Source organism: Oryctolagus cuniculus, chromosome 21 (assembly GCF_051225735.1).
Source record: "Oryctolagus cuniculus isolate XC-2025 breed Fujian yellow rabbit chromosome 21, ASM5122573v1, whole genome shotgun sequence".
In the NCBI taxonomy this organism is placed as follows: domain Eukaryota; kingdom Metazoa; phylum Chordata; class Mammalia; order Lagomorpha; family Leporidae; genus Oryctolagus; species Oryctolagus cuniculus.
This window is the reverse complement of record NC_142887.1, coordinates 34,049,090-34,615,185: the sequence shown is the minus strand read 5'-3', so window position 1 is coordinate 34,615,185 and position 566,096 is coordinate 34,049,090. Positions and strand designations below refer to the sequence as shown.

Here is a 566,096-nt window from a genome sequence, read left to right as displayed (position 1 = left end):
CCTCTGCTGCCTTGTCAAAACCCGGTGGTCTGTGTTTCTCTAACGAGAGCTGATGGGGGCAAGCATTTGGCCTGTTGGTTGACACCCACGTTTCATAGGTCAGTGCCAGTGCACACCCTGAGAGGCAGCAGGCCCCTGCCTCCCACGTGGGAGACCTGGATGGAGTTCCTGGCTTCCACCTTCAGGCTGGCCCAGTCTCAGCGGTTGTGAGCATTTGACGGGGGACATGGTGAACCAGCTGCTGGAAGCTTGCTCTGCTTCGCAAATAAATAACATTCCGATGGCTGTCTCTGTGTGGATTTGTTTGAGGTCTTCATTGAGCTGCAGCCAGCCAGCCAATGTGTGATAGTCAACAGGCGAGCCCGGGGCGGGAGTGAATGTCTCCACGCAGTGAACTGGGTTCTTTGCTGCACACAAAGGCAGATTCATGCCAGCTCGCGCTATGAACATCAGTTTACCCTCCTTTGAGGTTAATATTTGAATGGAACGTGTATTAATGGTGCACACAGCGCTAGTTTTCTGCCGGAGCTTCTGAGTTCACCAGGCGAGACTCAGCCTTAGGCAAATGTTAGAGTCACTGTGAGCAATGTCTATGAATATTACAGACTTCAAGACAATACTGGGAGGTTGCTTTCAAAGTATAAGCTACAGGTAAAAATTCAAAGGACACTTAGAGTGAAAGTACTTTAATTCAAAGCATGCATGATGTGAGTGGGTTAGGACTCCACAGTCCCTGCTCACACACACGCAGAATACATTCGGCTGTTAGGAGGGCCAATTTCAGGCCGGGCTTCACCGCCCAACAGAACCAAGACTAGGTGGGCAGTGGTTTTACAAGACAACTTGAAAATCTGCAATACTGTCTTAGCCTACCTCGGAGAATCTTTAAGGGGAGGGGTGCAATTTGAGAAATAAAATAATGCCCCTTGCACATACTGAGACGTGGGCCTGGGGCAGGGGCTTGCCACTTGGGACACCCACATCCACTGTCAGAGTGTCCGGGCTCAGGTCCTGGGTCCACTCCCGGGTCCAGTCTCCTGTTGATGTGCACCCTGGGAGGCAGCAAGTAGTGGCTCAAGTACTTAGGGCCCTGCCACGCCTGTGGGACACCTGGATGGGTTCCAGGCTTTGGGCTTTGGCCTGCATCTGTCTCAGCTGTTATAGTGAACCAGTGGATGGAGGCTCGCGCTCTCTGCCTTTCAAATGATGATGATGATGATGATGATGATGATGATGATGGGCCTGGGTCACTAGCGGTTGGCCCAGGTCATGCTTCAATTATGTTTTAAAGATATTTATTTGAAAGAGTTACAGAGAGGAGAGGCAGAGAGGCAGAGAGGCAGAGAGAGAGAGAGAGAGAGAGAGAATCTTCCATCCGATGGTTCACTCCCCAGATGGCTGCAATGGCCGGAGCAGTGCCAATCCAAGGCCAGGAACTTCCTCCAGGTCTCTTATGTGAGCCATCTCCCACTGCTTTCCCAGGCCATAGCAGAGAGCTGGATCGGAAGAGGAGCGGCTGGGACCAGAACCGGTGCCCATATGGGATGCCGGCGCTTCAGGCCAGGGCTTTAACCCACTCGCCACAGTGCCGGCCCCCCATGCCTCTATTCTTAACAATTCAATTTGGAAGCTCTCTGCCCTGTAAGTTCCCCCCCATTCCCCTTTATCCCACCACACCCTACTTTAGCAGGGGCAGGGGACGCCATGGTGTCCTACCTGGGCCTCAGGATCCAAAACCACAGCCTGATTCCTAAGCAGCACCCACAGACTGATGCCTAGGAATCATGGGGGTTGACTTTAAAGCTGATTAGAGACTGCTGCAACTCATGAAAGAAAACGAAGCTTGGAGCTGCATTCCATTAGTCTACGTGGGCTTGTTTTACACTTAGTAAATTGTGAATGGACTGTCCTTAGTGGTGGATAGAACACCTTTTATTTGGTGAAGAAACCAAACAAGCTGACACAGCAGGTGTGTGGTGCAGTGGGGGGCCTAGGTTTGAGTCCCAGCTCAGCTCCCAGTTCCAGTATTTCTGCTAATGCAGACTTGGGAGGAAGCGGGTGACTGGCCCAAGTAGGTGGGTCCCTGCCATCCATGTGGGGACCTGGATTCTTGTCTCCCAGCCTTTGGGGACTTACCAGTGATCAGGAGGTCACTGTGTCTTTCTACCTTTCAAATATTTTTTTAAATAAATAAATCAGATCTTTACCCCAATAGTTCACCAGATAAAATGTGCATTGGAGCTGTGTGGATGACATTAGCCAGCGGCCTTGGGTACCCGAGTGACTCATTCTACAGGGCCACCTCACTTGACAGCCAAGACTGCCGCTGTTGGCACTGTGGTCACAGCTGCCTGGCCTGTTGGCAAAAGCCAGCCACAGACAAGACTGCTGACAAGATTCAGAGTGGCTTCTGTCTCCAGCGCCCTTTTAGCTTTCTTGATGAACAGGGTTGATTTATAGGCAGTTGTATGGGTTTTTAAAAAAGAATTATTTATGGGGCCAGTGCTGTGGCACAGCGGGTTAAAGCCCTGGCCTGAAGTACTGGCATCCCATATGGGCACCGGTTCGAGTCCCGGCTGCTCCACTTCCGATCCAGCTCTCTGCTGTGGCCTGGGAAAGCAGTAGAAGATGGCCCAAGTCCTTGGGCCCCTGCACCCATGTGGGAGTCCCGGAACAAGCTCCTGGCTTCGGATCAGCACTGCTCTGGCTGTGGCAACCATCTGGGGAGTGAACCAGTGGATGGAAAATCTCACTGTCTCTACCTCTCTCTGTAACAGTATTTCAAATAAATAAAAGACTTTGCTTTAAACAATTTTTTTTAAAAGATTTATATATTTTAGAGAGAGCAAGAGAGAAAAAAAAATCTTCCACCCGCTGGTTTACTCCCCAAATGGCCACAAAGGCCAAGAATAGGCCAGGTCAAAGCCGGGAGCCTTGAACCCCATCCAGGTCTCCCACGTGGATGGCGGGGCCCAAGCACTTGGGCCAGCTTATGCTGTTTCCCAGGAGCATTAGCAGGGAACTGGATCAAAAGTGGAGCAGCCGGGTCTTGAACCGGCACTAACATGAGACGCTGGCATTGCAAGCAGTGGCTTAACCTGCTGCGCCACAATGCCAGCCCCAGCTGTTCAGTTCCAAGGGTGCCAGTGATGAACCCATGAACAGTTCATGGTGTACCTGGCTAATTCACCTTAGGGTAAAACAGGCCGGCAAAGCAAGTACAAACACTACTGCAGTTCATTTAAAGTTGACACCAGGTGGCGCTGCCGTCCCACCCACCAGCACCGACAATGCCCGCTTCTGCTCAGTTCCTGTGACTGCTGTTTGAACATCAGGCAGGCAAAGCCCCAGAGTAAACTCTCTTCTCTGCTAGAAAATGTGAGGCCAGGCATTGACACACATTTCCTTTTTTTCTTCTAGTAATCTTATTTTTATTTTTGGAAAATCTATTTGAGATGCAAAGATTGAGATCTTCCATCTGCTGGTTTACTGCCCAAATAGCTACATCAGCTGGGATTGGGTGAGGCCAAAGCCTAGAGCCAGAAACTCAATCCAGGCCTCCACATGCGTGGCAGAGGCCCGACGATTTAAGCCATCACTGCTGCCTCCCAGGGTCTACATTGGCAGGAGTTGCAACCAGGAGCTGGAGCCAGGGGTCAAACCTAGGGACTGCAATACAGGATAGGGGTGTCTTAATTGCTAAGCCAGAAGCTTGCTCCCAGGCCTCACTCCTTAAGCCAAAACATTGACGCAGAACAGCAGAAGGGGCAGCTACCCATGGAGAACATAACATAGACTCCTCCACGGAGTTTTCACTTCATGGTGTCATCACTCACTGCAGAGCGCGCCAGACATGTGACACGAGAGCTCTCCTCGGGTTTCAAGGTTTCCCTGGGAAAGACACACCTCCCCAGCTGTCTAAACGGCAGCTCCGGCTTTCCTGTGCATCTGACATAAGCAACAGGCAGGAAGAGCTGGGACTCAAACCTAGGCCTCCCCCGCAGAGGATCAGCCACTGCACCACACACCTGGGTCACTAGGAGGGGAGGGCACCGTAGAGTCACAGCAGCTTCTCTCTGCTTCCTGGCTTCTTTGCACAAGCTCCACCCCGCAGTCCCCACCCTACGAGACGCCAGACCGTGGGGGCCACAACAGGGGGGGCGGCTGGAGCTTCTCACGGCCACCGCCAGCGTGGCCTGGATGGAGGCTGGAAAATGCCGTGGCCACAGTCACTGTGAAGTCTGCCCGGGCCACGGACCAGGCGGCTCCAGCTCTGGAAGCACGTGTTTCTCACTGTTACGGAGGCTGACCTCCACGCCTGAGCTGTGGGCAGGACTGGCTGCCTCTGGGGCTTCCCTGGGTCGCAGCTGCTATCTTGTCCTCACTGCCTCCTCTTCGAAGGACCCGGTTACAGGGACGCTAGGGACTGCCTATCTTAATTCCCCCTGCAAAGCACCTCTGAATAGCCGCAATCTGAGGCACTGGCGTTGGACACCAACGCCCCAATCTAGGTGGACGCAGCTGGGCCCCAGCTCTCACCCAGGGCCAGGCTGACAGCCAAGGTTACAGAGGACTGCTGTGGCCAGAGTCCCTCCAGCTTCCTGTCTCCTCTCGCTTGCACGTGCTCCTGCTCTGCTGCCATCTGCCACACAGTCACATGGTCACAAGTCCCTCCTCAGAGCTCAGTCAGCAGAGGCTGGCGCCTTGCCCTTGGACCTCCGGAACTGTGAGCTCAATAAACCTCTTTGTAAGTTACCCAGCCTCCGGAGTCCAGTGACAGCAACCAACAAAAGGAGTAGGTCGGGAACCAACTGGGCTGACGTTCAAGGACAACCGCTGAACTAAAGAGCTGTGGGCTGATGAGATGGGGAAGAAATGAGGAGAATAAAAATGCCTGGCCTTGGCGTGGGCAACTGGCCTGGAAGTTAATATCCTGCTTGACACATCCGCACCCTACGTCAGAGTACCTGGGGGTCATGACCAGCTTTCTGCTAGTGCAGACACTGGGAGGCAGCAGGTGATGGCTCAACTAGTTGAGTCCCTGCCAGCCACGTAGGAGACCTGGATTGAGTTCTTGGTCTCCTTGGCCCCTGACCCAACTGTGGGCATCTGAGTGAAGCACTGCCTCTCAAATGAATGAATTTTTATAAACCAAACGCGTGGCTCTGAGGCCGCCAGCAAAACACGCCCACCGTCCGCAATGCTCTCTCGAGGATCTTGCTCAGCCCTTCACATGAGACATCTTAAAAGGCAGCCACTTTTGAGTGGGAACTCAGCCAACAAAACTCAGAGGCCCCCAGCTGGCTGTACATGAGGTCTTTGCACTCAGGCCGGTCAGCCCCAAGGAGCCTTCTGAGCCTTAAGTGTCAATGGCCGACAGTGTGCAAAACAATGTGGCCACGAGGCAATGCAGACCCTGCGGTCCTGGACACAGCCCTGGCCTGACATCACGCCGGCCACCTCATCAGAGGTGGCTGCTGACCTGTTAGTGGACAATGCTGAGCAACAAAGAGGAAAGTGACAAAGGAAGAGCAGGTGTTGCTTTGGCCCTAACATCCTTAAAAATATTTTTTTCTGAAAAGTCAGAGTAACAGAGAGGGGGGAGAGGGAGGGGAAGAGGGAGAGGGAGAGGGAGAGGGAGAGGAAGGGAGACAGAGAGTTTTCCATCTGCTGGTTGCCCTCCCAGATGGCTATAATGGTTGGGGTTGGGTCAGGTGGAAGATAGGAGCCCGGAACTCCATCTGGGTCTCCCATGTGGATGGTACAGGCCCAAGGACCTGGGCCATCTTCTGCTGTTCTCTCAGGCATATTAGCAGGGAGCTGGATTAGAAACGGAGCAGCCAGGACTTGAACCAGCACTCTGATAAGGGATGCTGGTGTTGCTAAGCAGTGGCTTAAACTGCCGGCCCATAATGCTGGGTCTCCCGCCCTAACATTGCATCATGGGGCTGGTCCTAGGTGAGAATGCCCACGAGGCAGGCACTGCCTGGTGCACGTCAAACTGCCAAGTTCATGTTGTGTCTGGGAGAAATGTGGCTGCCACTTCTCAGGTGCAGGGAATACGCTAGCAGCTCGAGCTTCCTGGGGTCTTCAGCACCCTGAGGTCCCAGAGGAGTCCCAGTCTGGTTCATGGGCGGAGCCCCTCAGAAGCTGATGAGGGCCAGGGGCTGGTGGCAGATCCCTTCAGAGGCTGATGGTGGGGCAGGGGGCTGGTCCTGGCTCTTCTCTCCCCGCTCCCAGTACCCCTGCAGGCCTGATGGAAGCTGTCATAGCACATGTTCTTCTGCCGTTTGTGTCCGGTAGAGTGGGCACGTGTGTGTGTGTCTGTGTGTGTGTGTGTGTGTGTGTGTGTGTGTGTGGTACAGGATTTATCTTGGTGTCTGGGTCATCACTGTGAACAGCTGGGCTACAGGCCGGACTTCAGACCCTAGGACTGGGTCTGCTTAGGGTGTGGACAGTCTGCTACTGACTCAGGCCATCCCTTGCTCACCTCTGGGGTGAGTCAAACTTGGGGCTGGTGTCGCTTCTGGGTGTGAGCTACTGGTCACCACTGGGGATGAGTGAACTCAGGGCTGTGGTTGGGGTGAGCTAGCCGGGGCTGATGTTGTTACTGGCGGAGAGTCCACTACTGAGGAGAATCACTACAGGGGATGGTTCCCAGTTGAGGCAACAGCCGCTCGTGACAGGATAGTGAGTGCGGGACACACCCCCGAGGTCACAGCCCATCACCCCAGGTTGAGAATCCCTAATCTGAAAACCTGAGATGCTTCCCAATCCAAAGCACTCTGAACATCGACATAGTGCACAAATGGAGTATTCCACACCTGACCTCACGCGATGGGTCACAGTCAGAGCTCAGGTGCGCTAGACATAACGTGTAAGGCTTATGGCAGGCAGACTGTAGAGGAAATGCAAGTAAATTTTGTGTTTACACTTGGGTCCTATCAGGCTTTAGGATTTCAGGGTTCGAAGAAGGAACTCAGATAATCAGGTAAGCCAGGAAAGACTTTATTCCAGGAGGCACAGAATCATAGATAAGAGGAGTTGGGGCTCAGCCCGCCTGGATAGCAGATGCGGTTTAAACCCAGGTGTCATTGCACCAGGCACTGCCTATTTTGTGTAGCTGGTTGGGGGAGGAGTCTGGTTAAGTGTGGAGACCCACATCTGCTGCAGTAAGGTGGGTCTGAATGGGAAGACGACCCTCTTTGACAGCTGTTTATCAAAGATGACAAATTACAATGCATGGTCTTACCAGCTTGGCATGTCCTGGGCAAAGGGCTATACAAGCTGGTGCCAATCCAGCAGATTCTCGGGCATAAAACTCCACCATGTCACTTTCAGGGTTATTTTACTTATGCCTAATTCTATCAGATTTGAAGTTAACTATTTGTGTCCCAGGGCCTAGCAAGTCCTAACAGGTCCTATCCCCAAGATGTCTCATTATGTGTATGCAAATATTCACAAATCCAAAAACCCTCTGAAATCTGAGTTACTTCTAGTCCCAAGCATTGCGACAATCATGAGGCAGCTGATTGAGAGTATAGGCTGACTGGGCTCAAATGGGTCTTTGGGTCACACAAGATATATGACAGCTGAGCGAGGGGATGCTGGCCGGAGTAGTCCTTACTGGCCTATCACTGTGTAGCCTTCCAGACCACACAGCTGAGGGAGGAGGTGCACGCCTGAGGTCATCCTGTGTGCTTGTTCTGTGGAGTAGCTGGGTTTAGGCGAGCTGGACTTCTCGCAGCCCTGCAATGGAACGTTTCTCTAACTGTTGGCTTGATATGCCCACTTTTCCAGGATGGGCCTGTCTCATCCAGGACCAAGGTGGATGCTAGGACCACCCCCTCAAATTTGCTTATCTGCTTAAGGTACCATCCCCTACCTCATAAAAGAGGCTGAGAATGGGATGAAGTTCTCTTTCCATCACAGCCCACACCTGGAGGTACTGCTCTTTTTTCTTTCATGGGCAACCCTCTGGCCCACTCATGATGGGTGTTTCCTCATTTGGGATGGCCCACACTCTCATGTGAATGTATGTTTTCTTCTTTTTTTCCCCCAAAAGACTATTATTTAAGGAATACAAACTTCATGCATTTCTTCTTCTTTTTTTTTTTTGACAGGCAGAGTTAGATAGAGAGACAGTTATAGAGAGAGAGAGAGAGAGAGAGAGAGAGAGAGAGAGAGTTATAGACAGTGAGAGAGAGACAGGGAGAAAGGTCTTCCTTCTGTTGGTTCATTCCCCTAATGGCCGCCACGGCCGGTGCTGTGCCAATCTGAAGCCAGGAGCTGGGTACCTCTTCCCGGTCTCCCATGCAGGTGCAGGGACCCAGGTACTTGGGCCATCCTCCACTGCCTTTCGAGGCCACAGCAGAGAGCTGGACTGGAAGAGGAGCAACTGAGACTAGTACCCCAACTGGGACTAGGACCCAGGGTGCCAGTGCTGCAGGTGGAGGATTAGCCAAGTGAGCCATGGTGCCAGCCATAAACTTCATGCATTTCATACAACTTTAGGATTATAGTGATTCTTCCCACCATACCTGCCCTCCCATCCACATTCCCACCCCTCTTCCTCCCTCCCCCATTCCCAGTCCCATTCTCCACTAAGATCATCCATTTTCAATTAACTTTATCCACAGAAGACCAATTCTGTACTAAGTAAAGAATTCAACAATTTGCATGAGAAAAAAAAAAAGCAACCTGTTCCTCAACAGTTGAGACAAAGGCTGTTCAAAGTCACTGCATCTGGAAGTTAATTTCACTTTCTGTTAGAAACATAATTAACTTTAAAGAAGCATGCAAGAATGACACACCTTTTGTAAGCTCTTAGACATAAGTATAACTTATGAGACATGAGAATATACTTCACTCAATACATTAAAAAAAGTAAGTCCTTGAGAACAAGTTTTATCATTAATCAAGGAAGCACCTAAGAAATGAAGCAATGGAGTTGGACACTTAAGCGTAACTAAAACTCATGAGACATAAGAATATCCTCCACTTAATACACTAAAATGAAAAAAAAATCCTTGAGAACAAGTTTTACTATTAACTCTCATAATGCAACTCTTTGATGACAGAGGTCCTGCATGGGAAATTAGTGCACAGTGACTCTTGTTAATTTAATAATTAACACTTATGTGTGATATCAGTGATCACCTGAGGCTCTTGACATGAGCTGCCTAGGCTATGGAAGCCTTTTGAATCCACAAACTCCATCAGTATTTAGACAAGGCCATAAGCAAAGTGGACGTTCTCTGCTCCCTTCAGAGAAAAGTATCTCGTTCTCTGATGATTTCTTTCCATTGAGGTCTTACAAAGAGAGGTCCTTCATGTAGGATATTCTTTGCCAGAGTCTTGGCTTTCCATGCCTAAAATGCTCTCATGGGCTTTTCAGCCAGACCAGAATGCCTTAAGGTCTGATTCTGAGGTCAGAGTGCTACTTTAAGCAATTGTTATTCTATGAGTCTGCAGTATGGACTGCTTCCCATGTTGGAGCAGTGAATGTATGTTTTCTAATTGTAAAATAAATCTTGTTCTCACTTGTGCTGTATGTATACACACACACAAACACACATATATATGGATGCTTTGAATTCTTATTTCTGTGTGTGTGAGGACTTCAAAAAGAAATTAAGAACTCAGGTCCACATCATCTGTGTCACACATAATATATTACATGTCAGTCATGAGAAGGACAGGCATACTCCTGGGTCACATTATATTACCATATCTGTGATGTCATAAGCCAGCCAGGAGGAGGGACACAGATCTCAATCTGACTGTGTCTGTGTATCCCATGATACAACATGGCAGCTGAGAGAGACTCAGACTGAATCACTCTTTCCAAGAGATCCACTAGGCTTGGGGGAGAGCTGTACTCCTGACTCAGTCTTGGTGGCACTTTCAGCTACTCGTTGTGAAGGTCCAATTGAGATGCCAGGCAAGCTGCTAAGGGGCTGCCTATGGTGCTCCAGGGGCTGGCACCTTGGCACATGGGGCGAGGAAGCTGGATGGGGAAGGGCTTGGAGACCGCAAGCTGTAGTGTAGGGTTCAGACAAGGGGAAGACAGGAATGGGGCAGATCACCCCTGGAGCTTGTTCTTCAGATGGTCCAGGAAGGCAGATCTTGCTGCGTTCTTTCCAGAGGGGGCCAGACTGCCAGTGACCCAGGGGAAGCTGCAGGAATGCAGTCTTTGTCAGGGTTGCAAACCGCAATGGGGGACGCCCTCCTGCACCTACTGTGCTGCATCCCAGACACTGCCTTAGCCCTTGCTCTAACAACCCTGTAGGCCAGGCCATTCCTTTAGGAAACTCACCTTTTCCATCTCCTTTTCTTGTTAGTAAAAACAGGCCACGTCTGGGCTCGCCTTCTCTGTGGGGCTGGTCTGCACCCTCCATGCCAAGCCTCGTTCTCCCAGGACTCAAGTTCCTCTGCTGGGAGCCTCAGCCTGGGGGGGGGGGCTTGCCCCATCAGAAAGAAGATGCCTGTATAGGTATAAAACAAGTATAATCCAAGCCACTTTATCATGTATTCTTTAATATTTATTTCTTTTGATATTAAAATGCATTAAACTAAAACAGTTTTTGGAGTCCCAGGTCCTGAGTCTGTGTCTTGACTTCTCTTTGTCTCTTTCTCATCTCTCAGTGTCTTTGTGACTCTGGCTCTCTCTGTGGCAGGGCAGCCCTTGTGCTGGGGGGCACAGACCCAGACAGATGCCTGCTCCTCTCCCAGTCATCCTTTGGAGCCTTGCACAGCTCAGGAAACCTTCTCACTGGGACCCCAAGCTGTCTTCCCTTGTCTCTTCCTGACTCCAAGACCCAGGTGTGTACTGGAGGACCGAGGCGCCAAGGGGCGTCCTCTGCTGGTGGGGAAGGCCCTGCCCTGGGGCTAGAGATGCTGTCTGGATGGGCCAAAGGGAAAGAGAAGCCCATTCCACGTGCGTACAGTGTGTGTGGGAGGTGCTGGTCATTTTAGCTCCTTCTTGCTGGTTACTGCCTTGTTTACATTTGTCTGTATACCTCAAGTGTCTGTGCATTGCCCTTCTAGGACACTGAGATCTAGGACAGACATGAATGAGAATGTTCTCAATTCACCATGTGTTTCCCCAGGGAATGGAAGCCATCACCAAAATAGGGATTGCCAAGAAGTTGCCTTACTTGGTGCCTGGAAACTGCTTCTCTGTAAGCACACGAGGAGTGCTGGAAAGCACTACAGAGATCTAAGGGAGACAGGAGTGGCAGCAGCTACCTTATCATGTGTTTCCCTACTGAATGGAGCCATTTACAGAACTAAGAACCCTGTCAGCCCCAGTGCCTTCTGTTAAAAGCTTGTCTGCACAGGGCCAGCGCTGCCAGGTGTTGCATCATCTGTGACAGCAACACCCCACACTGCACCGTCAGGTCAGGGTCTTGCCGCCCTGCTTCCAACCCAGCTTCCTGCTGATGCACCTGGGGAGGCAGCAGAAGATGGCCCCTCACTACCCATGTGGGAGACCTGGCTGCAGCTCCTGCCTCCTGGCTTTGCCTGGTCCAGCCCCAGCTCTGCGGCCACTTGGGGAATGAACCCGAGGATGAAAAGATCTCTGTTTTTCCCTCTGTCACTCTTTTTTTAACTTATTATTATTTTTTTATTTGACAGGTAGAGTTATAGACAGTGAGAGAGAGACAGAGAGAAATGTCTTCCTTCCGTTGGTTCACTCCCCCAGTGGCCGCTACGGCCAGTGCTACGCTGATCCGAAGCCAGGAGCTGGGTGCTTCCTCCCAGTCTCCCATGGGGTGCAGGACCCAAGCACGTGGGCCATCCTCCGCTGCTCTCCCGGGCCACAGCAGTCTCTCTGTCACTCTTAATAAATCTTTGTAAGACAGGAAACATTCATCTCTTCCTTGTTTCTTAGAGTCTACCACTTATCAAGGCTAGACAGGCAAAGTGCAGACAAACTCTTTAAGAGATGCTACCTGCGACACTCGCACCTCAGAGTTCCTGGGTTTCAGTCCAGGCTCCACGACAGACGTTGCCTTCCTGCTAATCTGCACCCCTGCCACCCACATGGAGACATGAACTGAACTCCTTGCTCCTGGCTTTGGCCTGGCCCAGTCCTACATTTCTGTGGTCATTTGGGGAGTGAACCAGATAGTGGATGGGAGAACTTGCTCTCTTTCTCTTTCATTCTGGCTTTAAAATAAATAAAAAATGAAAATTTAAAAAGAATTTGCAACCTTAAAGAAGGCAAGAAGCATGGAATAATAAAGAATATTTAGGGCAGGGGCTGGCGCTGTGGCACAGTGTGTTAATGCCTGGGTCTGAAGCGCTGGCATCCCATATGGGCGCTGGTTCAAGACCCGGCTGCTCCACTTCCAATTCAGCTCTCTGCTATGGCCTGGGAAAGCAGTAGAAGATGGCCAAGTCCTTGGGCCCCTACACCTGCACGGGAGACCTGGAAGAAGCTCCTGGCTTCAGATTGGCATAGCTCTGGCCATTGTGACCAAGTGGGGGAATGAACCAATGGATGGAAGACCTCTCTCTCTCTCTGCCTCTCCTCTCTCTGTGTAACTCTGACTTTCAAATAAATAAATCTTTTATTAGAAAGGGATATTTAGGGCAAATAGAAAACAAATGGCGGTAAGGTGACAGACTCAAACCTAATTACAATAATAATTACATTAACCATAAATGTACTAAAACAATCACCTGAATGATAAAAATTATCAGTAAACTTAAAAAAGCTATAGAAGACTTCAGGAAGTAAAGGAATCAGCATGAAAGCTCACGGACGGGAATGGAGAGCGCAGGGCTGAGGTCACTGAGCAGGAACAACCAGCACATGGCCTCTCACCACAAAAGTCCCCCATCTCTCACATACAGAGGCTCGGCTACAGCCGCAGGAACGGGCTGGGGATTGCACAGTAAAGGGCAGGCACACTAAGCTGCCCCTCGTCACCGTAGGCAGCCACTGCAGCAAAACGGTCACATGAGGTCAGGAAGGTGGGAACGAGGCCAGGTGAGGCAGACAAGGACACGTCCAGCAAAGCAAGTTATAAACAGGGCAGGGGGTGGTATTCTCAATGAGAGACGAGAAAACATGAACTAGGCGTCAGACCCTCATCTGGAAACCGTCACTCTGGGTGCAGGCGGAGATTGGACTGGAAGAGGAAGCTGCTGACTGCTGCAACTTAAGAACAGGGGGAGCTGGAACCCAGGTGGTGCTTCCTGGCAGGAGAGGCAGGTGTCAGATGGCAGCTCTTGGGGGTGGGACCTAAGGGTACAGGTAAGTGACTGAGGCTGGCTCAGACAGAGAGGGTCAAGGGTGAGTCCTGAGTCTGAGTTACGGCCTGGTGACAGCGCCCCTCACGGACACGGGCAGCACAGGAGTGTGAGGTCTGGACAAAGAGGAGAGGACAGCTCCTGAAGGCTCTAGTCTCTGGCTGAGGCTGGGACCTTCCCCATGTCTGTCAGATTGATGTACTTAAGGTGAGGGGAAAACCCTGGAGATGAATCCGAGTGCCGCCAGAAGCATCTGCTGGATATGCAGCCACTGGATGGAGGACAGGACCAAGCTGCAGGGAGCTGAAGCAGCCTCAGCACAACACGTGCAGAATCCAAAGACGTAGGGGCCACTAAGGCGGCAGGTGGCACAGGAACCCCGGCAGAGACCTGGTCTCCAAGAGAGGGTGGCCTGTGAGCCCAAGTGCGTCAAGGAAGACCAGATCTGCAATGCCCCTTAATAGCCACAATCAGACTTTGGGAGAGTGGTGGCAACATGGGCACAAGGTGGAAAGGAGGTCTCCAGTCCAGGAGCTGTGCGTGGAGGCAATGTGGGATCCAGATCAGAGGCTATGGCTTGCTGCTGATGTGAGGGAACTCACTGATTCATACTCACAGAGAGGGATCAAAGTACAGAAGGTGGCAGATGAAACCAAGGGGCAAGGCAGGGAAGGGTGGGAAGCAGACTACAAATAAGAGGAGGGGGCCCTTTGACTGTGGCAGAAGGGAAGGAGGGAATACCTGGTGTGGACGGTGTTAGGAATGTCAGTACAGGGCAGAGCTTCTGATATCTCAGAGCATCTGTGTGAACTCTTGGTCCGCTCTGAGCTCTTCATTTCTAAGATCTGCTAAGCCCAACATGAGGCCAAGTAACTCAGTCAACAGCAGAATCAGGATATGAAACCATCTAGCCCAAGAAACCAGCCTGTGGCATAAACACATCTCCATATTTCTCTCTTCCTGCCCCTGCTCCTGCCCTGGAGTCCACGCACACAACTGCCCACCTGAAATCCCTCCTTGGAGAATGGGCAGCTCAGTGGGCCCTATGCAAATCTCACCTCCTGATTCTCAACACCATCTATTGTGATGCCCTTTCTCCCTCCACAAAGCCACCCTGGAGTCCTTCCTGTCCATCAACTGCCACCTAAGCTTGTACCCAAGTTCCTGTGCCATGAACTCCACTACTCTAGACTTTGGTCACCCGTGGACTTAAAGGTCAGCTCTTTCACTTGCTTGGCCTCTGCCCAGCCGTCCTCCCATCTGGGGATGTCACCTCAACATTCTTGCATCTGCATGCTCTAGCTTGTTTCAATCCCCCCCCAAACTTCCCACTCCCTGATACCATCAGGGTGATTGTGGTGTGTTGTCAAAGCGGGGACTGCATTTTACCCACTACTGTACCTCCAGTGCCAATCACCTGGGCAAGCACACAGTAGGGACTCAATCAGTATTTACGCACAACAGTACTCATTTTTAAGAGAAGGACAGGGAGATAAGGGGAGGGGAGGACTTTGTTAAAGACTATGAGAAGACTGCCTGTGTTAGCCCCCAAATGCAGAATTAGATATCAACCTTACCAAGATGACAACTTCGGCCTGACTTAGGAACGCTTCTGTCAGGCAGAGCTGTTCAGACATTCAGGACTGTTGTGAGAGGCCACATTCCCTCTTCCTGTTGAGACGTTCAGGCTGAATGTAGGAAAACACTCAAGTCACGGACAGCATATTTGTCTACCCAGACAAGTTCTTGTGTCCAAACCCTAACCGTCAATGGGATGGTAGTGGGAGGAGGGTCTTTAGGGGTCATCAGACTTAGCTCAGGTCCTGAGGGTGGGGCCCTCATGATGGGATAATGCTCTCACAGAGGAGGAGACACAACCCAGGAGTGATGACCCAGATTAGGGCTTGCACCTGAACCCTAATCCTGGCACCGACCCTGGACTTTCTAGGCTCCAGGAGGCCAAACTACTAAGACAGTATGTCAGGGAGGCACAGGTGCTCACCTGGGCTCAAGAGAGCAGCGGGCAGAGCGTCGGCTCAGGTTCAGTTCCGCTGGAGACTTAGGGAATTGCCCACGTTCTCTTTGTTGTCTAACTGGTCCTGATGCCTACAGGAACAACACAGAGCACACAGCAGCACCCCACTCGTGACTCCCATCTCGCAGCCCCACCCACTCAGTCCAATAACGTCTTCTAGGAGTAGCATGGATATAGATCCTTTTCTCCATGGCCCGAGCCTGTCAAGTTTACATCATGTGAGGCAGACGTGGGAGAAACACGGGTGCTGACAGGGTAAGAGGCAGAAAGAATGGAAAGAGATGGGCTAGGTGAGCAGGCTCTGAACACTTTCAGCCTGACTGTGCAGGTGACAGCACGGGGGAGTATCGCAGTGTCTGGGGATAGACACGCCCTCCCCTCACCAGGAGATCACTGGAGGAAAACCTTCCCCAGGAGGCTCCCATCACCACCACGCAGACCCCTCCTATCTCACGTCCTGGTGCTGTCCATCAACCTCCCTCACCTCTGCCAGCGCCGGGTGCCCATTTCCAACGCTGATGGAAATGAGGACATCATAGGGCCCAGCTACCCCAGCTTCCTGCCTTCCCCTCACTCAAGCTCAGGTGCCCTGAGAGACAGTGTGCTCTGACTCTGGGAAGGGTAATCCCACAACTGCCTCATGAGCTTCCTGTGTGTTCTATTTCCAAGGTCTGTGCAACCAGGGTGAACCCTGCTACCTGCTGCTCAGGAGTGTGTACAGCAAGACCCCTGACCTCCTAACCAAGCCCAGACTCCTCCCCACCCGTATACCTTCTCCCCTAACCTCCGCGTACACTTCTCCTGTTCTTATTCCTCTCCTGTGCTCTCAATCTCTATCCTTTCTCTTGGAATTCCTGTGTCACCTGTGAGGGCTTTGAAGGGCCCAGCCTGCTCTCCCACCTGCACCCCTGCAGTTACACACCTGTTTTCTGTCTTCCAATACATGCTTTTTCTCACTTCTATAGACCAGGCTTGGGGTGGGAGAATAGATCGTGCTGCAAATTCCTTGTAAACAAGTATTTAAACTCTTTAGTATGCTCAGTGTGGATTGTAGTAAATGCCAGGGCTCTCAGGAGGCGGTGATTAAATTTACAAAAGGAATGCCATTAAATTGCCCCTTCAGGGTGCCATGCATATCCCATACAGAAAGAAATGACAACACCAGACAGAGATAGGAAAAATCTCGCTGTTTTCAAAGTGTGGAACCTGTTCCTGAGGCACAGGAGAGAATTCAGGGGTTGCCTGCGAGTGTCCATCTGTGGTGGGACTAGGGGAGGGCTCCGAGGCAGAGGCAGGGTGAGTGATTAATATTCCCTGCACCATGATCAGGGTCTAGAGCTCTGCACTGAACAAGGTGGAACTCTGAAAGCATCCAACACAGCAGCCAAAACGCTCTGGCTTACAAACACTGCTCTACTGGCTGCCCTGTGGAAGAGACCGGAGCGGAGAGCCTACGGATAATGACACAGGGTAGGGAAACAGTTACAACAGAGGGCACTGTGTGGACCTCGCTGGTGGGGAAAGGAACAGGAAGAAGCACGCTACTGGCGGGCAGGGGGCAGAGGTCAGCAGTGACCAGGACAGGCCCTGTGGAGAAGAGCAATGAATTGTTCAACACCAAGCGTCACTATCGCCAAGGCTGAGAAGCACAGGACCATGGAACAAGAGCGCAGAGGCAGGGCCTGCAGGTGGACATCTACCAAGACCAAGGGTCAGCCCTGCCTCTGGGGACGTGGTAAGGGGGGAAGAACCAATCTCAGAGATCAGAGGCCTGACCCATGTGCGAATCCGCCATATGAAGCTTGGACAGACTCACCCCACCCGAGGGACAGCGCTTTTGTTTTTACTTGCCAATGAATGAATACAGACATGAAGAAATACCTCTAATGTTAGTCTTCCTAGAGAATCTTCCATCTGAAGATGAAAGAATGAGAGAACCTCCTGCTCTCCAGGTAGTCACAGGTCACACGAGAGGCTCAGTCACTGTGCTTTCAGGATGGCTTTTGTGACCATAAAATTCCAAGTGCCCAATGAAACAACAGAAGGGCTCAAAACAGAAAAGTTCAGGAAATGTATCACATGCCCATATGAAGAAGTGAGATCTGAGCTGGTGGAGCCTTAAAGAAGCATAAGAGAAACATGAACTGACCATGGAAAACTAGGCTTTTACCAGACCAATTCCTGGACAAAGATGTCACAGTGGACAATGGACTACTCAAATGTAAATGAACATGCAATTTGAAAGAAGTGACAGATATGTAAAACAAATCACAAGGGATGTCATCAAATTGAACCTTTCAAGACTAAATGGAATTAAGGTCACAAAGCTTATCATTCCAATAATGAAAGAACATTTAGCAGTAAAACTAAACTCTCTCCACACCCAAGGTGAGAAAACACAGTGTGCTGACAACACCTGATGTGGAGAGTCACAGAGGGCCACACAAGTGCCAACAATCACAGTAACCATGTAACCACGACATCTAATCTGTGGTGGGTCCAGGAAAACACAACTGGAAGGGAAATATTTTGGCCTGCTTCCATTTTTTTACCAGGTCACAGAGTGGGGGCATCAAAGGGACAATGGAAAAATTCCCAAGAGTTCACAGCAAGAAAACAAACCCGTGGTGAAGACCATGGCGTGGACCACGCATCTCCCTCATGCATGGGAAACACTCTGCACGAGACCTCAGGAGCACCAGTGTCTGGCTGGCTGTGACACCCACATGTGAACAGGCTGCACTGAAGGCAGACAGACTGGGGCACTCCTGCTTTCCGTTTCCCCAATTCCTGCTGTGAGGCTGCTCTCCTCAGCCCCGTGCCCTCGGCTCCATCCTGGCCTCTGGTCAGTCTCAGCCAAGCTGAGGGGCAAACTCTGTTATCTCAAGCTCGGGACTGACAGAGTTATGGGAAGTCCAGGCCTTGTGAACAGGGCCAAACAGAATGAGGACGACAGGGCTGAGGACAGATGAAGAAGTTTCTCAGAAACTGCACCTTACTCTGAGAGGGTGTCCTGAGGTTTTTCGGGGTGCAAGGGAGAGACTGGGCCGCGGAGGATGTGACTACCAGCAAACCCGGAGCAGACAGCACGACGCTGGTGAAGGGCAGCTTCTCCATCTCGGGCATCAGTGGCGCGTGAACAGCTTGCTGATGGCTGCACTGCACCACGGGGAGGGCAGAACAGGGTATTCTGGACAACCAAGCAGCTCTAAAACTTTACTGCACGGCAACAGAGAGGAGGCAAGGGCCGTGTTAAGAGATGCCAGTACTCATTACCAGGAGGAGGCTCACTTGGGGGAGACACAGGACCTATGCATATTGTGCCTTTGGCACACGGCCCCTTTGCATTCTGTTACAATCAATGCAATCCTCCGTGCTTGCTGACCAGGGAGGGAGAGACAACCTGGAACTGCAGGTGACTTTCCCAAGCCCAGTTTCAGGAACTCCCCGGCAAGTACTACTTATCTGTTGAACTGAACAGACGCTCTAATTAGTCACAAGCGCAGAAGTAGCTTTTGCTAACCAGCTGTGAAAAGGAAAGAAAGAAGGATTCAGTATGGTTCCAGCATTACAGACCATTCTTCTCTTTGCTGTTTGGATTACTTTTCCCCTGAGACACCATGGCCTGGTGGGTGCGTCCCCGCCCCCCTGCACTGAAGGGGAGGGGCACAAACATGTCATATCAGACAAAGGATGATACATTAATGAGGGGCCCTGCTGTCGGCTATAAAAGCCAGAGCTGGGGGGCCTAGCTTCTTTACTGCTTCTACTTCAGAGCAGTAACACTCATCCAGGATGACCAGAAAGCTTCCTCCCATTGGCCTAGGCCAACGACAGCCTCCACCACCTCCTGTGCCTTTTCCCCAGCCTCAGCCTCCTTTGAAGCTCGCCCTGAAGCCTCACCCACCGCCCACGCCTCTCTGCCGTCAACCTCGTCCGGCCCGCCTGCCTCCGCTTGCTCCTTCCGTTGACAGCCTCACAACGACTCTTGGGGCACAGCCGCCTTGCACCTTTCTCCGCCCCAGCCATCTCCCTCCCATAAATAGAGAGGGCTCTTCTCGCATCCCTGCCAACTGTACCTACAAACCCTGCAAAGCCGATCCTTGCCGAGCACCCAGGCCAACCACTCCTTGCTGCACTTTCTACCCTCTTCATCCCTATCCGCCCGCCGCCAGGGGCTCCACTCCCTTCTAAGCCCCCTTTCCCGCTGCCTGCCAACAAGCCTGCCATCCTCACCCACACCTGAGGATTCTCCAGGTCTCCCCCTGGAGAGATGGCAGCCTCTCAGCGACACAGCTCAGGGACCATTGTGAACATTCTCTGAGTCCCGGGAGCCAGGCCTAGTGAGTATGGAGGGATCGGGAAGGCAGGAGGACAGCAACCTTTCATCCCCAAGGGTCACTCTGCTCAGCTCCAGGATGCCTCTCCCACCATCAGATCCTAGTGGTCTTACTCCCCTGTTTTGCTCCAGCCCCACCTTGGGATCCCTCCTCTGTGCTAAGAGGGGCTTACCACAATGTCGCTTTCCCCACAGGTCATCGGCTGGCTCGCCTGCATGAGATGCGCATCTGTGGTTTTGTTTTATGTTGGTGTGTACCAAAAATTGCAGCACTGGAGCAGATAAGGGAGAATGAGGGGCAAGCATCACCTCTGTACCGAGCAGGTAAGTCCCGTTGGTCCGTTCCGGTTTTAACGAGTGTGTCAAAGGTTGAACCCAGCCATATTCACGTTTTAGGAGATGGCTGGCCAGATGACATTCTGTTACCTCCTCTGTCTTCCACAGGACATTGGTAACTGGAGAGAAACAGCATGAAAAACTGCCGATTTAAGGGAGCTAAATGCACCATGGCAAGGAGGTACTGCAGAGGGCATATGCATCACTGGATGCAGATGGCTTGGGACGCTGCTGCTTGGAGCCAGCAGCAGAGCTGGGACGTGGCAGGTGCAGAAAGGACACGTGAGACGCATGAACTGACATTTGCCCCCGCATCTGGGACCCCTCCACATACCCTATCATATTCATTTACTATAAACACCGCTGAACAGGAACGTCAGCCTCACTTGTGATTTTGTTTGTGAAGTAACTATATTCTGTAGGAAATTTCATGTTTGCTTTTGTTAGGTTCTAGTTTAAGAGAAAAAGTCATCCCAGGCCTTTACTACTCTCTGAGGCCTGGAAGCTTGGCAATACCATGGCTGGGGTGCTCACCCGTGGCCTCGCTGTCCCCTACCCAGCTGAACATGCCAAGGTCCTGATAAGCCCCTAGATGCCACCACTGGCTGACTTCCACCTGAGGGCCTCGGAGCCCCAGATTCCAGCCCATTACTGCTTGTCTCTCACAGGATACTGGTACCTCTGGGGAGACACTGTGTATGAGCAGCTGCACACTTAGTCACATCACATCCGACACTGCAGTGGCCTCACAGCTCTGAGCCGAAGTTTCAATCCGACTGCAGGACAGGGCCCTCTAGGTCTGGCTCCGGTTCACACCCAGCTCTATCGCACGTTCCCTTTCCCCAGCGTGTGCCTTGAAGAGACATTTCTGTACATACTCTGTGCCAGGCACTGCTTTCCCTGCAGCTATTCCTAAATAAATGGGTTTCCTCAACACAACACGGCCCTGCTTCACTGCAGACGTGGCTGCATGGAGAGACGACTGTATCTCCGCTCTGCTGATAACTAACCATGAACTCCCAAGTACTGTCTTCAGGACACAAAGTCCAATTCTGTTTAATACGGCCCATATCAAAGCATTTTCCAACAGTTCCTGCAGGCAATGTACTGGACAGTGCCTCTCTGGACTGGCGGTTCCTGGAAGCCCTCACTCAACTTTCTTCCCTGGAGTCCAGCACAACACCTGGCATGGAGATACTCAGTAATGGCTAAACCAGTACTTGACCTAAGAGGGTCAAGAGCTTACAGACAGCGTTTGAATGTCAACTGAGATACAGTTTTTCTCAAGCTTACACAGGTGCCAGAAAGCAAACATGTTGCCACAAACACCTGGAAGCAAGGTGCAGATGCTGAGTCAGGGGCTTGAGTGTTGCACTGACACAGAGCTTAGAGGGGCAGGAAGTTCACTCAGGGCAGTGTGGTATTACCGAAGTATCATGGTCCTTTGTGTTCATAGGAAAACTGTGCTCACACTAAAAGGATCACAGGAAATTGGCACACACAACCATAGTGCCAAGTCACTAACTCTGAATCCATTAAACCGGTTCCCAATGGCCTCCCCATGGACTTCATTCATTCATCAAACATTGAGATGTTTGCTATTATGACCACAGGTTCTCAAGTCATAAACTGAGTTCAAATCTTAATTCAGCCACTCTTTGGCTTTGTGACTTCTGGCCAGTTTTTGAATTTTCACGAGTCTATTTCTTAAGAGTCATTTTCATGAATTAACAAGGCAAGTACTTGGAACTGCATATGGTCAGAGTAAACATTATTCTAATTGTTCCCCACGATAGCCTCCGTTCCTACCAACAAGTCAGCCATCTCCACCCACACCTCAGGACTGCAGGTCTCAACCTGCACGGATGCCTGCCTCCTCCAGGTACAGCTCAGGGACGGCTGTGAGGTAAAAGGACTCTGCCTGGTGGGTTTCCGGGAGGCAAGATGATGGCAAACTCGGCCTGAAGTGCCACTGCTTCATCCAGGACACCTCTCCTGAACAGGCCCCTGGTTATTTTATGCCTGTCTGTGTCTGCTCATCCTGTGTCCTCTTCTGAGGACAGAGGAGCCTAGCATGATGTCCTCTCCCCCTGCTGAGCAGCCTGCCTGTAGGAACCTCCACGTCTGGAACTGGTGTGTACCAGCACAGTGCTGAGCTGACCGGGGAGACGAGAACGAGGAGGGACGGCATCTCCTGTGTTTCTGGCAGGGTGAGTCACGTTGGGTTAAAGGAATCCAAGAAAGGATGAGTCCTGAGAGCTTCAGAACAACACTCAAGGCTCCCTTTCTTTCTTCCTCCTTCCCCTCCTTTTCTGTCTCACCCTGTTCTTCCCACTGTACTGGACAGTCAGTCTCTGAGGTGCAACTCTGTTTCCCAGTGACCAGGACAACATGTGGCATGTGCCAGAGATTCTCCAAGTGCTAAGTGCCCGCCTGGCCTATGGTGGGAGGCAGTTTTGTGCTAATGTATCCCAGGAGGGGCTTTTCTCTAGTTCACAAAAACGTCAGAACGTTCCATGTGCTAGGAGCACTGTGGGGAGGAGACTGCAGGTGGCATTCCCAGGTTGCAGGAGCCCATTGACATACAGACCAGAGAGACCTCACAGAGAGGCTGACTGGCTGGAGAGCCCTCTCAGTCTTGGGACACTTGGTCAAAAGCCAAGAATGACCAAGCACATATCTGTTCCTGGCATGCCAGCGACTGGTATCAAGTCTGATATACTTCTTGTTCTCAAGTAGTTGAGATGTCAACAGATACATGTGTGTGTGTGAGCCTCAACAAGGAACTGATCCTAGGCATCTGCTTTGAAGTGGGAGAGGCTTCTGACACATCCATAATACTCGCAGGAGACGGCTGGCCAGCGAGACCCTGTCATCAGTCCCTTACCTCTGCGACCCACAGGATGCTGAGTGCTTTCCCACTGATGCCCGCAGTCACAAGCTGGGCATGTGATTAGGACCTGCAGATGAGATGAACCACAGGTAGGCCTGTGCTACAGACACACTGGTGCCTGTAGACACCTGGGGGGTGGCATGCAGAGATACCTGGAGATGGCCTGGGATGCTGCTACCTGGAGCCAGCAGAAGGTCTGTAGCACAGATAGCTGCAAGAAGTCAGCATCCACGTGACTTCAGGTCTGGAGGCCCTTATTCAGCTTTGCTCCCTGGTATCCAGTAGGACACGTGGCATGGACCAGATACTCAGAGGTCAATGGGTACCTGGCGTAAGGTGGGCCACTAGAGAGGACCAAGGTGAGTGCTTGATTATCAATGGTGCTGCTTTTCTCAAGTTCACACAGATGCCCATGTCCCGGCACAATAACCTGCAAAGACATTCAAGTCCAAGGTCTTGTGCATCCTATTGATATAAGGACATAGACACCTTGCAGCATGCCTCGGACTTTTCCTGCTTCCTTCTTGAACTCTCACTAATCAGGCTTAAAAGACTCCACCATACTCCACCATTAATACCAATGTCTTAACTGTCAAGCCAACAAACATGCTCCTAACGGTCTTTTTACCATTCATTCCTTCATTCATTCAACACAAACGTAGATGCTTTATGTCTTGAGCGCAGGTTCAGGAGTCATAAACTGAGTTCTAATTCCAGTGCTGCCATTCACCATCTTCTTGACTTTCGGTAGACTTTTTAATTTCACTCACGTTACTTCTTGGAGTTGCTATAAGGATTAATGTAGCAAGTGCTTAGAACAGTGCCCAGTGCTTGGTGCTCAGTAAATGCTAGTGATTCTCCTTATCCCCGTGATAGCCACTAAGATGGGGCTGGACGGGGGGATCTCACGGCAGAGTGAGGGAAGACGAGTAAGTACACGTGTGAGGAGACAGACAGGAAAGAAGGGAGTAAGACAGAGTGGCAGCAGCAAAGGAAAAAAGGTGCTTAAGCTGAGGCTAGAGTTCTGGGAAGGCTTCTTCTTTCAAAAAATTTTTTAATTCGAAAGTCAGAGTTAGAGAGGAGGAACGACAGAGAAGGAGATATATTCCTTCCACTGGTTCCCACCCTAGATGGCTGCAATGGCCAGCACTGGGCCAGGCCAAAATCAGGAGCTTCATCTGGCTCAGGCGGCAGGGGCCTAAGCACTTGGGTTATCTTCTACTGCTCTCCCAGGCCATTAGCAGGGAGTTGAATCAGAAGTGGAGCAGCCAGGCCACAAACTGACACCCATATGGGATGGCAGTGTTGCAGGTGGCAGCCTTACCCATTATGCCAGAACACTGGTACTGAATTCTTTGTTTTTTTAATAGGATTGAAAACCACACATAAATCTGTCTTGTTTAAACCTTACTCGATGCACGTACCCACCCTGTAACAAAAATATGAAATCTATAGTTAAACTCAGCTTGTGAAATGGCCAACTCAGCCGTCTCCAGGTTTAACGCCTCCCTGTGACTTGCTGGGTAAACGCTAACTGTGCTTCTCTAACAAGATTGATTATTTCAGTCAATAGCTCCATCTCCCAATAAAACAGCAAACACTAGATTGGCCATGAGGCATCTTCCACCCCACAGATGAATGTAGCACAAGCCCTTGTTCATTGTTCCTGTGTTCAAAATGAAGGATACTCATATGGATCTCGCAGCTTCACGTGTACAATCTCCCAGGAGGTGTGCATCCCAGGGATGGAGGCACTGTGGCTTTTGAGCCACACCCTGGGTCCCGTCATGAAGACCCTGGCACAGGCCCTCCCACCACTCGAGTGGCAGCCCCCAGTAGAGCTCAGACCCCCTGGCTGAGACTGCATTCACCCAGGAGAATCCCACATCTGGGGGTCACGCCCATGCAGGAAGCTTTCCCTTCCACTGAGCCCCTCTCCCTCCCTCAGCTGCTGCCATGATGATACGCTGAGTATTCACAGCCTGTCCTCAGTAACTGAGACAGCGCTCACCCTGGACTAAGAGCAGCTTGCATGAAGCAACTTTCTAACTTAATATTTGTTATTTTTGAGAACATATTTTTAATTTACATTATAATCAAAGGCTTAATGGCTTCACTAAATAAAGAGTTCAACAGTAAAAAAAAAAAAAGACCACAGCCCCCAGGAAAATAGGCAAGCATTATAAATAATAATCACACAAAAAGATGTTCAGTTTCATTCATATAAAATTTAAAATACTCACAAAATATGAATATATAATTCCTACCAGTTTGCTGAAAAGTGATCGCTGTTAAATATAAGAGTGGGAATAAGAGAGGGAAGAGATGTGCAATTCGGGACATGCTCAAGCTGATTTACCTCAAACGGTAGACTTAGAAACATACCAGGGGATTCCAATTCAATCCCATCAAGGTGGCATGTACCAATGCCATCTCACTAGTCCCAGTGATCAATTTCTGTTCACAATTGATCATAATGATAGGACTAAGAGTCAAAGGGATCACATAAACAATAATAGTGTCTGCAAATACTAGCTGATAGAATCAAAAAGGGAGAGAATGATCCAACATGGGAAGCGGCATACACAGCAGACTCATAGAATGGCGGATGTCCTAAACAGCACTCTGGCCTCAGAATCAGCCCTTAAGGCATGCAGATCCGGCTGAAAAGCCCATGAGAGTATTTCAGGCATGGAAAGCCAAGACACTCTGGGGAAAAAAAAAACTAAATGAAAGATTTCCACAAGAGAGATCCCAGTGGAAAGAACGGGTCATCAAAGAAGGAGGTACCTTTCTCTGAAGGGAGGAGAGAACTTCCACTTTGAACATGGCCTTGTCTAAATATGATCAGTGTCGGTGAACTCAGGGGGCTTCCATAGCCTTGGCAGCTCATGACAAGAGCCTAGGGTGATTACTGATGCCATAAACAAGAGTGTCAATTTGTTAAGTCAACAACAGGAGTCACTGTGCACTTACTCCTCATGTAGGATCTCTGTCCTTAGTGTGCTGTACATTGAGATTTAATGCTATAACTAGTACTCAAACAGTATTTTTCACTTTATGTTTCTGTGTGGGAGCAAACTGTTGAAATCTTTACTTAATGTATGCTAAACTGATCTTCTGTATATAAAGAGAATCGAAAATGAATCTTGATGTGAATGGAAGGGGAGAGGGAGTGGGAAAGGGGAGGGTTGCGGGTGGGAGGGACGTTATGGGGGGGGGAAGCCATTGTAATCCATAAGCTGTACTTTGGAAATTTATATTCATTAAATAAAAGTAAAAAAAAATTCCTATCAGTCTGCTTGACAAAGAATTAAAACAAAATTTGACAAAACATTGTATTTATAACAAAACTGGAATGTTTGTGTGCATGAAGTAAGTTTAAAAAGTAACCCATTTTGCTATAAGATGTATTCTCCATGCCTTCACTATACTTGTATTTTACTCTGCATTTTGGTTTCCATCTGAGAACCAGGAGACCAATATGAACACCAAACTTTCTCGACCTCTCTTTTAAAAATCTTATCTGTCAACCTTAGCTAAATACAGAGCATCTCCCCGTCCTCCTCTTCCCTGTAATCAATGATGCTATCTACAGAGGCTTTTCCTTCAGATACAGGATAGTTGTTTGACAAAGGGCTACAGAGAACCTCTCTTTGTAAGTATCTTTCTGATTGCTAGATTCCAGTGAAATTTTTTGGTAAAGTGAATAGACATAAATAATACTTTAAACCTTTGGAAATAAAAAACAAAGTTACAGACTCTAGGCTTTGTGTCTGAAGCTACTTAAGCCCAGAAGGAGAAAGGTGCACACAGTGGCTCCTCCTGACTTGGTCTCGGCCAGTGGTCTGCGCTCCCTTCAGAGGATCAAGGCCCAACGCCTGCGGCTCCTCTGATACGGCTCCTACCTTCCCCTCCCTGTGGGGCTCTTCTCACTGAATCACCAGGTCCTGCTGCCTACTTTCCTCCCCTCTCTCTTCTCCCCCATCCACCATTTCTCCCTCACCTGCCCCCTGCCCCGTCTGGTCTTCCTTGAGTTCTCAATTCCCACCCCAGTGATGCACAGCAGTCTGCCGGCCTTTCTGTCAGGCATGTGACGCCTGTCCTCTCAGGGCTCATTCTCCAAAGGGAATGACATGGACATGCTGGTGGGAAAGGCCCCACAGCAGAAGCCCACCTTACAACTTCCTCTGCCTATGCTTGGTTTGCTACTGGGGCTGTGAAAAGTAACCACTTTGTGTTAGTTTGCCATTACTTTATAACAAGCTATGCCCAGCGGTAGTCTGAATAAATCACAATCTCGAAGCATGCTTTAGGTCATCACATGTTCAAGGGTTGGCTGAGGCTGGCTGATCTAAGCTGGATAACAGGAAGGCTCAGTGAGACACCCCCCCCCCCCCACATCTGCAGGTCAGCTGGGAGAGGCTCATGTCACTGGACTCACTCAGGGCATCTTGGCCCCACACAGATGTCACTCTCCTCAGACCAGCAGCCCCGCCACAGCCAGTCTTTCTCAGGCGGATGTGGCCTCTGCTTCTCATTCACACTCTGAGGCAGGATGGACACATGTTTGGATTCCTCAGTGTCCTTCAAAGAGGGCTTCTCGGAGCTCAGTGTCATACTTTAGGACAGCACTTGTCACTTAGAGGCATATTTGTTGTTGTCTCCTAAGGCCTGCATTAGGAGAGAGCTGGAATCAGAAGCTGGGGCCAGGAGTTGAGCCCAGACATGCCAGTGTGGGACCTAGGCATATCAATGGCATCTTAATCACTAAGCCAAATGCCTGCCCTGTTCCTGTCACCCTTTGTACCTGGAGGGATGGTCAGATCCAAGGCCCCCTGGGCCTACAACCATGACTCTGGATATCAGGAAGGGAATCATTAGTATTGCTGTGACACTAGGGGAAACTTCACAGTGGAGCTGCTGTCTTCGGGGCTGGATCTGTTTGGGGTAAGTAGGATTTCACACACAGCATGAACACTGAGGCAGAGATGAAAAAGCACATCGTAACATTAGCAGGAAAAAGCAAGAGAGCAATAACGTGTACTCATGTGGCTCTCTTATCAGCAAGGATGTTCAACAGGAGTAATGTCCTGTTGGTGAGGTGGTGGACAGAGTCATTCTGCAGAACTACCAGCAAGTATGTGAGTCTGCATAATCCATGAGTATCCATTTATTATAACAGTTTCTACATCTCACAAGTCCCATTCCTCTTCTAGTCATCAATGATAGATTCTTCTACAACGAGGAGAGATATACATCAGAAATCTACCTCTGTTGCAAGGTTTCTAAAAGAAAAGGAAATGGGGACAATCCAAGGGGAGTAGATAAAACACAGCATAATGAGTTCTATGCAGCTGTGAAAAATCACAAAATACTCATAAGAATACGGCATAATACAACTGTGATCTACCTCATGATAAAACACTGATGCGTAAGTGTGTCTATGTGCATGCACACACAGCAAATGTCTTCTACTGTAGACATCTGAAATGGAGAAGGGGGCTGGTGTTGTGGCACAGCAGGATAAACCTCCACTTGCAACACGGGCATCCCACGAGCACTGGTTCACGTCCTGGCTACTCCACTTCCCATCCAGCTCCCTGCTAATGTGCCTGGGAAAGCAGCAGGCACTTGGGCCCCTCCGCCCATGGGGGACAACCTGGAAGAAGTTCCGCTCCTGGCTTTGGCCTGGCCCAGTCCTGGCCATTGTGGCCATTTGGGGAGTGAACCAGTGCACGGAAGATCTCTGTCTCTCCTCCTCTCTCTGTTAACTCTGCCTCCCCCCCCCCCAAAAAGAAATAAAATAAAAAAAAACAAATCTAAAAAAGTGAAGGGGCTGGAGCTATGATGCAGAGGGCTAAAGCCCTGGTCTGCAGCACCAGCATCCCATGTGGGCTCCAGTTTGAGTTCTGGCTGTTTCAGTTCCAATCAAGCTCCCTGCTAATGCACCTGGGAAAACAGCTGAGGAAGGCCCAAGTCCTTGGGCTCCTGCACCCGCGTGGGAGACCTGGAAGAAGCTCCTGGCTCCTGGCTTCAGATCAGCCCAGCTCCAGCCATTAAGGCCATCTGGGGAGTCAATCAGCAGATGGAAGATCCCTCTCGGTTTTTCAAATAAATAAAATAAATCCTTATTTAAAAAAGTGGAGAAAAAGAACTATCCCTGAGGGACACTACCAAAAATAAAACATTTTAACATTAAATGATGCTTTTATAATAATAGCTTGCATTTTCTTCAAGTCCTTGAATATATTTTTATAAGAATGTGGTATTTTAAAAATGCTCATTTGAGAAATCACATGAGAACACATTACACTATACACTCTGTTTCCAAAAATAAAAATGATTCTGTGAAGTACAGAAGATAAAGCCAATGGTGGAATCTCTAATAGTTTGACTTTATTACCAACATGCAGAACATTTCTGTATTTGTACTTTCATCACTCATAATCTTAGAAGCAATACTTATTTCTGCATGTCGTTAGGGAGTTGCCAACAGATTATGTGTGGGTAGGGAAATCTCAGAAATGATTAAGACACATCACTAGGATTCATAACTAAATATTCGTGGTGAATATTAGAAGTTGAACCAAAAGCATTAGGAAATAAATCCCAGCGCTCAAAACATATTTATCTAAATGTTAACATTTTGTATGCATTGGCACAAAAATAATTGTTGTCTTTATCATTTAAATAGAAAATTATATCAATGGTAGGGCCAGTGAGGCCATTTACATAGCATCTGTTCATGTCTCAGGAATTCACTGAGGTGTGAACTTTCAAAATGGACTGATATCCATCAATAACTTCAGAGAAAGTCGTGGAGAATACAACAGACCTGACCCTACAGGAAAAGAGAAACCTGAGGATGAAAGATTTCAGGCAGGAATCCAAAGCACCTGATCTGAGTTACAACAACAATTCAAGGCGCCCCACAAGGTGCAATCTCACAAAGTCCATGCATTTAGTACATGAAATGCCGTTAACCGAGAAGTTTAACAGCTTTGCATGTCAACATGTAATCCAACAACAAGATCTAGTAAAACAAATCTGTACAAAAAAATCATAGGTCAAATAGGAGCTCAATTAAAGTAAGGTCTGACTTTGAACATACCGATGTATTATCAATTTTAAAGCCCATTTATACGATTTACTTAGAATGACACTGGCTGTGTCCAACCGCATGTCTTGGATTCATGGGAAAATAAAGTTACATCATCATAAAAGCCTAAATGCTATTATTTACTTGTTTCTTGAATAAACGCACAAAGGATGGAAACGTTAGTTATATTTGCAGAAACATACAAATACAATTTAAGACAATGATAGGAGCTGACAGAGGGTGGAAGAGCGCCTAGAAGGGATACGTGGAGTACCATGTGCTGGTGGAGTGCATGAATAGTTCACGCATTTTACTGAAACAGAAGAGATCCCAAAAGAGAGCTTAGGTGTCTACAGAATCACAAAAGTAGCTGCTAGATGAACTGAATACGATAATCACAGAGTTATAATGTCTGCCATGAGGGAGCCCAGGGTAGAGGAAGTGAGCAAACACCTCCACTTTCACAGAATTCTAAATTCAGAGGTAGAGGGTTTGCTCATATTTGGATTTTTGAGTAACTCAGAAAAATTAAAAACAGAAATCATTAGATATGTGTAGTATATATTCCACAGAGTGGGTATAATACCCTTTTCTTTATGATCTATACTGCTATGCTGCTTCATTTCTAAAACCACACAATAGGTACCTAACATTACTGGTACTATTTCTCCACCACCAGTGCACAGGGTGGTCTCCGGTCAGCTGATCACCTGGGCTGGGCTCTGCAGCAAAGCTCAGAGGAGCAAATTAACTCAGATGCAAAAGAGGAATGACAGGAAGAAGCTGATTCTGGTGTGGAGAGGGGGACGAGGTGGACAAGCAGGAACTCTCCTCCTCTGTCTCTCTCTCTGCCTGTTATCGTCTTGTCTGTGTCTCAAAGTTTCCCTGTCAGCCAATTCCATGGCTCTGTGTTTACATAATAGTTTCCAAACCACTGACAAGGTTTAGCACCTGAGGATGTTAGTTTTGAGCTGCAGACTAACTCCTCTGTTTTAGTTTCTGTTCTTCAAACAGAAGAAAGGGTCAATGTCTTTTACTCCTTGGGACTGATGATATCAGCATGGCCGATACCGAAATTGTCTCTCGGTCTTAATCCTTATCTGATTTATGATGTCAACAAAGCTCGCGTAGTTAATCGGAGCATAACCCTTGTATTCGTCAGTTTTTCATTGTTTAACCTATAATACCTGAGATGAGCTAACTTATAAATGAAAAGAGCTAATGAAGCCTGCAGTTTTGGTGGGTCACAGTTCAGGGTCAGGCAGTGCTGCTGGTTCAGGCATCTGATGAGGGTGGTGGAAAATGTGTGGAGGATCACTTGGTTAGCAGGAAACAGGGACAGGACTAGCCCCACTGCAGCTCATGTAACTAACCCTCCGGTGGGAACTACCTTCCCACAGCAAGTTCCCGCTGCCTTAAATACCACCTCCTGGAAGCCATAACCAGACCAATTAACTACTAACATAGACTCTGGGGATCAGCCTTTGGTGAACAAACTACTACCCAAACCACAACACCTCTCTTAATCTATTTATTGAAATATTTTAAATAATGCTAGAACGGAAGCTCACTGACATTTTAGTATTTGGCTAGTGGCACTATTAGGGACGCACACGCACACGCACATGTGTGTCTACGGGAGAGACAAAGCCACTTCTGAGCTACTGATTACATTTGTGTATCAGCTACTGAAAACTTAACATTTCCATTTTCTCCTGAATCACTTTTAGAAAGTTCTGTTTTTCTAGGTTCTGTCCATTTCCACACATCTTCAATATATTGCATCAATGTGTTCACAGTATCTACTTTTTGTCTCTGCTACTCTTGTGGCTATTTCTATCAACTTAGAGTATACAATTGAGACTTCTCTTTGCTCTTGATAAAGCTCATTAAAAACTTGCCTGTTATGCTTTCCTCAAAAAACAAACTTTGGACAGTATATTTCCCTATTATTCTCATTGTGCATTTTGTTAATTTGTTATCTCACTTATTTTACTCCATTTACCTTACATTCATCTTATTCTAACAATGTAAGTTGAGCATTCACTAATTATCAGGTTTGCTATTTTTCTTGAATTTTAATTGACTCAAACTAATTGTATATATTTATGGCATCTGATGTGATGTTTTCAAACACTGTCAATAAGGCTATCCATTTCTCTCAAAATGAGTGCTACCATGTCTCAATTTATTTTTTCAACAATATTTATTATTTACCACTACTACTGTTTAATTTCCAACATGATTTTTGTAAACATTTGAGTTGAGAAATGTTCGAAATTTTCTATGCTGCAACAAACAGCTTTGTGCATCAGTCTTCTCACATTTGCCAGTCTGTCTGTTGGAGAGGTTTTTGGGGGCAGGACTGTTAGGCCCGATCATTAATGCCTATCAATTTTAATAGATATTATCAAATCCCTTGTGCATGTGTTGACAAGATTCCCTAGCAACAATTTGTGCAAAAGCACACTAATATGGGCTAGACGGGAAATCTGAAATTTTCATTAAAAATAATTGTACATATTTATGGGCTGCAGTGTGACATTTCAATACACATGTACTGATACACTCAGGGTCACCAATATTTCCTTTCTTTTGTCTTTGCTTTATGATTGGAGGCTTGAAGCTCCTTTCTTTCATTTGTTCATAAAATATATACTAGGTTACTTTGAAATTGTGCTTCTGGCAAATGAGAAGTGCCATCTTGGTACAGGGTTTTGTTTTTTTAAAGATTTATTTATTTATTTTGAAAGAGTTAGAGAGAGAGAGGGAGAGATGGGGGGGCGGGGCTCTTCCATCTGCTGGTTCACTCCCCAGATGACTTCAATGGCCAAGGCTGGGCCAGGCTGAAGCTAGGAGCTTCTTCCACCTCTCTAACGTGGACGGCAGGAGCCCACCCCCTTGGGCCATCCTCCACTGCTGTTCTCAGTCCATTGGCAGGGAACTCGATCGGAAGTGGAGCAGTCAGGACACAGACCAGCACCCATACGGGATGCTGGCATCACAGGCAGTGGTTTTTCCCACTACCCCACAACGTGAGCCCAGTTTATTCAATGTTTCCAGCATGACTACCTAAGATTGTTGGTAGTCTTTTCATCTCTGTATTCAGAAACTTTTGTTACATACTGAGTATTTGAAAAATATTTAAATACAAATTTTTTTCTGGCATTAATTCCTTGCTATTTTGTTTAATTCTATGTCCTACAAAACTTGTCTATTTTCATATAATTACCTCCATGCTCTCAAAGGTTCTTCTAACTCTTGGGAGTGGCTGTGATCATGTGCTATAGTGATCTGTGCCACACTGACAAGAGCGAGCCAGGGCCTGCGGAAGGAGTTCTATTCCCTATTTGGTTACACTTTTACATTTCTTTCTTTCAAACAACCCCAAGGAATCACATGAGTATCTCAGGAAGGTTTGTGAGTTATTCTGCTTATTGCAAAAATAAAGCTCCCAAGCTGAACAAAGAAGGGGAAGCAGCCCTGAGCAGGAGGCTGAGGGCCATGCCTGGGAAGCCCTAGAGGGCCCATGGGGGTATCACTGCCCGCCTCCTCCCACTGAGGGGTTCACACTCCAGCTGGTTGGCCCCAACTCTGAACTGAGACACTGAGAGTATTAAGCAAAGAACAGCTTTACTGAGTTTTAACTTTTTTGTTTCAGAAGATGTTTGTGGGTAATTTTATCTACTGAGATTGTTATAAAGGAGAAAATTTCCTTTCTATTATTGCTTTGTGACTGTCAGGAAAGGAGGGGCTCGGTGATGTGTGAGAAGCCAGAACGTGACCCCTCCCGTGTCTGTAAATGAGGAGCATGGGCTCCCACGGCCTTTCCCGACAGCGCCACAGGGAGCAGGCCCCACCCAGCTCCTGTTTTCTGCAGCTTGAAGATTCCCATTTGGAAGGAACAGCTCTCCCAGCGCTGGCCCCTGGCAGCCTCTTCATCCACAGAACAGTCATCCTGCTTTCTCGCACCTTCACCTCACTGATTCCAAGGCTTTGGAAAACAGAAAAAAATCTTACTTGGGAGTGGGTGGGTATGATCTGGAAATCCCTGTGCCAATTTTTAAAATCAATCTAATGGAAATTTTTTTTTTAAAAGAAAGCCATTCTCTTCTAGACTACCAAGCCATTTTTTAATCATGGAGTGGAGAAATAATTCACATACCACATAAGATTCACCCACATTATCATTTCTGATATATCCACAGAGTTATGCAATAGTCACACAATTTAGTTTTGGGCATTAACATCATCTACTGACAACTTTATGTGAATATTATATACGATATTTTGCTGAACATTATATTTAACATTCGTGTAATATTTCTGTGTATCATTCTGCTTTATCATTCTGAATGGACTCTATGTATGTTTATATACAGGTGTGTGTATATATGTATGCCATTCTGAATTATCTTCCTTTATACACATCTTTTTACAAGTCATAAAATTTAAATACTTTTTTATTAAATTACACAAGAGCCATTATCACTTATTATAAAAATGCTCTGGCCTATAGTATTAAATATCCAACCACTGGCTAACAACCCACTCCACTCATCTACTCCTATTTACGTGTACACAGACATGCACACATTTCTATTAAGTAAAGCTGTACATTAATCTATGTGTGCTAAGCAACAGGTAAAGCACCAGCAAATAAGAATACATATATTTTCCATCATGTACTAATGAATAATACCTATTGTCTTCCTGAGGACCTACGCAATATCCTAAGTAGAAATAATGCCTATTTTGTATGTGCAATTTCAGAGCCTAGAATCAGAGGAAACACATCCACACATGATCAAGAGAATCACAGTACCAAACTCAGCAAAAGATATTACAACAAAGGGGAATTAACAGCCAAAATCTTCTGAATGTTGTGGCCAGAATCCAATACTATCAATCTTGGCTCAGACTTCCAAGAGACAGATTTCATAGTGGGATTTCCATAGGGTTGATGAGGGCAGGGCCCTTGCTGTTTTGAGTGATCCCCATGAGAGTGGTGAGGACAGAGTCCCATGGGGTCAGTGGAATGGACATTTGGTGACCTAAGTGGAGTCCATAGGCTGTGGCTCCACAGGGATCCCTCTCTGAAAAGCTGGGACTTTGTATCTTGCCACTGCAGTCTAGGGAGGGACGAGCTGTTTGCAGGAACAAAACTGTGCCAGTGAAGCAATGGGCAGGGGAGAGACACACTCAATGCTGCTACAGCCAGTGTCCACTTGCAGATCTTCATCCAGACTGTGTGACAGCCTTCAGGTCAGCACTAAGTGATACCACGGGGTTTACAGACCTAACTCAGTAAGCTGCCAAACACCAGACCCTCTGGTCATGAATCAGTTTAACGGAATTAACTGTTCACCCAGGGTCGGTCAGTTGAAGGGAGGCTAATTCTCTGCAGAGCCGTCATGTGACAGTTGGTTTGGAATGTTCTGCAATCTGAAACAGCTGGAGACCCAGACAGACACTGGTCACTCACACTGGTCAACTGATCATCGGGAATGGTCACCGAGAGTCCACTGACAGTACGAAGAAGCTGGGGGAAGATGTCTAACAGCTAGGACTTACCCTCATCCTTCCTCAGGGCTTCATTGAGGTAAACTGCATCAGGCTTTGCACCAGAGACTGAAATGCAGACACAAAAGGCTGGAAGAAGACTTGGAGCCCTCCAACCACCTCTGCTGTGATATCCACTGTCCTCCCCACCCCACCCCCCCGCGCCCCAGAAACCTCTGGTCAAGACGTTTTGAGAGTGAGAGGAGCTCTTGGTTTGGTGGCCCAGCACATAATCTAGAGATCTGGGGTATGCAGGGACTTCTATCCCAAGAGAAGTCCCTGCACTGCTGTGCCAGATTCATCATTAATGAGTGCTGTGGCTCTGGCTTGTCACTTCATCTCTCTAAATGTCAATGTCCTCCACTGCAAAATATGTGTTCACTGTTCCCACCTCTGTCTTAGCGGAACACAGACCGGTAAGTTGGTTATTGGCCTGGTGCCTTTGCAGCTCTCGTGCACAGCACGGTTAGAGCGTCAGCTCTGAAACCATCCTCCTCCCCTCTGTGATGAACTACGCCATGCTTGCCCAGCCTGCATGAGCATAGACAGCCACTGACCAGTGAACACATACACAGTGTAGAAACACAAGACTGGAAGCAAAGATTTCACATGAGAATGATACTTATTCCTCACACTCCCCACATCAATGAAGAAATGAATATAGCAAAATTCAATTGTAGCTTCCACAGTTTAGAAAATCTGGGATTACAGACAGGCCAAGAAAAAGTGATTGTAAACTCTATCAGGAAGAAATAATATCATTTTCAAACTGCTCTCACTGGTTATTTCATGACAAAGTTTAGTGAATAAACATCCTTTGTCGCTCCCCCTCTTCGCGGAGGAATGACACTAGACCCTGCGCTGTTCTTTTGTCTGCTCGGCCCTCCCCGGGTTTGCTGCTGGTCCTTCCCGGGTTGGCTGCCGATCCCTCCCACCTCCGTGGAAGGGCGGTTCCCCCTGCCACTTTCCCCACTTCCGCGGGGGAGTGGAACACCGCTGGCAGGCTCTCTCGGGGGCTGCTCAGGTGTTATCCGGATGTTCCTGGTGCATGTTGTCTCTCTCTTCCTTTATAGTCCTCTTCTACCAATCCCAACTCTGCTACCCACACGCCGAGCACGCTGCTCTCCTCCAATCAGGAGCAGCTCCTGAAGCTCATCAAATTGTCGAGAGGCAGCTGTGTAGAAGTTGTTTACTCCTCTCCCAGCGCCATATTGTGGGAGAGCAGATGCATAGAATAAGTCTTAATTCCAGTAACTTAGTCTAATCCGAGTTGCTCCCCACAATCCTTCACCTGGAATTATACCAACAGCCCTCCATGTGAGGCTGCTTTTAACCAACTGTGAAACCTCACACAACAGAAGAGACGCACTGGCAGCACGTGTGAGTCCACGGAGACTCAGCCTCATAGCTTGTCCGAAAGGCAGTGGTGGTGAAGTCAGAGTTCAATGTGAGCAGGAAGACAGATGGGACTCCACTGTCACCCCAGCATTAGCTCAGTGCCTCCTGTACACTGAACACTGTGTACTGATTCTGGTTGTCTCGAGCTCCAGAGCAGAGCCATTGCTCATTTCTCTTCTGCTGTTCCTTTCCCCAGGCTCCTTCCACCCTGGAGAGCAGCCTACCCACAACTCAGGCCAGGCTGATGAAGCAGGCACCTCCCCCACCTGGCCCTGTGCACACATTCAGGAAACCTCCTCGGGTGCTTCCTAAGCAACAGCTGTCAGTATACTGGCAGTTACCCTGTGTCCTTCCAGTCTCCCCCACGGTCCTCTGGAGGAAGAGGTACCTCTACACCAAGGGAAGGTGACCTGTCTTTGATGGTTCATCAGTTTTTTTCATTTTTGAATGAATTTATGTGTAGAAATACAACAGTGTACTTTGTAGATGATTTCACTGGTGAGGGAATGGTCAATTGCTGATGTGTTTCCCACTGACACCTGTTTCACGATGGCATTCACAAGGCTAGCACCAGCTACTACACAGCATGGTAGGGGACCTATATTCTGTACCATGTTTTTCCTTGGATTAAGAATTTTGTGAACTTGATACACACCCCAGGAAAAGCTCATGTGTTTTCCACAGGTGTTCTCTGAACTTGTTTTGGAAGGCTTGAGCTTGACCACAGTTCCCCATCCAATTTCCACAGTCACCAAGAGAACCACAGTCCTGTGCAAGAATACCATAATATCTGATCCTCCTAGTGTTTTCTTTTTTTAAAGATTTATTTATTTATTTGAAAGTTGGAGTTACACAGAGAGAGAAGGAGAGCCAGAGAGAGAGGTCTTCCATCCACTGGTTCACTCCCCAAATGGCTGCAGTGGCCAGAGCTGCACCGATCCGAAGCCAGGAGCCAGGAGCTTCTTCCAGGTCTTCCATGCAGGTGCAGGGGCCCAAGGACTTGGGCCATCTTCTACTGCTTTCCCAGGCCATAGCAGAGAGCTGGATCAGAAGTGGAGCAGCCAGGACTTGAACTGGTGCCCATATGGGATGCTGGCATGGCAGGCGGTGGCTTTACCTGCTACGCCACAGTGCCAAGCCCCCTCCTAGTTCTGTAACTGTGTGTGGTCCAGATACCAAGTGACACCTAGGATCTATTCTAGAAGCATTCCATTTTACATAAGTATAAACAAAGATTTGAGAAGCTGGATGAAGGAAGGAGGGAGGGTGGCCCAGCCTGACAATTGGGAGCTGTAGTTCAGGTCAAGTCCATGGACTCCCCCTCACACCTGTTCTGCCCAGGACAGACTCTGACCTTAGACTATGAGTTTGACTCAACTGTGATAGAAACCCTTGTTCTCGCCTCTGTGTGTGGAGTGATTGTGGGGGCTGAGATGGCGGGAATGCCAGATCCCTTTCTCCCCTCATTACTGGACGCTGATGCACATTCCCTAACCTCCATTCACCATTCTCCTGTGCCAGAGGTCTCAGAACTAATCTTCCCACCCATGCTACAGCTTGGACAGCTGGGCAGGGTTCCTTGCTTCTGCAGTTAAGACCCCAGTTCTAGGAGGAATCTGAGAAAGGAGGAGCCTCCAGGCTGAGATGGGGAAAATTCACTCCCTCTCCACAGAGGTCTAGTCTTGACCCTCAGATAATGCTTCCAAGAACAGGAAATACCACGCTCCAGTGACAAACTGGCCTTCCCTCACTTAGCCTAGTTGTGGTTTCTGTGAGGAGTAACTAGAGGCTTAATTAGGGGACTGGGCATCAGGCTGGACACGTGGCTCCCTTCCTGGAAGGACAGAGGGTTGGACACTCACTGAAAGATGGGGAAAGGTAAACTCAGCCGTGAGGCTGAACAACCTCCATCATGTCCTACTGCACCTCCAGACTGAAACAGGGTTGGCTGTTTCTGAAGAGCTTTGCAAGAAAACCAGGTGTTTGTTCTAACACAAATATAAAATGAGCCAAACTGCAGTCTATGATTCCTATTGGAGTGGCAGGCATTTGGCAGGTAACACTACCTGGGATGCCACATCCCATACTGCAGCGCCCAGGGTGGGTTGGGTTCCGGCTCTTGCTTTTGATTCCAGCTACCTGCTAAGGCACACTCTGGGGGACAGTGATGATGGGTTAAGTATGTGGGTTTCTGCACCATGTAAGAGACCCGGATAGAGAGCCAGCACCGCAGCTCACTAGGCTAATCCTCTGCCTTGCGGCGCTGGCACACCGGGTTCTAGTCCCAGTCGGGGCACCGGATTCTGTCGCGGTTGCCCCTCTTCCAGGCCAGCTCTCTGCTGTGGCCAGGGAGTGCAGTGGAGGATGGCCCAAGTCCTTGGGCCCTGCACCCCATGGGAGACCAGGAGAAGCACCTGGCTCCTGCCATCGGACAGGCACAGTATGCTGGCCGCAGCGCGCCAGCCGTGGCAGCCACTGGAGGGTGAACCAACGGCAAAGGAAGACCTTTCTCTCTGTCTCTCTCTCTCTCACTGTTTACTCTGCCTGTCAAAAAAAAAAAATACCTCTAAGTCATGCCATATTTTCAAATAGTCTTTTTTTAAACTTTTATTTAATGAATATAAATTTCCAAAGAACAGCTTATGTATTACAATGGCTTCCCTCCCCCATAACTTCCCTCCCACCCGCAACCCTCTCCTTTCCTGCTCCCTCTCCCCTTCCATTCACATCAAGATTCATTTTCAATTCTCGTTATATACAGAAGATCCGTTTAGTATATATTAAGTAAAGATTTCAACAGTTTGCACCCACATAGAAACACAAAGTGAAAAATACTGTTTGAGTACTAGTTATAGCATTAAGTCACAATGTACAGCACACTAAGGACAGAGATCCTACATGTGGAGTAAGGGAACAGTGACTCCTGTTGACTTAACAAATTGACACTCCTGTTTATGGCATCAGTAATCTCCCTATGCTCCAGTCATGAGTTTCCAAGGCTATGGAAGCCTTTTGAGTTCACTGACTCTTACCTTATTTAGACAAGGTCATAGTCAAAGTGGAAGTTTTTTCCTCCCTTCAGAGAAAGGCACTTCCTTCTTTGAAGACCTGTTCTTTCCACTGAGATCTCACTCACGGAGATCTTTCATTTAGATCATTTTTTTTGACAGAGTGTCTTGGCTTTCCATGCCTGAAATACTCTCATGGGCTTTTCAGCCGGATCCGAATGCTGTTAGGGCTGATTGTGAGGCCAGAGTGCTGTTTAGGACATCATCATTCTATGAGTCTGCTGTGCATCCCACTTCCCATGTTGGATCGTTCTCTCCCTTTTTTGTTCTGTTAGTATTTTCAGACACTAGTCTTGATTATGTGATCTCTCTGATTCTTAGTCCTATCATTATGATCAATTGTGAACTGAAATTGATCACTTGGACTAGTGAGATGGCATTGGTACATGCCACCTTGACGGGATGAAATTGGAATCCCCTGGTATGTTTCTAACTCTACCGTTTGGGGCAAGTCGGCTTGAGCAAGTCCCAAATTGTACATCCCTTCCCTCTCTTATTCCCTCTCTTATATTTAACAGGGATCACTTTTCAGTTAAGTTTCAACACTTAAGAATAACTGTGTATTAATTACAGAATTAAACCAGTCATATTAAGTAGAACAGACAAAAAAAATACTGAGAGGGATAACGTATTAAGTTGTTCATCAATAGTCAGGGCAATGGCTGATTGAGTCACCGTTTCTGATAGTGTCCTGAATTTCACTTCATCAGGTTCCTTTTTGGTGCTCAGTCAGTTGTCACTGATCAGGGAGAACATATGATATTTGTCCCTTTGGGACTGGCTTATTCCACCCAGCATGATGTGTTCCAGATTCCACCATTTTGTTGCAAATGACCAGATTTCTTTTTTTTTTTTTTTTTATGATTCTTCCAACATTTATTTTCACAAAAGTAACAAAAACACACACAAGGAGGAAAAAAGTTACCCATAGGATACAAAAGTACCAGCTTTCTTATTTAATCTCCAAAAAACTTTTCCACAGAAATGTGCTTGCTCCTTGAAATTCCTTTATAGCATTTTCTTAGATCTTATAATTCCTTGAACTCTGTAGCAACACAATTTGTTTTTAGTTTGTCTATGTGTCCATACTTTAACCCTCTCTGTCATAGTTATGTTTTGCTAGGTCATCATCAGGCATCTAAAAATTGTAATCCAATGACTTTATAGTTAAGTACTGTCCTCACATCATGTAAAGACCAGCACAGGCAGCAGCATTTATTTAATTGGTAGCCACTGAATATTAAGTATAGCCATATGTACAACATATATTGATTGAAAATCCCTAAAAGGTTTCCCAAAATTTAAATATCCCTTTCTTTTCTGATCTGCTGAGACAAAATATTTTTAAATACTTCGACCTTCCCTCAAACAAACCTTTCAGAACTTTCTACTAAGTGATTTTAGGGTCTATGTACTGCAGATAACCTCTGAACCATTCTATCTAAAGGGTTTCCAAGGTATATTTTACAATATGTTTAATATCTAATACAGAATTCTAGGTAAACTGAAAATAAATTCTGTATACCAACTTTATACTAAAGAGCTAAATTACTAAGATATGTCAGCTATTTTCAGTACTAAATGGTCTGAGTTTCAAATTTCAATACTTAAAAACAATTAGTAACCAACATTAAACTATGCTAAATGCTTAGAATATCCACCCCAGCCTTCACTACTATATTACTTTATTTTTTTTACTTATAAGACTGTTTTATTTTCTCATCAATTCTCATGTAATGTGACACTAATACAAAGAGAGTAGATTCAAAGTAGTTCCTAGATACAATCCCAAAAGAATCTAACATCAGGAAGAAAAAAATCCTAATATTGCTATGTTTAGTTAAATGGAGGCGGGGATGGTAGGAATGAAGTTCTTACCTTTTTCCCCTTAGAGAATTTAAAGATAATGCAGAGAGACTCATCATAATTATTTATCTCACTGATGCCAAAAAATAATATTGCAGGTGAAGTATTTAGGGTAGAATGGACAGAGTTAGACTACTCAAAACATTCACATAAAGATACAGTTTCTCAAATAACAGGCTTGCTCTTAGATTTATATTTAGCACATGGTGATATTCATTTTTATATCCAAGATGCAGAAATACTTATAGAAGATATCTATATGACAAAAATTATTTCATGTAATTCATATATGCTTCACAGCCTTCTAATATAACTGATTTCCAATGGTATCATATAAAACTAAAAATTTTATTTATTTATTTAATTTATTTTATTTATTCAGGAAAAATTTTGCAAACTTTTTGTATGATGACCCAAGAATTGATTAATAACAAAATATAAAGTTTAATATTTAGTCCTGTGGAAAAATGAGTTTTTAGGTTTTACACATTTTTCCCCCAAATTACCTATGAGTTAGGACACACTGAAATATTATCTAGTAGGATACTGAGCACTCCTGTATTTAACACTGAGGAATACCTGTTCGCATTTATTCATATTAAAGTGACAAGATGGCAGATCTATAATTTAATAAGATACTGAAGTTCAGAAGTTGGGACAAATACAAAATGTATTTTGAGCTTTGCCGTTTTAACCACTTTATATTTTGAGTGTCTACCTTTCTTCAAGATAACAAATACCAGGTCATGGACTAATTTAATGTTAGCCACATAATACTGGTAACACTCAAACGGGCTTAAAAATAGAAACATCTATGCTTTAGCACATTGTTTTGGGAGAAAATTATCCCTTCAATATATAATAGATGAAGTATGTACAACCGAGTGATAGGAAGGAACTATTTTTCTTATGGAAATGATGGAGAAAGGGATGGATCATTGTCGAAGAACAACTCACATTAATAAATAATTCCCTTACAAACTTGTAATCTGGAGTGAGTTTCACAGGAATTTTGGAATAATATTAAACAGTCTTACTTTTCTCTTCTGTTTTTAGTTCACAACTTGAAACTAAAAGCCACCCAATTTAATAACTTTTAAGGAAACAATATGCAATGAAGTGTCAAATCAGATGCAATATTACGATGCAAAATTACCTGGTACCTAACTCAATCATTTCATGGCTTAGGTTGACCATGAAAAAAGAATTTAAACTAACTCAAATGTTTTGGGAGATGAAAAGAGAGAGATTAGAACATATCAAATATGTTTCCTAAGAAAGCAAGTCTCTTGCATAAGATACACATGAAAATTTCCATCTCAATAAATCTTTCATGAAAAAAATTCTAAAAAGTAAATGTTAAGTACTTATTTATATTACTTAGTATATAAAAGGAAATATAAAAGTAGAGATCTAGTATTTTTAAATATCTATCAGACAAAATTAAATTCATCACACAAAATCAAAAATATTAATTTTACGCATAGGTTTCTCAATAGCTAACTAAAACAGACAAAAATATCCATCATTCCCAAAAGCTACACATTGTTTTTTTACTGCCGTATAGTATTCTATAGAGTACATATCCCATAATTTCTTTATCCAGTCTACCGTTGATGGGCATTTAGGTTGGCTCCAGGTCTTGGCTATTGTGAATTGTGTTGCAATAAACATTAGGGTGCAGACCGCTTTTGTGTTTGCCAATTTAAATTCCTTTGGGTAAATTCCAAGGAGTGGGATGGCTGGGTTGAATGGTAAGGTTATCTTCAGGTTTCTGAGGAATCTCCAGACTGACTTCCATAGTGGCTTGACCAGTTTGCATTCCCACCAACAGTGGGTTAGTGTCCCTTTTTCCCCACATCCTCGCCAGCATCTGTTGTTGGTAGATTTCTGTATGTGAGCCATTCTAACCGGGGTGAGGTGAAACCTCATTGTGGTTTTGATTTGCATTTCCCTGATTGCTAGCGATCTTGAACATTTTTTCATGTGCCTGTTGGCCATTTAGATGTCCTCTTTTGAAAAATGTCTATTGAGGTCCTTGGCCCATCTCTTAAGTGGGTTGTTTGTTTTGTTTTTGTGGAGTTTCTTGATCTCTTTGTAGATTCTGGTTATTAACCCTTTATCTGTTGCATAGTTTGCAAATATTTTTCCCATTCTGTCGGGTGTCTCTTCACTCTCCTGACTTTCTTTTGCAGTACAGAAACTTCTCAATTTGATGCAATCCCAATAGTTGATTTTGGCTTTGACTGCCTGTGCCTCCCGGGTCTTTTCCAGAAACTCTTTGCCTGTACCAATATCTTGAAGGGTTTCTCCAATGTTCTCTAATAACTTGATGGTGTCGGTTCGTAGATTTAGGTCTTTAATCCATGTTGAGTGGATTTTTGTGTAAGGTGTAAGGTAGGGGTCTTGCTTCATGCTTCTGCACATGGAAATCCAGTTTTCCCAGAACAATTTATTGAATAGACTGTCCTTGCTCCAGGAATTGGTTTTAGATCCTTGATCAAATATAAGTTGGCTGTAGATGTTTGGGTTGATTTCTGGTGTTTCTATTCTGTTCCATTGGTCTATCCATCTGTTTCTGTACCAGTACCATGCTGTTTTGATTACAACTGCCCTGTAGTATGTCCTGAAACCTAGTATTGTGATGCCTCCGACTTTGTTTTTGTTGTACAAGATTGTTTTAGCTATTCGAGGTTTCCTGTGTCTCCATATGAATTTCAGCATCATTTTTTCTAGATCTGAGAAGAATGTCTTTGGTATCCTGATTGGAATTGCAGTGAATCTATAAATTGCTTTTGGGAGAATGGACATTTTGATGATGTTGATTCTTCCAATCCATGAGCATGGAAGATTTTTCCATTTTTTGGTATCCTCTTCTATTTCTTTCTTTAAGATTTTGTAATTCTCATCGTAGAGATCTTTAACATCCTTGGTTAAGTTTATTCCAAGGTATTTGATTGTTTTTGTAGCTATTGTGGAGCTGGCTCTTGAACCCAGGCATTCTGACATGGGATGCAGGCATCCCGACCCCAAGTGGCATCTTAACACTGTACCAGATGCGTTCTCTCTTTTTTTTTATTTTTTGACAGGCAGAGTGGACAGTGAGAGAGAGAGAGAGACAGAGAGAAAGGTCTTCCTTTTACCATTGGTTCACCCTCCAATGGCCACTGCAGCTGGCGCACTGCACTGATCCGAAGGCAGGAGCCAGGTGCTTCTCCTGGTCTCCCATGCGGGTGCAGGGCCCAAGGACTTGGGCCATCCTCCACTGCACTCCCGGGCCATAGAAGAGAGCTGGCCTGGAAGAGGGGCAACTGGGACAGGATCCAGCGCCCCGACCAGGACTAAAACCCGGTTTGCCCGTGCCACAGGTGGAGGATTAGCCTATTGAGCCATGGCACCGGCCCTTTGTAGTGACTGTGAATGGGATTGATCTCGGCAGTTCTTTATCAGCTGTGGCATCGCTTGCGAATACAAAGGCTGTTAATGTTTGTGCATTGATTTTATATCCTGCCACTTTTCCAAACTCTATGAGTTCCAATAGTCTCTTATAGAGTTCTTTGGATCCCCTAAATAAAGAATATCATCTGCAAAGAGGGATAGTTTGACTTCTTCCTTCTCAATTTGTATCCCTTTAATTTCTTTTTCTTGCCTGATGGCTCTGGCTAAAACTTCCAGAACTATGTTAAATAGCAGTGGTGAGAGTGGGCATCCCTGTCTGGTACCAGATCTCAGTGGAAATGCTTCCAACTTTTCCCCATTCAATAGGATGCTGGCCGTGGGTTTTTCATAAATTGCCTTGCTTGTATTGAAGAATGTTCCTTCTATACCCAATCTGCTTAGAGTTTTCATTATGAAAGGTGTGGCTCCCTTGCCCGCAAAGGAACGACACTGTTCGCAGCTTACCGGTCTTCAGTAGTCTTTTAATAAGAAAATAACAGCGACAGAGAAAGAATGAAGGGAGGAGCGTGGAAAGAAAAGCCCCCTCCTTCCTCAGCACACAGCTTATATACAAAATCCGGCCAATTGCAAGCAGGCTCAAGTCCATGCACAGAACACTCCAATCCGCCCTCTGTTCACCCAGTGTGCATGCGTCCTTGGGCCAATCAGATGAGGTGTCACACAGCAGGCAGGCTCACCGCACGATCCTCGGCGCCATCTTGTTGTTTACAACATTCTCAACTCCTCTGGAAAGTCCCGACCGTGGGAAAGCATTGCCCTAACAAAACTAGCAACATCTGCCTTGTGATAAAGACACAGCAACAGCTATCAGACTGACCTTGACGTGGGGGCTCCATGGCTGCACATCCCATGGAGCCCCACAAAAGGGTGTTGAATTTTATCCAATGCTTTCTCTGCATCTATTGAGATAATCATATGGTTTTTCTTCTGCAGTCTGTTAATGTGGTGTATCACATTGATTGATTTGGGAACATTGAACCATCCCTGCATACCAGGGATAAATCCCACTTCGTCTGGGTGGATGATTTTTCAGATGTATTGTTGTATTCTATTGGTGAGAATTTTATTGAGGATTTTTGCGTCTATGTTCATCAGGGATATTGGTCTATAATTTTCTTTCAATGCTGCATCTTTCTCTGGCTTAGGGATTAAGGTGATGCTGGCTTCATAGAAAGAATTTGGGAGGATTCCATCATTTTCAATTGTTCTGAATAGTTTAAGAAATGGAATTAGTTCTTCTTTAAATGTTTGGTAGAATTCAGCAGTGAATCCATCTGGTCCTGGGCTTTTCTTTGTTGGGAGGGCCTTCATTACTGTTTCAATTTCTGTCTCAGTTATGGGTCTATTTTGGTTTTCCATGTCTTCACAGTTCAATTTAGGTAGATTGCATGTGTTCAGGAATCTATCCATTTCTGATAGATATTCCTGTTTGCTGCATACAACTCTTTGTAGTAATTTCTGATGATTCTTTTAATTTCTTTGGTGTCTGTTGTTACATTTCCTTTTCATCTCTGATTTTATTGATTTGGGTCTTTTCTTTTTTTAGTTAGTTGGTCCAATGGGGTGTCAATTTTGTTTATTTTTTCAAAAAACCAGCTTCTCGCTTGGCTGATTTTTTGTAATGCTTTTTTGGATTCAATCCTGTTAATTTCTTCTCTGATTTTAATTATTTATCTTCTCCTAATAGATTTGGGTCTGGTTTGCTGCAGTTTTTCCAGGTCCTTGAGATGCGCTGAAAGTCCATTTATTTGGTGCCTTTTCAATTTCTTGATGTAGGCACCTATTGCTATAAATTTTCCTCTCAATACTGCTTTTTCCATATCCCTTAAGTTTTGATATGTTGTGTTGTTATCCTCATTTGCTTCCAGAAAGTTTTTGGTTTCTCTTTTGATTTCTTCTATGACCCAGTGTTCATTCAGGAGCATGTTGTTCCGTCTCCATGTGTTTGCATACTCTCTAGGGTTTCCTGAGTTGCTAATTTCCAGCTTCATTCCGCTGTGGTCTGAGAAGCTGCATGGTATGATTCTAATTCTTTTAAATTTGCTGAGACTTGTTTTATGGCCTAGTATGTGGTCAATCCTAGAGAAGGTTCCATGCACTGCTGAGAAGAATGTGAAGTCTTTAGATGTAGGATTGAAAGTTCTGTAGATATCTGTTAGATCCATTTGGGCAATAGTGTCAATTAAATCTGCTGTTTCCTTGTTGATCTTCTGTCAGGATGATCTATTTCTGAGAGTGGAGTATTGAAGTCCCCCAGTACTATTGTATTGGAATCTAAGTCTCCCTTTAAGTCCCTTAGCATATCTTTTAAATAAACCGGTGCCTTGTAATTAGGGGCATATACATTTATAATAGTTACATCTTCCTGTTGAATTGAACCCTTAATCATTATATAGTGCCCTTCTTTGTCTCTCTTAACAGTTTTTGTATTAAAGTTTATTTTGTCTGATATTAATATGGCTACACCTGCTTTTTTTTTGGTTTCTGTTGGCATGGAATATCTTTTTCCAACCTTTCACTTTCAGTCTGAATGCATCTTTATTTATTTATTTATTTTTTGACAGGCAGAGTGGACAGTGAGAGAGAGAGACAGAGAAAGGTCTTCCTTTGCCGTTGGTTCACCCTCCAATGGCCACCGCAGCTGGCATGCTGCGGCCGGCGCACCGCGCTGATCTGATGGCAGGAGCCAGGTGCTTCTCCTGGTCTTCCATGCGGGTGCAGGGCCCAAGGACTTGGGCCGCCATCCTCTGCGCTCCCGGACCACAGCAGAGAGCTGGCCTGGAAGAGGGGCAACCGGGACAGAATCCAGCGCCCCGACTGGGACTAGAACCCGGTGTGCTGGCGCCGCAAGTTAGAGGATTAGCCTAGTGAGCCGTGTCGCCGGCACTTTCAGTCTGCATGCATCTATGTTAGAAAGATGTGTTTCTTGTAGGCAGCAAATAGATGGGTTTTGTTCCTTAATCCATTCAGCCAGTCTGTACCTTTTAACTGGAGAGTTAAGTCCATTAATGTTCAATGTGACTATTGATAAGTGGTGACTTTGCCCTGCCATTTTCCCAAAGATATTTTCTAGTATATGCTTTGATCATCCTATGCCTTTACCTATCCTTTACCTTCTTTCATACTGATGGCCGTGTTTCTGTGTTTCTGAGTGTAACACATCTTTAAGCTTCTTTTGCAGGGCCGGACGAGTGGTGGCAAACTCTTTCACTTTCTGTTTGCTATGAAAGATCTTTATTTCACCTTCATTCCTAAATGAGAGCTTAGCAGGATATAATATTCTGGGCTGGCAGTTTTTCTCTCTCAGTACCTGAGCTATATCTCGCCATTCCCTCCTAGCCTGTAGTGTTTCTGATGAGAAGTCTGCTGTGAGTCTAATTGGAGATCCTCTGAGAGTAATCTGACGTTTCTCTCTTGCACATTTTAGGATCTTTTCTTTATGCTTCACTGTGGTGAGTTTAATCACAACGTGTCGTGGTGAGGATCTCTTTGGTCATGTTTACTGGGGGTTCTATGAGCTTCCTGTACTAGGATGTCTCTGTCCTTCTCCAAACCCGGGAAGTTCTCAGCTAGTATCTCACTAAAAAGGCCTTCTAACCCTTTCTCTCTCTCCCATGCCTTCAGGAACTCCTAGAACTCGAATGTTGGGTTTTTTAATAGTATCCTGTAGATTCCCAACAATATTTTTTAGACTTCTAATTTCCTCTTCTTTTCTTTGGTTTGACTGTATGTTTTTCTGTGCTGTATCTTCTAAGTCCGATATTCTCTCTTCTGTTTCACTGACTGTTTTTTAGACTCTCTAATGTGTTTGTCATTTGATCTATTGAGTTCTTCATTTCGATTTCTCTTCACTATCACTTTCCTGTTCTACTAGTTTCTACATTTCATTTTGATTCTTCCTTAAAATTTCATTTTCACGAGAGAGATTTTCAATCCTGTCCAATAAGGATTGCTGTAGTTCAAGGATTTGCTTTTGAAAGCTTCTAAATGTTCGTATCATAAATTTTTTGAAATCCGTATCTTGCATTTCTTCTATCTCATCATCTTCATAATCTTGGCTTGGGGTGTTTTGTTCATTTGGAGGCGTCATAGTGTCTTCATTGATCCTTTCCCTCAGTTTTTGTGTTTGTTGCTTGGCATTGTGAATTCTTCTTCCCTCACTGTGGTGTTTGTTTTTTTTTTATAATATGTCTGTGTTAAGTGGACTGCCTGCTGTTGGAGCCTTGGAGGCTTGAGATGGGTGTGGCCTGAGAGCTCTGCTTAGTTCTTCACGGTTAAGGGTGTGCCAAAGGTGACACACTCAGGTTAGGCGTGGTAATTCTCTTATTTATTTATTTATTTATTTATTTATTATTCTGGAGGGAAATAATACCGCACAGCTGAGCAGAATTGATGGTATTTAGCTTCTGATCTCTGGCTTCTATGTGTATATCATTCGTCTGCTTTTTCCCACAGACCACCCAAAGAATCTGTTCTGCCCTCAGTGTGGGCTCAATTTCTCCTGCAGTCTCCCACCAGGTTGCCTAGGTTACCAAACTGTAGCATCTCTGGAGAGCACTCACGTGACCTCCGTGAGTTCTCTCACCCCACCCCCACCCCCCACCTCAGTTCATTAGCTCTACCCTTTCACTAAATCCTAACCTCCTGGTATTTCACCCCCTCAGAGTCAGGTTTTTCCATTTGACTGAGGGCAGGCACAGTTCTGTCACATTGAGCTCTGAGTTCGTGCACAGCCTTGAGGTCACGCACAGCTCTGACGTCACACACAGCTCTGAGGTTGCTCACAGTCCTGAGGTCACTCACAGTGCTGAGGTCACACACCTGTTACGTATATCCAGAATGGCGCCTGCTCTTTGTCTCTTGCTCGCCTCTGCAAGGTCGGCAGAGAGAGAAACTCGTCCGTACCAGTCCCCCCCGCCTTTTTTTTCCCTTCTCTTCTCTCCTGTAGTCAGTCTGGTGAACTTTCCCCAGTGGGGCCTCAAGCCCAGTTCCCTCTGGGCTCTGTCTGCCACCGTTTCCCCCACCAATGTCTCAGTTACTGAGCTTACCTCCCCTTCCAGTGCCGATGTGTGGTCTCGGAGCCATGGGCGTCCCTGCTCTCCCCGCTGATTGTCTGCGTCACATCCACTAGATCCAGAAGAGTTTCCTCTGCATTTTTCCCCCCAAGCCTTTCCCTGTGATTACTGTAATTCCTCTTTTATCAACCTATCTTTTCCCGGACTATCAGTGCATGTCCCCACTATTCCGCCATCTTGGCTCCGCCTTCAAATAGTCTCTCATGAACTTGCAATTTTCACTCATTATTGTATCTGAAAGGTCACATCTATCCTAGGTAACTCCTTTCTGGAGTTTTAGAAGTAATTTATCCATTTATCTTTAAATTTTTCAGAATTTCTGATACCAATAACAACCAACTTCTCCATCACATCAGCAGGCATGCTCTCATCACTTCAACTCACTAAGCATCCTTTAGCTAGAAAGAAAATCTCCTACGTAAATAATTTCCAAGGCTCCAGTACCGTAATCTATGTCTTTCCCTTCATAATGAAACCAAAAAGTTACATTCCCCTCGAGTTTTGACTTACAAGGATCAAAAGCGATTTCCCCCTTAAAATGGCTTAACTCTTCTATCATAAGAACAGCTACTGCCCTACAATTAAATGTATTCAATGCGTATTTTTTCAATTATTGTGGTTTTTTTTTTTGACAGGCAGAGACACAGAAACATAGACATAAAAAGAGAGCCCTCCCATGTGCTGGTTTATTCCCCAAAACTTGCAATAGCTGGGGCTGGGCCAGGCTAAAGCCAGGATCAGGAACTCAATCCAGTTCTCTCATCTGAGTGGCAGAAACTCAACTTCTTGAGCCATCAGTTACCTGCTGCCTCCCAGGGTGTTATTAGCACGAAGCTGCAATCTGGAGCAGATCCAGGAATCAAATCTAGGCATTGCGATGTGTGAGGGAGTCCCAACTGGCATTTTAACCACTGCATCCAATATCTATTGCTTTTACAAAATATTTGAGGTATTCTCCTACAGCACAAAACCAAGACATCACTTTCTCTCCCAAATATGAATGCGTCCCCCAGTCGCCCAGTCCTTCATAGCTGCTCCACCAGACATCCAGGAATTCATGAGTGACACAACCCCTGAGAACATCACTAACACAACCAAGGGGTGTTTTCTCCATACCGAGAACTAACATTGGGATTCACTTCCACCCTGATGACCACAAACCTACTCCCACCCCAAATATACTATGCTGGAGTCTGGTTCAGTGTCAATCCCTCAGAGACCCCTTCCTCAAAATGCTGCCAGTCTAAGACTCCCATCCTTTCTCTCTTGTCTTTATTGGAACCTTTCAGTCTTGATATTTCACAAAGCATTTATTGACTTGTTTGCTTATTTTTCTCTTGCTCATATTCCAACAGAATAACTGCAACACAGTTATCTCCAGACCCATGAGATAAGTTTCCCTTTGAATGGTCATGGAAATTATAAACCCACAGAAAGTCAATGTGCACAACAACAACCCATTGTCTTCTGAATAGCCTGCTACCTGTGGTGGCATTAAGATTTAATAATCATCTGCAGATCTAAAAGGAAATCACAAACTAAAGGAGCTTGAATCTTCCCGGAGGAATTTTCCTCCTGTAATCAAAAGAACCAAAGCAGATGAAGAACTTCTGTGGCTGGTTCTCTAATGATTTTGCAGTCAGCACACTCATGAGCTCAGACCTTCACACTTTCTCTCTAGAATCACAAGTATATGAATTCCTTCATTATGAAGTTCATGACCACATCAGTCTACAGTACAAGGGACAGACCCTGGCTAACTTGAAGCCAATCAAGACAATCTAGTTATGAGATCTTTAGCAAACTTTTCCCTCTAATTTTCTGAATCACTCCAAGAAATCACAGTGCTCCTTCATCCTGTGTCACATGCCTAAAAACCTCTAACAGCAACCACCAGGATTTTGCCCAGTCTCCCCACTTTGGATTTTGTCCTTTTAGAGCAATTATATCACATAATTTTGAAGGTATTGTTGTTAAATGGGTTGAGCTATGGATGGCTCTGAGGCTGTGTGCAGTATCAATGACCTATGATACTTCATATTGTGTATGATAGGAAATATCAAGGAGGCAGACACTGGGAGGATTCAAGAGTCTGCAGGTTTTGCTGCAGTGAGTGAGTTCAGGAGCCTCTGGAAACCACGTGGTTTCTGAATTCGCTCCACCCTCATCAAAGTTGCCCTCCTTTGAGGACAGGAAGCCTGATTCTTGTAGCCAAGAGGATCAGTGACACACAGTCATTGTCCCTCATGGAAAGGAGGCACGCAGGAGAGTCATCCTAATGACTTGTACTACTTTTTAAAAAGCTCACCTTCTCTAATTCCAGTAACGTCAAAAGTTTAAAAACCACTGTTCATACTGGTAGTGCAAATTTCAAATAATGTTGTGAGTTTTAAGACACCTGCTTGGAAAGATGTCTGTAGCTATCTCAACACTGTAGGGGAAATGAACAACTTCAATGAAAGAAGGCAGGGTTACAGCAGCTCACGCTGCGGCTGGATCCCAAGAGCACTGGCCTGCTCCAATGCAGGACTGCCAAGATCCCGACACTCTGCATATTCTTCCCGCTGAGTGTGTTTGTAAAATTTCCTAAAACTTTAAATGAGAAAATGAAAGCCTCTGTGCTATTTCTAAGAACTGTCCTGGAGAAGGCACACAAAGCCTCCTTCTCAGCCTTGGGGAATGCAGTCACCAACCTTTTCTTTCCAGTAGATATTATAATCAGAGTCCAAAGTATAATTCTTCATTGAATAAATAGCATGAGATTTTGATTATTACACACAACACTTTTTTTACTACTCAATTCCCCTACAGCAGAAGCTGGGTTGGGAGCAGGAGGGACAGTTGCCCACCCCTGGCCTGTAATCCTGAACATGTGGGCGCTCCCATAGACTGAACCATCTTTTCACTTCAGCTGGCAGGTGTCGTATCAATTCCTGAAACCATTAACTGCATCATCACAATTATTAATATGTAACCACCTGTGCTATCCCAATCTCAAACACCACTCTTTGTATGACCAGTATGAATTACAGAAATCTCCTACTATTCTTCCTATATGAGTAGCAGTGATTACAACATACTGGAACCTAGACACCACATACTTTGACATGGCTAGAGGAGAATACCCAAGTTTATACCAACACATATTCTTATTCTTTGGCCACCCCAAAGTATATACTCTGATCTGACCTGTTTCTGGAATAATTTAACCCTCTGGAATCTGTTGTTCTGAGGGAATAAGAGTATGAGCTTGAATGAACATTTTTTTTAAATTTACTTATTTAAGAGGTTGAGTTACAGGCAGTGAGAGGGACTGACAGAGAGAAAGGTCTTCCTTCTACTGGTTCACTCCCCAAATGGCCACAATGGCTGGAGCTGCACTGATCTAAAGCCAGGAGTTTCTTCCAGGTTTCCCTCGTGAGTGCAAGGGCCCAAGCATTTGGGCCATTTTCTACTGCTTTTCCAGGCCATATCAAAGAGATGGCTTGGAAGAGGAACAGCTGGGACTAGAACTGGTGTCCATATGGGATACCGGCCCTGCAGGCAGAGGATTAATCTACTGCACCACAGCAATGGCTCCAATATTGCCTCTTTTTTTTTTTTGACAGAGAGAGTTAGATAGTGAGAGAGACAGAGAGAAAGGTCTTCCTTCCGTTGGTTCACCCCCCAAATGGCCGCCACGGCCAGCGCGCTGTGCTGATCTGAAGCCAGGAGCCAAGCACTTCCTCCTGGTCTCCCATGCAGATGCAGGGCCCAAGCACTTGGGCCATCCTCCACTGCACTCCCGGGCCACAGCAGAGAGCTGGAATTGAAGAGAAGCAACCGGGACAGAACCGCACCCCAAGTGGGAGTAGAATCCAGAGTGTCAGCGCTGCAGGCAGAGGATTAGCCTAGTGAGCCGCAGCGCCGGCCCCAATATTGGTTTTTAAAGACTGACTGTCCGAGCTCCCCATATACTTACAGCAGGAACAGACATTAACTCCAGAGCATATTTCACACAAGTACCATAATTATCACTACTCCCACGGAAATAAAAGCATTTATTTCACTAGCAACCATATAAGGAGGCGGTATCAAAAGAGCCCAGGCACATTATGAACCCTGGATCTCATCTTCCTACTTACAGTCAGAGGTGTTCACAGGAATTGTGCTAGCCAGCTGTTAAGTACTGTTCTTCATGACGCTGTGCTGGAGCACAGCTCTATTGCATCTTTCCAATAGAAGCTCTATTTGCAATCAAAGGAGGATTCACTCAGATTCCTATCATTTTCAGAATGTACACTCAATTCTACCTGAGCTAAAATTCACTTTGCAGTTATATTTGTAGTTGCAAATATTTTTTCCAAAACATTTTCTGGGATTATAGGCAGAAGACAATCTTGATGCATATACAAAATGAAATACCATATCAACAATGGGCTCCTTTATTAACAGCCATGGTAGTCTTAATTTTTGTTATTTGAGAAAGTTTTGCCTCAAAATGAGATGCGTCCATACCTGATCTCAACCACGAACCTTGAATGATTTCACATAGTGCCCAACACTATATCATGTACTTGAAGAGATATTTATGTAGAATCCTAAAATAAGGAAGGAACCAAACCCCCTGCAACTGATTGGAAGCCAGCCATATATCACTGTGACTTTCTCAATAAAGCTGCAAGTAAAAATGTTATACAAATTTGCCAAGGTTAACCCAGCTTGAATTCATTTATCTCTTATGACACACCAATTCCAACTAGACTTTGAGATGCTACATCACTCATTGCAGAACAACTACTCTGTTTCATAATCACACACTAACAATCTCTCTCAATTAATTTAGTTCTTTACATTATTTCAATATATTAATAACTAAAGTTGTCGCTCCCCCACTCGTGGAGGAACGACACTGGACCCTGCGCTGTTCTCTTCGCCCGGCCCTTCCCGGGTTTGCTGCCATCTCCCCCACCCCCACCCCGCCTCCACGGAGGGGCAGCACCCCCGCCGCTTTCCCCGCTTCCACGGAGGAGCGGTACACCGCCAGCCAGCTCTCAGGGGTTCCTCAGATGTTCCTCCTGCATGTTGTCTCTCTCCTCCTTTATAGTCCTCTTCCACCAATCCCAACTCTGCTACCCACATGCCGAGCACGCTGCTCTCCTCCAATCAGGGGCAGGATCAGCTCCTGCAGCTTGTTAGTCAAATTGGTGAGGCAGCTGTGTGGAAGTTGTTTACTCTCTCTGAGCGCCATATGATGGGAGATCAGATGCATAGAATTAGTCCTAGCAATTCCAGTAATTTAGTCTAGTCTCGGTTGCTCCCCACATAAAGTAAACAACACAAGTACCATAAATGCCCAAGTAGAAACAGCCAAGAACATTTCACCAGTTATTACACTAATCTTAATTTGCCCTTCCATCCTCATGAGCTCTATACATAACAGAAAAAATTAACAACCCCTCCCTAACTGTGAAATCTACAGGACATCAGTGTTACTGAAGCTGTGAAGATAAACTCTGCCTCCTGTAATTCCCAAAACAGATTTAAAATCAGGAGAACTATGCTTAAGATAATTGAGTAGTTCTATGTACAGAAATACCAATCTGGCCGGCGCCGCGGCTCACTAGGCTAATCCTCTAACTTGCGGCGCCGGCACACCACGTTCTAGTCCCGGTCGGGGCGCCGGATTCTGTCCCGGTTGCCCCTCTTCCAGGCCAGCTCTCTGCTGTGGCCAGGAAGTGCAGTGGAGGATGGCCCAAGTGCTTGGGCCCTGCACCCCATGGGAGACCAGGATAAGTACCTGCCTCCTGCCTTTGGATCAGCACGGTGTGCCGGCCGCAGCGGCCATTGGAGGGTGAACCAACGGCAAAAAGGAAGACCTTTCTCTCTGTCTCTCTCACTGTCCACTCTGTCAAAAAAAAAAAAAAAAAAAAAAAGAAATGCCAATCTGTATACTAATTTCAACCAAGGATGTTTTGCACTCACCAGCCATCCATTATTAAACCTAAAAACAGATGCCATTCCAGTATATTTCAACCAAGGAACCCTCACATTCACTACATCCAGTCTACTTTAGGGCCAGCATCTCCTAATTTGTGGGTCCAACTGCAACATCATGCCTATTGTACCTTCAGTACCACAAAAGCACTTTGAAAATTGATCAATACCTTTGTCATATCATCGTTATGTAGCTAGTTAGCATTAATGTTTTAAGTTAAAGATCGAGAATAATCTCCAAAATGAAATGCCACAATTAGATATATCAACATGCTCTCTCCCTATTATCCCAATGATTGTAGGTAGCAATATTCATTTTATTCCAACTGAAGTCCTTCAAATACCTACACTATTAAGTCCACAACAAAAGTTATTGCATCATCATAAAATGAAATCCCATTAGGATAAGCAAAACTTACTTGCCCCTTTCATTACCCCAACAATATTAGCCCTTGTAATTCTCAATATCTTATTCCCTAATATTTTATTCCCCTCCCCCAACCTCCTATAGAGCAATCAGTCTCCATTCAACAATAACTAATGCAACTACTTCTTAAAGACAATACAGAACATTAAAGATGAATCAGACCTCTAATACTACTCACTCACTATATTCATTGCTTCAACAAATCTACCAAGACAATTACCTCATTTACACCCAAACCTAGTTATCAATAAATTTAGAAACAGCTATACCACCATGAGCAGGAGCAGACTTTACTGGCTTCTGCCATAAAACAAAAGCATCAACAGTCCACTTATTCCCTCAGGGCACACCAGTCCCACTTATTTCTGTATTAGTCTATTTATTCAACCCACAATCTTAGCCATCTAATTAACAGTCAGTATTACAGTGGCCCACTTATTCTTACACCTTCTTGGTTTAGCCACATTAGTCTTAACATTCATTAGCCCCACAACAGCTATAATTACATTTAGGAGTCATGCTCCTCTAACAGTTCTAGAATTCTCTGTGGTTAACTGCCTCGCCCAAGCTTAAGACCTGACGCTAGAAAATCAAAGTTAGGATTCTAACCCAGATCAGCTTGATTTTATAGCTTCTATTTCTAACTACTCTGCAAGAACACCCTGTAGCTACATATTTCCAGGTGGTTCCAGTTAATCGTTAATATATGTGGTAGGTGAATAAAATTGAAACCTCTGAGTTTAAAAATAGTTACCACTGGCATTAACCAATCATGCCTATCATTTCTACAGATCTGTACACACCCATTCCTCAAATCTGTATTATTTATAAGCTCCAGAGATAAGACCCACAACCTTAACAATGAACAGGATATCTGAAACAGAGAAATAATTGATCTCTTATTATTGATAGCCTTACACTAATAGGCATTCCTCTCCTGAATGGCTTCTACTCTAAAGACTCAATCATTCAACCCACAAACACATCCTAAACCACCGCCTGAAGCTTCTTAATCACACGCATTGCCCCCTCCTGACCAGCTGTCCACAGCACTCACAGCAATTTCTATGCATTGTTGACACATCCCTGATTCTCAGCTCCAATTTATTAATAATGACCCGTTCCTAATTAACTCAGTCAGATGCCTTGCAATTGGGAGGGTTTTCTGCAGGCTTCCTCATCTCCCACAATATCACTCCTGTAGCCATCTACCAAATAACTTAACATTTTACACAAAACCATCAGCTCCCATCATAAGCATTTTATGACCACAGCAATGCAATGAACCAACATTCCCAAAATCAAATCTTACTCTCATGCATTCATGTTCTCTAATTATGTGCAGTTCTTCCTGACAATTATGCACTACCTATCACATTTCAACCTCTCAACAAGCCTAAAATCACTTTTATTGTATATAATCTGACTGGAGAAAGTGACTCCCAAATATTTCCCACTTTCAAATAAAGACTCTAAAAAAATCTCTGTTGAACAATACTTCTTCTTTCCTAATTTCCCTTGTTAACCACATAAGGAGCCATCTAATTCCCCAGATAATTTCAGTAACAATAAAGATAATAACAATGAAAGACTGAACAACAGAAAAATAACCATTTCAGTTAAGGAATGAGCAGAGGACCTGGACAGATAGTTCTTAAAAGAAGAAATACAAATAGCCAAAAATATATGAAAACAATGCTCAATATCATTAGCAGTGTGACCCTGTGCCTGGCTGGGAGACTGCCTGCTCAGCCCATGCAGGAGGTTAAGAGGGCGTGGCACACCATGCCTCCCAGGAAGGACCCTATGACCTGACTGCTGGCAGGGGGCAGGAGCCCCAGGCACATTCCCCCACCTCACACTTCCTGTTCAAGGGCCTTGTAATTGCCAATCAGGTAAGCAGCTCCCTGGTGTGGCCCAGGCCCATCAGGACCACCTGGGAGTCTACAAAGGCTACATGACTTTCAAGCTGATTGGAGAAGCACAGCTTTACCTTATATCACATCAGCTTTACCCTACAGAATCAGTGTTGCCCTGAATTAGCTACGCCACCTCTGCCTGCCCTTTAAAAGCTTGAGATTGGTTGTTAGTAAACAGACAAGTTCACCGAAACGTGTCTCCGGTGCTTCTTGAAGAATGCTGTCGCTCCATCATCCCAGCACTGCGGGCCTCGAAGGAGAACAAACCAAAACTATCATAAGGGGCCGGCTCTGTGCCATGGCTGCTAAAGTGGCACCGGTTCAACTCCTGGATGCTCCATCTCAGATCCAGCTTTCTGCTAGGGCCTGGGAAAGCATCAGAAGATGGCCCAAGTCCTTGGGCACCTGCACCCGCGTGAAAGTTCAGGAAGAAGCACCTGGCTTTAGATCAGCACAGCTCCGACCTTTGCCGCCATCTAGGGGGTGAACCATCGGATAGAAGACCTCTCTCTCACTGCCTCTCTGTAACCCTTTCAAATAAATAAATACATCTTTCAAAACAACAACAGCTATAATAAGATATCACCTCACTCCTGTCAGATGGCTATTATCCAAAAGAGCAACAAATGCTGGCAAGACAATGGAGAAAGGGGAACTCCTACATACCATTAGTGTGAATGTAAATTAGAGCAACCACTGTGGAAAAACACTATAGATATTTCTTTTTTTTTTCTTTTCTTTTCTTTTCTTTTTTTGGACAGGCAGAGTGGACAGTGAGAGAGAGAGAGAGAGAGAGAGAGAAAGGTCTTCCTTTTGCCATTGGTTCACCCTCCAATGGCCGCTGCGGCCAGCGCACCACGCTGATCCGAAGGCAGGAGCCAGGTGCTTCTCCTGGTCTCCCAAGGGGTGCAGGGCCCAAGCACTTGGGCCATCCTCCACTGCACTCCCGGGCCACAGCAGAGAGCTGGCCTGGAAGAGGAGCAACCGGGACGAATCCGGCGCCCCGACTGGGACTAGAACGTGGTGTGCTGGCGCCACAGGCGGAGGATTAGCCTAGTGAGCCATGGCGCCAGCCTTATAGATATTTCTTTTAAAAAAACCAGAAATACATTTGCCATATGATCCAGCAATCCTACAACTGGGTACATACCCAAAAGATATGAGCACACTGTGTAAAAGCCATGTCCACCATGTGTATAACAGTGTTCACAATAGCCAAAATACCCAATCGACCAAGGTGTCCATCATCAGACAAATGGATAAAGCAAAAGCAGTTGGGCCAACGTTGTAGCCTAGTAGAGCAGCACAGTTGCTGTCTGCAACATCGGCATGCCATATGGGTACTGGTTCAGGTCCCAGGTACTCCACGTTCAGTCTAGAACCTGCTAATGCACCTAGGAAAGCAGCAGAGGATGGCCCAGGCGCTTGGGATCCTGCACCCACATGGGAGAGTCAGGTGAAGGGCCTGGTCCTGATTTTGGACTGACCCAGTCCTGGGCATTGTGGCCATTTGGGGAGTGAACCAGCAAACAGAAGATCTGTGTCTGTCTGTCTGTCTGCCTCTCTCCCCCAACCCCAACTCTATTTCAAATAAATTTTTTTTTTAAAAAAAAAGGCTTCACTGCAGGACAACATGTTGAGTGAAATAAGCTAAACACAGAAAAATACCGCATGTTCTCTCCTACATGCAGGTGCTAAACTTTAGAACAAAAATTGGAAGTGAAGCAGTCAGGACTCGAACCACAGCCCATGTGGGATGCCGGGACTGCAGGTGACAGCTTTACCTGCTTTACTGTTTACCATAGTACTGGACCCACAAACTCTGGTTTACATCTGTGTCACAGTGGAGAATTAGACACTACTACAGTTTTAATGATTCTGTGACTTTTAAAATTTAGGAGCGAATCTGAGAACCTTTTCATTCGATGATCACTTACAGCACTTGCCTACACTCCTGCTCAGCTACGGGCTTTTCACTCTGTACTTGTTGAACTCTTCACTTGGTGCAGCACTAAGCCTTCGCCCACAATGGGAACCAAGAATGCTACCTCAAAAACAAAAAAACAATTGATAAACTAAAAAAAATTTTTCAAGTAAAAATTTTAAAAAATCAAGTAAAAAAAATAAAAGTGTAACGATGACCAATCAACCACACCAGCACCCACATTAACCAGCTTTCATCACTAGGACACCACAGCTGGACAACCACAAAGGCCAATTCCTCAACCTCAAGTCACTCCGTCTTCTGCATTCTAAAACCCAGTAACAATTTCCACCTTATCACCACCCACCCTTCACATCATTCTACACACCCGCCCAACTGCAAGGCACCCAAAACCCCAACATGTGACCCCCAAGTTTCAGGACACCCTTCAGTAGACAAGGCAGTTATACAAACCAACACCGCAACAACACCGCAAGAACACGCCCTAAATATGAATACTAGTCACGCTAAAAACCATCGCCCAAGAGGTAACATGATTCCGCACCCAATACTTCCCAACGATAAACCCAAAGCATGAGAAACAGAAGCGTTGCAAGGAAACCTTACACAATACACCGCACACACACACAACACACACACACACACACACACACAATCTTAATGAAAACACAGCGCAGGTCGTAATTCTCACGTGGAATTTAACCATGACCAACAACAACAACAAAAACTCCTCCCTCTATTCCAACTTCAGGAACTCGCCGCCCCGGCAGCACCCGCAGCAGGACACCCAGCAGACCAGCCGCCCCCCGAGCAGCACCGAGTCCCCGACACGCACACTCCCAGCGTCCTGGAGGCTTCCTCCCGGCTCCCACCCCCGGGAGAGCGTCCCGGGCCTCCGGTCACGACCCCCACCCCGCGACGCCCCCTCAGACGCTGACCACAGGACTCACCGGGCCTCAGGGGCAGCGCGGGGATGGCGACGCGACGCGCGGCACCGGGCACCGGGACCAGGGACGTTCTCCAGGCGGGAGGCGGACCCGCCCGGCACCTGGAGCCCTCGTGTCCGTGTGCCGGCCCTTTCTTCCCTCGGGCCTCTCCACAGCGTCTTCCGGTCTTGAAGGTCAAGCCGGGCGCGCTGGACATCCTGCAGGTGACAACCCTCCGCCTCAGAACATAACCACAAGAAGATGGCTGCTGCAGCACTGGGCAGAGCTTTTATAGCCCCGCTATTCAAATAAGGGCTCCTGAGAGGTTCACTTCCATTGGGTACTGTGGAAGGCACCAACCAATCAGAAAGGACCGCTTGCGACTGCGCAAAGGCGGCCAGCCCTGGGAGCCGTCCCCAAGCCGCTCCACGGCTGCTGAGCATCCTGAGGTGGCGCGGGGAGTTCTCTGCGCCTGCGCAGTGATGCGGGGCAGCGGGAGCACGGCACCACAGCTCCCTGCCTGAAGAGGGCGCTCCTGCGACCCGGCGGCTGCCGGCCCAGGAAGCCCGAGTGTCCCGCCCCTCCCGGCTGCCCCAGAAGCTGGGCGCTGACAGCAGGGGTGCCTGCAGCCGGCGCCCGGGGAGAAGGGAGCAGCCCCGCCGCCCGTGACGGCCCTGCCCGCGAGCGCCCTGAGGAGCCGCTGCTGACCCGGACCCCGCCTGCCCAGGGAGCCCCGGCAGGCAGGTCCCCATCTCTCCCCCAGGTTCCCGGCACCGGGGCTCGGCAGGCACCCTCCCCCACCTGACCTCTGTCCTCCCAGGCTCGATTGGCCTTGCCTTTTGGACTGGACCCTCGCCAGATCCCGGCGGTGGCCTGCAGTCCGCTCACCAGTGCTTCTGCTTGCACAGCTGGTGCCGGGCTGCGGCTACCTCGGTGCAGGCGACTCCCTGTTCAGCGGGGACCGGGACCCCAGTGCGTGCAAGATCTCTGTTTATCCGCCTGTCAGGAGAAAATAAATAATGGAGCATTTGCTAAAGGTAGCGGACAAAACTAAGAAATTTGGAGACATGAATGGATTGAAAGCCGCTTTTCCCAGGCTGAGAGAATGGAGATCCCTGCTCAGGAGGTTTCCCCCGGGCTTGCTGTCTTGTATTTTCCTCACAGCTTTGGAATCAAGATTACCCCGGAATCACGAAATGATATGGGCAGTTTTTGCTTTTATTTATTTTCTGGAACACCTTGTAAGAGATTAGAAATTTAGTAGACTTTATTAGCAAAGCTATCTGGCTTAGAGCTTTGGGAGAGATGCTTTGATTACTATTTTCTAGCCATTAATTGCTTTATTTTTGCATCCAAAATTTCTTCTTTTGCCCAAAATGCCAATACATAATTTCCCAGGAATTTATGCATTGAAGATAGGTTTAGAAATGTATCAAAGGGCTGGCACTGTGGTGTAGCGCATAAAGCCGCCGCCTGTGGTGCCAGCATCCCATATGGGCGCTGGTTTGACTCCCAGCTGCTCTACCTCAGATCCAGCTCTCTGCTGTGGCCTGGGAGAGCAGTAGAGGATGCCCAAGTCTTCAGGCCCTGCACCCAGGTGGGAGACCCAGAGGAAGCTCCTGGCTCCTGGCTTTGGATCAGCACAGCTCCAGCCGTTGTGGCTGTTTGGAGAGTGAACCAGCAGGTGGAAGACTTTTCTCTCTCTGTCTCTCTCTGCCTCTGCCTCTCTCTGTAACTCTGCCTTTCAAATAAATAAATAAATAAATCTTTTTTTAAAGAAATGTATCAATACACATGTATTCCTAATATTTAAAAGTAATTTCTAAAAGATTCTTTGCTTTTGCTCCCTGCTTTCTGTTTGGTATTTTAAGCATCTCATTTTTCTTCCATTCTCTTAGAAGATGTCTACCTCATCAGTCTTGAAAGAACCAGGTCTTGGTTTCCTGACCATCTGTACTTGTTCACTGTGCACTTTGCTGATTTCTATCACTATCCCCACCCCTGCCACCGCCCCGTCCAGCCTTAGGTTCATTAATGTGTCGGAGGCTTGGCCCGCACTGTGGCATGTTTGGGAGGTAGGACCTTTAAGAGGCGAGGCCCAGTAGGAAGTCCCGAGGTCAGCTGGGGGCACTACTCTCAGAAGGGACTGTGCAAGCTCCGTCTTGTTCTGGCTACAGTGCTGAGATGTGATCCCTTCCTCAACAACCCATGTGCCGTGGAGCCCTCACCAGAGTCAGGTTATGCTGTTTGGGCTTTTAGCCTCCAAACCTGTGAGCTAAATAAACCTGCTTACTTCATACAGTTAGTTTACCTTGGGCATTTCATTACAGTAACAGAAGCTGACTAATCGTCTTTATTATTTTATTTCTCCTTATATATCTGTCTTCTTGTTAATCTTTTTTGGTCTACTGCTCTTTATGCAATTTCTGGATTTCAATGTTTAGCGTACTACAGCTAACTTTTCACAACTCCCAAAATGTACATTTAATGTACTGTTTGCAATATGCCCTAAAAGTTGACACGCAGGGGCCGGCTCTGTGGTGTAGCAGGTAACACCACCACCTGCAGTGTGAGCATCCCATATGGGCACTGGTTCGAGACCCAGCTGCTCCACTTCCCATCCAGCTCTCTGCTATGGCCTGGGAAAGCAGTAGAAGATGGCCCAAGTCCTTGGGCCCCTGCACCCGCATGGGAGACCTGGAAGAACCTCCTGGATCCTGGCTTCAGATCAGAGCAACTCTGGCTGCTGTGGCCAATTGGAGAGTGAACCAGAGGATGGAAGACTTTCTCTCTCTCTCTCTCTCTCGCTCTCTCTCTCTCTTCCCCCTCTCCTTCTCTCTCTGTGTAGCTCTGACTTTCAAATAAATAAATCTTTTTTTTAAAAGTTGGCATGCAGTGTTTTCATTGTCATTCAGTTCTAAATGAGATTTTTTGACTTTCCAGTCCACAAGCTACTTAATAACATGCTACTTAATTTTCAGATTCAAGCGATTTTAGAAACTGTTCTTTAGCTTTTACTTTCTAATTTTCATTAGTCTGAACAGTGTTTGATATCTATCCACTGATTAGTAATCTAAAACCTCTTTTATAGCCTAATTATGGCCAATTTCTTAAAATATAAATGTGCTTGAAAAGAATGTTTATTTTTTGTTTGCTTGGTACAGAAAATTTTATACAACTAAGATACACAAATTGGGGGGTGGAGCCAAGATGGCGGAATAGTGAGGGCGCGCACAGATAGTCCGGGAAAATTTAGTTTAATAAAAGTGGAGTTATGGTAGCCTCAGAAAAAGGATCAGGAAAAAATTGCAGAGGAAACTCTTCCGGATCTAGTGGCTGTGACTCGGAGGACCTACTGGGAGAACAAGGTCGCCCACCGCGTGGAAGCCGAGCCGCGGGAGCCGCAGGGTCTGCACACCAGTGCAGGAAGGGGAGTGGATGTCACACAGACACCAGCGGGGAGAGCAGGGACGCCCAGCCCTGGCCATTTGTGGGCATGTGGGGATGGGGAGAGAACCAGCAGAGAGATGGGAGCACTTTTTATTTTATCTGTCTCTGCCTCTCCAATAAAAATTTTAAAAATCCCTAAAAAGGAAAACATTTATAGTTGTTTACTGACATGAAAAGATGTTTGAAACATGTTTATGAGTAAAAAGAAAACCAAGAGATGTCAGAGAACAGCAGCAGCATAATTCTAGTTATGTAAAATAATGCATACATGCCTATTTGCTTTATGCACTAAAAGGCTTCTGGCAGCAGGTTCACTAAGATACTGTGTATCACTTTCTGACGGGATTTTGGTGATTTCATGTTTGAACTTTTCTTTATAGTGTGACTCTCTGCCAGTGAGGATGTGGCATTTTTATTCTCAGGTAATGACGAATGTGCTGCTGCTTTTTTTTTTTTTTAAAGATTTTTTGTATTTATTTGACAGGTAGAGTTACAGTGAGAGAGAGAGAGAGAAAGAGAGAGAGAGAAAGGTCTTCCTTCCATTGTTTCACTCCCCAAACAGCCACAATGGCCAGAGCTATGCTGATCTGAAGCCAGGAGCCAGGTGCTTCCCCCCCGGTCTCCCACTCAGGTGCAGGGCCCAAGCATCTGGGCCATCCTCCACTGCCTTGCCAGGCCACAGCAGAGAGCTGTACTGGAAGAGGAGCAGCTGGGACAGAACCCGGCGCCCATATGGGATGCCGGCACCGCAGGTGGAGGATTAACCTACTGACCTACGGCGCCGGCCCCTATGTGCTGGTTCTTAACTGGGGTACTGGTCACATAGATGCCTCATCATCATTCTTCTGATATACATTTCACTATAATGAAATTTTAAAAGAATGTATCACTGTTACAAGCAGAGCAAAAAAAAAAAAAGCCACTTTTCATTTCCAACAAAATTATGCTTTTTAGACAATGATAGGAAAAAATTCAAGAGTTGATATGTTGTAGATGGGGCTGTGGAAGAAACAGTTTAATTTGTATTTATTTATTTTCATTTTATTTGAAAGGGAAAGAGACAAATGCAGGGAGAGAGAGAGAGAGAGAGAGAGAGAGAGAGAGAGAGAGAGAGAGATATCTTCCATCCACTGATTCACTCCCTAAGTTATTTGCAATGGCTGAAGCCAGGAGCTGGGAACTCAGTCCAGGTCTCCCACGTGGCTGGCAGCAGCCCAGCTGCTTGCGCCTTCATCTGCTGCTTCCCAGGCTGCACGTGAGCAGGAAGCTGGGATCAGAAGTGGAGCCGACACTCAAACCCAGGCACTCCAATACAGGATGCAGACATCCCAAGAACCACTGTGTCAAACAACCACCCTGAAAATCACATTTACATGGAACTTCTTACACTGCTATTTGGGCAATAAATACAAATTGGTCGGGGAAATCTGACCACGGAGTGGACAGGTCCACAGTTCCTTCTATCTGCAGACTGTGCTGGGGCCTGGAATGTCAGGCACACCCCCAAGACCCCATGAGCAGTGGTTTTAGTGACAAGGCCTCTAATTACCTGATCCGCACTCCAGAAGTAGAAGGTGAGGGAAGAGACACCGAAGAGGAGTCCTGGCCAGGGGATGTCCCCAGAGACGGGATCACGGAAAATGTGGAAAGCATCCGGGCGAGGGAGGTAGCACTCTGGCTTGGCAGTCCAGTTGCCATCACTGATGACACTGGGGATGGCATCAAAGTACTTATTCAGCAGCTCCTGGTATCCTCCCACTGCAACAAAGGCTGAAAAAGATCACACTCGTCAGCTCCTTAAACAGAGTGTTCACATACGACTGAAGAACTGAGATGGCAAAACCAGACTCACTGGGATTGGTTGTGTCTCATCCATAAAGTACATCAGGGTGACACAGTCCAGGCCTTATGTGCTAAGAGGAACAGGCCTTGGTGTTTGTGCGCCCAGCAACCTCTCTCTGCCTGCTTCTGGTCGCAGAATCTCTCTTTCCAGTTGGATCCCATTCTGGGTAGTCTGGGGGGATCCAGTCAAACTGCCTCCCACTCCAGTCCAGCACGGGACTCAGGCCTGGCCCACATTCTCTGTGTGCTGGGCAAAAACTGAAATAGTGTGGGGAGCAACTGAGACTAGACTAAATTACTGGAATTAAGACTTATTCTATGCATCTGCTCTCCCACAATATGGCACTGGGGAGGAGTAAACTTCTACACAGCTGCCTCTCGCCAATTTGAGCTGCAGGAGCTGATCCTGCTCCTGATTGGAGGAGAGCAGCGTGCTCGGCATGTGGGTAGCAGAATTGGGATTGGTGGAAGAGGACTATAAAGGAGGAGAGAGACAACATGCACCAGGAACATCTGGAGGAACATCTGGAGGAACACCTGAGGAACATCTGAGCAGCCCCCTAGAGAGCTGGCCGGCGGTGTGCCGCTCCTCTGCGGAAGCGGGGAAAGCGGCGGAGGGTGCCGCCCCTCCATGGAGGTGGAGGGGCCGCCAGCTAACCCGGGACGGCGTCGTTCCTCCGCGAGTGAGGGGCCGGCAGCTAACCCAGAAAGGGCTGGGCAGAAAGAACAGTGCAGGGTCTGGTGTCATTCCTCCACAAATGGGGGAGCGACAATATAGGAGGACTGGACGTGAGATCCAGGCTGGGCAAATCAGAATTTGCTCCAGGATTCTTCTGCTGGAGGGACTGAGAATGACTGCTTCCCTCCACCAGGCTCTCTGGGGCCATGATAATTTGAAGCTCTTACATATACTTGGTTCATTCAGAACCCTGTTTTTTTAAAAATTTATTTGAAAGACAGAGTTACAGAGAGAGGTAGAGACAGAGAGAGGGGTCTTCCATCCACTGGTTCACTCAACAGATGGCTGCAACGGCCGGAACTGCGCTGATCCGAATGCAGGAGCCAGGAGCTTCCTCTGGGTCTCCCACGTGGGTGCAGGGGCCCAAGGACTTCGGCCATCTTCTACTGCTTTCCCAGGCCACAGCAGAGAGCTGGATTGGAAGAGGAGCATCCAGGACTAGAATTGGCGCCCATATGGGATGCTGGTGCTTCAGGCCAGGGCTTTGACCTGCTGTGCTACGGCGCCGGCCCCTCATTCAGAACCCTGGATCTAGTTATGCCTGAACGTAGTGTGCTCTTGGCCTTTTCAGCTATGTGAACCAAGGAAGTACATGTTTGCCTACACTAGGTTGGAACTACCACCACAAATTAGTTCAAGAATCTTGACTATGACATGAATGAATTTCATGCAATGCCAACAAGATATTTACAAAACTTCATTGTTGAAATTTTCCTCAAGTCTATGGCATTTATTCCCCAATATCCTAAGTGGTACAAATTTTTATCATTAAAGGAAAAATTTTTTTTCCTGAAAGGCACTAGAGTGCCTGTTCAACTAAACAAATAACCAAATTTTATTTGGCATATTAAACCATATTCCTTTGAAATAGCCTTGATAATTGAAACAGGTTTAGGGTCATTTGCAGCCACGACTAGTCAATGACAGGATACTGAGTAACTAAAAACTAATAAAGACATTTCATGGCATTTATAAAAATAAAATCCATATGGATTTTTTTTAAAGGTGAAACATAAAACTACTAAGTTATTAGAAGAAAATGGGAAAGTCTTTATGAACTTTGATTAAGGAATACATACTTTTGATTTTAAACAAATGTTTGTTTTTTGTTCATTTAAAAAGCAGAAAGAGAGAGAGAGAGAGAGAAAGAGAGAGAGAGAGATCTTTCATCTGTTGGTTCATTCCCCAAATGCCTTCAGCCAGAGTTCCACCCAAGTCTTCCATGTGGATGGCAGGGCCCCAAGTGCCTGAGCCATCAGCAGCAGCCTGGGAGGGTACAGACTAGCAGGAAGCTAGACCTGGAAGTGGACTCAACTCCAGGCACTCCATTATGGGATACAGGCATCTGAAGTGGCATTTAAACTACTGTCCCCAAACCTACCCTGTGGTCTCCACTTCCAGTCAACACTATACTAAGGTCCTAGCCAGTGTAATAAGGCAAGAAAAGCAACAATTTTAGTCTAGGAAGGAAGGAAACAAAAGTGTAACATCTTGACCTGGGTACTGGGTACCAGAGTGGTTTTACTTTGATCTTTTATTAGTCTTTGCACTCTGATTTGTGTACTTTACAGTTAAAAAGTTTATTAAAATATAAAAACAGAAAAATGAAGCAGATCTCTACTCAGTGACACAGAAAAGCTGCCAGTAATATAGTATCAGTAGGAGAATAACTGGATGTAAAACTTTTTTTATTTAAAGATTTATTCATTTATTTGAAAGGCAGAGTTACAGAGAGGCAGAGAGAGAGAGAGAGAGAGAGAGAGAGAGAGAGAGAGTCTCCATCTGCTGGTTCACTCCCCAAATGACTGCAGTGGCTGGAGTTGTGCAGATCCAAAGCCAGGAGCCAGGAGCTTCTTCTGGGTCTCCCATGCGGGTGCAGGGTCCCAAGCACTTGGGCCATCTTCTGCTGCTTTCCCAGGCCACAGCAGAGAGCTGTATCAGAAGTAGAGCAGCTGGGACTTGAATTGGAACCCATAAGGGATGCCAGCACTGCAGGCAATGGCTTTACCTGCTACTCCATGGCGCTGGTGGCGTAGCTGGTAAGGCCACCACCTGCAGCACCGGCATCCTATGTAGGGTTCCTGTTTGAGTCCCTGATGCTCGACTTCCAATCCAGCTCTCTGCTGTGGCCTGAGAAAGCAGTGGAGGATGGCCCAAGTCCTTGGGCCCCTGCACCCATATGGGGACCTGGAAGAAGCTCCTGTTTCTTGACCGAATCAGCCCAGCTCCGGCTATAGCGGCCATCTGGGGAATGAACCAGCGGATGGAAGACCTCTCTCTCTCTCTCTGCCTCTGCCTCTCTGTAACTCTGCCTCTCAAATATCTATTCTTTTCTCTCCCCAAATCAAAGTGGTTTAACATAAGGTAGAAACAGGCTGGGCACCACACGGCTGCGTGCAGGCAGCTGCAGGTCTCACCGCGGGCACCGCCTCAGAAGCCAGCGCTGCGCCCGCACAGCATGAACAGACACCTGTGCCACTCCACAGCCGTGCAGTCTGCTCTTTAAAAAATCAGTGGTATGCAGTTTGCTCACTCTCAAGTCTCAAGAAAAAAAAATGAAAGGTCACTTTTTTCTCTTTAAACACCGGTGTGTAGCGAGAACTCGTGGATAGAAACACGCCCGCCTAAAAACTCAGCAGATTCTGACTTCAGGGTGGCAGGCCCCCATTGGGGCTGGGCCAGTGGCCTCCTTCACGGTGGGGGTCTCAGCACCCCAGCCCAACGAGGGGCTCAGAGCTGAGGCTCCAGAGGGAGAGGTTGGCCCCGTGTCGCCCTGCTAGTGGCAGAGCTGGGCATCACCCTGAGCCATGGCCAAATGGCCGCCTGAGGCCCCAGCCACTGGCTCTACGGCCGCCAGCTGTACCCAGGCGCGCAGTCGTGGCTCCATTTGAGATGTGTCCCACGGGCAGTTCCACCCTCCCAAACCAGGGGCCGCCAGCAGGGGCAGGAAGGGACAGGAGGGCTCTCAGGATGTGCTCTGCGGGTCCCTGGACACCACACAGCTTTAGGGACAGGGTCACTCCCCTCTGGAAGGGAAGGTCGCTTCAAGGCCCACCTGCAGGGGACTGACTGGTCCCAGGAGTCTACTTATTGCTTATTTCAGTGGTGGCCCAGCTGCCTGATGCGCACACAACACACTCTGCTCCGGGCAGCTACAGTCCCACCCACTCCCGGGCTGCTCTGTGGCTCTGTGGATTCCAGGACCCAGAAGGTGCCTCTGGCACTCCCAGCCCAGCTGCCCATCTGGGCAGGAATCGCCCAGTGCCATGACCAGCAGGTGTTCACCCAGCTTCAAGAGCACAGCCCTGGTGACGGAAGCTCCTTCCAGAAAAAGCTCAGAGGGCTCCCTGGAACTGCACACGGCCCGTCCCCTGTTTAGCGCCCACTCAGCACGCCCTGGGCCGTGAACCTTTCCCCTGAGTTAGGACCCAAGGGTGCCACAGGCACACACAGTGTGAACAACCCCCGTGCCTTGGATCCCCAGGCCTCACAGGGGCCCAGATGGGACCTGCCGGCTGCACACAGCCCCTGGGCACCTCGCTCAGTACTGTGGAAGAGTGAGGAAGGTGCTGAAACAGTGTGTGCGAGGTGGCCCGTCCCGTCCTAGGGCTCCAGGACCCAGGAGCTCATCGCACTGCCCACACGACCACCCGCTCTGGGCCTCGTCCTCACGTGTCAGTTCCTGCCTTCCCTTCACAGCTGACCCACGGAGCCTCCTTGGCAGTGGCCGACAGCCCTGAGGCTCAGAGGGGAGGTGATGGCACCCGTGACGAGGCCACCAGGCGGCAGGGCACAGCTAGGGCCCGGCCCACCCCAGCAGCCTCTCCATCGGCTCCATGGCTGTGAACACGACCCAGCCCACTAGACCTGTGTCGAACCATGAGCAGGCTGAAGGAAACCATGGAGACCTCAGGGGCCCAGAGACGCTGAGTGACTTGCTGGTCACTCGGCAAATTAAAGCCAGAACCTGCACTCCCACGGCTCTATTCACAGTGACCCAGGGTGTGGCCGGGTCCCTGGGGGAGGCCACAGCTGACCACAGGCCCAGCCGTGGCCCAGTGCTACTTTCCAGAGAGAACGACGCGTGGCTCGGCTCAGAGACTGCATGGGACTGTCCCGGGCTCCAGGCCCATCGTGTAAACCACAGCAAGGGACGAGCCCTGGGCACAGGGCACGGGACGTTACAGAGAGGGCGGCTGTCTTGGGGGCAGGGGGTGAGCAGCAGGGCAGCTGGGCACAGCAGGGGGTCCGAGAAGGGGCCTGAACCCCAGAGCAGCCTGTGGCCAGCCAGGGACTTGGTGAGTTTCCTTGTCCAGGACGTAGGGAGCCCAGTGCTCAGGGAGCCGGGGCAGGTGAAGGCTTGGCGGAGGTGGTGTCATGCGCGCCAGGACCCAGGCTCCAGTGGGGTCGGTCTCTGTGCCAGCAGCGGGGTGGAGGCTTGGTGAGGGCCCCTGTGGAGGGCGGGGCCCAGGAGCCAGGGGCCGTCACAGCAGCAGCAGCAGCAGCCTCGGGCCTCTTGCTAATGTAGCCGGGGCTTGGGGCCCAGAGACAGACAGGTCGGCAGCTTCTCGTCTTGGGATTTGCTGGTGAGTGAGGTGGGAGATGGAGGTTGGCCAGGCCAGGCATGCCGCATGCTATGCACAGTGCGCCCCCAGGTAGGAAGGCTGCGTCTGGGCTCCAGGCGTGCCAGTCCACGGCCGGGGAGGAGCGGCCCTACAAGGGCCCCTTGAACTGGTTGCCAGCCAGGTGCTGCCGGATGGAGGGCTTGGAGCTGGCGGCGTCTCCCAGCTTCCTCCAGACCACGTTGCACATCTCGCGGCCGATGGCCTTCTCCTTCTCGCTCATGTCCTCCTCGCAGCTGTCCTGGAGCTGCCGGTCCAGGTTCTCGTGCACCTCCAGGATCTTCATCGCATGCACAACAGCCTCGGGCTTCTGTCCGGCAGAGCTGTAGCCGGAGGAGGCAGGCGAGGGCAGCTCAGGCACAGGGCAGGCCGGGCCATTCGGCAGGGCGTCCTGGCAGGGCGGCGGCAGGACGGCGAGCTGGGGAGCCTTTCCGCAGTGTCCGGAACTCTCCGGGGCCCGCGGGTGCCGGGAGCTTGTCACCCTCCAGCAGCTTCACCTTGCACTCCCGCTGTCTGACGTAGGTGGACGATGGATCGTGCAAGCCACTGGGGATGCTGCGGTGATGCGGCGGCGCCGAGAGACCGTCCAGGGACCGGCGCGTGACTCCGGCCTTGAGCGCCCGGGAGGCAGCAGCGCGGGTGGGACGTGGTGGTGGCGGTGCTGGTCCGGGCTGCCGCCGCTGCCAGCACCACAGGTGCTGCTCCCGTCGCCCATGTCGCGGGTCCCCGCGCCCGCCGCGCCGCCCGCCAGCGGCCCGCTCAGGCTGGCCTGGCTGTCGATGGAGCTGCGGGAGCCCGCGCCGCCGCTCGCCCAGCAGCCGCACCAGCTCCTCGCGCTCCAGGTTCTCGCGCAGCAGGGCCTCCTGGCGCACCTCGATGCGGGCGGGCCACCTCGTGCCACACGGCGCCGGCGTGCGCCCCTTCTGCCGGTCGTCGTCGAGGAAGCAGCAGAGCTGGCGCAGCTCCTGGTCGTCGTCCTGCAGCCGCCGGTTCACGTCCTGGAGGCCGCGGATCTCCAGCAGGTGCTGCTGCAGCCGCCGGTTCACGTCGCGCATCAGGCAGCCGCGTTCCAGCGTGAGGCCCACCCTCTCGCCCTCGACGCGCCTCGGCCGCGGCGCCAGCTCCTCCTTGCTCCAGGGCAGCAGCTCCTTGTCCAGCACCTGGCTCAGCTCCTCCTCCTCCTCCTCCTCCTCCTCCTCCTCCTCCGCCGCCGCCGCCGCCGCCGCCGCCGCCGCCGCCGCCGCCGCCGGGGCTTCGCCATGGCGGGGCCCTCACCGCGGCATCGCCCTCGCCGGGCCGGCGCTCCCCGCGCCGCGGCTGCGATGGGCCGGTCCGCGCGGGCCGGTGGGCAGCTGGGGGCGCGTGTGGCCCGCTCCGCGCCACCTCCCGTGCCCTCACGCAGCACCCGCTGGGCCGCCGGGGAGCCCGCCTGGGGACTCCGGAGTGGGGACGGCTGCAGCGTCAGCGGCCGCTGAGCCGGGCTCGCCACGCTGGGGAGAAGCGGGTGGAGGCCCGCCCCCGGCCCCGCTCCCGAGCCCCCCTGATTATCTGTAAGACACTAGTTAAAACAAGGAACATGAATATGATGAAATACAATGTAGATTACAAAAATAAGGTAGCTCTACTATGTGACAAAAATAATATACAATACATAATCTCATTAAAATTCTACACGTCTATGATACTTGGGACACATTTAGATATGCAGGATAGATATGCAGATATTTGGCAGTATATAGAACAAAATTCTTCTGGGGACTAGAATTATGGTTATAAAGATGAAGTAGGGAGAAAATTTCAAGTTCTGTACTTGAACTGTAACATTTGTTTTCTTACAGCCAGCAACCGTCACATTCAAAATAAAAGACATTCCTAGAGGCATTTAAAAGGGAACAAAATACCTCTCAAGGCAATAATAACTTTTGAATGGAGTGGAAGTAACCACGCCATTCAAAACCAAAACTTGGCACCTGTGTTGTGGCGTAGCAGGTGAGGCTGCCGCCTGTAATGCTGGTATCCCATGTGGGTGCCGGTTCAAGTCCTGGCAGCTCCACTTCTGGTCCCGCTCCCTTAGGAAATGGCCTAAGTGCTTGGGCCCTGCACCTACGTGGGAAACCTGGAAGAAACTCCTGGCTCCTGGCTTCAGATCAGCTCAGCTCTGGCCGTTGCAGACATCTGGGGAGTGAACCAGTGGATGGAAGACCCCTCTCTCTGTCTCTACCTCCCTCTGGAACTCTGTCTTTCAAATAAATAAAATAAATTTTAACAAAAAAGAAAGGTTGAGGGGCAGCATTTAGTGTAGCAATGAAGATGCTGCTTGGGATGCTCCCCTCTTATATTAGAGCTGGACACCAGCCCTGCAAGAACTTTTTTATTTTTAAGATTTATTTTATTTATTTGAAAGGCAGTTACAGAGAGAGGTAGAGCCAGAGAGAAAGAGAGGTCTTCCAACCACTGGTTCACTCCCCAGATGGCTGCAATGGCCACAACTGTGCAGATCTGAAGCCAGGAGCCAAGAGCCTCCTCTGGATGTCCAATGCTGGTGCAGGGGCCCAAGGACTTGGGCCATCTTCTACTGCTTTCCCAGGCCACAGCAGAGAGCTGGATCAGAAGTGGAGCAGCTGGGACTCGAACTGGTGCCCCTATGGGATGCTGGCCCTGTAGGTGGCAGCTTTACTGGCTATGCCACAGCACTGGCCACAACAAAGGAATTTTTTTTTAAAAAAGTAACTATGCAAGGTAAAATGCACAAATTAGACACAGTTCAGAATGTGCATGTATCAAACACCTTAGCTGGGGAAACTATAAGGCAACAAACAAAACAAAAGCCTTAGGGGAGGCATATTAATAAGTGAAGAATGGTAGTTATTTATACTATTAAGAATGTCTGTTAGGAGCCAGTGTGGTGGTGTCCCGGGAAAGTGACACTGGCATCCTTTATGGGTTCCGATTCATGTCCCAGCTGCTCCATTTTCCATCAAGCTCCCTGTTAATGCACCTGGGAAAGCAGTGGAAGCTGGCCCAAGTGTTTGTCCCTGTGACCTCATGGGAGACCTGGAAGAAACTCCAGGCTCCTGGCTTCAGGCCCTGGGCATTGCAGCCATCTGGGGAATGAACCAGCAGATGAAAGATTTCTCTCTGTGTGTCTTCCCTTCTTTCTGTAACTATGACTCTCAAAATAAATAAATAAAAAAGAAAGCTTGCTATATTTGTAATAGAACAAAATTACATATGATCTAAATTGCCTAATAAGTTCATAAATAGTGGAATGTCTGCATAATTTAATACTATGCATATAAGTATAAAATACCTGTGTCTGTCTATGTTTATATAGGTCTGGAAAGACAGTCTCCATATATTATTAAATGAAAATGCCAGTTAGAAAGTCACCATTCAGGGGATAATGATGTGCTAAAGCCAGGTAAGCCACTGCCTACAGCGCCAGCATCCCATATGGGTGCTGGTTTGTGTCCTGGCTGCTCCACTTCTCCACTTCTGATCCGGCTCTCTGCTATAGCCTGGGAAAGCAGTGGAAGATGGCCGAAGTCCTTGGGCCCCTGCAATGGTGTGGGAGACCTGGAAGAAGCTCCTGCCTCCTATCTTTGGCCTGGCCCAGCCCTGGCTGTTGCAGCCATTTGGGGAGTGAACCAGTGGATGGAAGACTCTCTCTCTCTCTCTGTAACTCAGCTTTTGGAATAAATAAATAACTCTAACAAAAAAGTTCTTGAATTTGAAAAAAAAGAGCAAAGGCCCTTAGGCTTTTTTTTTGCAGTGATACCCAATTTATTACATCTCAGCGTAAAAAGAGGGCTGGGGAGGGGGCGGCCGCGGGAAGCCGCGCTCTGCATTGTCGCGCCCCAGACCGCGGGGGCTGAGGACGCGCAGGACGCAGGAGGTCTGCGGTTTCGGACAGGGTGGGCGCGGGCGATGCACTTGAACCAGCAGAGGGGCCGGGGCGGGCGGGGGTGAGGGGCTGCGGCGACACTACCGTGGCAGGGTCCCGGGGACGGGATATTGCACTGAGCCAGGTGCGGGGGCGCAGGGGCGCGGGGCGCGGGGAGTTCCCAGCTCGCCCAGGTTGTACAGCACAGGAGTGCGGGCGCCGCCCACCGCTCGTGCTAGCAGCCACGGGGGAGGAGCGAGCGGGGGCTGTCACCAAGGAGTTTGCAGATCTGGGAGTGGGGTCTTCGGGTTGCCTACCAGGAGCCGGGTTCAGCCGCCCCCGACAGAGAAGCCCCGCCTCTAGACGACAGGACCGCCCCTAGACGGCGGACCACGCCCCTCCGGGGAGGCCCCGCCCACGGCGGACCCCGCCCCACCGGCCTAGCTCTGTAGCCTCAGACAAGGTCCCCAGAGGGTCTCAGCGTCTCCCGCCGGGGGCGTCCCTGGACTCGGGGTCTGGACGACGCCAGGCTGCGGACGCGGCTTCCCTGGTCCCTGTGGTCCCTCTGCCCCTGCCCCCGGGGACCTGGCCCAGGCAGGCTGGTGCTGATGGGGCGGGGGCGGGCCAGCAGTGTGGAGATCTCCGTGCGCTCCGCGAGGACCCAGAGCAGCGGGTACGCGGGTCGGCGCTCGGCGGTGGTGGGCGCTGGGGGCTCGGCCGTCCGCGTCCGTCCAGGGGCCGGGCACCGCCTCCGGGCGGCGGCGGGCGCTGGGCTCCGGGTCTGGAAGTGCATAGAAGTTAAAAGTAGATGTCAGCTGCTGGCGTGTCCTCCTCATCCGAGGCCTGGCTGGCGGGCTCCGAGGCGGCCTCCACCCCCGCGGCCGCCTCCTTGGGGACGATGATCTCCACACTGCACGCGGGTTCCACCTGCACGGTGACCTGCTGCGGGTCCTCCTGGGGCCGGCCGTCGTGCCCCAAGGACTGCGTGCGCCGCCTGTACCGCGCGGTTGCTCCGAGGTCTCCGACATCTCCGACGGGGACTGCTCCGAGATGGACAGCGAGGTGGACGACAGGGTCGTGGCGATGGAGGCCGTCGTGGCTTCCTCCAGTCGGCGTGCAGGGCAGGAGGTCGGGCCGGCCTTCGTCCTCCAGCGTGGGGTAGCTGCGGGCCCCCGTAGGTCGTACTGCGCGTCCTCCCACTCGCTGGGGATCTGGCTGGCCGAGAAGGCGGCTGTGGGGCCCAGGGGCTTCACGGCCAGCAATGCGCCGCACCCCTTCTTGGACGGTGAGGACTTGAGGGAGTTCTTCCGGAAGACCGTGTTGCTCATGAACTTGAAGAAGCGCTCGGCGTAGACGCTGGGGCGGTGCACGGAGACGGTGTCCCCGTCGCGGACAGCGCCTTCCAGGTGTGTTCCAGCTTCTTGATGAACCTGTAGGACTGCAGGATGTCCATTATGCCCTTGTGCAGCAGCAGGCGCTTGCCGCGCCCATTCACGGCCGGGATCCCGCCCATCCTGTCCTTGGTCTCCATGGCCTCACCCCCAGCGTTCAAGGACATGGACAAGAGCTGGGGAGAGCTCCCAAGAGGCCAAGCCCAGGAGGGAAGGAGGGGTGGATCAGCTGTGGCCTAATGTAGCTTATTACAACTGCTGCACTTTCATTCAGGGTGACCTGGGAGTTTCTGGAGGATTTTAAGCCAAAAAATGTCACGGTCTGCTGAGACTTTTTAAACAACTTCTCTTTGGCCATGTTGTTGAGACTAGGCGTGGAGGCGCACAGGTAGAAGGAGGGATCCCACAGGGAGGATGGCAGCTTGGAACCCAGGGAAATGGTCAGAACCCAAGCAGCCTCAGGCAGAACTGCAGGATTTCCTGATGGGCAGGGTGCTGGACGTGAGGGAATGAAAGAAGGGCTGAGGACGACTCCAAGTTGGTCAACCTGAGCAACCAGAAGGATGGAGATGCTATTGACACGGTGGGGAACATTCGCAGAGGAAGAACCCAGCGTTCCCTCGGAGATCTGTCCAAGGTCAGATTTCTGATAAACTTTTCAACTGAAGACAACCAACAGGCCATGCAACACACCAGTCTGAGCCCCAGCCGGAGACCTGGGCTCAGATACACATTTGGGACTTGTGAGCACGGAATGGTGTCTGAAATCATGAAACAGATGAGACTGCCGAGTGCTGAGTGTGACTGCAGAGGAGAGGTCAGATCCGGAGTTCTGGGGACCTTCAGCATTAGGAGGCTAGGGAGACCAGCACGTGGGCAGGGGCTGGTGCAGTGGTGGACGTGAGCAAGGGTGATGGTCAACCCAGCAGGGAAGGACTGCGGGTTTCTAAAGCTACATCTGAGCTGTGTGGGAGGACCGAGAACTGGGCATGGGAATAGGTGCTGTGGAGGTCACTGGGGTTCCTGGCAAGAACCACTGATACACATCAGCTGTCTGCTGGTTGAAAAAAAAATACAAAAAGAAGAGTGATAAAATGTTTACTTCATTCCAAGTTCCTTTAAATATGCTACAATACAGTCTATTCATTCAGCAATAATTACATTGAAAAGTCACAGCAAATAAATGAATAAATTGTAACACTGATAGGTAAACACTGGGAATCATTAAACTATTGAAAACTCCCTCAAGTGTCTCAATCTTGTAAGACACAGGATGGTGGTTCCCATTTTCCTGGGTACTGGAAACATGACTTTAAGGTCAAAGACAAGTTCAGACAAAAGACTAGAAGTGGACTGGTGTGGAATAGCAGGTAAAGCCGCCACCTGTGATGCCATCATACCATATGAATGCCGGCTCAAGTTCCAGCTGCTCCACTTCCGATCCAGCTCCCTGCTAATGTGCCTGGGAAAAGGAGCAGAAAATGGCCAAGTGCTTGGGCTCCTTCCACCCACGAGGGAGACCCAGAAGAAGCTCCTGGCTCTTGGCTTTGGCCAGGCCCAGCCCCAGCCATAGTGGCCATCTTAGGAGTGAGCCAGCAGATGGAACCCTCTCTCTTTGTAACTTTGACTTTCAAATAAATAATCTTAAAAAGAAAAAAAAGACTGGAGACCTTGTAGCCCAGGAAGAGATCCTGGTGATAAGGGTCCTCATCCAAAAAATAAATAAATAAATAAAGTAGGAGTCCCACATTAATCTCTTCCTCAACTGGGTTTACAAAGAAAAAAAAATTAAAGCCTAATTCAGAAAGCTCACACCAGGAAAAAGCATTTCCTTGAATCTCCCAGATAACTGGGGGAGGCCGTTTCTTTAAGTTGTTTATGGCTGCACTTTCCTCTTCCCTCAAAGGAAGGCAGTCTGTCCTCCCGAGACCGGGCTTCTCTGCAGGAGAAGTTGCCCCATGTGAAAACCGTACACGTGCCCCAAGACTTCACATCTGAGGCCAAAGAATAAACGATTAAACAAGGGCTTGGTTCTTGCACAATTTCCTATTTGTACCTTACATTCTTATGTGGACACCATGTGTAGATTTTTACATAACAATAATAAACTGTAAAGATGGCTCAGGCTTGGCACAGTTCCCATCTTTCTCCCTAGGATGGCCCCCTGACCCCTACCCATGGACAGAAAGCTGCTTGTACCGCTGTGGGGACTGTGAGTCCCTCTTCTTGGATGGAATAATCCTGTATAACAAATAAATATTTAATATAGAAACAAAACATATTTCTAGCCTTCTACCCTGCCCCCACCGTCAGCACTGTGCTATTCCACACCTCCATGTTTGGCCTCTTTTGCTCCCGTTGCTGGAATGCTCTCACACTTCATCTACCTGGAAAACAGCTACTCCACCTCCAAATCCTGCTCAAACAACCCCACCTCTCCAGGACCTATCCTATCTCTCAGTAAGTGTTCCCTCTACCCAGCAAGCCTGAGTTTACCTGCGCACCTCCTTTCAGACTCACTGTGCGGTACTGATTAATGTATTCTGATTAGACCAATATGCACCTAACTCCCATTCCAGAGGGTGGAGTTACCTATTTTTTGTCTGTGTCTTGAAACTTAGAACAGCACCTTATACTTACTGGGTACCTAATAAATGGTTATTGAACTAAAATGAGTTGACAAATAGAAATATTTAATTAAGAAACTTGAGTTAAGGGAAGGGCTGGCACTGTGGCATAGTAGGCTAAGTCTCCATGTGTGGTGCCAGCATCTCATATGGGCACTGGTTCTTGTTCCGACTGCTCCTCTTCCAATCCAGCACTCTGCTTACGGCCTGAGAAATCAGTGGAAGATGGCCCAAGTCCTTGGGCCCCTGCATACTTGTGGGAGACCTGGAAGAAGCTCCTGGCTCCTGGCTTTGAATAAGCCCAGTTCTGGCCATTGTGGCCATTTGAGGAGTGAACCAGCAGATGCAAGATCTCTCTCTCTCTCTGTCTCTCCCTCTCTCTCTGTATCTCTACCTCTCAAATAAATAAATAAAATCTTTAACAAAAAGAGTTATGGGAACTACTCATTAAATGGCATTTCAGATTTAACAACTTAAAATTATTCTAAGTAAAAACATGTAAATTAAAGTAATAAACAGCTAAGATGTGGCCCCCAGAGTGGAATGCCACATGTGAGGCTTGCTCACTGGGAACCATGTGAGATTTCGGCTAGCCAGGAACAAGTCTCCTATTGTTGCACGTCTGTGGGACAGCACAGCCTAAAATACAATAATAACAATAATAATAATAATAATAAATCCCAGTGGAATACAAGAGACTAAACTGCTCCAAAGACACAGGTCTCTTAAGGAGATGGCCTTCATTTAGCAAATCCACACTTCCCTTCTTTCATTTGTTTTTTTTTTTAACTTTTATTTAATGAATATAAATTTCCAAAGTACAGCTTATGGATTACAATGGCTTCCCCCCCATAACATCCCTCCTACCCGCAACCCTCCCCTTTCCCACTCCCTCTCCCCTTCCATTCACATCAAGATTCATTTTTGATTCTCTTTATATACAGAAGATCAGTTTAGCATACATTAAGTAAAGATTTCAACAGTTTGCTCCCACACAGAAACATAAAGTGAAAAATAATAGATGATTTTTTAAATGATGATGAAATCAGATCAGACCTATTGTCATGTTTAATCCCAGTGAGAGTCAAGTTGGGAATTGATAATTTCTTTTTTTTTCTTTTTTTTTTTTACAGAAGATCAGTTTAGTATACATTAAGTAAAGATTTCAACAGTTTGCACCCCCATAGAAACACGAAGTGAAATATACTGTCTGAGTACTCGTTATAGCCTTAAATCTCAATGTACAGCACATTAAGGACAGAGATCCTACATGAGGAGTAAGTGCACAGTGACTCCTGTTGTTGACTTAACAAATTGACACTCCTGTTTATGGCATCAGTAATCTCCCTATGCTCCAGTCATGAGTTTCCAAGGCTATGGAAGCCTTTTGAGTTCTCCGACTCTTATCTTGTTTAGACAAGGTCATAGTCAAAGTGGAGGTTCTCTCCTCCCTTCAGAGAAAGGTACCTCCTTCTTTGAAGACCTGTTCTTTCCACTGGGATCTCACTCACAGAGATCTTTCATTTAGGTCTTTTTTTTTTTGCCAGAGTGTCTTGGCTTTCCATGCCTGAAATACTCTCATGGGCTTTTCAGCCAGATCCGAATGCCTTTAGGGCTGATTCTGAGGCCAGAGTGCTGTTTAGCACATCTGCCATTCTATGAGTCTGCTGTGTATCTTGCTTCCCATGTTGGATCACTCTCCCCTTTATTTATTCTATCAGTTAGTATTAGCAGGTACTAGACTTGTTTATGTGCTCCCTTTGACTCTTAGTCCTTGCATTATGATCAATTGTGAACTGAAATTGATCACTTGGACTAGTGAGATGGCATTGGTACATGCCACCTTGATGGGATTGAATTGGAGTCCCCTGGTATGTTTCTAACTCTATCATTTGGGGCAAGTCAGCTTGAGCATGCCCCAAATTGTACATCTCTTCCCTCTCTTATTCCCACTCTTATGTTTAACAGGGATCACATTTCAGTTAAATTTCAACACTTAAGAATAACTGTGTATTAATTACAGAATTAAACCAGTCATATTAAGTAGAACAGACAAAAAAACTACTAAGAGGGATAATGTATTAAGTTGTTCATTAACAGTCAGGGCTATGCTGATCAAGTCACCGTTTCTCATAGTGTCCATTTCACTTCAACAGGTTTCCTTTTGGGTGTTCAGTCGGTTGTCACCGATCAAGGAGAACATATGGTATGTGTCCCTTTGGGACTGGCTTATTTCACTCAGCATGATGTGTTCCAGATTGCTCCATTTTGTTTCAAATGACTGGATTTCATTGTTTCTTACTGTGGTATAGTATTCTAAAGAGTACATATCCCATAATTTCTTTATCCAGTCTACCATTGATGGGCATTTAGGTTGGTTTCAGGTCTTGGCTATTGTGAATTGTGCTGCAATAAACATTAGGGTGCAGACCGCTTTTTTGTTTGCCAATTTAAATTCCTTTGGGTAAATTCCAAGGAGTGGGATGGCTGGGACGAACAGTAGGGTTATCTTCAGGTATCTGAGGAATCTGCAGACTGACTTCCATAGTGGCTTGAGCAGTTTGCATTCCCACCAACAGTGGGTTAGTGTCCCTTTTTCCCCACATCCTCGCCAGCATCTGTTGTTGGTAGATTTCTGTATGTGAGCCATTCTAACCGGGGTGAGGTGAAACCTCATTGTGGTTTTGATTTGCATTTCCCTGACTGCTAGTGATCTTGAACATTTTTTCATGTGCCTGTTGGCCATTTGGATTTCCTCTTTTGAAAAATGTCTATTGAGGTCCTTGGCCCATCTCTTAAGTGGGTTGTTTGTTTTGTTTTTGTGGAGTTTCTTGATCTCTTTGTAGATTCTGGTTATTAATCCTTTATCTGTTGCATAGTTTGCAAATATTTTTTCCCATTCTGTCGGTTGTCTCTTCACTCTCCTGACTGTTTCTTTTGCAGTACAGAAACTTCTCAATTTGATGCAATCCCAATAGTTGATTTTGGCTTTGACTGCCTATGCTTCCCGGGTCTTTTCCAGAAACTCTTTGCCTGTGCCAATATCTTGAAGTGTTTCTCCAATGTTCTCTAATAACTTGATGGTGTCAGGTCATAGATTTAGGTCTTTAATCCATGTTGAGTGGATTTTTGTGTAAGGTGTAAGGTGTAAGGTAGGGGTCTTGCTTCATGCTTCTGCATGTGGAAATCCAGTTTTCTCAGCACCATTTATTGAATAGACTGTCCTTGCTCCAGGAATTGGTTTTAGATCCTTGATCAAATAAAAGTTGGCTGTAGATGTTTGGGTTGATTTCTGGTGTTTCTATTCTGTTCCATTGGTCTATCCATCTGTTTCTGTACCAGTACCATGCTGTTTTGATTACAACTGCCCTGTAGTATGTCCTGAAATCTGGTATTGTGATGCCTCCGGCTTTGTTTTTGTTGTACAAGATTGCTTTAGCTATTCGAGGTCTCTTTTGCCTCCATATGAATTTCAGCATCATTTTTTCTAGATCTGAGAAGAATGTCTTTGTTATCCTGATTGGAATTGCATTGAATCTATAAATTGCTTTTGGGAGAATAGACATTTTGATGATGTTGATTCTTCTAATCCATGAGCATGGAAGATTTTTCCATTTTTTGGTATCCTCTTCTATTTCTTTCTTTAAGATTTTGTAATTCTCATCGTAGAGATCTTTAACGTCCTTGGTTAAGTTTATTCCAAGGTATTTGATTGTTTTTGTAGCTATTGTGAATGGGATTGATCTTAGCAGTTCTTTCTCAGCCATGGCATTGCTTGTGTATACAAAGGCTATTGATTTTTGTGCATTGATTTTATATCCTGCCACTTTGCCAAACTCCTCTATGAGTTCCAATAGTCTCTTAGTAGCGTTCTTTGGATCCACTAAGTAAAGAATCATATCGTCTGCAAAGAGGGATAGTTTGACTTCTTCCTTCTCAATTTGTATTCCTTTAATTTCTTTTTCTTTTCTGATGGCTCTGGCTAAAACTTCCAGAACTATGTTAAATAGCAGTGGTGAGAGTGGGCATCCCTGCCTGGTGCCAGATCTCAGTGGAAATGCTTCCAACTTTTCCCCATTCAATAGGATGCTGGCCGTGGGTTTTTCATAAATTGCTTTGATTATATTGAGGAATGTTCCTTCTATACCCAATTTGCTTAGAGTTTTCATCATGACAGGGTGTTGAATTTTATCGAATGCTTTCTCTGCATCTATTGAGATAATCATATGGTTTTTCTTCTGCAGTCTGTTAATGTGGTGAATCACATTGATTGATTTGCGAATGTTGAACCATCCCTGCATACCAGGGATAAATCCCACTTGGTCTGGGTGGATGATTTTTCGATGTGTTGTTGTATTCTATTGGCAAGAATTTTATTGAGGATTTTTGCGTCTATGTTCATCAGGGATATTGGTCTGTAATTCTCTTTCAATGCTGCATCTTTCTCTGGCTTAGGGATTAAGGTGATGCTGGCTTCATAGAAAGAATTTGGGAGGATTCCCTCTTTTTCAATTGTTCTGAATAGTTTGAGAAGCAATGGGATTAGTTCTTCTTTAAATGTCTGGTAGAAATCAACAGTGAATCCATCTGGTCCTGGGCTTTTCTTTGTTGGGAGGGCCTTTATTACTGTTTCAATTTCTGTTTCAGTTATGGGTCTGTTTAGGTTTTCTATGTCTTCATGGTTCAATTTTGGTAGATGCATGTGTCCAGGAATCTATCCATTTCTGATAGATTTTCCTGTTTGCTGGCATACAAATCCTTGTAGTAATTTCTGATGATTCTTTTTATTTCTGTGGTGTCTGTTGTTACGTTTCCTTTTTCATCTCTGATTTTATTGATTTGGGTCTTTTCTCTTCTTTTTTTAGTTAGTTGGGCAAATGGGGGTGTCAATTTTGTTTATTTTTTCAAAAAACCAGCTCCTCGCTTGGCTGATTTTTTGTAATTTTTTCTTGGATTCAATCCTGTTAATTTCTTCTCTGATTTTAATTATTTCTCTTCTCCTACTAGATTTGGGTCTGGTTTGCTGCAGTTTTTCTAGGTCCTTGAGATGCGCTGAAAGCTCATTTATTTGGTACCTTTCCAATTTCTTGATATAGGCACCTATTGCTATAAACTTGCCTCTCAATACTGCTTTTGCCATATCCCAGAAGTTTTGATATGTTGTGTTGTTATCCTCATTTACTTCCAGAAAGTTTTTGATTTCTCTTTTGATTTCTTGAATGACCCAGTGTTCATTCAGGAGCATGTTGTTCAGTCTCCATGTGTTTGCATACTTTCTGGGGTTTCCTGAGTTGCTAATTTCCAGCTTCATTCCGCTGTGGTCTGAGAAGCTGCATGGTATGATTCTAATTCTTTTAAATTTGCTGAGACTTGCTTTATGGCCTAGTATGTGATCAATCCTAGAGAAGGTTCCATGCACTGCTGAGAAGAATGTGAAATCTTTAGATGTAGGATTGAAAGTTCTGTAGATATCTGTTAGATCCATTTGGGCAATAGTGTCGATTAAATCTGCTTTTTCCTTGTTGATCTTCTGTCCGGATGATCTGTCTATTTCTGAGAGTGGAGTATTCAAGTCCCCCAGTACTATTGTATTGGAATCTAAATCTCCCTTTAAGTCCCTTAACATATCTTTTGAATAGACCGGTGCCCTGTAATTAGGTGCATATACATTTATAATAGTTACATCTTCCTGTTGAATTGAACCCTTAATCATTATATAGTGTCCCTCTTTGTCTCTCTTAACAGTTTTTGTATTAAAGTTTATTTTGTCTGATATTAATATGGCTACACCTGCTTTTTTTTGGTTTCTGTTGACATGGAATATCTTTTTCCAACCTTTCACTTTCAGTCTGCATGCATCTTTGTTAGAGAGATGTGTGTCTTGTAGGCAACAAATACTTGGGTTGTGTTCCGTGAGCCAATCAGCCAATCGGTGTCTCTTAACTGAAGAGTTAAGACCATTAATGTTTAATGTTGACTATTGATATGTAGTGACTTTGCCCTGACATTTTCCGGGAGATATTTTCTACTATATGTTTTGAGCTTCCCATGCTCTTTTACTGGTAGCTGTTCTTCCTTTCCCTTCTTTCATATTGATGGCCGTGTTTCTGTGTTTCTGAGTGTAACACATCTTTAAGTATCTGTTACAGGGCCGGACAAGTGGCCACAAAGTCTTTCAATTTCTGTTTGCTATGAAAGATCTTTATTTCACCTTCATTCACAAATGAGAGCTCAGCAGGATATAATATTCTGGGCTGGCAATTTTTCTCTCCTAGCACCTGTGCTATGTCTCGCCATTCCCTCCTAGCCTGTAATGTTTCTGATGAGAAGTCTGCTGTGAGTCTAATTGGAGATCTTCTGAGAGTAATCTGATGTTTCTCGCTTGCACATTTTAGGATCTTTTCTTTATGTTTCACTGTGGTAAGTTTAATTACCACGTGTCGTGGTGAGGATCTCTTTTGGTCATGTTTATTGGGGGTTCTATGAGCTTCCTGTACTAGGATGTCTCTGTCCTTCTCCAAACCTGGAAAGTTCTCTGCTAGTATCTCACTAAAAAGGCCTTCTAATCCTTTCTCTCTCTCCCATGCCTTCAGGAACTCCTAGAACCCGAATGCTGGTTTTTTTAATAGTACCCTGTAGATTCCCAACAATATTTTTTAGATTTCTAATTTCCTCTTCTTTTCTTTGGTTTGACTGTATGTTTTCCTATGCTCTGTCTTCTAAGTCCGATATTCTCTCTTCTGCTTCACCCATTCTGTTTTTAAGGCTCTCTAATGTGTTTGTCATTTGATGTATTGAGCTCTTCATTTCATTTTGATTTCTCTTCACTATCACACTTTCCTGTTCTACTAGTTTCTGCTTTTTATTTTGATTCTTCCTTAAAATTTCATTTTCACGAGAGAGATTTTCAATCCTGTCCAATAAGGATTTCTGTAGTTCAAGGATTTGCTTTTGAAAACTTCTAAATGTTCTTATAAATTTTTTGAAATCCGTATCTTGCATTTCTTTTATCTCATCATCTTCATAATCTTGGCTTGGGGTGTTTTGTTCATTTGGAGGCGTCATAGTGTCATCGTTGATCTTGTTCCCTCGATTTCTGTGTTTGTTGCTTGGCATAGTTAATTCTTTTGTCACTGTGGGTTTTTTTTTTATTTTATACTATGTCTATGTTAAGTGGACTGCCTGCTGTTGGAAGAGCCTTGGAGGCTTGAGATGGGTGTGGCCTGAGAGCTCTGCTTGGTTCTTCCAGGTTACGGGTGTGCAAAGGTGACACCCTCAGGTTATGCGTGGTAAATCTCTCTATTTATTTATTTATTTTATTTCTTTTGTTTATTCAGGAGGTAAGCAATACCGCACCGCACGGCTGTGCAGAATTGATGGTATTTAGCTTCCGATCTCTGGCTTCTACCCAAAGAGTCTGTGCAGGCTCTGTTTCTCCTCTGGACTCCCACTGGGTTGCCTAGGCTACTGAATTGTAGTGACTCAGTTCCTTAGCTCTCCCCTGTTGTTATGTATATCCAGAGTGGGGCCTGCTCTTTGTCTCTTGCTCACCTTTGCAAGGTTGGTGGAGAGAAACTAGAGAGAAACTCGTCTGTACCAGTACCCCCCCCCACCTTTTTTCCTTCTCTCCGGTAGTGAGTCTGGTGAACTTTCCTGCTCCCCTCTAGATTCTGACCCCCGTTTCCTCGCCAATGTCTCGGGTTACTGAGCTCATCTCCCCTTCCAGTGCCGATGTGTGGACTCGGAGCCCTGGGCGTCCCTGCTCTCCCCGCTGGTGTCTGTGTCACATCCACTCCCCTTCCTGCACTGGCACGCAGACCCTGCGGCTCCCGCGGCTTGGCTTCTGCGCGGTGGGCGACCTTGTTCTCCCAGTAGGTCCTCCGAGTCACAGCCACTAGATCCGGAAGAGTTTCCTCTGCAATTTTTTCCTGATCCTTTTTCTGAGGCTACCATAACTCCACTTTTATTAAGCTAAATTTTCCCGGACTATCGGTGCAAACCCTCACTATTCCACCATCTTGGCTCCGCCCCCCTTCTTTCATTTGAAGGACAGAACGCATGCCCCTGAGTTGAGCAAGGCCCTGGCTGCAGAGCTGGAGATACAATCTCTTCCAGCTACAAGACTGCATGGCCATGTCTCTTCCTCGACATCCCTTAAGGATAAAACTGCTTTAAGTCTTTCTCCAAATAATTAGCCAGTACCATGGTTTCTGGCAAAGCCTGGGAGGGAAACAGTTTACTGAGTGTGTAGATCAATCAGGAATGGCAAATCCAAATACGCACCTCGCTTCTTCCAGGGGGGAAGTTACACAGCCATGCCATGGTCCTTCCAATGTGTTCAATTGTTCTCTATTCAGGGCCCCAGCTCTGACTCCCAGACCTGCTAGGGCCAGAAGACAATGCTGGGACTCTCCTGGATTTCCTAAGGAGGACAGCTGGTTGATAAAACTGTTTTCCCGTAGAAAAAGCAAACTCTGCCACCACCAGAGGTGTCTGCATTACTCTCTCTCTCTCTTTCTTTCTTTCTCTCTCTCTTTGACTTATTGTATTTATTTGAAAGGTTGAGTTAAAGAGAGAGAGAGAGAGAGAGAGAGAGAGAGAGAGAATCTTCCATCTGCTCGTTCATTTCCCAGATGGTCACAACTTCTGAGGCTGGGCTAGGCTGAAGCCAGGAGCCAGGAGCCTCTTCTAGGTCTCCCATGTGGGTGCAGGGGCCCAGGTCCTTGGGCCATCTTCTGCTGCTTTCTCAGGTCATTAGCAGGGAGCCGGATTGGAGGTGGAGCACCCAGGACTGGAACTGTCTGCTATATGGGATGCTGGCACTATAGGTGGCAGTTTTACCAACTATGCCACTATGCCCATCCCTGTCTACATTTAAGCAGGCAATCTCTTCATGTCATAAATCCTTAAACTAAACAAGTAACTTCCACACATATTAAGTTAATCTTACTTTATCCACTCAGAAAACAGTTATCCAGGACGTACTATGTGCATAGCTCATTTTTTTTGAAAGGCAAAGTTAGAGACAGAGAGCTTTGATCTGCTAGTTCAATGCCTAAATGACCGCCCCAACAGCCTGAAGCCAGGCCAAATCCAGGAGCCTGGAACTCCATCTAGGCCTCCCACGTGGGTGCCAGGGGCCCAAGTACTTGGGCCATCCTCTGTTGCCTTCCCAGGTGCATTAGCAGGGAACTGGATGGAATGTGGAGCAGCCTGGACTCAAACTGGTGCTCATAGGGGATGCCAGCATCACAGGTGGTAGCTGAACCTGATGTGCCACAGTGGCGGCACATAGCTGATTTTTAAAATTTATTTATTCATTTCATTTGAAAGGCAGAGAGAAAGAGAAGGACAGACAAGGACAGAGCTCCCATATTTTGGCCCAAATGCCCACAACAGCTGGGACTGGGCCAGGCTTAGGCCAAACACTCTATGACTCTAAAGATCTTCTGAAGAAAGGTATCAACAACGTGTTGGTAGAGGCACACTAGAACTTTAAAAAGGAATTTACAAAATATTTTAAGATGAAGGAAATTGCTTTCTGTTTCCATTAGAAAAGCAAACAGGGGCTGGCATTGTGGTGTAGGGAGTTAAGCCACCACCTGCAGTACCAGCATTCCGTATAGTCACCAGTTCAAGTCCCAGCTGCTCCATTTACAAGACAGCTCCCTGCTAATGGCCTGGGAAAGCAGCAGAAGACAGCCCAGTCCTTGGGCCCCTGCATCCATGTGGGAGAACTTAGAATAGCTCTTGGCTCCTGGCTTTGGCCTGGCTCAACCCTGGCCAATGCAGCCATTTGGGGAGTGAACCAGTGATGGAAGGCATCTCTGTCTCTCCCTCTCTCTGTGTAAATCAGCATTTCAAATAAATGAAATAAATTTTAAAAGAAAAAACTTAAAAAAGCACCAAACAGGAAAGAGAGATTCTGGGAAGAAGGTGACTTAAGCACATGCCCCTGACTTCTTCCTCCATGCTAGCTATTTATTTATTTATTTATTTATCATTTGTATGTATCTCATAAATACAACACTATGTACATAGTAATTCTTCCCACTGTACCTGCCTCCCACTCATTCTCCCCTGCTTCCTGCTCCCTCCCATGTTTTATCTGAGAAAGAAAAATAAAAGCGAATGGCATAAAGAAAACTGAGAGAAGTGTTCCTCAACAGTCTATACAAGGGCTGACAGATCTTTTGGAACTCTCAGACATAACTATTACTTATGAGACATAATAATATCCTCCTTTTAATATACAAAAAGGAAGTGATTCTTGAGAACAAGTTTTACTATTGAGCTTCATGGTACCACTCTTTGGGAGACAGAAGTCCTTTGTGGGAAGTTAGTGCACAGTGACTCTTGTTGTTTATTTAACAAATAAGACTCTTAAGCATAATATAAGTAATCATCAAGGCTCTTGAGATGATCTGCCTCCCCTATGGAAGCCTTTTGGATCCACTAGCTGGACAAGGCCATCAGCAAAGTTCTCTCCTCCCTTCAGAGAAAAGTACATCCTTCTTTGGTGGCCCCTTCTTTCCACTGGGGTCTCACCCACAGGGGTCCTTTATGTAGGACATCTTTTGCCCAAGTGTCTTGGCTTTCCATGTCTGATATGTTCCCCCTGGGCTTTCCAGCCAACCTAAAGTGCCTTAAAGGGCTGATTCTGATGTTGGAGCCTCTATGCCCTCTTTCTGGAAAATACAACACCCACAGCAGCCAGGCTGATGCGGCGGAAAATGCATCCAACTTTCTCTAAGATTTCTGGGCTGAAACTATTAAAGAGAAAACAAACAAAAAAAAAGTGTAAGGCCCCCATGCCCTGGGTTAATATCTTTTAAGAGCCAAGGCACCAGCGGCAGAGTAAGACTGCCCAGTCCCTGTGGGGCTCAGCAGTCAGAAGCTTATGAATGTTTTCAGAAAGGAGGCCCAACTGTGCAAACGTGGGCACTTCTGGTCTGTGGGAAGAGGGCGGTTTGTTTAATAATGGGAAGAAAATAAATTAAAACACCTCTCATCTATCATATAATAAAGGTAAATTCTAGAGGGTCTGAGATTGAACCACTTAAAAATCTATAAAAATGTTATTAAAATCTTTAGAATAATATTTGTGCAATCTTGGAGTGGGAGAAAATCAATTGACTCCTGCAAAATGAATAAAATTTCTAATATCAAAAAGACACTATTAAGATCAGTGGTTCTCAACCAGGGGTGATTTCCCCACCCCCTTAGGGAGCATCTGGCAACATCTGGAGACAGCTTTGACAGTCACAAGTGGGAAGGGATCAGGTTCTAAATATCTTACAATGCACTGACAGACCCTCCACCACAAGGAATTAAATATCTAGCCCCAAATGCCAGTTAGCCCTGACGCTTGAGAAACACTGATCTAGACAAATGACAGTTTGGGAAAAACATACTAGCAATTCAAATAACAGACAAGTTACCAAAAGTCAAGTGAAGCAACGGGATGAAAAAATGCACAAAAAAGGGCAGAGTGGTTGGCCTATGGTTAAGATACCAGTTAGGATGTCCACAACCTACATCAGAGTGTCTGGGAATGAGCCACAGCTCCGGCTCCTGACTTCACGTCCCTGCTATTAAAGATTCTGGGAGCCAGTGGTGATGGCTCAAGCAGTTGGGTTTCTGCCACTCATATAGGAGACCTGGATTGAGTTCTAGTTCCCTGCCTCCCCCACCCTCCCCAGCCACTGTAGGGATTTAGGAAGTAAACTAGCAAATGGGAACATGCACTGTCCACCCAACCAGACATCTCACATTTTCAAAATCTCTCTCTCCTGTGTGTGTGTGTGTGTGTGTGTGTGTGTGTGACACTTCTGATCCAGAAATTGCCATTTTTTGGAATCTATGCTACCCAAGTTAATTGTGCCAACACGTCAAACAAACTTGGCAACAATCTAAAGTGTCTATTAGTAGGAAAGAACTGAATGGTACACGTTTGCATGACTCTTATGCAGCTAATTAAAACACGAGCTACATATGTATCTACTCATTTGTAGACTCTCCATAACATATTAACTGAAAGTAAGCTGAAGGATAATGTGTATGAAATGATCCCATTTTGTGTGTGTGTGTGTGTGTGTGTGTGTGTGAGAGAGAGAGAGAGAGAGAGAGAGAGAGAGAGAGAGAGAGAATATAACTCACAATAGCACTGAGAAAGAGAAGGAAGGATACAGGACTCTGGTTACAGATGGATGAGGATGGATGGGGGAAAGAATAACTTATTCTTTCCATATTTGTGGATTGTTTACTTCTCACAGTGAGCAGGTAATATTGTGTAAGTAATCATACCATATATGATTTCTATGAAGAGCCAAGGGGGCAGGTATTCAGCCTAGTGGTTAAGACACTGGTTGAGATGCTCATACCTCGTATCAGAGTGCCTCGGTTTGACTTCTGCCTCCAGCTTCCTGACAGTGCAGACCCTGGGAAGCTGCAGGTGATGGCTTAAGTGTGTGGGTTCCTGACACCCATGTAGGGGGCCTAGATTGAGTTCCTGGCTCCCGGCTTCAGCTCAGCCCAGCCCATCCACTGGAGGCATTTGGGCAGTGATTAAGCAGTCAGGAGCTCACTTGCTTACTCGCTCTCTCTCTCTCCCTCTCAAATAATACTATTTTTTTAAGAACCAAGGGAAAGAAAACACAAAGAAGGAAAGGGACCAAGGAATTCTGGGTATCTATGCAAGTTTCCGGGCTCCCAGAACAGAAGGGACAGCAGGCTTCCTTTGGAAGTGACCAGATGACTTACTCGTCCTCTGACCTTGACCAGATGTAGGCTCCATGTAGGGCCAAAATCAAGTTGTGTGGGATTCCCAATTCAGTAAGAGGACTAGGGGAGGATCCCCAAACAGATGTCCACAAAACAGCTGTTCACTATTCAGAGCCCCTGCCTAGGCCACCTAGAAGGGTATTTCTTATAATTGAGACCAGCGAGGGGGAAAAAATCACTTGAATCATCTGAATAAATAAAGCGGCTTTTCCCTTCCTACTTTGAATGAAGGGCCAGTTTTCTCTCCTGGTGCTGAAGTCCTGTAATAGGATGCAGTCCATGTCTCCTGCACTGTACCTGCCTGCTAGCAGTGGGTCCACTGTGATGATGTAATCCTCAAGACTGGACTTCCAAGGGAAGATCCTGTCCGTGACCTGGTGAGACACCCCAAAGTGAAGGTCATCAGGGCAGAAACTGTCCCAGTGGTAGCAGTTGGTGGCACTGTCACCTACCACTCCTGTCTGGTGAGGCAGGCCAGGCATGGGCTACAGAAGGGCACCTGGGTTTTGCTCAGTGGAGCTCCTGTGACACCACTCAAAGCTGTCACAGCATCTAACCTAACTTTATGGTGGAACATGGGCAGTATCTGGGACTGCATAGAAGAGTTCAATGACATCTTTTTGTGTGCTGGCATGTTAAGCTCTGGTTTAAGAGTGGTGGTTGGCCGGCGCCACGGCTCAATAGGCTAATCCTCCACCTAGTGGCGCCGGCACACCGGGTTCTAGTCCCGGTCGGGGCGCCAGATTCTGTCCCGGTTGCCCTTCTTCCAGGCCAGCTCTCTGCTGTGGCCCGGGAGTGCAGTGAGGATAGCCCACGTGCTTGGGCCCTGCACCCCATGGGAGACCAGGAGAAGCACCTGGCTCCTGCCTTCGGATTAGCATGGTGCGCCAGCCGCTGCGGCCATTGGAGGGTGAACCAACGGCAAAGGAAGAGCTTTCTCTCTGTCTCTCTCTCTCTCACTGTCCACTCTGCCTGTCAAAAAAATAAAATAAAATAAAAAATAAAAAAAGGAGTGGTTATGGTGGGGGGCTGCCACTGTGGCAGAGCAGGTAAAGCTGCTGCCTGCAAAGCCAACATCCCATATGTGTGCCGATTGGAGTCCTGGCTGCTCTGCTCCCATTCAGATCCCTGCTAACAGACTGGGAAAAGCAGTGGAAGATGGCCCAAGTGCTTTGGCCCCTGCCACCCACATGGGAGACCTGGATGAAGCTCCTGGCTCCTGGCTTCGACCTGGCCTAGCCCTGGCTATTGCAGCCATCTGGGGAGTGAACCAGCACATGGAAGTTTTCTCTCTCTCTCCCTGTAACTCTTTCAAATAAATAAATCTTAAAATAAAAAAGAATGGCAGTAAAGGAGAGGTAGTCTCTACTCTCTTAAGAAAACCTTGTGGACATACGTTAAACACTCTTTAATCAAATTTGAAAGGAAAATTTAGAGTCTAGGAGTATAGTGATTCTTTCCAACATACGTGCCCTCCCACTCACTCTCTCACCCCTCCTCCTCCCTCTCCCATTCCCAGTCCCATTCTCCACTAAGATCTATTGGTGATGTACGCATTTTATTTTATTTTATTTTTTGACAGGCAGAGTGGACAGTGAGAGAGAGAGAGACAGAGAGAAAGGTCTTCCTTTGCCGTTGGTTCACCCTCCAATGGCCGCCGCAGCTGGCGCGCTGCGGCCGGCGCACCGCGTTGATCCGATGGCAGGAGCCAGGAGCCAGGTGCTTTTCCTGGTCTCCCATGGGGTGCAGGGCCCAAGCACTTGGGCCATCCTCCACTGCACTCCCTGGCCACAGCAGAGAGCTGGCCTGGAAGAGGGGCAACCGGGACAGAATCTGGTGCCCCGACCGGGACTAGAACCCGGTGTGCCGGCGCCGCTAGGTGGAGGATTAGCCTAGTGAGCCGCGGCGCCGGCGATGTATGCATTTTAAATCTGGGCCCGCCATGACTCCCCTTGACATGTTTGTCTGTTAAAATTATTGTGCTTATACAAATTTTTTGGTGGATAGTACTAAGAACTACTATTGTAACTAGTATGCTACAGCTTTTTCTATGTGCCATATCTCCTCCCATGCACTTTACATCCCCAGAGATTAATCCATTTAATTCTCACAGTAAGCGAATCATCCAGGTCTTTGACAAGGGCCAGGAAGACTGTTTTGGGGCCCAGTCAGTAGTTTATGGTGGGGGCAGGCGCTGTGGCGTAGATGGTTGGGCCTCAGCCTGCAGTGTCAGCATCCATATGGGCGCCGGTTCCTTGCATCCACTTGGGGGGTGAACCAGCGCATGGAAGTATCTCTCTCCTCTCTCTCTCTATCCCTGCCTTTCCAATAAACAAATAAATCTTCAAATAAAAAAAGAAATGAGGACTTTTGAAAAAGCAAAATAAAAAAATAGAAAAAAAAAAAAAGAGAAGTCGATGGTTTTGGCATCCAGAGCAAAATAATGGGGCCCTGGTTTAGTACAGCGCTGCTCAATAGAAAGTCTAATGGGAATCACAGGTGTACTTTAAATTTCCATGAGCCACATTAAAAAAAGTAAAATAAGGGGTGGGCATATGGCTCAGTGGTTATAGCACTGCTTGGGACTCCTGCATCCCATATTGAGTGCCTGGTTCAAGTCTTGGTTATTCAACTTCCCATCCAGTTTCCTGCTAATGTCCATCTTGGGAGGCAACAGATGACGGCTTAAGTGCTTGAGTCTTTGCCACCCATGAGGGAAGACCTGGGTTGAGTTCTGGGCCCCTGGCTGTTGTGGGCATTTAGGGAGTGAACCAATGGATGCAAGATTTATCTCTGTCTGTTTTGCTACTTTTCAAGTAAGAAAAAAATGAAAACAAATAAATGAAAAATTTAAAAGCACATATCCCCTAAAAGAGTAAAAGAAACATGAATATTTTTATTTAACGCAATTAAAAATATATAATCGATGTCAAAATGTTGAGATTTCCTATATTATTTCCCCCCACAACATAACTGAAGTCTGGTATCTGTTTTACACTGCCCTCACATCTCAATTCATATGGTAACTTTCTGTCAGAAATACCTGATCTGTATAGAGACTTACTAAAATTTACAGTTGAAAAAGTAGATTCGGGAGCCAAGATGGTGGAATAGTGAGGGCGCGCACCAATAGTCCGGGAAAATTTAGTTTAATAAAAGTGGAGTTACGGTAGCCTCAGAAAAAGGATCAGGAAAAAATTGCAGAGGAAACGCTTCTGGATCAAGTGGCTGTGACTCGGAGGACCTACTGGGAGAACAAGGTCGCCCACGGGAGAACAAGGTCGCCCACCGCGCAGAAGCCGAGCCGCGGGAGCCGCAGGGTCTGCGCGCCAGTGCAGGAAAGGGAGTGGATGTCACACAGACACCAGCGGGGAGAGCAGGGACGTCCAGGGCTCCAAGTCCGCACATCAGCGCTGGAAGGGGAGGTGAGCTCAATAACCTGAGACATTGGCGAGGAAACCGCGGTCAGAATCTAGAGGGGAGCGGGAAAGTGCACCAGACTCACTACCGGAGAGAAGGAAAAAAAGGTGGGGGGTTTCTCTCTCCGCAAGGCTGCAAGGCTGCAAGGCCTGCAAGAGTTTGCAAGAGTTTGTAAGAGTTTGCAAGAGACAAAGAGCAGGCAACCTCTCTGGATTTACATAACAACAGGGGAGAGCTAAAGAACTGAGTCACTACAATTCAGTAGCCTAGGCAACCCAGTGGGAGTCCAGAGGAGAAACAGAGCCTGCACAGACTCTTTGGGTAGAAGCCAGAGATCGGAAGCTAATTACCATCAATTCTGCACAGCCGTGCCTTGCGGTATTATTTACCCCCTGAATAAATTAAATAAATAAATAAATAAATAAAGAGAGATTTACCACGCATAACCTGAGGGTGTCACCTTTGCACACCCGTAACCCGGAAGAACCAAGCAGAGCTCTCAGGCCACACCCATCTCAAGCCTCCAAGGCTCCTCCAACAGCAGGCAGTCCACTTAACACAGACATAGTATAAAATAAAAAAAAAATAATAAAAAAAAGAAACGCACAGTGACGAAAGAAGAATTAACTATGCCAAGCAACAAACACAGAAATCGAGGGAACAAGATCAACGATGACACTATGATGCCTCCAAATGAACAAAACACCCCAAGCCAAGATTATGAAGATAATGAGATAGAAGAAATGCAAGATACAGATCTCAAAAAATTTATGATAAAAACATTTAGAAGTTTTCAAAGCAAATCCTTGAACTACAGAAATCCTTATTGGACAGGATTGAAAATCTCTCTCGTGAAAATGAAATTTTAAGGAAGAATCAAAATGAAATGCAGAAACTAGTAGAACAGGAAAGTGTGATAGTGAAGAGAAATCAAAATGAAATGAAGAGCTCAATAGATCAAATGACAAACACATTAGAGAGCCTTAAAAACAGAGTGGGTGAAGCAGAAGAGAGAATATCGGACTTAGAAGACAGAGCACAGGAAAACATACAGTCAAACCAAAGGAAAGAAGAGGAAATTAGAAATCTAAAAAATATTGTTGGGAATCTACAGGATACTATTAAAAAACCAACATTCGAGTTCTAGGAGTTCCTGAAGGCATGGAGAGATAGAAAGGATTAGAAGGCCTTTTTAGTTAGATACTAGCAGAGAACTTTCCAGGTTTGGAGAAGGACAGAGACATCCTAGTACAGGAAGCTCATAGAACCCCCAATAAACGTGACCGAAAGAGATCCTCACCACGACACGTTGAAATTAAACTTACCACAGTGAAACATAAAGAAAAGATCCTAAAATGTGCAAGAGAGAAATGTCAGATTACTCTCAGAGGATCTCCAATTAGTCTCACAACAGACTTCTCATCAGAAACACTACAGGCTAGGAGGGAATGGTGAGACATAGCAGAGGTGCTAAGAGAGAAAAATTGCCAGCCCAGAATATTATATCCTGCTAAGCTTTCATTTGTGAATGAAGGTGAAATAAAGATCTTTCATAGCAAACAGAAATTGAAAGACTTTGTGGCCACTCGTTCGGCCCTGCAAAAGATACTTAAAGATGTGCTACACTCAGAAACACAGAAACACGGCCATCAATATGAAAGAAGATAAAGGAAGAACACCTACCAGTAAAAGAGCATGGGAAGCTCAAAGCATATACTAGAAAATATCTCTGGGAAAATGCCAGGGCAAAGTCACTACGTATCAATAGTCACATTAAACATTAATTGTCTTAATTCTTCAGTTAAAAGACACCGATTGGCTGATTGGCTCAAGGAACACAACCCAACTATTTGTTGCCTACAAGAAACACATCTCTCTAACAAAGATGCATGCAGACTGAAAGTGAAAGGTTGGAAAAAGATATTCCATGCCACCAGAAACCAAAAAAAAAGCAGGTGTAGCTATATTAATATCAGACAAAATAAATTTTAATACAAAAACTGTTAAGAGAGACAAAGAGGGACACTATATAATGATTAAGGGTTCAATTCAACAGGAAGATGTAACTATTATAAATGTATATGCACCTAATTACAGGGCACCGGTCTATTTAAAAGATATGTTAAGGGACTTAAAGGGAGATTTAGATTCCAATACAATAGTACTGGGGGACTTCAATACTCCACTCTCAGAAATAGATAGATGATCCGGACAGAAGATCAACAAGGATACAGCAGATTTAAACGACACTATTGCCCAAATGGATCTAACAGATATCTACAGAACTTTCAATCCTACACCTAAGACTTCACATTCTTCTCAGCAGTGCATGGAACCTTCTCTAGGATTGATCACATACTAGGCCATAAAGCAAGTCTCAGCAAATTTAAAAGAATTAGAATCATACCATGCAGCTTCTCAGACCACAGTGGAATGAAGCTGGAAATTAGCAACTCAGGAAACCCTAGAAAGTATGCAAACACATGGAGACTGAACAACATGCTACTTGTCGCTCCCCCTCTTCGCAGAGGAACGACACAGGACCCTGCCTAGGTTTCCTATCTGAGTCACGGCACCATTATGTCGCTCTCCGTCTTCGTGGAGGAACGACACAGGACCCTGCGCTGTTCTTTTGTCTGCTCGGCCCTCCCCGGGTTTGCTGCTGGTTCTTCCCGGGTTGGCTACCGACCCTTCCACCTCCGTGGAAGGGCGGTTCCCCCTGCCACTTTCCCCACTTCCGCGGGGGAGCGGCACACCGCCGGCCGGCTCTCTCGGGGGCTGCACAGGTGTCCCTTCAGATAGATGTTCCCGGTGCATGTTGTCTCTCTCCTCCTTTATAGTCCTCTTCCACCAATCCCAACTCTGCTACCCACACGCTGAGTACGCTGCTCTCCTCCAATCAGGAGCAGGATCAGCTCCTGCAGCTCAGTCAATCAAATTGGCGAGAGGCAGCTGTGTAGAAGCTGTTTACTCCCTTCTCAGCGCCATATTGTGGGAGAGCAGATGCATAGAATAAGTCTTAATTCCAGTAACTTAGTCTAGTCCAAGTTGCTCCCCACACTACTGAATGAAGACTGGGTCATTCAAGAAATCAAAAGAGAAATCAAAACTTTCTGGAAGTAAATGAGGATAACAACACAACATATCAAAACTTATGGGATATGGCAAAAGCAGTATTGAGAGGCAAGTTTATAGCAATAGGTGCCTCTATCAAGAAATTGGAAAGACACCAAATAAATGAGCTTTCAGCGCATCCAAAGGACCTAGAAAAACTGAAGCAAACCAGACCCAAATCTAGTAGGAGAAGAGAAATAATTAAAATCAGAGAAGAAATTAATAGGCTTAAATCCAAAAAAAAAAAAACACTTAAAAAATCAGCCAAGCGAGAAGCTGGTTTTTTGAAAAAATAAACAAAATTGACACCCCATTGGACCAACTAACTAAAAAAAAAGAAAAGACCCAAATCAAAAAATCAGAGATGAAAAAGGAAACGTAACAACAGACACCACAGAAATAAAAAGAATCATCAGAAATTACTACAAGGACTTGTATGCCAGCAAACAGGGAAATCTATCAGAAATGGATAGATTCCTGGACACATGCAATCTACCTAAATTGAACCATGAAGACATAGAAAACCTAAACAGACCCATAACTGAAACAGAAATTGAAACAGTAATAAAGGCCCTCCCAACAAAGAAAAGCCCAGGACCAGATGGATTCACTGCTGAATTCTACCAGACATTTAAAGAAGAACTAATCCCATTTCTTCTCAAACTACTCAGAACAATCGAAAAAGAATCCTCCCAAATTCTTTCTATGAAGCCAGCATCACCTTAATCCCTAAGCCAGAGAAAGATGCAGCACTGAAAGAAAATTATAGACCAATATCCCTGATGAACATAGACGCAAAAATCCTCAATAAATTTCTCGCCAATAGAGTACAACAACACATCAGAAAAATCATCCACCCAGGCCAAGTGGGATTCATCCCAGGTATGCAGGGATGGTTCAACATTCGCAAATCAATCAATGTTAACAAACTGCAAAAGAAAAACCATATGATTATCTCAATTGATGCAGAGAAAGCATTCGATAAAATTCAACACCTTTCATGATGAAAACTCTAAGCAAATTGGGTATAGAAGGAACATTCCTCAATATAGTCAAAGCAATTCATGAAAAACCCACGGCCAGCATTCTATTGAATGGGGAAAAGTTGGAAGCATTTCCACTGAGATCTGGTACCAGACAGGGATGCCCACTCTCACCACTGCTATTTAACATAGTTCTGGAAGTTTTAGCCAGAGCCATCAGGCAAGAAAAAGAAATTAAAGAGATACAAATTGAGAAGGAAGAAGTCAAACTATCCCTCTTTGCAGACGATATGATTCTTTACTTAGAGGATCCAAAGAACTGTACTAAGAGACTATTGGAACTCACAGAGGAGTTTGGCAAAGTGGCAGGATATAAAATCAATGCACAAAAATCAACAGCCTTTGTAAACACAAGCAATGCCATGGCTGAGAAAGAACTGCTAAGATAAATCCCATTCACAATAGCTACAAAAACAATCAAATACCTTGGAATAAACTTAACCAAGGACGTTAAAGATCTCTACGATGAGAATTACAAAACCTTAAAGAAAGAAATAGAAGAGGATACCAAAAAATGGAAAAATCTTCCATGCTCATGGATTGGAAGAATCAACATCATCAAAATGTCCATTCTCCCAAAAGCAATTTATAGATTCACTGCAATTTCAATCAGGATATCAAAGACATTCTTCTCAGATCTAGAAAAAATGATACTGAAATTCATATGGAGGCACAAGAGACCTTGAATAGCTAAAGCAATCTTGTACAACAAAAACAAAGCTGGAGGCATCTCAATACCAGATTTCAGGACATACTACAGGGAAGTCGTAATCAAAACAGCATGGTACTGGTACAGAAACAGATGGATAGACCAATGGAACAGAATTGAAACACCAGAAATCAACCCAAACATCTACAGCCAACTTATATTTGATCAAGGATCTAAAACCAATTCCTGGAGCAAGGACAGTCTATTCAATAAATTGTTCCGGGAAAACTGGATTTCCATGTGCAGAAGCATGAAGCAAGACCCCTACCTTACACCTTACACAAAAATCCACTCAACGTGGATTAAAGTCCTAAGTCTACGACCTGACACCATCAAGTTATTAGAGAACATTGGAGAAACCCTTCAAGATTTGGCACAGGCAAAGAGTTTCTGGAAAAGACCTGGGAGGTACAGGCAGTCAAAGCCAAAATCAACTATTGGGATTGCATCAAATTGAGAAGTTTCTGTACTGCAAAAGAAAAAGGAGAGTGAAGAGACACCCGACAGAATGGGAAAAAATATTTGCAAACTATGCAACAGATAAAGGGTTAATAACCAGAATCTACAAAGAGATCAAGAAACTCCACAACAACAAAACAAACAACCCACTTAAGTTATGGGCCAAGGACCTCAATAGACATTTTTCAAAAGAGGACATCTAAATGGCCAACAGGCACATGAAAAAATGTTCAAGATCACTAGCAGTCAGGGAAATGCAAATCAAAACCACAATGAGGTTTCACCTCACCCCGGTTAGAATGGCTCACATACAGAAATCTACCAACAACAGATGCTGGCGAGGATGTGGGGAAAAAGGGACACTAACCCACTGTTGGTGGGAATGCAAACTGCTCAAGCCACTATGGAAGTCAGTCTGGAGATTCCTCAGAAACCTGAAGATAACCCTACCGTCCGACCCAGCCATCCCACTCCTTGGAATTTACCCAAAGGAATTTAAATTGGCAAACAAAAAAGCGGTCTGCACCCTAATGTTTATTGCAGCACAATTCACAATAGCCAAGACCTGAAACCAACCTAAATGCCCATCAATGGTAGACTGGATAAAGAAATTATGGGATATGTACTCTTTAGAATACTATACCACAGTAAGAAACAATGAAATCCAGTCATTTGAAACAAAATGGAGCAATCTGGAACACATCATGCTGAGTGAAATAAGCCAGTCCCAAAGGGACACATACCATATGTTCTCCTTGATCGGTGACAACTGACTGAACACCAAAAAGGAAACCTGTTGAAGTGAAATGGACACTATGAGAAACGGTGACTTGATCAGCATAGCCCTGACTGTTAATGAACAACTTAATACATTATCCCTCTTAGTAGTTTTTTTTTTGTCTGTTCTACTTAATACTACTGGTTTAATTCTGTAATTAATACACAGTTATTCGTAAGTGTTGAAATTTAACTGAAATGTGATCCCTGTTAAATATAAGAGTGGGAATAAGAGAGGGAAGAGATGTACAATTTGGGACATGCTCAAGCTGACTTGCCCCAAATGGTAGAATTAGAAACATACCAGGGGACTCCAATTCAATCCCATCAAGGTGGCATGTACCAATGAGATCTCACTAGTCCAAGTGATCAATTTCAGTTCACAATTGATCATAATGAAAGGACTAAGAGTCAAAGGGATCACATAAACAAGTCTAGTACCTGCTAATACTAACCGATAGAATAAATAAAGGGGAGAGTGATCCAACATGGGAAGCGAGATACTCAGCAGACTCATAGAATGGCAGATGTCCTAAACAGCACTCTGGCCTCAGAATCAGCCCTAAAGGCATTCGGATCCAGCTGAAAAGCCCATGAGAGTATTTCAGGCATGGAAAGCCAAGACACTCTGGCAAAAAAAAGGACCTAAATGAAAGATCTCTGTGAGTGAGATCCCAGTGGAAAGAACAAGTCTTCAAAGAAGGAGGTACCTTTCTCTGAAGGGAGGAGAGAACCTCCACTTTGACTATGACCTTGTCTAAACAAGATAAGAGTCAGAGAACTCAAAAGTCTTCCATAGCCTTGGAAACTCATGACTGGAGCATAGGGAGATTACTGATGCCATAAACAAGAGTGTCAATTTGTAAAGTCAACAACAGGAGTCACTGTGCACTTACTCCTCATGTAGGATCTCTGTCCTTAATGTGCTGTACATTGAGATTTAAGGCTATAACGAGTACTCAAACAGTATTTTTCACTTTGTGTTTCTATGGGGGTGCAAACTGTTGAAATCTCTACTTAATGTATACTAAATTGATCTTCTCTAAAAAAAAAAAAAGAAAAAAAAGAAATTATCAATTCTCACTGGGATTAAACATGACAATAGGTCTGATCTGATTTCATCATCATTTAAAAAATCATCTATTATTTTTCACTTTATGTTTCTGTGTGGGAGCAAACTGTTGAAATCTTTACTTAATGTATACTAAACTGATCTTCTGTACATATAAAAAAAAAGAAAGAAAGAAAAAGTAGATTCACCTAGCAAGTTGTTCTAAACATATTTAAAAGTTTTCTTGTAAATCAATTCAATGACAAAATTTCATTTTCCTGGAAGTCAATACCAAAACGGGTTCATCTTTTTAGAAGTACTGACTTACTTTGAAGCAAAAGCATGTCAGTTTAAAAACTGTGTCTGCCCGGCCGGCGCCACGGCTCAATAGGCTAATCCTCCACCTAGTGGCGCCAGCACATGGGTTCTAGTCCCGGTCAGGGCGCCAGATTCTTTCCCGGTTGACCCTCTTCCAGGCCAGCTCTCTGCTGTGGCCAGGGAGTGCAGTGGAGGATGGCCCAAGTGCTTGGGCCCTGTACCCCATGGGAGAACAGGAGAAGTACCTGGCTCCTGCCTTTGGATCAGTGTGGTGCGCCGGCCGAGGCGGCCATTGGAGGGTGAACCAACGGCAAAGGAAGACCTTTCTTTCTCTCTCTCTCTCTCACTGTCCACTCTGCCTGTCAAAAAAAAAATGAATTCAGAGACACTGCATGATTTGAAAAAATATTTTTACGTCAATCAGTATCACAAAGTGTTCTTCAGATTTTTCTTGTTTTTACATCCAATTTACATAATACAGTCAGTTGCAGTGAAAAATTTTTGGCAATCTCCCAAAATCATTTTGGGAGAATATGTAAAAATCATCCTTGATTTGTATTATGAAAAATTTCAATTTCAGCATCAATTTTTATATATGGGTGGTTATGTCACAAAGTTTTCCTTTCGTTGGTTCTTTTACTTTAGCTTATTCATAGACTGCACATATTAGTGAGAAAATATTAGTACAGAGTGTCTTTAAAAGAATTAATTGCCTTCTGCTTCTTTCAACAGTTCCGTAAGTGGTGAAGATTCATAGAACTTGCACATAAATACTGAATGATCTTCACAAGCATACCCACTCATGCTGCTTTTCATAGTTTGCTGTAAAAACTGATTTTTGGAAACATTTCTTTATTTGAAAGGCAGAGTTACAGAGAGAGAGGGAGAGACACAGGGACATCTTTCATCCACTGGTTCACTCTTCCAATAGCCATGATGTCAGGGTTGGGCCAGGTGAAATGCAGCAGCCTAGAACTCCATCAGGGTCTCCCACACGAGTGACAAAGGCCCAAGCACTGCGGCTACCTGCCATTGCCTTCACAGCCATATTCGCTGGAAGCTAGGTCAGGAGTGGAGCTGTCAGGACTGGAACTGGCACTCTGATGTGGGATGCTGTTGTCCTGACCATGGGCTCGACCTGCTGTGCCACAGTGCTGGCCCCTACTTACACTATTAATTGAACAATATTTCTTTTTTTAAAAAAGATTTATTTGAAACTCAGAGTTACACAGTGAGAGAAGGCGAGGCAGAGAGAGAGAGAGAGAGAGAGAGAGAGAGAGAGAGAGGTCTTCCATCTGTTGGTTCACTAGTTGTCTACAATAGCCAGAGCTGTGCTGATCCAAAGCCAGGAGCCAGGAGCCAGGAGCCAGGAGCGTCTTCCAGGACTCCCATGCAGGTGCATTGGCCGAATGACTTGGGCCATCTTCCACTGCTTTCCCAGGCCATAGTAGAGAGCTGGATCAAAAGTGGAGCAGCCGGGACTAGAACTGGTGTCTATATGGAATGCCGGCACTGCAGGTGGCTTTACCGGCTATGCAACAGTGCTGGCCACAGTTGAACAATATTTCTTACTGCATGACAACCAAAATGAAAGAAAGGTACTTGCCAAACTTCAAATTTTGAATCCATTAATATTTAATTAAAAGCATAGCATATAATGTATTAAAAGTAAACATAATTATGAGCAATTATTTGAAATTCATTTGAAAAAAATTTCATTTTTTGTAAGATATCTTTTAAAGCAGTTTTCTCATGATTTTCTAAGAAGTTTCATGACTGCAATGATAATTCCATTTGTCATCTTTCCATCTGAAATGTTTTCCTTTTGGTACAAGAATACAAGCTGCTTTAAATATGGCCTGAGTTATTGACTCAAATTCTGTTAAATTGTTTTTAATTTCAAGCAGCTAATCTTATAATGTTTTAAAATCAATGAAAGGAAACTTTTAATCAAATTTACTATGGAGTGGTTGAAAGTTCCTCTTAATACTGTATTTTTTTATCTTAAAATATTTTGGCATATCCAACAAGAGCTGTGCTATTGCATGAAGCATATAAATGTTATGTCCTTTAGGTGAATTGGCCTTTGTTATAAAATGACCCTACTTGTACCTGGTCTTTGTTCTGTCTTTGTTCTGAAATCTATCTTAGATTTATATGGCTTTCAACTTTCCTTGATAGTATAGTAAATCTTTTTTCTACTATTTTAGCCTATTTATGTCTTTATATTCAAAGTACATTTCTTATAGCTAGCAGGTGCTTGATCTTAATTTCTTATTTAATCAGATACTCTCTTCCATGTCATTAGAATGCCAGAAGCAAAAAGCCAGCACTCAAACTGGCACTGCAGTATGGGATGCCAGGGTCATAAGTGGTAGCTTAACCTACGCCACAATGCTGAATCCATACCATTTTCACCTAATATAATTATTGATATGTTTGTTCTAAATATAGCAAAATGTGAGTTGTTTTCCATTTACCCCATACATTCTTTTTTTTCCCTTCTCTTGAATTGGGGTGTGCATGTGTATCTGCATGCTTTCATTTTATCTCCTTTATTATCTAATTAGCTGTAACTCTGTTTTGTTTTTTCAGTGGTTATGTTAGGATTTATCATATACATTTTATTTATTTTTTAAAGATTTATTTATTGATTTGAAAGTCAGAGTAACACACAGAGAGAAAGACAGGCAGAGACAGAGAGGTCTTCTATCCGCTGATTCACTCCCTAGATGGCCACAGCGGCCGGAGCTGTGCCAATCCAAGCCAGGAACCAGGAGCTTCTTCCGGGTCTCCCACCTGGGTGCAGGGGCCCAAGGACTTGGGCCATCTTCTACTGCTTTCCCAGGCCACAGCAGAGAGCTGGATTGGAAGTGAAGCAGCCGGGACTTGAACCGGTGCCCATGTGGGATGCCAGCACTGCAGGTGGGCGGCTTTGCCTGCTATGCCACAGAGCAGGCCCCCTATCATATAGATGTTAAACTTAACCTGGTTTCCATTCAAGTGATATTATTTCACTTCACATATAGGAAAAGAGCTCTGCAAGGGTTCACTTCCATTTCTTTCTTCTCAGCCTTTATGAAATTGTTTTTACACACTGTTACTTCATATTTGTTAGAAATGTGACATTTTAGTTAGTGATATTTATCTTTCAAAGTGAATATATTTAAATAGTATGAAACAAATCCTTACATTTTCCCACATGGCTACCATTTCCAGCATTCTTTGTGGGGAGCAACTGGGAGCAACTCGGACTAGACTAAGTTACTCGAATTAAGACTTATTCTATGCATCTGCTCTCCCACAATATGGCGATGGGAGAGGAGTAAAAACAACTTTTACACAGCTGCCTCCAGTTCAACCAGTAACCTGCAGGAGCTGATCCCGCTCCTGATTGGAGGAGAGCAGCGTACTCGGCGTGTGGGCAGCCGAGTTGGGATTGGCGGAAGAGGACTATAAAGGAGGAGAGAGACAACATGCACCGGGAACATCTATCTGAAGGGACACCTGTGCAGCCCCCGAGAGAGCCGGCCGGCGGTGTGCCGCTCCCCCGCGGAAGTGGGGAAAGTGGCTAGGGGGAACCGCCCTTCCACGGAGGTGGAAGGGTCAGTAGCCAACCTGGGAAGAACCAGCAGCAAACCCGGGGAGGGCCGAGCAGACAAAAGAACAGCACAGGGTCCTGTGTCGTTCCTCCACGAAGACGGGGAGCGACATGATGGTGCCGTGACTCGGATATGAAGCCTAGGCAGGGTTTAGTGTTGCTCCTCCACGAAGAGGGGGAGCGACATAATGGTGCCGTGACTCGGATATGAAGCCTAGGCAGGGTCCTGTGTCGTTCCTCCATGAAGAGGGGGAGCGACATAATGGTGCCGTGACTCGGATATGAAGCCTAGGCAGGGTTTAGTGTTGCTCCTCCACGAAGAGGGGGAGCGACATTCTTCATTATTCATTTGTGTACGTCCAAATTTCTATCTGATGTCATTTCTTCCTGCTTGAATGACTTTCTCTAACATTTTTCATTTGTATTGCAAGTCTGGTGATTGTCCTTTCAGCTTTAGTACGTCTTAAAATCTTTTTTTCCTAAAGATTTATATTATTTGTAAGGAAGAGTAAGAGAGAGAGAGAGAGAGAGAGAGAGAAACAGAGAGAGAGAGAGAAAGATCTTCCATTCCCTGGTTCATTCCCCAAATGGCCACAATGGCTGGGGTGGGCCAGGTTGGAGCCAAGAGCACCCAGGTCTCCCATGTGGGTGGCTGGCATCCAAGTACTTGGGGCATCTTGCACTGATTTTCCTGGGTGCATTACAGGGAGCTGGATTGGAAGCAGAGCAGAGAGGACTAGAACCAGAGCTCATATGGGATGCCAGTGTTGCATGTAGTGCTTTAACTCACTGTGCCATGATACCAGCCCTCAAAATCTTCTTTTTTGAAAGACATTTTTGTAAGTAAAGATTATTTTATTTTCCTCCAAAGAATCCTTTTATTTATGAAACTTCATGCATTTCTTAAGTACAACTCTAGGAGTATAGTGATTCTTCCCAACACACCCACCCTCCCACTCACTCTCCCCTCCTCCTCCCTCCCCATTCCCAGTCCCACTCTCCACTAAGATCCATTTTCAATTAACTTTATACACAGAAAACCAACTCTATACTAAGTAAAAAGTACAACAATTTACACACCCCCAAAAAACTATTCAACAGTCGAGACAAGGGTTGTTCAGTCATTGTATCTTGAAGTTAATTTCACTTGTTTTTCCTTTTTAGAAACTTAAATAACTTCAAAGAAGCACCCAAGAATGATACATCTTTTGAGAGCACATAGACATAATTATAATGCAACTCTTTGAGGATAGAAGTCCTGCGTGGGAAGGTAATGCTCAGTGACTCTTGTTAATTTAACAATTAACACTCTTATGTATGACATCAGTGATCACCTGAGGCTCCTGACATGAGCTGCCAAGGCTATGTAAGGCTTTTGAAACCACAAACTCTGTCAATATTTAGACAAGGCCATAAGAAAAGTGAAAGTTCTCTCCTCTCTTCAGAGAAAAGTACCTCCTTCATGATGACCACTACATTACTTTTCCATCTGCTGGTTCACTCTTCAGATGGCTGTAACAGCCAGAGCTGTGCTGGTCCAGAGCCAAGAGCCAGAGGCTTCTTCTGGATCTCCCATGTGTGTGCAGGGACCCAAGGACTTGGGCCATCTTCTACTGCTTTCCCAGACCATATAAGAACTGGATCAAAAGTGGAGCAGTTGAGACTTGAACCGGCACTCATATGGGATGCTGGCACTACAGGTGGCAGCTTTACCCATTAAGCCACAGCACTGTCCCAGTTGACCATTTCTTTCCACTGGGGTCCCCACCAAAGTCCTTCATGTACAACATATTTCACTGTAGTGTCTAGGCTTTCCATGCCTGAAATGCTCTTGTGGGCTTTTCAGCCGGGCCAGAATGACTTAAGGACTGATTCTGAGGTCAGAGTGCTATTTAAAGTGATTGTCATTCCTTGAGTCTGCTGTGGGGACTGCTTCCAATGTTGGAGCATTCACTCCTTTTTAATTCTATCTATTATTGCTACCAGACCCTTAACCTTAGCCATATGATCACTTTAACACTTAAGATGGTATTTTTACCACCCAGCTTAAGGGGATTTGGGATCCCATGGCAAGCTTTTTTTAAAAGATTTATTTTATTTATTTGAAAGACAGAGTTATAGAGAGAGGTAGAAACAGAGAGAGAGTGGTCTTCCATCCACTGGTTCACTCCCCAGATGGCCACAATGTCCAGAGCTGCACTGATCCGAAGCCAGGAGCCAGAAGCTTCTTCTAGGTCTTCCATGTAGGTGCAGGGGCCCAAGGATTTGGGCCATCTTCTACTGCTATCCCAGGCCATAGCAGAGGGCTGGATCAGAAGAGGAGTAGCCGGGACTTGAACTGGCAACCATATGGGATGCCAGCACTTCAGACTAGGGCTTTAACTTGCTGCACCACAGCGCCGGCCCCCATGGAAAAATTTTAAACTTAGCCTTAGAAGTAAGTGCATTGGAATGTATGCAGAACTATACAGCTTTACAGTTACAAACATCATACACTTCATACTTACAACTTTAGGAACATGGTCATTCTTCCCACCATGCCCAAACTCCCACCATACTGCCAACCCTGCTTCCTCCTCCCTCTCTTATTCCCACTCTTATTTTTTTTTACTGAGATCTATGTTCAATTGACTTTATACACATATGTTTAATTCTATGTTAAGTAAAGAGTTTAACAAATAGTATATAACGAAACTATTCCTCAGCAGTCAAGACAAGGGCTGTTCAAGTCATTGCTTCTCAAAGTGTCAATTTCACTTCCATAGATTGCCTTTTAAGTGCTCTATTAGTTATCACAGGTCAGGGAGAACATGTGGTATTTTCCCTTTGGGATTTGCTTATTTCACTAAGTATAGTGTTTTCCAAATTCATCCATTTTTTTGTAAATGACTAGATTTCACTTATTTTTCCTTTTTTACCACTGTGTAGTATTTGATGGTGTGTGTATATATATATATATATATATATCCCATAATTTCTTATCCAGTCTTCAGTTCATGGGCATTTGGGTTGATTCCATGCTGTAGCTATTGTGAATTGAGCTGCAATAAACATGGGGGTGCAGATAACTCTTTCATATGTTGATATCATTTCCCTTGGATAAATTCCTAGAAGTGGGATGGCTGGGTCCTATTGTAGGTCTGTATTCAGATTTCTGAAGTATCTCCATACTGTCTTTCATAGTGGCTTTTCCAGTTTATATTCCCACCACCAGTGGATGAAGGTACCATTTTCCCCACATTGTCACCAGCATTAGTTGTTTGATGATTTCTATATAAAAGCCATTCTAACTGGGGTGAGGTGAAACATTGTGGTTTTGATTTGCATTTCCCTGACGGCTGGTGATCCTGAGCATTTTTTCATGTGTCTGTTGGCCATTTGGATTTCCTCTTTTGAAAAATGTCTACTTAAGTCCTTTGCCCATTACTTCACTGGGTTGTTTGTTTTGTTGTTGTGGAGTTTCTTGATCTCTTTATATGTTCTAGTTACTAATCCTTTATCAGTTGAATAGCTTGCAAATAATTTCTCCCATTCTATCAGTTGCCTCTTTGCTTTCCTGAGTGTTTCATTTGCAGTACAGAATGTAATCCCATTTGTGAATTTTGGCTTTAATTGCTTGTCCCTCTGGACCTTTTCCAAGAACTCTTTGCCTTTGCCAGTGTCTTGCAGGGTTTCCCCAATGTTCTCTAATAATTTAGTGGTAACGAGTCATAGATTTAGATCCTTAATCTAAGGTGTAAGGTAGGGGTCTTGCTTCCTACTTCTGCATGTGCAAATCCAGTTTTCCCAGCACCATTTGTTGAAGAGACTGTCCATGATCCAGGGATTATTTTATCTCCTTTGTCAAATATAAGTTGACTGTAGATACTTGGATTGATTTCTGGCTTTCTAATCTGTTCCATTGGTCTATCCATCTGTTTTTTTACAAGTACCAGGCTATTTTGATTATAACTGCCCTGTAGTATGTCTTGAAATCTGGTATTTTTTTTAAAGATTTTTTATTTATTTATTTGACAGGTAGTTAGAGAGAGAGAGAGAGAGAGAGAGAGGTCTTTCTTCCGTTGGTTCACCCCCCAATTGGCCACTACAGCTGGTGCTGTGCTGATCCAAAGGCAGGAGCCAGGCACTTCTTGCTGGTCTCATGTGGGTGCAGGGACCTAAGCACTTGGGCCATCCTCCATTGCCCTCCCGGGCCACAGCAGAGAGCTGGAGTGGAAGAGGAGCAACCGCACTAGAACCCAGTGTCCATATGGGATGCCGGCACCACAGGCAGAGGATTAGCCAAGTGAGCTATGGCGCCGGGCCCGAAATCTGGTATTGTGATACCTCCAGTTTGTTTTTATTGTATAAGATTGCTTTAACTATTCGAGGTCTCCTGAGCCTCCATATGAATTTCAGCATCATTTTTTCTATTTCTGAGAAGAATGTCCTTGGTATTTTGATTGGTATCTCATTGAATCTGTAAATTGCTTTTGGAAGTATAGACACTTTGATGATATTCTTCCAACTCATACATATGGAAGATTTTTCCACTTTTTGTATCTTCTTCTATTTCTAACTTTAATGTTTTGTAATTCTCATCATAGAGATCTTTGACATCCTTGGTGAAATTTATTTCAAGGTATTTGATTTTTTTTTGATAGCTGTTGTGAATGGGATTGATCTTAGAAGTTTATTCTCAGTGGTGGCAATATCTATGTATACAAAGGCTGTTGATTTTTGTGTATTGTCTTTATATCCTGCTTATTTAGCAAACTCTTCTATGAGTTCTAATAGTCTCTTAGTGGAGCCTTTTGGATCCCCTCTTTATAAAATCACGTCATCTGGGGTGTGAACCAACAGAAGAAAGACCTTTCTCTCTCTCTCTCTCTCTAACTCTGCCTGTCAAAAAAAAAAAAAAAACCACATGTCATCTGCAAATAGACATAATTGGACTTCCTCCTTCCCTATTTTTATCCCTTTGATTTTTTGTTCTTGTCTAATGGCTGTGGCTAAACTTCCAGGACTGTATTGAATAGCAGTGGTGAGAGTGGGCATCCTTGTCTGGTTCCAGCTCTCAGTGGGAATGCGTCCAACTTTTCCCCATTCAATAGGATGCTGGTCATGGGTTTGTCATAAATTGTCTTGATTGTGTTGAGGAATGTTCCTTCTATTCCCAGTTGCTTAGAGTTTTCTTCAAGAAAGAGTGTTGTATTTTATCAAATGCTTTCTCTGCATCTATTGAGATAATCATGTGGTTTTTGTTCTTCAGTTTGTTAGTGTGCTATATCACATTGATTTGTGAATGTTGAATCATCCCTGCATACTAGGGATAAATCCCACTTGGTTCTGGGTGAATGATCTTTCTGATGTGTTGTTGGATTCAGTTGGCTAGAATTTTATTGAAGATTTTTGTGTCTGTGTTCTTCAGGGAAGTTGATCTGTAGTTCTCTTTCTGAGTTGCATCTTTCGTAGGTAAAGAATTCTAACGTGGGCTGGTGCTGTGGCTCACTAGGCTAATCCTCCATCTGCAGTGCCAGCACCTCCGGGTTCTAGTCCCAGTTGGGGTGCCTGTTCTGTCCCTGTTGCTCCTCTTCCAGTCCAGCTCTCTGAGTGGCCCAGAAGGGCAGTGGAGGATGGCCCAAGTGCTTGGGCCCTGCACCTGCATGGGAGACCAGGAGGAAGCACCTGGCTCCTGGCTTTGGGTCAGCACAGCACGCCGTCTGTGGTGGCCATTTTGGGGGGTGAACCAACAGAAGGAAGACCTTTCTCTCTGTCTCTCTCTCACACTAATTCTGCCTGTCAAAAAAAGAATTCTAACATGAACTTTTTTTCTTTCTGTACCTTAAAGATGTTGCTCCACTTTCTTCTAGCCTCCACTGCTTTTCTGAGAAATCTTCTGTCATGCTTATTTTCATTCCTTTGTACATAATGTGAACCTTTTTCTTCTGGTCACTTAAAAAAGTGTTGATTATGATGCCTTGGTATGATTTTCTTCATGTTTTTGTAGTTATGGTGAGTTGAGCTGCCTGAAATTGTGGGTAGATAGTTTCAGTCAAATTAAGAAAATTGTTGGCTATTATCTTTGTCAACTCCCCTCTTCCTCTCTTTCAGAGATTTTAATAGTGTGCATGTTTGGCCACTAGAAGACATGCCACAGGTCACTGATGCTCTGTTCATTTTTCCTAGTCCTTTAACTCTGTTAATTTTGAATGGTTTATTTAAGTTCACTACTCTTTAATTCTTCATTTTCTGTTCTATCTAGTGTATTTTCACCTAGACAATAGTTATTGAAGTTTAATTACTGGGGCCAGCACTGTGGCACAGTGGGTTAATGCCCTGGCCTGAAGCGCCGGCATCCCATATGGGCGCTGGTTCGAGACCCAGCTGCTGCACTTCCTTTCAAGCTCTCTGCTGTGGCCCGGGAAAGCAGTAGAAGATGGCCCAAGTCCTTGTCCTTGGGCCCCTGCACCCATGTGGGAGACCCAGAGGAAACTCCTGGCACCTGGCTTCGAATCGCCACAGCTCCAGCCATTGTGGCCATCTGGGGAGTGAACCATCAGATGGAAGACCTCTCTCTCTCTCCCTTTCTCTTTCTTTCTCTCTGCCTCTCCTCTCTCTGTGTAACTTTGACCTTCAAATAAATAAATAAATCTTTAAAAAAAGTTTAATTAGCTTTTTTTGAAGAAAAACCTCCCATATATTTACCAAGCACTTTTTATCTTTCATCTAGCTCTTCAATGTTGGCATTATAATAACTGCTTGAATAAGGCCGGCACCGCGGCTCAATAGGCTAATCCTCTGCCTGCGGCACTGGCACACCGGGTTCTAGTCCCGGTCGGGGTGCTGGATTCTGTCCCAGTTGCCCCTCTTCCAGGCCAGCTCTCTGCTGTGGCCCAGGAATGCAATGGAGGATGGCCCAAGTGCTTGGGCCCTGCATCCCATGGGAGACCAGGAGAAGCACCTGGCTCCTGTCTTTGGATCAGCGCGGTGCGCCGCCTGCAGCGCGCCGGCTGTGGCCGCCATTGGAGGGTGAACCAAGGGCAAAAGGAAGACCTTTCTCTCTGTCTCTCTGTCTCTCTCTCTCTCACTGTCCACTCTGCCTGTCAAAAAAAAAAAGAAAGAAAGAAAAAAAAGAAAAAAGAACTCCTTGAATATCGTTGTCTAGTCGTTTATTACTGTGTCAATTGGGGTCAGTTTGGGTGATAGTCTCCTAGGTATAGGTCTTATTTTCCTCACTCCCACTTCTTTGTATGCTTGGTGATGAGTGGATGAATACAGGACATAGTTAATATTATCAGGTACTAAACATATTTGTATTGCTAAAGATGTTCTTGAATTTTGTTCTAGTTCATGATTTAATTATTTGAACAGTTTAATTTATTCCAGTCTTTTAAGATTCTTAAATTTTGGGGCTGGCTTTGTTGCATAGTGTTTAAGCTGCCACCTCAGCACTGGCATCTCATATGGGTGCCGGTTTGAGTTCTGGCTGCCACACGTCCAATCCAGTTCCCTATAAAGCTCCTGGGAAGGCAGCAGAGAATGGCCCAGGTGCTCGGGTCCCTGTACCCACATGGGAGACCTGGAAGAAGCTCCTGGCTCCCGGCTCAAGTCTGGCCCAGCTCTGGCCCTTGCAGCCATTTGGGGAGCGAACCAGTGGATGGACGATCTCTCTTCTTTCTCTCTCTGTCTCTGTAACTCTGCCTTTCAAATAAATTAAATATAATCTTTAAAAAGGATTTTTTATTTGCTTGCTTGAGACTTCAGCAAACTGGCAAACTATGTCGAGTTCTGTACCCAGTCCTCCATGAATTACCAAGTTCTCCATGTGTCTTGGTGAGAGCAGACGTTATTTGCAGCCCTGGATTTTTTCCCTGGGGATGATTCTCTTTCTAATCCTTTTGGGTAGTTTCCCTTGGCCTCAGTGGTTTCCCCACACGCATACCCTGACCTCTGCTCAGCCGTATACTCGGATCTGTGTGCCTGCACAGTGCTCTTTGTGTTCAGCTCTCTCTCTCTCAGGCATTCTGCTCTGGGCATTCTCCAGTTGCCCCGGATCGTGGGCAGCTGTGTTTCTTCAACCTAGACTCCCGAGCTCTGACCACACTCTCCCTGCCTGGCCTTGGCCTGAAAATTCTCTGTGCAGTAACCTGGGGCCACTGTAGGGCTCACCTTGTTGGTTTCCCATCTTTCAGGGACCACTCTTTGTTGCCTAGCAGCTAGGGACTTAAGAGCCTCTTTTTTGTTGTTTTTTGTTTTGTTTTGTGTACATTTTCTCCAGCTTTTAATTATTTCAAGCAGGATAGAATCAGTCTCTTCCTTGCCATCTTTATTGAGACATTCATCCAATTAAATTCAGGGTCATTCGCAGGAGTATGGTTTGAGGTTTGCTCTGACCCCAAAGGGGTCTCCTTAGCTGTGTCTTTTCTTGCTTCTGCCCAGTAAATGAGCTGGTCTGTGATTCAGCCTGTATCTCCGAAGCTACCAGTCCCCTCCTAATTGCTTTTTATCACAAGCCTCTTTGTTTTCTGAGTTCCCTTAGGTTGCCAACTTCCTCACACTCTGTTACAAATGAAGTCAATTCATTTGGGATGGGCTTTGGAGCTCTGCATGTCATACTATTTTTAAGGGTTTTATTTATTTATTTGAAAGAGTCTCTCTCTCTCTCTCACACACACACACACACACACACCCCTTCCATTTGCTGATTCACTCCCCAAATTCCCACAACAGCTCGGGTGGGGTCAGGCCAAAGCTAGGACCCAGGAACTCCATCTTGGTCTCCACCATGGGTGGCAGGAGCCCAAGTACTTGGGGCACTTTCTGCTGCCTTCTGGGGTGCATCAGGAGGGAACTGAATTGGAAGCAGAGGTGGGACTCAGGTCTGTGCTCTCTGATAGGGCCACAGGCATCCCAATGGTAGCTCAGGCCACTGTGCACCGACAGCAAACCCTGGTGTCCTCTACTTTATGTACTACCTTTCCCCCTAGGAAAAACCTCTGAGCTTCGGTTCTAGGGCTGGGAGTAGGGACAGTGGCAGCTTGTCTGAGTGACAGCCCTGCATCAGGAGTTGGATATGGTTCGGTGCTTGCTTCTCCCAGTGTAGAACCTCTGCTTTCCGGAGAAGCCGGGGCTGGGGGTTGAATGTCCCTTGTTCACCCAAGGCGGAGCCTCTGTTCACAGTGGGGGCAGAAGAGTGCCCCCAACTCTTGCCACAGTCACCGGGAATTCAGCCTTGGCGGCAGGTAGCTGGGCTGGGAAAGAAATGCTGAGTCTCTCCTCCTAGGAGGATGCCACAGCCCCTGGCATGGAGCCTCATGGACACAGTGCTCTGTTCTTGGCTGCACACACCTGGGTGGGGTTTCTGCCACCTCGGGCTGGCAGTGGGGAGGATGGGACAGGCCATGGCTGACATGCAACAGACATACCCTGTTCTTGTCAAATTTTAGATCCTCTTATACAAGTGTTTACTTGCTATATGCCCTTAAGACTATTTCTATACACACACACACACACACACACACACACACAAATACTTCCAAAAGGGCACTAGAAATGAAATCTAAAAATATTGATTTTGGTGCAAAAAATGTTTTAAAACCCATGCATTTGAGGAGCCTTCAAAAAGTTTATGGAAAATCCATAGTATGAAAAAACTGTACATGGGATTAAAACGTTTTGCACCAAAACAAACTAATATTTTAATTCCATTTTTTTGAGGAACTTTTAAGTATGTCTGAAATATTTTAACACACACACACACACACACACACACACACTATTGCTGTCCTGGAAATGGAACATCTCTCCCACAGGTTTTGTTTTTAGATTTATTTATTTTATTCATTATATTTATTTATTGGATGTGGGCATCCCTAGTGGTATCTTTATTTGAAAGGCAGAATAACAGAGAGAGAGAGAGAGAGAGAGAGAGAGAGAGAGAGGTCTTCTGTTTGCTGCTTCACTCCCCAAAAGGCCTCAACCTCTGGAGCTGGGTAAGGGTGAAGTCAGGAGCCTGGAGCTTATTCTAGGTCTCCCACCTTGGTGCAGGGTCCCAAGAACTTGGGAATCTATTGCTGTTTTCCCAGGTGCATTAGCAGGGAGCTGGATCAGAAGTGGAGCAGCTGGGACTTGAACCAATGCCCATATGGGATGCTGGCTCTGCAGGTGGCAGCTTTATAGCATTGGCCACCCCCTCCCCCTGTAGCTTTTTTTAAAATTAATTAATTTATTTGAAAGGCAGAGTTACAGAGAGGTGGAGGGGGGGAGGGAGGGAGGGAAAGAGGGAGGGGGAGAGGGAGAGCGAGAGGCGGAGGGAGAGGGGGAGGAGGAGAGAGAGGGAGAGGGAGAGAGAGAAGTCTTCCATCTACTGGCCACAATGGTTGGAGCTGGGCTGATCTGAAGCCAGGAGATTCTTGTGGGTCTTCCACATGGATGCAGAGGCCCAAGCACATGGGCCGTCTTCCACTGCTTTCCCAGGCCATAGCAGAGAGCTGGATGGAAAGTGGAGCAGCTGGGACTCGACCTGGTGCCCACAGGGGATGCCGGCACCACAGGTGGCAGCTTTACCCACCATGCTGCAGCACCAGCCCCCTCCCCCCATGGGTTGTAGAACTCTGAAGTGGATGCCCAGCTGCAGTTTACACTGTCCTCCTCTGCAGGGAGAGGTAAGGAGAGAAACTTCAGGGAATCAAACCTCCCACCTTGTGTTTTATTATGTTTATTTGAAAGGCAGGGAGACAGAGATAGAGAAAAAGACCCACAGAGATCTGCCATCTGCTGATCCATTCCCCAGATGGCCAGGACAGCCAGGGTTGGCCAGGCTGAAACTAGGAGCCAGGAGCCGGGAACTTAATCTGGGTCTCCCATGTGGGTGGCTGGGACCCAACACTTGAGCCATCTAGAGGTGCAACACCTCTGCACCTCTAGAGTGGGTAGTGGATCCAGGACTCACACCAACATTCTTTGATATGGGATATGGGCATCCCTAGTGGCATCTTAACCACTATACCAGATATTCACACACATACCCATCTTGTTTTAAAATTAGAACGTTTTCTTTACTAGTCACACATTAATTCATAGAACAAAACCCTGGTTACCTTGAATTTTAATTTTCTTAGTCTTTCTGCAGTAAACAACACTCCCACCCAAGTGGCCAAAAATGTCTCTAGCGACCAGGTTTAGGATCAGGTTCATGGTCTCAACCTCAACAGAGAACTGGGGACCTGAGAAACCCAAGCTGTTTCTAAGCTCTCTTTCTGCACGCACGCCACCTGGTGGGCAGTTTCTGCATAGAGCATTTTGGCCAAGGATTGTCTTTGGTGGTCTCTGGCACCACTGCTCCCTGTGCCCCACCCTCCCCAACAGTGTGGAACATCTCAGCCTGGTGCTGTGTAGTATTCAGACCATATCTCACTTTGGTGAGTGAGTTTTGACCCAATGAGTATGACTTTCCTTTACAAGGAACCAGACTTTGAGTGGGTTAGCTGAGGGAACAGTCACCCGCCTGTCTGTGGCCACAGGTGCTGCTGGCTAGCACTTCCCCAGTGCTAGGTCAGGGTGGGGTTCAAGGTGAGCATTGAAGGTGTGTGCCTCCTTCGGTAGTATTCCTTCCAGGTCAGTATCTACAGTTACCATCACTGTTTTCTTTTTGTTCCCCGTCTCAGCAGATTGTGCTGGGTGTCACAATATCGTCCTTGCCCAGTTTGCAGGACAGCAGTGGGAAGAACAGAGGCTGGCTTGGGGTTTTGTTATTTTACATCGAGACCCTCAAAGGACAAAAGGCAGTCAGATCTCTCCTTTGTTGGGATTCCTGCCATTACAGATTTATTTTCTTTCCTTTCAGTGAGCAGAGAGTGATCACCTACATAATATGGATCCAATTATTCCCCCTGGACAGTGTTCTTCCCGCAGAGAGAGCATCTCCTGGGATAGGATCCAGTCACAGATTCCCCCAGCTGAGACATTTATTTGCTGCCAGGCCAAATTGCCTGAACCTGTGACCCAAGGGTGGACAGGCTTGTTGTCCCCATGGTACCCAGAAGTTCATATGACCACAATGACCGGAGCTGGACTTATCTGAGGCCAGGAGCCATGAGCTTCTTTTGGGTCTCCCATGCAGGTGCAGGGGCCCAAGAACTTGGGCCATCTTCCACTGCTTTCCCAGGCCACCAGCAGGAACTGGCTTGGAAGTGGAGAACCAGAACAGGAACCAGCACCCATATGGGATGCTGGTACTGCAGGCAGAGGCAGTATTACCAGTTGTTAACTGTGAAAAGGATGAAAAAGACCACGAGATAATCATTAGTAGCAGATTCAGAAAGCAGCTTCCGACTCTGCTGAGGGAGGCTGGGCAGTGAGGGAACCAAGAGCTCAGGAGGAGGCTCCCCACGTGGCCGTGATTCGTGTCTTTTCTGGAGAGTGTGGCTTTGCAGGGACGTGCAGTCTCAGAGCATGTGCCAGTACTGTCCAGGGAAGAGACCACTTATAACCCAAGGGCGTAGCCAGAGCTGGTCTGCAGAGTGACTGTCAGTGCTGCAGGTGTGGGTGGCTGCAGCAGGTTTGGGGGAGCAGCTTGTGGGGTGCAGAGATGGCTGCCTGAGGGATGCAGCAAGTGCTGGTCTGTAGAAGTGGCAGCCAGGGGATTTGTGTTTGGTGAATAAAATCTTTCAAAAATCCCATCATACCTCTAGGGACCTGGAATGTGATACCTGGGGCTAAGCAGACACCCTCTTTAAAAATACCCTGTGAAGGGGAGGGCATCGTTGGTGATGGGTAGTCTCTTCTGCCACGTGGGGCTTTAGGTGTCAAGGGCTTAGTGTAAATGTTTTGCTGTTACAGGGGCCACCCTCACTCCCCCACCTCCCCAACCTAGGCTGGGATATAGGGTACTGAGGCTGGGAAGGCCAGGGCAGTATGCGGACAGAAGAAAGGCCCTGAGACCTGGCGCCAAGGACCACGTCCCAGGAGGAAGGACTCTTGGTGAAGGAATGCTTCTGGTTATGCTGAGAGCTGGTCACTCTCAGCCAGAGGCTGGGTCTGCAGGCTGACAGGGATCCCTTGTTACTCCAACCCCAGGAGCTTCTCCAGCCCCAGCAATGGGAGACTGTGTGCAGGACCCTTGTGGACACTGCCCAGACATTGCATCTTTCCTGGAGATGATGGGCCCCAGGGCTGGTTAAGGAAGAGGGGAGGTGTGGAGGTGGGGTTCCTGCTCCCTTCCTGCACACTAAGCCCTTTTCTCCCTGGTCGAGGATTTCCCTGGCTCTGCCACCAGGTGTCGCTGTCACTTGCACAGGAGCACAGGAAGTCAAGATTGCCTGTCAGGAGGGGGGAATGCAGGAACAGTGGCTGGGAAGAGCTCAGTCAGTGCTGGGCTGCATGTGCCAGTTCCTGAGAACCGAAGGCCGAGTCATCCCTCCCAGATCTGTTTAGTGGGCACCGCGGTAGTTTGCAATCAGCCATGGGAGAGGAGGTACACTGAAAATTGGTCTATAGTGTCAATTAATTCTGCTGTTTCCATGCTGATTTTCTGTCTGTTTGATCTGTCCATTGCTGAAAGTGGGATTTTGAAATCTGCCATTACTATTGTATTTGAGTCTATGTCTCCCTTTAGATCCCTTAACATCTATTTTACATAGCCAGGTGCCCTGTAATTAGATGCATATACATTGATAATAGTTACATCTTCCTGTTGAATTGATCCCTTAATCCTTACATAGTGCCCTTCTTTGTCTCTTTCAACAGTTTTTGTGTTAATGTTTATTTTGTCTAATATTAGAATGGCTATACTGGCTCTTTTTTGGTTTCTGTTAGCATGGAATATCTTTTTTCATTCTTTCACTTGCAGTCTGCCTGCATCTTTGTTGGTGATATGTGTTTCTTGTAGGCAGCAACTAGATGGATTTTGCTTTTTAATCCATTCAGCCAGTCTGTGTCTTTTAACTGGAGAGTTGAGGCCATTTACATTCAAGGTTACTATTGATAAGTAATGATTTTGCCCTGCCATTTTTTTGTAAACATTACTATTTTTTATTTTGGATTTCTTTTATCCTTTTACTGGGAGATTTTCTTCCTTTGCCTTCTTTCTTCATAGTGATGACCGTGTTTCTGAGCGTAGCTTCTCCAGCAGGACTGGACAGGTGGTGACAAATTATTTCAATTTTTGTTTGTCATGGAAACATGACATTCATAATAAGAGCTTTTTTTTACCTTCATTCATAAATGAGAGCATTGCAGGATATAGTATTTTGGGTTGACAGTTCTTTTCTCTTAAGACTTGGAATATATCTCACTAGTCTCTCCTAACCTGTGGGGTTTCTGATGAGAAGTCCGCTATGAGTCTAATTGGAGATTCTCTGAAATTAATCTGGCATTTCTCTAATGCACATTTTAGAATCTTTTCTTTATGTTTTACTGTGGGGAGTTTGATTACAATGTGTTGTGGAGAAGTTCTTTTCTGGTCATGTCTATTAGGAGTTCTATATGCATCCTGTACTTGGATGTCCCTTTCTTTCATATATATTATGGAAATGTTTTGTTATTATTTCACCAAAAGGCCTTCTAATCCTTTCTCTCTTTCCAAGCCTTCAGGAACTCCTAGAACCCATAAGTTGGGTCATTTGATAGTATCCTGTAGATTAGTAATAGCATTTTTTAATTTTCTAATTTCTTCTTCTTGTGTTTGGTCTGACTGTATAATTTCCTGTGCTTTTTATTTTTTAAATTGACAGGTAGAGTAATAGACAGTGTGAGAGAGAGACAGAGAGAAAGGTCTTCCTTCCATTGGTTCACCCCCCCAAATGGCCACCATGGCCGGAACTGCCCCGATCCGAAGCCAGGAGACGGTGCTTCCTCCTGGTCTCCCATGCAGGTGCAGGAGCCCAAGCACGTGGACCATCCTCCACTGCCTTCCCGGGCCACAGCAGAGAACTGGACTGGAAGAGGAGCAGCTGGGACTAGAACTGGTGCCCATACGGGATGCTGGCACCGCAGGTGGAGGATTAACCAAGTGAGCCATGGCGCCGGCCCCTCCTGTTCTTTGTTTTCTAAGTTGGATATTCTTTCTTCTGCTTCACTGATTTTGTTGTTTAGGCATTACACTGCATTTTTAATTTGTTCTATTGAATTCCTCCTTTCCAAGATTTCATTTTTATTTCTCTTTAAGATCTCAATTTAATGGGAGAAATTTTCTTTCATATCATGTATGGATTTCATTATTTCATTCATTTGCTTCTGATTACTTCTAATTAATCTTATGATCAATGTTTTGCATTTCATTTTTGGCATTTCTTTCTTTTTTAAAAAAGATTTTATTCATTTATTTGAAAGTTAGAGAGAGAGAGAGAGAGGTCTTCCATCCACTGGTTCACTCCCCAGTTGGCTGCAATGGCTGGAGCTGTGCCTATCCAAAGACAGGAGCAAGGAGATTCTTCCAGGTCTTCCACGGGGGTGCAGGGGCCCACCTTCCACTGCTTTTCCAGGCCTGAGCAGAGAGCTGGGTGGGAACTGGAGCAGCTGGGACTAGAACCAGCATCCATATGAAATGCCTGCGCTTCAGGCCAGGGCATTAACCCACTGTGCCACAGCGCCGGCCCCTATTTTTAGCATTTCTTAAATCTCATCATCTTCACAATATAGTATTGAAGTGTTGTATTCTTTTGGGGGTGTCATGTTGTCTTCCTTGTTCTTGTTTCTTGAATTGGTGCGCTTGTTATTTGGCATTTGTGGAGATACTCATTGGTTTCTTTCTTTCTTTCTTTCTTTTTTCTGTGGTGGCTTTTATCTTTGTACTATTCATCTGTACATAGGTGCAATGTCTACTTTCAGTGGCTATCTAGAGGCATGTGGTGGGAGTGGCCAGATAACTCTGTTCAGTTCTCCAGGGTGAAGGGCATGTCTAAGGTGACACATCCAGGTTTGGCACGGTAAATTTTTTTTTAACAGAAGGGAGGTTTATTCTGCTAAGCTGAGCTCCTCTGCTCAAAGGAGATCAGTGCCTGAGTGCTAGCCCTAGTGGGTGTAATATTAGTCTGCTGTGCTCCAAGGACCACACAAAGGATCTGTGCAGTCCTCCGTGCAAGCTCAGATTCTAAAAGTTAGAGTAGCCCCAGAGGTTTCATCCATGTGGGTTTTATTGCTCAGCATTTTCATTCTACTGGACAGGCAGGGGAGAGAGACAGAAAGAGACCCTCCATCCACTGGTGCACTCCCCAAGTGCCTGCACCATCCGGGGACACCAGGCTGAAGCCAGGAGCCTGGAGCTCCATTTGGGTCTCCCACGTGTGCGGCAGGGGCCTGAGCACTTGAGCTGCCGGGGTGCCCGTGAGCAGGAGCTGCATGGGAGTGGAGCAGCCAGGACGCAAAGCAGGCACTCCCTAGGGAGCTGGCGTCCCAAACAGTAACGCAGCTGCTACTGTGCCAGACTCGCAACCAGAAACTGACATTTTAGAAAATGCTAACCCATTAATTCATTTTAAAATAAGAACGAACCCATTGCATGTTCACATACATAACAGATATTATGAAAGAAAAACACTTTTCCCAAAAGCAACCAGTGAGGCGAGCGACTTCACGCATTTGTAAACCTCTGTTGTCAGGCTCGCGGGACGCACGCAGCCTCGGGAAGTCCCTGCACAGCGAGAGGCATCAGCACCTCCGCTTGTCACAGAAACAGCTTCCCGGCCAGCTTCTCAACACTCCATCATTGTGCTTTCACATCTTTTTAAATATTTATTTGAAAGGCAGAATTACAGAAATAGAAAAAAGAAAGAGAGAGAGAGAGATCTCCCATCCTCTGGTTCACTCCCCAAATAGCCAAAACGGCCAGAGCTGGGCCAAGCTGAAGCCAGGAGCCAGGACTCCATCCGGGTCTCCCATGCGGGTGCAGGGGCCCAAGCGCTTACACCATCCTCTGCTGCTTTCCCAGGCCATCAGCAGGGAGCTGGATCGGAAGAGGTGCAGCCAGGACTTCAACCCGCGCCTGTGTGGGATGCCGGCTTCATGGGTGGTGGCTTTCCCGCCCGTTTCCTGCCTCAGGAGCGGTTGTTAACGCTCCACCGCTGTGCCCAGGCCTGACAGATGCTTACCTGTGCCCCTCCCCGGGCCCCACAGTTTTGCTCTCCCCAGGGAGGTGTGCTTGCTTGGCACACTGAACCACATCTGAATCCAGCCAGGGAGCGGCCGGAGCGGCCTCTGTGCGGTGGAAGGGAGAGTCCAGGGTACCCCTCCACACCCAGAGGTTCCCCAGCTCTGCCACCTGCCGCCGGGAGCCTCCCACTGTGACTCATGGCTTTAGTCAGCGGTGTGACCCCGGTTCGTGCTGTAGCCCCCCCACCCCCGGGGGGGGGGGAGTTGAAGCCCAGCCCTAAAAGCTTCCAGGAGGGGCCGGAGCTGTGGCCCTGTGGGTTAGGCCAAGGCCTGCGGCGCGGCACCCTCGCTTCCTTTCCTTTTCCGGTCTTTCACGAAGTCGGCTCCCCTGCGCCCTCCTCCCGCAGTCCTGCCGGGGGCGCCCCGCGTCCAGCGCTAGCCGCGGTTAATCCTCCGGTTCTCGTTCCTTGCTCTGCCTGGAGCTTAGTCTCCTCCGAGGTCAGGAGGCCATGGTGCGTCTCTGCTCCCTCGCGGTGTGAGCGTGCACGCTGCAGGCCTGAGCCTCCCCGCACAGCCCTGCCGCATCCTGTCTCCCGCGCTGCATTTGTGCGTTCACTCCGCGGGTTTCCCTGGGCCCGTGAGCGACGCAGCCTCGTGAACGCGCGTCTCCCGGGAGACACACGCAGGAAAGCGCCTACCCCGCGCTCTCAGCTCACGCGGCTCCCTCCCGCAGGGCCCCGTGCGGGGCGCGGGGAGGTGGGCTCTGAGCGCACTGGGGCGCCGGCACCATTTCTCCTTTTGCACCGTTTTCATCCATTAAGGACAGGTCCAGTACCGCGCGCCACCCCCGCCTCCGCCCGCCCTGCCGTCTGGAACCCCGTGCTCCCGCGCAGCCGCGCTGTGCCTGCGCCGCGGGGCTTTCCACGTCGGAGTCCTGCTGGGCTCAGCTTCCTGCGGGGAAGGGCATCAAGCATCACACATCACGCATCACACCCGTCACGCCCGTCTGTCCTTTGGGGTGGGCAGAACACCAGCGGGAGCCGGTGGGTGCTTTGGGGCAGCCTGGACCCAGGCCCCCGGCTGGGTCGGGCACCGCTGTCCACTCTCCCAACGCCCGGTCTTGGGAAACCCCGCAGGGTAGGGGGCACTCCCCAGCCCGGCCCCTCACTCATGGCCCCGGTGCCTCAGGCGCACATCTACTCCCTGGCGGCCACGCTGAAGGCGGCCCTGGAGTACGCGGTGGAGCCGGAACCGGAGCCCAGGCTGAGCACGGAGCTGGAGCCGCTGCTGAGCCAGATGCAGGCGGAGGAGCCCGCAGACAGACCCCGCCTGGAGGTGAGCGCTCCGGAGCCCAGGCCGCACGCCTCGCTGGGAGCTGTTGGGATGCAGTGTGGACAGGCAGCGCGAGGCGGGCGGCGGGCAGAGCCCTCTGCAGCCTCCTGAGAGCGCTCCAGTCCACAGAGCGTCATCGCGCTGTGCTGGGAGAAGACGACGCGGCCCGCGTCCTCTTGCCACGTGTGCGGAGCCTCTCCGCCGACGGCAGCCGCGTGCTCTCCATCGAGTCCTTTGGCGCCTTTCAGGGTAAGAGAGCGCCCCCCCCCCCACGCACACACATCTGCCCACGCACGTACATGCAACCACACGCCCACACAGCCACCTACACACAATCCCAGGCACACTCATTCTTACTAAACCCCCACGTCCCCTGGACTCACACTCACACACGGGTGTTCAAACAGATCACATAGGAAGGGTACTTCAAAAAGTTCACGGAAAATAGCATTGAAGATGATGTCATCTTGGTGCAAAAACTGGTTTTTGAAATCCGTACATACCAGGTCTTCAAGAAGCTCATGAAAACGCATTTTTGCAAAAACCTAGCAGAGACCTCAAAAGCATGCCAGGCCGGCACTGGGCACCTTGGGGACAGGTGCAGGTGCGGTGCCGCTCAGTTAGCTCATCCCCTCTGCCAGCGCCACTGCGTGCCAGCAGGTGCATTCCCTTCTGCACACTCAAAGCTGTGGGGTTTCCACAGCTCACGGGGACTCCGCCTGTCTGAGCTCATAGCCAGCAAGGGCCAGTAGGGTCTCGTCTCAGGGACAGTGCTCACTCGGGAGAAGGTTTCGCCTGGTTCCCGTTCTCCCTCGGGAACTACTTGTGACTTTGACCAGCCCTCGGATGAGAAACTGGGTGTCCATGGGACGTGTGCGGTGTTGTGTGGAGCGGGCGGGGGAGCCCTGGTGGAGGCTGGGGTGGGTGCCATGCTGGCGGCTCCACGTCGCTGTCTCTGCTGTGAACGCCTCTTGCTTTGTGTCCAGATTTGAGTGACAGTACCTGGAGGGCGATGCCTGCACTGAGAAGCATGGGGCCCAGAAGGCCTCCAGGGGACCTTGGCACTGACCTAGAGGGCCTGCCCCAGCCCCCATCTCTGGGGAGCCCAGCCTGCGCCACAGACCCCTGTCCCCCAAGCCACTGCTGTCAGCCCCTATGAAGAACGAGGACAGCCACTGCCAGGAGGGGCTGGCCAGCCTTGTCCTGGACCCCCTGAGCCCCCTGGGTGATCTGGACAGAGACCTCCTCAAGAGGAGCCACCTGCGGCGCAGGCACACGTCCCCCAGGCTCCTTCCCGAGGGCCCTGAGGCCGCTACCTCCAGCCCTGGAGCCCAGCTGCCCCTGCCTGAGAGCTCCCCTGCAGGCCCCAGGAAGACCATGCTGGGCGGGAGGAGCGGCCTCTCCAGGGTCAAGGAGCTGGAGCAGGAGCCACAGCCCCAGCACACGGGGGCACCAGGCCCAGGCTGCAGTGGAGACGGGGCCCCAAGTCCTCACGCTCCAGCCAGGGGCCTGCCGAGCAGAGGTCCCTGCCCTGTCCTGAGGCCACTCAAGGTGCAGGAGGTGAAACTGAGATGCCCATGGGTGATGAGGAGACTCCCGGAGTGGCATCCATGGAGCAGGTGGGTGACAGGCTCCCAGCGGCTGGGGTGAGGAGCTGGCCACAGCCATGGCACTGCCAGCAGCACCGCCTCCCAGCCTCTCCAGGGTCTTCATGTCTGCCTCGGCCTGGCCTGCCCCGCCCCGCCCCTGCATCTGGCTTAGGACACAGGTGAGCCAGGCCTGCGGTGCCCCCGCTCGGCTCCTGAGCTGTGTCCCCTGAATGCCCCAGGGCAGGGGCCACACACACAGCCACTGCTGGTTGACCCACAGGATGAGGGGGCGAGGGATTCTGGGGCTTTTATTTCCATTCAAGTCCTGGCGAGCACTGGAGAGCCAACTACATGGACGGTGTGGTCACTTCAAGCAAGGTCTGTCCCAGGGCCAGATGAGCAGACTGAGGTGGCCAGGGCTGTCCTTTCCCCTAGGACAATGCCCAGCCACGGTTCTGGCATCGAGACTCCTGACCTCAGCCCCCACACAAGGCACAGCCCCCCAGGCATATGGGCTGCCCCAGCACACACTCCAGCCCCTCTGATACACAAGGGGCCTTGGAAAGGGGTCTCCGGGAGGACACTGGCCTCTGGAGCCTTCTGTGTGTCTGAGCCCATGTGGAGGACCTGCCCTCCAGGGAGACACACAGAGCGAGTGTGGGCCTTGTGCTCTGACCGCCTGCTCAGTGGCCCGCACAGCGTCCGTCACCACCTCCTCCCAGAAATTCCTCATCCTCCCTGACTACCCCCTGGACACGGCTCCCTGACCCTGGCTCCCACACGCTCCCTGCCCTTTGCACCCGGGTGACCACTCAGGTCACTGAGCCCAGGTCCCCAAAGGCATCCTCATATAGGGGACAAGTGCATGGTGTGCCGCCCTGGGGCTGCTGTGCCCATGGTTGTGCCGGCTCCTGGGGGCCCTGCCACGTCTGACTTCACAGCGGCCAGGCCTCCAGCCTCACCCATGCTCACTCCGACCTCACTGCTTCCCCAGCCTCGCCTCTCAGGAGCGGGGTGTCACCTGCCACGCCCCCGGGAAGTCCCCTTCTCTGCTCCCACAGAACCTGTCCCTGCAGGACCTCCTGTGCAAGCTGGGCCGGTCCTTCAGGGAGTACAAGCTGTGGGCCCTGTGCCTGGCCTGCCTCCGCACCCTGCAGGTACCCACGGAGCCCCCAGGTGACCCAGAGAGCCTGGGGGCGGGGCAGTGTCCACATCGTGGCCCTGGGGGAGGGGCAGCATGGGACACCAGGGACCGAGGATCCACCTGTGCGTGCTGCGGACCCCGAAGCCCGCTGGCCCCTGACCACACCTGTGGGGAGCAACTCGGACTAGACTAAGTTACTGGAATTAAGACTTATTCTATGCATCTGCTCCCCCACAATATGGCGCTGGGAGAGGAGAAAAACAGCTTCTACACAGCTGCCTCCAGTTCAACCAATAAACTGTAGGACTTGCTCCTGATTGGAGGAGAGCAGCGTACTCGGCGTGTGGGCAGCCGAGTTGGGATTGGTGGAAAAGGACTATAAAGGAGGAGCGAGACAACATGCACCAGGAACACCTAAGAGGAACATCTAAGGGGAACATCTAAGGGGAACATCTATCTGAAGGAACACCTGTGCAGCCCCCGAGAGAGCCGGCCGGCGGTGTGCCGCTCCCCCGCGGAAGTGGGGAATGTGGCAGGGGGAACCGCCCTTCCACGGAGGTGGAAGGGTCGGTAGCCAACCTGGGAAGAACCAGCAGCAAACCCAGGAAGGGCCGAGCAGACAAAAGAACAGCGCAGGGTCCTGTGTCGTTCCTCCACGAAGACGGGGAGCGACAACACCCCTGGGTGCATGTCCTGTAGCTAATTAGCTGTGCTAATCTGAAGCCAGGAGCTTCTTCCGGGTCTCCCATGTGGGTGCAGGGACCCAAGGCCTTGGGCCATCTTTCACTGCCTTCTCAGGGCACAGCAGAGAGCTGGATCAGAAGTGGAGCAGCTGGGACTCGAACCGGCACCCATACGGGATGCTGACACTGCAGGTGGCACCTTTGCCTGCTACCCCACGGCGCTGGTCCCATAAATCAGTCCTTAGAAAAAGAAGAAGAAATAGCACAGCTGGAAGACAGAGAGCAGCCCCAGACTTGCACGAAGACATTCTCTAACCTCCTTCATCGTCTTGCACACACGAAGGAAAGAAATGAGGAAATGAGACTGAGAAGTGAGTATCCTGGGAGACAGATGAGGACCCACTGCACTGACCCCAGCCCAGGGAGTCTCATTTGGCTACTGCTGTGTCTCCTCTTTTCTCTGCTTCTTTCCAGCATGGCTTAGCTCCTCCCACCCTGAGCTCTGTCTCTGGGGGAAGCACAAATAGAAATAAAATGGCCTCAAACACATGCCACACATAGGATTAAAACATGCCTAGTAGTCACATTGTATAAAAAAGATTTATTTGAAAGAGAGAGAGGGAGAGATCTCTGATCTGCCGGTTTACTCCCCAAATGGCTGCAACAGACAAGTCTGGGATAGGCTGAAGCCAGGAACTCAGAGCTCCATCCTGGTCTTCCAGGGGGGTGGCTGGCAGTGACCCAAGCAATTGGGACATCACACCATTGCCTTCCCTGAAGCACTAGCAGGCAGCTGGATCAAAAGTGGAGCATCCAGGACTCGAACTAGGATGGGATGCCAGTGCCCCAAGCAGTGGTTTCTCCCGTTGCTCTACAATGCAAGAATGCGATAGTTTCAACTTGTAGTCATTATAAAAATAATATTTTACATTTCTGAATTAAATCCTCATAATATGTGCATGTTTTCCTTGAAGAGCACATCTCCATTCGGGTGTTTCCAGGGCTCAGTAGCCACACCTAGCTCCTGGCTCCTCAGTGGGCAGCAAGGTGTCAGGTTCTCTGTGTCCTAACTCAGTCTCTAACTCTGTGTGCTGCCTCCATACTCCTCACCACCTGCACGCACACAGCTGGGCATGGGGGGCTGGAGCCTGGCTCCTGAGACACTAGGGGCCTTTCCCCAGGACACTGACTCCGAGGGATGCTGTGTAGCCAAGAGCTACAACAGCAAAAAGGAAAACTCCCACTCTCTCATGAGCTTGTACGGAAAGAGAGCCAAGGCGTGGCATCCAGGGGACAAGACACAGTGTATGTGGAACTCACCTGCTGCAGGAAGAGCAGGGACTTGGTTGTTGGCACACCCACTTCCCAGAAGGATTCTTCAGGAACTCAGAACACCCAGAGGGGCAGCTGGACGGATGGAGGGCGGGAGTGGGAAGAGGGCTTTCCATAGCCTGCATGCTACTCTCCCCAAAATAACATCAACGTTTCAGCTAAGGACACATTTGGGCCCAGGAGCCCTCCCGGTGCCTTTGTCCACACGTAGCCCTTGCACCCATTCCCTGGGGCTTTGCATCAGAGGAACACACACAGACGAGGTCTCTGCTGTTACGGCTGTTCCACAGCGGGAAGGGGGCTTGGCAGAGGCACAGGCGGGAAGATAATACCCGGGGACTGCAAAGAGCTCTGCTGTTTCAGGAAGGCTCCCTGCCCCTTCCCACAGCCCACCGGCTGGGACCCCTGGGCCACCTGCTGCAAGAGCATCCCGTCCCCCCAGGAAGAGCCCTGGCCTTGAGGTGGGCGGGGAGGGAAGCAGTTTCTGTGAGGCGCATCATCCTCTCTCCCCGAAGGATGTCCCTCATCCCCAGAGGCCAGATGCCATCCTGCGGCTGCCCCCTGTGGCCCGGCATCTCCAGCTTGCGCCGTGTGTCCCTCTGCGCACACCCGTTCCCCGCGCTCTGGCACCCATTCATTCCTTCTTCACGTATGCACGGAACACGTACAGCTTCCCAGTCACTGTGCTGCACCCTGGAGACAGGCAGGAACGAGACAGAAAGGCCCTGCGTTGTGCAGTTCACCATCCAGCAGGAGAAACGACGCTAACGTAAAAATGAGTCACTGCTGCTGTCGTGATAGAGTGGACACAAAAGGACAGGAAACCGGGCACACGGCGCACGATCCGGCCTTTCAGCTGAGTCTAAGAAACCTGTAAATGCAGAGATGAGATGTGAGAAGTGGGCCTGCAGCAGTGGTGGGGAAATGAGGCCGGGAAAGGTGAAGGAAGGTTCCTAGGAGCCCGCACCTAGTAAGCGGGGGAGTCCAGATTCGAATCCAGACCTATCCGGCTGCAGATCTCGGGGTTCTCCAGCGTCCTGCTGCTTCCCAAGCTCCATCCAGAGCGAGAATCCTCTGGGGTCAGGTTTTTAACCGACGTGGCCGCTGACCCCGCTCCTTCCGTGCGGCCACGTGGTGCCTCCCGCTTCCACTCACAGGGGACCCCGTCCGGGTCGGCGGCCGTCACCCCACGGACCCCAGGGGCCACGGGCCGGCTCCTGCAGGCCCCGCGTCGGGCGTTCGTGCGGGGGCGAAGCGCGCCGCCTCCAGCGCCCGCGCGCCCCGGGCTCAGCCCGGTCGCGGGGTTGCGGCGGCCGCGCTCCTCCGTGCTGGCTGCGGCCGCCTGCAGTCGGGGAACGCGGTGGGGACTGATGGGGGTCCCCTGAGGGGAGCCGCCCTTGGAGGGTAGGGCAGAACGAGTCCGGTTCAGGGAGGCGCTGCCAGCAGTGGCCGCTCGGGGCGCTCTCGGGCAGGGCCTCCAGGAGCGCTGGGGGCTGCGCTGATCGTCCCGGGGTGCAGGCCCCGCAGCTGTCAGCGCCCGGCTTCTGGGGCAGCCGTGAGATGCGGGACTGGAGAGTGTGGAGCTGGCGGGCGCCGGGTCGCAGGGGCGCCCTCTTCAGGCAGCCAGGCCTTCCTGCCGCGCTCCCGCCAGTGCCGCATCACTGCGCAGGCGCAAAGCACTGTCCCCCCCACAGCTCAGGGCGGGGTCTCCAGAGATGGCAGACCGGCCCAGACGGAGGCCAATGGCTACGCATGCGCAAGCACAGAGTTACTGATTGGTTGCTGCTCTTCCCGATTATCCAATAGAAAAGAGTCCCTCCGGAGCCCATATTTGAATACAGAGGCTATGAGTATGCTGTGCAGTTGGCGTCGGCCATTTTTTTTAATGTTTCGTTGGCTTTGTTGTTGTCCGTTGGCGTGCGCTGTGGACTGCAGCACATGCGGAGGCCAGGCTTGAAGCCAGGCACGTGGAGCTGCCGCGGAGAGGGCCGACTGGAGAGAGCGCGGGTCTGCGGGTGCGTGAGGAGAACTCTCCCGTGGACGGCTGCCCCAGCTCCCCGGCGTCGCGTCAGCGTCTGTGGCGCGTCCGTGGGGCCTGGCCGGGCCCGGGCGCTCTCCTCAGGGAGGTGGGAGCCGCGGAGAGGCGTGGAGGGCGCGGGGCGTGCGTGCCGGGGGACGGACGCGGGCTGTGGGCGTCGCCGCGCCGCTGGGCGCCCTGTGGCAGGCGCTGCTCGCGGCCATGAAGCTCCTGGGGGCGAACTGGAATGAGGGTTTCTCCTGTCAGCGGCCGGGGGAGCTTCCGTCTGAGAACTGGGACCCGAGCTGCGCGTTGGTTTTCTTGATGGATTGATTTTATATTTTATGGAGTACGTGTTTGTGGGCTGTGTTGTCGCTTTCCCACCAGCTTCTGCTTGTGGGGTCTGGGATGTTGTCCGTGGAGCGTTGGTTGTGCTGTCGCGTTCAGTTTGGGGTCGTTTTCAGGGAGAACAGTGTTTGTGACTGAGGGGTATCTTGGTTCTCTTGGGTTATGTCACTGTAACGCTACGGGAGAGTCTCCTGGAACTTGGGGCCGAGTGTGGGCATTTGGGAGTCATTGATTTTAGGATTGTTTATGGAATAAATTATGTGAATGGTGGACTATGATGGGGTAGAAATTTCTTTTAATTTAAAAAATTCAGAAGATTGATTTTTGAGGTCTTGGGGAAGAGTCTGTTTTGTGGGCGATTATGTCGTTATGGAGGGTTGTGGGTGCTTGGTCATTGTTACTGTGTTTCTTGTGACTGACATTTTCTGGGGGATTAGATGGCTGGTGATGTGGTTAATCAACGTGAAATGAGGGAATGAAGAAATGCAGTGTAACTAAGACTCTCTATTTGACATTGTAGTTCAGGCTGTTATTTGGGAGGGGAAATATTTTGGGGCTCATTTTTTCCAGTCAGATTCTGTACAATATCCTGGCTCCTGACTTCGGATCAGTGCATCTCTGGCCGTGGCAGCCATTTGGGGGGTGGACCAGTGGAAGGAAGACCTCTCTCTCTCTCTTTCTCTCTCTCTCTCTCTCATTGTCTAACTCTGTAAAATTAAAAAAAAAAAAACTACTCTACCATGGTCCCGGCCCCTGGAATCTCCTCAGAAGTTGTGGGGTTGAAATCAATCTCTGAGCTGAGGATTTTCTACCAGATTTTTTTCTCAACAACACATCTTGAAGTGTTTGGATTTGGTCTACAAAGAGTGTGCTAGTTCTTTTAAAAAAACTTGTATTTATTTTTTGAGATAACATATAATTTACATTATAGCCAAAGGCTTATTGGTGCCCCTAAATAAAGAGTTCCAGAAATAAAAAGTGAGAAGACCATAGTCCAGTAGGAAAGGAGGCACAGGCTACACAGAATAACCAACAGAAAAGATGTTCATGTTGACTCACATAAAGTAAATTTTAAAGTAGTCCCCAAATCATTAAAACTCTAGTAGAATATAATTCCTATCAATTTTCTTGGATAAATATTTAACACAAAATGAGACAAAACACTCTATTTCCAGTAAAACTATATATTCAGGCATTTTTCTCTTTAAATATTGGCTGCCACCCTATAAGAGAGGACATGCACCATTTGTCTTTCTGTGTTTGGATTATTTCACTCAATAGCATGTCCTCCAGTTCCAGCCATTTTTCCTGCAAATGGTAGAATTTCATTCTTTTTATGGGTGAATAATCCTCCTGTGTGTGTGTGTGTGTGTGTGTGTGTGTGTGTGAGAGAGAGAGAGAGAGAGAGAGAGAGAGAGAGACCTTAGCAGGTTTTCAGCTGTCGACTTCAGTGGGTTTAAGAAGTGACCCTGCCGCTCCTCAGTTGAGTGTGTGTGCTCCATTCTGCACACCTGCAGATGGAACCAAGGGCTGGAATGGTGATTGCTTTATGAGGAAAGGTGGCTGTGAAGCTGCTGGGTCATCCCAGGGCTGCACCTGGTTGCATGCTCCCCAGCAATCTGCTCAAGGCCCATCTACCCTTGGTCTGACCACAGGTGTAGAGTTCAGCATTTCTTTCCCACATGTGGGCACCCTTTTCTCTGTGGGATTTATGTGGATTCCCCTGTTGGGAGTGAGGGGCTGTCTTGTTAGGCACATGAGGCCATTTGTATTTCCTTTTGGTAACCTGTGTGCTTCTGTTCAACCTGCATTTCTTTTGAGACATTGATGTTTTTCCCATTGAATTATGTATGCTTTCATTTTTAAAGATTGCATTTATTTATCTGAGAGGCACAGTAATATTAAGGGGTGGTGGTGGTGGGGAGTGATCCTGAGATACTCCATCTACTGTACATGCTCCATCTATTGATTCCCTTCCCAAGTGGTCACACTGGTGAGAGCTGGGCCGATCTGAAGCCGTGAGCCAGGATGTTAGGACCTCTCCTTCCTTCCTCTTTCAAATGGGGATGGGATGGGAATAGCAATGGGAGCAGCAGAGCTCAGGCAGCAGCTGTTTGTATTGCAGAGACTGTTAGTAGCCCCAGTTGATGTGTGGGACACTGAGGCCCAGAGCCACCAAGTACCTATCTCATGGTGGGGGTCTGGAATCCAAACTCTTAGCTGTCAGCTGAACTTGTAACTGCACCCTCCTGTCAGTGAGGTGGGAGGGAGGAGGAACTGAAGGCGATGTTGCTGGCAAAGCCTCGACACAAAGGAGCTGCTCAGGAATGACAGCTGTGTCCAGTTAGTAGCATGGAGCTTAATCCAGATCTCCCACATGGGTGTCAGGCACCTAACTACCTGACCATCCCTTGCACTCTCCTACGACCCACACTAACTTCTTCTTTTTTTTGTATTAAGTTTATTGATTTATTTGAAAGAGTTGCAGGGTGGGGGAGAGAGAGGGAGAGAGACAGAGAGTTCTTCCATTAGCTGGTTCATTCCAGAGATGGCTGTGATGGGCAGGCTGAAGCCAGGCACCAGGAGCATCATTCAGTTCTCCCATGTGGGTGGCAGGGCCAAACATTTGGGTCCTGTTCCTCTAATTTTTGCAGGTCATCAGCAGGGAGCTGGATTGGAAGTAGAGCAGCTGAGCAATGAACTGACCACCATATGGATGCCAGCATTGCAGGCAACAGCCTTATACACTAAGCCACAGGGCTGGCCTCCACATGAACTTCTATTTCTCTCATATTGTTCAGCCAAAGCCACATGGACCAACTTATTTAAAAAAATGAAACCTATGATTTTTAGTTTCTGCCTACATTGATAGAATATTATACAATAAAATCATCTTGTTAATTTGTGTGGCAACAAATTTGCTGTGTTTCCAGTGCACTTTGTTATTGGCAAAGCTGATGCTCAAAATATAGTAAGAATCACTAGAAGCACATTTAGCCTAGTGATTAAGATGCTCATTAAGAGACCCACACATCGGAGCTGGTGCTGTGGCGCAGCAGGTTAAAGCCCTGGCCTGATGCGCCGGCATCCCATATGGGTACCGATTCTAGTCCAGGCTGCTCCTCTTTCGATCCAGTTCTCTGCTATGGCCTGGGATAGCAGTAGAAGATGGCCCAAGTTCTTGGGCCCCTGCACGCACATAGGAGACCCAGAAGAAGCTCCTGGCCCCTGGCTTTGGATCGGCACAGTTCCGGTCATTGCAGCCATCTGGGGAGTGAACCAGTGGATGGAAGACCTCTCTGTCTGTCTCTCTCTCTCTGTGTCTCTGTCTTTCAAATAAATACAAGAAATATTTACAAAAAAACCCACATCATTGGACCTAGGTTCAGTTCCTCCTGTCTTTAGCTCCTGATTCCAGCTTCCTGCTAATGCAGACTCTAGAAGGCATCAGTGATGGCCTGAGTAAGTCAATTCCTGCCAGCCACAGCCACATGGGAATCCTTGGTTGCATTTCCAGCTCCCAGCTTCAGTTCCTACCTGGTTTATCCCATTTGGTTGCAAGAATTTTGGGAATAAACCAAAAAATGGGAGTACCATCTGTGTCTCAGCCTCTCCAAAAATTTAAAGACTTAGAAGATGTGTTCATTATTGAAAGGCAGAGTGACAGAGAGGGAGACACAGAGAGATCTTCCATCCACTGGTTCACTTCCTAGAATGCCACAGCAGCCATGTGTGGAACTCCATCATGATTTCCCACATGTGGAACAGGGACCCAAGTACTTGGGGTACCTTCAGCCTTTGCAGGCACATTAGGAAGAAGGCAGATATGCAGTGGAGGAGCCAGGACTCAAATCATTACTCCAGCATGAAATGCCAGCGTCATTGTTGACAGCCTAAACCATAGTGCCATGATGCTGTCACCACAAAATAAATAACGTTAAAAATCTTTTAAATGCATAATGAGAACACTGGAGTTGCCCCAGTGGTGGGGGAAGACAGGGAGCCCGCCAGCCAAGGACATGTTACAGGCTGAACCTACTAGGTCCCTGCTGTCTGGCAGGGGGCACTGTGGAGTAAAGCATGCTCAAATGATTGAGTACAGTGAGGCTTTGGTGGTACTAGGCAAGACTGACGTTTATTGCACCTGGCAAGCAGCAGAATTTGGCCCAAATGCTTGCCCCATTTCCAATGTGTGGGAGACCCAGCTGGAATTCCTAACTCAAGGCTTTGGCCTGGCCCAACCATGATCATTGAAATCATTTGGTGAATGAACCAGTAGATGGAAAATCTCTCTCTCTGTTTCTAGCCCTCTCTATCTGTAATCTGTCTTTCAGAGAAATAAGTCTTTTTTTTTATAAAAGGCCCCTCCTTGCAATGCCATTGCACTGGGGGCTAAGTTTCCAGCACAGGTATTTTGGGAGGACATTTGAGCCACAGCATTCTTTCAAGGAAGCAGCCAGCAGTGCAGACAGGTGAGGGCTTTGCAACCTTCCTGCAAGACAGCTCTAGTGGGTGGGCCAGAGAGTGGGGCCAGGAGGAAAGACTCTGTTCTGTCCCACAAGGACCACAGGCAGGGCGTGGCAGCTGAGAGGCCCCCATCCTGTAATTGGTTAAGGAGAAGCAGCCACTCTTTTCAGCCAGGAGAGAATCCTGGGCTCCCATCCCTTCAGTTCAGCCACAGGCTTCCTGCTCAGGGGTCAGCCCTTGTGAACACCAGTGTGTTGGGCTCCACAGCCCCCTGGCCCACATGATGGAAACTTTCCAATAGGATTAGACCTTCCCTGGTAGCTGTCACACAGGCCAGTGCTTTCTGACACAGGATCTGCAGAGCAGACACATGAGCACAAGAGACAGGGAGGCTTTTGTATTGAACACTGCCATCTAATGTCAATGTTCAGCCAGCAGGAGGCCACAAGACGAGGGGTTCTCCTGAGTAAGAGGTGTGCCACAGGTTGGAGGGCGGAGGAGAGGATCAGACAGATGGGAGGGTCTCCAGATGAAGAGACTAAGGAATCAGGTCTGGAGGCCAGAAAAGGCAGGAAGCAGGTTGGCAAGGGGGTCCTGCATCCATGGCCATGTGTCCCTCGTCAGACACTGCCTGGGTGGTAGGACAGCAGCAGCTATGAGGGTCCACATCCCTAGGGCTTAGATAATCTGGCCAAGAGGTGCAGGGAAAGGCAGGAATGCAGGCAAAATGGTCCCCTGGAGACAGCTGTAAGCCCCAAGAGGAGAGGCTGGCATGGAAAGAAATACCCATGGGCTTTTTTAAAAAGAGTTTTCTTTTTATTTATTTATTTGAGAGGAACAGACAGAAAGAAAGGACTTCCATCTGCTGGTTCACTGCCCTGATGGCTGCAATGGCCAATGCTGAGGGGCGGAGCCAAGATGGCGGAATAGTGAGGGTGTGCACCGATAGTCCAGGAAAATTTAGTTTAATAAAAGTGGAGTTATGGTAGCCTCAGAAAAAGGATCAGGAAAAAATTGCAGAGGAAACTCTTCCAGATCTAGTAGCTATGACTCAGAGGACCTACTGGGAGAGCAAGGTTGCCCACCACGCGGAAGCCGAGCCGCGGGAGCCGCAGGGTCTGCGTGCCAGTGCGGGAAGGGGAGTGGATGTGGCACAGACACCAGCGGGGAGAGGAGGGTGGCCAGGGCTCCGAGTCCACACCTTGGTGCTGGAAGGGGAGGTGAGCTGAGTAACCGGAGACATTGGTGGGGAAATGGCAGACAGAATCTAGAGGGAAGCAGGCTTTGAAGCGGGAAAGTTCACCAGACTGACTACAGGAGAGAAGGAAAAAGAAAAAAGGGTGGGGGGGTACTGGTACAGACTAGTTTCTCTCTCCGCCAACCTTGCAAAGGCGAGCAAGAGACAAAGAGCAGGCCCCACTCAGGATATACATAATAAAAGGGGAGAGCTAAGGCTACAATTCAGTAACCTAGGCAACCCAGTGCGAGTCTGCAGGAGAAACTGAGCTGGCACAGACTCTTTGGGTAGAAGCCAGAGATCGGAAACTAAATACCATCAATTCTGCTCAGCCGTGCGGTATTACTTACCTCCTGAATAAAAAATAAATAAATAAATAAATAAATAAATAAAAAGAGAGAGATTTCCATGCGTAACCTGAGGGTGTCACCTTTGCACACCTGTAACCTGGAAGAACCAAGCAGAGCTCTCAGGCCACACCCATCTCAAGCCTCCAAGGCTCCTCCAACAGCAGGCAGTCCACTTTACACAGACATAGTATTAAAAAAAAACTCACAGTGAGGGAAGAAGAATTAACTATGCCAAGCAACAACAGAGACATTCTAGTACAGGAAGCTCATAGAACCCCCAGTAAACATGACCAAAAAGATCCTCACCACGACACGTTGTAATTAAACTCACCACAGTGAAACATAAAGAAAAGATCCTAAAATGTGCAAGAGAGAAACGTCAGATTACTCTCAGAGGATCTCCAATCAGACTCACAGCAGACTTCTCATCAGAAACACTACAGGCTAGGAGGGAATGGCGAGACATAGCACAGGTGCTAGGAGAGAAAAATTGCCAGCCCAGAATATTATATCCTGCTAAGCTCTCATTTGTGAATGAAGGTGAAATAAAGACCTTTCATGGCAAACAGAAATTAAAAGACTTTGTGGCCACTCGTCTGGCCCTGCAAAAGATGCTTAAAGATGTGCTACACTCAGAAACACAGAAACACGGCCATCAATATGAAAGAAGGTAAAGGAAGAACACCTACCAGTAAAAGAGCATGGGAAGCTCAAAGCATATACTAGAAATATCTCCGGGAAAATGGCAGGGCAAAGTCACTATGTATCAATAGTCACATTAAACGTTAATGGACTTAACTCTTCAGTTAAAAGACACCGATTGGCTGATTGGCTTAAGGAACACAACCCAACTATTTGTTGCCTACAAGAAACACATCTCTCTAACGAAGATGCAAGTAGACTGAAAGTGAAAGGTAGGAAAAAGATATCCATGCCAACAGAAACCAAAAAAAAGCAGGTGTAGCCATATTAATATCAGACAAAATAAACTTTAATACAAAAACTGTTAAGAGAGACAAAGAGGGACACTATATAATGATTAAGGGTTCAATTCAACAGGAAGATGTAACTATTATAAATGTATATGCACCTAATTACAGGGCACCGGTTTATTTAAAAGATATGTTAAGGGACTTCAAGGGAGACTTAGATTCCAATACAATAGTACTGGGGGACTTCAATATTCCACTCTCAGAAACAGATCATCCAGAAGAAGATCAACGAGGAAACAGCAGATTTAATTGACACTATTGCCCAAATGGATCTAACAGATATCTACAGAACTTTCAATCCTGCATCTAAAGACTTTACATTCTTCTCAGCAGTGCATGGAACCTTCTCTAGGATTGATCACATACTAGGCCATAAAGCAAGTCTCAGCAAATTTAAAAGAATTAGAATCATACCATGCAGCTTCTCGGACCACAGTGGAATGAAGCTGGTGATTAACAACTCAGGAAACCCTAGAAAGTATGCAAACACATGGAGACTGAACAACATGCTCCTGAATGAACACTGGGTCATTCAAGAAATCAAAAGAGTGCAAACGATTGAAATCTTTACTTAATGTACACTAAACTGATCTTCTGTAAAAAAAAAAAAAAAGAAATTATCAATTCCCAACTTGACTCTCACTGGGATTAAACATGACAATAGGTCTGATCTGATTTCATCATCATTTAAAAAAATCATCTATTATTTTTCACTTGATGTTTCTGTGTGGGAGCAAACTGTTGAAATACTTACTTAAGGTATGCTAAGCTGATCTTCTGTATGTTAAGATAATCGAAAATGAATCTTGATGTGAATGGAAGGGGAGAGGGAGTGGGAAAGGGGAGGGTTGTTGGTGGGAGGGACGGTATGGGGGGGGAAGCCATTGTAACCCATGAGTCGTACTTTGGAAATTTATATTCATTGAGTAAAAGATAAAAAAAAATAAAAAAATAAAAAAAAAATAAAAAAAAAAAAACAAAAAAAAAACAAACAAAAAAAAGTACAAAGCAACTATGAATAGTGCTGCAATAAACATTGGAGTGCACATACTATCTCTTTGACGCACTAAGTTTATCTTTTAGAGAGATAGAAGCAGACTTGCTAAATCATACGTAGTCCTATTTTTAATTTTTTGAAGAACCACCATTCTATTTCCATAATGGATATACCAACTTATATTCCAAATTCTCAAATATCACTAGCAATCAAGTTAATGCAAATCAAAACCACCATGACAGATCACCTTACCCCTAACAGAATAACTATCATAAAAGAGAGAGAGAGAGAGTAACATGCTGCTGAGGATGTGAGAAAGGGCAACTCTTATACACCATTGGTTGGAGTGAAAATGAATGAAGCCCCTCTGGAAAATACCATGCATATGTCATTAAAAACTGGAAATGAAACGTAGAGTGGCTACTACTGGGATAGTCCCAAAAGACATAAACTTACTTCATCAAAGAGATCTGCTCAATCACATTTATAGCAACACTGTTCACAATAGCCAAAATATGGAATCAATCAAAGTGCCTATTGTCAGATGAATAAAGAAGATGCAATACATATATACACCATGGAATATTATTTACCTATAAAAGAATTGAATAATGTCATGACTGGAGCATAGGGAGATTACTGATGCCATAGACAGGAGTGTCAATTGGTAAAGTCAACATATATACACCGTGGAATATTATTTACCTATAAAACAATTGAATAATGTCATGACTGGAGCATAGGGAGATTACTGATGCCATAGACAGGAGTGTCAATTTGTAAAGTCAACAACAGGAGTCACTGTGCACTTACTCCTCATGTAGGATCTCTGTCCTTAATGTGCTGTGCATTGAGATTTAATGCTATAACGAGTACTCAAACAAAATATTTCACTTTGTGTTTCTATGGGGGTGCAAACTGTTGAAATCTTTACTTAATGTATACTAAACTGATCCTCTGTAAAAAAAAAAAAAAAAGAAATTATCAACTCCCAACTTGACTCTCACTGGGATTAAACATGACAATAGGTCTGATCTGATTTCATCATCATTTAAAAAAATCATCTATTATTTTTCACTTTATGTTTCTGTGTGGGAGCAAACTGTTGAAATCCTTACTTAATATATACTAAGCTGATCTTCTGTATATTAAGATAATAGAAAATGAATCCTGATGTGAATGGAAGGGGAGAGGGAGTGGGAAAGGGGAGGGTTGTGGGTGGGAGGGACGATATGGGGGGGAAGCCATTGTAACCCATACATCGTACTTTGGAAATTTATATTCATTAAATAAAAGTTAAAAAAAAGAAGATGCAATACATATATACACCGTGGAATATTATTTACCTATAAAACAATTGAATAATGTCATTTACGGCAAAATGGATAGTTCTGAAAGACATCATGTGAGTGAAACAAGCCAGACATAGAAAGGCAAATAGTGCATGCCCTTCACCACCACCTTATATGTGGGCACTAAAACTTAAGAAAGAAAATGACTACTCAATCTGAACATAGAATGATGATTACTAGAGATTAGAAGAATGAGAGGGATAAAGGTTTCTGGCTCAAAAAAATAAAGGACAGTGAGTGTGGTTCATTAATTATGCAAGATACTAGCATGATGTGTTAATAGGGGACATGAGGGGAGAGTTATATGGGAACTCTTGGTATTACTACCTAACAAGTTTTATTTTTGAAATTTAAAACTATTCTGAAATAAAATTATCAAAATAAAAAAAAAAATAAAATCAGACAAGAAATTAACAGGATTGTGTGGGGAGCAACTCGGACTAGACTAAGTTACTGGAATTAAGACTTATTATATGCATCGGCTCTCCCAAAATATGGCGCTGAGAAGGGAGTAAACATCTTCTACACAGCTGCCTCTCACCAATTTGATTGACTGAGCTGCAGGAGCTGATCTTGCTCCTGATTGGAGGAGAGCAGCGTACTCGGCGTGTGGGTAGCAGAGTTGGGATTGGTGGAAGAGGACTATAAAGGAGGAGAGAGACGGCATGCACCAGGAACATCTAAGGGGAACATCTAAAGGGAACACCTGAGCAGCCCCCGAGAGAGCCGGCCGGCAGCGTGCCGCTCCCCCGCGGAAGTGGGGAAAGTGGCAGGGGGAACCGCCCTTCCATGGAGGTGGAAGGGTCGGTAGCCAACCCGGGAAGAACCAGCAGCAAACCCGGGGAGGGCTGAGCAGACAAAAGAACAGCGCAGGGTCTAGTGTCGTTCCTCCACGAAGAGGGGGAGCGACAGGATTGAATCCAAAAAAACATTACAAAAAATCAGCCAAACGAGGAGCTGGTTTTTTGAAAAAATAAACAAAATTGACACTCCATTGGCCCAACTAACTAATAAAAGAAGAGAAAAGACCCAAATCAATAAAATCAGAGATGAAAAAGGAAATGTAACAACAGACACCACAGAAATAAAAAGAATCATCAGAAATTACTACAAGGACTTGTATGCCAGCAAACAGGGAAACCTATCAGAAATGGATAGATTCCTGGACACATGCAATCTACCTAAATTGAACCAGGAAGACATCGAAAACCTAAACAGACCCATAACTGAGAAAGAAATTGAAACAGTAATAAAGGCCCTCCCAACAAAGAAAAGCCCAGGACCCGATGGATTCACTGCTGAATTCTACCAGACATTTAAAGAAGAACTAACTCCAATTCTTCTCAAACTATTCAGAACAATCGAAGAAGAGGGAATCCTCCCAAATTCTTTCTATGAAGCCAGCATCACCTTAATCCCTAAGCCAGAGAAAGATGCAGCACTGAAAGAAAATTACAGACCATTATCCCTGATGAACATAGACGCAAAAATCCTCAATAAAATTCTGGCCAATAGAATGCAACAACACATCAGAAAGATCATCCACCCAGACCAAGTGGGATTTACCCTGGTATGCAGGGATGGTTCAACATTCGCAAATCAATCAATGTGATTCACCACATTAACAGACTGCAGAAGAAAAACCATATGATTATCTCAATAGATGCAGAGAAAGCATTTGATCAAATTCAACACCCCTTCATGATGAAATCTCTAAGCAAATTGGGTATAGAAGGAACATTCCTCAATATAATCAATTTATGAAAAACTCATGGCCCGCATCCTACTGAATGGGGAAAAGTTGGAAGCATTTCCACTGAGATCTGGCACCAGACAGGGATGCCCACTCTCACCACTGCTATTTAACATAGCTCTGGAAGTTTTAGCCAGAGCCATCAGACAAGGAAAAGAAATTAAAGGAATACAAATTGAGAAGGAAGAAGTCAAACTATCCCCCTTTGCAGATGATATGATTCTGTACTTAGAGGATCCAAAGAACTCTACTAAGAGACTATTAGAACTCATAGAGGAGTTTGGCAAAGTGGCAGGATATAAAATCAATGCACAAAAATCAACAGCCTTTGTATACACAAGCAATGCCACAGCTGAGAAAGAACTGCTAAGATCAATCCCATTCACAATAGCTACAAAAACAATCAAATACCTTGGAATAAACTTAACCAAGGACGTTAAAGATCTCTACGATGAGAATTACAAAATCTTAAAGAAAGAAATAGAAGAGGATACCAAAAAATGGAAAAATCTTCCATGCTCATGGATTGGAAGAATCAACATCATCAAAATGTCCATTCTCCTAAAAGCAATTTATAGATTCCGTTAACTTTAAACACCTAAGAATAATTGTGTGTTGATTACAGAGTTCAATCAATATTATTAAGTAGAACCAAGAAAGTACTAAAAAGGATAAAGTATTAAGTTGTACATCAACAGTCAGGACAAGGGCTGCTCATGTCACTCTTTCTCGAAGTGCCCATTTCATTTCAACAGGTTTCCTTTTTGGTGCTCAGTTAGTTGTCACCGATCAGGGAGAACAAATGATATTTGTCCCTCTGGGTCTTGCTTATTTCACTCAGCCTGATGTGTTCCAGATTCCTCCATTTTGTTGCAAATATCCGGATTTCATTGTTTTTGACTGCTGTATAATATTCTATAGAGTACATGTCCCATAATTTCTTTATCCAGTCTACTGTTGATAGGCATTTGGGTTGATTCCAGGTCTTAGCTATTGTGAATCGAGCAGCAATAAACATTGAGGTGCAGACTGCGTTTTTGTTTGCCAATTTAATTTCCTTTGGGCAAACTTCAAGGAGTGGGATGGCTGGGTTGAATGGTAAGGTTATATTCAGGTTTCTGAGGAATCTGCAGACTGACTTCCATAGTGGCTTAACCAGTTTGCACTCCCACCAACAGTGGGTTAGTGTCCCTTTTTCCGGACATCCTCTCCAGCATCTGTTGTTGGTAGATTTCTGTATGTGAGCCATTCTAGCCGGGGTGAGGTGAAACCTCATTGTTGTTTTGATTTGCATTTCCCTGATTGCTAGTGATCCTGAACATTTTTTCATGTGCCTGTTGGCCATTTGGATTTCCTCCTTTGAAAAATGTCTATTGAGGTCTTTGGCCCATCTCTTCTGTGGGTTGTTTGTTTTGTTGTTGTGGAGCTTCTTGATCTCTTTGTAGATTCTGGTTATTAACCCTTTATCTGTTGCATAGTTTGCAAATATTTTTTCCCATTCTGTCGGTTGCCTCTTCACTCTCCTGACTGTTTCTTTTGCAGTACAGAAACTTCTCAATTTGATGCAATCCCACATGTTAATTTTGGCTTTGACTGCCTGTGCCTCCAGGATTTTTTCCAAGAGTCTTGGGTCTTTGCCTGTGCCTATATCTCGCAGGGTTTCACCAATGTTCTCTAATAACTTGATGGTGTTGGGTCGTAGATTTAGGTCTTTAATCCATGTTGAGTGGATTTTTGTGTAAGGTGAAAGGTAGGGGTCTGGCTTCATGCTTCTGCACATGGAAATCCAGTTTTCCCAGCACCACTTATTGAATAGACTGTCCTTATTCCAGGGATTGGTTTTGGATCCCTGATCAAATATAAGTTGGCTGTAGATGTTTGGGTTGATTTCTGGTGTTTCAATTCTGTTCCATTGGTCTATCCATCTGTTTCTGTACCAGTACCCTGCTTTTTGATTACCGCTGCCCTGTAGTATGTCCTGAAATCTGGTATTGTGATACTTCCAGCTCTGTTTCTGTTGTACATGATTGCTTTAGCTATTCAAGTTTTCCTGTGTCTCCATATGAATTTAAGCATCATTTTTTTCTAGATCTGAGAAGAATGCCTTTGGCATTTTGATTGGTATCACATTGAATCTATAAATTTCTTTTGGAGAATGGACCTTTTGCTGATGTTGATTCTTCTAATCCATGGGCATGGAAGATTTTTCCATTTCTTGGTATCCTCTTCTATTTCTTTCTTTAAGATTTTGTAATTCTCATAGTAGAGATCTTTAATATCCTTGGTTAAGTCCAAGGTGTTGGATTTTTTTGTGGCTATTGTGAATGGGATTGATTTTAGAAGTTCTTTCTCAGCCATGGCATTGCCTGTGTATACAAAGGTTGTGGATCTTTGCACATTGATTTTATACCCTGCTACTTTGACAAACTCTTCTATGAGTTCCAATAGTCTCTTAGTAGAGTTCTTTGGGTCCCCTAAATAAAGAATCATGTCATCTGCAAAGAGGGATAGTTTGAGTTCTTCCTTCCCAATTTGTATCCCTTTAATTTCTTTTTCTTGCCTAATAGCTCTGGCTAGAACCTCCAGAACTATATTGAATAGCAGTGGTGAGAGTGGGCATCCCTGTCTGGTACCAGATCTCAGTGGAAATGCTTCCAACTTTTCCCCATTCAATACGATGTTGGCTGTGGGTTTTTCATAGATTGCTTTGATTGTATTGAGGAATGTTCCTTCCAAACCCAGTTTGCTTAGGGTTTTCATCATGAACGGGTGTTGTAGTTTATCGAATGCTTTCTCTGCATCTATTGAGATAATCATATGGTTTTTCTTCTGCAGTCTGTTAATGTGGTGAATCACATTGATTGATTTGCGAATGTTGAACCATCCCTGCATACCAGGGTAAATCCCACTTGGTCTGGGTGGATGATCTTTCTGATGTGTTGTTGCATTCTATTGGCCAGAATTTTATTGAGGATTTTTGCGTCTATGTTCATCAGGGATAATGGTCTGTAATTTTCTTTCAGTGCTGCATCTTTCTCTGGCTTAGGGATTAAGGTGATGCTGGCTTCATAGAAAGAATTTGGGAGGATTCCCTCTTCTTCGATTGTTCTGAATAGTTTGAGAAGAATTGGAGTTAGTTCTTCTTTAAATGTCTGGTAGAATTCAGCAATGAATCCATCGGGTCCTGGGCTTTTCTTTGTTGGGAGGGCCTTTATTACTGTTTCAATTTCTTTCTCAGTTATGGGTCTGTTTAGGTTTTCGATGTCTTCCTGGTTCAATTTAGGTAGGTTGCATGTGTCCAGGAATCTATCCATTTCTGATAGGTTTCCCTGTTTGCTGGCATACAAGTCCTAGTAGTAATTTCTGATGATTCTTTTTATTTCTGTGGTGTCTGTTGTTACATTTCCTTTTTCATCTCTGATTTTATTGATTTGGGTCTTTTCTCTTCTTTTTTTAGTTAGTTGGGCCAATGGAGTGTCAATTTTGTTTATTTTTTCAAAAAACCAGCTCCTCGTTTGGCTGATTTTTTGGAATGTTTTTCTTGATTCAATCCTGTTGATTTCTTCTCTGATTTTAATTATTTCTCTTCTCCTACTAGATTTTGGTCTGGTTTGCTGTAGGTTTTCTAGATCCTTGAGGTGAATTGAAAGCTCATCGATTTGGTGCCTTTCCAATTTCTTGATGTAGGCACCTATTGATATAAACTTTCCTCTTAACACTGCTTTTGCTGCGTCCCATAAGTTTTGGTATGTTGTGCTGTTATCCTCATTTACTTACAGAAAATTTTTGATTTCTCTTTTAATTTCTTCTATGACCCATTGTTCATTCAGGAGCATGTTGTTCAATCTCCATGTGTTTGCGTATGCTCTAGGGATTCCTGAGTTGCTAATTTCCAACTTCATTCCTTTATGGTCTGAGAAGCTGCATGGTATGATTCTAATTCTTTTGAATTTGCTGAGACTTGCTTTATGGCCTAGTATGTGGTCAATCCTAGAGAAGGTTCCATGTACTGCTGAGAAGAATGTAAAATCTTTAGCTGTAGGATTGAAAGTTCTGTATATATCAGCAATCAGCCGAGACTCTTGCTATGAGCTGTCTAAGCTATGGAAGCCCCTTGGCTGCTCCACTTCTGATCCAGCTCTATGCCAATGCTTCTGGGGAAACAGTGGGAGATGGCCCAAGTGCTTGGTCTCCTGCCAGCCATGTGAAAGATCTGGAGGAAGCTCCTGGCTTGTGGTTTCAGGCTGGCCCAGTCCTGGCTATTACAGTCATCTGAGGGGACTGAACCAGTGGATTGATCTCCCTATCATCCCCCACTCCCCATCACTCTGCCTTTCAAGTATATAAATCTTTAAAAATAAACAAAGCATACTGTTCACTGGGTCTTGGTATATTCAGGTTTTCCTGTCTTGTAATTTCTGTACTTTTCTCATCATCTCAAAGGGAAACACCATACTCCTTGTCAGAGAACCTCATTCTCTCCCCCTGCCTTGCCTTGGTAACCCTTATCTACCTCCTGTCTCTGTGGATTTATTTTCACTTCTGGCCATATCATGGAGATAGAGGGTCACTTTTATGTCTGTTTTCTTTCTTTCTTTCTTTTTTTTTTTTGACAGGCAGAGTGGACAGTGAGAGAGAGAGACAGAGAGAGAAAGGTCTTCCTTTTGCCGTTGGTTCACCCTCCAATGGCCGCCGCTGCAGCCGGCGCACCGCGCTGATCCGATGGCAGGAGCCAGGATCCAGGTGCTTTTCCTGGTCTCCCATGGGGTGCAGGGCCCAAGCACCTGGGCCATCCTCCACTGCACTCCCTGGCCATAGCAGAGAGCTGGCCTGGAAGAGGGGCAACCTCAGACAGAATCCGGCGCCCTGACCGGGACTAGAACCCGGTGTGCCGGCGCCGCAAGGTGGAGGATTAGCCTACTGAGCCACGGCGCCGGCCTGTCTGTTTTCTTTCAATAAGCAAAATATATCCAAGGTTCATCCATATTGTAGCATATATCCACACCTGATCCTTTTATGGCTGAGTAATATCTACTGTGTGAACGAAGCATATTAATACTTTTCATTTATCACATGCTGGGTAAATGGGTCACTTACACATTTGGCTACTATGTATACTGACACTCTGAACTTTTCTGAAGAAGTCAAACTTTTAAGGGAGGGGCCGGCACTGTGGCTCACTTGGTTAATCTTCCACGTGCAGTGCCGGCATGCCATATGGGCGCCGGTTCTATTCCTGGCTGCTGCTCTTCCAGTCCAGCTCTCTGCTGTGGCCCAGGAAGGCAGTGGAGGATGGCTCAAGTGCTTGGGCCCCTGCACCCATGTGGGAGACCAGGAAGAAGCACCTGGCTCCTGGCTTTGGATAGGCACAGTTCCAGCTGTAGCAGTATTTGGGGAGTGAACCAATAAAAGGAAGACCTTTCTCTCTGTCTCTCTCTTAAATTCTGTAACTCTACCTGTCAAATAAATAAAACAAATTAAAAAAAACTTGTGAGGGATTTGCAGAATAAAGTGTGATGTTTAAATTCCACAACATTACTAGCTATACTTTTTAAAAACGGATTACAGCCATACCAGTGTTCATCTTCTCAGAGATACTTTGTGCATGACAATTCATTCTGGAGGCCCTTGCATATCTTTGTCTTTGCCTTCCAACTTACTAGGATGTGAATTTCTACTAGTGCAGTTCATTGAACTCCATGTATATTTTTGCATCCTATGATGTGTCAGCGATAGAGGCATGAGAGATATTCCAGCTGCTGATTGACTCCTCTGAAGTACTTTCTACAACTGTAAGATCACAGCTGGGAACTGGGTTCCCAATCCAAGTTTTCCCCATGTGTGGAATGAGCCCAACGACTTGGACCCTCACTGCTGCCTCCCAATATTCATAGGAGCAGGAAGCTGGAAACAGGAGACAGAGCTAGGGAATCAAATTGAACCATTTCTTTGTTGGATATTGATGTCCTGTTTGCTTTATGACTAGGCCAAACACCCATGCATATTTTGATTATTCTTGTTCAAAATGTTTAGGCAATTTGGGGACACAATTCATATATTCTTGCTGTCCCTGTCTCATATCCCTGTCTCTCTGGACTCTTTATGCATATGTGTTATGCTTGATGGTGTCCCACAGGTTTCTGAAACTATTGTTTGCTTATTATTCATTGGACTGGGCCATCTGCAGGGTCTGATCCACAGGTTCGGTGTTTCTTTTGCCTGTTCAAAATCCTATTGTATGAGGAGTTTGTCCTGCAACGTTTAAGCCTTAGCACTCAATGTCTGTGTGGGAGGCTTTCTGTGGAAATAAGGTGTTCACAGGTAGAGTCAGGGATGATGAGCTCATCCTGTGTCAGAGTGGGTCCTGATCCATTGCTGTTGTCCTTCCATTCCAGGCAAATGTGGATGTGGAAGGAAGAAGACTCTGATGGCACAGGCAGAGGCTGGGAAGTTGCAGCTGCAAAGCAACAACCCAAGATGCAGCAAGTGCCAGAAACTAGGAAGAGCCCATGGAGGACCCTACGCTGGAGCCTTCAGATAGAGCAGGGAGCAGCAGGCCTCTGACATCAGGCCCTGCCCTCCAGAACTGTGAGCAACCTTCCAGCTTTAAAGCCAGGCAGATGGCAGTAAGGAGCTATGGTGACTCGAGGAAGCTGGTGCAGGCCCCTGCAGGGAGTTCTCAGTTGTTCTTTTGAATTCCAGAAACTTGAGTCACTCCTCTCATAAGATGTATTCCCTTACTGTTATTTCCTATCCTGTGAAACACTTCTCTTGATGTTTGTAGTGCTTAACACATAGATTCCTTCACTAATTTGAGTATAGTGTGAATGCCGAGTGCTCTGGGCCTAGTGAGTTCCATGTCTGTACTTCCTCAGAGGTAGTGTCAGCTGGCTGCAGTCTTGGTGATTCTGCTTGTGTTGGGAGATCCTGATGCTGAGCACTCCCAGGGTCAGTGCTTCCTGTGGAGGCCCCCCTGGACTCAGAACAAGTTGTGACAACAAGAGTGACATTTGCCAGACAAGGTCCCAGAGTCTGATTGCCCAGGCTGTTCATTGGTGCCTTCTTCCCAGCACATGGGTAGATTCTAGTACCCCAGGAGGAGCAAGAGGTTTGGCATTAGTCCTTGTGTATGTGAGAAGTCCAGCACCTCGAGCCTCTCTCATTAGAGAAGGGTGCACCTGTGCATTTCTAGATTCCCAGGAGTGTGCCAGAGCTTCCTGAGTCCCCTACAGACACTCATGACTTAGCTCTGCGGCAATGTTATTGGGTTAGTTTGTCCTTTATCTAAGGGAGTTGTCAACTACTTAGAGTATCCACAAAGTTAAGCAGTGGCTGTGATAGTTTTGAGAGTTTTGCTGGGGACCATTGTACTTATCACCTTGGACAAGCTCAAGGTCAGGTCAAGTTCAGCCTAGAAAGTGGGTTCTTCCCGAAGGCAGCAGACTCCTCAGAGAGTGCTCATTCTCTATGAATAAGGCTTTGGGGAAGCCACAGACTGATTGTGCTCCCGGCAGTGGCTGCCCACTGCTGGTTTTCACCATGAATGTGGGCTTCCGTTTTCTGTGTTCCTGTGGAACTGCAGAGCAGCAGGTTGTACTCGGGACAGGGAGACTGCCACCAACCCCCTGTTCTTCCTGAGAGTCAGCTGTGCTTTGTTTTTCTGTGCTCGGTACTGCCTGGGTTCCTGCAGATGTTGGGTTAGTTTCCAGGATTCTTGAAATGCTAATGGCTTTTTGGCCCTTTTCCCTTTTGTGCTGGATGGGCTTGCTGCCCCTGCACCTTTGGGTATGTGGTCTTCAGGCCATCTGCTCCGTGCTTCCTGGCCTGCATACTCCTCCACATGGTGGCTAGTGGTGTTCGGTATGAATCCAGATTTCTCTGTCTTTTTTAGATAGGGCCCTCACTCTCCTATGCATTTCTCCCACTGAATCAAAAGATTAAAAACTTACAAAATGTTAATGGTGACTGTTTTTACCTGGTTTCTCACTGATTTATTGGAGGGCAGAATTGGAGGGCTTTCAGCTGCTGTTTACTATACAGTCATCTACTTCTCCTTTTTGTGGCAATTGTAAGGATATAGCACATAAGTGACTACCCTTGGGAGCTTGTGACTGTCAGAATATGCTGTAAATTCTCTCTCAGAGTGAAGGGCCCGAGTGCTCAGGCGAAGAAGATATTTAGGTGTGTGTGGAGCTGCTAAAGGGCTGTGGACTCCCTCAGACAATGACAGAGGACATGGGTCCCATGTTGAGATGTCATGGTCCCAGCCTAACTTGGAAGTGCAGAGGCTAAAGTGGATGAGAGCAGCAGTGAGGCTGAGGGCACAGTGAAGAACCTAAGCAGCTACATCCTGTGCAAGATCTTGAGGAGAGCAAAGGAGGTGGAGGAGGGGGAGAGAAGGGGCTGGGAGGGGCAGGGCAGGGGTCACTGGCCCATGGGGTTGAGTCATGGCTTCTCCCATTCTGCCTTTCTCCAGTGCCTTCCACGACCAGTGAAGATGCCTTTGATCTCTGTCTTCATTGCTCTCTTCAGAGGTTCCATCAGCTTTGGACAGCTCTATAGGCTAGATGAGTTGGTGAGTGTTCTGCTCTCTTTGGCTGCTCCTTTGTTTTCAGAAACACACAGGTGATTCTGTAGAAATAGACCCTAAAAATCCTTCAGCCTCATCAGGATTTCACCAGCTTTACATGCACGTGTGTGTGTGTGTGTGTGTGTGTGTGTGTTGCTGTATGAAATACATCAGCTCAGTAATACGGTGCTAGAAAAAGAAGATCCATGTAGGAAATGGCATACTAAGAAGGTAGCTGGAGGAAGGAGAGACATTTGTATTGACAACCATGCACACAGCAAGAATAGTTCTAAGTAGCACAAAGACAGGTGGATAAATGTGTGTAGTATCGTCCCCTGAATAATAGAGTAGTTATGTCCCCTAGCAATTCCACTGCTGGTGATATGAGGAAATTTAGAATTCAAGGACAGTGGGATTTAAAGATACACCTAAAATATATACTTTGTCAATAGAAGGTAGTTTAAGTTCCAGACATTTTTGTAATAAAACAAACACTTAGTACTTTCCTCAATAACTAAGGATCTTGGCAATTTGGCCACATCCATGGAGTCTTCCAGTTTGTATTTTTTAAAAGATAGATAGATAGGTAGATCTATTTATGTATTTATTTGAAAGGCAGAGTTAGAGAATGAGAGAGAGAATCCAGTCTCCCATCCACTGGTTCACTCCTGAAATGGCCACAATGGCTGGAATTGTGCCTTTCTGAAGCCAGGAGCTTCTTCCATGTCTCCCATGTGGGTGCAGGGGCCCGAGTACCAGAACTGTCATCTGCTGCCTTCCCAGGTGCAAAAGCAGGGAGCTGCATTGGAAATAGAACAGCCAGATGTTGAACCAGTGCCCTTAGGGGATGCCAGCACCACATGTGGCAGCTTTCCTCACTATGCCACAGTGCCAGCTCAGTTCTTCCACTTCTTTACTGAAGAAAAATGGGTCACCTTCACAGATATTGGAAGAGGCAGGTTTTCAGCACAGCACCCGATGCTGCTTGGGACATGCACATCCCTTGTCAGAGTGCCTGGGGTTGAGTTCCTGTCCCACTTCTGATTAATTTTCTTCTGATGTGTACCCTGGGAGGCAGCAGGTGGTACTGGGTGCTGTTGGTTGACTGTGATTCAGGTAAGAGACCCAGAGTGCCTTCATGTCTGCTGACTGTGGCTTGGCTACAACTGGGCTGCTGTGGATATTTGCAGGGTGAACCTGCAAAAGAGATGCATCTTGATCTCTGTCTAAAGATTTTATTTATTTGTCTGAGAGGCACAGTAATATTAAGGGGTGGGGGGTGATCCTGAGATACTCCATCCACTGGAGATGCTCCATCTATTGGTTCCCTTCCCAAATGGTCACACTGGTGAGAGCTGGGCCGATCTGAAGCCATGAGCCAGGATCTTAGGACCTCTCCTTCCTTCCTCTTTCAAATGGGGATGGGATGGGAATAGCAATGGGAGCAGCAGAGCTCAGGCAGCAGCTGTTTGTACTGCAGAGACTGTTAGTAGTCCCAGTGGACGTGTGGGACACTGAGGCCCAGAGCCACCAAGTACCTATCTCATGGTGGGGGTCTGGAATCCATACTCTTAGCTGTCAGCTGAACTTGTAACTGCACCCTCCTGTCAGTGAGGTGGGAGGGAGGAGGAACTGAAGTTGGTATTGCTGGCAAAGCCTTGACACAAAGGAGCTGCTCAGGGATGACAGCTTCCTTGTGGTGTGGCCCTTGTTGTCTGCTGTCAGGTTGTTTCCTGTGTGCTCTGGGGAGCAGTGTTTGTCCCCTGGTAGAGATGAGTTTGGACAAATGTGCAGAGGTGCAAAACTGTTCAGGACGATGGACAGAATCGAGTGCTAAGGGCTGAGCTAAGACCTCCTTGTGTCTTGCTGGTGAAGCCAGGCCCTTGCTTTTCTGGGTGGTGCTTTGTTTTTGACATGTCCCTATGTCTGTACCCAGGATCATTCAGTGCGGTTGTCTGAGGCTTAAAGCATTCAGTCCTTAGGTCTTCATTCCAGGGACTAGAAAATAGGGAGTATGAGAGAGAAGGTTGAATCCTCTGAGCACAGTAGTAATTCCTGTGAGTGGGATGCATGTGCAGTGATAAGGAATTCAGGGAGTGGCTCCTGAGAGGTCCAGCCTTGGTCTTGATAGATATTTGCCCTGAAGGTGGTTTGGTGAATGGGCATCCCAGTGGCAAGGAAAAGATCACAATGTGAAACCAGGAGAGATAACTTCAGACTCTTTGGGGAGGAAATGAGAGAAAAGCTGAATTTACCTTGTTGCAGAAAGAATTTAAGTCCATGTGTCAGTTTACTCATAATGTGCATTTTCCATGACCTTTTGAAGTCCCTTCATAAAGGAACTGCTGGAAGTAGCTCGTATAGACATCTTTCCTTAGTGTGGTGTGTTTATTGCCATCAGTGAACCTGCACTGATACTTTATTATTCACTAAAGGCCACAGTTTATTCAAATTCCTTAGCTGTACCCACATGTCTGTTTTCTGTACCAACACTACATCCAGAATTTAGTCTCAGACTCTTCATGTTTTTCTTATAGAATCCATTTCCTACTTTGAAAGTTAGACACACCCACTCACATGCACACTGACACACACACACACACACACACAGTGAGAGAGAGAGAGAGAATGAGATCTCAAGACCTTCTATCTGCTAATTCACTTCCCAAATACAAAGGTGGGGCTGGGCCTGACTGAAGCCAGAAACTCCATCCTGTGCTCCCACATGAATGACAGGAACCCAAGCACTGAGGTCATCACCTGGGCCTCCCAGGGTGCACATGTGCAGGAAGCTGGATCAGAAGCAATGGTGGGACTCTATCTCAGGAAATCCAATATGGAATGGGGGCTTCCCAAGCAGATGGCAAATCTATTGTACTGCAATGCCTATCTCCTTAGACCTGACTTGATTATGATGAGATTGATGTCTTGAGAAGTCCAGGCCACAGATTGATAGGATGCACCTGCACTGGCATGTATGTGGGACTTGGTATTTCCTAGAGATTTCCAGGTTATGCAGCATGGTTTGGGGTTTGATTTGTGTGAGAGAGAGCAAGAAGGAAGACGACAGCATTCCAAGCATGTGGGAAGTGGGCCATAGGAAGGAAGATCTGAGTATGGCAGTTTCCATCTCTTTCTGCAGCTCTCCTAACAAATAAAATGAAAATAAGTTTTTAAAAACTTTGTTAGCTCTTCTTTTAGAAAAGATTGCCCCCTCCCTGGAGTTTTCTCCTCTCTAGCATGTGCACATTGTGCCCCCAGCAGTTGACCTATTACAGTCTGTGTTCCCTACCTACATTTGAGCCCTAGCAGAGGCCTGTGCTCAGTTAAGCTGGGATTCTCTGCATCTGTCAGTCAAGGCAATTTCTGAAGGTGTGTTTTGCAAGTGACCTCACTTTTCTGTAGGATACAAGATGAATTGGTGAATTCAGGTGTTCAGCTTTTGTCTTGTGGCATGGCTGGGAGTGACTATTGATATGCTTTGTACTTGTGGGTTAAAAGATATAAATCAATTAATCCTTTTTTGGAAAATGGGACTCTAACTTAGCTTGTTTCCCCTGCAAATAGTCTCTTGGCTTCCCCTTTCCTGATCTGAATGGAAGAGCAACAAGGAGGACATCTCCGCATGTTGACAATCAGATCACCTGGGAATCAGTGACATCCTAGAGTTACGGTTGTCCTTGGTTATTGTGGGGTGATGAGTTTTCTTCCTCTGTTCTTCGTGGCCTGTGAGCTTCGATGCCAGATGTGTGCTTTCTGGCTGAGCTGTGAGTGTAGATTTCCCTAAGGGACCAGGTGTGAATGTGTAGAGTGTAGACTGCTGGTGTGTGTGAGGGGAGATCCAGCCAATTGCAGCTCAGAGAGGAGGTGAGAAGTGGTGGCTGCCATAGCCAGGATGACCCTTCCTGTCTCCTCCCTTCCTGGGTTCATTGATCCTGGGCCCCATCCCTTAAGTTCAGCCATAGCTTTTTTTTTCCTTCGTTTAGAGATTTATTCATATATTGAAAAGTCTGAGTTACAGAGAGAGAGAAGGAGAGGCAGGGAAAGAGAGTTCTTCCATCCACTGGTTCACTCTCCAGTTGGCTCCTAAGGCTGGAGCTCTACTGATCCAATGCCAGAAGCCAGAGGCTTCTTCCAGGTGTCCCATGTGTGTAGAGGGGCCCAAGGACTTGGGCCATCTTCTACTGTTTTCCCAGGCCATAGCAGAGAGGTGGATCAGAAGTAGAGCTCCCAGGATTTGAACCAGTACCCATATGGGATGCCAGCACTGCAGGCCACAGCTTCACCCACTATGCTGGCACAGGTGCCGGCCCATCAGCCACAGCTTTTTCTGCTCAGGAGGAGTCATTATGGCCTTTGGCTCCTTCTACTCCCTAGCCCCCAACCCTCCAGCCCCTGTTTCTTGCACCACAGGAACATTTTCCCCTAGGATCTGACCTCCTGTCAGCACTCACACAAGCCAGCATTTCTCACACTGGATCTACAGAGCATAGACACAAAAAACAGAACGAGTATGGTGTTTAATATTAAATAAGACTCTTGTGTGGTGAGGAGCCAGCTGGAGGCCATGAAAGGAGCTGCCTGGGAGCAGAGTTGTGCCATGTCCTGGAGGGAAGGGAGGAAGGGTCACGTGGGAGGGTCTATATCCATAGGTGCTGGGAAACTGGGTATGAAGATGCAAGGAAAGATGGGAAGGCCAGGCATAAAACTGCCCCTGGGACCAGCAGGAGGAAAACAGAGGGCAGGAGACGTGGTTGACCTTTCCATGGACTATGCTGGAAACTAGGGGGTGAAGGGTCCATGGCCTCCTCTATGGGGGAGTATAGGTTGGTGTTGTGTCCATGGGCTCCTCTGGAGGAGGAGCCTATGGGATTGTGGTATCCATTGGTTCCTCCCTTGGTGGTGCGTAGGAGGGTGTGGTGTCCAGGCACTACACTGGAGGAGGAGCCTATGGCATTGTGGTATCCATTGGTTCCTCCTTTGGTGGAGCTTGGGAGGTTGTGGTGTCCAGGGACTCCTCCCATGGGGGAGCACAGGAGGGTGTTGGTCAATAGGCTCCTCCCATGGTGGAATGTTGGGAGTGTGATATCCCTGGGCTCTTCCCGTGGTGGAACATGGGGAGGTGTGGATCCGCCCAAGATGTTTCTTATGGGGGCGTGGTGTCCATCAGTTCTGGTGGCTCATATGGCGGTGTGGTGTCCATCAGTTCTGGTGGCTCATATGGCGGTGTGGTGTCCATCAGTTCTGGTGGCTCATATGGCGGTGTGGTGTCCATCAGTTCTGGTGGCTCATATGGCGGTGTGGTGTCCATCAGTTCTGGTGGCTCATATGGGGGCGTGGTGTCCATGGGCTCCTCCTCCTGAGGTGGAGTGTATGGAGGAGTAGTGTCCATGGCTTCTTCCTGTAGGGGAGCAGAGAGGGATGAGTTGTTTATAGCTCTCTCCTTTCAGGGAACATATGGGGGTGATGTGTCCCTTGATACCCCCATTGGGGAGTATAGGGGGAGAGATGTCCATGGCTTCCTCCTGTGGAGGAGTATCAGGGGGTAAAGTGTCCATATCCTGGATAATTGGATGATGTACTTTGCAGGTTTGCTTCCTCCGCCTTCCATTGCCGGTTCGTCTGGTAGGATCAGGCGTGCTCAGTACAGGTCCTAGAAAGGAAAAGGCAGGAAGGATGTGAACTGCTGTGCACCTGGGCGACCTCAGCATCACCTCCCAAAGTGCTTTTGCTTTCTGTTACAAATGTATTATGTGTAAAGGTTGAGTTGGGGAGTGAGAAAACCAAAAGAGAGCTTCCATCTTCTGACTTGACCCTGAAATGGCCACCACAACTGGCAAGGTAGCTGGCCAGACAGGGGCCTGGCACTTCACCAGTGCCTTCCAAAATGGCCACGTACTTGAGCCATGTTCTACTGCCTTCCCAGGTATATTAGCAGGCAGCTGGGTTGGAAGTGCAGCAGCTGGGACTCAACCCAGCACTCCTTCGGGATGCTGGTGTTGCAGGCAGTGGCTGAGCCCACTGCACCACAGCACTGCACACACACGTGCTCCCCGCACTTCTACCACACCTCCCCTACAAGGCTTTCAGATTTCCATGATGATCAGGTTACCTAGCCTACGGGGTGGTGGCATCCTGGCCTTACCGATGTTCACTCTGTTGGAGCACATGCGTTGTCGAGTCTGAAGCCCACAGAGAGTGGTCAGCAGTGCCACGATGGCCCTGAGTTTTCTTATCAGACTGGATTGTCTGACTTTTGGTCTGTAAGACCTATGGTATTTTGCCCGTGGACCAACTGGTCCAGGGCCAGAGGCGGGAGTGTGACCCCGACCTGGGCCTGGGGGCCCCTTAGGTCGATGGTCAGCCCCCATTGCTGGGGCAGGTGAGGGGGGCAAAATTTGCTCCCCAAAGTTTTTGAAAAGAAGCTGGTGAGTCTCTATGCTGTGAAGACTTCCCAAAGCACTTTTGGCTGCTATCGCTCCGAAGGGCTAAAGCCAAAATGCCACATCTGCAGAACCTTAGTGGTCACAGAATGGGCACGTGTCACAGAACCTGCTGCTAGGGGTGCGCATCATAGAGAGCAGGGCCTGGAGATGGGTGTGTCCAGGACCCAGGCTAGGGGTGGAGTTTGCCAAGATGGCCTCAGGAGTGGCACATTGTGCAGATGACATGGGAGGAAGTGGCCCCGGCAAAGGCTGCCGATCCCCTCTGGACTCTTGTGTCCCTCCAGGCTCCTACTGAGGGCAGAGGGTGTCTGTATTGAGCATCATGAGCTGTTGGTAGTGCAGTGGCCCCCTCAGTGCTTTTCCAGGGCCTAGAGCCCTCAGGGCACTGGGCAGGACCCATTGCCCGATCCCTGACCCTCAGGTGGGTGAGTGCTAGGAGCGGTCTCTTGGCAAGCAGGTCCTGTAGGCTATGGCCGCATTGGTGTCACCCAGTGTGGGTCCTCCTTCTCTTGTCCTGGAAACACTGAGGAGAGAGCCCTCAGGGCAGAAATGCATGTGCCCCTCAGAGCCTGAGGTGCTGGCAGCATAGTTTTGGGCCAGGTAGGCTGGGAGAGACATGCTGACCATATAACTGAGATTCCATTCCTGCGAGTTCTCTGGGGAAACGCCAAGTTGGATTTCCACAAAGACCTGTTTATCAATCTGTTGCTGCTCCATTCCCAGATCTAGATCCTGAGGTGACCCAACTTCATCCTCTTATTTAAAAAAAATTTTTTTAAATTTATTTGAATGACAGAATTAGAGAATGATCCTCCATCTGCCAGTTCTCTCTCCATGTTGCCACCACAGTCAGGGCAGGTCAGGAGAAAGCCAGGAGCTTCCTCCATGTCTCTCACATGTACAGGGGCGCAGGGACTTGGGCCATCCTCTGCTGCTTTCTCAGGCACATTAGCAGGGAGCTGCGAGTGCCTCAGGGTGTGGGATCGCACATTGCACCATGATGCCGGCCCACATCCAGCTTTCCTAGAGCGTGTCTTCGTGTTTCAGTTGTTCTGGGCATAGCACTGTGGGTCCTGTTGCTTTTCCCATCTGATTAGAGTCCCTTTTCTTCCTGTTCGGCAGAGTAATGAAACCTTAGGGCCGCACGATTCTTTGACCTTCTGCTCTGTTGTGACTGTTCCCCTTGGTGTGACCTTTGTACAAACAGAGCCTCACCCTCTGAGTCTGTGCTTTCTGTTTTGGGTTCTGCAGATGTCGTTTAGAGAATTTAAGGGCGAAAACACAGCCAGCAGTGATTTAAATCCTTAACGTTTCTCCTGCTCTTCATTACTCCTGATGTACCAGACTTCCTGTGGGCAGGATTTCACTTTAGCCTGAAGAATTCCATTCACTTGGTGCTATTTTGATGGCAAGTGGTCTTCTGATGACTGCTCTTAGTATTCCTTCTTCTCCACCACCCTTCCTTTTTCTGCATAGGGGGCTGAGATCCTTCAGGGTGTCTTGGTTCCCTCAAGAATCCTGGGAGATCTTTTCTTTCCGCACTTGGAGGACAGGGTTCTAGTATCCTGTGGACTTTGTGTTTTCTGATGAGAAGTCAAACCCTCTCATGTGGGTATTCCCTTGTTGGGAGTGTGCCATTGGCTCTGATTTCAAGATTCTCCCCCCCCCCCTTTTTTTGTGGATTGTTCACATGTCCCTGTAATGCTTCTGAGCTACTTGGATTGTATTCCTAAAAGGATGATCTTCCTGGCCATTGGATTCTTTATAGATTTTGTTGTTCACTGCTCCCCCATCCCCCCCCCCATTTCAGGCTCCCAAACATTAGGACTCTTGCTCTGGTTCACACATCTCTGAGGCTCCATTCACTTAGCCTCCACCTTCTTCCCTTCTCTTTGTTCTTCAACTTGTACCTTTCTGTTGATTGGCATGTAATCTGATCCTTCCTCTTTTTCTACACTCTGGCCCTGATTCAATCCATTGCATTTTTTTTTGACAGGCAGAGTAGACAGTGAGAGAGAGAAAGAGACAGAGAGAAAGGTCTTCCATTTGCCCTTGGTTCACCCTCCAATGGCTGCCATGGCTGGCGCCCTACGCATCGTGGTGATCCAAATCCAGGAGCTAGGTGCTTCTCCTAGTCTCCCATTGGGTGCAGGGCCCAAGGACCTGGGCCATCCTACACTGCACTTCCGGGCCATAGAAGAGAGCTGGCCTGGAAGAGCGGCAACTGGGACAGAATCAGGCACCCCGACTGCGACTAGAACCCGGTGTGCCAGCACCGCAAAGTGGAGGATTAGCCTGTTGAGCCACGGCGCCATCCCATCCATTGCAGTTTGATAGGTATGTTGTACGTTCAGGCCTGACATTTCCAGCTTGTGTTTTTCATGTAATTCTTCGTCTGCTCGGAACACTTTCTTCCATCAATTTCAAGAGCATTTGCCTTTCCTTCTTTGGAAATGGTTAGAGGAGATGCTGTCCCTAGTCATTCCTCTATGAGGACAGGTTCAGTGCCAATCAGTGGTCTTTTTCTTTGAGAGCTGATCAGACTGTCCTAGTCATCTCTATGTTTTGTTGTGTACTGCTCCGTGGCATTCTGGACAGTGTGGGAGACTAAAAACTCTCAGGAGGATGCTCATTTTCCTTCTCTGTTGCTCTGTGAAGCAAACCACATAGCGCACATCTAACTGATCTTGGTGTTTTGGCTCATGTCCTACAGTGGTGCACCTTTGTGCAGTTTTCAACTCATTTTCATGGAGCTGTGTCCACTGAGACCTTGTACCCTCAGAGGTCACCTGGAAGTCAATTGCTTGGTTGCGTGGGAGCTCAGTTCCACAGTCTTTCCTCCCCTAGGGCGTGGCCTGTGTATGTGCAGTCAGAGGGGTCTCACATCTTGTGCTGATTCATCTGCAGACTATTTGTCCCCTGCAGCTCTCTGATGTGCACAGTTCTCCTGACATTTGCAAGTGCCGCTCTTCCATGTTCTTCTCAGTGGTGTTTACCCTCGTGCCGTGGTCCAGATCCACCGACAAGAATACCTGTGAGGTGAGATTGTTTGAGGAAAGATCGCTGGAGACTTTCCTCCTCTTCCTTGGAGAATGCCATTGTTTCTAATTTGTTTAAGCAGAAATAGAGTAATTTCCAAGGTTTTCCCTTCACTACTGCAGAGACCGAGGACAGCTTTGTCAGTGAAGGGAGAGGAACAAAACAAATGGGTATAACATTCCTATTCCCCATCAGTTTTATGTTGACTGCAGCCCCGGTCAGGAAGACCCTCCCTTTATCTCCATGACAGGCTGGCCTGTCAGCCTGGCAGGTCCATGGTTCTTTGGCCTCTGTGTTCCCTGTGCACAGCTGAGTTTGCCAGCCATGGAGAGAACCCCAGGGGAGGGCCAAGTGTGTCCACATTTCAGTCATGTCCATGTTCCCTATCATGACTGGTTTGTAATCTCTGGAGTTAGTGATGACTGTACTTAGTGGAGAATAGAAATGATCAACCTGACACTCCTCAAGGAAGCACAGAAGTTGATATTGAGCATGAGCCTGTCCCAGTGTCATTCCTTGCCCCTTTGAATGCATTGGGCTGATCCCTGCAGGCTCCCGTTCCCCATGGATGCATCTCAGTTTTTTCTCTCTGCCGTTAGCCCTGATGTGTCCCAGGAGAGTGTACAGTTCATATGTAGTCATCCAGGGGAAGGAGCTGTGACTGGACAGACATGGAGCAGCCCTTACTGTGTATAAATGATGGCTGGCAACAGGAAAGGAGTCAGCTGGTTGGGGGGATAACAGGAAGTTCAACTATGTTACTGTTGCATGTGAATTGTTTCCCATTTAAATAATGGATCATTTGAGCCAACAAAAACCTTATTCCTGCTAATCACTGATCAGCCATAGGACTGAGGTGATCCATAAGAGAGAAATGATGGTTGGACGTGTTCTCCCTCATTTTAGACCTGGTACATCGTAATTGCTGAGCAAACCTGATGATGATCCAACTTTGTGGAACCATGATTCTAAATTGTTTTGGTAAAGCAAGTGGTAATTCATTTCCTGAATTCCTTCAGAGTGGATATTAGTAACACTTTTCTTACAGATGTTAATTATTTGAAAGGCAGAGATACAGAGAGAGAAGGAAAGAGACTTTCCATCCTCTAGTTCACCCCTAGATGGCTGCAATGGCTGGGGTTTGGCCAGGCTGAAGTCCAGAGCCAGGAGCTTCATCCTGGTCTGCCATGTGGGTGCAGGGGCCCAAGTACCTGAGCTGTCTTCTGCTGCTTTTCCCAGGCCATTCACAGGAAACTGGATCAGAAGTGCAGCAGCCATGACTCAAACCATATGTGATGCAGACCCTACCATGTGGAGGCTTTACTTTTTATGCGAAAGCACCATCAGCTATTAATAACTTTTGTACAAGAAATACAAATAAAATGAGCATGAAGAGAAAATAATCACTCAGTTTGGGCCATCTAGGAAGCCAGAAAATAGTTTGATTAGGACAGTGTAACAAAGAGTTATTAAGTTATGATAGAAGAGTAACTCTCTTGTATAGAGAATTCCAATAGGTGTCCTAGGGCTCAGGAAGAGCACCTAAGGAAGTAAACATTTGTAGGGGTCCCACTCCCCAAGGATGGGCTTCAGAACTCACAGGTTGCTGTTGATCCTAGCAGACAGTGGACAAGTGTTTGTATGACTGAGTGCAGATTTGGTGCACTCTCACTGGGCTGAAGACAGCCATCTGAGGTCTGTCTCCCTCTCTCCTCAACTCTGTCTCCCTGCACACACCTCATGTGTGTTTTCCTTTGGTTTTTCTAAAAGATGTATTTGTTTGTTTGAAAGAGTTACATGGAGGGAGAAGGAGAGACAGAAAGAGACAGAAAGAGAGAGAGAGGGAGAGAGAGAAATAGAGAGAAAGGGTGAGAGGGTGAGAGAGAGGAAGGTTGAGAGAGGGAGAGAGAGGGAGAGAGAGAGGGAGAGGAAGATGAAGAGAGAGAGAGAGAGAGTCTTCCAGGCACTGGTTCGCTCCCCAGTTGGCTGCCATGGCCGGAGCTACACCAATGCAAAGCAAAGACCATGAGCCAGGATCCTGGTGATTTTTCTGGGTCTCCCACGTTGTTTGTTGCAGAAGCCCCAAAACTTGGGTCTTCTTCCACTGCTCTCTCAAGCTATAGCAGAGGGCTGGATCAGAATTGGAGCAGCCAGGACTTGAACCAGCATGCATATGGGATGCTGGTACTGCAGGCAGTGGCACTTTACCGGCTATGCCACAGCACCAGCCCCTTTCCTATGGGTTTTGATTCAGTCGTGTGTTTTGAGAAGTATTTTTTTTTTAAGAAACACGAATGGATTTAAGTATTTCAAACTCTCTCTGAGGTGGGTATTATTATTACGACCATGTATGTCACAGGTAATGGAAGATAAGTCTAAGGTGGCAAAGAGAAATCTCTGGTGACTGCTCTTCAGGCTTGGACTGTGGGACTTTGGACAAGTGAGGGAAAGCCCCTGTGTGCTTTATTTCCTCACTTGTGCAGGATGGTGGACAAAAGAGACAATGTGTAGTTGTGGTTCCTGGGTGTGGCTCAGACTGGGGCTGTCATGGTGTGCTAGAAATGTGGAGAGAGTGATAGAGAGGAGGCCAGGTGATGCTGGGAGGGTGTGAAGGGATCAAAGATGACTTGGGGAGTCAACAGTACAGGGTTGAACTCTGGGAATTAGCAGAGTCCAGGGCTCAGTGGGGGAAGCTCTACATCAGAGGAGGGGTGGCCCTGGCCTCTTTCTCCACCCCTAACTCATACTTGGCCTGCATTTCCCATCTCATCACTCAGCCTGGCCAGAGTGGGCACTAGGGAGAGCATGGCATGGGGGTAGACCCAGTTCATGCTCTCACAAGTGGGTTTGCTGGGTTCACCCTCTGTCTCAGGTGGGGCCTGGGGCAAAGCCTGGTCACAAGGCCTGGCAAGCAGACTCCTTCAGAGTGGCTTTGCTTTGGAGGTGACCCGGAGGTTCTCAGTAATGACTTCCATAGGTTCAACTCAGACACCTGATCCTGTGAGTGGGGCTGACTCAGGCAGATATAGGGGGAGTTTGCAGGATGCAATAATCATCTGTGGATAAATAGTATTTTCTTGAGTCTCTTGGTTCTTTGTGACCTGATTAGAAAATGTCATCACCTGTGTCCTCCTGGGGGAATGTTGTCCACATGTATGTGGGACACTACCCACTGTGTCTATGTTTTATAATGTCTGTATAGTACACTTGTTTTTATTTTTAACTTTTATTTAATGAATATTAATTTCCAAAGTACAGCTTATGGATTACAATGGCTTCCCCCACATAACGTCCCTCCCACCCGCAACCCTCCCCTCTCCCACTCCCTCTCCCCTTCCATTCACATCAAGATTCATTTTCGATTCTCTTTATATACAGAAGATCAGTTTAGCATACATTAAGTAAAGATTTCAACAATTTGCTCCCACACAGAAACATAAAGTGAAAAATAATAGATGATTTTTTGAATGATGATGAAATCAGATCAGACCTATTGTCATGTTTAATCCCAGTGAGAGTCAAGTTGGGAATTGATAATTTCTTCTTTTTTTTTTTTTACAGAAGATCAGTTTAGTATACATTAAGTAAAGATTTAAACAGTTTGCACCCCCATAGAAACACAAAGTGAAATATACTGTTTGAGTACTCGTTATAGCATTAAGTCTCAATGTACAGCACATTAAGGACAGAGATCCTACATGAGGAGCGAGTGCACAGTGACTCCTGTTGTTGACTTTACAAATTGACACTCCTGTTTATGGCATCAGTAATCTCCCCATGCTCCAGTCATGAGTTTCCAAGGCTATGGAAGCCTTTTGAGTTCTCCGACTCTTATCTTGTTTAGACAAGGTCATAGTCAAAGTGGAGGTTCTCTCCTCCCTTCAGAGAAAGGTACCTCCTTCTTTGAAGACCTGTTCTTTCCACTGGGATCTCACTCACAGAGATCTTTCATTTAGGTTTTTTTTTTGCCATAGTGTCTTGGCTTTCCATGCCTGAAATGCTCTCATGGGCTTTTCAGCCAGATCAGAATGCCTTTAGGGCTGATTCTGAGGCCAGAGTGCTGTTTAGGACATCTGTCATTCTATGAGTCTGCTGAGTATCTCGCTTCCCATGTTGGATCGCTCTCCCTTTTATTTATTCTATCGGTTAGTATTAGGAGGTACTAGACTTGTTTATGTGATCCCTTTGACTCTTAGTCCTTTCATTATGATCAATTGTGAACTGAAATTGATCACTTGGACTGGTGAGATGGCATTGGCACATGCCACCTTGATGGGATTGAATTGGAGTCCCCTGGTATGTTTCTAACTCTACCATTTGGGGCAAGTCAGCTTGAGCATGTCCCAAATTGTACATCTCTTCCCTCTCTTATTCCCACTCTTATGTTTAACAGGGATCACATTTCAGTTAATTTTCAACACTTAAGAATAACTGTGTATTAATTACAGAATTAAACCAGTCATATTAAGTAGAGCAGACAAAAAAAATACTAAGAGGGATAATGTATTAAGTTGTTCATTAACAGTCAGGGCTATGCTGATCAAGTCACCATTTCTCATAGTGTCCATTTCACTTCAACAGGTTTCCTTTTTGGTGTTCAGTCAGTTGTCACCAATCAGGGAGAACATATGGTATGTGTCCCTTTGGACTGGCTTATTTCACTCAGCATGATGTGTTCCAGTTTCCTCCATTTTGTTGCAAATGACTGGATTTCATTGTTTCTTACTGCGGTATAGTATTCTAAAGAGTACATATCCCATAATTTCTTTATCCAGTCTACCATTGATGGGCATTTTGGTTGGAGGCAAGATAGCGGAATAGTGAGGGCGTGCAACGATAGTCCGGGTAAATTTAGTTTAATAAAAGCAGAGTTACAGTAGCCTCAGACAAAGGATCAGGAAAAAATTGCAGAGGAAACTCTTTCGGAGCTATTTGCTGTGACCCAAAGGACCTACTGGGAGAGCAGGGTCGTCCACCACGCGGAAGCTGAACTGCGGGAGCCGCAGAGTCTGAGTGCCAGTGTGGGAAGGGGAGTCTATGTGACAAAGACACCAGCGGGGAGAGGAGGGATGCTAAGGGCTCTGAGTCCACACATTGGCGCTGGAATCGAAGCCTTGCAGTATTACTTACCTCCTGAACAAAAAATAAAATAAAATAAATAAATGAATAAATAAAGAGAGATTTACCACGTATAACCTGAGGGTGTCACCTTTAAACACCCTTAACCAGGAAGAACCAAGCAGAGCTCTCAGGCCACACCCATCTCAAGCCTCCAAGGCTCCTCCAACAGCAGGCAGTCCACTTAACACGGACATAGTATAATAATAATAAAAAAAACCTCACAGTGAGGGAAACAGAATTAACCATGCCAAGCAATAAACACAGAAATCGAGAGAACAAGCTCAACGATGACATTATGATGCCTCCAAATAAACAAAACACCCCAAACCAAGATTATGAAGATGATGAGATAGAAGAAATGCAAGATACGGATTTCAAAAAATTTATGATAAGAACATTTAGAAGTTTTCAAAAGCAAATCCTTGAACTACAGAAATCCTTATTGGACAGGATTGAAAATCTCTCTCGTGAAAATGAAATTTTAAGGAAGAATCAAAATGAAACGCAGAAACTAGTAGAGCAGGAAAGTGTGATAGTGAAGAGAAATCAAAATGAAATGAAGAGCTCAATAGATCAAATGACAAACACATTAGAGAGCCTTAAAAACAGAATGGGTGAAGCAGAAGAGAGAATATCGGACTTAGAAGACAGAGAACAGGAAAGGATACAGTCAAACCAAAGAAAAGAAGAGGAAATTAGAAATCTAAAAATTATTGTTGGGAATCTACAGGATACTATTAAAAAAACCAACATTCGGGTTCTAGGAGTTCCTGAAGGCATGGAGAGAGAGAAAGGATTAGAAGGCCTTTTTAGTGAGATACTAGCAGGGAACTTTCCAGGTTTGGAGAAGGACAGAGACATCCTAGTACAGGAAGCTCATAGAAGCCCCAATAAACATGACCAAAAGAGATCCTCACCACAACACGTTGTAATTAAACTCACCACAGTGAAACATAAAGCAAAGATCCTAAAATTTGCAAGAGAGAAATGTCAGGTTACTCTCAGAGGATCTCCAATCAGACTCACAGCAGACGTCTCATCAGAAACACTACAGGCTAGGAGGGAATGGCGAGACATAGCACAGGTGCTAAGAGAGAAAAATTTCCAGCCCAGAATATTATATCCTTCTAAGCTCTCATTTGTGAATGAAGGTGAAATAAAGACCTTTCATAGCAAACAGAAATTGAAAGACTTTGCCGCCACTCGTCCGGCCCTGCAAAAGATACTTAGAGATGTGCTACACTCAGAAACACAGAAACATGGCCATCAATATGAAAGAAGGGAAAGGAAGAACACCTACCAGTAAAAGAGCATGGGAAGCTGAAAGCATATACTCAAAAATATCTCTGGGAAAATGGCAGGGCAAAGTCACTATGTATCAATAGTCACATTAAACGTGAATGGCCTGAACTGTCCAGTTAAAAGACACAGACTGGCTGATTGGCTTAAGGAACACAACCCAACTATTTGTTGCCTACAAGAAACACATCTCTCTAACAAAGAGGCATGCAGACTGAAAGTGAAAGGTTGGAAAAAGATATTCCATGCCAACAGAAACCAAAAAAAAGCAGGTGTAGCCATATTAATATCAGACAAAATAAACTTTAATACAAAAACTGTTAAGAGAGACAAAGAGGGGCACTATATAATGATTAAGGGTTCAATTCAACAGGAAGATGTAACTATTATAAATGTATATGCACCTAATTACAGGGCACCGGTCTATTTAAAAGATATGTTAAGGGACTTAAAGGGAGACTTAGATTCCAATACAACAGAAAGGTACCAAATAAATGAGCTTTCAGCGCATCTCAAGGACCTAGAAAATTTGCAGCAAACCAGACCCAAACCTAGTAGGAGAAGAGAAATAATTAAAATCAGAGAAGAAATTAACAGGATTGAATCCAAAAAAACATTACAAAAAATCAGCCAAGCGAAGAGCTGGTTTTCTGAAAAAATAAACAAAATTGACACCCCATTGGCCCAACTAACTAAAAAAAGAAGTGAAAAGACCCAAATCAATAAAATCAGAGATGTATAGTACACTTGTGCAGTGCACTGTGATGTGTCCCAAGAGGTGCATAGTGATGGATTTAGTGATAGCAGTGGTCAAGTGATGCCAGTGTCGGTAATACAGTGACCCAGAGATACACCAAGAGATACAGTCATATCTGGTGATATGTCAATATACAGTGACATACAATAGAGACATACAGAGACAGGTAGAGTGGTATAGAGTGTCAGAGCAGTATTTAGTGACAGATGGTGATGTACAGTGACAAATATAGGTGTATAGTGATATATAGTGAGAGATACAGTAATACATAGGGCAGATATGGTGATGCATAGTGGCAGATATAGTGATGTGTAGTGATATAGTGATACATAAGGACAGATACGGTGATACACAGTGACAGTGATACATAGAGACAGAGTGATATATAGTGAAATCAAATGTATGGTGGCAGATATGGTGATAAACAGATATGGCCAATATAGCCCTATACTGACATATTGTGATAGTGATATACAGTAGTTGGTGGAGTACAGTGTGGAAGATGTTGATACAGTAGTGTGGTGCCACAGTGATATTTTAGAGTGACATAGTAAAAGACACAGATATCGGTGTATCCATGGGTGACATGTGAGTGTTGGTGTGTGGTGTTTTGTGCACAACATTCCTTGTTGCTCTGTTCTTGCACGTTTTGGCACAGAGTTGTCTTACACCTGAGAGTATCCATCAGGAATAAGGATTGGCTGTCTTTGGGGATGACTAATTCTCTAAGGTCTCAGGATTCATGAATATGCACACCACTTGCTGCATTGTGAAGTCTCCTCAGGGCTGGCGTTTGGGACAGTAGTTGCACTGCCACTTGGGACACCCACGTCCTGTATCATAGTGCCTAGATTTGATTCCTGACTCTGCTTTTGATTCCAGCTTCCAGCTACTGTGACTGCTGGGAGGCTGCAGGTCATGGTGCAACTGCCAGGGTCCCTGACACCCTTGTGGAAGACCTGGATTCAGTTCCTGGGTCCTGGAATCACTCTGCCCCATCTCTTCCTGAGGTGAGCTTTTAGGGAGTGAACCAGCTGAAGAGAAATCTCTCTCACTCTTGTCACTCTGCCTTTAAAACAAATAATTTAAATTTTGAATTTATTTTAGTTTCATTGTTGACATTTCTAAAGTATAGGCAAAAGGGAATCTCATATTTAAAAATAGTGCAAAGCTGGGGCTGGCTTTGTGGCACAGCAGGGAAAGCCACCACCTGCAATGCCAGAATCCCATATGGGGGTTGGTTTATGCCCTCCCAGCTGCTCCACTTCCAATCCAGCTCCCTGCTTATGGCCTGGGAAAAGCAGTGGAAGATGGCCCAAGTGCTAGGGCCTCTGCCACCCACATCAGGGACATGGATGAACTCCTGGATCCCGATTTCAACCTAGCACAGTCCTGGCCATTGTTGCCATCTAGGGAGTGAACCAGTGGGTTTAAGATAGATCTCTCTCTCCCCTATCACTCCATACCCCTTAACTGTGGGAATTCTCTCTCACCCTGTCTCTGTCTGTTTCCTCTCTCTCTCTCTGTCATCACCCTGGTTTAAAACAAATAACATAAATAGAAAACTTAAAATCCATTCTTTATGTACATTTACAAAGCATAGGCAAAATGGATAATCATATTTAAAGTATGTGCATAGTGGCCATGGGGCCCTGTGGACTGTGGAGGTGACACCTCCAGGGCAGAGCACTGAGAACTTTGGTGGGTGACACGGGGAACTTGCCCTGGACCTGTGATGTGGAGGTCACTGAAAATGTGTCAGCGTCCCAGGGGTGGGAAGTTGAACAACCCTGGATGAGTCATTCAAGCCCGTTTTGTCCCAGAAGTTCTTTGCCTCTGGGTACATCATGCGATGTCTCTGGGATGGGCTTGGAGGGGATGACCTTCTGTGGGACCGGAGCCTGGAAGCAGTGCATCTCCCTGCATTTCTTGTTCTCTTTCTTCCTAGAAACATTTACAACTGTGGAGTATGGAGCTCTTGGAATGAAAGAGAATGTGTTGATAGTGTTAGCCTAACCCGTGGCGTGGGGCCTGTTGCATGGCTGAGTGACAGGGGGAAAGTCTCTGTGAGGCTGTGATGTGTGTGAGCTGCCCCCTTTCTTACCATCATCCTTGGCGTAAGGATCAAGTTAATGTCACAGTTCCCCACGTGCATTCCATTGTCTCAAGGAGTCAGCAAGTTGTCTAGAAAAACACTTTTTCCCCCTATAATCCCATGTCTTCAGTGGAGTATAAATCTTTTCCAGGAATAGGTGGTGTGGAGGGATCTGCATGCATCTCAGTTTTTGCTGTGGTTTATAGCAAATGCTGTATGATGTCTGTTTCCTTTCCATTTAAGTGGCTCCTGTTAACGTCAGTAATTAGAGAATTTTTTTTTGTTGAAGTGTCCCATGAGTTGTTTGCTAAAGGGTGAGGTACAATAAAACTGTGTGACTTTTGAGATGAAAAATTTCAGTGTCACTTGTCAGTTATTTAAGAAAATTATAAGGTATTCAGCCATAACTCATGTCAACAGCTTCAGGTGGTCACTGACATCATTACATGAGAGTGCTAATTGTTAAATTAACAACAGGAAACACTGTACACTAACTCTCATGCAGGTCTGCTGTCCTCAATGAGTTGAATTATGAGAGTTAACTGTAAAACTACTTCTTCAATAGTTTGTGTCTGTGTGTTTGTGTGTGTACATGCAAATTGTTGAAATCTTTTACTTAGCAGAGTATTGGTCTTCTATGTACAAAGTTAATTGAAAATGAATCTTAATGGGGAATGGGATTGGGAAGTGGAGTGGGAGGAACGGGAAACGTGGGAGTGTTGGTGGTAGGATTGGAATTAGGTGGTAAGAATAACTATGTTCCTAAAGTTGTATATTTGAAACTTGTATTCCTTTAAAAAAAGTAAATAAAGTTTTTTAAGGAAGTATTCAGCCATGCAGGAGCCAGAAAAAAATATACACAGAGTAATCTTGAGGTGCTCCCATACTTGCTCTGGGATCTGATTAGTCATGAGAGTGTATTCTGTGTAGATTGACTTATTATATTTTCAACTGGGCTGTGTCCAGTTAGTAGCTCAGATCAGAGCTTAATCCAGATCTCCCACATGGGTGTCAGGCACCTAACTACCTGACCATCCCTCACACTCTCCTATGACCCACACTAACTTTTTTTTTTATTAAGTTTATTGATTTATTTGAAAGAGTTGCAGGGTGGTGGAAAGAGAGGGGGAGAGACAGAGAGTTCTTCCATCAGCTGGTTTTGAGAGTTAGATTGAATCTCTTGGTTCAGAACTGATGAAACCATAGTGGGCCATTAATGTCCTGTGATAATTTGGCCATCAACCAATATTCCAGGGCAGGAGGCAGGAGCATGTCCCTGACATTGGCATGTGAGCCTATTTGTTCAGTGGTAACCCTCCATGGTTGGAATGATTAGAGGGGAAAAACTGCACTTTATATAATGTGAATGGGTACTAGTTGGAGTTTTTGAAGCTTTTGCCTTGCTTTAATTTGATATGAGTGACAGAGAGAGAGATGGTGGCACAGAGCTCCCATCTACTGCTTCATCCCCGAATGACACCTAAATGCATGCTGTGGACAGGGAACACAAGTGAGGGCCTGGGAAAAGTGAAAAATTCTGTTTGAGTACTAGTTATAGCATGAAATCACAATTTACATCACATTAGGGACAGAGATCCTACATGTGGAGTAAGTGCACAGTGACTCCTGTTGTTGACTTAGCAAATTGACACGCTTGTTTATGGCATCAGTAATCACCCTAGGCTCTTTGTCGCTCCCCCACTTTCACGGAGGAAGAACACCAGACACTGTTTTCTTTCCCCTGTCCTTCCCGGATTTGCTGCCACTCCCCTGCCTCTGCGGAGGAGCGGCATCCCCACCGCTCACCCGCTTTCGTGGAGGAGCGGCAACAATGAGCTCTCCGACCAACTCTCAGGGGGCCGCACATGTTGTCTCTCTCCCCCTTTTATAGTCCTCTCCCACCAATCCATGCTCCGCTGCCCACGTACTGAGCATGCCACTTTCCTCCAATTAGAGGTTGTGTCAGGAATCAGCTAATTGACAAAGCAGCTGTGTAAGATTTGTTTGCTCCCTCTCAGTGCCATATGGTGGGAGATCAGATGCATAGAGTTAGTTTCAGTCCACAGTCTCAGTACTTTTTTTTTTTAACTTTTATTTAATGAATATACGTTTCCAAAGTACGAATAATGGATTACTATGGCTTCCCCCTCATACCGTCCCTCCCACCCACAACCCTCCCCTTTCCCACTCCCTCTCCCCTTCCATTCACATCAAAATTCATTTTCGATTATCTTAATATACAGAAGATCAGCTTAGTATACATTAAGTAAGGATTTCAACAGTTTGCTCCCACACAGAAACATAAAGTGAAAAATAATAGATGATTTTTTTTAATGATGATGAAATCAGATCAGACCTATTGTCATGTTTAATCCCAGTGAGAGTCAAGTTGGGAGTTGATAGTTTCTTTTCTTTTCTTTTTTTTTTTTTTTAACAGAGGATCAGTTTAGTATGCATTAAGTAAAGATTTCAACAGTTTGCACCCCCATAGAAACACAAAGTGAAATATATTATTTGAGTACTCGTTATAGCATTAAATCTCAATGCACAGCACATTAAGGACAGAGATCCTACATGAGGAGTAAGTGCACAGTGACTCCTGTTGTTGACTTTACCAATTGACTCTCCTGTCTATGGCATCAGTAATCTCCCTATGCTCCAGTCATGAGTTTCCAAGGCTATGGAAGCCCCTTGAGTTCTCCGACTCTTATCTTGTTTAGACAAGGTCATAGTCAAAGTGGAGGTTCTCTCCTCCCTTCAGAGAAAGGTACCTCCTTCTTACTTGTCTCCCGGGCGCCCCGCCATGTTGTGGGAGATGGACCCTGCTCCCCACAGCTCTTGTCATGAGTTGCCATAGCTATGGAATCCTTTTGAGTTCACCGACTCTTATCATATTTAGACAAGGTCATAGTCAAAGTGGAAGTTCTCTCCTTTCTTCAGAGGAAGGTACCTCCATCTTTGATGACCCGTTCTTTCTACTGGGATCTCACTTGCAGAGATCTTTCATTTAGGTCCTTTTTTTGCCAGAGTGTCTTGGCTTTCCATGCCTGAAATACTCTCATGGGCTTTTCAGCTGGATCCAAATGCCTTAAGGGCTGATTCTGGGGCCAGAGAGCTGTTTAGGACATCATCATTCTATGAGTCTGCATTGTATCCCGCTTCCCATGTTGGTTCATTCTTTCCTTTTTGTTCTATTGGTTAGTATTTTCAGACACTAGTCTTGTTTATGTGATCCCTTTGGTTCTTAGTCCTATCATTCTGATCAACTGTGAACAGAAATTGATCAAATGGACTAGTGGGATGGCATTGGTACATGCAACCTTGATGGGGTTGAATTGGAACCCCTTGGTATGTTTCTAACTCTACCGTTTGGGGCAAGTCAGCTTGAGTATGTCCCAAATTGTACATCTCTTCCCTCTCTTATTCCCACTGTTATATTTAACAGGGATCACCTTTCAGTTAAGTTTCAACACTTAAGAATAACTGTGTAATGATTACAGAATTAAAACAATAGTATAAGGTAGAACAGACAAAAAATACTAAGAGGGATAATGTATTAAGTTGTTCATCAACAGTCAGGGAAAGGGCTGATCAAGTCACTGTTTCTCATTGTGTCCATTTCACTTTAACAGGTTTCCTTTTTGGTGCTCGGTTAGTTGTCACCAATCAGGGAGAACATAAGATATCTGTCCCTTTGGGACAGGCTTATTTCACTCAGCATAGTGTTTTCCAGATTCCTCCATTTTGTTACAAGTGACCGGATTTCACTGTTTTTGACTGCTGTATAGTATTCTATAGAGTACATGTCCCATAATTTCTTTATCCAGTCTACCGTTGATGGGCATTTAGGTTGATTCCAGGTCATAGCTATTGTGAATTGAGCTGCAATAAACATTAAGGTGCAGACCGCTTTTTTCTTTGAAAATTTAATTTCCTTTGGGTAAATTCCAAGGAGTGGGATGGCTGGGATGAATGGTAGGGTTATATTCAGGTTTCTGAGGAATCTCCAGACTGACTTCCATAGTGGCATAATCAGTTTGCACTCTCACCAACAGTGGGTTAGTGCCCCTTTTTCCCCACATCCTCACCAGCATCTCTTGGTGGTGGATTTCTGAATGTGAGCCATTCTCACCGGGGTGAGGTGAAACCTCATTGTGGTTTTGATTTGCATTTCCCTGATGGCTTAGTGATCATGAACATTTTTTCATGTGCCTGTTGGCCATTTGGATTTCCTCCTTTGCAAAATGTCTATTGAGGTCCTTGGCCCATCTCTTAAGTGGGTTGCTTGTTTTGTTGTTGTGGAGTTTCTTGATCTCTTTGTAGATTCTGGTTATCAACCCTTTATCTGTTGCATAGTTTGCAAATATTTTTCCCATTCTGTCGGTTCCCTCTTCACTCTCCTGACTGTTTCTTTTGCAGTACAGAAACTTCTCAACTTGATGCAATCCCACATGTTAATTTTGGCTTTGACTGCCTGTGCCTCCAGGGTCTTTTCCAGGAAGTCTTTGCCTTGACAATATCTTGCAGGGTTTCTCCAATGTTCTCTAATAATTTGATGGTGTCAGGTTGTCGATTTAGGACTTTAATCCATGTTGAGTGGATTTTTGTGTATGGTGTAAGGTAGGGGTCTTGCTTCATGCTTCTGCATGTGGAAATCCAGTTCTCCCAGCACCATTTATTGAATAGACTGTCCTTTCTCCAGGAAATGGTTTTAGATCCTTGATCAAATATAAGTTGGCTGTAGATGTTTGGGTTGATTTCTGGTGTTTCTATTCTGTTCCATTGGTCTATCCATCTGTTTCTGTACCAGTACCATGCTTTTTTGATTACAACTGCCCTGTAGTATGTCCTGAAATCTGGTATTGTGATGCCTCTGGCTTTGTTTTTGTTGTACAAGATTGCTTTAGCCATTTGAGGTCTCCTGCATCTCCATATGAATTTCAGTATCATTTTTTCCAGATCTGAGAAGAATGTCTTTGGTATCTTGATTGGGATTGCATTGAATCTATAAATTGCTTTTGGGAGAATGGACATTTTAATGATGTTGATTATTCCAGTCCATGGCTATGGAAGATTTTTCCATTTTTTGGTACCCTCTTCTATTTCTTCTTTAAGATTTTGTAATTCTCATCGTAGAGATCTTTAACATCCTTGGTTAAGTTTATTCCAAGGTATTTGATTGTTTTTGTAGCTATTGTGAATGGGATTCATCTCAGAATTTCTTTCTCAACTGTGGCATTGCCTGTGTATACAAAGGCTGTTGATTTTTGTGCATTGATTTTATATCCTGCTACTTTGCCAAACTCTTGTATGAGTTCCAATAGTCTCTTAGTAGAGTTCTTTGGATCCTCTAAGTAAAGAATCATATCATCTTCAAAGAGGGATAGTTTGACTTCTTCCTTCCCAATTTGTATCCCTTTAATTTCTTTTTCTTGCCTGATGGCTCTGTCTAAAACATCTAGAACTATGTTGAATAGCAGTGGTGAGAGTGGGCATCCCTGTCTGGTACCAGATCTCAGTGGCATGGACCAACTTATTTTAAAAAATGAAACCTGTGATTTTCAGTTTCTGCCTACATTGATAGAATGTTATACAAGAAAAGCATCTTGTTAATTTTTGTGGCAACAAATTTGCTGTGTTTCCAGTGCACATTGTTATTGGCAAAGCTGATGATCAAAAAATAGTAAGAATCACTAGAAGGACATTCAGCCTAGTGATTAAGATGCTCATTAAGAGACCCACACATCGGGACCGGTGCTGTGGTGCAGCAGGTTAAAGCCCTGGCCTGATGGGCCAGCATCCCATATGGGTACCGGTTCTAGTCCAGGCTGCTCCTCTTTTGATCCAGTTCTCTGCTATGGCCTGGGATAGCAGTAGAAGATGGCCCAAGTTCGTGGGCCCCTGCACCCACATAGGAGACCCAGAAGAAGCTCCTGGCCCCTGGCTTTGGATTGGCACAGCTCTGGCCATGGCAGCCATCTGGGGAGTGAACCAGTGGATGGAAGACCTCTCTCTCTGTCTCTCTCTCTCTGTGACTCTGTCTTTCAAATAAATACAACGCATATTTACAAAAAAAAGAAACCTACCTCATTGTACCTAGGTTCAGTTCTTCCTGTCTTTAGCTCCTGATTCCAGCTTCCTGCTAATGCAGACTCTAGAAGGCACCAGTGATGGCTCAAGTAAGTCAATTCCTGCTAGCCACAGCCACATGGGAATCCTTCGTTGCATTTCCAGCTCCCAGATTCAGTCCCTACCTTGTTCATCCCAGTTGGTTGCAAGAATTTTGGGAATGAACCAAAAAATGGGAGTACCATCTGTGTCTCAGCCTCTCCAGAAATTTAAAGACTTTGAAGATGTATTCAGTATTGAAAGGCAGAGTGACAGAGAGGGAGACACAGAGAGATCTTCCATCCACTGGTTCACTTCCTAGAAGGCCACAGCAGCCATGTGTGGAACTCCATCATGATTTCCCGCATGTGGTACAAGGACCCACGCACTTGGGGTGCCTTCAGCCTTTGCAGGCACATTAGGAGGAAGGCAGATATGCAGTGGAGGAGCCAGGACTCAAAGCATTACTCCAGCATGAGATGCCAGTGTCATTGTTGACAGCCTAAACCATAGTGCCATGATGCTGTCACCACAAAATAAATAACGTTAAAAATCTTTTAAATGCATAATGAGAACACTGGAGTTGCCCCAGTGGTGGGGGAAGACAGGGAGCCCGCCAGCCAAGGACATGTTACAGGCTGGCACATGGACATGTTACAGGCTGAACCTACTAGGTCCCTGCTGTCTGGCAGGGGGCACTGTGGAGTAAAGTATGCTCAAATGATTGAGTACAGTCAGGCTTTGGTGGTACCAGGCAAGGCTGATGTTTTTGCACCTGGCAAGCAGCAGAATTTGGCCCAAATGCTTGCCCCGTTTCCACTATGTGGGAGACCCAGCTGGAATTCCTAACTCAAGGCTTTGGCTTGGCCCAACCATGATGGTTGAAGTCATTTGCTGAATGAACCAGTAGATGGAAAATCTCTCTCTCTGTTTCTGGCCTTCCAGAGAAATAAGCCTTTTTTTTAAAAGGTCCCTCCTTCCAATGCCATTGCACTGGGGGCTAAGTTTCCAGCACAGGTATTTTGGGAGGACATTTGAGCCACAGCATTCTTTCACGGAATCAGCCAGCGGTGCAGACAGGTGAGGGCTTTACAACCTTCCTGCAAGACAGCTCTATTGGGTGGGCCAGAGAGTGGGGCCAGGAGGAAAGACTCTGTTCTGTCCCACAAGGACCACAGGCAGGGCATGGCAGCTGAGAGGCCCCCATCCTGTAATTGGTTAAGGAGAAGCAGCCACTCTTTTCAGCCAGGAGAGAATCCTGGGCTCCCATCCCTTCAGTTCAGCCACAGGCTTCCTGCTCAGGTGTCAGTCCTTGTGGACACCAGTGTGTTGGGCTCCACAGCCCCCTGGCCCACATGATGGAAACTTTCCAATAGGATTAGTCCTTCCCTGGTAGCTGTCACACAGTCCAATGCTTTCTGATACAGGATCTGCAGAGCAGACACATGAGCACAAGAGACAGGGAGGCTTTTGTATTGAACACTGCCATCTAATTTCAATGTTCAGACAGCTGGAGGCCACAAGACGAGGGGTTCTCCTGAGTAAGAGGTGTGCCACAGGTTGGAGGGCGGAGGAGAGGATCAGACAGACGGGAGGGTCTGCAGATGAAGAGACTAAGGAATCAGGTCTGGAGGCCAGAGAAAGGCAGGAAGCAGGTTGGCAAGGGGGTCCTGCATCCATGGCCATGTGTCCCTCGTCAGACACTGCCTGGGCGGTAGGACAGCAGCAGCTATGAGGGTCCACATCCCTAGGGCTTAGATAATCTGGCCAAGAGGTGCAGGGAAAGGCAGGAATGCAGGCAAAATGGTCCCCCGGAGACAGCTGTAAGCCCCAAGAGGAGAGACTGGCATGGAAAGAAATACCCATGGGCTTTTTAAAAAAGATTTTTCTTTCTATTTATTTATTTGAGAGGGACAGACAAAGAGAAAAGTCTTCCATCTTCTGGTTCACTGCCCTGATGGCTGCAATGGCCAATGCTGAGCCCATTTAAAGCCAGGAGCCAGGAGCTTCTTCTAGGTCTCTCATGTGGGTGTAAGGGCCCAAGGTCTTGTGCCACCTTCTACTGCTTTTCCAGGCCATAGCAGAGAGCTGGACTGGAAGAGGAGCATCTGGTACTGAAACTGGCACCCATATAGGATGCTGGCACTGCAGATGGAGGATTAATCTACTGCGCTACAGCACCTGCCCCAATATCCACGGGTGGTTCTTCTGCACCCTGGGCAGTGGCCCTGCTGGTGTCTCCTGTTTCCTCTTCTGTGTCCTCTGCTTTCCTTGTTGCTGGACACTGGAAGGGCAGCAGTCAAATGAATAATTCCTACAGCTGGCACAGGGTTAAAGGAGGAGGCCGTGTGCTGCTCTGCTCTGGGTGGCCATTGCTTCACCCCCAACATGCTCTTGATGCTCCACAGCCCTGTTGCTTCTCCCTGTCATGGTCTTTCCTGGTGACCCTGTTACTTGTCTTGGTGGGGACTTAGTGGTTGCACTTTGCTGGAAGTGTTCACTGAGCTGCAGGGATGGTGGTGAGTTTGTTCTGCCAGTGAGGCCTGCGCAGAGGTCATGAGCACCTGAATCAAAGGCCGCACCTCAGGGTGGCACAGTGAACTCAGGGTGGTGATCAGAGAGACCTGCACCCCTGCAGAAAGATCCTGGGGCCCTTCCCTTATGTCCTACCCATCAGTCCAGTACCACAGACAGGTGCTGACCCTGACCTGACAGAGGAACTTGGCAGGCTGAGTAAATGGGATCAAAGCAGCTGAGCTCTCTGGTCAAGGGCAGAAGTGAGGACAGAGTTTGCATGGGGAACTCCCTTAGGGATGTGGAGTCACATGGGGTGCTTGGATAGACAGCTAAACTCTCACCCTTCACCTTTGGCTGGGAACTCTGCCAAAACCTAAGTGAACAATCCTGGGGATCTTCTGGACAAAAGCTATAGGACTGTATTGTGAGTGAGGGCTGATTCCCTTGAGGTCCCAGAGATGGCCTGGTCATATCCTGGAGGGGTAGGCAGTGTCCATGACCCCTCCCCCATTCTAGACCTTGTGCCAACCATGATTAGATGTGAACCCAAGTCCAGCCCTCACTCTGAGACCCAGGGGCTTGTGGATATCACTGAAGCAGCTGAGCAGCAGCCCTGCAGGCCCACATCCAAGTTGATGCCTCCTCACTGCTCCTCACCAAGTTCTGTTGCCTGTCACATGGGCAGTTGGTTTGGAATGTCCTGGCTTCTGACTGTTGGGAACTGAGCAGTGTACTGGTCACTCCAGGTGGTCCCTGACCACAGCGATGCCTCAATGCAGAGTGGTAGGTTGAGCCATGTGCCATGGTGGGATGGACACTGTGTGGACCCCCTGATTCTTCAGCGGGGCTGCATGTCAGGGAAGTATTTGCATTTTGGTCAGGGATTGAAATATTGAGCCATGAGGTTAGTTGGGATTTGGGGTCATGTACATCTTCAAGGACATCAGCTGTGTCTTGCAACCCCCCAGGAGATTTTTGGAAAGTGTGGGAGGACAGTCCTTGGTTCCATGGCCAGGGTAGCATCTGTGGTCTCAGGGTTCAGGGATCTCCATGCTTAGGGAATCCAGCTGTACATTCACCTTAAGATTCACGAATCATCAGTGAAGTAAATCTGGGGAAGTCATTTAATCTCATTTATTTCAGTGCCTTGAAACCATCAGAAGACACAGCCGCTATTCTGCCTACACTACATCTCAAGACCATAGGTTTTGTTCGTGAGCTGTGAAGAATCAGTCCCATGCCAGTGTGAAAGAGAAAGCCCTATTTTCTGATTTGTCACCTGTGAGGACCCTCCTCTGAGGACACTAGCACTCAGGTCTCCTTAACTCTACTGGATACTTGGGAAGTGAATACTTATGTCAATGGCTCTTATGACATAGCAGCCAATTTTTTCAGGCTTTGAATTAACTTATTTTTAACCTCACAGTCATCCTAATACACAGGCCCTTCAACATTTCCACATGTGAAAGTGGGCCACTTCCACTTTTGTTGCTGCTGTGACTACTGCCACTATGAACATTTGCTTCAGATTGTTACATGAAGGAAAGATTTTTTTTTCCTGCTTAGATATCCCTGAGCAGAATATCTGGACCACACAGAAGCCCTGTGTTTAACTTTCTGAGAAAGTGTCACACTTCTGGGGGGATTAGCTGAAGCAGTGTTTGAAGTTCCCAATTTTGCGACCTCACTGGCAGCACTTTTCTGAACAATTTGCAGGCATCCTAGTGTTGATCTCTCAGGTCCTTTATACATAGTGTTTCACTCTTGTGAGTCTCTCTTTGGCCTTCAGCTTATTATGATATGAAATTATAATGCCAGGGTACATTGAACTTCCTGGTTATTTTTTAATTGCATAGACAGAATCAAACAGATGTCCTCTGCTGGTTCACTTCTAAAATGCTTGCTACAACTACAGGAGCCAAAGCTGGGAACTGAGAACTTGATCCACGTCTTCCATGTGGCTGGAAAGCACCCAACTTCTTGAGCCATCACCACTGTCTCCCAGGATGCACATGGGCGGGAACTAGAGACAGAGGTAGGGGATCAAATGCAAGAATTCCTATGTGGGACATAGATGTCCTAAGCATTAGCTTAATGACTAGGGCTAATACCCAACATTTGCATATTGTGGTTGCAGGTTTTAAAAACACTGGGGGAAGCTTAGGATATAATTTATGTAGTCTTGCCATCCTATTCTCTCTGTCATCTCTCAGTGGGACTCAGTGACTATGTGGTATTCTTAGTAGTGTTCCACAGGTCTCTGGAACTCTATTTATTTGCTAACTATTCATTAGACTGGGTCATCTGAAGGGACTAATCCACAAGTTCACTGATGCTTTTGCCTCCTCAAAGGCCTATTATAGGTAGAGTTATGTCCTCTATGTTCAAGTCCTAGCCCTCAGGGTATGTGTATGCATTTTTTTTTGGAAAAAAAAAAGGTATTCACAGGTAGAATCAGTGAAGATACATCATCCTGTATTAGAGTGGGTCCTGATCTAAATGCCATTGTCCTTCCATTGGCAGAGAAATGTGGCCTCTTAGACAAGGAAGGAAGAAGGCTGCTCTGGGATGACCCAGGCAGAGAGTGGAAGCATGCACTGCAAAGCAAGCAAGCCAAGGACTGCAGCAACTGCCAGAAGCTAGGAAGAGACCATGAAGGGTCCTAGCCTGGAGCATGCAGATAGAGCAGAGGGCAGGAGGCTCCTGACCTCAGGCTCTGCCCTCCAGAACCATGGTCCAGCTTCCAGTTTTAATGCCACACAGATTGCAATAAAGAGGTATGGTGACTAGAAAACTAATACTGGCCCCTCTGGTGAGCCTTTCAATTGTTCTGATTTTGAATTCCAGAACTCTGTTTGCATACTTTCCTGAATTTCTTTGAGTATATTGTAAAAGCTGAGTGCCCAGGAACTAGTGAGATCCATGTCTGTACTTCCTCAGAGATAGTGTCAACTGGCTGCTTTTTTCCCTTGATTTTCTGCTTATGTTGGGAGATCCTGATCCTGTACACTCCCAGGGTCAGTGATTCCTTTGGAGGCCCCCCTGGGCTCACAACAAGGTGGCACAACATGAGTGAGATGTCTGCCAGACAAGCTCATAAGAGCCTGATTGCTCAAGGTGTTCATTGGTGCCATCTTCCCAGCACATGGGTAGATTCTAGTACCCCAGGAGGAACTGGATGTTTGGCTTTAGTCATTATGTGTGTGAGAAGTCCAGCACCGTGAGCCTCTCTCATCAGAGAAGGGCGCACCTGTGCATTTCTGGATTCCCAGGAGTGTGTCAGAACTTCCCTCATGACCCAGCTCTCCTGTAATGCTGTTGGGTTAGTCTGTCTTTTATCTAAGGGAAGTTGTCAGCCACTTCACGTATCAACAAAGTTAAATGTTGCCTTGATAGTTTTGACATTTGGGCTTGGGACCATTGTACTTACCACCATGGGCAAGCTCATGGTCAAAGCAAACTCTGGCTTGTTTTGACAGACTTAATTGTGTACTGGAAAATAACGTTGTCCAGGACAATAATTTGGGGTAATTTTGGATGTTTTAATGTTGCTTGCAGAGTTCTCGCTATAAATGAGAGTCAATAGAGCACTTTGAGTAGGGGAGTGGCAAGAACCAATTTGAGTTTGAAAAAGAGTTCTCTGCTTACTAGTGTGAAAACTCCTTGATGGCCAGAGAGTTCAAGTGAGGAAGATACTGAAGTGTGTGTTTGGAGGTGCTAGAGGGCTGTGGCCTCCCTCAGACAATGACAGGGGACATGGATCCCATGTAAAGATGCCATGGTCCCAGGCTAACTTGGAATGCAGAGGCTGAAGTTACTGGGGGTGAGAGCAGCAGTGGGGCCTAAGGGTGCAGTGAAGGACCTAAGCAGCTGTGTCCTGTGCAAGGCCTTCAGCAGTAACAAGGAGGTAGAGAGTTAGATGGAGCTGGGAGGGGCAGGAGAGGGGTCCCTGGCCCAGGGGGCTGCGACATGGCCTCTCCCACTCTGCCTTTCTCCAGTGCCTTCCATGACCAATGCAGATGTCTTGATCTCAGTCTTCAGATCATGACTGGTTGGTACTGAATAGTACAGGTGTCTCATGGACAGTTCCTCAGAAGGCATGGAGATGAGGGAAAAGGCTGTGCACTGCTGAGTTCCTGGTTGACTCAGCCTCACACCCAGTGCCTTTTTTGTTTCAAAAGCAGAGCTAGGGAGAGAGGTGTGAGACTGGAACAGCTTGCACTGGGACAGGCTGAAGCCAGGAGCCTAGGCCTCTGAGTCTTCCACCTGGGAGGCAGAAGCCCCAGTTGTTGAGCCATCTTCTGCTGCCTTCCCAGGTTTGTTAGCAGGAGTTGTATTATAATTGGAGCAGCCTGGATGCAACCCAGTGGAAGCTCCTATCACAAGGAGCAGCTTAACCCATGGCACCAGAACTCCACACACCTACCTCACACCCCAGCGGTTTGGATTTCCTAGGGGTTTTGGTTCCCTGGCTCAGGTAGTTGCTGAGTCCCATTCTTAGCTGTGTTACCTGGACTGGACCACAAGCGTGGGTGTTCTGAGATGCACAGGTGAAGGTGAGAAGTGCCAGGTTGGCAATCAGGGATTTGAGAGTTAGATTGAATCTCCTGGTTGAGGGCTGATGAAACCATAGCGGGCCATTAAGGTCCTGTGATAATTTGGCCATCGACCAATATTCCAGGGCAGGAGGCAGGAGCATGTCCCTGACATTGGCATGTGAGCCTATTTGGTCAATGGTAACCCTCCATGGTTGGAATGATTAGAGGGGAAAAACTGCACTTTATATAATGTGAATGGGTACTACTTGGAGTTCATTGAAGCTTTTGCCTTGCTTTAATTTGATATGAGTGACAGAGAAAGAGATGGAGGCATAGAGCTCCCATCTACTGCTTCATCCCCGAATGACACCTAAATGCCTGCTGTGGACAGGGAACACAAGTGAGGGCCTGGGAACTCAATCCAGATTTCCTCTGGGGTGGCAGGACCCCAGCTACTTGGGCCATCACTGCTGCTTTCCAGGGTTGCATAGGCAGGAAGCTGGCATAAGTATTCAGAGCAGGGGTTAAATCCAGACTTGACCACTAAGCCATTCACATAACCCTGGCTCCATATTTGCTGAGTAATGCAGAATATATGACATTACACATTTTCCTTCTGAAAACTGTCATGGTCAGAATCCTCCCAAAAGGAGGAGGAGATGAGAAGCTCAGGGGTGGTGGTTTGTTTCTTAAAAAATGTACACAAAAACACATGCACAGAAAAAGAGAGAGAGAGAGAGAGAGAGAGAGAGAGAGAGAGAGAGAGAGAGAAACATGAAGAACTTCTGACTGCTGCTTCACTTCCCAAATACAGAGGTGGGGCTGGGCCTGACTGAAGCCAGAAACTCCATCCTGTGCTCTCACATGAGTGTCAGGAACCCAAGCACTGGGGTCATCACTGGGGCCCCCTAGGATACAAGTGTGCAGGAAGCTGGATCAGAAGCAACAGTGGGACTCTGTCTCAGGAACTCCATATGGAATGGGGGTGTCCCAAGCAGATGGCAAACCAGTTCTGCCTCAACAGGTACTTCAGATGCGACTTGGGTTTGATGAGATTGACATCCTGAGGAGTCCATGCCAGCTATTTAGGGATGCACCTGTACTGGCATGTATGTGGGAATAGGTATTTCCTAGAGATTTCCAGGTGATGCAGCTCAGTTGGGGGTTTGATTTGTGTGAGAGAGAGCAAGAAGGAGGAAGATAGCATTCGAGGTGGTAGCAACAGGGTTTTGCTGGTGTGTGGGACGTGGGCCATAGGAAGGAAGATCTGTGTCTGGCTATCTCCTTCTCTTTGTGCTGCTCTCTCTACAAGTAAAATGAAAATAAGTCTTTAAAATCTTCATTAGCTCTTATTTTAGAAAAGATAGCCCTGTTCCTGGAGCTTTAACCTCTGAAGTGTGTCAACACTGTGCCCCCAGGAATTGCCCTATTACAGTCTGTGTTTCCTACCTACGTTTGAGCTCCAGCATAGGGCTGTGCTCAGTTAAGCTGGGATTCTCTGCCTCTGCCAATCAAGGCAATTTCTGGAGGTGTGTTTTGCCAGTGACCTCACTTTTCTGTGGGATACAAGATGAGTTGGTGAATTCAGGTGTTAAGTTTTGTCTTGTGGTGTGGTTGGGAGTGACTTTTGATACACTTTTACATCTTTTAGCTCACATGTACAATCAATCCTTCTTTAAAAAATGGGACTGTAACTTAGCTTGTTTCTCATGAAAATAGTCTCTTCCCTTCCCCTTTCCAGATCAGAATGGAAGAGATGGAGTGAGGACTTCCCCCCATGTTGGCAATCAGATCACCCAGGAATAAGTGACATCCTAGAATTACTGTTGTCCTTGGTTATTGTGGAGTGATGTGTTTTCTTCCTCTATTCTTCCTAGCCTGTGAGTGTTGATGCTGGGTGCATGCTCTCTGCTTGAGATGTCAGTGTAGGAGATTTCCCTAAAAGATAAAGTGTGCATGTGTGGAGTGTAGATTGCTGGTGTGTGCAAGGTGTGATCCAGCCGACCACAGCTCAGAGAGGAAGTGAGAAGTGGCTGCTGCCACAGCAAGGTTGAAACTTCCTGTCTCTTCCTGTCCTGAGCTAACTAGATCTTGGGCCCCATTCCTAAAGTTCAGCCACAGATTTTCTTTTTTTTCTTAAAGATTTTATTTACATGAATGCCTGATTCCACAGGGAGAAAGGAGAGGCAGAGAGATAGAGATAGAGATAGAGATAGAGATAGAGATAGAGATAGAGATAGAGCGAGAGAGCGAGAGAGAGAAGTCATATATTTGCTGGTTCACTCTCCAATTGGCCGGAATGGCCAGTGCTGCATTGATCCAAAGTCAGGAGCCAGGAGCTTCTTCCCACTCTCCCACATGGGTGCAGGGGCCTATGGACTTGGGCCATCTTTTACTGCTTTCCCAGGCCATAGCAGAGAGCTGGATCAGATGTGGAGCAGCTGGGCTTCAACCTGGCCCATAAGCTTGCCAGCACTGCAGGCCATGGCTTCACCCACTACACCACAGTGCCAGCACCTCAGCCACAGCTTTTCTGCTCAGGAGGCAGTCATTATGGCCATTGACTCACTCTGGTCTCCAGCCCTTGTTACTTGCACCATAGGAACATTTTCCCCTAGGATCTGACCTCCTGTCAGCACTCACACAAGCCAGCATTTCTCCCACTGGACCTAGAGAGCACAGACACGAAAGAAAAAGAAAGAATATGGTGTTTAATATTAAATAAGTGAATGTTATCTTGTGGGGAGCCAGTTGGAGGCCATGAAAGGAGCTGGCCAGGGGCAGAGTTGTGCTTGTCCTGGAGGGGAGGGAGGAAGGGTCACGCGGGAGGATCTATATCCATAGGTGCTGAGAAACTGGGTATGAAGATGCAAGGAAAGGTGGGAAGAACAGTCACAAAACTGCCCCTGGGAACAGCAGGAGGGAGACAGAGGGCAGGAGGTGCAGTTGACATTTCTGTTGTCCGTGATGGAACAGAGCAGGGTGAAGTGTCCATGGCATCCTTCTGTGGGGAGCATAGGGACTTGACTGTCCCTATTCTGGGCTCATAGAGTGGTGATTTTTGCTTTTCTCATGCCCCGTGGAGGAGTGTATGGGGGTGTGGTGTCCCTGGCCACCTCCAGTGCAGGAGCACAGTGTAGTACGGAGTCCAGAGCTTCCTTCCATGGGGAAGCATATGGGGTGTGGCGTCCATTGGCACCTCATGTGGGAGAGCATAGGGTGGTGTGGTGTCCATGGGCTCCTCCTGAGGGAGAGAGTAGGGGAGTGTGGTGCCCATGACCTCCTCACGTGTTGGATCATAGGGTGGTGTGGTGTCATGACTTCACTTGTTCGGGGAGCATAGGAGGATAATTTGTCTGTATCTCTCTCAGTTCAGGGAAATATGGGGGTGATGTGTCCATTGCTACCCCCCACTGGGGAAGATGGGGGAGAGATGTCCATGGCTTCCTCCTGTGGAGTATCGGGGGTACAGTGTCCATATCCTGGATGATGGGATGATGTACTTTGCAGGCTTGCTTCCTCTGCCTCCCATGGCTGGTTGGTCTTTAGGAGCAAGAGTGCTTGGAACAGGTGCTGCAGAAGGGAAAAGGCCAGAAGGCTGTGTACTGCTGTGTACCTGGACTACCTCAGCCTCACCTCCCAAAGTGCTTTTGCTTTCCGTTACAAATGTATTTTGTGTGAAAGGTCGAGTTGGGAAGTGAGAAAAAAAGCAAGCTTCCATCTGCTGATTTCACCGTGAAATGGCCACCACAGCTGGCATAGTCACTTACAGACAGGGCCCTGGAACTTCATCAGAGTCTTCCAAAGGTCCAAGTCCTTGAGCCATGTTCTGCTGCCCTCCCAGGTACAGTGGCAGGCTGCTGGACTGGAAGTGCAGCAGCTGGGACTCAACCCAGCACTCAAATGGGATGCTGGTGTTGCAGGCAGTGGCTGAGCCTGCTGCACCACAGCACTGCGCACACATATGCCCGCCGCACACCGACCACCACCCCAGTGCTTTCAGATTTCCATGATGATCAGGTGACCTGGCTCAGGAGGTGGTGGCATCCTGTTCTTGGCAGTGCTCCCTGTGCTGGAGGACATGCCATGTCTGAGGCCCACAGACAGAGTAAAGCAGTGCCAAAATGCCACTCAGTTTGCTCAGGATCAAAAAGGACTGTCTGACGCAGGGTTTGTAATACCTATGATACTTTGGCCATCTTCCGATTGGTCCATGGCTTGAGGCAGCAGTGTGACCCCAATGTGGGCATGGGATCCCTTTTGGTTAGTGGTCAACCCCCATTGCTGCGATCAGGTGAGGGGGGCAAAATTTACTTCCCAAAGTGTTTCTTAAACAGCGAGATTCTCTCTACAACAGTAGATGTCCCAAACAGCTTTCAGCCACTGTCCCTCAGAAGTGCTAAGGCCAAAATGCTGCATCTGTGGAACCTCAGTAGTGGCACATCTGCAGATGACATGGGAGGAAGTGGTACCGGCAAAGGCTGCCGCCGGTCCCCTCCAGACTCATGTGTCTCCCCAGTTTCTAGCTGAGGGCAGAGGGTATGTGGCTGGAGCACCATGAGGTGTTGGTAGTGTGGGGGCCCCCTCAATGCTTTTCCAGGGCCTCAGCTCTCAGGTGCTGTGCTGGACTCGTTTCCCATTCCCCACCCTGCAGGTGAGTGATTGCTGAGGAGCAATCTCCTGACGGGCGGGTCCTGCAGGAGGTGGCAGCATTGGTGTCACCCTGTGTGTATCCTCCTTCCCTTGTCCTGGAAACACTGAGCAGAGCACCCTCAGAGCAGAAATGCAGGTGCCCATCAGAGCCTGTGGGGCTGGCAGCTTGGACTGAGGCCAGGCAGGCTGGAAGACACATCCTGACCACATGATTGAGATCCCATTCCTGCCAGTTCTCAGGGAGGAAGCCAACATGGATTTCCACAAAGACCTATTTGTGAATCTTGTCACTGCTCCATTCCCATCATCTAGATCCCGAGGTGATCCATCTCCCCGGCCCCTTTTTAAAGATTTTTTTTATTTGAATGGCAAAATTAGAGAGAATGATCCTCCATCAGCTGATTCCCTCCCCAAATGGCCACAACCGTCAGGGCAGGTCAGGAGAAAGTGAGGAGCTTCCCCTGGCTCTCCCACTATTACAGTGGCCCAGGGACTTGAGCCATCCTCTGCTGCTGTCCCAGGCACATTAGCAGGGAGCTGGATCAGAAGTAGAGCATGTGGGACTGGAACTGGCACCCATATGGCATGAAAGTGCCGCATGGTGGGAAATTGCACATTGCTCCTTGACAGCAGCCCCAATCCAGCTTTTCTTGAGTGTCTCTGTGTTTCAGTTGTTCCGGGAATAGTACTGTGGGTCCTGTTGCTTTCCCTGTCTAATTAGAGTTCCTTCTCTCCAGTTCAGCAGAGTAATGAAACTTTACAGCCACACTGATTCTTTGACCCATGCTCTGTTTTGATTGTCCCCCTCTGTGTGACCTTTGTATAAATGGAGCACCACCCTGTGAGTCTGTGCTTTCTGTTTTGGGTTCTACAGACACTGTTTAGAGAATTTATCGGGGGAAACACAGCCAGCAGTGATATACTTCATGTGTCTCCTGCTCTTCATTAGTCCTGATGTCCCAGAATTCCCTGGACAAGATTTCACTTCAGCCAGAAGAATTCCATCCACTTGGTGCCGTTTTGATAGCAAGTGGTCTTCTGATGACTGCTCTTAGTATTCCTTCATCTCCACCATCCTAGTTTTTCTGCATAGAAGGCTTGGAACTTACATGGTATGTTTTTCCCTGGAGAATCCTGGGGCGGTCTTATCTTTCCAAACGCGGTGAACAGGGTTCTAGTATCCTGTGGTGTTTGTGTTTTCTGATGAGAAGTCATCCCTGCTCATGTGGGTATGCACATGCCATTGGCTCTGATTTCAAGAGTTCTCTTTTTCTCTTCTTGTGGATTGTTCACATGTCCCTGAGATGCTTCTGAGTCCTTGGATCTGTATTCCTAAAAGGGTGATGTTCCTGGCCATTCTGTTCCTTTTAATATTTTGTACTTCACCACCCTCCTACCCCCTCCAGGCTCCTATGAGTTAGGGCTCTTGCTATGGTTCACACATCTCTGAGGCTCTATTCATTTAGGTTCAAGCTTCTTCCCTTTCTCATTGTTCTTCAACTTGTACCTTTCTGTTGATTGGCATATAACTTGATATTTTCACTTTTTCCTGCACTCTGGACTTGATTCCATCTGTTACATTTTCAGTAGATGAAGGAACCACTGAGCTAAGGCCAGCCCAGACATCCATTACCTTTTGATATGAATGATGTACGTTCAGGCCCAACGTTTCCAGCTTGTGTTTTTCATGTATTTCTTCCTCTGCTGAGAACTTCTTAGCTATAATTTGAAGAGTATTTGTCTTTCTGGGTTTAGTGATGGTTAGAGGAGATGGAGTCTCTGATCATTCCTGTATGAAGGCCGTTTCAGAGCTAAGCTGTGTAGACTCTGTTTGTCCCCTTAGCTCTCTGATTTGCACAGTTCTCCTGACCTTCGTACATGTTCTTCTCAGTGGTGTTTATTCCCCATGCTGTTGTGCAGTTCCACAGACAAGAATACCCATGAGGGGAAATAGTATGTGAAAGGGATACTAGAGATTTTCCTCTCATTCCTTGGAGAACACCATCTTTCTGGTTCTTTTGTGCAGAAATATAGTAATTTTCAAGGTTATCCCTTAGCAGAGACATTAGCATAGCTTTGTCAGTGAAAAGTGAGGAACTACACAAATGGGTATAACCCTCTTCTTAACACCATTTCTCATTTTTTGGAGAGATACAGGGATTCACCCATGGTTTTCCTTTTCGGAGTTACTTCAACTCCGCCTGCATTTGAGGAACCTGGGAGAAAGTGAGGAGAGCAATCTAGCCAGACTCCCATCAGGCTGTTGTTGAGATTTGCACTTAATCCAATCTGCCTCTCAGTGTGGCCTTCTAAGAGTGTTGAAGAATGTGTCCTCTGCTCAGATTTCACTTTCATCTGTGTGAGTGATAGGTTATATGGAGCTCTCCATCTTGTCCCATCCAAGTGTTCCAGCTACTTTCACACATATTTACATTTCCTGCAGGACAAGATTTCCTCCTCTGAAAGGAGGAGGATGATCCACTGTGTCCATGCACCACCGTTTGTTTATTCCTTCATCCGTCAGTGGATGCCGAACTTGTTTCCATGTCTCAGTTGGTAGGGATAGTGCTGCAGAAAACATGGCAGCATATAGATGTTTCCATCCCAGTTTCAATTCTTCTTGCGATTCGTCCAGAATCGGGATGCTGGGTTGTTCTCAGTGAAATAAGGCAGTCAAAGGAGGACCAGTCCTCTGTGATTCTACTTAGATGCACAGGTGGTATTCCAGCTGCCAATCTCATAGAAACAGAAGAGGGATCTTGCTCTGAGCTGGGGATGGACATGGAGATTTGGTGTTCACCAGAAATAGAGTTTCAGATACACAGGAAGTGAATGTCCTAAATATTTGCTCCAGAGTTTATATCTTTTTTGACCATGTTGTCTCGGTGGTGGATGTCTTGTCAAATTTTCTTCCCACAAATGAAGAAGTCATGCCATTCCTGGTGATCAGAGAGTGATGATAGCATTTAATTGCAGGAGTGGTGCAATCAAATATCAAGCTGTATGATCAGGTGATTTCCAGAATATAAAAACTAGTATTATCTAATAATTAAGGAATGAATACATGTCTAATAAAATTTGCCATTTTCAATCAGTGAACTTGTAAGTGCACCCAAGAGAAAGTTTCTATGGTTATTGCTATTTTTATGTGACTATACACAGAAAAAAATTGTACTAATGCTTTTCCGACCTGAAGTTCTCATGGAAAGAATTCACTCCTTCATGGTGCCATGCATAAGAGGAGTGCAGGCACTCTACAGGGTGCCTGGAAACAGAAGGCACTCAGCAGAAGTGCACTGTTGGGAGCAGGCCTGTAGCCGAGAGTCCCACATTGGAATACCTGAGTTCCCTTCCAGGCTGCAGCTGCTGACTCCAGCGTCCTGCTGATGCAGTCCCAGGGAGGCAGTGGTGATGGCTGATTAATTGCCTGCCACCCACACAGGAGAGCTGGATTAAGTTCCCAGGTCCTGGCTTCACCCGGCAGAGTCACTGTGGGCATTTAGGAAGAAACCAGTGGATGGGAGTTCTGTCTACCTGTCTCTCTGTATCTCTCCATAATACTTTTTTTCTATGAGAAGCATCGGGGAACCTCCTGCTGCCACTTCCTGTTGCCTCACCTCCTGACTGGGGAACAGCTCAGCCCATATCCCCCAGAAGTATCTGGAACAACACAGGGCTTCCTGAGGATCCCAGAGGGAAATCTTCCACAACAGATCCTTGCAATGTGAGGAGTGCTCTCAAGAAGAAGCTGTGGGGATTGGAAGTGGTTGGGGCAAGAGTGTGACAGGTGACCCAAAAGTGTAAACTGTCTTCAAGCTGTAGCACACCCAGGTGGTTATAGAGTATAAGTTATTTGGCTTGGGTGTTCTATAATCAGGGCCTGTTCATCATAAGAGTAAATGTTAATTTGTAACTGGCCCATTTCTGGCTTCTTTTTTGTAACTTTTATTTAGCAAATATAAATTTCCAAAGTACAGCTTATGGATTACAATGGCTTCTCCCCACCCCCCTTAACTTCTGCCCACAACCCTCCCAACTCCTACTCCCTCTTCCATTCCATTTACATCAAGATTCATTTTCAACTATCTTTATATACAGAAGATCAATTTAGTATATATTAAGTAACAATTTCAACAGTTGGCATCCACACAGAAACACAAAGTGTAAACTACTGTTTGAGTACTAGTTATAGCATGAATTCACATTGAACCACACATGAAGGACAGAGATCCTACATGAGGAGTAAGTGCACAGTGACTCTTGTTGTTGCCTTAACAAATTGACACTCTTGTTTATGGCATCAGTAATCTCCCTAGGCTCTTGTCATGAGTTGCCAAGCCTTTGGAAGCCTTTTGAGTTGGCCGACTTCTATCTTATTTAGACAAGGTCATAGTCAAAGTGGAAGTTCACTCTTCCCTTCATAGAAAGGTACCTCCTTCTTTGATGGCCCGTTCTTTCTACTGGGATCTCACTCACAGAGATCTTTCATTTAGGTCCTTTATTTTGCCAGAGTGTCTTGGCTTTCCATACCTAAAATACTCTCATGGGCTCTTCAGCCAGATCCGAATGCCTTAAGGGCTAATCCTGAGGCCAGAGTGCTGTTTAGGACATCTGCCATTCTATGAGTCTGCTGTGTATCCCACTTCCCATGTTGGATCGTTCTCTTCCCTTTTTTATTCTATCAGTTAGTATTAGGAGACACTAGTCTTGTTTATGTGATCCCTTTGACTCTTAGACCTATCAGTGTGATCAATTGTGAACTGAAATTGATCACTTGGACTAGTGAGATGGCATTGGTACATTCCACCTTGACGGGATGGAATTGGAATTCCCTGGCACTTTTTTAAAAAATTTATTAAATGAATATAAATTTCCAAAGTACGGCTTATGGATTACAATGGCTTCCCCCCCCATATCATCTCTCCCACCCGCATCCCTCCCCTTTCCCACTCCCTCTCCCCTTCCATTCACATGAGGATTCATTTTCAATTCTCTTTATATACAGAAGATCAGTTTAGCATACATTAAGTAAAGATTTCAACAGTTTGCTCCCACACAAACATAAAGTGAAAAATAATAGATGATTTTTTAAATGATGAAGAAATCAGATCAGACCTATTGTCATGTTTAATCCCAGTGAGAGTCAAGTTGGGAGTTGATAATTTCTTCTTTTTTTTTTTTACAGAAGATCAGTTTAGTATACATTAAGTAAAGATTTCAACAGTTTGCACCCCCATAGGAACACAAAGCGAAATATACTGTTTGAGTACTCATTATAGCATTAAGTCTCAATGTACAGCACATTAAGGACAGAGATCCTACATGAGGAGTAAGTGCACAGTGACTCCTGTTGTTGACTTTACAAATTGACACTCCTGTCTATGGCATCAGTAATCTCCCTATGCTCCAGTCATGAGTTTCCAAGGCTATGGAAGCCTTTTGAGTTCTCTGACTCTTATCTTGTTTAGACAAGGTCATAGTCAAAGTGGAGGTTCTCTCCTCCCTTCAGAGAAAGGTACCTCCTTCTTTGAAGACCTGTTGTTTCCACTGGGATCTCACTCACAGAGATCTTTCATTTAGGGTTTTTTTTTTTTTGCCAGAGTGTCTTGGCTTTCCATGCCTGAAATACTCTCATGGGCTTTTCAGCCAGATCAGAATGCCTTTAGGGCTGATTCTGAGGCCAGAGTGCTGTTTAGGACATCTGCAATTCTATGAGTCTGCTGTGTATCTTGCTTCCCATGTTGGATCACTCTCCCCTTTATTTATTCTATCAGTTAGCATTAGCAGGTACTAGATTTGTTTATGTGCTTCCTTTGACTCTTAGTCCTTTCATTATGATCAATTGTGAACTGAAATTGATCACTTGGACTGGTGAGATGGCATTGGTACATGCCACCTTGATGGGATTAAATTGGAGTCCCCTGGTATGTTTCTAACTCTACCATTTGGGGCAAGTCAGCTTGAGCATGTCCCAAATTGTACATCTCTTCCCTCTCTTATTCCCACTCTTATGTTTAACAGGGATCACATTTCAGTTAATTTTCAACACTTAAGAATAACTGTGTGATAATTACAGAATTAAACCAGTCATATTAAGTAGAGCAGACAAAAAACTACTAAGAGGGATAATGTATTAAGTTGTTCATTAACAGTCAGGGCTATGCGGATCAAGTGACCATTTCTCATAGTGTCCATTTCACTTCAACAGGTTTCCTTTTTGGTGTTCAGTCAGTTGTCACCAATCAGGGAGAACATATGGTATGTGTCCCTTTGGGACTGGCTTATTTCACTCAGCATGATGTGTTCCAGATTCCTCCATTTTGTTGCAAATGACTGGATTTCATTGTTTCTTACTGCGGTATAGTATTCTAAAGAGTACATATCCCATAATTTCTTTATCCAGTCTACCATTGATGGGCATTTAGGTTGGTTCCAGGTCTTGGCTATTGTGAATTGAGCTGCAATAAACATTAGGGTGCAGACCGCTTTTTTGTTTGCCAATTTAAATTCCTTTGGGTAAATTCCAAGGAGTGGGATGGCTGGGTCGAACGGTAGGGTTATCTTCAGGTTTCTGAGGAATCTCCAGACTGACTTCCATAGTGGCTTGACCAGTTTGCATTCCCACCAACAGTGGGTTAGTGTCCCTTTTTCCCCACATCCTCGCCAGCATCTGTTGTTGGTAGATTTCTGTATGTGAGCCATTCCAACCAGGGTGAGGTGAAACCTCATTGTTGTTTTGATTTGCATTTCCCTGATTGCTAATGACCTTGAACATTTTTTCATGTGCCTGTTGGCCATTTGGATTTCCTCTTTTGAAAAATGTCTATTGAGGTCCTTGGCCCATCTCTTAAGTGGGTTGTTGGTTTTGTTTTTGTGGAGTTTCTTTATTTCTTTGTAGATTCTGGTTATTAAGTCTCCCAGTACTATTGTATTGGAGTCTAAGTCTCCCTTTAAGTCCGTTATCAAATCTTTTAGATAAACTGGTGCCCTGTAGTTAGGTGCATATACATTGATAATTGTTATATCTTCTTGTTGTATTGATCGCTTAATCATATATATAGTGCCCCTCTTTGTCTCTCTTAACAGTTTTTGTGGTAAAGTTTATTTTGTCTGATATTAAGATGGCTACGCCTGCTCTTTTTTCATTTCTGTTGGCATGGTATATCTTTGTCCAGCCTTTCACTTTCAGTCTCTATGGATCTTTGTTGGAAAGATGTGTTTCTTGTAAGCAGCAAATAGATGGGTTTTGTTCCTTAACCCAATCAGCCAATCTGTGTCTTTTAACTGGACAGTTCAGGCCATTAACGTTCAATGTGACTAATGAAAAGTGGTAACTTTGCCCTGCCATTTGCCAAAGATAAGTTCTAATATATGCTTTGAATTCCCTGTGATCTTTTGCTGTGAGGTTTCCTTCCTTTATCTTCTTTCATATTGATGACCGTGTTTCTGTGTTTCTGTGTGTAACACATCTTTAAGCATCTGTTGCAGGGCTGGACGAGTGGCGACCAATTCTTTCAATTTCTGTTTGCTATGAAAAGTCTTTATTTCACCTTCATTCACAAATGATAGCTTTGCAGGATATAATATTCTGGGCTGGCAGTTGTTCTCTCTTAGTACTAGGGCTATGTCTCGCCATTCCCTCCTAGCCTGTAGTGTTTCTGATGAGAAGTCTGCTGTGAGTCTGATTGGAGATCCTCTGAGAGTAATCTGTCTTTTCTCTCTTGCACATTTTAGGATCTTTTCTTTATGTTTCACTGTGGAGAGTTTAATTACAATGTGTCGTGGTGAGGATCTCTTTTGGTCGTGTTTATTAGGGGTTCTGTGAGCTTCCTGTACTAGGATTTCTCTGTCCTTCTCCAAACCTGGGAAATTTTCTGCTAATACCTCACTAAAAAGGCCTTCTAATCCTTTCTCTCTCTCCATGCCTTCAGGAACTCCTAGAACCTGAATGTTGGTTTTTTTAATTGTATCCTGAAGATTCCTGACAATATGTTTTAGATTTCTGATTTCCTCTTCTTTTCTTTGGTCTGACTGTATCCTTTCCTGTTCTCTGTCTTCTAAGTCTGATATTCTCTCTTCTGCTTCACCCATTCTGTTTTTAAGGCTCTCTATTGTGTTTTTCATTTGATCTATTGAATTCTTCACTTCATTATGATTTCTCGTCACTATCACAGTTTCCTGTTGTACTAGTTGTTTAGTTTCATTTTGATTCCTCCTTAATATTTCATTTTCACGAGAGAGATTTTCTATCTTGTCCATTAAGGATTTCTGTAGTTCAAGAATTTGTTTTTGAGAACTTCTTAATGTTCTTATCAATTTTTTGAGATCTGCTTCTTGCATTTCTTCTATCTCATCATCTTCATAATCTTGAATTGGGGTGTCTTTTTCATTTGAGGGCGTCATGGTGACTTCCTTGTTTTTATTACCTCAGTTTTTGCGTTTGTTATTTGGCATATTGGAGATATTTGGTTTCTTCACTGTGGTGCTTTTTCTTGTTATACTATGACTCTAGATTAAGTGGACTGTTTTTGATGGAGCCTTAAGGCTTGAGATGGGTGTGGGCTGAGAGCTCTGTTTGGTGTGCCAAAGGTAACACTCCCAGGTTAGGCGTGGTAAATCTCTCTCTCTCTCTCTTTCTTTTTTTGATTCAAAAGGGAAGTAATTCCGCACAGCTGAACGAAGTTGGAGGTAGTTAGCAGGCAAATGATATACCCACAGGAGCCAGAGATCAGAAGCTCTTTCCCAAGGACCACACAGGGAATCTGTTCGGCCCTCAGAGTGGGCTCAAATTCTCCTTCAGTTTCCCACTGGGTTGCCAAAGTTATGGAATTGTAGCATCTCTGGAGAGTGCTCACGTGAATTCCGTGAGTTCTCTCCCCCACCGTCTCTTTTCACAGTCTCAGTTCAGTAGCACCACAAATTTACTAGGTCCTAATCTCCTGTTAATTCGCCCCGCCCAGAGTCAGGTTTTTCTGCTAGGCTCTGGGCCGGTGCAGACCTGAGGTCATTCTGCTTATGATGTATGTCCAAGATGGCGCCTACTCTTTGTCTTGCTCGCCCTTGAGAGGTGAGCGGAGAGAGAGAAACCCGTGTCCGTACCAGTCACCTTTTTTTTCTCTCTCTCTCTCTTCCAGTTAGCCTGGTGAGATTTTCCCCTCCCTGGGGGTCGTTCCCTCTAGTCTCCTCTCTCCGCTTGCCTGCCGGTGTCTCGGGCTATTGAGGTTCGGCTCACCTCGCGTTCCAGTGCTGGTGTGTTGAGTCTGCTGCTGGTGTCCCGAACTGTGGGCTCAAACGCTCTCCACACAGGTCCACTGTGAATCACGCGTTCCAGAAGAGTTTCTTCTGCTGTTTCCTCCCCTACTCTTCCTTGAACCTGCAGTATCTCCACTTTTATTAAACTATCTCTCCCCGGATTATCAGTGTGCTCCCTTCCTATTCCGCCATCTTGCCTCCTCTCCCTGGCACTTTTATAACTCTACCATTTGTGGCAAGTCAGCTTGAGCATGTCCCAAATTGTACCTCTCCTCCCTCTCTTATTCCCACTCTTATATTTAACAGAGATCACTTTTCAGTTAAATTAAAATACCTAAGAATTATTGTGTGTTGATTACAGAGTTCAACCAATAGTGTTAAGTAGAACAAAAAAGTACTAAAAGGGATAAAGTATTAAGTCGTACATCAACAGTCAGGACAAGGGCTGCTCATGTCATTCTTTCTTGAAGTGCCCATTTCATTTCAAAAGGTTTCCTTCTTGTTGCTCAGTAGTTGTTACTGATCAGGGAGAACATAAGATATTTGTACATCTAGGTCTGGCTTAATTTACTCAGCATGATGGTTTCCAGATTCCTCCATTTTGTTGCAAATGACCAGATTTCATTGTTTTTGACTGTTGTATAGTATTCTGTAGAGTACATGTCCCATAATTTCTTTATCCAGTCTACTATTGATTGGCATTTGAGTTGGTTCCAGGTCATAGCTATTGGGAATTAAGCTGCAATAAACATTAAGGTGCAGACTGCTTTTTTTGCCATTTTAATTTCCTTTGGGTAAATTCCAGGGAGTGGTATGGCTGGGTTGAATGGTAAGGTTATATTCAGGTTTCTGAGGAATCTCCAGACTGACTTTCATAGTGGCTTAACCAGTTTGCACTCCCACCAACAGTGGGTTAGTGTCCCTTTTTCCTCACATCCTCACCAGCATCTGTTGTTGCTAGATTTCTGTATGTGAGCCAATCGAACCGGGGTGAAGTGAAACCTAATTGTGGTTTTGATTTGCATGTCCCTGATGGCTAGTGATCCTGAACATTTTTTCATGTGCCTGTTGGCCATTTGGCCATTGGTATTTCCTCCTTTGCAAAATGTCTATTGAGGTCCTTGGCCCATCTCTTAAGTGGGTTGTTGGTTTTGTTTTTGTGGAGTTTCTTGATCTCTTTGTAGATTCTGGTTATTAACCCTTTATCTGTTGCATAGTTTGCAAATATTTTTCCCATTCTGTCGGTTGCCTCTTCACTCTCCTGACTGTTTCTTTTGCAGTACAGAAACTTCTCAATTTATGCAATCCCACATGTTTATTTTGGCTTTGACTGACTGTGCTTCCAGGGTCTTTTCCAAGCATCTTCGGTCTTTGCCTGTTTCTATATCTCGGAGGTTTTCTCCAATGTTCTCTAATAATTTGATGGTGTTGGGTCATAGATTTAGGTCTTTAATCCATTTTGTGTGTATTTTTGTGTAAGGTGAAAGGTACGGGTCTTGCTTCATGCTTCTGCACATGAATGCAGCGTTTCTAGATCCTTGAGATGCGTTGAAAGCTCATTTATTTGGTGCCTTTCCATTTTCTAGATGTAGGCACCTATTGCTATAAACTTTCCTCTTAACACTGCTTTTGCTGTATCCCATACGTTTTGATATGTTGTGTTGTTATCCTCATTTACTGCCAGAAATTATTTGATTTCTTTTTTGATTTCTTCTATGACCCAGTGTTCATTCAGGAGCATGTTTTTCAATCTCCATGTGGTTGCATATGCTCTAGGGATTCTTGAATTGCTAATTTCCAACTTCATTCCACTGTGGTCTGAGAACTGCATCATATGATTGTAATTCTTTTGTATTTACTGATACTTGCTTTATGGCCTAGTATGTGGTCAGTTCTAGAGTAGGTTCCAGGTACTGCTGAGAAGAATGTCAATTCTTTAAGTGTAGGATGAAAAGTTCTGTAGATATCTGTTAGATCCATTTGGGCTATAGTGTTGTTTAAATCTACTGTTTCCTTGTTGATCTTCTGTCTGGTTGATCTGTCTGTTTCTGAGAGTGGAGTATTGAAGTCCCCCAGTACTATTGTATTGGAGTCTAAGTCTCCCTTGAAGTCCCTTAACATATCTTTTAAATAAACCAGTGCCCTGTAGTTAGGTGCATATACATTTATAATAGTTACATCTTCCTGTTGAATTGATCCCTTAAGCATTATATAGTGCCCCTCTTTGTCTCTCTTAACAGTTTTTCTGTTACAGTTTATGTTGTCTGATATTATGATGGCTATGCCCACTCTTTTTTCATTTCTATTGGCATGGAATATCTTTTTCCAGCCTTTCACTTTCAGTCTGCCTGCATGTTTGTTGGAAAGATGTGTTTCTTATAAGCAGCAAATAGATGGGTTTTGTTCCTTAACCCATTCAGCCAATCTGTGTCTTCTAACTGGAGAGTTGAGGCAATTAACGTTCAATGTGACTATTGATAAGTAGTAACTTTGCCCTGCCATTTTCCCAAAGATATTTTCTAATATATGCTTTGAACTTCGTGTGATCTTTTACTCTGGTTTTCTTCCTTCTTTCATATTGATGACTGCGATTCTGAGTTTCTGTGTGTAATACATCTTTAAGTAACTTTTGTAGGGCTGGAACAGTGGCGACCAATTCTTTCAATTTCTGTTTGCTATGAAAAGTCTTTATTTCACCTTCATTCACAAATGATAGCTTTGCAGGATATAATATTCTGGGCTGGCAGTTGTTCTCTCTTAGTACTAGGGCTATGTCTCGCCATTCCCTCCTAGCCTGTAGTGTTTCTGATGAGAAGTCTGCTGTGAGTCTGATTGGAGATCCTCTGAGAGTAATCTGATACTACCCTATTGCACATTTTAAAATCTTTTCTTTATGTTTCACTGTGGTGAGTTTAATTACGTGTCGTGGTGAGGATCTCTTTTGGTCATGTTTTCTAGGGGTTCTATGAGCTTCCTGTACTAAGATGTCTCTGTCCTTCTCCAAACCCAGGAAGTTCTCTGCTAGTATCTCAATAAAAAGGCCTTCTAATGCTTTCTCTCTTTCCATGCCTTCAGGAACTCCTAGAACTCAAATGTTGGGTTTTATTTAATAGTACCCTGTAGATTCCCAACAATATTTTTTAGATTTCTAATTTCCTCTTCTTTTCTTTGGTTTGGCTGTATGTTTTCCTGTGCTCTGTCTTCTAAGTCTGATATTCCCTCTTCTGCATCACTGACTCTGTTTTTAAGGCTCTCTAATGTGTTTTTCATTTGATCTATTGAATTCTTCATTTCATTTCAATTTCTCTTCACTATCACAATTTCCTGTTCTACTAGTTCTTGCATTTCATTTTGATTCCTGCTTAAGATTTCCTTTTCACAAGAGAGATTTTCTATCCTGTCCGGTAAGGATTTCTGCAGTTCAAGACTTTGTTTTTGAAAACTTCTACATGTTCTTATCATAATTTTTTTGAAATCCATATCTTGCATTTCTTCTATCTCATCATCTTCATAATCTTGTATTGGGGTGTCTTGTTCATTTGGGGGTGTCATAATGTCTTCCTTGTTGTTGTTTCCTTGGTTTCTGCATTTGTTGCTTGGCTTTGTGGAGATATTCATTGGTTTCTTCTTTCCTCGCTGTGGAATTTTTTTCTCATTCTACTATGACTCTATTAAATGGACTGTCTGCTATTTGATGGATCCTTAGAGGCTTCTGATGGGTGTGGCCAGAGAGCTCTGTTTGGTTCTTCAGGGTTAAGGGTGTGTCAAATGTGACACACCCAGGTTAGGCATAATACATCTCTCTCTCTCTCTCTCTCTGATTCAGAAGGGAAGTAATTCTACACAGCTTCCTTTTCAGTACAGGTGCATAGATTCTATGGCTTGGGTTCTGAGCCATGGGCACCGGTGCCCTCCATATAGGTCCCCATGAACCAGTAGTTCCAGAAGAGTTTACTCTGCTGTTTCTTCCCTAACTCTTCCTTGAACCTGCAGTATCTCCACTTTTATTAAACTGTCTTTTCCCAGACTATCGATGTGCTCCCTTCCTATTCTGCCATCTTGCCCTCCTCCCATTTCTGGCTTCTGTACCTCTGCTTGCTTGATAATGGCCAAGGCCACCAGACTATGGTTTCTCCTGTCTTGTCCTGGATGCAACCACAAGATAACACAGGTGGCACCAAGGTCAATGGCACCATGTTTGACCCTGACTTGGAACAATCAAATAATTAAATCATTACATTTTTCAATAAGGTTACAAAGAAACTGGCTGATTGGCTAAGTGCTTCTCCCTTCTGTATGTCTGAGTCTTGCTTGCACAATTCTGCACATGTAATTAAATGACTGATAAAAAGTAGGTTTTGCCTTTACAAACTCTCTGCACCTGCAACTCTCTGCTGGCTTCTCGAGACTTGCTCTGAGAGGGCAGTCACCAGCTGGACACTAAATATTCCTAATTTGACCTCAAAAGTCTCACTGTGTTTTTAATCTCTACACCCCAAAACTAAAGAAGCTCAGGTATGGATGTGGTTGTAGCTGTAGCTCTCCAGGGCCTGATGTCACAAAGGGAATGAAGTGCCCCTGGCACCAAGTGACACTTTCTTGGGGCTGGGAGTCCACACACATCCCTGGTCACTATCAGTTTATGTTGGCTTTGGGCAAGCTGATGGAGATCCACTCAGCATCTCCAATAGCCAGGTCAGTTCTCTTAGGCCAGGTGGGTCTGTGAATCTTTGGCTGCTCTGCTGTGTTTCCTGTGTACTGCTGAGTGTGCCAGCCATGGAGAGAACCCCAGGGAGGCTCAAGAGCATCCACATTTCAGTCATTTCCACATTCCCTCACACTGACAGTTTGGTTGTAATCCCTGGGATTAGTGATGACTGGGTTTCATGGAGAATTGAAATAGTAAATCCTGACAACTTCAAGTCAACACAGAATTGACTCTGCAGCATGGGCCTTCCCCATTCATTCTCCATTTGAATCAACTATTGGGTTGATCCTTGCAAGCTCACAACCCTGATGGACACATCACTTTGTTTCTCCAATGTGTTAGCCTTGAGGTGGTCGAGGAGAGTGTTCAGTTATACATAAGTCATCCCACAGAGCAGCTAGGGCAGGGACAGGCATGGAGAAGCACTGACTGAAGAAACATTAGTTGGGAACAGGAAACATGTCAGCTGGTTGGAGATATAACAGGAGCTTCAACTATGTTACTTTTGCACATGAATTGTTTCACATTTAAAGGATGGATAAAAAAGCCAACAATATTTTTTGTCACAACCACCACAAATGGAGTTAAGTATTGTAGAATCTGAGGTTGATATTATTATTATGACCATGTCACATGTGAGGAAATAAATCAGGTGGCAAGGAGAGACCTCTAGTGATCTGATTTTCAGGCTTGACCAAGGGGGCTTTCATCAAGAATGGAAGGGCCCTGTGTTTTGTATTTCCTCACTTGTGCAGAATGGTGCACAAAAGAGACTTTGTCTAGTAGTGGTGGGAGGGCTGAAGGAGTCAAGGACAGAATTTGGGGAGTCAAAAATACAGGGTTGAACCATTTGGGAATTAGAGTGTTTATATTGGCAGTAGGTCTTACTCTTCCACAGACTTGGGAAGTAATGCTTACATCAGTGGTGCTTAGGAAATAGCAGCTATTTTCTTCAGGATTCGGGTTTACTTAGTTTTAACCTCACAGTCATCCTAACACAGGTTCCATTAACATTTCCACACCACAGGCAGGGAACTGAACAACAGAGCAGCTGAGGAACATCCTCAGGTACACGCAACATTGTCATCAGGCATCAGGAAGCTGTCCCCATTCTCTGGTTCAGTGCCTGATGCTGACTTTCTCCATCATCTCATGGAAATACAGCAACCGTTCTCTTATTTCACGGCACACCCAACTGCGAGAACTTACTCATTCCTGCTCTGACCCAGGTGGCTCCTCCAGGCAGCCCACAGTAAAGAGATCCATGATTGGGCCTGGGAAGAAATCATTTCTTATTTTGCCAAGAAGATGGCAACACCATTCTTGAGTGAATGCATTTCCTTTCCTCTTCCTACAGGAATACGAAGAACAGCAACAAAAAGACAACTCATTTGCCCCTCAACAGCCTTTTGTTCATTTGTTCCAGGACCACACCCATAGCACCAGCAGTAACCAAAACACACAGGTATTCAAGTCCCTTCTATAAAGTGCCCATGGGATTGGAAATAACTATGCACATCTTGCATGTGACTTAAGCCATCCCTGTGCCAATAAATCATTACAAATTGTACTGCCTAATACAATGTAAAGGCACTGAAAAGGAATATGTAGTTTAAGGAATAATGACAAGAAAGACCTCTACATGTTCTGTATAGATACAACTGTTTCTGAATATTTTCCAAGGTTATTGAATATGCCAATTGGGGCACATGTCTTTGGAGGTCACTGAGTTAAAAGATCCACATGGGGATTGATCTTTGAGGCGGAAAACTCATCACTGGCCCCATAGTCACCGAGCAGCACCAGAGTGGGCTCTGACAGGAGACCAGGATTAAGCTTCCAGTATCACCTCCTATGACCTTTGACCACTGAAGTCACTGTGAGAACTGAATTGTTAAGGTGACTCAGGAGTGATGACTGTGGTCTGTATTCAGCCTACCATCTTCAGAGACATACTGTACAGACATCTTAATTCATGTTCTTTTTACCAAAATAGAATTCTCACGTGATAAATTGACACATTTAGAGTGTATAGTATAGAGGCTGGCATAGTGGCATAAGAGGTTCAGCCACCACCTGCAATGTAGGCATCCCATATGGGTGCTGATTCTAGTCCTGCTGCTCCACTTCTGATCCAGCTCCATGCCAATGCTTCTGGGGAAACAGTGGGAGATGGCCCATGTGCTTGGTCTCCTGCCAGCCACATGAAAGATCTGGAGGAAGCTCCTGGCTTGTGGTTTCAGGCTGGCCCAGTCCTGGCTCTTACAGTCATCTGAGGGGACTGAACCAGTGGATAGATCTCCCTATCATTCTCCCCCTCTCTCTGTCACTCTGCCTTTCAAGTATATAAATCTTTAAAAATAAACAAAGCATACTGTTCACTGGGTTTTGGTATATTCAGGGTTTCCTGTCTTGTCATTTCAGTACTTTTCTCATCATCTCAAAGGGAAACACCATACTCCTTGCCAGAGAACCTCATTCTCTCCCCCTGCCTTGCCTTGGTAACCCTTATCTACCTCCTGTCTCTGTGGATTTATTTTCACTTCTGGCCATTTCATGGAGATAGAGTGTCACTTTTATGTCTGTTTTCTTTCAATAAGCAAAATATATCCAAGGTTCATCCATATTATAGCATATATCCACACCTGATCCTTTTATGGCTGAGTAATATCTACGGTGTGAATGCAACATATTAATACTTTTCATTTATCACATACTGGGTAAATGGGTAACTTACACATTTGGCTACTATGTATACTGATACTCTGAACTTTTCTGAGGAAGTGTCAAACTTTTAAGGGAGGGGCCGGCACCGTGGCTCACTTGGTTAATCTTCCAACCTGTGGTGCCGGCATACAATATGGGCACCGGTTCTATTCCTGGCTGCTGCTCTTCCAGTCCAGCTCTCTGCTGTGGCCCAGGAAGGCAGTGGAGGATGGCTCAAGTGCTTGGGCCTCTGCACCTGTGTGGGAGACCAGGAAGAATAACCTGACTCCTGGCTTTGGATAGGCACAGTTCCGGCTGCATTGGCCATTTGAAGAGATCACCAATGAAAGGAAGACCTTTCTCTCTGTCTCTCTCTTAAATTCTGTAACTCTACCTGTCAAATAAATAAAACAAATTAAAAAAAAACTTGTATGGGATTTTTAGAATAAAGTGTGAAGTTTAAATCCCACAACATTATTAGCAGTACTTCTTAAAAAAGGATTACAGCCATACCAGTGTTCATCTTCTCAGAGATACTTTGTGCATGACAGTTCATTCTGGAGGCCCTTGCATGTCTTTGTCTTTGCCTTCCAACTTACTAGGATGTGAATTTCTACTAGTGCAGTTCATTGAACTCCATGTATATTTTTGCATCCTATGATGTGTCAGCGATAGAGGCATGAGAGATATTCCAGCTGCTGATTGACTCCTCTGAAGTACTTTCTACAACTGTAAGATCACAGCTGGGAACTGGGTTCCCAATCCAAGTTTTCCCCATGTGTGGAATGAGCCCAACGACTTGGACCCTCACTGCTGCCTCCCAATATTCATAGGAGCAGGAAGCTGGAAACAGGAGACAGAGCTAGGGAATCAAATTGAACCATTTCTTTGTTGGATATTGATGTCCTGTTTGCTTTATGACTAGGCCAAACACCCATGCATGTTTTGATTATTCTTGTTCAAAATGTTTAGGCAATTTGGGGACACAATTCATATATTCTTGCTGCCCCTGTCTCTCTCATATCCCTGTCTCTCTGGACTCTTTATGCATATGTGTTATGCTTGATGGTGTCCCACAGGTTTCTGAAACTATTGTTTGCTTATTATTATTCACTGGACTGGGCCATCTGCAGGGTCTGATCCACAGGTTTGGTGTTTCTTTTGCCTGTTCAAAGGCCTATTGTATGAGGAGTTTGTCCTCCAACGTTTAAGCCTTAGGGCTCAATGTCTGTGTGGGAGGCTTTCTGTGGAAATAAGGTGTTCACAGGTAGAGTCAGGGATGATGAGCTCATCCTGTGTCAGAGTGGGCCCTGATCCATTGCTGTTGTCCTTCCATTCCAGGTGAATGTGGATGTGGAAGGAAGAAGACTCTGATGGCACAGGCAGAGGCTGGGAAGTTTCAACTGCAAAGCAACAACCCAAGGGTGGAGGCAAGCGCCAGAAACTAGAAACAGGCCGTGGAGGACCGTACGCTGGAGCCTTCAGATAGAGCAGGGAGCAGCAGGCCTCTGACATCAGGCCCTGCCCTCCAGAACTGTGAGCAACCTTCCTGCTTTAAAGCCAGGCACATGGCAGTAAGGAGCTATGGTGACTCGAGGAAGCTGGTGCAGGCCCCTGCAGGGAGTTCTCAGTTGTTCTTTTGAATTCCAGAAACTTGAGTCACTCCTCTCATAAGATATATTCCCTTACTGTTATTTCCTATCCTGTGAAATACTTCTGTTGATGTTTGTAGTGCTTAACACATAGATTCCTTCACTAATTTGAGTATAGTGTGAACGCCGAGTGCTCTGGGCCTAGTGAGTTCCATGTCTGTACTTCCTCAGAGGTAGTGTCAGCTGGCTGCAGTTTTTCTTGGTGATTCTGCTTGTGTTGGGAGATCCTGATGCTGAGCACTCCCAGGGTCAGTGCTTCCTGTGGAGGCCCCCCTGGACTCAGAACAAGTTGTGACAACAAGAGTGACATTTGCCAGACAAGGTCCCAGAGTCTGATTGCCTAGGGTGTTCATTGGTGCCTTCTTCCCAGCCCATGGGTAGATTCTAGTACCCCAGGAGGAGCAAGAGGTTTGTGTATGTGAGAAGTCCAGCACCTCGAGCCTCTCTCATCAGAGAAGGGTGCACCTGTGCATTTCTAGATTCCCAGGAGTGTGCCAGAGCTTCCTGAGTCCCCTACAGACACTCATGACTTAGCTCTGCTGCAATATTGTTGGGTTAGTTTGTCCTTTATCTAAGGGAGTTGTCAACTACTTAGAGTATCCACAAAGTTAAGCAGTGGCTGTGATAGTTTTGAGAGTTTTGCTGGGGACCATTGTTTTTTTTTTTAACTTTTATTTAATGAATATGAATTTCCAAAGTACGACTTATGGATTACAATGGCTTCCCCCTCATACCGTCCCTCCCACCCACAACCCTCCCCCCTCCCACTCCCTCTCCCCTTCCATTCACATCAAGATCCATTTTCAATTATCTTAACATAGAGAAGATCAGCATAGCACACATTAAGTAAGGATTTCAACAGTTTGCTCCCACACAGAAACATAAAGTGAAAAATAATAGATGATTTTTTTAAATGATGATGAAATCAGATCAGACCTATTGTCATGTTTAATCCCAGTGAGAGTCAAGTTGGGAATTGATTTTTTTTTTTACAGAAGATCAGTTTAGTATGCATTAAGTAAAGATTTCAACAGTCTGCACCCCATAGAAACACAAAGTGAAATATATAGTTTGAGTACTCGTTATAGCATTAAATCCCAATGTACAGCACATTAAGGACAGAGATCCTACATGAGGAGTAAGTGCACCGTGACTCCTGTAGTTGACTTTACCAATTGACACTCCTGTCTATGGCATCAGTAATCTCCCTATGCTCCAGTCATGAGTTTCCAAGGCTATGGAAGCCCCTTGAGTTCTCCGACTCTTATCTTGTTTAGACACGGTCATAGTCAAAGTGGAGGTTCTCTCCTCCCTTCAGAGGAAGGTACCTCCTTCTTTGAAGACCTGTTGTTTCCACTGGGATCTCACTCACAGAGATCTTTTTGTCAGTGTCTTGGCTTTCCATGCCTGAAATACTCTCATGGGCTTTTCAGCCGGATCGGAATGCCTTTAGGGTTGATTCTCAGGCCAGAGTGCTATTTAGGACATCTGCCATTCTATGAGTCTGCTGAGTATCTCACTTCCCATGTTGGATCACTCTCCCCTTTATTTATTCTATTGGTTATTGTTAGCAGGCACTAGACTTGTTTATGTGATCCCTTTGACTCTTAGTCCTTTCATTATGATCAATTGTGAACTGAAATTGATCACTTGGAATAGTGAGATGGCATTGGTACATGCCACCTTGATGGGATTGAATTGGAATCCCCTGGTATGTTTCTAACTCTACCATTTGGGGCAAGTCAGCTTGAGCATGTCCCAAATTATACCTCTCTTCCCTCTCTTATTCCCACTCTTATGTTTAACAGGGATCACATTTCAGTTAATTTTCAACACTTAAGAATAACTGTGTGATAATTACAGAATTAAACCAGTCATATTAAGTAGAACAGACAAAAAAAATACTAAGAGGGATAATGTATTAAGTTGTTCATTAACAGTCAGGGCTATGCTGATCAAGTCACCATTTCTCATAGTGTCCATTTCACTTCAACAGGTTTCCTTTTTGGTGTTCAGTCAGTTGTCACCGATCAGGGAGAACATATGGTATTTGTCCCTTTGGGACTGGCTTACTTCACTCAGCATGATGTGTTCCAGATTCCTCCATTTTGTTGCAAATGACTGGATTTCATTGTTTCTTACTGCGGTATAGTATTCTAAAGAGTACATATCCCATAATTTCTTTATCCAGTCTACCGTTGATGGGCATTTAGGTTGGTTCCAGGTCTTGGCTATTGTGAATTGTGCTGCAATAAACATTAGGGTGCAGACCGCTTTTTTGTTTGCCAATTTAAATTCCTTTGGGTAAATTCCAAGGAGTGGGATGGCTGGGTCGAACGGTAGGGTTATCTTCAGGTTTCTGAGGAATCTCCAGACTGACTTCCATAGTGGCTTGACCAGTTTGCATTCCCACCAACAGTGGGTTAGTGTCCCTTTTTCCCCACATCCTCGCCAGCATCTGTTGTTGGTAGATTTCTGAATGTGAGCCATTCTAACCGGGGTGAGGTGAAACCTCATTGTGGTTTTGATTTGCATTTCCCTGATTGCTAATGACCTTGAGCATTTTTTCATGTGTCTGTTGGCCATTTGGATTTCCTCTTTCGAAAAATGTCTATTGATGTCCTTGGCCCATCTCTTAAGTGGGTTGTTGGTTTTGTTTTTGTGGGGTTTCTTGATCTCTTTGTAGATTCTGGTTATTAACCCTTTATCTATTGCATAGTTTGCAAATATTTTTTCCCATTCTGTCAGTTGTCTCTTCACTCTCCTGACTGTTTCTTTTGCAGTACAGAAACTTCTCAACTTGATGCAATCCCAATAGTTGATTTTGGCTTTGACTGCCTGTGCCTCCTGGGTCTTTTCCAGAAATTCTTTGCCTGTGCCAATATCTTGAAGGGTTTCTCCAATGTTCTCTAATAACTTAATCGTGTCAGGATGTAGATTTAGGTCTTTAATCCACGTTGAGTGGATTTTTGTGTAAGGTGTAAGGTAGGGGTCTTGCTTCATGCTTCTGCATGTGGAAATCCAGTTTTCCCAGCACCATTTATTGAATAGACTGTCTTTGCTCCAGGAATTGGTTTTAGAACCTTGGTCAAATATAAGTTGGCTGTAGATGTTTGGGTTGATTTCTGGTGTTTCAATTGTGTTCCATTGGTCTATCCATCTGTTTCTGTACCAGTACCATGCTGTTTTGATTACAACTGCCCTGTAGTATGTCCTGAAATCTGGTATTGTGATGCCTCCGGCTTTGTTTTTGTTGTACAAGATTGCTTTAGCTATTCGAGGTCTCTTGTGCCTCCATATGAATTTCAGCATCATTTTTTCTAGATCTGTGAAGAATGTCTTTGGTATCTTGATTGGGATTGCATTGAATCTATAAATTGCTTTTGGGAGAATGGACATTTTGATGATGTTGATTTTACCAATCCATGAGCATGGAAGATTTTTCCATTTCTTGGTATCCTCTTCTATTTCTTTCTTTAGGATTTTGTAATTCTCATCGTAGAGATCTTTAACGTCCTTGGTTAAGTTTATTCCAAGGTATTTGATTGTTTTTGTAGCTATTGTGAATGGGATTGATCTTAGCAGTTCTTTCTCAGTCATGGCATTGCTTGTGTATACAAAGGCTGTTGATTTTTGTGCATTGATTTTGTATCCTGCCACTTTGCCAAACTCCTCTATGAGTTCCCATAGTCTCTTAGTGGAGTTCTTTGGATCCTCTAAGTAAAGGATCATATCATCTTCAAAGAGGGATAGTTTGACTTCTTCCTTCTCAATTTGTATTCCTTTGAATTCTTTTTCTTGTCTGATGGCTCTGGCTAAAACTTCCAGAACTATGTTCAATAGCAGTGATGAGAGTGGGCATCCCTGCCTGGTGCCAGATTTCAGTGGAAATGCTTCCAACTTTTCCCCATTCAATAGGATGCTGGCTCTGGGTTTTTTATAAATTGCTTTGATTATATTGAGGAATGTTCCTTCTATACCCAATTTGCTTAGAGTTTTCATCATGAAAGGGTGTTGAATTTTATCAAATGCTTTCTCTGCATCTATTGAGATAATCATATGGTTTTTTCTTTTGCAGTCTGTTAATGTGGTGAATCACATTGATTGATTTGCGAATGTTGAACCATCCCTGCATACCAGGGATAAATCCCACTTGGTCTGGGTGGATGATTTTCCTGATGTATTGTTGTACTCTATTGGCCAGAATTTTATTGAGGATTTTTGCGTCTATGTTCATCAGGGATATTGGTCTATAATTTTCTTTCAGTGCTGCATCTTTCTCTGGCTTAGGGATTAAGGTGATGCTGGCTTCATAGAAAGAATTGGGGAGGATTCCCTCTTTTTCAATTGTTCTGAATAGTTTGAGAAGAAATGGAATCAGTTCTTCTTTAAATGTCTGGTAGAATTCAGCAGTGAATCCATCCGGTCCTGGGCTTTTCTTTGTTGGGAGGTCCCTTATTACTGTTTCAATTTCTGTCTCAGTTATGGGTCTATTTAGGTTTTCTATGTCTTCATGGTTCAATTTAGGTAGATTGCATGTGTCCACGAATCTATCCATTTCTGATAGGTTTTCCTGTTTGCTGGCATACAAATCATTGTAGTAATTTCTTATGATTCTTTTTATTTCTGTGGTGTCTGTTGTTACGTTTCCTTTTTCATCTCTGATTTTAATGATTTGGGTCTTTTCTCTTCTTTTTTTAGTTAGTTGGGCCAATGGGGTGTCAATTTTGTTTATTTTTTCAAAAAATCAGCTTCTCGCTTGGCTGATTTTTTGTAGTGTTTTTTTTTTTTTTTTTGGATTCAATCCTGTTAATTTCTTCTCTGGTTTTAATTATTTCTCTTCTCCTACTAGATTTGGGTTTGGTTTGCTGCAGTTTTTCTAGGTCCTTGAGATGCGCTGAAAGCTCATTTATTTGGTACCTTTCCAATTTCTTGATATAGGCACCTATTGCTATAAATTTGCCTCTCAATACTGCTTTTGCTGTATCCCATAAGGTTTGATATGTTGTGTTGTTGTCTTCATTTACTTCCAGAAAGTTTCTGATGTCTCTTTTGATTTCTTGAATGACCCAGTGTTCATTCAGGAGCATGTTGTTCAGTCTCCATGTGTTTGCATACTTTCTGGGGTTTCCTGAGTTGCTAATTTCCAGCTTCATTCCACTGTGGTCTGAGAAGCTGCATGGTATGTTTCTAATTCTTTTAAATTTGCTGAGACTTGCTTTATGGCCTAGTATGTGATCAATCCTAGAGAAGGTTCTATGCGCTGTTGAGAAGAATGTGAAGTCTTTAATGTAGGGTTGAATGTTCTGTAGATATCTGTTAGATCCATTTGGGCAATAGTGTCGATTAAATCTGCTGTTTCCTTGTTGATCTTCTGTCCGGATGATCTGTCTATTTCTGAGAGTGGAGTATTGAAGTCCCCCAGTACTATTGTATTGGAATCTAAATGTCCCTTTAAGTCCCTTAACATATCTTTTAAATAGACCGGTGCCCTGTAATTAGGTGCATATTCATTTATAATAGTTACATCTTCCTGTTGAATTGAACCCTTAATCATTATATAGTGCCCCTCTTTGTCTCTCTTAACAGTTTTTGTATTAAAGTTTATTTTGTCTGATATTAATATGGCTACACCTGCTTTTTTTTGGTTTCTGTTGGCATGGAATATCTTTTTCCAACCTTTCACTTTCAGTCTGCATGCCTCTTTGTTAGAGAGATGTGTTTCTTGTAGGCAACAAATAGTTGGGTTGTGTTCTTTGAGCCAGTCAAACGGTGTCTTTTAACTGAAGAATTCAGACCATTAATGTTCAATGTGACTATTGATAGGTAGTGACTTTGCCCTGCCATTTTCCCGGAGATATTTTCTAGTATATGCTTTGAGCTTCCCATGCTCTTTTACTGGTGGGTGTTCTTCCTTTCCCTTCTTTCATATTGATGGCTGTGTTTCTGTGTTTCTGAGTGTAGCACATCTTTAAGTATCTTTTGCAGGGCCAGACAAGTGGCCACAAAGTCTTTCAATTTCTGTTTGCTATGAAAGGTCTTTATTTCACCTTCATTCACAAGTGAGAGCTTGGCAGGATATAATATTCTGGGCTGGCAATTTTTCTCTCTTAGCACCTGTGCTATGTCTCGCCATTCCCTCCTAGCCTGTAGTGTTTCTGCTGAGAAGTCTGCTGTGGATCTGATTGGAGATCCTCTGAGAGTAATCTGATGTTTCTCTCTTGCACATTTTAGGATCTTTGCTTTATGTTTCACTGTAGTAAGTTTAATTACCACGTGTCATGGCGAGGATCTCTTTTGGTCATTTTTATTGGGGCTTCTATGAGCTTCCTGTACTAGGATGTCTCTGTCCTTCTCCAAACCTGGAAAGTTCTCTGCTAGTATCTCACTAAAAAGGCCTTCTAATCCTTTCTCTCTCTCCATGCCTTCAGGAACTCCTAGAACCCGAATGTTGGTTTTTTTAATAGTATCCTGTAGATTCCCAACAATATTTTTTAGATTTCTGATTTCCTCTTCTTTTCTTTGGGTTGACTGTATCCTTTCCCGTTCTCTGTCTTCTAAGTCCGATATTCTCTCTTCTGCTTCACCCATTCTGTTTTTAAGGCTTTCTAATGTGTTTGTCATTTGATCTATTGAGCTCTTCATTTCATTTTGATTTCTCTTCAGTATCACACTTTCCTGTTCTACTAGTTTCTGAGTTTCATTTTGATTCTTCCTTAAAATTTCATTTTCACGAGAGAGATTTTCAATTCTGTCCAATAAGGATTTCTGTAGTTCAAGGATTTGCTTTTGAAAACTTCTAATTGTTCTTATAAATTTTTTGAAATCCGTATCTTGCATTTCTTCTATCTCATCATCTTCATAATCTTGGTTTGGGGTGTTTTGTTTATTTGGAGGCATCATAGTGTCATCATTGATCTTGTTCCCTCGATTTCTGTGTTTGTTGCTTGGCATAGTTAATTCTTGTTTCGTCACTGTGCGTTTTTTTTTAAATTTTTATTTTATTTTATACTATGTCCGTGTTAAGTGGACTGCCTGCTGTTGGAGGAGCCTTGGAGGCTTGAGATGGGTGCGGCCTGAGAGCTCTGCTTGGTTCTTCCTGGTTAAGGGTGTCCAAAAGTGACACCCTCAGGTTATGCATGGTAAATCTCTCTCTATTTATTTATTTATTTATTTATGTATTTTATTCAGGGGGTAAGTAACACTGCATGGCACTGCTTCTCCCCACAGTCTGTTTAGGCTCCTCTGGACTCCCACTGGGTTGCCTAGGCTACTAAATTGTAGTGATTCAGTTCCTTAGCTCTCCGCTGTTGATATGTAAATCCAGAGACAGGGCCTGCTCTTTGTCTCTTGGGAATTCTTCAAGCCTTGAGAGAGAAACCCCCAAGCTCTTTTTTTTTTTCCTTCTTTCAGGTAGTGAGTTTGCTGCACTTTCCGGCCCCCCTCTAGATTCTGACCCCCGTTTCCCCGCGAATGTCTCGGGTTATTGAGCTCACCTCCCCTTCCAGCTTGATGTGTGGACTCCAAGCCCTGGACATCGGAACTCTCCCCACTGTTGTCTGTGTTTTTTCATGCACTCTCCTTCCCGCACTGGCGCGCAGACCCTGCGGCTTCCACGGCACCCGCGGTTCGGCTTCCACGTGGTGGGCGACCTTGTTCTCCCAGTAGGTCCTCCGATTCACAGCCACTCAATCCAGAAGAGTTTACTCTGCAATATTTTCCTGGTTCTTTTTCTGAGGCTACTGTAACTCCCCTTTTATTAAACTAAATTTTCCCGGACTATCGGTGCGCGCCCTTACTATTCCGCCATCTTGGCTCCGCCCCCCTGGGGACCATTGTTCTTATCACCTTGGACAAGCTCAAGGTCAGGTCAAGTTCAGCCTAGAAAGTGGGTTCTCCGCAAAGGCAGCAGACTCCTCAGAGAGTGCTCATTCTCTATGAATAAGGCTTTGGGGAAGCCACAGACTGATTGTGCTCCCGGCAGTGGCTGCCCACTGCTGGTTTTCACCATGAACGTGGGCTTCCGTTTTCTGTGTTCCTGTGGAACTGCAGAGCAGCAGGTTGTACTCAGGACAGGGAGACTGCCACCAACCCCCTGTTCTTCCTGAGAGTCAGCTGTGCTTTGTTTTTCTGTGCTCGGTACTGCCTGGGTTCCTGCAGATGTTGGGTTAGTTTCCAGGATTCTTGAAATGTTAATGGCCTTTTGGCCCTTTTCCCTTTTGTGCTGGATGGGCTTGCTGCCCCTGCACCTTTGGGCATGTGGTCTTCAGGCCACCTGCTCCATGCTTCCTGGCCTGCATACTCCTCCACATGGTGGCTAGTGGTGTTCGGTATGAATCCAGATTTCTCTGTCTTTTTTAGATAGGGCCCTCACTCTCCTATGCATTTCTCCCACTGAATCAAAAGATTAAAAACTTACAAAATGTTAATGGTGACTGTTTTTGGCAGGTTTCTCACTGATTTATTGGAGGGCAGAATTGGAGGGCTTTTAGCTGCTGTTTACTATACAGTCATCTACTTCTCCTTTTTGTGGCAATTGTAAGGATATAGCACATAACTGACTACCCTTGGGAGCTTGTGACTGTCAGAATATGCTGTAAATTCTCTCTCAGAGTGAAGGGCCAGAGCGCTCAGGTGATGAAGATATTTAGGTGTGTGTGGAGCTGCTAAAGGGCTGTGGACTCCCTCAGACAATGACAGAGGACATGGGTGCCATGTTGAGACGTCATGGTCCCAGCCTAACTTGGAAGTGCAGAGGCTGAAGTGGATGAGAGCAGCAGTGAGGCTGAGGGCACAGTGAAGAACCTAAGCAGCCACGTCCTGTGCAAGATCTTGAGGAGAGCAAAGGAGGTGGAGGAGGGGGAGAAGGGGCTGGGAGGGGCAGGACAGGGGTCACTGGCCCATGGGGTTGAGTCATGGCTTCTCCCATTCTGCCTTTCTCCAGTGCCTTCCACGACCAGTGGAGATGTCTTTGATCTCTGTCTTCATTGCTCTCTTCAGAGGTTCCATCAGCTTTGGACAGCTCTATAGGCTAGATGAGTTGGTGAGTGTTCTGTTCTCTTTGGCAGCTCCTTTGTTTTCAGAAACACACAGGTGATTCTGTAGAAATTGACCCTAAAAATCCCTCAGCCTCATCAGGATTTCACCGGCTTTACATGCACATGTGTGTGTGTGTGTGTGTGTGTGTGTGTTGCTGTATGAAATACATCAGCTCAGTAATACGGTGCTAGAAAAAGAAGATCCATGTAGGAAATGGCATACTAAGAAGGTAGCTGGAGGAAGGAGAGACATTTGTATTGACAACCATGCACACAGCAAGAATAGTTCTAAGTAGCACAAAAACAGGTGGATAAATGTGCGTAGTATTGTCCTCTGAATAATAGAGTAGTTATGTCCCCTAGCAATTCCACTGCTGGTGATATGAGGAAATTTAGAATTCAAGGACAGTGGGATTTAAACATACACCTGAAATATATACTTTGTCAATAGAAGGTAGTTAAAGTTCCAGACATTTTTGTGATAAAACAAACACTTAGTTCTTTCCTCAATAACTAAGGATCTTGGCAATTTGGCCACATCCATGGAGTCTTCCAGTTTGTATTTTTTAAAAGATAGGTAGATCTATTTATGTATTTATTTGAAAGGCAGAGTTAGAGAATGAGAGAGAGAATCCAGTCTCCCATCCACTGGTTCACTCCTGAAATGGCCACAATGGCTGGAATTGTGCCTTTCTGAAGCCAGGAGCTTCTTCCATGTCTCCCATGTGGGTGCAGGGGCCCGAGTACCAGAACTGTCATCTGCTGCCTTCCCAGGTGCAATAGCAGGGAGCTGCATTGGAAATAGAACAGCCAGATGTTGAACCAGTGCCCTTAGGGGATGCCAGCACCACATGTGGCAGCTTTCCTCACTATGCCACAGTGCCAGCTCAGTTCTTCCACTTCTTTTTTTAATAAATCTTTTTTTATGACAGGCAGAGTGGACTGTGAGAGTGAGACAGAGAGAATGGTGTTCCTTTTGCTGTTGGTTCACACTCCAATGGCTGCTGCGGCCGGCGCGCTGCGGCAGACACACCGCACTGATCCTATGGCAGGAGCCAGGTGCTTATCCTGGTCTCCCATGGGGTGCAGGGCCCAAGCACTTGGGCCATCCTCCACTGCACTCCCTGGCCACAGCAGAGAGATGGCCTGGAAGAGGGGCAACTGGGACAGAATCCGGTGCCCCGCCCGGGACTAGAACCCGGTGTGCCGGCACAGCAAGGTGGAGGATTAGCCTAGTGAGCCGTGGCGCCAGCTTACATTTCTTTACTGAAGAAAAATCGGTCACCTTCACAGATATTGGAAGAGGCAGGTTTTCAGCACAGCACCCGATGCTGCTTGGGACATGCACATCCCTTGTCAGAGTGCCTGAGGTTGATTTCCTGTCCTACTTCTGATTAATTTTCTTCTAATGTGCACCCTGGGAGGCAGCAGGTGATACTGGGTGCTGTTGGTTGCCTGTGATTCAGGTAAGAGACCCAGAGTGCCTTCCTGTCTGCTGGCTGTGGCTTGGCTTCAACCAGGCTGATGTGGATATTTGCATGGTGAACCTACAGAAAAGATGCATCTTGATCTCTTTCTAAAGATTTTATTTATTTATCTGAGAGGCACAGTAATATTAAGGGGTGGGGGGTTGTTTTCAAGATACTCCATCTACTGGAGATGCTCCATCCATTGATTCCCTTCTCAAATGGTTAAACTTGTGAGAGCTGGGCTGATCTGAAGCCATGAGCTGGGATCTTAGGACCTCTCCTTCCTTCCTCTTTCAAATGGGGATGGGATGGGAATAGCAATGGGAGCAGCAGAGCTCAGGCAGCAGCTGTTTGTACTGCAGAGACTGTTAGTAGCCCCAGTTGACATGTTGGACACTGAGGCCCAGACCCATCAAGTACCTCTCTCATGGTGGGGGTCTGCAATCCATACTCTTAGCTTTCAGCTGAACTTGTAACTGCACCCTCCTGTCAGTGAGGTTGGAGGGAGGAGGAACTGAATGTGGTGTTGCCGGCAAAGCCTTGACATAAAGGAGCTGCTGAGGAATGACAGCTGCCTTGAGGTGTGGCCCTTGTCTGCTGTCAGGTTGTTTCCTGTGTGCTCTGGAGAGCAGTGGTTGGCCCTGGTAGAGGTGAGTTTGGACAAATGTGCAGAGGTGCGAACCTGTTCTAGATGATGGACAGAATCGAGTGCTTAGGGCTGAGCTAAGACCTCCCTGTGTCTTGCTGGTGAAGCCAGGCCCTTGCTTTTCTGGGTGGTGCTTTGTTTTTGACATGTCACCATGTCTGTACCCAGGATCATTCAGTGCGGTTGTCCGAGGCTTAAAGCATTCAGTCCTTAGGTCTTTATTCCAGGGACTAGAAAATAGGGAGTATGAGAGAGAAGGTTGAATCCTCTGAGCACAGTAGTAATTCCTGTGAGTGGGATGCATGTGCAGTGACAAGGAATTCAGGGAGTGCCCTGAGAGGTCCAGCCTCGGTCTTGATAGATATTTGCCCTGAAGGTGGTTTGGTGAATGGGCATCCCAGTGTCAAGCAAAAGATCAAAATGTAAAACCAGGTGAGAAAACTTCAGACTCCTTGGGGAGGAAATGAGGGAAAAGCTGAATTCACCTTGTTGCAGAAAGAATTTAAGTCCATGTGTCAGTTTACTCATAATATGCATTTTCCATGACCTTTTGAAGTCCCTTCATAAAGGAACTGCTGGAAGTAGCTCGTATAGACATCTTTCCTTAGTGTGGTGTGTTCATTGCCATCAGTGACCTAAACTGATGCTTTATTATTCACTAAAGGCCACAGTTTATTCAAATTCCTTAGCTGTACCCACGTCTGTTTTCTGTACCAACACTACATCCAGAATTTAGTCTCAGACTCTTCATGTTTTTCTTATAGAATCCATTTCCTACTTTGAAATGTACACACACCCACTCACATGCACACTCTCTCTCTCTCTCTCTCTCTCTCACACACACACACAGAGAGAGAGAGAGAGAGAGAGAGAGAGAGATCTCAAGACCTTCTATCTGCTAATACAAATACAAAGGTGGGACTGGGCCTGACTGAAGCCAGAAACTCCATCCTGTGCTCCCACATGAATGACAGGAACCCAAGCACTGAGGTCATCACCTGGGCCTCCCAGGGTGCACGTGTGCAGGAAGCTGGATCAGAAGCAATGGTGGGACTCTATCTCAGGAAATCCAATATGGAATGGGGGCTTCCCAAGCAGATGGCAAATCTATTGTACTGCAATGCCTATCTCCTTAGACCTGACTTGATTATGATGAGATTGATGTCTTGAGAAGTCCAGGCCACAGATTGATGGATGCACCTGCCCTGGCATGTATGTGGGACTAGGTATTTCCTAGATATGTCCAGGTTATGCAGCATGGTTTGGGGTTTGATTTCTGTGAGAGAGAGCAAGAAGGAAGATGACAGCATTCCAGGCATGTGGGAAGTGGGCCATAGGAAAGAAGATCTGAGTATGGCTGTTTCCATCTCTTATTGCAGCTCTCCTAATAATTAAAATGAAAATAAGTTTTTAAAAACTTTGTTAGCCCTTATTTTAGCAAAGATTGCCCCCCCCGGAGTTTTCTCCTCTCTAGCATGTGCACATTGTGCCCCCAGAAGTTGACCTATTACAGTCTGTGTTCCCGACCCACATTTGAGCCCCAGCAGAGGCCTGTGCTCAGTTAAGCTGGGATTCTCTGCATCTGACAGTCAAGGCAATTTCTGGAGGCATGTTTTGTCAGTGACCTCACTTTTCTGTAGGATATAAGACGAGTTGGTGACTTCAGGTGTTCAGCTTTTGTCTTGTGGCATGGCTGGGAGTGACTGTTGATATGCTTTGTACATGTGGGTTAAAAGATATAAATCAATTAATCTCTTTTTGTAAAATGGGACTCTAACTTAGCTTGTTTCCCCTGCAAATCGTCTCTTTGCTTTCCCTTTCCAGATCTGAATGGAAGAGCGGCAAGGAGGACATCTCTGCATGTTGACAATCAGATCACCCGGGCATCAGTGACATCCTAGAGATATGGTTATCCTTGGTTATTGTGGAGCAATGAGTTTTCTTCCTCTGTTCTTCATGGCCTGCGAGCTTCGATGCCAGATGTGTGCTTTCTGGCTGAGCTGTGAGTGTAGATTTCCCTAAGGGACCAGGTGTGAATGTGTAGAGTGTAGACTGCTGGTGTGTGTGAGGAGTGATCCGGCCAATTTCAGCCCAGAGAGGAGGTGAGAAGTGGTTGCTACCACAGCAAGAATGACCCTTCCTGTCTCCTCCCTTCCTGGGCTCATTGATCCTGGGCCCCATCCCTTAAGTTCAGCCACAGCTTTCGTTTTTGTTTTTCCTTCATTTAGAGATTTATTCATATATTTAAAAGTCTGAGTTACAGAGAGAGAGAAGGAAAGGCAGGGAAATTCCATCCACTGGTTCACTCTCCAATTGACTCCTAAGGCTGGAGCTCTACTGATCCAATGCCAGAAGCCAGAGGCTTCTTCCAGGTGTCCCATGTGTGTAGAGGGGCCCAAGGACTTGGGCCATCTTCTACTGTTTTCCCAGGCCATAGCAGAGAGGTGGATCAGAAGTAGAGCTCCCAGGATTTGAACCAGTACCCATATGGGATGCCAGCACTGCAGGCCACAGCTTCACCCACTATGCCGGCACAGGTGCTGGCCCATCAGCCACAGCTTTTCTGCTCAGGAGGAGTCATTATGGCCTTTGGCTCCTTCTACTCCCTAGCCCCCAACCCTCCAGCCCCTGTTTCTTGCACCACAGGAACATTTTCCCCTAGGATCTGACCTCCTGTCAGCACTCACAGAAGCCAGCGTTTCTCACACTGGATCAACAGAGCACAGACACAAAAAACAAAACGATTATGGTGTTTAATATTAAATAAGACTCTTGTGTGGTGAGGAGCCAGCTGGAGGCCATGAAAGGAGCTGCCTGGGGGCAGAGTTGTGCCATGTCCTGGAGGGGAGGGAGGAAGGGTCACGCGGGAGGGTCTATATCCATAGGTGCTGGGAAACTGGGTATGAAGATGCAAGGAAAGGTGGGAAGGCCAGGCATAAAACTGCCCCTGGGACCAGCGGGAGGAAAACAGAGGGCAGGAGACGTGGTTGACATTTCCATGGACTATGCTGGAAACAGGGGGTGAAGGGTCCATTGCCTCCTCTGGAGGGCGAGTGTAGGTTGGTGTTGTGTCCATGGGCTCCTCTGGAGGAGGAGCCCATGGGATAGTGGTAACCATTGGTTCCTCCCTTGGTGGAGCATAGGATGGTGTGGTGTCCAGGTGCTACTCTGGAGGAGGAGCCTATGGCATTGTGGTGTCCATTGGCTCCTCCTTTGGTGGAGCTTAGGAGGTTGTGGTGTCCAGGGACTCCTCCCATGGGGGAAACAAAGGAGGATGTGGGTCAATAGGCTCCTCCCATGGTGGAATGTTGGGACTGTGGTATCCCTGGGCTCTTCCCGTGGTGGAACTTGGGGAGGTGTGGATCTGCCCAAGATGGTTCTTATGTGAGTTTGGTGACCATGGGCTCTGGCCAAGATGGTTCATATGGGGGTGGGGTGTCCATTGGTTCTGGCCTACATGGTTCATAAGGCGTTGTGGTGTCCAGGGCTCCAGCCAGGATGATACATAAGGGGATGTGGTGTCCATGGGCTCTGGCCAAGATGGTACATAGCGGGGTGTGGTGTCCATAGGTTCTGGCCAAAATGGTTCATACGGAGGCATGGTGTCTATCGGTTCCAGCCAAGAAGATGGTTCTTATGGGGGCGTGGTGTCCATGGGCTCCTCCTCCCGAGGTGGAGTATATGGAGGAGTGGTGTACATGACTTCTTCCTGTAGGGGAGCAGAGAGGGATGAGTTGTTTATAGCTCTCTCTTTTCAGGGAACATATGGGGGTGATGTTTTCCTTGGGGAGTATAGGGGGAGAGATGTCCATGGCTTCCTCCTGTGGAAGAGTATCAGGGGGTAAAGTGTCCATATCCTGGATGAATGGATAATATATTTTGCAGGCTTGCTTCCTCCACCTCCCATTGCTGGTTCATCTGGTAGGATCAGGTGTACTCAGTACAGGTCCAAGAAGGGAAAAAGCAGGAACGATGTGTACTGCTGTGCACCTGGGTGACCTCAGCGTCACCTCCCAAAGTGCTTTTGCTTTCTGTTACAAATGAATTATGTGTAAAGGTTGATTTGGGGAGTAAGAAATTGAAAAGAAGCTTCCATCTGCTGATTTGACCCTGAAATGGCCACCACAGATGACATGGTAGCTGGCCAGACAAGGGCCTGGCACTTCACCAGTGCTTCCCAAAATGGCCATGTACTTGAGCCATGTTCTACTGCCTTCCCAGGTATATTAGCAGGCAGCTGGGTTGGAAGTGCAGCAGCTGGGACTCAACCCAGCACTCCTTTGGGATGCTGGTGTTGCAGGCAGTGGCTGAGCCCACTGCACCACAGCACTGCACTCACACATGCTCCCCTACAAAGCTTTCAGATTTCCATGATGATCAGGTTACCTGGCTCAGGGGGTGGTGGCATCCTGGCCTTGCTGATGTTCACTCTGTTGGAGGACACATATTGTCGAGTCTGAAGCCCACAGACAGTGGTCAGCAGTGCCACGATGGCCCTGAGTTTTCTCATCATCAGACTGGGTTTTCTGATTTTTGGTCTGTAAGACCTATGGTATATTGCCCGTGGAACAACTGGTCCAGGGCCAGATGCGGGATTGTGACCCCCACCTGGACCTAGGGGCCCCTTAGGTCAGTGTTCAGGCCCAATTGCTGGGGCTGGAGAGGTGGCAAAATTTGCTGCCCGAAGTTTTTGACAATAAGCTGGAGAGTCTAATATTAGACTTCCCAAAGCACTTTTGGCTGCTATCGCTCCGAAGGGCTAAGGCCAAAAGGCCACATCTATAGATTAGTCATCATAGAATGGGCACTTGGCACAAAATCTGCTGCTAGGGGTGCGCATTATAGAGAGAGCAGGGCCTGGAAATGGGTGTGTCAAGGGCACAGGCTAGGGATGGAGTTTGCCAAGGAGTTTTCCAACTCAGGAGTTGCTCTCTGTGCAGATGACACAGATGCAAGTGCCCCAGCAAAGGCTGCCGATCCCCTCTGGACTCTTGTGTCCCTCCAGGCTCCTACTGAGGGCAGAGGGTGTCTGTATTGAGCATCGTGAGCTGTTGGTAGTGCAGTGGCCCCCTCAGTGCTTTTCCAGGGCCTAGAGCCCTCAGGGCACTGGGCAGGACCCATTGCCCAATCCCTAACCCTCAGGTGGGTGAGTGCTTGGAGCAGTCTCTTGACAAGCAGGTCCTGTAGGCTATGGCCGCATTGGTGTCACCCAGTGTGGGTCCTCCTTCCCTTGTCCTGGAAACACTGAGGAGAGAGCCCTCAGGGCAGAAATGCATGTGCCCCTCAGAGCCTGAAGTGCTGGCAACATAGTTTTGGGCCAGGTAGGCTGGGAGAGACATGCTGACCATATAACTGAGATTCCATTCCTGCGAGTTCTCTGGGGAAACGCCAAGTTGGATTTCCACAAAGACCTGTTTATCAATCTGTTGCTGCTCCATTCCCAGATCTAGATCCTGAGGTGACCCAACTTCATCCTCTTATTTAAAAAAATTTTTTTTTTATTTATGAATGACAGAATTAGAGAGAGAATGATCCTTCATCTGCTAGTTCTCTCTCATGTTCCCACCACAGTCAGGGCAGGTCAGGAGAAAGCCAGGAGCTTCCTCCATGTCTCTCACATGTACAGGGTCACAGGGACTTGGGCCGTCCTCTGCTGCTTTCTCAGGCACATTAGCAGGGAGCTGCGAGTGCCTCAGGGTGTGGGATCGCACATTGCACCATGATGCCGGCCCACATCCAGCTTTCCTAGAGCGTGTCTTTGTGTTTCAGTTGTTCTGGGCATAGCACTGTGGGTCCTGTTGCTTTTCTCATCTGATTAGGGTCCCTTTTCTTCCTGTTCAGCAGAGTAATGAAACCTTACAGCTGCACGATTCTTTGACCCTCTGCTCTGTTGTGACTGTTCCCCTTGGTATGACCTTTGTACAAATGGAGCCTCACCCTCTGAGTCTGTGCTTTCTGTTGTGGGTTCTATGGACGCTGTTTAGAGAATTTAAGGGTGAAAACACAGCCAGCAGTGATTTAAATCCTTAACGTTTCTCCTGCTCTTCATTACTCCTGATGTACCAGACTTCCTGTGGGCAGGATTTCACTTTAGCCTGAAGAATTCCATCCACTTGGTGCTGTTTTGATGGCAAGTGGTCTTCTGATGACTGCTCTTAGTATTCCTTCTTGTCCATCACCCCTCCTTTTTCTGCATAGGGGGCTGAGATCCTTCAGGGTGTCTTGGTTCCCTGGAGATGCCTGGGGAGGTCTTTTCTTTCTGCACTTGGAGGACAGGGTTCTAGTATCCTGTGGACTTTGTGTTTTCTGATGAGAAGTCAAACCCTCTCATGTGGGTATTCCCTTGTTGGGAGCATGCCATTGGCTCTAATTTCAAGACCCCCCCCCTTTTTTTGTGGATTGTTCACATGTCTCTGTAATGCTTCTGAGCTACTTGGATTGTATTCCTAAAAGGATGATCTTCCTGGCCATTGGATTCTTTATAGATTTTGTTGTTCACTGCTCCCCCATTTCTCCCCCCCCCCCATTTCAGGCTCCCAAACATTAGGACTCTTGCTCTAGTTCACACATCTCTGAGGCTCCATTCACTTAGCCTCCACCTTCTTCCCTTCTCTTTGTTCTTCAACTTGTACCTTTCTGTTGATTGGCATGTAATCTGATCCTTCCTCTTTTTCTACACTCTGGTCCTGATTCCATCCATTGCATTTTGATATGAATGTTGTACGTTCAGGCCTGACATTGCCAGCTTGTGTTTTTCATGTAATTCTTCCTCTGCTCAGAACACTTTCTTGCCATTAATTTCAAGAGCATTTGCCTTTCCTTCTTTGGAAATGGTTAGAGGAGATGCTGTCCCTAGTCATTCCTCTATGAGGACAGGTTCAGAGCCAATCGGTGGTCTTTTTATTTGAGAGCTGATCAGACTGTCCTAGTCATCTCTATGTTTTGTTGTGTACTGCTCCGTGGTATTCTGGGCAGTGTGGGAGACTAAAAACTCTCAGGAGGATGCTCATTTTCCTTCTCTGTTGCTCTGTGAAGCAAACCACATAGCGCACATCTAACTGATCTTGGTGTTTTGGCTCATGTCCTACAGTGGTGCCCCTTTGTGCAGTTTTCAACTCATTTTCATGGAGCTGTGTCCACTCAGACCTTGTCCCCTTCAGAGGTCACCTGGAAGTCAATTGCTTGGTTCTGTGGGGGCTTAGCTCCGCAACTTTCCTCCTCTGGTGTGTGGCCTGTGTATGTGCAGTCAGAGGGGTCTCACATCTTGTGCTGATTCATCTGCAGACTATTTGTCCCCTGCAGCTCTCTGATGTGCACAGTTCTCCTGAATTTTGCAAGTGCTGCTCTTGCATGTTCTTCTCAGTGGTGTTTACGCTCATGCTGTGGTCCAGATCCACCGACAAGAATACCTGTAATGTGAAATAGTATGAGAAAAAGAACCCAGAGATTTTCCTCTTATTACTTGGAGAACACTATTCTTTCTGGTTCTTTTTAGCTGAAATATAGTAATTTTCTTTTTTTTTTAACTTTTATTTAATGAATACAAATTTCCAAAGTACAGCTTATGGATTACAATGGCTTCCCCCCCATAACGTCCCTCCCACCCGCAACCCTCCCCTCTCCCACTCCCTCTCCCCTTCCATTCATATCAAGATTCATTTTTGATTCTCTTTATCTACAGAAGACCAGTTTAGCATACATTAACTAAAGATTTCAACAGCTTGCTCCCACACAGAAACATAAAGTGAAAAATAATAGATGATTTTTTAAATGATGATGAAATCAGATCAGACCTATTGTCATGTTTAATCCCAGTGAGAGTCAAGATGAGGATTGATAATTTCTTCTTCTTTTTTTTTACAGAAGATCAGTTTAGTATACATTAAGTAAAGCTTCCAACAGTTTGCACCCCCATAGAAACACAAAGTGAAATATACTGTTTGAGTACTCGTTATTAAGTCTCACTGTACAGCACGCTAAGGACAGACATCCTACATGAGGAGTAAGTGCACAGTGGCTCCTGTTGTTGATTTACAAATTGACACTCTTGTTTATGGCTTCAGTAATCTCCCCATGCTCCAGTCATGAGTTTCCAAGGCTATGGAAGCCCCTTGAGTTCTCTGACTCTTAACTTGTTTAGACAAGGTCATAGTCAAAGTGGAGGTTCTCTCCTCCCTTCAGAGAAAGGTACCTCCTTCTTTGAAGACCTGTTCTTTCCACTGGGATCTTACTCACAGAGATCTTTCATTTAGGTTGGTTTTTTTTTTTTTTTTTTTTTTTTTGCCAGAGTGTCTTGGCTTTCCATGCCTGAAATGCTCTCATGGACTTTTCAGCCAGATCAGAATGCCTTTAGGGATGATTCTGAGGCCAGAGTGCTGTTTAGGACATCCGCCATTCTATGAGTCTGCTGAGTATCTCGCTTCCCATGTTGGATCACTCTCCCCTTTATTTATTCTATCGGTTAGTATTAGCAGGTACTAGACTTGTTTATGTGATCCCTTTGACTCTTAGTCCTTTCATTATGATCAATTGTGAACTGAAATTGATCACTTGGAATAGTGAGATGGCATTGGTACATGCCACCTTGATGGGATTAAATTGGAATCCCCTGGTATGTTTCTAACTCTACCATTTGGGGCAAGTCAGCTTGAGCATGTCCCAAATTGTACATCTCTTCCCTCTCTTATTCCCACTCTTATGTTTAACAGGGATCACATTTCAGTTAATTTTCAACACTTAAGAATAACTGTGTATTAATTACAAAATTAAACCAGTCATATTAAGTAGAACAGACAAAAAAAATACTAAGAGGGATAATGTATTAAGTTGTTCATTAACAGTCAGGGCTATGCTGATCAAGTCACCATTTCTCATAGTGTCCATTTCACTTCAACAGGTTTCCTTTTTGGTGTTCAGTCAGTTGTCACCGATCAGGGAGAACATATGGTATTTGTCCCTTTGGGACTGGCTTACTTCACTCAGCATGATGTGTTCCAGTTTCCTCCACTTTGTTGCAAATGACTGGATTTCATTGTTTCGTATTCCGGTATAGTATTCTAAAGAGTATATATCCCATAATTTCTTTATCCAGTCTACCGTTGATGGGCATTTAGGTTGGTTCCAGGTCTTGGCTATTGTGAATTGTGCTGCAATAAACATTAGGGTGCAGACCGCTTTTTTGTTTGCCAATTTAAATTCCTTTGGGTAAATTCCAAGGAGTGGGATGGCTGGGTCGAACGGTAGGGTTATCTTCAGGTTTCTGAGGAATCTCCAGACTGACTTCCATAGTGGCTTGACCAGTTTGCTTTCCCACCAACAGTGGGTTAGTGTCCCTTTTTCCCCACATCCTCGCCAGCATCTGTTGTTGGTAGATTTCTGTATGTGAGCCATTCTAACCGGGGTGAGGTGAAACCTCATTGTGGTTTTGATTTGCATTTCCCTGATTGCTAGTGACCTTGAACATTTTTTCATGTGCCTGTTGGCCATTTGGATTTCCTCTTTTTTTTTTTGACAGGCAGAGTGGACAGTGAGAGAGAGACAGAGAGAAAGGTCTTCCTTTGCCGTTGGTTCACCCTCCAATGGCTGCCGTGGCCGGCGCACTGGAGCTGGCGCACTGCGCTGACCCGGTGGCAGGAGCCATGAGCCAGGTGCTTTTCCTGGTCTCCCATGGGGTGTAGGGCCCAAGGACCTGGGCCATCCTCCACTGCACTCCCTGGCCACAGCAGAGAGCTGGCCTGGAAGAGGGGCAACCGGGACAGAATCCGGCACCCCGACTGGAACTAGAACCCGGTGTGCCGGCGCCGCAAGGCAGAGGATTAGCCTAGTGAGCCGCGGCGCCGGCCTGGATTTCCTCTTTTGAAAAATGTCTATTGAGGTCCTTGGCCCATCTCTTAAGTGGGTTGTTTGTTTTGTTTTTGTGGAGTTTCTTGATCTCTTTGTAGATTCTGGTTATTAACCTTTTATCTGTTGCATAGTTTGCAAATATTTTTTCCCATGCTGTTGGTTACCTCTTCACTTTCCTGACTGTTTCTTTTGCAGTCCAGAAACTTCTCAATTTGATGCAATCCCAAGAGCTGATTTTGGCTTTGACTGCCTGTGCCTCCCAGGTCTTTTCCAGAAATTCTTTGCCTGTTCCAATATCTTGAAGGCTTTCTCCAATGTTCTCTAATAATTTGATGGTGTCAGGTCGTAGATTTAGGTCTTTAATCCACGTTGAGTGGATTTTTGTGTAAGGTGTAATAGGGGTCTTGCTTCATGCTTCTGCACGTGGAAATCCAGTTTTCCCAGCACCATTTATTGAATAGACTGTCCTTTCTCCAGGAAATGGTTTTAGATCCTTGATCAAATATAAGTTGGCTGTAGATGTTTGGGTTGATTTCTGGTGTTTCAATTGTGTTCCATTGGTCTATCCATCTGTTTTTTTTTTTTTTTAAACTTTATTCTTTTTTTTTTTTTTGACAGGCAGAGTGGACAGTGAGAGAGAGACAGAGAGAAAGGTCTTCCTTTTGCCGTTGGTTCACCCTCCAATGGCCGCCGCTGCAGCTGGCGCACCGCGCTGATCCGATGGCAGGAGCCAGGATCCAGGTGCTTTTTCCTGGTCTCCCATGGGGTGCAGGGCCCAAGCACCTGGGCCATCCTCCACTGCACTCCCTGGCCATAGCAGAGAGCTGGCCTGGAAGAGGGGCAACCGGGACAGAATCCGGTGCCCCAACCGGGACTAGAACCCGGTGTGCCGGCGCCGCAAGGTGGAGGATTAGCCTATTGAGCCACGGCGCCGGCTATCTATCCATCTGTTTCTATACCAGTACCATGATGTTTTGATTACAACTGCCCTGTAGTATGTCCTGAAATCTGGTATTGTGATGCCTCCGGCTTTGTTTTTGTTGTACAAGATTGCTTTAGCTATTCGAGGTCTCTTGTGCCTCCATATGTATTTCAGCATCATTTTTTCTAGATCTGAGAAGAATGTCTTTGGTATCTTGATTGGGATTGCATTGAATCTATAAATTGCTTTTGGGAGAATGGACATTTTGATGATGTTGATTCTTCCAATCCATGAGCATGGAAGATTTTTCCATTTCTTGGTATCCTCTTCTATTTCTTTCTTTAAGGTTTTGTAATTCTCGTCGTAGAGATCTTTAACGTCCTTGGTTAAGTTTATTCCAAGTATTTGATTGTTTTTGTAGCTATTGTGAATGGGATTGATCTTAGCAGTTCTTTCTCTGCCATGGCATTGCTTGTGTATACAAAGGCTGTTGATTTTTGTGCATTGATTTTATATCCTGCCACTTTGCCAAACTCCTCTATGAGTTCCAATAGTCTCTTAGTAGAGTTCTTTGGATCCCCTAAGTAAAGAATCATATCGTCTGCAAAGAGGGATTGCTTGACTTCTTCCTTCTCAATTTGTATCCCTTTAATTTCTTTTTCTTGCCTGATGGCTCTGGCTAAAACTTCCAGAACTATGTTCAATAGAAGTGGTGCGAGTGGGCATCCCTGTCTGGTGCCAGATCTCAGTGGAAATGCTTCCAACTTTTCCCCATTCAATAGGATGCTGGCTGTGGGCTTTTCACAAATTGCTTTGATTATATTGAGGAATGTTCCTTCTATTCCCAATTTGCTTAGAGTTTTCATCATGAAAGGGTGTTGAATTTTATCAAATGCTTTCTCTGCATCAATTGAGATAATCATATGGTTTTTCTTCTGCAGTCTGTTAATGTGGTGAATCACATTGATTGATTTGCGAATGTTGAACCATCCCTGCATACCAGGGATAAATCCCACTTGGTCTGGGTGGATGATTTTCCTGATGTGTTGTATTCTATTGGTGAGAATTTTATTGAGGATTTTTGCGTCTATGTTCATCAGGGATATTGGTCTATAATTTTCTTTCAGTGCTGCATCTTTCTCTGGCTTAGGGATTAAGGTGATGCTGGCTTCATAGAAAGAATTTGGGAGGATTCCCTCTTTTTCGATTGTTCTGAATAGTTTGAGAAGAAATGGAATCAGTTCTTCTTTAAATGTCTGGTAGAATTCAGCAGTGAATCCATCCGGTCCTGGGCTTTTCTTTGTTGGGAGGTCCCTTATTACTGTTTCAATTTCTCTTTCAGTTATGGGTCTGTTTGGGTTTTCTATGTCTTCTTGGTTCAATTTAGGTAGATTGCATGTGTCCACGAATCTATCCATTTCTGATAGATTTTCTTGTTTGCTGGCATACAAATCCTTGTAGTAATTTCTGATGATTCCTTTTATTTCTGTGGTGTCTGTTGTTATGTTTCCTTTTTCATCTCTGATTTTAATGATTTGGGTCTTTTCTCTTCTTTTTTTAGTTAGTTGGGCCAATGGGGTATCCATTTTGTTTATTTTTTCCGAAAACCAGCTCTTCGTTTGGCTGATTTTTTGTAATGTTTTTTTGGATTCAATCCTGTTAATTTCTTCTCTGATTTTAATTATTTCTCTTCTCCTACTAGGTTTGGGTCTGGTTTGCTGCAAATTTTCTAGGTCCTTGAGATGCGCTGAAAGCTCATTCATTTGGCGCCTTTCCAATTTCTTGATATAGGCACCTATTGCTATAAACTTGCCTCTCAATACTGCTTTTGCTGTATCCCATAAGTTTTGATATGTTGTGTTGTTGTCTTCATTTACTTCCAGAAAGTTTCTGATTTCTCTTTTGATTTCTTGAATGACCCAGTGTTCATTCAGGAGCATGTTGTTCAGTCTCCATGTGTTTGCATACTTTCTGGGGTTTCCTGAGTTGCTAATTTCCAGCTTCATTCCACTGTGGTCTGAGAAGCTGCATGGTATGATTCTAATTCTTTTAAATTTGCTGAGACTTGCTTTATGGCCTAGTATGTGATCAATCCTAGAGAAGGTTCCATGCGCTGTTGAGAAGAATGTGAAGTCTTTAATGTAGGGTAAAATGTTCTGTAGATATCTGTTAGATCCATTTGGGCAATAGTGTCGATTAAATCTGCTGTTTCCTTCTTGATCTTCTGTCTGGATGATCTATCTATTTCTGAGAGTGGAGTATTAAAGTCCCCCAGTACTATTGTATTGGAATCTAAGTCTCCCTTTAAGTCCCTTAACATATCTTTTAAATAGACCGGTGCCCTGTAATTAGGTGCATATTCATTTATAATAGTTACATCTTCCTGTTGAATTGAACCCTTAATCATTATATAGTGCCCCTCTTTGTCTCTCTTAACAGTTTTTGTATTAAAGTTTATTTTGTCTGATATTAATATGGCTACACCTGCTTTTTTTTGGTTTCTGTTGGCATGGAATATCTTTTTCCAACCTTTCACTTTCAGTCTGCATGCATCTTTGTTAGAGAGATGTGTTTCTTGTAGGCAACAAATAGTTGGGTGTTGTTCTTTAAGCCAGTCAGGCAGTCTGTGTCTTTTAACTGGACAGTTCAGGCCATTCACGTTTGACTTTGCCCTGCCATTTTCCCGGAGATATTTTCTAGTATATGCTTTGAGCTTCCCATGCTCTTTTACTGGTAGCTGTTCTTCCTTTCCCTTCTTTCATATTGATGGCCGTGTTTCTGTGTTTCTGAGTGTAGCACATCTTTAAGTATCTTTTGCAGGGCCGGACGAGTGGCCACAAAGTCTTTCAATTTCTGTTTGCTATGAAAGGTCTTTATTTCACCTTCATTCACAAATGAGAGCTTGGCAGGATATAATATTCTGGGCTGGCAATTTTTCTCTCTTAGCACCTGTGCTATGTCTCATTCCCTCCTAGCCTGTAGTGTTTCTGATGAGAAGTCTGCTGTGAGTCTGATTGGAGATCCTCTGAGAGTAATCTGACGTTTCTCTCTTGCACATTTTAGGATCTTTTCTTTATGCTTCACTGTGGTGAGTTTAATTACAACGTGTTGTGGTGAGGATCCCTTTTGGTCATGTTTACTGGGGGTTCTATGAGCTTCCTGTACTAGGATGTCTCTGTCCTTCTCCAATCCCGGAAAGTTCTCTGCTAGTATCTCACTAAAAAGGCCTTCTAATCCTTTCTCTCTCTCCATGCCTTCAGGAACTCCTAGAACCCGAATGTTGGTTTTTTTAATAGTATCCTGTAGATTTCCAACAATATTTTATAGATTTCTAATTTCCTCTTCTTTTCTTTGGTTTGACTGTATCCTTTCCTGTTCTCTGTCTTCTAAGTCCGATATTCTCTCTTCTGCTTCACCCATTCTGTTTTTAAGGCTTTCTAATGTGTTTGTCATTTGATCTATTGAGCTCTTCATTTCATTTTGATTTCTCTTCACTATCACACTTTCCTGTTCTACTAGTTTCTGTGTTTCATTTTGATTCTTCCTTAAAATTTCATTTTCACGAGAGAGATTTTCAATCCTGTCCAATAAGGATTTCTGTAGTTCAAGGATTTGCTTTTGAAAACTTCTAATTGTTCTTATCATAAATTTTTTGAAATCCGTATCTTGCATTTCTTCTATCTCATCATCTTCATAATCTTGGTTTGGGGTGTTTTGTTTATTTGGAGGCATCATAATGTCATCGTTGAGCTTGTTCTCTCGATTTCTGTGTTTATTGCTTGGCATGGTTAATTCTGTTTCCCTCACTGTGAGGTTTTTTTTTTTATTATTATTATACTATGTCCGTGTTAAGTGGACTGCCTGCTGTTGGAGGAGCCTTGGAGGCTTGAGATGGGTGTGGCCTGAGAGCTCTGCTTGGTTCTTCAGGGTTACAGGTGTGCAAAGGTGACACCCTCAGGTTATGCGTGGTAAATCTCTCTTTATTTATTTATTCATTTATTTTATTTTATTTTATTTTTTGTTCAGGAGGTAAGTAATACTGCAAGACTGAGCAGAATGGATGGTATTTAGCTTCCGCTGGCTTCTATCCAAAGAGTCTGTGCAGGCTCAGTTTCTCCTGCGTACTCCCACTGGGTTGCGTAGGCTACTGAATTGTAGCCTTAACTCTCCCCTTTTATTATGTATATCCCTGCTCTTTGTTTCTTGCTTGCCTTTGCAAGGCTGGCGGAGAGTGGAACTTGTCTGTACCAGTATGCCTCCAACTATTTATTTATTTATTTATTTATTTATTTTTCCTTCTCTCCTGTCCTCAGTCTGTTGGACTTTCCCGCTTCAAAACCCGCGTCCCTCAAAAATTCTGTCTGCCGTTTCCCCGCCAATGTCTCCAGTTACTGAGCTCACTTTCCCTTCCAGTGCCGATGTGTGGACTCGGAGCCCTGGGCGTCCCTCCTCTCCCCGCTGGTGTCTTTGTCACACAGACTCCCCTTCCTGCACTGGTGCTCAGACTCTGCGGCTCCCGCGGTTCGGCTTCCACGTGGTGGGCGACCTTGCTCTCCCAGTAGGTCATTTGAGTCACAGCGAATAGCTCCAGAAGAGTTTCCTCTGCAATTTTTTTCCTGATCCTTTTTCTGAGGCTACCGTAACTCCGCTTTTATTAAACTAAATTTTCCCAGACTATCGGTGTGTGCCCTCACTATTCCGCCATCTTGGCTCCACCCTAAGAATCGAAATATAGTAATTTTCAAGGTTATCCCTTAACCACTGCAGAGACATTAGGACAGCTTTGTCAGTGAAGTGAGATGAACAAAGCAAATTGGTATAATCCTCTCCTTGATACCCCAAATTTTCCTTCTCACATTTCTGGAGAGAGACAGGGATTCACCCTTGGTTTTCCATTTAGTGGTACCCAGACTTCACCTGCATTGGAGGAGGCTGAGAGAAAGTGAAGTGAGAAACCCACCTTGACCCCCATCAGGCTGTTTTTGAGGTTTGCACTTAATCCAATCTGCCTCTCAGTGTGGCCTTCTAAGAGTGCTGAAGAATGTGCCCTCTGCTCAGATTTCACTTTCATCTGTGTGAGTGATAGGTTATATGGAGTTCTCCATCTTGTCCCATCCAAGTGTTCCAGCTACTTTCATACATATTTACATTTCCTGCAGGACAAGATTTCCTCCTCTGAAAGGAGGAGGATGATCCACTGTGTCCGTTCACCACCATTTGTTTATTCCTTCATCCGTCAGTGGATGCCGAACTTGTTTCCATGTCTCAGTTGGTAGGGATAGTGCTGCAGAAAACATGGCAGCGTATAGATGTTTCCATCCCAGTTTCAATTCTTCTTGCGATTCGTCCAGAATCAGGATGCTGGGTTGTTCTCAGTGAAATAAGGCAGTCAAAGGAGGGCCAGTCCTCTGTGATTCTACTTAGACACACAGGTGGTGTTCCAGCTGCCAATCTCATAGAAACAGAAGAGGGGTCTTGCTCTGAGCTGGGGATAGACATGGAGATTTGGTGTTCACCAGAAATAGTTTCAGATACATAGGAAATGAGCATCCTAAATATCTGCTCCTGAGCATATATTTTCATTGACTATGTTGTCTAGATAGTGGATGTCGTGTTACCTTTTTGTCTCACAAAAATAAAAAAAAGTCAGACTGTTCCTGGACAGAGAATGATGATAGTCGATAATTGCAGGAGTACTACATTCAAATATCAAACTGTATGTTCAGGTGATTTCCAAGACAGAAATTTCAAATTATTTAAGAATTAAGAAATTAATAAATGTCTCATTAAATTTGTCATTTTCTTTTTTTTTTTTTTTTTTTGGACAGGCAGAGTTAGACAATGAGAGAGAGAGATAGAGAGATAGAGACAGAGAGAAAGGTCTTCCTTTTTCCTTTGGTTCACCCCCCATGTGGCCCCTATGGCCGGCACACTGCTGCTGGCGTTTTGCAAATCCGAAGCCAGGAGCCAGGTGCTTCCTCCTGGTCTCCCTTGAGGGTGCAGGGCCCAAGGACTTGGGCCATCTTCCACTGCACTCCTGGGTCACACAGAGAGCTGGACTGGAAGAGGAGCAACAGGGACAGAAACCGGTGCCCCAACCGGGACTAGAACCTGGGGTGCTGTCGCTGCAGGTGGAGGTTTAGCCTAGTGAGCCACGGCACTGACAAATTTGTCATTTTCAATAAGTAATTATAAGCATACAAGATAAGATTTCTATGGTTATTGCCATTTGTACATGACTATACACACAAAAATGTACTAATGCTTTTCCAACCTGCAGTCCTCATGGAAGATTCTCACTCCTTCACGCTGCATGCATAAAAGAAATCCTGAAACTCTAGACAGTTCCTGGAAGCAGAAGGTGCTCAGCACAGGTGTGTTGTAGGGAGGGGCCATGTAGCCTGGTGTCCACATTGGAATACCTGGGTTCCATTCCCAGCTCCAGCTGCTGACCCCAGCTTCCTGCTGATGCAGACCCTAGGAGGCAGTGGTGATGGCTGAGTAATTGTTTGCTGCCTCCCACATGGGAGACCTGCTCCCAGGTCTCAGCATCAGTCCAGTCCCTGTCACTGTGGACATTGAGGAGAGAAACCAAGAGATGGGAGTTCTGTCTAGCTGTGTCTCTGTCTGTATCCCTCCAATAAATACTTTTTTTCTAAGAGAAACATGTGGTACCTCCTGCTCCCACTTCTGGGTTGTTTCCCTGCCTGAATAAATGACAACTCCACCCATATCCCCCAGAAGTTTCTGGAAAAGCCCAGGGCTTTCTGAGGGCCCCAGCAGGAAATTTTCCACAACAGATCTTTGCAGTATGAGCAGTGCTCTCAGGAGGAAGCTGTGGCGGTTGAGAGTGGTTATGGCAGGAAAGGCTCAAGCATGGCCGTGGGTCCCGCTCAGCCTGATCCCACAGAGGCTCTGATGTGCCACTGGGACCACGTGACACGTTCTTGAGCCTGGGGGGTCTCTCGGGTTTCTCTTCCCCATCAGTCTCAGGTTGGCTGTGGGGGAGATCCTGACCCAGTTCTCTGAAGGTTCCTCCAGCTCCTTCCCTAGCTGGTGGCTGAGTCTCCTGTGGAGTTCCTGTTGCCTGGCCACACCCCTCAGGTGCCTGCCTCCTGGCAGTCCCTTTGTGAGACAGTTTCTTTCCTGGGTTTCTCTGTTCCCCTTTGCCTCTGAAGCTGCCATGGAGTGAGGACTCAAGGCAGCCACTGAATTTCAAAGCCCATGAATCCAGTAGCTCTGAAGCATTGTGTGCCCTGTGAGCTGTCCAGATCACCAGGGGTGATGGGAATGGAGGCAGGCAGGCAGGAGCTGAGCAGGGAAGAGGAGGTGGGTACTTTCCAGGGGGCAGGGGCCAGGGGCAGAGGAGGTTCAGGCTGAGGAAAGAAGGCATGGGGTAGGAGGATGCAGAGGTCAGTCAAGGACGTCTCCACCCAAGAGAGAGGCAAGGAGTGGGGGGCCCTCTCCTGGGAGGAGGAAGGGGAGAAAGGAGAGGTCAGAGGCCCTGATGTCAGTGACCAAACTTCTCCTTCCTGGGGTGTTTCCTGTGTGACGTCCTCAGAAGACCCCGAGTCTCGCCCCTTGGGCTGCCTCCTCACTGGGTGTGGGAAACTCCCCCAACCAGAGAACTCCAGGGAGGTTGCAGATTAAATAAGAGACTAAAAAAATGAGACCAAGCAGGATGTCTGATTGACAATGAAGATGTTTATTGAGAGTTTATTGGATGCAGGGGTGGGGAGGGCCAGGATATCAGGGAAGGGGTGGAAGGAGAAGCCCTTTCCTGGGGTCCTGCAGCTTCCAGACCCCATAGGTGGATGAGAGTTGGTCCCTAAGGACAGTGTGCAGGGGCCACGCTCTTCTCCGTGGTTTTCCCCTCATGGGTGACCTGGCAAGTGAAGCGGCTATGCGATGTCCACTGTCCATGTGACAGGCTGAGGAAGTTCTGGCCATGTACTTGTTGCTCTGTTTGGAGGGCTGGGTGGTGTCCACACCCTGGGTGATGGTGACTCCATCTGCCTTCCAGGCCACCGTCACTGTGCCTGGGTAGAAGTCACTGATCAGACACACCAGGGTGGCCTTGAGCTCCTCTGAGGAGGGCGGAAACAGAGTGACCAAGGGGGCGACCACAGGCTGACCTGCAGGGACAGAGGGATGTGACATACCAGAGATGGGTCTGGGTGTTGGGGAGCTCTCTCACAATGCAACCATCTGTCCCCATCCTCCCCCAACCCCCGCCAGGGACCATGCTCCTTTCTCTTCCCCTCCTGCCCATCAGCTGCCTAGGGAACAAACAGTCCTGCCCCCTCCCAAAGCCCTTCCAAGTCTCTCCCAGTTGAGTAGACCCTGCTCATCCCCTCTGCAGCCTCAGCTTCCCTTCATAACTGGGCAGCCTTGCTCCTCTCCGGTCCCCAGAGGCTGAGATTGGAATCTGGCCCTGACCTGCTGAACCCCAGCCCCAGCCAAGGCCTCCACTTCATTCTTTCAGTGCCTGGAGACTCCTCTGAACAAAGGTCCCACCCTCCCAGCAGCACAGTCAGGGCTGTGTGGGGACGGCCCCAGCCTGTGCTCGGCATGTGAGGGAGGGTCCTGAAGCCTCCTGCCCCCTCAGGCTCTGTCCCAGTGAGGCCCCCCCTCCCCCCCCAGTGGCTCACTTTTGCTTTGGCTCCTGGGAATGCTCCCCAAACCAGGGCAGAGTGACCCCCATGGCTGCCCCAGCAGCCTCTCATTCCACCCAGCAGCCAGAGCTTCTCTGAGCTGCCCTCTGCTCCCCCTTCCTGGGCCACTGGGTCTACTGTGCCCTTCAGGGAAGGCAGGAGGCCAGGCCATGGTCAGGGGAGACATGGACCCCAGGGGCTCCAGATCTGCTCCTTTGTGACTAGCCCTGGGCTCTGGTCACCTCACCCAGTCTGTCCTGTCCCTCAGTGTCCCTGTGTCCTCATGGCCCAGCAGAGGCTCAGATAGCACAGCCTAGCAAGAGTCAGAGCCCTTTCCACCCTCTGCTGGCCCTCCCTCAGAGGGATCCTGTGCCTCTGGGTGCTGGGGTCACAGCCCCGGCCATGCCCCTGGGCCTCCTGGGTGCTTCTCCCAGCCTAGATGGACCTCAGGCCCTCAACCCAGACCCTGGAGAGTCAGGGGCTGTCTCTAATGCCTGCTAGAACCTCTGATCAGAACCAGTCTCTGCCCCTTCTCAGGGACCTGCCTTAGAAGAGGGAAGGAGCCCCTGTCCCTGAGCAACCCCTCGCCCAGGTCCCCAGACCTGGCCATGTCCGAGTGTTGGGATAGGAAGGCTCCTGCTGCTGGGATCCTTTCTGTGAGCTGTCCTGAGACCACCTACCTCTCCCAGAACCCATGGTGAAAGGCAAGGACCCTAAAGATGGAATGGGCAGAAGGGCAAAGCCCCCAGGGAGAGAAAACAGACTTTGCACAGACAGCAGGAGGTGGGATGGCAGGGAGAGGCTTGGAGAGCCACTTACATGTGACTGAGAGCTGGGTCCCACTGCCAAAGATATACCACCATGACTGAGACTCAGACCAAAACCCGTGGGGCCGGCACCTGGGGCCTGCCTCTTGGGGGCCGGGCTGGAGCAGCAACCTGTGGGGCATTACAGGCACAGGCTCAGCAGGCAGGGCTGCATTCTCGGCACAGTGCAGGTGGCTGGCCAGCCCCCCTCCCCCGAGTTCTGTCACCCTGTCCAAGGCAGCCTTGGAGTGACCCCAGTGTGTCCTTCCTGCAAACTGTGTTGACTGTGCAGCTGTACACAGCAGGAGCTCAGAAAATCACAGTGATGTATCCCTCTCAGTTGACCAAGGGATGTGGCCTTATTTTAGGGTCTGTAAGTTTTCTCATATCCCTAGACCTAAGGACACAGGGCCATGTCTGACTCAAAGCATTTATGGAGACACCCCTGCTTTGGTGTCTGCTCATGGAGATGCAGATCCACCCCACCTCATCCATGAAGCCTCCTCAGACCATACTTTGCAGCTGTTGATTGCTCTGTGCCCAGGACGTCCATCCATTTGTCCAGCATCTGTGTATTCACTCAGCCACCCTTCATCCACTTGTCCATGCGTCTGCTTAAACGTCTGCATGTTTAGTCATCTGTCCTTCCATCCACCTGTCATCTGTACATCCATGCTGCCTGCACCAGGCACTGTCTTCTCACCCTGGGGACAGGGCAATGGCCCCCGGCTCTCATCTCTGTTTCTTTCTGAAATATCTCAGGTCAAGGTCAAGAAAGTCCTTGTCAGGGTCAAGTCTGAGGTTCCTCTCCAGTTCTCTCCAGGATGCGACACAGGGTCTGCCCCTTTTCTAGTGCTTCTCTTCCCCTTGGTATCTGAGACTACCCACTCTTCTCCTCCCTGGCTTCCTGTTCTCTCAAGCCCCTGCCCCCTGGGTCCCAGACCACCACCCTGGATCCTCCTCTGCCATCTTGCCGTGCTGTGGACCCCCACTCTGCCTGTGTGGTGAGATCTAGTCTCTCCCAGCTGCAGGCCCTCTCCTCAGCTCCTCCTAAATTGCCTACTGCCCATCTCCACCTTGAAAGCGGTGAATGCTCTCATTCAAACTTGGCCACCTGCCCCACTCAGGTCTTTGTCTTCCTCTGGTTATAGGGCACTCACTTTGGGGGGATCCTGGGGTCACCTTAGACTGAGTCACCTCACCTCCAGAATGAAATGGTTTCTGTGTCTGAGACGGTTGCATCTGAGCATTCCTCACTAAGTTAAAACAGGCACAGAATCATTAAAAAACAACAAACTTGCCTTCTGTTATCCCAAAACCACAAGAAGCCTGGGGCATTACCTTTGCTGTTTCACATAGGAATATAGCATTGAGTTATTGGGGATATCAGATTAGTTGTGTTCCAGCTTAGACGATGGGCCAGTGAGAGGTGGTTGGTTTTGTAATGAAAATGGAAGGCTTTTCTGGGGCTGTTAAGAAAAATCTTTAAACTTATAAGAATATAACATAATAAAATTAAGCACTATAGAAATGTATTTTTAAAGGGCAATACATATTTATCTCTCCATCTCTCTCCTATTATATAATGCTATTTCTACTTTTTAATTATAGTAAAATATACAGAGCATAAAATGTACTCTTTTGCCCATTTTTTAAAAGTGCAGGTCAGTGGCATTAGGTACATTCACACTGTTGCGCAACTGTTACCACCATCTGCCTCCAGAATTTTTCCATCTTCCCAAACAGGACGTCTGCATCTATTAAACAATAACTTCCCATTCCTCTTCCTCTAGCCCTGGTACCTCTACTTTATTTTCTGCCTCCATAACTTGTCTACTCAGGGAACTCAAGTAAGTGCAGTCATACAGTATTTGTCTTTTTGTGTGTGGCTCATTTCTTTTAGCATAGTGTCTTCAAGTTTTATCCATATTATAGCAGATTTTTGACATTTTTAGTATCTATTCATGAAATTGTTTATTAAGTGATATAACACTTAACAAGTTACAACCTATTTAAAAATAATACAAAATCAATTTCTCAAAGGCACAGAAACACCTTCCTTCCGTTCATTGGTTCACTCCCCAAGACATGGCCACTGTTGTAGTCCAGACTCATGATCTAAAGAACAGAACGGTGTTCAATGCACCACACACAGCACCCCACAGGCTTCTCCCTCCCTCCCTCCTTCTCTCTCACACACACATGCACACACGCACACATGCACACACATTCTTATCAATTCTGCCTGCCCTTCCCCAGCTGTATTAAAGTAGGATCCAAACTCAAGTAATATACATTTACAGTATACAGTGCCATGTTCTGATACATTCAGACATTGTGGAGTGATTACATCAAGGAAGTCACATATCCATCATGCCCCAGAAACCTTGGGCCTCATTGAAGTCTCCGTGCTGTGCAGTAGCTCTCGCAAACTCATTATCATGGATTTCATCCAGGGGCCAGTAGGGGAGTCACCACTGGGAGCACAGGCCAGGCCCCTTCACCCTCTTCCTAGGCTGAGCCCCTGGGCCCTGGGACCCTGTACTTTGGTATCGGGTGGGTGGCAGGCAGTGAGGAGGGGGCCAGGAGTGACCTCGCAGGCCACTGGAAATCTCCAAGCTCCCTGTCTTTCCCCTGGAGGTGAGATTGGAAGTGCTGCCAGTTCTGCTCACTCCCCAGGACCATGGTTGGTGGTGCAATACAATGGATGTAAAAGTGGGCTTTTTGTCAGCAAGTTTTCCTAAGTTTCTTTCTCAATTGTGATCAAGCATAGGTGACAAAATTTCCATCCTGAACATTTTGTTAATGATTTATTTATTTATTTACAATAAATTCAAGAGTTAATTCAGAGTTACACAGAGAGAAGGAGAGGCAGAGAGAGAGAGACGTCTTCCATCTGCTGGTTTACACCCCAAGTGACTCTGATGGCTGGAACTGGGCCAATCCAAAGCCAAGAGCCTGGAGCTTCTTCCAGGTCTCCCACATGGATGAAGGGGTCCAAGGACCTGGGCAATCTTCTACTGCCTTCCCAGGCCACAGCAGAGACCTGAATTGGAAATGGAGCAGACAGGACTTGAACCTGTGCCCATATGGGATGCCGGCACTGCAGGTGGTGGCTTTACCCACTACACCACAGCCCTGGCCCCCACTGACCATTTTTTAATATTTATTTATTTTAGAGGCAGAGAGAGAGAGAGAGAGAGAGAGAGAGAGAGAGAGAGAGAGACTAACTAAGGTTTTCTACCTGCTGGTTCACTCTGCCAATGGCCACAACAGCCAGAACTGAGCTGATCCAAAACCAGGAGCTTCTCCCAGGTCTCCCACGTGGGTGCAGGGTCCCAACACTTGGGCCATCTTCTGCTTTTCCAGGCCATAGCAGAAAGCAGAATTGAAAGTGGAGCAGCTGGGACTTGAACCGGCACCCATATGGGGTGCCAGTGCTGCAGGCAGAGGCTTAGCCCACAACACCATAGCACCAGCCCCATCCTGACCATTTTCTAAGCCTGCACTTCAATGGCATTAAGTCCCCTGACATCACTGGGCAACCACTACCCCCACCAACCTCCAGAACTTTTCCTCCTGTGAAGCTAAAACTCTGGACCCACTCAACACCAGCTCCCCGTTCCCTTGCCACCGTTCCCCCCTCTGTCACGTTATGAAGCTGGTGGCTCAAGCCCCTTGTACAAATGGAAGCATGCACGGTTTGTCCATTGAAAGTGCTGCATGTATATCACAGACAGGAGCCACCCATGATGATTTTAACCAGCTGGTGTGTGGCTGGTGTAGCTTAGGTGAAACCATTAGCCACCAGCAAATGAATGGATCTCCAGTGACACCTCAAGTACCACTCTTCACATTTGCATTGCAGCTCAGGCTGGTTGCAACCAGAAAAGTAGGTCCCTGGTAGCAAGGGCTGCTTCGCTGGATGTGGCTCCAGTTGTCTAAATACATAGAGGGGCTGGGATGTGGGTTTATTACTGGCTGTTAGTTTTGTGTTGGTTGGTTGGCTCTTGATTTTGATGGGACACTCCTCTCCTGTCTACTGGTTCAGTCCCTGCATGCCCAGAACAGCTGGGGCTGGGCCAGGGCCAAAGCAGGAAACTTAATCCATGTCTCCCATGTGGGTGGAAGGCACCCAATTTTCTTTTTTTTAATATGTAAGATTTATTTGACTTGAAAGTCACAGCTACAGAGAGAGAGAGAGAGAGAGAGAGAGAGAGAGTGAGTGTCTTTCATCCGCTGGTTCACAATCCAGATGGCCACAATGGCCAGAGCTGTGCTGATCTGAAGCCAGGAGCCAAGAGCTTCTTCCAGGTCTCCCAAGCGGGTGCAGGGGCCCAAGGACTTGGAACATCTACTGCTTTCCCAGGCCATAGCAGTGAGTTGGATTGGAAGTGGAGCAGCCAGCTCTCAAACTGGTGCCCATATGGGATGCGGCACAGCAGGCATCGGCTTTACCACAGTGCCACAGCACCAGCCCTGCCCCAATTTTCTTTAGAATTTTTTTTATTTATTTGAAAAGCAGAGTAACAGAGAAAGAGAAATAAAGTGAGATTTTTTTCCACCTGCTGTTCACTCCCCAAATGGCTGCAACAGCCAGGACTGGACTAGGTCAAAGCCAAGAACTAGGAACTCCATCTGCACAGGTCTCCAACAGGGTGGCAGGGGCCCAAGCACTTGGACCATCTTCTGCTGCTTTTCCAGGTGCACTAGCAGGAAGTTGGATAGGAAGTAAAGCAGCTGGGACTCGATCCAGGGCTCACATGGGATGCCAGTGTCACAGGTAGGTGGATGCTTAACCACCTGTGCCATAACAATGACCCCAGCACCCAATGTCTTTAGCCATCTTCACTGGCAGGAAGCTGAAATCAGGAGCCAGCCAGAGCCAGGTGTTGCATCCAGGTTTTCCAATGGGGGAGGCAGGTGTCTGCCCCACTGAGCTAAACGCCTGCCTCCTAACTGGGAATATTCCAGAGGAAAATCTTTTGTAGAACACTGTCCTGGCACCTTTCTCTGAAGGGAGGAGGGAACCTCCACTGTGATATGGCCTTCACTAAACAAGTTCAGAGTTGGTGAACTCAAGGGACTTCCATAGCCTAGACAGCTCATAGCAAGAGTCTTGGGTGATTGCTGATGTCATAAATAAGAGTGCCAACTGTTAAATCAACAACGGGAGTCACTGGGTACATGCTCCCCATGTAGGATCTCTGTCCTTAATGTGTTTTACTATGAAACTTAAAGACAACACTACTAGTCGAACAATACCCTATACCTTGTATGGTTGTGTGAGTACAGCCTGTTGAAATCTTTGCTTAGTATATACTAAGTTGATGTTCTGTATATGAAGGTAATTGAAAATGAAACTCAATGAAGGGCGGGATGGGAAGAGGGAGTGTGAGAGGGGAGGGCCGAGGGAGGGAGGGAGGGAGGTTGGGGGGGAGAAGCCACAATAATACAAAAGTTGCACTTTGTAAATTCACATTTATTAAATAAAAAAAAGGAAATGGCAAAAAAAAACACAAAACACTGTCCTGGGACAGGCTAGCTCAGTTACCCTTAAGCGTCCAAACTGGTTGCAGATCCACTCTTGTATGAGCAAAAAGTTCACGGGAAAATGCAATTAAAAGATAAGTTTATTGTGGCATACACACAAACACACACAAAATCACTGAAGCCCAAGCAGTTTTTCCTATGAAGCTTTTTTCATGAATTTTGTGAGGCTCCCTTGGGTGAATGTGTTTCAGGGTGGTTTTGTTGTTGTTTTTCGCACCAAAATAAACTTACCTTTGAGTTTCACTTTCCAAGGGCTTTTTTTTTTTTTTTTTTTTGGACAGGCAGAGTAGACAGAGACAGTCTCATGAGAAAGGTCTTCCTTTGCCGTTGGTTCACCCTCCAGTGGCCGCCGTGGCTGGTGCGCTGCGGTTGGTGCACCATGCTGATCCGATGGCAGGAGCCAGGTGCTTCTCCTGGTCTCCCGTGGGGTGCAGGGCCCTAGCACTTGGGCCATCCTCCACTGCACTCCCGGGCCACAGCAGAGAGCTGGGCTGGAAGAGGGGCAACCGGGACAGAATCTGGTGCCCCGACCGGGATTAGAACCCGGTGTGCCGGCGCCGCAAGGCGGAGGATTAGCCTAGTGAGCCGTGGCACTGGCCCAAGGACTTTCTGAAGTGCCCTTGTATTTTACTATTGACTGATCTGGAGTGCATCCTTGAGACCCCCACCACTTGAGGTTCTGTCTGTCCCCGTCCACTCAGGCCAATGCTGTCCCAAAGGCTCATCTGTCCCTTTGAAGCTCTCCCCAGCCCCCACACCCAGAATGAGTTCTGTGCATCCCACATGCCCCTAGTGGGGCAGCCATCCCAGATATCCCCTGGCTCATGTCCAGCCATGACCACTGGATGCTGTAACAGACAAATCCCTGTTAACCACATGTGGATCCTGAGGACCACAAGGAAAGTCAGAACCCATGGGCTGATGGGACTGTGCTTGGATCCCTGTGTCCCACAAACCCTGACTGAGGGCCAGGCATTGCATCCTGGAGGATTTGCGATCATCAGCGAGATGGGCAAGGCACTGACCAGTAACAGTGTGTGGGTGCCCTCAGAGACATCCTATGGGGTGCGGGGAGAGCTTCCAGGAGGCTCGTGACCCAGCCCCCCCCCCCAGTGCAGTGCTGGCCCACTCCTGACTCTGACCTTAGCCTTGGAGCCTGGGGCAGGGTTGCCCCCAGAGGTCTGTGCTGAAGCTGCTTCCCACACTTGCACCCCCATGTGGGTGTGATACCACTGCCCACAGCATGGGAGCCATGATCCCTGCCTCCCCACACCTCTCAAGGCCAGGACAACCCCCAGTCTTGGGGAGAAGAAGGGGCCGGCCCTAAACAGCACTGCTGGCTGCTCTGATGCCCCTGTGCTTGCCTGCCATGGCATCTCGGGCAGACGTGACCACCATAAGCCACATCCTCCCTTGGTTGAAAACAGAACTGAGTCTGGCTGGGTCCTGGAGAACCTCCAGGGCCAGACCAGTCCTCCCCAGGCTGGTGCAGCCACAGCTCTGGCAGCCCAGGCCCCTCGCCCCCCTGGCGCAAGCTGTGCCAAGGGCTATATCCAGACCCACACAGAGGAAGACGGGTCCTGAGCCTCTGTGCAGGGTCCCTGCCACCTCACCAGAGCCTTCCAGGTCCCTCTGGCACCCACACCTCCTGCCCTGTTCCCCTGTCACAGCAGCCCCTGCCCATCAGCTCCACCTCACAGGCCCAAGCTTCCTGCTAATGCAGACCCCTGGGCCAGGGGTGATGGCTCAAGTAGTTGGGGTTCTGTTGTCCATTTAGGAGACCTGGATTGAGCTCTGGGTGCTGTTGCAGGCATGAACCAGCAGGTGAGAGCTCTCTCCCTCTCTCGCTCCATCTGCTTCTCAGATAAAGAAATCAATAATAACAGAGGTTGCAGAACTCGAAGGTAATTTACCTGGTACCGCAAAGTGCATGTTGTTGATCCAAACGTACCTCATTGCTTTTGGGGAACTGTGACCCCAGATGAGGGTTGCTTTCCCCCAATGGAAAATTTCTGTTGGAAACCGAAGTTTCTGATGCCTACAGCGTGGGGCCTCCTAACGTGAAAGGCCTGACCGGGGTCTGGCATCGCAGCGTCACAGAGACGGGGGAGCTGTGTCCGTGCTGCCCGAGAGGACACGTGATTGGCAGCGCTGGCTGGCCCGGCTTCACGCTCATGCAGCAAGGCCCTGGGGAGCGAGGGGCCGCCTTGCTCAGCTGTGTGTGTGTGGAAGGGCGATGCTGGGGGTGGAGGGCCTCTGTGCTCCTTCAGTTCTGGCCGATTCTAGGATGACTTTCTCAGGCAGAAGTCAAGGCTGACCCTCCCAGCCCCACCCCCTGCAGAGCCTGAATGGGCCTGGGGGGTGGGGTGGGAATGGAACTCCAGGAGACCCACAGTGACCCAAGCAGCCTCATCCAACTTCCCCTGGGCCCTGCCAGGACCCCCCGCCCCCAGGGAAGAAGAGACCACGACCCTCAGTGCCACCCTAATCCCTCTGACAGCAGTTGACTGTGGCCTAAACCTGGGTCTGGCCTGCAAAGAGCTAAAAGCACAAGCCCCAGAGACATCTGTGGCACCCTTGTGTGTGAGACCACCTGCAGAGGGTGAGCCGAGGTCTCCCAGGTGCCCATCTCAGGAGCCACCATGACACACACACACACACAGGCCACACGCGGTATGCATGGCCCTGGCCTAAACCCAGACCCTCCTGCACCCCAGCAGTCCCAGACAGCTGGTGCCTTCAACCAGAGCAAGATCTCCGTGTTTAAGTCAGAATGTGAGCATTAAAAGCAAACACAAGCACACGACAAATAAAACTTCGTGTTGACCCTTCTGCTATTGGACGGAAAAGCCCAAGACCTTAGCATGGCTCCCAGGCCCCCTGGACCACTCTCCCCGCTCTTCCTCCAAGCTACAGGTCCCTTTGGTCACAGAACATTCCTGCAGTGCGTGCCTTTTCAGCGCCTGGACTGCCCGGCTCTCGTCTGCCCCCTGCAGGCTCTTCTGGAGTATGGCATCCCCCAGAAAGCCCAGGCTCAGGGGCAGTGCCCTCCGCGGCCTGCCCAGCTGCTCCTAGCGTAGCGTTCACCTAACAGAGTAGGAGTTTCCTTCATCGTTCAGTTTCTGTAGCCTCACAACGTACAGGCCTCCCCCACCCAGGGCAAGGGGCACGGTCCCCACATTCTTAACTATTTGTCCTGTGTCCCTTAAGGGAAAAAATACTCAGCTGCCCACCTCCACCATATGCGATGGGTTTTCAGACACATGCTAATAACAAAGCCAAAGAAATAGAAATGAATGGAATGTTTAAGTTTGCCTTTAAATATTTGTATTTTATTTGAAAGGCAGAGAGAGGGAGGGAGCTTCCATTTACTGGTTCACACCCAAATCCTGCCACCCCACCCCACCCCACCAATAGCTGGGGCTGAGCCAGACCAAAGCCAGGATTCCACAACGCAATCCCAGTCTCTCACGTGGATGGCAGGAACCCAACCACTTGAGCCATCACCTGCTGTCTCCCGGGCTGCACATTAAACGGAAGCTGGATTGGAAATAAAGGAGCCAGGATTTGAACACCATGCTCCCACATACGGAAGGCAGACAGCATAACTGCTGCCCCAAATGCCATCCCCCCAACAAAAAGGATTTTACAAGTGCATTCATAAACCCAAAGTGAGGGGACCTTAGCAACATACAGGTGCAAAGAGAGAAATCCGCTACGTCCTAGGAGAGGCACTTCTTACAGTGGTGTCCAGCTCACCAGGGACATGGACAGCCGAAGAAATTCATCAGGGAGAGACGGAAGCCTGGCCCTGTGGCTGGATGTGAGCCCTGTGAGCCAGCCCCAGGTGTCCCCACAGGGTCCCTGAAAGCAGCCTCCTGCCCTCCTGGGGGACACCGCTGGCCCTGGGGACCAGTGGCAGGGACAGGTGCACCTGGCCCTGTGTATGTATTGTCCCAGTAGCTGCTTCCTGCTTGCCCCACTGTGGTGTCAGCAGGCCCCGTGCAGCCAGTGCTCCCTCACTTGAATAGATGTTCCCCTGCCCCTGACCCACAGCTGCCACCTCAGTGCCAGCGATATGCCAATCATTGCAGACATCTGGAATATTCTTTTCCTTTCTCTGTTGACCTTCTTTGTGCTGCTGCCATCTCTCAAACTATAAACCAAAATAAATCCATTTTTTATAAAAATGATTTATTTATTTGAAAGTCAGAATTACACAGGGAGAGAAGGAGAGGCAGAGAGAGCGAGGTCTTCCATCCACTGGTTCACTCCCCAGTTGGCTGAAACAGCCAGAGCTGCGCCAATCCAAAGCTAGGAGTGAGGAGCTTCTTCCAGGTCTCCCATGTGGGTGCAGGGGCCCAAGGACTTGGGCCATCTTCTACTGCTTTCCCAGGCCGTAGAAGAGAGCTGGATCAGAAGTGGAACAGTGGGCTGGCGCCGTGGCTCACTTGGTTAATCCTCTGCCTGCAGCGCTGGCATCCCATATGGGCACCGGGTTCTAGTCCCAGTCGTTCCTCTTCCAGTCCAGCTCTGTGCTGTGGCCCAGGAGGGCAGTGGGGGATGGCCCAAGTGCTTGGGCCCCTGCACCCACATGGGAGACAAAGAAGCACCTGGCTCCTGGCTTCAGATCAGCGCAGCGCTGGCCATGATGGCCATTTGGGGAGTGAAGCAACAGAAGAAGACCTCTGTCTACAACTCTACCTGTCAAATAAATTTTAAAAAAAGTGGAGCAGCCAGGACTCAAACTGATGCCCACATGGGATGCCGGCACTGCAGGCGTCGGCTTTACCCGATGCACCACAGTGCCGGCCCCAAACCCACTTTCAGATTTCTCCAGAGCACCTTTGTCCCCTGCAGTCACCACACGAGCAGGGATGCCACAAGACTGGCAGATTCCCAGCAAAAGCCTTGGAGGCCAGCGCTGAGAGGAAACATTCAAGCTGCTGGAAGAAACCATCCTTGAAACCTGAAGGAGATGGGGCTGGTGCTGTGGTGCAGTAGGATAGCCCTCCACCTGCGGCGCCGGCATCCCATACGGTTCATCTTCTGATCCAGCTCTCTGCTATGACCTGGGAAAGCAGTAGAAGATGGCCCAAGTGCTTGGGTTCCTGCAAACGCGTGGGAGACCTGGATAAAGCTCTTGGCTTCAGATCAGCGCAGCTCCAGCCATTGCAGCCATCTGGGGGAGTGAACCAGAAGATGAAGACCTCTCTCTCCATCTCTAACTCTACCTCTCAAATAAAATCTTAAACAAAACACTGAAGGAGAGGCACGGGACTTGTGATGTGGTGAGTTAAGCTGTCACTTGGGTGACCAGCTCAAGTCCTGCCTGCTTCACTTCTGATCCAGCCACAGGCTGAAGCCTCAAGGCAGGCGGCATATGACAGCTTCAGTGTTTGGGCCCCACCACCACCACCACTCACGGGGGAGACCCAGGCTGAATTCCTGGCTTCAGCCTGGCCCAGCCCTGGCTGTTGTGCACATCTGAGGAGTGAACTAGCAGATGGAAGGTACTTTCTCCCTCTCCCTCTCTTCTACCTTTCATGTACCTAAAAATAACCTGTACAGACGGACGGGGGCTGCTGCTGCCTTCTGATCGCTACAGCTCCAGATCATGTGACACGAGCACTGATGGACTGACAAAGCCTTTCGTCTTTTGTTCCCTTAAAGAAGCTGTGAGCAGCTAAAGGGGCATTCTGGCTGAAATCCATGGAGGACAGACTCACTAAAATATGTGACTTAAAATGCTGTTTTGTGAAAATTTTGAAATGTTCAGCTTTCCTCTGAAGTGCCTTAAGTAGATCCCATTCTCATATTAATGATTTTTAAATTATATGTTTCTAAAAATTTGAGAGGCAGAGCTACAGAGAGAGGGAGATGGAGAGACATCTGCTGCTTCACTCCCCAATTGGCCACAACAGCCAGAGCTGGGCCAATCTCAAGTCAGGAGCCAGGAGCTTCCTCCAGGTCTCCCACATGGCTGCAGGGGCCCGAGCACCTGGGCCATCTTCCACTGCCTTCCCAAACCATTAGCAGCGAGCTGGATCAGAAGTGGAACAGCTGGGACTCAAACCAGCACCCATATGGGATGCCAACCCTGTAGTTGGCAGCTAAAATAACTTTAAAAAATTACCAGAAAAACTGGTTAATAGAAACAATATAAAATGAATTCTGATACTAATAGCAAAGTATGTGGTGTGGGGTAAGTTTTTATTTTCTATGAGATTATAATTGGCTCAAAATATGTTGCTCTATCCAAGTCTTGTGATAATCATAAATGGAAACCTATACTAGATACAAAAAAGATAAGGCTAATCAAGTATATCACTACAAAAAAATCAAATCACAAAGACATCAAGGGGCTGGTGCTGTGGCGCAGTGGTTTAACGTCCTGGCCTGAAGAACCAGCATCCCATTTGGGCGCTAGTTCTAGTCCTGGCTGCTCCTCTTCTGATCCAGCTCTCTGCTATGGCCTGGGACAGAATAAGATGGCCGAAGTCCTTGGGCCCCTGCACCCATGCGGGAGACCCGGAAGAGGCTCCTGGCTCCAGATTGGTACAGCTCTGGCCATTGCGGCCAACTGGGGAGTGAACCAGTGGATTGAAGACCTCTCTCTACCATTCCTCTGTGTAACTCTTTCAAGTAAATCTTAAAAAAGATATCAATAAAGATGACAAAATAACTACAAACAGATTTAACTAAATGAAATACAGCAGTCAAAACTCTGGGTTGACACGCGAGGGCATTGCGGATGGCGTCGTGAAGAGATGCGCACCCTGCCCTATGCACAGCAGTTTTGTTCAGTGAGCAAGACGTGCAAACAACCCAGATGTCCATCAGTGGGCAAATGGAAACAGAAAATGTGGTTTAGACACAAAGTGCAATAATCAGCCTTTTAAGAAAGGGGGGGAGGAAATCCTGTCATTTGTGACATGAATGAACCCAGATGATCGATCATATTTAAGATTTATTTGAAAGGCAGAGTCACAGAGAAGCAGAAGCAGAGAGGTCTTTTATCCACTGGTTCACTCCCTAGATGGCTGTAACAGCTGGAGCTGCGCTGATCCAAGGGCAGGAGCTTCTTTCCGGGTCTCCCACATGGGTGCAGGGGCCCAAGCACTTGGGGCATCTTCCACTGCTTTCCCAGGCCACAGCAGAGAGCTGGCTCAGAAGTGGAGCAGCCAGAACTTGAACCAGCATCCACATGGAATGCCGGCACTACGACAGCTTTACCCGCTATGCCACAGCACCAGCCCCAATAGAGGATAGTATTTTAAGTAAGATAAACCAGAAAGCACACATAAATGGACCAAACTTGCTCTGCCTCTGTGGCTTCCTGGGTTCTACTATTTCTCCATGTCCTCACCTGTTGGGTAGGGCTTCACTAAGCCATCGACTTGGAGAGCCCAAGACACAGTGGAATTCGTACCATAGCATCAGCCAACTTCATCTACACCTGCTGCTGTAGCAAAAAGCCTTTAGAAGGATGATCCATGAACAGAAATCTGAGTTCTGGGGGCTGGGGAGCCCAATCTAGGCACCAGGAGATACTGCCTCTTTGAAGAGTCTGCTTCCAAGATGGCACCTCGCCGTGTGCCCCAGAGGAAACCAACACATCCCCACATGGCAGAAGGGCCCAGCTGGGACCCTGTGGTCCTTTTATAAGGTCATCAGTCCCGTTCATGAGGGTTCTTCATGATTTGATCCTCTCCTAAAGGCAGCCCCTCTTTGGAAAAAAAAAAAAAAACCTTGAAAATCAGAGTTACATGGAGAGGGAAGAAACAGAGGTCCTTCATCCACTGGTTCACTCCCCAAATGGCCACTATAGTCAGAGCTGGGCAAGACTGAAGCCAGGAGCTTCCTCCAGGCCTCCCACATGGGTGCAGGGGCCCACACGCTTGGGCCACCTTTCACTGCTTTCCCCAGGCACATTGGCAGGGAGCTGGATTAGAAGTGGAGCAACCAGGACTCAAACTGGCATCCATATATGATGTTGGCTCTATAGACAACAGCTGAAGCCTCCAACACAATGCCGGCCCCCAAGGCAGCCCCTCTTAAAATGCTTCACATTGGTGATCGACACACTAAGTTTGGGGGATACCCTTGTACCACGGCACCAGTGGAAGTGGTTCCTTTTGATAACATGGTCACAAACATACCCATGTTCACTAAGTGATCCATTCACTGTGGCTCCCTCAGCCGATTGCTTAACCTATTCCTGTTTTAACCTCCAGCCTCATCAGCCCGTTCAGGCTTCCGTACCTGCATTTCCTCTGCTTAGGCTCCTGTTCCATGTCCTGTGACTCCCGGCCTCAGTGTTCAGGCACCGTTCCCGGGCCACCCACACATATGATGCTACCCCCCCTTCACCCCAGTGACCTTCCACTGCATCCTGTCCCCGTGCCTCTTGTCTGAAGTTGTCCTGCTTCTTGATGTAACTTGCCGATCGCCCGAGTCACCCATCTCAGTACAAGTTCCTAGAAACATGAGAACCACGCGTGTCTTTTCCACCCCTGCCCCCAGCACTCAGCCCAGGGAAGGGCAGAGCCTCAAACACCTTCTGCATAAGTGAATGCACTATGCTGACAGCTTTCACACAAAAAAGAGGGGCCGGTGCTGTGGCGCAGTGGGTTAACACCCTGGCCTGAAGAACCAGCATCCCACATGGGCACCAGTTCTAGTCTTGGCTGCTCCTCTTCCAATCCAGCTCTCTGCTATGGCCTGGGAATGCAGAAGATGGCCGAAGTCCTTGGGCCCCTGCACCCACGTGAGAGACCTGGAGGAGACTCCTGGCTCCTGGATCAGCACAGCTCTGGCTATTGCTGCCATCTGGGGAGTAAGCCAGCAGATGGAAGACCTCTCTTTCTGTCTCTACCTCTCTTTCAAATACATGTCTTTTTTTTTAATTTTTTTTTATTTTTTTTTATTTCTTTTCTTTTTTTTTATCTTTTATTTAATGAATATAAATTTCCAAAGTACGACTCATGTGTTACAATGGCTTCCCCCCCCATACCGTCCCTCCCACCCACAACCCTCCCCTTTCCCACTCCCTCTCCCCTTCCATTCACATCAAGATTCATTTTCGATTATCTTAATATACAGAAGATCAGCTTAGTATACCTTAAGTAAGTATTTCAACAGTTTGCTCCCACACAAAAACATAAAGTGAAAAATAGATGATTTTTTTTAAATGATGATGAAATCAGATCAGACCTCAAATACATAAGTCTTAAAAGACCTCAGTTTTACAAGTGAGGAACTGAAGTTTATCAAGATTAACTCACCCATTTTTACATGCCCACCCACCCCCCAAAAAAAAACAAATATTGAAAACTGCAGAAAAAACAAAATGGAAAACCAGACAAAAGGGACACCTGTATCTAGAGATCCTTCACAAAAAGTCTCATTTGGGGCGGTGCTGTGGTACAGTGGGTTGAAGCCCTGGCCTGCAGCACTAGCATCCCATCTGGGCACTGGTTCAAGTCCCGGCTGCTCCATTTCCAATCCAGCTCTCTGCTAATGGCCTGGGAAAGCAAAGGATGGCCTAAGTCCCTGGGCCCCTGCACCTGCCTGGGAGACCCAGAAGAAGCTCCTGGCTTTGGATCAGCTCAGCTCTGGCTGTTGCAGTCATGTGGGGAGTGAACCAGTGGATGGAAGCCTTCTCTCTTGCTCTACCTCTCTGACCCTTTCAAATAAAATAAGTTTAAGGAAGGATTTTTTTAAGTGTCTCATTTGTCCTTATACCAGGCATCTAGAACAGTCTAGGACACAGCAGAGGAACATCTAAGTTCAAGTTGAAGCCTCAAATCCCTGAGACCCGAGTACAGTTGATGTTGTAAGATAGAGACGAGCATGAGATCATCCTTTATGTTGAAAGTTAAAATATTCTTCACAAGTCAGATCAGCTGGGCCCTGCCTCTCCCATCGTGCCAGAACACCTCCTGCAACAAGGAGCCGGAGTCTTGGCCAGCGACTAGAAGCTACCCAGACACGTGCAAGTAAGGACACTGAACCACGGCACTTCTGCTGGCTGGCTGTGCGTGCACTATTGCACGGTGGAGCTCTGCACGGCTTTCAGCCCTCAGTGCTACGCAGTTTGTGGGTCTCCCCTCCCCCATCTGATCCAATGCTGTCCAGCTTAGCTTAGCCATGGTTTGGCTTCTAAAGCAGCGTTAATCCAGGGTGGTCATCCACATATCCAGAGCATTCAACAAGGATAGGATACTTCAACATTCTTCAGCTCGAGCATTCCACACACAGTCTTATCTGTAGGAGGGGCAGTTTAGGAGGTTGTGGGAGATGACCACCCCGGGGTGGGGGCAGCAGCACAGGGCTGGCAGCAGGAACTCAGGTGGCAGCAGGAGCTCAAGACCACTCCCACCCAGCAGTCTCCAGGGCGCAGGCATCACGTGGAGCAGGCTGTTGCTGCCCACGCCCACGTTCTGCAGGTGGGCAGTGTGAAGTCTGTAGGACAGATGGGTAATATCGGTGCCCAGAAGTCCACATCTTAAGGTCTCCAGTGGTCTCTGCATGTCACTAAGGCAACACAAGTAGTTATTCCCAGGGAGCTGAGGCCAGAGCTCTTAGCTTGGTACAGCTCCATTGCCCCCCCACACCCTAAGACAACCATAGGAGACCATCTCCTCACTTCGAGAGGACTTCAGAGTCAGGTGCTCTCCCATACCTACCATGGATGCTACATACACATTACTGGGCCACTGCTACCCACGTGAGCCTCACTTCTGCCACGGAAGCTATGGAGGTCAAGCTTTGGAAAGATCTCTGCACGCTAGGGCTGATCTGTTCCTAGGTGACGAGTTTGGGAAGATGCTCCACCCCCTCTTTTGCACCCCTTTTCCCCCAACCGCTAGCTTCCTAGTTGAGCAGAAGGCCTACTGGAGTTTCCACAAGCTCACCATTTGTGAGAGGGGTGCCTAGCCTAGCCGTGAAGACAGCAGCACTGCACAAATGTGGTGCTAGTTTGATTCCCAGCTCCAGCTTCCAACTCCAGAGCCCTGCTCATGGGGGATTCAAGGGTTCCCTGCTGTCCTGGATTGAACAGTGTCACCACCCACCCCCAAGTGCATGTCCAACAGGAGTCTTTGAATGGAAATAGGGTCTTGGCAGATGTGATCAGGTCAAGGTGAGGTTAGACTAGAGGGTGGGCCCCTAGTCTGTTGACTGCAGTCCCTTAGAGACACAGACACACAGGGGAAGAAGCCATGTGCAGAGGCAGACTGCCCTGACGTGCCAAGGAGCACAAAGGATCACCAGCAAGCAGCAGGAGGTAGAACATCAAGCAACAACTCCTCCCCCGGAGCTTTTGGGGGGAGCACGGCCATGTCCACACCTTGACTTCCGACGTCCAGCCTTCACTCACAAGGGAATACATTACCATGTTTTCAGCCACCCAGCTTGGGATCCTACGAAGGGACCCCTGGGAGTCTACTACACAGGCCATTTCGTATTCAAACAACCCTCCCACGTGCTCACCTGGCAGCTGTGTGGCTGGCCCAAGAGACAGCAAAGCTTACGGAGGTAGTCCAGCTTATCCAGCCAGGAGAAGAAGGCCACAGGAGTTCCTGGAGATGCACCGTGGTGTGAGCAGGTCTGCTCCTGCTGGGGTGGGGGAGGGGGAAGGAGCCAGGTCGGGTCTGGCTGACCCTGCAGCCTGTGGCTGCCAACATCGGCTCCCCTTTCCCCAGGATCTTCACCACAGGGGGCAGGGCACTCCATGAGCGAGCAGCTTCCTGCCCTGGAGGCATGGAGACCCTCCCCGGGCATGGAGGAGACAGGACAGGAAGTGGCGACTTCCTGTCAGAGCAGGAGACCATGCCCCTCTGCCCTTGAAGATGAGAGCAAGGCAAGAGTCCCCCAGCTCTGGGACCCATGGAGGCTCCGCCCTTGGATTCTTTACTAGCCTGGCCTTGGCCACCACCGAGGCCGGCCCTGCCTTGGCTAGTGCGTGTGCATGTGCATGTGCATATGCGTGTGCAAGACACAAAAGGGATGAGAGATCTCCCAGCACATCTCCCTCCTAGGTAAAGCCCAGCACCCTCAGCTTTGGCCTTCTGTGAAGATGAGCAAAGATACAGGCTCCTTCAAGCAGCCGCAGCCCTGGGATGCAGCAGGCCTTTGGTCCCCGTCCCTCCACAGGCCACCAGCTGCCCCACCCCACCTGCCACCCCAGGCACTGGGGTTTGTCCACACAATGCTTCCCTGCAGGCCTCTCGTCCCTTCTCACACGCAGCCCTTTGTCAGAGGGCCGTCCCCACTCCTGCCCACCTCAGGCAGACCTGACCTACACCCAACAGGTGCACGTCCACGGAGGCTCCCACCCCGGGGTGACTCCCACTGACTGTGCCTCTGCCCCCACCTCCCCCTGCTCCAGCCTTACCTGGGTGAGCACACTGACTGTGCCTCTGCCCGCACCTCCCCCTGCTCCAGCCTTACCTGGGTGAGCACACTGACTGTGCCTCTGCCCGCACCTCCCCCTGCTCCAGCCTCACCTGGGTGAGCACACTGACTGTGCCTCTGCCCGCACCTCCCCCTGCTCCAGCCTCACCTGGGTGAGCACACTGACTGTGCCTCTGCCCGCACCTCCCCCTGCTCCAGCCTTACCTGGGTGAGCACACTGACTGTGCCTCTGCCCGCACCTCCCCCTGCTCCAGCCTTACCTGGGTGAGCAGCGGGACCACAACTCCTGAGCCATGGCTACTCGATGATGCCAGCTGGAGGCAAGGAGAGGGCCAGGCCTGTGCCATCACTGTCCATCTTCGAGCGGCCCTCATCGAGGGCAGGGTCAGGAAGAGGGAGCTCTCCAGGGACAGGACACAGCTGAGTCCTCAGCACTCACAGGCTCCGCACTGCAAGATACAAGACACCGAGAGGGGGACTGGTCTGTGCATCTCCACCAACCCGAGAACAAGACAGGGAACCCTCAAGCAATCCCACACCGCTCAGCCTCTTCCCATGTCACGCAAGGGCAGCCCAGGCCTCCCCGCTGACAGCAACATCCTCACCACCCACTCCTGCTCATGCCTGGAGCAGAGACCCACAGCTCCCTTTCCGCCCAAGAGAAGCCACAGGGGCTTCTTCCAGTCCTGGACACTTGGGGGCTGGCAGGAAGACAGGCATCTCAGCATATCCACTGTTCCTTAACAGGTCTAAGTGGAGAGAGCTTGTGTCCCCTCCCAAGCCCCCCCAGGGAATTTCCATCAGCACATGCACAGGTTCAGGAGCCAGAGAGAAGGTGGACTGAGGGCTTAACTTCTGTGTAGACCGCAGCTCAGAGCTCAGCTTGTAAGGGGACAGGGAAGCCACCAAGAATCAAACCAGGCAGGTGGCCCAGGCATGGCCCCAGGAAAGCGGACTGATGGGCAGGCCCAGCTTCCTTTCCCAGCCAGGAATCCAAGCCTCTAAGCACAATGGCCCTCAGCCCAGGAGTCTGCCAGGTGACAGACCAGGAGCCTAAGTGCATCGATTTGGGAGATTTCTCACAGCGAACAGCCAGGCACAAAGGCTACACTCTACAGCGCTATCTGCAACTGCTTAGGCACCGCCTTCCCACTGCCTGTCCTTAAATGCACGGAGCTAAGGAGCTAAGGTGCACACCCTCGTGGCTGGGGCCGCCTTGCGGTGCAGTGGGCTAAGCTGCCGCCAGCTCGTTCCCCACCTTGGAGTGCTCCAGACCCAGTGCCCTCAGGTCACGTTCCATGTGCACAGTTGAGTGAATCACTGGCCACAGGCAACTAAACTCCACTTCCAGCCTCGCCCTGCTCCCCGGGAGGTCAGGGAGTGGAACTCTAGTCCTGTAGCTGGTTGCTCTGGCAACAGCTTTCCCAGTGGCCACACCAGGCTAGACTGAGGTGTGGTTAAAGGGGCTTATTGCCAATAAAGGGTTCTATTCACCTTACTTGTGCCTGAATGACCTCAGCAATGGGGGGGGGGTGGATGGGTAATGAAAATTTAACAGGTGCTCCTATGCCCTCATCACTTAGGAAACCACAAGGGCTCCAGGGGTTCTGGCCAGGAGGCAGGGATGGAGACCAAAATATCTTCCTTCTATGTTGATGGATGTTTAGACAGGCAAATGGTAAATAGTCAGAGAAAAATACTGTGGCTGTTAGTCAACTTAAAGGACTGATATGAGGGTAAGAGGAATGGTGTGTCAATGAAGAGGTAAAATGGATAATCCCAGGGACTGGCATAGTGGGTTAAGCTGCTGCCTGCGACACTAGTGTCCCATATGGGTACCGGCTTGAGTCCTGGCTGCTCCACTTCCCATCCAGCTCCCTGCTCCTGTGCCCAGGAGAGCAACAGAGGCTCAAGTGCTAGGGCTCCTGCCACCTCCACAGGGACCTGGACAGAGTTCCAGGATTCGGGCTCCAACTCTGACCAGCCCTGGCTGTTGCAGCCATTTGGGGAATGAACCAGCAGATGGAAGACTTGTCTTCCCAACTCTGCATTTCAAATAGATAAAAAATCTCTTAAATAAATGGATAATCCTGTTTCAGGACAGGAAAAAGCAGGAAATTGACAAACCTAGGGGGGAAAACATGGACTTAACAGTGTGCATCATGTGGAGACCAGGTAGTAACAGAAGTTAGTATAAGACCAACAACTTGTGCCAAGAAGCCACTACCACTTGGAGTGGGAATGGGGGTGGCAGATGGACTACTTTCATTACCATCCTATCCCACGGTACTACTCATGGCTTTTAAAATAAAAAAGGAAAACACAGCCCCCTACTGCCCATCTGCTTCTGCCACAGCACAGGCTGTTGAGAGGTAGTGAGATAGACCCCGGGACAGGATCTCATCTTGCTGGACCACCAACCAAACACAAAGCAAGGAGCAAGGGTGCACCAGTCACCGCTGACTGGAGATAACAGGGGCCAAGGGTGAGTGAGCGGGACGGGAGGGGGGGTCAGCTCTGAGCTGGGAGCCCAGGATCGGGATGCGAGCTTCCACCCTCATGGGATCAGCAGCCAAGAAGTGGAACTAACAGCACAGCCCACTACTTAAAGAAAATGACCCGGGGCCGACATCGTGGCACTGAAGGTTAAGCTGCCACCTGTGATGCCTGCATGCCATATAGGCAGGCGCCCATTGGAGACCCAGCTGCTCCACTTCTGAACCAGCTCCCTGCTAAAGTGCCCAGGACAGCTGAAGATGGCCCAAAAGCCTGGGCCCCTGCCACCCACGTGGGAGACCCAGAAGCAGCTCCAGGCTCCTGGATCTGACTTGGCACAGCCCAGCCTTCACGGACATTTGGGGAGTGACCCAGCAGATGGAAGACCTCTCCCTAACTCAGCCTTTCAAATACATCTGTAAAAATAAGTGGCCCAATCCTGTTTCGATGCTGGTTAAAACCAACCTGATGTCCTTGTATGTGGACATGAGTTGGCTCGAGACCATCTAGCGGTGAATGCGCCATAGTAGCCGGACCCAGCTGAGGCTGAAGGACCCCATGCCCGAGCAGCAGCCTCATCTAACTCACCTAACACAGGAAGCCTGAACCCCTCACTGTTCATTCTCCACCCTCAACTGAACGAGAAACTCGTGTTACCTCAATAACTCCGTGGGCATATGCAACCACCACCCTTTGAATAGACGTCATCCATCCCAGAACTTCATGAGTAGGTAGAAGTTCCCTGAAAACAAGCCCTGTAAGCGGTAGCTCTTGGCTGCTCCAGTTTTTGGTCACAAGACACCCTTGCTCCTGGCTTAGTTGACCGAGATGGTTCTGAGCATCTTCATTAGCATTAACAGTGTACAAGGGGCTGGCACTGTGGTGTAGCAGGTAAAGCTGCCGCCTGCCGTGCTGCCATCCCACATGGGCACCAGACCACGTGAAACCCGGCTGCTCCACTTCTGATCCCACCCTGTGCTATGGCCTGGGAAAGCAGAAGATGGCCCAAGTCCTTGGGCCCCTGCACCTGCATGGGAGACCTAGACGAAGCTCCTGGCTTTGGATCGGCGCAGCTCCGGCCACTGCAGCCACTTGGGGAGTGAACCAGCAGATGGAAGCCCTCTCTCTGCCTCTCCTTTCTGTGTAACTCTTTCATGTAAATAAAAAAATCTTTAAAAAAAAAAAAAAGGAGGGGGCGAGGAGCCACAGGCTAGGAAGAGACCTTTTCAGTGGCTGTAGTTGACGTACTAACACAATTAAGAATTATGTTAACCATGAGAGAGATACCCCAGAAGTGGGATTTTCCCCTAACGAGCAAAGTGTATCAATGGACAATTCAGAGAGGGAGTCACTGTGTCCTCACTTGATCTGGAACTTAGTTCTGGAATCCAGGCACTCAAGCAGAGCATGGGGAAGACGGTAAACATGGCCGAGTTCAGCCAAGCAAGTGTAGTCTTAGGAACAGCAGCAAGGGGACTTTCGGGCCACGTGAAACCCATCCATGTTAGCTAAGGTGCTTACTGATGTCAGCTCCTGCCCTCCCAGAAGCTGGGAGGTGGGGGCCCTTCCTCCAGGTGTTGGCTGTAGCCGTGAACCTGCTTGGCCATCTTGAGCCTTCTCAGCAGGCAGATGAAGGCTGCAGCCTACAGTTGTTAGGAACCCTTCGCATTTGTTCGAGTCGGCTGGAGGCCTGGTTGAAGAGGGCTCAGGGAAGCCCGGTTGGGAGTTTGGTCAAGGAATCTGCCAGCACATACCAGCAACAGCCTATTAGTCAGTAGTGGTAGAGGGGTGGGTATTTGGTGCAGCCTCCATAGACCCCCCAAATCCCATATGGGAGCACCTGGGCTTCAGTCCCAGCTCCGCTCCCAATTCCAGCGTCCTGCGGACCTGCACCTGGGAAGCAGCAGGCGATGGCTCAAGTCCCTGGGTCCCTGCCACCCACGTCAGAGACCCAGGTGGAGTCAGGGGCTCCTGGCCCAGCTTCAGCTGTTGCAGGCATTTGGGGAGTCAACCAGGGATAGGAGCTCACTGTGTCTGTCTGCCTTTCAAATAACATGGAAATAAGTGGTGAGGAGAACCAAGTATACTCCTGTGCTCCATCACAGCCTTATGGTGTATGAGCAGTACCTGCAGGAGGAACAGAGCTTCAACCTGGAGACAGCATAGACACACAGTGGACAGAAGAAGCAAAGGGCGAAAAACACACGCAGAATCTTCAGGAATTGGGTTTTAACATCTCCAGCTTTAGACTATCAAGCTAGTTACAGTTTAGGCCATGCTTTGGAGTACCAGTCAGAATACATTTATCTCAGCAGCGTTTAAAAACAACCTAAAGCAGGGCCAGCTCTGTGGCACAAGGTAAAGCTGCCGCCTGCAGTACTGGCATCCCACAAAGGTGGCGGTTTGAGTCCCAGCTGCTCCACTTCCAGTCCAGCTCCCTGCTAATGCACCTGGGAAAGCAGTAGAAGATGGCCCAAGTGCTTGGGCCTCTGCACCCATGTGGGAGACCTGGAAGAAGTTCCTGGCTCTGGCCTGGCCCAGCCCCAGCCCCAGCCCCAGTCATTGGGGCCATTTGGGGAGTGAACCAGCATGATGGAAGAGCTCTCTGCCTCTCTGTAATGCTGCCTTTCAAATAAGTCTTAAAGCAGGCAAACCAAGCAAGAACAAAGGACTGAGATGAAGTAGACCTGGATTCAAAGGTGAGAAGCAGAACCTACCTACAGCCCTGCAGCATGACACCTCGAGCCCTGAGCCATGCCGGCACCAAGCAGAGAATGGTGGGAAAGCTGCTGCACCTATTGTCACCACCACCTCCCTGTGCTTATGAAGGAGCCGCCGAGGCCTCTCATTGGTCACGCTGAGTAGGTGCCCGCCCCCAGGCCAATCGGCTGTGAGCTGGTGTGGGGCTGACGTAATGCCCCCAGTAGCTCCCTGCACTACCTTTTTGTTTGTTTTTTTTTTTTTTAAATTGTCTCCCACGTTGCACATCAGGGCTCAATCCACAGTGTCATCTCCAGTTTGTCGATGTCGCCTTGGCCAACAAAGCAGTCAGTCTGTTTTCCCACCAGACTCGGTTCCCAGAATCCCTCCAATGACTGCACCTTTTTACAATTCTGTCTTGTGTGCTTGCTTTTTGTGGTTTTTCTGGAAGGTTTTCCCCAGAAATCCACCCAACCACACACACACACACAGACCCTTTTCTTCCTTAACTCACATTTCAGAGAGAGGCACTTGTTTCCCTCATCCCCTGCTCTGGCTGCTGTCAATGCCCTCTGGCCATAGAACACCAACCCCTCCAAGTCTCTTCTCTGAATTTTTTTAAGGTTTATTAAAACAGATTTAGAGAAGCCAAGAGCCAGGATTCCATCCAGGTCTCCCACATGGGTAACAGCGCCCAACTACTTGAGCCATCTACCCTTGGCTTTCCCAGGTGCGTTAGCAGGGAGCTGGGTTGGCAGTGGAGCAGCTGGGACTCCAGCCGGCACTCCGACATAGGGGGCTGGTGTTGCAAGCGGTGGCTTAACCCACTGCACCACAACACAGACCGTTCCTCTAAAAACCTTCAAGTCAGTCTTACTTTGTCCCTCCCTATAGTCATTTAGACAGCCCAAAGACATGACTAGATACACACGATACAACTAAACACCTGACTTTCATTGTTAAATGCAATCAGGTGGGTCCAGCACTGTGGTGTAGTGGGTAAAGCTGCTGCCTGCAGTGCCGGCATCCCATATGGGCACCGGTTCGAGTCCCAGCTGCTCCACTTCTGATCCAGCTCTCTGCTATGGCCTGGGAAAGTAGTGGAAAATGGCCCAACGTTTCACTACAGGTGAAATCACTTTAGATGTTTTCTTAGATAACTGAAGATTTCATTCCAAAGCCACCTATATTTTAAAAAAAATTCTAACCATCTTTGAAGGAAATTTCTCAACTCTTTCCTTTAGAAGTAGATAAAATATGACTTTATTTGGATTTTATAAAATAAGCTCTGAGTGGGGCCTCGCAGCCTCTTAGTTGATGTTCTGTTTGTCACTCCGGGTTTTGGCTCGCTCGCTGGCTCTTTCCTGTGTCTCTGTTACCTCTGTCTATCTGTCCTTACTGCCTTGCTCCCAGCTATCTGCCAGCTAATTAAGGTTGTCAGCCAACTGCTAAGTAAATGCACTGTTTGCGCAGTGCTTATACAAAATTGACCTGTTTGGTGTTAGTGTTTATCCTAACACTAACACATGATGGATGGTGCATTTCTCTGGATACACTGACCCCTCTGCCGGTTTGCAGAGAAGGGTCAGCTTATTTTAATTTGGATTGCACACTAGGTTATTTTAAACTTTGGGAATGTTAAGCTTTGAGTTGAGGTAATTTTTAAAAGTTACTGTATTCAAAGAGAACTAATTCTACCTAAAGCCTTTGTAAATCATTAAAAACCAAGTTAGTCAAATCTAAAGAGAGAGAGATAGAGAGAGAGAGAGGGAGGAAGGGAGGGAGGGAGGGAAGAAGGAAATGGGCCAAGTCCTCAGGCCCCTGCACCCACATGGGAGACCCAGAAGACGCTCCAGGCTCCTGGCTTCAGATCAGCTCAGCTGTGGCCATTGCAGCAAATTGGGGAGTGAACCAGTGAATGGAAGTCAGTCTCTCTCTCTCTCTCTCTCTCTCTCTCTGCCTCTCTGGAGACCTCTGCCTTTCAAGTAAATAAATAAATCTAAAAAAATGGCCACAATGCAAAAGATGTGTTGAATTTTTAAAGCTATTGTCTGTAATTATATCTAATATAGTCTCAATCATTTATAAAAATGCACCACCTTTAACCAAAGTAACCAAAAGATAGAAAAATCTAGAACCTTTGATCTGTTTTTCTCCAGATCGGTTTTTCCCAGGGTCCAGACACAGTCAACACACAACAAAAGCCCCAGTGTCTACGGGGGAAGAGGGAGGTAGGGTGTCGGGGCCATGGCAGGCAGGGCAGCAGCAGGTGCACACAATCCCAGGAACAAGTGTGCAGACAGGGGGCACCAGGAGGGGCTTCCAGGTGGGCCTCATCTCCATCTTCCTAACCTGGGCCCGGGAGCCAGGAACCCCCTGCCTGCCCCCTCCAGGTAACAGCGGGAACTCTCAGTACCCCCATGCCCTTCTTCAGCCTGTTCAGGCCCTGTGGGCACCTGGAGGGGTCTTTGCTAGTGGGTGGACCCTGGCAATCTGGGAACCCCTCTCCTGACACCTGTTCCCCCCTTTACAGTTCAGAAAGTTCTCTGCATTAACCTGCTTCAAACTTGCCTATCAATCAAAAGGGTGTGTGTGTGTGTAGTCTTGCTAGACAGATGTAGAGGTGTGGTGGATGGGCTAGATCGAGGTAGGAAAATGTGCTGTTGGCACACCAGAGAAAGCCAATCATTGCTCCCTCTCGGGGTCTTGCCCAAGAGGTGAGGGTTGAAAGAATGGTGGAACCCTGTGTCAGTGGCTGCCAAGGACCACCAAGTCCTTCCTCCAAGTAAGCAGTTGGGCGGAAGTTGGAAGGCCACCAAGGGAATCGGTGTTTGATCAGTTGTCATCAGCTTAAGTAGGCAGAAACAAGGTGAGGAGTGGGGGGGGGTGGATTGTGCACAGGAAACAGGGCTTGGGGAAGGGTCTGAGCCAATCTTGAAAGACGATGTCATGAAAAGGAATCTGAGAGGCCAGAAGCCAGCACCGTGCTATAATGGGCTAAGCCTCTCCCTGCAGTGCCAGCATCCCATATGGGCGCCGGTTCAAGTCCCAGCTGCTCGTCTTCCAATGCAGCTCTCTGCTATGGCCTGGGAAAGCAGTAGAAGATGGCCCAAGTACTTGGGCCCCTGGAAGAAGCTCCTGGCTCCTGGCTTCAGACTGGTGCAACTCCGGCCATTGCAGCCATTTGGGGAGTGAACCAGCAGATGGAAGACCTCTCTCTCTGTCTCTGTATCTCTGTCTCTATCTCTATTTCTCTCTATGCCTTTCAAATAAATAAATACATGGTTAATAAAACTCCTTTTCCATGATTTCCAATGAGGAGCATGGCCTTGGAAATCCATGGTGGGAGTGAGAGGCAGGAAGACCCCTGCAGGCAGTGGTGATGGCCAGGACGTGAAGGACTCTTGGCTCCAAAGCAGCCATGGGCAGAAGACTAATGCGGCTTCTCTGAGAGGGAAGCAGACAGAGGAAACCCTCAGCAGTGCGGGCTCTCGCGCTCACCGGAAACAGCAGAGGGGCTTTTTCTGGCATCGTAGTGGAAAAAGAACGTTGCCCTCCACGCACCTGCTGTGCAGGTGTCGCCTGCCCTCCCAGGAGGTAAAGTCCCTGGCTCAGGGCTTGAGGAGAAACTCCAAGGAAGAGGTCCAAGTTCAAAGCCAGAGACTGAATCCGAGACACAGGGCCGACCCTGGAAAATGCAGGTGTGCTCCCCAAAGCTGAGGGGACACGTGTGTTCTTTTTTTTTTAACTTTTATTTAATGAATATAAATTTCCAAAGTACAACTTATGGATTACAATGGCTTCCCCCCCATAACGTCCCTCCCACCCGCAACCCTCCTCTCTCCCACACCCTCTCCCCTTCCATTCACATCAAGATTCATTTTCAATTCTCTTTATATACAGAAGATCAGTTTAGCATACATTAAGTAAATATTTCAACAGTTTGCTCCCACACAGAAACATAAAGTGAAAAATAGATGATTTTTTAAATGATGATGAAATCGTGTGTTCTGAACTCGCGCTTGGATGGGTGGGCGTGGGGTGCAGGGGCCGAGTCCCCACCTCGGGTCACCCACATCCCCTCAGAGTGCACGGGTTCGAGTTTCCCCTCTGCCTCCAACCCAGCTTTCTGCATACGCACGTCTAGGAAGGGAGCAGGCGATGGCTCGAGTGCTTCCGTCCCTGCTGCCCCTGTGGAAGACCTGGATGGAGCTCCTGGTTCCTGACTTCAGCCTGGTCCAGCCTCAGCACTGTGGGCATCTGAGGGGGGAACCATGGTGGGGAGAGCTCCCTCTGCCTCTATTCTCCCTCCCTCTCCCTCTTCCCTTCTACTCTCTCTCTCTCCCCCTTTCCCTCTATTCTCTCTCCTTCAAATAAATTCCTTAAATAAATCAATTTATTAAAAGACACCAGTCCTATATTATGGGCCATCACAATCAACTATGACCTGGTCTTACTTATATGCACAAAGACTATTTCCAAATGATGCCACCTTCACAAGTGCTGGGAGTTAGGAGACAGGTAATAGTGTCTCCTTAATAGCCTTTCAATCCCTGATCTTGGGGTTATTTTCTGTCTACTTAGATCTTCTTTGTTTCTGAATTGTTATCCATGTGCAACTCTTCATCTCTGTGGTTAAGCTTATTCTTAAGAATTTTATTCGAGGCTGGCACTATGCCATAGTGGGTAAAGCCACTGCCTGCAGTGCCAGCATCCCATATGGGCGCCGGTTCAAGTCCCGGCTGCCACTTCCAATCCAGCTCTCTGCTGTGGCCTGGGAGAGCAGTGGGAGATGGCCCATGTCCTGGGGCCCTTGCACCCATGTGGGAGACCTGGAGGAAGCTCCTGGCTCCTGGTTACAGATCAGCGCATCTCTGGCCATTGGGGCCATCTGGGAAGTGAACCAGTGGGTGGAAGACCCCCCCCCTCTCTCTCTCTGTCTCTCTGTCTCTGTCTCTCCTTCTCTTTCTCTAACTCTGACTTTAAAATAAATAATTAAATCTTAAAAAATTTTATTTTCGATGACACTATTTTGAGTGAGATTCTCTTAATTTACTTTTTGGACAGTTCATTGTTGTGTGTAGAAATATGATAGCTTTTTTCAGATTTATTTGTTTATTTGAAGGGCAGAGTTACAAAAAGAGAAAAAGAGACAGAGACAGAGACGTCTTCCATCCGCTGGTTCACTCCCCAAATGGCCACAATGGCTGGAGCTGGGCAGATCTGAAGCCAGGAACTTCCTCCAGGTCACCCAAGTGGGTGTGGGGATCAAACGCTTGGGCCATCTTCGACTGCTGGGTCTTGAACCGGTGCCCATATAGGATGCCAGCACTGCAGGCCAGGGCTTTAACCCACTGCACCACAGCGCTGGCCCTGAGCCTATCTAGTACTTTTGTTGAGGCTTCAGTTTTTGTGGAGCAGGTGTTGTGGTGCAGTGGATAAAGGGGGTTAAGAGCACTGGTTGGAATCCCAGCTGCTCCACTTCCAATCCAGCTTCCTGCTAATAAGGGTCTTGGGAAAGCAGTGGAAGATGGTCCAAGTGCTTGGGCCCCTGCACCCATGTGGGAGACCTAGATGGAGTTCCTGGCCCCTGGCTTTGGCCTGGCCTAGATCTGGCTGTTGTAGACATTTGGGGAGTGAACCAGCAGATGGAAGATTCTCTCTCACTCTCCCTCCCTCTTTCTCTTTTTCAAATAGGCAAGTAGATCATTCATTTTAAAAATTTATGCATATATGATCACACCTAATGCAAACATAATTTCACATCTTCCTTTCCAGCTGGGGTCCTTTAGTTTCTTTTTCTTCTCTAATTGTTCTGGCTGGGCAATGGTGACTAACATGTCAATGAACCTGGGACTGCAAATACCTCATCTAGGGGTGATTTTACTTCCTTTGCACATGCAATTTATTGATTTTAAAGGCAGAGTTAGAGAGAGAGACAGAGAGAGAGGTCTTCCATCCACTGGTTCACTCCCCAAATGGCCACAACGGCTGGAACTAGGCCAATCTGAAGCCAGGAGCCAGGAGCTTCTTCTGGGTCTCCCATGTGGGTGTGCACAGGAGCCCAAAGACTTGGGTCATCCTCTGCTGCCTTCCCAGGCACACTAGCAGAGAGCTGGAGAAGAAGTGGAACAACTGGGACTTAAAGCGTGCCCATATGGGATGCTGGTATCGCAGGCAGCAGCTTTACCCACTACACACAATGCCAGCCCCAGGAGTTTTCAACACTTAAGCTAGTCCACATTGACCCCCAGGATTCACCTATTACCATTTGTGATTTCCCACCCACGTTCTACCTCCAGCAGGGGCCTCTGCCCGGGTAAAGCTGTGATTCTTTGATCTGCCAGTCACATCCGTTTTCGGAGGAATGTTTTGTCTGTGACCTCATCTCTCATGTATCCAAGGAAAGTTAATTTTCAGTTTGTTAAGCTTTTCTCTTGTTTTGAAGCTGTGAGTGCCAAGCCCCATGTTTCCTACATTGGCCCACATCCTGGAAATCTATTTGTCCTTTTTGTTTTAAATAATGGAAATTTAGGTTTGCTTGTTTCACCAGCAGGTGGTCTCTTATCATCCCTTTTCCTGAACAAAAGGGAAGTGATGTACCAGGAAGAGTTCAATTTTTGAAAAATAGGAATAAGTGGCATCCTAGAATTAAAGCCTGGGCACCAGGCAGCCTTGAGTGTTCTTTCCCTGTTCTTCCTCGTGTGTGAGCTTTGACATCAGGTCTGTCCTGTCTGGCTGAGAGAAGTCTAAACATGTGGAGCATGGACTCTCATTAGTGGAAGTGTTACTGAAACCTAAGTCCTCATCAACAGTGACAGATTAACGAGGACAAAGCTGGAGGATGAAAGAAAGAGCAAGTTTAATTATCTACCAGTGGATGAGGAGGGTAGCAGTATCCTCCATGGGGTGATCTGGAGGTCTTAAGAAGTGCAAAAGAGCAGGTTGGGCTGCAAGTCAGGAGTTGAAGGTAGGGGCTGAGGAACAGGTAGATGACAAAACTGTTTGATAACAGGGTGTGTTATCAACCTCAGATATCAATGTGGGGGCCAGTGCTGTGGCGTAGCGGGTAAAGCATCCACCTGCAGTGCCACCATCCCATATGGCCACCAATTCAAGTCCCGGCTGCTACACTTCTGATCCAGCTCTCTGCTCTGGCCTGGGAAAGCAGTGGAAGATGGCCCAAGTCCTTGAGACCCTGCACCAACATGGGAGACCCAGAGGAAGCTCCTGGCTCCTGGCTTCAGATCGGCATAGTACAGGCCATTGTGGCCAAATGGGGAGTGAACAAACAGATGGGAGACTTTTCTCTCTCTCTGCCTAACTATTTCAAGTAAATGAATCTTTTTTAAAAAAAGATAAATTTAGAGCCGGCGCCGTGGCTCAATAGGCTAATCCTCCACCTTGCGGCGCCGGCACACCGGGTTCTAGTCCCGGTTGGGGCGCCGGATTCTGTCCCGGTTGCCCCTCTTCCAGGCCAGCTCTCTGCTATGGCCAGGGAGTGCAGTGGAGGATGGCCCAGGTGCTTGGGCCCTGCACCCCATGGGAGACCAGGAAAAGCACCTGGCTCCTGGCTCCTGCCAGGATCAGTGCGGTGCGCCGGCTGCAGCGGCGGCCATTGGAGGGTGAACCAGCGGCAAAAGGAAGACCTTTCTCTCTCTGTCTCTCTCACTGTCCACTCTGCCTGTCAAAAAAAAAAAAAAAAAAAAAAAAAGATAAATTTGGGGACAGGTGTTTGGCATAGCAGTTAGGATGTCTCTTGGAATCACTGCCTCACGTATCAGAGCACTTGGTTTTGAGTCTCAGCTCTGCTTCTAATTCCAGCATTCTTGCTAATGCACACCTGAGAGTCAGCAGGTTAAATGGCTCAAGTAGTTGGGTGCCTACCACCCATATGGGAGGCCTGCATTGAGTTCCTGGCTGCCAGCTTTGCTTGGTCCAGCCCTGGCCTTTGTGGGCATCTAGAGAGGGAACCAGTGGATGGAAGAGTTCTGTCTATGTGCGGGTAATTAGGCACACGAGGCAATTCAAAGATGGTGCCCAAAGGAAGTAAAGTGGGTGGAACCCAAAGCTAATTGGCCACACAACATCAGGGGAAGTGATGACAACTGATGATGAGTGTATAGACATATGGCTAGTCCTATAAAAAAACTGCCCCATAAACTGACCTTTTAAGTGATTGGTTGGTCCTTATGCCCTGCCCCAATGACTCTGCAGTTTTGTGCTTTAAAAGCCTTTGTTATGCGTGCAATAAACGAGTTCTTGCTTGACTTGACGCCCCTCTTCATCTGATTGTCTCCGGGATCAGAAGGCTGTGGAACGGGCAAGCAGCGCACTTACCTTTCCTCGGACCCAGTCCATCCTTGTTCGGGTGAACTAAGACCCTGCATCTGGCACCCAACGTGGGGCTCGAACCGTAACTTTTCGGCTGAGGCTAAGCAGTCTCTCAGGGTAAGTGAAACCCTCAGTATGGGTAATGCAGTTTCATCCAAAGAGGACAAGACCTTAAAGGCCTTACAGGACTTGGGAGAGCCCAAAGACTCAGAGGAAGATGGCAGGGAAAGAGAATGGGCTAAGAGTAATCAGGAAGCAAAAACGAAAGTAAAAGTCACTCCACCTAACCCATCTGCCCCAGAAGGACCGGAAACCCCCCCCATACCTCCCGGGGGCAGAGGTGGCCTCCCCCTATGTAGAGCCACGGAGGGAGCTACGTGATCTGGACCCTTGCGATTGCTCAGGAGGAGGGAGGAGAAATGAGAGGACCTATGTGGGAGCAGCCACTGGCATGGCAGCGGCTATGCCACTTTCTCTGCTGGTGCTGCTGACCCTGGGGCCAGGCGGCTGGGGCCAGGCAGAGTCCCCACACGACACTGTGCGGGAGGATCACCACGCATGGAGCCCAGTGGGGACCACAGGAGCTGGAGTGGCAGTGGTAGGGGTGGCCCCGGGCCAGCAGTGGCCTCGGCATGGGGCCAACAGCTGCCACCTGCTGGGTCGAGCGGCAGCGCGGACCCAGAGGATGATGGCAGTAAGTGCTGGGGCTGGCAGCTTGGGCGGGGGCCGCAGGTGGGGGAAGGGGAGGGCTGCAGCTCTGGGCCCCTCTCTCCACTGCCGAACAAAGCAGGGGACGCAGGGCCGGGCGAGGAGAGGCCGGGGTGGCTCGCCAAGAGGCCATGATGTGGACGCGGGCCGGCCATGGACCCTGGCCTGACAGTGCCGAGCAAGTGTGCGCCTCGCACCACTGCACTGTGCCCACCGGGTATGGGGTGCTCTGCAGCCGCCTGAGGCCAGGGTCTATTCTGGCTGCCTGCAGGCTACAGCCGAGGAGTGGTGTCGGCACACACCCCATGCCTGAGCACTCCTGGACCCAGCTGGAGGCGGAGGGTGGTGCGCGCCGAGTTGCGGGGCTGCACAAGCACCAGTTTGGAGCGTGGCGAGCGGGCGCGCCCCGAGGAGCACTGGAGATGTCCTGGCCGTGTCGCCTCCTGTTCAGATACCTGTTCCCGGCCCTCCTGCTGCACAGGCTGGGAGAGGGTTCTGCTCTCCCTCATCTAGACAGCAGGACCCATCCTAGGTCCTTGGACAAGAGCGCCTGGAGGGCTTTCAAGGAATCCCAGTGCCATCACATGCTGAAACATCTGCACAATGGCGTGCACATCACCGTGCAGATGCCACCCACCACTGAGGGCCACTGGGTCTCCATGGGCCAGGTGAAGTCAGACCCGAAGTCAGATCGGGTCCAGAGTTCATCACCCAGTCTTACAGATTCTACGACAACAACACCTTTCAGGTCTACCAGTTTTATTATGGCAGCAACAAACCCCACCTACACCCTCATCATCTGAGGCAAGATCCACCTCCGCCAGGCCTCCTGGATCATCCGTGGTGGCAGCGAAGCTGACTGCCAGCTGCACACCATGCAGGTCATCTGCCACTTGGAGGCAGTCACTGAGCAGCTCAGCCAGTGCATGAACCACACATGCCCGGGCTTCCTGGCCACGGGGACCCCTGGGTGCAGGACGTGGCTTACAACCTGTGGTGGGAGGAGAATGGCTGAGAGTACACCAAAGCCTTGAACTTCACATGCACGAGCTGCAGCTGGTCTGGGTGGAGAAGCAGTACCTGCACCACAACCTGGACCACCTGGTGGAGGAGCTCTTTCTTGGCCATATCCACACCGATACCGCCCAGTGAATGTTCTACTGGCCATCCAGTTACCAGCCTCTGCTGCAGAATGCTAAGAACCACGACCATGCCTGCACAGCCCATCGCATCATCTTCCTCCCCTTTCTCTTTCAGACTCCCAGGTGGTCTTTTTCTTAGCCCGCTGCCTCTTAAAAGTCAGCCCAGACCCCGTGTCCCCTTGGAGGGCTTCCCCTGTAGGAGCTGAGCTTGGGACCCCACCTTTGGAAACTGGCTGCCCCTGTCATCTCAGGGCCTCACCCTTAGCACCACACCTACCCCGCTGTTGGCCTTGTTTGCTCCTCCATGGAGCCAAATCTCCCTTCGCCACTGTGCACCACCACCCTAGCATGGGCCACACTGGACCACTTCCACCTGCAGGCTGAGGCCCTGATCATGCCACTGATGCACACCATTACCCACTACCACGTACCAGGATGTCATGCGGGACAGCTGAAAGACCTATGCAGTCTACCTGCTCGACACAGCCCTGATCAACAGCTCTCTCAGCCTCCAGCTCAAGTGGAAGAGACCCCAGAGAGCAAGGCCCCACCGGTGCCCTTCCTGCACGCCCAGCACTATGTGAGTGGCTACGGGCTGCAGAAGGGGCAGCTGAGCACCCTGCTGTACAACACCCACCCATACCGCGCCTTCCCCGTGCTGCTGCTGGACACTGTGCCCTGGTACCTGCGGCTCTACGTGCACACGCTCACCATCACATCCAAGGGCAAGGAGAACAAACCAAGTTACATCCACTACCAGCCTGCGCAGGACTGCCTGCAGCCCCACCTCCTGGAGATGCTCATTCAGCTGCCCGCCAGCTCAGTCACCACGATCTCCATCCAGTTTGAGTGAGCCTTGCTCACGTGGACCGAGTACACTCCAGACCCCAACCACGGCTTCTCTGTCAGCCCACCCATCCTCAGTGCCATTGTGCCCAGTTTGGTGGCAGCCACACCAGTGGACTGGGAAGAGAGCCCCCTCTTCAGTACCCTATTCCCGGTCTTCAGCGGCCCCAGCTACTTTGTGCGACACTGTACATGAAGCCACTGCTGGTGAGCCTGCCAACGCCGGACTTCAGCATGCCCTACAATGTGATATGCCTCACATGCACTGTGGTGGCTGTGTGCTACGCCTCCTTCTACAACCTCCTCACCAGAACCTTCCACATTGAGGAGCCTAGCACCGGCAGCCTGGCCAAGAGGCTGGCCTAAATGAAAAACTTTTAAAACAAAAAGGGGGGACCAGCCCCCATCTCAATGGGGGTGTGAGACTACAGGGATGGGTCACTGGATTAGTCAGAAGGGTCTCAGGAAAATATCTGAACGGATGTCAAATTGTTAATGAGACCTTAGGCACCCCAGAAGGGAGGGATGTTTTGGCCATGCAGGGCTACAGGACTCACACTTTGTATTTTGACAGGGGTATTGGTACACAGCAATGATTCCTGCATGCTAATGATCCTCATCCCCCACGTACTGTATCACCCAAATGAAGAAGTGGCGGTGTGCCTACACCGGCGTCAGCAATGAGAGGTTATGACCGCTGTGGCAGTAACCACACTCATAGGTTTGGGTGCCACAGGGGTTGGCGTAGGAGCTTCATTTTTAATAAAACAAAAAAGGAGGGGCTCCAGGAAGTACAGGTCAGTATGACAAAATTAATAATAATAATAATAATAAAACCTCTGTGTAGCCAGGACGTACTTCCTAATGGAGGTGTCCATATGCTCGAACCTCAAACGAGGTGGGCGATCGGCTGAAACAAAAAAGGAGGGACCTGCGGGGAAATTAGACACATGAGGCAATTCAAAGATGGCACCCAAAGGAAGTAAGGTGGGCGGAACCCAAAGTTGTTTACCACCAAAGCTAATTGGCTACACAACATCAGGGGAAGTGACGACAACTGATGATGAGTGTATAGACATATGGCTAGTCCTATAAAAAAACGGCCTGTAAACTGACCTTTTAAGTGATTGGTTGGTCCTTATGCCCTGCCCCAATGACTCTGCAGTTTTGTGCTTCAAAAGGCTTTGTTATGCATGCAATAAACAAGTTCTTGCTTGACTTGACTTCCCTCTGTGTCTGTCTCCAGGATCGGGAGGCTGGGGAACAGGTGAGTGGTGCACTTACCTTTCCTCGGACCCAGTCCATCCTCATTTGGGTAGACTAAGGTCCTGGCTGCCAACTTTGGCTTGGTCCAGCCCTGGCCTTTGTGGGCATTTAGAGAAGTACCCAGTGATGGAAGAGTTCTGTCTATGTGTAGCTTTCTGCATTTTAAATAAATGATTATTTAAAGGTTTACTTTGGTGCAAAATATTTTTAAATACGTGCATGTAGTTTTTTTTTTCATAAAACCACATTTTTTCATGAACTTTCTGATGACTTTTTTAAAAATTTATTTGACAGGTAGAGTTACAGACAGTGAGAGAGAGACAGAGAGAAGGGTCTTCCTTCCGTTGGTTCACCCCCCAAGTGGCCGCTACAGCCAGCACTGTGCCGATCCGAAGCCAGGAGCCAGTTGCCTCCTCCTGGTCTCCCATGTGGGTGCAGGAGCTCAAGCACTTGGGCCATCCTCCACTGCCCTCCTGGGTGACAACAGAGAGCTGGACTGGAAGTGGAGCAACTGGGACTAGAACCTGGTGCCAATATGGGATGCCATCACTGCAGGTGGAGGATTAACCAAGTGAGCCATGGCACCAGCCCCGCTGATGACTTTTTATATGCATATGGAGGCAGGCTGCTTAGGATGCCTACATATCTTTTTTTTTTTTGACTGGCAGAGTTAAACAGTGAAAGAGAAAGGTCTTCCTTATGTTGGTTCACCCCCCAAATGGCTGCTACGGCTGGTGCGCTGCGCCGTTCCAAAGCCAGGAGCCAGGTGCTTTCTCCTGGTCTCCCATGCGGGTGCAGGGCCCAAGCACTTGGGCCATCCTCCACTGCCTTCCTGGACCACAACAGAGAGCTGTACTGGAAGAGGAGCAGCCAGGACAGAACCAGTGCCCCAACTGGGACTAGAGTCCAGAGTACTGGCGCCGCAGGCAGAGGATTAGCCTACTGAGCCATGGTGCCAGCCAAGGATGCCTACATCTCTTATCAGGAACTCGGCTCCCCTCAACAATTCTGGCTTCCTGCTGATGCGCACCCTAGGAGGCAGGGTAGTTGACTCCTGTAGTTGATTCCTGTCACCCACATGGTAAACAGATATACTTCTGGGCTCCTGGCTTCAGCCTGTGCCATCTCTGGCTACTGTGGGCCTTTGAGGAATGATCCAGCAAATGGAAGATATTCATTCATTCATTCATTCATTTGCTCACTTGCTCACCCTTGTTCTTCATCTCCCTTTCCTCCCTCCCCCTCCCCCTCCCCCCCTCTCTCTCCTTCGCCCTCGCCCTCGCCCTCGCCCATTTAAGTCAATAAAAATCAAGTTTAAAAATGGTTCAGAACGGGGCTGGTGTTGTAGCATAGCAAGTTAAGCCTCTGCCTGTGATGCCGGCATCCCATATGGATGCTGGTTTGTGTCCCGGCTGCTCCACTTCCAGTTCCCTGCCAAGGTACCTGGGAAAGCAGCAGAAGATAGCCCAAGAACTTGGGCCCCTGTACCCATGTGAGAGATTGGGAAGAAGCTCCTGGCTTTGTCCAGGCCCAGTCCTGACTGTAGTCACCACTTGGGGAGTGAACTAGCAGCCAGAGCCCCAGGAGGTCTCCTCTGAACCACCTGACCTAAGCGTCCTGATAGTGAGCAGGCCACTGAAGATGGTCACTGTGAAAGCTTCAAGAGCATAAGCAGGCAGAATGGGATGTGAATGGCACCATCCCCCTTTCTATGACAAAGTCTTCCTGGACCAAAGCCTGCCTATTTGCTGCCGACACATCCAAAACAGACAGGCCCACTGCTTACCTGCTGCTTTCCTTTCTTTTCTATGAATTTTTTTTCAGTTTTAAGATGCAACAAGTTTTAACATTTTGCCATATCACTTTTCTCATAGACATTATATACATACGCATATAATGCTTGAAAAGAGGGATATTAAAATCACAAGGGATTCACGACAATGATCATCACGTGGGAAATGAGGGGTGTGTGGTCATACACATGGCATGATTCAGTGAAGCAATATGTGTAACTATGCACCCACACAATTATTCTGGGTTTTCAAAATTATTCTGGGAGTTCAAAAGTGCACCCTTTCTATTGTAGAGTGAGTCCAGATGACCACAGAAACATCTGAGATGGGATCACAAGGATACTGGTGTCTTCTGATTTCTACAAAATTGCCTGTTTCTCTTATAACTTAGGGATTAAATACAAAATGAATCAAAAAACTGTACTAAATTGTTTATGGTTTTTTTTTTACAACTCCATGAATATACTAAAAAGAGTTGTGCACTTTAAATGGATAAATTGTGAGGGGTGGGAATTATATCTCAACAAACCTGTTTTATTTATTTTATTTTATTTTTTTGACAGGCAGAGTGGACAGTGAGAGAGACCGAGAGAGAGGTCTTCCTTTGCTGTTGGTTCACCCTCCAATGGCCGCCGCGGCCGGCGCACTGCGGCTGGCGCACCACGCTGATCTGAGGGCAGGAGCCAGGTACTTATCCTGGTCTCCCATGGGGTGCAGGGCCCAAGCACTTGGGCCATCCTCCACTGCACTCCCAGGCCACAGCAGAGAGCTGGCCTGGAAGAGGGGCAACCGGGACAGAATCTGGTGCCCTGACCGGGACTAGAACCTGGTGTGCTAGCGCCGCAAGGCAGAGGATTAGCCTAGTGAGCCGCAGCGCCAGCAAACCTGTTTCATTTTTAAGATTTATTTGAAAGAGTTACAGAAAAAGACAGAAGGAGGGAGAGAGAGAGATCTTCCTTCTGCTTGTTCACTCCCAAAATAGCTACAACAGTCAGGGCTGGGCCAGGCTGAAGCCAGGAGCCTCCTTCAAGTCTCCCACGTGGGCACAGGGTTTCCAAGGACTTGAGCCATTCTCCACTGCTTTCCCAGGCACACCAGCAGGGAGTTGGATTGGAAGTGGAGTAGTCAGGACCCTAACCGGTCCATATGGGATGCCATCATCACAGTTGGCAGCTCTACCCGCCATGCCACAGTGCCGGCCCCTGTTAATTTATTCTAATCCAGCACATTGATATATGTAGCTGCTTTTTTTATAGTGAAAACCCTGAGCAGTCTAGATATGTGTCAGCAGTTGAACAGTTAAATAAACTGTGTGGACACTTATAGTATGGAGTATCAGAATGCATGGATTTCAAAAACTTTTGCACCAAAATAAACTTACCTTTTAATTCCATTTTCCAGGAACTTTTCAAAGCACCCTTATACTACTCAGGAATAAAAGGGATGGATTGATGATAAGTGGGGGGGGAGGAGTTTAAACTACAGAGTGAAGAAAGCCGATCTCAGATTATATACTCTGTAATGTCTGCTGAGATATCAGTCCTTAAGTGGCAAAGAATGCAGATGGAGAACAGGCTGAGGGTTTCCAACACTTACGTAGGAAGTGGAGGTAGAAGGGAGATGGGTGTCCCTGTAAAACCTGAATTTGAAGAATCTTCTGGAGATGGGAAATTCCATATCTTGACTCTCTCCATGATAATATCCTGGTTTTGACATTGTTCTTTCATTTTGTAAGATGCTACAAATGGAATAAAGTAGAAAAGGGGAACATGGGTTATATTTCTTACAACTGCATGGAAGCCTAAATTACCTCAATTTTTAGTTGAGGTAGTTTTAGTTCAATTTTTTAAAATCCGTTGAAATCCTGCCACTGTAAAAGTAATAGAAGTGGGACTGGCATTGTGGCATAGCAGGTTAGGCCTCTGCCTGTGACACAGGCCTCCCAAATGGGCATCAGTTCGAGTTCCAGCTATTCCACTTCCAATGGAGCTCCCTGCCAATGTGCCTAGGAAAGCAGTGGAGAATGACCCAAGTGCCTGATGCCCTGCACCCACATGGAAGTCCTGGAAGAAGCTCCTGGATCCTGGCTTCAGCTTGGCACAGTCCCCATGGCCATTTAGGGAGTGAACCAGCAGATGTCTGATCTCTAATTCTTTCAAAAAGAATTTTTATAAACAAAAGAATTTAGCAATAGTAGCATATTGCATGTGACTTGGGCTGCCTCACACATCTCATCTCTCTAACTGATCTGATCAGATAACCTCCATTTTTTTATTTTGTTCAGACCGGAAGACCAGATCTGCAAGTCAGAATCTTGTCAAATTTGACGTGAGTGATGTCTAAAGAGTGTTCTCAAAGAATAACAGAGGTAAAAGGAGTGGAATCTTCTACTCCACGAAAAAAGTCCCAAAGCTCTTAGCCGTGTAGAAAGCTATTTTAGCACAATGGGCTGGAAGAAAAGTTTGACTTGAGAGAATATTTGTGAACATAAGGGTTGCAGTCAAATTTCGTGACTCAAAACAAATTTCCTTTAGAGAGAATAGTACATAAAGAAGACAATGATGACAAGAGCTTTTCATGTAGCCTAGAGAATTATCAGAAAATGTATGTGATTGAAACCCCATGCCAGTTGTGAGAAGTGTGGACAATAGCTTAGCTGTGGTTTAGTTTTCACTCAACGCCAAAATAGTGGTGGTGGAGCTAGTCCAGACTTCAGTCAGTGTCAGATGTTTGGAACTAGAGGATTCACACTGGAGAAAAACCATCTGAGTGTGAAGAATGTGCAGAAGTCTTTACCCCAGCATTCATCTTCCTTACCACCTGAGACCACGCACTGGAGGAAAGCCCTATGCAGCTGTGGAATGTAGGGAAACCGATACCCACAGACAATCCTTTATTCAACAGAAGAGGAAGGATCTATACTGCAGAATGTGACCAATGTGGAAAAGCTTTGTGATGGAACACACCACATAACCCAGTACCAGCAAATTCATCCTGGAAAGAAACTGTATCCATACAAATGCAAAAAATGCCACGTCTTGCCACAGAAGTACATACCATCAGAGAACTCACACTGAAGAGAAACCCCACAAGTGTAATGAGTGTGGCAAAAGCTGTGCCCAAAGTGCTTATCTGATTCAATACTGTAAGACGCACAGTGGAGAAAACACTTTGGAATGTGGAAAGGCCTTCACTGTAAATGCACAGCTTGCTCAACCTCAGAGGATTCATGTGAGACAGAAACTTTAAGAATGCACCAGTGAAAAAATTCAGACTAGAGAGAATTCAAAAATCACTTAATATGGGAAACCTTTCAAAGTGATAGTGCTGGCATTCTTTTTTTTTATTTTTAGTTTTTTTGACAGGCAGAGTGGACAGTGAGAAACAGAGAGAAAGGTCTTCCTTTGCCGTTGGTTCACCCTCCAATGGCTGCTGCAGCCAGCGCACCATGCTGATCCAATGGCAGGAGTCAGGTGCTTCTCCTGGTCTCCCATGGGGTGCAGGGCCCAAGCACTTGAGCCATCCTCCACTGCACTCCCTGGCCACAGCAGAGAGCTGGCCTGGAAGAGGGGTAACCGGGACAGAATCTGGCACCCAACCGGGACTAGAACCCAGTGTGCCGGTGCTGCAAGGTGGAGGATTAGCCTAGTGAGCCACGGTGCCAGCCTCGCTGGCATTCTTTAACATCAATAAATAAAAGAAACTATAAATCCAATTGTGGAAAATGATTTCATGTTATGCATTCAATAATACACACATCATTAATAAAGCTGCCAAAGTAACATTTTTTAAAAATATCTATTTCAAAGAGTTGCACAGAGAAGGAGAGGGAGAGATGGGGGGGTCTTCCATCCTCTGGGTCACTCCCCCAATGGCTGAAACGGCCAGAGCTGTGCTGATCCAAAGCCAGGAGCCAGGAGCCAGGAGCTTCTTCTGGGTCTCCCATGTGGGTGCAGGGTCCCAAGGACTTGGGCCATCTTTTACTGCTTTCCCAGGCCATAGCAGAGAGCTGGATCAGAAGTGGAGCAGCCAGGACTTGAACTGGTGCCCATATGGGATGCTGGCATGGCAGGTGGTGGCTTTACCTGCTACACCACAGTGCCAAGCCCCCTACTAGTTCTGTAACTGTGTGTGGTCCAGATACCAAGTGATATCTAGGATCTATTCTTGAAGTATTCCATTTTACATAAGTATAAACAAAGATTTGAGAAGCTGGATGAAGGAAGGAGGGAGGGTGGCCCAGCCTGACAACTGGGAGCTGTAGTTCACGTCAAGTCCATGGACTCCCCCTCACACCTATTCTGCCCAGGACAGACTCTGACCTTAGACTATGAGTTTGACTCAATTGTGATAGAAACCCTTGTTCTTGCCTCTTTGTGTGGAGTGATTGTGGGGGCTGAGATGGCGGGAATGCCAGATCCCTTTCTCCCTCAGTACTGGACGCTGATGCACATTCCCTAACCTCCATTCACCATTCTCCTGTGCCAGAGGTCTCAGAACTAATCTTCCCAGCCATGCTACAGCTTGGACAGCTGGGCAGGGTTCCTTGCTTCTGCAGTTAAGACCCCAGTTCTGGGAGGAATCTGAGAAAGGAGGAGCCTCCAGGCTGAGATGGGGAAAATTCACTCCCTCTCCACAGAGGTCTAGTCTTGACCCTCAGATAATGCTTCCAAGAACAGGAAATACCACGCTCCAGTGACAAACTGGCCTTCCCTCACTTCGCCTAGTTGTGGTTTCTGTGAGGAGTAACTAGAGGCTTAATTAGGGGACTGGGCATCAGGCTGGACACGTGGCTCCCTTCCTGGAAGGACAGAGGGTTGGACACTCACTGAAAGATGGGGAAAGGTAAACTCAGCCGTGAGGCTGGACAACCTCCATCATGTCCTACTACTACAGGGTTGGCTGCTTCTGAAGAGCTTTGCAAGAAAACAAGGTGTTTGTTCTAACACAAATATAAAATGAGCCAAACCGCAGTCTATGATTCCTATTGGAGTGGCAGGCATCTGGCAGGTAACACTACCTGGGATGCCACATCCCATACTGCAGCGCCCAGGGTGGGCTGGGTTCCGGCTCTCACTTTTGATTCCAGCTACCTGCTAAGGCACACTCTGGGGGACAGTGATGATGGGTTAAGTATGTGGGTTTCTGCACCATGTAAGAGACCCAGATAGAGAGCCAGCACCACGGCTCACTAGGCTAATCCTCCGCCTTGCGGCACCGGCACACCGGGTTCTAGTCCCGGTCGGGGCACTGGATTCTGTCCCGGTTGCCCCTCTTCCAAGCCAGCTCTCTGCTGTGGCCCGGGAGTGCAGTGGAGGATGGCCCAAGTGCTTGGGCCCTGCACCCCATGGGAGAACAGGAGAAGCACCTGGCTCCTGCCATCGGACAGGCATAGTATGCTGGCTGCAGCGCACTGGCCGTGGCAGCCACTGGAGGGTGAACCAACAGCAAAGGAAGACCTTTCTCTCTGTCTCTCTCTCTCTCACTGTCCACTCTGCCTGTCAAAAAAAATACCTCTAAGTCATGCCATATTTTCAAATAGTCTTTTTTTGTGCATTTTTGTAACTTTATCTTTTTTTAACTTTTATTTAATGAATATAAATTTCCAAAGTACGATTTATGGATTACAATGGCTTCCCCCACATACCGTCCCTCCCACCCACTACCCTCCCCTTTCCCACTCCCTCTCCCCTTCCATTCACATCAAGATTAATTTTTGATTATCTTAATATACAGAAGATCAGCTTAGTATACATTAAGTAAGGATGTCAACAGTTTGCTCCCAGAAACATAAAGTGAAAAATAATAGATGATTTTTTAAATGATGATGAAATCAGATCAGACCTATTGTCATGTTTAATCCCAGTGAGATTCAAGTTGGGAGTTGATAATTTCTTTTTTTTTTTTTTACAGAGGATCAGTTTAGTATACATAAAGATTTCAACAGTTTGCACCCCCATAGAAACACAGAGTGAAATATACTGTTTGAGTAATCGTTATAGCATTAAGTCTCAATGTACAGCACGCTAAGGACAGAGATCCTGCATGAGGAGTAAGTGCACAGTGACTCCTGTTGTTGACTTTACCAATTGACACTCCTGTCTATGGCATCAGTAGTCTCCCTATGCGCCAGTCATGAGTTTCCAAGGCTATGGAAGCCTTTTGAGTTCACTCTTACCTTATTTAGACAAGGTCTTTTTTAAAACTTTTATTTAATGAATATAAATTTCCAAAGAACAGCTTATGTATTACAATGGCTTCCCTCCCCCAAAACTTCCCTCCCACCTGCAACCCTCTCCTTTCCTGCTCCCTCCCCCCTTCCATTCACATCAAGATTCATTTTCAATTCTCGTTATATACAGAAGATCTGTTTAGTATATATTAAGTAAAGATTTCAACAGTTTGCACCCACATACAAACACAAAGTGAAAAATACTGATTGAGTACTAGTTATAGCCTTAAGTCACAATGTACAGCACATTAAGGATAGAGATCCTACATGTGGAGTAAGGGCACAGTGACTCCTGTTGTTGACTTAACAAATTGACACTCTTGTTTATGGCCTCAGTAATTTCCCTATGCTCCAGTCATGAGCTTCCAAGGCTATGGAAGCCTTTTGAGTTCACTGACTCTTACCTTATTTAGACAAGGTCATAGTCAAAGTGGAAGTTTTTTCCTCCCTTCAGAGAAAGGCACCTCCTTCCTTGATGACCCATTCTTTCCACTGGGATCTCTCTCGTGGAGATCTTTCATTTAGTGTATTTTTTTTTGACAGAGTGTCTTGGCTTTCCATGCCTGAAATACTCTCATGGGCTTTTCAGGCGGATCCGAATGCTGTTAGGGCTCATTCTGAGGCCAGAGTGCTGTTTAGGACATTTGCCATTCTATGAGTCTGCTGTGCATCCCACTTCCCATATTGGATCATTCTCTCCCTTTTTGTTCTATCTGTTAGTATTTTCAGACACTAGTCTTCATTATGTGATCTCTCTGATTCTTAGTCCTATCATTATGATCAATTGTGAACTGAAATTGATCACTTGGACTAGTGAGATGGCATTGGTACATGCCACCTTGACGGGATGAAATTGGAATCCCCTGGTATGTTTCTAACTCTACCGTTTGGGGCAAGTCGGCTTGAGCAAGTCCCAAATTATACATCCCTTCCCTCTCTTATTCCCTCTCTTATATTTAACAGGGATCACTTTTCAGTTAAGTTTCAATACTTAAGAATAACTGTATTAATTACAGAACTAAACCAATAGTATTAAGTAGAATAGACAAAATACTGAGAGGGATAACATATTAAGTTGTTCATCAATAGTCAGGGTAATGGCTGATTGAGTCACCGTTTCTCATAGTGTCCATTTCACTTCATCAGGTTTCCTTTTTGGTGCTCAGTCAGTTGTCACCAATCAGGGAGAACATATGATATTTGTCCCTTTGGGACTGGCTTATTCCACTCAGCATGATGTGTTCCAGATTCCTCCATTTTGTTGCAAATGACCAGATTTCACTGTTTTTTACTGCTGTATAGTATTCTATAGAGTATATATCCCATAATTTCTTTATCCAGTCTACTGTTGATGGGCATTTAGGTTGGTTCCAGGTCTTGGCTATTGTCAATTGTGCTGCAATAAACATTAGGGTGCAGACCGCTTTTTTGTTTGTCAATTTAAATTCCTTTGGGTAAATTCCAAGGAGTGGGATGGCTGGGTCGAACGGTAGGGTTATCTTCAGGTATCTGAGGAATATCCAGACTGACTTCTATAGTGGCTTGACCAGTTTGCCTTCCCACCAACAGTGGGTTAGTGTCCCTTTTTCCCCACATCCTCGCCAGCAGCTGTTGTTGGTAGATTTCTGTATGTGAGCCATTCTAACCGGGGTGAGGTGAAACCTCATTGTGGTTTTGATTTGCATTTCCCTGATTGCTAGTGATCTTGAACATTTTTTCATGTGCCTGTTGGCCATTTGGATTTCCTCTTTTGAAAAATGTCTATTGAGGTCCTTGGCCCATCTCTTAAGTGGGTTGTTGGTTTTGTTTTTGTGGAGTTTCTTGATCTCTTTGTAGATTCTGGTTATTAACCCTTTATCTGTTGCATAGTTTGCAAATATTTTTTCCCATTCTGTCGGTTGCCTCTTCACTCTCCTGACTGTCTCTTTTGCAGTACAGAAACTTCTCAATTTGATGCAATCCCAATAGTTAATTTTGGCTTTGACTGCCTGCGCCTCCCGGGTCTTTTCCAGGAAGTCTTTGCCTGTGCCAATATCTTGAAGGGTTTCTCCAATGTTCTCTAATAACTTGATGGTGTCGGGTCGTAGATTTAGGTCTTTAATCCATGTTGAGTGGATTTTTGTGTAAGGTGTAAGGTAGGGGTCTTGCTTCATGCTGGAAATCCAGTTTTCCCAGCACCATTTATTGAATAGACTGTCCTTGCTCCAGGAATTGGTTTGAGATCCTTGATCAAATATAAGTTGGCTGTAGATGTTTGGGTTGATTTCTGGTGTTTCTATTCTGTTCCATTGGTCTATCCATCTGTTTCTGTACCAGTACCATGCTGTTTTGATTACAACTGCCCTGTAGTATGTCCTGAAACCTAGTATTGTGATGCCTCCTACTTTTTGTTGTACAAGATTGTTTTAGCTATTCGAGGTTTCCTGTGTCTCCATATGAATTTCAGCATCATTTTTTCTAGATCTGAGAAGAATGTCTTTGGTATCTTGATTGGCATCGCATTGAATCTATAAATTGCTTTTGGGAGAATGGACATTTTGATGATGTTGATTCTTCCAGTCCATGAGCATGGAAGGTTTTTCCATTTTTTGGTATCCTCTTCTATTTCTTTCTTTAAGATTTTGTAATTCTCATCGTAGAGATCTTTAACGTCCTTGGTTAAGTTTATTCCAAGGTATTTGATTGTTTTTGTAGCTATTGTGGAGCTGGCTCTTGAACCCAGGCACTCTGACATGGGATGCAGGCATCCCGACCCCACGTGGCATCTTAAACACTGTACCAGATGCGTTCTCTCTTTTTTTTTTTAATATTTTGACAGGCAGAGTGGACAGTGAGAGAGAGAGACAGACAGAGAGAAAGGTCTTCCTTTTACCATTGGTTCACCCTCCAATGGCCGCTGCGGCCAGCGCACTGCACTGATCCGAAGGCAGGAGCCAGGTGCTTCTCCTGGTCTCCCATGCGGGTGCAGGGCCCAAGCACTTGGGCCATCCTCCACTGCACTCCCGGGCCACAGCAGAGAGCTGGCATGGAAGAGGGGCAACCGGGACAGAATCCAGCGCCCCGACCAGGACTAGAACCCGGTGTGCCCGCGCCACAGGCGGAGGATTAGCCTATTGAGCCGTGGCACCGGCCCTTTGTAGCTACTGTGAATGGGATTGATCTCGGCAGTTCTTTCTCAGCTGTGGCATCACTTGTGTATATAAAGGCTGTTGATTTTTGTGCATTGATTTTATATCCTGCCACTTTTCCAAACTCTTCTATGAGTTCCAATAGTCTCTTAGTAGAGTTCTTTGGATCCCCTAAATAAAGAATCATATCGTCTGCAAAGAGGGATAGTTTGACTTCTTCCTTCTCAATTTGTATCCCTTTAATTTCTTTTTCTTGCCTGATGGCTCTGGCTAAAACTTCCAGAACTATGTTAAATAGCAGTGGTGAGAGTGGGCATCCCTGCCTGGTGCCAGATCTCAGTGGAAATGCTTCCAACTTTTCCCCATTCAATAGGATGCTGGCAGTGGGTTTTTCATAAATTGCCTTGCTTGTATTGAAGAATGTTGCTTCTATACCCATTGCTTAGAGTTTTCATTATGAAAGGTGTTGCTCCCTTGCCCGCAAAGGAACGACACTGTTCGCAGCTTATCGGTCTTCAGTAGACTTTTAATAAGAAAATAACAGCGACAGAGAAAGAATGAAGGGAGGAGAGTGGAAAGAAAAGCCCCCTCCTTCCTCAGCACACAGCTTATATACAAAATCCGGCCAATTGCAAGCGGGCTCAAGTCCATGCACGGAACACTCCAATCCGCCCTCTGTTCACGCAGTGTGCACGCGTCCTTGGGCCAATCAGATGAGGTGTCACACAGCAGGCAGGCTCACCGCACGGTCCTCGGCGCCATCTTGTTGTTTACAACATTCTCAACTCCTCTGGAAAGTCCCGACCGTGGGAAAGCATTGCCCTAACCAAAACTAGCAACATTCGCCTTGTGATAAAGACACAGCAACAGCTATCAGACTGAGCATGACGTGGGGGCTCCATGGCTGCGCATCCCATGGAGCCCCACAAAAGGGTGTTGAATTTTATCCAATGCTTTCTGGGCATCTATTGAGATAATCATATGGTTTTTCTTCTGCAGTTTGTTAATGTGGTGTACCACATTGATTTGGGAACATTGAACCATCCCTGCATACCAGGGATAAATCCCACTTCGTCTGGGTGAATGATTTTTCAGATGTGTTGTATTCTATTGGCGAGAATTTTATTGAGGATTTTTGCGTCTATGTTCATCAGGGATATTGGTCTATAATTCTCTTTCAATGCTGCATCTTTCTCTGGCTTAGGGATTAAGGTGATGCTGGCTTCATGGAAAGAATTTGGGAGGATTCCATCATTTTCAATTGTTCTGAATAGTTTAAGAAATGGAATTAGTTCTTCTTTAAATGTTTGGTAGAATTCAGCAGTGAATCCATCTAGTCCTGGGCTTTTCTTTGTTGGGAGGGCCTTTATTACTGTTTCAATTTCTGTCTCAGTTATGGGTCTATTTAGGTTTTCCATGTCTTCACAGTTCAATTTATTTCTTATTTATTTATTTATTTTTTTTTATTTTTGACAGGCAGAGTGGACAGTGAGAGACAGAGACAGAGAGAAAGGTCTTCCTTTTGCCGTTGGTTCACTCTCCAATGGCCGCCGTGGCCGGCACGCTGCAGCCAGCGCACCGCGCTGATCCGATGGCAGGAGCCAGGTGCTTCTCCTGGTCTCCCATGGGGTGCAGGGCCCAAGCACCTGGGCCATCCTCCACTGCACTCCTGGGCCACAGCAGAGAGCTGGGCTGGAAGAGGGGCAACCAGGACAGAATCTGGCGCCCTGACCGGGACTAGAACCCGGTGTGCCGGTGCCGCAAGGTGGAGGATTAGCCTAGTGAGCCGTGGCACCGGCTCACAGTTCAATTTAGGTAGATTGCATGTGTTCAGGAATCTATCCATTTCTGTTAGATTTTCCTGTTTGCTGGCATACAACTCTTTGTAGTAATTTCTGATGATTCTTTTAATTTCTGTGGTGTCTGTTGTTACATTTCCTTTTCATTTCTGATTTTATTGATTTGGGTCTTTTCTTTTTTTAGTTAGTCGGGCCAATGGGGTGTCAATTTTGTTTATTTTTTCAAAAAACCAGCTCTTCACTTGGCTGATTTTTTGTAATTTTTTTTTTTGGATTCAATCCTGTGGATTTCTTCTCTGATTTTAATTATTTCTCTTCTCCTAATAGATTTGAGTCTGGTTTGCTGCAGTTTTTCTAGGTCCTTGAGATGAGCTGAAAGCCCATTTATTTGGTGCCTTTCCAATTTCTTGATATAGGCACCTATTGCTATAAATTTGCCTCTCAATACTGCTTTTTCCATATCCCTTAAGTTTTGATATGTTGTGTTGTTATCCTCATTTGCTTCCAGAAAGTTTTTGATTTCTCTTTTGATTTCTTCTATGACCCAGTGTTCATTCAGGAGCATGTTGTTCAGTCTCCATGTGTTTGCATACTCTCTAGGGTTTCCTGAGTTGCTAATTTCCAGCTTCATTCCACTGTGGTCTGAGAAGCTGCATGGTATGATTCTAATTCTTTTAAATTTGCTGAGACTTGCTTTATGGCCTAGTATGTGGTCAATCCTAGAGAAGGTTCCATGCACTGCTGAGAAGAATGTAAAGTCTTTAGATGTAGGATTGAAAGTTCTGTAGATATCTGTTAGATCCATTTGGGCAATAGTGTCAATTAAATCTGCTGTTTCCTTGTTGATCTTCTGGCCGGATGATCTGTCTATTTCTGAGAGTGGAGTATTGAAGTCCCCCAGTACTATTGTATTGGAATCTAAGTCTCCCTTTAAGTCCCTTAGCATATCTTTTAAATAGACCGGTGCCCTGTAATTAGGTGCATATACATTTATAATAGTTACATCTTCCTGTTGAATTGAATGCTTAATCATTATATAGTGCCCTTCTTTGTCTCTCTTAACAGTTTTTGTGTTAAAGTTTATTTTGTCTGATATTAATATGGCTATACCTGCTTTTTTTTGGTTTCTGTTGGCATGGAATATCTTTTTCCAACCTTTCACTTTCAGTCTGCATGCATCTTTATTTATTTATTATTTATTTATTTTTTGACAGGCAGAGTGGACAGTGAGAGAGAGAGACAGCGAGAAAGGTCTCCCTTTGCCGTTGGTTCACCCTCCAATGGCCACCACAGCTGGCATGCTGTGGCCGGCCCACTGCACTGATCCGATGGCAGGAGCCAGGTGCTTCTCCTGGTCTTCCATACGGGTGCAGGGCCCAAGGATTTGGGCCGCCATCCTCTGCACTCCCTGGCCACAGCAGAGAGCTGGCATGGAAGAGGGGCAACCGGGACAGAATCCGGCGCCCCGACTGGGACTCGAACCCGGTGTGTCGGCGCCACAAGTTGGAGGATTAGCCTAGTGAGCCGTGTTGCCGGCACTTTCAGTCTGCATGCATCTATGTTAGAAAGATGTGTTTCTTCATAAACAACAATAATGTCTGAAAATACTAGCTGATAGAATCAAAAAGGGAGAGAATGATCCAACATGGGAAGTGAGATACACAGCAGACCCATAGAATGGCAAATGTCCTAAACAGCACTCTGGCCTCAGAATCAGCCCTTAAGGCATTCAGATCTGGCTGAAATGCCCATGAAAAGTATTTCAGGCATGGAAAGTCAAGACACTCTGGGGGAAAGAAAAAACCTAAATGAAAGATCTCCACGAGTGAGATCCCAGTGGAAAGAATGGGTCAAAGAAGGAGGTACCTTTCTCTGAAGGGAGGACAGAACTTCCACTTTGAACATGGCCTTGTCTAAAAATGATCAGAGTCAGTGAACCCAGGGGGCTTCCATAGCCTTGGCAGCTCATGACAAGAGCCTAGGGTGATTACTGAGGCCATAAACAAGAGTGTCAATTTGTTAAGTCACCAACAGGAGTCACTGTGCACTTACTCCTCATGTAGGATCTTTGTCCTTAGTGTGCTGTACATTGAGATTCAATGCTATAACTAGTACTCAAACAGTATTTTACACTTTATGTTTCTGTGTGGGAGCAAACTGTTGAAATCTTTACTTAATGTATGCTAAACTGATCTTCTGTATATAAAGAGAATCGAAAATGAATCTTGATGTGAATGGAAGGGGAGAGGGAGTGGATAAGGGGAGGGTTGCGGGTTGGAGGGACGTTATGGGGGGAAGCCATTGTAATCCATATTCTGTACTTTGGAAATTTATATTCATTAAATAAAAGTTAAAAAAAATAACCAGGGCTAGACCACGCCAAAGGCCAGGAGCCAAGAACTCCATCTGGGTCTCCTCACATGGGTAGCAGAAACTCAACATTTAAGCCATCACCTACTGCCTCTCAGGCACATTAGCAGAAGGCTGGATCAGATGTATGGAATAGTCAAGGCTCAAACCAGGCACTCTAATATGGAATGCAGGTGTCCCAAGCAGGAAAAAAAAAGAAAAAAGAAAAAGAGAAAAAGAAAAAAGAAAGATGTGTTTCTTGTAGGCAGCAAATAGATGGGTTTTGTTCCTTAATCCATTCAGCCAATCTGTACCTTTTAACTGGAGAGTTAAGTCCATTAATGTTCAATGTGACTATTGATAAGTGGTGACTTTGCCCTGCCATTTTCCCAAAGATATTTTCTAGTATATGCTTTGATCATCCTATGCCTTTACCTATCCTTTACCTTCTTTCATACTGATGGCCGTGTTTCTGTGTTTCTGAGTGTAACACATCTTTAAGCTTCTTTTGCAGGGCCGGACGAGTGGCGGCAAACTCTTTCACTTTCTGTTTGCTATGAAAGATCTTTATTTCACCTTCATTCACAAATGAGAGCTTAGCAGGATATAATATTCTGGGCTGGCAGTTTTTCTCTTAGTACCTGAGCTATATCTCGCCATTCACTCCTAGCTTGTAGGGTTTCTGATGAGAAGTCAGCTGTGAGTCTGATTGGAGATCCTCTGAGAGTAATCTGACGTTTCTCTCTTGCACATTTTAGGATCTTTTCTTTATGCTTCACTGTGGTGAGTTTAATCACAATGTGTCATGGTGAGGATCTCTATTGGTCATGTTTACTAGGGGTTCTATGAGCTTCCTGTACTAGGATGTCTCTGTCCTTCTCCAAACCCAGGAAGTTCTCTGCTAGTATCTCACTAAAAAGGTCTTCTAATCCTTTCTCTCTCTCCATGCCTTCAGGAACTCCTAGAACTCGAATGTTGGGTTTTTTAATAGTATCCTGTAGATTCCCAACAATATTTTTTAGATTTCTAATTTCCACTTCTTTTCTTTGGTTTGACTGTATGTTTTCCTGTGCTCTATCTTGTAAGTCCGATATTCTCTCTTCTGTTTCACTGACTGTTTAGACTCTCTAATGTGTTTGTCATTTGATCTATTGAGTTCTTCATTTCATTTTGATTTCTCTTCACTATCACACTTTCCTGTTCTACTAGTTTCTGCATTTCATTTTGATTCCTCCTTAAGATTTCATTTTCACGAGATTTTCTATCCTGTCCTATAAGGATTTCTGTAGTTCAAGAATTTGCTTTTGAAAACTTCTAAATGTTCTTATCATACATTTTTTGAGATTCGTATCTTGCATTTCTTCTATCTCACCATCTTCATAATCTTGGCTTGGGGTGTTTTGTTCATTTGGAGGTGTCATAGTGTCTTCATTGATCCTTTCCCTCAGTTTTTGTGTTTGTTGCTTGGCATTGTGAATTCTTCTTCCCTCACTGTGGTGTTTTATTTTTTTTTATACTATGTCTGTGTTAAGTGGACTGCCTGCTGTTGGAGGACCCTTGGAGGCTTGAGATGGGTGTGGCCAGAGAGCTCTGCTTAGTTCTTCAGGGTTAAGGGTGTGCCAAAGGTGACACACTCAGGTTAGGCGTGGTAATTCTCTTTTATTTATTTATTTGTTTATTATTCTGGAGGGAAGTAATACCGCACAGCTGAGCAGAATTGATGGTATTTAGCTTCTGATCTCTGGCTTCTATGTGTATATCATTCGTCTGCTTTTTCCCACAGACCACCCAAAGAATCTGTTTTGCCCTCAGTGTGGGCTCAATTTCTCCTGCAGTCTCCCACCAGGTTGCCTAGGTTACCAAACTGTAGCATCTCTGGAGAGCACTCACGTGACCTCCGTGAGTTCTATCACCCTTCCCTACCCCCCGCCTCAGTTCATTAGCTCTACCCTTTCACTAAATCCTAACCTCCTGATATTTCACCCCCTCAGACTCAGGTTTTTCCGTTTGACTGAGGGCAGGCACAGGTCTGTCACATTGAGCTCTGAGTTTGTACACAGCCCTGAGGTCGCGCACAGCTCTGATGTCACGCATAGCTCTGAGGTTGCTCACAGTCCTGAGGTCACTCACAGCACTGAGGTCACACACCTGTTACGTATATCCAGAATGGCGCCTGCTCTTTGTCTCTTGCTCGCCTCTGCAAGGTCGGCAGAGAGACAAACTCGTCCGTACCAGTCCCCCCCCTCTTTTTTCCTTCTCTTCTCTCCTGTAGTCAGTCTGGTGAACTTTCCCCAGTGGGGCCTCAAGCCCAGTTCCCTCTGGGCTCTGTCCACCACCGTTTCCCCCGCCAATGTCTCAGTTACTGAGCTTACCTCCCCTTCCAGTGCCGATGTGTGGTCTCGGAGCCATGGGCGTCCCTGCTCTCCCTGCTGATTGTCTGCGTCACATCCACTAGATCCAGAAGAGTTTCCTCTGCATTCCCCCCCCCCCCCCCCGAGCCTTTCCCTGTGATTACTGTAATTCCTCTTTTATCAACCTATCTTTTCCCGGACTATCAGTGCACGTCCCCACTATTCCGCCATCTTGGCTCCGCCTTCAAATAGTCTTTCATGAACTTGCAATTTTCACTCATTATTGTATCTGAAAGGTCACATCTATCCTAGGTAACTCCCTTCTAGAGTTTTAGAAGTAATTTATCCATTTATCTTTAAATTTTTCAGAATTTCTGATACCAATAACAACCAACTTCTCCATCACATCAGCAGGCAAGCTCTCATCACTTCAACTCACTAAGCATCCTTTAGCTAGAAAGAAAATCTCCTACGTAAATAATTTCCAAGGCTCCAGTACTGTAATCTATGTCTTTCCCTTCATAATGAAACCGAAAAGTTACATTCCCCTCGAGTTTTGACTTACAAGGATCAAAAGCGATTTCCCCCTTAAAATGGCTTAACTCTTCTATCATAAGAACAGCTACTGCCCTACAATTAAATGTATTCAATGTGTATTTTTTCAATTATTGTGGGTTTTTTTCACAGGCAGAGACACAGAAACAGACATAAAAAGAGAGCCCTCCCATGTGCTGGTTTATTCCCCAAAACTTGCAATAGCTGGGGCTGGGCCAGGCTAAAGCCAGGATCAGGAACTCAATCCAGTTCTCTCATCTGAGTGGCAGAAACTCAACTTCTTGAGCCATCAGTTACCTGCTGCCTCCCAGGGTGTTATTCGCATGAAGCTGCAATCTGGAGCAGATCCAGGAATCAAATCTAGGCATTGCGATGTGTGAGGGAGTCCCAACTGGCATTTTAACCACTGCATCCAATATCTATTCCTTTTACAAAATATTTGAGGTATTCTCCTACAGCACAAAACCAAGACATCACTTTCTCTCCCAAATACGAATGCATCCCCCAGTCGCCCAGTCCTTCATAGCTGCTCCGCCAGACATCCAGGAATTCATGAGTGACACAACCCCTGAGAACATCACTAACACAACCAAGGGGTGTTTTCTTCATACTGAGAACTAACATTGGGATTCACTTCCACCCTGATGACCACAACCTACTCCCACCCCAAATATACTATGCTGGTGTCTGGTTCAGTGTCAATCCCTCAGAGACCCCTTCCTCAAAATGCTGCCAGTCTAAGACTCCCATCCTTTCTCTCTTGTCTTTATTGGAACCTTTCAGTCTTGATATTTCACAAAGCATTTATTGACTTGTTTGCTTATTTTTCTCTTGCTCATATTCCAACAGAATAACTGCAACACAGTTATCCCCAGACCCATGAGATAAGTTTCCCTTCGAATGGTCATGGAAATTATAAACCCACAGAAAGTCAATGCGCACAACAACAACCCACTGTCTTCTGAATAGCCTGCTACCTGTGGTGGCACTAAGATTTAATAATCATCTGCAGATCTAAAAGGAAATCACAAACTAAAGGAGCTTGAATCTTCCCAGACGAATTTTCCTCCTGTAACCAAAAGAACCAAAGCAGATGAAAAACTTCTGTGGCTGGTTCTCTAATGATTTTGCAGTCAGCACACTCATGAGCTCAGACCTTCACACTTTCTCTCTAGAATCACAAGTATATGAACTCCTTCATTATGAAGTTCATGACCACATCAGTCTACAGTACAAGGGACAGACCCTGGCTAACTTGAAGCCAATCAAGACAATCTAGTTATGAGATCTTTAGCAAACTTTTCCCTCTAATTTTCTGAATCACTCCAAGAAATCACAGTGCTCCTCATCCTGTGTCACATGCCCAAAAACCTCTAACAGCAACCACCAGGATTTTGCCCAGTCTCCCCACTTTGGATTTTGTCCTTTTAGAGTAATTATATCACATAATTTTGAAGGTATTGTTGTTAAATGGGTTGAGCTATGGATGGCTCTGAGGCTGTGTGCAGTATCAATGACCTATGATACTTCATACTGTGTATGACAGGAAATATCAAGGAAGCAGACACTGGGAGGATTCAAGAGTCTGCAGGTTTTGCTGCAGTGAGTGAGTTCAGGAGCCTCTGGAAACCACATGGTTTCTGAATTCACTCCACCCTCAAAGTTGCCCTCCTTTGAGGACAAGAAGCCTGATTCTTGTAGCCAAGAGGATCAGTGACACATAGTCATTGTCCCTCATGGAAAGGAGGCACGCAGGAGAGTCATCCTAATGACTTGTACTACTTTTTAAAAAGCTCACCTTCTCTAATTCCAGTAACGTCAAAAGTTTAAAAACCACTGTTCATACTGGTAGTGCAAATTTCAAATAATGTTGTGAGTTTTAAGACACCTGCTTGGAAAGATGTCTGTAGCTATCTCAACACTGTAGGGGAAATGAACAACTTCAATGAAAGAAGGCAGGGTTACAGTAGCTCACGCTGCGGCTGGGTCCCAAGAGCACTGGCCTGCTCCAGTGCAGGACTGCCAAGATCCCGACACTCTGCATATTCTTCCCGCTGAGTGTGTTTGTAAAATTTGCTAAAACTTTGAGTGAGAAAATGAAAGCCTCTGTGCTATTTCTAAGAACTGTCCTGGAGAAGGCACACAAAGCCTCCTTCTCAGCCCTTGGGGAATGCAGTCACCAACCTTTTCTTTCTAGTAGATATTATAATCAGAGTCCAAAGTATAATTCTTCATTGAATAAATAACATGAGGTTTTGATTATTACACACAACACATTTTCCCTACTCAATTCCCCTATAGCAGAAGCTGGGTTGGGAGCAGGAGGGACAGCTCCCCACCCCTGGCCTGTAATCCTGAACATGCGGGTGCTCCCATAGACTGAACCATCTTTTTACTTCAGCTGGCAGGTGTCGTATCAATTCCTGAAACCATTAACTGCATCATCACAATTATTAAATGTAACCACCTGTGCTATCCCAATATCAAACACCACTCTTTGTATGACCAGTATGAATTACAGCAATCTCCTACTATTCTTTCTATATGAGTAGCAGTGATTACAACATACTGGAACCTAGACACCACATACTTTGACATGGCTAGAGGAGAATACCCAAGTTTATACCAACACATATTCTTATTCTTTGGCCAACCCAAAGTATATACTCTGATCTGACCTGTTTCTGGAATAATTTAACCCTCTGGAATCTGTTGTTCTGAGGGAATAAGAGTATGAGCTTGAATGAACATTGTTTTTTTTTTTTAATTTTATTTACTTATTTAAGAGGTTGAGTTACAGGCAGTGAGAGGGACTGACAGAGAGAAAGGTCTTCCTTCTACTGGTTCACTCCCCAGATGGCCACAATGGCTGGAGCTGCACTGATCTAAAGCCAGGAGTTTCTTCCAGGTTTCCCTCGTGGGTGCAAGGGCCCAAGAATTTGGGCCATTTTCTACTGCTTTTCCAGGCCATATAAAAGAGATGGCTTGGAAGAGGAGCAGCTGGGACTAGAACTGGTGTCCATATGGGATACCGGCCCTGCAGGCAGAGGATTAATCTACTGCACCACAGCAATGGCTCCAATATTGCCTCTTTTTTTGACAGAGAGAGTTAGATAGTGAGAGAGAGAGAGAAAGGTCTTCCTTCCGTTGGTTCACCCCCCAAATGGCCGCCACGGCCAGCGTGCTGTGCCGATCTGAAGCCAGGTGTCGCTCCCCCTCTTCGTGGAGGAGCAACACAGGACCCTGCGCTGTTCTTTCTGTCTGCTCGGCCCTCCCCGGGTTTGCTGCTGGTTCTTCCCGGGTTGGCTACTATCCCTTCCACCTCCGTGGAAGGGCAGTTCCCCCTGGCCGCATTCCCCACTTCCGCAGGGGAGCGGCACACCGCCGGCCGGTTCTCTCGGGGGCTGCACGGGTTCCCTTAGATGTTCCCCATAGATGTTCCCGGTGCATGCCGTCTCTCTCCTCCTTTATAGTCCTCCTCCGCCAATCCTAACTCGGCTGCCCACACGCCGAGTACGCTGCTCTCCTCCAATCAGGAGCAAGTCCTACAGTTTATTAGTTGAACTGGAGGCAGCTGTGCGGAAGCTGTTTACTTCTCTCCCAACGCCACATTGTGGGAGAGCAGATGCATAGAATAAGTCTTAATTCGAGTAACTTAGTCTAGTCCGGTTGCTCCCCACAGATCCCCCTTTCTTTTTATTTTTTAGCGTTGATACGCGCCTGTCTTCGGTGTCCCGTGGCACACACTCTGCTCTACTTGCTAGAGTTGCCACAGGCTCTTACAAGTCCTATCAATCAGGAAAACCGAATCCGGGTCCTCTCTTCGCCATGTTGTGAGGAGGTTTTTAGGCGCTGATGCGTGCCTGTGTTCGGTGCCCTGCAGCGCATGCTCTGCTCTGCCTGCAGGGGACTTACAAGACCTATCAGGCAAACCGAATCCAAGCCTTCTCATTGCCTTATTGTGGGGGAGACTTATTAGTGTTGGTTTGTGCCTATCTTCGGTGACCTGCAGCTCATACTCTGGTCGAGCTGCTTGCTGGCGCTTACCGCCTTAATCAGGCAGACCGAATCCAAGCCTTCTAATTGCGGTATTGTGGGGAAGCCTTACTGATGTTAATTCGTGCCTGTCTTCGGTGACCTGCGGCGCATAAGCTGCTAGCCGCCCAGGTGCTCATCGCCTCACTAATTGGGCAGACCGAATCCAAGCCTTCTAATTGCCATGTTGAGGGGAGGCCTTTCTATTTCTCTATTTCTCTATCTCCGGGCATTCCTATTTCTCCCATTTTACTTCTATCTTCCAGCATTCCTATTTTTCTCATCTTACTTCTAAACTTCTGTTTCTCTTATCCCTGCGGCTTTCCGGCACCTCGCCCCGCCGGCGGGTTCCCGGCTCTGCGCCGCTTCAGCCCGCGCGCCTCTCTCATCTGCGCAGCTTCCCGGCTTTGCGCGGCTTGGCTTCGCGCGCTCCGCGGTCTCCACGCCCTTCGCGTCTGCACCACGGCCTACGCCAGCCCCGTTCCCTATCTATTCACGCCCCGTGCTCTCTCTGCACGCGGCGGCTTCCGCGAGTAACACAGCGTAGCTTACGTGTCCGCCACTAGCATTCAATCTAAGTTCCCCGGGCTAGCCTGGCGAATTCAACCCAGCGTACGTCTCCGCCCCACGGTTTGGCTTCCCGTCCTTTGCTCCCCGGGCTAATCAGACGGATCCCAACCAGGCTCACGTTTCAGCTTCTGGTTTCAACTTTTCGCCCCCTATTCCCGGGCTAACTTGAGAATCCCAAAGTGGCTTTCGTATCCGCCTTGGCCTGCCCCCCACGGCTTCAATTTCCCTAACATTTTTCTCTACCCGATATGTTTCCCCAAACTTTCCTCCAACGATATTCCTCCCTCATTTCTCCTGGCCTCTCCCCACAGTCCGCGTCCGAGTCTGCTTGTTCTAGCGTTCACTTTCGCTTTCGACCTTAGAGATTTCTCCCAGCTTCCCCCTGTAGTCCGTATCCGAATCTATGCCTAGGCTTTCAATAGCTTCTTCCGGCACCCTTTTCGTCCGGCTTTTCCCTAGGCTGTTTGCTAGTCTCTCTCTCCGATATTTTCCCTAGTTCTTCCCGTTTCTTCCCTCCTAAGTTTCATATCCGTCCTAAGTTTCCTATCCGAGCTAGGTTTTCTATCCAAGCTAGGTTTCCTATCCGAGTCACGGCACCATTATGTCGCTCCCCCTCTTCGTGGGGGAACGACACTGAACCCTGCCTAGGCTTCACATCCGAGTCACGGCACCATTATGTCGCTCCCCCTCTTCGTGGAGGAGCAACACAGGACCCTGCGCTGTTCTTTCTGTCTGCTCGGCCCTCCCCGGGTTTGCTGCTGGTTCTTCCCGGGTTGGCTACTATCCCTTCCACCTCCGTGGAAGGGCAGTTCCCCCTGGCCGCATTCCCCACTTCCGCAGGGGAGCGGCACACCGCCGGCCGGTTCTCTCGGGGGCTGCACGGGTTCCCTTAGATGTTCCCCATAGATGTTCCCGGTGCATGCCGTCTCTCTCCTCCTTTATAGTCCTCCTCCGCCAATCCTAACTCGGCTGCCCACACGCCGAGTACGCTGCTCTCCTCCAATCAGGAGCAAGTCCTACAGTTTATTAGTTGAACTGGAGGCAGCTGTGCGGAAGCTGTTTACTTCTCTCCCAACGCCACATTGTGGGAGAGCAGATGCATAGAATAAGTCTTAATTCGAGTAACTTAGTCTAGTCCGGTTGCTCCCCACAGCCAGGAGCCAAGCACTTCCTCCTGGTCTCCCATGCGGATGCAGGGCCCAAGCACTTGGGCCATCCTCCACTGCACTCCCGGGCCACAGCAGAGAGCTGGACTGGAAGAGGAGCAAGCAGGACAGAACCGGCACCCCAACTGGGAGTAGAACCCAGAGTGTCAGCGCTGCAGGCAGAGGATTAGCCTAGTGAGCCGCAGCGCCGGCCCCAATATTGGTTTTTAAAGACTGACTTCCTAGCTCCCCATATACTTACAGTAGGAACAGACATTAACACCAGAGCATATTTCACACAAGTACCATAATTATCGCTACTCCCACGGAAATAAAAGCATTTATTTCACTAGCAACCATATATGGAGGCAGTATCAAAAGAGCCCAGGCACATTATGAACCCTGGATTTCATCTTCCTACTTACAGTCAGAGGTGTTCACAGGAATTGTGCTAGCCAGCTGTTAAGTACTGTTCTTCATGACGCACAGCTCTATTGCATCTTTCCAACAGAAGCTCTATTTGCAATCAAAGGAGGATTCACTCAGATTCCTATCATTTTCAGAATGTACACTCAATTCTACCTGAGCTAAAATTCACTTTGCAGTTATATTTGTAGTTGCAAATATTTTTTCCAAACATTTTCTGGGATTATAGGCAGAAGACAATCTTGATGCATATACAAAATGAAATACCATATCAACAATGGGCTCCTTTATTAACAGCCATGGTAGTCTTAATTTTTGTTATTTGAGAAAGTTTTGCCTCAAAATGAGAAGCGTCCATTCCTGATCTCAACCACGAACCTTGAATGATTTCACATAGTGCCCAATACCATATCATGTACTTGAAGAGATATTTATGTAGAATCCTAAAATAAGGAAGGAACCAAACCCCCTACAACTGATTGGAATCTGGCCATATATCACTGTGACTTTCTCAATAAAGCTGCAAGTAAAAATGTTATACAAATTTGCCAAGGTTAACCCACCTTGAATTCATTTATCTCTTTATGACACACCAATTCCAACTAGACTTTGAGATGCTACATCACTTATTGCAGAACTACTCTATTTCATAATCACACAATAACAATCTCTCTCAATTAATTTAGTTCTTTACATTATTTCAATATATTAATAACTAAAGTTGTCGCTCCCCCACTCGTGGAGGAACGACACCGGATCCTGCGCTGTTCTCTTTGCCCGGCCCTTCCCGGGTTTGCTGCCACTTCACCCGCCCCCCCCCCCCCCGCCTCCACGGAGGGGCAGCACCCCCGCCGCTTTCCCGGCTCCTCCTCCACGGAGGAGCGGTACACCGCCAGCCGGCTCTCAGGGGTTCCTCAGATGTTCCTCCTGCATGTTGTCTCTCTCCTCCTTTATAGTCCTCTTCCACCAATCCCAACTCTGCTACCCACATGCCGAGCACGCTGCTCTCCTCCAATCATGGGCAGGATCAGCTCCTGCAGCTTGTTAGTCGAATTGGTGAGGCAGCTGTGTGGAAGTTGTTTACTCTCTCTCAGCGCCATATGATGGGAGATCAGATGCACAGTTAGTCTTAGCAGTTCCAGTAATTTAGTCTAGTCTCAGTTGCTCCCCACATAAAGTAAACAACACAAGTCCCATAAATGCCCAAGTAGAAACAGCCGAGAACATTTCACCAGTTATTACACTAATCTTAATTTGCCCTTCCATCCTCATGAGCTCTATACATAACAGATAAAATTAACAACCCCTCCCTAACTATGAAATCTGCAGGACATCAGTGTTACTGAAGCTGTGAAGATAAACTCTGCCTCCTGTAATTCCCAAAACAGATTTAAAATCAGAACTATGCTTAAGATAATTGAGTAGTTCTATGTACAGAAATGCCAATCTGGCCGGCGCCGTGGCTCACTAGGCTAATCCTCCGCCTTGCGGCGCCGGCACACTGGGTTCTAGTCCCAGTCGGGGCGCCAGATTCTGTCCCGGTTGCCCCTCTTCCAGGCCAGCTCTCTGCTGTGGCCAGGGAGTGCAGTGGAGGATGGCCCAAGTGCTTGGGTCCTGCACCCCATGGGAGACCAGGATAAGTACCTGGCTCCTGCCTTCGGATCAGTGCAGTGCGCCGGCCGCAGCGGCCATTGGAGGGTGAACCAACAGCAAAAAAGGAAGACCTTTCTCTCTCTCTCACTGTCCACTCTGTCAAAAAAAAATAAAGAAATGCCAATCTGTATACTAATTTCAACCAAGGATGTTTTGCACTCACCAGCCATCCATTATTAAACCTAAAAACAGATGCCATTCCAGTATATTTCAATCAAGGAACCCTCCCATTCACTACATCCAGTCTACTTTAGGGCCGGCATCCCCTAATTTGTGGGTCCAACTGCAACATCATGCCTATTGTACATTCAGTACCACAAAAGCACTTTGAAAATTGATCAATACCTTTGTCATATCATCATTATGTAGCTAGTTAGCATTAATGTTTTAAGTTAAAGATCGAGAATAACCTCCAAAATGAAATGCCACAATTAGATATATCAACATGCTCTCTCCCTATTATCCCAATGATTGTAGGTAGCAATATTCATTTTATTCCAACTGAAGTTCTCCAAATACCTACACCATTAAGTCCACAACAAAAGTGATTGCATCATCATAACATGAAATCCCATTAGGACAAGCAAAACTTATTTGCCCCTTTCATTACCCCAACAATATTAGCCCTTGTAATTCTCAATATCTTATTCCCTAATATTTTATTCCCCTCCCCCAACCTCCTATAGAGCAATCAGTCTCCATTCAACAGTAACTAATGCAACTCATTCTTAAAGACAATACACAACATTAAAGATGAATCAGACCTCTAATACTACTCACTCACTATATTCATTGCTTCAACAAATCTACCAAGACTATTACCTCATTTACACCCAAACCTAGTTATCAATAAATTTAGAAACAGCTATACCACCATGAGCAGGAGCAGACTTTACTGGCTTCTGCCATAAAACAAAAGCATCAACAGTCCACTTACTCCCTCAGGGCACACCAGTCCCACTTATTCCTGTATTAGTCTATTTTTTCAACCCACAATCTTAGCCATCTAGTTAACAGTCAGTATTACAGTGGCCCACTTATTCTTACACCTTCTTGGTTTAGCCACATTAGTCTTAACATTCATTAGCCCCACAACAGCTATAATTACATTTAGGAGTCATGCTCCTCTAACAGTTCTAGAATTCTCTGTGGTTAATTGCCTCGCCCAAGCTTAAGACCTGACGCTAGAAAATCAAAGTTAGGATTCTAACCCAGATCAGCTTACTTTCACAGCTTCTATTTCTAATACTCTGCAAGAACACACTGTAGCTACATATTTCCAGGTGGTTCCAGTTAATCGTTAATATATGTGGTAAGTGAATAAAATTGAAACATCTGAGTTTAAAAATAGTTACCACTGGCATGTAACCAGTCATGCCTATCATTTCTACAGATCTGTACACACCCATTCCTCAAAGCTGTATTATTTATAAGCTCCAGAGATAAGACCCACAACCTTAACAATGAACAGGATATCTGAAACACAGAAATAATTCATCTCTTATTATTGATAGCCTTGCACTAATAGGCATTCCTCTCCTGAATGGCTTCTATTCTAAAGACTCAATCATTCAACCCACAAACACATCCTAAACCACCGCCTGAAGCTTCTTAATCACACGCATTGCCCCCTCCTGACCAGCTGTCCACAGCACTCACAGCAATTTCTATGCATTGTTGACACATCCCTGATTCTCAGCTCCAATTTATTAATAATGACCTGTTCCTAATTAACTCAGTCAGATGCCTTGCAATTGGGAGGGTTTTCTGCAGGCTTCCTCATCTCCCACAATATCACTCCTGTAGCCATCTACCAAATAACTTAACATTTTACACAAAACTATCAGCTCCCATCATAAGCATTTTAGGACCACAGCAATACAACAAATCAACATTCCCAAAAACAAATCTTACTCTCATGCATTCATGTTCTCTAATTATGTGCAGTTCTTCCCGAAAATTATGCACTACCTATCACATTTGAACCTCTCAACAAGCCTAAAATCACTTTTATTGTATATAATCTGACTGGAGAAAGTGACTCCCAAATATTTCCCACTTTCAAATAAAGATTCTAAAAAAATCTGTTGAACAATATTTCTTCTTTCCTAATTTCCCTTGTTAACCACATAAGTAGCCATCTAATTCCCCAGATAATTTCAGTAACAATAAAGATAATAACAATGAAAGACTGAACAACAGAATAATAACCATTTCAGTTAAGGAATGAGCAGAGGACCTGGACAGATAGTTCTTAAAATAAGAAATACAAATAGCCAAAAATATATGAAAACAATGCTCAATATCATTAGCAGTGTGACCCTGTGCCTGGCTGGGAGACTGCCTGCCTAGCTCATGCAGGAGGTTAAGAGGGCGTGGCACACCATGCCTCCCAGGAAGGACCCTATGACCTGACTGCTGGCAGGGGGCAGGAGCCCCAGGCACATTCCCCCCCCCTCACACTTCCTGTTCAAGGGCCTTGTAATTGCCAATCAGGTAAGCAGCTCCCTGGTGTGGCCCAGGCCCATCAGGACCACCTGGGAGTCTACAAAGGCTACATGACTTTCAAGCTGATTGGAGAAGCACAGCTTTACCTTATATCACATCAGCTTTACCCTACAGAATCAGTGTTGCCCTGAATTAGCTACGCCACCTCTGCCTGCCCTTTAAAAGCTTGAGATTGGTTGTCAGTAAACAGACAAGTTCACCGAAACTTGTCTCCGGTGCTTCTTGAAGAATGCTGTCGCTCCATCATCCCAGCACTGCGGGCCTCGCAGGAGAACAAACCAAAACTATCATAAGGGGCCGGCTCTGTGCCATGGCTGCTAAAGCGGCACCGGTTCAACTCCCGGATGCTCCATCTCAGATCCAGCTTTCTGCTAGGGCCTGGGAAAGCATCAAAAGATGGCCCAAGTCCTTGGGCACCTGCACCCGCGTGAAAGTTCAGGAAGAAGCACCTGGCTTTAGATCAGCACAGCTCCGACCTTTGCCGCCATCTGGGGGGTGAACCATCGGATAGAAGACCTCTCTCTCACTGCCTCTCTGTAACCCTTTCAAATAAATACATCTTTCAAAACAACAACAACAGCTATGATAAGATATCACCTCACTCCTGTCAGATGGCTATTATCCAAAAGAGCAACAAATGCTGGCAAGACAATGGAGAAAGGGGAACTCCTACATACCATTAGTGTGAATGTAAATTAGAGCAACCACTGTGGAAAAACACTATAGATATTTCTTTTCTTTTCTTTTTTTTTTTTTTTTTTTTTGGACAGGCAGAGTGGACAGTGAGAGAGACAGAGAGAAAGGTCTTCCTTTTGCCATTGGTTCACCCTCCAATGGCCGCCGCGGCCAGCGCACCATGCTGATCCGAAGGCAGGAGCCAGGTGCTTCTCCTGGTCTCCCAAGGGGTGCAGGGCTCAAGCACTTGGGCCATCCTCCACTGCACTCCCTGGCCACAGCAGAGAGCTGGCCTGGAAGAGGAGCAACCGGGACAGAATCTGGCGCCCTGACAGGGACTAGAACCCAGTGTGCCAGCGCTGCAAGGCGGAGGATTAGCCTAGTGAGCCGTGGCGCCGGCCTTATAGATATTTCTTTAAAAAAAAAACCAGAAATGCATTTGCCATATGATCCAGCAATCCCACAACTGGGTACATACCCAAAAGATATAAGCACACTGTGTGAAAGCCGTGTCCACCATGTTTATAACAGTGTTCACAATAGCCAAAATACCCAATCGACCAAGGTGTCCATCATCAGACAAATGGATAAAGCAAAAGCAGTTGGGCCAACGTTGTAGCATAGTAGAGCAGCGCAGTTGCTGTCTGCAACATCGGCATGCCATATGGGTACTGGTTCAGGTCCCAGGTACTCCACGTTCAGTCTAGAACCTGCTAATGCACCTAGGAAAGCAGCAGAGGATGGCCCAGGCGCTTGGGATCCTGCACCCACATGGGAGAGTCAGGTGAAGGGCCTGGTCCTGATTTTGGACTGGCCCAGTCCTGGGCATTGTGGCCATTTGGGGAGTGAACCAGCAAACAGAAGATCTGTGTTTGTCTGTTTGCCTCTCTCCCCCAGCCCCAACTCTGTATTTCAAATAAATACTTTTTTTTTAAAAAAGACTGCAACTGGAGGACATCATGTTGAGTGAAATAAGCTAAACACAGAAAAATACTGCAAGTTACAGGACCAAGTTACAGGACGCCCTTCAGTAGCCACGCAGTTATACAAACCAACACCGCAAGAACACGCCCTAAATATGAATGCTATTCACCCTAAAAACCATCTCCCAGGACTTAACATGATTCCGCACCCAAAACTTCCCCAACGAGAAACCCAAACCATGAGAAACAGAAGCGTTGCAAGGAAACCTTACACAATACACACACACACACACACGCACACACAATCTTAATGAAAACACAGCGCAGGTCGTAATTCTCACGTGGAATTTAACCATGACCAACGACAAAAAAAAAAAACTCCTCCCTCTATTCCAACTTCAGGAACTCGCCGCCCCGGCAGCACCCGCAGCAGGACACCCAGCAGACCAGCCGCCCCCCGAGCAGCACCGAGTCCCCGACACGCACACTCCCAGCGTCCTGGAGGCTTCCTCCCGGCTCCCACCCCCGGGAGAGCGCCCCGGGCCTCCGGTCACGACCGCCACCCCGCGACGCCCCCTCAGACGCTGACCACAGGACTCACCGGGCCTCAGGGGCAGCGCGGGGATGGCGACGCGACGCGCGGCACCGGGCACCGGGCACCGGGATGTTCTCCAGGCGGGAGGCGGACCCGCCCGGCACCTGGAGCCCTCGTGTCCCTGTGCCGGCCCTTTCTTCCCTCGGGGCTCTCCACAGCGTCTTCCGGTCCTGAAGGTCAAGCCGGGCGCGCTGGACATCCTGCAGGCAACAACCCTCCGCCTCAGAAAATAACCACAGCAACAACAAAGCTGACGCAGCCCCGGACAGAGCTTTTATAGCCCCGCTATTCAAATGCGGGCTCCTGAGAGGTTCACTTCCATTGGGTACTGTGGAAGGCACCAACCAATCAGAAAGGACCGCTTGCGACTGCGCAAAGGCGGCCAGCCCTGGGAGCCGTCCCCAAGCCGCTCCACGGCTGCTGAGCGTCCAGAGGTGGCGCGGGTTGTTCTCTGCGCCTGCGCACTGATGCGGGGCAGCGGGAGCACGGCACCACAGCTCCCTGCCTGAAGAGGGCGCTCCTGCGACCCGGCGGCTGCCGGCCCAGGAAGCCCGAGTGTCCCGCCCCTCCCGGCTGCCCCAGAAGCCGGGCGCTGACAGCAGGGGTGCCTGCAGCCGGCGCCCGGGGAGAAGGGAGCAGCCCCCGCCGCCCGTGACGGCCCTGCCCGCGAGCGCCCTGAGGAGCCGCTGCTGGCAAGGCCGCCTGACCTGGACCCCGCCTGCCCGGGGAGCCCCGGCAGGCAGGTCCCCATCTCTCTCCCAGGTTCCCTGCACCAGGGCTCCGCAAGCACCCTCCCCACCTGACCTCTGTCCTCCCAGGCTCTGTTGGCCTTGCCTTTTGGACTGGACCCTTGCCAGACCCCAGCAGTGGCCTGCAGTCCGCTCACCAGTGCCTCTGCTTGCACGGCCCGTGCCGGGCTGCGGCTACCTCGGTGCAGGCGACTCCCTGTTCAGTGGGGGCCGGGACCCCAGTGCGTGCAAGATCTCTATTTATCCGCCTGTCAGGAGAAAATAAATAATGGAGCATTTGCTAAAGGTAGCGGACAAAACTAAGAAATTTGGAGACGTGAATGGATTGAAAGCCGCTTTTCACAGGCTGAGAGAATGGGGATCCCTGCTCAGGAGGTTTCCCCCGGGCTTGCTGTCTTGTATTTTCCTCACAGCTTTGGAATCAAGATTACCCCGGAATCACGAAATGATATGGGCAGTTTTTGCTTTTATTTATTTTCTGGAACACCTTGTAAAAGATTAGACATTTAGTAGACTTTATTAGCAAAGCTATCTGGCTTAGAGCTCTGGGAGAGATGCTTTGATTACTATTTTCTAGCCATTTAATTGCTTTATTTTTGCATCCAAAATTTCTTCTTTTGCCCAAAATGCCAATACATAATTTCCCAGGAATTTATGCATTGAAGATAGGTTTAGAAATGTATCAAAGGGCCGCAACTGTGGTGTAGCACATAAAGCCGCCGCCTGTGGTGCCAGCATCCCATATGGGCGCTGGTTTGAGTCCCAGCTGCTCTACATCAGATCCAGCTCTCTGCTGTGGCCTGGGAAAGCAGTAGAGGATGCCCAAGTCTTCAGGCCCTACACCCAGGTGGGAGACCCAGAGGAAGCTCCTGGCTCCTGGCTTTGGATCAGCACAGCTCCAGCTGTTGTGGCTGTTTGGAGAGTGAACCAGCGGGTGGAAGACTTTTCTCTCTCTGTCTCTCTCTGCCTCTGCCTCTCTCTGTAACTCTGCCTTTCAAATAAATAAATAAATAAATCTTTTTTTTAAAAAAAGAAATGTATCAATACACATGTATTCATAATATTTAAAAGTAATTTCTAAAAGATTCTTTGCTTTTGCTCCCTGCTTTCTGTTTGGTATTTTAAGCATCTCATTTTTCTCCCATTCTCTTAGAAGATGTCTACCTCATCAGTCTCGAAAGAACCAGGTCTTGGTTTCCTGACCATCTGTACTTGTTCACTGTGCACTTTGCTGATCTCTATCACTATCCCCACCCCTGCCACCGCCCCGTCCAGCCTTAGGTTCATTAATGTGTCGGAGGCTTGGCCCGCACTGTGGCATGTTTGGGAGGTAGGACCTTTAAGAGGCGAGGCCCAGTAGGAAGTCCCGAGGTCAGATGGGGGCACTACTCTCAGAAGGGACTGTGAAGCTCCATCTTGTTCTGGCTCCCACTGTTGAGATGTGATCCCTTCTTCCACAACCCATGTGCCGTGGAGCCCTCACCAGAGTCAGGTTATGCTGTTTGGGCTTTTAGCCTCCAAACCTGTGAGCTAAATAAACCTGCTTACTTCATACAGTTAGTTTGCCTTGGGCATTTCATTACAGTAACAGAAGCTGACTAATCGTCTTTATTATTTTATTTCTCCTTATATATCTGTCTTCTTGTTAATCTTTTTTGGTCTACTGCTCTTTATGCAATTTCTGGATTTCAATGTTTAGCGTATTACAGCTAACTTTTCACAACTCCCAAAATGTACATTTAATGTACTGTTTGCAATATGCCCTAAAAGTTGACACGCAGGGGCCGGCTCTGTGGCATAGCATGTAATGCCACCACCTGCAGTGTGAGCATCCCATATAGGCGCTGGTTTGAGACCCAGCTGCTCCACTTCCCATCCAGCTCTCTGCTATGGCCTGGGAAAGCAGTAGAAGATGGCCCAAGTCCTTGGGCCCCTGCACCCGCGTGGGAGACCTGGAAGAACCTCCTGGATCCTGGCTTCAGATCAGAGCAACTCTGGCTGCTGTGGCCAATTGGAGAGTGAACCAGAGGATGGAAGACTTTCTCTCTCTCTCTCTCTCTCTCACTCTCTCTCTCTCCCCCCTTCTCTCTCTGTGTAGCTCTGACTTTCAAATAAATGCATCTTTTTTTAAAAAAAAGTTGACACGCAGTGTTTTCATTGCCATCCAGTTCTAAATGTGATCTTTTGATTTTCCAGTCCCCAAGCTACTTAATAACATGCTACTTAATTTTCAGATTCAAGCGATTTTAGAAACTGTTCTTTAGCTTTTACTTTCTAATTTTCATTAGTCTGAACAGTGTTTGGTATCTACCCACTGATTAGTAATCTAAAACCTCTTTTATAGCCTAATTATGGCCAATTTTTTAAAATGTAAATGTGCTTGAAAGGAATGTTAATATTTCTTTTGCTTGGTATAGAAAATTTTATACAACTAAGATACACAAATTGATATCACTGTATAACCTAGCCTGTTAGTTGCACCGCTTGGATTCTGGAGGGCTCTGACTTTTCTGTCATGGTTGCTTCCAGAGGGAGTACTGACATCTCTGACTACAGCTAATGTTGTTACATGTGGATGTCCAAGCTGGCACCGTGAGAAAAGACAAAGAAGCTAAAGGCTCAAGGAGAGAAACAAAGATTCAGCTTTTCTTTATTCATAGATGATATACTATGTAAATTAAAATTTATATAAAGTTCTTAGTATTTTTTCTTTTTTTAAGAGGCAGAGTGAACAGTGAGAGAGAAACTAGAGCAAGGTCTTCCATTTTGCTGTTGGTTCACTCTCCAATGGCTGCTGTGGCTGGCGCGCTGTGGCCAGCGCACCATGCTGATCCGAAGGCAGGAGCCAGGTGCTTCTCCTGGTCTCCCAAGGGGTGCAGGGCCTAAGCACTTGGGCCATCTTTCACTGCACACCCAGGCCACAGCAGAGAGCTGGACTGGAAGAGAGGCAACCGGGAAAGAATCCGGTGCCCCAACCGGGACTAGAACACAGGGAGCTGGTGCCGCAGGCAGAGGATTAGCCTATTGAGCCGCGGCGCCGGCCTAAAGTTTTTAGTATTAATGCTAGTATCTAGGTAGCTGACAAAAGAAGAAATTTAAATTTGCGTTCCTGGCACTGTGGTGCAGTGGGTTAACGCCCTGGTCTGAAGCGCCGTTATCCCATATGGGCGCCAGTTTGAAACCCAGCTGCTCCACTTCCCATCCCACTCTCTGCTATTGCCTGGGAAAGCAGTAGAAGATGGCCCAAGACCTTGGGTCCCTGCACCCATGTGGGAGACCCAGAAGAAGCTTCTGGCTCCTGGCTTCAGATCAGCACAGCTCTAGCTATTGCAGCCATTGGGGAGTGAACCGCTGGATGGAAGACCTCTGTCTCTGCCTTTCCTCTCTCTGTGTAACTCTTTCAAATAAATAAATAAATCTTTAAAGAATTTGCATTTCTGAACATAAATGATAAAGAATTAGGACATGTGGGGCAGAGCCAAGATGGCGGAATAGTGAGGGCGCACACCAATAGTCCGGGAAAATTTAGTTTAATAGAAGGGGAGTTACGGTAGCCTCAGAAAAAAGAACCAGGAAAACATTGCAGAGGAAACTCTTCTGGATCGAGTGGCTGTGAATCGGAGGACCTACTGGGAGAACAAGGTCGCCCACCGTGCGGAAGCCAAGCCGAGGGACCGAGCCTCGGAAGCCGCAGGGTCTGCGCGCCAGTGCTCGAAGGGGAGTGCATGCCACACAGACAACAGCGGGGAGACTTGGGACGTCCAGGGCTCTGAGTCCACACATTGGCGCTGGAAGGGGAGGTGAGCTCAATAACCCGAGACATTAGTGGGGAAACGGGGGTCAGAATCTAGAGGGGGGCCGGAAAGTGCAGGAAACTCACTACCTGAAAGAAGGGAAAAAAAAAAAGCTTGGGGGTTTCTCTTTCCCCTAACCATGCAAAGGTTGCAAGGCTGCAACGCTTGAAGAATTTGCAAGAGACAAAGAGCAGGCCCCCTCTCTGGATTTACGTATCAACGGGGGAGAGCTAAGGAACTGAGTCACTACAATTCAGTAGCCTAGGCAACCCAGTGGGAGTCCAGAGGAGCCTAAACAGACTCTGTGGGTAGAAGCCAGAGACTGGAAGCTAAATACCATCAATTCTGCACAGCCGTGCCATGCGGTGTTACTTACCCCCTGAATAAATAAAATAAATAAATAAATAAATAAATAAATAAATAAATAAATTGAGATTTACCACGCATAACCTGAGGGTGTCACATTTGCACACCCTTAACCAGGATGAACTAAGCAGAGCTCTCAGGCCGCACCCATCTCAAGCCTCCAAGGCTCCTCCAACAGCAGGCAGTCCACTTAACACGGACATAGTATAAAATTAAAAAAAAAAACGCACAGTGACGAAAGAAGAATTAACTATGCCAAGTAACAAACACAGAAATCGAGGGAACAAGATCAACGATGACACTATGATGCCTCCAAATAAACAAAACACCCCAAACCAAGATTATGAAGATGATGAGATAAAAGAAATGCAAGATACGGATTTCAAAAAATTTATGATAAGAACATTTAGAAGTTTTCAAAAGCAAATCCTTGAACTACAGAAATCCTTATTGGACAAGATTGAAAATCTCTCTCGTGAAAATGAAATTTTAAGGAAGAATCAAAATGAAACGCAGAAACTAGTAGAGCAGGAAAGTGTGATAGTGAAGAGAAATCAAAATGAAATGAAGAGCTCAATAGATCAAATGACAAACACATTAGAAAGCCTTAAAAACAGAATGGGTGAAGCAGAAGAGAGAATATCGGACTTAGAAGATAGAGCACAGGAAAACATACAGTCAAACCAAAGAAAAGAAGAGGAAATTAGAAATCTAAAAAATATTGTTGGGAATCTACAGGATACTATTAAAAAAAAAACCAACATTCGAGTTCTAGGAGTTCCTGAAGGCATGGAGAGAGAGAAAGGATTAGAAGGCCTTTTTAGTGAGATACTAGCAGAGAACTTTCCAGGTTTAGAGAAGGACAGAGACATCCTAGTACAGGAAGCTCGTAGAAGCCCCAGTAAACAAGACCAAAAGAGATCCTCACCACGACACGTGGTAATTAAACTTACCACAGTGAAACATAAAGAAAAGATCCTAAAATGTGCAAGAGAGAAACGTCAGATTACTCTCAGAGGATCTCCAATCAGACTCACAGCAGACTTCTCATCAGAAACACTACAGGCTAGGAGGGAATGGCGAACATAGCACAGGTGCTAAGAGAGAAAAATTGCCAGCCCAGAATATTATATCCTGCCAAGCTCTCATTTGTGAATGAAGGTGAAATAAAGACCTTTCACAGCAAACAGAAATTGAAAGAGTTTGCCGCCACTCATCCGGCCCTGCAAGATACTTAAAGATGTGCTACACTCAGAAACACAGAAACACGGCCATCAATATGAAACAAGGGAAAGGAAGAACACCTACCAGTAAAAGAGCATGGGAAGCTCAAAGCATATACTCGAAAATATTTCCGGGAAAATGGCAGGGCAAATTCACTATGTATCAATAGTCACATTAAACATTAATGGTCTGAATTCTTCAGTTAAAAGACACCGTTTGGCTGACTGGCTCAAAGAACAAAACCCAACTATTTGTTGCCTACAAGAAACACATCTCTCTAACAAAGAGGCATGCAGACTGAAAGTGAAAGGTTGGAAAAAGATATTCCATGCCAACAGAAACCAAAAAAATCAGGTGTAGCCATATTAATATCAGACAAAATAAACTTTAATATAAAAACTGTTAAGAGAGACAAAGAGGGACACTATATAATGATTAAGGGTTCAATTCAACAGGAAGATGTAACTATTATAAATGTATATGCACCTAATTACAGGGCACCAGTCTATTTAAAAGATATGTTAAGGGACTTAAAGGGAGATTTAGATTCCAATACAATAGTACTGGGGGACTTCAATACTCCACTCTCAGAAATAGACAGATCATCCTGACAGAAGATCAACAAGGAAACAGCAGATTTAATTGACACTATTGCCCAAATGGATCTAACAGATATCTACAGAACTTTCAACCCTACATCTACAGACTTCACATTCTTCTCAGCAGTGCATGGAACCTTCTCTAGGATTGACCACATACTAGGCCATAAAGCAAGTCTCAGCAAATTTAAAAGAATTAGAATCATACCATGCAGCTTCTCAGACCACAGTGGAATGAAGCTGGTGATTAACAACTCAGGAAACCCTAGAAAGTATGCAAACACATGGAGACTGAACAACATGCTCCTGAATGAACACTGGGTCATTCAAGAAATCAAAAGAGAAATCAAAAACTTTCTGGAAGTAAATGAAGACAAGAACACAACATATCAAAACTTATGGGATACAGCAAAAGCAGTATTCAGAGGCAAGTTTATAGCAATAGGTGGCCGGCGCCGTGGCTCACTGGGCTAATCCTCCGCTTTGCGGCGCCGGCACACCGGGTTCTAGTCCCGGTCAGGGCGCCGGATTCTGTCCCGGTTGCCCCTCTTCCAGGCCAGCCCTCTGCTGTGGCCAGGGAGTGCAGTGGAGGATGGCCCAGGTGCTTGGGCCCTGCACCCCATGGGAGACCAGGAAAAGCACCTGGCTCCTGGCTCCTGCCATCGGATCAGCGCGGTGCGCCGGCCGCAGCGCGCCGGCCGCGGTGGCCATTGGAGGGTGAACCAACGGCAAAGGAAGACCTTTCTCTCTGTCTCTCTCTCTCACTGTCCACTCTGCCTGTCAAAAAAATAAATAAAAATAATAATAATAATAAATAAACAATATAGCAATAGGTGCCTATATTAAGAAATTGGAAAGGTACCAAATAAATGAGCTTTCAGCGCATCTCAAGGACCTAGAAAAACTGCAGCAAACCAAACCCAAATCTAGTAGGAGAAGAGAAATAATTAAAACCAGAGAAGAAATTAACAGGATTGTATCCAAAAAAACACTACAAAAAATCAGCCAAGCGAGAAGCTGGATTTTGAAAATATAAACAAAATTGACACCCCATTGGCCCAACTCACTAAAAAAAGAAGAGAAATGACGCAAATCAATAAAATCAGAGATGAAAAAGGAAACGTAACAACAGACACCACAGAAATAAAAAGAATCATCAGAAATTACTACAAGGACCTGTATGCCTGCAAACAGGAAAACCTATCAGAAATGGATAGATTCCTGGACACATGCAATCTACCAAAAGTGAACCATGAAGACATAGAAAACCTAAATAGACCCATAACTGAAACAGAAATTGAAACAGTAATTAAGGTCCTCCCAACAAAGAAAAGCCCAGGACCAGATGGATTCACTGCTGAATTCTACCAGACATTTAAAGAAGAACTAATCCCATTTCTTCTCAAACTATTCAGAACAATCGAAAAAGAGGGAATCCTCCCAAATTCTTTCTATGAAGCCAGCATCACCTTAATCCCTAAGCCAGAGAAAGATGCAGCACTGAAAGAAAATTACAGACCAATATCCCTGATGAACATAGACGCAAAAATCCTCAATAAAATTCTGGCCAATAGAGTACAACAACACATCAGAAAGATCATCCACCCAGACCAAGTGGGATTCATCCCTGGTATGCAGGGATGGTTCAACATTCGCAAATCAATCAATGTGATTCACCACATTAACAGACTGCAAAAGAAAAACCATATGATTATCTCAATAGATGCAGGGAAAGCATTTGATAAAATTCAACAGCCTTTCATAATGAAAACTCTAAGCAAATTGGGTATAGAAGGAACATTCCTCAATATAATCAAAGCAATTTATGAAAAACCCACGGCCAGCATCCTATTGAATGGGGAAAAGTTGGAAGCATTTCCACTGAAATCTGGCACCAGGCAGGGATGCCCACTCTCACCACTGCTATTTAACATAGTTCTGGAAGTTTTAGTCAGAGCCATCAGGCAAGAAAAAGAAATTAAAGGGATACAAATTGAGAAGGAAGAAGTCAAACTATCCCTCTTTGCAGACGATATGATTCTTTACTTAGAGGATCCAAAGAACTCTACTAAGAGACTATTGGAACTCATAGAGGAGTTTGGCAAAGTGGCAGGATATAAAATCAATGCACAAAAATCAACAGCCTTTGTATACACAAGCAATGCCATGACTGAGAAAGAACTGCTAAGATCAATCCCATTCACAATAGCTACAAAAACAATCAAATACCTTGGAATAAACTTAACCAAGGACGTTAAAGATCTCTACGATGAGAATTACAAAATCTTAAAGAAAGAAATAGAAGAGGATACCAAGAAATGGAAAAATCTTCCATGCTCATGGATTGGAAGAATCAACATCATCAAAATGTCCATTCTCCCGAAAGCAATTTATAGATTCAATGCAATCCCAATCAAGATACCAAATACATTCTTCTCAGATCTGGAAAAAATGATGCTGAAATTCATATGGAGGCACAAGAGACCTCGAATAGCTAAAGCAATCTTGTACAACAAAAACAAAGCCGGAGGCATCACAATACCAGATTTCAGGACATACTACAGGGCAGTTGTAATCAAAACAGCATGGTACTGGTATAGAAACAGATGGATAGACCAATGGAACAGAATTGAAACACCAGAAATCAACCCAAACATCTACAGCCAACTTATATTTGATCAAGGATCTCAAACCAATTCCTGGAGCAAGGACAGTCTATTCAATAAATGGTGCTGGCTTACTCCTCATGTAGGATCTCTGTCCTCAATATGCTGTACACTGAGGCTTAATGCTATAACGAGTACTCAAACAGTATATTTCACTTTGTGTTTCTATGGGGGTGCAAACGATTGAAATCTTTACTTAATGTACACTAAACTGATCTTCTGTAAAAAAAAAAAAAAAGAAATTATCAATTCCCAACTTGACTCTCACTAGGATTAAACATGACAATAGGTCTGATCTGATTTCATCATCATTTAAAAAAATCATCTATTATTTTTCACTTTATGTTTCTGTGTGGGAGCAAACTGTTGAAATCCTTACTTGATGTATACTAAGCTGATCTTCTGTATATTAAGATAATCGAAAATGAATCTTGATGTGAATGGAAGGGGAGAGGGAGTGGGAAAGGGGAGGGTTGTGGGTGGGAGGGACGGTATGGGGGGGAAGCCATTGTAACCCATGAGTCGTACTTTTGAAATTTATATTCATTAAATAAAAGATAAAAAAATGGTGCTGGGAAAACTGGATTTCCACGTGCAGAATCATGAAGCAAGACCCCTACCTTACACCTTATACAAAAATCCACTCAACGTGGATTGAAGACCTAAATCTACGTCCTGACACCATCAAGTTATTAGAGAACATTGGAGAAACCCTTCAAGATATTGGCACAGGCAAAGAATTTCTGGAAAAGACCCGGGAGGCACAGGTAGTCAAAGCCAAAATCAACTATTGGGATTGCATCAAATTGAGAAGTTTCTGTACTGCAAAAGAAACAGTCAGGAGAGTGAAGAGGCAACCGACAGAATGGGAAAAAATATTTGCAAACTATGCAACAGATAAAGGGTTAATAACCAGAATCTACAAAGAGATCAAGAAACTCCACAAAAACAAAACCAACAACCCACTTAAGAGATGGGCCAAGGACCTCAATAGACATTTTTCAAAAGAGGAAATCCAAATGGCCAACAGGCACATGAAAGAATGTTCAAGGTCACTAGCAATCAGGGAAATGCAAATCAAAACCACAATGAGGTTTCACCTCACCCCGGTTAGAATGGCTCACATACAGAAATCTACCAACAACAGATGCTGGCGAGGATGTGGGGAAAAAGGGACACTAACCCACTGTTGGTGGGAAGGCAAACTGGTCAAGCCACTATAGAAGTCAGTCTAGAGATTCCTCAGAAACCTGAAGATAACCCTACCATTCAACCCAGCCATCCCACTCCTTGGAATTTACCCAAAGGAGTTTAAATTGACAAACAAAAAAGCGGTCTGCACCCTAATGTTTATTGCAGCACAATTCACAATAGCCAAGACCTGGAACCAACCTAAATGCCCATCAACGGTAGACTGGATAAAGAAATTATGGGATATGTATTCTTTAGAATACTATACCGCAGTAAGAAACAATGAAATCCAGTCATTTGCAACAAAATGGAGGAATCTGGAACACATCATGCTGAGTGAAGTAAGCCAGTCCCAAAGGGACAAATACCATATGTTCTCCCTGATTGGTGACAACTGACTGAACACCAAAAAGGAAACCTGTTGAAGTGAAATGGACACTATGAGAAATGGTGACTTGATCAGCATAGCCCTGACTGTTAATGAACAACTTAATACATTATCCCTCTTAATATTTTTTTTGTCTGTTCTACTTAATATGACTGGTTTAATTCTGTAATTATCACACAGTTATTCTTAAGTGTTGAAAATTAACTGAAATGTGATCCCTGGTAAACATAAGAGTGGGAATAAGAGAGGGAAGAGATGTATAATTTGGGACATGCTCAAGCTGATTTGCCCCAAATGGTAGAGTTAGAAACATACCAGGGGATTCCAATTCAATCCCATCAAGGTGGCATGTACCAATGCCATCTCACTATTCCAAGTGATCAATTTCAGTTCACAATTGATCATAATGAAAGGACTAAGAGTCAAAGGGAGCACATAAACAAGTCTAGTATCTGCTAACACCAACCGATAGAATAAATAAAGGGGAGAGTGATCCAACATGGGAAGTGAGATACTCAGCAGACTCATAGAATGGCAGATGTCCTAAACAGCACTCTGGCCTCAGAATCAACTCTAAAGGCATTCCAATCTGGCTGAAAAGCCCATGAGAGTATTTCAGGCATGGAAAGCCAAGACACTCTGGCAAAAAGATCTCTGTGAGTGAGATCCCAGTGGAAAGAACAGGTCTTCAAAGAAGGAGGTACCTTCCTCTGAAGGGAGGAGAGAACCTCCACTTTGACTATGACCTTGTCTAAACAAGATAAGAATCAGAGAACTCAGAGGGTTTCCATAGCCTTGGAAACTCATGACTGGAGCATAGGGAGATTACTGATGCCATAAACAGGAGTGTCAATTTGTAAAGTCAACAACAGGAGTCACTGTGCACTTACTCCTCATGTAGGATCTCTGTCCTTAATGTGCTGTACATTGAGGCTTAATGCTATAACGAGTACTCAAACAGTATATTTCACTTTGTGTTTCTATGGGGGTGCAAACTGTTGAAATCTTTACTTAATACATACTAAACTGATCTTCTGTAAAAAAAAAATTATCAATTCCCAACTTGACTCTCACTGGGATTAAACATGACAATAGGTCTGATCTGATTTCATCATCATTTTAAAAAAATCATCTATTATTTTTCACTTTATGTTTCTGTGTGGGAGCAAACTGTTGAAATCCTTACTTAATGTATGCTAGGCTGATTTTCTGTATGTTAAGATAATTGAAAATGGATCTTGATGTGAATGGAAGGGGAGAGGGAGTGGGAGGTGGGAGGGTTGTGGGTGGGAGGGACGGTATGGGGGGGAAGCCATTGTAATCCATAAGTTGTACTTTGGAAATTCATGTTCATTAAATAAAAGTTAAAAAAAAAAGAAAAAGAAAATTAACTGAAATGTGATCCCTGGTAAACATAAGAGTGGGAATAAGAGAGGGAAGAGATGTATAATTTGGGACATGCTCAAGCTGATTTGCCCCAAATGGTAGAGTTAGAAACATACCAGGGGATTCCAATTCAATCCCATCAAGGTGGCATGTACCAATGCCATCTCACTATTCCAAGTGATCAATTTCAGTTCACAATTGATCATAATGAAAGGACTAAGAGTCAAAGGGAGCACATAAACAAGTCTAGTACCTGCTAACACTAACCAATAGAATAAATAAAGGGGAGAGTGATCCAACATGGGAAGTGAGATACTCAGCAGACTCATAGAATGGCAGATGTCCTAAATAGCACTCTGTCCTCAGAATCAGCCCTAAAGGCATTCCGATCTGGCTGAAAAGCCCATGAGAGTATTTCAGGCATGGAAAGCCAAGACACTCTGGCAAAAAGATCTCTGTGAGTGAGATCCCAGTGGAAAGAACAGGTCTTCAAAGAAGGAGGTACCTTCCTCTGAAGGGAGGAGAGAACCTCCACTTTGACTATGACCTTGTTTAAACAAGATAAGAGTCGGAGAACTCAAAAGGCTTCCATAGCCTTGGAAACTCATGACTGGAGCATAGGGAGATTACTGATGCCATAAACAGGAGTGTCAATTTGTAAAGTCAACAACAGGAGTCACTGTGCACTTACTCCTCATGTAGGATCTCTGTCCTTAATGTGCTGTACATTGAGGCTTAATGCTATAACGAGTACTCAAACAGTATATTTCACTTTGTGTTTCTATGGTGGTGCAAACTGTTGAAATCTTTACTTATTGTATACTAAACTGATCTTGTATAAGAAAAAATAAATTATCAATTCCCAACTTGACTCTCACTGGGATTAAACATGACAATAGGTCTGATCTGATTTCATCATCATTTAAAAAAATCATCTATTATTTTTCACTTTATGTTTCTGTGTGGGAGCAAACTGTTGAAATCCTTACTTGATGTATACTAAGCTGATCTTCTGTATATTAAGATAATCGAAAATGAATCTTGATGTGAATGGAAGGGGAGAGGGAGTGGGAAAGGGGAGGGTTGTGGGTGGGAGGGACGGTATGGGGGGGAAGCCATTGTAATCCATAAGTTGTACTTTGGAAATTCATATTCATTAAATAAAAGTTAAAAAAAGAATTAGGACATGTCATTTAGAAGCATTACTTATCAGAAGAACCAAGCATATAAGGTCACTAGGGGTCAGACAGGTGGAACAGAGATCACACCCAAGAATGGAGTATCAGGGACTGTGATGGTGAACCCTGGAAATCACACCCGTGAACTCACTGCTGACTTTGTTCTGGTAGCCATACACAACAGAGGGGCTACCATCCTGAAATGAGGTCTTGAGGTGGACACTCAGGCTGCTGGGTAGGTGCTATCAGAACACGTGCATCCATGTGGAGTGCCTGGGTTTGAGTCCCAGCCCCACTCCTGCTCATGTGCACTCTGGGAGCAGCAGGTGATGGCTCAGGTGGGTGGGTTCCCATCACCCATGCGGGAGACCTGGATTGAGTTCCTGCCTCCCAGTTCTGTGTGGCCCAGCCCTGGCCATCTGTGGGCATCTGGGGATGGGCAGAGAACCAGCAGATAGATGGGAGCACTTTTTATTTTATCTGTCTGTCTCTGCCTCTCCAATAAAAATTTTAAAAATCCCTAAAAAGGAAAATGTTTATAGTTGTTTACTGACATGAAAAGATGTTTGAAACATGTTTACGAGTAAAAAGAAAACCAAGAGATGTCAGAGAACAGCAGCAGCATAATTCTGGTTATGTAAAATAATGCATACATGCCTATTTGCTTTATGCACTAAAAGGCTTCTGGCAGCAGGTTCACTAAGATACTGTGTATCACTTTCTGATGGGATTTTGGTGATTTCATGTTTGAACTTTTCTCTATAGTGTGACTCTCTGCCAGTGAGGATGTGGCATTTTTATTCTCAGGTAATGGCTATGTGCTGGTTCCTTTTTTTTTTTAAGATTTTTTCTATTTATTTGACAGGTAGAGTTACAGTGAGAGAGAGAGAGAGAGAGAGAGAGAGAGAGAGAGAGAGGTCTTCCTTCCATTGGTTCACTCCCCAAACAGCTGCAGTGGCCAGAGCTATGCTGATCTGAAGCCAGGAGCCAGGTGCTTCCCCCTGGTCTCCCACATGGGTGCAGGGCCCAAGCATCTGGGCCATCCTCCACTGCCTTCCCAGGCCACAGACAGAGCTGTACTGGAAGAGGAGCAGCTGGGACAGAACCCGGCGCCCATATGGGATGCCGGCACCGCAGGTGGAGGATTAACCTACTGACCTACGGTGCCGGCCCCTATGTGCTGGTTCTTAACTGGAGTACTGGTCACATAGATGCCTCATCATCATTCTTCTGATATACATTTCACTATAATGAAATTTTAAAAGAATGTATCACTGTTACAAGCAGAGCAAAAAAAAAAGCCACTTTTCATTTCCAACAAAATTATGCTTTTTAGACAATGATAGGAAAAAATTCAAGAGTTGATATGTTGTAGATGGGGCTGTGGAAGAAACAGTTTAATTTGTATTTATTTATTTTCATTTTATTTGAAAGGGAAAGAGACAAATGCAGGGAGAGAGAGAGAGAGAGAGAGAGAGAGAGAGAGAGAGAGAGAGAGATATCTTCCATCCACTGATTCACTCCCTAAGTTATTTGCAATGGCTGAAGCCAGGAGCTGGGAACTCAGTCCAGGTCTCCCACGTGGCTGGCAGCAGCCCAGCTGCTTGCGCCTTCATCTGCTGCTTCCCAGGCTGCACGTGAGCAGGAAGCTGGGATCAGAAGTGGAGCCGACACTCAAACCCAGGCACTCCAATACGGGATGCAGACATCCCAAGAACCACTGTGTCAAACAACCACCCTGAAAATCGCATTTCCATGGAACTTCTTACACTGCTATTTGGGCAATAAATACAAATTGGTCGGGGAAATCTGACCACGGAGTGGACAGGTCCACAGTTCCTTCTATCTGCAGACTGTGCTGGGGCCTGGAATGTCAGGCACACCCCCAAGACCCCATGAGCAGTGGTTTTAGTGACAAGGCCTCTAATTACCTGATCCGCACTCCAGAAGTAGAAGGTGAGGGAAGAGACACCGAAGAGGAGTCCTGGCCAGGGGATGTCCCCAGAGACGGGATCACGGAAAATGTGGAAAGCATCCGGGCGAGGGAGGTAGCACTCTGGCTTGGCAGTCCAGTTGCCATCACTGATGACACTGGGGATGGCATCAAAGTACTTATTCAGCAGCAGATAAAGATCACACTCGTCAGCTCCTTAAACAGAGTGTTCACATACGACTGAAGAACTGAGATGGCAAAACCAGACTCACTGGGATTGGTTGTGTCTCATCCATAAAGTACATCAGGGTGACACAGTCCAGGCCTTATGTGCTAAGAGGAACAGGCCTTGGTGTTTGTGCGCCCAGCAACCTCTCTCTGCCTGCTTCTGGTCGCAGAATCTCTCTTTCCAGTTGGATCCCATTCTGGGTAGTCTGGGGGGATCCAGTCAAACTGCCTCCCACTCCAGTCCAGCACGGGACTCAGGCCTGGCCCACATTCCCTGTGTGCTGGGCAAAAACTGAAATAGTGTGGGGAGCAACTGAGACTAGACTAAATTACTGGAATTAAGACTTATTCTATGCATCTGCTCTCCCACAATATGGCACTGGGGAGGAGTAAACTTCTACACAGCTGCCTCTCGCCAATTTGAACTGCAGGAGCTGATCCTGCTCCTGATTGGAGGAGAGCAGCGTGCTCGGCATGTGGGTAGCAGAATTGGGATTGGTGGAAGAGGACTATAAAGCAGGAGAGAGACAACATGCACCAGGAACATCTGGAGGAACACCTGAGGAACATCTGAGCAGCCCCCTAGAGAGCTGGCCGGCGGTGTGCCGCTCCTCTGCGGAAGCGGGGAAAGCGGCGGAGGGTGCCGCCCCTCCATGGAGGTGGAGGGGCCGCCAGCTAACCCGGGACGGCGTCGTTCCTCCGCGGGTGAGGGGCCGGCAGCTAACCCAGAAAGGGCTGGGCAGAAAGAACAGTGCAGGGTCTGGTGTCATTCCTCCACAAATGGGGGAGCGACAATATAGGAGGACTGGACGTGAGATCCAGGCTGGGCAAATCAGAATTTGCTCCAGGATTCTTCTGCTGGAGGGACTGAGAATGACTGCTTCCCTCCACCAGGCTCTCTGGGGCCATGATAATTTGAAGCTCTTACATATACTTGGTTCATTCAGAACCCTGTTTTTTTAAAAATTTATTTGAAAGACAGAGTTACAGAGAGAGGTAGAGACAGAGAGAGGGGTCTTCCATCCACTGGTTCACTCAACAGATGGCTGCAACGGCCGGAGCTGTGCTGATCCGAATGCAGGAGCCAGGAGCTTCCTCTGGGTCTCCCACGTGGGTGCAGGGGCCCAAGGACTTGGGCCATCTTCTACTGCTTTTCCAGGCCACAGCAGAGAGCTGGATTGGAAGAGGAGCATCCAGGACTAGAATTGGCGCCCATATGGGATGCTGGTGCTTCAGGCCAGGGCTTTGACCTGCTGTGCTACGGTGCCGGCCCCTCATTCAGAACCCTGGATCTAGTTATGCCTGAACGTAGTGTGCTCTTGGCCTTTTCAGCTATGTGAACCAAGGAAGTACATGTTTGCCTACACTAGGTTGGAACTACCACCACAAATTAGTTCAAGAATCTTGACTATGACATGAATGAATTTCATGCAATGCCAACAAGATATTTACAAAACTTCATTGTTGAAATTTTCCTCAAGTCTATGGCATTTATTCCCCAATATCCTAAGTGGTACAAATTTTTATCATTAAAGGAAAAATTTTTTTTCCTGAAAGGCACTAGAGTGCCTGTTCAACTAAACAAATAACCAAATTTTATTTGGCATATTAAACCATATTCCTTTGAAATAGCCTTGATAATTGAAACAGGTTTAGGGTCATTTGCAGCCATGACTAGTCAATGACAGGATACTGAGTAACTAAAAACTAATAAAGACATTTCATGGCATTTATAAAAATAAAATCCATATGGATTTTTTTTAAAGGTGAAACATAAAACTACTAAGTTATTAGAAGAAAATGGGAAAGTCTTTATGAACTTTGATTAAGGAATACATACTTTTGATTTTAAACAAATGTTTGTTTTTTGTTCATTTAAAAAGCAGAAAGAGAGAGAGAGAGAGAGAAAGAGAGAAAGAGAGATCTTTCATCTGTTGGTTCATTCCCCAAATGCCTTCAGCCAGAGTTCCACCCAAGTCTTCCATGTGGATGGCAGGGCCCCAAGTGCCTGAGCCATCAGCAGCAGCCTGGGAGGGTACAGACTAGCAGGAAGCTAGACCTGGAAGTGGACTCAACTCCAGGCACTCCATTATGGGATACAGGCATCTGAAGTGGCATTTAAACTACTGTCCCCAAACCTACCCTGTGGTCTCCACTTCCAGTCAACACTATACTAAGGTCCTAGCCAGTGTAATAAGGCAAGAAAAGCAACAATTTTAGTCTAGGAAGGAAGGAAACAAAAGTGTAACATCTTGACCTGGGTACTGGGTACCAGAGTGGTTTTACTTTGATCTTTTATTAGTCTTTGCACTCTGATTTGTGTACTTTACAGTTAAAAAGTTTATTAAAATATAAAAACAGAAAAATGAAGCAGATCTCTACTCAGTGACACAGAAAAGCTGCCAGTAATATAGTATCAGTAGGAGAATAACTGGATGTAAAACTTTTTTTATTTAAAGATTTATTCATTTATTTGAAAGGCAGAGTTACAGAGAGGCAGAGAGAGAGAGAGAGAGAGAGAGAGAGAGAGAGAGAGAGAGTCTCCATCTGCTGGTTCACTCCCCAAATGACTGCAGTGGCTGGAGTTGTGCAGATCCAAAGCCAGGAGCCAGGAGCTTCTTCTGGGTCTCCCATGCGGGTGCAGGGTCCCAAGCACTTGGGCCATCTTCTGCTGCTTTCCCAGGCCACAGCAGAGAGCTGTATCAGAAGTAGAGCAGCTGGGACTTGAATTGGAACCCATAAGGGATGCCAGCACTGCAGGCAATGGCTTTACCTGCTACTCCATGGCGCTGGTGGCGTAGCTGGTAAGGCCACCACCTGCAGCACCGGCATCCTATGTAGGGTTCCTGTTTGAGTCCCTGATGCTCGACTTCCAATCCAGCTCTCTGCTGTGGCCTGAGAAAGCAGTGGAGGATGGCCCAAGTCCTTGGGCCCCTGCACCCATGTGGGGACCTGGAAGAAGCTCCTGTTTCTTGACCGAATCAGCCCAGCTCCGGCTATAGCGGCCATCTGGGGAATGAACCAGCGGATGGAAGACCTCTCTCTCTCTCTCTGCCTCTGCCTCTCTGTAACTCTGCCTCTCAAATATCTATTCTTTTCTCTCCCCAAATCAAAGTGGTTTAACAGAAGGTAGAAACGGGCCGGGCACCCACGACTCTGGCTGTGTGCAGGCAGCTGCAGGTCTCACCGCGGGCACCGCCTCAGAAGCCAGCGCTGCGCCCGCACAGCATGAACAGACACCTGTGCCACTCCACAGCCGTGCAGTCTGCTCTTTAAAAAATCAGTGGTATGCAGTTTGCTCACTCTCAAGTCTCAAGAAAAAAAAAAATGAAAGGTCACTTTTTTCTCTTTAAACACCGGTGTGTAGCGAGAACTCGTGGATAGAAACACGCCCGCCTAAAAACTCAGCAGATTCTGACTTCAGGGTGGCAGGCCCCCATTGGGGCTGGGCCAGTGGCCTCCTTCACGGTGGGGGTCTCAGCACCCCAGCCCAACGAGGGGCTCAGAGCTGAGGCTCCAGAGGGAGGGGTTGGCCCCGTGTCGCCCTGCTAGTGGCAGAGCTGGGCATCACCCTGAGCCATGGCCAAATGGCCGCCTGAGGCCCCAGCCACTGGCTCTACGGCCGCCAGCCGTACCCAGGCGCGCAGTCGTGGCTCCATTTGAGATGTGTCCCACGGGCAGTTCCACCCTCCCAAACCAGGGGCCGCCAGCAGGGGCAGGAAGGGACAGGAGGGCTCTCAGGATGTGCTCTGCGGGTCCCTGGACACCACACAGCTTTAGGGACAGGGTCACTCCCCTCTGGAAGGGAAGGTCGCTTCAAGGCCCACCTGCAGGGGACTGACTGGTCCCAGGAGTCTACTTATTGCTTATTTCAGTGGTGGCCCAGCTGCCTGATGCGCACACAACACACTCTGCTCCGGGCAGCTACAGTCCCACCCACTCCCGGGCTGCTCTGTGGCTCTGTGGATTCCAGGACCCAGAAGGTGCCTCTGGCACTCCCAGCCCAGCTGCCCATCTGGGCAGGAATCGCCCAGTGCCATGACCAGCAGGTGTTCACCCAGCTTCAAGAGCACAGCCCTGGTGACGGAAGCTCCTTCCAGAAAAAGCTCAGAGGGTTCCCTGGAACTGCACACGGCCCGTCCCCTGTTCAGCGCCCACTCAGCACGCCCTGGGCCGTGAACCTTTCCCCTGAGTTAGGACCCAAGGGTGCCACAGGCACACACAGTGTGAACAACCCCCGTGCCTTGGATCCCCAGGCCTCACAGGGGCCCAGATGGGACCTGCCGGCCGCACACAGCCCCTGGGCACCTCGCTCAGTACTGTGGAAGAGTGAGGAAGATGCTGAAACAGTGTGTGCGAGGTGGCCCGTCCCGTCCTCGGGCTCCAGGACCCAGGAGCTCATCGCACTGCCCACACGACCACCCGCTCTGGGCCTCGTCCTCACGTGTCAGTTCCTGCCTTCCCTTCACAGCTGACCCACGGAGCCTCCTTGGCAGTGGCCGACAGCCCTGAGGCTCAGAGGGGAGGTGATGGCACCCGTGACGAGGCCACCAGGCGGCAGGGCACAGCTAGGGCCCGGCCCACCCCAGCAGCCTCTCCATCAGCTCCACAGCTGTGAACACAACCCAGCCCACTAGACCTGTGTCGAACCATGAGCAGGCTGAAGGAAACCATGGAGACCTCAGGGGCCCAGAGACGCTGAGTGACTTGCTGGTCACTCGGCAAATTAAAGCCAGAACCTGCACTCCCACGGCTCTATTCACAGTGACCCAGGGTGTGGCCGGGTCCCTGGGGGAGGCCACAGCTGACCACAGGCCCAGCCGTGGCCCAGTGCTACTTTCCAGAGAGAACGACGCGTGGCTCGGCTCAGAGACTGCATGGGACTGTCCCGGGCTCCGGGCCCATCGTGTAAACCACAGCAAGGGACGAGCCCTGGGCACAGGGCACGGGACGTTACAGAGAGGGCGGCTGTCTTGGGGGCAGGGGGTGAGCAGCAGGGCAGCTGGGCACAGCAGGGGGTCCGAGAAGGGGCCTGAACCCCAGAGCAGCCTGTGGCCAGCCAGGGACTTGGTGAGTTTCCTTGTCCAGGACGTAGGGAGCCCAGTGCTCAGGGAGCCGGGGCAGGTGAAGGCTTGGCGGAGGTGGTGTCATGCGCGCCAGGACCCAGGCTCCAGTGGGGTCGGTCTCTGTGCGGGCAGCGGGGTGGAGGCTTGGTGAGGGCCCCTGTGGAGGGCGGGGCCCAGGAGCCAGGGGCCGTCACAGCAGCAGCAGCTGCAGCCTCGGGCCTCTTGCTAATGTAGCCGGGGCTTGGGGCCCAGAGACAGACAGGTCGTCAGCTTTTCGTCTTGGGATTTGCTGGTGAGTGAGGTGGGAGATGGAGGCTGGCCAGGCGGGGCACGCCGCATGCTATGCACAGTGCGCCCCCGGGTAGGAAGGCTGCGTCTGGGCTCCAGGCGTGCCAGTTCACGGCCGGGGAGGAGCGGCCCTACAAGGGCCCCTTGAACTGGTTGCCACCAGGTGCTGCCGGATGGAGGGCTTGGAGCTGGCGGCGTCTCCCAGCTTCCTCCAGACCACGTTGCACATCTCGCGGCCGATGGCCTTCTCCTTCTCGCTCATGTCCTCCTCGCAGCAGTCCTGGAGCTGCCGGTCCAGGTTCTCGTGCACCTCCAGGACCTTCATCGCATGCACAACAGCCTCGGGCTTCTGTCCGGCAGAGCTGTAGCCGGAGGAGGCAGGCGAGGGCAGCTCAGGCACAGGGCAGGCCGGGCCATTCGGCAGGGCGTCCTGGCAGGGCGGCGGCAGGACGGCGAGCTGGGGAGCCTTTCCGCAGTGTCCGGAACTCTCCGGGGCCCGCGGGTGCCGGGAGCTTGTCACCCTCCAGCAGCTTCACCTTGGACTCCTGCTGCCTGAAGTAGGTGGACGATGGATCGTGCAAGCCACTGCGGATGCTGCGGTGATGCGGCGGCGCCGAGAGACCGTCCAGGGACCGGCGCGTGACTCCGGCCTTGAGCACCCGGGAGGCAGCAGCGCGGGTGGGACGTGGTGGTGGCGGTGCTGGTCCGGGCTGCCGCCGCTGCCAGCACCACAGGTGCTGCTCCCGTCGCCCACGTCGCGGGTCCCCGCGCCCGCCGCGCCGCCCGCCAGCGGCCCGCTCAGGCTGGCCTGGCTGTCGATGGAGCTGCGGGAGGCCGCGCCGCCGCTCGCCCAGCAGCAGCACCAGCTCCTCGCGCTCCAGGTTCTCGCGCAGCAGGGCCTCCTGGCGCACCTCGAGCTCCCGCAGCTTCTGCTGCGGGCGGGCCACCTCGTGCCACACGGCGCCGGCGTGCGCCCCTTCTGCCGGTCGTCGTCGAGGAAGCAGCAGAGCTGGCGCAGCTCCTGGTCGTCGTCCTGCAGCCGCCGGTTCACGTCCTGGAGGCCGCGGATCTCCAGCAGGTGCTGCTGCAGCCGCCGGTTCACGTCGCGCATCAGGCAGCCGCGCTCCAGCGTGAGGCCCGCCCTCTCGCCCTCGATGCGCCTCGGCCGCCGCGCCAGCTCCTCCTTGCTCCAGGGCAGCAGCTCCTCATCCTGCACCTGGCTCAACTGCTCCTCCTCCTCCTCCTCCTCCGCCGCCGCCGCCGCCGCCGGGGCTTCGCCATGGCGGGGCCCTCACCGCGGCATCGCCCTCGCCGGGCCGGCGCTCCCCGCGCCGCGGCTGCGATGGGCCGGTCCGCGCGCGGGCCGGTGGGCAGCTGGGGGCGCGTATGGCCCGCTCCGCGCCACCTCCCGTGCCCTCACGCAGCGCCCGCTGGGCCGCCGGGGAGCCCGCGTGCCTGGGGACTCAGGAGCGGGGACGGCTGCTGCATAAGCGGCCGCTGAGCCAGGCTCGCCACGCTGGGGAGAAGCGGGTGGAGGCCCGCCCCCGGCCCCGCTCCCGGGCCCCCCGATTATCTGTAAGATACTAGTTAAAACAAGGAACATGAATATGATGAAATACAGTGTAGCATACAAAAATAAGGTAGCTCTACTATGTGACTAAAATAATAATATACAATACATAATCTCATTAAAATTCTACACGTCTATGATACTTGGGACACATTTAGATATGCAGGGTAGATATGCAGATATTTGGCAGTATATAGAACAAAATTCTTCTGGGGACTAGAATTATGGTCATAAAGATGAAGTAGGGAGAAAATTTCAAGTTCTGTACTTGAACTGTAACATTTGTTTTCTTACAGCCAGCAACCGTCACATTCAAAATAAAAGAAATTCCTAGAGGCATTTAAAAAGGAACAGAATACCTCCCAAGGCAATAATAACTTTCGAATGGAGTGGAAGTAACCACTCCATTCAAAACCAAAACTTGGCACCTGTGTTGTGGCGTAGCAGGTGAGGCTGCTGCCTGTAATGCTGGTATCCCATATGGGTGCCAGTTCAAGTCCTGGCAGCTCTACTTCTGGTCCCGCTCCCTTAGGCCTAAGTGCCTGGGCCCCTGCACCCTTGTAGGAGATCCAGAAGAAGCTTCTGGCTCCTGGCTCCCGACCGGCTCAGATCCAGCCATTGTGGCCATTTGGGGGGGGTGAGCTAGTGGATGGAAGAGCTCTCTGTGTCTCTCCCTCCCTCTCCCTCTGTAACTCTGCCTTTGAAATAGATAAACAAATATTTCAAAAACAAGCAAAAAATCCAAACCCGACTCTTGGGGCCGGTGTTGTGGCAGTGAATTAAGCTGCTGCCTGTTAACGCCAGCATTCCATATGAACACTGGTTTGAGTTCCTGCTGTTCCACTTATAATGCAGCTCCCTGACGATGCGCCCGGGAAAGCAGCAGAAGATGGCCCAAATACCTGGGCCCCTGTCACCCATGTAGGAGACCCAGATGGACCTTCTGGCTCTTGGCTTCAGCCTGGTCCGGCCCTGGCTGATGTGGCCATCTGGGGAGTGAACCAGTGGATGGAAGATCTTTTTCTATCTCTGAAACTCTGCCTTTCAAATGAAAAAGAAAGAAAGAAAGAAAGAAAGAAAGAAAGAAAGAAAGAAAGAAAGAAAACCTTAAAAAATCACAAAAAATAAATATTATGCTTTTGATATGAGACACATGTAAAACTAAGTTATTAAGAAAGGTTGAGGAGTCAGTACTGTGGCGCAGCAGGTTAAAGCCCTGGCCTGAAGTGCCGGCATCCCATATGAGCGCCAGTTTGAGTCCTGGCTGCTCCACTTCTGATCCAGCTCCCTGCTATGGCCTGGGAAAGCAGTGGAGGACGGCCCAAGTCCTTGGACCCCTGCACCCACGTAGGAGACTGGGAGGAAGCTCCTGGCTCCTGGCTTTGGATTGGCCCGGCTCCAGCCATTGCAGACATCTGGGGAGTGAACCAGTGGATGAAAGACCCCTCTCTCTGTCTCTACCTCCCTCTGGAACTCTGTCTTTCAAATAAATAAAATAAATCTTAATAAAAAAAAAAGGAAAGGTTGAGGGGCAGGCATTTAATGTAGCAATGAAGATGCTGCTTGGGATGCTCCCCTCTTATATTAGAGCTGGACACCAGCCCTGCAAGAACTTTTATTTTTAAGATTTATTTTATTTATTTGAAAGACAGAGTTACAGAGAGAGGTAGAGCCAGGGAGAAAGAGAGGTCTTCCATCCACTGGTTCACTTGCCAGATGGCTACAATAGCCAGAGCTGAGCTAATGCAAAGCCAGGAGCCCAAGGGCTTTGGCCATCTTCCGGGGCTTTCCCAGGTCATAGCAGAGACCTGAATCAAAAGTGGAGCAGCCGGGACTCGAACCGGCACCCATGTGGGATACTGGCACTGCAGGTGACAGCTTTACCCACCACTATGCCACAGTGCCAGCCCCAAGGTGTCTTTTTTTTTTAAGATTTTTATTTATTTATTTGAGTGGTGGAGTTACAGACAGAGAGAGGGAAAGACAGATAGGTCTTCCGTCCGCTGGTTCATTCCCCAAATGGCCACAACTGCTGAGCCACACAATTAGCTGAGCCAATCTGAAACCAGGAGCCAGGAGTTTCTTCCAGGTCTCCCACGTGGGTGCAGGGGCCCAAGCACTTGGGCCATCCTCTGCTGCTCTCCCAGGCCACAGCTGAGGGCTGGATCCGAAATGAAGCAGCCAGGACTTGAATCGGCGCTGGTATGGGATGCCGGCACTGCAGGCCAGGGCTTTAACCAACTATGCCACAGTGCCGGCCCCCAGGTTTCACTTCCAATCCAGATTCCTGGTAACACACACCTTGGGAGGCAGCAGATGACGGTTTAGGTCGTTGGTTTTCTACCCCCCATGTGAGAGATGTGGACTGAGTTGCTGGCTTTTGGTTCTGGCCTGGCCCAGCCCTAGCTGTTGTGGATGCCTGGGGAGTGAATCCGTGCATGGGAGCTCTCCTTCGGTTCCTCTGCCTTTTAAATGAAAATGCAAATTTTAAAAAGGCTTCAAACAACAAAGCCTTTTAGGTGAATGAAAACAAAAGAACATAGCACTGACAACGTTAATACAAGATAAAGTATTATGCAAGAACAAAAGCATTAAACAAAATAATTTCTAAAAAGGATTCATTTATTTATTTGAAAGGCAGAGTTACAAAGAGGCAGAGACAGAGACAGACAGAGAGAGACAGACAGAGAGAGAGACAGAGAGAGAGACAGAGAGAGAGAGAGAGGTCTTCCAACCACTGGTTCACTCCCCAGATGGCTGCAATGGCCACAACTGTGCAGATCTGAAGCCAAGAGCCAAGAGCCTCCTCTGGATGTCCAATGCTGGTGCAGGGGCCCAAGGACCTGCGCCATCTTCTACTGCTTTCCCAGGCCACAGCAGAGAGCTGGATCAGAAGTGGAGCAGCTGGGACTCAAACTGGTGCCCCTATGGGATGCTGGCCCTGTAGGTGGCAGCTTTACTGGCTATGCCACAGCACTGGCCACAACAAAGGAATTTTTTTTAAAAAGTAACTATCCAAGGTAAAATGCACAAATTAGACATAGTTCAGAATATGCATATATCAAACACCTTAGCGGGGGAAAATATAAGGCAACAAACAAAGCAAAAGCCTTAGAGGAGGCATATTAATAAGTGAAAAATGGTAGTTATTTATACTATCAAGAATGTCTGTTAGGAGCCAGTGTGGTGGTATCCCGGGAAAGTGACACTGGCATCCTATATGGGTTCCAATTCATGTCCCAGCTGCTCCATTTTCCATCAAGCTCCCTGTTAATGCACCTGGGAAAGCAGTGGGAGCTGGCCCAAGTGTTTGTCCCCTGTGACCTCATGGTAAACCTGGAAGAAACTCCAGGCTCTTGGCTTCAGGCCCTGGGCATTGCAGCCATCTGGGGAATGAACCAGCAGATTAAAGATTTCTCTCTCTGTGTCTTCCCTTCTTTCTGTAACTATGACTCTCAAAATAAATAAATAAAAAAAGAATGCTTGCTATATTTGTCATAGAACAAAATTACATATGATCTAAATTGCCTAATAAGTTCATAAATGTGGAATGTCCACATAATTTAATACTATGCATATAAGTATAAAATACCCGTGTCTATCTATGTTTATATAGGTCTGGAAAGACAGTCTCCATATATTATTAAATGAAAATGCCAGTTAAAAAGTCACCATTCAGGGGATAATGATGTGCTAAAGCCAGGTAAGCCACTGCCTACAGCGCCAGCATCCCATATGGGTGCTGGTTTGTGTCCTGGCTGCTCCACTTCTCCACTTCTGATCCAGCTCTCTGCTATAGCCTGGGAAAGCAGTGGAAGATGGCCGAAGTCCTTGGGCCCCTGCAATGGCGTGGGAGACCTGGAAGAAGCTCCTGCCTCCTATCTTTGGCCTGGCCCAGCCCTGGCTGTTGCAGCCATTTGGGGAGTGAACCAGTGGATGGAAGACTCTCTGTGTAACTCAGCCTTTGGAATAAATAAATAAACTACTCTTTAACAAAAAAGTTCTTGACTTTGAAAAAAAAAGAGCAAAGGCCCGTAGGCTTTTTTTTTTTTTTTGACGGTGATACCCAATTTATTACATCTCAGTGTAAAAAGAGGGCTGGGGAGGGGGCGGCCGCGGGAAGCCGCGCTCTGCATTGTCCCGCCCCAGACCGCGGGGGCTGAGGATGCGCAGGACGCGGGAGGTCTGCGGTTTGGGACAGGGTGGGCGCGGGCGATACACTTGAACCAGCAGAGGGGCCGGGGCGGGCGGGGGTGAGGGGCTGTGGCGACACTACCGTGGCAGGGTCCCGGGGACGGGATATTGCACTGAGCCAGGTGCGGGGGCGCAGGGGCGCAGGGCGCGGGGAGTTCCCAGCTCGCCCAGGTTGTACAGCACAGGAGTGCGGACGCCGCCCACCGCTCGTGCTAGCAGCCACGGGGAGGAGCGAGCGGGGGGGTGTCACCAAGGAGTTTGCAGATCTGGGAGTGGGGTCCTCGGGCTGCCTACTAGGAGCCGGGCTCAGCCGCCCCCGACAGAGAAGCCCTGCCTCTAGACGACGGGACCGCCCCTAGACGGCGGACCACGCCCCTCTGGGGAGGCCCCGCCCCACCGGCCTCGCTCTGTAGCCTCAGACAAGGTCCCCAGAGGGTCTAGGCGTCTCCCGCCGGGGGCGTCCCTGGACGGAGGGTCTGGACGACGCCAAGCTGCGGACGCGGCCTCCCTGGTCCCTGTGGTCCCCCTGCCCCCGCCCCCGCCCCCGGGGACCTGGCCCAGGCGGGCTCGTGCTGATGGGGCGGGGGCGGGCCAGCAGTGTGATCTCCGTGCGCTCCGCGAGGACCCAGAGCAGCGGTACGCGGGTCGGCGCTTGGAGGTGGTGGGCGCTGGGGGCTCGGCCGTCCGCGTCCGTCCAGGGGCCGGGCAGCGCCTCCGGGTGGCGGCGGGCGCTGGGCTCCAGGTCTGGGAGTGCATAGAAGTTAAAAGTAGATGTCAGCGGCTGGCGTGTCCTCCTCGTCCGAGGCCTGGCTGGCGGGCTCCGAGGCGGCCTCCACCCCCGCGGCCGCCTCCTTGGGGACGATGATCTCCACGCTGCACGCGGGTTCCACCTGCACGGTGACCTGCTGCGGGTCCTCCTGGGGCTGGCCGTCGTGCCCCAAGGACTGCGTGCGCCGCCTGTACCGCGCGGTTGCTCCGATGTCTCCGACGGGGACTGCTCCGAGATGGACAGCGAGGTGGACGACAGGGTCGTGGCGATGGAGGCCGTCGTGGCTTCTTCCAAGGAAGGCGGCATGCAGGGCAGGAGGTCGGGCCGGCCTTCGACCTCCAGCGTGGGGTAGCTGCGGGCCACCGCAGGTCTTATTGCGTGTCCTCCCGCTCGCTGGGGATCTGGCTGGCCGAGGCGGCGTCCGTGGGCCCCAGGGGCTTCACGGCCAGCAATGTGCTGCACCCCTTCTTGGACGGCGAGGACTTGAGGGAGTTCTTCCGGAAGACCGTGTTGCTCATGAACTTGAAGAAGCGCTCGGCATAGACGCTGGGGCGGTGCACGGAGACGGTGTCCCCGTCGCGGACAGCGCCTTCCAGGTGTGTTCCAGCTTCTTGATGAACCTGTAGGACTGCAGGATGATTAATGTATTCTGATTAGACCAATATGCACCTAACTCCCGTTCCAGAGGGTGGAGTTATCTATTTTTTGTCTGTGTCTTGAAACTTAGAACAGCACCTTATACTTACTGGGTACCTAATAAATGGTTATTGAACTAAAATGAGTTGACGAATGGAAATATTTAATTAAGAAACTTGAGTGAAGGGAAGGGCTGGCACTGTGGCATAGTAGGCTAAGTCTCCACGTGTGGCGCCAGCATCCCATATGGGCACTGGTTCTTGTTCTGACTGCTCCTCTTCCAATCCAGCACTCTGCTTATGGCCTGAGAGATCAGTGGAAGATGGCCCAAGTCCTTGGGCCCCTGCATACTTGTGGGAGACCTGGAAGAAGCTCCTGGCTCCTGGCTTTGGATGAGCCCAGTTCTGGCCATTGTGGCCATTTGAGGAGTGAACCAGCAGATGCAAGATCTCTCTCTCTCTCTCTCTCTCTCTCTCTCTCTCTCTCTCTCTGTCTCTGTCTCTCCCTCTCTCTCTGTATCTCTACCTCTCAAATAAATAAATAAAATCTTTAACAAAAAGAGTTATGGGAACTACTGATTAAGTGGCATTTCAGATTTAACAACTTAAAATTATTCTAAGTAAAAACATGTAAATTAAAGTAATAAACAGCTAAGATGTGGCCCCCAGAGTGGAATGCCACATGTGAGGCTTGCTCACCGGGAACCACGTGAGATTTCAGCTAGCCAGGAAGAAGTCTCCTATTGTCGCATGTCTGTGGGACAGCACAGCCTAAAATACAATAATAATAACAATAACAACAATAATAATAATAAATCCCAGTGGAATACAAGAGACTAAACTGCTCCAAAGACACAGGTCTCTTAAGGAGATGGCCTTCATTTAGCAAATCCACACCTCCCTTCTTTCATTTGAAGGACAGAACCCATGCCCCTGAGTTGAGCAAGGCCCTGGCTGCAGAGCTGGAGATACAATCTCTTCCAGCTACAAGACTGCATGGCCCTGTCTCTTCCTCGACATCCCTTAAGGACAAAACTGCTTTAAGTCTTTCTCCAAATAATTAGCCAGTGCCATGGTTTCTGGCAAAGCCTGGGAGGGAAACAGTTTACTGAGTGTGTAGATCAATCAGGAATGGCAAATCCAAATACGCACCTCGCTTCTTCCAGGGGGGAAGTTACATGGCCATGCCATGGTCCTTCCAATGTGTTCAGTTGTTCTCTATTCAGGGGCCCCAGCTCTGACTCCCAGACCTGCTAGGGCCAGAAGACAATGCTGGGACTCTCCTGGATCTCCTAAGGAGGACAGCTGGTTGATAAAACTGTTTTGCGGTAGAAAAAGCAAACTCTGCCACCACCAGAGGTGTCTGCATTATCCTATCTCTCTCTCTCTCTCTCTCTCTCTCTCTCTCTCTTTGACTTATTGTATTTATTTGAAAGGCTGAGTTAGAGAGAGAGAATCTTCCATCTGCTCGTTCATTTCCCAGATGGTCACAACTTCTGAGGCTGGGCTAGGCTGAAGCCAGGAGCCATGAGCTTCTTCTAGGTCTCCCATGTGGGTGCAGGGGCCCAGGTCCTTGGGCCATCTTCTGCTGCTTTCTCAGGTCATTAGCAGGGAGCCGGATTGGAGGTGGAGCACCCAGGACTGGAACTGGCTGCTATATGGGATGCTGGCACTGTAGGTGGCAGTTTTACCAACTATGCCACTGTGCCCATCCCTGTCTACATTTAAGCAGGCAATCTCTTCATGTCATGAATCCTTAAACTAAACAAGTAACTTCTACACATATTAAGTTAATCTTACTTTATCCACTCAGAAACAGTTATCCAGTACTTACTTTGTGCATAGCTCATTTTTTTTGAAAGGCAAAGTTAGAGACAGAGAGAGATCTTTGATCTGCTAGTTCATTGCCTAAATGGCCACCCCAACAGCCTGAAGCCAGGCCAAAGCCAGGAGCCTGGAACTCCATCTAGGCCTCCCACATGGGTGCCAGGGGCACAAGTACTTGGGCCATCCTCTGTTGCCTTCCCGGGTGCAGTAGCAGGGAGCAGGATGGAATGTGGAGCAGCCTGGACTCAGACGGATGCTCACAGGGGATGCCAGCGTCACAGGCGGCAGCTGAACCTGCTGTGCCACATGGCAGCCCCCATAGCTGATTTTTAAAATTTATTTATTCATTTTATTTGAAAGGCAGATAGAAAGAGAAGGACAGACAAGGACAGAGCTCCCATCTTTTGGCCCAAATACCCACAACAGCTGGGACTGGGCCAGGCTTAGGCCAAACACTCTATGACTCTAAAGATCTTCTGAAGAAAGGTATCAACAATGTGTTGGTAGAGGCACATTAGAACTTTAAAAAGGAATTTACAAAATATTTTAAGATGAAGGAAATTGCTTTCTGTTTCCATTAGAAAAGCAAACAGGGGCTGGCATTGTGGTGTAGGGGGTTAAGCCACCACCTGCAGTACCAGCATTCCGTATAGTCACCAGTTCAAGTCCCAGCTGCTCCATTTACAAGACAGCTCCCTGCTAATGGCCTGGGAAAGCAGCAGAAGACAGCCCAGTCCTTGGGCCCCTGCATCCATGTGGGAGAACTTAGAAGAAACTCTTGGCTCCTGGCTTTGGCCTGGCTCAACCCTGGCCAATGCAGCCATTTGGGGAGTGAACCAGTGATGGAAGACATCTCTGTCTCTCCCTCTCTCTGTGTAAATCAGCATTTCAAATAAATAAAATAAATTTTAAAAGAAAAAACTTTAAAAAGCACCAAACAGGAAAGAGAGATTCTGGGAAGAAGGTGACTTAAGCGCATGTCCCTGACTTCTTCCTCCATGCTATTTATTTATTTATTTATTTATCTATCATTTGTATGTATCTCATAAATACAACACTATGTACATAGTAATTCGTCCCACTGTACCTGCCTCCCACTCATTCTCCCCTGCTTTCTGCTCCCTCCCATGTTTTATCTGAGAAAGAAAAATAAAAATGAATGGCATAAAGAAAACTGAGAGAAGTGTTCCTCAACAGTCTATACAAGGGCTGACAGATCTTTTGGAACTCTCAGACATAACTATTACTTATGAGACATGATAATATCCTCCTTTTAATATACAAAAAGGAAGTGATTCTTGAGAACAAGTTTTACTATTAAGCTTCATGGTACCACTCTTTGGGAGACAGAAGTCCTTTGTGGGAAGTTAGTGCACAGTGACTCTTGTTGTTTATTTAACAAATAAGACTCTTAAGCATAATATAAGTAATCATCAAGGCTCTTGAGATGATCTGCCTCCCCTATGGAAGCCTTTTGGATCCACTAGCTGTGCAAGGCCATCAGCAAAGTTCTCTCCTCCCTTCAGAGAAAAGTACATCCTTCTTTGGTGGCTCCTTCTTTCCACTGGGGTCTCACCCCCAGGGGTCCTTTATGTAGGACATCTTTTGCCTGAGTGTCTTGGCTTTCCATGCCTGATATGTTCCCCCTGGGCTTTCCAGCCAACCTAAAGTGCCTTAAAGGGCTGATTCTGATGTTGGAGCCTCTATGCTCTCTTTCTGGAAAAATACAACACCCACAGCAGCCAGACTGATGTGGCGGAAAATGCATCCAACTTTCTCTAATATTTCTGGGCTGAAACTGTCACTCCCCGTCTTCGTGGAGGAACGACACAGGACCCTGCGCTGTTCTTTCATCTGCTCGGCCCTCCCCGGGTTTGCTGCTGGTTCTTCCCGGGTTGGCTACCGACCCTTCCACCTCCGTGGAAGGGCGGTTCCCCCTGCCACTTTCCCCACTTCCGCGGGGGAGCGGCACACCGCCGGCCGGCTCTCTCGGGGGCTGCACAGGTGTTCCCCTTAGATGTTCCTGGTGCATGTTGTCTCTCTCCTCCTTTATAGTCCTCTTCCACCAATCCCAACTCTGCTACCCACACGCCGAGTACGCTGCTCTCCTCCAATCAAGAGCAGGTCCTACAGTTTATTGGTTGAATTGGAGGCAGCTGTGTAGAAGCTGTTTCCCTTCTCAGCGCCATATTGTGGGAAAGCAGATGCATAGAATAAGTCTTAATTCCAGTAACTTAGTCTAGTCTGAGTTGCTCCCCACAGATCCCCCTTTCTTTTTATTTTTGGCGTTGATACGCGCCTGTCTTCGGTGCCCCGTGGCACACACTCTGCTCTGCTTGCTAGAGTTGCCCACAGGTTCTTACAAGTCCTATCAATCAGGCAAACCGAATCCGGGTCCTCTCTTCGCCATGTTGTGAGGAGGTTTTTAGGCGCTGATGCGTGCCTGTGTTTGGTGCCCTGCAGCGCATGCTCTGCTCTGCCTGCAGGTGCTTACAAGCCCTAGCAATCAGGCAAACCGAATCCAAGCCTTCTCATTGCCGTATTGTGGGGAGACTTATTGGTGTTGATAACGTGCCTGTCTTCGGTGACCTGCGGCGCATAAGCTGCTAGCCGCCCGCAGGTGCTCATCGCCTCACTAATCAGGCAGACCAAATCCAAGCTCTCTCATTGCCATGTTGTGGGGAGGCCTTTCTATTTCTCTATATCCGGGCATTCCTATTTCTCCTATTTTACTTCTATCTACCAGCATTCCTATTTCTCTCATTTCACTTCTAGACTTCTGTTTCTCTTATCCCTGCGGCTTCCCGGCGCCCACCCCGAGGCTGCTTCTCGGTGGCTTCCCGGCTCTGAGCCACTTCAGCCCGCGCCTCTCTCATCTGCGCGGCTTCCCGGCTTTGCGCGGCTTGGCTTTGCGCGCTCCGCGGTCTCCACACCCTTCGCGTCCGCACCACGGCCTCGCGCCAGCCCCGAGTTCCCTATCTATTCACGCCCCGTGCTCTCTCTGCATGCGGCGGCTTCCGCGAGTCACACAGCGTACCTTACGTCTCCGCCACTAGCATTCAATCCAAGTTCCCCAGACTAACCTGGCGAATTCCAACCTGGCGGCCCACGTCTCTGCCTCTGGTTCCAGATCTTCGCCTCTTGCTCCCCGGGGTGACTTGAAGAATTCCAAGATGGCTTCTGTTTCCGCCTCGGCCTGCACTCGTGGCTTCATCCTCCCTAACATTTTTCTCTACCCGGTATATTTCCCTAAGTTTTCTTCCAACAATATTCCTCCCTCATTTCTCCTGGCCTCTCCCCACAGTCCGTATCCAAGTCTAAGTTTCTTCTAGGTTTCACTTTCACTTTCAACCTGCAGTCCGTATCTGAGTCTAAGTTTCTTCTTGCTTTCACTTTAAATCCTAACTTCTTTCCCACAGTCCGTATCCGAGTCTATGCCTAGGCTTTCGATAGCTTCTTCCAGCACCTTTTCTGTCCGGCTTTCCCCTAGGCTCTTTGCTAGTCTCTCTCTCCGGTATTTTTCACTTCTTCCCATTTCTTCCCTCCTAGGTTTCCTATCCGAGTCACGGCACCATTATGTCGCTCCCCGTCTTCATGGAGGAACGACACTAAGCCCTGCCTAGGCTTCATATCCGAGTCACGGCACCATTATGTCACTCCCCGTCTTCGTGGAGGAACGACACAGGACCCTGCGCTGTTCTTCCATCTGCTCGGCCCTCCCCGGGTTTGCTGCTGGTTCTTTCCGGGTTGGCTACCGACCCTTCCACCTCCGTGGAAGGGCGGTTCCCCCTGCCACATTCCCCACTTCCGCGGGGGAGCGGCACACTGCCGGCCGGCTCTCTCGGGGGCTGCACAGGTGTTCCCTCAGATAGATGTTCCTGGTGCATGCCGTCTCTCTCCTCCTTTATAGTCCTCTTCCACCAATCCCAACTCTGCTACCCACACGCCAAGTACGCTGCTCTCCTCCAATCAGGAGCAGGTCCCACAGTTTATTGGTTGAACTGGAGGCAGCTGTGTAGAAGCTGTTTCCCTTCTCAGCGCCATATTGTGGGAAAGCAGATGCATAGAATAAGTCTTAATTCCAGTAACTTAGTCTAGTCCGAGTTGCTCCCCACAGAAACTATTAAAGAGAAAACAAACAAAAAAAGTGTAAGGCCCCCATGCCCTGGGTTAATATCTTTCAAGAGCCCAGGCACCAGTGGCAGAGTAAGACTCCCCAGCCCCTGTGGGGCTCAGCAGTCAGAAGCTTATGAATGTTTTCAGAAAGGAGGCCCAACTGCAAACGTGGGCGCTTCTGGCCTGTGGGAAGAGGGTGGTTTGTTTACTAATGGGAAGAAAATAAATTAAAACACCTCTCATCTATCATATAATAAAGGTAAATTCCAGAGGGTCTGAGATTGAACCACTTAAAAATCTATAAAAATGTTATTAAAATTTTTAGAATAATATTTGTGCAATGTTGGAGTGGGAGAAAATCAATTGACTTCTGCAAAATGAATAAAATTTCTAATAACAAAAAGACACTATTAAGATCAGTGGTTCTCAACCAGGGGTGATTTCCCCACCCCCTTAGGGAGCATCTGCAACATCTGGAGACAGCTTTGACAGTCACAAGTGGGAAGGGACCAGGTTCTAAATGTCTTACAATGCACTGACAGACCCTCCACCACAAGGAATTAAATATCTAGCCCCAAATGCCTGATAGCCCTGACGCTTGAGAAACACTGATCTAGACAAATGACAGTTTGGGAAAAACATACTAGCAATTCAAATAACAGACAAGGTACCAAAAGTCAAGTGAAGTGAGTTCTAATAGTCTCTTAGTGGAGTCTTTTGGATCCCCTCTTTATAAAATCATGTCATCTGTGGTGTGAACCAACAGAAGGACATTCTCTCTCTCTCTCTCTCTCTCTCTAACTCTGCCTGTCAAAAAAAAACCAAGTCATTTGCAAATAGGCATAATTGGACTTCCTCCTTCCCAATTTGTATCCCTTTGATTTTTTGTTCTTGTCTAATGGCTGTGGCTAAACTTCCAGGACTATATTGAATAGCAGTCATGAGAGTGGTCATCCTCGTCTGGTACCAGATTTCAGTGGAATTGTCCTATTGGATCCAATAGGACGCTGGCCATGGGTTTGTCATAAATGGTCTTGATTGTGTTGAGGAGTGTTCCTTCTATTCCCAGTTGCTTAAGAGTGTTGTATTTTATCAAATGCTTTCTCTGCATCTATTGAGATAATCATGTGGTTTTTGTTCTTCAGTTTATTAGTGTGCTATATTACATTGATTTGTGAATGTTGAACCATCCCTGCATACCAGGGATAAATCCCACTTGTTTCTAGGTGAATGATCTTTCTGATGTGTTGTTGGATTCAGTTGGCTAGAATTTTGTTGAAGACTTTTGTGTCTGTGTTCTTCAGGGAAGTTGATCTGCAGTTCTCTTTCTGAGTTGCATCTTTCGTAGGTAAAGAATTCTAACATGGGCCGGCGCCATGGCTCACTAGGCTAATCCTCCACCTGTGCTGCTGGCACTCTGGGTTCTAGTCCCGGTTGGAGCACCTGTTCTGTCCTGGTTGCTCCTCTTCCAGTCCAGCTCTCTGCTGTGGCCTGGGAAGGTAGTGGAGGATGGCCCAAGAGCTCGGGCCCTGCAACTGCATGGGAGACCAGGAGGAAGCGCCTGGCTCCTGGCTTCGGGTCAGCGCAGAGCATCAGCCGTGGCGGCCATTTGGGGGATGAACCAACGGAAGGAAGACCTTTCTCTCTGTCTCTCTCTCTCTCACTGTCTAACTCTGCCTGTCAAAAAAAAAAAGAATTCTTTTTTTTAAAGATTGATTTATTTAAAGATATATTCATTTATTTGGAAAGACAGAGTTACAGAGGTAGAGACAGAGAGGGCCTCCATCCACTGGCTCACTCCCCAGATGGCCGCAACGGCCAGAGCTGCGCCAATCCGGAGCCAGGAGCCTCTTCCAGGTCTCTCACGCGGGTGCAGGGCCCCAAGGACCCGGGCCATTCTCCACTGCCTTCCCAGGCCACAGCAGAGAGCTGGATCGGAAGAGGAGCAGCCGGGACTAGAACCGGCACCCATATGGGATGCCGGCGCTTCAGGCCAGGGCTTTAACCCACTGTGCCACAGCACCAGCCCCCCCCCCCCCCAAAAAAGAATTCTAACATGAACTTTTTTCTTTCTGTACCTTAAAGATGTTGCTCCACTTTCTTCTAGCCTCCACTGCTTTTCTGAGAAATCTTCTGTCATGCTGATTTTCATTCCTTTGTACATAATGTGAACCTTTTTCTTCTGGTCACTTAAAAAAGTGTTGATTATGATGCCTTGGTATGATTTTCTTCATGCTTTTATAATTATGGTGATTTGAGCTGCCTGACATTGTGGGTAGATATTTTGAGTCAAATTAAGAAAATTGTTGGCTATTATCTTTGTCAAATCCCCTCTTCCTCTCTCTCAGAGATTTTAACAGTGTGCATGTTTGGCCACTAGAAGGTATGCCATAGGTCACTGATGCTCTGTTCATTTTTCCTAGCCCTTTAACTCTGTTAATTTTGAAAGATTTCTTCAAGTTCATTACTCTTTAATTCTTCATTTTCTGATCTATCTAGTGTGTTTTCACCTAGATGATAGTTATCAAAGTTTAATTATTGGGGCCAGCACTGTGGCACAGTGGGTTAACACCCTGACCTGAAGTGCTGGCATCCCATATGGGCGCTGGTTCGAGACCTAGCTTTTGAGCTTCCTGTCCAGCTCTCTGCTGTGACCTGGGAAAGCAGTAGAAGATGGCCCAAGTGTTTGGGCCCCTGCACCCCCGTGGGAGACCCAGAAGAAACTCCTGGCACCTGGCTTCAAATCACCACAGCTCCAACCTTTGCAGCCATCTGGGGAGTGAACCAGCAGATGGAAGACCTCTCTCTCTCTTTCCCTTTCTCTCTCTCTCTCTCTCTCTCTCTCTCCTCTCTCTGTGTAACTCTGACTTTCAAATAAATAAATCTTTAAAAAAATTAATTAACTTTTTTAAAGAAAAACCTCCCATATGTTTACCGTGCACGTTTGATTTTTCCTCTAGCTCTTCAATGTTTAGATTGGCATTATAATAACGGCTTGAATATTGTTGTCTAGTCATTTATTACTGTGTCAATTGGAGTCAGTTTGGGTGATAGTCTCCTAGGTATAGGTCTTATTTTCCCCACTTCTTTATATGCTTGGTGATGAGTGGATGAATACAGGACATAGTTAATATTATCAGGTAGTAAACATATTTGTATTCCTAAAGATGTGCTTGAATTTTGTTCTAGTTCATGATTTAATTACTTGAACAGTTTAATTGATTCCAGTCTTCTAAGATTCTTAAATTTTGGGGCTGGCTTTGTTGCATAGTGTTTAAGCTGCCGCCTCAGCACTGGCATCTCATATGGGTGCCGGTTTGAGTTCTGGCTGCCACACGTCCAATCCAGCTCCCTATAAAGCTCCTGGGAAGGCAGCAGAGAATGGCCCAGGTGTTTGGGTCCCAGTACCCACATGGGAGACCTGGAAGAAGCTCCTGGCTCCTGGCTCAAGTCTGGCCCAGCTCTGGCCCTTGCAGCCATTTGGGGAGTGAACCAATGGATGGACGATCTCTCTTCTTTCTCTCTCTCTCTGTCTCTGTAACTCTGCCTTTCAAATAAATTAAATATAATCTTTAAAAGGGATTTTTTATTTGCTTGCTTGAGACTTCAGCAAACTGGCAAACTATGTCGAGTTCTGTACCCAATCCTCCATGAATTACCAAGTTCTCCATATGTCTTGGTGAGAGCAGACGTTATTTGCAGCCCTGGATTTTTCCCTGGGGATGATTCTCTTTCTAATCTTTTTGGGTAGTTTCCCTTGGCCTCAGTGGTTTCCCCACACGCATACCCTGACCTCTGCTCAGCCGTATACTCGGATCTGTGTGCCTGCACAGTGCTCTTTGTGTTCTGCTCTGGGCATTCTCCAGTTGCCCTGGATCGTGGGCAGCTGTGTTTCTTCAACCTAGACTCTCAAGCTCTGACCACACTCTCCCCGCCTGGCCTCAGCCTAGAAATTCTCTGTGCAGTAACCTGGGGCCACTGTAGGGCTCACCTTGTTGGTTTTCCATCTTTCAGGGACCGCTCTTTGTTGCCTAGCAGCTAGGGACTTAAGAGCCTCTTTTTTGTTGGTTTTTTGTTGTTGTTGTTTTTTTGTTTTGTGTACATTTTCTCTTGCTTTTAATTATTTCAAGCAGGAGAGAATCAGTCTCTTCCCTGCCATCTTTATTAAGACATTCATCCAATTAAATTCAGGCTCATTCACAGGAGTAGGGTTTGAGGTTTGCTCTGACCCCAAAGGGGTCTCCTTAGCTGTGTCTTTTCTTGCTTCTGCCCAGTAAATGAGCTGGTCTGTGGTTCAGCCTGTATCTCTGAAGCTACCAGTCCCCTCCTAATTGCTTTTTTTCACAAGCCTCTTTGTTTTCTGAGTTCCCTTAGGTTGCCAACTGCCTCACACTCTGTTACAAATGAAGTCAATTCATTTGGGATGGGCTATGGAGCTCTGCATGTCATACTATTTTTAAGGGTTTTATTTATTTATTTGAAAGAGTCTCTCTCTCTCTTTCTCTCTCTCTCTCTCTCTCTCACACACACACACACACACCCCTTCCATTTGCTGATTCACTCCCCAAATTCCCACAACAGCTAGGGTGGGGTCAGGCCAAAGCTAGGACCCAGGAACTCCATCTTGGTCTCCACCATGGGTGGCAGGAGCCCAAGTACGTGGGGCACTTTCTGCTGCCTTCTGGGGTGCATCAGGAGGGAACTGGATTGGAAGCAGAGGTGGACTCAGGTCTGTGCTCTCTGATAGGGCCACAGGCATCCCAATGGTAGCTCAGGCCACTGTGCCACGACAGCCAACCCTGGTGCCCTCTACTTTATGTACTGCCTTTCCCACTAGGAAAAACCTCTGAGCTTCGGTTCTAGGGCTGGGAGTGGGGACAGTGGCAGCTTGTCTGAGTGACAGCCCTGCATCAGGAGTTGGATATGATTGGGTGGTTGCTTCTCCCAGTGTAGAACCTCTGCTTTCTGGAGAAGCCGGGGCTGGGGGTTGAATGTCCCTGTGTTCACCCAAGGCGGAGCCTCTGTTCACAGTGGGGGCAGGGTGGCAGAAGAGTGCCCCCAACTGTTGCCACAGTCACCAGGAATTCAGCCTTGGTGGCAGGTAGCTGGGCTGGGAAAGAAATGCTGAGTCACTCCTCCTAGGAGGATGCCACAGCCCCTGGCGTGGAGCCTCATGGACACAGTGCTCTGTTCTTGGCTGCACACACCTGGGTGGGGTTTCTGCCACCTCGGGCTGGCAGCGGGGAGGATGGGACAGGCCATGGCTGAAATGCAAGAGACATATCCTGTTCTTGTCAAATTTTAAATTGTCTTATACAAATGTTTACTTGCTATATGCCCTTAAGACTATTTTTACACACACACACACAAATACTTCAAAAAGGGCACAAAAATGAAATCTAAAAAAATTGATTTTGGTGCAAAAATTGTTTTGAAACCCATGCATTTGAGGGGCCTTCAAAAAGTTTATGTAAAATCTATAGTATGAAAAAACCAGGCATGGGATTAAAACGTTTTTTGCACCAAAACAAACTAATATTTTAAGTCTATTTTTTGAGGAACTTTTAAGTATGTCTGAAATACTTTAACACACGCACACACACACACACACACACACACACACTATTGCTGTCCTGGAGATGGAACATCTCTCCCGCAGGTTTTGTTTTTATATTTATTTATTTTATTTATTATATTTATTTATTGGATGTGGGCATCCCTAGTGGTATCTTTATTTGAAAGGCAGAATAACAGAAAGTGAGGGGGGAGAGAGAAAGAGAGAGAGAAAGAGAGAGAGAGAGAGGTCTTCTGTTTGCTGCTTCACTCCCCAAAAGGCCTCAACCTCTGGAGCTGGATTAGGCTGAAGCCAGGAGCCTGGAGCTTCTTCCAGGTCTCCCACCTGGGTGCAGGGGCCCAAGAACATTGGCAGCTATTGCTGCTTTCCCAGGTGCAATAGCAGGGAGCTGGATCAGAAGTGGAGCAGCTGGGACTTGAACCAGTGCCCATATGGGATGCTGGCTCTGCAGGTGGCAGCTTTATAGCACTGGCCACCCCCTCCCCCCATATGTTTTTTAAAAATTTACTTATTTATTTGAAAGGCAGAGTTACAGAGAGGTGGAGGGAAGGAGGGAGGGAGGGAGGGATGGAGAGAAGAGAGAAAGAGAGAGAGAGAGAGAGAGAGAGAGAGAGAGTCTGTCTTCCATCTACTGGCCACAATGGTTGAAGCTGGGCTGATCTGAAGCCAGGAGCTTCTTGCAGGTCTTCCACATGGATGTAGAGGCCCAAGCACGTGGGCCATCTTCCACTACTTTCCCTGGCCATAGCAGAGAGCTGGATGGAAAGTGGAGCAGCTGGGACTCGACCTGGTGCCCATATGGGATGCCGGCACCACAGGTGGCAGCTTTACCCACCATGCTGAAGCACCAGCCCCCTCCCCCCATGGGCTGTAAAACTCTGAAGTGGATGCCCAGCTGCAGTTTACACTGTCCTCCACTGCAGGGAGAGGTAAGGAGAGAAACTTCAGGGAATCAAACCTCCCACCTTGTGTTTTATTATGTTTATTTGAAAGGCAGGGAGACAGAGATAGAGAAAAAGACCCACAGAGATCTGCCATCTGCTGATCCATTCCCCAGATGGCCAGGACAGCCAGGGTTGGCCAGGCTGAAACTAGGAGCCAGGAGCCGGGAACTTAATCTGGGTCTCCCATGTGGGTGGCAGGGACCCAACACTTGAGCCATCACCTCTGCACCTCTAGAGTGGGTAGTGGATCCAGGACTCACACCAACATTCTCTGATATGGGATATGGGCATCCCTAGTGGCATCTTAACCACTATACCAGATATTCACACACATACCCCATCTTGTTTTAAAATTAGAACATTTTCTTTACTAGTCACACATTAATTCATAGAACAAAACCCTGGTTACCTTGAATTTTAATTTTCTTAGTCTTTCTGCAGTAAACAGCACTCCCACCCAAGTGGCCAAAAATGTCTCTAGCGACCAGGTTTAGGATCAGGTTCATGGTCTCAACCTCAACAGAGAACTGGGGACCTGAGAAACCCAAGCTGTTTCTAAGCTCTCTTTCTGCACGCACGCCACCTGGTGGGCAGTTTCTGCATAGAGCATCTTGGCCAAGGATTGTCTTTGGTGTTCTCTGGCACCACGTGCCCCACCCTCCCCAACAGCATGGAACATCTCAGCCTGGTGCTGTGTAGTAGTCAGACCATATCTCACTTTGGCGAGGTGAGTTTTGACCCAATGAGTATGACTTTCCTTTACAAGGAACCAGACTTGGAGTGGGTTAGCTGAGGGAACAGTCACCCGCCTGTCTGTGGCCACAGGTGCTGCTGGCTAGCACTTCCCCAGTGCTAGGTCAGGGTGGGGTTCAAGGTGAGCATTGAAGGTGTGTGCCTCCTTCGGTAGTATTCCTTCCAGGTCAGTATCTACAGTTACCATCACTGTTTTCTTTTTGTTCCCCGTCTCAGCAGATTTTGCTGGGTGTCACAATATCGTCCTTGCCCAGTTTGCAGGACAGCAGTGGGAAGAACAGAGGCTGGATTGGGGTTTTGTTATTTTACATCGAGACCCTCAAAGGACAAAAGACAGATCTCTCCTTTGTTGGGCTTCCTGCCTTTACAGATTTATTTTCTTTCCTTTCAGTGAGCAGAGAGTGATCACCTACAAAATATGGATTCAATTATTCCCCCTGGACAGTGTTCTTCCCGCAGAGAGAGCATCTCCTGGGATAGGATCCAGTCACAGATTCCCCCAGCTGAGACATTTATTTGCTGAAGGCCAAATTGCCTGAATCTGTGACCCAAGGGTGGACAGGCTTGTTGTCCCCATGGTACCCAGAAGCTCATGACCTTGGATTCCTGAGCTGAATTCTCCTTTTCTTCTTCTTCTTTATTCTTTTTAAAATTTATTTATTTATTTATTTGAGAGGCAGAGAGAGAGAGAGAGAGAGAGAGAGTTCTTCCATCTGCTGGTTCACTCTCCAAATGACCACAATGGCCGGAGCTGGACTCATCTGAGGCCAGGAGCCATGAGCTTCTTTTGGGTCTCCCATGCAGGTTCAGGGGCCCAAGAACTTGGGCCATCTTCCACTGCTTTCCCAGGCCACCAGCAGGAACTGGCTTGGAAGTGGAGCAGCCAGAACTGGAACCAGCACCCATATGGGATGCTGGTACTGCAGGCAGAGGCAGTATTACCAGTTGTTAACTGTGAAAGGATGAAAAAGACCACAAGATAATCATTAGTAGCAGATTCAGAAAGCAGCTTCCGACTCTGCTGAGGGAGGCTGGGCAGTGAGGGAACCAAGAGCTCAGGAGGAGGCTCCCCACGTGGCCGTGATTCGTGTCTTTTCTGGAGAGTGTGGCTTTGCAGGGACGTGCAGTCTCAGAGCATGTGCCAGTACTGTCCAGGGAAGAGACCACTTATCACCCAAGGGCGTGGCCAGAACTGGTCTGCAGAGTGACTGTCAGTGCTGCAGGTGTGGGTGGCTGCAGCAGGTTTGGGGGAGCAGCTCGTGGGGTGCAGACATGGCTGCCTGAGGGATGCAGCAAGTGCTGGTCTGTAGACGTGGCAGCCAGGGGATTTGTGTTTGGTGAATAAAATCTTTCAAAAATCCTGTTGTACCTCTAGGGACCTGGAACATGATACCTGGGGCTAAGCAGACGCCCTCTTTAAAAATACCCTGTGAAGGGGAGGGCATAGTTGGTGATGGGCAGTCTGTTCTGCCACGTGGGGCTCTGGGTGTCAAGGGCTTAGTGTAAATGTTTTGCTGTTACAGGGGCCACCCTCACTCCCCCACCTCCCCAACCTAGGCTGGGATATAGGGTACTGAGGCTGGGAAGGCCAGGGCAGTACGCGGTCAGAAGAAAGGCCCTGAGACCTGGCGCCAAGGACCACGTCCCAGGAGGAAGGACTCTTGGTGAAGGAATGCTTCTGGTTATGCTGAGAGCTGGTCACTCTCAGCCAGAGGCTGGGTCTGCAGGCTGACAGGGGTCCCTTGTTACTCCAACCCCAGGAGCTGCTCCAGCCCCAGCAATGGGAGACTGTGTGAAGGACCCTTGTGGACACTGCCCGGACGTTGCATCTTTCCTGGAGATGATGGCCCCCAGGGCTGGTTAAGGAAGAGGGGAGGTGTGGAGGTGGGATTCCTGCTCCCTTCCTGCACACTAAGCCCTTTTCTCCCTGGTCTGGGATTCGCCTGGCTCTGCCACCAGGTGTCGCTGTCACTTGCACAGGAGCACAGGAAGTCAAGATTGCCTGTCAGGAGGGGAGAATGCAGGAACAGTGGCTGGGAAGAGCTCAGTCAGTGCTGGGCTGCATGTGCCAGTTCCTGAGAACCGAAGGCCGAGTCATCCCTCCCAGATCTGTTTAGTGGGCACCGCGGTAGTTTGCAATCAGCCATGGGAGAGGAGGTACACTGAAAATTGGTCTATAGTGTCAATTAATTCTGCTGTTTCCATGCTGATTTTCTGTCTGTTTGATCTGTCCATTGCTGAAAGTGGGATTTTGAAATCTGCCATTACTATTGTATTTGAGTCTATGTCTCCCTTTAGATCCATTAACATCTATTTTACATAGCCAGGTGCCCTGTAATTAGATGCATATACATTGATAATAGTTACATCTTCCTGTTGAATTGATCCCTTAATCCTTACATAGTGCCCTTCTTTGTCTCTTTCAACAGTTTTTGTGTTAATGTTTATTTTGTCTAATATTAGAATGGCTATACTGGCTCTTTTTTGGTTTCTGTTAGCATGGAATATCTTTTTTCATTCTTTCACTTGCAGTCTGCCTGCATCTTTGTTGGTGATATGTGTTTCTTGTAGGCAGCAACTAGATGGATTTTGCTTTTTAATCCATTCAGCCAGTCTGTGTCTTTTAACTGGAGAGTTGAGGCCATTTACATTCAAGGTGACTATTGGTAAGTAATGACTTTGCCCTGCCATTTTTCCGTAAACATTCCTTCTTCTTTCATAGTGATGACTGTGTTTCTGAGTATAGCTTCTCCAGCAGGACTGGACAGGTGGTGACAAATTATTTCAATTTTTGTTTGTCATGGAAACATGACATTCATAATGAGAGCTTTTTTTTTTTTAACCTTCATTCATAAATGAGAGCATTGCGGGGTATAGTATTTTGGGTTGACAGTTCTTTTCTCTTAAGACTTGGAATATATCTCACTAGTCTCTCCTAACCTGTGGGGTTTTGATGAGGAGTCCACTGTGAGTCTAATTGGAGATCCTCTGAAATTAATCTGGCATTTCTCTCACGCACATTTTAGAATCTTTTTTTATGTTTTACTGTGGGGAGTTTGATTACAATGTGTTGTGGTGAAGTTCTTTTCTGGTCATGTCTATTAGGAGTTCTATATGCATCCTGTACTTGGATGTCCCTTTCTTTCATATATATTATGGAAATTGTTTGTTATTATTGCACCAAAAGGCCTTCTAATCCTTTCTCTCTTTCCAAGCCTTCAGGAACTCCTACAACTCATAAGTCAGGTCATTTGATAGTATCCTGTAGATTAGCAACAGCATTTTTTATTTTTCTAATTTCTTCTTGTTGTGTTTGGTCTGACTGTATGATTTCCTGTGCTTTTTAAAAAAATGACAGGTAGAGTAATAGACAGTGAGAGAGAGAGACAGAGAGAAAGGTCTTCCTTCCGTTGGTTCACCCCCCAAATGGCCACCATGGCCGGAACTGCGCCGATCTGAAGCCAGGAGCCAGGTGCTTCCTCCTGGTCTCCCATGCAGGTGCAGGGGCCCAAGCATGTGGACCATCCTCCACTGCCTTCCCAGGCCACAGCAGAGAACTGGACTGGAAGAGGAACAGCTGGGACTAGAACCGGCGCCCATATGGTATGCTGGCACCGCAGGTGGAGGATTAACCAAGTGAGCCACGGTGCTGGCCCCTCCTGTTCTTTGTTTTCTAAGTTGGATATTCTTTCTTCTGCTTCACTGATTTTGTTGTTTAGGCATTACACTGCATTTTTAATTTGTTCTATTGAATTCCTCCTTTCCAAGATTTCATTTTGATTTCTCTTTAAGATCTCAGTTTAATGGGAGAAATTTTCTTTCATATCATGTACGGATTTCATTATTTCATTCATTTGCTTCTGATTACTTCTAATTAATCCTATGATCAACATTTTGCATTTCATTTTTGGCATTTATTTCTTTTTTAAAAAAGATTTTATTCATTTATTTGAAAGTCAGAGAGAGAGAGAGAGAGGTCTTCCATCCGCTGGTTCACTCCCCAATTGGCTGCAATGGCTGGAGCTGTGCCTAGATGAAGACAGGAGCAAGGAGATTCTTCCAGGTCTTCCACGGGGGTGCAGGGGCCCACCTTCCACTGCTTTTCCAGGCCTGAGCAGAGAGCTGGGTGGAAACTGGAGCAGCTGGGACTAGAACCGGCGCCCATATGAAATGCTGGCTCTTCAGGCCAGGGCATTAACCCACTGTGCCACAGCGCCAGCCCCCATTTTTGGCATTTCTTAAATCTCATCATCTTCACAATATAGTATTGAAGTGTTGTATTCTTTTGGGGGTGTCATGTTGTCTTCCTTGTTCTTGTTTCTTGAATTGGTGCGCTTGTTATTTGGCATTTGTGGAGATACTCATTGGTTTCTTTCTTTTTTTTTTTTCTGTGGTGGCTTTTATCTTTGTACTATTCATCTGTACATAAGTGCAATGTCTACTTTCAGTGGCTATCTAGAGGCATGTGGTGGGAGTGGCCAGGAAACTCTGTTCAGTTCTCCAGGGTGAAGGGCCTGTCTAAGATGACGCATCCAGGTTTGGCACGGTAAATCTTTTTTTTTTTTTTTTTTTTTTTTTTTTTTTTTTTTAGCAGAAGGGAGGTTTATTCTGCTAAGCTGAGCTCCTCTCCTCAAAGGAGATCAGTGCCTGAGTGCTAGCCCTAGTGGGTATATTTGTCTGCTGTGCTCCATGGACCACACAAAGGATCTGTGCAGTCCTCCGTGCAAGCTCAGATTCTAAAAGTTAGAGTAGCCCCAGAGGTTTCATCCATGTGGGTTTTATTGCTCGGCATTTTCATTCTACTGGACAGGCAGGGGAGAGAGACAGAAAGAGACCCTCCATCCACTGGTGCACTCCCCAAGTGCCTGCACCATCCGGGGACACCAGGCTGACGCCAGGAGCCTGGAGCTCCATTTGGGTCTCCCACGTGTGCGGCAGGGGCCTGAGCACTTGAGCTGCCGGGGTGCCCGTGAGCAGGGAGCTGCATGGGAGTGCAGCAGCCAGCACTGAAAGCAGGCACTCCCTAGGGAGCTGGCGTCCCAAACAGTAACTCAGCTGCTACTGTGCCAGACTCGCAACCAGAAACTGACATTTTAGAAAATGCTAACCCAGTAATTCATTTTAAAATAACAACGAACCCATTGCATGTTAACATACATAACAGATATTATGAAAGAAAAACACTTTTCCCAAAAGCAACCAGTGAGGCGAGCGACTTCACGCATTTGTAAACCTCTGTTGTCAGGCTCGCGGGATTCGCGCAGCCTCGGGAAGTCCCTGCACAGCGAGAGGCATCAGCACCTCCGCTTGTCACAGAAACAGCTTCCTGGCCAGCTTCTCAACACTCCATCACTGTGCTTTCACATATTTTTAAATATTTATTTGAAAGGCAGAATTACAGAAATGGAAAAAAGAAATAGAGAGAGAGAGAGAGAGAGAGAGATCTCCCATCCTCTGGTTCACTCCCCAAATAGCCAAAACGGCCAGAGCTGGGCCAAGCTGAAGCCAGGAGCCAGGACTCCATCCGGGTCTCCCATGCGGGTGCAGGGGCCCAAGCGCTTACACCATCCTCTGCTGCTTTCCCAGGCCATCAGCAGGGAGCTGGATCGGAAGAGGTGCAGCCAGGACTTGAACCGGCGCCTGTGTGGGATGCCGGCGTCACGGGTGGTGGCTTTCCCGCCCGTTTCCTGCCTCAGGAGCGGTTGTTAACGCTCCACCGCTGTGCCCAGGCCTGACAGATGCTTACCTGTGCCCCTCCCCGGGCCCCACAGTTTTGCTCTCCCCAGGGAGGTGTGCTTGCTTGGCACACTGAACCACGTCTGAATCCAGCCAGGGAGCGGCCGGAGCGGCCTCTGTGCGGTGGAAGGGAGGGTCCAGGGTACCCCTCCACACCCAGAGGTTCCCCAGCTCTGCCACCTGCCGCCGGGAGCCTCCCGCTGTGACTCACTTTAGTCAGCGGTGTGACTCCGGTTCGTGCTGTAGCCCCCCCACCCCCGGGGGGGGGGAGTTGAAGCCCAGCCGTAAAAGCTTCCAGGAGGGGCCGGAGCTGTGGCCCTGCGGGTTAGGCCAAGGCCTGCGGCGCGGCACCCTCGCTTCCTTTCCTTTTCCGGTCTTTCACGAAGTCGGCTCCCCTGCGCCCTCCTCCCGCAGTCCTGCCGGGGGCGCCCCGCGTCCAGCGCTAGCCACGGTTAATCCTCCGGTTCTCGTTCCTTGCTCTGCCTGGAGCTTAGTCTCCTCCGAGGCCAGGAGGCCATCGTGCGCCTCTGCTCCCTCGCGGTGTGAGCGTGCACGCTGCAGGCCTGAGCCTCCCCGCACAGCCCTGCCGCATCCTGTCTCCCGCGCTGCATTTGTGCGTTCACTCCGCGGATTTCCCTGGGCCCGTGAGCGACGCAGCCTCGTGAACGCGCGTCTCCCGGGAGACACACGCAGGAAAGCGCCTACCCAGCGCTCTCAGCTCACGCGGCTCCCTCCCGCAGGGCCCCGTGCGGGGCGCGGGGAGGTGGGCTCTGAGCGCACTGGGGCGCCGGCACCATTTCTCCTTTTGCACCGTTTTCATCCATTAAGGACCTGTCCGGTACCGCGCCCTGCCCCCGCCTCCGCCCGCCCTGCCGTCTGGAACCCCGTGCTCCCGCGCAGCCGCGCTGTGCCTGCGCCGCGGGGCTTTCCACGTCGGAGTCCTGCTGGGCTCAGCTTCCTGCGGGGAAGGGGCTGCGCCCAGCACGCGTCAAGCATCACACATCACTCATCACACCCGTCACGCCCGTCTGTCCTTAGGGGTGGGCAGAACACCAGCGGGAGCCGGTGGGTGCTTTGGGGCAGCCTGGACCCAGGCCCCCGGCTGGGTCGGGCACCGCTGTCCACTCTCCCAACGCCCCGTCTTGGGAAACCCGCAGGGTAGGGGGCACTCCCCCAGCCCGGCCCCTCACTCATGGCCCCGGTGCCTCAGGCGCACATCTACTCCCTGGCGGCCACGCTGAAGGCGGCCCTGGAGTGTGCGGTGGAGCCGGAGCCGGAGCCCAGGCTGAGCACGGAGCTGGAGACGCTGCTGAGCCAGATGCAGGCGGAGGAGCCCGCAGACAGACCCCGCCTGGAGGTGAGCGCTCCGGAGCCCAGGCCGCACGCCTCGCTGGGAGCTGTTGGGATGCAGTGTGGACAGGCAGCGCGAGGCGGGCGGCGGGCAGAGCCCTCTGCAGCCTCCTGAGAGCGCTCCAGTCCACAGAGCGTCATCGCGCTGTGCCGGGAGAAGACGCGGCCCGCGTCCTCTTGCCACGTGTGCGGGAGCCTCTCCGCCGTTGGCAGACGCGTGCTCTCCATCGAGTCCTTTGGCGCCTTTCAGGGTAAGAGAGTGCCCCCCCCCCACGCACACACATCTGCCCACGCACGTACGTACAACCACACGCCCGCACAGCCACCTACACACAATCCCAGGCACACTCATTCTTACTAAACCCCCACACCCCCTGGACTCACACTCACACACGGGTATTCAAACAGATCACATAGGAAGGGTACTTCAAAAAGTTCACGGAAAATAGCATTGAAGATGATGTCATTTTGGTGCAAAAACCGGTTTTTGAAATCCGTACATACCAGGTCTTCAAGAAGCTCATGAAAACGCATTTTTGCAAAAACCTAGCAGAGACCTCAAAAGCATGCCAGGCCGGCACTGGGCACCTTGGGGACAGGTGCAGGTGCAGGTGCGGCGCCGCTCCGTTAGCTCATCCCCTCTGCCAGCGCCACTGCGTGCTGGCAGGTGCATTCCCTTCTGCACGCTCAAAGCTGTGGGGTTTCCACAGCTCACGGGGACTCCGCCTGTCTGAGCTCAGAGCCAGCAAGGGCCAGTAGGGTCCCGTCTCAGGGACAGTGCTCACTTGGGAGAAGGTTTCGCCTGGTTCCCGTTCTCCCTCGGGAACCACTTGTGACTTTGACCAGCCCTCGGATGAGAAACTGGGTGTCCAGGAGACGTGTGCGGTGTTGTGTGGAGCAGGCGGGGGAGCCCTGGTGGAGGCCGGGGTGGGTGCCATGCTGGCGGCTCCACGTCGCTGTCTCTGCTGTGAACGCCTCTTGCTTTGTGTCCAGATTTGAGTGACAGCACCTGGAGGGTGATGCCTGCACTGAGAAGCGTGGGGCCCAGAAGGCCTCCAGGGGACCTTGGCACTGACCTAGAGGGCCTGCCCCAGCCCCCATCTCTGGGGAGCCCAGCCTGCGCCACAGACCCCTGTCCCCCAAGCCACTGCTGTCAGCCCCTATGAAGAACGAGGACAGCCACTGCCAGGAGGGGCTGGCCAGCCTTGTCCTGGACCCCCTGAGCCCCCTGGGTGAGCTGGACAGAGACCTCCTCAAGAGGAGCCACCTGCGGCGCAGGCACACGTCCCCCAGGCTCCTTCCCGAGGGCCCCGAGGCCGCTACCTCCAGCCCTGGAGCCCAGCTGCCCCTGCCTGCGAGCTCCCCTGCAGGCCCCAGGAAGACCATGCTGGGCGGGAGGAGCGGCCTCTCCAGGGTCAAGGAGCTGGAGCAGGAGCCGCAGACCCAGCACACGGGGGCACCAGGCCCAGGCTGCAGTGGAGACGGGGCCCCAAGTCCTCACGCTCCAGCCAGGGGCCTGCCGAGCAGAGGTCCCTGCCCTGTCCCGAGGCCACTCAAGGTGCAGGAGGTGAAACTGAGACGCCCATGGGTGATGAGGAGACTCCCGGAGTGGCATCCCCGGAGCAGATAGGTGACAGGCTCCCAGCGGCTGGGGTGAGGAGCTGGCCACAGCCATGGCACTGCCGGCAGCACCGCCTCCCAGCCTCTCCAGGGTCTTCCTGTCTGCCTCGGCCTGGCCTGCCCCGCCCCGCCCCTGCATCTGGCTTAGGACACAGGCGAGCCAGGCCTGCGGTGCCCCCGCTCGGCTCCTGAGCTGTGTCCCCTGAATGCCCCAGGGCAGGGGCCACACACACAGCCACTGCTGGTTGACCCACAGGATGAGGGGGCGAGGGATTCTGGGGCTTTTATTTCCATTCAAGTCCTGGCGAGCACTGGAGAGCCAACTACATGGACGGTGTGGTCACTTCAAGCAAGGTCTGTCCCAGGGCCAGATGAGCAGACTGAGGTGGCCAAGGCTGTCCTTTCCCCTAGGACAATGCCCAGCCACGGTTCTGGCATCGAGACTCCTGACCTCAGCCCCCACACAAGGCACAGCCCCCCAGGCATCTGGGCTGCCCCAGCACACACTCCAGCCCCTCTGATACACAAGGGGCCTTGGAAAGGGGTCTCCGGGAGGACACTGGCCTCTGGAGCCTTCTGTGTGTCTGAGCCCATGTGGAGGACCTGTCCTCCAGGGAGACACACAGAGCGAGTGTGGGCCTTGTGCTCTGACCGCCTGCTCAGTGGCCCGCACAGCGTCCGTCACCACCTCCTCCCAGAAATTCCTCATCCTCCCTGACTACCCCCTGGACACGGCTCCCTGACCCTGGCTCCCACACGCTCCCTGCCCTTTGCACCCGGGTGACCACTCAGGTCACTGAGCCCAGGTCACCAAAGGCATCCTCATATAGGGGACAAGTGCATGGTGTGCCGCCCTGGGGCTGCTGTGCCCACGGTTGTGCCGGCTCCTGGGGGCCCTGCCACGTCTGACTTCACAGCGGCCAGGCCTCCAGCCTCACCCATGCTCACTCCGACCTCACTGCTTCCCCAGCCTCGCCTCGCAGGAGCGGGGTGTCACCTGCCACGCCCCCGGGAAGTCCCCTTCTCTGCTCCCATAGAACCTGTCCCTGCAGGACCTCCTGTGCAACTGGGCCGGCCCTTCAGGGAGTACAAGCTGTGGGCCCTGTGCCTGGCCTGCCTCCGCGCCCTGCAGGTGCCCACGGAGCCCCCAGGTGACCCAGTGAGCCTGGGGGCAGGGCAGTGTCCACATCGTGGCCCTGGGGGAGGGGCAGCATGGGACACCAGGCACCGAGGATCCACTTGTGCATGCTGCAGACCCCGAAGCCCGCTGGCCCCTGACCACACCCCTGGGTGCACGTCCTGCAGCCTACCTGTGCCCGGACTCCGTGCTGGTGGCTGAGGACGGGACGGTGCTCCTCAGGCCGGCCCCTGACAATGGTGCGTCAGCAGGGGCACCCCGGGACCGTGGTCCAGGGCCGCTGGCCAGGCCGAGGGGAACACAGCGGGGCCTGCTCTTCCCGGGCCCCACAACTCCTTCCTGGCTCCTGAGGCGGCCGGGAAAAGCCGGTGAGCAAGAATGTAACTGGGCGGTCTCTCCCCAGGCCCAAGATCCCCCACTGCCCGGCGGACCCCGTGTCCGCCCTGGGGTGGTGCAGACCTGAGACAGCTAAATCCGAGACACTCAGAACCCTTGGCTCCCACACAGGCAGAGGACACAGCAAGGGCAGGGCGGTGACCGGCGTGGGGAGCCTGGTGGGGAGCCGAGGAAAGGCCGCCGCGCCGGGGCTCTCTGTCCAGGCACAGGAGCGCGATGGAGGCTTCAGCCTTTGACGGCCCTGGACAGCAAGCCCCGCAGGGCGCATAGAAGGGCTGCCAGGAGCTGAGGCTGGGGGTGGGGCCTCCCCGCTATCACAGCCCCCCAGTGTCAGGGGGTTGGCCGGGGGACGGGAGCGGCAGCATAGGAGGGCGTGGCACGAGACCGCAGTGAACGCCTGCACGGACAGCACAGAGGCCGGGAACACCCAAGAGGGGCGGGCGGCACCGAGGCCGCGCCTCCGTGGGCAGCCACGGCACGCTGGCGATGTAAACACGCACGCGGCAGCACGCTGGTGACGCAAGCACGCCGGACGGTGCCCGTGAGCGGCGTCTGAGCAACAACGTTTCCACAAAGAGAAATCCAGGATAGACGTTAGAGCCGCGCACTGTTCCCGGCTCGGCGGATGGGGGAGCGCAGTGAGCTGGCGGTGTAGCCCTGGGTGCAACGCCGCAGACCACCGCGTGGGCCCTGCTACTCTGCTCCCTGCTGACGGGAAAGCGGCGGGAGATGGCCCAAGCGCCTGGGCCCCTGCGCCCGCGTGGGAGACCCGGAGCAAGCTCCTGGCTTTGGCCTGGCCCAGCCCTCTGTGGAGTGAACCCGCCGACAAGAGATCGCGGTGTCTCTCTGCGACTGCCTTTCCAATAAATAAGAGAGGCAGAGAGAGAGAAAGTGAGAGACAGAGAGAGAGAGAGAGGTCTTCCATCCGCTGGTTCACTCCCAAAATGGCTGCAATGGCAGGAGCTGTGCTAATCTGAAGCCAGGAACTTCTTCCAGGTCTCCCATGTGGGTGCAGGGACCCAAGGCCTTGGGCCATCTTTCACTGCCTTCTCAGGGCACAGCAGAGAGCTGGATCAGAAGTGGAGAAGCTGGGACTCAAACCGACACCCATACGGGATGCTGACACTGCAGGTGGCACCTTTGCCTGCTACGCCACGGCGCTGGTCCCATAAATCAGTCCTTAGAAAAAGAAGAAGAAATAGCACAGCTGGAAGACAGAGAGCAGCCCCAGACTTGCACGAAGACATTCTCTAACCTCCTTCATCATCTTGCACACACGAAGGAAAGAAATGAGGAAATGAGACTGAGGAGTGAGTATCCTGGGAGACAGATGAGGACCCACTGCACTGACCCCAGCCCAGGGAGTCTCATCTGGCTACTCCTGTGTCTCCTCCTTACTCTGCTTCTTTCCAGCATGGCTTAGCTCCTCCCACCCTGAACTCTGTCTCTGGGGGAAGCACAAATAGAAATAAAATGGCCACAAACACATGCCACACATAAAACAAGCCTAGTAGTCACATTGTAAAAAAAAGATTTATTTGAAAGAGAGAAAAGGAGAGATCTCTGATCTGCTGATTTACTCCCTAAATGGCTGCAACAGACAAGTCTGGGATAGGCTGAAGCCAGGAACTCAGAGCTCCATCCTGGTCTTCCACAGGGGTGGCTGGCAGTGACCCAAGCAATTGGGCCATCACACCATTGCTTTCCCAGAAGCATTAGCAGGGACTAATTAGTGGAGCATCCAGGACTCGAACTAGGATGGGATGCCAGTGCCCCAAGCAGTGGTTTCTCCCGTTGCTCTACAATGCAAGAATGTGATAGTTTCAACTTGTAGTCATTATAAAAATAAGATATTTTACATTTCTGAATTAAATCCTCATAATCTGTGCATGTTTTCCTTGAAGAGCACATCTCCATTCGGGTGTTTCCAGGGCTCAGTAGCCACACCTAGCTCCTGGCTCCTCAGTGGGCAGCAAGGTGTCAGGTTCTCTGTGTCCTAACTCAGTCTCTAACTCTGTGTCCTGCCTCCATACTCCTCACCACCTGCATGCACACAGCTGGGCATGGGGGGCTAGAGCTTGGCTCCTGAGACACTAGGGGCCTTTCCCCAGGACACTGACTCAGAGGGATACTGTGTAGCCAAGAGCTACAACAGCAAAAAGAAAAACTCCCACTCTCTCATGAGCTTGTACAGAAAGAGAGCCAAGGCGTGGCATCCAGTGAACAAGACACAGTGTATGTGGAACTCACCTGCTGCAGGAAGAGCAGGGACTTGGTTGTTGGAGCACGCACTTCCCAGAAGGATTCTTCAGGAACTCGGAACACCCAGAGGGGCAGCTGGACGGATGGAGGGTGGGAGTGGGAAGAGGGCTTTCCATAGCCTGCATGCTACTCTCCCCAAAATAACATCAACGCTTCAGCTAAGGACACATTTGGGCCCAGGAGCCCTCCCGGTGCCTTTGTCCCTCTGTAGCCCTTGCACCCATTCCCTGGGGCTTTGCATCAGAGGAACACACAGAGACGAGGTCTCTGCTGTTACAGCTGTTCCACAGCGGGAAGGGGGCTTGGCAGAGGCACAGGCGGGAAGATAATACCGGGGGACTGCAAAGAGCTCTGTTGTTTCAGGAAGGCAGTGGGTCCCCTCCAGGCTTCCTGCCCCTTCCCACAGCCCACCGGCTGGGACCCCTGGGCCACCTGCTGCAAGAGCATCCCGTCCCCCCAGGAAGAGCCCTGGCCTTGAGGTGGGCGGGGAGGGAAGCAGTTTCTGTGAGGCGCATCATCCTCTCTCCCCGAAGGATGTCCCTCATCCCCGGAGGCCAGATGCCATCCTGCGGCTGCCCCCTGTGGCCCGGCATCTCCAGCTTGCGCCGTGTGTCCCTCTGCGCACACCCGTTCCCCGCGCTCTGGCACCCATTCATTCCTTCTTCACATATGCACGGAACACGTACAGCTTCCCAGTCACTGTGCTGCACCCTGGAGACAGGCAGGAACGAGACAGAAAGGCCCTGCGTTGTGCAGTTCACCATCCAGCAGGAGAAACGACGCTAACGTAAAAATGAGTCACTGCTGCTGTCGTGATAGAGTGGACACAAAAGGACAGGAAACCGGGCACACGGCGCACGATCCGGCCTTTCAGCTGAGTCTAAGAAACCTGTAAATGCAGAGATGAGATGTGAGAAGTGGGCCTGCAGCAGTGGTGGGGAAATGAGGCCGGGAAAGGTGAAGGCAGGTTCCTAGGAGCCCGCACCTAGTAAGCGGGGGAGTCCAGATTCGAATCCAGACCTATCCGGCTGCAGATCTCGGGGTTCTCCAGCGTCCTGCTGCTTCCCAAGCTCCATCCAGAGCGAGAATCCTCTGGGGTCAGGTTTTTAACCGACGTGGCCGCTGACCCCGCTCCTTCCGTGCGGCCATGTGGTGCCTCCCGCTTCCACTCACAGGGGACCCCGTCCAGGTCGGCGGCCGTCACCCCACGGACCCCAGGGGCCACGGGCCGGCTCCTGCAGGCCCCGCGTCGGGCGTTCGTGCGCGGGCGGAGCGCGTCGCCTCCAGGGCCCGCGCGCCCCGGGCTCAGCCCGGTCGCGGGGTTGCGGTGGTCGCGCTCCTCCGTGCTGGCTGCGGCCGCCTGCAGTCGGGGAGCGCGGTGGGGACTGATGGGGGTCCCCTGAGGGGAGCCGCCCTTGGAGGGTAGGGCAGAACGAGTCCGGTTCAGGGAGGCGCTGCCAGCAGTGGCCGCTCGGGGCGCTCTCGGGCAGGGCCTCCAGGAGCGCTGGGGGCTGCGCTGATCGTCCCGGGGTGCAGGCCCCGCAGCTGTCAGCGCCCGGCTTCTGGGGCAGCCGTGAGATCCGGGACTGGAGAGTGTGGAGCTGGCGGGCGCCGGGTCGCAGGGGCGCCCTCTTCAGGCAGCCAGGCCTTCCTGCCGCGCTCCCGCCAGTGCCGCATCACTGCGCAGGCGCAAAGCACTGTCCCCCACAGCTCAGGGCGGGGTCTCCAGAGATGGCAGACCAGCCCAGACGGACCACAGTGGCTACGCATGCGCAAGCACAGAGTTACTGATTGGTTGCTGCTCTTCCCGTCTTATCCAATAGAAAAGAGTCCCTCCGGAGCCCATATTTGAATACAGAGGCTATGAGTATGCTGTGCAGTTGGCGTCGGCCATTTTTGTTTAATGTTTCGTTGGATTTGTTGTCGTCCGTTGGCGTGCGCTGTGGACTGCAGCACATGCGGAGGCCAGGCTTGAAGCCAGGCACGTGGAGCTGCCGCGGAGGGGGCTGACTGGAGAGAGCGCGGGTCTGCGGGTGCGTGAGGAGAACTCTCCCGTGGACGGCTGCCCCAGCTCCCCGGCGTCGCGGGCCTGCTGAGCGCCGCGTCAGCGTCTGTGGCGCGTCCGTGGGGCCTGGCCGGGCCCGGGCGCTCTCCTCAGGGAGGTGGGAGCCGCGGAGAGGCGTGGAGGGCGCGGGGCGTGCGTGCCGGGAGGACGGACGCGGGCTGTGGGCGTCGCCGCGCCGCTGGGCGCCCTGTGGCAGGCGCTGCTCGCGGCCATGAAGCTCCTGGGGGCGAACTGGAATGAGGGTTTCTCCTGTCAGCGGCCGGGGGAGCTTCCGTCAGAACTGGGACCCGAGCTGCGCGTTGGTTTTCTTGATGGATTGATTTTATATTTTATGGAGTACGTGGTTGTGGGCTGTGTTGTCGCTTTCCCACCAGCTTCTGCTTGTGGGGTCTGGGATGTCGTCCGTGGAGCGTTGGTTGTGCTGTCGGTTCAGTTTGGGGTCGTTTTCAGGGAGAACAGTGTTTGTGACTGAGGGGTATCTTGGTTCTCTTGGGTTATGTCACTGTAACGCTACGGAAGTCTCCTGGAACTTGGGGCCGAGTGTGGGCATTTGGGAGTCATTGATTTTAGGATTGTTTATGGAATAAATTATGTGAATGGTGGACTATGATGGGGTAGAAATTTCTTTTAATTTAAAAAATTCAGAAGATTGATTTTTGAGGTCTTGGGGAAGAGTCTGTTTTGTGGGCGATTATGTCGTTATGGAGGGCTGTGGGTGCTTGGTCATTGTTACTGTGTTTCTTGTGACTGACATTTTCTGGGGGATTAGATGGCTGGTGATGTGGTTAATCAACGTGAAATGAGGGAATGAAGAAATACAGTGTAACTAAGACTCTCTATTTGACATTGTAGTTCATGCTGTTATTTGGGAGGGGAAATATTTTGGGGCTCATTTTTTCCAGTCAGATTCTGTACAATATCCTGGCTCCTGACTTCGGATCAGTGCATCTCTGGCCGTGGCAGCCGTTTGGGGGGTGGACCAGTGGAAGGAAGACCTCTCTCTCTCTCTTTTTCTCTCTCTCTCTCTCATTGTCTAACTCTGTAAAATTAAAAAAAAAAAACTACTCTACCATGGTTCCGGCCCCTGGAATCTCCTCAGAAGTTGTGGGGTTGAAATCAATCTCTGAGCTGAGGATTTTCTACCAGATTTTTTTCTCAACAACACATCTTGAAGTGTTTGGATTTGGTCTACAAAGAGTGTGCTAGTTCTTTTAAAAAAACTTGTATTTATTTTTTGAGATAACATATAATTTACATTATAGCCAAAGGCTTATTGGTGCCCCTAAATAAAGAGTTCCAGAAATAAAAAGTGAGAAGACCATAGTCCAGTAGGAAAGGAGGCACGGGCTACACAGAATAACCAACAGAAAAGATGTTCATGTTGACTCACATAAAGTAAATTTTAAAGTAGTCCCCAAATCATTAAAACTCTAGTAGAATATAATTCCTATCAATTTTCTTGGATAAATATTTAACACAAAATGAGACAAAACACTCTATTTCCAGTAAAACTATATATTCAGGCATTTTTCTCTTTAAATATTGGCTGCCACCCTATAAGAGAGGACATGCACCATTTGTCTTTCTGTGTTTGGATTATTTCACTCAATAGCATGTCCTCCAGTTCCAGCCATTTTTCCTGCAAATGGTAGAATTTCATTCTTTTTATGGGTGAATAATCCTCCTATGTGTGTGTGTGTGTGTGTGTGTGTGTGTGAGAGAGAGAGAGAGAGAGAGAGAGAGAGAGAGAGACCTTAGCAGGTTTTCAGCTGTCAACTTCAGTGGGTTTAAGAAGTGACCCTGCCGCTCCTCAGTTGAGTGTGTGTGCTCCATTCTGCACACCTGCAGATGGAACCAAGGGCTGGAATGGTGATTGCTTTATGAGGAAAGGTGGCTGTGAAGCTGCTGGGTCATCCCAGGGCTGCACCTGGTTGCATGCTCCCCAGCAATCTGCTCAAGGCCCATCTACCCTTGGTCTGACCACAGGTGTAGAGTTCAGCATTTCTTTCCCACATGTGGGCACCCTTTTCTCTGTGGGATTTATGTGGATTCCCCTGTTGGGAGTGAGGGGCTGTCTTGTTAGGCACATGAGGCCATTTGTATTTCCTTTTGGTAACCTGTGTGCTTCTGTTCAACCTGCATTTCTTTTGAGACATTGATGTTTTTCCCATTGAATTATGTATGCTTTCATTTTTAAAGATTGCATTTATTTATCTGAGAGGCACAGTAATATTAAGGGGTGGTGGTGGTGGGGAGTGATCCTGAGATACTCCATCTACTGTACATGCTCCATCTATTGATTCCCTTCCCAAGTGGTCACACTGGTGAGAGCTGGGCCGATCTGAAGCCGTGAGCCAGGATGTTAGGACCTCTTCTTCCTTCCTCTTTCAAGTGGGGATGGGATGGGAATAGCAATGGGAGCAGCAGAGCTCAGGCAGCAGCTGTTTGTATTGCAGAGACTGTTAGTAGCCCCAGTTGATGTGTGGGACACTGAGGCCCAGAGCCACCAAGTACCTCTCTCATGGTGGGGGTCTGGAATCCAAACTCTTAGCTGTCAGCTGAACTTGTAACTGCACCCTCCTGTCAGTGAGGTGGGAGGGAGGAGGAACTGAAGGCGATGTTGCTGGCAAAGCCTCGACACAAAGGAGCTGCTCAGGAATGACAGCTGTGTCCAGTTAGTAGCATGGAGCTTAATCCAGATCTCCCACATGGGTGTCAGGCACCTAACTACCTGACCATCCCTTGCACTCTCCTACGACCCACACTAACTTCTTCTTTTTTTTGTATTAAGTTTATTGATTTATTTGAAAGAGTTGCAGGGTGGGGGAGAGAGAGGGAGAGAGACAGAGAGTTCTTCCATTAGCTGGTTCATTCCAGAGATGGCTGTGATGGGCAGGCTGAAGCCAGGCACCAGGAGCATCATTCAGTTCTCCCATGTGGGTGGCAGGGCCAAACATTTGGGTCCTGTTCCTCTAATTTTTGCAGGTCATCAGCAGGGAGCTGGATTGGAAGTAGAGCAGCTGAGCAATGAACTGACCACCATATGGATGCCAGCATTGCAGGCAACAGCCTTATACACTAAGCCACAGGGCTGGCCTCCACATGAACTTCTATTTCTCTCATATTGTTCAGCCAAAGCCACATGGACCAACTTATTTAAAAAAATGAAACCTATGATTTTTAGTTTCTGCCTACATTGATAGAATATTATACAATAAAATCATCTTGTTAATTTGTGTGGCAACAAATTTGCTGTGTTTCCAGTGCACTTTGTTATTGGCAAAGCTGATGCTCAAAATATAGTAAGAATCACTAGAAGCACATTTAGCCTAGTGATTAAGATGCTCATTAAGAGACCCACACATCGGAGCTGGTGCTGTGGCGCAGCAGGTTAAAGCCCTGGCCTGATGCGCCGGCATCCCATATGGGCACCGATTCTAGTCCAGGCTGCTCCTCTTTCGATCCAGTTCTCTGCTATGGCCTGGGATAGCAGTAGAAGATGGCCCAAGTTCTTGGGCCCCTGCACGCACATAGGAGACCCAGAAGAAGCTCCTGGCCCCTGGCTTTGGATCGGCACAGTTCCGGTCATTGCAGCCATCTGGGGAGTGAACCAGTGGATGGAAGACCTCTCTCTCTGTCTCTCTCTCTCTGTGTCTCTGTCTTTCAAATAAATACAAGAAATATTTACAAAAAAACCCACATCATTGGACCTAGGTTCAGTTCCTCCTGTCTTTAGCTCCTGATTCCAGCTTCCTGCTAATGCAGACTCTAGAAGGCATCAGTGATGGCCTGAGTAAGTCAATTCCTGCCAGCCACAGCCACATGGGAATCCTTGGTTGCATTTCCAGCTCCCAGCTTCAGTTCCTACCTGGTTTATCCCATTTGGTTGCAAGAATTTTGGGAATAAACCAAAAAATGGGAGTACCATCTGTGTCTCAGCCTCTCCAAAAATTTAAAGACTTAGAAGATGTGTTCATTATTGAAAGGCAGAGTGACAGAGAGGGAGACACAGAGAGATCTTCCATCCACTGGTTCACTTCCTAGAATGCCACAGCAGCCATGTGTGGAACTCCATCATGATTTCCCACATGCGGAACAGGGACCCAAGTACTTGGGGTACCTTCAGCCTTTGCAGGCACATTAGGAAGAAGGCAGATATGCAGTGGAGGAGCCAGGACTCAAATCATTACTCCAGCATGAAATGCCAGCGTCATTGTTGACAGCCTAAACCATAGTGCCATGATGCTGTCACCACAAAATAAATAACTTTAAAAATCTTTTAAATGCATAATGAGAACACTGGAGTTGCCCCAGTGGTGGGGGAAGACAGGGAGCCCGCCAGCCAAGGACATGTTACAGGCTGAACCTACTAGGTCCCTGCTGTCTGGCAGGGGGCACTGTGGAGTAAAGCATGCTCAAATGATTGAGTACAGTGAGGCTTTGGTGGTACTAGGCAAGACTGACGTTTATTGCACCTGGCAAGCAGCAGAATTTGGCCCAAATGCTTGCCCCATTTCCAATGTGTGGGAGACCCAGCTGGAATTCCTAACTCAAGGCTTTGGCCTGGCCCAACCATGATCATTGAAATCATTTGGTGAATGAACCAGTAGATGGAAAATCTCTCTCTCTGTTTCTAGCCCTCTCTATCTGTAATCTGTCTTTCAGAGAAATAAGTCTTTTTTTTTTTATAAAAGGCCCCTCCTTGCAATGCCATTGCACTGGGGGCTAAGTTTCCAGCACAGGTATTTTGGGAGGACATTTGAGCCACAGCATTCTTTCAAGGAAGCAGCCAGCAGTGCAGACAGGTGAGGGCTTTGCAACCTTCCTGCAAGACAGCTCTAGTGGGTGGGCCAGAGAGTGGGGCCAGGAGGAAAGACTCTGTTCTGTCCCACAAGGACCACAGGCAGGGCGTGGCAGCTGAGAGGCCCCCATCCTGTAATTGGTTAAGGAGAAGCAGCCACTCTTTTCAGCCAGGAGAGAATCCTGGGCTCCCATCCCTTCAGTTCAGCCACAGGCTTCCTGCTCAGGGGTCAGTCCTTGTGAACACCAGTGTGTTGGGCTCCACAGCCCCCTGGCCCACATGATGGAAACTTTCCAATAGGATTAGACCTTCCCTGGTAGCTGTCACACAGGCCAGTGCTTTCTGACACAGGATCTGCAGAGCAGACACATGAGCACAAGAGACAGGGAGGCTTTTGTATTGAACACTGCCATCTAATGTCAATGTTCAGCCAGCAGGAGGCCACAAGACGAGGGGTTCTCCTGAGTAAGAGGTGTGCCACAGGTTGGAGGGCGGAGGAGAGGATCAGACAGATGGGAGGGTCTCCAGATGAAGAGACTAAGGAATCAGGTCTGGAGGCCAGAAAAGGCAGGAAGCAGGTTGGCAAGGGGGTCCTGCATCCATGGCCATGTGTCCCTCGTCAGACACTGCCTGGGCGGTAGGACAGCAGCAGCTATGAGGGTCCACATCCCTAGGGCTTAGATAATCTGCTCCAGAGGTGCAGGGAAAGGCAGGAATGCAGGCAAAATGGTCCCCTGGAGACAGCTGTAAGCCCCAAGAGGAGAGGCTGGCATGGAAAGAAATACCCATGGGCTTTTTAAAAAAGAGTTTTCTTTTTATTTATTTATTTGAGAGGAACAGACAGAAAGAAAGGACTTCTATCTGCTGGTTCACTGCCCTGATGGCTGCAATGGCCAATGCTGAGGGGCGGAGCCAAGATGGCGGAATAGTGAGGGTGTGCACCGATAGTCCGGGAAAATTTAGTTTAATAAAAGTGGAGTTATGGTAGCCTCAGAAAAAGGATCAGGAAAAAATTGCAGAGGAAACTCTTCCGGATCTAGTAGCTATGACTCAGAGGACCTACTGGGAGAGCAAGGTTGCCCACCACGCGGAAGCCGAGCTGCGGGAGCCGCAGGGTCTGCGTGCCAGTGCGGGAAGGGGAGTGGATGTGGCACAGACACCAGCGGGGAGAGGAGGGTGGCCAGGACTCCGAGTCCACACCTTGGTGCTGGAAGGGGAGGTGAGCTGAGTAACCGGAGACATTGGTGGGGAAATGGCAGACAGAATCTAGAGGGAAGCAGGCTTTGAAGCGGGAAAGTTCACCAGACTGACTACAGGAGAGAAGGAAAAAGAAAAAAGGGTGGGGGGGTACTGGTACAGACTAGTTTCTCTCTCCGCCAACCTTGCAAAGGCGAGCAAGAGACAAAGAGCAGGCCCCACTCAGGATATACATAATAAAAGGGGAGAGCTAAGGCTACAATTCAGTAACCTAGGCAACCCAGTGCGAGTCTGCAGGAGAAACTGAGCTGGCACAGACTCTTTGGGTAGAAGCCAGAGATCGGAAACTAAATACCATCAATTCTGCTCAGCCGTGCGGTATTACTTACCTCCTGAATAAAAAATAAAATAAATAAATAAATAAATAAATAAAAAGAGACAGATTTCCATGCGTAACCTGAGGGTGTCACCTTTGCACACCTGTAACCTGGAAGAACCAAGCAGAGCTCTCAGGCCACACCCATCTCAAGCCTCCAAGGCTCCTCCAACAGCAGGCAGTCCACTTTACACAGACATAGTATTAAAAAAAAACTCACAGTGAGGGAAGAAGAATTAACTATGCCAAGCAACAACAGAGACATTCTAGTACAGGAAGCTCATAGAACCCCCAGTAAACATGACCAAAAAGATCCTCACCACGACACGTTGTAATTAAACTCACCACAGTGAAACATAAAGAAAAGATCCTAAAATGTGCAAGAGAGAAACGTCAGATTACTCTCAGAGGATCTCCAATCAGACTCACAGCAGACTTCTCATCAGAAACACTACAGGCTAGGAGGGAATGGCGAGACATAGCACAGGTGCTGAGAGAAAAATTGCCAGCCCAGAATATTATATCCTGCTAAGCTCTCATTTGTGAATGAAGGTGAAATAAAGACCTTTCATGGCAAACAGAAATTAAAAGACTTTGTGGCCACTCGTCTGGCCCTGCAAAAGATGCTTAAAGATGTGCTACACTCAGAAACACAGAAACACGGCCATCAATATGAAAGAAGGGAAAGGAAGAACACCTACCAGTAAAAGAGCATGGGAAGCTCAAAGCATATACTAGAAATATCTCCGGGAAAATGGCAGGGCAAAGTCACTATGTATCAATAGTCACATTAAACGTTAATGGACTTAACTCTTCAGTTAAAAGACACCGATTGGCTGATTGGCTTAAGGAACAAAACCCAACTATTTGTTGCCTACAAGAAACACATCTCTCTAACAAAGAGGCAAGTAGACTGAAAGTGAAAGGTAGGAAAAAGATATCCATGCCAACAGAAACCAAAAAAAAGCAGGTGTAGCCATATTAATATCAGACAAAATAAACTTTAATACAAAAACTGTTAAGAGAGACAAAGAGGGGCACTATATAATGATTAAGGGTTCAATTCAACAGGAAGATGTAACTATTATAAATGTATATGCACCTAATTACAGGGCACCGGTTTATTTAAAAGATATGTTAAGGGACTTCAAGGGAGACTTAGATTCCAATACAATAGTACTGGGGGACTTCAATATTCCACTCTCAGAAACAGATCATCCTGACAGAAGATCAACGAGGAAACAGCAGATTTAATTGACACTATTGCCCAAATGGATCTAACAGATATCTACAGAACTTTCAATCCTGCATCTAAAGACTTTACATTCTTCTCAGCAGTGCATGGAACCTTCTCTAGGATTGATCACATACTAGGCCATAAAGCAAGTCTCAGCAAATTTAAAAGAATTAGAATCATACCATGCAGCTTCTCGGACCACAGTGGAATGAAGCTGGTGATTAACAACTCAGGAAACCCTAGAAAGTATGCAAACACATGGAGACTGAACAACATGCTGCTGAATGAACACTGGGTCATTCAAGAAATCAAAAGAGAAATCAAAAACTTTCTGGAAGTAAATGAGGATAACAACACTACATATCAAAACTTATGGGATATGGCAAAAGCAGTATTGAGAGGCAAGTTTATAGCAATAGGTGCCTATATCAAGAAATTGGAAAGGTACCAAATAAATGAGCTTTCAGCGCATCTCAAGGAGCTAGAAAACCTACAGCAAACCAGACCCAAATCTAGTAGGAGAAGAGAAATAATTAAAATCAGACAAGAAATTAACAGGATTGTGTGGGGAGCAACTCGGACTAGACTAAGTTACTCGAATTAAGACTTATTCTATGCATCGGCTCTCCCAAAATATGGCGCTGAGAAGGGAGTAAACATCTTCTACACAGCTGCCTCTCACCAATTTGATTGACTGAGCTGCAGGAGCTGATCTTGCTCCTGATTGGAGGAGAGCAGCGTACTCGGCGTGTGGGTAGCAGAGTTGGGATTGGTGGAAGAGGACTATAAAGGAGGAGAGAGACGGCATGCACCAGGAACATCTAAGGGGAACATCTAAAGGGAACACCTGAGCAGCCCCCGAGAGAGCCGGCCTGCAGCGTGCCGTTCCCCCGCGGAAGTGGGGAAAGTGGCAGGGTGAACCGCCCTTCCATGGAGGTGGAAGGGTCGGTAGCCAACCCGGGAAGAACCAGCAGCAAACCCGGGGAGGGCTGAGCAGACAAAAGAACAGCGCAGGGTCTAGTGTCGTTCCTCCACGAAGAGGGGGAGCGACAGGATTGAATCCAAAAAAAATTACAAAAAATCAGCCAAACGAGGAGCTGGTTTTTTGAAAAAATAAACAAAATTGACACTCCATTGGCCCAACTAACTAAAAAAAGAAGAGAAAAGACCCAAATCAATAAAATCAGAGATGAAAAAGGAAATGTAACAACAGACACCACAGAAATAAAAAGAATCATCAGAAATTACTACAAGGACTTGTATGCCAGCAAACAGGGAAACCTATCAGAAATGGATAGATTCCTGGACACATGCAATCTACCAAAATTGAACCATGAAGACATAGAAAACCTAAATAGACCCATAACTGAGAAAGAAATTGAAACAGTAATAAAGGCCCTCCCAACAAAGAAAAGCCCAGGACCCGATGGATTCACTGCTGAATTCTACCAGACATTTAAAGAAGAACTAACTCCAATTCTTCTCAAACTATTCAGAACAATCGAAGAAGAGGGAATCCTCCCAAATTCTTTCTATGAAGCCAGCATCACCTTAATCCCTAAGCCAGAGAAAGATGCAGCACTGAAAGAAAATTACAGACCATTATCCCTGATGAACATAGACGCAAAAATCCTCAATAAAATTCTGGCCAATAGAATGCAACAACACATCAGAAAGATCATCCACCCAGACCAAGTGGGATTTACCCTGGTATGCAGGGATGGTTCAACATTCGCAAATCAATCAATGTGATTCACCACATTAACAGACTGCAGAAGAAAAACCATATGATTATCTCAATAGATGCAGAGAAAGCATTTGATCAAATTCAACACCCCTTCATGATGAAATCTCTAAGCAAATTGGGTATAGAAGGAACATTCCTCAATATAATCAATTTATGAAAAACTCATGGCCCGCATCCTACTGAATGGGGAAAAGTTGGAAGCATTTCCACTGAGATCTGGCACCAGACAGGGATGCCCACTCTCACCACTGCTATTGAACATAGTTCTGGAAGTTTTAGCCAGAGCCATCAGACAAGGAAAAGAAATTAAAGGAATACAAATTGAGAAGGAAGAAGTCAAACTATCCCCCTTTGCAGACGATATGATTCTGTACTTAGAGGATCCAAAGAACTCTACTAAGAGACTATTAGAACTCATAGAGGAGTTTGGCAAAGTGGCAGGATATAAAATCAATGCACAAAAATCAACATCCTTTGTATACACAAGCAATGCCACAGCTGAGAAAGAACTGCTAAGATCAATCCCATTCACAATAGCTACAAAAACAATCCAATACCTTGGAATAAACTTAACCAAGGACGTTAAAGATCTCTACGATGAGAATTACAAAATCCTAAAGAAAGAAATAGAAGAGGATACCAAAAAATGGAAAAATCTTCCATGCTCATGGATTGGAAGAATCAACATCATCAAAATGTCCATTCTCCTAAAAGCAATTTATAGATTCCGTTAACTTTAAACACCTAAGAATAATTGTGTGTTGATTACAGAGTTCAATCAATATTATTAAGTAGAACCAAAAAAGTACTAAAAAGGATAAAGTATTAAGTTGTACATCAACAGTCAGGACAAGGGCTGCTCATGTCACTCTTTCTCGAAGTGCCCATTTCATTTCAACAGGTTTCCTTTTTGGTGCTCAGTTAGTTGTCACCGATCAGGGAGAACAAATGATATTTGTCCCTCTGGGTCTTGCTTATTTCACTCAGCCTGATGTGTTCCAGATTCCTCCATTTTGTTGCAAATATCCGGATTTCATTGTTTTTGACTGCTGTATAGTATTCTATAGAGTACATGTCCCATAATTTCTTTATCCAGTCTACTGTTGATAGGCATTTGGGTTGATTCCAGGTCTTAGCTATTGTGAATCGAGCAGCAATAAACATTGAGGTGCAGACTGCGTTTTTGTTTGCCAATTTAATTTCCTTTGGGCAAACTTCAAGGAGTGGGATGGCTGGGTTGAATGGTAAGGTTATATTCAGGTTTCTGAGGAATCTGCAGACTGACTTCCATAGTGGCTTAACCAGTTTGCACTCCCACCAACAGTGGGTTAGTGTCCCTTTTTCCGGACATCCTCTCCAGCATCTGTTGTTGGTAGATTTCTGTATGTGAGCCATTCTAGCCGGGGTGAGGTGAAACCTCATTGTTGTTTTGATTTGCATTTCCCTGATTGCTAGTGATCCTGAACATTTTTTCATGTGCCTGTTGGCCATTTGGATTTCCTCCTTTGAAAAATGTCTATTGAGGTCTTTGGCCTATCTCTTGTGTGGGTTGTTTGTTTTGTTGTTGTGGAGCTTCTTGATCTCTTTGTGGATTCTGGTTATTAACCCTTTATCTGTTGCATAGTTTGCAAATATTTTTTCCCATTCTGTCGGTTGCCTCTTCACTCTCCTGACTGTTTCTTTTGCAGTACAGAAACTTCTCAATTTGATGCTATCCCACATGTTAATTTTGGCTTTGACTGCCTGTGCCTCCAGGATTTTTTCCAAGAGTCTTGGGTCTTTGCCTGTGCCTATATCTCGCAGGGTTTCACCAATGTTCTCTAATAACTTGATGGTGTTGGGTCGTAGATTTAGGTCTTTAATCCATGTTGAGTGGATTTTTGTGTAAGGTGAAAGGTAGGGGTCTGGCTTCATGCTTCTGCACATGGAAATCCAGTTTTCCCAGCACCACTTATTGAATAGACTGTCCTTATTCCAGGGATTGGTTTTGGATCCCTGATCAAATATAAGTTGGCTGTAGATGTTTGGGTTGATTTCTGGTGTTTCAATTCTGTTCCATTGGTCTATCCATCTGTTTCTGTACCAGTACCATGCTTTTTGATTACCGCTGCCCTGTAGTATGTCCTGAAATCTGGTATTGTGATACTTCCAGCTCTGTTTCTGTTGTACACGATTGCTTTAGCTATTCAAGTTTTCCTGTGTCTCCATATGAATTTAAGCATCATTTTTTTCTAGATCTGAGAAGAATGCCTTTGGCATTTTGATTTGTATCACATTGAATCTATAAATTTCTTTTGGAGAATGGACCTTTTGCTGATGTTGATTCTTCTAATCCATGGGCATGGAAGATTTTTCCATTTCTTGGTATCCTCTTCTATTTCTTTCTTTAAGATTTTGTAATTCTCATAGTAGAGATCTTTAATATCCTTGGTTAAGTCCAAGGTGTTGGATTTTTTTGTGGCTATTGTGAATGGGATTGATTTTAGAAGTTCTTTCTCAGCCATGGCATTGCCTGTGTATACAAATGTTGTGGATCTTTGCACATTGATTTTATACCCTGCTACTTTGACAAACTCTTCTATGAGTTCCAATAGGCTCTTAGTAGAGTTCTTTGGGTCCCCTAAATAAAGAATTATGTCGTCTGCAAAGAGGGATAGTTTGAGTTCTTCCTTCCCAATTTGTATCCCTTTAATTTCTTTTTCTTGCCTAATAGCTCTGGCTAGAACCTCCAGAACTATATTGAATAGCAGTGGTGAGAGTGGGCATCCCTGTCTGGTACCAGATCTCAGTGGAAATGCTTCCAACTTTTCCCCATTCAATAGGATGTTGGCTGTGGGTTTTTCATAGATTGCTTTGATTGTATTGAGGAATGTTCCTTCCAAACCCAGTTTGCTTAGGGTTTTCATCATGAACGGGTGTTGTAGTTTATCGAATGCTTTCTCTGCATCTATTGAGATAATCATATGGTTTTTCTTCTGCAGTCTGTTAATGTGGTGAATCACATTGATTGATTTGCGAATGTTGAACCATCCCTGCATACCAGGGTAAATCCCACTTGGTCTGGGTGGATGATCTTTCTGATGTGTTGTTGCATTCTATTGGCCAGAATTTTATTGAGGATTTTTGCGTCTATGTTCATCAGGGATAATGGTCTGTAATTTTCTTTCAGTGCTGCATCTTTCTCTGGCTTAGGGATTAAGGTGATGCTGGCTTCATAGAAAGAATTTGGGAGGATTCCCTCTTCTTCGATTGTTCTGAATAGTTTGAGAAGAATTGGAGTTAGTTCTTCTTTAAATGTCTGGTAGAATTCAGCAGTGAATCCATCGGGTCCTGGGCTTTTCTTTGTTGGGAGGGCCTTTATTACTGTTTCAATTTCTTTCTCAGTTATGGGTCTGTTTAGGTTTTCGATGTCTTCCTGGTTCAATTTAGGTAGGTTGCATGTGTCCAGGAATCTATCCATTTCTGATAGGTTTCCCTGTTTGCTGGCATACAAGTCCTAGTAGTAATTTCTGATGATTCTTTTTATTTCCATGGTGTCTGTTGTTACATTTCCTTTTTCATCTCTGATTTTATTGATTTGGGTCTTTTCTCTTCTTTTTTTAGTTAGTTGGGCCAATGGAGTGTCAATTTTGTTTATTTTTTCAAAAAACCAGCTCCTCGTTTGGCTGATTTTTTGGAATGTTTTTCTTGATTCAATCCTGTTGATTTCTTCTCTGATTTTAATTATTTCTCTTCTCCTACTAGATTTTGGTCTGGTTTGCTGTAGGTTTTCTAGATCCTTGAGGTGAATTGAAAGCTCATCGATTTGGTGCCTTTCCAATTTCTTGATGTAGGCACCTATTGATATAAACTTTCCTCTTAACACTGCTTTTGCTGCGTCCCATAAGTTTTGGTATGTTGTGCTGTTATCCTCATTTACTTACAGAAAATTTTTGATTTCTCTTTTAATTTCTTCTATGACCCATTGTTCATTCAGGAGCATGTTGTTCAATCTCCATGTGTTTGCGTATGCTCTAGGGATTCCTGAGTTGCTAATTTCCAACTTCATTCCTTTATGGTCTGAGAAGCTGCATGGTATGATTCTAATTCTTTTGAATTTGCTGAGACTTGCTTTATGGCCTAGTATGTGGTCAATCCTAGAGAAGGTTCCATGTACTGCTGAGAAGAATGTAAAATCTTTAGCTGTAGGATTGAAAGTTCTGTATATATCAGCAATCAGCCGAGACTCTTGCTATGAGCTGTCTAGGCTATGGAAGCCCCTTGGCTGCTCCACTTCTGATCCAGCTCTATGCCAATGCTTCTGGGGAAACAGTGGGAGATGGCCCAAGTGCTTGGTCTCCTGCCAGCCATGTGAAAGATCTGGAGGAAGCTCCTGGCTTGTGGTTTCAGGCTGGCCCAGTCCTGGCTATTACAGTCATCTGAGGGGACTGAACCAGTGGATTGATCTCCCTATCATCCCCCACTCCCCATCACTCTGCCTTTCAAGTATATAAATCTTTAAAAATAAACAAAGCATACTGTTCACTGGGTCTTGGTATATTCAGGTTTTCCTGTCTTGTAATTTCCGTACTTTTCTCATCATCTCAAAGGGAAACACCATACTCCTTGTCAGAGAACCTCATTCTCTCCACCTGCCTTGCCTTGGTAACCCTTATCTACCTCCTGTCTCTGTGGATTTATTTTCACTTCTGGCCATATCATGGAGATAGAGGGTCACTTTTATGTCTGTTTTCTTTCAATAAGCAAAATACATCCAAGGTTCATCCATATTGTAGCATATATCCACACCTGATCCTTTTATGGCTGAGTAATATCTACTGTGTGAACGAAGCATATTAATACTTTTCATTTATCACATGCTGGGTAAATGGGTCACTTACACATTTGGCTACTATGTATACTGACACTCTGAACTTTTCTGAAGAAGTCAAACTTTTAAGGGAGGGGCCGGCACTGTGGCTCACTTGGTTAATCTTCCACCTGCAGTGCCGGCATGCCATATGGGCGCCGGTTCTATTCCTGGCTGCTCCTCTTCCAGTCCAGCTCTCTGCTGTGGCCCAGGAAGGCAGTGGAGGATGGCTCAAGTGCTTGGGCCCCTGCACCCATGTGGGAGACCAGGAAGAAGCACCTGGCTCCTGGCTTTGGATAGGCACAGTTCCAGCTGTAGCAGTATTTGGGGAGTGAACCAATGAAAGGAAGACCTTTCTCTCTGTCTCTCTCTTACTTTCTGTAACTCTACCTGTCAAATAAATAAAACAAATTAAAAAAAAACTTGTGAGGGATTTGCAGAATAAAGTGTGATGTTTAAATTCCACAACATTACTAGCTATACTTTTTAAAAACGGATTACAGCCATACCAGTGTTCATCTTCTCAGAGATACTTTGTGCATGACAATTCATTCTGGAGGCCCTTGCATATCTTTGTCTTTGCCTTCCAACTTACTAGGATGTGAATTTCTACTAGTGCAGTTCATTGAACTCCATGTATATTTTTGCATCCTATGATGTGTCAGCGATAGAGGCATGAGAGATATTCCAGCTGCTGATTGACTCCTCTGAAGTACTTTCTACAACTGTAAGATCACAGCTGGGAACTGGGTTCCCAATCCAAGTTTTCCCCATGTGTGGAATGAGCCCAACGACTTGGACCCTCACTGCTGCCTCCCAATATTCATAGGAGCAGGAAGCTGGAAACAGGAGACAGAGCTAGGGAATCAAATTGAACCATTTCTTTGTTGGATATTGATGTCCTGTTTGCTTTATGACTAGGCCAAACACCCATGCATGTTTTGATTATTCTTGTTCAAAATGTTTAGGCAATTTGGGGACACAATTCATATATTCTTGCTGCCCCTGTCTCTCTCATATCCCTGTCTCTCTGGACTCTTTATGCATATGTGTTATGCTTGATGGTGTCCCACAGGTTTCTGAAACTATTGTTTGCTTATTATTCATTGGACTGGGCCATCTGCAGGGTCTGATCCACAGGTTCGGCGTTTCTTTTGCCTGTTCAAAGGCCTATTGTATGAGGAGTTTGTCCTGCAACGTTTAAGCCTTAGCACTCAATGTCTGTGTGGGAGGCTTTCTGTGGAAATAAGGTGTTCACAGGTAGAGTCAGGGATGATGAGCTCATCCTGTGTCAGAGTGGGTCCTGATCCATTGCTGTTGTCCTTCCATTCCAGGCAAATGTGGATGTGGAAGGAAGAAGACTCTGATGGCACAGGCAGAGGCTGGGAAGTTGCAGCTGCAAAGCAACAACCCAAGATGCAGCAAGTGCCAGAAACTAGGAAGAGCCCATGGAGGACCCTACGCTGGAGCCTTCAGATAGAGCAGGGAGCAGCAGGCCTCTGACATCAGGCCCTGCCCTCCAGAACTGTGAGCAACCTTCCAGCTTTAAAGCCAGGCAGATGGCAGTAAGGAGCTATGGTGACTCGAGGAAGCTGGTGCAGGCCCCTGCAGGGAGTTCTCAGTTGTTCTTTTGAATTCCAGAAACTTGAGTCACTCCTCTCATAAGATGTATTCCCTTACTGTTATTTCCTATCCTGTGAAACACTTCTCTTGATGTTTGTAGTGCTTAACACATAGATTCCTTCACTAATTTGAGTATAGTGTGAATGCCGAGTGCTCTGGGCCTAGTGAGTTCCATGTCTGTACTTCCTCAGAGGTAGTGTCAGCTGGCTGCAGTCTTGGTGATTCTGCTTGTGTTGGGAGATCCTGATGCTGAGCACTCCCAGGGTCAGTGCTTCCTGTGGAGGCCCCCCTGGACTCAGAACAAGTTGTGACAACAAGAGTGACATTTGCCAGACAAGGTCCCAGAGTCTGATTGCCCAGGCTGTTCATTGGTGCCTTCTTCCCAGCACATGGGTAGATTCTAGTACCCCAGGAGGAGCAAGAGGTTTGGCATTAGTCCTTGTGTATGTGAGAAATCCAGCACCTCGAGCCTCTCTCATTAGAGAAGGGTGCACCTGTGCATTTCTAGATTCCCAGGAGTGTGCCAGAGCTTCCTGAGTCCCCTACAGACACTCATGACTTAGCTCTGTGGCAATGTTATTGGGTTAGTTTGTCCTTTATCTAAGGGAGTTGTCAACTACTTAGAGTATCCACAAAGTTAAGCAGTGGCTGTGATAGTTTTGAGAGTTTTGCTGGGGACCATTGTACTTATCACCTTGGACAAGCTCAAGGTCAGGTCAAGTTCAGCCTAGAAAGTGGGTTCTTCCCGAAGGCAGCAGACTCCTCAGAGAGTGCTCATTCTCTATGAATAAGGCTTTGGGGAAGCCACAGACTGATTGTGCTCCCGGCAGTGGCTGCCCACTGCTGGTTTTCACCATGAATGTGGGCTTCCGTTTTCTGTGTTCCTGTGGAACTGCAGAGCAGCAGGTTGTACTCGGGACAGGGAGACTGCCACCAACCCCCTGTTCTTCCTGAGAGTCAGCTGTGCTTTGTTTTTCTGTGCTCAGTACTGCCTGGGTTCCTGCAGATGTTGGGTTAGTTTCCAGGATTCTTGAAATGCTAATGGCTTTTTGGCCCTTTTCCCTTTTGTGCTGGATGGTCTTGCTGCCCCTGCACCTTTGGGTATGTGGTCTTCAGGCCATCTGCTCCGTGCTTCCTGGCCTGCATACTCCTCCACATGGTGGCTAGTGGTGTTCGGTATGAATCCAGATTTCTCTGTCTTTTTTAGATAGGGCCCTCACTCTCCTATGCATTTCTCCCACTGAATCAAAAGATTAAAAACTTACAAAATGTTAATGGTGACTGTTTTTACCTGGTTTCTCACTGATTTATTGGAGGGCAGAATTGGAGGGCTTTCAGCTGCTGTTTACTATACAGTCATCTACTTCTCCTTTTTGTGGCAATTGTAAGGATATAGCACATAACTGACTACCCTTGGGAGCTTGTGACTGTCAGAATATGCTGTAAATTCTCTCTCAGAGTGAAGGGCCCGAGTGCTCAGGCGAAGAAGATATTTAGGTGTGTGTGGAGCTGCTAAAGGGCTGTGGACTCCCTCAGACAATGACAGAGGACATGGGTCCCATGTTGAGATGTCATGGTCCCAGCCTAACTTGGAAGTGCAGAGGCTGAAGTGGATGAGAGCAGCAGTGAGGCTGAGGGCACAGTGAAGAACCTAAGCAGCTACATCCTGTGCAAGATCTTGAGGAAAGCAAAGGAGGTGGAGGAGGGGGAGAGAAGGGGCTGGGAGGGGCAGGGCAGGGGTCACTGGCCCATGGGGTTGAGTCATGGCTTCTCCCATTCTGCCTTTCTCCAGTGCCTTCTACGACCAGTGAAGATGCCTTTGATCTCTGTCTTCATTGCTCTCTTCAGAGGTTCCATCAGCTTTGGACAGCTCTATAGGCTAGATGAGTTGGTGAGTGTTCTGCTCTCTTTGGCTGCTCCTTTGTTTTCAGAAACACACAGGTGATTCTGTAGAAATAGACCCTAAAAATCCTTCAGCCTCATCAGGATTTCACCAGCTTTACATGCACGTGTGTGTGTGTGTGTGTGTGTGTGTGTGTGTGTTGCTGTATGAAATACATCAGCTCAGTAATACGGTGCTAGAAAAAGAAGATCCATGTAGGAAATGGCATACTAAGAAGGTAGCTGGAGGAAGGAGAGACATTTGTATTGACAACCATGCACACAGCAAGAATAGTTCTAAGTAGCACAAAGACAGGTGGATAAATGTGTGTAGTATCGTCCCCTGAATAATAGAGTAGTTATGTCCCCTAGCAATTCCACTGCTGGTGATATGAGGAAATTTAGAATTCAAGGACAGTGGGATTTAAAGATACACCTAAAATATATACTTTGTCAATAGAAGGTAGTTTAAGTTCCAGACATTTTTGTAATAAAACAAACACTTAGTACTTTCCTCAATAACTAAGGATCTTGGCAATTTGGCCATGTCCATGGAGTCTTCCAGTTTGTATTTTTTAAAAGATAGATAGATAGGTAGATCTATTTACGTATTTATTTGAAAGGCAGAGTTAGAGAATGAGAGAGAGAATCCAGTCTCCCATCCACTGGTTCACTCCTGAAATGGCCACAATGGCTGGAATTGTGCCTTTCTGAAGCCAGGAGCTTCTTCCATGTCTCCCATGTGGGTGCAGGGGCCCGAGTACCAGAACTGTCATCTGCTGCCTTCCCAGGAGCAAAAGCAGGGAGCTGCATTGGAAATAGAACAGCCAGATGTTGAACCAGTGACCGTAGGGGATGCCAGCACCACATGTGGCAGCTTTCCTCACTATGCCACAGTGCCAGCTCAGTTCTTCCACTTCTTTACTGAAGAAAAATGGGTCACCTTCACAGATATTGGAAGAGGCAGGTTTTCAGCACAGCACCCGATGCTGCTTGGGACATGCACATCCCTTGTCAGAGTGCCTGGGGTTGAGTTCCTGTCCCACTTCTGATTAATTTTCTTCTGATGTGTACCCTGGGAGGCAGCAGGTGGTACTGGGTGCTGTTGGTTGACTGTGATTCAGGTAAGAGACCCAGAGTGCCTTCATGTCTGCTGACTGTGGCTTGGCTACAACTGGGCTGCTGTGGATATTTGCAGGGTGAACCTGCAAAAGAGATGCATCTTGATCTCTGTCTAAAGATTTTATTTATTTGTCTGAGAGGCACAGTAATATTAAGGGGTGGGGGGTGATCCTGAGATACTCCATCCACTGGAGATGCTCCATCTATTGGTTCCCTTCCCAAATGGTCACACTGGTGAGAGCTGGGCCGATCTGAAGCCATGAGCCAGGATCTTAGGACCTCTCCTTCCTTCCTCTTTCAAATGGGGATGGGATGGGAATAGCAATGGGAGCAGCAGAGCTCAGGCAGCAGCTGTTTGTACTGCAGAGACTGTTAGTAGTCCCAGTGGACGTGTGGGACACTGAGGCCCAGAGCCACCAAGTACCTATCTCATGGTGGGGGTCTGGAATCCATACTCTTAGCTGTCAGCTGAACTTGTAACTGCACCCTCCTGTCAGTGAGGTGGGAGGGAGGAGGAACTGAAGTTGGTATTGCTGGCAAAGCCTTGACACAAAGGAGCTGCTCAGGGATGACAGCTTCCTTGTGGTGTGGCCCTTGTTGTCTGCTGTCAGGTTGTTTCCTGTGTGCTCTGGGGAGCAGTGTTTGTCCCCTGGTAGAGATGAGTTTGGACAAATGTGCAGAGGTGCAAAACTGTTCAGGACGATGGACAGAATCGAGTGCTAACGGCTGAGCTAAGACCTCCTTGTGTCTTGCTGGTGAAGCCAGGCCCTTGCTTTTCTGGGTGGTGCTTTGTTTTTGACATGTCCCTATGTCTGTACCCAGGATCATTCAGTGCGGTTGTCCGAGGCTTAAAGCATTCAGTCCTTAGGTCTTTATTCCAGGGACTAGAAAATAGGGAGTATGAGAGAGAAGGTTGAATCCTCTGAGCACAGTAGTAATTCCTGTGAGTGGGATGCATGTGCAGTGATAAGGAATTCAGGGAGTGGCTCCTGAGAGGTCCAGCCTTGGTCTTGATAGATATTTGCCCTGAAGGTGGTTTGGTGAATGGGCATCCCAGTGGCAAGGAAAAGATCACAATGTGAAACCAGGAGAGATAACTTCAGACTCTTTGGGGAGGAAATGAGAGAAAAGCTGAATTTACCTTGTTGCAGAAAGAATTTAAGTCCATGTGTCAGTTTACTCATAATGTGCATTTTCCATGACCTTTTGAAGTCCCTTCATAAAGGAACTGCTGGAAGTAGCTCGTATAGACATCTTTCCTTAGTGTGGTGTGTTTATTGCCATCAGTGAACCTGCACTGATACTTTATTATTCACTAAAGGCCACAGTTTATTCAAATTCCTTAGCTGTACCCACATGTCTGTTTTCTGTACCAACACTGCATCCAGAATTTAGTCTCAGACTCTTCATGTTTTTCTTATAGAATCCATTTCCTACTTTGAAAGTTAGACACACCCACTCACATGCACACTGACACACACACACACACACACACAGTGAGAGAGAGAGAGAGAATGAGATCTCAAGACCTTCTATCTGCTAATTCACTTCCCAAATACAAAGGTGGGGCTGGGCCTGACTGAAGCCAGAAACTCCATCCTGTGCTCCCACATGAATGACAGGAACCCAAGCACTGAGGTCATCACCTGGGCCTCCCAGGGTGCACATGTGCAGGAAGCTGGATCAGAAGCAATGGTGGGACTCTATCTCAGGAAATCCAATATGGAATGGGGGCTTCCCAAGCAGATGGCAAATCTATTGTACTGCAATGCCTATCTCCTTAGACCTGACTTGATTATGATGAGATTGATGTCTTGAGAAGTCCAGGCCACAGATTGATAGGATGCACCTGCACTGGCATGTATGTGGGACTTGGTATTTCCTAGAGATTTCCAGGTTATGCAGCATGGTTTGGGGTTTGATTTGTGTGAGAGAGAGCAAGAAGGAAGACGACAGCATTCCAAGCATGTGGGAAGTGGGCCATAGGAAGGAAGATCTGAGTATGGCAGTTTCCATCTCTTTCTGCAGCTCTCCTAACAAATAAAATGAAAATAAGTTTTTAAAAACTTTGTTAGCTCTTCTTTTAGAAAAGATTGCCCCCTCCCTGGAGTTTTCTCCTCTCTAGCATGTGCACATTGTGCCCCCAGCAGTTGACCTATTACAGTCTGTGTTCCCTACCTACATTTGAGCCCTAGCAGAGGCCTGTGCTCAGTTAAGCTGGGATTCTCTGCATCTGACAGTCAAGGCAATTTCTGAAGGTGTGTTTTGCAAGTGACCTCACTTTTCTGTAGGATACAAGATGAATTGGTGAATTCAGGTGTTCAGCTTTTGTCTTGTGGCATGGCTGGGAGTGACTATTGATATGCTTTGTACTTGTGGGTTAAAAGATATAAATCAATTAATCCTTTTTTGGAAAATGGGACTCTAACTTAGCTTGTTTCCCCTGCAAATAGTCTCTTGGCTTCCCCTTTCCTGATCTGAATGGAAGAGCAACAAGGAGGACATCTCCGCATGTTGACAATCAGATCACCCGGGAATCAGTGACATCCTAGAGTTACGGTTGTCCTTGGTTATTGTGGGGCGATGAGTTTTCTTCCTCTGTTCTTCGTGGCCTGTGAGCTTCGATGCCAGATGTGTGCTTTCTGGCTGAGCTGTGAGTGTAGATTTCCCTAAGGGACCAGGTGTGAATGTGTAGAGTGTAGACTGCTGGTGTGTGTGAGGGGAGATCCAGCCAATTGCAGCTCAGAGAGGAGGTGAGAAGTGGTGGCTGCCATAGCCAGGATGACCCTTCCTGTCTCCTCCCTTCCTGGGTTCATTGATCCTGGGCCCCATCCCTTAAGTTCAGCCATAGCTTTTTTTTTCCTTCGTTTAGAGATTTATTCATATATTGAAAAGTCTGAGTTACAGAAAGAGAGAAGGAGAGGCAGGGAAAGAGAGTTCTTCCATCCACTGGTTCACTCTCCAGTTGGCTCCTAAGGCTGGAGCTCTACTGATCCAATGCCAGAAGCCAGAGGCTTCTTCCAGGTGTCCCATGTGTGTAGAGGGGCCCAAGGACTTGGGCCATCTTCTACTGTTTTCCCAGGCCATAGCAGAGAGGTGGATCAGAAGTAGAGCTCCCAGGATTTGAACCAGTACCCATATGGGATGCCAGCACTGCAGGCCATAGCTTCACCCACTATGCTGGCACAGGTGCCGGCCCATCAGCCACAGCTTTTTCTGCTCAGGAGGAGTCATTATGGCCTTTGGCTCCTTCTACTCCCTAGCCCCCAACCCTCCAGCCCCTGTTTCTTGCACCACAGGAACATTTTCCCATAGGATCTGACCTCCTGTCAGCACTCACACAAGCCAGCATTTCTCACACTGGATCTACAGAGCATAGACACAAAAAACAGAACGAGTATGGTGTTTAATATTAATAAGACTCTTGTGTGGTGAGGAGCCAGCTGGAGGCCATGAAAGGAGCTGCCTGGGAGCAGAGTTGTGCCATGTCCTGGAGGGGAGGGAGGAAGGGTCACGTGGGAGGGTCTATATCCATAGGTGCTGGGAAACTGGGTATGAAGATGCAAGGAAAGATGGGAAGGCCAGGCATAAAACTGCCCCTGGGACCAGCAGGAGGAAAACAGAGGGCAGGAGACGTGGTTGACCTTTCCATGGACTATGCTGGAAACTAGGGGGTGAAGGGTCCATGGCCTCCTCTGGAGGGGGAGTATAGGTTGGTGTTGTGTCCATGGGCTCCTCTGGAGGAGGAGCCTATGGGATTGTGGTATCCATTGGTTCCTCCCTTGGTGGTGCGTAGGAGGGTGTGGTGTCCAGGCACTACACTGGAGGAGGAGCCTATGGCATTGTGGTATCCATTGGTTCCTCCTTTGGTGGAGCTTGGGAGGTTGTGGTGTCCAGGGACTCCTCCCATGGGGGAGCACAGGAGGGTGTTGGTCAATAGGCTCCTCCCATGGTGGAATGTTGGGAGTGTGATATCCCTGGGCTCTTCCCGTGGTGGAACATGGGGAGGTGTGGATCCGCCCAAGATGTTTCTTATGGGGGCGTGGTGTCCATCAGTTCTGGTGGCTCATATGGCGGTGTGGTGTCCATCAGTTCTGGTGGCTCATATGGCGGTGTGGTGTCCATCAGTTCTGGTGGCTCATATGGCGGTGTGGTGTCCATCAGTTCTGGTGGCTCATATGGCGGTGTGGTGTCCATCAGTTCTGGTGGCTCATATGGGGGCGTGGTGTCCATGGGCTCCTCCTCCTGAGGTGGAGTGTATGGAGGAGTAGTGTCCATGGCTTCTTCCTGTAGGGGAGCAGAGAGGGATGAGTTGTTTATAGCTCTCTCCTTTCAGGGAACATATGGGGGTGATGTGTCCCTTGATACCCCCATTGGGGAGTATAGGGGGAGAGATGTCCATGGCTTCCTCCTGTGGAGGAGTATCAGGGGGTAAAGTGTCCATATCCTGGATAATTGGATGATGTACTTTGCAGGTTTGCTTCCTCCGCCTTCCATTGCCGGTTCGTCTGGTAGGATCAGGCGTGCTCAGTACAGGTCCTAGAAGGGAAAAGGCAGGAAGGATGTGAACTGCTGTGCACCTGGGCGACCTCAGCATCACCTCCCAAAGTGCTTTTGCTTTCTGTTACAAATGTATTATGTGTAAAGGTTGAGTTGGGGAGTGAGAAAACCAAAAGAGAGCTTCCATCTTCTGACTTGACCCTGAAATGGCCACCACAACTGGCAAGGTAGCTGGCCAGACAGGGGCCTGGCACTTCACCAGTGCCTTCCAAAATGGCCACGTACTTGAGCCATGTTCTACTGCCTTCCCAGGTATATTAGCAGGCAGCTGGGTTGGAAGTGCAGCAGCTGGGAATCAACCCAGCACTCCTTTGGGATGCTGGTGTTGCAGGCAGTGGCTGAGCCCACTGCACCACAGCACAGCACACACACGTGCTCCCCGCACTTCTACCACACCTCCCCTACAAGGCTTTCAGATTTCCATGATGATCAGGTTACCTAGCCTACGGGGTGGTGGCATCCTGGCCTTACCGATGTTCACTCTGTTGGAGCACACGCGTTGTCGAGTCTGAAGCCCGCAGAGAGTGGTCAGCAGTGCCACGATGGCCCTGAGTTTTCTTATCATCAGACTGGGTTGTCTGACTTTTGGTCTGTAAGACCTATGGTATTTTGCCCGTGGACCAACTGGTCCAGGGCCAGAGGCAGGAGTGTGACCCCGACCTGGGCCTGGGGGCCCCTTAGGTCGATGGTCAGCCCCCATTGCTGGGGCAGGTGAGGGGGGCAAAATTTGCTCCCCAAAGTTTTTGAAAAGAAGCTGGTGAGTCTCTATGCTGTGAAGACTTCCCAAAGCACTTTTGGCTGCTATCGCTCCGAAGGGCTAAAGCCAAAATGCCACATCTGCAGAACCTTAGTGGTCACAGAATGGGCACGTGTCACAGAACCTGCTGCTAGGGGTGCGCATCATAGAGAGCAGGGCCTGGAGATGGGTGTGTCCAGGACCCAGGCTAGGGGTGGAGTTTGCCAAGATGGCCTTAGGAGTGGCACATTGTGCAGATGACATGGGAGGAAGTGGCCCCAGCAAAGGCTGCCGATCCCCTCTGGACTCTTGTGTCCCTCCAGGCTCCTACTGAGGGCAGAGGGTGTCTGTATTGAGCATCATGAGCTGTTGGTAGTGCAGTGGCCCCCTCAGTGCTTTTCCAGGGCCTAGAGCCCTCAGGGCACTGGGCAGGACCCATTGCCCGATCCCTGACCCTCAGGTGGGTGAGTGCTAGGAGCGGTCTCTTGGCAAGCAGGTCCTGTAGGCTATGGCCGCATTGGTGTCACCCAGTGTGGGTCCTCCTTCTCTTGTCCTGGAAACACTGAGGAGAGAGCCCTCAGGGCAGAAATGGATATGCCCCTCAGAGCCTGAGGTGCTGGCAGCATAGTTTTGGGCCAGGTAGGCTGGGAGAGACATGCTGACCATATAACTGAGATTCCATTCCTGCGAGTTCTCTGGGGAAACGCCAAGTTGGATTTCCACAAAGACCTGTTTATCAATCTGTTGCTGCTCCATTCCCAGATCTAGATCCTGAGGTGACCCAACTTCATCCTCTTATTTAAAAAAAAATTTTTTTTATTTATTTGAATGACAGAATTAGAGAATGATCCTCCATCTGCCAGTTCTCTCCCCATGTTGCCACCACAGTCAGGGCAGGTCAGGAGAAAGCCAGGAGCTTCCTCCATGTCTCTCACATGTACAGGGGCGCAGGGACTTGGGCCATCCTCTGCTGCTTTCTCAGGCACATTAGCAGGGAGCTGCGTGTGCCTCAGGGTGTGGGATCGCACATTGCACCATGATGCCGGCCCACATCCAGCTTTCCTAGAGCGTGTCTTCGTGTTTCAGTTTTTCTGGGCATAGCACTGTGGGTCCTGTTGCTTTTCCCATCTGATTAGAGTCCCTTTTCTTCCTGTTCGGCAGAGTAATGAAACCTTAGGGCCGCACGATTCTTTGACCTTCTGCTCTGTTGTGACTGTTCCCCTTGGTGTGACCTTTGTACAAACAGAGCCTCACCCTCTGAGTCTGTGCTTTCTGTTGTGGGTTCTGCAGATGTCGTTTAGAGAATTTAAGGGCGAAAACACAGCCAGCAGTGATTTAAATCCTTAACGTTTCTCCTGCTCTTCATTACTCCTGATGTACCAGACTTCCTGTGGGCAGGATTTCACTTTAGCCTGAAGAATTCCATTCACTTGGTGCTATTTTGATGGCAAGTGGTCTTCTGATGACTGCTCTTAGTATTCCTTCTTCTCCACCACCCTTCCTTTTTCTGCATAGGGGGCTGAGATCCTTCAGGGTGTCTTGGTTCCCTCAAGAATCCTGGGAGATCTTTTCTTTCTGCACTTGGAGGACAGGGTTCTAGTATCCTGTGGACTTTGTGTTTTCTGATGAGAAGTCAAACCCTCTCATGTGGGTATTCCCTTGTTGGGAGTGTGCCATTGGCTCTGATTTCAAGATTCTTCCCCCCCCTTTTTTTGTGGATTGTTCACATGTCCCTGTAATGCTTCTGAGCTACTTGGATTGTATTCCTAAAAGGATGATCTTCCTGACCATTGGATTCTTTATAGATTTTGTTGTTCACTGCTCCCCCATTTCTCCCCCCCCCCCATTTCAGGCTCCCAAACATTAGGACTCTTGCTCTGGTTCACACATCTCTGAGGCTCCATTCACTTAGCCTCCACCTTCTTCCCTTCTCTTTGTTCTTCAACTTGTACCTTTCTGTTGATTGGCATGTAATCTGATCCTTCCTCTTTTTCTACACTCTGGCCCTGATTCAATCCATTGCATTTTTTTTTGACAGGCAGAGTAGACAGTGAGAGAGAGAAAGAGACAGAGAGAAAGGTCTTCCATTTGCCCTTGGTTCACCCTCCAATGGCTGCCATGGCTGGCGCCCTACGCATCGTGGTGATCCAAATCCAGGAGCTAGGTGCTTCTCCTAGTCTCCCATTGGGTGCAGGGCCCAAGGACCTGGGCCATCCTACACTGCACTTCCGGGCCATAGAAGAGAGCTGGCCTGGAAGAGCGGCAACTGGGACAGAATCAGGCACCCCGACTGCGACTAGAACCCGGTGTGCCAGCACCGCAAAGTGGAGGATTAGCCTGTTGAGCCACGGCGCCATCCCATCCATTGCAGTTTGATAGGTATGTTGTACGTTCAGGCCTGACATTTCCAGCTTGTGTTTTTCATGTAATTCTTCGTCTGCTCGGAACACTTTCTTCCATCAATTTCAAGAGCATTTGCCTTTCCTTCTTTGGAAATGGTTAGAGGAGATGCTGTCCCTAGTCATTCCTCTATGAGGACAGGTTCAGTGCCAATCAGTGGTCTTTTTCTTTGAGAGCTGATCAGACTGTCCTAGTCATCTCTATGTTTTGTTGTGTACTGCTCCGTGGCATTCTGGACAGTGTGGGAGACTAAAAACTCTCAGGAGGATGCTCATTTTCCTTCTCTGTTGCTCTGTGAAGCAAACCACATAGCGCACATCTAACTGATCTTGGTGTTTTGGCTCATGTCCTACAGTGGTGCACCTTTGTGCAGTTTTCAACTCATTTTCATGGAGCTGTGTCCACTGAGACCTTGTACCCTCAGAGGTCACCTGGAAGTCAATTGCTTGGTTGCGTGGGAGCTCAGTTCCACAGTCTTTCCTCCCCTAGGGCGTGGCCTGTGTATGTGCAGTCAGAGGGATCTCACATCTTGTGCTGATTCATCTGCAGACTATTTGTCCCCTGCAGCTCTCTGATGTGCACAGTTCTCCTGACATTTGCAAGTGCCGCTCTTCCATGTTCTTCTCAATGGTGTTTACCCTCGTGCCGTGGTCCAGATCCACCGACAAGAATACCTGTGAGGTGAGATTGTTTGAGGAAAGATCGCTGGAGACTTTCCTCCTCTTCCTTGGAGAATGCCATTGTTTCTAATTTGTTTAAGCAGAAATAGAGTAATTTCCAAGGTTTTCCCTTCACTACTGCAGAGACCGAGGACAGCTTTGTCAGTGAAGGGAGAGGAACAAAACAAATGGGTATAACATTCCTATTCCCCATCAGTTTTATGTTGACTGCAGCCCCGGTCAGGAAGACCCTCCCTTTATCTCCATGACAGGCTGGCCTGTCAGCCTGGCAGGTCCATGGTTCTTTGGCCTCTGTGTTCCCTGTGCACAGCTGAGTTTGCCAGCCATGGAGAGAACCCCAGGGGAGGGCCAAGTGTGTCCACATTTCAGTCATGTCCATGTTCCCTATCATGACTGGTTTGTAATCTCTGGAGTTAGTGATGACTGTACTTAGTGGAGAATAGAAATGATCAACCTGACACTCCTCAAGGAAGCACAGAAGTTGATATTGAGCATGAGCCTGTCCCAGTGTCATTCCTTGCCCCTTTGAATGCATTGGGCTGATCCCTGCAGGCTCCCGTTCCCCATGGATGCATCTCAGTTTTTTCTCTCTGCCGTTAGCCCTGATGTGTCCCAGGAGAGTATACAGTTCATATGTAGTCATCCAGGGGAAGGAGCTGTGACTGGACAGACATGGAGCAGCCCTTACTGTGTATAAATGATGGCTGGCAACAGGAAAGGAGTCAGCTGGTTGGGGGGATAACAGGAAGTTCAACTATGTTACTGTTGCATGTGAATTGTTTCCCATTTAAATAATGGATCATTTGAGCCAACAAAAACCTTATTCCTGCTAATCACTGATCAGCCATAGGACTGAGGTGATCCATAAGAGAGAAATGATGGTTGGACGTGTTCTCCCTCATTTTAGACCTGGTACATCGTAATTGCTGAGCAAACCTGATGATGATCCAACTTTGTGGAACCATGATTCTAAATTGTTTTGGTAAAGCAAGTGGTAATTCATTTCCTGAATTCCTTCAGAGTGGATATTAGTAACACTTTTCTTACAGATGTTAATTATTTGAAAGGCAGAGATACAGAGAGAGAAGGAAAGAGACTTTCCATCCTCTAGTTCACCCCTAGATGGCTGCAATGGCTGGGGTTTGGCCAGGCTGAAGTCCAGAGCCAGGAGCTTCATCCTGGTCTGCCATGTGGGTGCAGGGGCCCAAGTACCTGAGCTGTCTTCTGCTGCTTTTCCCAGGCCATTCACAGGAAACTGGATCAGAAGTGCAGCAGCCATGACTCAAACCATATGTGATGCAGACCCTACCATGTGGAGGCTTTACTTTTTATGCGAAAGCACCATCAGCTATTAATAACTTTTGTACAAGAAATACAAATAAAATGAGCATGAAGAGAAAATAATCACTCAGTTTGGGCCATCTAGGAAGCCAGAAAATAGTTTGATTAGGACAGTGTAACAAAGAGTTATTAAGTTATGATAGAAGAGTAACTCTCTTGTATAGAGAATTCCAATAGGTGTCCTAGGGCTCAGGAAGAGCACCTAAGGAAGTAAACATTTGTAGGGGTCCCACTCCCCAAGGATGGGCTTCAGAACTCACAGGTTGCTGTTGATCCTAGCAGACAGTGGACAAGTGTTTGTATGACTGAGTGCAGATTTGGTGCACTCTCACTGGGCTGAAGACAGCCATCTGAGGTCTGTCTCCCTCTCTCCTCAACTCTGTCTCCCTGCACACACCTCATGTGTGTTTTCCTTTGGTTTTTCTAAAAGATGTATTTGTTTGTTTGAAAGAGTTACATGGAGGGAGAAGGAGAGACAGAAAGAGACAGAAAGAGAGAGAGAGGGAGAGAGAGAAATAGAGAGAAAGGGTGAGAGGGTGAGAGAGAGGAAGGTTGAGAGAGGGAGAGAGAGGGAGAGAGAGAGGGAGAGGAAGATGAAGAGAGAGAGAGAGAGAGTCTTCCAGGCACTGGTTCGCTCCCCAGTTGGCTGCCATGGCCGGAGCTACACCAATGCAAAGCAAAGACCATGAGCCAGGATCCTGGTGATTTTTCTGGGTCTCCCACGTTGTTTGTTGCAGAAGCCCCAAAACTTGGGTCTTCTTCCACTGCTCTCTCAAGCTATAGCAGAGGGCTGGATCAGAATTGGAGCAGCCAGGACTTGAACCAGCATGCATATGGGATGCTGGTACTGCAGGCAGTGGCACTTTACCGGCTATGCCACAGCACCAGCCCCTTTCCTATGGGTTTTGATTCAGTCGTGTGTTTTGAGAAGTATTTCTTTTTAAGAAACACGAATGGATTTAAGTATTTCAAACTCTCTCTGAGGTTGGTATTATTATTATGACCATGTATGTCACAGGTAATGGAAGATAAGTCTAAGGTGGCAAAGAGAAATCTCTGGTGACTGCTCTTCAGGCTTGGACTGTGGGACTTTGGACAAGTGAGGGAAAGCCCCTGTGTGCTTTATTTCCTCACTTGTGCAGGATGGTGGACAAAAGAGACAATGTGTAGTTGTGGTTCCTGGGTGTGGCTCAGACTGGGGCTGTCATGGTGTGCTAGAAATGTGGAGAGAGTGATAGAGAGGAGGCCAGGTGATGCTGGGAGGGTGTGAAGGGATCAAAGATGACTTGGGGAGTCAACAGTACAGGGTTGAACTCTGGGAATTAGCAGAGTCCAGGGCTCAGTGGGGGAAGCTCTACATCAGAGGAGGGGTGGCCCTGGCCTCTTTCTCCACCCCTAACTCATACTTGGCCTGCATTTCCCATCTCATCACTCAGCCTGGCCAGAGTGGGCACTAGGGAGAGCATGGCATGGGGGTAGACCCAGTTCATGCTCTCACAAGTGGGTTTGCTGGGTTCACCCTCTGTCTCAGGTGGGGCCTGGGGCAAAGCCTGGTCACAAGGCCTGGCAAGCAGACTCCTTCAGAGTGGCTTTGCTTTGGAGGTGACCCGGAGGTTCTCAGTAATGACTTCCATAGGTTCAACTCAGACACCTGATCCTGTGAGTGGGGCTGACTCAGGCAGATATAGGGGGAGTTTGCAGGATGCAATAATCATCTGTGGATAAATAGTATTTTCTTGAGTCTCTTGGTTCTTTGTGACCTGATTAGAAAATGTCATCACCTGTGTCCTCCTGGGGGAATGTTGTCCACATGTATGTGGGACACTACCCACTGTGTCTATGTTTTATAATGTCTGTATAGTACACTTGTTTTTATTTTTAACTTTTATTTAATGAATATTAATTTGCAAAGTACAGCTTATGGATTACAATGGCTTCCCCCACATAACGTCCCTCCCACCCGCAACCCTCCCCTCTCCCACTCTCTCTCCCCTTCCATTCACATCAAGATTCATTTTTGATTCTCTTTATATACAGAAGATCAGTTTAGCATACATTAAGTAAAGATTTCAACAATTTGCTCCCACACAGAAACATAAAGTGAAAAATAATAGATGATTTTTTGAATGATGATGAAATCAGATCAGACCTATTGTCATGTTTAATCCCAGTGAGAGTCAAGTTGGGAATTGATAATTTCTTCTTTTTTTTTTTTTACAGAAGATCAGTTTAGTATACATTAAGTAAAGATTTCAACAGTTTGCACCCCCATAGAAACACAAAGTGAAATATACTGTTTGAGTACTCGTTATAGCATTAAGTCTCAATGTACAGCACATTAAGGACAGAGATCCTACATGAGGAGCGAGTGCACAGTGACTCCTGTTGTTGACTTTACAAATTGACACTCCTGTTTATGGCATCAGTAATCTCCCCATGCTCCAGTCATGAGTTTCCAAGGCTATGGAAACCCCTTGAGTTCTCCGACTCTTATCTTGTTTAGACAAGGTCATAGTCAAAGTGGAGGTTCTCTCCTCCCTTCAGAGAAAGGTACCTCCTTCTTTGAAGACCTGTTCTTTCCACTGGGATCTCACTCACAGAGATCTTTCATTTAGGTTTTTTTTTTGCCATAGTGTCTTGGCTTTCCATGCCTGAAATGCTCTCATGGGCTTTTCAGCCAGATCAGAATGCCTTTAGGGCTGATTCTGAGGCCAGAGTGCTGTTTAGGACATCTGTCATTCTATGAGTCTGCTGAGTATCTCGCTTCCCATGTTGGATCGCTCTCCCTTTTATTTATTCTATCGGTTAGTATTAGGAGGTACTAGACTTGTTTATGTGATCCCTTTGACTCTTAGTCCTTTCATTATGATCAATTGTGAACTGAAATTGATCACTTGGAATAGTGAGATGGCATTGGTACATGCCACCTTGATGGGATTGAATTGGAGTCCCCTGGTATGTTTCTAACTCTACCATTTGGGGCAAGTCAGCTTGAGCATGTCCCAAATTGTACATCTCTTCCCTCTCTTATTCCCACTCTTATGTTTAACAGGGATCACATTTCAGTTAATTTTCAACACTTAAGAATAACTGTGTATTAATTACAGAATTAAACCAGTCATATTAAGTAGAGCAGACAAAAAAAATACTAAGAGGGATAATGTATTAAGTTGTTCATTAACAGTCAGGGCTATGCTGATCAAGTCACCATTTCTCATAGTGTCCATTTCACTTCAACAGGTTTCCTTTTTGGTGTTCAGTCAGTTGTCACCAATCAGGGAGAACATATGGTATGTGTCCCTTTGGGACTGGCTTATTTCACTCAGCATGATGTGTTCCAGTTTCCTCCATTTTGTTGCAAATGACTGGATTTCATTGTTTCTTACTGCGGTATAGTATTCTAAAGAGTACATATCCCATAATTTCTTTATCCAGTCTACCATTGATGGGCATTTTGGTTGGAGGCAAGATAGCGGAATAGTGAGGGCGTGCAACGATAGTCCGGGTAAATTTAGTTTAATAAAAGCAGAGTTACAGTAGCCTCAGACAAAGGATCAGGAAAAAATTGCAGAGGAAACTCTTTCGGAGCTATTTGCTGTGACCCAAAGGACCTACTGGGAGAGCAGGGTCGTCCACCACGCGGAAGCTGAACTGCGGGAGCCGCAGAGTCTGAGTGCCAGTGTGGGAAGGGGAGTCTATGTGACAAAGACACCAGCGGGGAGAGGAGGGATGCTAAGGGCTCTGAGTCCACACATTGGCGCTGGAATCGAAGCCTTGCAGTATTACTTACCTCCTGAACAAAAAATAAAATAAAATAAAATAAAATAAATAAATGAATAAATAAATAAAGAGAGATTTACCACGCATAACCTGAGGGTGTCACCTTTATACACCCTTAACCAGGAAGAACCAAGCAGAGCTCTCAGGCCACACCCATCTCAAGCCTCCAAGGCTCCTCCAACAGCAGGCAGTCCACTTAACACGGACATAGTATAATAATAATAAAAAAAACCTCACAGTGAGGGAAACAGAATTAACCATGCCAAGCAATAAACACAGAAATCGAGGGAACAAGATCAATGATGACATTATGATGCTTCCAAAATCAAAACACCCCAAGCCAAGATTATGAAGATGATGAGATAGAAGAAATGCAAGATATGGATTTCAAAAAATTTATGATAAGAACATTTAGAAGTTTTCAAAAGCAAATCCTTGAACTACAGAAATCCTTATTGGACAGGATTGAAAATCTCTCTCGTGAAAATGAAATTTTAAGGAAGAATCAAAATGAAACGCAGAAACTAGTAGAGCAGGAAAGTGTGATAGTGAAGAGAAATCAAAATGAAATGAAGAGCTCAATAGATCAAATGACAAACACATTAGAGAGCCTTAAAAACAGAATGGGTGAAGCAGAAGAGAGAATATCGGACTTAGAAGACAGAGAACGGGAAAGGATACAGTCAAACCAAAGAAAAGAAGAGGAAATTAGAAATCTAAAAAATATTGTTGGGAATCTACAGGATACTATTAAAAAAACCAACATTCGGGTTCTAGGAGTTCCTGAAGGCATGGAGAGAGAGAAAGGATTAGAAGGCCTTTTTAGTGAGATACTAGCAGGGAACTTTCCAGGTTTGGAGAAGGACAGAGACATCCTAGTACAGGAAGCTCATAGAAGCCCCAATAAACATGACCAAAAGAGATCCTCACCACAACACGTTGTAATTAAACTCACCACAGTGAAACATAAAGCAAAGATCCTAAAATTTGCAAGAGAGAAATGTCAGATTACTCTCAGAGGATCTCCAATCAGACTCACAGCAGACTTCTCATCAGAAACACTACAGGCTAGGAGGGAATGGCGAGACATAGCACAGGTGCTAAGAGAGAAAAATTTCCAGCCCAGAATATTATATCCTTCTAAGCTCTCATTTGTGAATGAAGGTGAAATAAAGACCTTTCATAGCAAACAGAAATTGAAAGACTTTGCCGCCACTCGTCCGGCCCTGCAAAAGATACTTAGAGATGTGCTACACTCAGAAACACAGAAACACGGCCATCAATATGAAAGAAGGGAAAGGAAGAACACCTACCAGTAAAAGAGCATGGGAAGCTGAAAGCATATACTCAAAAATATCTCTGGGAAAATGGCAGGGCAAAGTCACTATGTATCAATAGTCTCATTAAATGTGAATGGCCTGAACTGTCCAGTTAAAAGACACAGACTGGCTGATTGGCTTAAGGAACACAACCCAACTATTTGTTGCCTACAAGAAACACATCTCTCTAACAAAGATGCATGCAGACTGAAAGTGAAAGGTTGGAAAAAGATATTCGATGCCACCAGAAACCAAAAAAAAGCAGGTGTAGCCATATTAATATCAGACAAAATAAACTTTAATACAAAAACTGTTAAGAGAGACAAAGAGGGGCACTATATAATGATTAAGGGTTCAATTCAACAGGAAGATGTAACTATTATAAATGTATATGCACCTAATTACAGGGCACCGGTCTATTTAAAAGATATGTTAAGGGACTTAAAGGGAGACTTAGATTCCAATACAACAGAAAGGTACCAAATAAATGAGCTTTCAGCGCATCTCAAGGACCTAGAAAATTTGCAGCAAACCAGACCCAAACCTAGTAGGAGAAGAGAAATAATTAAAATCAGAGAAGAAATTAACAGGATTGAATCCAAAAAAACATTACAAAAAATCAGCCAAGCGAAGATCTGGTTTTCTGAAAAAATAAACAAAATTGACACCCCATTGGCCCAACTAACTAAAAAAAGAAGTGAAAAGACCCAAATCAATAAAATCAGAGATGTATAGTACACTTGTGCAGTGCACTGTGATGTGTCCCAAGAGGTGCATAGTGATGGATTTAGTGATAGCAGTGGTCAAGTGATGCCAGTGACGGTAATACAGTGACCCAGAGATACACCAAGAGATACAGTCATATCTGGTGATATGTCAATATACAGTGACATACAATAGTGACATACAGAGACAGGTAGAGTGGTATAGAGTGTCAGAGCAGTATTTAGTGACAGATGGTGATGTACAGTGACAAATATAGGTGTATAGTGATATATAGTGAGAGATACAGTAATACATAGGGCAGATATGGTGATGCATAGTGGCAGATATAGTGATGTGTAGTGATATAGTGATACATAAGGACAGATACGGTGATACACAGTGACAGTGATACATAGAGACAGAGTGATATATAGTGAAATCAAATGTATGGTGGCAGATATGGTGATAAACAGATATGGCCAATATAGCCCTATACTGACATATTGTGATAGTGATATACAGTAGTTGGTGGAGTACAGTGTGGAAGATGTTGATACAGTAGTGTGGTGCCACAGTGATATTTTAGAGTGACATAGTAAAAGACACAGATATCGGTGTATCCATGGGTGACATGTGAGTGTTGGTGTGTGGTGTTTTGTGCACAACATTCCTTGTTGCTCTGTTCTTGCACGTTTTGGCACAGAGTTGTCTTACACCTGAGAGTATCCATCAGGAATAAGGATTGGCTGTCTTTGGGGATGACTAATTCTCTAAGGTCTCAGGATTCATGAATATGCACACCACTTGCTGCATTGTGAAGTCTCCTCAGGGCTGGTGTTTGGGACAGTAGTTGCACTGCCACTTGGGACACCCACGTCCTGTATCATAGTGCCTAGATTTGATTCCTGACTCTGCTTTTGATTCCAGCTTCCAGCTACTGTGACTGCTGGGAGGCTGCAGGTCATGGCGCAACTGCCAGGGTCCCTGACACCCTTGTGGAAGACCTGGATTCAGTTCCTGGGTCCTGGAATCACTCTGCCCCATCTCTTCCTGAGGTGAGCTTTTAGGGAGTGAACCAGCTGAAGAGAAATCTCTCTCACTCTTGTCACTCTGCCTTTAAAACAAATAATTTAAATTTTGAATTTATTTTAGTTTCATTGTTGACATTTCTAAAGTATAGGCAAAAGGGAATCTCATATTTAAAAATAGTGCAAAGCTGGGGCTGGCTTTGTGGCACAGCAGGGAAAGCCACCACCTGCAATGCCAGAATCCCATATGGGGGTTGGTTTATGCCCTCCCAGCTGCTCCACTTCCAATCCAGCTCCCTGCTTATGGCCTGGGAAAAGCAGTGGAAGATGGCCCAAGTGCTAGGGCCTCTGCCACCCACATCAGGGACATGGATGAACTCCTGGATCCCGATTTCAACCTAGCACAGTCCTGGCCATTGTTGCCATCTAGGGAGTGAACCAGTGGGTTTAAGATAGATCTCTCTCTCCCCTCTCACTCCATACCCCTTAACTGTGGGAATTCTCTCTCACCCTGTCTCTGTCTGTTTCCTCTCTCTCTCTCTGTCATCACCCTGGTTTAAAACAAATAACATAAATAGAAAACTTAAAATCCATTCTTTATGTACATTTACAAAGCATAGGCAAAATGGATAATCATATTTAAAGTATGTGCATAGTGGCCATGGGGCCCTGTGGACTGTGGAGGTGACACCTCCAGGGCAGAGCACTGAGAACTTTGGTGGGTGACACAGGGAACTTGCCCTGGACCTGTGATGTGGAGGTCACTGAAAATGTGTCAGCGTCCCAGGGGTGGGAAGTTGAACAACCCTGGATGAGTCATTCAAGCCCGTTTTGTCCCAGAAGTTCTTTGCCTCTGGGTACATCATGCGATGTCTCTGGGATGGGCTTGGAGGGGATGACCTTCTGTGGGACCGGAGCCTGGAAGCAGTGCATCTCCCTGCATTTCTTGTTCTCTTTCTTCCTAGAAACATTTACAACTGTGGAGTATGGAGCTCTTGGAATGAAAGAGAATGTGTTGATAGTGTTAGCCTAACCCGTGGCGTGGGGCCTGTTGCATGGCTGAGTGACAGGGGGAAAGTCTCTGTGAGGCTGTGATGTGTGTGAGCTGCCCCCTTTCTTACCATCGTCCTTGGTGTAAGGATCAAGTTAATGTCACAGTTCCCCACGTGCATTCCATTGTCTCAAGGAGTCAGCAAGTTGTCTAGAAAAACACTTTTTCCCCCTATAATCCCATGTCTTCAGTGGAGTATAAATCTTTTCCAGGAATAGGTGGTGTGGAGGGATCTGCATGCATCTCAGTTTTTGCTGTGGTTTATAGCAAATGCTGTATGATGTCTGTTTCCTTTCCATTTAAGTGGCTCCTGTTAACGTCAGTAATTAGAGAATTTTTTTTGTTAAAGTGTCCCATGAGTTGTTTGCTAAAGGGTGAGGTACAATAAAACTGTGTGACTTTTGAGATGAAAAATTTCAGTGTCACTTGTCAGTTATTTAAGAAAATTATAAGGTATTCAGCCATAACTCATGTCAACAGCTTCAGGTGGTCACTGACATCATTACATGAGAGTGCTAATTGTTAAATTAACAACAGGAAACACTGTACACTAACTCTCATGCAGGTCTGCTGTCCTCAATGAGTTGAATTATGAGAGTTAACTGTAAAACTACTTCTTCAATAGTTTGTGTCTGTGTGTTTGTGTGTGTACATGCAAATTGTTGAAATCTTTTACTTAGCAGAGTATTGGTCTTCTATGTACAAAGTTAATTGAAAATGAATCTTAATGGGGAATGGGATTGGGAAGTGGAGTGGGAGGAACGGGAAACGTGGGAGTGTTGGTGGTAGGATTGGAATTAGGTGGTAAGAATAACTATGTTCCTAAAGTTGTATATTTGAAACTTGTATTCCTTTAAAAAAAGTAAATAAAGTTTTTTAAGGAAGTATTCAGCCATGCAGGAGCCAGAAAAAAATATACACAGAGTAATCTTGAGGTGCTCCCATACTTGCTCTGGGATCTGATTAGTCATGAGAGTGTATTCTGTGTAGATTGACTTATTATATTTTCAACTGGGCTGTGTCCAGTTAGTAGCTCAGATCAGAGCTTAATCCAGATCTCCCACATGGGTGTCAGGCACCTAGCTACCTGACCATCCCTCACACTCTCCTATGACCCACACTAACTTTTTTTTTTGATTAAGTTTATTGATTTATTTGAAAGAGTTGCAGGGTGGTGGAAAGAGAGGGGGAGAGACAGAGAGTTCTTCCATCAGCTGGTTTTGAGAGTTAGATTGAATCTCTTGGTTCAGAACTGATGAAACCATAGTGGGCCATTAATGTCCTGTGATAATTTGGCCATCAACCAATATTCCAGGGCAGGAGGCAGGAGCATGTCCCTGACATTGGCATGTGAGCCTATTTGTTCAGTGGTAACCCTCCATGGTTGGAATGATTAGAGGGGAAAAACTGCACTTTATATAATGTGAATGGGTACTAGTTGGAGTTTTTGAAGCTTTTGCCTTGCTTTAATTTGATATGAGTGACAGAGAGAGAGATGGTGGCACAGAGCTCCCATCTACTGCTTCATCCCCGAGTGACACCTAAATGCATGCTGTGGACAGGGAACACAAGTGAGGGCCTGGGAAAAGTGAAAAATTCTGTTTGAGTACTAGTTATAGCATGAAATCACAATTTACATCACATTAGGGACAGAGATCCTACATGTGGAGTAAGTGCACAGTGACTCCTGTTGTTGACTTAGCAAATTGACACGCTTGTTTATGGCATCAGTAATCACCCTAGGCTCTTTGTCGCTCCCCCACTTTCACGGAGGAAGAACACCAGACACTGTTTTCTTTCCCCTGTCCTTCCCGGATTTGCTGCCACTCCCCTGCCTCTGCGGAGGAGCGGCATCCCCACCGCTCACCCGCTTTCGTGGAGGAGCGGCAACAATGAGCTCTCCGACCAACTCTCAGGGGGCCGCACATGTTGTCTCTCTCCCCCTTTTATAGTCCTCTCCCACCAATCCATGCTCCGCTGCCCACGTACTGAGCACGCCACTTTCCTCCAATTAGAGGTTGTGTCAGGAATCAGCTAATTGACAAAGCAGCTGTGTAAGATTTGTTTGCTCCCTCTCAGTGCCATATGGTGGGAGATCAGATGCATAGAGTTAGTTTCAGTCCACAGTCTCAGTACTTACTTGTCTCCCGGGCGCCCCGCCATGTTGTGGGAGATGAACCCTGCTCCCCACAGCTCTTGTCATGAGTTGCCATAGCTATGGAATCCTTTTGAGTTCACCGACTCTTATCATATTTAGACAAGGTCATAGTCAAAGTGGAAGTTCTCTCCTTTCTTCAGAGGAAGGTACCTCCATCTTTGATGACCCGTTCTTTCTACTGGGATCTCACTTGCAGAGATCTTTCATTTAGGTCCTTTTTTTGCCAGAGTGTCTTGGCTTTCCATGCCTGAAATACTCTCATGGGCTTTTCAGCTGGATCCAAATGCCTTAAGGGCTGATTCTGGGGCCAGAGAGCTGTTTAGGACATCATCATTCTATGAGTCTGCATTGTATCCCGCTTCCCATGTTGGTTCATTCTTTCCTTTTTGTTCTATTGGTTAGTATTTTCAGACACTAGTCTTGTTTATGTGATCCCTTTGGTTCTTAGTCCTATCATTCTGATCAACTGTGAACAGAAATTGATCAAATGGACTAGTGGGATGGCATTGGTACATGCAACCTTGATGGGGTTGAATTGGAACCCCTTGGTATGTTTCTAACTCTACCGTTTGGGGCAAGTCAGCTTGAGTATGTCCCAAATTGTACATCTCTTCCCTCTCTTATTCCCACTGTTATATTTAACAGGGATCACTTTTCAGTTAAGTTTCAACACTTAAGAATAACTGTGTAATGATTACAGAATTAAAACAATAGTATAAGGTAGAACAGACAAAAAAATACTAAGAGGGATAATGTATTAAGTTGTTCATCAACAGTCAGGACAAGGGCTGCTCATGTCACTGTTTCTCATTGTGTCCATTTCACTTTAACAGGTTTCCTTTTTGGTGCTCGGTTAGTTGTCACCAATCAGGGAGAACATAAGATATCTGTCCCTTTGGGACAGGCTTATTTCACTCAGCATAGTGTTTTCCAGATTCCTCCATTTTGTTACAAGTGACCGGATTTCACTGTTTTTGACTGCTGTATAGTATTCTATAGAGTACATGTCCCATAATTTCTTTATCCAGTCTACCGTTGATGGGCATTTAGGTTGATTCCAGGTCATAGCTATTGTGAATTGAGCTGCAATAAACATTAAGGTGCAGACCGCTTTTTTCTTTGAAAATTTAATTTCCTTTGGGTAAATTCCAAGGAGTGGGATGGCTGGGATGAATGGTAGGGTTATATTCAGGTTTCTGAGGAATCTCCAGACTGACTTCCATAGTGGCATAATCAGTTTGCACTCTCACCAACAGTGGGTTAGTGCCCCTTTTTCCCCACATCCTCACCAGCATCTCTTGGTGGTGGATTTCTGAATGTGAGCCATTCTCACCGGGGTGAGGTGAAACCTCATTGTGGTTTTGATTTGCATTTCCCTGATGGCTAGTGATCATGAACATTTTTTCATGTGCCTGTTGGCCATTTGGATTTCCTCCTTTGCAAAATGTCTATTGAGGTCCTTGGCCCATCTCTTAAGTGGGTTGCTTGTTTTGTTGTTGTGGAGTTTCTTGATCTCTTTGTAGATTCTGGTTATCAACCCTTTATCTGTTGCATAGTTTGCAAATATTTTTCCCATTCTGTCGGTTGCCTCTTCACTCTCCTGACTGTTTCTTTTGCAGTACAGAAACTTCTCAACTTGATGCAATCCCACATGTTAATTTTGGCTTTGACTGCCTGTGCCTCCTGGGTCTTTTCCAGGAAGTCTTTGCCTTGACAATATCTTGCAGGGTTTCTCCAATGTTCTCTAATAATTTGATGGTGTCAGGTTGTCGATTTAGGACTTTAATCCATGTTGAGTGGATTTTTGTGTATGGTGTAAGGTAGGGGTCTTGCTTCATGCTTCTGCATGTGGAAATCCAGTTCTCCCAGCACCATTTATTGAATAGACTGTCCTTTCTCCAGGAAATGGTTTTAGATCCTTGATCAAATATAAGTTGGCTGTAGATGTTTGGGTTGATTTCTGGTGTTTCAATTCTGTTCCATTGGTCTATCCATCTGTTTCTGTACCAGTACCATGCTTTTTTGATTACAACTGCCCTGTAGTATGTCCTGAAATCTGGTATTGTGATGCCTCCGGCTTTGTTTTTGTTGTACAAGATTGCTTTAGCCATTCGAGGTCTCCTGCATCTCCATATGAATTTCAGTATCATTTTTTCCAGATCTGAGAAGAATGTCTTTGGTATCTTGATTGGGATTGCATTGAATCTATAAATTGCTTTTGGGAGAATGGACATTTTAATGATGTTGATTATTCCAGTCCATGGCTATGGAAGATTTTTCCATTTTTTGGTACCCTCTTCTATTTCTTCTTTAAGATTTTGTAATTCTCATCGTAGAGATCTTTAACATCCTTGGTTAAGTTTATTCCAAGGTATTTGATTGTTTTTGTAGCTATTGTGAATGGGATTCATCTCAGAATTTCTTTCTCAACTGTGGCATTGCCTGTGTATACAAAGGCTGTTGATTTTTGTGCATTGATTTTATATCCTGCTACTTTGCCAAACTCTTGTATGAGTTCCAATAGTCTCTTAGTAGAGTTCTTTGGATCCTCTAAGTAAAGAATCATATCATCTTCAAAGAGGGATAGTTTGACTTCTTCCTTCCCAATTTGTATCCCTTTAATTTCTTTTTCTTGCCTGATGGCTCTGTCTAAAACATCTAGAACTATGTTGAATAGCAGTGGTGAGAGTGGGCATCCCTGTCTGGTACCAGATCTCAGTGGCATGGACCAACTTATTTTAAAAAATGAAACCTGTGATTTTCAGTTTCTGCCTACATTGATAGAATGTTATACAAGAAAAGCATCTTGTTAATTTTTGTGGCAACAAATTTGCTGTGTTTCCAGTGCACATTGTTATTGGCAAAGCTGATGATCAAAAAATAGTAAGAATCACTAGAAGGACATTCAGCCTAGTGATTAAGATGCTCATTAAGAGACCCACACATCGGGACCGGTGCTGTGGTGCAGCAGGTTAAAGCCCTGGCCTGATGGGCCAGCATCCCATATGGGTACCGGTTCTAGTCCAGGCTGCTCCTCTTTTGATCCAGTTCTCTGCTATGGCCTGGGATAGCAGTAGAAGATGGCCCAAGTTCGTGGGCCCCTGCACCCACATAGGAGACCCAGAAGAAGCTCCTGGCCCCTGGCTTTGGATTGGCACAGCTCTGGCCATGGCAGCCATCTGGGGAGTGAACCAGTGGATGGAAGACCTCTCTCTCTGTCTCTCTCTCTCTGTGACTCTGTCTTTCAAATAAATACAACGCATATTTACAAAAAAAAGAAACCTACCTCATTGTACCTAGGTTCAGTTCTTCCTGTCTTTAGCTCCTGATTCCAGCTTCCTGCTAATGCAGACTCTAGAAGGCACCAGTGATGGCTCAAGTAAGTCAATTCCTGCTAGCCACAGCCACATGGGAATCCTTCGTTGCATTTCCAGCTCCCAGATTCAGTCCCTACCTTGTTCATCCCAGTTGGTTGCAAGAATTTTGGGAATGAACCAAAAAATGGGAGTACCATCTGTGTCTCAGCCTCTCCAGAAATTTAAAGACTTTGAAGATGTATTCATTATTGAAAGGCAGAGTGACAGAGAGGGAGACACAGAGAGATCTTCCATCCACTGGTTCACTTCCTAGAAGGCCACAGCAGCCATGTGTGGAACTCCATCATGATTTCCCACATGTGGTACAAGGACCCACGCACTTGGGGTGCCTTCAGCCTTTGCAGGCACATTAGGAAGAAGGCAGATATGCAGTGGAGGAGCCAGGACTCAAAGCATTACTCCAGCATGAGATGCCAGTGTCATTGTTGACAGCCTAAACCATAGTGCCATGATGCTGTCACCACAAAATAAATAACGTTAAAAATCTTTTAAATGCATAATGAGAACACTGTAGTTGCCCCAGTGGTGGGGGAAGACAGGGAGCCCGCCAGCCAAGGACATGTTACAGGCTGGCACATGGACATGTTACAGGCTGAACCTACTAGGTCCCTGCTGTCTGGCAGGGGGCACTGTGGAGTAAAGTATGCTCAAATGATTGAGTACAGTCAGGCTTTGGTGGTACCAGGCAAGGCTGATGTTTTTGCACCTGGCAAGCAGCAGAATTTGGCCCAAATGCTTGCCCCATTTCCACTATGTGGGAGACCCAGCTGGAATTCCTAACTCAAGGCTTTGGCTTGGCCCAACCATGATGGTTGAAGTCATTTGCTGAATGAACCAGTAGATGGAAAATCTCTCTCTCTGTTTCTGGCCTTCCAGAGAAATAAGCCTTTTTTTTTAAAAGGTCCCTCCTTCCAATGCCATTGCACTGGGGGCTAAGTTTCCAGCACAGGTATTTTGGGAGGACATTTGAGCCACAGCATTCTTTCACGGAATCAGCCAGCGGTGCAGACAGGTGAGGGCTTTACAACCTTCCTGCAAGACAGCTCTATTGGGTGGGCCAGAGAGTGGGGCCAGGAGGAAAGACTCTGTTCTGTCCCACAAGGACCACAGGCAGGGCATGGCAGCTGAGAGGCCCCCATCCTGTAATTGGTTAAGGAGAAGCAGCCACTCTTTTCAGCCAGGAGAGAATCCTGGGCTCCCATCCCTTCAGTTCAGCCACAGGCTTCCTGCTCAGGGGTCAGTCCTTGTGGACACCAGTGTGTTGGGCTCCACAGCCCCCTGGCCCACATGATGGAAACTTTCCAATAGGATTAGACCTTCCCTGGTAGCTGTCACACAGTCCAATGCTTTCTGATACAGGATCTGCAGAGCAGACACATGAGCACAAGAGACAGGGAGGCTTTTGTATTGAACACTGCCATCTAATTTCAATGTTCAGACAGCTGGAGGCCACAAGACGAGGGGTTCTCCTGAGTAAGAGGTGTGCCACAGGTTGGAGGGCAGAGGAGAGGATCAGACAGACGGGAGGGTCTGCAGATGAAGAGACTAAGGAATCAGGTCTGGAGGCCAGAGAAAGGCAGGAAGCAGGTTGGCAAGGGGGTCCTGCATCCATGGCCATGTGTCCCTCGTCAGACACTGCCTGGGCGGTAGGACAGCAGCAGCTATGAGGGTCCACATCCCTAGGGCTTAGATAATCTGGCCAAGAGGTGCAGGGAAAGGCAGGAATGCAGGCAAAATGGTCCCCTGGAGACAGCTGTAAGCCCCAAGAGGAGAGACTGGCATGGAAAGAAATACCCATGGGCTTTTTAAAAAAGATTTTTCTTTCTATTTATTTATTTGAGAGGGACAGACAAAGAGAAAAGTCTTCCATCTTCTGGTTCACTGCCCTGATGGCTGCAATGGCCAATGCTGAGCCCATTTAAAGCCAGGAGCCAGGAGCTTCTTCTAGGTCTCTCATGTGGGTGTAAGGGCCCAAGGTCTTGTGCCACCTTCTACTGCTTTTCCAGGCCATAGCAGAGAGCTGGACTGGAAAAGGAGCATCTGGTACTGAAACTGGCACCCATATAGGATGCTGGCACTGCAGATGGAGGATTAATCTACTGCGCTACAGCACCTGCCCCAATATCCACGGGTGGTTCTTCTGCACCCTGGGCAGTGGCCCTGCTGGTGTCTCCTGTTTCCTCTTCTGTGTCCTCTGCTTTCCTTGTTGCTGGACACTGGAAGGGCAGCAGTCAAATGAATAATTCCTACAGCTGGCACAGGGTTAATGGAGGAGGCCGTGTGCTGCTCTGCTCTGGGTGGCCATTGCTTCACCCCCAACATGCTCTTGATGCTCCACAGCCCTGTTGCTTTTCCCTGTCATGGTCTTTCCTGGTGACCCTGTTACTTGTCTTGGTGGGGACTTAGTGGTTGCACTTTGCTGGAAGTGTTCACTGAGCTGCAGGGATGGTGGTGAGTTTGTTCTGCCAGTGAGGCCTGCGCAGAGGTCATGAGCACCTGAATCAAAGGCCGCACCTCAGGGTGGCACAGTGAACTCAGGGTGGTGATCAGAGAGACCTGCACCCCTGCAGAAAGATCCTGGGGCCCTTCCCTTATGTCCTACCCATCAGTCCAGTACCACAGACAGGTGCTGACCCTGACCTGACAGAGGAACTTGGCAGGCTGAGTAAATGGGATCAAAGCAGCTGAGCTCTCTGGTCAAGGGCAGAAGTGAGGACAGAGTTTGCATGGGGAACTCCCTTAGGGATGTGGAGTCACATGGGGTGCTTGGATAGACAGCTAAACTCTCACCCTTCACCTTTGGCTGGGAACTCTGCCAAAACCTAAGTGAACAATCCTGGGGATCTTCTGGACAAAAGCTATAGGACTGTATTGTGAGTGAGGGCTGATTCCCTTGAGGTCCCAGAGATGGCCTGGTCATATCCTGGAGGGGTAGGCAGTGTCCATGACCCCTCCCCCATTCTAGACCTTGTGCCAACCATGATTAGATGTGAACCCAAGTCCAGCCCTCACTCTGAGACCCAGGGGCTTGTGGATATCACTGAAGCAGCTGAGCAGCAGCCCTGCAGGCCCACATCCAAGTTGATGCCTCCTCACTGCTCCTCACCAAGTTCTGTTGCCTGTCACATGGGCAGTTGGTTTGGAATGTCCTGGCTTCTGACTGTTGGGAACTGAGCAGTGTACTGGTCACTCCAGGTGGTCCCTGACCACAGCGATGCCTCAATGCAGAGTGGTAGGTTGAGCCATGTGCCATGGTGGGATGGACACTGTGTGGACCCCCTGATTCTTCAGCGGGGCTGCATGTCAGGGAAGTATTTGCATTTTGGTCAGGGATTGAAATATTGAGCCATGAGGTTAGTTGGGATTTGGGGTCATGTACATCTTCAAGGACATCAGCTGTGTCTTGCAACCCCCCAGGAGATTTTTGGAAAGTGTGGGAGGACAGTCCTTGGTTCCATGGCCAGGGTAGCATCTGTGGTCTCAGGGTTCAGGGATCTCCATGCTTAGGGAATCCAGCTGTACATTCACCTTAAGATTCACGAATCATCAGTGAAGTAAATCTGGGGAAGTCATTTAATCTCATTTATTTCAGTGCCTTGAAACCATCAGAAGACACAGCCGCTATTCTGCCTACACTACATCTCAAGACCATAGGTTTTGTTCGTGAGCTGTGAAGAATCAGTCCCATGCCAGTGTGGAAGAGAAAGCCCTATTTTCTGATTTGTCACCTGTGAGGACCCTCCTCTGAGGACACTAGCACTCAGGTCTCCTTAACTCTACTGGATACTTGGGAAGTGAATACTTATGTCAATGGCTCTTATGACATAGCAGCCAATTTTTTCAGGCTTTGAATTAACTTATTTTTAACCTCACAGTCATCCTAATACACAGGCCCTTCAACATTTCCACATGTGAAAGTGGGCCACTTCCACTTTTGTTGCTGCTGTGACTACTGCCACTATGAACATTTGCTTCAGATTGTTACATGAAGGAAAGATTTTTTTTTCCTGCTTAGATATCCCTGAGCAGAATATCTGGACCACACAGCAGCCCTGTGTTTAACTTTCTGAGAAAGTGTCACACTTCTGGGGGGATTAGCTGAAGCAGTGTTTGAAGTTCCCAATTTTGCGACCTCACTGGCAGCACTTTTCTGAACAATTTGCAGGCATCCTAGTGTTGATCTCTCAGGTCCTTTATACATAGTGTTTCACTCTTGTGAGTCTCTCTTTGGCCTTCAGCTTATTATGATATGAAATTATAATGCCAGGGTACATTGAACTTCCTGGTTATTTTTTAATTGCATAGACAGAATCAAAGAGATGTCCTCTGCTGGTTCACTTCTAAAATGCTTGCTACAACTACAGGAGCCAAAGCTGGGAACTGAGAACTTGATCCACGTCTTCCATGTGGCTGGAAAGCACCCAACTTCTTGAGCCATCACCACTGTCTCCCAGGATGCACATGGGCGGGAACTAGAGACAGAGGTAGGGGATCAAATGCAAGAATTCCTATGTGGGACATAGATGTCCTAAGCATTAGCTTAATGACTAGGGCTAATACCCAACATTTGCATATTGTGGTTGCAGGTTTTAAAAACACTGGGGGAAGCTTAGGATATAATTTATGTAGTCTTGCCATCCTATTCTCTCTGTCATCTCTCAGTGGGACTCAGTGACTATGTGGTATTCTTAGTAGTGTTCCACAGGTCTCTGGAACTCTATTTATTTGCTAACTATTCATTAGACTGGGTCATCTGAAGGGACTAATCCACAAGTTCACTGATGCTTTTGCCTCCTCAAAGGCCTATTATAGGTAGAGTTATGTCCTCTATGTTCAAGTCCTAGCCCTCAGGGTATGTGTATGCATTTTTTTTTGGAAAAAAAAAGGTATTCACAGGTAGAATCAGTGAAGATACATCATCCTGTATTAGAGTGGGTCCTGATCTAAATGCCATTGTCCTTCCATTGGCAGAGAAATGTGGCCTCTTAGACAAGGAAGGAAGAAGGCTGCTCTGGGATGACCCAGGCAGAGAGTGGAAGCATGCACTGCAAAGCAAGCAAGCCAAGGACTGCAGCAACTGCCAGAAGCTAGGAAGAGACCATGAAGGGTCCTAGCCTGGAGCATGCAGATAGAGCAGAGGGCAGGAGGCTCCTGACCTCAGGCTCTGCCCTCCAGAACCATGGTCCAGCTTCCAGTTTTAATGCCACACAGATTGCAATAAAGAGGTATGGTGACTAGAAAACTAATACTGGCCCCTCTGGTGAGCCTTTCAATTGTTCTGATTTTGAATTCCAGAACTCTGTTTGCATACTTTCCTGAATTTCTTTGAGTATATTGTAAAAGCTGAGTGCCCAGGAACTAGTGAGATCCATGTCTGTACTTCCTCAGAGATAGTGTCAACTGGCTGCTTTTTTCCCTTGATTTTCTGCTTATGTTGGGAGATCCTGATCCTGTACACTCCCAGGGTCAGTGATTCCTTTGGAGGCCCCCCTGGGCTCACAACAAGGTGGCACAACATGAGTGAGATGTCTGCCAGACAAGCTCATAAGAGCCTGATTGCTCAAGGTGTTCATTGGTGCCATCTTCCCAGCACATGGGTAGATTCTAGTACCCCAGGAGGAACTGGATGTTTGGCTTTAGTCATTATGTGTGTGAGAAGTCCAGCACCGTGAGCCCCTCTCATCAGAGAAGGGCGCACCTGTGCATTTCTGGATTCCCAGGAGCGTGTCAGAACTTCCCTCATGACCCAGCTCTCCTGTAATGCTGTTGGGTTAGTCTGTCTTTTATCTAAGGGAAGTTGTCAGCCACTTCACGTATCAACAAAGTTAAATGTTGCCTTGATAGTTTTGACATTTGGGCTTGGGACCATTGTACTTACCACCATGGGCAAGCTCATGGTCAAAGCAAACTCTGGCTTGTTTTGACAGACTTAATTGTGTACTGGAAAATAACGTTGTCCAGGACAATAATTTGGGGTAATTTTGGATGTTTTAATGTTGCTTGCAGAGTTCTCTCTATAAATGAGAGTCAATAGAGCACTTTGAGTAGGGGAGTGGCAAGAACCAATTTGAGTTTGAAAAAGAGTTCTCTGCTTACTAGTGTGAAAACTCCTTGATGGCCAGAGAGTTCAAGTGAGGAAGATACTGAAGTGTGTGTTTGGAGGTGCTAGAGGGCTGTGGCCTCCCTCAGACAATGACAGGGGACATGGATCCCATGTAAAGATGCCATGGTCCCAGGCTAACTTGGAATGCAGAGGCTGAAGTTACTGGGGGTGAGAGCAGCAGTGGGGCCTAAGGGTGCAGTGAAGGACCTAAGCAGCTGTGTCCTGTGCAAGGCCTTCAGCAGTAACAAGGAGGTGGAGAGTTAGATGGAGCTGGGAGGGGCAGGAGAGGGGTCCCTGGCCCAGGGGGCTGCGACATGGCCTCTCCCACTCTGCCTTTCTCCAGTGCCTTCCATGACCAATGCAGATGTCTTGATCTCAGTCTTCAGATCATGACTGGTTGGTACTGAATAGTACAGGTGTCTCATGGACAGTTCCTCAGAAGGCATGGAGATGAGGGAAAAGGCTGTGCACTGCTGAGTTCCTGGTTGACTCAGCCTCACACCCAGTGCCTTTTTTGTTTCAAAAGCAGGGCTAGGGAGAGAGGTGTGAGACTGGAACAGCTTGCACTGGGACAGGCTGAAGCCAGGAGCCTAGGCCTCTGAGTCTTCCACCTGGGAGGCAGAAGCCCCAGTCGTTGAGCCATCTTCTGCTGCCTTCCCAGGTTTGTTAGCAGGAGTTGTATTATAATTGGAGCAGCCTGGATGCAACCCAGTGGAAGCTCCTATCACAAGGAGCAGCTTAACCCATGGCACCAGAACTCCACACACCTACCTCACACCCCAGCGGTTTGGATTTCCTAGGGGTTTTGGTTCCCTGGCTCAGGTAGTTGCTGAGTCCCATTCTTAGCTGTGTTACCTGGACTGGACCACAAGCGTGGGTGTTCTGAGATGCACAGGTGAAGGTGAGAAGTGCCAGGTTGGCAATCAGGGATTTGAGAGTTAGATTGAATCTCCTGGTTGAGGGCTGATGAAACCATAGCGGGCCATTAAGGTCCTGTGATAATTTGGCCATCGACCAATATTCCAGGGCAGGAGGCAGGAGCATGTCCCTGACATTGGCATGTGAGCCTATTTGGTCAATGGTAACCCTCCATGGTTGGAATGATTAGAGGGGAAAAACTGCACTTTATATAATGTGAATGGGTACTACTTGGAGTTCATTGAAGCTTTTGCCTTGCTTTAATTTGATATGAGTGACAGAGAAAGAGATGGAGGCACAGAGCTCCCATCTACTGCTTCATCCCCGAATGACACCTAAATGCCTGCTGTGGACAGGGAACACAAGTGAGGGCCTGGGAACTCAATCCAGATTTCCTCTGGGGTGGCAGGACCCCAGCTACTTGGGCCATCACTGCTGCTTTCCAGGGTTGCATAGGCAGGAAGCTGGCATAAGTATTCAGAGCAGGGGTTAAATCCAGACTTGACCACTAAGCCATTCACATAACCCTGGCTCCATATTTGCTGAGTAATGCAGAATATATGACATTACACATTTTCCTTCTGAAAACTGTCATGGTCAGAATCCTCCCAAAAGGAGGAGGAGATGAGAAGCTCAGGGGTGGTGGTTTGTTTCTTAAAAAATGTACACAAAAACACATGCACAGAAAAAGAGAGACAGAGAGAGAGAGAGAGAGAGAGAGAAATATGAAGAACTTCTGACTGCTGCTTCACTTCCCAAATACAGAGGTGGGGCTGGGCCTGACTGAAGCCAGAAACTCCATCCTGTGCTCTCACATGAGTGTCAGGAACCCAAGCACTGGGGTCATCACTGGGGCCCCCTAGGATACAAGTGTGCAGGAAGCTGGATCAGAAGCAACAGTGGGACTCTGTCTCAGGAACTCCATATGGAATGGGGGTGTCCCAAGCAGATGGCAAACCAGTTCTGCCTCAACAGGTACTTCAGATGCGACTTGGGTTTGATGAGATTGACATCCTGAGGAGTCCATGCCAGCTATTTAGGGATGCACCTGTACTGGCATGTATGTGGGAATAGGTATTTCCTAGAGATTTCCAGGTGATGCAGCTCAGTTGGGGGTTTGATTTGTGTGAGAGAGAGCAAGAAGGAGGAAGATAGCATTCGAGGTGGTAGCAACAGGGTTTTGCTGGTGTGTGGGACGTGGGCCATAGGAAGGAAGATCTGTGTCTGGCTATCTCCTTCTCTTTGTGCTGCTCTCTCTACAAGTAAAATGAAAATAAGTCTTTAAAATCTTCATTAGCTCTTATTTTAGAAAAGATAGCCCTGTTCCTGGAGCTTTAACCTCTGAAGTGTGTCAACACTGTGCCCCCAGGAATTGCCCTATTACAGTCTGTGTTTCCTACCTACGTTTGAGCTCCAGCATAGGGCTGTGCTCAGTTAAGCTGGGATTCTCTGCCTCTGCCAATCAAGGCAATTTCTGGAGGTGTGTTTTGCCAGTGACCTCACTTTTCTGTGGGATACAAGATGAGTTGGTGAATTCAGGTGTTAAGTTTTGTCTTGTGGTGTGGTTGGGAGTGACTTTTGATACACTTTTACATCTTTTAGCTCACATGTACAATCAATCCTTCTTTAAAAAATGGGACTGTAACTTAGCTTGTTTCTCATGAAAATAGTCTCTTCCCTTCCCCTTTCCAGATCAGAATGGAAGAGATGGAGTGAGGACTTCCCCCCATGTTGGCAATCAGATCACCCAGGAATAAGTGACATCCTAGAATTACTGTTGTCCTTGGTTATTGTGGAGTGATGTGTTTTCTTCCTCTATTCTTCCTAGCCTGTGAGTGTTGATGCTGGGTGCATGCTCTCTGCTTGAGATGTCAGTGTAGGAGATTTCCCTAAAAGATAAAGTGTGCATGTGTGGAGTGTAGATTGCTGGTGTGTGCAAGGTGTGATCCAGCCGACCACAGCTCAGAGAGGAAGTGAGAAGTGGCTGCTGCCACAGCAAGGTTGAAACTTCCTGTCTCTTCCTGTCCTGAGCTAACTAGATCTTGGGCCCCATTCCTAAAGTTCAGCCACAGATTTTCTTTTTTTTCTTAAAGATTTTATTTACATGAATGCCTGATTCCACAGGGAGAAAGGAGAGGCAGAGAGATAGAGATAGAGATAGAGATAGAGCGAGAGAGCGAGAGAGAGAAGTCATATATTTGCTGGTTCACTCTCCAATTGGCCGGAATGGCCAGTGCTGCATTGATCCAAAGTCAGGAGCCAGGAGCTTCTTCCCACTCTCCCACATGGGTGCAGGGGCCTATGGACTTGGGCCATCTTTTACTGCTTTCCCAGGCCATAGCAGAGAGCTGGATCAGATGTGGAGCAGCTGGGCTTCAACCTGGCCCATAAGCTTGCCAGCACTGCAGGCCATGGCTTCACCCACTACACCACAGTGCCAGCACCTCAGCCACAGCTTTTCTGCTCAGGAGGCAGTCATTATGGCCATTGACTCACTCTGGTCTCCAGCCCTTGTTACTTGCACCATAGGAACATTTTCCCCTAGGATCTGACCTCCTGTCAGCACTCACACAAGCCAGCATTTCTCCCACTGGACCTAGAGAGCACAGACACGAAAGAAAAAGAAAGAATATGGTGTTTAATATTAAATAAGTGAATGTTATCTTGTGGGGAGCCAGTTGGAGGCCATGAAAGGAGCTGGCCAGGGGCAGAGTTGTGCTTGTCCTGGAGGGGAGGGAGGAAGGGTCACGCGGGAGGGTCTATATCCATAGGTGCTGAGAAACTGGGTATGAAGATGCAAGGAAAGGTGGGAAGAACAGTCACAAAACTGCCCCTGGGAACAGCAGGAGGGAGACAGAGGGCAGGAGGTGCAGTTGACATTTCTGTTGTCCGTGATGGAACAGAGCAGGGTGAAGTGTCCATGGCATCCTTCTGTGGGGAGCATAGGGACTTGACTGTCCCTATTCTGGGCTCATAGAGTGGTGATTTTTGCTTTTCTCATGCCCCGTGGAGGAGTGTATGGGGGTGTGGTGTCCCTGGCCACCTCCAGTGCAGGAGCACAGGGTAGTACGGAGTCCAGAGCTTCCTTCCATGGGGAAGCATATGGGGTGTGGCGTCCATTGGCACCTCATGTGGGAGAGCATAGGGTGGTGTGGTGTCCATGGGCTCCTCCTGAGGGAGAGAGTAGGGGAGTGTGGTGCCCATGACCTCCTCACGTGTTGGATCATAGGGTGGTGTGGTGTCATGACTTCACTTGTTCGGGGAGCATAGGAGGATAATTTGTCTGTATCTCTCTCAGTTCAGGGAAATATGGGGGTGATGTGTCCATTGCTACCCCCCACTGGGGAAGATGGGGGAGAGATGTCCATGGCTTCCTCCTGTGGAGTATCGGGGGTACAGTGTCCATATCCTGGATGATGGGATGATGTACTTTGCAGGCTTGCTTCCTCTGCCTCCCATGGCTGGTTGGTCTTTAGGAGCAAGAGTGCTTGGAACAGGTGCTGCAGAAGGGAAAAGGCCAGAAGGCTGTGTACTGCTGTGTACCTGGACGACCTCAGCCTCACCTCCCAAAGTGCTTTTGCTTTCCGTTACAAATGTATTTTGTGTGAAAGGTCGAGTTGGGAAGTGAGAAAAAAAGCAAGCTTCCATCTGCTGATTTCACCGTGAAATGGCCACCACAGCTGGCATAGTCACTTACAGACAGGGCCCTGGAACTTCATCAGAGTCTTCCAAAGGTCCAAGTCCTTGAGCCATGTTCTGCTGCCCTCCCAGGTACAGTGGCAGGCTGCTGGGCTGGAAGTGCAGCAGCTGGGACTCAACCCAGCACTCAAATGGGATGCTGGTGTTGCAGGCAGTGGCTGAGCCTGCTGCACCACAGCACTGCGCACACATATGCCCGCCGCACACCGACCACCACCCCAGTGCTTTCAGATTTCCATGATGATCAGGTGACCTGGCTCAGGAGGTGGTGGCGTCCTGTTCTTGGCAGTGCTCCCTGTGCTGGAGGACATGCCATGTCTGAGGCCCACAGACAGAGTAAAGCAGTGCCAAAATGCCACTCAGTTTGCTCAGGATCAAAAAGGACTGTCTGACGCAGGGTTTGTAATACCTATGATACTTTGGCCATCTTCCAATTGGTCCATGGCTTGAGGCAGCAGTGTGACCCCAATGTGGGCATGGGATCCCTTTTGGTTAGTGGTCAACCCCCATTGCTGCGATCAGGTGAGGGGGGCAAAATTTACTTCCCAAAGTGTTTCTTTTTTTTTTTATTTTTTTATTTATTTATTATTTTTTTTTTTTGACAGGCAGAGTGGACAGTGAGAGAGAGAGACAGAGAGAAAGGTCTTCCTTTGCCGTTGGTTCACCCTCCAATGGCCGCCGCGGCCGGCGCACCACGCTGATCCAATGGCAGGAGCCAGAAGCCAGGTGCTTTTCCTGGTCTCCCATGGGGTGCAGGGCCCAAGCACCTGGGCCATCCTCCACTGCACTCCGTGGCCACAGCAGAGAGCTGGCCTGGAAGAGGGGCAACCGGGACAGAATCCGGCGCCCTGACCGGGACTAGAACCCGGTGTGCCGGCGCCACTAGGCGGAGGATTAGCCTAGTGAGCCGCGGCGCCGGCGCCAAAGTGTTTCTTAAAACGCGAGATTCTCTCTACAACAGTAGATGTCCCAAACAGCTTTCAGCCACTGTCCCTCAGAAGTGCTAAGGCCAAAATGCTGCATCTGTGGAACCTCAGTAGTGGCACATCTGCAGATGACATGGGAGGAAGTGGTACCGGCAAAGGCTGCCGCCGGTCCCCTCCAGACTCTTGTGTCTCCCCAGTTTCTAGCTGAGGGCAGAGGGTATGTGGATGGAGCACCATGAGGTGTTGGTAGTGTGGGGGCCCCCTCAATGCTTTTCCAGGGCCTCAGCTCTCAGGTGCTGTGCTGGACTCGTTTCCCATTCCCCACCCTGCAGGTGAGTGATTGCTGAGGAGCAGTCTCCTGACGAGCGGGTCCTGCAGGAGGTGGCAGCATTGGTGTCACCCTGTGTGTATCCTCCTTCCCTTGTCCTGGAAACACTGAGCAGAGCACCCTCAGAGCAGAAATGCAGGTGCCCATCAGAGCCTGTGGGGCTGGCAGCTTGGACTGAGGCCAGGCAGGCTGGAAGAGACATCCTGACCACATGATTGAGATCCCATTCCTGCCAGTTCTCAGGGAGGAAGCCAACATGGATTTCCACAAAGACCTATTTGTGAATCTTGTCACTGCTCCATTCCCATCATCTAGATCCCGAGGTGATCCATCTCCCCAGCCCCTTTTTAAAGATTTTTTTTTATTTGAATGGCAAAATTAGAGAGAATGATCCTCCATCAGCTGATTCCCTCCCCAAATGGCCACAACCGTCAGGGCAGGTCAGGAGAAAGTGAGGAGCTTCCCCTGGCTCTCCCACTATTACAGTGGCCCAGGGACTTGAGCCATCCTCTGCTGCTGTCCCAGGCACATTAGCAGGGAGCTGGATCAGAAGTAGAGCATGTGGGACTGGAACTGGCACCCATATGGCATGAAAGTGCCGCATGGTGGGAAATTGCACATTGCTCCTTGACAGCAGCCCCAATCCAGCTTTTCTTGAGTGTCTCTGTGTTTCAGTTGTTCCGGGAATAGTACTGTGGGTCCTGTTGCTTTCCCTGTCTAATTAGAGTTCCTTCTCTCCAGTTCAGCAGAGTAATGAAACTTTACAGCCACACTGATTCTTTGACCCATGCTCTGTTTTGATTGTCCCCCTCTGTGTGACCTTTGTATAAATGGAGCACCACCCTGTGAGTCTGTGCTTTCTGTTTTGGGTTCTACAGACACTGTTTAGAGAATTTATCGGGGGAAACACAGCCAGCAGTGATATACTTCATGTGTCTCCTGCTCTTCATTAGTCCTGATGTCCCAGAATTCCCTGGACAAGATTTCACTTCAGCCAGAAGAATTCCATCCACTTGGTGCCGTTTTGATAGCAAGTGGTCTTCTGATGACTGCTCTTAGTATTCCTTCATCTCCACCATCCTAGTTTTTCTGCATAGAAGGCTTGGAACTTACATGGTATGTTTTTCCCTGGAGAATCCTGGGGCGGTCTTATCTTTCCAAACGCGGTGAACAGGGTTCTAGTATCCTGTGGTGTTTGTGTTTTCTGATGAGAAGTCATCCCTGCTCATGTGGGTATGCACATGCCATTGGCTCTGATTTCAAGAGTTCTCTTTTTCTCTTCTTGTGGATTGTTCACATGTCCCTGAGATGCTTCTGAGTCCTTGGATCTGTATTCCTAAAAGGGTGATGTTCCTGGCCATTCTGTTCCTTTTAATATTTTGTACTTCACCACCCTCCTACCCCCTCCAGGCTCCTATGAGTTAGGGCTCTTGCTATGGTTCACACATCTCTGAGGCTCTATTCATTTAGGTTCAAGCTTCTTCCCTTTCTCATTGTTCTTCAACTTGTACCTTTCTGTTGATTGGCATATAACTTGATATTTTCACTTTTTCCTGCACTCTGGACTTGATTCCATCTGTTACATTTTCAGTAGATGAAGGAACCACTGAGCTAAGGCCAGCCCAGACATCCATTACCTTTTGATATGAATGATGTACGTTCAGGCCCAACGTTTCCAGCTTGTGTTTTTCATGTATTTCTTCCTCTGCTGAGAACTTCTTAGCTATAATTTGAAGAGTATTTGTCTTTCTGGGTTTAGTGATGGTTAGAGGAGATGGAGTCTCTGATCATTCCTGTATGAAGGCAGTTTCAGAGCTAAGCTGTGTAGACTCTGTTTGTCCCCTTAGCTCTCTGATTTGCACAGTTCTCCTGACCTTCGTACATGTTCTTCTCAGTGGTGTTTATTCCCCATGCTGTTGTGCAGTTCCACAGACAAGAATACCCATGAGGGGAAATAGTATGTGAAAGGGATACTAGAGATTTTCCTCTCATTCCTTGGAGAACACCATCTTTCTGGTTCTTTTGTGCAGAAATATAGTAATTTTCAAGGTTATCCCTTAGCAGAGACATTAGCATAGCTTTGTCAGTGAAAAGTGAGGAACTACACAAATGGGTATAACCCTCTTCTTAACACCATTTCTCATTTTTTGGAGAGATACAGGGATTCACCCATGGTTTTCCTTTTCGGAGTTACTTCAACTCCGCCTGCATTTGAGGAACCTGGGAGAAAGTGAGGAGAGCAATCTAGCCAGACTCCCATCAGGCTGTTGTTGAGATTTGCACTTAATCCAATCTGCCTCTCAGTGTGGCCTTCTAAGAGTGTTGAAGAATGTGTCCTCTGCTCAGATTTCACTTTCATCTGTGTGAGTGATAGGTTATATGGAGCTCTCCATCTTGTCCCATCCAAGTGTTCCAGCTACTTTCACACATATTTACATTTCCTGCAGGACAAGATTTCCTCCTCTGAAAGGAGGAGGATGATCCACTGTGTCCATGCACCACCGTTTGTTTATTCCTTCATCCGTCAGTGGATGCCGAACTTGTTTCCATGTCTCAGTTGGTAGGGATAGTGCTGCAGAAAACATGGCAGCATATAGATGTTTCCATCCCAGTTTCAATTCTTCTTGCGATTCGTCCAGAATTGGGATGCTGGGTTGTTCTCAGTGAAATAAGGCAGTCAAAGGAGGACCAGTCCTCTGTGATTCTACTTAGATGCACAGGTGGTATTCCAGCTGCCAATCTCATAGAAACAGAAGAGGGATCTTGCTCTGAGCTGGGGATGGACATGGAGATTTGGTGTTCACCAGAAATAGAGTTTCAGATACACAGGAAGTGAATGTCCTAAATATTTGCTCCAGAGTTTATATCTTTTTTGACCATGTTGTCTCGGTGGTGGATGTCTTGTCAAATTTTCTTCCCACAAATGAAGAAGTCATGCCATTCCTGGTGATCAGAGAGTGATGATAGCATTTAATTGCAGGAGTGGTGCAATCAAATATCAAGCTGTATGATCAGGTGATTTCCAGAATATAAAAACTAGTATTATCTAATAATTAAGGAATGAATACATGTCTAATAAAATTTGCCATTTTCAATCAGTGAACTTGTAAGTGCACCCAAGAGAAAGTTTCTATGGTTATTGCTATTTTTATGTGACTATACACAGAAAAAAAGTGTACTAATGCTTTTCCGACCTGAAGTTCTCATGGAAAGAATTCACTCCTTCATGGTGCCATGCATAAGAGGAGTGCAGGCACTCTACAGGGTGCCTGGAAACAGAAGGCACTCAGCAGAAGTGCACTGTTGGGAGCAGGCCTGTAGCCGAGAGTCCCACATTGGAATACCTGAGTTCCCTTCCAGGCTGCAGCTGCTGACTCCAGCGTCCTGCTGATGCAGTCCCAGGGAGGCAGTGGTGATGGCTGATTAATTGCCTGCCACCCACACAGGAGAGCTGGATTAAGTTCCCAGGTCCTGGCTTCACCCGGCAGAGTCACTGTGGGCATTTAGGAAGAAACCAGTGGATGGGAGTTCTGTCTACCTGTCTCTCTGTATCTCTCCATAATACTTTTTTTCTATGAGAAGCATCGGGGAACCTCCTGCTGCCACTTCCTGTTGCCTCACCTCCTGACTGGGGAACAGCTCAGCCCATATCCCCCAGAAGTATCTGGAACAACACAGGGCTTCCTGAGGATCCCAGAGGGAAATCTTCCACAACAGATCCTTGCAATGTGAGGAGTGCTCTCAAGAAGAAGCTGTGGGGATTGGAAGTGGTTGGGGCAAGAGTGTGACAGGTGACCCAAAAGTGTAAACTGTCTTCAAGCTGTAGCACACCCAGGTGGTTATAGAGTATAAGTTATTTGGCTTGGGTGTTCTATAATCAGGGCCTGTTCATCATAAGAGTAAATGTTAATTTGTAACTGGCCCATTTCTGGCTTCTTTTTTGTAACTTTTATTTAGCAAATATAAATTTCCAAAGTACAGCTTATGGATTACAATGGCTTCTCCCCACCCCCCTTAACTTCTCCTGCCCGCAACCCTCCCAACTCCTACTCCCTCTTCCATTCCATTTACATCAAGATTCATTTTCAACTATCTTTATATACAGAAGATCAATTTAGTATATATTAAGTAACAATTTCAACAGTTGGCATCCACACAGAAACACAAAGTGTAAACTACTGTTTGAGTACTAGTTATAGCATGAATTCACATTGAACCACACATGAAGGACAGAGATCCTACATGAGGAGTAAGTGCACAGTGACTCTTGTTGTTGCCTTAACAAATTGACACTCTTGTTTATGGCATCAGTAATCTCCCTAGGCTCTTGTCATGAGTTGCCAAGGCTTTGGAAGCCTTTTGAGTTGGCCGACTTCTATCTTATTTAGACAAGGTCATAGTCAAAGTGGAAGTTCACTCTTCCCTTCATAGAAAGGTACCTCCTTCTTTGATGGCCCGTTCTTTCTACTGGGATCTCACTCACAGAGATCTTTCATTTAGGTCCTTTATTTTGCCAGAGTGTCTTGGCTTTCCATACCTAAAATACTCTCATGGGCTCTTCAGCCAGATCCGAATGCCTTAAGGGCTAATCCTGAGGCCAGAGTGCTGTTTAGGACATCTGCCATTCTATGAGTCTGCTGTGTATCCCACTTCCCATGTTGGATCGTTCTCTTCCCTTTTTTATTCTATCAGTTAGTATTAGGAGACACTAGTCTTGTTTATGTGATCCCTTTGACTCTTAGACCTATCAGTGTGATCAATTGTGAACTGAAATTGATCACTTGGACTAGTGAGATGGCATTGGTACATTCCACCTTGACGGGATGGAATTGGAATTCCCTGGCACTTTTTTAAAAAATTTATTAAATGAATATAAATTTCCAAAGTACGGCTTATGGATTACAATGGCTTCCCCCCCATATCATCTCTCCCACCCGCATCCCTCCCCTTTCCCACTCCCTCTCCCCTTCCATTCACATGAGGATTCATTTTCGATTCTCTTTATATACAGAAGATCAGTTTAGCATACATTAAGTAAAGATTTCAACAGTTTGCTCCCACACAAACATAAAGTGAAAAATAATAGATGATTTTTTAAATGATGAAGAAATCAGATCAGACCTATTGTCATGTTTAATCCCAGTGAGAGTCAAGTTGGGAGTTGATAATTTCTTCTTTTTTTTTTTACAGAAGATCAGTTTAGTATACATTAAGTAAAGATTTCAACAGTTTGCACCCCCATAGGAACACAAAGCGAAATATACTGTTTGAGTACTCATTATAGCATTAAGTCTCAATGTACAGCACATTAAGGACAGAGATCCTACATGAGGAGTAAGTGCACAGTGACTCCTGTTGTTGACTTTACAAATTGACACTCCTGTTTATGGCATCAGTAATCTCCCTATGCTCCAGTCATGAGTTTCCAAGGCTATGGAAGCCTTTTGAGTTCTCTGACTCTTATCTTGTTTAGACAAGGTCATAGTCAAAGTGGAGGTTCTCTCCTCCCTTCAGAGAAAGGTACCTCCTTCTTTGAAGACCTGTTGTTTCCACTGGGATCTCACTCACAGAGATCTTTCATTTAGGGTTTTTTTTTTTTTTTTTGCCAGAGTGTCTTGGCTTTCCATGCCTGAAATACTCTCATGGGCTTTTCAGCCAGATCAGAATGCCTTTAGGGCTGATTCTGAGGCCAGAGTGCTGTTTAGGACATCTGCAATTCTATGAGTCTGCTGTGTATCTTGCTTCCCATGTTGGATCACTCTCCCCTTTATTTATTCTATCAGTTAGCATTAGCAGGTACTAGATTTGTTTATGTGCTTCCTTTGACTCTTAGTCCTTTCATTATGATCAATTGTGAACTGAAATTGATCACTTGGACTGGTGAGATGGCATTGGTACATGCCACCTTGATGGGATTAAATTGGAGTCCCCTGGTATGTTTCTAACTCTACCATTTGGGGCAAGTCAGCTTGAGCATGTCCCAAATTGTACATCTCTTCCCTCTCTTATTCCCACTCTTATGTTTAACAGGGATCACATTTCAGTTAATTTTCAACACTTAAGAATAACTGTGTGATAATTACAGAATTAAACCAGTCATATTAAGTAGAGGAGACAAAAAACTACTAAGAGGGATAATGTATTAAGTTGTTCATTAACAGTCAGGGCTATGCGGATCAAGTGACCATTTCTCATAGTGTCCATTTCACTTCAACAGGTTTCCTTTTTGGTGTTCAGTCAGTTGTCACCAATCAGGGAGAACATATGGTATGTGTCCCTTTGGGACTGGCTTATTTCACTCAGCATGATGTGTTCCAGATTCCTCCATTTTGTTGCAAATGACTGGATTTCATTGTTTCTTACTGCGGTATAGTATTCTAAAGAGTACATATCCCATAATTTCTTTATCCAGTCTACCATTGATGGGCATTTAGGTTGGTTCCAGGTCTTGGCTATTGTGAATTGAGCTGCAATAAACATTAGGGTGCAGACCGCTTTTTTGTTTGCCAATTTAAATTCCTTTGGGTAAATTCCAAGGAGTGGGATGGCTGGGTCGAACGGTAGGGTTATCTTCAGGTTTCTGAGGAATCTCCAGACTGACTTCCATAGTGGCTTGACCAGTTTGCATTCCCACCAACAGTGGGTTAGTGTCCCTTTTTCCCCACATCCTCGCCAGCATCTGTTGTTGGTAGATTTCTGTATGTGAGCCATTCCAACCGGGGTGAGGTGAAACCTCATTGTGGTTTTGATTTGCATTTCCCTGATTGCTAATGACCTTGAACATTTTTTCATGTGCCTGTTGGCCATTTGGATTTCCTCTTTTGAAAAATGTCTATTGAGGTCCTTGGCCCATCTCTTAAGTGGGTTGTTGGTTTTGTTTTTGTGGAGTTTCTTTATTTCTTTGTAGATTCTGGTTATTAAGTCTCCCAGTACTATTGTATTGGAGTCTAAGTCTCCCTTTAAGTCCGTTATCAAATCTTTTAGATAAACTGGTGCCCTGTAGTTAGGTGCATATACATTGATAATTGTTATATCTTCTTGTTGTATTGATCGCTTAATCATATATATAGTGCCCCTCTTTGTCTCTCTTAACAGTTTTTGTGGTAAAGTTTATTTTGTCTGATATTAAGATGGCTACGCCTGCTCTTTTTTCATTTCTGTTGGCATGGTATATCTTTGTCCAGCCTTTCACTTTCAGTCTCTATGGATCTTTGTTGGAAAGATGTGTTTCTTGTAAGCAGCAAATAGATGGGTTTTGTTCCTTAACCCAATCAGCCAATCTGTGTATTTTAACTGGACAGTTCAGGCCATTAACGTTCAATGTGACTAATGAAAAGTGGTAACTTTGCCCTGCCATTTGCCAAAGATAAGTTCTAATATATGCTTTGAATTCCCTGTGATCTTTTGCTGTGAGGTTTCCTTCCTTTATCTTCTTTCATATTGATGACCGTGTTTCTGTGTTTCTGTGTGTAACACATCTTTAAGCATCTGTTGCAGGGCTGGACGAGTGGCGACCAATTCTTTCAATTTCTGTTTGCTATGAAAAGTCTTTATTTCACCTTCATTCACAAATGATAGCTTTGCAGGATATAATATTCTGGGCTGGCAGTTGTTCTCTCTTAGCACCTGTGCTATGTCTCGCCATTCCCTCCTAGCCTGTAGTGTTTCTGATGAGAAGTCTGCTGTGAGTCTGATTGGAGATCCTCTGAGAGTAATCTGTCTTTTCTCTCTTGCACATTTTAGGATCTTTTCTTTATGTTTCACTGTGGAGAGTTTAATTACAATGTGTCGTGGTGAGGATCTCTTTTGGTCGTGTTTATTAGGGGTTCTGTGAGCTTCCTGTACTAGGATTTCTCTGTCCTTCTCCAAACCTGGAAAGTTCCCTGCTAGTATCTCACTAAAAAGGCCTTCTAATCCTTTCTCTCTCTCCATGCCTTCAGGAACTCCTAGAACCTGAATGTTGGTTTTTTTAATTGTATCCTGAAGATTCCTGACAATATGTTTTAGATTTCTGATTTCCTCTTCTTTTCTTTGGTCTGACTGTATCCTTTCCTGTTCTCTGTCTTCTAAGTCTGATATTCTCTCTTCTGCTTCACCCATTCTGTTTTTAAGGCTCTCTATTGTGTTTTTCATTTGATCTATTGAATTCTTCACTTCATTATGATTTCTCGTCACTATCACAGTTTCCTGTTGTACTAGTTGTTTAGTTTCATTTTGATTCCTCCTTAATATTTCATTTTCACGAGAGAGATTTTCTATCTTGTCCATTAAGGATTTCTGTAGTTCAAGAATTTGTTTTTGAGAACTTCTTAATGTTCTTATCAATTTTTTGAGATCTGCTTCTTGCATTTCTTCTATCTCATCATCTTCATAATCTTGAATTGGGGTGTCTTTTTCATTTGAGGGCGTCATGGTGACTTCCTTGTTTTTATTACCTCAGTTTTTGCGTTTGTTATTTGGCATATTGGAGATATTTGGTTTCTTCACTGTGGTGCTTTTTCTTGTTATACTATGACTCTAGATTAAGTGGACTGTTTTTGATGGAGCCTTAAGGCTTGAGATGGGTGTGGGCTGAGAGCTCTGTTTGGTGTGCCAAAGGTAACACTCCCAGGTTAGGCGTGGTAAATCTCTCTCTCTCTCTCTTTCTTTTTTTGATTCAAAAGGGAAGTAATTCCGCACAGCTGAACGAAGTTGGAGGTAGTTAGCAGGCAAATGATATACCCACAGGAGCCAGAGATCAGAAGCTCTTTCCCAAGGACCACACAGGGAATCTGTTCGGCCCTCAGAGTGGGCTCAAATTCTCCTTCAGTTTCCCACTGGGTTGCCAAAGTTATGGAATTGTAGCATCTCTGGAGAGTGCTCACGTGAATTTCGTGAGTTCTCTTCCCCACCGTCTCTTTTTTCACAGTCTCAGTTCAGTAGCACCACAAATTTACTAGGTCCTAATCTCCTGTTAATTCGCCCCGCCCAGAGTCAGGTTTTTCTGCTAGGCTCTGGGCCGGTGCAGACCTGAGGTCATTCTGCTTATGATGTATGTCCAAGATGGCGCCTACTCTTTGTCTTGCTCGCCCTTGAGAGGTGAGCGGAGAGAGAGAAACCCGTGTCCGTACCAGTCACCTTTTTTTTTCTCTCTCTCTCTCTTCCAGTTAGCCTGGTGAGATTTTCCCCTCCCTGGGGGTCGTTCCCTCTAGTCTCCTCTCTCCGCTTGCCTGCCGGTGTCTCGGGCTATTGAGGTTCGGCTCACCTCGCGTTCCAGTGCTGGTGTGTTGAGTCTGCTGCTGGTGTCCCGAACTGTGGGCTCAAACGCTCTCCACACAGGTCCACTGTGAATCACGCGTTCCAGAAGAGTTTCTTCTGCTGTTTCCTCCCCTACTCTTCCTTGAACCTGCAGTATCTCCACTTTTATTAAACTATCTCTCCCCGGATTATCAGTGTGCTCCCTTCCTATTCCGCCATCTTGCCTCCTCTCCCTGGCACTTTTATAACTCTACCATTTGTGGCAAGTCAGCTTGAGCATGTCCCAAATTGTACCTCTCCTCCCTCTCTTATTCCCACTCTTATATTTAACAGAGATCACTTTTCAGTTAAATTAAAATACCTAAGAATTATTGTGTGTTGATTACAGAGTTCAACCAATAGTGTTAAGTAGAACAAAAAAGTACTAAAAGGGATAAAGTATTAAGTCGTACATCAACAGTCAGGACAAGGGCTGCTCATGTCATTCTTTCTTGAAGTGCCCATTTCATTTCAAAAGGTTTCCTTCTTGTTGCTCAGTAGTTGTTACTGATCAGGGAGAACATAAGATATTTGTACATCTAGGTCTGGCTTAATTTACTCAGCATGATGGTTTCCAGATTCCTCCATTTTGTTGCAAATGACCAGATTTCATTGTTTTTGACTGTTGTATAGTATTCTGTAGAGTACATGTCCCATAATTTCTTTATCCAGTCTACTATTGATTGGCATTTGAGTTGGTTCCAGGTCATAGCTATTGGGAATTAAGCTGCAATAAACATTAAGGTGCAGACTGCTTTTTTTGCCATTTTAATTTCCTTTGGGTAAATTCCAGGGAGTGGTATGGCTGGGTTGAATGGTAAGGTTATATTCAGGTTTCTGAGGAATCTCCAGACTGACTTTCATAGTGGCTTAACCAGTTTGCACTCCCACCAACAGTGGGTTAGTGTCCCTTTTTCCTCACATCCTCACCAGCATCTGTTGTTGCTAGATTTCTGTATGTGAGCCAATCGAACCGGGGTGAAGTGAAACCTAATTGTGGTTTTGATTTGCATGTCCCTGATGGCTAGTGATCATGAACATTTTTTCATGTGCCTGTTGGCCATTTGGCCATTGGTATTTCCTCCTTTGCAAAATGTCTATTGAGGTCCTTGGCCCATCTCTTAAGTGGGTTGTTGGTTTTGTTTTTGTGGAGTTTCTTGATCTCTTTGTAGATTCTGGTTATTAACCCTTTATCTGTTGCATAGTTTGCAAATATTTTTCCCATTCTGTCGGTTGCCTCTTCACTCTCCTGACTGTTTCTTTTGCAGTACAGAAACTTCTCAATTTATGCAATCCCACATGTTTATTTTGGCTTTGACTGACTGTGCTTCCAGGGTCTTTTCCAAGCATCTTCGGTCTTTGCCTGTTTCTATATCTCGGAGGTTTTCTCCAATGTTCTCTAATAATTTGATGGTGTTGGGTCATAGATTTAGGTCTTTAATCCATTTTGTGTGTATTTTTGTGTAAGGTGAAAGGTACGGGTCTTGCTTCATGCTTCTGCACATGAATGCAGCGTTTCTAGATCCTTGAGATGCATTGAAAGCTCATTTATTTGGTGCCTTTCCATTTTCTAGATGTAGGCACCTATTGCTATAAACTTTCCTCTTAACACTGCTTTTGCTGTATCCCATACGTTTTGATATGTTGTGTTGTTATCCTCATTTACTGCCAGAAATTATTTGATTTCTTTTTTGATTTCTTCTATGACCCAGTGTTCATTCAGGAGCATGTTTTTCAATCTCCATGTGGTTGCATATGCTCTAGGGATTCTTGAATTGCTAATTTCCAACTTCATTCCACTGTGGTCTGAGAACTGCATCATATGATTGTAATTCTTTTGTATTTACTGATACTTGCTTTATGGCCTAGTATGTGGTCAGTTCTAGAGTAGGTTCCAGGTACTGCTGAGAAGAATGTCAATTCTTTAAGTGTAGGATGAAAAGTTCTGTAGATATCTGTTAGATCCATTTGGGCTATAGTGTTGTTTAAATCTACTGTTTCCTTGTTGATCTTCTGTCTGGTTGATCTGTCTGTTTCTGAGAGTGGAGTATTGAAGTCCCCCAGTACTATTGTATTGGAGTCTAAGTCTCCCTTGAAGTCCCTTAACATATCTTTTAAATAAACCAGTGCCCTGTAGTTAGGTGCATATACATTTATAATAGTTACATCTTCCTGTTGAATTGATCCCTTAAGCATTATATAGTGCCCCTCTTTGTCTCTCTTAACAGTTTTTCTTTTACAGTTTATGTTGTCTGATATTATGATGGCTATGCCCACTCTTTTTTCATTTCTATTGGCATGGAATATCTTTTTCCTACCTTTCACTTTCAGTCTGCCTGCATGTTTGTTGGAAAGATGTGTTTCTTATAAGCAGCAAATAGATGGGTTTTGTTCCTTAACCCATTCAGCCAATCTGTGTCTTCTAACTGGAGAGTTGAGGCAATTAACGTTCAATGTGACTATTGATAAGTAGTAACTTTGCCCTGCCATTTTCCCAAAGATATTTTCTAATATATGCTTTGAACTTCGTGTGATCTTTTACTCTGGTTTTCTTCCTTCTTTCATATTGATGACTGCGATTCTGAGTTTCTGTGTGTAATACATCTTTAAGTAACTTTTGTAGGGCTGGAACAGTGGCGACCAATTCTTTCAATTTCTGTTTGCTATGAAAAGTCTTTATTTCACCTTCATTCACAAATGATAGCTTTGCAGGATATAATATTCTGGGCTGGCAGTTGTTCTCTCTTAGTACTAGGGCTATGTCTCGCCATTCCCTCCTAGCCTGTAGTGTTTCTGATGAGAAGTCTGCTGTGAGTCTGATTGGAGATCCTCTGAGAGTAATCTGATACTACCCTATTGCACATTTTAAAATCTTTTCTTTATGTTTCACTGTGGAGAGTTTAATTACAATGTGTCGTGGTGAGGATCTCTTTTGGTCATGTTTTCTAGGGGTTCTATGAGCTTCCTGTACTAAGATGTCTCTGTCCTTCTCCAAACCCAGGAAGTTCTCTGCTAGTATCTCAATAAAAAGGCCTTCTAATCCTTTCTCTCTTTCCATGCCTTCAGGAACTCCTAGAACTCAAATGTTGGGTTTTATTTAATAGTACCCTGTAGATTCCCAACAATATTTTTTAGATTTCTAATTTCCTCTTCTTTTCTTTGGTTTGGCTGTATGTTTTCCTGTGCTCTGTCTTCTAAGTCTGATATTCCCTCTTCTGCATCACTGACTCTGTTTTTAAGGCTCTCTAATGTGTTTTTCATTTGATCTATTGAATTCTTCATTTCATTTCAATTTCTCTTCACTATCACAATTTCCTGTTCTACTAGTTCTTGCATTTCATTTTGATTCCTGCTTAAGATTTCCTTTTCACAAGAGAGATTTTCTATCCTGTCCGGTAAGGATTTCTGCAGTTCAAGACTTTGTTTTTGAAAACTTCTACATGTTCTTATCATAATTTTTTTGAAATCCATATCTTGCATTTCTTCTATCTCATCATCTTCATAATCTTGTATTGGGGTGTCTTGTTCATTTGGGGGTGTCATAATGTCTTCCTTGTTGTTGTTTCCTTGGTTTCTGCATTTGTTGCTTGGCTTTGTGGAGATATTCATTGGTTTCTTCTTTCCTCGCTGTGGAATTTTTTTCTCATTCTACTATGACTCTATTAAATGGACTGTCTGCTATTTGATGGATCCTTAGAGGCTTCTGATGGGTGTGGCCAGAGAGCTCTGTTTGGTTCTTCAGGGTTAAGGGTGTGTCAAATGTGACACACCCAGGTTAGGCATAATACATCTCTCTCTCTCTCTGATTCAGAAGGGAAGTAATTCTACACAGCTTCCTTTTCAGTACAGGTGCATAGATTCTATGGCTAGGGTTCTGAGCCATGGGCACCGGTGCCCTCCACATAGGTCCCCATGAACCAGTAGTTCCAGAAGAGTTTCCTCTGCTGTTTCTTCCCTAACTCTTCCTTGAACCTGCAGTATCTCCACTTTTATTAAACTGTCTTTTCCCAGACTATCGATGTGCTCCCTTCCTATTCTGCCATCTTGCCCTCCTCCCATTTCTGGCTTCTGTACCTCTGCTTGCTTGATAATGGCCAAGGCCACCAGACTATGGTTTCTCCTGTCTTGTCCTGGATGCAACCACAAGATCACACAGGTGGCACCAAGGTCAATGGCACCATGTTTGACCCTGACTTGGAACAATCAAATAATTAAATCATTACATTTTTCAATAAGGTTACAAAGAAACTGGCTGATTGGCTAAGTGCTTCTCCCTTCTGTATGTCTGAGTCTTGCTTGCACAATTCTGCACATGTAATTAAATGACTGATAAAAAGTAGGTTTTGCCTTTACAAACTCTCTGCACCTGCAACTCTCTGCTGGCTTCTCGAGACTTGCTCTGAGAGGGCAGTCACCAGCTGGACACTAAATATTCCTAATTTGACCTCAAAAGTCTCACTGTGTTTTTAATCTCTACACCCCAAAACTAAAGAAGCTCAGGTATGGATGTGGTTGTAGCTGTAGCTCTCCAGGGCCTGATGTCACAAAGGGAATGAAGTGCCCCTGGCACCAAGTGACACTTTCTTGGGGCTGGGAGTCCACACACATCCCTGGTCACTATCAGTTTATGTTGCTTTGGGCAAGCAGATGGAGATCCACTCAGCATCTCCAATAGCCAGGTCAGTTCTCTTAGGCCAGGTGGGTCTGTGAATCTTTGGCTGCTGTGCTGTGTTCCCTGTGTACTGCTAAGTGTGCCAGCCATGGAGAGAACCCCAGGGAGGCTCAAGAGCATCCACATTTCAGTCATTTCCACATTCCCTCACACTGACAGTTTGGTTTGTAATCCCTGGGATTAGTGATGGATGACTGGGTTTCATGGAGAATTGAAATAGTAAATCCTGACAACTTCAAGTCAACACAGAATTGACTCTGCAGCATGGGCCTTCCCCAGCATCATTCATTCTCCATTTGAATCAACTATTGGGTTGATCCTTGCAAGCTCACAACCCTGATGGACACATCACTTTGTTTCTCCAATGTGTTAGCCTTGAGGTGGTCGAGGAGAGTGTTCAGTTATACATAAGTCATCCCACAGAGCAGCTAGGGCAGGGACAGGCATGGAGAAGCACTGACTGAAGAAACATTAGTTGGGAACAGGAAACATGTCAGCTGGTTGGAGATATAACAGGAGCTTCAACTATGTTACTTTTGCACATGAATTGTTTCACATTTAAAGGATGGATAAAAAAGCCAACAATATTTTTTGTCACAACCACCACAAATGGAGTTAAGTATTGTAGAATCTGAGGTTGATATTATTATTATGACCATGTCACATGTGAGGAAATAAATCAGGTGGCAAGGAGAGACCTCTAGTGATCAGATTTTCAGGCTTGACCAAGGGGGCTTTCGTCAAGAATGGAAGGGCCCTGTGTTTTGTATTTCCTCACTTGTGCAGAATGGTGCACAAAAGAGACTTTGTCTAGTAGTGGTGGGAGGGCTGAAGGAGTCAAGGACAGAATTTGGGGAGTCAAAAATACAGGGTTGAACCATTTGGGAATTAGAGTGTTTATATTGGCAGTAGGTCTTACTCTTCCACAGACTTGGGAAGTAATGCTTACATCAGTGGTGCTTAGGAAATAGCAGCTATTTTCTTCAGGATTCGGGTTTACTTAGTTTTAACCTCACAGTCATCCTAACACAGGTTCCATTAACATTTCCACACCACAGGCAGGGAACTGAACAACAGAGCAGCTGAGGAACATCCTCAGGTACACGCAACATTGTCATCAGGCATCAGGAAGCTGTCCCCATTCTCTGGTTCAGTGCCTGATGCTGACTTTCTCCATCATCTCATGGAAATACAGCAACCGTTCTCTTATTTCACGGCACACCCAACTGCGAGAACTTACTCATTCCTGCTCTGACCCAGGTGGCTCCTCCAGGCAGCCCACAGTAAAGAGATCCATGATTGGGCCTGGGAAGAAATCATTTCTTATTTTGCCAAGAAGATGGCAACACCATTCTTGAGTGAATGCATTTCCTTTCCTCTTCCTACAGGAATACGAAGAACAGCAACAAAAAGACAACTCATTTGTCCCTCAACAGCCTTTTGTTCATTTGTTCCAGGACCACACCCATAGCACCAGCAGTAACCAAAACACACAGGTATTCAAGTCCCTTCTATAAAGTGCCCATGGGATTGGAAATAACTATGCACATCTTGCATGTGACTTAAGCCATCCCTGTGCCAATAAATCATTACAAATTGTACTGCCTAATACAATGTAAAGGCACTGAAAAGGAATATGTAGTTTAAGGAATAATGACAAGAAAGACCTCTACATGTTCTGTATAGATACAACTGTTTCTGAATATTTTCCAAGGTTATTGAATATGCCAATTGGGGCACATGTCTTTGGAGGTCACTGAGTTAAAAGATCCACATGGGGATTGATCTTTGAGGCGGAAAACTCATCACTGGCCCCATAGTCACCGAGCAGCACCAGAGTGGGCTCTGACAGGAGACCAGGATTAAGCTTCCAGTATCACCTCCTATGACCTTTTACCACTGAAGTCACTGTGAGAACTGAATTGTTAAGGTGACTCAGGAGTGATGACTGTGGTCTGTATTCAGCCTACCATCTTCAGAGACATACTGTACAGACATCTTAATTCATGTTCTTTTTACCAAAATAGAATTCTCACGTGATAAATTGACACATTTAGAGTGTATAGTATAGAGGCTGGCATAGTGGCATAAGAGGTTCAGCCACCACCTGCAATGTAGGCATCCCATATGGGTGCTGATTCTAGTCCTGCTGCTCCGCTTCTGATCCAGCTCCATGCCAATGCTTCTGGGGAAACAGTGGGAGATGGCCCATGTGCTTGGTCTCCTGCCAGCCACATGAAAGATCTGGAGGAAGCTCCTGGCTTGTGGTTTCAGGCTGGCCCAGTCCTGGCTCTTACAGTCATCTGAGGGGACTGAACCAGTGGATAGATCTCCCTATCATTCTCCCCCTCTCTCTGTCACTCTGCCTTTCAAGTATATAAATCTTTAAAAATAAACAAAGCATACTGTTCACTGGGTTTTGGTATATTCAGGGTTTCCTGTCTTGTCATTTCAGTACTTTTCTCATCATCTCAAAGGGAAACACCATACTCCTTGTCAGAGAACCTCATTCTCTCCCCCTGCCTTGCCTTGGTAACCCTTATCTACCTCCTGTCGCTGTGGATTTATTTTCACTTCTGGCCATTTCATGGAGATAGAGTGTCACTTTTATGTCTGTTTTCTTTCAATAAGCAAAATATATCCAAGGTTCATCCATATTATAGCATATATCCACACCTGATCCTTTTATGGCTGAGTAATATCTACGGTGTGAATGCAACATATTAATACTTTTCATTTATCACATACTGGGTAAATGGGTAACTTACACATTTGGCTACTATGTATACTGATACTCTGAACTTTTCTGAGGAAGTGTCAAACTTTTAAGGGAGGGGCCGGCACCGTGGCTCACTTGGTTAATCTTCCAACCTGTGGTGCCGGCATACAATATGGGCACCGGTTCTATTCCTGGCTGCTGCTCTTCCAGTCCAGCTCTCTGCTGTGGCCCAGGAAGGCAGTGGAGGATGGCTCAAGTGCTTGGGCCTCTGCACCTGTGTGGGAGACCAGGAAGAATAACCTGACTCCTGGCTTTGGATAGGCACAGTTCCGGCTGCATTGGCCATTTGGAGAGATCACCAATGAAAGGAAGACCTTTCTCTCTGTCTCTCTCTTAAATTCTGTAACTCTACCTGTCAAATAAATAAAACAAATTAAAAAAAAACTTGTATGGGATTTTTAGAATAAAGTGTGAAGTTTAAATCCCACAACATTATTAGCAGTACTTCTTAAAAAAGGATTACAGCCATACCAGTGTTCATCTTCTCAGAGATACTTTGTGCATGACAATTCATTCTGGAGGCCCTTGCATGTCTTTGTCTTTGCCTTCCAACTTACTAGGATGTGAATTTCTACTAGTGCAGTTCATTGAACTCCATGTATATTTTTGCATCCTATGATGTGTCAGCGATAGAGGCATGAGAGATATTCCAGCTGCTGATTGACTCCTCTGAAGTACTTTCTACAACTGTAAGATCACAGCTGGGAACTGGGTTCCCAATCCAAGTTTTCCCCATGTGTGGAATGAGCCCAACGACTTGGACCCTCACTGCTGCCTCCCAATATTCATAGGAGCAGGAAGCTGGAAACAGGAGACAGAGCTAGGGAATCAAATTGAACCATTTCTTTGTTGGATATTGATGTCCTGTTTGCTTTATGACTAGGCCAAACACCCATGCATGTTTTGATTATTCTTGTTCAAAATGTTTAGGCAATTTGGGGACACAATTCATATATTCTTGCTGCCCCTGTCTCTCTCATATCCCTGTCTCTCTGGACTCTTTATGCATATGTGTTATGCTTGATGGTGTCCCACAGGTTTCTGAAACTATTGTTTGCTTATTATTATTCACTGGACTGGGCCATCTGCAGGGTCTGATCCACAGGTTTGGTGTTTCTTTTGCCTGTTCAAAGGCCTATTGTATGAGGAGTTTGTCCTGCAACGTTTAAGCCTTAGGGCTCAATGTCTGTGTGGGAGGCTTTCTGTGGAAATAAGGTGTTCACAGGTAGAGTCAGGGATGATGAGCTCATCCTGTGTCAGAGTGGGCCCTGATCCATTGCTGTTGTCCTTCCATTCCAGGCGAATGTGGATGTGGAAGGAAGAAGACTCTGATGGCACAGGCAGAGGCTGGGAAGTTTCAACTGCAAAGCAACAACCCAAGGGTGGAGGCAAGCGCCAGAAACTAGAAACAGGCCGTGGAGGACCGTACGCTGGAGCCTTCAGATAGAGCAGGGAGCAGCAGGCCTCTGACATCAGGCCCTGCCCTCCAGAACTGTGAGCAACCTTCCTGCTTTAAAGCCAGGCACATGGCAGTAAGGAGCTATGGTGACTCGAGGAAGCTGGTACAGGCCCCTGCAGGGAGTTCTCAGTTGTTCTTTTGAATTCCAGAAACTTGAGTCACTCCTCTCATAAGATATATTCCCTTACTGTTATTTCCTATCCTGTGAAATACTTCTGTTGATGTTTGTAGTGCTTAACACATAGATTCCTTCACTAATTTGAGTATAGTGTGAACGCCGAGTGCTCTGGGCCTAGTGAGTTCCATGTCTGTACTTCCTCAGAGGTAGTGTCAGCTGGCTGCAGTTTTTCTTGGTGATTCTGCTTGTGTTGGGAGATCCTGATCCTGAGCACTCCCAGGGTCAGTGCTTCCTGTGGAGGCCCCCCTGGACTCAGAACAAGTTGTGACAACAAGAGTGACATTTGCCAGACAAGGTCCCAGAGTCTGATTGCCTAGGGTGTTCATTGGTGCCTTCTTCCCAGCCCATGGGTAGATTCTAGTACCCCAGGAGGAGCAAGAGGTTTGTGTATGTGAGAAGTCCAGCACCTCGAGCCTCTCTCATCAGAGAAGGGTGCACCTGTGCATTTCTAGATTCCCAGGAGTGTGCCAGAGCTTCCTGAGTCCCCTACAGACAATCATGACTTAGCTCTGCTGCAATATTGTTGGGTTAGTTTGTCCTTTATCTAAGGGAGTTGTCAACTACTTAGAGTATCCACAAAGTTAAGCAGTGGCTGTGATAGTTTTGAGAGTTTTGCTGGGGACCATTGTTTTTTTTTTTTAACTTTTATTTAATGAATATGAATTTCCAAAGTACGACTTATGGATTACAATGGCTTCCCCCTCATACCGTCCCTCCCACCCACAACCCTCCCCCCTCCCACTCCCTCTCCCCTTCCATTCACATCAAGATCCATTTTCAATTATCTTAACATAGAGAAGATCAGCATAGCACACATTAAGTAAGGATTTCAACAGTTTGCTCCCACACAGAAACATAAAGTGAAAAATAATAGATGATTTTTTTAAATGATGATGAAATCAGATCAGACCTATTGTCATGTTTAATCCCAGTGAGAGTCAAGTTGGGAATTGATTTTTTTTTTTTACAGAAGATCAGTTTCGTATGCATTAAGTAAAGATTTCAACAGTCTGCACCCCATAGAAACACAAAGTGAAATATATTGTTTGAGTACTCGTTATAGCATTAAATGCCAATGTACAGCACATTAAGGACAGAGATCCTACATGAGGAGTAAGTGCACCGTGACTCCTGTAGTTGACTTTACCAATTGACACTCCTGTCTATGGCATCAGTAATCTCCCTATGCTCCAGTCATGAGTTTCCAAGGCTATGGAAGCCCCTTGAGTTCTCCGACTCTTATCTTGTTTAGACACGGTCATAGTCAAAGTGGAGGTTCTCTCCTCCCTTCAGAGGAAGGTACCTCCTTCTTTGAAGACCTGTTGTTTCCACTGGGATCTCACTCACAGAGATCTTTTTGTCAGTGTCTTGGCTTTCCATGCCTGAAATACTCTCATGGGCTTTTCAGCCGGATCGGAATGCCTTTAGGGTTGATTCTCAGGCCAGAGTGCTATTTAGGACATCTGCCATTCTATGAGTCTGCTGAGTATCTCACTTCCCATGTTGGATCACTCTCCCCTTTATTTATTCTATTGGTTATTGTTAGCAGGCACTAGACTTGTTTATGTGCTCCCTTTGACTCTTAGTCCTTTCATTATGATCAATTGTGAACTGAAATTGATCACTTGGAATAGTGAGATGGCATTGGTACATGCCACCTTGATGGGATTGAATTGGAATCCCCTGGTATGTTTCTAACTCTACCATTTGGGGCAAGTCAGCTTGAGCATGTCCCAAATTATACCTCTCTTCCCTCTCTTATTCCCACTCTTATGTTTAACAGGGATCACATTTCAGTTAATTTTCAACACTTAAGAATAACTGTGTGATAATTACAGAATTAAACCAGTCATATTAAGTAGAACAGACAAAAAAAATACTAAGAGGGATAATGTATTAAGTTGTTCATTAACAGTCAGGGCTATGCTGATCAAGTGACCATTTCTCATAGTGTCCATTTCACTTCAACAGGTTTCCTTTTTTGTGTTCAGTCAGTTGTCACCGATCAGGGAGAACATATGGTATTTGTCCCTTTGGGACTGGCTTACTTCACTCAGCATGATGTGTTCCAGATTCCTCCATTTTGTTGCAAATGACTGGATTTCATTGTTTCTTACTGTGGTATAGTATTCTAAAGAGTACATATCCCATAATTTCTTTATCCAGTCTACCGTTGATGGGCATTTAGGTTGGTTCCAGGTCTTGGCTATTGTGAATTGAGCTGCAATAAACATTAGGGTGCAGACCGCTTTTTTGTTTGCCAATTTAAATTCCTTTGGGTAAATTCCAAGGAGTGGGATGGCTGGGTCGAACGGTAGGGTTATCTTCAGGTTTCTGAGGAATCTCCAGACTGACTTCCATAGTGGCTTTTTTTTTTTTTTAATTAACTTTTTATTTTTATTTTTTTTTTATCTTTTATTTAATGAATATAAATTTCCAAAGTACGTCTCATGGGTTACAATGGCTTTCCCCCCCATACCGTCCCTCCCACCCACCACCCTCCCCTTTCCCACTCCCTCTCCCCTTCCATTCACATCAAGATTCATTTTCGATTATCTTAGTATACAGAAGATCAGCTTAGTATACCTTAAGTAAGGATTTCAACAGTTTGTTCCCACACAGAAACATAAAGTGAAAAATAATAGATGATTTTTTTTTAAATGATGATTAAATCAGATCAGACCTATTGTCATGTTTAATCCCAGTGAGAGTCAAGTTGGGAATTGATAGTTTCTTTTCTTTTTTTTTTTTTTTAACAGAAGATCAGTTTAGTGTACATTAAGTAAAGATTTCAACAGTTTGCACCCCCATAGAAACACAAAGTGAAATATACTGTTTGAGTACTCGTTATAGCATTAAGCCTCAGTGTACAGCACATTAAGGACAGAGATCCTACATGAGGAGTAAGTGCACAGTGACTCCTGTTGTTGACTTTACAAATTGACACTCCTGTTTATGGCATCAGTAATCTCCCTATGCACCAGTCATGAGTTTCCAAGGCTATGGAAGCCCCTTGAGTTCTCCGACTCTTATCTTGTTTAGACAAGGTCATAGTCAAAGTGGAGGTTCTCTCCTCCCTTCAGAGAAAGGCACCTCCCTCTTTGAAGACCTGTTCTTTCCACTGGGATCTCACTCACAGAGATCTTTTTGCCAGAGTGTCTTGGCTTTCCATGCCTGAAATACTCTCATGGGCTTTTCAGCCAGATCCGAGTGCCTTTAGGGCTGATTCTGAGGCCAGAGTGCTATTTAGGACATCTGCCATTCTATGAGTCTGCTGAGTATCTCACTTCCCATGTTGGATCACTCTCCCCTTTATTTATTCTATCGGTTAGTGTTAGCAGATACTAGACTTGTTTATGTGCTCCCTTTGACTCTTAGTCCTTTCATTATGATCAATTGTGAACTGAAATTGATCACTTGGAATAGTGAGATGGCATTGGCACATGCCACCTTGATGGGATTGAATTGGAATCCCCTAGTATGTTTCCAACTCTACCAATTGGGGCAAGTCAGCCCGAGCATGCCCCAAATTATACATCTCTTCCCTCTCTTATTCCCACTTTTATGTTTAACAGGGATCACATTTCAGTTAATTTTCAACACTTAAGAATAACTGTGTGATAATTACAGAATTAAACCAGTCATATTAAGTAGAACAGACAAAAAAAATACTAAGAGGGATAATGTATTAAGTTGTTCATTAACAGTCAGGGCTATGCTGATCAAGTGACCATTTCTCATAGTGTCCATTTCACTTCAACAGGTTTCCTTTTTTGTGTTCAGTCAGTTGTCACCGATCAGGGAGAACATATGGTATTTGTCCCTTTGGGACTGGCTTACTTCACTCAGCATGATGTGTTCCAGATTCCTCCATTTTGTTGCAAATGACTGGATTTCATTGTTTCTTACTGCGGTATAGTATTCTAAAGAGTACATATCCCATAATTTCTTTATCCAGTCTACCGTTGATGGGCATTTAGGTTGGTTCCAGGTCTTGGCTATTGTGAATTGAGCTGCAATAAACATTAGGGTGCAGACCGCTTTTTTGTTTGCCAATTTAAATTCCTTTGGGTAAATTCCAAGGAGTGGGATGGCTGGGTCGAACGGTAGGGTTATCTTCAGGTTTCTGAGGAATCTCCAGACTGACTTCCATAGTGGCTTGACCAGTTTGCATTCCCACCAACAGTGGGTTAGTGTCCCTTTTTCCCCACATCCTCGCCAGCATCTGTTGTTGGTAGATTTCTGAATGTGAGCCATTCTAACCGGGGTGAGGTGAAACCTCATTGTGGTTTTGATTTGCATTTCCCTGATTGCTAATGACCTTGAGCATTTTTTCATGTGTCTGTTGGCCATTTGGATTTCCTCTTTCGAAAAATGTCTATTGATGTCCTTGGCCCATCTCTTAAGTGGGTTGTTGGTTTTGTTTTTGTGGGGTTTCTTGATCTCTTTGTAGATTCTGGTTATTAACCCTTTATCTATTGCATAGTTTGCAAATATTTTTTCCCATTCTGTCAGTTGTCTCTTCACTCTCCTGACTGTTTCTTTTGCAGTACAGAAACTTCTCAACTTGATGCAATCCCAATAGTTGATTTTGGCTTTGACTGCCTGTGCCTCCTGGGTCTTTTCCAGAAATTCTTTGCCTGTGCCAATATCTTGAAGGGTTTCTCCAATGTTCTCTAATAACTTATTCGTGTCAGGATGTAGATTTAGGTCTTTAATCCACGTTGAGTGGATTTTTGTGTAAGGTGTAAGGTAGGGGTCTTGCTTCATGCTTCTGCATGTGGAAATCCAGTTTTCCCAGCACCATTTATTGAATAGACTGTCTTTGCTCCAGGAATTGGTTTTAGAACCTTGGTCAAATATAAGTTGGCTGTAGATGTTTGGGTTGATTTCTGGTGTTTCAATTGTGTTCCATTGGTCTATCCATCTGTTTCTGTACCAATACCATGCTGTTTTGATTACAACTGCCCTGTAGTATGTCCTAAAATCTGGTATTGTGATGCCTCTGGCTTTGTTTTTGTTGTACAAGATTGCTTTAGCTATTCGAGGTCTCTTGTGCCTCCATATGAATTTCAGCATCATTTTTTCTAGATCTGTGAAGAATGTCTTTGGTATCTTGATTGGGATTGCATTGAATCTATAAATTGCTTTTGGGAGAATGGACATTTTGATGATGTTGATTTTACCAATCCATGAGCATGGAAGATTTTTCCATTTCTTGGTATCCTCTTCTATTTCTTTCTTTAGGATTTTGTAATTCTCATCGTAGAGATCTTTAACGTCCTTGGTTAAGTTTATTCCAAGGTATTTGATTGTTTTTGTAGCTATTGTGAATGGGATTGATCTTAGCAGTTCTTTCTCAGTCATGGCATTGCTTGTGTATACAAAGGCTGTTGATTTTTGTGCATTGATTTTGTATCCTGCCACTTTGCCAAACTCCTCTATGAGTTCCCATAGTCTCTTAGTGGAGTTCTTTGGATCCTCTAAGTAAAGGATCATATCATCTGCAAAGAGGGATAGTTTGACTTCTTCCTTCTCAATTTGTATTCCTTTGATTTCTTTTTCTTGTCTGATGGCTCTGGCTAAAACTTCCAGAACTATGTTCAATAGCAGTGATGAGAGTGGGCATTCCTGCCTGGTGCCAGATTTCAGTGGAAATGCTTCCAACTTTTCCCCATTCAATAGGATGCTGGCTGTGGGTTTTTTATAAATTGCTTTGCTTATATTGAGGAATGTTCCTTCTATACCCAATTTGCTTAGAGTTTTCATCATGAAAGGGTGTTGAATTTTATCAAATGCTTTCTCTGCATCTATTGAGATAATCATATGGTTTTTTCTTTTGCAGTCTGTTAATGTGGTGAATCACATTGATTGATTTGCGAATGTTGAACCATCCCTGCATACCAGGGATAAATCCCACTTGGTCTGGGTGGATGATTTTCCTGATGTATTGTTTTACTCTATTGGTGAGAATTTTATTGAGGATTTTTGCGTCTATGTTCATCAGGGATATTGGTCTATAATTTTCTTTCAGTGCTGCATCTTTCTCTGGCTTAGGGATTAAGGTGATGCTGGCTTCATAGAAAGAATTGGGGAGGATTCCTCTTTTTCGATTGTTCTGAATAGTTTGAGAAGAAATGGAATCAGTTCTTCTTTAAATGTCTGGTAGAATTCAGCAGTGAATCCATCCGGTCCTGGGCTTTTCTTTGTTGGGAGGTCCCTTATTACTGTTTCAATTTCTGTCTTAGTTATGGGTCTATTTAGGTTTTCTATGTCTTCATGGTTCAATTTAGGTAGATTGCATGTGTCCACGAATATCCATTTCTGATAGGTTTTCCTGTTTGCTGGCATACAAATCATTGTAGTAATTTCTTATGATTCTTTTTATTTCTGTGGTGTCTGTTGTTACGTTTCCTTTTTCATCTCTGATTTTATTGATTTGGGTCTTTTCTCTTCTTTTTTTAGTTAGTTGGGCCAATGGGGTGTCAATTTTGTTTATTTTTTCAAAAAATCAGCTTCTCGCTTGGCTGATTTTTTGTAGTGTTTTTTTTTTTTGATTCAATCCTGTTAATTTCTTCTCTGGTTTTAATTATTTCTCTTCTCCTACTAGATTTGGGTTTGGTTTGCTGCAGTTTTTCTAGGTCCTTGAGATGCGCTGAAAGCTCATTTATTTGGTACCTTCCAATTTCTTGATATAGGCACCTATTGCTATAAATTTGCCTCTCAATACTGCTTTTGCTGTATCCCATAAGGTTTGATATGTTGTGTTGTTGTCTTCATTTACTTCCAGAAAGTTTCTGATGTCTCTTTTGATTTCTTGAATGACCCAGTGTTCATTCAGGAGCATGTTGTTCAGTCTCCATGTGTTTGCATACTTTCTGGGGTTTCCTGAGTTGCTAATTTCCAGCTTCATTCCACTGTGGTCTGAGAAGCTGCATGGTATGTTTCTAATTCTTTTAAATTTGCTGAGACTTGCTTCATGGCCTAGTATGTGATCAATCCTAGAGAAGGTTCTATGCGCTGTTGAGAAGAATGTGAAGTCTTTAATGTAGGGTTGAATGTTCTGTAGATATCTGTTAGATCCATTTGGGCAATAGTGTCGATTAAATCTGCTGTTTCCTTATTGATCTTCTGTCCGGATGATCTGTCTATTTCTGAGAGTGGAGTATTGAAGTCCCCTAGTACTATTGTATTGGAATCTAAATGTCCCTTTAAGTCCCTTAACATATCTTTTAAATAGACCGGTGCCCTGTAATTAGGTGCATATTCATTTATAATAGTTACATCTTCCTGTTGAATTGAACCCTTAATCATTATATAGTGCCCCTCTTTGTCTCTCTTAACAGTTTTTGTATTAAAGTTTATTTTGTCTGATATTAATATGGCTACACCTGCTTTTTTTTGGTTTCTGTTGGCATGGAATATCTTTTTCCAACCTTTCACTTTCAGTCTGCATGCCTCTTTGTTAGAGAGATGTGTTTCTTGTAGGCAACAAATAGTTGGGTTGTGTTCTTTGAGCCAGTCAAACGGTGTCTTTTAACTGAAGAATTCAGACCATTAATGTTCAATGTGACTATTGATAGGTAGTGACTTTGCCCTGCCATTTTCCTGGAGATATTTTCTAATATATGCTTTGAGCTTCCCATGCTCTTTTACTGGTGGGTGTTCTTCCTTTCCCTTCTTTCATATTGATGGCTGTGTTTCTGTGTTTCTGAGTGTAGCACATCTTTAAGTATCTTTTGCAGGGCCAGACAAGTGGCCACAAAGTCTTTCAATTTCTGTTTGCTATGAAAGGTCTTTATTTCACCTTCATTCACAAGTGAGAGCTTGGCAGGATATAATATTCTGGGCTGGCAATTTTTCTCTCTTAGCACCTGTGCTATGTCTCGCCATTCCCTCCTAGCCTGTAGTGTTTCTGCTGAGAAGTCTGCTGTGAGTCTGATTGGAGATCCTCTGAGAGTAATCTGATGTTTGTCTCTTGCACATTTTAGGATCTTTGCTTTATGTTTCACTGTAGTAAGTTTAATTACCACGTGTCATGGCGAGGATCTCTTTTGGTCATTTTTATTGGGGCTTCTATGAGCTTCCTGTACTAGGATGTCTCTGTCCTTCTCCAAACCTGGAAAGTTCTCTGCTAGTATCTCACTAAAAAGGCCTTCTAATCCTTTCTCTCTCTCCATGCCTTCAGGAACTCCTAGAACCCGAATGTTGGTTTTTTTAATAGTATCCTGTAGATTCCCAACAATATTTTTTTAGATTTCTAATTTCCTCTTCTTTTCTTTGGGTTGACTGTATCCTTTCCCGTTCTCTGTCTTCTAAGTCCGATATTCTCTCTTCTGCTTCACCCATTCTGTTTTTAAGGCTTTCTAATGTGTTTGTCATTTGATCTATTGAGCTCTTCATTTCATTTTGATTTCTCTTCAGTATCACACTTTCCTGTTCTACTAGTTTCTGCATTTCATTTTGATTCTTCCTTAAAATTTCATTTTCACGAGAGAGATTTTCAATTCTGTCCAATAAGGATTTCTGTAGTTCAAGGATTTGCTTTTGAAAACTTCTAATTGTTCTTATAAATTTTTTGAAATCCGTATCTTGCATTTCTTCTATCTCATCATCTTCATAATCTTGGTTTGGGGTGTTTTGTTTATTTGGAGGCATCATAGTGTCATCATTGATCTTGTTCCCTCGATTTCTGTGTTTGTTGCTTGGCATAGTTAATTCTTGTTACGTCACTGTGCGTTTTTTTTTAAATTTTTATTTTATTTTATACTATGTCCGTGTTAAGTGGACTGCCTGCTGTTGGAGGAGCCTTGGAGGCTTGAGATGGGTGCGGCCTGAGAGCTCTGCTTGGTTCTTCCTGGTTAAGGGTGTCCAAAAGTGACACCCTCAGGTTATGCATGGTAAATCTCTCTCTATTTATTTATTTATGTATTTTATTCAGGGGGTAAGTAACACTGCATGGCACTGCTTCTCCCCACAGTCTGTTTAGGCTCCTCTGGACTCCCACTGGGTTGCCTAGGCTACTAAATTGTAGTGATTCAGTTCCTTAGCTCTCCGCTGTTGATATGTAAATCCAGAGACAGGGCCTGCTCTTTGTCTCTTGGGAATTCTTCAAGCCTTGAGAGAGAAACCCCCAAGCTCTTTTTTTTTTTTCCTTCTTTCAGGTAGTGAGTTTGCTGCACTTTCCGGCCCCCCTCTAGATTCTGACCCCCGTTTCCCCGCGAATGTCTCGGGTTATTGAGCTCACCTCCCCTTCCAGCTTGATGTGTGGACTCCAAGCCCTGGACATCGGAACTCTCCCCACTGTTGTCTGTGTTTTTTCATGCACTCTCATTCCCGCACTGGCGCGCAGACCCTGCGGCTTCCACGGCACCCGCGGTTCGGCTTCCACGTGGTGGGCGACCTTGTTCTCCCAGTAGGTCCTCCGATTCACAGCCACTCAATCCAGAAGAGTTTACTCTGCAATATTTTCCTGGTTCTTTTTCTGAGGCTACTGTAACTCCCCTTTTATTAAACTAAATTTTCCCGGACTATGGGTGCGCGCCCTTACTATTCCGCCATCTTGGCTCCGCCCCCCTGGGGACCATTGTTCTTATCACCTTGGACAAGCTCAAGGTCAGGTCAAGTTCAGCCTAGAAAGTGGGTTCTTCCCAAAGGCAGCAGACTCCTCAGAGAGTGCTCATTCTCTATGAATAAGGCTTTGGGGAAGCCACAGACTGATTGTGCTCCCGGCAGTGGCTGCCCACTGCTGGTTTTCACCATGAACGTGGGCTTCTGTTTTCTGTGTTCCTGTGGAACTGCAGAGCAGCAGGTTGTACTCAGGACAGGGAGACTGCCACCAACCCCCTGTTCTTCCTGAGAGTCAGCTGTGCTTTGTTTTTCTGTGCTCGGTACTACCTGGGTTCCTGCAGATGTTGGGTTAGTTTCCAGGATTCTTGAAATGTTAATGGCCTTTTGGCCCTTTTCCCTTTTGTGCTGGATGGGCTTGCTGCCCCTGCACCTTTGGGTATGTGGTCTTCAGGCCACCTGCTCCATGCTTCCTGGCCTGCATACTCCTCCACATGGTGGCTAGTGGTGTTCGGTATGAATCCAGATTTCTCTGTCTTTTTTAGATAGGGCCCTCACTCTCCTATGCATTTCTCCCACTGAATCAAAAGATTAAAAACTTACAAAATGTTAATGGTGACTGTTTTTGGCAGGTTTCTCACTGATTTATTGGAGGGGAGAATTGGAGGGCTTTTAGCTGCTGTTTACTATACAGTCATCTACTTCTCCTTTTTGTGGCAATTGTAAGGATATAGCACATAACTGACTACCCTTGGGAGCTTGTGACTGTCAGAATATGCTGTAAATTCTCTCTCAGAGTGAAGGGCCAGAGCGCTCAGGTGATGAAGATATTTAGATGTGTGTGGAGCTGCTAAAGGGCTGTGGACTCCCTCAGACAATGACAGAGGACATGGGTCCCATGTTGAGACGTCATGGTCCCAGCCTAACTTGGAAGTGCAGAGGCTGAAGTGGATGAGAGCAGCAGTGAGGCTGAGGGCACAGTGAAGAACCTAAGCAGCCACGTCCTGTGCAAGATCTTGAGGAGAGCAAAGGAGGTGGAGGAGGGGGAGAGAAGGGGCTGGGAGGGGCAGGACAGGGGTCACTGGCCCATGGGGTTGAGTCATGGCTTCTCCCATTCTGCCTTTCTCCAGTGCCTTCCACGACCAGTGGAGATGTCTTTGATCTCTGTCTTCATTGCTCTCTTCAGAGGTTCCATCAGCTTTGGACAGCTCTATAGGCTAGATGAGTTGGTGAGTGTTCTGTTCTCTTTGGCAGCTCCTTTGTTTTCAGAAACACACAGGTGATTCTGTAGAAATTGACCCTAAAAATCCCTCAGCCTCATCAGGATTTCACCGGCTTTACATGCACATGTGTGTGTGTGTGTGTGTGTGTGTGTGTTGCTGTATGAAATACATCAGCTCAGTAATACAGTGCTAGAAAAAGAAGATCCATGTAGGAAATGGCATACTAAGAAGGTAGTTAGAGGAAGGAGAGACATTTGTATTGACAACCATGCACACAGCAAGAATAGTTCTAAGTAGCACAAAAACAGGTGGATAAATGTGCGTAGTATTGTCCTCTGAATAATAGAGTAGTTATGTCCCCTAGCAATTCCACTGCTGGTGATATGAGGAAATTTAGAATTCAAGGACAGTGGGATTTAAACATACACCTGAAATATATACTTTGTCAATAGAAGGTAGTTAAAGTTCCAGACATTTTTGTGATAAAACAAACACTTAGTTCTTTCCTCAATAACTAAGGATCTTGGCAATTTGGCCACATCCATGGAGTCTTCCAGTTTGTATTTTTTAAAAGATAGGTAGATCTATTTATGTATTTATTTGAAAGGCAGAGTTAGAGAATGAGAGAGAGAATCCAGTCTCCCATCCACTGGTTCACTCCTGAAATGGCCACAATGGCTGGAATTGTGCCTTTCTGAAGCCAGGAGCTTCTTCCATGTCTCCCATGTGGGTGCAGGGGCCCGAGTACCAGAACTGTCATCTGCTGCCTTCCCAGGTGCAATAGCAGGGAGCTGCATTGGAAATAGAACAGCCAGATGTTGAACCAGTGCCCTTAGGGGATGCCAGCACCACATGTGGCAGCTTTCCTCACTATGCCACAGTGCCAGCTCAGTTCTTCCACTTCTTTTTTTAATAAATCTTTTTTTATGACAGGCAGAGTGGACTGTGAGAGTGAGACAGAGAGAATGGTGTTCCTTTTGCTGTTGGTTCACACTCCAATGGCTGCTGCGGCCGGCGCGCTGCGGCAGACACACCGCACTGATCCGATGGCAGGAGCCAGGTGCTTATCCTGGTCTCCCATGGGGTGCAGGGCCCAAGCACTTGGGCCATCCTCCACTGCACTCCCTGGCCACAGCAGAGAGATGGCCTGGAAGAGGGGCAACTGGGACAGAATCCGGTGCCCCGCCCGGGACTAGAACCCGGTGTGCCGGCACAGCAAGGTGGAGGATTAGCCTAGTGAGCCGTGGCGCCAGCTTACACTTCTTTACTGAAGAAAAATCGGTCACCTTCACAGATATTGGAAGAGGCAGGTTTTCAGCACAGCACCCGATGCTGCTTGGGACATGCACATCCCTTGTCAGAGTGCCTGAGGTTGATTTCCTGTCCTACTTCTGATTAATTTTCTTCTAATGTGCACCCTGGGAGGCAGCAGGTGATACTGGGTGCTGTTGGTTGCCTGTGATTCAGGTAAGAGACCCAGAGTGCCTTCCTGTCTGCTGGCTGTGGCTTGGCTTCAACCAGGCTGATGTGGATATTTGCATGGTGAACCTACAGAAAAGATGCATCTTGATCTCTTTCTAAAGATTTTATTTATTTATCTGAGAGGCACAGTAATATTAAGGGGTGGGGGGTTGTTTTCGAGATACTCCATCTACTGGAGATGCTCCATCCATTGATTCCCTTCTCAAATGGTTAAACTTGTGAGAGCTGGGCTGATCTGAAGCCATGAGCTGGGATCTTAGGACCTCTCCTTCCTTCCTCTTTCAAATGGGAATGGGATGGGAATAGCAATGGGAGCAGCAGAGCTCAGGCAGCAGCTGTTTGTACTGCAGAGACTGTTAGTAGCCCCAGTTGACATGTTGGACACTGAGGCCCAGACCCATCAAGTACCTCTCTCATGGTGGGGGTCTGCAATCCATACTCTTAGCTTTCAGCTGAACTTGTAACTGCACCCTCCTGTCAGTGAGGTTGGAGGGAGGAGGAACTGAATGTGGTGTTGCCGGCAAAGCCTTGACATAAAGGAGCTGCTGAGGAATGACAGCTGCCTTGAGGTGTGGCCCTTGTCTGCTGTCAGGTTGTTTCCTGTGTGCTCTGGAGAGCAGTGGTTGGCCCTGGTAGAGGTGAGTTTGGACAAATGTGCAGAGGTGCGAACCTGTTCTAGATGATGGACAGAATCGAGTGCTTAGGGCTGAGCTAAGACCTCCCTGTGTCTTGCTGGTGAAGCCAGGCCCTTGCTTTTCTGGGTGGTGCTTTGTTTTTGACATGTCACCATGTCTGTACCCAGGATCATTCAGTGCGGTTGTCCGAGGCTTAAAGCATTCAGTCCTTAGGTCTTTATTCCAGGGACTAGAAAATAGGGAGTATGAGAGAGAAGGTTGAATCCTCTGAGCACAGTAGTAATTCCTGTGAGTGGGATGCATGTGCAGTGACAAGGAATTCAGGGAGTGCCCTGAGAGGTCCAGCCTCGGTCTTGATAGATATTTGCCCTGAAGGTGGTTTGGTGAATGGGCATCCCAGTGTCAAGCAAAAGATCAAAATGTAAAACCAGGTGAGAAAACTTCAGACTCCTTGGGGAGGAAATGAGGGAAAAGCTGAATTCACCTTGTTGCAGAAAGAATTTAAGTCCATGTGTCAGTTTACTCATAATATGCATTTTCCATGACCTTTTGAAGTCCCTTCATAAAGGAACTGCTGGAAGTAGCTCGTATAGACATCTTTCCTTAGTGTGGTGTGTTCATTGCCATCAGTGACCTATACTGATGCTTTATTATTCACTAAAGGCCACAGTTTATTCAAATTCCTTAGCTGTACCCACGTCTGTTTTCTGTACCAACACTACATCCAGAATTTAGTCTCAGACTCTTCATGTTTTTCTTATAGAATCTATTTCCTACTTTGAAATGTACACACACCCACTCACATGCACACTCTCTCTCTCTCTCTCTCTCACACACACACACACACAGAGAGAGAGAGAGAGAGAGAGAGAGATCTCAAGACCTTCTATCTGCTAATACAAATACAAAGGTGGGACTGGGCCTGACTGAAGCCAGAAACTCCATCCTGTGCTCCCACATGGATGACAGGAACCCAAGCACTGAGGTCATCACCTGGGCCTCCCAGGGTGCACGTGTGCAGGAAGCTGGATCAGAAGCAATGGTGGGACTCTATCTCAGGAAATCCAATATGGAATGGGGGCATCCCAAGCAGATGGCAAATCTATTGTACTGCAATGCCTATCTCCTTAGACCTGACTTGATTATGATGAGATTGATGTCTTGAGAAGTCCAGGCCACAGATTGATGGATGCACCTGCCCTGGCATGTATGTGGGACTAGGTATTTCCTAGATATGTCCAGGTTATGCAGCATGGTTTGGGGTTTGATTTCTGTGAGAGAGAGCAAGAAGGAAGATGACAGCATTCCAGGCATGTGGGAAGTGGGCCATAGGAAAGAAGATCTGAGTATGGCTGTTTCCATCTCTTATTGCAGCTCTCCTAATAATTAAAATGAAAATAAGTTTTTAAAAACTTTGTTAGCCCTTATTTTAGCAAAGATTGCCCCCCCCCGGAGTTTTCTCCTCTCTAGCATGTGCACATTGTGCCCCCAGAAGTTGACCTATTACAGTCTGTGTTCCCTACCCACATTTGAGCCCCAGCAGAGGCCTGTGCTCAGTTAAGCTGGGATTCTCTGCATCTGACAGTCAAGGCAATTTCTGGAGGCATGTTTTGTCAGTGACCTCACTTTTCTGTAGGATATAAGACGAGTTGGTGACTTCAGGTGTTCAGCTTTTGTCTTGTGGCATGGCTGGGAGTGACTGTTGATATGCTTTGTACATGTGGGTTAAAAGATATAAATCAATTAATCCCTTTTTGTAAAATGGGACTCTAACTTAGCTTGTTTCCCCTGCAAATCGTCTCTTTGCTTTCCCTTTCCAGATCTGAATGGAAGAGCGGCAAGGAGGACATCTCTGCATGTTGACAATCAGATCACCCGGGCATCAGTGACATCCTAGAGATATGGTTATCCTTGGTTATTGTGGAGCAATGAGTTTTCTTCCTCTGTTCTTCATGGCCTGCGAGCTTCGATGCCAGATGTGTGCTTTCTGGCTGAGCTGTGAGTGTAGATTTCCCTAAGGGACCAGGTGTGAATGTGTAGAGTGTAGACTGCTGGTGTGTGTGAGGAGTGATCCGGCCAATTTCAGCCCAGAGAGGAGGTGAGAAGTGGTTGCTACCACAGCAAGAATGACCCTTCCTGTCTCCTCCCTTCCTGGGCTCATTGATCCTGGGCCCCATCCCTTAAGTTCAGCCACAGCTTTCGTTTTTGTTTTTCCTTCATTTAGAGATTTATTCATATATTTAAAAGTCTGAGTTACAGAGAGAGAGAAGGAGAGGCAGGGAAATTCCATCCACTGGTTCACTCTCCAATTGACTCCTAAGGCTGGAGCTCTACTGATCCAATGCCAGAAGCCAGAGGCTTCTTCCAGGTGTCCCATGTGTGTAGAGGGGCCCAAGGACTTGGGCCATCTTCTACTGTTTTCCCAGGCCATAGCAGAGAGGTGGATCAGAAGTAGAGCTCCCAGGATTTGAACCAGTACCCATATGGGATGCCAGCACTGCAGGCCACAGCTTCACCCACTATGCCGGCACAGGTGCTGGCCCATCAGCCACAGCTTTTCTGCTCAGGAGGAGTCATTATGGCCTTTGGCTCCTTCTACTCCCTAGCCCCCAACCCTCCAGCCCCTGTTTCTTGCACCACAGGAACATTTTCCCCTAGGATCTGACCTCCTGTCAGCACTCACACAAGCCAGCATTTCTCACACTGGATCTACAGAGCACAGACACAAAAAACAAAACGATTATGGTGTTTAATATTAAATAAGACTCTTGTGTGGCGAGGAGCCAGCTGGAGGCCATGAAAGGAGCTGCCTGGGGGCAGAGTTGTGCCATGTCCTGGAGGGGAGGGAGGAAGGGTCACGCGGGAGGGTCTATATCCATAGGTGCTGGGAAACTGGGTATGAAGATGCAAGGAAAGGTGGGAAGGCCAGGCATAAAACTGCCCCTGGGACCAGTGGGAGGCAAACAGAGGGCAGGAGATGCAGTTGACATTTCCATGGACTATGCTGGAAACAGGGGGTGAAGGGTCCATTGCCTCCTCTGGAGGGCGAGTGTAGGTTGGTGTTGTGTCCATGGGCTCCTCTGGAGGAGGAGCCTATGGGATTGTGGTATCCATTGGTTCCTCCCTTGGTGGAGCATAGGATGGTGTGGTGTCCAGGTGCTACTCTGGAGGAGGAGCCTATGGCATTGTGGTGTCCATTGGCTCCTCCTTTGGTGGAGCTTAGGAGGTTGTGGTGTCCAGGGACTCCTCCCATGGGGGAAACAAAGGAGGATGTGGGTCAATAGGCTCCTCCCATGGTGGAATGTTGGGACTGTGGTATCCCTGGGCTCTTCCCGTGGTGGAACTTGGGGAGGTGTGGATCTGCCCAAGATGGTTCTTATGTGAGTTTGGTGACCATGGGCTCTGGCCAAGATGGTTCATATGGGGGTGGGGTGTCCATTGGTTCTGGCCTACATGGTTCATAAGGCGTTGTGGTGTCCAGGGCTCCAGCCAGGATGATACATAAGGGGATGTGGTGTCCATGGGCTCTGGCCAAGATGGTACATAGCGGGGTGTGGTGTCCATAGGTTCTGGCCAAAATGGTTCATACGGAGGCATGGTGTCCATCGGTTCCAGCCAAGAAGATGGTTCTTATGGGGGCGTGGTGTCCATGGGCTCCTCCTCCCGAGGTGGAGTATATGGAGGAGTGGTGTACATGACTTCTTCCTGTAGGGGAGCAGAGAGGGATGAGTTGTTTATAGCTCTCTCTTTTCAGGGAACATATGGGGGTGATGTTTTCCTTGGGGAGTATAGGGGGAGAGATGTCCATGGCTTCCTCCTGTGGAAGAGTATCAGGGGGTAAAGTGTCCATATCCTGGATGAATGGATAATATATTTTGCAGGCTTGCTTCCTCCACCTCCCATTGCTGGTTCATCTGGTAGGATCAGGTGTACTCAGTACAGGTCCAAGAAGGGAAAAAGCAGGAACGATGTGTACTGCTGTGCACCTGGGTGACCTCAGCGTCACCTCCCAAAGTGCTTTTGCTTTCTGTTACAAATGAATTATGTGTAAAGGTTGATTTGGGGAGTAAGAAATTGAAAAGAAGCTTCCATCTGCTGATTTGACCCTGAAATGGCCACCACAGATGACATGGTAGCTGGCCAGACAAGGGCCTGGCACTTCACCAGTGCTTCCCAAAATGGCCATGTACTTGAGCCATGTTCTACTGCCTTCCCAGGTATATTAGCAGTCAGCTGGGTTGGAAGTGCTGCAGCTGGGACTCAACCCAGCACTCCTTTGGGATGCTGGTGTTGCAGGCAGTGGCTGAGCCCACTGCACCACAGCACTGCACACACACGTGCTCCCCTACAAAGCTTTCAGATTTCCATGATGATCAGGTTACCTGGCTCAGGGGGTGGTGGCATCCTGGCCTTGCTGATGTTCACTCTGTTGGAGGACACATATTGTCGAGTCTGAAGCCCACAGACAGTGGTCAGCAGTGCCACGATGGCCCTGAGTTTTCTCATCATCAGACTGGGTTTCCTGATTTTTGGTCTGTAAGACCTATGGTATATTGCCCGTGGACCAACTGGTCCAGGGCCAGATGTGGGATTGTGACCCCCACCTGGACCTAGGGGCCCCTTAGGTCAGTGTTCAGGCCCAATTGCTGGGGCTGGAGAGGTGGCAAAATTTGCTGCCCAAAGTTTTTGACAATAAGCTGGAGAGTCTAATATTAAGACTTCCCAAAGCACTTTTGGCTGCTATCGCTCCGAAGGGCTAAGGCCAAAAGGCCACATCTATAGATTAGTCATCATAGAATGGGCACTTGGCACAAAATCTGTTGCTAGGGGTGCGCATTATAGAGAGAGCAGGGCCTGGAAATGGGTGTGTCAAGGGCACAGGCTAGGGATGGAGTTTGCCAAGGAGTTTTCCAACTCAGGAGTTGCTCTCTGTGCAGATGACACAGATGGATGTGCCCCAGCAAAGGCTGCCGATCCCCTCTGGACTCTTGTGTCCCTCCAGGCTCCTACTGAGGGCAGAGGGTGTCTGTATTGAGCATCATGAGGTGTTGGTAGTGCAGTGGCCCCCTCAGTGCTTTTCCAGGGACTAGAGCCCTCAGGGCACTGGGCAGGACCCATTACCCGATCCCTGACCCTCAGGTGGGTGAGTGCTTGGAGCAGTCTCTTGACAAGCAGGTCCTGTAGGCTATGGCCGCATTGGTGTCCCCCAGTGTGGGTCCTCCTTCTCTTGTCCTGGAAACACTGAGGAGAGAGCCCTCAGGGCAGAAATGGATATGCCCCTCAGAGCCTGAGGTGCTGGCAGCATAGTTTTGGGCCAGGTAGGCTGGGAGAGACATGCTGACCATATAACTGAGATTCCATTCATGCAAGTTCTCTGGGGAAATGCCAAGTTGGATTTCCACAAAGACCTGTTTATCAATCTGTTGCTGCTCCATTCCCAGATCTAGATCCTGAGGTGACCCAACTTCATCCTCTTACGTAAAAAAAATTTTTTTTTATTTATGAATGACAGAATTAGAGAGAGAATGATCCTCCATCTGCTAGTTCTCTCTCATGTTGCCACCACAGTCAGGGCAGGTCAGGAGAAAGCCAGGAGCTTCCTCCATGTCTCTCACATGTACAGGGTCACAGGGACTTGGGCCGTCCTCTGCTGCTTTCTCAGGCACATTAGCAGGGAGCTGCAAGTGCCTCAGGGTGTGGGATCGCACATTGCACCATGATGCCGGCCCACATCCAGCTTTCCTAGAGCGTGTCTTTGTGTTTCAGTTGTTCTGGGCATAGCACTGTGGGTCCTGTTGCTTTTCTCATCTGATTAGGGTCCCTTTTCTTCCTGTTCAGCAGAGTAATGAAACCTTAGGGCCGCACGATTCTTTGACCTTCTGCTCTGTTGTGACTGTTCCCCTTGGTATGACCTTTGTACAAACAGAGCCTCACCCTCTGAGTCTGTGCTTTCTGTTGTGGGTTCTATGGATGCTGTTTAGAGAATTTAAGGGTGAAAACACAGCCAGCAGTGATTTAAATCCTTAACGTTTCTCCTGCTCTTCATTACTCCTGATGTACCAGACTTCCTGTGGGCAGGATTTCACTTTAGCCTGAAGAATTCCATCCACTTGGTGCTATTTTGATGGCAAGTGGTCTTCTGATGACTGCTCTTAGTATTCCTTCTTCTCCATCACCCCTCCTTTTTCTGCATAGGGGGCTGAGATCCTTCAGGGTGTCTTGGTTCCCTGGAGATGCCTGGGGAGGTCTTTTCTTTCTGCACTTGGAGGACAGGGTTCTAGTATCCTGTGGACTTTGTGTTTTCTGATGAGAAGTCAAACCCTCTCATGTGGGTATTCCCTTGTTGGGAGCATGCCATTGGCTCTAATTTCAAGATCCCCCCCCCTTTTTGTGGATTGTTCACATGTCCCTGTAATGCTTCTGAGCTACTTGGATTGTATTCCTAAAAGGATGATCTTCCTGGCCATTGGATTCTTTATAGATTTTGTTGTTCACTGCTCCCCCATTTCCCCCCCCCCATTTCAGGCTCCCAAACATTAGGACTCTTGCTCTGGTTCACACATCTCTGAGGCTCCATTCACTTAGCCTCCACCTTCTTCCCTTCTCTTTGTTCTTCAACTTGTACCTTTCTGTTGATTGGCATGTAATCTGATCCTTCCTCTTTTTCTACACTCTGGTCCTGATTCCATCCATTGCATTTTGATATGAATGTTGTACGTTCAGGCCTGACATTGCCAGCTTGTGTTTTTCATGTAATTCTTCCTGTGCTCAGAACACTTTCTTGCCATTAATTTCAAGAGCATTTACCTTTCCTTCTTTGGAAACGGTTAGAGGAGATGCTGTCCCTAGTCATTCCTCTATGAGGACAGGTTCAGAGCCAATCAGTGGTCTTTTTATTTGAGAGCTGATCAGACTGTCCTAGCCATCTCTATGTTTTGTTGTGTACTGCTCCGTGGCATTCTGGACAGTGTGGGAGACTAAAAACTCTCAGGAGGATGCTCATTTTCCTTCTCTGTTGCTCTGTGAAGCAAACCACATAGCGCACATCTAACTGATCTTGGTGTTTTGGCTCATGTCCTACAGTGGTGCCCCTTTGTGCAGTTTTCAACTCATTTTCATGGAGCTGTGTCCACTCAGACCTTGTCCCCTTCAGAGGCCACCTGGAAGTCAATCGCTTGGTTCTGTGGGGGCTCAGCTCCGCAACTTTCCTCCTCTGGTGTGTGGCCTGTGTATGTGCAGTCAGAGGGATCTCACATCTTGTGCTGATTCATCTGCAGACTATTTGTCCCCTGCAGCTCTCTGATGTGCACAGTTCTCCTGAATTTTGCAAGTTCCGCTCTTGTATGTTCTTCTCAGTGGTGTTTACGCTCATGCTGTGGTCCAGATCCACCGACAAGAATACCTGTAATGTGAAATAGTATGAGAAAAAGAAACCAGAGATTTTCCTCTTATTACTTGGAGAACACTATTCTTTCTGGTTCTTTTTAGCTGAAATATAGTAATTTTCTTTTTTTTTTTAACTTTTATTTAATGAATACAAATTTCCAAAGTACAGCTTATGGATTACAATGGCTTCCCCCCCATAACGTCCCTCCCACCCGCAACCCTCTCCTCTCCCACTCCCTCTCCCCTTCCATTCATATCAAGATTCATTTTTGATTCTCTTTATCTACAGAAGACCAGTTTAGCATACATTAACTAAAGATTTCAACAGCTTGCTCCCACACAGAAACATAAAGTGAAAAATAATAGATGATTTTTTAAATGATGATGAAATCAGATCAGACCTATTGTCATGTTTAATCCCAGTGAGAGTCAAGATGAGGATTGATAATTTCTTCTTTTTTTTTTTACAGAAGATCAGTTTAGTATACATTAAGTAAAGCTTCCAACAGTTTGCACCCCCATAGAAACACAAAGTGAAATATACTGTTTGAGTACTCGTTATAGCATTAAGTCTCAATGTACAGCACGCTAAGGACAGACATCCTACATGAGGAGTAAGTGCAGAGTGACTCCTGTTGTTGACTTTACAAATTGACACTCTTGTTTATGGCTTCAGTGATCTCCCCATGCTCCAGTCATGAGTTTCCAAGGCTATGGAAGCCCCTTGAGTTCTCTGACTCTTATCTTGTTTAGACAAGGTCATAGTCAAAGTGGAGGTTCTCTCCTCCCTTCAGAGAAAGGTACCTCTTTCTTTGAAGACCTGTTCTTTCCACTGGGATCTCACTCACAGAGATCTTTCATTTAGGTTTGGTTTGGTTTTGTATTTTTTTTTTTTTCCAGAGTGTCTTGGCTTTCCATGCCTGAAATACTCTCATGGGCTTTTCAGCCAGATCAGAATGCCTTTAGGGCTGATTCTGAGGCCAGAGTGCTGTTTAGGACATCCACCATTCTATGAGTCTGCTGAGTATCTCGCTTCCCATGTTGGATCACTCTCCCCTTTATTTCTTCTATCGGTTAGTATTAGCAGGTACTAGACTTGTTTATGTGATCCCTTTGACTCTTAGTCCTTTCATTATGATCAATTGTGAACTGAAATTGATCACTTGGACTAGTGAGATGGCATTGGTACATGCCACCTTGATGGGATTGAATTGGAGTCCCCTGGTATGTTTCTAACTCTACCATTTGGGGCAAGTCAGCCTGAGCATGTCCTAAATTGTACATCTCTTCCCTCTCTTATTCCCACTCTTATGTTTAACAGGGATCACATTTCAGTTAAATTTCAACACTTAAGAATAACTGTGTGATAATTACAGAATTAAACCAGTCATATTAAGTAGAACAGACAAAAAAAATACTAAGAGGGATAATGTATTAAGTTGTTCATTAACAGTCAGGGCTATGCTGATCAAGTGACCATTTCTCATAGTGTCCATTTCACTTCAACAGGTTTCCTTTTTGGTGTTCAGTCAGTTGTCACCAATCAGGGAGAACATATGGTATGTGTCCCTTTGGGACTGGCTTACTTCACTCAGCATGATGTGTTCCAGTTTCCTCCACTTTGTTGCAAATGACTGGATTTCATTGTTTCTTATTCCGGTATAGTATTCTAAAGAGTATATATCCCATCATTTCTTTATCCAGTCTACCGTTGATGGGCATTTAGGTTGGTTCCAGGTCTTGGCTATTGTGAATTGTGCTGCAATAAACATTAGGGTGCAGACTGCTTTTTTCTTTGTCAATTTAAATTCCTTTGGGTAAATTCCAAGGAGTGGGATGGCTGCGTCGAATGGTAGGGTTATCTTCAGGTTTCTGAGGAATCTCCAGACTGACTTCCATAGTGGCTTGACCAGTTTGCATTCCCACCAACAGTGGGTTAGTGTCCCTTTTTCCCCACATCCTCACCAGCATCTGTTGTTGGTAGATTTCTGTATGTGAGCCATTCTAACCGGGGTGAGGTGAAACCTCACTGTGGTTTTGATTTGCATTTCCCTGATTGCTAGTGACCTTGAACATTTTTTCATGTGCCTGTTGGCCATTTGGATTTCCTCTTTTTTTTTTTTTGACAGGCAGAGTGGACAGTGAGAGAGAGAGAGACAGAGAGAAAGGTCTTCCTTTGCCGTTGGTTCACTCTCCAATGGCTGCCGTGGCCGGCGCGCTGGGGCTGGCGCACTGCGCTGACCCGGTGGCAGGAGCCCGGAGCCAGGTGCTTTTCCTGGTCTCCCATGGGGTGCAGGGCCCAAGGACTTGGGCCATCCTCCACTGCACTCCCTGGCCACAGCGGAGAGCTGGCCTGGAAGAGGGGCAACCGGGACAGAATCCGGCACCCCGACCGGAACTAGAACCCGGTGTGCCGGCGCCGCAAGGCAGAGGATTAGCCTAGTGAGCCGCGGCACCGGCCTAGATTTCCTCTTTTGAAAAATGTCTATTGAGGTCCTTGGCCCATCTCTTAAGTGGGTTGTTTGTTTTGTTTTTGTGGAGTTTCTTGATCTCTTTGTAGATTCTGGTTATTAACCTTTTATCTGTTGCATAATTTGCAAATATTTTTTCCCATGCTGTCGGTTACCTCTTCACTTTCCTGACTGTTTCTTTTGCAGTCCAGAAACTTCTCAATTTGATGTAATCCCAAGAGCTGATTTTGGCTTTGACTGCCTGTGCCTCCCAGGTCTTTTCCAGAAATTCTTTGCCTGTTCCAATATCTTGAAGGCTTTCTCCAATGTTCTCTAATAATTTGATGGTGTCAGGTCGTAGATTTAGGTCTTTAATCCACGTTGAGTGGATTTTTGTGTAAGGTGTAAGGTAGGGGTCTTGCTTCATGCTTCTGCATGTGGAAATCCAGTTTTCCCAGCACCATTTATTGAATAGACTGTCCTTTCTCCAGGAAATGGTTTTAGATCCTTGATCAAATATAAGTTGGCTGTAGATGTTTGGGTTGATTTCTGGTGTTTCAATTCTGTTCCATTGGTCTATCCATCTGTTTCTATACCAGTACCATGATGTTTTGATTACAACTGCCCTGTAGTATGTCCTGAAATCTGGTATTGTGATGCCTCCAGCTTTGTTTTTGTTGTACAAGATTGCTTTAGCTATTTGAGGTCTCTTGTGCCTCCATATGAATTTCAGCATCATTTTTTCTAGATCTGAGAAGAATGTCTTTGGTATCTTGATTGGGATTGCATTGAATCTATAAATTGCTTTTGGGAGAATGGACATTTTGATGATGTTGATTCTTCCAATCCATGAGCATGGAAGATTTTTCCATTTCTTGGTATCCTCTTCTATTTCTTTCTTTAAGATTTTGTAATTCTCATCGTAGAGATCTTTAACGTCCTTGGTTAAGTTTATTCCAAGTATTTGATTGTTTTTGTAGCTATTGTGAATGGGATTGATCTTAGCAGTTCTTTCTCTGCCATGGCATTGCTTGTGTATACAAAGGCTGTTGATTTTTGTGCATTGATTTTATATCCTGCCACTTTGCCAAACTCCTCTATGAGTTCCAATAGTCTCTTAGTAGAGTTCTTTGGATCCCCTAAGTAAAGAATCATATCGTCTGCAAAGAGGGATTGCTTGACTTCTTCCTTCTCAATTTGTATTCCTTTGATTTCTTTTTCTTGTCTTATGGCTCTGGCTAAAACTTCCAGAACTATGTTCAATAGAAGTGGTGAGAGTGGGCATCCCTGTCTGGTGCCAGATCTCAGTGGAAATGCTTCCAACTTTTCCCCATTCAATAGGATGCTGGCTGTGGGCTTTTCACAAATTGCTTTGATTATATTGAGGAATGTTCCTTCTATTCCCAATTTGCTTAGAGTTTTCATCATGAAAGGGTGTTGAATTTTATCAAATGCTTTCTCTGCATCTATTGAGATAATCATATGGTTTTTCTTCTGCAGTCTGTTAATGTGGTGAATCACATTGATTGATTTGCAAATGTTGAACCATCCCTGCATACCAGGGATGAATCCCACTTGGTCTGGGTGGATGATTTTCCTGATGTGTTGTATTCTATTGGTGAGAATCTTATTGAGGATTTTTGCGTCTATGTTCATCAGGGATATTGGTCTATAATTTTCTTTCAGTGCTGCATCTTTCTCTGGCTTAGGGATTAAGGTGATGCTGGCTTCATAGAAAGAATTTGGGAGGATTCCCTCTTTTTCGATTGTTCTGAATAGTTTGAGAAGAAATGGAATCAGTTCTTTAAATGTCTGGTAGAATTCAGCAGTGAATCCATCTGGTCCTGGGCTTTTCTTTGTTGGGAGGGCCTTTATTACTGTTTCAATTTCTCTTTCAGTTATGGGTCTATTTAGGTTTTCTATGTCTTCATGGTTCAATTTAGGTAGATTGCATGTGTCCAGGAATCTATCTATTTCTGATAGATTTTCTTGTTTGCTGGCATACAAATCCTTGTAGTAATTTCTGATGATTCTTTTTATTTCTGTGGTGTCTGTTGTTATGTTTCCTTTTTCATCTCTGATTTTATTGATTTGGGTCTTTTCTCTTCTTTTTTTAGTTAGTTGGGCCAATGGGGTATCCATTTTGTTTATTTTTTCCGAAAACCAGATCTTCGTTTGGATGATTTTTTGTAATGTTTTTTTTGGATTCAATCCTGTTAATTTCTTCTCTGATTTTAATTATTTCTCTTCTCCTACTAGGTTTGGGTCTGGTTTGCTGCAAATTTTCTAGGTCCTTGAGATGCGCTGAAAGGTCATTCATTTGGTGCCTTTCCAATTTCTTGATATAGGCACCTATTGCTATAAACTTGCCTCTCAATACTGCTTTTGCTGTATCCCATAAGTTTTGATATGTTGTGTTGTTATCCTCATTTACTTCCAGAAAGTTTCTGATGTCTCTTTTGATTTCTTGAATGACCCAGTGTTCATTCAGGAGCATGTTGTTCAGTCTCCATGTGTTTGTATACTTTCTGGGGTTTCCTGAGTTGCTAATTTCCAGCTTCATTCCACTGTGGTCTGAGAAGCTGCATGGTATGATTCTAATTCTTTTAAATTTGCTGAGACTTGCTTTATGGCCTAGTATGTGATCAATCCTAGAGAAGGTTCCATGCGCTGTTGAGAAGAATGTGAAGTCTTTAGATGCAGGATTGAAAGTTCTGTAGATATCTGTTAGATCCATTTGGGCAATAGTGTCGATTAAATCTGCTGTTTCCTTGTTGATCTTCTGTCTGGATGATCTATCTATTTCTGAGAGTGGAGTATTCAAGTCCCCCAGTACTATTGTATTGGAATCTAAGTCTCCCTTTAAGTCCCTTAACATATCTTTTAAATAGACTGGTGCCCTGTAATTAGGTGCATATACATTTATAATAGTTACATCTTCCTGTTGAATTGAACCCTTAATCATTATATAGTGCCCCTCTTTGTCTCTCTTAACAGTTTTTGTATTAAAGTTTATTTTGTCTGATATTAATATGGCTACACCTGCTTTTTTTTTGGTTTTTGTTGGCATGGAATATCTTTTTCCAACCTTTCACTTTCAGTCTGCATGCATCTTTGTTAGAGAGATGTGTTTCTTGTAGGCAACAAATAGTTGGGTGTTGTTCTTTAAGCCAGTCAGCCAGTCTGTGTCTTTTAACTGGACAGTTCAGGCCTTTCACGTTTGACTTTGCCCTGCCATTTTCCCGGAGATATTTTCTAGTATATGCTTTGAGCTTCCCATGCTCTTTTACTGGTAGGTGTTCTTCCTTTCCCTTCTTTCATATTGATGGCCGTGTTTCTGTGTTTCTGAGTGTAGCACATCTTTAAGCATCTTTTGCAGGGCCAGACCTGTGGCCACAAAGTCTTTCAATTTCTGTTTGCTATGAAAGGTCTTTATTTCACCTTCATTCACAAATGAGAGCTTAGCAGGATATAATATTCTGGGCTGGAAATTTTTCTCTCTTAGCACCTGTGCTATGTCTCATTCCCTCCTAGCCTGTAGTGTTTCTGATGAGAAGTCAGCTGTGAGTCTGATTGGAGATCCTCTGAGAGTAATCTGACGTTTCTCTCTTGCACATTTTAGGATCTTTTCTTTATGTTTCACTGTGGTGAGTTTAATTACACTGTGTCGTGGTGAGGATCTCTTTTGGTCATGTTTACTGGGGGTTCTATGAGCTTCCTGTACTAGGATGTCTCTGTCCTTCTCCAATCCCGGAAAGTTCTCTGCTAGTATCTCACTAAAAAGGCCTTCTAATCCTTTCTCTCTCTCCATGCCTTCAGGAACTCCTAGAACCCGAATGTTGGTTTTTTTAATAGTATCCTGTAGATTTCCAACAATATTTTATAGATTTCTAATTTCCTCTTCTTTTTTTGGTTTGACTGTATCCTTTCCTGTTCTCTGTCTTCTAAGTCCGATATTCTCTCTTCTGCTTCACCCATTCTGTTTTTAAGGCTTTCTAATGTGTTTGTCATTTGATCTATTGAGCTCTTCATTTCATTTTGATTTCTCTTCACTATCACACTTTCCTGTTCTACTAGTTTCTGTGTTTCATTTTGATTCTTCCTTAAAATTTCGTTTTCACGAGAGAGATTTTCAATCCTGTCCAATAAGGATTTCTGTAGTTCAAGGATTTGCTTTTGAAAACTTCTAATTGTTCTTATCATAAATTTTTTGAAATCCGTATCTTGCATTTCTTCTATCTCATCATCTTCATAATCTTGGTTTGGGGTGTTTTGTTTATTTGGAGGCATCATAATGTCATCGTTGATCTTGTTCCCTCGATTTCTGTGTTTATTGCTTGGCATGGTTAATTCTGTTTCCCTCACTGTGAGGTTTTGTTTTTATTATTATACTATGTCCGTGTTAAGTGGTCTGCCTGCTGTTGGAGGAGCCTTGGAGGCTTGAGATGGGTGTGGCCTGAGAGCTCTGCTTGGTTCTTCAGGGTTACAGGTGTGCAAAGGTGACACCCTCAGGTTATGTGTGGTAAATCTCTCTTTATTTATTTATTCATTTATTTTATTTTATTTTATTTTTTGTTCAGTAGGTAAGTAATACTGCAAGACTGAGCAGAATGGATGGTATTTAGCTTCCGCTGGCTTCTACCCAAAGAGTCTGTGCAGGCTCAGTTTCTCCTGCGTACTCCCACTGGGTTGCGTAGGCTACTGAATTGTAGCCTTAACTCTCCCCTTTTATTATGTATATCCCTGCTCTTTGTCTCTTGCTTGCCTTTGCAAGGTTGGCGGAGAGTGGAACTTGTCTGTACCAGTATGCCTCCAACTATTTATTTATTTATTTATTTATTTATTTATTTTTCCTTCACTCCTGTCGTCAGTCTGTTGGACTTTCCCGCTTCAAAACCCGCGTCCCTCAAAAATTCTGTCTGCCGTTTCCCCGCCAATGTCTCCAGTTACTGAGCTCACTTGCCCTTCCAGTGCCGATGTGTGGACTCGGAGCCCTGGGCGTCTCTCCTCTCCCCGCTGGTGTCTTTGTCACACAGACTCCCCTTCCTGCACTGGTGCTCAGACTCTGCGGCTCCCGCGGTTCGGCTTCCACGTGGTGGGCGACCTTGCTCTCCCAGTAGGTCCTTTGAGTCACAGCGAATAGCTCCAGAAGAGTTTCCTCTGCAATTTTTTTCCTGATCCTTTTTCTGAGGCTACCGTAACTCCGCTTTTATTAAACTAAATTTTCCCAGACTATCGGTGTGTGCCCTCACTATTCCACCATCTTGGCTCCGCCCTGAGAATCGAAATATAGTAATTTTCAAGGTTATCCCTTAACCACTGCAGAGACATTAGGACAGCTTTGTCAGTGAAGTGAGATGAACAAAGCAAATTGGTATAACCCTCTCCTTGATACCCCAAATTTTCCTTCTCACATTTCTGGAGAGAGACAGGGATTCACCCTTGGTTTTCCATTTAGTGGTACCCAGACTTCACCTGCATTGGAGGAGGCTGAGAGAAAGTGAAGTGAGAAACCCACCTTGACCCCCATCAGGCTGTTGTTGAGGTTTGCACTTAATCCAATCTGCCTCTCATTGTGGCCTTCTAAGAGTGCTGAAGAATGTGCCCTCTGCTCAGATTTCACTTTCATCTGTGTGAGTGATAGGTTATATGGAGTTCTCCATCTTGTCCCATCCAAGTGTTCCAGCTACTTTCATACATATTTACATTTCCTGCAGGACAAGATTTCCTCCTCTGAAAGGAGGAGGATGATCCACTGTGTCCATGCACCACCGTTTGTTTATTCCTTCATCCGTCAGTGGATGCCGAACTTGTTTCCATGTCTCAGTTGGTAGGGATAGTGCTGCAGAAAACATGGCAGCATATAGATGTTTCCATCCCAGTTTCAATTCTTCTTGCGATTCGTCCAGAATCGGGATGCTGGGTTGTTCTCAGTGAAATAAGGCAGTCAAAGGAGGGCCAGTCCTCTGTGATTCTACTTAGACACACAGGTGGTGTTCCAGCTGCCAATCTCATAGAAACAGAAGAGGGGTCTTGCTCTGAGCTGGGGATAGACATGGAGGTTTGGTGTTCACCAGAAATAGTTTCAGATACATAGGAAATGAGCATCCTAAATATCTCCTCCTGAGCTTATATTTTCATTGACTATGTTGTCTAGATAGTGGATGTCGTGTTACCTTTTTGTCCCACAAAAATAAAAAAAAGTCAGACTGTTCCTGGACAGAGAATGATGATAGTCGATAATTGCAGGAGTACTACATTCAAATATCAAACTGTATGTTCAGGTGATTTCCAAGACAGAAATTTCAAATTATTTAAGAATTAAGAAATTAATAAATGTCTCATTAAATTTGTCATTTTCTTTTTTTTTTTTTTTTGGACAGGCAGAGTTAGACAATGAGAGAGAGAGATAGAGAGATAGAGACAGAGAGAAAGGTCTTCCTTTTTCCTTTGGTTCACCCCCCATGTGGCCCCTATGGCCAGCACACTGCTGCTGGCGTTTTGCAAATCTGAAGCCAGGAGCCAGGTGCTTCCTCCTGGTCTCCCTTGAGGGTGCAGGGCCCAAGGACTTGGGCCATCTTCCACTGCACTCCTGGGTCACACAGAGAGCTGGACTGGAAGAGGAGCAACAGGGACAGAAACCGGTGCCCCAACCGGGACTAGAACCTGGGGTGCTGTCGCTGCAGGTGGAGGATTAGCCTAGTGAGCTGTGGCACTGGCAAATTTGTCATTTTCAATAAGTAATTATAAGCATACAAGATAAGATTTCTATGGTTATTGCCATTTGTACATGACTATACACACAAAAATGTACTAATGCTTTTCCAACCTGCAGTCCTCATGGAAGATGCTCACTCCTTCACGCTGCATGCATAAAAGAAGTCCTGACACTCTAGACAGTTCCTGGAAGCAGAAGGTGCTCAGCATAGGTGTGTTGTAGGGAGGGGCCATGTAGCCTGGTGTCCACATTGGAATACCTGGGTTCCATTCCCAGCTCCAGCTGCTGACCCCAGCTTCCTGCTGATGCAGACCCTAGGAGGCAGTGGTGATGGCTGAGTAATTGCTGCCTCCCACATGGGAGACCTGCTCCCAGGTCTCAGCATCAGTCCAGTCCCTGTCACTGTGGACATTGAGGAGAGAAACCAAGAGATGGGAGTTCTGTCTAGCTGTGTCTCTGTATCCCTCCAATAAATACTTTTTTTCTAAGAGAAACATGTGGTACCTCCTGCTCCCACTTCTGGGCTGTTTCCCTACCTGAATAAATGACAACTCCACCCATATCCCCCAGAAGTTTCTGGAAAAGCCCAGGGCTTTCTGAGGGCCCCAGTAGGAAATTTTCCACAACAGATCTTTGCAGTATGAGCAGTGCTCTCAGGAGGAAGCTGTGGCGGTTGAGAGTGGTTATGGCAGGAAAGGCTCAAGCATGGCCGTGGGTCCCGCTCAGCCTGATCCCACAGAGGCTCTGATGTGCCACTGGGACCACGTGACATGTTCTTGAGCCTGGGGGGTCTCTCGGGTTTCTCTTCCCCATCAGTCTCAGGTTGGCTGTGGGGGAGATCCTGACCCAGTTCTCTGAAGGTTCCTCCAGCTCCTTCCCTAGCTGGTGGCTGAGTCTCCTGTGGAGTTCCTGTTGCCTGGCCAGACCCCTCAGGTGCCTGCCTCCTGGCAGTCCCTTTGTGAGACAGTTTCTTTCCTGGGTTTCTCTGTTCCCCTTTGCCTCTGAAGCTGCCATGGAGTGAGAAGGCAGCCACTGAATTTCAAAGCCCATGAATCCAGTAGCTCTGAAGCATTGTGTGCCCTGTGAGCTGTCCAGATCACCAGGGGTGATGGGAATGGAGGCAGGCAGGCAGGAGCTGAGCAGGGAAGAGGAGGTGGGTACTTTCCAGGGGGCAGGGGCCAGGGGCAGAGGAGGTTCAGGCTGAGGAAAGAAGGCATGGGGTAGGAGGATGCAGAGGTCAGTCAAGGACGTCTCCACCCAAAAGAGAGGCAAGGAGTGGGGGGCCCTCTCCTGGGAGGAGGAAGGGGAGAAAGGAGAGGTCAGAGGCCCTGATGTCAGTGACCAAACTTCTTCCTGGGGTGTTTCCTGTGTGACGTCCTCAGAAGACCCCGAGTCTCGCCCCTTGGGCTGCCTCCTCACTGGGTGTGGGAAACTCCCCCAACCAGAGAACTCCAGGGAGGTTGCAGATTAAATAAGAGACTAAAAAAATGAGACCAAGCAGGATGTCTGATTGACAATGAAGATGTTTATTGAGAGTTTATTGGATGCAGGGGTGGGGAGGGCCAGGATATCAGGGAAGGGGTGGAAGGAGAAGCCCTTTCCTGGGGTCCTGCAGCTTCCAGACCCCATAGGTGGATGAGAGTTGGTCCCTAAGGACAGTGTGCAGGGGCCACGCTCTTCTCCGTGGTTTTCCCCTCATGGGTGACCTGGCAAATGAAGCGGCTATGTGATGTCCACTGTCCATGTGACAGGCTGAGGACGTTCTGGCCATGTACTTGTTGCTGTTTGGAGGGCTGGGTGGTGTCCACACCCTGGGTGATGGTGACTCCATCTGCCTTCCAGGCTACCGTCACTGTGCCTGGGTAGAAGTCACTGATCAGACACACCAGGGTGGCCTTGAGCTCCTCTGAGGAGGGCAGAAACAGAGTGACCAAGGGGGTGACCACAGGCTGACCTGCAGGGACAGAGGGATGTGACATAGCAGAGATGGGTCTGGGTGTTGGGGAGCTCTCTCACAATGCAACCATCTGTCCCCATCCTCCCCCAACCCCCGCCAGGGACCATGCTCCTTTCTCTTCCCCTCCTGCCCATCAGCTGCCTAGGGAACAAACAGTCCTGCCCCCTCCCAAAGCCCTTCCAAGTCTCTCCCAGGTGAGTTGACCCTGCTCATCCCCTCTGCAGCCTCAGCTTCCCCTTCATAACTGGGCAGCCTTGTTCCTCTCCGGTCCCCAGAGGATGAGATTGGAATCTGGCCCTGACCTGCTGAACCCCAGCCCCAGCCAAGGCCTCCACTTCATTCTTTCAGTGCCTGGAGACTCCTCTGAACAAAGGTCCCACCCTCCCAGCAGCACAGTCAGGGCTGTGTGGGGACGGCCCCAGCCTGTGCTCATCATGTGAGGGAGGGTCCTGAAGCCTCCTGCCCCCTCAGGCTCTGTCCCAGTGAGGCCCCCCTCCCCCCCCAGTGACTCACTTTTGCTTTGGCTCCTGGGAATGCTCCCCAAACCAGGGCAGAGTGACCCCCATGGCTGCCCCAGCAGCCTCTCATTCCACCCAGCAGCCAGAGCTTCTCTGAGCTGCCCTCTGCTCCCCCTTCCTGGGCCACTGGGTCTACTGTGCCCTTCAGGGAAGGCAGGAGGCCAGGCCATGGTCAGGGGAGACATGGACCCCAGGGGCTCCAGATCTGGTCCTTTGTGACTAGCCCTGGGCTCTGGTCACCTCACCCAGTCTGTCCTGTCCCTCAGTGTCCCTGTGTCCTCGTGGCCCAGCAGAGGCTCAGATAGCACAGCCTAGCAAGAGTCAGAGCCCTTTCCACCGTCTGCTGGCCCCCCCTCAGAGGGATCCTGTGCCTCTGGGTGCTGGGGTCACAGCCCCGGCCATGCCCCTGGGCCTCCTGGGTGCTTCTCCCAGCCTAGATGGACCTCAGGCCCTCAACCCAGACCCTGGAGAGTCAGGGGCTGTCTCTAATGCCTGCTAGAACCTCTGATCAGAACCAGTCTCTGCCCTTTCTCAGGGACCTGCCTTAGAAGAGGGAAGGAGCCCCTGTCCCTGAGCAACCCCTCGCCCAGGTCCCCAGACCTGGCCGTGTCCGAGTGTTGGGATAGGAAGGCTCCTGCTGCTGGGATCCTTTCTGTGAGCTGTCCTGAGACCACCTACCTCTCCCAGAACCCATGGTGAAAGGCAAGGACCCTAAAGCTGGAATGGGAAGAAGGGCAAAGCCCCCAGGGAGAGAAAACAGACTTTGCACAGACAGCAGTAGGTGGGATGGCAGGGAGAGGCTTGGAGAGCCACTTACATGTGACTGAGAGCTGGGTCCCACTGCCAAAGATATACCACCATGACTGAGACTCAGACCAAAACCCGTGGGGCCAGCACCTGGGGCCTGCCTCTTGGGGGCCGGGCTGGAGCAGCAACCTGTGGGGGATTACAGGCACAGGCTCAGCAGGCAGGGCTGCATTCTCGGCACAGTGCAGGTGGCTGGCCAGCCCCCCTCCCCCGAGTTCTGTCACCCTGTCCAAGGCAGCCTTGGAGTGACCCCAGTGTGTCCTTCCTGCAAACTGTGTTGACTGTGCAGCTGTACACAGCAGGAGCTCAGAAAATCACAGTGATGTATCCCTCTCAGTTGACCAAGGGATGTGGCCTTATTTTAGGGTCTGTAAGTTTTCTCATATCCCTAGACCTAAGGACACAGGGCCATGTCTGACTCAAAGCATTTATGGAGACACCCCTGCTTTGGTGTCTGCTCATGGAGATGCAGATCCACCCCACCTCATCCTTGAAGCCTCCTCAGACCATACTTTGCAGCTGTTGATTGCTCTGTGCCCAGGACGTCCATCCATTTGTCCAGCATCTGTGTATTCATGCAGCCACCCTTCATCCACTTGTCCATGCATCTGCTTAAATGTCTACATGTTTAGTCATCTGTCCTTCCATCCACCTGTCATCTGTACATCCATGCTGCCTGCACCAGGCACTGTCTTCTCACCCTGGAGACAGGGCAATGGCCCCCGGCTCTCATCTCTGTTTCTTTCTGAAATATCTCAGGTCAAGGTCAAGAAAGTCCTTGTCAGGGTCAAGTCTGAGGTTCCTCTCCAGTTCTCTCCAGGATGCGACACAGGGTCTGCCCCTTTTCTAGTGCTTCTCTTCCCCTTGGTATCTGAGACTACCCACTCTTCTCCTCCCTGGCTTCCCGTTCTCTCAAGCCCCTGCCCCCTGGGTCCCAGACCACCACCCTGGGTCCTCCTCTGCCATCTTGCCGTGCTGTGGACCCCCACTCTGCCTGTGTGGTGAGATCTAGTCTCTCCCAGCTGCAGGCCCCTCCTCAGCTCCTCCTAAATTGCCTACTGCCCATCTCCACCTGGAAAGCGGTGAATGCTCTCATTCAAACTTGGCCACCTGCCCCACTCAGGTCTTTGTCTTCCTCTGGTTATAGGGCACTCACTTTGGGGGGATCCTGGGGTCACCTTAGACTGAGTCACCTCACCTCCAGAATGAAATGGTTTCTATGTCTGAGACGGTTGCATCTGAGCATTCCTCACTAAGTTAAAACAGGCACAGAATCATTAAAAAACAACAAACTTGCCTTCTGTTATCCCAAAACCACAAGAAGCCTGGGGCATTACCTTTGCTGTTTCACACAGGAATACAGCATTGAGTTATTGGGGACATCAGATTAGTTGTGTTCCAGCTTAGACGATGGGCCAGTGAGAGGTGGTTGGTTTTGTAATGAAAATGGAAGGCTTTTCTGGGGCTGTTAAGAAAAATCTTTAAACTTATAAGAATATAACATAATAAAATTAAGCACTATAGAAATGTATTTTTTTTTTATTTTATTTTTTTTTGACAGGCAGAGTGGACAGTGAGAGAGAGAGACAGAGAGAAAGGTCTTCCTTTTGCCGTTGGTTCACCCTCCAACGGCCGCCGCGGCCAGCGCGATGCGGCCGGCGCACCGCGCTGATCCGATGGCAGGAGCCAGGAGCCAGGTGCTTTTCCTGGTCTCCCATGGGGTGCAGGGCCCAAGCACCTGGGCCATCCTCCACTGCACTCCCTGGCCACAGCAGAGGGCTGGCCTGGAAGAGGGGCAACCGGGACAGAATCCGGTGCCCCGACCGGGACTAGAACCCGGTGTGCCGGCGCCGCAAGGCGGAGGATTAGCCTAGTGAGCCGCGGCGCCGGCTCTAGAAATGTATTTTTAAAGGGCAATACATATTTATCTCTCCATCTCTCTCCTATTATATAATGCTATTTCTACTTTTTAATTATAGTAAAATATACAGAGCATAAAATGTACTCTTTTGCCCATTTTTTAAAAGTGCAGGTCAGTGGCATTAGGTACATTCACACTGTTGTGCAACTGTTACCACCATCTGCCTCCAGAATTTTTCCATCTTCCCAAACAGGAAGTCTGCATCTATTAAACAATAACTTCCCATTCCTCTTCCTCTAGCCCTGGTACCTCTACTTTATTTTCTGCCTCCATAACTTGTCTACTCAGGGAACTCAAGTAAGTGCAGTCATACAGTATTTGTCTTTTTGTGTGTGTCTCATTTCTTTTAGCATAGTGTCTTCAAGTTTTATCCATATTATAGCAGATTTTTGACATTTTTAGTATCTATTCATGAAATTGTTTATTAAGTGATATAACACTTAACAAGTTACAACCTATTTAAAAATAATACAAAATCAATTTCTCAAAGGCACAGAAACACCTTCCTTCTGTTCATTGGTTCACTCCCCAAGACATGGCCACTGTTGTAGTCCAGACTCATGATCTAAAGAACAGAACGGTGTTCAATGCACCACACACAGCACCCCACAGGCTTCTCCCTCCCTCCCTCCTTCTCTCTCACACACACATGCACACACGCACACATGCACACACATTCTTATCAATTCTGCCTGCCCTTCCCCAGCTGTATTAAAGTAGGATCCAAACTCAAGTAATATGTATTTACAGTATACAGTGCCATGTTCTGATACATTCAGACATTGTGGAGTGATTACATCAAGGAAGTCACATATCCATCATGCCCCAGAAACCTTGGGCCTCACTGAAGTCTCCGTGCTGTGCAGTAGCTCTCGCAAACTCATTATCATGGATTTCATCCAGGGGCCAGTAGGGGAGTCACCACTGGGAGCACAGGCCAGGCCCCTTCACCCTCTTCCTAGGCTGAGCCCCTGGGCCCTGGGACCCTGTACTTTGGTATCGGGTGGGTGGCAGGCAGTGAGGAGGGGGGCCAGGAGTGACCTCGCAGGCCACTGGAAATCTCCAAGCTCCCTGTCTTCCCCTGGAGGTGAGATTGGAAGTGCTGCCAGTTCTGCTCACTCCCCAGGACCATGGTTGGTGGTGCAATACAATGGATGTAAAAGTGGGCTTTTTGTCAGCAAGTTTTCCTAAGTTTCTTTCTCAATTGTGATCAAGCATAGGTGACAAAATTTCCATCCTGACCATTTTGTTAAAGATTTATTTATTTATTTACAATAAATTCAAGAGTTAATTCAGAGTTACACAGAGAGAAGGAGAGGCAGAGAGAGAGAGAGACGTCTTCCATCTGCTGGTTTACACCCCAAGTGACTCTGATGGCTTGAACTGGGCCAATCCAAAGCCAAGAGCCTGGAGCTTCTTCCAGGTCTCCCACATGGATGAAGGGGGGGTCCAAGGACCTGGGCAATCTTCTACTGCCTTCCCAGGCCACAGCAGAGACCTGAATTGGAAATGGAGCAGACAGGACTTGAACCTGTGCCTGTATGGGATGCCGGCACTGCAGGTGGTGGCTTTACCCACTACACCACAGCCCTGGCCCCCACTGACCATTTTTTAATATTTATTTATTTTAGAGGCAGAGAGAGAGAGAGAGAGAGAGAGAGAAATAAAGTGAGATTTTTTTCCACCTGCTGTTCACTCCCCAAATGGCTGCAACAGCCAGGACTGGACTAGGTCAAAGCCAAGAACTAGGAACTCCATCTGCACAGGTCTCCAACAGGGTGGCAGGGGCCCAAGCACTTGGACCATCTTCTGCTGCTTTTCCAGGTGCATTAGCAGGAAGTTGGATAGGAAGTGGAGCAGCTGGGACTCGATCCAGGGCTCACATGGGATGCCAGTGTCACAGGTAGGTGGATGCTTAACCACCTGTGCCATAACAATGACCCCAGCACCCAATATCTTTAGCCATCTTCACTGGCAGGAAGCTGAAATCAGGAGCCAGAGCCAGGTGTTGAATCCAGGTTTTCCAATGGGGGATGCAGGTGTCTGCCCCACTAAGCTAAACGCCTGCCTCCTAACTGGGAATATTCCAGAGGAAAATCTTTTGTAGAACACTGTCCTGGCACCTTTCTCTGAAGGGAGGAGGGAACCTCCACTGTGATATGGCCTTCACTAAACAAGTTCAGAGTTGGTGAACTCAAGGGACTTCCATAGCCTAGACAGCTCATAGCAAGAGTCTTGGGTGATTGCTGATGTCATAAATAAGAGTGCCAACTGTTAAATCAACAACGGGAGTCACTGGGTACATGCTCCCCATATAGGATCTCTGTCCTTAATGTGTTTTACTATGAAACTTAAAGACAACACTACTAGTCGAACAATACCCTATACCTTGTATGGTTGTGTGAGTGCAGCCTGTTGAAATCTTTGCTTAGTATATACTAAGTTGATGTTCTGTATATGAAGGTAATTGAAAATGAAACTCAATGAAGGGCAGGATGGGAAGAGGGAGTGAGAGGGGAGGGCCAAGGGAGGGAGGGAGGGAGGTTGGGGGGGAGAAGCCACAATAATACAAAAGTTGCACTTTGTAAATTCACATTCATTAAATAAAAAAAAGGAAACGGCAAAAAAAAAAAAAAAAACACACTGTCCTGGGACAGGCTAGCTCAGTTACCCTTAAGAGTCCAAACTGGTTGCAGATCCACTCTTGTATGAGCAAAAAGTTCACGGGAAAATGCAATTAAAAGGTAAGTTTATTGTGACATACACACAAACACACACAAAATCACTGAAGCCCAAGCAGTTTTTCCTATGAAGCTTTTTTCATGAATTTTGTGAGGCTCCCTTGGGTGAATGGGTTTCAGGGTGGTTTTGTTGTTGTTTTTCGCACCGGAATAAACTTACCTTTGAGTTTCACTTTCCAAGGGCTTTTTTTTTTTTTTTTTTTTTTTGGACAGGCAGAGTAGACAGAGACAGAGAGAAAGGTCTTCCTTTGCCGTTGGTTCACCCTCCAATGGCCGCCGTGGCTGGTGCGCTGCGGTTGGTGCACCATGCTGATCCGATGGCAGGAGCCAGGTGCTTCTCCTGGTCTCCCATGGGGTGCAGGGCCCTAGCACTTGGGCCATCCTCCACTGCACTCCCGGGGCACAGCAGAGAGCTGGCCTGGAAGAGGGGCAACCGGGACAGAATCCGGCACCCCGACCGGGATTAGAACCCGGTGTGCCGGCGCCGCAAGGCAGAGGATTAGCCTAGTGAGCCGCGGCACTGGCCCAAGGACTTTCTGAAGTGCCCTTGTATTTTACCATTGACTGATCTGGAGTGCATCCTTGAGACTCCCACCACTTGAGGTTCTGTCTGTCCCCGTCCACTCAGGCCAATGCTGTCCCAAAGGCTCATCCGTCCCTTTGAAGCTCTCCCCAGCCCCCACACCCAGAATGAATTCTGTGCATCCCACATGCCCCTAGTGGGGCAGCCATCCCAGATATCCCCTGGCTCATGTCCAGCCATGACCACTGGATGCTGTAACAGAAAAACTCCCTGTTAACCACATGTGGATCCTGAGGACCACAAGGAAAGTCAGAACCCATGGGCTGATGGGACTGTGCTTGGATCCCTGTGTCCCACAAACCCTGAGGGCCAGGCATTGCATCCTGGAGGGTTTGCGGTCATCAGTGAGATGGGCAAGGTACTGACCAGTAACAGTGTGTGGGTGCCCTCAGAGACATCCTATAGGGCATGGAGAGAGCTTCCAGGAGGCTTGTGACCCAGCCCAGCCCCCCCCACTGCAGTGCTGGCCCACTCCTGACTCTGACCTTAGCCTTGGAGCCTGGGCCAGGGTTACCCCCAGAGGTCTGTGCTGAAGCTGCTTCCCACACTTGCACCCCCATGTGGGTGTGATACCACTGCCCACAGCATGGGAGCCATGATCCCTGCCTCCCCACACCTCTCAAGGCCAGGACAAGCCCCAGTCTTGGGGAGAAGAAGGGGCCGGCCCTAAACAGCACTGCTGGCTGCTCTGATGCCCCTGTGCTTGCCTGCCATGGCATCTCGGGCAGACATGACCACCATAAGCCACATCCTCCCTTGGTTGAAAACAGAACTGAGTCTGGCTGGGTCCTGGAGAACCTCCAGGGCCAGACCAGTCCTCCCCAGGCTGGTGCAGCCACAGCTCTGGCAGCCCAGGCCCCTCACCCCCCTGGCGCAAGCTGTGCCAAGGGCTAGATCCAGACCCACACAGAGGAATACGGGTCCCGAGCCTCTGTGCAGGGTCCCTGCCACCTCACCAGAGCCTTCCAGGTCCCTGTGGCACCCGCACCTCCTGCCCTGCTCCCCTGTCACAGAAGCCCCTGCCAATCAGCTCCACCTCATAGGCCCAAGCTTCCTGCTAATGCAGACCCCTGGGCCAGGGGTGATGGCTCAAGTAGTTGGGGTTCTGTCGTCCATTTAGGAGACCTGGATTGAGCTCTGGGTGCTGTTGCAGGCATGAACCAGCAGGTGAGAGCTCTCTCCCTCTCTCGCTCCATCTGCCTCTCAGATAAAGAAATCAATAATAACAGAGGTTGCAGAACTCGAAGGTAATTTACCTGGTACCGCAAAATGCATGTTGTTGATCCAAACGTACCTCATTGCTTTTGGGGAACTGTGACCCCAGATGAGGGTTGCTTTCCCCCAATGGAAAATTTCTGTTGGAAACCGAAGTTTCTGATGCCTACAGTGTGGGGCCTCCTAACGTGAAAGGCCTGACTGGGGTCTGGCATCACAGCGTCACAGAGACGGGGGAGCTGTGTCCGTGCTGCCCAAGAGGACACGTGATTGGCAGCGCTGGCTGGCCCGGCTTCACGCTCATGCAGCAAGACCCTGGGGAGCGAGGGGCCACCTTGCTCAGCTGTGTGTGTGTGGAAGGGCGATGCTGGGGGTGGAGGGCCTCTGTGCTCCTTCAGTTCTGGCCGATTCTAGGATGACTTTCTCAGGCAGAAGTCAAGGCTGACCCTCCCAGCCCCACCCCCTGCAGAGTGTGAATGGGCCTTGGGGGTGGGGTGGGAATGGAACTCCAGGAGACCCACAGTGACCCAAGCAGCCTCATCCAACTTCCCCTGGGCCCTGCCAGGACCCCCCGCCCCCAGGGAAGAAGAGACCACGACCCTCAGTGCCACCCTAATCCCTCTGACAGCAGTTGACTGTGGCCTAAACCTGGGTCTGGCCTGCAAAGAGCTAAAAGTACAAGCCCCAGAGACATCTGTGGCACCCTTGTGTGTGAGACCACCTGCAGAGGGTGAGCCGAGGTCTCCCAGGTGCCCATCTCAGGAGCCACCATGACACACACACATGCACAGGCCACACGCGGTATGCATGGCCCTGGCCTAAACCCCGACCCTCCTGCACCCCAGCGGTCCCAGACAGCTGGTGCCTTCAACCAGAGCAGGATCTCCGTGTTTAAGTCAGAATGTGAGCATTAAAAGCAAACACAAGCACACGACAAATAAAACTTCGTGTTGACCTCTCTGCTATTGGACGGAAAAGCCCAAGACCTTAGCAGGCTCCCAGGCCCCCTGGACCACTCTCCCCGCTCTTCCTCCAAGCTACAGGTCCCTTTGGTCACAGAACATTCCTGCAGTGCGTGCCTTTTCAGCACCTGGACTGCCCGGCTCTCATCTGCCCCCTGCAGGCTCTTCTGGGGTATGGCATCCCCCAGAAAGCCCAGGCTCAGGGGCAGTGCCCTCCGCGGCCCTGCCCAGCTGCTCCTAGCACAGCGTTCACCTAAACTTCATCGTTCAGTTTCTGTAGCCTCACAACGTACAGGCCTCCCCCACCCAGGGCAAGGGGCACGGTCCCCACATTCTTAACTATTTGTCCTGTGTCCCTTAAGGGAAAAAATACTCAGCTGCCCACCTCCACCATATGCAACGATGGGTTTTCAGACACATGCTAATAACAAAGCCAAAGAAATAGAAATGAATGGAATGTTTAAGTTTGTCTTTAAATATTTGTATTTTATTTGAAAGGCAGAGAGAGGGAGGGAGCTTCCATTTACTGGTTCACACCCAAATCCTGCCACCCCACCCCACCAATAGCTGGGGCTGAGCCAGACCAAAGCCAGGATTCCACAACGCAATCCCAGTCTCTCATATGGATGGCAGGAACCCAACCACTTGAGCCATCACCTGCTGTCTCCTGGGGTGCACATTAAGAGGAAGCTGGATTGGAAATAAAGGAGCCAGGATTTGAACACCATGCTCCCACATATGGAAGGCAGACAGCATAATTGCTGCCCCAAATGCCATCCCCCCAACAAAAGGGATTTTAAAAGTACATTCATAAACCCAAAGTGAGGGGACCTTAGCAACATACAGGTGCAGAGAGAGAAATCCGCTATGTCCAGCTGCCTAGGAGAGGCACTTAAAGTGGTGTCGAGCTCACCAGGGACATGGACAGTCGAAGAAATTCATCAGGGAGAGACAGAATCCTGGCCCTGTGGCTGGATGTGAGCCCTGTGAGCCAGCCCCAGGTGTCTCCACGGGGTCCCTGAAAGCAGCCTCCTGCCCTCCTGGGGGACACTGCTGGCCCTGGGGACCAGTGGCGGGGATAGGTACTCCTGGCCCTGTGTATGTATTGTCCCAGTAGCTGCTTCCTGCTTGCCCCACTGTGGTGTCAGCAGGCCCCGTGCAGCCAGTGCTCCCTCACTTGAACAGATGTTCCCCTGCCCCTGACCCACAGCCGCCACCTCAGTGCCAGCGATATGCCAATCGTTGCAGACATCTGGAATATTCTTTTCCTTTCTCTGTTGACCTTCTTTGTGCTGCTGCCATCTCTCAAACTATAAACCAAAATAAATCCATTTTTTATAAAAATGATTTATTTATTTGAAAGTCAGAATTACACAGGGAGAGAAGGAGAGGCAGAGAGAGAGCGAGGTCTTCCATCCACTGGTTCACTCCCCAGTTGGCTGAAACAGCCAGAGCTGTGCCAATCCAAAGCTAGGAGTGAGGAGCTTCTTACAGGTCTCCCATGTGGGTGCAGGGGCCCAAGGACTTGGGCCATCTTCTACTGCTTTCCCAGGCCGTAGAAGAGAGCTGGATCAGAAGTGGAGCAGTGGGCTGGCATTGTGGCTCACTTGGTTAATCCTCTGCCTGCAGCGCTGGCATCCCATATGGGCACCGGATTCTAGTCCCAGTCGCTCCTCTTCCAGTCTAGCTCTGTGCTGTGGCCCAGGAGGGCAGTGGAGGATGGCCCAAGTGCTTGGGCCCCTGCACCCACATGGGAGACAAAGAAGCACCTGGCTCCTGGCTTCAGATCAGCACAGCGCTGTCCATGGTGGCCATTTGGGGAGTGAAGCAACAGAAGAAGACCTCTTTCTGTCTACAACTCTACCTGTCAAATAAATAAAAAAAAAAAGTGGAGCAGCCAGGACTCGAACTGATGCCCACATGGGATGCTGGCACTGCAGGTGTTGGCTTTACCCGATGCACCACAGTGCCGGCCCCAAACCCACTTTCAGATTTCTCCAGAGCACCTTTGTCCCCTGCAGTCACCACACAAGCAGGGATGCCACAAGACTGGCAGATTCTCAGCAAAAGCCTTGGAGGCCAGCGGTGAGAGGAAACATTGAAGCTGCTGAAAGAAACCATCCTTGAAAACTGAAGGAGATGGGGCTGGTGCTGTGGTGCAGTAGGATAGTCCTCCACCTGCGGCGCCGGCATCCCATACGGTTCATCTTCTGATCCAGCTCTCTGCTATGACCTGGGAAAGCAGTAGAAGATGGCCCAAGTGCTTGGGTTCCTGCACCCATGTGGGAGACCCAGATAAAGCTCCTGGCTTCAGATCAGCGCAGCTCCAGCCATTGCAGCCATCTGGGGGAGGGAACCAGAAGATGAAGACCTCTCTCTCCATCTCTAACTCTACCTCTCAAATAAAATCTTAAACAAAACACTGAAGGAGAGGCACGGGACTTGTGATGCGGTGAGTTAAGCTGTCACTTGGGTGACCAGCTCAAGTCCTGGCTGCTTCACTTCTGATCCAGCTGCAGGCTAAAGCCTTGAAGCAGGCAGCACATGATGGCTTCAGTGTTTGGGCCCCACCACCACCACCACTCATGGGGGAGACCCAGGCTGAATTCCTGGCTTCAGCCTGGCCCAGCCCTGGCTGTTGTGCACATCTGAGGAGTGAACTAGCAGATGGAAGGTACTTTCTCCCTCTCCCTCTTCTACCTTTCACATACCTAAAAATAACCTGTACAGACGGACGGGGGCTGCTGTTGCCTTCTGATCGCTACAGCTCCAGATCATGTGACACGAGCACTGATGGACTGACAAAGCCTTTTGTCTTTTGTTCCCTTAAAGAAGCTGTGAGCAGCTAAAGGGGCATTCTGGCTGAAATCCATGGAGGACAGACTCACTAAAATATGTGACTTAAAATGCTGTTTTGTGAAAATTTTGAAATGTTCAGCTTTCCTCTGAAGTGCCTTAAGTAGATGCCATTGTCATATTAATGGTTTTTAAATTATATGTTTCTAAAAATTTGAGAGGCAGAGCTACAGAGAGAGGGAGATGGAGAGACATCTGCTGCTTCACTCCCCAATTGGCCACAACAGCCAGAGCTGGGCCAATCTCAAGTCAGGAGCCAGGAGCTTCCTCCAGGTCTCCCACATGGCTGCAGGGGCCTGAGCACCTGGGCCATCTTCCACTGCCTTCCCAAACCATTAGCAGTGAGGTGGATCAGAAGTGGAACAGCTGGGACTCAAACCAGCACCCATATGGGATGCCAACCCTGTAGTTGGCAGCTAAAATAACTTTAAAAATTACCAGAAAAACTGGTTAATAGAAACAATATAAAATGAATTCTGATACTAATAGCAAAGTATGTGGTGTGGGGTAAGTTTTTATTTTCTATGAGGTTATAATTGGCTCAAAATATGTTGCTCTATCCAAGTCTTGTGATAATCATAAATGGAAACCTATACTAGATACAAAAAAGATAAGGCTAATCAAGTATATCACTACAAAAAAATCAAATCACAAAGATATCAAGGGGCTGGTGCTGTGGCGCAGTGGTTTAACGTCCTGGCTTAAAGAACCAGCATCCCATATGGGCGCTGGTTCTAGTCCTGGCTGCTCCTCTTCTGATCCAGCTCTCTGCTATGGCCTGGGACAGAATAAGATTGCCGAAGTCCTTGGGCCCCTGCACCCATGCAGGAGACCCAGAAGAGGCTCCTGGCTCCAGATCGGCACAGCTCTGGCCATTGCGGCCAACTGGGGAGTGAACCAGCAGATCGAAGACCTCTCTCTACCTTTCCTCTGTGTAACTCTTTCAAATAAATCTTAAAGATATCAATAAAGATGACAAAATAACTACAAAACAGATTTAACTAAATGAAAATACAGCAGTCAAAACTCTGGGTTGACACGCGAGGGCATTGCGGATGGCGTCATGAAGAGATGCGCACCCTGCCCTATGCACAGCAGTTTTGTTCAGTGAGCAAGACGTGCAAACAACCCAGATGTCCATCAGTGGGCAAATGGAAACAGAACATGTGGTTTAGACACAAAGTGCAATAATCAGCCTTTTAAGAAAGGGGGGGGGGGAATCCTATCATTTGTGACATGAATGAACCCAGACGATCATATTTAAGATTTATTTGAAAGGCAGAGTCACAGAGAAGCAGAAGCAGAGAGGTCTTTTATCCACTGGTTCACTCCCTAGATGGCTGTAACAGCTGGAGCTGCGCTGATCCAAGGGCAGGAGCTTCTTTCCGGGTCTCCCACATGGGTGCAGGGGCCCAAGGACTTGGGGCATCTTCCACTGATTTCCTAGGCCACAGCAGAGAGCTGGCTCAGAAGTGGAGCAGCCAGAACTTGAACCAGCATCCACATGGGATGCCGGCACTACGACAGCTTTACCCGCTATGCCACAGCACCAGCCCCAATAGAGGGTAGTATTTTAAGTAAGATAAACCAGAAAGCACACATAAATGGACCAAACTTGCTCTGCCTCTGTGGCTTCCTGGGTTCTACTATTTCTCCATGTCCTCACCTGTTGGGTAGGGCTTCACTAAGCCATCGACTTGGAGAGCAAAAGACACAGTGGAATTTGTACCACAGCATCAGCCAACTTAATCTACACCTGCTGCTGTAACAAAAAGCCTGATCCATGAACAGAAATCTGAGTTCTGGGGCTGGGGAGCCCAATCTAGGCACCAGTAGATGCTGTCTCTTTGAAGAGTCTGCTTCCAAGATGGCACCTCACCGTGTGCCCCAGAGGAAACCAACACATCCCCACATGGCAGAAGGGCCCAGCTGGGACCCTGAGGTCCTTTTATAAGGTCATCAGTCCCATTTATGAGGGTTCTTCATGATTTGATCCTCTCCTAAAGGCAGCCCCTCTTTGGAAAAAAAACTTGAAAATCAGAGTTATATGGAGAGGGAAGAAACAGAGGTCTTTCATCCACTGGTTCACTCCCCAAATGGCCACTACAGAGCTGGTCCAGACTGAAGCCAGGAGCTTCCTCCAGGCCTCCCACAGGGGTGCAGGGGCCCACGCATTTGGGCCGCCTTCTACTGCTTTCCCCAGGCACATTGGCAGGGAGCTGGATTAGAAGTGGAGAAACCAGGACTCAAACTGGCATCCATAGAATATTGTCTCTATAGACAGCAGCTGAAGCCTCCAACACAGCGCCGGCCCCCAAGGCAGCCCCTCTTAAAATGCTTCACATTGGTGATCGACACACTGAGTTTGGGGGATACCTTCATACCACGGCACCAGTGGAAGTAGTTCCTTTTGATAACATGATCACAAACATACCCATGTTCACTAAGTGATCCATTCACTGTGGCTCCCTCAGCCGACTGCTTAACCTATTCCTGTTTTAACCTCCAGCCTCATCAGCCCGTTCAGGCTTCCGTACCTGCATTTCCTCTGCTTAGGCTCCTGTTCCATGTCCTGTGACTCCCGGCCTCAGTGTTCAGGCACCGTTCCCGGGCTACCCACGCATACGATGCTACCCCCCCTTCACCCCAGTGACCTTCCACTGCATCCTGTCCCCGTGCCTCTTGTCTGAAATTGTCCTGCTTCTCGATGTAACTTGCCGATCGCCCGAGTCACCCATCTCAGTACAAGTTCCTAGAAACATGAGAACCACGCGTGTCTACCACCCCTGCCCCCAGCACTCAGCCCAGGGAAGGGCAGAGCCTCAAACACCTGCATAAGTGAATGCACTATGCTGACAGCTTTCACACAAAAAAGAGGGGCCAGTGCTGTGGCACAGTGGGTTAACACCCTGGCCTGAAGAACCAGCATCCCATATGGGCGCCAGTTCTAGTCTTGGCTGCTCCTCTTCCAATCCAGCTCTCTGCTATGGCCTGGGAATGCAGAAGATGGCCCAAGTCCCTGGGCCCCTGCACCCACATGAGAGACCTGGAGGAGACTCCTGGCTCCTGGATCAGCACAGCTCCGGCTATTACTGCCATCTGGGGAGTGAACCAGCAGATGGAAGACCTCTTTTTCTGTCTCTACCTCTAACTCTTTCAAATGCATAAGTCTTAAAAAAAGACCTTAGTTTTACAAGTGAGGAACTGAAGTTTATCAAGATTAACTCAACCATTTTTACATGCCCGCCCACCCACCCCAAAAAAACAAATATGCAAACTGCAGAAAAAACAAAATGGAAAACCAGACAAAAGGGACACCTGTATCTAGAGATCCTTCACAAAAAGTCTCATTTGGGGCGGTGCTGTGGTACAGTGGGTTGAAGCCCTGGCCTGCAGCACTAGCATCCCATCTGGGCACTGGTTCAAGTCCCGGCTGCTCCATTTCCAATCCAGCTCTCTGCTAATGGCCTGGGAAAGCAAAGGATGGCCTAAGTCCCTGGGCCCCTGCACATGCCTGGGAGACACAGAAGAAGCTCCTGGCTTTGGATCACCTCAGCTCTCTGGCTGTTGCAGTCATGTGGGGAGTGAACCAGTGGATGGAAGCCTTCTCTCTTGCTCTACCCCTCTAACCCTTTCAAATTAAAAAAATCCTTCCTTAAACTTGTTTTAAGTGTCTCATTTGTCCTTATACCAGGCATCTAGAACAGTCTAGGACACAGCAGAGGAACATCTAAGTTCAAGTTGAAGCCTCAAATCCCTGAGACCCGAGTCCAGTTGATGTTGTAAGACAGAGACGAGCATGAGATCATCCTTTATGTTGAAAGTTAAAATATTCTTCACAAGCAACAGATCAGCTGGGCCCTGCCTCTCCCATCGTGTCAGAACACCTCCTGCAACAAGGTGCCGGAGTCTCGGCCAGCGACTAGAAGCTACCCAGACACGTGCAAGTAAGGACACTGAACCACGGCACTTCCGCTGGCTGGCTGTGCGCGCACTATTGCACGGTGGAGCTCTGCACAGCTTTCAGCCCTCAGCGCTACGCAGTTTGTGGGTCTCGCCTCCCCCATCTGATCCAATGCTGTCCAGCTTAGCTTAGCCATGGTTTGGCTTCTAAAGCAGCGTTAATCCAGGGTGGTCATCCACATGTCCAGAGCATTCAACAAGGATAGGATACTTCAACATTCTTCAGCTCGAGCACTGCCACACACCGTCTTATCTGTAGGAGGGGCAGTTTAGGAGGTCGTGGGAGATGACCACCCCGGGGTGGGGGCAGCAGCACAGGGCTGGCAGCAGGAACTCAGGTGGCAGCAGGAGCTCAAGACCACCCCCACCCAGCAGTCTCCAGGGCGCAGGCATCACATGGAGCAGGCTGTTGCTGCCCACGCCCACGTTCTGCAGGTGGGCAGTGTGAAGTCTGTAGGACAGATGGGTAATATCGGTGCCCAGAAGTCCACATCTTAAGGTCTCCAGTGGTCTCTGCATGTCACTAAGACAACACAAGTAGTTATTCCCAGGGAGCTGAGGCCAGCTCTTAGCTTGGTACAGCTCCATTGCCCCCCCCACACGCCCTAAGACGACCATAGGAGACCATCTCCTCACTTCGAGAGGACTTCAGAGTCAGGTGGTCTCCTATACCTACCGTGGATGCTACATACACATTACTGGGCCACTGCTACCCACGTGAGCCTCACTTCTGCCACAGAAGCTATGAAGGTCAAGCTTTGGAAAGATCTCTGCACACTAGGGCTGATCTGTTCCTAGGTGACGAGTTTGGGAAGATGCTCCACCCCCCCTTGCACCCCTTTTCCCCCCAACTGCTAGCTTCCTAGTTGAGCAGAAGGCCTACTGGAGTTTCCACAAGCTCACCATTTGTGAGAGGGGTGCCTAGCCTAGCCGTGAAGACAGCAGCACTGCACAAATGTGGTGCTAGTTTGATTCCCAGCTCCAGCTTCCAACTCCAGAGCCCTGCTCATGAGGGATTCAAGGGTTCCTGCTGTCCTGGATTGAGCAGTGTCACCACCCACCCCCACCTGCATGTCCAACAGGAGTCTTTGAATGGAAATAGGGTCATGGCAGATGTGATCAGGTCAAGGTGAGGTTAGACTATAGAGGGTAGGTCCCTAGTCTGTTGACTGCAGTCCCTTAGAGACACAGACACACAGGGGAAGAAGCCATGTGCAGAGGCAGACTACCTGGACATGCCAAGGAGTGCAAAGGATCACCAGCAAGCAGCAGGAGGTAGAATATCAAGCAACAACTCCTCCCCCGGAGCTTTTGGGGGGAGCACGGCCATGTCCACACCTTGACTTCCGACGTCCAGCCTTCACTTACAAGGGAATACATTACCGTGTTTTCAGCCACCCAGCTTGGGATCCTATGAAGGGACCCCTGGGAGTCTACTACACAGGCCATTTCATATTCAAACAACCCTCCACGTGCTCACCTGGCAGCTGTGTGGCTGGCCCAAGAGACAGCAAAGCTTACGGAGGTAGTCCAGCTTATCCAGCCAGGAGAAGGCCACAGGAGTTCCTGGAGATGCACCGTGGTGTGAGCAGGTCTGCTCCTGCTGGGGTGGGGGAGGGGGAATGAGCCAGGTCGGGTCTGGCTGACCCTGCAGCCTGTGGCTGCCAACATCGGCTCCCCTTTCCCCAGGATCTTCACCACAGGGGGCACGGCACTCCATGAGCAAGCAGCTTCCTGCCCTGGAGGCATGGAGACCCTCCCCGGGCATGGAGGAGACAGGACAGGAAGTGGCGACTTCCTGTCAGAGCAGGAGACCATCTCACTCTGCCTTGGAAGATGAGAGCAAGGCAAGAGTCCCCCAGCTCTGGGACCCATGGAGGCTCCGGCCTTGGATCTTTTACTAGCCTGGCCTTGGCCACGACCGAGTCCGGCCCTGTCTTGGCTAGTGCGTGTGCGTGTGCATGTGCATGTGTGACAAAAAAGGGATGAGAGATCTCCCAGCACATCTCCCTCCTAGGTAAAGCCCAGCACCCTCAGCTTTGGCCTTCTGTGAAGATGGGCAAGGATACAGGCTCCTTCAAGCAGCTGCAGCCCTGGGATGCAGCAGGCCTTTGGTCCCTGTCCCTCCACAGGCCACCAGCTGTCCCACCCCACCTGCCACCCCAGGCACTGGGGTTTGTCCACACAATGCTTCTCTGCAGGCCTCTCGTCCCTTCTCACACGCAGCCCTTTGTCAGAGGGCCGTCCCCACTCCTGCCCACCTCAGGCAGACCTGACCTACACCCAACAGGTGCACGTCCACGGAGGCTCCCACCCTGGGGTGACTCCCACTGACTGTGCCTCTGCCCGCACCTCCCCCTGCTCCAGCCTTACCTGGGTGAGCACACTGACTGTGCCTCTGCCCACACCTCCCCCTGCTCCAGCCTTACCTGGGTGAGCAGCGGGACCACAACTCCTGAGCCATGGCTACTCGATGATCCCAGCTGGAGGCAAGGAGAGGGCCAGGCCTGTGCCATCACTGTCCATCTTCGAGCAGCCGTCATCAAGGGCAGGGTCAGGAAGAGGGAGCTCTCCAGGAACAGGACACAGTTGAGTCCTCAGCACTCAGCAGGCTCCACACTGCAAGATACAAGACACCGAGAGGGGGACTGGTCTGTGCATCTCCACCAACCCGAGAACAAGACGGGGGAACCCTCAAGCAATCCCACACCGCTCAGCCTCTTCCCATGTCATGCAAGGGCAGCCCAGGCCTCCCCGCTGACAGCAACATCCTCACCACCCACTCCTGCTCATGCCTCGAGCAGAGACCCACAGCTCCCTTTCTGCCCAAGAGAAGCCACAGGGGCTTCTTCCAGTCCTGGACACTTGGGGGCTGGCAGGAAGACAGACATCTCAGCATATCCGCTGTTCCTTAACAGGTCTAAGTGGAGAGAGCTTGTGTCCCCTCCCAAACCCCCCCCCCCAGGGAATTCCCATCAGCACATGCACAGGTTCAGGAGCCAGAGAGAAGGTGCACTGAGGGCTTAACTTCTGTGCAGACTGCAGCTCAGAGCTCAGCTTGTAAGGGGACAGGGAAGCCACCAAGAATCAAACCAGGCTGGTGGCCCAGGCATGGCCCCAGGAAAGTGGACTGATGGGCGAGGCCCAGCTTCCTTTCCCAGCCAGGAATCCAAGCCTCTCAGCACAATGGCCCTCAGCTCAGGAGTCTGCCAGGTGACAGACCAGGAGCCTAAGTGCATCGATTTGGGAGATTTCTCACAGTGAACAGCCAGGCACAAAGGCTACACTCTACAGCGCTATCTGCAACTGCTTAGGCACCGCCTTCCTGTCGCTCCCCCTCTTCGTGGAGGAACGACACTAAACCCTGCCTAGGCTTCATATCTGAGTCATGGCACCATCATGTCGCTCCCCCTCTTCGTGGAGGAATGACACAGGACCCTGCGCTGTTCTTTCGTCTGCTCGGCCCTCCCCGGGTTTGCTGCTGGTTCTTCCCGGGTTGGCTACCGTCCCTTCCACCTCCGTGGAAGGGCGGTTCCCCCTAGCCACTTTTCCCCACTTCCGCGGGGGAGCGGCACACCGCCGGCCGGCTCTCTTGGGGGCTGCACAGGTGTTCCTTCAGATAGATGTTCCTTTTAGATGTTCCTCGTGCATGTTGTCTCTCTCCTCCTTTATAGTCCTCCTCCGCCAATCCCAACTCGGCTGCCCACACGCCGAGTATGCTGCTCTCCTCCAATCAGGAGCAGGATCAGCTCCTGGAGGTCATCACTCAAGTTGGCAAGAGGCAGCTGCGTAGAAGCTGTTTCCTCCTCTCTCAGCGCCATATTGTGGGAGAGCAGATGCATAGAATAAGTCTTAATTCCAGTAACAGTCTAGTCCGAGTTGCTCCCCACAGATCCCCCTTTCTTTTTATTTTTGGCATTGATACGCGCCTGTCTTCGGTGCCCCGTGGCACACACTCTGCTCTGCTTGCTAGAGTTGCCCACAGGTGCTTACAAGCCCTACCAATCAGGCAAACCGAGTCCGGGTCCTCTCTTCGCCATGTTGTGAGGAGGTTTTTAGGTGCTGATGCGTGCCTGTGTTCGGTGCCCTGCAGCGCATGCTCTGCTCTGCTAGAACTGCCTGCAGGTGCTTACAAGCCCTAGCAATCAGGCAAACCGAATCCAAGCCCTCTCATTGCCGTCTTGTGGGGAGACTTATTGGTGTTGATTCGTGCCTGTCTTCGCTGACCTGCAGCCGCCCACAGGTGCTTATCGTCTTACTAATAAGGCAGACCGAATCCAAGCTCTCTCATTGCCATGTTGTGGGGAGGCCTTATTTTTCTCTATTTCTCTATCTCCGGGCATTCCTATCTCTCCCATTTTACTTCTATCTTCCAGCATTCCTATTTCTCTCATTTTACTTCTAAACTTCTGTTTCTCTTATCCCTGCGGCATCCCGACGCCCGCCCCGAGGCTGCTTCTCGGCGCCTCGCCCCGCGGCGGGTTCCCGGCTCTGCGCCGCTTCAGCCCGTGCTTCTCTCATCTGCGCGGCTTCCTGGCGCCTGCCCTGCGGCGGGCTCCCGGCTCTGCGCGGCTCAGCTTCGCGCGCTCCGCGGTCTCCACGCCCTTCGCGCCCGCACCACGGCCTTCGCGCCAGCCCCGCGTTCCCTATCTATTCACGCCCCGTGCTCTCTGCACGCGGTGGCTTCCGCGAATCACACAGCGTAGCTCACGTTTCCACCACCGGCATTCAGTCCAAGTTACCCGGACTAACCTGGCGAATTCCAACCTGGCAGCCCACGTCTCTGCCTCTGGTTCCAGATTTTCGCCTTTTGCTCCCCAGGCTGACTTGAAGAATTCCAAGCTGGCTTACGTCTCCGCCTCGGCCTGCCCCCGCGGCTTCAATTTCCCTAACATTTTTCTCTACCCGGTATGTTTCCCTAAGTTTTCTTCCAACAATATTCCTCCCTCATTTCTCCTGGCCTCTCCCCACAGTCCGTATCCAAGTCTAAGTTTCTTCTAGGTTTCACTTTCACTTTCAACCTGCAGTCCGTATCTGAGTCTAAGTTTCTTCTTGCTCTCACTTTGAATCCTAACTTCTTTCCCACAGTCCGTATCTGAGTCTATGCCTAGGCTTTCAATAGCTTCTTCCGGCACCTTTTCCGTCCGGCTTTTCCCTAGGCTCTTTGCTAGTCTCTCTCTCCGGTATTTTCCCACTTCTTCCCGTTTCTTCCCTCCTGGGTTCCCTATCCGAGTCACGGCACCATTATGTCGCTCCCCGTCTTCGTGGAGGAACGACACTAAACCCTGCCTAGGCTTCATATCCGAGTCACGGCACCATTATGTCGCTCCCCGTCTTCGTGGAGGAGCGACACAGGACCCTGCGCTGTTCTTTTGTCTGCTCGGCCCTCCCCGGGTTTGCTGCTGGTTCTTTCCGGGTTGGCTACCGTCCCTTCCACCTCCATGGAAGGGCGGTTCCCCCTGCCACTTTTCCCCACTTCCACGGGGGAGCGGCACACCGCCGGCCGGCTCTCTTGGGGGCTGCACAGGTGTTCCTTCAGATAGATGTTCCTTTTAGATGTTCCTCGTGCATGTTGTCTCTCTCCTCCTTTATAGTCCTCTTCCGCCAATCCCAACTCGGCTGCCCACACGTCAAGTATGCTGCTCTCCTCCAATCAGGAGCAGGATCAGCTCCTGGAGGTCATCACTCAAGTTGGTAAGAGGCAGCTGCGTAGAAGCTGTTTCCTCCTCTCCCAGCGCCATATTGTGGGAGAGCAGATGCATAGAATAAGTCTTAATTCCAGTAACAGTCTAGTCCGAGTTGCTCCCCACACTTCCCACTGCCTGTCCTTAAATGCACAGAGCTAAGGAGCTAAGGCGCACACCCTTGTGGCTGGGGCCGCCTTGCGGTGCAGTGGGCTAAGCTGCCGCCAGCTCGTTCCCCACCTCGGAGTGCTCCAGACCCAGTGCCCTCAGGTCATGTTCCATGTGCACAGTTGAGTGAATCACTGGCCACAGGCAACTAAACTCCACTTCCAGCCTCGCCCTGCTCCCCGGGAGGTCAGGGGGTGGAACTCTAGTACTGTAGCTGGTTGCTCTGGCAACAGCTTTCCCAGTGGCCACACCAGGCTAGACTGAGGTGTGGTTAAAAAGGCTTATTGCCAATAAAGGGTTCTATTCACCTTACTTGTGCCTGAGTGACCTCAGCAATGGGGGGTGGTGGATGGGTAATGAAAATTTAACAGGTGCTCCTATGCCCTCATCACTTAGGAAACCACAAGGGCTCCAGGGGTTCTGGCCAGGAGGCAGGGATGGAGACCAAAATATCTTCCTTCTACGTTGATGGATGTTTAGACAGGCAAATGGTAAACAGTCGGAGAAAAATACTGTGGCTGTTAGTCAATTTAAAGAGCTGATATGAGGGTAAGAGGAACGGTGTGTCAATGAAGAGGTAAAATGGATAATCCCAGGGACTGGCGTAGTGGGTTAAGCTGCGGCCTGCGACACTAGTGTCCCATATGGGTACTGGCTTGAGTCCTGGCTGCTCCACTTCCCATCCAGCTCTCTGCTCCTGTGCCCAGGAGAGCAACAGAGGCTCAAGTGCTAGGGCTCCTGCCACCTCCACAGGGACCTGGACAGAGTTCCAGGATTCGGGCTCCAACTCTGACCAGCCCTGGCTGTTGCAGCCATTTGGGGAATGAACCAGCAGATGGAAGACTTGTCTTCCCAACTCTGCATTTCAAACAGATAAAACATCTCTTAAATAAATGGATAATCCTGTTTCAGGACAGGAAAAAGCAGGAAATTGACAAACCTAGGGGGGAAAACATGGACTTAACAGTGTGCATCATGTGGAGACCAGGTAGTAACACAGAAATTAGTATAAGACCAACAACTTGTGCCAAGAAGCCACTACCACTTGGAGTGGGAATGGGGGTGGCAGATGGACTACTTTCATTACCATCCTATCCCATGGTACTACTCATGGCTTTTAAAATAGAAAAGGAAAACACAGCCCCCTACTGCCCATCTGCTTCTGCCACAGCACAGGCTGTTGAGAGGTAGTGAGATAGACCCCGGGACAGGATCTCATCTTGCTGGACCACCAACCAAACACAAAGCAAGGAGCAAGGGTGCACCAGTCACCACTGACTGCAGATAACAGGGGCCAAGGGTGAGTGAGCGGGATGGGAGGGGGGTCAGCTCTGAGCTGGGAGCCCAGGATCGGGATGCGAGCTTCCACCCTCACGGGATCAGCAGCCAAGAAGTGGAACTAACAGCACAGCCCACTACTTAAAGAAAATGACCCGGGGCCGACATCGTGGCACTGAAGGTTAAGCTGCCACCTGTGATGCCTGCATGCCATATAGGCACCCATTGGAGACCCAGCTGCTCCACTTCTGAACCAGCTCCCTGCTAAAGTGCCCAGGACAGCCGAGATGGCCCAAAAGCCTGGGCCCCTGCCACCCACGTGGGAGACCCAGAAGCAGCTCCAGGCTCCTGGATCTGACTTGGCACAGCCCAGCCCTCACGGACATTTGGGGAGTGACCCAGCAGATGGAAGACCTCTCCCTAACTCGGCCTTTCAAATACATCTGTAAAAATAAGTGGCCCAATCCTGTTTTGATTCTGGTTAAAACCAACCAGATGTGCTTGTACGTGGACACGAGTTGGCTCGAGACCATCTAGCGGTGAATGCACCGTAGTAGCCGGACCCAGCTGAGGCTGAAGGACCCCATGCCCGAGCAGCAGCCTCAGCTAACTCACCTAACACAGGAAGCCCAAACCCCTCACTGTTCATTCTCCACCCTCAGCTGAACGAGAAACTCGTGTTACCTCAATAACTCCATGGGCATATGCATCCACCACCCTTTGAATAGACATCATCCATCCCAGAACTTCATGAGCAGGTAGAACTTCCCTGAAAACAAGCCCTGTAAGCGGTAGCTCTTGGCTGCTCCAGTTTTTGGTCACAAGACACCCTTGCTCCTGGCTTAGTTGACCGAGATGGTTCTGAGCATCTTCATTAGCATTAACAGTGTACAAGGGGCCGGCACTGTGGTGCAGCAGGTAAAGCTGCCGCCTGCCGTGCTGCCATCCCACATGGGCACCAGTTCGAGTCCCGGCTGCTCCACTTCTGATCCCACCCTCTGCTGTGGCCTGGGAAAGCAGAAGATGGCCCAAGTCCTTGGGCCCCTGCACCTGCATGGGAGACCTAGACAAAGCTCCTGGCTTTGGATCGGCGCAGCTCCGGCCATTGCAGCCAGCTGGGGAGTGAACCAGCAGATGGAAGCCCAACCTCTCTGCCTCTCCTTTCTGTGTAACTCTTTCATGAAATAAAAAAATCTTTAAAAAAGGAGGGGGGAGGGGAGCCACAGGCTAGGAAGAGATGTTTTCAGTGGCTGTAGTTAATGTACTAACACAATTAAGAATTATGTTAACCATGAGAAAGATACCCCAGAAGTGGGATTTTCCCCTAACGAGCAAAGTGTATCAATAGACAATTCAGAGAGGGAGTCACTGTGTCCTCACTTGATCTGGAACTTAGTTCTGGAATCCAGGCACTCAAGTAGAGCATGGGGAAGACGGTAAACATGGCCGAGTTCAGCCAAGCAAGTGCAGACTTAGGAACAGCAGCAAGGGGACTTTCGGGCCACGTGAAACCCATCCGTGTAGCTAAGGTGCTTACTGATGTCAGGCTCCTGCCCTCCCAGAAGCCGGGAGGTGGGGGCCCTTCCTCCAGGTGTTGGCTGTAGCCGTGAACCTGCTTGGCCATCTTGAGTCTTCTCAGCAGGCAGATGAAGGCTGCAGCCTACAGTTGTTAGGAACCCTTCGCATTTGTTCAAGTTGGCTGGAGGCCTGGTTGAAGAGGGCTCAGGGGAGCCCGGTAGGGAGTTTGGTCAAGGAATCTGCCAGTACATATCAGCAACAGCCTATTAGTCAGTAGTGGTAGAGGGGTGAGTATTTGGTGCAGCCTCCATAGACCCCCCAAATCCCATATGGGAGCACCTGGGCTTCAGTCCCAGCTCCGCTCCCAATTCCAGCGTCCTGCGGACCTGCACCTGGGAAGCAGCAGGCGATGGCTCTAGTCCCTGGGTCCCTGCCACCCACATCAGAGACCCAGGTGGAGTCAGGGGCTCCTGGCCCAGCTTCAGCTGTTGCAGGCATTTGGGGAGTCAACCAGGGATAGGAGCTCACTGTGTCTGTCTGCCTTTCAAATAACACGGAAATAAGTGGTGAGGAGAACCAAGTATACTCCTGTGCTCCATCACAGCCTTAATGGTGTATGAGCAGTACCTGCAGGAGGAACGGAGCTTCAACCTGGAGACAGCATGGACACACAATGGGCGGTAGAAGCAAAGGGTGGAAAACACACGCAGAATCTTCAGGAATTGGGTTTTAACATCTCCAGCTTTAGACTATCAAGCTAGTTACAGTTTGGGCCATGCTTTGGAGTACCAGTCAGAATATAGTTATCTCACCAGCGTTTGAAAACAACCTAAAGCAGGGCCAGCTCTGTGGCACAGCAGGTAAAGCTGCCGCCTGCAGTACTGGCGGTCCCACAAAGGTGCCGGTTTGAGTCCCAGCTGCTCCACTTCCAGTCCAGCTCCCTGCTAATGCACCTGGGAAAGCAGTAGAAGATGGTCCAAGTGCTTGGGCCTCTGTACCCATGTGGGAGACCTGGAAGAAGTTCCTGGCTCTGGCCTGGCCCAGCCCCAGTCATTGGGGCCATTTGGGGAGTGAACCAGCATGATGGAAGAGCTCTCTGCCTCTCTGTAATGCTGCCTTTCAAATAAGTTTTAAAGCAGGCAAACCAAGCAAGAACAAAGGACCGAGATGAAGCAGAACCTACCTACAGCCCTGCAGCGTGACACCTCGAGCCCTGAGCCACGCCGGCACCAAGCAGAGGATGGTGGGAAAGCTGCTGCACCTATTGTCGCCGCCACCTTCCTGTGCTTATAAAGGAGCCGCCGAGGCCTCTCATTGGTCACACTGACTAGGTGCCCACCCCCAGGCCAATCAGCTCTGAGCTGGTGTGGGGCTGATGTAATGCCCCCAGTAGCTCCCTGCACTACCTTTTTTTTTTTTAATTGTCTCCCACGTTGCATATCAGGGCTCAATCCACGGTGTCTTCTCCAGTTTGTCGATGTTGCCTTGGCCAACAAAGCAGTCAGTCTGTTTTCCCACCAGACTTGGTTCCTAGAATCCCCCCATCGACTGCACATTTTTGCGGTTGTCTTGTGTGCTTGCTTTTTGTGTTTTTTTTTTTTTTCTGGAAGGTTTTCCCCAGAAATCCACCCAACCACACACACACACACACACAGACCCTTTTCTTCCTTAATTTACATTTTGGAGAGAGGCACTTGTTTCCCTCATCCCCTGCTCTGGCTGCTGTCAATGCCCTCTGGCCATAGAACACCAACCCCTCCAAGTCTTTTCTCTCTGAATTTTTTTAAGGTTTATTAAAACAGATTTAGAGAAGCCAGAAGCCAGGATTCCATCCAGGTCTCCCACATGGGTAACAGCGCCCAAGTACTTGAGCCATCTACCCCTGGCTTTCCCAGGTGCATTAGCAGGGAGCTGGATTGGCAGTGGAGCAGCTGGGACTCCAGCCGGCACTCCAACATAGGGGGCTGGTGTTGCAAGCGGTGGCTTAACCCACTGCACCACAACACAGACCGTTCCTCTAAAAAACTTCAAGTCAGTCTTACTTTGTCTCTCCCTATAGTCATTTAGACAGCCCAAAGACATGACTAGATACCCCCGATACAACTAAACACCTGACTTTCATTGTTAAATACAATCAGGTGGGGCCAGCACTGTGGTGTAGTGGGTAAAGCCACTGCCTGCAGTGCCGGCATCCCATATGGGCACCAGTTCGAGTCCCAGCTGCTCCACTTCTGATCCAGCTCTCTGCTATGGCCTGGGAAAGCAGTGGAAAATGGCCCAACGTTTCACTACAGGTGAAATCACTTTAGATGTTTTCTTAGATAACTGAAAATTTCATTCCAAATCCACCTATATTTAAAAAAAATTTCTAACCATCTTTGAAGGAAATATTTCTCAACTCTTTCCTTTAGAAGTAGATAAAATATGACTTTATTTGGATTTTATAAAATAAGCTCTGAGTGGGGCCTTGCAGCCTCTTAGTTAATGTTCTGTTTGTCACTCCAGGTTTTGGCTCGCTCGCTGGCTCTCTCCTGTGTCTCTGTTACCTCTGTCTATCTGTCCTTACTGCCTTGCTCCCAGCTATCTGCCAGCTATTTAAGGTTGTCAGCCAACTGCTGAGTAAATGCACTGTTTGTGCAGTGCTTATACAAAATTGACCTGTTTGGTGTTAGTGTTTATCCTAACACTAACACATGATGGATGGTGCATTTCTCCAGATATACTGACCCCTCTACTGATTTGCAGAGAAGCACGTATGTTTGCAGTGTGGGGTCAGCTTATTTTAATTTGGATCGTACACTAGGTTATTTTAAACTTTGGGAATATTAAGCTTTGAGTTGAGGTAATTTTTAAAAGGTACTGTATTCAAAGAGAACTAATTCTACCTAAAGCCTTTGTAAGTCATTAAAAACCAAGTTAGTCAAATCTAGAGAGAGAGAGAGAGAGAGAGAGAGAGAGAGAGAGAGAGAAAGGAAGGGAGGGAGGAAGGAAGAAGGAAATGGGCCAAGTCCTCAGGCCCCTGCACCCACATGGGAGACCCAGAAGACGCTCCAGGCTCCTGGCTTCAGATCAGCTCAGCAGTGGCCATTGCGGCCAATTGGGGAGTGAACCAGTGAATGGAAGACTCTCTCTCTCTCTCTCTCTCTCTCTGCCTCTGCCTCTCTGGACCTCTGCCTTTCAAGTAAATAAATAAATCTTTAAAAAAAAAGACATGGCCAAAATGCAAAAGATGTATTGAATTTTTAAAGCTATTGTCTGTAATTATATCTAATATAGTCTCAATCATTTATAAAAATTCACCACCTTTAACCAAAGTAACCAAAGCTGTTTTCATCAGATAGAAAAATCTAGGACTGTTGATCTGTTTTTCTCCAGATGGGTTTTTCCCAGGGTCCAGACACAGTCAACACACAAGAAAAGCCCCAGTGTCCACGGGGGAAGAGGGAAGCAGGGTTTCGGGGCCATGGCAGGCAGGGCAGCAGCAGGTACACACAATCCCAGGGGCAAGTGCGCAGATGGGGGCACCAGGAGGGGCTTCCAGGTGGGCCTCATCTCCATCTTCCTAACCTGGGCCCGGGAGCCAGGAACCCTCTGCCTGGCCCCTCCAGGTAACAGCGGGAACTCTCAGTACCCCCATGCCCTTCTTTGGTCTGTTCAGGCCCTGTGGGCACCTGGAGGGGTCTTTGCTAGTGAGTGGACCCTAGCAATCTGGGAACCCCTCTCCTGACACCTTCTCCCTCCATTACAGGTTCAGAAAGTTCTCTGCATTGACCTGTTTCAAACTTGTCTATCAATCAAAAGGGTGTGTGTGTGTGTGTAGTCTTCCTAGACAGAAGTAGAGGTGTGGTGGAGGGGCTAAATCAAGGTAGGAAGACGTGCTGTTGGCACACCAGAGAAAGCCAATCATTGCTCCCTCTGGGGGTCTTGCCCAAGAGGTGAGGGTTGAAAGAATGGTGGAATCCTGTGTCAGTGGCTGCCAAGGGCCACCAAGTCCTTCCTCCAAGTAAGCAGTTGGGCGGAAGTTGGAAGGCCACCAAGGGAATCGGTGTTTGATCAGTTGCCATCAGCTTAAGTAGGCAGAAACAAGGTGAGGAGTGTGGGGCGGTGGATTGTGCACAGGAAACAGGGCTTGGGGAAGGGTCTGAGCCAATCTTGAAAGATGGTGTCATGAAAAGGAATCTGAGAGGCCAGAAGCCAGCACCGTGGTATAGTGGGCTAAGCCTCTCCCTGCAGTGCCAGCATCCCATATGGGCACTGGTTCAAGTCCCAGCTGCTCCACTTCTGATCCAGCTCTCTGCTATGGCCTGGGAAAGCAATAGAAGATGGCCCAAGTCCTTGGGCCCCTACACCCATGTGGGAGACCAGGAAGAAGCTCCTGGCTCCTGGCTTCAGACTGGTGCAACTCCAGCCATTGCAGCCATTTGGGCAGTGAACTAGCAGTTGGAAGACCTCTCGCTCTAACTCTCTCTAACTCTCCCTCTCAAATAAATACATAAATCTTAAAATAAAATAATAAGGAATCTGAGTCTGTTCCCTCACCCCACATTGCCTTTTCATAAGCCACATATACCCGCTGACCACCGGGAATATGACTGGTCCAAAGTAAGATGAATAAAAAATAAAAAAATTAACATTTATTTAGTAAATATAAATTTCCAAAGTACAGTTTATGGATTACAATGGCTCCTCCCCCCCATAACTTCCCTCCCACCCACAACCCTCCCATCTACCACTCCCTCTCCAATTCCATTCACATCAAGATTCATTTTCAATTATCTTTATATACAGAAGATCAATTTAGTATATATTAAGTAAAGATTTCATCAGTTTGCACCCACACAGAACATAAAGTGTAAAATACTGTTTCAGTACTAGCTATAGCATTAATTAACATTGAACTACACAATAAGGATGGAGATCCTACATGGGGAGTAAGTGCACAGTGACCCCTGTTGTTGACTTAACAATTTGGCACTCTTGTTTATGGCGTCAGTAATCTCCCTAGGCTCTTGTCATGAGTTGCCAAGGCTATGGAAGCCTTTTGAGTTGGCTGACTTTGATCTTATTTAGAAAAGGTCATAGTCAAAGTGGAAGTTCTCTCCTCCCTTCAGAGAAAGGCACCTCCTTCTTTGATGGCCCATTCTTTCTATTGGGATCTCACTCGCAGAGATCTTTCATTAGGTCCTCTTTTTTTTTTTGCCAGAGTGTCTTGGCTTTCCATGCCTAAAATACTCTCATGGGCTCTTCAGCCAGATCCGAATGCCTTAAGGGCTGATTCTGAGGCCAGAGTGCTGTTTAGGACATCTGCCATTCTATGAGTCTGCTGTGTATCCTGCTTCCCATGTTGGATCGTTCTCTCCTTCTTAATTCTATCAGTTAGTATTAGCAGACACTAGTCTTGTTTATGTGATCCCTTTGAGTCTTAGACCTATCACTAACCAGAATCTACAAAGAGATCAAGAAATTCCACAACATGAAAACAAACATCCCACTTAAGAGATGGGGCAAGGACCTCAATAGACATTTTTCAAAAGAGGAAATCCAAATGGCCAACAGACACATGAAAAAATGTCCAGGATCACTAGCAATCAGAAAAATGCAAATCAAAACCACAATGAGGTTCACCTCACCCCGGTTAGAATGGCTCACATTCAGAAATCTATCAACAACAGATGCTGGTGAGGATGTGGGGAAAAAGGGACACTAACCCACTGTTGGTGGGAGTGCAAACTGGTTAAGCCACTATGGAAGTCAGTCTGGAGATTCCTCAGAAACCTGAATATAACCCTACCACATGACTCAGCAATCCCACTCCTTGTGATTTACCCAAAGGAAATTAAATTGGCAAACAAAAATGTGGTCTGCACATTAATGTTTATTGCAGCTCAATTCACAATTGCTAAGACCTGGAATTAACACAAATGCCCATCAACAGTAGACTGGATAAAGAAATTATGGGACATGTACTCTATAGAATACTATACAGCAGTCAAAAACAATGAAATCTGGTCATTTGCAACAAAATGGAGGGATCTGGAGAACATCATGCTGAGTGAATTAAGCCAGTCCCAAAGGGACAAATACCATATGTTCTCCCTGATCGGTGACAACTGACTGAACACCAAGAAGGAAACCTGTTGAAGTGAAATGGACACTATGGGAAACGGTGACTTGATCAGCTGTTGTCATGGCTGTTGATGTACAACTTAATACTTTATCCCTTTTAGTATTTTTTTGTTCTACTTCATACTATTGGTTTAACTTTGCAATCAACACACACTTATTCTTAGGTGTTTAAAGTTAACTGAAAAGTGATCTCTGTTAAATATAAGAGTGGGAATAAGAGAGGGAGGAGAGGTACAATTTGGGACACGCTCAAGCTGACTTGCCCCAAATGGTGGAGTTAGAAACGTGTCAGGGGATTCCAATACAATCCCATCAAGGTGGCATGTACCAATGCCATCTCACTAGTCCAAGTGATCAATTTCAGTTCACAAAAATAAATTTTTTTTAAAAAAAGATGAGTGACAAGTGCAAAATACACAATGGATTTTGAAGAGTGGGCACCAAAATAGTCAACAATCTCATGCCCAATTTTTATGTTGATTATAGGTTGAAGAATAATGTTTGGGGTATTTCTGTTAATAGGAATATATTATGGGGGTTGGCGCTGTGGCATATCAAGTAAAACCACCGCCTTCAGTGCCAGCACCCCATATGGGCACTGATTTGAGTCCCAGCTGCTCCACTTCTGATCCAGCTCTCTGCTATGGCCTGGGAAAGCAGTAGAAGATGGCCCAAGTCCTTGGGCCCCTGTACCTGTGTGGGAGGCCCAGAAGAAGCTCCTGGCTTCTGGATTCAGATGGGCCTGCTTCCAGCCATTGCAGCCATTTGGGGAGTGAACCAGTGAAAAGAAGACTAACCTCTCTCTCTCTACCCCCCTTCAAATAATTAATCTTTTTTAAAAACATATTAAAATCATTTATTTTTTTAAAAAAGGTTTATTTACTTATTTGAAAAGTGAAGTTATAGAGAGGGAGAGGCAGAGGCAGAGAGAGAGTTCTTCCATCCATTGGTTCACTCCCCAAATGGCCACAACAGCCAGAGCTGGGCCAGGCCAAATCCAGGAGCCAGGAGCTTTCTCCAGGTCTCCCATGCCGACCCCCATCTCTTTCTTTTAAATTGTTTTAAAAAATATGGTCACTATAAAAATTGGAAACTACAGATGTATCTTGCCTATGTACCTGAAGGTGTGGAAAAGAATGAAGGGTTAGAGAGGTGGAATGCAGGCAAGGCTGGATCTGGTAGCAGTGACAGTGAGGTGTGCAGGGCACAGGCTGCAGCCCGAGGCCTGATAATGGCTGAGGCTGGACCTGACTCAGCTGGAAGGAAAAGACAGGCTGGTGATTGGCAAGGAAAGGGTGACAGTGGCGTTTTGTGGAGTGCCTGTGACAGTCAACCCCAGGGCTAAATGCTTCATGTAAAATGTAAAATGAATCCACGCTAGTCTATGTACCTACATGCTACCTGGTAAACCTCCAAGGCCAACAGAGCTAAGCCCCTCCCTGTAGCTGAACAAAAGCCCAAGTCCAAGGTCAAACCCTCATGGAGGATAATGGAGCCCAGGAAAGTTGTCCTGGATTTGTTGTGCTAGCGCAGAATCCTGGAGTCACAGAGTATGGGGGGGGTGACAGGCAGAAGATGGTGTTTTTCTGGAGGCCATGTGGCTGACCTTGGGGGTGGGGCCAGGGGCAGGGGGAGCCTGAAACTTCTGTGCATTCGAGGAAGTGAAAGAACACAGGGTCCCTGGGGCCTGCTGTGAGCTGACAGCAGTTTGACCACAGGCAGGCCAGCAGCACGTGGGGACCAGCCAGTACTGACATGTGTCCGTCTCTGGTTGGAGAGGAGGAGGGGCTCTCGGGGTCTTTTTTACCATCCTAGTGGACGTTCTCACCCAAGTTGGGGTCACAGGAGGAGCTGAAGGGGACCCTGATGATCCCAGGAAGCAAAGGCTTGGTTGAAGCCTTTGGAGGCGGGACCTGGGGGTGGGGGGGTCCTCCAGAGCAGGGGTGGCCCACTATGGCCCCAGTGGCCACACCTCCGGCAGCCCCACCTGGCTCTGTAAATGAGATCTGAGGAGCACAGGCACCGGCGCGGGCTCCCATGATCTCTGGCTGCGACTGAGCATTGAGCATCTGCAACGGCCCACGGGGTCAAAAATACTCACTCCCTGGCCCTTTCCAGGAAAAAACAAACAAACAAACAAATCCTGGCTCTGTGCCCGAGAGTGAAGGCACTGCTCTCCCTTAGATGGTGCTTCTCAGCTGGGGAGACTCTGCCACACCTGGCGACACTTGGTGACGGCTAGAGACCCGTGGGATTGGCACAATCCGAGGAGTGACACATCTGGTGGGCAGAGGCCAATCCTGAAATGCACAGGACAGCCCCACAGCTGAGAACTATTTAGCCCAGAATCTCAATAGAACCAAGGTGAGCTCTCTGCACCCCCAGGTCACCTCCCCCAGAGACCCAGGGAAGGTGTCCCTACGCTCGTTAGCCCTGTAAACTCAGCTGATGAGTCAGCTGATGCCTACAGAAAGGCACGTCCTTGGCAAGGATGTCCCTTTCCCACCCCCACCAAGAACGCAGGTGCTTTGGTCAGCTGTTCCCCCACCCCAGCACTGTGATCTGGGGTGAGCCCCCGGCCACATTGCCCAGCCAAGCCAGCGGTAATGGCCAAGCTCTCTGGGATCCTGGCTCGCAACTGCGCCCCACCCATCCTGACTGCTCCAGTGCCCAGCAAAACACAGCACTGCGACTTCCCAAGACACAGGAACTTTAATCCCTCACCCCAGCCTCCAACCCGGGGGGCTTCCAGCAACACTGCCCATGCCAAGAGACACTCCAGGGTGGCCTGGGGACTCCTGGAACTGGCAGGTGGCACCGATCCTGGTGTCTCCACCTCAAGGCACGCTGTCCTTGGGCACCTGGGACCCTGAGGCCGCAGGCTCCTCTTCCTCCCCCCTCTTCCTCTCCATCTCCTCCTCCAGGCTGCCCATGGCGCAATAATACACAGCCTCATCCTCCGGCCGCAGCTCCGAGATGATCAGGTAGCCGCTGTTCCGGGCCACGTCCTTGGATCCAGAGAAGCCAGGAGGGATCCTGGGGCCGTGGCGCTGGTTGGAGTGCGAGAAGTACCGCAGCAGGAACCTGGGCGGGTGGCCTGGCCTCTGCTGATACCAGTAGATGCTGTGTAGTCCCACGCTGTGGTCGCGGCTCAGGGTGCAGGCGAGACGCACCGTGGTCCCCAGGGCCGAAGACGCGGTCGGAGGCTGGTGCAAGGCCGGCTGAGGGCCACCACCTAGGGGCCAAATTCAGCACATGGGGCAGGGCAAGAGGCGCGCAGGGGCAGGGGGCTTGGGCTCCGGGGGTTCCCAGTTCCCTCACCTGCGCACTGGGCAAGTAGCAGGAGCCACACTGGAATCCGGGACATGGTTCCTAGCCACACAGCGCAATCTCCCATGACCTCCACTCCTGGGGTCTTCACTCTGAGCCGGCAGCTCCCTCCCTGCTCCAAGGGGTGGGACCCTACACGCCCCGGTCCCTGGTCACTACCATCCCAGGCTTTCATGGGTTTGCAGCGTCAGTTACAGGAACAGCCTTTGTGGCTCTGGTCTTGCTCCGTGGCAGCCTCTGAGGGAGGAAGCACCTGCTGGAGACTCCCAGGCCGGGGCCCAGGACGGCAGCCGGTGGGCTCGGGTCCCTCCTGGGAGTGACCTCAGCTTCCCCCTCGGAGGGAACTGGGGCCCTCAGAAATAACTTTTCCTGTCCCACTTTAAATGCCCAGCGAACTGGAAAGAGAAGACACAGCCTCAGGCTGCTGACAGCACCTGCTCAGTACACACCTGTTGTCTGTGACCTTTTAAGATTTTATGTATTTATTTATTTTGAAAGGCAGAGTTGAGAGAGAGAAAGAGAGAAAGAGAGAGAGAGAGAGAGAGAGAGAGAGAGAGAATCCGCCATCTATTGGTTCACTCCCCTAGAAGACCACAACAGCCCCTGAAGCCAGGAGCCAAGAACTCCATCCCAGTCTCCCATGTGGGTGCAGGGGTCCAAGGACTTGGGCCATCTTCTGCTGCTTTCCCAGGCCACAGCAGGGAGCTGGATTGGAAGAGGAGCAGCTGGGACACTACAAACCTGTGTCCATATGGGATGCAGGCACCACAGGTGGCAGCCTCCCCCACCGTGCCCCAACACCAGCCCCTGTCTGTGGCTTCTTTTCTCGCTCCAAGGACACAGTTGAGTAGTGGCAGAGACCATTGGGCCACAAAGCCAGAAACAGCCCTTTCCAGGAAGTATCTGCAGGTCCTGCCACTCTCCCATGCAGAAGAGTAAATGCATTTTTTCCTCTCTCACTTGGACCAGCGGTTCTGTGCATTTAACTTCACAGGCCCTGGAGAGTATAGGGTGTTCTGATCCCTTCCTCACCCTAGGCGTGCCTTCAGCCCAGCTCCTGTCCCTCCTAATATTGAAGTAGAGTGACTGGAGTCTTGGGAAGGAGACCCCAGGAGAACCCAGACTCCTAGCCCTGCCCACTCTCCAGCCCACAGAGCAGGTTCCCCTGGGTCCTCTTAGGACTGAACTGTGTCACCCCAAAACTGGCACAGCAGGCTAAGCTGTCGCTTGGGATGTCACATTCCATGTCTGAGTGCCTGGTTCAAGTCCTGGCCGCTCTGTGATTCCAATCCAGCTTTACTGGGAGGCAGCAGATGATGGCACAGGTACTTGGGTCCCTGCCAGCCACGTGGGAGATCTGGATGGAGTTCCCGCCTCCTGGCTTTGACCTGGTCCAGCCCTGGCTGTTGCAGCCATTTGGGGAACAAACCAGCAGATAGAAGATATGTCCCTCCAGTTCTACCCCTTTCCCTGTCAAATAAACCATTGTAACATGATAATAAGGAAACAGGGAGGCAGATACATGAGGACCTGAGCCCTGAGCCCTGGTGATGGCCAATTTGCCTGAGTGCCCAGTTATCAAAACACCAGGTGGTTACAAGACACTTTTCCAGGGCCAGCACTGTGGCATAGTAGGTTAAGCCTCTGCCTGCCATCCCCGTAGGGGATGCTGGCCTGAAACCCAGCTGCTCCTCTTCTGATCCAGCTCCCTACTAATGTGCCTGGGAAAGCAGCAGAGGATGGCTCAAGTCCTGGGGCCCCTGCATCCACATGGGAGACATGGAAGAAGCTATTGGCTCCTGGCTTTGGGCCAGCCCAGTCCCGGCAGTTGCGGCCATTTGGGGAGTGCACCAGCAGATGGAAGACCTCTCTCTCTCTATCTCTATTTCTGTCTCTGCCTTTCAAATAAATAAATAAATACATGGTTAATAAAACTCCTTTTCCATGATTTCCAATGAGGAGCATGGCCTTGGGAATCCATGGTGGGAGTGAGAGGCAGGAAGACCCCTGCAGGCAGTGGTGATGGCCAGGACGTGAAGGACTCTTGGCTCCAAAGCAGCCATGGGCAGAAGACTAATGCGGCTTCTCTGAGAGGGAAGCAGACAGAGGAAACCCTCAGCAGTGTGGGCTCTCGCACTCACCGGAAACAGCAGAGGGGCTTTTTCTGGCATCGTGGTGGAAAAAGAACGTTGCCCTCCACGCACCTGCTGTGCAGGTGTCGCCTGCCCTCTCAGGAGGTAAAGTCCCTGGCTCAGGGCTTGAGAAACTCCAAGGAAGAGGTCCAAGTTCAAAGCCAGAGACTGAATCTGAGACACAGGGCCGACCCTGGAAAATGCAGGTGTGCTCCCCAAAGCCAAGGGGACACGTGTGTTCTGAACTCGCGCTTGGATGGGTGGGTGTGGGGTGCAGGGGCTGAGTCCCCACCTCGGGTCACCCACATCCCCTCAGAGTGCACGGGTTCGAGTTTCCCCTCTGCCTCCAACCCAGCTTTCTGCATACGCACGCCTAGGAAGGGAGCAGGCGATGGCTCAAGTGCTTCCGTCCCTGCTGCCCCTGTGGAAGACCTGGATTGAGCTCCTGCTTCCTGACTTCAGCCTGGTCCAGCCTCAGCACTGTGGGCATCTGAGGGGGGAACCATGGTGGGGAGAGCTCCCTCTGCCTCCCCCCTCCCTTTCTCTCTCCCTCTCCCTCCATTCTATTTCTCTCTCTCTCTCTCCTTCAAATAAATTCCTTAAATAAATAAATTTATTAAAAGGCACCAGTCCAGGCCGGCACTGCAGCTCACTAGGCTAATCCTCCACCTGCGGCACCAGTACTCTGGGTTCTAGTCCTGGTTGGGGCACCGGTTCTGTCCGGGGAGCTCTTCTTCCAGTCCAGCTCTCTGCTGTGGCCCGGGAACACAGTGGAGGATGGCCCAAGTGCTTGGGCCCTGCACCCACATGGGAGACCAGGGGAAGCACCTGGCTCCTGGCTTTGGATTGGCACAGCATGCTGGCCATAGCGGCCATTTGGGGGGTGGACCAATGGATGGAAGACCTTTCTCTCTGTCTCTTTCACTAACTCTGCCTGTCAAAAAAGAAAGACACCAGTCCTATCATATTATGGGCCATCACAATCAACTATGACCTGATCTTAATTATATGCACAAAGACTATTTCCAAATGATGCCACCTTCACAAGTGCTGGGAGTTAGGAACAGGTAATAGTGTCCCCTTAATAGCCTTTCAATCCTTGATCTTGGGGTTATTTTCTTTCTGCTTAGATCTTCTTTCTTTTGTTTCTGACTTGTATTTATCCATGTGAAACTCTTCATCTCTGTGGTTAAGCTTATTCTTAAGAATTTTATTTGGGGCTGGTGCTGTGGCATGGTGGGTAAAGCTACTGCCTGCAGTGCGGGCATCCCATATGGATGCCGGTTCGAGTCCTGGCTGCTCCACTTCTGAGCCAGCTTTCTGCTGGGAAAGCAGCAGGAGATGGCCCAAGTCCTGCGGCCCCTACACCCATGTAGGAGACCTGGAAGAAGCTCCCTGGCTCCTGGTTTCGAATTGGCACATCTCTGGCCATTGGAGTCATCTGGGGCTTGAACCAGTGGGTGGAAGACATCTCTCTCTCTCTCTCTCTCTCTCTCTGCCTCTCCTTCTCTCTGTAACTCTGACTTTAAAATAAATAAGGAAATCTTAAAAAAAGAATTTTATTCTTTTCAATGACACTTTTGAGTAAGATTCTCTTAATTTACTTTTTGGACAGTTCATTGTTGTGTGTATAAATATGATAGCTTTTTTCATATTTATTTATTTGAAGGGCAGAGTTACAGAGAGAGAAAAAGAGACAGAGATAGAGAGATCTTCTATCTACTGGTTCACCCCTCAAATGGCCACAATGGCTGGAGCTGGGCAGCCAGGAGCCAGGCTTCCTTCAGGTTACCCAGGTGGGTATGGGGATCAAACACTTGGGTAATCCTCAACTGCTTTCCCAGGCACATTATCAGGAAGCTGAATCAGAAGTGGAGCAGCCAGGACTCAAACCAGTGCCCATAGGGCATGCCACACTGCAGGCATCTGCTTTACCCACTGAGCCATGGTGCTGTCCCCATGATTGCTTTTCATATGTTGACTTTGTGCCCTCCAATATTACTGAACCTATCTAGTTCTTTTTTTAAGATTTATTTATTTTTAAGACAGAGTTAGAGAGAGGTAGAGATAGAAGTCTTCCACCTGCTGGTTCACTCCCCAGATGGCCACAATGTTCAGAGCTGCACTGATCCAAAGCCAGGAGCCAGGAGCTTCTCCTGGGTCTCCCATATGGGTGCAGGGACCCAGGCACTTGGGCCATCCTCTATGCTTTCCCAGGCCACAGCAGAGAGCTGGATTGGAAGAGCAGCAGCCAGGACTAGAACCAGCACCCATATGGGATGCCAGAACTGCAGGCCAGGGCTTTAACCCACTGCGCCACAGCGCTGGCCCTGAGCCTATCTAGTTCTAACAGTACTTTTGTTGAGGCTTCACAGTTTTTTGTGTAGCAGGTGTTGTGGTGCAGTGGATAAAGTGGGTTAAGAGAGTATTTCAGGCATGGAAAGCCAAGACACTCTGGCAAAAGATCTCTGTGAGTGAGATCTCAGTGGAAAAAACAGGTCTTCAAGGAAGGAGGTACCTTTCTCTGAAGGGAGGAGAGAACCTCCACTTTGACTATGACCTTGTCTAAACAAGATAAGAGTCGGAGAACTCAAGGGGCTTCCATAGCCTTGGAAACTCATGACTGGAGCATAGGGGGATTGCTGATGCCATAGACAGGAGTGTCAATTGGTAAAGTCAACAACAGGAGTCACTGTGCACTTACTCCTCATGTAGGATCTCTGTCCTTAATGTGCTGTGCATTGAGATTTAATGCTATAACGAGTACTCAAACAATATATTTCACTTTGTGTTTCTATGGGGGTGCAAACTGTTGAAATCTTTACTTAATGCATACTAAACTGATCCTCTGTAAAAAAAAAAAAAAAGAAAAGAAAAAGAAAAAGAAAAGAAAAGAAACTATCAACTCCCAACTTGACTCTCACTGGGATTAAACATGACAATAGGTCTGATCTGATTTCATCATCATTTAAAAAAAATCATCTATTATTTTTCACTTTATGTTTCTGTGTGGGAGCAAACTGTTGAAATCCTTACTTAAGGTATACTAAGCTGATCTTCTGTATATTAAGATAATCGAAAATGAATCTTGATGTGAATGGAAGGGGAGAGGGAGTGGGAAAGGGGAGGGTTGTGGGTGGGAGGGACGGTATGGGGGGGAAGCCATAGTAATCCATTATTCGTACTTTGGAAACTTATATTCATTAAATAAAAGTTAAAAAAAAAAGTTCATGGAAAATGGAATTAAAAGATCAGTTTACTTTGGTTCAAAAAAAAAAAAAAAAGAGCACTGGTTGGAATCCCAGCTGCTCCACTTCCAATCCAGCTTCCTGCTAATAAGGGTCTTGGGAAAGCAGTGGAAGATGGTCCAAGTGCTTGGGCCCCTGCAGCCATGTGGGAGATCTAGATGGAGTTCCTGGTCCTTGGCTTTGGCCTGGCCTAGATCTGGCTGTTGTAGACATTTGGGGAGTGAACCAGCAGATGGAAGATTCTCTCTCACTCTCCCTCTCTCTTTCTCTCTCTTTTTCAAATAGGCAAGTAGATCATTCATTTTAAAAATTTATGCATATATGATCACACCTAATGCAAACATAATTTCACATCTTCCTTTCCAGCTGGGGTCCTTTAGTTTCTTTTTCTTCTCTAATTGTTCTGGCTGGGCAATGGTGACTAACATGTCAATGAACCTGGGACTGCAAATACTTCATCTAGGGGTGATTTTACTTCCTTTGCACATGCAATTTATTGATTTGAAAGGCAGAGTTAGAGAGAGTGACAGAGAGAGAGAGAGAGAGAGGTCTTCCATCCACTGGTTCACTCCCCAAATGGCCACAACGGCTGGAACTAGGCCAATCTGAAGCCAGGAGCCAGGAGTTTCTTCTGGGTCTCCCATGTGGGTGTGCACAGGAGCCCAAAGACTTGGGCCATCCTCTGCTGCCTTCCCAGGCACACTAGCAGAGAGCTGGAGAAGAAGTGGAGCAGCTGGGACTTAAAGCGGTGCCCATATGGGATGCTGATATCGCAGGCAGCAGCTTTACCCACTACACACAATGCCAGCCCAAGGAGTTTTCAACACTTAAGCTAGTCCACATTGACCCCCAGGATTCACCTATTACCACTTGTGATTTCCCACCCACGTTCTACCTCCAGCAGGGGCCTCTGCCTGGGGAAACCTGTGATTCTTTGATATGCCAGTCACATCCGTTTTCGGAGGAATGTTTTGTCTGTGACCTCATCTCTCGTGTATCCAAGAAAAGTTAATTTTCAGTTTGTTAAGCTTTTCTCTTGTTATGAAGCTGTGAGTGCCAAGCCCCATGTTTCCTACATTGGCCCACATCCTGGAACTCTATTTGTCTTTTTTGTTTTAAATAATGAAAATTTAGGTTTGCTTGTTTCACCAGCAGGTGGTCTCTTATCATCCCTTTTCCTGAACAAAAGGGAAGAGATGTACCAGGAAGAGTTCCATTTTTGAAAAATAGGAATAAGTGGCATCCTAGAATTAAAGCCTGGGCACCAGGCAGCCTTGAGTGTTCTTTCCCTGTTCTTCCTCATGTGTGAGCTTTGACATCAGGTCTGTCCTGTCTGGCTGAGAGAAGTCTAAACATGTGGAGTATGGACTCTCATTAGTGGAAGTGTTACTGAAATCTAAGTCCTCATCAACAGTGCCGGATTAACGAGGACAAAGCTGGAGGATTAAAGAAAGAGCAAGTTTAATTATCTACCAGTGGATGAGGAGGGTAGCAGTATCCTCCATGGGGTGGTCTGGAGGTCTTAAGAAGTGCAAAAGAGAGGTTGGGCTGCAAGTCAGGAGTTGAAGGTAGGGGCTGAGGAACAGGTAGATGACAAAACTGGTTGATAACAGGGTGTGTTATCAACCTCAGATATCAATGCGGGGACCAGTGCTGTGGCGTAGCGGGTAAAGCGTCCACCTGCAGTGCTGCCATCCCATATGGCCACCAATTCAAGTCCAGGCTGCTACACTTCTGATCCAGCTCTCTGCTATGGCCTGGGAAAGCAGTGGAAGATGGCCCAAGTCCTTGAGACCCTGCACCAACATGGGAGATCCAGAGGAAGCTCCTGGCTCCTGGCTTCTGATCGGCATAGCACAGGCCATTGTGGCCAAATGGGGAGTGAACAAACAGATGGGAGACTTTTCTCTCTCTCTGCCTCTCTTTAACTCTTTCAAGTAAATAAATCTTTAAAAAAAGAGATAAATTTAGGGACAGGTGTTTGGCATAGCAGTTAGGATGTCTCTTGGACTCACTGCCTCACGTATCAGAGCACTTGGTTTTGAGTCTCAGCTCTGCTTCTAATTCCAGCATTCTTGCTAATGCACACCTGAGAGTCAGCAGGTTAAATGGCTCAAGTAGTTGGGTGCCTACCACCCATATGGGAGGCCTGCATTGAGTTCCTGGCTGCCAGCTTTGCTTGGTCCAGCCCTGGCCTTTGTGGGCATCTAGAGAGGGAACCAGTAGATGGAAGAGTTCTGTCTATGTGCGGGTAATTAGGCACAGGAGGAAATTCAAAGATGGTGCCCAAAGGAAGTAAGGTGGGTGGAACCCAAAGCTAATTGGCTACACAACATCAGGGGAAGTGATGACAACTGATGACGATTGTATAGACATATGGCTAGTCCTATAAAAAACTGCCCCATAAACTGACCTTTTAAGTGATTGGTTGGTCCTTATGCCCTGCCCCAATGACTCTGCAGTTTTGTGCTTTAAAAGGCTTTGTTATGCGTGCAATAAATGAGTTCTTGCTTGACTTGACGCCCCTCTTCATCTGATTGTCTCCGGGATCAGAAGGCTGTGGAACGGGCAAGCGGCACACTTACCTTTCCTCAGACCCAGTCCATCCTTGTTCGGGTGAACTAAGACCCTGCATCTGGCGCCCAACGTGGGGCTCGAACCGTAACTTTTCGGCTGAGGCTAAGCAGTCTCTCAGGGTAAGTGAAACCCTCAGTATGGGTAATGCAGTTTCGTCCAAAGAGGACAAGACCTTAAAGGCCTTACAGGACTTGGGAGAGCCCAAAGACTCAGAGGAAGATGGCAGGGAAAGAGAATGGGCTAAGAGTAATCAGGAAGCAAAAACGAAAGTAAAAGTCATTCCACCTAGCCCATCTGCCCCAGAAGGACTGGAACCCCACCCCCCCATACCTCCCGGGGGCAGAGGTGGCCTCCCCCTGTGTAGAGCCATGAAGGGAGCTACATGATCTGGACCCTTGCGATTGCTTGGGAGGAGGGAGGAGAAATGAGATGACCTATGTGGGAGCAGCCACTGGCATGGCAGCAGCTATGCCACTTTCTCTGCTGGTGCTGCTGCCCTTGGGGCCAGGCAGCTGGGGCCAGGCAGAGTCCCCACACAACACTGTGCGAGAGGATCACCATGCATGGAGCCCAGTGGGGACCACAGGAGCTGGAGTGGCAGTGGTAGGGGTGGCCCCGGGCCAGCAGTGGCCTCAGCATGGGGCCAACAGCTGCCACCTGCTGGGTCGAGCGGCGGCATGGACCCGGAGGATGATGGCAGTAAGTGCCAGGGCTGGCAGCCTGGGCGGGGGCCGCAGGTGGGGGAAGGGGAGGGCTGCAGCTCCGGGCCCCTCTCTCCACTGCCGAACAAAGTGGGGAACACAGGGCCGGGCGAGGAGAGGCCGGGGCGGCTCGCCAAGAGGCCATGATGTGGACGCGGGCCGGCCACGGACCCTGGCCTGACAGTGCTGAGCAAGTGCGTGCCTCGCACCACTGCACTGTGCCCACCGGGTATGGGGTGCTCTGTAGCCACCTGAGGCTGGGGTCTATTCCGGCCGCCCGCAGGCTGCAGCCAAGGAGTGGTGTCGGAATGCGCCCCATGCCTGAGCACTCGCTGGACCTGGCTGGAGGTGGAGGGCGGTTCGCGCCGAGTTGCGGGGCTGTGCAAGCACTGGTTTGGAGCATGGCGAGCAGGCGCGCCCCGAGGAGCACTGGAGATGTCCTGGACGTGTCGCCTCCTGTTCAGATACCTGTTCCTGGCCCTCCTGCTGCACAGGCTGGGAGAGGGTTCTGCTCTCTCTCTCATCTAGACAGCAGGACCCGTCCTAGGTCCTTGGACAAGAGTGCCTGGAGGGCTTTCAAGGAATCCCAGTGCCATCACATGCTGAAACATCTGCACAATGGCATGCACATCACCATGCAGATGCCACCCACCATTGAGGGCCACTGGGTCTCCATGGGCCAGGTGGAGTCAGACCCGAAGTCAGATCAGGACCAGAGTTCCTCACCCAGTCTTCCAGATTCTACCACAACACCTTTCAGGCCTACCAGTTTTATTATGGCAGCAACCAATGCAACAAACCCCACCTACACTCTCATCATCCAAGGCAAGATCCACCTCTGCCAGGCCTCCTGGATCATCCGTGGTGGCATGGAAGCTGACTGCCAGCTGCACAGCGGGCAGGTCATCTGCCATTCAGAGGTGGTCACTGAGCAGCTCAGCCAGCGCATGAACCACTTGTGCCCGGGCTTCCTGGCCGTGGGGACCCCCTGGGTGCACGACGTGGCTTATGACCTGTGGTGGGAGGAGAATGGCTGCGAGTACACCAAAGCCTTGAACTTCACATGCACGAGCTGCAGCTGGTCTGGGTGGAGAAGCAGTACCTGTGCCACAACCTGGACCATCTGGTGGAGGAGCTCTTTCTTGGCCATATCCACACCGATACCGCCCAGCGAATGTTCTACTGGCCATCCAGCTACCAGCCTCTGCTGCAGAATGCTAAGAACCACGACCATGCCTGCACAGCCCGTTGCATCATCTTCCTCCCCTTTCGCTCGACACAGCCCTGATCAACAACTCTCTCAACCTCCAGCTCAAGTGGAAGAGACCCCAGAGAGCAAGGCCCCACTGGTGCCCTTCCTGCACGCCCAGCACTATGTGAGTGGCTACGGGCTGCAGAAGGGGCAGCTGAGCACCCTGCTGTACAACACCCACCCATACCGCGCCTTCCCCGTGCTGCTGCTGGACACTGTGCCCTGGTACCTGCGGCTCTACGTGCACACGCTCACCATCACATCCAAGGGCAAGGAGAACAAACCAAGTTACATCCACTACCAGCCTGCCCAGGACTGCCTGCAGCCCCACCTCCTGGAGATGCTCATTCAGCTGCCCGCCAGCTCAGTCACCACGATCTCCATCCAGTTTGAGTGAGCCTTGCTCAAGTGGACCGAGTACACTCCAGACCCCAACCACGGCTTCTCTGTCAGCCCACCCATCCTCAGTGCCATTGTGCCCAGTTTGGTGGCAGCCACACCAGTGGACTGGGAAGAGAGCCCCCTCTTCAGTACCCTATTCCCGGTCTTCAAAGGCCCCAGCTGCTTTGTGCGACACTGTACATGGAGCCACTGCTGGTGAGCCTGCCAATGCTCAGCCTGACAACTGGGAGCTGTAGTTCAGGTCAAGTCCATGGACTCCCCCTCACACCTATTCTGCCCAGGACAGACTCTGACCTTAGACTATGAGTTTGACTCAATTGTGATAGAAACCCTTGTTCTTGCCTCTTTGTGTGGAGTGACTGTGGGGGCTGAGATGGCGGGAATGCCAGATCCCTTTCTCCCTCAGTACTGGACGCTGATGCACATTCCCTAACCTCCATTAACCATTCTCCTGTGCCAGAGGTCTCAGAACTAATCTTCCCAGCCATGCTACAGCTTGGACAGCTGGGCAGGGTTCCTTGCTTCTGCAGTTAAGACCCCAGTTCTGGGAGGAATCTGAGAAAGGAGGAGCCTCCAGGCTGAGATGGGGAAAATTCACTCCCTCTCCACAGAGGTCTAGTCTTGACCCTCAGATAATGCTTCCAAGAACAGGAAATACCACGCTCCAGTGACAAACTGGCCTTCCCTCACTTAGCCTAGTTGTGGTTTCTGTGAGGAGTAACTAGAGGCTTAGTTAGGGGACTGTGCATCAGGCTGGACACGTGGCTCCCTTCCTGGAAGGACAGAGGGTTGGACACTCACTGAAAGATGGGGAAAGGTAAACTCAGCCGTGAGGCTGAACAACCTCCATCATGTCCTACTGCACCTCCAGACTGAAACAGGGTTGGCTGCTTCTGAAGAGCTTTGCAAGAAAACAAGGTGTTTGTTCTAACACAAATATAAAATGAGCCAAACCGCAGTCTATGATTCCTATTGGAGTGGCAGGCATCTGGCAGGTAACACTACCTGGGATGCCACATCCCACATTGCAGCGCCCAGGGTGGGTTGGGTTCCGGCTCTCGCTTTTGATTCCAGCTACCTGCTAAGGCACACTCTGGGGGACAGTGGTGATGGGTTAAGTATGTGGGTTTCTACACCATGTAAGTGACCCAGATTAAGTAACTGGCTCTTGGCTTCTGCCAGACCCAGCCCTGGCTGTTACATGGAAGATTTCTGTCTCTCTCTGCCTTTAAAATACACGAGTTTCTAAGAAGCATTTCTATAATATTGCCTTTTAGTAGAATTTGATTATCCATAGTTGTCAATATTTTCCCAGAAAACAGAACAATGAGACTGTTTCACTGAAAATGGTCATTTGTTTACCTCAAAAAACTGACCTAGAAATCATTCATCTCTAGATGCTAGCTTTACAATGCTTCTCAAAGGCCCCCCACCTTGCTCAAAGTGCTGAAGATAAAAATCCAGGCTCTAAGAATTCTGGAACAGCTTCCCAAAGTGCTGTATGAGAGAAAGCAGGGCAGAGCCTTGAGTTGGACCTTAAGTCTCTTCCACTTGAGCTGGAGGTTGAGAGAGTTGTTGATCAGGGCTGTGTCGAGCGAAAGGGGAGGAAGATGATGCGATGGGCTGTGCAGGCATGGTCGTGGTTCTTAGCATTCTGCAGCAGAGGCTGGTAGCTGGAGTCTTGAGTTGAGAGACCTTAAGAGAGGAAAGATTTGGGGCTGGTGCTATGGCACAGTAGGTCAACACCCTGGCCTGAAGCACCGGCATCCCATATGAGTGCCAGTTCAAGACCCAGCTGCTCTACTTCCCACCCAGCTCTCTGCCATGGCCTGGGAAAGCATTAAAAGATGGCCCAAGTCCTTGGGTCCCTGGGAGACCTGGAAGAAGCTCCTGGCTCTTAGCTTCAGATTGGCGCAGCTCCAGTCATTGTGGCCAACTGGGGAGTGAACCAGCAGATGGAAGACTTCTCGCTCTGTCTCTACTTCTATCTGTAACTCTTTCAAATAAATTAAAAAATCCTTTAAAAAAAGAGCAAATATTTAGAGGCAGAATGAAGACACAAGGATACCGAGACCATGAGAAATGGGGATGGACCTCAAGGCAGCAAGGTCAGGAGAATCAATCATCACTTGGACCCAGGCAAGGACATCCAGGCCCCCTTCTGAGTGGAAATGAGCAGGATGGATCCTTTGTGCCTGGGCACGAGAACTTCCTAATATCCTGGAAGGAGCTTTCTCCTCTCTCCACATATTCTCCAGCTGGCTGTGGAATGACGACAATTACACTAACAGAGCTTGATGAGGGAGACGAGGGACAAACAGCAGTAGTCAGGTGCCTACTTCTCTTCCTCACACTGGCAGCATGTGAATCAGCACTGAGACAGATTTTGGTTAAGGGCAGACCTAGGAAAGTTCCCCAGCTGACCCCTGGAGCCAAAAAGGGGCCAGTATTCATTTATCACCTGCTTCTGGAGGTCACCTGACAACTTGTCCTTTTGCATAGTATTGGCCAAGGGTCTTCTGTCCAGAGACATGTTTAAATTGAAGTGAGTGTCATAGCACAGGGCCATTGCAGTTGCAGAACACAAGGTGGGGGGGTGGTGTTTGGGCTCCCTCCAGGTATCCTTGCTAACCTCCTCATATGAACCAAGGACCTTCATTTTGTGGTTTTTCCAAAGGGTCTTGAAATTCCTGGGCCCAAAGTCTTGCACTGATAGACACAGGAATCCTGACCACAGCTGGTCACTGTCAGGGCAGACTGTGTCCTCTTCATTTCTTCTCATACACAAGCTCAGCCTTGGGCAGCTGCTCACAGAATACTCACTCTCAGCCTTGCACAGAGTCTGTTAGCTGAAATCCTACTATTCAAAGTGTCCGCCATAGTCAGAATCGTGAGCTTATCACATAGGAGGCTGGAGCCTTCACCATCCAGTGGACAAGGTGTGAAGTTTAGTGGTGGGGCCTTCAACCCCTCTTCTCACCTGAAGGCTTGAAGCTGTGATCAATGGCTTGCCAAAGGTCTCCTAGTCCACAGAGCCCATGGAGGGAGGAATGGACAAGACACACTCTCAGGTAACCTATGGCATGTATCTTTGTCTCTAGACATTGGCTCATGAAAAGCATTTATGATCCCAGGAGTGAGGATGAAGAATCTCCAGGTAAGGAACAATAGTGCAGATAGGACCCAATGCTGGAAGCTTCTTGGGAACAGCTGGGTTGTACCTGCTGCTTTGGAGTTTGGAAGGGGCATATAAAATCAGGGGAAAAATAGGAAACAAATGTAGAATCCTGATTTGTTCTCTTTCTATTTTAATGACATAGTAAGAGGTTCTGGGTCCAGAGACTTTGAGTGTGTTATGCTTGTAACTATCTTTTCTTGGTCTGATATTTGAAAATTTACCTTTTCTGTAAGACAGGATCTATCCAGCTGTTGTCATCAACCTGAGTCTTGACAGGCTGGCATTCCTTAGGTATGAGCTGAGAGATTTTCATTTAGGTTTGACACTGACTATTGTCTTAGTCTATTTCTGCTGCTAAAACAAAGTAACTAAGACTCAGTAATTCTGAAGGAACAAAAACATACTTCTCGCAGTTCTGGATGCTGAGTGTGTCTAAGACCAAGGTGTCCAACATTTGGGCTGGGCCCGAGGGCCTGCTTACTGTTCCTTCACATGGCAGAGGGCAGGGGACCTGGCAGGGTGCACGCTCTCTCACAGGTAGCACTGGAACCCACACAGTTCTTGTAGTGTGTCACTATGGGCAGTAGTAAGGAATGGACCTTCTCCCTGTTGAGGAGAGGACCTGGAGGACTTGGAGCAGCACCCTCCTATTCTTCCCTCACTGTTGAATCCTGGTTTACAAGGCACTCTCAGGGTTGGGAGTACTGGATTACTATGGGTGCACTAGTGCTTATTTTATCATTTTTTAAGGAGTTGGAAGAAGAGATTTTTTTCCCCAAAGGAACTTTCTAATTATTGAGTACAAATTTCATAAGTACAACTTTAGGAATATAGTGATTCCTCCCAACCCACTTCCTCCTCCCTCTCCCATTCTCCACTAAGATTCATTTTCAATTAACTTTATACACAGAAGATCAACTCTATACTAAGCAGATTTCTACAATTTCTACACACACACACACACAAACTGAAAACAAATTTTACATTTAATTCTTATAGTACAACTCATTGAGGACAGAGGTTCTGCATGGGGAGTAAGTGTACAGTGACTCCTGTTGTTACTTTTTTTTTATTGGACAGGCAGTGTGGAGAGAGAGAGAGACAGAGAGAAAGGTCTTCCTTCCACTGGTTCACCCCCCAAATTGACTGCTGTGGCTGGCATGCTGTGCTGATCCGAAGCCAGGAGCCAGGTGCTTCCTCCTGGTCTCCCATGTGGGTGCAGGGCCCAAGGACCTGGGCCATCCTCCACTGTACTCCTGGGCCACAGCAGAGAGCTGGACTGGAAGAGGAGCAAGCGGGACAGAAACCGGCGCCCCAACCGGGACTGGAACCCAGGGTGCCAGCACTGCAGGCGGAGGATTAGGCTAGTGAGCCACAGCGCCGGCTGAACCCAGGTATTCTGGTATATGATGTGAGTGTCCCAAACAGCACTGTAACTACTAGACCAAACACCTATTCCATATCTTAATTTCATTAAAAGTCAATAAGGGGCGAGATTTGGCTAGCAAATAAGACACCAATTAAGCTGCTCACATCTTGTATTAAAATGCCTGGGTCTGACACCTGCCATGGGCTCCTGGCTCCAGCATCTCACGATGCAGACTCTGGGAGGCAGTGGTGATGGCTCAGGTGTGGACTCCTGCCACACATACAGGAGATGTCAATTGTGTTCCCAGATCCTGGTGTTGGCCCTGACCCAGCCGGGGCCGCTGTAGGCATTCATTGAGTGAACCAGTGGTGGGGAGCACTTGTTCTCTCTCTCTCTCAAAAAAAATATTTTTTAGAAGTCAATAAAGCAAAAAAAAAAATTATATGACTATGTGTTGGAGTCTGCAGTGTATGCAGATGTAAAATATGACAAAAATAATCCAGGCCTGGCGCCATGGCACAGTAGGTTCATCCTCTGCCTGCGGTGCGGGCACCCCATATGGGCACTGGTTCGAGTCCTGGCTACTCCTTTTCCCATCCAGCTCTCTGCTGAGGCCTGGGAAATTAGTGGAGATGGCCCAAGTGCTTGGGCCCCTGCACCCACGTGGGAGACCTGGAAGAAGCTCCAGGATCCTGGCTTTGGATCGATGCAGCTCCGGCCATTGTGGCCATTTGGGGAGTAAACCAGTGGAAGGAAGACCTTTCTCTCTGTCTCAACCTTCACTGTCTGTAACTCTACCTCTCAAATAAATAAATAAAATCTTAAAAAAATATAATCCAAAATATGAAGGGGAAAATGTGTCAAAGGACTTACTTATTACATAAAGTGGCTCAATAGTAATTGGAAGTAGGTTGTGATAGGTTAAGAACATATATAAGAATTTCCAGAACAAAAAGGAATTAAAATAGAATATTAAATTTTATTTCTAGCCACACTGATGATGCTGTTAAATGTAAATGGCCTGGGGCTGGCGCTGTGGCATTGTGGGATGAGCTGCTGCTTCCAACACTGGTATCCTTATGGGCACCGCTTTGAGTTCTGGCTGCTGTACTTCTGCTCCAGCTCCCTACTAATGGCCTGGGAAAGCAACAGAGGATGGCCCAAGTGCTTGGTCCCTGGATCTATTTGGGAGACCCAGAAAAGCTCCTGGCTCCTGGCTTCAGCCTGGCCCTGGACATGCTACAGCCCCAGTCCTGGGGAGCGAACCAGTGCATGGAAGATTTCTGTCTCTCCTCTCTCTCTCTGCCTTTAAAATAAATAAATCTTTAGATTCAAATTAAAAGGCAGCATTTGTCAGATTAGATTAAAAAAATCAAGATCCAACTATATTTGCTCTATAAGGGACTCACTTCAAATACATGCAGAGATTAAAGATGTGACAAATACTAAGCATGAGAAAGCTGGTGTGGGCTAAAGTAATAACAATGCAAACGTCAAGGGAAGGGGCACACTCAGAGATTTACACAAGGGGACACTGCACCATGACTGATGGGTTAATTCCTCAAGAAGCCATAATAAGCATAAATGTGTAACTGCCTTATACCGGAACTCCAACACTTATGAAGCAACAAAAGTATTACGGGGAAGGAGGGAAGGACAACTAAAAAATCATAACTGAAGACTTAATTTAAAAAATTTATTGGGGGATGGTGTGGAGAGAGAAAGAGAAACAGAGAGCTTTCATCCACTGGGTCACTCTGCAAATGCCCACAACAGCCAGGGCTGGGCCAAGATTGAAGATTGGAGCCCTGCACTCACATGGGGGACCCAGAAGAAGCTCCTGGCTCCTGGCTTCAGAGCGGCTCAGCTCCGGCCATTGCAGCCAACTGGGTAGTGAAACAGCAGTTGGAAGACCTCTCTCTCTCTCTGTCTCTGTCTCTGTCTCTCTGCCTCTCCTCTCTGTGTAACTCTGACCTTAAAATAAATAAATAAATATTTTAAAAAAGCCAATGTAGAAGACATTTGCTATACTCAGCCATCAAAAAGTTCAAGGAAATGTGTACTACAAAACACTATGCATGGATTTCAAAAAACTTCTGCAACAAAACAAGCATTTAAAAAAAAAGATTTATTTTTTATTTATATGAAAGAGTTCCAGAGCGGCAGAGAGAAAGAGAAAAAGGTCTTCCATCTGCTGGTTCACTCCCCAGATGGCCGTAATGGCCAGAGCTGTGCCAATCCAAAGTCAGGAGCCAGGAGCTCCCTCTGGTCTCCCACGTGGGTGCAGGGGCCCAAAGACTTGGGCCATCCTCTATTGTTTTCCCAGGCCACGGTAGAGAGCTGTAGCAGAAGTGGAGCAGCTGGGACTAGAACCGGTGCCCATATGGGATGCCAGTGCTGCAGACAGGGCCTTTAACCCACTGGGCCACAGCACTGGACTGACAAACTTATCTTTTAATTTCATTTTTTCCATTAACTTTTTGCAGAGTCCTCAGTATGCATATTTTGCCTATATGTGAAACTGATATGTATCTAGCATACAGAGAATAAAAATGAATTCTACAAAGCAATAAGATAGACTACATAAATAGGCATTTCAATAAAGGGGAAATAGCCCACAAACAAAACAAGGCACTTAACTTCATGAATAATCAGAGAAATTAAGCCGCTAGGAAGTACTACTATACATATCTCTACAAGATTGGCAAAGATTTTAAATATAAACCAAATATTAGCCAGAAGTACTTGAGAATAATTCAGCCTTATACAGTAAAGTAACAGGTACAATACTCTTTGACCCAACAGTTTGTAACGAATTAAATATGAACTTCTTCCAGGGAGGGGGAGGGGGCTGAACACTGAATTAATCATCAATGGCCAGGCAACAAAGCCTACATAAAACCCACACAAGGTTTGGTGGTGGGGAGGGCTTCCAGGCTGCGGAGACCCTGGTGGAGGGTGTGCACAGAGAGAGGTTGTGGAGGCTCTACCAGCCCTCCCCACACAGCATGCCTAAGGGTGTCTGCCTTGCTGTTACTCCTGAGTCGTCTTCACCAGTAAAGTGTTCTCCTGGAGTTCTGTGAGCTGCTCTGGCAAATTCTCAAACCCAAGAAGGCGGTCCTGGGAACTACTGATTTGCAGCCACGATGGACAGAAAGCTGTGTGTAACACAGGGATCCGGCAACTGCAATTCGAGTCTGAAGAGCTGGAGGCAGTGTTGTGGGACTGAGCCCTTACCATACAGCAACTTTGGCACAGTGCCAGAACTGGGTTAACTTAGGGGAGGTGTCTGCGGAAAATGGACTGCTGTGGGGAAAACCCCGCGAGTCCAGGAGAGACAGGAAGCACATCCTGATACACCCGTCCTAGGCTGCAGGTATCTCAGGTGGAGAATGCACTGACTCCACCACCTGCTGAGCAGCTGCACTCAGCAGCACCACGCACCGAAGCACGCCCCAGGTTCCCCCGGTGAGCACAGAGCTGACTAGCACTGCTGTCAGCCAGTGCCAGGAGAGCACCTGCTGCCTGCCACCGCTCGAGGGAAGATCCAAATTCAAAATCCCAAGCACAAATTCTACTGAATGTGTACTGCTTCCGCGCAATCGTAGAGTCGAGAAAAACCATCAAGCGAAACCATCGTAAGTCAGGGCCTTATTGTATGGTATGGGGTATAGCACAGAGGAGACATGGGTTTTCCTCCATGGTAGTATACACATACAATGGAATATTATTCAGCATTAAAAAGGAAGTCCAGCAATGTGAGACAAGAGGAACCCTGAGGACACTATGTTAAGTGAAATAAGCCTCTCACGGAAGAACACATGCAAGATTCCACTAATATGTGGCAACTAAAATAGTTGGTTTCAAAGAGGCAGAGTGACCAGTGGTTGCCAAGGGAGTAGAAGGGGGGAGATGGGAGTTCCAAATCAAAAGGTAGGAAGCTGAGGTGACACAAACGAGGAAGTTCTAGAGACCTGCACTGTGCCTGTGCTGCACCGCACATTTGAAAATCTGTTAAGAGGATGGATCTGATGGTGAGTGTTCTTAGCACTGTAAAATAAAATTTAAACTAAAGCTGTGGCTGGCACTGTAGTGTAGCGGGTTAAGTCTGCTTCTGATGCTGACATCCCAGCTCAGAGCACTAGTCAAGTCCCAGCTGCTCTGCTTCCCAACCAGCTTCCTACCAATGCACCTCAGGAGGCAGTGGAAGATGCCCCAAATGCTTGGGCCCCTGCACCCAGACAGAAGTCCTGGCTCCTAGCTTCAGCGTGACCCAGACCTGGATGTTGCCGCCACTTAGGAAGTGAGCCAATATATAGAACATCTCTCTCTCTCTCTCCCTCTCCCTCTCTCTCACTCTCCCTTTCAAATAAATAAATAAATCTTTAAAAAACACTTAAAGCAAGGGACTGCATTATAGCACAGCAGGCTAAGCTGCCACTTGTGACACTGGCATCCCATATAGGGGTCTCGGTTCAAGCACTGGCAGCTCTGCTTATGATCCAGGTCCCTGTTAATCCACCTGGGAAAGCTGTGGAGGATACCCAAGTGCTTGAACCCCAGTCACCCATGTGGTAGGCCAGAATGGAGTTCCTGACTGCTGGCTTCAGCCTGGCCCAGCTCTGGTTGTTGCAGCCACTTGGGGAATGTGCCAGCAATGGAAGTTCTCTTTCTCTGTCTCTCTCTCTCTCTCACTCTATCTTTCAAATAAATAAACCTTTAAAGAAAGTAAAATAAAAAATTTAAAGCAAAATGGCAAAAAATAATGTATAAACAAATGTAACATAATCATATAATATTCTATAGCAATAAAAATCAATTTCTTCTTTAAAAACATTTTTAAAAGATTTATTTATTTATTTAAAAGTCAGAGTTACAGAGAGATCTTCCATCTGCCGGTTCACTCCCGATGGTGCCAGTGGTTAGGGCTGAGCCAGGCCCTAACATACAGTTTCATCCAAGTCTCCCATGTGGGTACAGGAGCCCAAGCACTTAGTCCACCTTCCACTGCTTTGCCCGGGCCATCAGCAGAGAGCTGGGTCAGAAGTGGAAAAGCTGGAACTCAAACTGACACATCAAGGAGGCCACTTTACCTACTATGTCACAACACTGGCCCCTGAAAATATTATTTTTAAAAATCCTTATTCTTATTTTAAATTTTTAAAAATTTCTTATGTGTTTGAAAGGCAAAGACACACACAGAGAAACAGACCAATAGAGATATCCCACTTACCAGTTCACCCCCCAAATGCATGCAACAGTTGGGTCTTGGACCAGGCCAAAGCCAGAAGCCCAGAACTCAATCCATGTCTCCCACATGGGCGGCAGCGGTCCCATGACTAGAACCATCACCTGCTGCCTCCCAGGGTGCACGTCAGCAGGAGGCTGGAATAATAGGCAGAACAGAATAATAGGCCTCAACCCCAGACAGAATGAAATCGGATGCAGGTGTCCCAAGCAGTGATCCAACAGCTGTGCCAAAAAATTATTTCACATTAAAAACCTACCTAGGGGCTGGCACTGTGGCATAGTGAGTAAAGCCACTACCCGCAGTGCTGGCAACCCCTGTGGGCAACCATTCTGGTCCTGGCTGCTCCACTTCTGATCTAACTCTCTGCCATGGCCTGGGTTACCAGTGGAAGATGGCCAAAGTGCTTGGGCCCCTACACCCACATGGGAGACCCAGGGGAAATTTCTGGCTCCTGGCTTCGGATCAGTCCAACTCCAACCACTGCAGCCATTTGGAGAGTGAACCAGTGATGGAAGACGTCTCTCTCTCTCTGCCTCTGTCTCTCTGTAACTCTCTGCCTTTCAAATAAATAAATCTTAAACACACACACACACAATCACAAAAAAACCTACCTATATCTAGAGTATGGAAGAATCTCACACACATAATGTTGGGCTAAATAAGACAGACTCAGTAGGTCACATACTACATATTATATACAGTACCACTACATATCATCACCCTTACAGAATTCAAAACCAGGCAGAATGGAGCTACAGGAGTTCAGTGTCATATTACTAGTGGACACACAGATGAGGGTCACCTATAAGGTGTAGAGAGGAGATTATGATGAGGATGGTGCACCACCAGGGATACCAGAAATGTTAGTTTTCTTGATCCAGATCAGGTTATATGTAAGTATAATCTTTATACTTAGTCTCTACATTTATTATTTGTGTAATTTTTTAATGTAAAACTAAACTTTGTAACTTGATTATACGCTTAAGATTTGTTTATTTGAAAGAGCTACAGAAAGGGAGGGGGAAAGCAAGGGGGGAGAAAGGGAGAGAGGGAGAGAAAGAAGTATCTTCTATCCACTGGTCACTCCCAGATGGCTGCAATGGTCAGCACTGGGCCAGGCGGAAGCCAGGAGCCAGGAGCTTCTTCTGGGTCTCCCATGTAGTGCAGGGGCCTAAGTGCTTGGGCCATCTTCCTCTGCTCTGCCCACACCATTATCAGGGAGCCAGATCGGAAATGGAGTAGCCACGACATGAACTGGGACCCATACAAGATGTTGGTATCTCAGGTGGCAGCTTTACCTGCTATACATGCTGGCCCCCTCTCCATATTCCTAAAATTATATCCATAATGTATTTTTAAATGTATCTTGCTTCTCACAATGAAACATTTTTAAAAGAAAAATTAGTTAACAAACAATAAAAGGATTTTTATTTATTTTTTTAACTTTTATTTAATGAATGTAAATTTCCAAAGTACAGCTTATGGATTACAATGACTTCCCCCCTATAACGTCCCTCCCACCCGCAACCCTCCCCTCTCCCACTCCCTCTCCCCTTCCATTCACATCAAGATTCATTTTTGATTCTCTTTATATACAGAAGATCAGTTTAGCATTTCAACAGTTTGCTCTAACACAGAAACATAAAGTGAAAAATAATAGATGATTTTTTAAATGATGATGAAATCAGATCAGACCTATTGTCGTGTTTAATCCCAGTGAGAGTCAAGTTGGGAATTGATAATTTCTTCTTCTTCTTTTTTTTTTTTTTACAGAAGATCAGTTTAGTATACATTAAGTAAATATTTGAACAGTTTGCACCCCCATAGAAACACAAAGTGAAATATACTGTTTGAGTACTCGTTATAGCATTAAGTCTCAATGTACAGCACATTAAGGACAGAGATCCTACATGAGGAGTAAGTGCACAGTGACTCCTGTTGTTGACTTTACAAATTGACACTCCTGTTTATGGCATCAGTAATCTCCCCATGCTCCAGCCATGAGTTTCCAAGGCTATGGAAGCCCCTTGAGTTCTCCGACTCTTATCTTGTTTAGACAAGGTCATAGTCAAAGTGGAGGTTCTCTCCTCCCTTCAGAGAAAGGTACCTCCTTCTTTGAAGACCTGTTCTTTCCACTGGGATCTCACTCACAGAGATCTTTCATTTAGGATTTTTTTTTTTTGGCCAGAGTGTCTTGGCTTTCCATGCCTGAAATACTCTCATGGGCTTTTCAGCCAGATCAGAATGCCTTTAGGGCTGATTCTGAGGCCAGAGTGCTGTTTAGGACATCCACCATTCTATGAGTCTGCTGTGTATCTCGCTTCCCATGTTGGATCACTCTCCCCTTTATTTATTCTATCAATTAGTATTAGCAAGTACTAGACTTGTTTATGTGCTCCCTTTGACTCTTAGTCCTTTCATTATGATCAATTGTGAACTGAAATTGATCACTTGGACTAGTGAGATGGCATTGGTACATGCCACCTTGATGGAATTGAACTGGAGTCCCCTGGCATGTTTCTAACTCTACCATTTGGGGCAAGTCAGCCTGAGCATGTCCCAAATTGTACATCTCTTCCCTTTCTTATTCCCACTCTTATGTTTAACAGGGATCACATTTCAGTTAATTTTCAACACTTAAGAATAACTGTGTATTAATTACAGAATTAAACCAGTCATATTAAGTAGAACAGACAAAAAAACTACTAAGAGGGATAATGTATTAAGTTGTTCATTAACAGTCAGGGCTATGTGGATCAAGTTAACGATTCTCATAGTGTCCATTTCACTTCAACAGATTTCCCTTTTGGTGTTCAGTAAGTTGTCACCGATCAGGGAGAACATATGATATTTGTCCCTTTGGGACTGGCTTATTTCACTCAGCATGATGTGTTCCAGATTCCTCCATTTTGTAGCAAATGACTGGATTTCGTTGTTTCTTACTGCGATATAGTATTCTAAAGAGTACATATCTCATATTTTCTTTATCCAGTCTACCGTTGATGGGCATTTAGGTTGGTTCCAGGTCTTGGCTATTGTGAATTTGGTTCAATAAACATTAGGGTGCAGACCCCTTTTTTGTTTGCCAATTTAAATTCCTTTGGGTAAATCTCAAGGAGTGGGATGGCTGGGTCGAACAGTAGGGTTATCTTCAGGTTTCTGAGGAATCTCCAGACTGACTTCCATAGTGGCTTGACCAGTTTGCATTCCCACCAACAGTGGGTTAGTGTCCCTTTTTCCCCACATCCTCGCCAGCAGCTGTTGTTGGTAGATTTCTGTATGTGAACCATTCTAACCGGGGTGAGGTGAAACCTCATTGTGGTTTTGATTTGCATTTCCCTGATTGCTAGTGATCTTGAACATTTTTTCATGTGCCTGTTGGCCATTTGGATTTCCTCTTTTGAAAAATGTCTATTGAGGTCCTTGGCCCATCTCTTAAGTGGGTTGTTTGTTTTGTTTTTCTGGAGTTCTTGATCTCTTTGTAGATTCTGGTTATTAACCCTTTATCAGTTGCATAGTTTGCAAATATTTTTTCCCATTCTGTCGGTTGTCTCTTCACTCTCCTGACTGTTTCTTTTGCAGTCCAGAAACTTCTCAATTTGATGCAATCCCAATAGTTGATTTTGGCTTTGACTGCCTGTGCCTCCCAGGTCTTTTCCAGAAATTCTTTGCCTATGCCAATATCTTGAAGGGTTTCTCCAATGTTCTCTAATAACTTGATGGTGTCAGGTCATAGATTTAGGTCTTTAATCCATGTTGAGTGGATTTTTGTGTAAGGTGTAAGGTAGGGGTCTTGCTCCATGCTTCTGCACGTGGAAATCCAGTTTTCCCAGCACCATTTATTGAATAGACTGTCCTTGCTCCAGGAATTGGTTTTAGATCCTTGATCAAATATAAGTTGGCTGTAGATGTTTGGGTTGATTTTCTGGTGTTTCAATTCTGTTCCATTGGTGTATCCATCTGTTTCTGTACCAGTACCATGCTTTTTTAATTACAACTGCACTGTAGTATGTCCTGAAATCTGGTATTGTGATGCCTCCGGTTTTGTTTTTGTTGTACAAGATTGCTTTAGCTATTCGAGGTCTCTTGTGCCTCCATATGAATTTGAGCATCATTTTTTCTAGATCTGAGAAGAATGTCTTTGGTATCTTGATTGGGATTGCATTGAATCTATAAATTGCTTTTGGGAGAATGGACATTTTGATGATGTTGATTCTTCCAATCCATGAGCATGGAAGATTTTTCCATTTTTTGGTATCCTCTTCTATTTCTTTCTTTAAGATTTGTAATTCTCATCGTAGAGATCTTTAACGTCCTTGGTTAAGTTTATTCCAAGGTATTGGATTGTTTTTGTAGCTATTGTGAATGGGATTGATCTTAGCAGTTCTTTCTCAGCCATGGCATTGCTTGTGTATACAAAGGCTGTTGATTTTTTGTGCATTGATTTTATATCCTTCCACTTTGCCAAACTCCTCTATGAGTTCCAGTAGTCTCTTAGTAGAGTTCTTTGGATCCCCTAAGTAAAGGATCATATCGTCTGCAAAGAGGGATAGTTTGACTTCTTCCTCCTCAATTTGTATTCCTTTAATTTCTTTTTCTTGTCTGATGGCTCTGGCTAAAACTTCCAGAACTATGTAAAATAGCAGTGGTGAGAGTGGGCATCCCTGTCTGGTAACAGATCTCAGTGGAAATGCTTCCAACTTTTCCCCATTCAATAGGATGCTGGCTGTGGGCTTTTCACAAATTGCTTTGATTATATTGAGGAATGTTCCTTCTATACCCAATTTGCTTAGAGTTTTCATCATGAAAGGGTGTTGAATCTTATTGAATGCTTTCTCTGCATCTATTGAGATAATCATATGGTTTTTCTTTTGCAGTCTGTTAATGTGGTGAATCACATTGATTGATTTGCGAATGTTGAACCATCCCTGCATACCAGGGATAAATCCCACTTGGTCTGGGTGGATGATTTTCCTGATGTGTTGTTGTATTCTACTGGCGAGAATTTTATTGAGGATTTTTGTGTCTATGTTCATCAGAGATATTGGTCTATAATTTTCTTTCAGTGCTCATCTTTCTCTGGCTTAGGGATTAAGGTGATGCTGGCTTCATAGAAAGAATTTGGGAGGATTCCATCTTTTTCGATTGTTCTGAATAGTTTGAGAAGAAATGGAATCAGTTCTTCTTTAAATGTCTGGTAGAATTGAGCAGTGAATCCATCTGGTCCTGGGCTTTTCTTTGTTGGGAGGGCCTTTATTACTGTTTCAATTTCTGTTTCAGTTATGGGTCTATTTAGGTTTTCTATGTCTTCATGGTTCAATTTAGGTAGATTGCATGTGTCCAGGAATCTATCCATTTCTGATAGATTTTCTTGTTTGCTGGCATACAAGTCCTTGTAGAATTGAGCAGTGAATCCATCTGGTCCTGGGCTTTTCTTTGTTGGGAGGGCCTTTATTACTGTTTCAATTTCTGTTTCAGTTATGGGTCTATTTAGGTTTTCTATGTCTTCATGGTTCAATTTAGGTAGATTGCATGTGTCCAGGAATCTATCCATTTCTGATAGATTTTCCTGTTTGCTGGCATACAAGTCCTTGTAGTAATTTCTGATGATTCTTTTTATTTCTGTGGTGTCTGTTGTTACGTTTCTTTTTCATCTCTGATTTTACTGATTTGGGTCTTTTCTCTTTTTTTAGTTAGTTGGCCCAATGTGGTGTCAATTTTGTTTATTTTTTCAAAAAACCAGCTCTTCGCTTGGCTGATTTTTTGCAATTTTTTTTTTATTCAATCCTGTTAATTTCTTCTCTGATTTTAATTATTTCTCTTCTCCTACTATATTTGGGTCTGGTTTGCTGCAGTTTTTCAAGGTCCTTGAGATGCGCTGAAAGCTCATTTATTTGGTACCTTTCCAATTTCTTGATATAGGCACCTATTGCTATAAACTTGCCTCTCAATACTGCTTTTGCCATATCCCATAAGTTTTGATATGTTGTGTTGTTATCCTCATTTACTTTCAGAATGTTTTTGATTTCTCTTTTGATTTCTTGAATGACCCAGTGTTCATTCAGGAGCATGTTGTTCAGTCTCCATGTGTTTGCATACTTTCTGGGGTTTCCTGAATTGCTAATTTCCAGCTTCATTCCACTGTGGTCCGAGAAGCTGCATGGTATGATTCTTATTCTTTTAAATTTGCTGAGACTTGCTTTATGACCTAGTATGTGATCAATCCTAGAGAAGGTTCCATGCACTGCTGAGAAGAATGTAAAGTCTTTAGCTGTAGGATTGAAAGTTCTGTAGATATCTGTTAGATCCATTTGGGCAATAGTGTCGATTAAATCTGCTGTTTCCTTGTTGATCTTCTGTCCGGATGATCTGTCTATTTCTGAGAGTGGAGTATTGAAGTCCCCCAGTACTATTGTATTGGAATCTAAATGTCCCTTTAAGTCCCTTAACATATCTTTTAAATAGACCGGTGCCCTGTAATTAGGTGCATATACATTTATAATAGTTACATCTTCCTGTTGAATTGAACCCTTAATCATTATATAGTGCCCCTCTTTGTCTCTCTTAACAGTTTTTGTATTAAAGTTTATTTTGTCTGATATTAATATGGCTACACCTGCTTTTTTTGGTTTCTGTTGGCATGGAATATCTTTTTCCAACCTTTCACTTTCAGTCTGCATGCATCATTGTTAGAGAGATGTGTTTCTTGTAGGCAACAAATAGTTGGGTGTTGTTCCTTAAGGCAGTCAGCCAGTCTGTGTCTTTTAACTGGATAGTTCAGGCCATTCTCGTTTAATGTGACTATTGATACATAGTGACTTTGTCCTGCCATTTTCCCGGAGATATTTTCGAGTATATGCTTTGAGCTTCCCATGCTCTTTTACTGGTAGGTGTTCTTCCTTTCCCTTCTTTCATATTGATGGCCGTGTTTCTGTGTTTCTGAGTGTAACACATCTTTAAGTATCTTTTGCAGGGCCGGACGAGTGGCGGCAAAGTCTTTCAATTTCTGTTTGCTATGAAAGGTCTTTATTTCACCTTCATTCACAAGTGAGAGCTTGGCAGGATATAATATTCTGGGCTGGAAATTTTTCTCTTTTAGCACCTGTGCTATGTCTCGCCATTCCCTCCTAGCCTGTAGTGCTTCTGATGAGAAGTCTGCTGTGAGTCTGATTGGAGATCCTCTGAGAGTAATCTGACGTTCCTCTCTTGCACATTTCAGGATCTTTTCTTTATGTTTCACTGTGGTGAGTTTGATTGCCACGTGTCGTGGTGAGGATCTCTTTTGGTCATGTTTACTGGGGGTTCTATGAGCTTCCTGTACTAGGATGTCTCTGTCCTTCTTCAAACCTGGAAAGTTCTCTGCTAGTATCTCACTAAAAAGGCCTTCTAATCCTTTCTCTCTCTCCATGCCTTCAGGAACTCCTAGAGCCCGAATGTTGGTTTTTTTAATAGTATCCTGTAGATTCCCAACAATATTTTTTAGATTTCTAACTTCCTCTTCTTTTCTTTGGTTTGACTGTATCCTTTCCTGTTCTCTGTCTTCTAAGTCCGATATTCTCTCTTCTGCTTCACCCATTCTGTTTTTAAGGCTCTCTAATGTGTTTGTCATTTGATCTATTGAGCTCTTCATTTCATTTTGATTTCTCTTCTGCGTTTCATTTTGATTCTTCCTTAAAATTTCATTTTCATGAGAGAGATTTTCAATCCTGTCCAATAAGGATTTCTGTAGTTCAAGGATTTGCTTTTGAAAACTTCTAAATGTTCTTATCATAAATTTTTTGAAATCCGTATCTTGCATTTCTTCTATCTCATCATCTTCATAATCTTGGCTTGGGGTGTTTTGTTTATTGGGAGGCATCATAATGTCATCGTTGATCTTGTTCCCTCAATTTCTGTGTTTATTGCTTGGCATGGTTAATTCTGTTTCCCTCACTGTGAGGTTTTTTTTTTTATTATACTATGTCCGTGTTAAGTGGTCTGCCTGCTGTTGGAGGAGCCTTGGAGGCTTGAGATGGGTGTGGACTGACAGCTCTGCTTGGTTCTTCTGGGTTACAGGTGTGCAAAGCTGACACCCTCAGGTTATGCGTGGTAAATCTCTTTACTTATTTATTTATTCATTTATTTTATTTTATTTTATTTTATTATTTGTTCAGGAGGTAAGTAATACTGCAAGGCTGAGCAGAATAGATGGTATTTATCTTCCACTGGCTTCTACCCAAAGAGTCTGTGCAGGCTTGGTTTCTCCTGCGGACTCCCACTGGGTTGCCTAGGCTACTGAATTGTAGCCTTAACTCTCCCCTTTTATTATGTATATCCCAGCTCTTTGTCTCTTGCTTGCCTTTGCAAGGTTGGCGGAGAGTGGAACTTGTCTGTACCAGTATGCCCCCACCTTTTTATTTATTTATTTATTTATTTATTTATTTTTCCTTCTCTCCTGTAGTCTGTGTTTTGGACTTTCCCACTTCAAAACCCACGTCCCTCTAAAATTCTGTCCGCCGTTTCCCTGCCAATGTCTCCAGGTACTGAGCTCACCTCCCCTTCCAGCGCCGATGTGTGGACTCGGAGCCCTGGGCGTCCCTCCTCTCCCCGCTGGTGTCTTTGTCACATAGACTCCCCTTTCCGCACTGGCGCTCAGACTCTGCAGCTCCCGCGGTTCGGCTTCCGCATGGTGGGCAATCCTGCTCTCCCAGTAGGTCCTTTGAGTCACAGCAAATAGCTCTGGAAGAGTTTCCTCTGCAATTGTTTCCTGATCCTTTTTCTGAGGCTACCGTAACTCTGCTTTTATTAAACTAAATTTTCCCGGACTATCGGTGTGCGCCCTCACTATTCCGCCATCTTGGCTCCGCCCAATAAAAGGATTAATACTAAACACATAGGAAGCACACCCAAATTTCGATGAACAAATGATCAAGGAGCAGGCACACAGCTCCTCAGAATCCAGACACTAAATAGGCTGGAATCTTCCAGCTGCTAATCGTATGGAGCACTGTTTCATACCTGTGAAACCAAGAGGGAAAGAGGAATGTTGGGATAACTTAAAAAATAAATGATAAACACAAAGACTGAGTAGCTGCAAGTAATGATTTAACATTGAAAAGTATAATGCAAAACACTAAATTATGAGTACATTATGGTTACAAGCTACCTAAGGAATATGTGCTGCTAAATCTGTATAGCTTATTTTATAGCCAAAACTTGGAAATGACATATGAAAACCAAAAAAGCTGAAGTTATCAAAAGTCACGATTATGACAGCAATATTTCTCTCTTTTTTTTTTTGACAGGCAGAATGGACAGTGAGAGAGAGAGACAGAGAGGAAGGTCTTCCTTTGCCGTTGGTTCACCCTCCAATGGCCGCCGCTGCCGGTGCGCTGCGGCCGGCGCACCGTGCTGATCCGATGGCAGGAGCCAGGAGCCAGGTGCTTTTCCTGGTCTCCCATGGGGTGCAGGGCTCAAGCACCTGGGCCATCCTCCACTGCACTCCCTGGCCACAGCAGAGAGCTGGCCTGGAAGAGGGGCAACTGGGACAGAATCTGGCGCCCTGACTGGGACTAGAACCTGGTGTGCCGGCGCCGCTAGGCAGAGAATTAGCCTAGTGAGCCGCGGAACCGGCGCAATATTTCTCTTGACATGGAGAATATGCTTCAATAATATACAGGATCTTTTAAAAAATTTATTTGAGGGGCCAGCACTGTGGTGTAGTAAGTAAATCCTCTGCCTGCAGTGCCAGCATCTTATATGGGTACTGGTTCATGTGCCAGCTGCTCCACTTCCTATCTAGCACCCTGCTAATGGCCTAGGAAAGCAGTGGAAGATGGCTCAAGTGCTTGGGCCCCTGCATCCACATGGGAGACCCTGAAGAAGCTCCTGGCTCCGGATCAACCCAGATCTGGATGATAACGGCCATTTGGGAAGTGAACCAGCACACAGAAAACCTCTCTCTTCTGTCTCTCCCTCTCTCTGCCTGTAACTCTGCCTGTCAAATCAATAAATCTTTTTTAAAAAATTCGAGAGGCAAAGACACACACACACACACACACACACAGACAGACAATGGGTAAAAGACAGAGAGGGTTCCTATCCACTGGTTCACTCCCCAAATACCTGCACTGATCAAGTCTGGGCCAGGCCAAAGCTGGTAGCCAGGAACTCAATCCAGGGCTAACACCTGAGTGGAAGGGATCCAATCACATAATCAATCACCTGCTGCTTCCCAGGATCTGGAAGCTGGAACTGGGAGCCAGAGCTAGGAATTGAACCCAGGCACTCTGGTATGGAATGTGAGTGTCTTAACTGGTATCTTAACTGTTAGGCTAAATGCCCAATCCAGATAGAGGAAATTTTTTCTGAAAGGAAGAGTTTAGAGACAGAAATGGGCAGTGTTGTGGCTGGGGGGTTCAGCTGCCTCATGCCATCCTGGAATGCCAGTTCAAGTACCAGTCCCTCTGCTTCCAAATCAGCCTGTGCTAACACACTCCAGAAGGTAGCAGGTGATGGCCCAAATTCTTAGGTCCTTGCTCCACTGGCTCAAGCTCCAAATTCCCACAGCAGCCAGGCCTGGGCCAGGCCAAACTCGGGAGCCAGAAAATCCATCCAGGCCTCCCCACTTGGGTAACAGGGACCCAACTTCTTGAGTCATCACTTGGGGCCTCCAAAGGTGCACATTAGCAGGAAGCTGGAATCGGAAGTGAAGCCAGACTCTAACCCAGGCAATACGGGATACAGGCATTCCAGGTGGGGCTGGAGGTGTTTAATCATTGCACCCAATACAGGAATTTTTAAGCGAAGTAAAATGAATAGTTCCTTGCCAGTGTAAAGAACAAAGTCCTTACGTCACAGCAACTTCCCCTTGTTGACTTGCACATTTCATTCAGTCTATATCTACCCAGTGACCACTCTGCGCTAGACACAGCAGTGGGTTTTGAAGTACAGAGACAGGCAAAACACGATTATCACCCTCAAGGTACTTCCAGGTAATAAGGAAACAGACAAAACAATAATTACTCTTAGGGTCCGAAAACGCCCACCGCCCGAGGAATGACTCCAAGAGACTTTCTCTCATGCAACCAGCAAAGGGTTAAAGATTTATTGATCCAACATGTTGGGGCTCTCTGAACATACAAGAACAGAGGAGCAGCGAGGAACTACAGCATAGGGTTGATAAAGGCAAAAACCGCAAAATCGGGAGGGGGAGAGAATACACGGTTGCTAAAATCTTACAATCAGCAATTATGATCTTAACACATAGACAAGTCACATCTTCATTATTAGCCCAGGTAACCCAGGTGCAACCTTTCTACTTTTAAGCTTGAGCAATCATGCTAGGGGGTTTTTGTGCTCTGCCAAGGGTGATGTAGTGCACTGCTATTGTCCGACTATTTGAGATCATAGTTTCAGACCAGAGTCTCACGGTGGGGGGTGCTTTCCCAGAATGCAGTCTCAAGTGCCCCAAAATGGAGTCCCTACTGTCAAGGGGCTACTTCATTACCACACAATGGGATAAATCTGACAAAATAGTTTCTTAAAAGTTTTATGGCTTCAGGGGTGGGAGTTGTGGAACAGTGCGCTAAACCACTGCTTATGATGTCAGCATACCATAACTAGAGTTCCAGTTCAAGTCCCAGCTACTCTCTACCCATCAGCTTCCTGCTAATTTGTCATGGGAGGCAGAGGATGATGGCTCAAGTACTTGAGATCCCGCCACTTATACAGGAGACCCCGATGGAGTTCTTGGTTCCTGGCTTCAGCTTGGCCCGGCCCTGGCTGTTGTAGCCATATGAGGCATGAATCAGCAGTTAGCTCTCTCCTCTCTGTCCTTCTCTGTCACTCTGCATTTCAAATTAATATGTTTTTAAAAAAGATTTTATTTATTAGAAAACCAGAGTTACAGAGAGGGAAATCTTCAATCTGCTAGTTCACTCCCCAGATGGCTGCAAGGGCCAGGCTAGGCCATGCCAAAGCCAGGAGCCAGAAACTCCATCTCAGTCTTCTATGCAGGTAGCAGAGGCCCAAACACTTGGGCCACCTTCCGCTGCTTTCCCAGGCACATTTAGCAGGGAGCTGGATTGGAAGTGCAGCAGTCAGATCTTAAAGCAGCATCCATATAGGATGCCAGCATCACAGGCAACAGCTTTACCTGCTATGCCACAGCGCCAGCCCCAATAAACAAATTTATTTATTTGAAAAGCAGAGTGACAGAAAGAGAGACAGAGATCTTCCACCTGCTGATTCACTTCCCAAATGGCCACAAACAGCCACAGCCAGGCCAGGCTGAAGCTGGGAGCCTAGAATTCCAACCTGGTCTCCCAGGTGGGTGCAGGGGTCCAAGGATTTGGGCCATCTACTGCTGCTTCCCCAGGTTCATTAGCAGAGAGCTGGATTAGGAGTAGAGGTGCTAGGATGCAAACCAGCACCCATATGGGATGCTGGCACTACAGGTGGTGGCTTAATCCTCTGGGTAACAATGCTGGTCCCACAAATAACTAAATAAATCTTTTTAAAAAAGTGGTATGGCTTTCCAGATAAAGGAAAATCATAAAATCATAGGGAAGCTTTTTGAAAACAATGAATTGGGACCAGTGTTATGATGTCAGCATCCCATATCACAGGACTGGCTTGAGTCCTGGAGCCCAGCTCCCTAATGTGCCTGGGAAAGCAGTGGATGATGGCCCAAGTGCTTGGGCCCCTGCCACCCATGTGGGAGACCAGATGGAGTTCCTTACCCCTATCATAGCCAACTGGGGAGTGAACCAGTGGAGGGAAGATCTCTGTCTCTCCCTCTCCCCATCTCTCTGCCTTTTGAATGAATGAATGAATAAATCTTTTTTTTTTTGACAGGCAGAGTGGACAGTGAGAGAGAGAGAGACAGAGAGAAAGGTCTTCCTTTGCCGTTGGTTCACCCTCCAATGGCCGCTGCAGCTGGTGCGCTGTGGCCGGCGCACCGCGCTGATCCAAAGGCAGGAGCCAGGTGCTTATCCTGGTTTCCCATGGGGTGCAGGGCCCAAGCACTTGGGCCATCCTCCACTGCACTCCCTGGCCACAGCAGAGAGCTGGCCTGGAACAGGGGCATCCGGGACAGAATCCGGTGCCCTGACCGGGACTAGAACCCGGTGTGCTGGCGCCACAAGGTGGAGGATTAGCCTAGTGAGCCACGGCGCCGGCCTGAATGAATGAATCTTAAAAACAACAAGAACACTGACTTGGATCTTGCAGGACAGGCCTGAGGCTGTGAAGAAGAGTAGTGTAAGCACTACCGGTACACAAGAGGGGGTGGAATGGTACGGGGTGAGCAGTGGATACTCAGAGGCCTCCTGTACCACACACAGGAGCTGACTTTACCCCACAGGTGATGGAGACCTCTGGGACTTTCAGCACTAAACTCCCAAGGTTATCTTGCATTACTTTGCAGGTCTTTTCTAACCTTTCTCCCCTTAAAAGAAATATAAAGACACATATCAATTTGGCCCTGTTTCTTTCAATGGCATAAAACGTTCTAGATATAGTTGAAATCCCACTCACTCCTGTTAGCCCCATCCACTTCCTCCCCCTCTCATAGGTAATGCTAAGATGAATGTGCAAAATTCCCCTGCAGATTCTTTCAGTATATTATTTCTATGTCTAATTTTTTTAAAAAAATATTTATTTATTTATTTATCTGAAAGGCAGACTTAGAGAGAGAGCTAAGGAGACGCAGAGAGAGAGAGAGAGGTCTTCCATGCAATGGTTCACTCCCCACATGGTCGCAATGGCCAGAGCTGTGCTGATCTGAAGCCAGGAGCCAGGAGCTTCTTTTGGGTCTCCCACACAGGTGCAGGGGCCCAAGGACTTGGGCCATCCTCCACTGCTGTCCCAGGCCATAGCAGAGAGCTGGATCGGAAGTGGAGCAGCCGGAACTCGAACCAGTGCCCATATGGGATGCCGGCACTGCAAGTGGCGGCTTTACCTGCTACACCACAGCGCCGACCCCTAATTTTTTAACTCCTGGTTTCCTCCCAGGTGAGATGAAGGCAATAGCTACTCCTCCCTGTACAATTTGGGACATGCTCAAGCAAACTTGCCCCAAATGGTAGAGTTAGAAACATACCAGGGGATTCCAATTCAATCCCATCAAGGTGGCATGTACCAATGCCATCTTACTAGTCTAAGTGATCAATTTCAGTTCCCAATTGATCATAATGAAAGGACTAAAAGTCAAAGGGATCACATAAACAAGTCTAGTGCCTGCTAATACTAACCGATAGAATAAATAAAGGGGAGAGCGATCCAACATGGGAAGCGAGATACACAGCAGACTCATAGAATTGCAGATGTCCTAAACAGCACTCTGGCCTCAGAATCAGCCCTAAAGGCATTCTGATCTGGCTGAAAAGCCCATGAGAGTATTTCAAGCATGGAAGCCAAGACACTCTGGCAAAAAAAAAAAAAAAAAAACCTAAATGAAAAATCTCTATGAGATCCCAGTGGAAAGAACAGGTCTTCAAAGAAGAAGGTACCTTTCTCTGAAGGGAGGAGAGAACTTCCACTTTGACTATGACCTTGTCTCCTATCAGAATGGAAGGATAGCAACCAAGTCAATGAAATGTTGATTAATTTAATTATATATAGTAGTGCCCAGACAGTACTGCCTTCCCCTCTCCTCCATCTCCTGCCCCTTAATCTACGCGTGGCAAGGGACGGCTACTTATATGCCACGTGGCACCAGGAGCTGTCAGGCCCTTGCCCCATCTCAGGCCAGCTTCACCTATGCGCATGGGAAATACGCACCAGATACTCTTTGAAGCATCCGTTGCATACATCAATCTCCTTAAATACAACGAAGACTCCAGGAAGTAGAAGACAGCCGAAAACCAAGGGACACAAATTGTCTAAGGTGTGAACAGCCACAAAGCTAGCCAGGATTCGAACCCACGCGATCCATGAAGCGACCTGCCTAAGACAGCAGGTGCCAGCCAGGTACGGGGCACACCACACACACTCGGAATAACAACCGGGCTCGTGACTAAGGAGCGTCACAGAAAAAGCACAAGGCGCCTTGCTGTTCCTTCTGGGGGAGACCGGGGGCTCCTCTAGTGCTAGAGGTCCGGGATGACCCAGGGAGTCCTCCACAGCAGGCCTCACGGTGGGCATCTGGAGTCCACCGACAAGAACATAAGGAGCTGCAGGCCCAGCGCGGCCACCGACGTCCCGAGCAGGCAAAGCCCGCCCCGCCCGGCTCTGTTTCTCTGGGTCCCAGGACGTCGGCGTCCCCACTCTCTTCCCAGGCTGCTCGCCTCACTGAACACTCAGCGGGCCCGGGCGAACCGGGGCAGGGAACGGAGGGACCGGCCAGGCCCCCGGCTGCGGGCCAGGGCCACGGTAGCAGAGCTGAACCAAACCGCGGCCCGCCCGTAGTTTCGCGCGCCGCACTCACCTCTCCCGCGGGTTCAGAGCCCGCCGAATCGCGATCCAAACTCCGCGCGCCGCCACCTCTGCCCGGCGTGGGCGCCCTCTCAGACTCCAATTGGCTGCGTCTTGAGGATGCCGACCAATACCGTCGTACCTTGGCATTTGTTCCCCGCCCCCTCGGGTTGATAGGCGGGGTCGCCGTAAGCGCTGGGAAATGCATGTACTCCCAAAGCCCAATCAGAGCCGAGATGGGAGGGTCAGGTGACCATGATTAACCTCCTGACTTCCGGTATTGGGCGGGGTCTTTGTTTTGGAGTGTTAAGTGTTGGTGAAGGCTTCGAGTGAAACTGGCAGCGGGAGACAGGCGATGGGAAGGTTGGGAAACCCTGGAGTTTGAAGGGCACTGAGACTTGCCACTTCCCACCAGCCTCTCCTTGAGGCTTTGGCTGGCCTCTGGCCCACCAGGACTCCTGTGCACGACCGACTGCCAGTTGTCATTGGCCGGGAAAAGGGGTCGCAGACTCAGGGGCCTTCTGGGACAGGTGCAGTACCTGAGAGGGAAACCACGCCTGCGTCCCAGCGGACTGTCGCCACGCGGGAAAGCGGGCCGGATCCTACTTTCTTCCGTTTTCCCTCCCTCCGCCCTGCCTGCATCGCCTCTCTCTGTTTTAAGCACTGAGGGGATGTGGATGGTCACAGCCAATATGAGAAACAGAAGGGAAGTTGTCCAGAGAAATCTAAAATAGAACTGCCTTATGAGCCAGCAATCCCTCTTCTGGGCAGGTTCCGGCTCGTCAAGATGCTTTGCTCCCGTGTCCATTGCAGCGCTGGTCACAGAAGACGAGAAAACCGGAAACGAGTGTAGGTCTAGCAATGTGGAGAGACTCGGATGTGAACACAGTGGAATACTATGCAGCCCTAAAAACCCTGGGATCCTGGCATTAGCAGGACATTAGGCTACGTGAAAGAAGTCAGAAAGAAAAAATATTGCATGAGCTCACTTACACGCAGAATCTTTTTAGAAGAAAACTAAACAGTGGTTGTGGGGAGAGTGGGACAACATGGGCCAGAGGATACGAAGTAGCAGATAGCTACATACAGCCTGAGAAATGCCTGTAAATGTGTTAAGCCACTGCTTGTGGATGCCAGCATCCCAGAGCTGAGTGCTGGAGTCCTGGCTGCTCCACTTTGGATCTAGCTCCCTGGTAATAAAGTCTAACAAGGCAGCAGAAGATGGCCCAGTGCTTGGGCCCCTGCCGCCCACCACTACAGCTGGAGGCTCCTGGCTTCCACCTAGGTCAGGCCCAGTTATTTTGGCCATTTGAGGAATAAACCAGCAAATCGTAAATCTCTGTGTGTGTCACTTCTCTGCCTTCATTTTTTAAAAGATTTGTTTGAAAGAGTTACACAGAGAGGTACAGCCAAAGAGAAAGGTCTTCCATCTGCTGGTTCACTCCCCAGATGGCCACAATGGCCAGAGCTGTACTGATCCAAAGCCAGGAACCAGAAGTATTTTCCGGGTCTCCCACGTGGGTGCAGGTGCCCAAGCACTTGGGCCATCTTCCACTGCTTTCCTAGGCCATAGTAGAGAGCTGGATTGGAAGTGGAGCAGCCAGGACTTGAACCAGCACCCATATGGGATGCCAGCACTGCAGGCCGGGGCTTTAACCCACTGTGCCAGAGCACTGGGCCCACACTCTGCCTTCATTTCCTGTTAGTTTTTGTCCTCTCTGTTCTTCAACTTCTTTGCCTTCTTTGTTGTAGTCCGTTGTGCCGGGCTCTGGGAATTACCTGGTGGAGTCCACAGTCTGGTGGAGGAAGGCACTTTCATAATGACAGTGAAACCATGAGAACGCCAGCTATGTGAGCACGTGGGGGAGGGGGACACATAACTGAGGTTTTCAGGCTCCAGAGAGGGTGTGGTGAACCTCGAGAGATGAGTGAGGGGTATGATGTGGACTCAAAGGCCAGGAACCCGGGAAGATGATAAGGTAACTGAGAAACCATCAGGAAGATGGGGTGTGGGGAGAATTGACCTAGAGGCCACAGGGACCAGATCTGAGTTCAGACTTCACCCTGCAGGAAGCATTTTGTAGGAGTGAGGGTGGTGTGTTGAGAAGTTTATGCACCAATCGTGTGTCTGTCTGTTTATAAGTATGAATAATTTCCAGCACCCCCTAAGAATCTCTCCTGGAGCATCCCACTCTCTTCCTAGGGGTAACCTGGTGTCACACAGTGGATACTGTTTTGTCTGCAGTTTCTTGCTCAGCACAGTACCTGTGACCTCATCCTTACCGTATGTATTGTAGCTTATTCTCCCCTGTTGCTGGGTAATACAGACAAAAATTGTGAAACGCATTGAAGTGGTTTTCAAAAGGTGTCAGGGTATTCAGCTGAACTCAAGATGTCTAGCATACCCTTCTGGGATGTCTTGATTTGTTATGGCTTAGATAATAAGTTAGGTCCTCCCCAAAGACCGTGTGTGAAGAACTTGACCCCCAGAATCTTGTGCTAATGGATTAAGGAGGGAACTTAATCCAGTTGTGGCTTCTGAAGGAGGGAGGGGTGGGTGGGCTTGGCAAGTGATTAGATGGTGTTCAGTCACTGGGGTGGAGCCTGGGACTGAATCATGGTGGCTTTATAAGGTGAGGTCCCGTGGAGGATGGGCACCCTTCCTTTCTCCCTTCACCCTCATCAGATGCCAGACTGATGGGGCTGCCCAAGCTTGGACTGTTGGCCTCCAAAACTGTGAGCCCAGCTAAACCTTCTTTCTTCTTAAGAGGCTCTTCTTAGGCATTCGTTAACGAAGTGAAATGTGTGACTGAGTGGGGGCTGTCCGCCTTTCACTGCCTCTGAGCTACAGAATGACTCTACGTTTTAAGAAAATCCACTTTTGTCTACAAAAGGTAGATTGCGTTCAGCGGAATCTGAATTTGGATGTGAGCAGTTCTGCTAGTTTTTGCATCTGTTTGCAAAGTTATTTCATTATTTGTCATCCTGTAGGACTCTGAATTTTCCTATGAATCAGCTAATCTTTTTGAATCTCATTAATTTACAAGCTAAATAAAATGAGACACTTTTATGTTTGCATGATAGTCATGCTTAAATTAAAAGTATTTTTAACAGTAGGATGCAGTTATGAACACAATACAATTATTCATCTATTGATGAACATTTGAATTGTTTCCCTTTGGCTTTTATAAATAAAACTGCCAAAAGTCTTTTTGTAAATAAATGCATTGACTTTTTCCTTGGTAAATATCTAGGAATGGAATTTCTGGGTCTTAGTTAAGTCTATTTATTATTTATTTATTTGAAAGGCAGAGAGACAGGCAGAGTTCCCATCCGCCAATTCATTCCCTAATGTATCTGCATCGGGGGCTGGACTGGAGCAAAGCTGGGAGCTGGGAATGGGGTCGGTCTTCCAGGTGGGTGGCAGGAACCCAGTGACTTGAGCCATCATGACCGCCTCCCAGGGCCTGCATTAGCAGGGAGCAGGAGTCAATAGCCACAGCCAGGAATGGAACCCAGGTACTCCAGTGTGGGACACGGACATCTCAACTGCTAGGCTGAATGCCTACCCTTCAAAGTAGTTGTTTAACCATGTCACACTCCCACCAACAGTGAATTCTATTTCTACATCCTGTCAACACTTGAAACTGTCAGTCCTCTTCACTTTAGCTATCTGGAAGTCACTTAAAAGTGTCTTGTTTTGGTTTTAATTTACCACAGAAAGTATTCAGAAGAGAAATAATTTGAATACTTCTCCATTTTAGAAAGCTCTCTCTGGCTGCTGTGTGGAGAACAATATCTGTACCCCAAGTCCATACCAGCATTGTTCACAACAGTCAAAAGGTGGAAAAAGCCAAGCATGCATCGATACCCATGAATGGATAAATGAAATGTGGCACATAGTGCAATGGAATATTATGAAGCCTTGAAAAGGAAGGGAAATTGAATACAGGCCACAGCATATATAAACCTTGGAGACATTATGCTAAATGAAATAAGCAGTCACAAAAGAGCAAGTACTGTGTGATTCCATTTATGTGAGGTACCTTGAATTCTCCAACAATATAAGTTAGTGGGTACCAGGACTTGGGGGGATGGTAAGGGGGTAGATACTAATGGGCAGAATTTCTATTTGGGGTGATGAAGAAAAAGTTCTGGAAATGGCTAGCAGTGAAGGTTTCACAACAATGTGAGTGATCAGTGTCACTGTACACTTAAAAGTGGTAACATTTGGGCTGGGTATCTGGAGAAGCTGAGATGCCACATCCCATAGTGCAGTGCCTGGGGTTGTGATCTGGCTTCCTGGGATGTGTATCCTGGACAGCAGCAAGTGATGGCTTGGAAGTGGGAGAGAGAAAGAGACTCAGACTGAGTCTCAGGATCCTGGCTTTGGGCTTGGGGGTCTTTGGGGAGTAAAGCAGTGGATGGAGGTGTGGGGAGCAACTGGGAGCAACTCGGACTAGACTAAGTTACTGGAATTAAGACTTATTCTATGCATCTGCTCTCCCACAATATGGCGCTGGGAGAGGAGGAAACAGCTTCTACACAGCTGCCTCCAGTTCAACCAATAAACAGCAGGACCTGCCCCTGATTGGAGGAGAGCAGCGTACTCGGCGTGTGGGTAGCAGAGTTGGGATTGGTGGAAGAGGACTATAAAGGAGGAGAGAGACAACATGCACCAGGAACATCTATCTGAAGGAACACCTGAGCAGCCCCCGAGAGAGCCGGCCGGCGGTGTGCCGCTCCCCCGCGGAAGTGGGGAATGTGGCTAGGGGGAACCGCCCTTCCACGGGCTGAATTTAGTTTTAGATCTAATTGTCTCGTGAACCAGACCAGGATGTCATACATTCTAGGAAACAGGAGGAGAGCTGAGCAGTGAGCTCTGTAAGCACGAACCAGGAAACAGAACAATGGAGAAAAAGCGGATTGGTGAACCTCGGGTCCCTCTGGGACTTACTGCAGTGACTCAGGTAGGCTGGAACCTCCTGTTTTCAGGAAAAACCTGAGGGATTCATCTGTTTCCTTAAAGTTTGATGATGTGGTGTTGAGCGTGAGTGACTCCATTTTGATTTGGTCTGGTCCATTGGGGCCTAGCACAGGCTCTCAGTCTGAAGCAATGGCTTTAACAATTTTGAGGAAGCTCTTAGCATGTTGAGAGGCAGTGGTTCATAGCATGTTGACAGGAGCAGCTGTCTGGAACACCCACGCACCCTGGCCAGGTTGTCCAAACTCTCCTATGAGCAGTGAGACTCCCTCAGGCGTCACAGCAGAGTGGAATGAAGCACTCCTCCCCACTCCCTTGTTCACCCAACAGAAAGGCTCGGGCCTCCAGGGATGTCCCTTAAAGCCACGTTCCAGCCTCTGCTCTGTGTGGCTGTCATGAGAGGGAGCATCCCTTCCCCATGCTATCACACTGATCCCTGCAGCATGTCGGAGACCAGAGCCCAGGTCTTTGACAGGAACACCCCCCAAGAGGAGAGCCTGATTAGGCTGATCACTTACAGGACCCCAAGAGAGGGAAGTCACATGAGCAGCCGTTGACTCCTTGGCTAGACAGGTGGAACTCAAACTCCTCTGTTGGAGGAAGCCCCGCACCTTCCCCTTGGAAACTCAGCCAATTACATTAAACTCCCCCTCCTCCCAGGAAGACTAGATGCACAGACCCAGCCTGCAGTGACTGGACTGTTCTGGTAGGGTGCTGGCTGGGGACTTAGGGCCCTTGTTGACATAGACTATGGCACTGATAAGCCAGAGGAGACCCCTGCAGGGTCCTGCAGCTGCTGAGGTTGCAAGTCCAGGGCAGCCAACAGCAGGTACATACAAAGGAGCGGCAGCCAGGGAGCAAGTGTGCCAACAGTGCTGGGGCTCCCCGTAGCCGTGGCCAGGAGTGGGCCCGGGGCCCCATCCACCATGAAGCAGCCTCCTGGCTCACAGTGCTGGCTGTCCCCATTGCTCTGGGGATTTTCAGTTCTGGGGCTGACTGAGTGATCGCAGAAGAAGTTAGTGTTGTGGACAGGAGAATCACTTACCTGCATTTCTCAAGACAAAGGGGCACACTACACCACCCGGGGCCACACGGAGAAGCAGCAGGTTTGGTCAGAGGCAGAAAGGAGTGAGGGAAGGGCCAACTCAGAGCCTGTCTGGGATTTCCTGTGGCAAAGGCCGGGCAGGGAAGGGTCACAGCTGGGGACTGGCTGGCTGGAATGCTGCGGGTGGGCTGTGTGGCATCAGGGCTGCCCCCAGTTGTCTCTGCTGGGGAGGTTGAGGGTGGGGGAAGTACTGGCCTGGTGAGAGTTAGGTGAGGAAGGTGGCTGGAGGTTTAGCCTCAGGCTTGGTTGGAGGGCTTGAAATAGGATTTGGGGCAACCACTAAAGCTGTGTCACAGGGGAACCAGAAGCAACTTTGGCTGCCAGGGTGCCCTGTGATTGCGTGACACACACACACCATCTGTGAGAACATAGAACATAGGAGGGAACCACCCCTCCCCACCCTGACCCAGTCCCAGGGGCCACGTGCGCCTCAGCCACGTGTCAGTTCAGCACAAAACAACAGCGTCCAGGGAGGAAAGCACCGAGAATAATGAGCACCATGCAAACAGTGCCTTGCACTATGGACCTCCGTGGGTTTGGCCTGCCCACACCTCCTTGGCATCGCTTTAGGGAGCTGTCCTTCCCAGCTCTTGGCCTGTGAGACTCACACCAGGCTGAGAGGCTGCTCAAGCCTAGGACTCCGATGTGGTCATGTGACTTGAGCTGGGCCAATGAAAATACCCCACTGGCTTGGCCCCGGTGATTGGTTCAGGAGCAGCTTGTGATACCAGCTGGTCCAATGAGGGCCTTCCCCAGGACTTGTGCTAGAATTTACTGGGAACGTAGTAGCAGGTGTGCCTTCTCTGGGTTTGCCAGACTGTCATCCTAAACTGGGGACTGCGAGGGGGCATCTGGTGTGGGGAGTGGTGAGCCAGTCTGAGAATGAGGCCCCCATAGAGAAGCGTGCAGGCAGGAGGAAAGAAACTGAGTTTGGACATAATTGCCTTAGATCCTGGATCCTGTGGTGCTGTCAGCTCTGGACTTTGCAGTGCCATGGGCCAATACATTCCCTTTCAGATAAAGCAAAAAAAAAAAAATTCAAGGTGCAAAGCATGCAGCATGGTGTGCTATTGTCTGTGCAGAAGAGAAGGGGGAAATAATGTTTGCATGTATTGGCTTGAACATGAATTTAATCTTTCCTGCAGGGGACTAGTGTTGAGGTACAGCAGATAAAGCCACTTCCGGGGACACCTGCACCCCACATCAGAGTCCTGGTTCAGGTCCAGCTACTCAACTTCCCATGGAGCTTCCTGCTAATGCATGTTGGGAGGCAGCAGGTGGTGGCTCAAGTCCTTGAGTACCTGCCACCCACGTGCGGGACCCAGGTAGAGTTCCTGGCTGTCTGGCTTCAGTCTGGCTCAGTCCCGAGTGCTGCAGCCATTTGAGGAGTGAACCAGCAGATGGGAAATCTCTCTCTCTCTCTCTCCCTCTCTCTGCCACTCTGCCTTTAAAATAAATAAATAGATAAGTCTTTTTAAAATGAAACTAAAAATCCTGAGTCCCTGTTGGGGATAAGAACTAGGGAAGGAAAGGAAACAGTTCTAGAAAGACTAGTGTTTTTTTTTTTTTGTAACATTTGAACATGTGAGAATGTTATCTATTCACAATAATAAATATAAATTGTAAAAAAATTTACAAAAAACCTAGAAGTTGTAATGGTATGTATAAACTTCAGGAAGAGCAAATCCTATTACAGCAAACAATTGAATTTTCAAAGCCCTCTCCAGTAGGATAAGTATGTTTACACTCCTAGCCGCTCTGGAGCTGAGTAAACAAAGAACACTGCTGAGAGACTAGGAGGTAGAGACAGATCTTAATTAAACTTTCTATCACATGTCCTCTGTCTTTGTGATGTTTGCTGAGAAGATGCAAGAAGCTGTCTCTGATTTTCCGGGGGTGATTGTGAAGGTACTCCCAGCATGCTCAGTGGTATCCTCCAGGAATCTGTGTTTCCAGCTAGGAAAGGGTGGGTGTCAGTAACTCATTGTTACACTCAAATAACCAGGACAAACCAAAAAATCAGGATAAATGACACACATGGTATTTTTTAACATTGTATTTATTTATTTGAGAGGCAGAGTTACAGAGAGAGAGAGAGAGAGAGAGAGAGAGAGAGAGAGAGAGAGAGAGATTGATTCCAGCTTCCAGCTACTGGTTCACTCCCCAAATGGCCAAAATGGCTGGAACCGGGCTGATCCGAAGCTAGGAGCCAGGAGCTTCATCCAGGTCTCCCACACGGGTGCAGGGGCCCCAGGACTTGGGCCATCTTCCACTGCTTTCCCAGGCCAAGGCAGAGAGCGGGATCAGAAGTGGAGCAGCTGGGACTCAAACCAGCGCCCATATGGGATGCTGGTACTGGAGGTGGAGGCTTTACCTGCTATTCCACAGCGCCAGCCCCACACATGGTATCAGAGAGCAGCAGGAGCCAAGAAGGAGACACCCATCCTCGGTGAGGTGGCCTTGCTGGTCTTATGCAGCCCGAGTGCCTTTGTCAAGGCCAAAGATTGGACTTGGCTTACACTTGACCTTTCTTCTGTTATTTGAGAGGCAGAGAAACAGAGGTAGAGAGACAGAAACAGAAAGAGTGCTGCCAACTCTGGTTTCCGCCCCCCCCATAGGCCTGCAACAGCCAGGGCTCAGCTAGAGCTGAAATTCTGCAGTGCAATCCAGGTCTCCCATGTGGGTGGCAGGAATCCAGTCATCTGAGCCATCCCTGCTGCCTCCCAGAGTCTGCAATAGCAGGAAGCTGGAGTCAGGAGCTGGGGCCGGGTATCCAACCCAAGCACTCCAATGTGGGATGTGGGTGTCTTAACACCTGGGCTCCATGCCTGTCCCTACATTAAACCTTTGATGGCCACTCAGGCTGTTGTTACAGGCTAAAATCTACAGGAACCCCAGACAGAGGTCTTGTCTGCCCCGTTGTATATTTGCTGAGTGCTGGGGTAGAGCCAACAGGGGCTGCAAAGGTAGAGGGAGATCTCCCACAGCAAAGAGAGACCTCGCCTTCAAGATGAAACAAACCACGTGGCTCAAGTCCAACTGGAACTGTGACACACTCTGCTCAGCTCAATTTCCAATTGGATTGAGGCACCGTCCCTTTAAGTAACACTGTGTAACAGAGACGGAGGAAGAAGTTCTGGGGGAAAACATGATTAACCCTCCACCTTGTGTATATAAGGTGAGTATACTTCAGAACATTCAGAGAAAAAAGGGGGATTTAAGGGGCCAGCAATGTGTTGTAGTACCAGTACGAATCTTGGCCACTCAGCTAATCCAGCTCCCTGCTAAAGCACCTGGGAAGGCAGCAGTTGATGGCCCACGTGTTTGGGCCCCTGTCACCTATATTTGAGACCAAGATGGAGTTCCTGGCTCCCAGCTTCAACCTGACCCAGCCTTGACTGTTGTGGGTGTATGGAAAGTGAACCAATGGATGGAAGATATTTCTATTTCTCTCTCTCTCTCTTTCTCTCTCTCTCTCTGCCTTTCAAATAAATAAATATTTGTAAAAATAAAATGTCAAGGCTGGCATTATGGCATAGCACGTAAAGCCATTGCCTGTGATTCCGGTATCTTATAAGGGCTCGGGTTCAAGTCCCAGCTGCTCCACTTCCAAACCAGCTCCCTGCTGATGTCCTGGGAAAGCAGTGGAACATGGCCCAAGTGCTTGGGCCCCTACCACTCACATGGGAGACCCAGATGGAGTTCCTGGCTCCTGGCTTTGGCCCAGCTCAGACCCAGCTGTTGTGGCCATTTGGAGAATGAATCAGCAAATGGACTCTCTGACTCTCCTTCTCTGTAACTCTGACTTTCTATCACATGGGTGTCAGGGGCCCAAGCACATGGGCTGTCCTCTGCTGCTTTCCCAGGTGCACTAGCAGGGAGCTGGATCAGGAACAGAGCAGCCAGCACTCGAACTCATGCTTCAAAATGGGATGCCGCCATCACAAGTGGCTGCATAACCTGCTGTGCCACAATGCCAGTTCCCTTCGCCAAGAGTTTTACTGTGTTAAAGCAAGCAGGGGGGATTATGGAAAAATGCTGACAGCCCATTTCAACTGAGAATTGGAATATATCTTTTAAAAAGTGAACATTCACGAGCTGACAGATCCACTGTGAATAAAGCATTCAGATGAGCTGAGCTCAGATGGGACAGAGCAGAGGCAAGCGCTGAGCGAGGTGAGGAGAGGACAGTAAAACAAACAAAAAAACAAAAACAAAGATCCAAAGCAAGGTATGAAAGGAAGAGCAGTGTCAGCTACAGAGCTTTGTTTAATGTCTCCTTAGAATATAACATTTATTCAAGAGATTATCCATCCGATCTTAGAATGTTTGTCATGGGAAAAAAGGGGGGTTGGCTTAAGTTATGTAAAGAAACTCATTGTGTAAATCATATTGTGGGTATTCCTGTTAGGCCCTTAGATCTTGTTTCCTTGATTGCAAGGGATATAAAGTGACTTCCAGAGGGCTGGGATCTAAATACCATCCTCACTTCACAATTCTGAATTCCAGCTTCCACACTTGAAAAGTAGAGCTGGCAGGACATGCCGCATAGGTTTAGGATGACGACGACGTGACTGAAATCCTTAGCATTAACTCCTGGTGCCAAGTAGGTGTACGTTTTTATCATGAGCTTTCCACGTTATAGGAGTCATCAGAGGAGAATGAGGTTATGGGCTCGGAGGAGAATGGCCCAAGTCCTTGGGCCCCTGCCACCGAAGTGGATGGAGCTCCTGGCTCCTGCTTTGGAGCTGGCTCAGATCAGGCTGTTGTGGCCATGCGGGAAGAGAATCAATGGCAGGAAGATTTCTATCTCTTTCTCTGTTGCACTGCCTTTCAAATATATATATATATATATATATATATATATATATATATATATACACACACACACACATACATATATATTTTAAAAAGTAAATAAGATAATGGACGTACAGCTTGCAGGAAAGTCCTTGTCCACGGGGGCTGCGATGGTGATTATGACACAAATCTCTGTTTACCAACTGAGGTGTGCCATGAACAGACTTCTGTCTATCTGTACATAACAAGTTACGGTTTGCAGTCTGTTAGAGAATCAGACTAATCTCGTGAATGTAGGGGCTTCTCTCCGTGTGGCTGGAGGGTGTGTGTGTTCTAGGCCTCATGTTCTGTAGAGGTGTGGGCTGGAGGGACACCAGTCTGTGGTCCTCTCTCACAGGTCACAGCAAAGCATCGCCCTTGTGCTCCTGTGATCTTCGAGTTGTGGGCATTCCCCCTCCACTTCTGCTCACTTCTGCTTGGGGCTGTGGGACTCTTCCTGCTGCCTCAGTGCCACACAAGGGCAGGAGACTGCTGGTGGCAATGCTGGCTTAGACACCATGGGCAGCAGGGCCATCTCCCAGGATCCTGCTGCTCCTGGGAGGCTGTCCAGGAATCTGAGCCCCCTCACCATCGCTCTCATATGTCAATTCCTCCTTTCTCTGGGTGGTCTCCCTAGAGAGCCCTACCTTCTTCACAGGCTTAGTGTCTGGAGAAACTGTACCTTTGCACCATTTTCTCTCTCTGCTGCTTCGTCTCTCAGCTGAGCCAACAGATATGGAACTTGCCTCAGTGGATGGTGAGGAGGGGAAGGGAAAAAATGAAGACGTATCAGGTCAGCGGTCTGACTCAGATGGAATTCCTAGCACCAGGATAGCCTGCAGGCCTTGCGAGATGCACCCCACAATTGCCCTGGCTCTTTCCTGGGGAACAGATTTCCAATCACAGCACAGCGAGGTGTTTAGGAGCACAAAGCTGCTGGAGCAGCTGGGACCCACAAATCCTGGTACTGGAGAGGATAGAGCCGTGGACTGGGGAGGCAGAGATCCCATGCGTGGTGTCCATGAGTTCTTGGCTGAGGCCTGGGATGCACATACGTGTGTGGGGGAGACTATCTGAGGCTCCCCAGAGGGAGGAGGCCTCTGTGGGGACAGAGCAGATGGCAGAAGTCAAGTGCATGGCAGAATCCAGAGCCTCTGTGAGGAATCCGCCATGGGGACCATTAAATAACCTGAAGTTCCCAGATATGTAAGGAAACAGGAAAACCCAATTCACAGTGAAACCAAGGACTCAATAGAAACTGGCATCAAGATGTTTCACACGTTGGGTTTAGCAAAGGCTTTGAGGAAATGCTAGTAAATTCAAAATGCAGAGGAAAGTACATTAAAAGATTTAAAAGACAACATGTTCTCAATGAGAGAACTCATGGGAAACCAAGCTAATATAGACATTTTTTTTCCTTTTGTTTATTTTTATTTTTTTTCCTATTTACCTTTTTTAAAAAATTTATTTAATGAGCATAAATTTCCAAAGTACAGCTTCTGGACCACAATAGCCTCCCCCCCCCCGTGTCTTCCCTCCCATCCACAACGCTCCCCTCTCCCACTCCCTCTCCCCTTCCCCTTCACATCAGAATTAATTTTCAATTATCTTTATATACAGAAAATCAATTTAGCATATGTTAAGTAAAGATTACCACATTTTGCTCCCACACAGAAACATAAAGTGTAAAATACTATTTGAGTACTAGTTATAGCATTAATTAAACACCTAAGAGTAATTGTGTATTAATTACAGAGCTCAACCAATAGTTTTAAGTAGAATATAAAATGCATCTTTTGCATTGTTGTGGCTTCCCCCCGACCTCCCTCCCTCCCGTGGCCCTCCCCTCACCCACTTCCTCTCCCCCCCCCTTCATCACGTTTCATTTTCGGTTACCTTCATATACCGAAGATCAATTTAGTATATACTAAGCAGGGATTTCAACAGGTTGCACTCACACAACCGAACCAGGTATAGGGTATTGTTCGACTAGTAGTGTTGTATTTGAGTTTCATAGATAAACATATTAAGGACAGAGATCCTGCGAGGGGAGCATGAACCCAGTGACTCCCGTTGTTGATTTAACAATTGGCACTCTTATTTATGACGTCAGCAATCACCCGAGACTCTTGCTATGAGCTGTCTAGGCTACGGAAGCCCCTTGAGTTCACCAACTCTGAATTTGTTTAGTCAAGGCCATATCACAGTGGAGGTTCCTTCCTCCCTTCAGAGAAAGGCGCCTCTCTCCTTGATGGCCTGATCCTTCTGCTGGAGTGTTGTTCACCAGGATCCTTCATTTAGATTGTTTTTTGCCACCATGTCATGGCTTTCCATGCCTGAGAGACTCTCATGGACCTTTTAGTCAGATCTGAATGTCCCAAGGGTTGATTCTGAGACAGGAGTGCTGTTTTGGGCATTTGCCATTCTATGAGTCTGCTGTGTGACCTGCTTCCCCCGCAGGATCATTCTCAACCCTTTTGATTCTATCTTTCATTACTTGCTTACACTGGTCTTATTTGTGTAATCTCTTCGACACTTACCCTGTCTTTTGGATCAGTTGTGTATTTATATTTGTCTCTTTACCAAGTGTGCTGGCATTGGTACCTGCCTCCTTGGTAAGACTGAGTTGAAATCCCCTGGCACATTTCCAGATCCACCATTGGAGGTAGGTCTGAGTGAGTATGTGCCGTCCTATATATCTCCTCCCTCTCTTATTCCCACTCCCATGTTCCACAAAGATCAATTTCCTATTAATTTTTAAACGCTTAAAAATGGTTGTGCATTGATTACAGAGTTCAACCAGTGGTCTTGTGTAGAGCATACCGAGCAACAACAACAACAACAAAAATACTAAAGGAACAAAATAGTAAGTTTTTCCTCAACAGTCTAGACAAGGGCTGCTCATGTCATTGTCTCTCATAGTGTCCATTTCACTTCAATGGGTATCATTTTAGGTGCTCGTTTAGTTGCCATCGATCAGGGAGAACATGTGATATTTATCCCTTTTGGACTGGCTTATTTCACTCAGCATGATGTTTTCCAGCTTCCTCCATTTTGTTGTGAATGCCCGGATTTTGTTGTTTTTTACTGCTGTATAGTGTTCCATAGAGTACATATCCCATAGTTTCTTTATCCAGTCATCCGTTGATGGACATTTAGGTTGATTCCATGTCTTAGCTATTGTGAATTGAGCTGCAACAAATATTGAGGTGCAAATGGCTTTTTTCACCCCTTTAATTCCATTTGGGTATATTCCAAGGAGTGGGATGGCTGGGTCCTGTGGTAGTGCTATGTTCAGGTTTCTGAGGACTCTCCAGACTGTCTTCCATAGTGGCTTTACCAGCTTGCATTCCCACCAACAGTGGATTAGTGTCCCCTTTTCTCCACATCCTCGCTAGCATCTGTTGTTGGTTGATTTCTGTATGTAAGCCAATCTAACCGGAGTGAGGTGGTATCTCATTGTGGTTTTGATCTGCATTTCCCTGATGGCTAGGGATCCTGAGCATTTTTTCATGTGCCTGTTGGCCATTTGGATTTCCTCTTTTGAAAAATGCCTGTTAAGGTCCTTGGCCCATTTTTTTATAGGGTTGTTTGTTTTGATTCTGTGGTGTTTTTTGATCATTGTGTAGATTCTAGTTGTTAATCCTTTATCTGTTGTGTAGTTTGCGAATAACGTCTCCCATTCTGTTGGTTGCCTCTTCGCTTTCCTGACTGTTTCCTTTGCTGTTAAGAAACTCTTCAATTTTAGGTAATCCCATTTGTTTATTTTATCTTTGATTACCCGTGCCTGTGGGGTCTTCTCCAGGAATTCTTCGCCTATTCCGATATCTTGGAGGGTTTCCCCTATGCTCTCAATTAATTTCATGGTGTCGTGGCGCAACTCTAGTTCTTTGATCCATGTTGAGTGGATTTTTGTATAAGGTGTAAGGTAGGGGTCTTGCTTCATACTGCGGCATGTGGACATCCAGTTTTCCCAGCACCATTTGTTGAAGAGGCTGTCCTTGTTCCAGGGGTTGGTTTTAGGTCCTTTGTCAAATATGAGTTGGTTATAGATGTTTGGATTGATCTCCGGTGTTTCTATTCTGTTCCATTGGTCTATCCATCTGTTTTTGTACCAGTACCAGGCTGTTTTGATTATAACTGCCCTGTAGTATGCTTTGAAGTCTGGAATTGTGATGCCTCCGGCCTTGTTTTTATTGTAAAGGATTGCTTTAGCTATTCTGGGTCTCCTGTTTCTCCATATGAATTTCAGCATCGTTTTTTCTAGGTCTTTGAAGAATGACTTTGGTATTTTGATTGGTATTGCATTGAACTTGTAAATTGCTTTTGGGAGAATGGACATTTTGATGATATTGATTCTTCCAATCCATGAGCATGGTAGGTTTTTCCATTTTTTTGTGTCGTCTTCTATTTCTTTTTTTAGTGTTTTGTAATTTTCATCATAGAGGTCTTTGACCTCCTTGGTTAAATTTATTCCAAGGTACTTTATTGTTTTTGTGGCTATTGTGAATGGGATTGATCTTAGTAGTTCTTCCTCGGCCCTGGCATTGTCTGTGTATACAAAGGCTGTTGATTTCTGAGCGTTGACTTTGTATCCTGCTACTTTACCAAACTCTTCTATGAGTTTCAGTAGCCTCTTATAGGAGTTTATTGGGTCCTCTATATATAGTATCATGTCATCTGCAAACAGGGATAGTTTGACTTCCTCCTTTCCCATTTGTATCCCTTTAATTTCTTTTTCTTGCCTATGGCTCTGGCTAAGACTTCTAGGACTATATTGAATAGCAATGGTGAGAGTGGGCATTCCTGTCTGGTGCCAGTTCTCAATGGAAATGCCTCCAACTTTTCCCCATTCAATATGATGCTGGCCTTTGGTTTATCATAGATTGCCTTAATTGTGTTGAGGAATGTTCCTTCTAACCCCAATTTTCTTAGGGTTTTCATCATGAAGAGGTGTTGTTTTGTCAAATGCTTTCTCTGCATCTATTGAGATAACTGTATGATTTTTGTTTCTCAATTTGTTAATGTGCTGGATTACGTTGATTGACTTTCGAATATTGAACCATCCCTGCATACCAGGGATAAATCCCACTTGGTCCGGGTGAATGATCTTTCTGATGTGTAGTTGGATTCGGTTTGCCAGAATTTTATTGAATATTTTTGCATCTATGTTCATCAGGGAGATAGGTCTGTAGTTTTCTTTCTCTGCTGTGTCTTTTCCGGGCTTAGGAATTAAGGTGATATTGGCTTCATAGAAGGAATTTGGGAGGATTCCCTCTCTTTCAATCGTTTGGAATAATTTGAGAAGAACTGGGGTTAGTTGTTCTCTAAATGCCTGGTAAAATTCAGCAGTGAAGCCATCCGGTCCTGGGCTCTTCTTTTTCGGTAGTGCGTTTATTACTGATTCAATTTCTTCCATGGTTATGGGTCTGTTTAGATTTTCTGTATCTTCACGGCTCAGTTTAGGAAGGTTGCATTTGTCCAGGAATCTATCCATTTCTTCCAGGTTCCCCAATTTGTTAGCATACATCTCTTTGTAGTAGTTTCTGATGATTCTTTTTTTTCTATTGTGTCAGTTGTTACATTTCCATTACTATCTTTGATTTTACAGATTTGGGTCTTCTCTCTCCTTTTTTTGGTTAGTTGGGCCAATGGTGTGTCGATTTTGTTTATTTTTTCAAAGAACCAGCTCCTGGTTTTGTTGGTCTTTTGTATTGTTTTTTTGGTTTCAATTCTGTTTATTTCTTCTCTGATCTTTAGTATTTCTTTCCTCCTTTTGGATTTGGGCTTGATTTGCTGCTGTTTTTCTAGTTCCTTGAGGTGCATGGAGAATTCATTTGTTTGGTTCCTTTCCAGCTTCTTGATGTAGGCACTAATTGCTATAAACTTTCCTCTTAGCACTGCTTTTGCTGTGTCCCACAGGTTTTGATAGGTTGTGTTATCATTTTCATTTGTTTCTAGAAATCTTTTGATTTCTCTTTTAATTTCTTCGATGACCCACTGTTCATTTAGGATCATGTTGTCCATTCTCCATATATTTGCATATGGTGTAGAGATTCTTGGGTTGTTGATTTCAAGTTTCACTGCACTATGATCTGAGAAGCTGCATGGTATGGTTTCAATTTTTTTGAACTTGTTGAGGCTCCCTTTATGGCCTAGTATATGGTCAATCCTAGAGAATGTTCCAAGTACTGGGGAGAAATACGTGAACTCTGTGTCTGTGGGGTGGAGGGTTCTGAAGATATCTATTAGGTCTATTTGGTCTATGGCGTCAATTAGCTCAGTTGTTTCCTTGTTGAATTTCTGTCTGGTTGATCTGTCCATTGGTGAGAGTGGGGTGTTGAAGTCCCCTGCTACTATTGTATTTGAGTCTATATCTCCCTTTAAATCCTTTAGTAATTCTTTCAGGTAGCCAGGCGCCCTGTAATTAGGTGCGTATACATTTATAATAGTAATGTCTTCCTGTTGGATAGATCCTTTAATCATTATATAGTGCCCTTCTCTGTCTCTTTTAATAGTTTTTATGTTAAAGTCTATTTTGTCTGATATTAGGATGGCCACATCAGCTCTTTTTTGATTTCCATTAGCTTGGAGTATCTTTTTCCATCCTTTCACTTTCAGTCTGCTTGCATCTTTGCTGATGAGGTGTGTCTCCTGAAGGCAGCATATAGTTGGATCCTCTTGTTTTATCCAATCCGCTAGTCTGTGCCTCTTTGTCGTGGAATTAAGACCATTCACATTCAATGTGATTACTGTTAAGTACTGTCTTTTTCCCTTCATGTTTCCTGAAACGAGCTGTTTATGTATTTTGAACTTTGTTTGTGGGTTATTCTACATTCGCTTCTTTTTGCAGTGAAGTTCTTGTTTTTGTATTTCTGTGTGCAGCACGTCTTTGAGCAAGTGTTGTAGGGTTGGACGCGTGGATACAAATTCTTTCAGTTTCTGTTTGTCGTGGAAGATCTTTATTTCCCCTTCATTCATAAATGATAGCTTTGCAGGATATAGTATTCTAGGTTGGCATTGTTTGTCTTTTAAAACTTGAAATATATCATGCCATTGTCTCCTTGCCTGTAGTGTTTGCGATGAGAAGTCTGGGGTGAGTCTGATTGACTTACCCCTGAATGTGATTTGTCGCTTTTCTCTGGCACATTTTAGGATTTGTTCTTTGTGTGTCACTGAACTGAGTGTTGCCACAATGTGTCGTGGTGAATTTCTCTTCTGGTCTACTCTGTTCGGAGTCCTGGCTATCTGTTGTATTTGTGTGTTGTTATCCAGCTGCCTTTGTTTAAAGTTTTCTGATATTATTTCGTTGAAGACACCGTCTAATCCATTCTCTCTTTCCACCCCCTCAGGGACTCCTATTATCCGAACATTACACCGTTTGATTGAATCTTGTAGGTCTCCGACCGTGTTTTTTAATTTTTTAATTTCTTCTTCCTGCGATTGAACTGACTGTATTATTTCTGGAAGTTTGTCTTCGAATTCTGATATTTGGTCTTCTATTTCATCTGTTCGATTTCCGAGGGATTCCACGGTGTTTTTTATATGGTCAATTGAGTTTTTCAGTTCTAGTATCTCATTCTGGCTTCTCTTTAAGATCTCTAATCCTTGGGCTTGTTTTTCATTCAGTTCTTGACACTGTTTCTCATTATTTCTAAGTATTCTGATTATTAATTTTCTGAATTCTTTTTCTGGCATGTTTTCAACTTCTTCTTCTGCCTCTGTTATGGTTGGTTTAGCCTGCTCCATTGGAAAATTTATATTATCTTCTATATTTTTTTGGTTTTTGGTTTTGTTTTTTGGCATTCCGTCTGGGTGATTTTTCGGGTTGATTTCCCTCTACTATAGGCTGCTGTGAGTCTCTACCAATATCCAGTGTAACCAGGCTGCTCTACACAGCCCGCAAGTAAACAGACAGGGTGGCTGCTCTCTGCCCACTGCAGCTCTGGATCCTGTGCTTTTTCCCCACCAGGAGGCGCTATTCAGTAACTTGAGTAGTCAGGTCTCACGACTTTGGGCTGCCCTCCCTCGAGCACCCTCAGCTCCACCTTTGGGCTCCGCCTCCGAAGGTTAGGGTGGAGGCAAAGATAGTTCTCCTTTAAGCCCGAATGTAAACAAACAAAATGGCTGCTTCCCGCCCGCTGGAGCTCCGGGGAGGCGCCAAGAGATACTGGCTTACTCAGTCTCTCAGTTAGTGTCCCTGAATCGTGCACTCTCTCCGCCGGCGCCACTCACTCTGTTCCATTTTTCTATTTCCTCCCCCACTCAGTCGTGCATGTCTCAGTGTCCGTCCCAGGGTGTGTTGGGGGAGGGGTGGCGGCAGCTGTGCCGCGGTGCTGGGCTAGTGCCCCGTCTCACCTTGGCTTCCAGCGCTGGTGCGTACACACTCCTGCTGGTGTCCTGAGTCTCAGGCATCTGCGTCCTCCACGCGTGTCCACCCTAACACCCCAGTTTGAGGAAGGGCTTAAAAACTACAAATTTTCATCCCTCTTTGAACCTTCCCTTAGTGGAGCTTCGCTGTGCTCCCTCCCTCTCTATTCCGCCATCGCTTCTCGGCCTTTTGGCTAAGATCAAGTGTAGTATCTGTTCTTATCAGTTTAATAATATAGACATTTTACGTAAGTATCGTAGAGAAATTCTGGAACTATAAAGTAAAAACTAAAATGAATAGGATGGGCCTGACAGCCCATGAAAGAGAAAGGAGTGGGGAAAAAAAGATTCAGGCTGACTTTTTGGTGTGGTGGGTAAAGCCACCACCTGGGTGCTGGCTACAGTCCTGGCTGTTCTGTTTCTGATCCATCTCTCTGCTAATGGCCTGGGAAAGCATCAAAAGATGACCCAAGTGCCTGGGCCCCTGCTACCCATGTGGGAGACCCAGATGAAGCTTCTGGCTTTGACTTGGTGCAGCCCTGGCCATTGTAGCCATCAAGAGAATGAACCAGTGAATGAAAGATCTCTTTCTCTCTCTCCATCTCTCTGACTTCAAAAATAAATTTAAAAATCTTTGAAAGAAAAAAAAGTTAACTTAAAGACAGAAAAACAGGAGCTGGAGCTGGAGCGTAGTGGGTAAAGCTACCACCTGCAGTGCCGGCATCCCATATAGATGCCAGTTCGAGTCCTGGCTGCTCCACTTTTTTTTTAAAGATTTATTTATTTTTCACTTGAGAGTCAGAGTTACACAGAGAGGAGAGGCAGAGAGAGGGAAAGAGAGGTCTTCCATCTGATGGTTCACTCCCCAATTGGCCGCAACGGCCAGAGCTGCGCCGATCTGAAGGTTGTAACTGGAGGACATCATGTTGAGTGAAATAAGCTGAACACAGAAAAATACCGCCTGTTCTCTCCTACATACAGGTGCTAAAATTTAGAACAAAAATTGGAAGTGCAGCTCTAGGGACTTGAACCAGTGCCCATATGGGATGCCGGCACTGCAGGTGACAGCTTTACCTGCTTTACCACAGCACTGGCCCCACAAACTTTGGTTTAAATCTGTGTCACAGTGGAGAATTAGACACTACTACAGTTTTAATGATTCTGTGACTTTTAAAATTTAGGAGAGAATTTGAGAACCTTTTCATCTGATGACCATTTACAGCCCTTGCCTACACTCCTGCTCAGCTACAGTCTTTTCACTCTGTACTTGCTGAACTCTTCACTTGGTGCAGCACTAAGCCTTTGGCACAATGGAAACCAAGAATGCTACCTCAAAACAAAAACAAACTCAAACACCTACAGGGGTTAGATAAAGTAGATACACAATACACACCTAAATCAAGATACAGAAGTGTTTGAGGGCCTAGCACAGTGGGTTAAAGCTGTTGCCTGTTCAGTGCCGGCATCCCATATGGGTGCTGGTTCGAGTCCTGGCTGCTCCACTTCCGATCCAGCTCTCTGCTAAGGCCCGGGAAGGCAGTGGAGGACGGCCCAAGTGTTGGAACTCTGCACCCCTGTGGGAGACTCGAAAGACGCTTTACTGCTTTACCACAGCACTGGCACACAAACTTTGGTTTAAATCTCTGTCACAGTTAAGAATTAGACACTACTACAGTTTTAATGATTCTGTGACTTTTAAAATTTAGGAGAGAATTTGAAACCCTTTTAATTTGATGATCACTTACAGCCCTTGCCTACACTCCTGCTCAGCTACGGGCTTTTCACTCTGTACTTGTTGAACTCTTCACTTGGTGCAGCACTAAGCCTTCGACCACAATGGGAACCAAGAATGCTACCTCAAAAACAAACTATTGATAAACTAAAAAAAAATTTTTCAAGTAAAAAATAAAAGAATCAAGTAAAAAATAAAAGTGTAACGATGACCAATCAACTGCGCCAGCACCCACATTAACCAGCTTTCATCACTAGGACACCACAGCTGGACAACCACAAAGGCCAACTTCCTCAACCTCAAGTCACTCCATCTTCTGCATTCTAAAACCCAGTAACAATTTCCACCTTATCACCACCCACCCTTCACATCATTCTACACACCCGCCCAACTGGAAGGCACCCAAAACCCCAACATGTGACCTCCAAGTTTCAGGACACCCTTCAGTAGACCAGGCAGTTATACAAACCAACACCGCAACAACACCGCAAGAACACGCCCTAAATATGAATACTAGTCACGCTAAAAACCATCGCCCAAGAGGTAACATGATTCCGCACCCAATACTTCCCAACGATAAACCCAAAGCATGAGAAACAGAAGCGTTGCAAGAAACCTTACACAACACACACACACACACACACACACACAATCTTAATGAAAACAGCGCAGGTTGTAATTCTCACGTGGAATTTAACCATGACCAACAACAACAACAAAAAATCCTCCCTCTATTTCAACTTCAGGAACTCACCGGCCCGGCAGCACCCGCAGCAGGACACCCAGCAGACCAGCCGCCCCCCGAGCAGCACCGAGTCCCCGACACGCACACTCCCAGCGTCCTGGAGGCTTCCTCCCGGCTCCCACCCCCGGGAGAGCGCCCCGGGCCTCCGGTCACGACCCCCACCCCGCGACGCCCCCACAGACGCTGACCACAGGACTCACCGGGCCTCAGGGGCAGCGCGGGGATGGCGACGCGATGCGCGGCACCGGGCACCGGGCACCGGGATGTTCTCCAGGCGGGAGGCGGACCCGCCCGGCACCTGGAGCCCTCGTGTCCGTGTGCCGGCCCTTTCTTCCCTCGGGGCTCTCCACAGCGTCTTCCGGTCCTGAAGGTCAAGCCTGGCGCGCGGGACATCCTGGAGGCGACAACCCTCCACCTCAGAAAATAACCACAAGACGGCTGACCCAGCCCCGGACAGCACATTTATAGCCCCGCTATTCAAATGAGGGCTCCTGAGAGGTTCACTTCCATTGGGTACCGTGGAAGGCACCAACCAACCAATCAGAAAGGAACGCTGGCGACAGCGCAAAGGCGGCCAGCCCTCGGGGCCATCTCTGAGCCACTCCGTGGTTGCTGAGCATCCTGAGGTGGCGCGGGAGTTCTCTGCGCCTGCGCAGTGATGCGGGACAGCGGGAGCACGGCACCACAGCTCCCTGCCTGAAGAGGGCGCTCCTGCGACCCGGCGGCTGCCGGCCCAGGAAGCCCGAGTGTCCCGCCCCTCCTGGCTGCCCTAGAAGCCGGGTGCTGACAGCAGTGGCTGCCTGCCCTGGCAGGCAGGTCCCCATCTCTCTCCCAGGTTCCCTGCACCGTCCCCAACCTCCCTTGTGTCCTCCCAGGCTCTGGTTGGCCTTGCCTTTTGGACCGGACCCTCGCCAGATCCCGGCGGCGGCCTGCAGTCCGCTCACCAGTGCCTCTGCTTATACAGCCGGTGCCGGGCTGGGGCTACCTCGGTGCAGGCGACTCCCTGTTCAGCGGGGGCCGGGACCCCAGTGCGTGCAAGATCTCTGTTTCTCGTCCTGTCAAGAAAAAATAAATAATGGAGCATTTTTTAAAGGTAGCCGGACGAAATAAGAAATTTGGAGACGTGAATGGACTGAAAGCCGCTTTTTCCAGGCTGAGAGACTGAGATCCCTGCTCAGAAGGTTTTGCCCTGGGCTGGATCAGACCGGAAGGCCGGGCCGTTGGGGCCACTGGACCAAGGAGGATGTGTGCTGCGGAGAGCAGCCCTGGGCGCCACACTGGGCCCAGAGTCCCTGCCACGAGTGCTCCTGGGGATGCTTTGTGCAGCTTAAATCTGAACAGTTATTCTTTGCACATAAGCCTTTGCCAGCAGAATGGAATACATTTTTTTAAAAGTGTACTGGTGGATTTCTACAATCAGAAGGGGGCCCACAGAGTCACCTGCGAGGGAGACGCCATGAGACTGACTGGCTTCATCCTCACTCTCCTGACGAGGCCACTGAACTTAAACTTGTCCTGGGGAGGCCATCTCGGGACCTCACAGAAGCAGAGTGTGTGACGGTGAGGACATGCCAGGCCTGAGACGCCTGCACTCTCTTGGGTCAATCAGAGGATTGAAAAACTCTTGAGTGAGATAATGAATGGGCATCTCAATAAATGTGTCAAATAAAAAAAGAGTCTTGTATTCTGCAGTCCTCTGAGTAGCCCCTCCGTCTCCCTGGCTGCTCAGGTCAAAATCCCAGGTGCCATCCCTGCCACCTTCCTTTCCATCTTGTCCCGCGTCTCACCAGAACCTGTTGGCTGTGCCTCCCAAAGGTATCCGGGATCCCAGCTCTCGCCACCATCTCCATGGCAACCCAGACCTAACCCGGCCTGTGCTCTTCTCAGGAACAGGTGGGCCCTGCCTGGTCCCCTGCTTGCTCACAGGAGCTGGAGTGCTCTCTCCAGGCTCCCCTTGGGGGATGCCATGCCTTTGCCTAAAGCCTCCAATGACGTCCCACCACGTCCAACACAATCAGACCTCAACGCCCCCACCCCCAGCTCAGCCCAGCCCAGCAGCTCTATCTCCTTGGTCTTTTCCCTCTGGTCATCATGGCCATCTTCCCACACCTCCAGCCTGCCCTTCTGTTTCTGGCTGGGGTCTTCCCCCTTGCCCATCTGTCTGCTTCCCCAGATGTTGGTATTTCTGTCTTGCCCTTCAGGTTTCAGATTCAAGGTCACTTCTTTGGAGAGGTCTTTTTCCACCTCCTTAGTTAATGGGAATGCAATCCAGGTCTCCCGCGTGGCTGGCAGGGACCCAGGTGTTGGAGCCGTCACCTGCTGCCTCTCGGGGTGCACATTAGCAGGAGGCTGGCATCGCGAGCAGAGCCAGGACTTGGGACGAGGCACTCTGAAACGGGAGGTAGTGTCGCACGTGGCATTTCAACCACTGCACCAGAGCCCTTTCCCTGTCTTCTCTCCCAAACAGCACCACACGACTGTCAGAAACCTCAGCCTCCTCAGCGGTGTTGTCTGTCCCCTCCACCTCCATTACCTGCACCTCTACTCTGTGAGAGCAAGGACCGGTCTTGGGCCTGACTCAGGGGCACGGATGGCAGAGGAGACAGAGGACACAGTGCGAGGTCAAGACGTTCATGGAAAATGGAAGTAAAGGATACGCTTATGTTGGTGCCCCAAATATTGAATTCAGGCATAGTTTTTTTCCCCATAACATTCACTTTTCATGAACCTTTTGAATTCTCCTTGTATATAGGCAAGTACGTCGAGGTAGGACCTGAAGGCAGGACTCACTTACTGAAGGCAAAGGGCAGAAGCCAGATGAGGAGCCCCCGGCCATAGCAGGGGAGAGGCCTGGAGAGTTCTCTGGCCTTAGGTGTGGTGGCAGGAAGCCCACGACCAGACTCTGCCCCCAGCATTTTCCCTGGTGCTGGGCTCCCAGACCCTGAGGCCGGCATCGTGCCTGGGAGGCAAAAATCCCCTGACTCCTGCTCCGCTTGCCCATGTGCCTTCCAGCGGAGCAGAGCAGCAGCTCTGGCGTCCTCGGGGCGCATGCCTGGCTACAGTGAATCCCGCTGAGAGGGCGGAGCAGGAGCAGGGGTCCTGCTCCAGCCAGTTGGTCTAGAGAAGGCAGGCGGGGGAGGGGGGACGTTTTTATGCCAAGGGCCATTTGGGTAATTGTAACATCATTTGCAGGCCATACAAAATCACAAAATGCTGTAGATGTATTGAGTTTTGAGTCTCGCCTGTGGTTGCCCTGGCAGGGCTTTCCATGGCTTGCGGGCTGAACGTTCTCCACCCCTGCTCTGGAGAACGGAGCCCCTGAGATGAGTCTGGAAGAAGGCACTGGCCAGGTGTGGGGGAGCAAACAGATATTTCTGGCAAAGCAAACGGTCCATGCAAACGATGGGGTGGGGAGTGGCTGCAGAAGGACCTCGGAACTACAGGTTGTTTGGAGCGGCTGGGACCTGGCACGGAGAGGCCAAGGCCCACAGGTAGGCAGCGCTAGGTCACAGCGTCCTTCAGCACCGTGCAGGGACCTGGGGAAGGCTCTGCTGCTCTGCGCTGTTTCGCAAAAGAAGGTTTAAGACTCAAACATTTGTTTTTGGGGAAATTGTGCTTTCGAAGTCTTAAGGATGCAGTGATCAAACCATTAACTGGGATTTCATTTGAACTTCAGTGTGGCTGAAAGGGATGCTCAAACTAATCATCACCTCAGGAGGGGAGGTGGGAGGAGGCTGTTTCTGTGCAGGATGAAGTCTCTGAGCACAATGCATCCATGAGCAACAGAAGGAAATCTTCCTACAGCCAAATACGAGCGAGTCAGGGAGAATCAGGGCCATTTTGCACCATCCGAGGCATGGGTGAGCATGGATTACATCATAAAGGCAGGACAGCGAATGAGAGCTCTCCCTTCCCCTCCATGCACAAGAGGGAGCTTGGACCAGGTTTGCCATCGAGGAGGAAATAATCTCTCAGGGAGCAAACGACCCCACAGTGGGAACTCCGGAAGCGCAAGACACCCTCCTAGGGCGACTCCTGCAAAGCCTATGCCAGTGTGAAAGCAAAGCCCCTCCCACCACCCCATGTGGTGGCCGTGCCGACACCCACCTTCTCATTGACTCTCTTGCAAAAGATGGCAAGTAGGAAGATGGCAGTAATGGGCGGCGTCAAGTAACTCCTGACTGCCTGCTTGTATTCATAGAGTGTTTCGCTCTGGAGCGTGTTCATAATAGGGACCCAGACAATGGTGACAGCAAACAAGATTATAACAAAAAACCTGTGAATTGAAATCAACATCAATGAGAGTTGGATAGGTTCTTTTTCCCTGCCAAAAAAAATCTACAAACCCATAAATGATTGATTCAACTGTTCATTCACTTAGATTCAGGTGCCCATTTATGAGTGTGAGGGCAGAGCAGCCAGGGGTGACATTAAACACAGATGGATGTCACAGGGCTGCGGACAAACGTCATTGATGATGATGACTTCTTCTTCTACTTCTGTTTTAAAATACTTGCTGATTTATTTGCAAGACAGAGAGAAATAAAGATGGAGAGAGAGAGAGAGAGCAAGAGACAGAGACAGAGCAAGCTCCCATAGGCCAGTTCACTCCCTAAATGCCATGAAGGTTGGGGGCCAAAGCTCAGAGTATGGAACTCAGCCCAGGTCTCCCACATGGGTGGCAGGAACCCAGGTACTTGAGCCATCGCCTGTTGCCTGTTACCTCCCAGGGTGTATATTCACAGGAAGCTGGGATCAGGAGCTGGAGCCAGGAGTTGGACTCTGATGCGGCACAGGGACATTCTACCTGGCATCTTGTTAGTATGCCAACTGCCCACTTCTCAACTTCTGAGTATCTATTTGTTTGTTACTGCATAATGGATACATTTTCACCAAATTTGGAGGCTACAGTTAGGGCAGTTAATCTTAAGATATAGAGTACATGGAATATACTAATTTCTTGATGAATACCACATTTGCAAACATTTCAGAGAGATTACTATGGCACATGGTTTTAAAGACTTCAATAAGTTGAGGTGGATATTAAGGCACAGTGGGTTAAGCTACTGCTTATGACTCCTACATCCCATATTGGAGTGTGTGGTCTGAGTTCCGGCTACTCCATTTTTGCTCCAGCTTCCTGCTAGTGCACACCCCAGAAGGCAGATGATGGCTCAAGTACTTGGGTGCCTGCCACCCATTTGGGAGACCTGGATGGGGTTCTGGGCTCCTGGTTTTGGCTTGGCCCAGCCTCCGATGTTGTGGGCATCTGAGGACAGAACCAGCAGATGGAAGCTCCCCCCACCACCCTTCTTTCTCTTTCACTCTGCCTTTTAAGTAGATGAAAAAATAAACATTAAAAATATTTAAGCTAGCTAAATCCAGACAATGTTGGTGAAAATTTTAAGGAACTAGGGGGAATGCTACAAATGTTATTACTTTTTCTAAATAAGTAATGTTAACGTGCATCCATACACAAGGGGCTTCAAAAATTTACAGAACATTGGAATCAAAACTAATGCAAGTTTTCTGTAACTTTTTGAAGCCCCCTCATGGAAAATTACACTAGGTCAACTTTCACCACAAAGGTGAGTAAATCTTGGTTGCTATGTCAACAAGGGCTGAAAATTTAAATTTTGAGAGGGTGAATGTAACTTTGAAAAACCCATCGATAGTTGAAGAAGGACTGGAAAGGTGATTTCGAGTTCTGGCAGGGATGGAATAGCTGCCCAGGACTAACCAGCCGTGGGTGACGATGAGAGATTCTGGGTCAGCTATAAAAACAACATCAAGACACTGAAGAGCAGCCAGAGCAGGCAGAAACGGGAGAGATTCAACCCGTGAAAGAAAGGCACCATCCTAGGTGATGTCTCCACGTACCCAGCTTTTCTCTTGAGGGTCCTCCCTGGACTTCATGACATGGGGTGGCTAGAAGTTAAGCCCCATTCTTTTTAATAAACTTTTATTTATTTATCTGAGAGGTAGAGTTATAGACAATGAGAGGGAGAGACCGAGAGAAAGGTCTTCCATCTGCTGGCTCATTCCCCAAATGGCCACAATGGCCAGAGCTGTGCCAATCCAAAGCCAGGAGCCAGGAGCTTCTTCCGGGTCTCCCACACAGGTACAGTGGCCCAAGGACTTAGGCCATCTTCTACAAGCCCCATTCTTATTGAGCTGAGACGACAGAAGACAAAGGCTGGGGTGTCAGAGTGATTCAAAGTCTTGGGAGTGATTCCAAAATGAGGGAGCCATAGAGCAAGGGCTGCACATCTTTAAGCTCCCTTGGCCCTGGCTGCCCCTTGAACTCTACATGTGTGGGAGAATCTCCAGAATCCACCAATGAGCAACCGCTGGAAGGCAGAAAAAGCTGAGCAAAGATTTCAGCTGCTGCTTATTGTCGGGGAGACACTAACTGGAGCTGGAATCCCATGAAGCTACAGGGGTTACAGAACTAACCTCAGGCTTTCCCTGATCCTCATGACTTGGGTGTACAGACTGCATCCCAGGGTTCAGAGTCTGCCGCGTGGCACGTGTTGTGGAGCAGCAGGTTAAGCTGCCACCTGGGAGAACCGGCTGCTGCTCCACTTCTGATCCAGCTCCCTGCTAATGCACCTGGGAAAGCAGTAGAAGATGGCCCAGGTGCTGGGACCCTTGCCACACATGGGGGAGACCTGGATGGAGTTCCTGACTCCTAGATTTTGCCTGGCCCAGCCCTGGCCATTGTGGCTGTTTGGAGAGTGAGCCGGCAGACAGACAATCTTTGTCTCTTCCTCACTCTCTCTGCAACTCTGCCTTTCAAATAAATAAATATTTAAAAAATTTGCCCTAAGACTAAGAGCAAAACTGAAACAACCCACCTAGCAAGTAAAAAGCAGATCTTCAAGTTGAAGGTGATGAGCTGGTAATTTACCTGACTTCTAGGACACAAATTGATACTCTTAGATGATTAGCTACAATGTCTACTATCCATAAAATTTACTAGGCATGTGAAGAAATAAAAAATGGGCCCCATAGGCAAAAAAAAAGCTACCAATAGAAACTGATTCCAAGTTGCCTCACACACATTTCAATGGGCAAAGGACTCCAATGCAGCTATTACAGCTATATTAAAGGTCTAATAGGAAATGATAGTTATCATTGAATAGATGAGACATCATGACAGAAAACTGGAAACCGTAAAATATTTTAAAAGATCCAAATTTCCAACATTAAATCCCAATTCATTAGTGGAACTGAAAAATTCACTGGTTGGCCACACCCATGGTTAGGAAATTGGCAGAAGAGACAGCCAATAAACACAAAGGCAGAACTAAACTCAAAACCACAGAAAAAAATTATTGATAAACAGAGCCTTCGTGATCTGTGGATTGATATCAAATAGCTAATATACATGTCAATAAATCACAAAGAAAGAGAATGGAATAGAAAAGTAGGCAAAGTAGTAATTGCATAAATTTTATGACAACTATTAATTTATAGATTTGAGAGGCTCAGCAAAACCCAAGCAGGAGATACACACATGCATACAACACACACAACACTGTGACACTGTTGAAAAAAGAAGAGAAAACACTGAAAGCCAAAAGTACAAAATATATTACGTAAGAGGGCAGCAATGTGAATCATGGCTAATTTCTTATCACAAACAAGAGAGTAGAAGAGAATAAAATAGCATCTTAAAACTAGTAGAGGCCGACGCTGCAGCTCAATAGGCTAATCCTCCGCCTGTGGCGCTGGCACACCAGGTTCTAGTCCAGGTTGGGGCGCCGGATTCTGTCCCGGTTGCTCCTCTTCCTGTCCAGCTCTCTGCTATGGCCCGGGAGTGCAGTGGAGGATAGCCCAAGTGCTTGGGCTCAAAACACTAAAAATAAACTACCGTATGACCCAGAAATCCCACTTCTGGGTATATATCCAAAGGAAATGAATTCAGCATCTCAGAGAAATACTTACATCATGTCCATTCCAGGATCATTTACAATAGCAAAGTGTCCATCAAGAGATGAATGGATAAAGAAGATACGACACATACGAAAACAATACATAATCAATAATATCCATAAGGCTGAATGTTATTCAGATAAAGAAAAGAAGGAATCTTGCCATTTTTGATAGAATGGATGACTCTGGAGGACACTATACAAAGTGAAATAAGCCAGACCTGCATATGTGAAATCTTTAAAAAGTCAAGTTTATAGAAGCAGAGAGTAGAATGGCAGCTGCCAGGGCTAGGGGCGGGGAACGCAGATGTGGGAAGATGTTGATCAAAGGGTACAAACTCTCAGGAACCAGATGATCAAATTTTGGAGAATTTAATGTAGATCATGGTGACTGTAATTAAGAATATTTGAGGTGGGGTGGCAAGGCTGTGGCATAGAGGGTAAAGCCAGCATCCCATATGGGCACCAGTTCAAGTTCCAGCTGCTTTACTTCCAATACAGCTCATTGCTAATGCATCTGGGTAAAGCAACAGAGGACGGCCCAAGTCCTTGGGCACCTGCACCCACACAGGAGACCCAGATGAAAATCCTGGCTCCTGGCTTCAGCCTGGCCCAATTGCAGACATCTGGGGAGTAAACCAGCAGATGGAAGATTTCTCTTTCTTTCTCTAGGAGACAGCATTGTGGTCTGCCACCTGCCACACTGGCATCCCGTACAAGTACCAGTTCATGTCCCAGCTGGTCCACTTCCCATCCAGCTCCTTGCTAATGGTCTGGGAAAAGCCGTGAAAGACAGTCTAAGCATTTGAGCCTTTGTCTCCCCTGTGGGAGAACTGGATGAAGCTCCTGGCTCCTGGCTTCAGGCTGGCCCAAACCTGACTGTTATGGTCATTTGGGAGTGAACCAATACAGAATCAATCAATCAATCTCTCTCTCTCTCTCTCTCTCTCTCTCTCTCTCTCTGCCTCTCTGTTCTTCCATCCACTGGTTCACTCCCCAGATGGCTGCAATGGTCAGGGCTGAGCCAGGCCGATACCAAGAGCCTCACCCAGGTCTCCCCATAGGTGGCAGGGACCCAAACACTTGGGCCATCTTCTGCTGACTTTCTCAGGCCGTTAGCAGGGAGCTGGATCAGAAGTAGAGCAGCTGGGACACGAATTGGCACCCATATGGGATTCCAGCATCATAAGTGGCAGCTTTTACACTCTATACCACAAGCCAGCCTCAAGAATAGATCTTAAATGTCTTCACTACACAAACACATAAGTAACTATGTTTGGTGAAGGACATCTGAATTAATTTGATAATGGTAATATTTACACAAGGTATACATGTATGTTTCCATCACACTACACCTTGAATGGATATAATTTTTACTTGACAACTATACCTCTCTCCCTTGTAACAGCAAAAACAAAATATGACCGCTCATCTGTGGATAAATGAATACCCATAATACATATTCCCACAGAGAAGTTCAAAATAATATGGTTGGTCTATGGGAACTGGTGTAAAAAGAAGTTCAAAACTATTAAGTGAAAAAAAATATTTGGACAAAGGCTGGCATTGCGGAACAGAGGGCTTAGGGCATCACTTGCAATGCCACTATCCCACATCAGAGTACCAGTTAGAGTCCCAGCTGCTCCCGTTCTGATCCAGCTTCCTGCTAAAGTGCCTGGGAAGGCAGCAGATGATGGCCCAGGTACTTGGGCCCCTGGTACCTTTGTGAGAGGCCAGGACAACTTTCCTGGCTCCTGGCTGCGACTTAGCTATTTTGGCCAATTGAGCTGTAACCAGCAGATGAAAGATCTGTTGTTTTTTTCTTTCAAATCAATAAATCATTTAAAAAAATCTGAAGAACAACATCATGTTTCCTATTTATGAAAAATAAAGCCATACATTTTTATATATGAGTGCATGTATATTTAAATGTATAGAATAAAATACATAAAATGGAATAGAATCTCATTGTCTAATAGAAACATAGTATCAGCCACAAATGCAATTTAAATTCTCTAAGAATCACATACAACGTAAAAAAAGAAAAGCAAAACTAATTTAAATATTTTCTTTAATCCAATATATGGCCATAATACTGTAAAAATATTAAAAACTTAGCAAGCTTGCATTCTTTTTATTTATTCTAAGCTTCAAAGTCCAGAGTGCATTTTACATTTATATTACATTTCAACTCAAACTACCCGCATTTTAACTGTTTGATAACCACACATGGTAATGGCTACCATTATTGGACAGTATCACATTCAAAAGATCCACTTCAAACTGGTAACACTAGTACTTTTGGAAAAGACCAGGTTTAATCTTTTACACTGATAACTAAAAATCATTGCTTATGT

At 47.3% G+C, this 566,096-nt stretch overlaps 2 protein-coding genes, 7 long non-coding RNA genes and 6 pseudogenes across 20 annotated transcripts; 6 read left to right on the top strand and 9 right to left on the bottom strand.

Annotated features, from left to right (window-relative positions):
* Positions 1-8,641: 8,641 nt before the first annotated feature.
* On the bottom strand, positions 8,642-62,029 carry LOC103345644 (uncharacterized). Of its 2 annotated transcripts, XR_016227188.1 has the most exons (6): positions 61,614-62,029; positions 19,947-20,092; positions 15,266-15,369; positions 14,841-14,951; positions 10,319-10,487; positions 8,642-10,178 (listed from the first exon to the last, which is right to left on the bottom strand). It is a non-coding gene; the product is annotated as an uncharacterized LOC103345644 (long non-coding RNA). The 2 variants fall into 2 exon arrangements; XR_515480.5 differs by lacking the exon at positions 19,947-20,092 and having other exon boundaries at positions 8,648-10,178; positions 61,614-62,023.
* A 10,297-nt stretch (positions 62,030-72,326) lies between these two features.
* On the bottom strand, positions 72,327-76,918 carry LOC100349380 (coiled-coil domain-containing protein 85C-like; annotated as a pseudogene).
* Positions 76,919-128,831: 51,913 nt separating this feature from the next.
* Positions 128,832-131,769, bottom strand: LOC149119923 (uncharacterized). The gene is made up of 4 exons (XR_016227187.1): positions 131,536-131,769; positions 131,237-131,439; positions 130,557-130,643; positions 128,832-130,107 (listed from the first exon to the last, which is right to left on the bottom strand). It is a non-coding gene; the product is annotated as an uncharacterized LOC149119923 (long non-coding RNA).
* Positions 131,770-132,386: 617 nt separating this feature from the next.
* On the top strand, positions 132,387-182,942 carry LOC127485381 (uncharacterized). 3 transcript variants are annotated; one of them, XR_016227185.1, is made up of 3 exons: positions 132,387-132,583; positions 150,477-150,669; positions 182,556-182,942. It is a non-coding gene; the product is annotated as an uncharacterized LOC127485381 (long non-coding RNA). The 3 variants fall into 3 exon arrangements; XR_016227184.1 differs by lacking the exon at positions 182,556-182,942 and adding an exon at positions 152,558-152,679; XR_016227186.1 differs by lacking the exon at positions 182,556-182,942 and adding an exon at positions 152,558-152,679 and having other exon boundaries at positions 132,387-132,694.
* A 53,930-nt stretch (positions 182,943-236,872) lies between these two features.
* LOC149119922 (immunoglobulin lambda-like polypeptide 5) lies at positions 236,873-239,548 on the bottom strand. The gene is made up of 4 exons (XM_089323567.1): positions 239,406-239,548; positions 238,933-239,051; positions 237,451-237,594; positions 236,873-236,925 (listed from the first exon to the last, which is right to left on the bottom strand). Exons 1-4 carry the CDS (start codon positions 239,546-239,548, stop codon positions 236,873-236,875), a joined length of 459 nt encoding a protein of 152 aa, XP_089179693.1.
* Positions 239,549-241,779: 2,231 nt separating this feature from the next.
* Positions 241,780-490,340, bottom strand: LOC149119918 (uncharacterized). Of its 6 annotated transcripts, none has more exons than XR_016227178.1 (4): positions 262,106-262,244; positions 257,153-257,341; positions 255,969-256,094; positions 241,780-241,965 (listed from the first exon to the last, which is right to left on the bottom strand). It is a non-coding gene; the product is annotated as an uncharacterized LOC149119918 (long non-coding RNA). The 6 variants fall into 6 exon arrangements; XR_016227177.1 differs by lacking the exon at positions 241,780-241,965 and adding an exon at positions 251,453-252,201; XR_016227179.1 differs by lacking the exon at positions 241,780-241,965 and adding an exon at positions 252,934-252,952.
* On the bottom strand, positions 266,089-305,573 carry LOC149119920 (uncharacterized). Of its 2 annotated transcripts, none has more exons than XR_016227183.1 (3): positions 305,128-305,573; positions 277,774-277,915; positions 266,089-266,348 (listed from the first exon to the last, which is right to left on the bottom strand). It is a non-coding gene; the product is annotated as an uncharacterized LOC149119920 (long non-coding RNA). The 2 variants fall into 2 exon arrangements; XR_016227182.1 differs by lacking the exon at positions 266,089-266,348 and adding an exon at positions 273,832-274,049 and having other exon boundaries at positions 305,128-305,571.
* LOC103345643 (protein APCDD1 pseudogene) lies at positions 271,426-272,423 on the top strand (annotated as a pseudogene).
* On the top strand, positions 272,686-273,484 carry LOC149119921 (GPI-anchor transamidase component PIGT pseudogene; annotated as a pseudogene).
* Positions 326,309-333,016, bottom strand: LOC103347078 (coiled-coil domain-containing protein 85C pseudogene; annotated as a pseudogene).
* On the bottom strand, positions 359,040-360,323 carry LOC149119919 (uncharacterized). The gene is made up of 3 exons (XR_016227124.1): positions 360,048-360,323; positions 359,749-359,951; positions 359,040-359,137 (listed from the first exon to the last, which is right to left on the bottom strand). It is a non-coding gene; the product is annotated as an uncharacterized LOC149119919 (long non-coding RNA).
* LOC127489167 (uncharacterized) lies at positions 360,909-433,518 on the top strand. Of its 3 annotated transcripts, XR_016227435.1 has the most exons (5): positions 360,909-361,224; positions 376,669-376,861; positions 396,409-396,536; positions 408,067-408,320; positions 433,096-433,518. It is a non-coding gene; the product is annotated as an uncharacterized LOC127489167 (long non-coding RNA). The 3 variants fall into 3 exon arrangements; XR_016227436.1 differs by lacking the exon at positions 408,067-408,320; XR_011385177.2 differs by lacking the exons at positions 396,409-396,536; positions 408,067-408,320.
* Positions 490,341-497,946: 7,606 nt separating the features above from the next.
* Positions 497,947-498,427, bottom strand: LOC100328957 (pre-B lymphocyte 1; the record flags this gene model as incomplete). The annotated part of the gene is made up of 1 exon (XM_089323566.1): positions 497,947-498,427. A coding segment is annotated over one exon (399 nt), but the record flags the coding sequence as incomplete, so codon positions are not given.
* Positions 498,428-507,614: 9,187 nt separating this feature from the next.
* On the top strand, positions 507,615-509,187 carry LOC127485421 (protein APCDD1 pseudogene; annotated as a pseudogene).
* A 44,312-nt stretch (positions 509,188-553,499) lies between these two features.
* Positions 553,500-553,604, top strand: LOC149119917 (U2 spliceosomal RNA; annotated as a pseudogene).
* Positions 553,605-566,096: the final 12,492 nt, after the last annotated feature.

Coding starts and splice junctions, on each gene's coding strand:
- LOC149119922 (XM_089323567.1), bottom strand. CDS start 239,548: ATGCAGACGTTTAAGCAGACGCATGGACAAGTGGATGAAGGGTGGCTG. Junction 237,595..238,932: donor GACCCAGCTCTCAGTCACAT/GTAAGTGGCTCT, acceptor CTGTCCCTGCAG/GTCAGCCTGTGGTCGCCCCC. Junction 236,926..237,450: donor TGGAGTCACCATCACCCAGG/GTGTGGACACCA, acceptor TCCTCCTCCCAG/GAGAGGGCCCCCCACTCCTT.